The following is a 576,716-nucleotide window of genomic DNA, read 5'->3' on the forward strand; positions in this document are numbered from 1 at the left end:
GAATTCAAGACCAGCCTGGGCAACATAGGGGAGACTCTGTCTCTATTTAAAAAATGTTTTGGCAAGAAGTAGACAAATGGAATCTGAAAATAAATGTTACAGATGTAGAAGTCTTTCTCACCTGGGCATGGTACTGACCTCCCCCCCAGGGAGCACTCAGAAATGTGGGAGGGTTGTTTTCGACCTATATCCATGACTGGAGCTATGGCATTCAGAGGATGAGAAGAGATAATGTGGTCTAAGGCTCAGGAGAGTCCCACATAACAAAGAATATCCCACCCAAAAGTGCCAAAATTGTCACCACTGATGTGGTCAGAGCCCAAGTCCCTTTTTGTACCTCATTCACACTGTAATGCTTTGTCAATCCTAGAGATGAGGGAGTGGAAAATCTCAGACTTTTGTATGTAACAGATACTGTCTCCACTGAAAATGTGAGGTTTAATATTTTCAGCAACAATTTAAATCTTTTGGGTATCTTTGCTTTTATTTTTATCTTTATTAGATAAAATATCTTCATTTTATTTGTGATGCACTATATTAAAGTATGAGCTGCTACCTAAGAAAACACTGAAACATTTGAAGAACTTGCACGTGTACTAAGGGATAGGGTAGTTCCATGGTGACGGAAACAGAGGAGAGTATTTGGGGCCACAGTTGTGTTGGAGGACCTCTATGCATTCCTCCCCTGCTTTAGTTACTTTATTTTTCTTTACAGCACTCCCTCCCTCCCCTGCCAGCACAGTGTATGCATTTATTTACTTGTTATCTTCTGACTCCACCCCAGGAGATAGCAAGTTCCACTGAAGGGACTTCCCTTTGTTTACAGCTGTATTCTCTGACTCTAATGTGGAATACCATGAAATTCGTGTCTGAACAGTACTTAAAAAGGCTTTAGATAAAAAGAACAATACAGGCAAAGTATCCAAATGACTTCTTACCTGGTTTCTGCCTCCTCTATTATGCCAGAAATATTATTTTATATTTCCTTTATATAATTTATATACTGGAATATTTATTATATTAAGTCCACATGGCATATATACATAATTAATATATATGAATATCTCAAAATCAACTCAGTTTTATTAAACTCATTTAATGAATATAATTTATTAATGTATAGAAATAAATAATATAAATGTGAATTAAAATTATATATTAAATTATATAATAAAATATATAGTTTGTATAAATGGCTTTGTGCTACACATAATACTCTACTTCCAATAATTTTCATTTGAAAGTGTGTTTTTGAGATTGACCCTTTTTTTTTTAAATGGAGCTCTAGCTCAGTGTTTGCCACCTTTAGAGGATATTTGGCAATGCCTGGAGCCATTTTTCTGATTGTCATAACTGTACCTAGACATTAGAGGCCTGGCATACTGCTAAATCCCTACAATGTACAGGACAGTGCCCCTCCCCACCAACAAAAAATGATCTGGCCTAAAACGTCAATAGTGCTAAGTTGGAAAAACCACGGCGGAGGGTCTTCAAAAGAAAGACTATGAAATCTCTATGATAATAAAGCTGCCTATTAATGATGATTTAAATTGCAGGACATTTGAAATAGTATTTAAACGCCTCAATAATTATTAAATGTTAAATATTAAAATAACATATCATCACATATTTGAATGAGAGCCAATGCATTTTATTAATAACAATTGATCATTACTGCTCAGTTACTACCAATGAATCATTGGATACTGAACTGTAGCTAGGCAAACTGAGCACACCGGGGACAGGGCAGGTGCAGGTGGGCAGGGGGCAGGGCAGGTGCGGGTGGGCAGGGGAGAGGCCAGGGTTGCGAGAGCAACGAAACCTTGGAAAACTTGAGGGCGGACTCCAAGGGCAAGGAGAAGCGGGCGGGGGATGCGAGGGCTGGCGGGGAAGCTGGGGCCGCGGGCTGGGGCGTCGGGCGGCTGGGTGTGCTCAGGGCCACTGGAACTCAGGTTGCAGGCCCTGCGGGGGGCGGCCGGGCTCCAGGCTGCGGTGGTGCGGCGGCGGCGGCGGCGCTGCTCCCCTGGCAGATCGGGCAGGCGGCGGGAAGGGCGCCGGGCGGGCGCAGGCCCATCCTCCTCTGGCTCTCGGCTCCCGAGCGGCGCGGGTCTGCGATGAGCGGCCCAGGCCTGGGCACGAAGACGGGCACCACGCCGTTTCCGCTCATGGGACTGAAGGCAGATGGCCGGGGCTCCGGGCCCTTCTTCCTTAGCTTGGGGTCCGGGACCTCAAACCAGAGCGGCCCGTCGAACTTCCTTTTGCCTTTCTGGCATGGCCTGAGGGCCCTGGGCACGGACTCGGTGGCGCAGGGGTCTGGGCTCTCCTCGGCCGGCGGGGACCGGTAGATGCTGCCTGGGCGCTGCGGGGCAGCGATCTTGACCGTGACCGGGCTGCGGATCGGACGCGGGTTGCGGGCGCTCCAAAGCCACCGCTTCATGTAAGCCAGCCGACTGTGGGAGAGATCAGGCCCCACAGTGCTCTGGGGTGTGAGCCCGTTGGGGAAGCGCCTCCAGGCCTCGGGGACCAGGGCCCTGCGGATTTGGGCGTAGCTCCAGCCGGGCGGCACGCTGGGCAGGGCCTGGGTGCGGACCCAGCGCTGCCGATACACGTACTGGACTCTGCAGTGGTCCCGGGCCTGGGCGCGGCTGGCTGGCCCGGGCTGCAGGGACCAGCGCTCCTCGGCCGGCTGTGAGGCCTCGGGCGTGCCCAGGTATCGGCTCAGGCAGTTGCCCATGACAGTGGTGCGGTGGGCAGGTGGCTTCAAAGGCAAGTTTGGCTTGCTCAAGTCTCCGATGTCTGGGGAGAAGGCCCCGGATGAAGGGCACAGAGGCCGGTGACCGTTGGCGTCAGAGTGCCAGGAAAGCACGCGAGACGTTGGGCCCTCGGGACCCTCTGGCCAACGGACCCTGCAACGGCCAGGCGCTTGCCACGTGGACACGGGGACATCACCAGGTGGAGGCAGTGGGCGGGGCCGCCCTTGCTATCTGAAGGACCGGGGAAGTTCAAGTCTCTGTCCTTCCCACTGCTGGTCCCAGGCACCTGGCCCTGGGTAGAGGGGTCTAGTGGTTGCTTTTGTACCTGACCTTTAAAGGCAGAAAATATAAGAAATTCTACCAGGTCCTGAAAACTGTGGATACCTATGGACAGAGGGTGCTGTCTTTCATCATTGTGAAAACGAATATAATACACTTGGATGCTTTTTTAAGGAAAAACAAATAGGAAATGTAATGTGTGTTTCATTGTTCTAGGATGGATGTTATTGTCACTTTTTGCAATTTAGCTCTTAAGAAAATGGCCAAAGCCGTCCAGGATTTATGTTTTAGCACTGGTAATGCTCATTTTATGTGGACTCTCCTATAATTTCCAGCCGACGTGCATATATGTATACATCATCTTCTCTCTGAACACTAATGCCATTTTTGTCCTTTCATTTCTACTGATGATCTTGTAGTAATGTGAGGCACATTTTCCACTAATAGCTGAAAAGATCTAACTTCAGAAATAAAGTTTACAAAAGCTGCTGAGTAACTGATTATAGTGCTTAAGGATGGAGGTCTGTTCAAGGTGGTGTGAAACTCTCTCTTTTCTTAAGAACATTTCCCTCAAAAACATGTGCAGAAGGAAGGTATTGGGCTGTTGGAATGCCAGAATGAGGGGAGACAAAGAAGTGGGCAAAAAAATGTAATGTTGGGCAATAGATTCCATCCAGATTGAGGCAGAGGACTGAATGGTAAAACCACTAAATGGAGCTTAATGAGGAAACACCACAAGATTTCTGAGGCATGAGAGGGCCAAGTGTTTTGGGATGCAGGGGGAAGGGCAGTGTCAGCCAGTGGATGCAGGGTAATGAGATCCCTAACACTCTCTACTCACTGATGAATTCCTTTGCTTTTTTTTTTTGGCCGATTTCTTATTTAAGGAATGATCCCCAGGTGTATGATTTTGAAAATATAGAGATATTCCTATGGTATAATTTTCTTAAGACAGTTCTCATAATGATAGAAGTGACTTTTCATATTTAAGATTTCTCAAGATAATGGCATGAGAGTGGACAATCTAATGTCATGGGGTATGTACTTCTTATACTGTATTTTTCTTTTCAATGTCTATAGAATTTCTTTTTTGCACTATAACCCAGTGGTTGTTATTCTGGCTTGTGGGTAAAGACCCTCTGACAAACCACAGCCTTTTCCTGATCACCCACAGGCAGTAGTAAGTGAATCGCCACTAAATATGCCCTCTACTGGGAAATAAACGTGTTGATTAGTTAAAAGCCATTCTCAGAGAGATTGAAAACATCTGTTGTCTTTCTTATGCACCAATAAAGGATTTCAATGGTTAGTTAATATTATATTAGGAATTAGTGTATATCAGTGGTGTTCAACCTGGGGCGAGTTTGCAATGGACAGTCGAGAATGCCTGGAGACATTTTTGGCTGTCACTGCCTGGGGGTGTGGTACTACAGACACCCAGTAGACAGAGGCCAAGGATGCTGCTCAGCATCCTGCAATGCACAGGTCAGCCTCCGCAACAAAGAATGATCCGCCCTGAATGTCAATGGTTCTGAGGTTAAGATGCTTCATCCATCTTCCTCTGATGTTATCTTATATAGTCATGATGCACTCATCAAACTAAGAAATTAACATTGGGTCAATACCATTAAGTAAACTCCAGACTTTATTTGGATCTCCCCAGTTTTTCTGCTGGTGTCCTTTTCTGTTCCAGGACCTACTCCTCCATGGTTTCCTCCAATCTGAGTTTTTCTGCCTTGATGCTTTTAATGACCTTGATGCTTCTGAAGAGGGCTCATTAGGTATTTTCTAGAAGTTCTTCCTCAATTTGGTTTTATTTGTGTTTTGTCATTATTTAGATGAGGGATGCAAATTTGGGGGGAGGAATATCATAGAGGTGACTGGTATTTAGCTTTACAAACAATTTGAGAATACACAAAGAATCATCAATTATATGTATGATTGTTTAGGCCTGTAGTTTATGTGCAGGATAAATTGCTCTTTAAGGGTTATGTGCATTTGCACTTTGATAGATACTACATACAATAGTACGAATTTAGCATTTTATCTTCCTTTGATGTCATAATTGTTAAAAATACAAAATCCTCTGTAGTCTATTATTCTATTGATTTATATCTTTACTCATGTGACCCTTCCTACCAGCAATGCATGAGGCTGTCCATTCTTCACACTTGTACCAGCACTGGGAGCAATCAAATTTTGGGGTGTTTGCTAATTTGGCAGGTGAAAATTGGTATTTCAGCATACTAGTTTCATCTTGTTTCATCCCTTTTTATAAGTAAGCTTAAATTTTTTTTCACACGGTTATGAGCTTATCTCTTTAACAGTAAACTGTCTGTTTATACCATTTGCTGTTCATTTAAAAACTGATTCCTAGGAACTCTTTATATTAATATATCAGGGCAATTAGCTCCTTCTCTGTTTTGTTCACTGTAGTGTCCCAAACACTTAGAAGAGTAGCTGGCATATAGTATGTGCTCAATAAACAGTGGATGACTGCGTGAATGGAGTTGCAAATGTTTTCCCTGTTGTCTATCTTTTGTTTATGGCCATTTTCATCATGCAGGATTTTAAAAAAAATTCTTATGTAGTCTAATTTGCTAGTTGTTTTCTTGATGAATTCTGGGTTCTGATTTATAGGTAGAAAAGCTTTCTCCATTTAGAGGAATGAAAGAATCTTTCTATGCTTATCCTAACACTTTTATGGCATTATTTTTTGCCTTTGAAGTTTTATTCCACCTAGAATATATTTTCATAAGGATTGAATGATGGATCCTACTTTTTCTCCTAAATCCCTGCTCAGGTGTCTCCCAATATCATTTACTGAATTTATCCTATCCCACACTGAGCTGAGATGCTATCTTTATCATAAAGGAAATTCTCGTGTATTTGGTTACATGTCTGAACTTACTATTTTATTCCCTGATTGATCTTTTTATTCATGTGTCAGTGTCATACTTTTTTTTAATTTCAGCTTATTATGGGGGTACAAAAGTTCAGGTTATGTATATTGCCCATGCCCCCCATCCCCCCGAGTCAGAGCTTCAAGCGTGTCCATTCCCCAGACAGTACACATTGCACTCATTATGTGGCTTTTATAATGTTGTAGGTCTAATCATTCCTCATTTTTGTTTTTAGAATTTTTTCTAGTTATTCAGTCTTGTTTGTCTTTCCATATGAACTCTAGAAGTAGCAGAAATAGTATATCTAGTTTTAAAATTCCGTTGGTATTTTTATTAAAAACATTAAATTTATGAAGATCATAATTTCAGGGAAGTTGACAGCAAAGGTGTCCTTATGATGTTGTCCTATTTCAATAACATGGTATGAATTTGATTAATTCAAGCCCTTTGTGTTTCTCAGAAATGTTTTACACTTTTCTTAACATTTCATGTTACATTTATTTCAAGGTATTTTAGTTTTTTAGTTTCCATTATGCAGACTTCCCTCTTCCATTGTCTTCTATGAGTTATATATGTCAAAAGAATTGATTTCTATAAATTAATGCAGCATTCCACTAATTGCTGCATTATCTTTGTAGTACTTTTTATTTTTTTATTTTTTCATTTTTTTAGACTAGTCAAGTGCAGTAGTGAGGAGGGGGGAAAGCAGTAGAACAAGGAGTTCAATCTGTAACTGACTGTGAACAATCAAGTGAGATAACTACCTTCGGACCAGCCTATAGTACCTTTTATTGTTTTACTAAAGTTATCTTTTATGGTCTAACTTTACTGGTTCCTAGAAAAACTTAATTCAATTTAATTTAATATTTGCTATGCTAATAATCATGGAGTTAGTCGATATTTTTTAAACGCTAAACATGCTGTTATTTTTGAGCTGAGATTAATCTACTTTATCAAGTTAGGAAATTCTCCCTTCATTTATATTTCATTAAAAAAAATTTTTTTTTGAGACAGAGTCTCACTCTTGCCCAGGCTAGAGTACTGTGGAGTCAGCCTAGCTCACAGCAACCTCAAACTGCTGGGCTCAAGCAATCCTCCTGCCTCAGCCTCCCAAGTAGCTGGGACTACAGGCATGTGCCACCATGCCTGGCTAATTTTTTCTATATATTTTTAGTTGTCCAGTTAATTTCTTTCTATTTTTAGTAGAGACAGGGTCTCACTCTTGCTCAGGCTGGTCTCCAACTCCTGGGCTCAAACGATCCTCCTGCCTCAGCCTCCCAGAGTGCTAGGATTACAGGCATGAGCCACCGCACCCCACATTTATTAAAATTTTTTTAAAAACGGATGGTAAGCTTTGTCAAATGTGTTTTAGAAATCTATGGAAATAAAATTTTTCTCTTTGGATTTACTGATGGGGTGAAATATATTAATGATAAGGATATCATTCCTAGTATTGAATCATCCTTGCATTACTGAAATAAATCCTTGGAAAAAGTATATATTTCTTCTAATGTATGGCTGGATTCTATTCCTAGAATTTTCTTTAGCTTTTCTTTGCTAACTATTTTTCAGAGATATTGGGCTATTGTTACTTCTTTGGGGTAGGGTGGTCGAATCTTTGATAGGTTTTAGTATCACTGTTATCCTAGCTTCATAAAAAAGAGTTTGGGGGCTTTAGTTGTTATGAAAAATTTTTTAATCAATAAAAATCCAACACAAACAATTTCAAGCAGTTAGTATTATAGTTAGACTCTTTATGAATTAAATAGGATTTTCTGTGCTGATATAGTAACCACCACTTAGACTTAGTTTTAAGGGAAAAATAAAGCCCAAGTTCCAAATAACTGACTTAAGGTTTCTGGGCAGCCATTGCTAGATTCTGTCTTTGTCCTGAGATTCTATAGCAAAACTTACTTAATGATTTGAAAGGGTTTGAAACACATCCATTTCCAGCCTTCATTCTTTCCTTTAAAAGGGTCTTGATTTTATGTAGAGATTAATATGCACACATAAAATACACAAGGCATAAAACATATGCAAAATACCTATAAAGATATATAACTTTTATGTACCCAAAATAATTAAAAATAAAAAAATAACTGAATTATAAACTTAAAAATATATGTAATTGTCAAATATAACAGTAAAAAGCTCATGCGCTTCTATGTTTTGAACTTGTCTCTCTAGTTAATGTGAAACATCCCCAAATTCATGTCCAAACTGAGACAGACATTAACACTCTTCAATGAAAAGGTATAGGCATTACAAGATGTTAAAACTGACACCACAGTTTGAGCTCAGACTTGTTTTAAACGGGCAGACTAGATTTCCTCAGAAGGAAAGTGGAAAGAACCTACCTGATCATGATCAACCTCTACTGGCTGCTTCTTAATGATCCAGGTGACGGACTCGGAGAGGGGCGGGGTAGTCAGAGAGCCCGAGTAGGTCCAGTAATCCGGGCAGGTGGGCATCAGACAGGAAGGGTCAAATGACCCAAATTCCACAAGGGCGTCCTGGCCAAGAGCAGGGGTCAGTGAGTCATTATTTAGTGGTGAAACCCATTGTGGAATCTGATGACGAGGTGATGCTTCTCAGGGGGTATCCGGGGACAGCAGTGTCCCAGGGGAGCTCCAGGTACCTCTGGGCAGCTGCCTGAAGCATCACTGCTTAGGACAGAACCATGCCAGGCTTTGTTTCTGCAATTAACTGTGTATTTTTGATACTCCTCAGTGGGAAAACGGCCAAAACTATTTTCTCCTTCAATTCTAGTGAGTTTACAGCAAGTGGTCTCTGGCATTGTTGGGAGGCCTTAGTGGCTGGCACATAAAGAAGGAGGCTTCCCTTTTTCAAGACAGACTGACATAGAACTGTCCTTTGAAAAGGAAACGCAAATCAGAAGGAGCCAGAATCCTGGACTAAAAGGGGAGACAGGGAAACGGGGAGGCAAGGAGATGGAAAGAGGTGGGTGCAGAGGGATAGAGTGGGGGTGAGGGGAGAATACATGGACCTCCAGGGAGCAGCCCCTTGGGGATTCGGAATATTGAGGGATTGCTCTTGGGGGCAGGACAAAGGTATCCAACCTGAAGGATATGGGTCATTGCTCTTTACTGCTGGACAAGTTTCTGTAAAACTTTTCTCTGCTCCCTGCAGAGGGTAGCTGGAGAAAAGAAGGCTGCTCTGAGTGTGTTCACAGGACCTAGAAGGAGCCAGTGTTGGGGAGAGAAGAGGGGACAGCAGTATGTTCCTGAGTCCCTAAGTCCTCGGCAACATGTAAGCAAAACCAGAAAGCTCAGTGCCCACCAATGCAATCGCTTCTGTGCCCTGCAATGTGATCCAGGGTCAGGGGCCCTCTTAACACAAGCATCATAAATGGCAAGCCTCCTTCTAAGGCAATGTTGAAAGAGAACTTGAATACAGTTCACCTAATTACACTTCCCAATCCAAAGTGCCTTGGTAATGTCTCCACTTTTAAGATTGAAGCATAAAATATATTTCAAGTAAGTGATTTAGGAAAAAATATTACCTCATGCTTAATTGATGGCAGAGTATTCACAAATTTCTATAGCTCTTTATGATGTTTGTGTTGCCAAAGAACGAATGAGAAAATATTAAAAAGAATGGACATTTCACTGTAGAATCAGAATGGAGTATGAATTAAAACCAATTACTTGGTGATTATCTAAAAACAAATCATAGTCTGAAACTACACTTAAACTGGCAATTTAGAATGTTATAAACATCACTAAATTAAATTTGACAAAGAACAGATGAACAGGCTGTCTACAGCTGTGCCTGCAGTCTGCAGGGAAAGGTGCCCCTGCTCCATCTGCCTCCCCGGGGCCTAAATGGGCCTCAGCCCACAGGGGCTCTGGAACAGGCCAGAGCACTGAAGGCCCGGCTTTCAGCACAGGCCCCTAAGTTCTCAAGGGCATGTTCCAGGATTCTCAGAATATAACAACATCTCTAGCTTCTGTAACTGATGCTTTGACATCTGGGCCCTTGTTGACAGTGGAGGGACTGTCCCTCCTAAGGCTGGCTAATTCCTAGAGAGAATGGAAAACTGGAGAACGCCTTTCACATGCAAACTAAGCAATCCAGAGCTCACACCCCAACCATTTCCTTTAGAGGCTCTTACACTGGGGCCACTATTCCTCTAAGTCAATCACCCCAGAGTCAGGTATCAGACAAGTGGGAATAGCCCCTATGCTCCAGAACAGGCTGAAATTATTCAAACTAGCCAAACTAAGCTTGCTTACCCTGCCTCGCTCTTTCCTTCCCACAGAAACTCAATCAAGGCTCCTGCTCCGATGTCCTCCTCACCCCCCCTGCCTCCTGCCCAACCCTGGCACTTCCCTATGTGGCCCTGCACGGTGTGCCATGCCTCCAGCATGTAGGGATCTGTGAATATAATCACCTTCCTTCATGACAGTCATTCCCTGTCTGCATATCTTACCATACCTTATTAAAACAAATCTTGGGTACCCTTAAAACATTCAGCCTCCAGAGTGGACTAAAGCTGGGAGGCTGTGGGAGGCCCGCAGCTGCTGAACATGCAGGAGCTCAGAGGCCCTATTAAAGTGTGTCTACGAATCTGCAACCCCAGTTCTCCATGAGTTAACTGTGTGACCTGGCAGGAAAACACTTAACCTTGTTGAGCTTCACTTTTTTCATCTGAAAAATGGAGACAATAATACTGCCATCAGAGAGCTCTTGGGAAGATAAACTAAGCACTTAGCAAATATGGAATCACTCAGCACTCATAAATATTAGTTCTTTTTATGATCATTTCCCATAGTTATTTGCCTTTATCATTTTATTCCATTTAAAATATATTCTTAACTAATCGCCCATTTTAACCATTATTTACTTAGTTATTTGCCTTTATCCTTTTATACCAGTGCTTAAAAATAGAAATATGATGCAAGCTACAGCGGTAATTTTAAATTTCCTAGTAGCTACATTTAAAAAGTAAAAAGCAGGTGAAATCCATTTTAATATAGCTTACCAAATATATTCAAAATACTATCACTTCAATATGAAAAATTATTATAATTAGACTTACATGTTTTCCATACTGAGTCTCAAAAATCTGTTGTGTTCTTTAAACTTAGAGCACATCTCGATTTGGATGCTAAGCTTTCTTTTTTTTTTCCTGCTTTAACCATGTTCAGAAAAATGCTAAACTTTCATTAGAAGTACTTGATCTGTATTTAGATTTCAAAAACTCACACTTGAAAAATATATATACACATACTCAAGTGGTTCCAAACATTCTTAAAAGTTTTCCAATAACTGAATTGAGTATCAGTTTATAAACTGAAATTTAAATGAATTAAAATTAAATAAAATTAAAACTTCATTTCTTCAGTCGCACTAGCCACATTTCAAGTGCTCAATACCCACACGTGGTTTGTGACTATCATATTAGACAGCACAATTTTACATCATTTAAAACATATTCTTAACAATCCTGTATTTCAAGCATTATTTATATTATCAATGTATTGGTCCCAATATTCTTAACACTATTGTAATTTTCTTTCTTTTCTTTTTAGAATATGACATATCATTTAAAATTGGTGAGAATTTTTACTTTTAAAAAGACTCCAGTCAGAGCCAAACCATTTTCTTCCAGCGCTGCATCCTCAAAGCTTTTAAATTTGACTACATTCCCATGTACCACGTGCAACTGAAACACCATTAAAAGAATCTACATCACATGCCTTCCTCTGTGGTCCCACAGCACTTTTAGAAAGCTTTCCAAATCACAGTTGCTTAATAATTCTAATGTCAAGTATGCTTCTCGCATTAGACTTTGAACTCTGGGTGGCTAGGAATTGGGTTAGTACTCCTAGCACTTTGTGCAATGCCTGCCACATGGCTGGCACTCAGTAAACGTTGAATGAATGAATGAATGACTAAATACATACATGTTATTAGGTGACCACAAACATAAAATTTATTTTTCTTGCTTAACTATCCTTTTGCTCTGTATTGAAATCTTATAATTAAAATCTGATTAAATACTATTATTATTTAATACAGAAGTTATTTGTAAAGTCAGAGAGCAGAGAACAATTAACACATATTCAACAAAACAATATAGATTTCTGGCAAAGCTTTCATTTCATTTATGCCCTATTTTCTATACAAATCATATTATAAAATCTAAACACAAATATATACATTTTTATTAATAGAAAATATTATCTATACTAGTAGAAGAAAATGTGCATAAAAATAGAAGAAGTTTTTTTCATACACTCAAAAGTTAGTCCAATGATGATCCAGCAAGTCCACTTCAGGGCACATACCCGAAAGAATGGAAAACAGAGTCGTGAAGACACATATGTACACCCATGTTCACAGCAGCATTACAACAGCCAAAAGGTGAGGAATGGATAAGCAAAATGTGATATATCCATATAATGGAATATCATTCAGCTTTAGAAAGGAAGGACATTCTGACACATGCTATAAAACATGGATGAACCCTAATGACCCTATGCTAAGGTGAGATAAGCCAGTCACAAAAAGACAAACACTGTATGATTCCACTCATATGAGGTGCCAAGAGTGGTCCAATCCACAGAGACAGAAAGTAGAATGGTGGTTGCCAGGGGCTAAAAGAAAGGGGAATGAGGAGTTAGTGTTTAATGGGTAAAGTTTCAGTTTTGCAAGATGAAAAGACTTCTGGAGAAGGATGGTGGTAGGAAGGTGGTGATGGTTGTGCAATAATGAGAATGTACTTACTAACTTAACAGTATTCTTAAAAATGATTAAGATGGTAAATTTCATGTTATGTGTATTTTACCACACATGCAAAAAAAAATCCAGTGAGTTCCATGCCACTGCTAACGCAGCTCAATACTCTCATGGAGGGAGTTTGATGTGGCCTGTGTTGTCATGGCACTGCTCTTTTAACTCCAGACAAGACCACCAGATCTTTCCCTCACCTGATTTATCTGTAGAATCTTCAAATTCCACGAGGAAAGAGTACCCATTATTCCAGACATGGAGGCAGGTGGTTGGGTCATAAGAGATGGTGAGCGGTTTTAAGCCAGGGTCATAAACACTGTCTCTCCACCGGATGTTGATGGGCGACTGTTGATCGCCTGCCGGAGCTAGGTCCACACTCTCCCAGAGTGGGTGCACTAGGAGAAAGCAGGCCGGGGATATTATCAAGACCATCCACTACCTAGCATCACACATGAGGCAATCCCACTTCTGGAGAACCTGTCGAGGCTAATGGAAACTTAAAATCTTAGGAATTACCCACTTAAGGCCTTAATCAATTGGCTAAAGCAGAGGATAAAGGCAGGTCAGAGAGCACCTTGCAGAGGAACGGCACTCTGCCATCTGGAAAAACCAACACATCTCAGTCTGCTACTAAGTTCACCTAAACCAAGTGCAATCAGTCCTGTGATGACAGTAAAACGCATAGAGATCAGTGTCAGGTGGAAATACGGTATTCACAAATGAGTTTCTTTTCTGCACTGATAATTTCCTGAGCCCCAACCCCCAAAACTAGCTTTAAATACAAAGACAAAGTAATTTAGTTTTCAATGACAGACTTATTCTCAATAAAGAAAATGGGGAAGAATTTTTGGAAAGCAAACTTTCAGTCAAATATTGTCAGTTTTTAACGGTTGGCTGGTAGACAGAAAGGCTTGTGTGGCCTGCATCCTGTAAAATGCTCACCCCACATAAATGTGCATGCTGAGTTCACCTCTTATGTAAGCAAACCGAGGACTAGGCAGCCGTCCTGCAAACCTGCGTAGAACATCAGCATTGCCAAGGTCCCTGCAGTTCACAGTATGTCAGGTAAATGTGGACATTATCTATTAATGTGTATACATATAGTCTGTCCCACGGAGGCACTGATGATATCACTGATGCTGATTTTCTTCTACAGAGTCAAGCGCTGGGTCTTTGTAGCAAGTCCCTGATAAGTATCAGCAGACTTCCTGCTAACACAGATAGACCTGTTGAGACAGCCATGCATGATGAACAGAACCCCATGTATCAGTTTGGCGTGGTCCAGTTTTCTGACCTTTAGAAGCACCCTGGATGGGTAGAATCAAGATCAACAGGAAAACTCTGAGAAACACGAATCAAGGAAAATCATTACCAATGACTCTCTGTATCTTGCCCCCCTTCTAAGAATGAGTCTGAGGATTTCAGAAAGGGACAAAGCAGCCACCACCCAGTCAAATCCCCTGCATAGGGCAGGGTTACCCTCTTATTTCCATAAAAACAGAAACCTGTTTCCGGTTTACTCTGATAGAGGACATATTCCTTCTGCCTCAGTAGCTGCTCAAAGATGGAAGTTCAAAATCTTAGCCTTGGTTTTTTATTTTTATTTTTTTTGGCAAAAGTACCTCAGCAGTAAGTATTGACATTGAACTCTCCTGGGAGTATCTAGACCAGTGTTCTCAACAAGAGGAGGGTGTTAGTGCCACCTTGTGGACAGATGCCAGGGATGCTGCTAAACATCCTACAAAACACAGGGTGGAGCCACTAATGCAAAGAACTGTTTAGGTTATTAAGGATGAAATGTCCGATTTCCTTAAGTACTAGGTTTGACAGTTGCTATCTCAGACATTTCACTTTGACACTTCTTGTTTTATTTTTACTGTGAAGGTACACCCTCAGTCTTTCAAACGCACGTTTGGGCTTGTGATTATTGTTCATATTTTTTAGAGCAATTTTTGTGAAACCATGGATAAGTCAAAGATTCATGTTATTTTCAAATATGAGTTCCGTCATGGAACCAATGCTGTGCAGACAGCTTGAAATATATCAATGAAGTGTTTGGGAGGGATGTGGCTAATGAACACACAGTACATCAAACTTAGTTTGAGAAGTTCTGTTCTGGTGATTTTAATCTTAAAAATGAGCCACATGGACGACCTGAGACCAAGATGGATAATGATGAACTGAAAGCTGTATGTAGTGGAAGCGAATCTATCTCAACCTATGTGAGAATTAACAGCAAAGTTTGACATTACTAGTCCAACAACATTGGGCCATTTGAAACAAATGGGCAAGGTAGAGAAGCTGGATAGATGGGTACCACATGAATTAAACGAGTGTCAGAAGAGAAATCACCTCAAAGCTTGCCTTTCTTTGCTGTCACGACATAAAGACGAATCATTTCCACATTGTATTGTTAAACGCGTGATGAAAAAATGGATTCTTTTTGACAATCACAAGATTTTGGCACAATGGTTGGATAAAGATCAAGTGCCAAAACACAGTCCAAAACCAAATATTCATCAAAAAAAGCTAATAGTGTCTGTTTGATGGTCCAGTGCTGGTATTATCCACTACGGCTTCATGAAACCCGGTCAACCTATTACAGTGAATATCTCCTGCAACCAATTGGACAAAATGATCAGGATGTTCCCAATGAAGCAGCCGAGACTGGTCAATAGAGACAGGCCAATCCTCTTGCGAGACAACACTCGATTACATGTCACACAAACAATGTTGCTCAAACTACAGAGGCTGGACTTGGAAACTCTCTGTCATCCACCGTATTCACCGGACCTTGCACCAACTGACTGTCACTCCTTCCAGGCTTTGGACCACTTCTTGCAAGGAAAAATATTCAATGCTCAACAAGCTGTGGAAAATGCCTTTTGTGATTTCATCACCACTCTCTCTTCAGGGTTCGATGCTGGCATAAACAAGCTACAGGTATGGCAACACTGTGTTGACAGTTTAGGTGCATACTTTGATTAACTGTACTGCTTCTTGTTTGAGATATAATAAACTAAACTTTTGATTCAAAATCAGACATTTCATATTTAATGACCTAATATCTGGTGCCAAATGGCAACAGCACCTAAGTTGAAAAATCTCAGTCTATGGAAACTCAAGAGTATTCTTTTTTTTCTATTTCTTCCTATAATATAGTGTTGTCTTATCTCTAAAAAGATTTGAACCCCATGTTTTAATTTGTCTTAGTATAAAAGAACTTCCTTAAAGAATAAGAATTTTCTGTTTCGGAAACCAAAAATAGAAAATGCATATGAACTGGCATAATATTTTATTATAATCTAACCAGAATGCAGATTCCTTCTAGAAGCCCTTGAAAGACTCTGATTCTCTTCCAAAGATTCCTGACAGAAAGAGACGACACACCTCCTCTGAGGTACTCAGACTGTGGCTGATCATTTGAGAATCCACACTCTTCAAAGTCAATTAATGGGGGGGAGGTCTCCTGAGAAGGGTAGAGAGAGTTGGAATGATGGTAAGGTCCCTAAGCTGATGAGCCACCCTTAATTGTTCCCCACTTCATTCAGGAAATGGAAAGTCTCAACTTTCACAAGCATGCAAACACCAGCCAGAGAAAAATGGACTTACTCCTTTCATTGCTCTTTTATGACCATATTGCTACTTTCAATTTACGTCCTTCAGTTTACAAGTTCAGTTTCCAGGAGGTTTTCTTTTCCCCACCCAGACCAGATGGTTTATTAACCCAGACCATCTAGGTTAGACCATCTAACCCACTGCAGGGGAGGGGTCTTGGTCACTGTCCCCTTACTGAAGCCAGCTTTTCGCCTAGGGCTTGTTTTGTTAAAGATAAACTTACACATTTTCTTCTCTCCTCCCCTCTACTTTATTCATTTTAACAAAATACAGATTGAAATTTCTTGGTAGTGTCATACTTTCCCTCAAAACAAGATGATTAAGTGTTCTACCAGAGGCTACATTTTCAGGTTTTTCTTATATGTAGAAAATGAAATAAACAGAGATAGTGACTACATCAACCATGGTTTAAATGAGCAAAGGCATACTGTCATTGACAAGGTGTCAGTAATTTGTTGCTGATGAGCAACAAAAGCCCTTTAGATTTCATGGTGAGGATGTGCTTGGTTCTTTTTTATAGGACTAGTCCTGGTTTTGATTTATTTTATGCTTGCACCACCCATTTTCCAGCCTCACTGTGTGTCCCCCCCTGGCTCTTCAAACGTGGCACATTCATTGCTGCCTTAGCCCCTCCGCTCCTGATCCTCCTCCTTTGCTGGAATCAATTTCCTCTCATTCTGCTTGGTTCTGGCTCCTATTATTGGCAGAATTGGCACCTCCTCACCTCTGACTACCCTCTCATAACATGATCCCCTCGGATTATAATTTTTTATCACAGCACTCTGATTTTGTCCTTCACAACATTACTACATGGGTATAGTTCTAATTGCATGCCTATGTGCTTAACTATCTGCCTCTCCCACTGCTCTGCAAGCCAGCTGGCTTTCAATCACTACTTGGGGATGGAATGAGTAAGATGAAGAGCATTGCTGAGGAGGCTTGCTTCTCCTTTTGATTTATGTCCTATTATCCCACTGATCACATGATTTTTTCTTTAAGAATCATTCAGGTTTATCTCTTCTTTGCCTTGCCTGTGACCACCAGCCTAGTTAAGCCACTTACATCCCAGACTTCATACAAAGCCTCTTGTGGCTTTTCCTCTCTCACTCCCCTCTACTGCTGAGTGGCAGTTCTCCCGTTGGTGACTGTCACCTGTTTTTCCTAGTAACTTAGAAACAAGGACATGTCATATGATGTGGGAAATTCATTATCTGAAGCTTCAGCCTCCACAAGCTACTACTGTTGGTTTTATTGTCAGCACTAAAAGGAGCAAACTATTCTAATGACATAAACAGATTGGACTTTAAACCTTTAACTTTCAACTTTCTGTAAATAAAATAAAAACAAAAAAAGAACCCTCACACAAAATGTTAGTAACTAGATAAATATGACTAATTTTTTACATCTTAAGCTTTAGAATGCAAAGAGCAAAAGTTGAGAAACCTCAAATCTTGAAGCAAGCCGATATTTGAAAAGTATGTTAATTCATTGCAAATAGTGGATTTAAAAGACATGTTTAGCCAATTCATTAATCTCATCTCTCTACCATCACACACATCCCCTCCTATCATCTCAGAGGTTCTCTCTCAGGGTTATTTCACTTCCCCCCTTGCTGGGGACATTTGGCAATGTCTTTAAGACACATTTGAATGTGACCATTTGGGGGAGTGCTACTGGTAAGAGGTCAGGGATGCCATTCAGCATCTACAGTGCATGCACAGGACAGCCTCCAACAGCAAATGATCCATCCCCAATGTCAACAGTGCCTCAGTGGAGACTCCTGGCAACATCCAGACATGGATGGTACCTTGTATTTCCAGGAAGGGAACGAGATGTGACAGGTTTGAGGAAGATCATCTGCTGCCTCATTTGATCTTCCGTGTTCACAGCAGAGCACATACTTGCAAACTGGTCAGGTCAGCTGGAACTAACTCTGCAATTCTTAACTCTGGACAGAATATTCTGGGGCATGAAGCTGCTGAATTGCTTGTAAACATTAATATGCAACTTCCAGAAACTTAAGATTTCACAGAAGTAATTTGCCGTCTGTGGATTAAGGTTAGTAAAAAGACAATTGCTAACAAGAAACAATAAAGAACAGGTTCCAAAATATCTGAAACTGAACATCTCTCTTGTCCAGTTTCTGCATGACATCATTTTGACATTGGTCAAGAAAGAACTCTCCACATTTATTTTAATGGACAAACAGAGAAACAGCTATTCTCACAGTCCTTAAGGTATATAATCCCACACTCGAATGCCAATGACAGCATATCTTCAAATGCCTAACACACGTGATTGTTATTAAAAAAAAAGTCTTTTTGCTGTCTTTAAGGAAGTGGTGTACTCACAGGCTTGGTTCTGGGTTTTGTAAGTGCAGATATAGAGGCTGCAGGATGGCAGGGACCTTAGAATCTGGAACCTTTTCCATTGCGATTTGCATGGAGACACTTGAAGAATAACTCTCAGGCTGTTCATTGCCACCATTGTTTGGCTTGAAATCTTGATCAGGTCCCAAATAATGTGCAGGAACCTAGAGGGAGGAGGGCAGAAGGAGAAAAGCTGTAAACAACAGAGACTTAAGATCATATGGAAACCTCTAAGTAGGACAACATTTAGACGAGTAGTACACACCCCAGGTGGCTGGAGGGCAAATGGGAGTCAATAGTTTATCCACTCTTGTTCCTCAAACTCACTGGTCACCCCACAACAACAGACTCATTTGCTTTCCCTCATCCACTTTGCGTTCCTGCCTGCCTATCTGCCGGCCACGTGGAAAGTCCTTCCAACTCACTCCGGCCTCCCTCGCGCCTGTGCAGATGTGCTTCCTTCCCGGGACCCCTCTCCCTCCATCTGGGTCTGGTGAATTCCTACCCTCCCTCCAGGTGACTGAGTCCTGTGTCTCTTCCTCAAAGCTCCCCTGACCATGTGCTCACCAGGTCAGCCCAGCACCCTCTTCCTGGCTACAGTGCTTATCACAGTGGAATAAAATACCTAACCAGGAATGTCCTTCCCGACACCATCCTCCCCAGCATCTAAGCCCCACGGTGGCAAGAACCATGTCTGTCCCTGTCAGAGCTGCATCTCTAAGGGACACAGCACCCGGCTCCTGATGGGTGTTGGGGGAGTAAGTTGAATAACCTCAGTAGGCTCCCTTGGTGACAAAAAAGATGTTGATCTAATTTCAAGAACCCACAACTGTGCCATGACTGCCAGCATGTTCTGGGACAGTACTAAGGGACTTTCCTTTTCTCAAATGCCACCATCACCCATTTGTAGGGTTGTTTATACTTTCAAAACACTTCAATGCTTATCCTTTAAGAAGAGGGTCTCATATCCCTACCTGTAAGATCTGAAAAGACCCTCAAAGTCCTGCCTGTTCTAAAAGAGGTACCTGCCCGAATACGAGCCTCACCTAGTCTCACAGGGCTGGGACTGCCAGTAAGCATTTTCATTTCAACATTTCTTGTCATTTCCATTACTCCAGGAACTGTTTTGGGTGCTGTGGTACAAAGATGACCAAGGTTTGAGCTCTGCCTTCCAGGTAAGTAATTTCTCTTTTTAGGAACTGTTTTTTTTTTTTTTTTTTTTGAGAGTCTTCCTCTGCTGCCGTGGATAGAGTGCAGTGGCACCATTGTAGCTCACAGCAACCTCAAACTCCTGGGCTCAAGCGGTCCTCTTGCCTCAGACTCCCGAGTAGCTGGGACTACAGGTCTGCACCACAACACTTGGCTAATTTTTCTATTTTTAGTAGAGATAGGTCTTGCTCTTGCTCAGGCTGGTCTTTAACTCCTGAGCTCAGGTGATCTTCCTGCCTCACCCCGCAGAGTGCTAAGATTACAGGTATGAGCCACCACACCCAGCCAGGAACTTCTTAAAATGCACATAGTATGAACAGGAAAACACAGAGCAAACCAGTTTACAGCAGGGTATTTTTGCCACCTCAGATTTGGCCTTCTCTTGCCAAAAGATGGGCTCTGAGCAGTATGGCCATGCTGACAGGGGTGGGGTGGGCAAAAGGCACAAAAATAGAAGTCAAGGGGCACTAAAGATACATTTCACTTAGTAACCTGAACTTTATTTCTTCATACCATCTTTCCGAGAAGACTGTAAGATACAACACCCACATCACGATCCCCAGTGATGCTGAGCAGGGAGACAACACCGTGCTTTCATCCTTCCCTCTCTGTGCATATCCCTGCTAGTAACTGCCTGTGAACTAGCTCCTCTCCTCTGCATTGCTGTCCTTGACCCTGCTTCATCTAAGCTAGAGGGGAGAAGGCTACATCTAAGTGAAAGGAGAGAAAATTACCTCTATGCGCATTGTAAAATGAAGCATAGCAGGGCGAGAAGCCAGTCTTCAGGCCCAGTGCCATGTGCTTTGCTTTGTGTGTCCATCACTTTGGTAACATATACTGAACCCAGAGAGGTGGAGATGAGCAGCCATTACATTACAGAGGACTGGTAGGATGTTAGTGCATCCCAGAGAAGTTCCTTACCTCCAGGCCTAACTCCCTACCTGGGGTTAGGCCAGTGTATTAGTTTGTAATAAAAGACCATAAACTGGGTGGCTTAAGTTTATTGTCTCATGGTTCTGGAGGCTAGAAGTCTGAGATCCAACTTGTTTGCAGGACTGGTTCCTTCGGAGGGCTGTAAAGATCTGTTCTAGGCCTCTCTACTTGGATGGTTGGTTAATTTTATGTGTCAACTTGACTAGGCCATGTCCCCAGATATTTAGTCAAATACCAATCTAAATGTCGCCATGAAGGTATTTTATGATGAGATTAACATTTAGATCAGTAGACTTTGAATAAAGCAGATTATCTTTCATGTGGGTGGGCCTTATCCAATCAGTTGAAAGTTGTAAGTGAAAAAATACTGAGGTTCCCTGAGGAAAAGGAAATTCTACCTCCCAACTGCCTTTGGATTTGAACTGTGCTATGGTTTGAACGTGTCCAACGTTCATGTGTTGGAAACTTAATCCCCAATGCAACAGTGTTGAGAAGTGATTAGGTCATGAGGACTCTGCCCCCATGAATAGATTAATGCCATTATCACAGGAGTTGGTTAGTTATCGGGGGAGTGGGTTCCTGATACAAGGATGAGTTTGGCCCCCTTATCCTCCCTGCCTCTTGCCCTTCTGCTTTCTTCCATGGGATGATGCGCAGGAAGGCCCTCACCAGATGCTGATACCATGCCCTTGAACTTCTTGCTCCAAAATCATGAGCCAAATAAATTTCTGTTCATTATAAATAACCCAGTGTCAGGTATTCTGTTATAGCAGCACAATCGGATTAAGACAAGCTGTGACATCAACTCTGTCCTAGGTCTCTAGCCTGCTGGCCTGCACTGCAGATTTCAGACTTGCCAGCCTCACACTCACATGAGCCAATTCCTTAAAATAAATCTGCTCTACTCTCTCTGTCTCTCTCAATTCTGTTTCTCTGGAAAACCCTAATACACCTTGCTTCTGGTAGTTCCTTGGCTTCAATCTTTCTAGGGCATTCTTACCTTGTCTAGGTCCAAATCTCTCCCCTTCATTAAGGACACCACCCATATTGGACTAGGAGTCAAGCTAATGACCTCATTTTAACTTGATTACCTCTCTAAAGACCCAATCTTCATATAACGTCACATTCTTACATACTGGGGCTTGAGACTTAAACATATAAATCTGAGGTATGGGGGTGCACAATTCAACTCATAACACCTAGTGACACCTAAAGTATTGCCCAAAAGGTGCTGAAAATTCTCAAATCAAAGTGAAAAATCACTTTTGTTTAGTTTTATATGTGTTTGTATAAATACATTTGTTAGTGGGAATATGTCAAAATATCTGAGATGAGAAATCACCTTGTTGAAGCCATGTAAAAGTCTAGCTCAGGATTTAAAAGACAGACTGCTAATACACTTTCAATACATTACATTGATAGTATCTACAGCCATACAAGAGCACCTGGTTTTTAAATACTTTCATTATCTGAATTCACTGAGCAGGTTTAAAGAGCAATAGACCATGGATCATTTGTATCTAGAATCTGATTTTGCTTTTTTCTTCCCCTTAAACTGTTATTAGGGCAAACTTATACAAATATAGTGACAATAATATAATAAATCACCTATATATCCAATACTCCACTTCAACAATTATCAATTTGTGGCTGAATGGGCCCTAGGGGAGCTAAGCCTTCTGTGCTATATGTCCTTTGCTATCACTGATTATTTAGGAATGCATTGGATTTTACCAACACATTGTTTTTCTGTTCTTTGCAGACTTAGAAATGTGCTGGGGTCGGGGAGGAAAAGATTCTAAAAGCCTTTCAAAATCATTCATAAATCATGTATTAAATGCCTCACAGCTTGAACTCTGCCTGATTACGCCATTTATACTTACACAAAACAGAAGCAAAAATACTAACAAAAGGTTACAATGATACTGAAAAATTCCTTGTCATCAGAATGACCCTTTATTTTCTCACCTCCTGATTGCCAAAGGAAGTCAGTATTTTGTAATTCCCTAAAATTTAAATTAGAGATTATGTTGTCATGCCTTAATACAGGTTAGCTTCCTCTTCTCACTCACTTCTTCCCAGAGCGTATGATCTCAATCTGGGGGTACCAAAAGTTTCAAAATACATTTCTAATACCTGATTTGTGTGTTGCAACTAACTGCCCCAGTGTGCCCAATGAAATACAATGCATTTCCCTCTTTCCATCAGGTTTTCCTAATATTCATATTGACTCACAATTAACTGTGAGCAATGGCAGCCTTTTGCTTGATTTCAGGAAGAACACGGCAGCTATGTACAAGCACAGAGAAGGGGATGCCCTTGCTGCTTTTGGACTTTCGGTGAACTCCAGCCCAGGTACTGATCTTAAAATAACTGAGTAAAGGGGGAAAGCCCTAGAAAGGTTTTCATTTCCAAAATATTCAAAAACAGTGTAGCTCTTCACTAGGCCCCTGAAGAGAGGGTGAGTGAACTTTGGTTTACTGGGGACTCCGATAGGGACTGCTGCGAACAGTGTGACTGCTCTCAGAGATGTGCCAGGCGCAGCTTCTCTCATCAGAGATTTCTGACTATTCTCCATATACCAGCAAGACTTCTCAATAGCAGAGTGGAAATGGCCATATTATCAGTAGAGGAAAAAGGGGAAGTAAAAGGCAATGTGGTTTTCACTGGCTAACAGAGAACAAATTCTATACAAATTGAGGTGTAAACATCTTAACTCCTTTCTCAAGCTTTTCCAGCAAAAATAAACGAGAGAGAATTACACTGATATTAACAGTAACGAGTTTCCAACACCCTCAGAAGAGTAACATTTAACGATGAATATTACACAGAATCCCAGCCACCAATGATGTTTGTATTTTGAAGGTTCCTCTCTTCCAGCTCTGGGGGGAGGCACAAAAGAAAAAGGACAGAAGGAGGAATTGAGAATTGAAAAAGGCTCAGATCTGTACAAGGGACACAACTGTGCTGTTGACTCTCTACCCTGGTGTTGGCTGTGAGTCTGTCTATATGCCCGGGCAATAGTCAGGTGGGAAGATCAACGATGAAGACCCGAGGGAGTCCCAGTTTGCTGCGCCTCGGTTTCTGAAACTACACTCCCCTCATCCCCCAAAGCCTCTGGGACAGCTGTTCTACCTTTAAATGAACACAAGCCTAACAGGGTGTTTGGTGACTCTCATAGTGGAGGGGGAGTGGGGCAGGGGCTATTTTTCGTCCGCTGCCACCCCAATTCCTCAGAGAAGCCCCGCCAGGCCCCTAGCCATCCTCGCGAAACCAACAGCTTCTCTGGCTCCGGAGCCGATAGTGGCGCGTGGTCGTGTGTGCGTGGGAAGGGAGTAGTTCCTGTTCTCCCTGGCAGGCCAGGCCCCGCTGCTGTCCACGCTCCCCACCGCCGCCGGCCCTTACCAGAACAAGTCCACCGAGCCGGAACCTCGTCGCTTGCTCCCGGGACCCGAGGCTCCCGCACGCGGCCATCTTGGGCACGCCCCTTGCGCTTCGCCACGCCCCCACGCCGCTACCCCCCCCCGGCCACGCCCCCTCAGGGTGGCCTCTGCCCTGGCCACGCCCCCCGCCCCGGAGCCCGCACCTGGCCTCCACCCTGCCCCTACCCTCAGGTGCACATTTGCTCTCCGCTCTGGCTACGTTATCAGTGGCTGCCACGGGCCTCCCGCCGTAGCCACACGCCTGCGGGATAACATGCCCACGCCTCTGTCCCCCGCCTGCTCCACCATTTGTGACGCCCCTGAGCGGCAAGGCCACGCCCACACGCACGGGCCGCGCCCCCACGTTCAAGGCTTGTCTCGGCGCTCAGTCTACGTCGTGCCTCTCCTTCCTGTTTCGCGTCGCCCGCCTCTCCATCTATGGCCACACCTCCACGCTCTGCCCAGTTCACGACGCTGATCACATCCCTGTGATCATCCAGTCACTCCTATCCTGCCCACCCCACTTCCATCCCTTGTGCCCACGTCCCTACTCTCCACTCTGGCAACTCTTCTGCCCTCCGTCTGGAACCGCTTGTCTCGCGAACTCGACCATCTTTGTCACTTCTTTACGAGCAACCACGCCACACCCTTAATGCACGGGCTAAGGCCCACTCGTTCGGGTCACGCCCCTGCGATTCGTCTAGGCCACGCCTTTTTCGCTGGGCTTTGCGGCCTGCGCTCCTCGCAGGCGGGGCCATCCCCAAGGAGCCAGGCTCTTTCTGGTTAGCCTCAGTTACCTTCCCTGCCCTCCGTTCTGGCCAATCCTGGCGGCCTTCCCAGTCCGCTCGCCAGGACCGTAGATCCTCATTGGCCACAGTTATCCTGCGCATGCGCATTTGCCTGCATTACGTACTGGCTGCCCATTCAGGTTTCCAGGCCACCTGCTTTCGGTTCTGTTCTGGTCATGCTCCTCCCGCCAGTTCTACGAGCCTTGCACTCCCTCTAGTTTTGGAACCTGGTCTTGGGAAACCACGGAGGAGCTGAAGGGGCCCACAGGTCTTCAGAGATAACCATCCAGGTTCAGAAGCCAGGCGTCAGCGGCATGTACAGTGTGAAATGAGCCTGCAGATCCCTGATCCTTTCTTCTTGTTTCTCGCAGCTCTAAACACTACAACTATTTAAGCAAAAATTGGGTAGGGGAAACAGAACTTGAACTGGTGGACCAGTGGTACAACACTGTTCCTTCCAGCTAGGTTCCATGTCCTCTAACTTGATATGGGGGGCCAACTGAAACTATGTTCCTTCCAGCCTCTAAGCATACTTTAAATGCTAGGCAGAAGCATGGAGAAAGCACACTCCTCTACTTCCTGATGTATCCTGCTGACTTTTCCTAGGCACCTGGTGCCCTCATGCTGTTGAGGGCCTGTTGAGACAACACCACACTTAAAACTCTGTTTGCAGCCCCCTGCTCCAAGATTACTCTTTTTTACTCCCTCCATTCACAATTCTGGGTCCACAAGAAAAATGTGAGGAAGTTATTAGCAGCTTAATACTTAATACAGCTCCTTTCACAATAAATTCTCAATAAATCTTCATTGAAAGGATACCCTTTTCACTTGTGTAGAGGACTACAATTTTCCCTCTATGGCAGTAAGACTTGCTACATATAATTCTACATATGCCAGCAATCAAGATTTTATGATCACATATAAAGTGTAAGAGTTCCCTTCTCTCCCCACCTTCCATCCATTTCTACCTTGAAGACAGTGGCAAACATTCACAATGCTGAACTATATAAGAAGCACAGTAAAAAGCAACTTTTAACAAAACATTTTTATTCAGCTTACCCTGGCCTGAGAACTCTGTCTCATTTATGTAAAATGTTTCAAATGCCAATCACTTTTTGTCTGAAAAAACAAACCCACAGGAAATTGGATCAAGTACAGCCTGTATAAGTTACTGCATTGATTTTTATAGCATCAGTTATACTTCACCTTCTTCTGCAAATGATTTGAGGCAGCTTACCAAAATACAGGCAACACTGTATAAAAGAAATAGTTTAAGGAACCAGAGGGTAAATTCATGTAGCCAATGGTGCGATGAACACTCATGTATGCACATTATCAGATCCAGAACAGTTGTTGAAGGTGGGCAAGAGATTTGACTCTTAAATTTCTGAATGGCCAGAGAAAAGAGGAAATAACAATTATTTCAAGGTTACACAGTTTCATAAAAACAAATTAGGATTTTGTTTGTTTTTGAGAGGCATGGTTTTTTCTATGAGTCCTGAGGGATTATCCAGTTTCCTCATCATGATGATGCTGTGAGCTAAGTGGGAAATAAGTCATAAGGAGTTACACCCAGATCCCCTCAATGGAAACTGTTGGCATAATCACAAAGCACAGGGCACTAAATCAGTTTATGAACCATCCAAACTTTCCCGTTCAACTGAGTACACAGGCCCGTAATGGTCTGACTTAATTCAGGGTAGCACTCAGATCATCTTTCCCCATGGTGGCAAGTAAGTTTCAACTCACACATCAATTCTTATTCATTTATATTGGCTGACTGAATGGCTGAGTTGGGAAGTTCTGTGGCTGAGTCCATGCTCAGAAGGAAAAAGTTCTGTAATAGATTAACAGCATCTGTTGTGGGTGCTGGATGGGCAAGTGGCTGCGAATGAAGGAGCTCAAGAAATTTCACCCCAAAATATGACTCATTGGTATAAAGAGTATTTTGAATTAAAGGCCCTTAGAGATCAACAGGCCCTTGGAAGGGGCTTTCCTTCTGTCTGCATAAACCAGATAGACCTTTTCAAAGAACAGTCTACTTCCCTTCCCTTCCCTGTTATCTCACTATATTGCAGGAAAGAAGATCAAGAATGCAACCAGACCTGGCCCAAATCATTTAAAATATAATACCTGTCTCTCAAGGTTAATTTAATTTCTGAAGAGAATCATTTACAAGTCAATCTGTTTTCCCCATCAATTCATCATCCCTAGCAACCATTGATTGCCCCTAAACAGAATTACCTATATTCTTTACCTCCCCCTCCCCTCCCCTCTAAAAGGAGTGTGCAAAAATATCTGGATCCCATTGGGATATTGGGTAATCACTCTGTGATTCTCCCCATGTACATGGTAAATAAACCTCTTCCTCTTATTAATCTGCCTTAATTGTGAGTTGATCTTTCAGTGCTTTTGGGGGAAAGGGGAAGTTTCCCTTCATCCCCACATGAACAGCAACCTATCTGGCATCTCTGATTTGTAGCAATAGGGGTCTCTTGGGCACATCTTTTAGGCAGTCCATGAAAACAACATTTCTCATTTGTAAGGCTTTCGATGAATTTCACACAGAGGGTTCAAAGTCATCACTGGCCAAAACCTAGGAGCAGAAATTCTGAGATACTGATTAATTAGTATATTTTTTATATCAACCAGAATGAGGGTAGTTTTAAGGTTCTGCTGTGAAAATGAGAGCATATAGCTTAAAAGTTTCATGACCTGATTCCCCCTCCTGCCCCATCTTTGTAGAGGTTGGTAAAGGAAGTATAATAGCTATAGTCATGGCTAAAGGTGATTGGGTGGCCTCTAACCAGCAGCCAAGCAGATGATTACAATTTTAGCCTACAAAAAAAACAAAAACAAAACAAAACAAAACAAAAAAAAACCACATGACTTTCCAAAACCATGAGAAAACTCTTAAATCTGAGAAATAGTGGAAAAAAGTTAAACATATAGGAGGAAATGTCAGCAAAGTCTTGTTTTTACTACTTGGGACTCATTGTAATGTATGAGTCTCCATGCATAAGGTGATACACACAGATACGCAAACATCCCATTTAAGAAACTGTCCTTTAAATTCCTTCCTTAGGAATATAAAGTTGACAGAATTATATTCACTCAGTTTTTCTGAATTAATTTTTATTTCCAAGCAATAGTGATTAACTCTCTGAAGTAGAAAAATGTTAACTTGTGAAGAATAAGACAAAGTTCATAATGTTATGGCTACTGATTAACCTGCAAGTTTTGATGAGCTTTTGAATATCCTAGCTTCATATGTTTTCTCATCTTAAAAAGCGCATAAGGTATGGGGGTGCAGGCAAAAGTATTCCAAAGCACAGGATTCCTTGTTTATCAAGGATTCTGTGAGTTGTTTTTCTAGGGCTAGGAATGTAAAAAAATATTGCAACATGCTTCGTCATACTTCATTTCCACCGTCCCAAGCTTATAGAACTTCACTTTATGATTGAAATTAGCCAATAATTAAAAAAAATTTTAAAGACAGGGTCTCACCCATCCTGGAGTGCCATGGCATGATCCTATCTCACTGCAACCTTGAACAACTGGGCTCAAGCAATCCTCTTGCCTCGGCCTCCCAAGTATTAATAGCTGGGACCACAGGCGTGCACCACTGCACTGGGTTGATTTTTAAAATAATTTTTTGTGGAGATGGGGGGGGTCTCACTATGTTGCCCAGGCTAGACTCGAACTCTTGGCCTCGAGTGATCCTCCCACCTGTTCCTCCCAAAGCACTTGATTATAGGTATGAGCCACTGTGCCCAGCCTCCATTCAGTTCTTTAAAACTATTAAATATTCATGGGCTATGAAAAATGCAAAAATGAACCAGATATAGTCCCTGCCCTCTAGAAACTTAAAATTTTGTAGGATATAAAAGTAAATCATGTTGGCAATAAAAGTGTGGATGAATGTGAACAAAATCCTATGGGAACACAGGAGGAGAGAATAAAAAGTTAGTGGATTTGACAAATCAATCCTAAAACTCTCCAACAAAAGCAAAAGAAAGGAAAGGATTCTAGGAGGAGGTGATAATCAAGATAGACCTGGAACAATGGCTAAGATCTTTAAAGGTAAAACATGAATGCTCACAGGATTCAAGTTAAAGAAATCACCTGAAAACAAACACACACAAAGGATAGGACATGGCCAACTTATGGGGTACTAGCTGGTAGAATGGCTCAGAGGAGGTGGGAAGGGAGCGTCAGTGTAGATGCATCTGAGAAACCAAGTTGGGTTCAGATCTTAGAGGACAAAGAATTTGGATTCTCAGCCGGGAGCAGTGGCTCACGCCTGTAATCCTAACACTTTGGGAGGCCGAGGCAGGAGGATCGCTCAAGGTCAGGAGTTTGAGACCAGCCTGAGCAAGAGCGAGATCCCGTCTCTACTAAAAATAGAAAAAAATTAGCCGGTCAACTAAAAATAGAAACAAAAAATAGCCAGGTGTGGTGGCAAGTGCCTGTAGTCTCAGCTACTCCAGAGGCTGAGGCAGAAGGATCACTTGAGCCCAGGAGTTTGAGGTTGCTGTGAATTACCCTGATGCCAGGGCACTCACTCTAGCCCGGGCAACAAAGGGAGACTCTGTCGCAAAAAAAAAAAAAAAAAAGAGTTTGGATTCTCAGACTTTGGCCTTTGGCCCTGGGGGGCTAATGAAGATTTCAATGTGGAAATGGTTCTGTGTTTATAAATGACAAGGAGAAAAACAATGGAAGGTAGAAAGGGCATTCCTTGACAGTGAGTTTCTAGTATGCCCTTTACTTACTAATTAATCGTGGACGGTCGCACTGGCGGCCCATTACGAACCCAGGACTCTCAAATCAGGAAATTATTCTCTCATTAGCCATTTTAATAAAAAGATAAATGACCTTATTTTAATAATAATTTCAAAATATACAATAAATGGTGTTATAATCTTATAGTATGTTTAATTTTATATATACACATATTTGGTTCCCTTTTATCTCCTGTTCTTCTTTGTGTGAGTTATTGCTATTAATCCAACTACAAGAGAAAAAAGTTACCAGATATAGGCCCAAATGATGTTTTTAAAGTTTGTAGGCTGCTTAGCAGCATCCCTGGCCTCTGCCCACTAGATGCCAGTAGCACCTCTCTCTCCCACCTTTGGGACGATCAAAAATGTCCCCAGATATTGTCAAATGTCCTCTGGAGGACAAAATCACTCCCAACTGAAAGCTACTGAGTTGAAATAGAATACTTTCGCACAATAGGCAAAAGTGTCTTGTCTCTCCATGCATCTTAATCTGACAATTTAAAGAGAATAAAGTTATTTTTGCTATCTAATTATACTGAAAATATTGTACTTATTACTATAAATATCTTGATATTGTTTATTATATAGTATATCAATTTCATTTTAACTGAAACAGGAAGAATCACATGTATTCAAAATTCTACAACTTCTAGAAAATCATTGAGTGGAGCCATTTAATTAAGATGTTAGTTAAAAAGTACAAAGTTTTTATCTTATAAAAGGTTTCCATGTTCAGTTATTAAAGGTTTTATTTGATTTCTTTTAATGTGTCACAGCCAGATACATTTCCCAAAACCCGATAAAATTTGACAGAGTAATGTCACCTTTGAAATGGTTTCATGGTTTACCGTACTAGGTATAGGTGCTCTATGTTTACTAAATTCCTGTTTAGGATGAAACAGAAAAATCAGGATAACAATTTAAAAGGAACATTGGCCCTCCCTACCTTTTGCTTTCTTGCAGGTAAATGGAGCCTACATATCCTTACATGCTTTTATGACTCTGATGAACTTTAAAAGGCATCTTTCATATCATAAATCAAAAGAATGACAGTGTTTTCTTTTCATGTGATCTCATGTTTTATTTACCACCCAGAGTGGTAGATTAATAGCTATGTGCCCAGCAGCTGCTTTTCAATAGTGTCGCAGAGTATTAAAAACATGGAGAAATCAATTTCCTTTTTTCTGTTTCAGGAGACTCAGTGCCCTTTTGTGTTGTTCATGCAACAGTAATCTGAACTTTTTGTCTACATTCTCTAAACTCTGAATATTTGGAAGTACATAGTAATATACTCACAATGATTGAAATGGCTTTATTTGTTGTCATTACCATGGTTACTAATAAGTTATTAAGCTCCCCATATGTGAAACTGCTGAAATGAGCAGTTTATGAAGCAAGTTACATAGATGTGAATCCTCTGGAAGTTTACTACTTAAAACTTGCACATCAAGACAAACACTAAATTTGTGCACGATTTAAAAAGTGTAAGAAAATATAGTATGTTGAGAGGCAAGAACCCTTGTATCTAGTTCTGTTTTCCTTTTATTTTATCGAGATCTCCATCAAGCTATTCAACACTGAATTCATTTTCAGTACCTTCTATGTGACATGTAACTTGTGGCATCTTCATATTTGAAGTCAAGTTATTGGACATGTCTCATATTTGTTATTTCAGCTTTTGTATTTTTATTCATGACAAGACCTATAAAAGTCTGTATTTTTGAATTATTCCACTTTTGGCTGCTGTTTATTTTTCTGTTCTCAAATACTTTGATAAGCAATTACTGGGATATCAAAAAAAATTAACCACAGATATTGTCATTATTAACTGAGAAATTTTTTAAAACAAATAAGTGTATTAGCTAATGCAAGTGTTATTAAAAGAAGAAAACAAGTATAGTGACCACAGGAACCAGGACTTAATAAATAAGATTGATGAATCAAAAACAGAAAAAAGTATTGTAAATTAGATCCAAGATCTTGTTCTTTGAATAAATAACAACAAAAATAGATAAACCTCTGGTAAGTATTATGGAAAATGAGAAAAATAAATATACATACTAGAAAATATGAAGTGAGCATAGCAACAAATGTAGATATTTTATGGGAGATAGTCTATAAACTCCATGAGAATACTGGAAAATCATAACAAAATGAATTTTTTCTTGGAAATTGTAAACACCCAAAATGAACTCAGAAAGAAGTATAAAACCTGAAATAAATGATGATGTGAGAAATGAAAATTTTTGGCCTGGCCAGATAACTCACATCTGTAACCCTAGCATTTGGGAGGCCGAGGTGGGAAGATTACTTGAGGCCAGGGAACCAGCCCGAGCAGCAATAGTGAGATCCCATCTCTACTAAAAATACAAAAATTAGCCAGGTGTGGTGGTGCACGCCTGAAGTCCCAGCTACTGGGGAGGCTGAGGCAGGAGGATTGCTTGAGCCCAGGACTTTGAGGTTGCAGTGAGCTATGATGACGCCACTGCAGTTTGGCCCAGGCGACCCTGTCTCAAAAAAAAAAAAAAAAAAAAAGAAATGAAAAATTTCAAAGGCCTCTAAAATACACATGGTCCAGATTCTTCACCTTTGAATTGTTTATTTCTTATATGCATTATAAGTATTTCTAAACATAGAAAATATTAGAAACCTTTCTATATCATTTTCAAGATGGTAATGTAAAGGCTAGGAAAACAAAACTTCAAGAATCAGCACTTGAAAAGGAACCTACGTGATATTATTAAAAAAAAAAAAGGTCTAAAAATCCTACAAGAAAACCCAGCAATCAATTCCAGCAGCATATTAAAAGTAAATTTTATAAAACTGTTTTAAGGATTAAATCAATGTAAAAAAATTTATTAATATAATGCACCAAATGGTAAAAGTCCTTTGGTGATATTAATAGATACTGAAAAGGCAGTTGATAAAATGCCACATCAATTACTGATGATAATTTTTAGTAATTAGAAAAAAAAGGATACTTTTATCACATGACACATCATTTTTAAAGAGACTCACCAGATTCTGTGGAGTAGCAGCATTCCCATTAGAGTAAGAAAGAAGAGAATGGTTGTTCCTCTTTCCATCACTCTGTTCTGATATTGGCACTACAAAGAAACAGCACAACAACAACATTGTGCAAGAACATACAGGAAGACCCAAGGCTAAGGAAGGCATGCTTCCACTGTTAAAATATATTAACATCGGTCATCCATATTGGTGATATTATGGGTGTTTCCTACTTTTCTCTTTTTGCTTGTCTGTGTTGGCTATAAAGAATTTCTATTGTTCTTTTTTTCTATCATTTTTAAAATGAGACAACAAACATTGAGGAATCATCACTGAAAAGAGAAGAGATGGTCTTTTCTTTTCAAATGAAAGGCTTACACTAAGACTCAGTATTTTACTATCTTCAATCCTAGTTACATAGATGACTAAGTAAAAGCATATGGAGAAATTTGTCACTTTTGTGAAATGCAAAACTAAAGGAAAGCTGAATTGGATTTCTATGTTCCTAACATGGCTTTGTTTCTTGATGCAAATAAAATGCTTTGTTACCGTCTCTATCTCTATGTGTCTTGACTTTTCCTTCCCCTGATGACTTTATCTAGTCTAACATTTCCCAAGGTGACTTCATCTAGTCTGACAGTTTTTTTAGGGGTTAGTTAAGTGAGCTCTCTCTTCTGGAAACTTCCATTCACCTAATAGTGAAATTGCTAGAATGGCTGGGCTAACTTCTGGCTGCCTCTCCCTCTAGTACAGCTTTTCCTGACTCGGTGTTTTTACAACCAATGTAAAGGAGATGAGAAAAAGCTTCCACAGGTGGATTTAGCTAACAGAAATGGGTCCTTTACCACAAAATACCATCTTTACTAGGAAGGGGAAATGATGTCTCTCAAAGTGCTGCAGAAGTGTCATTGTTGATATTTTCCTCATGGTTGCTTAAAATATCCAGTTTTTCTATTAAATATGTAACATCAGGCTCACCCAGTGTAATTCTGCCATTCATGATTTTCCAGGAACCAGGTGGAATCTGGGGACTGAATTCATGAAGAGGCAGCGTGGTAGTGAGCAAAGCCCTGACACCCACCCTCTGGAGGGGGGCGTCTATTGGCATCTGTGGAATGCCCAGCAGGAGGAAGATTCTTTTACACTCATCAGCTTAATCCTCAGAGCACCTCTGAGGTTTTGTTGAGATTTCAGTTTTTACCAATGATGACCAGAGACACCACGCAGTTCAGTGTGGTGGAGACAGGGCTGAAGTGTAAGTCAGCCTGATTGGTAAAGTGACACCCGTTCCACTCAGCCATTGCTGCCAAAGACTTCAACACGGGAACCTCAGTTCCCTCCCATGTGAGGTGATTGTAACAACAACGACTGTGAAGTGTTGTTTTGAGGATTAGAGAAATAATCCAGTGTGAGCCTAGTTCAGGGTAGGTAGCCCTTAATCGCCGTTGTATTGCTGCACTGACCAATGTGGTCACTAGCCACGCGTGCCTACTTAAAGTAAAGTAAATTAAACTAAACGAAAATTCAGTTTCTCAGTAGCACTAGTCCCATTTCAAGTGCTCAATAGCCACCTGTATCTAGTGGCTACCATATTGGATAGCACAGACATAGAACATTCCCATCATCACAGAATGTTGCATTGGACAGCACTGCTCTATATCATTGGCTTTGATTTACACAAGTGCTAGACCTTAGCACTGAACAAAACCATTCCCTTTGTTTGAAGTGGAAGCTCTCCTGGATGTTTACCTGCTGTGGTGAGAGTCAGGTGAGGCCCTTCTTGGAAGACATCCTTTGTTTCCCAGAGACAGGAAGGAGTCACGTTTGTTTCCTAAATTAAGATAGCCTATCTATTTTAGCCCCGAAAAGGTGGAAAGTTCATGCCAAGGAAAACCTCCAGAAAGGACTCAGTGCTTTCCATTGTGCACTTAACCAGACAACCACAGAAGGGGTGGGGGGAGGATTCCAACTTTGAGACAGTAGAGGAAACATTCTTTTGAGATAGAGTCTGTAAAAAAACAACTAATCTGCTTTTCAAATAGATTTTTGTGAATAAGTGACAGGAGATGGGCTGCTTTTATGGAAGTATTAACCCAAATGATGATTGTTAATCATTACACGTTTTAGACGGTGGTTGGCTTGTTTCTCTGATATTCTAATCCGGGTCACCGAATGGCTAAGGCAGCTTTAAGTGCAGGGTGGATTTTTTTTTCTCAGTTTGCCTTGTGTTTTCCACTCTGAAAGAATGCTGTGGCTGCTCTTCCTTCTGGTGACTGCTATTCATGCTCAACTCTGTCAACCAGGTACGTAGCCTTGAAACTTAAAAATAGATTAGCATTTTTCTGAATGATTGACAAGTCATTGACTGAAAGAACTATTTTTCTAAATCTGCACACGTGATATGGCTTGAAAGTTGGGGTCATAACTGTTTGATGAGTTTGAAAGAAAATTTAAAATCATCTATGATGATTTTGGTTAAACTTTCAGGAGTATTTGGGGTAGCTTAATTGTAGTTCTGTGTTCTGTTGTTTTGAGTTGAATTAAATATTAGAATTTATCAGGTTTTGTTTAGATGGATCTTATCACCATATACTTCTCTTTCTTTTTTCTTTCTGGCAGGTGCAGAAAATGCTTTTAAAGTGAGACTTAGCATCAAGGCAGCTCTTGGAAAGAAAGCAGTAAGTGGCTCACCTGAGTGTTCATTTTAAATTTTGTTTGCTAATAACACCCTTTCTCTAATAATGGGACTCTGTGCATAGTTAATCTCAAATTAATTATTTCTAAAGACTTCAAATCTGATCTTTTCTTAAAGCAAAGATAGATTATAGTAAAATAGAAATTGTTAATAAAGTAGGTTTGCCTAAAAGTATTTAATCTGCACTGTATGCTAGAAAATATGTGAAGGTTTGTATTACACAAAACAATTTAGAAAATGAACATCTCAACCTGGCCTGGTGGAGCAACAGGGCTTTTGTCAGCCTCAGTTTTCTAGTCATTGAAAAGAAGGGGCACTTCTACCCATGTAATGTCTTTCGTAGCTCCAAATTTTTCAATTCCAACATGAGTTTCCTCCATTCTCAATTTTCAAAGTAACAGTATGAAATATATGCTTATGAAATAGAAGTTAAAAAATACTCACAGGAACAGTAAACACCATTGAATTAATAAGACAATATTGTCTAATTCTAGTTTCCATTTCCCAGTGTGGCCTGCAAAATTTTTTTCCCATTAGGAAGCTGATATTAACATGCCTCGGGCTAGAAACAACAACAACAAAAAAGAGTGCTAAAAAACTTAGAGATATTCTGTTTTCAGGCCAGTCCACAGATGTATTATTTTATTATTTACTTAATGAGTAATGATTGCTGTAACAGCCAGCATTTATTCAGAACTTACTTTACGTTCTAGCTGGGACCCTCCTGAGCATTTTACTCCTATCAAGTCATTTAGCCCTCACAACAACCCTTTGAGGAAGGTAGTACAGGTATTTCCATTCCCTCTGGATGGATGAGAAAACTGAGGTGCAAAGAAATTAAGTAACTCGCTCAATATCTCAAGTTAGCAAGTCACAGGTAAGATTTGAACCCAGACAAGTCTGACTGCAGAATCCACTCTCTTTGCCAGTGTGTAGGGTTGCTTATCCCAGGGTCCTCTGATGCAGGCACCATGCTGAATTCTAGGGATGCAATGGCATTTAAAATTAGGCCTGTCCTTGCCATTGTGGAGTTTATAGTAGTGGGAGAATCGGTCATCCATTAGATATTCAGTAAACCAAATGCAAACGTGCAATCTTGACAAGTATTAAGAAACAGGAAGTACAAAGGGGCTTTGGCTTCATCAGGGACCTCAGCACCTGGCACTTGCTGTGAGGTCTGAAGCATGAGGAGAAGCGAACCAGGGGTAAAAGAAGGAAAGGTGGAGGGAACAGTATGTGCAAAGGCTTATCACAAGAAAGAGGTTGGTGAGAGTGAAAGACAGAAAGAAGGCTGAGATGTCTGGAATTGAGTCAGTGAGGAGGAACTTAGAAAGAAAGGAGGGCCCAGGCCAAGGACTAAGTAGGCTGTGTTGGGGAGTTTTGTTTTGAGGTGAAGGGAGCATTCAAGGGCGTCGAATCTGTTGAGAGGCCAAGTGAGATGAAGACTGAAACATGCTCGTGGCATTAGGAAATGCGGAGGTCAATGGTGGCTGTAGAGAGAGCTGCTTTGTGGACTAGCACAGCTGGAAGGCAGATAATGGAGACAGTTAAAAATAATGGGTGGTGAACATGTGGAAACGCAAGTGTGGACATCTCCTCGGAGAATTTTCTCTGTGGAGGGCAGGAGAGAGACAGCAAGAGGTGGAAGAAAGGAAGATTGCGTAAAGTGATTTGTCTTTGCTGTTGTTTGAATGGAAAGACTTGAGCGTGGTTAAAAAGCAATGTACAGGCCCCAGTAAGAGTTGAATACGCAGAAGAGAGGGGGAAACTGGTATTGTTTAGATCCTGAGAAGGGCCGAGGGGAAGCGTTCCTAATAGAGGGGGAGGTAATAGCCACTGATAGGCATAAGCGTGTCTGGCACTTCAGGGGAGAGGTGGATAGGACGTGTGTCTATGGAGGAAGTTTTGTATCTTGTCAGGAGGATAGGAGAGTTTAAATTGATGACTTGAGATGTATTTATGAATTATGAAGCAATTCAAAGGCATTCAGTGAGATGTAAGGTGAGGTTTGAAATAGTCACGTGGCCCATGAATTTGAGAACTGATGAAGAAACCTAAGGGATTCCCAGGCAATTTAGGGGTAGATCATCATGAATTTAGCATTAAACCAACTCACCTGTTTTGTGATTTTCCCCACTGATTACTTACCTAAAACATGGGGTTTTTAGATGTGTACAAAAAGCAAGGTGAGCCAGGGACATTTAGGGCCTTGGCACAAGTGTTGCTGAAATGAGAAGCCAAGGAAGCTGAATTGATGGATAAGTAAGTATATGCAATTAGTATGCACCACCTGGTCTATGAAGCCATATGTGGGAACATAAAGGTATGTTCAATTTCACACATTGAGCACCTATTATGTGTCAAGTATATGCACAACAGGTAGCTAAGCTACTATGAACATTCTTGTACACATATGCTTTCTCTTTTGGGGATATTTGTCCAGGAGTAGAATTGTTGGGACATACAGTATACAAATGTTTAGCTTTAGTATCTCTGTCCTTCTCCTCTCCTAAGTTGTACATTTTCTCCCATCCAAGTACTAACCAAGCCCAACCCTGCTTAGCTTCCGAGATCAGACGAGATCAGGTGCATTCAGGGTGGTATGGCTGTAGAGTAAGTTGTATGTTTTCTCATCACTACATGTGCTCAATTCCTTTTATGAGTGAAGCCTGTTTCTTTGACACGTTTTGAATGCCCTAGTAGAAATATGCTATGGCCAATGCACAATCTTTCAATCTTTTCACACTTACCCAAGATAAGTTCATTCCACTAGCAGGATCCCTAACCTGATCTAGAACTGCATCAATCCTGTCCTGATCTAAATAGTTTGGGGCTTTGTCCTGTGACCAAAACTGGACTCCTACCCAGCCATTTTATGCTCTTGTTTTTAAGAGGAATCAATGTAAGGACAGGAGATCAGGTCAAATCACTCCCAAGATCTGAAAAGCAACTTAAATTCATGTGCCAAGGAGAGCTGGCTAGCATCTTCATTCGCATTTGCTCATGGAGCTTATTGTTCTTCTCTACACTTGAGTGGGCCTGTTCCCCATCTCTGCATTCTATTAATAAGCCTTCCATGTTTGAAGAGTGTTTGTGTGCTATTTTTAACCAGATTCATTTCTGCTTTATGTTTTGCTCATTTATTTATGAGATTGGACTGTAGCTACTGTTATTCTGAGTAAAACTAATTTTGGAAAGAAATGTATTATCAAAAACAATGTGCCATGAGCCAGTTAATTATTTTTAAATTTTCATGGTATAATATAAAATGAAAAGTTCACTTTAAAAGATTGAAGGAGCACTTCCAATAGGATCTAAAGCTGACATTAAAATGCAATATTCAACACATGCATGTGAGGAAAAAAAAGAGATTGAATTTTCTCTTCTTGATGGTAACATCTTACGGCAGAGTTATATAAGATAGGGCTTACGGCAGAGTTATATAAGATAGGGCTAAACAGAATAGGGCGAAGGGGAAGAAGCAATTGAAGAAAGTTTAAAGAATATATTATAAAAGTATCTAGGAGCTAGAAAGAGGTGCAGTCATAAACCTTCTTACCCAGAGAAGGTAACTGAGTGATACTTTTTTTTGTTGTTATTTAGGAGCCATTTATTTTTGCTTACTATGGACCCCTCACCAGAAGAGGAGAAAGGCAATGATAGCAAAATATGTTTCCCTATCCCAGAGTGAAACCCAAATCCTGACAATGACCTTGTTATATGCCAACTCCCTTCTACCCAGTCCTTCCCCTCCCCTCAGCTATTTCTACCTTCCCCCTGCCTGCTTGTGCTTCAGTTGCACTAGCTTCCTTGGTGGTCCTTAAACATGCCAGTCTCTTTTTGCCTCAGGCTTTTTACTTTGCTGCATGAATGAGTCAAATAGACCATATAAGCTTGCTAGGGCTGCTGTAACTAAGTACCACAGATTGGGTGGCTTAAAAGAAATTTATTTTCTCTTGGTTTTGGAGGCTATAAGTCCAAGATCAAAGTGTCCACAGGTTTGATTCCTCCTGAGGGCTGTGAGGGAAGGATGTGTTCCAGATCTCTTTGTCCTGTAGATGGCTATCTGCTCATCATCTTCCCGCTGTACCAGTCTGTGCTGAATTTCCTGTTCTTCTAAGAACACCAGTCATATTGGATTAGGGTCCACCCTAACGACCTCTTTTAACTTAATCATCTCTGTAACTATCTCCAATTACAGTTACATGCTGAAGTATTGGGAATTAGGACTTCAACAGAAATTTTTTTGTATGTGTGTGGGTGGGGGGAACACAATTCAGCCCATAACATACTCAAGTTTCCAGCTAAGTAAATAGAAAAATTGTACTGATGTTAGTAAAGGAAAGGAAACTGGGAGGGAGTTTATGAAGGAAGAGAGGAAGGGAGGAAGGAAATGGACCATGTACAGCCAGGGTGAAATGTTCAAATGCCTTATTTGTTGACTGGCAACTGATATTGCAAGTTCTGAGGAAGACAGTGCAACACACCAAACATGGAATTGTAGAATTTCTGAGAAACACTGCCCTGAACATTATGGGGATATGATCTATCATGGTCTCCAGTTTTCAGTGACAGGGAGAGAGAGAGAGAGAGAGAGAGAGAGAGAGAGAGAGAGAGCGAGCATGAGTGGGGACACCACTATGGTGCACACAATTAGAATCCAATGGACCATTTTTTACCACATGCCTCTAAATGTTTTATTTTTCTTCTCTTTCAGTATGCCTGGGATATAAATGAAGAATATCTCTTCAGAGCTATGGTGGCTTTCTCCATGAGAAAGATTCCCAAAAGAGAAGCAACAGAGTAAGTAAACAGTGAGAAATCTTCACTGATAATTTACAGTATTATTTGAGGTAGTACATTATTTCAAACCTTGATCTTGAAGATAATTTATTAATTTAATCTTTTGAAGGGCCTCACATTTTTATTGAACTTTAAAAAACTTTTATAATCTAGCTCAGCTTAGAGTTTATATCATGTTGCAACAATGCTCTTTGTTCAATAGGTAATATGAAGATAAATATGCCCCTAAATTGCAATGATGTGTCCTAAGCTTTCTACATTTCTATTGTGTAATTTTTCTTGCAGATAGGTAGATAGATATTGAAGAACTCTACTCTCACTTTGAAAATGACCTAAATATGTGTAGGTTCTTCCCACTCTTAGCATTTTGTTTATTTTCTTAAAAGCGCTTACTACAACTTTTATTAGTTTTATATTTTTGTCTATTCTTCTGGAGGAATCTTCTCTATTTATGATGTTTCCTTCCTTCTATATTTGTGATGAGGATAACACTCCTGCTCTCTCACTACTCTCTCCCTCATTCCTTCCCTTGAGAGGTGACATGATTTATCTGATTGGTGAGCTGGAAGGAGAACTTGGGCATGGTTTCCTGACTCTTTGGGAGCTAGCCTGTCCCAAATGATGGCAGGCATTCTCCTGTGCTACTCCCTAGCTAAGTACAGAATCAGGACCCAAATGGACAGGCACGTACACCCTAAGGCTGTACTTTCTGTTTATAACTGAGGACTGTTTAGATTAGTAGGTGTCCTATCATGTGGGATGTTAAATATCTTGCATATTACTCCGGTACATGACAACACCTGCCCCAGTTCCACTCTACATGCGACCATGTAGGTGAATTTATTTCATTTCAGGATGTTTTTTAAATTAGGAAGAAAACTTACCTGCTAATTAAAGTCATATCCTTCAACCTAGCCTCTCAGTTTGGTCTCCTATCTGCTTCAACTTTTGGTCTTAATTTTATAATGATTTAGGGCCTGGTGAAGAGGATTACTATTAATTGGTTTCCTTCATATCCACAATATCTGATTCATGGGCTATGAATATAAGAAATAAAACAGAAGAGTGGAATCCGAGGGAACAAAATAAATACATGATTCATGTATTTGTGTGTATACACACGTATATTTTGGATATATATTTTTAAATAATATATTCACATGATTCAAAAAATAAAAGAAGGAAGTATATAGTAAAAGAAAATTTTGCTCTAAGTAAATTTTTTCCTATTTTACAGATTAAAAAATATATTTACTTATATTTTATGCCATTAAACTACAGCATTCTTTCACACCTATTTATAATGACTTTTTCAACAAAAGTTAGGTGATAACATTACAAAATATTGAAAAGAAAAAATAAGAAAAAAAGCCACTGTTTTTCTCACACTGCTAACCCCTTGAATAGCTTCTTGGTATTTTCTTCTAGCCCTCCTTGTAAAGCAGGTTTTACACATTGCTGTGTTCATGGCACTGTTACTTCTTCCAAGTGCCCACATTTCACCTGGTACACGCTAAGTTAAATCAATTGTTTCTGTTCATTGGAAAAATTAATATACATATGTAATATTTTAGATTAATTTTGAGGAGTTCACCTTTGAAATGTCTTCCTTCAGAACCTGGGGTATTGTAGGAGTCTGTGAATGTCTGATCTAGTTTATTTAAAAGATGTTTTAGGTACAGTTGGGCACACAAAAGATATAAAAGCTTGTATCGCCAATGCCAGTTGTCAAAATTGAAACTGCAAACTAGACCAGGGGTCAGTAAATATTTTTCTGTAAAGGGTCAGGCGGGAGGGGTCCCAGCAATACTGCTGTCAGGGAGGTGAGTGATGAGGGCGGCTTAATGAAGCGGCATGTGTTTAAGATGCAATCCACGTGCTGTGCCGGATTCTACACGCACTGCCACAAAGAAGGCTGCATCCCTACGTGAACAGCCTTCTCCTATGGGAAAGGGCACCACACAGCTTCGCAGAGGGGCTGCCCCTCTCCAGTGTGGCAGGGGGATGGAAGACACTAGTAGCGTGGCAAATAAGTCAGTTTTAAACCTTCCGCCTTCCAGAGGTCTTTGGGTGCCAATGTGGGCAGAATGAATTCTGGAGTGTGGCAAGTATCCCTTTCCGGGATGGCTTCAGGATCCAAATCTTGGGCATTGGCTGTTTGTTGTTTTTTTCCCTCTCATTGTTTATCCACTAAGATTGCGAAGATGTTGAAGATATTGTGAAGCACAAAGAATAAAACAAATCACATGAACTGAAAATAAAGACATTCCAGTGATTAACAGAATGACGAATACACTCACTTTCATCCCACCTTTTACCCGCTCCTTACTATAATATCTCTTATATCAAGTCTGGCCACCACCAGTGATACAGAGCTCATTATTTCCTGAGGATGCCTCTTCATATCTGGAAGCTGCCGTTGGCACACACTGACAGTGTGACCCTCACTGGCTACGGTAGAGGATGTGATTTCTAAAGAGAGGTCCTGGCTGCCTCCACGCAGGACTTACTGGAGAGCTGCTCTGGTCCAGTGGCCGTTGCCCAGGTGGGCAGTGGAGGAGGAGGCAGGGATTCCCTGAGAGGGTCAGACCGGCAGAGGGTGTGGCCCTGCGGAGAGGGCTGTGGCATGTCCACCCCCTTCCCCATAGGACGGGGGTGGAAGTTGTTCCCGTGCAGATTCACCAGTGCAGCCCCTTGAGGTGTTGACAACTGGCTCCATTCTGATCAGAATGCCACTCCACGCTAGTGATGGGTTTGGAGTAATAGTCTTGCTTGTTTCCCTGCCTACCTCAAGTCACGTGGAGAACTGCTCTTAGAGGGTGGAGCTGTCTGTAAGAGGGGAGACTGGCATACTATTTCCTGGCTGGATGCTCCCCAACTTGCAGACATTCTCAGGGAGTTCTAGAGAATAGGATGGTGTCCTCAGTCACTGAGCTCATACCTGGGACAGCAACCTGAATACATTCCTGGGGCCAAGGAACAGGATGGAGTCACTGCCTATTGGCCCAGAACCAACTGCAGGGCAGCACAAGGCAGTGAGCGAGGCTGTAGGTGGACCACTGGAAGCAGAGCCTGTGCGTGTGTGTGTGTGTGTGTGTGTGTGTGTGTGTGTGTGTGTGTAAGAAGTCGTTCAGAGCCCCTTGCCCATGTCAGGGGAAGATGGTGTGACGGGAGAGCAGCCAGGGCAGTGGACCACTGACAGCAGCAGGAACCACAGAGGACTCTGGTCCAGGAAAGAGAACTTTGCCTTTTCTTATCTACCTCATCCCCATCTCCCTTTCTTGCCCCTAAACGAGGAGAATGAAGCCTGGGGGTGGGGAGCACATGCATGGAGGGAGGGGAGCCTGGGGGGAAAGGGCTGGAGCCCCCACTCAGGGCCTCTGCTCCTGCCAGACTTGCTGGAAGGAGCACAGACGTAGATTAGAGGCAGGAGGGCAGTTTGGGTTAGACTGGCTGGGACGCTTTCCTTGAGGGAAGCGGCAGGAAAGCTACAGGAAAGCTACACCATCCACTCCAGGTGCTGCCAGGAGGCGAGGAAGAAGCAGCTGACCCAGTGCCCAAAGGCAATGGCGTGAGAAACAGCAACCTCTCCCTTCATTGCGGTCCACGAGGCCAGCCGGAGGAGCTGCATTGCTGTGGCTGGGTCCACAGAATTAAGTGACCTCTTCTGAAAGCCTGCTGTGTGCTGGGCACCGAGATTAAAATGAGGTGTAAGGCCAGGTCCCACACTGCACCAGGCCCACACCCAAGAACCTGGCCATGTAGATATTATAGAAAGATGGACTAAATGTGACAGCAACAAGACAATCCTTTCAAAATCATTATTCACAAATCTTGATAGCAAATGGTTTTTGCGCTATTTGCTGGATTTTCTTAGAACCAGAGTGGAAGATAGACGGAAAAATGAAGTTAAGAGAAAGGTCTGGTTTCATTAGGTCTGGTTACTGGAGTTTTTCTTGGGACTTGGATTGAGGATGGCAACCAAGTGTTTTCAACTATTTATGATTTAGGCCAGATTTACTAGAAGAGTTTCATAGGAATTTTAAAATGTTGAAAAGAGTTTCTAAGGAGGCTATAATCTAAGTCTAACATTTAGTCTATCTCCCGGGTAAACTGGGGAATTTATCTGCCTTATTTACTCAAATATCAGCTTTTAGATAATTTATTATTTTTAGCAAGAGAGATAGAACAAGAAGAGGTAACTCAGGCATGGCTTTCTCTTTCTGAGTTAAATGGTGTTGGGTGAGTAGTGGATTTTTTCCTCTGCCTGATTATTCAGGGATCAGTCTTGTGATCTAAAAAGGAACAAGGTGCTGTTGTATCCATCGTAAGGGGATTAACAGTCTTGTGCTTGTAAAACAGCAGCCCAGCTCCCATTTAGTCCTTTTGATTTCCAGAAACAACAGTCTGATTCTTACCACCCCTTGGAAGTGGTCAGCCCTGTTGCCACTGATGGAAAATCGCAATGGAGCCAATTCTTAGAGAATTACCTTCAGACCAGGGCTTCCCACCCTTGAGGAAAGGGAGTAAACACTTTTACCTCTTTTTAGTGATTTGCTTAAAGAAGCCACTTGTGCATGTGTTAATATAATTTCTTGGTAAAAACAGTTGGCCAAAATGATTATTAAAGTGAATTCAAATAATTCCATCAGCCACTGGCTGCTCTGAAAAGCCATCATTGCATTGTTTCTGGGCCCCCCTCCTGGTTTGACTGGCCACAGCCACTGCAGTGGGAGTCTGGCAGCTTTGTCGCCAGAGTCCTTTGACTCTGGCTTTCTTTTTAATTCGCTGCTTTGGATCACCCACCGGCATGCCCCATCATGTCACATGCAGCCTTGGACCCCAGCTCCGAGATCATCAGCAAGGACTTAAAGGAGAAGAAGGAAGTCATGGAGGGGGCAGCAGAGGGAAGACATGCCCCCACTAATGGGGACCATACTGAGGAAAATGGAGAGCGGCAGGCTGGCAATGAGGTAGATGAAGAAGAGGAAGAAGGTGGGGAGGAAGAGGAGGAGGAGAAGGAAGGCGATGGTAAGGAAGAGGAAGAGGAGGAAGCTGAGGCCGTTGTGGGCAAATGGGCAGTTTAAGATGATGAGGATGACAATGTCGATACCAAGAAGAGGAAGACATGAGGAGGACTAGACAGTAAAAAAGGGAAAGTTAGACTGAAAAAAAAAGTCTGCTGTGACCTGTTCATCATCCACCGGGTCTCAGAATCTAAATGTGTACACCTTCCAGTAGGGAGGGCCGCCCACCGTGGGCAGCGCCACTGCGGGTGACAAGCGCTCTCCACCACCCAACCAAAACCAACAGCATGAATTTGCAACAGGGGAAGAAAAAAGAACAAAACTTCCAAGGCCCTGCTTTTTTTCTTAAAAGCACTTTAAAAAGGAAACTTGTTAGTATTTTTAAATATACGTTTTATATTTTTATACATATTGTTAGGGGGCAGGCATTTTAAAAGATCTTGGATGACCAAACCAGCCTTGAAAGCGTTCTCTGTCCTACTTCTGACTTCACTTGTGGTGTGACCATGTTCATTATATTAATAAATCTCAAAGGAGAAAAAGACCTGGAAGAAAAGCAAAAACAGCAACAAAAACCAATCTTATTCCGAGCATTCACTTTTTTTGTGTATGTATTTAGCTATCCTGCAAGTAGTTGGTTGGTATGAGATGGTTGAAAGGGCTAAAGATAAAGGTTTCTTTTTCCCTTTTTTTATTCATGAAGTTGCTGTTTATTTTTTGGTCTGTTTGATGCATGTGGGAAACAATGTTATCCAACAATAAACTGCAATTTTATTTTGCTGAGGAGTTCTAACAACATAAATAAATATGTAAATAATTTCATCAGACCATATTTAAAATCTTAAAAATGTAGGATTTCTATTTAGTTGTGCTAATGGCATTTCAGTTTATTTGTTACATCAAAACACACTTTAAAAAGTAGTTAGGCCGGGCGTGGTGGCTCACGCCTGTAATCCTAGCACTCTGGGAGGCCGAGGCGGGTGGATCGCTCGAGGTCAGGAGTTCGAGACCAGCCTGAGCAAGAGTGAGACCCCGTCTCTACTAAAAATAGAAAGAAATTAGCCGGACAGCTAAAATATATATAGAAAAACTTAGCCGGGCATGGTGGCGCATGCCTGTAGTCCCAGCTACTCGGGAGGCTGAGGCAGGAGGATCGCTTAAGCCCAGGAGTTTGAGGTTGCTGTGAGCTAGGCTGATGCCACAGTACTCTAGCCCGGGCAACAGAGTGAGACTCTGTCTCAAAAAAAAAAAAAAAAAGTAGTTAGCTCAATAAGTGCTTGTTGGGTGATTAGTTTTCTATTCTGTGCAAACCTTGGACATTCAGTGTAGCCACATTTGGAAGAAAGACCATGGAGAAGTCACTAGTTGCGCATAATCTGTAATTGTAAGAAACTTGTATCCTTTGGTTGGTTCCTTAATAAATTAACTACTGAACTCTGTACAATCATTCTTCATGTTACTTCCTTTTTAGCGCCAACTTTCTCTCCTCACATTTACACTTCTTGGCTACCTCCATCTGCACTATATTCAGGATTCTTCTTTTACTAGACAGTTCTCTGTGGTGTTTTGTTTTCTGAGTATTTGTAACTGGGGAGACAAAGTTTTTGGAAAATCATCTCCTTCCTCCCCTGCCTCCCTTTTCTGTCATCGGAGCCCTGGCCCAATTTATTTCCTCAGTTTGTCCCTCCGGGAATAATGTCATAATCAGCAAGATGTTAACCTTTATTATTTTATCCTATTTAATTCTTTCATCCATCCATTTTTTTCACAATCACTTACTGAATGCCCCACATGGACTATGCTTCAGGAATATAGGGGCTCACAGCATAGGACAGACAGACTTGGGCCTTGTCCTCATGTCCCAGGGCCCAGAGAAAATCTACTTGTGGCAGATGGACAAATTTGATAGTGTCCATAGTGTCCCTGTAACTGGTACAATTAAAACAGGTGTTCTTTGCTTGGAGACCATGAAATTCAAATCAGGGCAGGGATTAGAGACCCTCCTGACAAAGACTGCAGACCAGCCACATGAAATGTGCAAGGCTTTAACCTCCCCATGTCCTAGATCTATTCTTGGACAGAGCATGAAACTATGTGCACATTCTGGCATCTTGGGAGTTATTGTCTTCTGCTTTGGTTTTTAATGTTCTCAAGACACTGACTGACCTCACTAAATTCCTGGATCCGTTACTATGGGAAAAGTCATAGAATCTAAATGCCCTTGCAGTAGGAATTCTCTTCCTAACCATCCCTAACCATATTGGCTAACCAAGGTTAGTGCTTCGTAAATATCTGTGAGTGAATGAAGCATGTTTAACATCCTGGCTCTTAAGCCAGAGGCCTGTCTGTTGAGGTGCAGTGGACGCGAGGAAGCAGTGCCCCTGCCCACCCATTTCTTCCTCTTCTTCCACCTTAGTCCTGGGGGAGGATGCTCCCATCCTGGACATGGCACACAATGGCCATGGTAGAAGTAGCTCCTCATTGCCTGGGTTTTAGCTCTTGTTGGACCTCAGTTTCTTACCCTTGGGGAGGCCAAGACATCGGTTAATTTCTCAAAGTATCATCTGAGCAAGTAAGAAGCCCAGCCCATGAGTGAGTCTCCATGTTCATATACAGCCTTTGCCTTGTCTATCTTCAGAGCAGGGGTGTGCTTTTCCACAACCTTGCCACTTTAGAGAGCGGGCTTATTAATTCCTAGTACAACTGCCTATGTGTGACCAAAATATAAACACATCTCTAAAATTATATTTCTATTGTTGACATTTATTGATCACCCAGGTTACTTTTTTGTTTGCTTAAAATCTTAGAGGAGTTACATCTTTGGGCAGAACCATTATGTAGGAGGGGCAATTAATATTCTTCTGTTGAAGAAGACCCCACGCAGCTAAAACCATTCACCTTTTTTCCTAATATCAATCTTGGAGAAATGATGGAAATATTTCTTCTTAAGATGCTAGCATAATAGGAGGCATTTTAATAAATATTTTTACATTTGAATATATAACAGAACTATTAAAAAATTTAGATAGCTATTAAGACCATCCTTATGCTAATGGGTTCCAATATTTTACATTTCAATACAGCTTTCTTAATTTCAAAGTATGTTTTTATCTGTTATCTCTTTATCAACAAAGTTATTAAGAACAATGAAACATTGCCTAGTTTTTTTCTTGAGGTAATTTTACAGTACCCAGGCAATGTTTTAAATAACTATTTTGCTCTTATATTTGTATGTATGTATATGCGTGTGTGTGTGTGTGTGTGTGTTTAATTTGAAAAAAATTTAGATTTACAAAAGAGTTGCAAAGATAATACTGAGAGGTCCTATGTTCCAATGGTTCTCAACTTGAGACAAGATTATAAGTGTACCCATCTTCCAGATAGTGTACATCATACCCATTAGGTATGATTTCACCCATTCCCTCCTCCCCTTTTTGACTTCTGTTGAGTTTTACATCCTATTGTGCACATGAGTGCTGTTTGGTTAGTTACAATTTAATAGTGAGTACACGTGGTGTTTTTTGTTTTCCATTCTTGTGATATTTCACTTAGGAGAATGGTCTCCAGTCAGTCCAGGAACTTTTCGTATCTAACAATAACTATCCCCATTGAAAAGGTAGACTGTAATATTTTCAGCAACAATTTTAATCTTTTGGAAATCTTTATTTCTGATTAGATGAAATATTTTCATTTTCTTTGCTAAGGTAATATATTAAAGTGTGAGTTACCACCCAATGGAATAATTGAATAAATTTAAAGATCTTGAATTCATGGTATAGTTCCACGGTGATGGGAACAGAGGAGAGTATTTGGGACCATAGCTGTGTTAGGGGAGCTGTACACATCCCTCCCCTACTTTATTTTTCTTTACAGTACTCCCCCAACCCCCTGCCACAGAATATGCATTTATTTACTTGTTATCTTCTGTCTCTACCCCCTGAGACAGCAGGCTCCATGCAACAGGGGACTTTGCTTTGTTTACAGCTGTATTCTCTGACTCTCTAATGGGGAATGCCATGAAATTCATCTCTGAACAGTATTTAAAGAGGCTTTAGATGGAAAGAACAATACAGGCAAAGTGTCCAAATGACTTCTTACCTGGTTTCTGCCTCTGCTGTTATGCCTGGAATACTATTTGATATTTGGCTAATTTATGTACATGGCATGTACTACACATAATATTTCACCTCCTGTATTTTTCACTTGATGTTGTGTTTTTGAAACTTATTCATTTATTTAAAAAATATGTATTTCTAGTTTAATGGTTTCCACCAGGGGAGTGATTTTTTTCCTTCAGGGGATATCTGGCAATGCCTGGAGACATTTTTGACTGTCACAACTGGAGATGGTCCTAATGATATCTAATGGATAGAGGCCAGGTTTGCTGCTAAACATCCTATAATGCACAGGGTATCCCCACATTATAGAATTATCTGGCTAGATCATGCTGAGCTTGAGAAACCCTGAGCTATTTCTTCCCTTTAATCTGTGGAACAGTATTTCCTTGATAGCATATAACAAATTTACTTTATCCATTCCCCTACTGATGGACATTTAGGTTGTTCCAATTCTCTGCTATGATGATGAGTGTTGCAAAGAACATCCTCATCAGCGTCTGTGTATGTGTGCAAGGGAGTTTCTAGTAGCCACATTTTCTCTTCTAGGAAACACTTCCAAATGCCACTCTAGAGTGGCAGGACTTGTAGGCTCCCACCGCATTGTTTGGGATTCCAATTCCATGTGTTGTTACCAGCACTTTGTATTATTTAATTATTAATTTTTGGCAATTTGAAAAATTTAAAACAGTAGCTAGTTTTCAACAATTTTGCATTTCCTGATTATTATTAAGGCCGGAACAGGAATTATTCACATCCCAAAGCATTCTACAAAATTGGTCAGGCATGAGCCACTTCATTTTGTTCATCACTACGTGATGTTGGTATGTATCATTAAAACCGCACACTTGCGGAGACCTGGCTTGTTTCTGCCGGTAGAGGTCGCTGTGCCTCAGTGGTGACTTCTCATCAGCGTGACTTCTGACCTCTGTACCCCGGGGATATTTGGCAATGCCTGGAGCCATTTTTCTGATTGTCATAACTGTACCTAGACATTAGAGGCCTGGCATACTGCTAAATCCCTACAATGTACAGGACAGTGCCCCTCCCCACCAACAAAAAATGATCTGGCCTAAAACGTCAATAGTGCTAAGTTGGAAAAACCACGGCGGAGGGTCTTCAAAAGAAAGACTATGAAATCTCTATGATAATAAAGCTGCCTATTAATGATGATTTAAATTGCAGGACATTTGAAATAGTATTTAAACGCCTCAATAATTATTAAATGTTAAATATTAAAATAACATATCATCACATATTTGAATGAGAGCCAATGCATTTTATTAATAACAATTGATCATTACTGCTCAGTTACTACCAATGAATCATTGGATACTGAACTGTAGCTAGGCAAACTGAGCACACCGGGGACAGGGCAGGTGCAGGTGGGCAGGGGGCAGGGCAGGTGCGGGTGGGCAGGGGAGAGGCCAGGGTTGCGAGAGCAACGAAACCTTGGAAAACTTGAGGGCGGACTCCAAGGGCAAGGAGAAGCGGGCGGGGGATGCGAGGGCTGGCGGGGAAGCTGGGGCCGCGGGCTGGGGCGTCGGGCGGCTGGGTGTGCTCAGGGCCACTGGAACTCAGGTTGCAGGCCCTGCGGGGGGCGGCCGGGCTCCAGGCTGCGGTGGTGCGGCGGCGGCGGCGGCGCTGCTCCCCTGGCAGATCGGGCAGGCGGCGGGAAGGGCGCCGGGCGGGCGCAGGCCCATCCTCCTCTGGCTCTCGGCTCCCGAGCGGCGCGGGTCTGCGATGAGCGGCCCAGGCCTGGGAACGAAGACGGGCACCACGCCGTTTCCGCTCATGGGACTGAAGGCAGATGGCCGGGGCTCCGGGCCCTTCTTCCTTAGCTTGGGGTCCGGGATCTCAAACCAGAGCGGCCCGTCGAACTTCCTTTTGCCTTTCTGGCATGGCCTGAGGGCCCTGAGCACGGACTCGGTGGCGCAGGGGTCTGGGCTCTCCTCGGCCGGCGGGGACCGGTAGATGCTGCCTGGGCGCTGCGGGGCAGCGATCTTGACCGTGACCGGGCTGCGGACTGGACATGGGTTACGGGTGCTCCAACGCCACCGCTTCATATAAGTCAGCCAAACGTCCGAGAGATCAGGCCCCACAGTGCTCTGGGGTGTGAGCCCGTTGGGGAAGCGCCTCCAGGCCTCGGGGACCAGGGCCCTGCGGATTTGGGCGTAGCTCCAGCCGGGCGGCACGCTGGGCAGGGCCTGGGTGCGGACCCAGCGCTGCCGATACACGTACTGGACTCTGCAGTGGTCCCGGGCCTGGGCGCGGCTGGCTGGCCCGGGCTGCAGGGACCAGCGCTCCTCGGCCGGCTGTGAGGCCTCGGGCGTGCCCAGGTATCGGCTCAGGTACCTGCCCAGGTACTTGCCCAGGTACCGGCTCAGGCAGTTGCCCATGATAGCGGTGTCATGGGCAGGTGGCTTCGAGGGCAGGTTTGGCTTGCTCAAGTCCCCGACGTCTCCTAACAAGGGCAGGGATGAAGGCTGCAGAGGCCAGTGACTGTTGGCATCAGAGAGCCAGGAAAGCTCTTGGGGCGTCGGGCGCTCGGAACCCTCTGGCCACCGGACCTAGCAACCAGTAACGGCTAGGCTGTTACCATGTGGACACGGAGACGTCATTGGGCGCAGTAGTAGTGGGCGGGGCCGCCCCTGCTATCTCGAGGACCAGGGAAGCTCAAGTCTCTGTCCTTCCCACTGCTGGTCCCAGGCACCTGGCCCTGGGCAGATGGGTCTAGTGGTTGCCTGTACTTTTGTACCTGACCTTTAAAGGCAGAAAATATAAGAAGTTCTGCCAGGTCCTGAAAACTGCGGATACCTATGGACAGAGGGTGCTGTCTTTCATCATTGTGAAAATGAACATAATACACTTGGATGGTCTTTTAAGGAAAAACAAATCATTCAGTAAAGGTGATGTGTATTTCATTCTTCTAGGATGGATGTTAATGTCACTTTTTGCAATTTAGCTCTTAAGAAAATGGCCAAAGCCGTCCAGGATTTATGTTTTAGTACCTGCAATGCTGATTTTATGTGAACTGTCCTATAATTTCCAGCTTCCGTGCGTCCACGTGTAGATCATCTTCTCTCTGAACACTAATATCATTTCTCTCTTTTCCCTTTTAATGGTAATCCGTGCATACAGAGTAGAGTGAATTTGCAGTTGAAAAACATTTAATTACAAAACAAAGAATTCAAAGACTGCTGGTGAATTGATCATAGTGCTCGAGTTTGGAGGTCTGTTCAAGATGATGTAAAAGAAATGGTTCTTGAGAACTTTTCCCTCAAAAATATGTTCAGAAGCCACCTATTGGGTTGGCCCCAGTGTTTGGGTAGGGGAGGGACAGAAGTAGAGGCAGACAGAGCAAGTACTGAATCAAGAGCAGGCAACAGATTTTGTCTGGATCTGAGAAATGTAAGGCCAAATGGGCAGGGCACTAAAAGGAGCTTGATAAGAAAACACCAAAGTCTTCTGTGGTTCAGGGAAGAGCCAAGTCTTCAGGAAGGCAGGGATGAGGGAGTGGGGAGCTGTCACCAACAGGTGATGGAGAATGAGATCCCTAATAGTCTCCACTATTTTTTTTTTTTTGCAGATTCCTTATTTAAGGAATGATTCCCAAGGAGGTGATTTTGAAACAAAGGGAATTTCCTATATAATTTTCTTCTTTCTAAGACCTTTCTTCATAATGGTAGAAATGACTTTTCAAACACAGCTAAGATGCCTCTTAAAATGGTAATAGCAGTAGAGTGAATGGCTTGATGCCATTTGGAATGATATTCTTCTAATGCATTTTTTTCTTTCCACTGTCTGCAGAATTGCTCATGTCCTACTTTGCAATGTAACCCAGAGGGTGTCATTTTGGTTTGTGGTTACAGACCCTTCAAAAAATCACACCATTCCTGCTGCTGAGGTACAGTCAGCCATAAGGTAATCACTGGTCAATCAACTTGTTGATTAATTCACTTGTTTTCATAAATATTGAAGAGTTCTCTCCCTGCTCCACACATAATTTCTTTATTAAAATGTCAAAGATTTCATTTTGTTAGTTTCTATTAGAGATTAGTGTAGATTAGTAGTTCTCATCCAGGGACAATATTGCCTCCAAGGAGACATTTGGAAATATCTGGAAACATTTTTGTTGTCACAACTGGAGGGGGTGGTGGTGCCACCAGCTTTGAGTAGGGAGATGTTGCTAAACATCCTACTGTGCATAGGACAGCACCCCACAACAAAGAATTATTTGGCTGAAAATGTCAATCATGCTATGGTTGAGAAATCCTGCTTTAACACATTGACTGATACAGTAGAAAAAACATTTTTTCCTTGGGGCCACAGTGTTTTCTTATGAAAATAGAATATAAACTTCAAAAACAAAATGATTCTTTCTAATTTAATGAAAAATTTGTTATTTTTTATTGTTTCTTGTGTGTGAGTTATATGCAACTTGAAAAATAGTTGTTGCAGCTCCCAAGGTGAAGAGACGTGTGAGTTACTTATGCTTCAGGAGGCCCCAGGGTCAACACTACAGTGAGTTAAATACAACTCACATGGCAGTTAATATGTTAAATATTAGCTAAGAATGTTTAGTATTGTCTTCTTTTGGCAAGAACACCTTGTATTTCACTATTGTATGATGGTTTAAGATCACATGGACTCTGGCATCAGAACATCTAGGTTTTTAATTCTGATAACTATTTGAATACAGACAGGTTACTTACCCTCTTTTTGCCTTCCTCTCATCATTCATAAAATGTGAATAATTATGGTACCCCTCTCTCAGAGTTACTGAGAAGATTAAATGAGTTAATAAATGTAAAAAGTTTTGAGGGACAAGTCATTCCTTTGATTTTTATTTTGAAACCAAGAAAAATATTCACATTTCTTGAGTATCTAAGGATTTACCTTTTTCAGTCAATATATAGTCTTTACCTTTAAAAGATAATTTTTAAAAAAACCTGTAAATTTATGGCTCTCATACAAATTAAAAGTGAATACTATCAAAGATTTTATAATTTCATTAATTAAAGAGGGAACTAGTAAGATGTTACAACCATTTCAAAGGACATTTCAAGGAACCACACATATAGAGGACATAAGAAATGGTGAAATGCATTTACAAAATGATGTGTCAGTTTATCTATCAGGCAGTAATCAATAATGTTCCACCAGACACAATTTGTTTGATTTTTTTATGGACAAGAATCATTTACATTATGTCAGTTTTCTAGAACTTATGGATTTGCAAAATAACTCAAAGACAATAAGAGGTGAAAATTGCCCAGAAAGGTACACTAGGCAGGATAATCAGTAAAATGTCCAGTAATCTTTTTTGCCCATTTTAAGTCTTTTACACTCTTTTCTGACAGCTGCTCACCTCCACTCCTTATAATCATAACAAACTCAAAAATGAAACTAGTTCTTGACTCCCAAGAATTAGAAGGATTTGTTTTTATTTTAATTAATGTGCATTTAATGTGTTCAGAACTTCAAATGCCACATGTGATTCATGTTGAGCAAGGTATTTTGGAAGAATGAATTCATGAAATAAACTATTTCCTGAAAAATAAAGAACAAAACAAAGTAACTCGCCCCACAAAAGATTTACAGGTTACTAAAATGCACATTATTCTCTTTACCAAGGAGAAATACCTAGTGAAAGAACTAATTTGCTCTCTGTAAAATATTAACACTTAAGAGAATGGGTATGTAATCAAATGTCAAAGGTTTTTGTGAACAATCATCTATTCTCCTGGCTGAAGCAAAGGCACTGAGGATCTATATCAACGGGAAATGGTTCAATCTGCTCTAACAAGAGGGTTTGAACTAAATTACACTTGTACTAATACTGTTAAGACCCACCACTTAGGGAGTAAAAATTGGAAACACCATATTTCACATGAAAAGGGATTTTATTCAATTCTTGTGATCTGCAAGGGCTATGAGAAAAATGGAGGCACTGTGTTTACGCCAGGCTTGGGTAAATATGAGAAGGAAGAGTGTGTGCTTGGGGTGAAGGTCCAAGAAGTACATGAACATGTTCATAACAATGTGTCTATTTCAAAGGTCAGCAGGAGAAACTATTTAGCGGGGTGTGGATGGCCAATAGAAAGAGAATTTATGTCAGAGAATGAGTAGGGCACATCAAGATTGGATAAAAATAACGAAAACAATACCAAGAAGAAATGATAGAGTGAAAAAAAAAGAGGAGATGATACTTAGAGAGCAGGTAATAGGAATTTCAAGGCTGAAGAATTTATGTGGTTGGGCAAAATAATACTAGTTCCACCTAATATTTGCATAGCACCTTCTTGTTCACAAGGTATGTTCTCATGCATCTGTGGCATTTAATATCAACACCAATAATTTTTGAGTAATTATTATTATCCCTCATTTATAAATGAGGAAACTGAAGCTCAGGGAGATTAATTGATTTGTTAAGCCCACCATGGTAGAAAGAAAAAGAGTGAGGACTTGATCCTAGGCATGCTGTCACCATATCCAGTGATTTTTTTTTCCTCTTTACTAGAGTGTCCACACCTATGGAATGAGGTAAGGGAATGACCAGCCAGTTCTGAGATGTCTGTTATAGTTCTTTTGTGAGGGCCTGGCCTAATTGAATGCCAGTCTTGGCTGGAAGATATCAATAGTGATTGACACAAATTGGAGATTCCAGTGGTGAATAAAATTTAATGTGTACTTGAGCTAGAACTTCCAATCAGCCTGAGAGGTGATAGAGAACATTCCTAGCCTAGAGTGAGAAAGTAGCAAAAGGTTAATCAACCAGGTAGACAGAATGAGAATGCAGAGAAACTTTTCATCTTTCTCTGAGTTATATCTTAGCAGCAGTGTTCATTATTTTGTGGAAAGGTTTGTGCTCCCAGATTGTCAGTATTAGGTTATGAAAAAAAAATCCATCTTTTAATAAAAAATACATTTAATCTTTGTTGTGGATTATCTGGGGTTCACTTTCACATCCATGAATAATCATGCCTCAGCACAGATTTTTATTTGCTAAAGGGGGTCTTCTCTGATTGCCTGGTGCTGGTCTGCAGATTCGCAAGCCATTGCTATTGGGCTCCCTAGACCTGGGCTGTCCAATACTGTAGCCACCAGCCACATGTGATTATCAAGCACTTGAAATGTGGCTAGTCCAAAATGCGATATACTCTAAGTGTAAAATATACTCCAAATTTCAAAGACTTAGTACAAAAGAAGATGTGAACCAACAACTCAATATTGATTACATGTTAACATTTTCTTGGATATATTGGACAAAAAATTATTAAAATTAGGCCGGGCGCGGTGGCTCATGCCTGTAATCCTAGCTCTGGGAGGCCGAGGCGGGTGGATCGCTCGAGGTCAGGAGTTTGAGACCAGCCTGAGCAAGTCCCCGTCTCTACTAAAAAATAGAACTAAATTATCTGGACAACTAAAAATATATATACAAAAAAATTAGCCGGGCATGGTGGCTCATGCCTGTAGTCCCAGCTACTCGGGAGGCTGAGGCAGTAGGATCGCTTAAGCCCAGGAGTCTGAGGTTGCTGTGAGCTAGGCTGATGCCACGGCACTCACTCTAGCCCGGGCAACAAAGTGAGACTCTGTCTCAAAAAAAAAAAAAAACAAAAAAACAAAAAATTATTAAAATTAATTTTACCTGTTTCTTTTTATTTTTTTTTTAGTGCAGCTACTCGAAAATTTTAAGCCACATGAGGACCATATTACATTTCTATATTCCAAGGTTGTTCTAGAGGTAGATGAAGTCAACTTATGTAGTATGAATTCAGTAAGGGTTGTAAAACATCTCCAAGGACTCTCCTCACCTAGTTCACAAATTCCAGTTGGAACTTCACTTATTTGTTTTCAATTAAAGAAGTCTTTGCTACCAATTTCGCCCTAACTGCCACCACCACCAAAACTGCAGATGTTTCCCAGTAAAAGTAATGTATTTCTCTAAACTTTTGGACTCCAAAAACTACCATTGCCTTCAGTCCTATGGAACTACTTTCAGTTTACCGAACAAGTCTTATGTTACCATGTCTCCCTTCCTGTGCTCACTACATACTGTCATTCTAATCTAGATGTTACCTCTCAGGACATAAAACATGGTGGGCACAGCTCAAAGCACAGGACTTCTGGTTACTTCTAGGACATTCACATGGCAGCCAGCACTGCAACTTATTAAAAGAAACCACAGCATAATTGCCCTCAGCAAATTTCCTAGTCAACCTGAAGTTTCCTGTTAGGAGGACACTTTGTTTATAGTGATATTTGTAATCATGGAGAGACAGGTTTGTACTTTGTTTCTAATTGTTTCTTTTTCTGTCTTATTTTGTTTGCTTTTAATTATCATTATATTTTAGAATGAGTAGGAACCGGATCAACAATGCCTTCTCTTTGAATGACCAAACTCTGGAATTTTTAAAAATTCCTTCCACACTTGCACCACCCGTGGACGAATCTGTACCTGCCTGGATTATTATATTTGCTGTGATATTTTGCATCGTCATAGTTGCAATTACACTACTGGTTTTATCAGGGATCTGGCAAAGTAGAAGGTAAGATATTTAAAGGGAGTTAGAGAGCATTTTCCTGTTTCTTCATGACTTGGAAAAATAAGGAGAGGATTTTCCTCTGGCTAAAGATAATGCCTTAAATTTGAAACTCTGAAAAAATTGGTTATTTTAAAAATATCACCTATGCTCTTGTCTTTAGATATTTTTGAGAGTCCATTGTCCCTTACTTAACTAGGTTCCCTCTGTTACTATCTTTCTCTCTCTTCTATATCATGTGAATGTTTCATATCCAGAGTTGATTTTACTTATCTACGTTATGATTTTCTAAGCTGGATACATGGAGCTAAGCAGACTTATGAGGGCAGAGTTCCTGTTTGGTAGTTGTCCACATCCAAATGCCAGCAGTTGCACAGTTCTTTTCATGTCTCCCCACCTTAGTTTGAGAGCTTTCAATTTAACAACTTATATTTAGATTCCCGCTACTTCAGATCATTTACCTGGATTCTGGGGCACTTGCAAACTTTGATGTCTAAATTATTGATATTTCTTCAAGAGGGGATTTCAGACCAGTGTGAGAGTTGCTGAGGTAGAGGGGAAGAAGAGGAGACAGGATTTCTCAGCATGGTTTTGTTTACAAGTACCTCTAATCCAGAAGGGAAGATGGAAAATTCCCTTCTTCACTAAACACTTTCATGCTTCTAAATGTTCCCTTCCAACACCAAGGAAGAGGAGTTTCTGGTAAGTGGGAATCACAGGGACATGCATTTCAAAATCACAGGGACATGGTTTTCAAAAGTGTTGGTACCTACATGGCATATGTGGGATGTGTTTGGCTGAGTAAGTGTTTGACTAAATGCTTCTCCCGAGGTATGCTATTTTCCATATGTTTCACCCTAGTTACTAACAGAAGGTAATAATTTTAAATTTTGGGCTTTGTAATTTTTTTTCACAAATGATAAGTGAAATTCTATGGAATAAATGACGTCTATGTCTAGTCCCCAAATTAAACTCAAAGATTAGGATCAAGTTGTACTTGCTTGATTTTCTTTATCTTGGCATGACGTGTAATACAAAGAGACTTGATACAAGGTGTTTGTTTCATTTTCGTTTTTGTTTTTAGGATATTAAGAAATAGTCTCTTGTAATCCTTGAATACCTATGTTTAGTATTCTTGTTTTCTATTGATCCTGAGATGCTGTGATTCTATGGTTTCTAACGATTGTAACCTTCATGAATTCACGCCATCTCTTTGGTTCCCAATTTTCTCGCTAGTACAATATAGTGCAGCAGTTAGAAGAATGGACTCTGGAGATAGACTTCTTAGATTCAAAGTATTTATCACTTAGATTCTGCCCTTGTATATAATTCATTAACTGTGTGGATATCAGTAAGCACAAACAATGAGTCAGGGAAACCGAGCTTAGGAGAATATGATTTGTGGTGCTAGAGTCAAGCTGGTTAAGTTTATCTTTGCTGTCTATGCATAGATAACTTTTTTAGAGCGACAGTGCGATGTACTGAAAATAATTAACTTGGTGGGATAAAAAGAGTTAATATGATAGAGTGCTTAGATTGGTACCTGGCACACAATGAGTGCTCAATAAGTGTTAGCTGTTACTATTATTTTATTATCCTGCCATTTGCTGGTCTTTCAGCTAGTTTGTGCTAGGATCAGCTATCTCTTTCCTTCTGAGCAGATTCTACAGTACTATAATAAGTGGGTGTATAGCATCATAATCTGTTGCCTGGGAGAAGTGAAGCTGTTGTCACAACCTTGCCTTTATAAATTCATTTCATGTTCTAACTAGGAAAACATATGGACAAATTTCTTGTGTAAACCTGGATAGCATCAATAATTAGTAAATATAATCAGGAAAATTGTGACAATCTTCTGAAGATAAATTGTTCTAAGTTTGATACAATTCATGGTGGGTTTCTCTTGGGCAAAATATTGCTTCAAAGGCAAGGAGAATGTGCAGTTTGAAGTGGGGAGAGCCCTGATAATTGTGATGAAAGCCCTTTCTAGTCATGGAAAAGATAGTAGTTGTCCCCAAAGCCTTTAGTTTTGAGGAAGACAATCAAAGAAAGTTTTAACAATACACTCCGTACATTAGATAGTAATGAACATAGTTTGTGTGGTACAAAATCCTAAACTTAAAAGACCTGGAAAAACCATGGGATTATCTAAGTCATTGTTCTGCCTCTATGGAGAAGAGTCTAACACATTTGCATATTTAAACTTACTATCGGAGAAATTTCTCAGCCAAAGCTTTAATAATTCTGTTATCTTTGTCAATAACATCATTATATTGATTATTCCACCCAGTGGGGTGAAAAGTATACAATCATTGGAGCCCAAACTAGGTAAACTCAAATACTGGCTATGCTCTTTACCTATATAATCTCGGTTGAGCCACTGAGACCCATTTCCATGGGTCTCAGTTTCCCCATCTGCAATAGGGAGATGATATCTCACAGGGCTTTTATGGGGATTGACTGATATAAATGTGTATAAAATATCCAGGATATTATGTGCACTAAATAAACAGTAATTATTATTATTATCTAAGATCAGCTTAACCCATTGCTGTGATTCAGGGGTGCAAGGAAAGGAACTCTTTTCCACTCAGATATTGTCATCATACTGTAGAAATTTCTCCAGTTCACTGACTCATTGCTTGGGATTTTATTAGCAAATAAATACCTATTTTATTGAAGTATCATTAACAAATAAAAATTTCATATATTTTCTGATACACAAGGTGATATTTTAATACATGTATATATTGTGAAATGGTTAAATTAAGCAATTAACATAGCCATCACCTCACAGAGTTATCTTTTTTGGAAGTGAGGACATTTAAGATCTACTCTCTTAGCAATTTTGAAGTATACATAATTACTAACTACACTCACTACAACAGATCACCCAAAATTATTCCTACTGTCTAACTGAAACATTATCTTTTTGACCAACATATCCCAAGCCCCCAACAACCACTATTCTACTTTCTGCTTCTATAAGTTCAACTTTTTTAGATTCCACATATAAGTGAGACCATATGACATTTGTCTTTCTGGCTTATTTCACTTAGTATAATGTCCTTCAGGTTCACTTGTGTTGTCACAAATGACAGGATTTCATTCTTTTTAAAGGCTGAATGGTATTCTATTATAGACATACACACACACATACATAAACACAAACAGCACATTTTCTTTGTCCATTCATCCATTGATGATCAATGGATACTTCTTAGATTGATTCCATTCTTTGGCTGTTATGAATAATGCTGCAATGAACATGGGAGTGCAGATATCTCTTCAACATACTCATTTCAATTCCTTTGGATATGTACCCAGAAGTGAGATTACTGGATCATGTGGTAGTTATATTTTTAATTCTTTGAGGAAACTCCATACTGTTTTCTATAATTGCTATACTAATTTACATTCCCCCAACAATGTACATGGGTTCCCTTTTCTCCGTATTCTGGCCGACACTTGCTATCTTTTGTCTTTTTGACAATAGCTATTCTAACAGGTGTGAGGTGACATCTCATTGTGGTTTTAATTTGCATTTCCCTGATGATTAGTGATGTTGAGCATTTTTTCATATACCTGTTGGCCATTTGTATATCTTCTTTTGAAAATTGTCTATGGAGGCCCGTTGCCTATTTTTAAATTGGGTTGTTTTCTTGCTATTGTGTTGTTTGAGTTCCTTATATATTTTGGATAGTAATCCCTCTTTTTTGCAGAAGCTTTTTAGTTTTATGTAAATCCCATTTGTCTACTTTTGCTTTTGTTGCCGTGCTTTTGGGGTCATATCCAAAAATTCATTGCCCAGACCAAAGTCATGGAGTTTTTCCCCTTTGTTTTCTTCTAGTCATTTTATAGTTTCAGGTTTTATGTTCAAGTCCTTAATCAATTTTGCGTTGATTTTTGTATTTGGTGTGAGATAACAGTCCAATTTCATTCTTCTGCATTTGGATATTCACTTTCATATACTGAAACTTAACATTCTTCTAAAGTCCTTTTTTCTTTCTCTCTCTCTCTCTTTCTCTCTCTCTCTTTCTTTCTCTCTCTTTCTTTCTCTCTTTCTCTCTTTCTCTTTCTCTTTCTTTCTTTCTCTCTTTCTTTCTGTCTTGCTCTGTTGCCTGGGCTGGACTGCAGGGGCATCATCAGAGCTCACTGCAACCTTAAACTCCTGAGCTCAAGCAATCCTCCTGCCTCAGCTTCCCGAGTAGCTGGGACTGCAGGCACGCACCACCATGCCTGGCTAATTTTTTAATTTTTTGTAGAGATGAAGTCTCGCTGTGTTGCTCAGGCTGATCTCAAACTCCTGGTCCCAAGTGATCCTCCCACCTCAGCCTCCCAAAATGCTAGGATTACAGGCGTGAGCCACTGTACCTGGCCTAAAGTCTTAAATAAATATATAGTCTTAAAAATAGAAATGTAAATAAAATGAGAAATGTCATAGCTAATACAATAATTATTTTTCTTTACTGTTCTTAAGTATGTGCGCTTGATAGAAATCCAATGTCTGTGTGTTTTCAGTGGAGTCTGGGGGCACTAAATAGAGTTCTAGATCAAATCCTTTCACCAATCTTGTTTCATTCTGAAAGATAAGTTGCTCTACTAAGTTGAGTCTCAGCTCCTTCATCTAAAAAACGGGGATAATAATAAAATCTACATAATATCACAGTGAGAATGAAATGAGATTATGTGTACAAGCACCTAATCTGATTTCTGCCATGTAATAGATACCTAATATTATTATCATTATTATTGATATTATATGCAGATGTAAAGCAACTTGTCTATAGTCACATGGGTAAAAAGCAGTGGTACCAGGATTTAAAGCCAGACAGGCTTGATTTCAAAGTCCACCAATCTCAGTGTGCTGCAATGCCCACTCATATTGTTTCAGTAACACTGACTTTTCCCCCAGGAATCATCTGGATTGATTATAAGGACAGTCCCAATTCCCCAATAATTGATTCTATCCTGTTTAAAAATCATATTTGTCTGTCCTTTATTGTTTTTCTGGCTATTCTTGGGTCTTGGCTCATCAGCCCTATTTTCTATGAAGGGAGACAGAAATACTCTTTCTGCTTTTAACCGCCACTACTTTATCTCGGAACACAGCAAACCCTGTTTCTGAACACTCCCCAGCTCTGAAGGCTGCCTGATACTTATTTTGCCCCTCTTATCTCTGGATTTATGAGAGATATCTGCTCTCAAGTCTCCTAGGAGTTAATTTCATGCATTTTAGTAACAGGTTTTTCATCCTCTTCCTGAACCGCCTGACGTTGCAGGAACAGCGGAAATCATTAACACTCAATTTTAGTTTTCAGGAAAAAGAAATCATGTTTTTAGCAGAACATCAAATCAGAATGATCAAAATATAGTTAAGTTTTATGATTCTTAGAGCAATGCACAGGTAGTGAATCACTTTATTACAGCACGCACTCTGAAATGTGACAAAGTGCTATATGACTGTTAGATAACCTTTGAGCTGTTTATCATGTCCACCAGCCAGCAAGTTACTGACACTGCAGTTTGTGAAGCCCAGCAATGCTAAGGCTCAGAACAACTGGATTAAAGGTTGCAAAAGAACAATATGTACCTAATTTTCCACTGACACAGCTCACTTTCATAGATTTCCACAGTGATTGCCCTCAGAACCTTTTTGGTCAAGAAATTATCCTTCTTCTAAAGAAGCGAAACTTGTCTTCATTCATTTCCATCTTCCTTTTTAGTTATTCCCCATTCCTTTGTGATGCCTGATGGATTATTTTCCCTTTGTGGCTCTGGAGAGGGAGGTGAGATTCCTTGCAGTGATCTGCATGTGTCTAGCTCTCTGCCATTTTTCTTCCAACTCCATAAAACACTTTTTTACTGAAGAAACTAGCAAGTAGACACTGACAACCCATTATTTCTAAGACTATTATTGCATTGCTACCTACTGCAGAATGCTTCCTTCACTAAGATTTTATAATATGGGTTTTATACTTATAAACACAAATTTCAGGGTAAGATTTGGCTGTTTAAAACCTATTTATTGTTATGGAAAATTATTATTCACTCCAAGCTCAGTGAGGAATGATTTTGGGAGAATTTTCATGAGCTAGTCATTTTTGGTGATATGTATATTCTCTACTAGGGCTTCATCCCTATAAAAAATCATTTCTCCCTTTCATAAAACATTAAAAAATGAGGGAGGGAGGGAGGATGGATGAATATGGAGTTTTTCCCTTTCATTGAGTCCTTTTTAGGATAATGATTGTATCTTTTCCACACACATAGCAGGCACACAAAACATAGCTGTTAATGAATGTTGGATACTATGAATGGAAGTGATGTGGCTGATGGTTATAGAATATTAATTGCCTTTTCTTTCTGGAGGACATGGACAGTGACAATACTCCTGTCCACAGGAGGAGGAACCAAAGTGTTCTAGTCCTCTGGTGGGTGATTTTGCCTGGCTGGAGGACCCTCTCACCACATTAAACTCTCTGTCCACTCCAACATGTGCTGATTGCTGATGCTCTCAATGGACAGTGCAGTGTCTTCACCCTGAGGCTGGAAAAACACAGCAGCCTATCTTTTCCTGGGTCTCTTGGACTTTTAACCTAGCATTGAGCAAGTAGTTTTATGAATAAATGTTTAAAATTTAATGGCTCCTATTCAATCATTTCCTATAGTGATTCATTGTGACATTGGATAGTGGCATATATAATGACAAAATACTTTCAGATGATGACATTGGGATTCACAGTATTGGAAAGGTATTTTACTTTTTAAAATGAATTCTAGCTCTTTGACATTACTTAATAAACCATCAGCAAAGCCTGGCAAAATCCATGCTAACTCCTAATTCCTAAGCTAAAAAAATGAATATTTTCTCCATCCATTAAAAAAATATGAGATACAAAAATTTCACATGTATGAAACTCCCTTTCTTCCTTCCTTCCTTCCTTCCTTCCTTCCTTCCTTCCTTCCTTCCTTCCTTCCTTCCTTCCTTCCTTTTCTTGTGGTGAATCCCATTCAAAATCTACCTTGGGCTAATGTCTGCATAACTTTACTTACAGCATTAATTCATCCATTCATTCATCCATCCATTAATTTATCATCTAACCAACCAGCCATGGATCTACATTCATTGCTCCATCCACCCATTGAGTTGAATGGCTACTCTGTGCTGAATTCAGGTCAGCTGTTTTGCAAAACATCTTTAAATTTGGATTTGTCTGATTAGGTTCCTCATTATGAGATTCAGGCAAAAAAAGTGGGGTTGGGGTGGCAGGAACACAGGAAAAAATGTATATGTGATCTTCTCAGTGTATCAAATCAGGAGGGACTTGTCAGTTTGTATCATGGTTGGAGGTGTTCACCAGATTTCTCTCCTGGCAAAATACAAGTGTCCTTTTGTAATTAGTACATTGATTATGGGGGTGATACTTTGAGACCATGTGAATATCCTGTTCCCCAACCATCTCTCACTGGATGGTTCAGTATCCATTGATGATTCTTTATCAATTTTTATTGTAGCGGTGATTGCCTATTTCTATTACCCTTTCTGTATTAGTTGGCATTCTTTTGTGAAAAAGAGCTTTCTCTTTTCTCCTTTTTCTTCCACCATATTCTTTAAAGCACATTAAAAGTGATGCTCAGATAGGACTAATAGGAAGTTCCATTTTGGTCATCATTGGGGCATCTTCACCACCTCCTCACCTGTCAGAGACTCACTAAGGTCCTAAGAGACTCTCATAGTGGTGAGAATTCACCCTGGTCACCACTGCAATGCCCAACATTCCAGCCAGATGATCCCTTCAGGTCTTCCTTTTTTGAGTTTCCCCAGATTCCTTGGACAAGAGAATCCTTGGCAACTCTGGGAGCCTCATGCTTGACATCGTGGATCTCTGGTGCTACCATGGAATGGTGTTCCAATGTCCAATCTGTGATAAGCCTCAGGCAAACCCCTCCTTCTTATGGTTGCCTAGAGAGGCACCCACTTCTCTTCTTTCTTTTACTGCATGATATCAAGCATAATTGGCTCGGTGTCTTAGTCTTTCACAAAAGATAGGAAAAACTTCTGAATTTTAGTCTGTAGCTTTCCACACTCCAAGGACATATTAAGGATTTAGTTACCACTTGGGTTGGGGTAGCAGGATCTACAAAGGGTGAGAGTATGAGAAACTAAAAAATTTATCCTGTCATGTGGAGCTTTTTGGAATGACCTGGAATTACAACTACGAGTTGTAATGTAATTAGGAAGATGTGTTCTGAGTTCCAAAATCCTGACTTACAAATGAACACAATTATTTTGTAATAAGTAGAGCCAAGCAGTGATATCTGAAATTTGTAACAGTTACTTACTTTCTACAAAGTAATGTGAATTTGCTTTCTGATAGCTCATTTCAATTTGGTTTTCACTCAACATTTGCAGACCATTAGGTTGTCAAATCCCCCTTATTACTTTTTTAAGTTCAATTTTTGTTAAGTTGTTCTCCTAGAGCAAAATTTTAAACTTGCCAGTTTACCATACATTTCTTCACATCCTTCATGCAATTTGTGTGTGTATGTATATGTGTGTATACAGTCATATTCCTTCATATGCATATATATTCATTCATATACATATTCATCTATATTTATATTCTATTCTAAATAAGACCACTTGTTCTGATTAATATACATATGTCATCCATGCAGAGTTCTTATCTTGATAGTATCTTTTCGCCTCACCAACTCTTTACAATCTTTGAAATTTATTTGAAAATACATAATATCATTAATTGTTTCATAGTTCTAAGGTTCCTATTCCCCTTCCTGTTCTCCATGTTTGTACAGAAGACCATACTCAGCCATGCTCATCGCCTCTTAGATGCCAATGCCTCTTTTTGTATGCTTTTAGGAAGAAAACAGAAACATCTGAAGCAATTGACAGTGAAGATAAGTGTGAACACATGATCACAATGGAGAACGGCAACCCTTTGGATGAGAAGGGAGGGCACATTAATGATGTCTTCATGTCAGAGGATGAGCGGCTTACCCCTCTCTGAAGGGCTGTTGTTCTGCTTCCCTGATAAATTCAATACTTTTTTTGCGCTTTCTGCTAAGCATTCTCAAATACCAAGGGCAGATTTTATATTTTGTTTCACCATCCCTTTTTGTAATAAATCTTGAATGTACTTTAAAATGAAAAGCAATCAATTATACCCACAAACCCACTGAAATCATAAGCTATTGACTACTCAAAATATTCTAAAATATTTTTCTGACAGCACATAAGTGTGGCCATGTGGTGTTTACAGTTATTGATTTAAGAATTTCCAGAAATAAGGTCAGGGATATATATATATATGTATATATGTATGTATATATATATGTATAATTTTTTCACACTTCAAAGACTTAAGGAAAAATAATTTTTTCAGAGGGGAATACCTATAATATGGTGTAGAAATGATTGAAAATGGATCCTTTTTGAATATCATTTATATCACTCTGTATATGACTAAGCAAGCAAAAGTAAAATGTATTGCAAATGGGATGGATAAAATAGAAATGCTGATAAAAAGGTGGAATTTTATCCTGTTATCATACCTAAAGCTGCTTATATATTTCTGAATATCAGTCTCTAATGGGACAGTTCTATTTGCTGAATATTTCTGCAATTTGCAAAAGTCCAATCTGTGCTAATTTAATAAACTGTTAATCATCTCTTTTTGATTGTGTGACTGTGTCTGAGATTTATTTTCACACTGTGGAACATAGTAAGTTTAATTTTTATTAGTTATGTTTAATCGACTCTACAGCCCTAGAAATGAATTATTTTTATTGTGTATATCGTTATTTGAAGATACCTTGTTTTTAGACTTGATTTTATTTCCAGATAGGGCATGTATCATTCTAAATTCTAATAATAATGATTATACATTTATTAATGGAAATAAAGTTTGCTACTGAATCTCCTACTGCTATCACCCATAGTTAAGGTTACAGCAAGTCTCTAACTTACTTCCCTGTCTTCAGTGTTGCTCCTTGGATCCAGACTCTAAGATGGGTAGTTGCAGGTAGCAGGTTTCTTGGAGCATGCTCTCAGGAGGTACACCTGTAGGAAGTGAAGAAGCCAAGTGTGGCAGACAGATGTGAAGGTGGCTCCTGGTGTTCAAAACTTTATGTAATCCCCTCCCCTCGAGTGAGTATGGAATCTGTGGCTTGCTTCTAATGAATAAAATATAGCAAAGGTGATGAGATGCTGCGCTGCTGCAATTATTTTATATTATATATGAGTCTGTCTTGGTAGCAGACTTGTTCTAGAGACTCTTCTTGATGGCTTGACTCAGTAAGTGGCTATGTTGGGAAAGTCTACGTGACAGGAACTGTGAGCATCCTCTAGGAATTGCTGGTGACATCTAGACACCACAGACAGCCTCCAACCAATAGCCAGCATCTCAGTCCTAAAACCACAAGGAAATGAATTCTGACAACTGGAATGAGCTTGGAAGCAGATTTTTTTTTCCCCAGCCAAACCTCCAGATGAGAATACAGTCTGGCCAACACTTTGCAGCCTGAGTAGAGGACCCAGCTAGGCTGTACACAGACTCTCGACCATGGACACTGAGATGAAAATGTGTATTTTTTTAGCCATTAAATTTGTGGTGATGTGTTATACAGCAATAGGTAACTCATAGAGTAGGATTAAGCAAAACGAAAAAAACCAGAGGCATGGTTACAACCGAGGCCTCAGCCAATCCTTCAGGGAGCTCAGGAGCTAGGGCTGCCCTTGCTTGAGATAAGGGGGTTGGGCCTTTGTATCTCCACATTAACCAGGGATGACCACGGATGCTCTCTGGGAGAAGGTCTACCTTTGGGAAAGGCGGTTCACTGTGGCTGGGTGCAATGCTCACTGGAGGATTTGGCTGTGAGCCTTCAACAGCCAATATTCCTCAGTGCTGGGGATGAGTACATTGGCCCACAAGAGGAAACCTAGAGGCCCCCCAGAATACCTACCAGTCCATTGGCTGCAATGTAGCTTGAATGAATGCCCCAGATGGAAACCTGGACCTGTTAGTTCTTAACATAAGGACTTTTAATGGCTTCTCATTATCCTTAGAATAAAGCCAGACCCTTTAACACAGGGCCTGCTGAGGTTTGATCCCCACTTCCTTCCCTAACTTCATCTCTCACCCATTCTCTCCTCTCTCTCTCTCTCTCTCCACCCCCTCCAACCCTATCCCCTCTCTCTTTCTCTTCCATCCAGTCATACATAGATCTTTCACTTCTGGGCCTTTGAATAAAGTGTTTTACCCTACCTCTCAGTCACTCTTCCCACTTGTCCTTAGAGTCTCTCTCACTTAAACATTTTGACCTCAGGGAGGTCTTTGCTGAACATCCTGGCTATGTGCTCCTCGAATGCCTGGACAATTATACTCATCTTGTTCCACTATAATGATATTACTTTTAAATATGTTTTTATGGAAGAAGGGGACCACAAAGGCAAGAGTGCTTTAGAGCCCACAAAAGTCCTAATGCAGCCTCGTCTCCATAAATGTTTTCATAACCCATTTCACTTTGCTCTCAACCTCCAACCAGATGGAATTAACCACTGCTTTGTAACCTAACTATATCTAGACATTTTTTTACATCAAGGAAAAATTTTATTAAAGTATAGATTGCTGGTTATTTAAAAATACATGAGAAAAGACAAACATACAAAGGCTGTATCATACAACTGATTTCTAAACTCAATACTTTTGAAATACAAAACGATCATTATCCCCAAAAGTCAGTTTATTGACACAAACTGGTTTTTAAATTGGTCTATAACTCTTTTCACTCGATTTTGTTTATAAATGTTGACTGAATTGTTCAATTTCATCCCATATCAGAACTTTGGTTTTTTGACATGCTTACTACTCAAAGTAGTATATAGTTATTTTTTGCAATTAATGTTAGCACCTATGGGAAACTTTCCTAAGTCAGAATTCAATATGATTGGTGCTCTGGAAATAGTTACCATTTTGGGTTATCTACACTAAGAACCATGTATTTAAAGGCAAAATATTAATGGGCAAAATATGGGGGTTGAGAGAAGGCAGACTAAGAAAAGAGAATGTTATCTTTTACTGCAGACCTGCTAAAAAAGACTCCATTACTTACTTTGGTATTATTGCTAGAGAAACAATTTCTGCCAGACCACAGGTTGGCTATATAGTTGTCCATTTTATATTTCCTTTTCTAAAAAATGACTGACTTTACCAATTAAATTGCTCAACTAAATAAGCAGACACTTTAAATTACCTCATACCTTAGATGCTTCAAATAAATTATTTTCTTAATTGGTTTCACAGCCTTGTGTCAGGAAAGCAGTAAAAGCCACTTTTTCCAAAATTAAAGCACTGACTCAGAGGCTGCTTGTGAGATACCTGGCTATCTTCTAGCACCAATCAGTCATGAAGGTGGATTTTTAAATATAAAAATGACCTTATCTATCAACACATAATATTGAGCCAGTGAAACCAAAAAAGTACACTCATAAGTAGGAATTGGCTTGCATAAATCAAGAGGGTATATCCTGTTATATAAAACAAGAGGAATATGTATGGTAATAAAAACAATCTTTAATAAGCTTGTAAAGAGATGATTCTGGTTTACATGTAAGTCTGCTTAAACTGACTGTGACTGAATGGTTAGAAATTTTCTTTTCCTAACATAATGCCCATTCATTATAAGTTAAGCTGGTTCTAGTTTCTTACAAATCTCTTATTTCCTTGGATTTATCTGCTACACCCTCACTGTGTTGCCATTTACTTAAAATCTGGGCCTGCCGAGCCTGCTTATAAAGCCTTTCTTCAGAAATATATCAGATGCATTAAACAGAGGCATCTTTTAATAGAAATCTGCGCCTCAAAACAGCATATGAAAAACCCAGTTGGCTCTCCAATGTAAATACCTCTCATTTCACATCATCACAGAAACAGTGCAGTTTACTAACTACTCCTTCCTTATAGGAAATTCAGTAGCTGTAAAAAATTTTTGTTCAGTTTCAAAACATTTCAATACTTATTAATTCTGAAGATCCGAACACCATGTAGTTGTGGTGTTTTGGGAATTAGCACACTCAGGAGAGAAGCTGTGTTTAGGATGAAGTGAGCTGGATCATACTTCATACAGAAACTTGCCAGAAAATATAGAACTATTGGAGAAATTGTGAAAAACTTCCATGAAGATGTAAACTGTACTCCATATTCCAGTTGTTCCCAATGAGTTAGGAGCCTTGCTTTACCCTGGTCTGGAGTTTCAAAAGATGTTCCTTTCACTGCATGCAAAAATACATATATGCCCAGATTATGTATATATTTGTTAAGGTCCAAGCAACAGGAACACTGAAGAAGGGAATGCTGAGTAAGACAATATGAAGCAAGCCAACTCCTGATGCATATGTCAGCCATGTACCCTGGCTGCTCATTACACGGGTATTTGGATTCACCTCACTGTGGGCAACTGCAACATTTATGTTTGCTCCGCTGCCCACTCCTGGCCACCGGCACGGAGCAGGACCAGCCTGGCAGCTACCTAGACATATTTTAAATTATAATAATTATAACACTTCATTTTATTTACTTGTTTATATGTCTGTATCTTCACACTAAATATAATATTCTTAGAGGCAGTATTCAAGTCACTTACCTAGTGCCTTGTCTCCCTCTTTCCTTCTCTTCCTTTTTCCCTTCCTTCTTTCTGTCCTTTATTCTACAATGGCGAGCAACACCAAACACAGTCCTTGCCCTCATGAAGCTGAAAGCCTACACAGCAGAGCTTAATACATGTGTGCTAATAAACAAGCAAATGAGGTGGTAGCTGTTGCAAGCTCAGTCTTATCCCTTCTGGGAGTAAAGCCAGCCCCTCTCTCTATAAGGAGAGGCGTTTGAATCTGTGGGTATAAGATTTTTTACTTGGACACCATTTTGACCCGGGAACCATATGCTTTTTAATATTAGTAGAGCTTCCTTATTTTTAGGAGAGGAATAAGATTTGGCCTGTTGGTTGGCAAGATGTGACTTACTAAGGAAACATTTTCTATCCTATGCCCTTTTGGGTTGTATATTCCAGGAGAATAGTGCGGCTTTGCATATTGAAGTCTTTAACTGTTGAAACATCATCTGAATTCAAATCAGTGTGCACTGGCAAGCATAATCCAAGATATGCATTCTCAATAGGGCATAAATTGTTCTTGGTGGGGAGAAAAAAATGAGATATTACAATGGTTTGTAGTCCTCCAAATGATCACAGTATATAAGCAGATAAACAGTAATATCTAAGGCATTAAAATTTCATGGGAGAGCTATTAGGAAAATGGTCTAAAAAAATCTCAATAATGAAGAAAAAATGTTGGGAAACACTGATCCTAGATAATGTTTCTTATTTTGAAGGCATGGGATAAACACATTTTGATCACTAGATCATTTTATTTACTGTGTATTCTAATGAAGAGGGGATTTGTTCCACTGGGAAAGGTCTGTTCCACTAAACATTCTTGTTGGAAAAGTTTTCTATGCTAGCAGAGATGTGCTGTAACCTTGACAGTCAATATAACAGCAAAATAGAGCTTATGCCTCCTGCCTACTGCCTTTGACAAACACTCTGGGTAATTAGAGAGCAGTCAATCATCAACCACACCTTTCATTTTTAATTTAATGATCATGTAATTTGACATAAGGGAACACATTGCGAGGTTATATGTAGTGGAAATAAAATATTGTAAAGCAAATGGAAATATAGCTGTCATTCTAGATTCTACATCCTTAGCAAAAACTACTTGATGAAACTGGAAAGACAGAGTGTCTGAAAACCAAGTCAGTACAGGAAAAATTCACAGGAGTGGTGATATCTGGACTTGTTTCACAAAAGAAATGTAAATGCAGGCCGGGCACCCTGGCTCATGCCTGTAATCCTAGCATTCTGGGAGGCCAAGGCGGGCGGATCCTTGGAGTTCAGGAGTTCAAAACCAGCCTGAGCAACAGCGAGACCCCATCTCTTCCTAAAAAAAAAAAAAAAAAGAAAGAAATTAGCTGGACAACAAAAATATGTAGAAAAAAATTAGCTGGGCATGGTAGCACATGCCTGTAGTCCCAGCTACTCTGGAGGCTGAGGCAGGATTGCTTGAGCCCAGGAGTTTGAGGTTGCTGTGAGCTAGGCTGACCTCATGGCACTCTAGCCTGGACAACAAAGTGAGACTCTGTCTCAAAAAAAAAAAAGAAAAAAGAAATGTAAATGCAGATAACTTTGGTTTTTTGAAGAAGTTTCATTATCCATATTTTCCGCAAGAACTAACTGATGCAAAACATCATAATATGAAAGAACGCAGTGAGTTCTTGCACTTAGAATGATAATGATCAGATTGTAGATATGAGCATCACCCCATGAAATAGGCACATTTATGATCATTCCTAGATAAGAAACAAGGAACGGGAGAGAACACAGGCTAAAAGCCAAAAATATTAAAAAGAAACTGAGTCCAAATTCCCAGTCTTTCTTTCAAATTCTTGGAGCCCCTTAACATACTATTCTGTTTCCTATTTTATGTCTTGTTTTCCTGCATAAAAAATTTTCATGTCTAGTTACCTCAATTACATAAGCATGCATAACATTTTCTTTCATTCCTTTCTACTTTCCTTCCTTCCTCCCTCCATTAAAAATTTATTGACTGTCTATAATTCTATTCAACATATCATGCTAGATTCAGGAACTATGATAGGAGAAAGAAGGTCCTATAAGGGACTCATTCATTATTTTATGATGAAATTAAGTTCATTACTAAGAATACCATTCTTTTTAAGGGAATTTTGTAATGAATGAATGAATAATTTCTAGGTGTTATTTATTTAGTCATTCTGTTCTTTATTTTCATAGCATTGTTTGAAAAGGAATTTTTATCAGCTATTGGCACAGAATGAGAGCCAATTTATAACACACAACATTAGCCTCTTTTTAATTATTATAACACAGTAGGGGCAGTAGTGGGGTACAAGTTGGCACAACTCTTCATAGTGGTACTGGGCCGTAGGGGAGAGTTTAGCCAGGAAAGAAGTGACAATTGTGTCCCTAGATGTAATTTTTCCACAATTACCCCTTGATGTCACTTATATTTTTTGAATATTAGTGAATATATAGCAGTAAATATGGGTGTGGGGTGTTGGATGAAAGAAGACTTTTTTTTTTATGGGCTGTCACTCTGTTGCCCAGGCTGGAGTGCAGCAGTGCAATGTTAGCTCACTGCAGCCTCAAACTCCTGGGCTCAAGCCATCCTCCTACCTCAGCCTCCCAAGTAGCTGGGGGACTATGCCACCACACCTGACTAACTTTTATTTTTTGTAGAGACAGGATCTCCTTATGTTGCCCAGGCTGGTTTCAAACTCCTGGCCTCAAGTGATCCTCCCTGCCTCAGCCTCCCAAAGTGCTAAGATTACAGGCATGAGCCACCATGCCCAGCTGAAAGAAGACATTTAATCAGACCCAGGGAGGGTAACTTACCTTTTTCTAAGTGTCTGATAACTTGTGACCCAATCTGGAAATAGGTTCCCAAAACAACAGGGCTAGGTCACATCCAAGGCTTTTGGAAAGGGCTCTTGGGCATGGTGTGCAGCAAAGTGAGCACTCACCACTGTGAGCAAGCATGCCTAGAAGGTACCATTGTCAATTGCCTTGCTACAGTGAACAGGTGGCACTCATTTGCAAAATTTAACAAAAGTTCAATTAAGACTCATGTCTTACTTGCTCTTGGAGTCCCCTGGATTCCACTTTTCATCCTAAGCCATTGGCTTATAGCCCACCATATTTAATAAATGATGAAGTATTTGGAAATATTCAGTTTGTATCAAGGTTACATTTGAAAACTTATGAGGTAGAACCATGTAACACTGCTGTTATGCAATCATTCTTGATCTACAAAAATGGAAATTTCACATGGTTCAAGCTATTAGTTTGCTAGTCAATCCTTCAGAATTTAAGAAAGATGTTCTCCATATAAACATGTTGTTCATGCTGATACAGTCATCAGACCAGCTCTCAGTAGCATATGAACCCACGATATAGCTGAAATATTATATATTTATGATGTAAACTATTAGAAGATAAACTTGGATAATGCCAGCAATGTAATGAAAACAAACAAGAAGAACACAATTTAATAAGAACCAGCTTTGATTGATTGTATTTTGATTGTCAGTGCTTGAGGAAAAGCATGTTTTTGATGGGAGAATAAGAAAGTACATGGAACCAGTAAAGGGAACTTATAGGCATTCTGAAGACTTTTAAAGGATATTGACCCTAGTTAATTAAAAAATAGGTCTAGATTTGCTGTTGGTGTCACCACCATCCACTTGCTCATCGACTCTGCATTCTGGCTTCTATTCCCACACCTTGAGGAAACTGTTCCCTCAAAAGTCACTGTGAATTTCTGTTTGTCAAGGTTACAGCTTTTTGATCCTCAACCTGCTGAATCTCTTTGAAGCATCTCACAGTGTAGAGCACCCTGTCACCCTCTTCAACGCATTCTCTCTTTTTGGGTTATGTGACATGGCCTTATTCTTTTATTCCTTCTCCTTTCTCTCTGACCACTCCTAAGGAAGTCAGAGAAAAGGCAGAGAGAAAAAGAAAGAAACAGGTAAAAACTTGAGTGATATTGTGTAAAGTGTAGTTGAGCTCTCAGTATGAAAGAAAGAAGAGAATTGCCTCTTGTGCATAAGACGGCAATGAAAAAAATACTTGGGATTAATGGTTCTCTCTGCTGACCAACAATAGCCTTGTTATTCTCTAGAGAAACTTTGCAGTAAGAGAGAAAAAAACGTGTAAGTAGTCATTTGCATATTAAATGAAGCATACTATGCTTCACATAATAGCAGAAAGTACCAGGGCCAGAGGAAGACATATCCACAATCCTTTATCTGCAACTCTAAAATCCAAAAACCTTTAAAACCTATTTGGTGGCAACACTTGACCTGAGCAGATATAATGCTCTTGATGATCTTCATTTATTATACTTAATGTCTTTTATTTATTGTATTAATGAGACCATCATATTATTAACTGCCAAAATATTCAAGTGTTTGGTGATAGAATGTTGCCCCAGATCCCACTGGGAATAGATTAATATATGATACATATTAATCTACCATAGGATTACTTGTGCTGCCTGAATTTGAATCCTAACACTATTATTTACTAACTGGATGGCCCCAGGTGAGCAAGGTTTCATAAAAGACGAGGCAGTCCAGTGAAAGAACTTGTCCCCATTTGATATAAACAGACTATCTTTAAAAAGGAACTCATACTTGCTTTATATGCCCAAATAGTTATTCAGAGAATAGAATGGAATACAAAAAACATAAAAATTAGTACAGAATATGTGCTCTGTGACTGAAATTTTTCCTTATTAAAATTGATATTGAAACTACTCAACTTGAGGCCATAAAGGAGGAAAGGGTTTATTTAAGGAAAATATTTATTAGATAAATATATGTTTGTATCTATGGTGACAATCTTCAGAAGTAAGATAACCTACCCATCTGGAAATAAATAACCACACACATATCTGGTAGAAAGATAATGGGAGGCACCCTAATGTATCTATTTGAATTTTCAACACAAAGAAATTAAACAAAACACTACAAAACTCTGCTAGTATAGTTGCAAAGAAAAAAACTACTGAGAGAGGGAGATTGAGAAGATAATTATCTCAGTGTCAACTTCCACCCAACCAGGTAATGATGATCATGTTTCAAAATGATTGCTTTTTTTTTCACTCTATTGTTGAACCCGTTGACATTTGCTGAATGAACTGGCTTCCCAATCAACTCAATTTAAAAAGTTTCTCTGGCCCGGGCGCGGTGGCTCACGCCTGTAATCCTAGCCCTCTGGGAGGCCAAGGTGGGCGGATTGTTTGAGCTCAGGAGTTTGAGACTAGCCTGAGCAAGAGCGAGACCCCGTCTCTACTGAAAATAGAAAGAAATTATATGGACAGCTAAAAATATATATAGAAAAAATTAGCCGGGCATGGTGGCACATGCCTGTAGTCCCAGCTACTCGGGAGGCTGAGGCAGGAGGATCGCTTAAGCCCAGGAGTTTGAGGTTGCTGTGAGCTAGGCTGACGCCACGGCACTCACTCTAGCCTGGGCAACAGAGTGAGACTCTGTCTCAAAAAAAAAAAAACAAAAACCAAAAATTTCTCTGATGGATAGACAAGCTATTTTGCTAACTAGTCAATAGGGTAAAACTTTGTGCATCTGGTGAAATTCTAATGCCACTTAGACTCTCTTACACTGAGAATCAGTGCCTCTAACTTGTCTGCCAGGTGTGTGGGATGAGTCACCTGTTCTATTTCTTCATTGCTTGGGGCTCCTCTAAGCAAAGACTCAAAGGCCCTTGGGAGGACAGGACAATAAACCAGTGGGGGAACAATTCATTGCTATGATAAGCTTTTTGGCTTTCATTTGGGATAATTCTAGGTGATCTAATGTGCTCTTTTGAGAGCTAAAGAAAATTTAAACCAATGAAGCAGATTTTAATAAGAACTAAAATCTGCTTGTTCAAAAGTGGCAGAGGTTTGCCAATGTTAATATCTTTGCAATCATTCCAAGAGTGATTGAGACTCATATTAAATTCCCATCATATATTATGTTTGCTTGCTAAGTTATCATCTGCACAGCTATAAAGGGGGAATACTAGGTTCATTTTAATAGCACAATGATTGCAGAAAGCCTCAGGTTACAGTTTTAAATGTAGTGCTTTGACATGGAATATTTCAATAGATCAGCAAATAAAATGCCATCTACAAAATCTTCCTGAGGATTATATTAGAGTCCTTTGAAAGGGGTGGAATTGAGGGTATGTGGGGCTAGAAATCAGTGTAGTTGGCAGTTTTAATCAGAGTTTCATTGTTCTTTTTAAATTTTTATTGAGAATTCCAATAGACAACATATGTCAATGTATTCCCTTCTACCACCGTCTTGCTAAATTTATGTGTCCTTCCAGATGGATTGGTTATTTTACTTCTAAGATTTAGCCATTGAGGATATAAATATTTATACATATAGTGAAATATTTTCCCTAAATAAATCCTTTTTACTTTACTTTGTGGACTCAGGTTGAGTAATTTCAATATCACTTTTTATAAATGATATGAAAACTTTTTCACAGATATCATTTTATTCACTGGTTCTTACTGTTTTTTGTTATTTATTTCATTCAACTCTCACAATAGCCTTTGGATGGATAAGGCAGTTATTACTAATTCTAATCATCAAAAGAAGAAATGGAGGCTAAGCGAATTTAAATATCTTCCTCCAAATCATACAGCATTTTTAAATGTTCATAGGTTGTGTTAGAGGATTTATAGTGACTGATTCTTTTTGTTTCTATGTTTTAGTGATTATTGTTCTACTTTAAGCTTATTACTATGTTAAAAATACTTAGCCATCAACTCCTCTTCATGGAATAACTCAAGTTTGCCATCTTCACCACGCCAAGTGTGTTCTTGATGGAGGACAAAAACTGGGATTGGAGTGTCTGAAACTCCATGACTGAATAATGTGCAGAGTGGTCACCAGGATGAGCCTTAGTCCAAACTAAACACAGGACCTTGGGCAGTGGAGTAGAGAGAAATCAGAATCTTAGACAGTTTTGGTGCATTTCACAATTGGGAAATTTTAGAATGAGGATTATATTTTTGCTTTAGCATTTATGTTGCACTTTGGACAATTGTTTGTTGGCTATTCCTGTGCTATAACTTGATTTAGGTCATTTGCTGTTTATACTTTTCTTGTGAGTAATGCAGGGCACATTTTAGAGGCTCTGGTAAAACTGCATCCACAACTCTCCTCATCCTCCCGGTACCAAGCCAGTTTTAAATAGAGGGAAAAAAACCTGACACGTCCTATTAAAGCAGAAAACCAGACCTTAATCATTCCTTTACTCAAACTTCTCCATACCTCCCCACCCCTCCCAGGATAGGAGCCAAAGTCTCTAAATGATAACCGCCCCCCCCACAATCTGCTCTCAACCCCTGTGAACACCCTACTATTTTTCATTATAAAAATTGTCATACATAAAAGTTGGAGGAATAGTATAACAAACACCCATAGATCTACCACCTTGATCTAACCATTCAGAACTGATATTATAAAGGGCCAGGAGAGATGGAGTCCTGGGAGGGTTGGGATGAAAGGAGGGAGGACCCACAGGGTCAGGCTATTCGAGATGGAATGTAGGGTGGGCTAGACTGCTTATTGAGAGACAGTCTTCATACAGAGAGTGGGAGTGGGCATGGTGGAGGGGAGGGGGTAGAGGCCATACTGGGCTTGATCAGGGCTCATTCCCAGAGCAGTAGTTGACTGGAGCCCTGGCCGCCCATGACTCCCTTCCTCAAACCCCCCTGGTCAAGTGTTTAGCCTATGAAGCCCTCCAGAGGCACAGATTACACAACACCCTTCAATAGTTTGCGTAAGTGTTTACAACTGTCAAGTGATTTTTCCTTAAGATAAACAAGAGGGTTCACTGTGTCTTTTCAGCCCATTTCCTCTTGTTCTTTTCTTGGGAGAAACAGAGCTATCTGGGCAATATCTCCTATGTATTGACGTCAATAAATTTCAAGGCAGAAGCACTCTGACGTTTTCATCTATTTTTAAAAATCAATTATTTTCTCCTTCAACAATCTTACTTACTCGTTCTTCTGAACTTTTATCACATCCCATGGGAAGGGGAAGGGGTTGCGATGGAAAACACACTGACAGGTTAAAGCCCAGTTCTCTTACTGGGTGACACAGAGCTAGTTACTAACCTTGCTGACAGTTTGAGAAATAACAACTTCTGCAAAGGTGGTTGTGAATACTCAGTGAGGTAATGTACATTGGTGCCCTACACATAATAAATTCTTTAAGTGTTAGTTCTCCTCTGCTGTGTCATTCTAGTCAGGGCTAATTATCTGGACTGACACTTGATGTTTTATTTATTCCTTATTTCTTCTACTTGTTATTGAGACCACTGTATATACATGCATATACATATCTAAACAGGATTAGATATTTTGTGCCCAAATGCCTTGGCAGCTTTGCTACTGGGAGTAGGTGATTTATTATCCTGCTTGGCATCACACACATTAGTTCTTGAGAGTGTTATGTTCATAATGTTCATAACACTATGTTGATCGGAGTTCCTCAACCTTGGCACTTGACATTCGGAGCCAAATAATTCTTGGTTGTGTGTGGGTTGATGTGTGCACTGTAAAATGTTTAGCAGTATCCCTGGTCTCTACCAATGAGATAGATCAGCCTCCCTCTAGTGTGACAACCAAACATTTCTCATGGGAGGTAAAATTGCCCTGGGTGAGAATCACTGTTCTGTATCACTTATCTAGACTTGCTTTGATCTAGACAAAATTACTATCATGCCACCTGAGATTGTAATCTTTAATCTCTGGGTGCTCTTTATTTCTGAACATTCTGACCCTACTGAGAAAAACACGGCTTATTATCAAGATAGGACAGAGTACTGGTTGCCTCTTCTCAGGGAACATCATGAATAAAAATGCAATATAATAAATACAAGGAGAAACTATGTTTGCAACTCATGCAACTTTGATGGGACCATTTTTCCAGTTGTTCAGCCATGCTTTTCTTACTTCCTCATGCCTTGACTGTCCCTCTCTTCCATGCCCATGAGAAGAATTCTCTTTTTTTCTTTATTTTGTTCTCTATCCTGAAATAATGCAAGCCAAGAGGAATTCTTTCAAAAAGCCTTTTCTGACTACAGAGTCTGGGTTCAAAGCCGGACTGCTGAGGCTTAAATCCCAGTTCCACTGCTTTTCGGGGCTTTGTGATCTTGATTCCATGCCTCAGTTTCTTCATCTAGAAAATGGAGGTGATGCTATCACTTACCTCATAGGGTTGTTGTAAGGATTAAGTGAGGGAGCACATGTAAAACAGTTAAACTATATGTGGCACATAATAAGCATTCCACAAAGTTTGGATATTATTATTGTTAGTAGTAGCCTTTGTAATTCACAGTCTTGTCCGTTCAGAAAGCCTACCTGACTCCTTGGGCCCACTTTCACCTTGTATTTCTTTGAAATCATGAAAGGTCTTATAATCTTTTATAGATCAGGCTTATTCACATCATCTTTTATCTGTGCCATCTGAGTAAAATTTTCCAATAACACAAGATGTATTAGCCAGAAAGTACATATTCTATGTGATTTGCATTCTCTCATTCACCTCACATATATTGGGTAAGAAATTGTTAACACAATTTGTGGGGTTTACACTCCTGGAAAAAATTGGATAGTGGTTTGGGCAACTATCTCTCTTCTCTTATCAGGACTTTGTCCTCCTCTTGCCCACTCTTATTTAGTTATATCATATATAGTTAGTGAGTAGAGACATCAGCATGCTATTGATACTAAGATGGAGTTTCCTCCCAGCCTGAGGCATAATTCACAAAGATGATCTTGCAAGTTCTGTCTTCTGTGTCTAAAGCTCTTAAGAACCTAAACAACATGGTTGTAGTGAAGTCTCTACAGAAAATGTCCCCACAATTAGCCCCTTCTACAGTGGGTGGAACAAGCACTATTTATATTGCCTTATGTGAAAGACCTCCCCTTTTACAACCTTAAGGCAGAACCAAGTTTAGCTGGATGTCTACCACTCCCCATTATAAATCAGATGTAAATCTTGAATATCCTAACTGAATTATTCTAGTTCCCTGGGAAAACTTTCCTTGATCTTAAAAAAATGTATTAAAAAAGGAAAATTCATTGGAAGAAACGGTTCCTCTTCTTCTATGTTGTCATTTCTAGATGTGATGTCTGAAATGAATGTAGCCACCTTGTGACCATGAGAGGAATTGTCCTGAGAGCAGAAGTTAAAAAGAATTCTAGAAGATGTTGGGAAGACCCTTTCGGATACTGGTCTAGGCAAAGAATTTTTGAAGAAGACCCCCAAAGCAATCACAGCAGTGACAAAAACAAACAAATGAGATCCGATCAAATTAAAAAGCTTTTGCACAGCCAAGGAAACTACCATTAGAACGAATAGACAGCCTACAGAATGGGAGAAAATATTTGCTCTCTACACATCCGATAATGGGCTGATAACAAGAATCTATCTAGAACTTAAAAAAATCAACAAGAAAAAATCAAACAACCCCATGAATAAATGGGCAAAGGAAATGAACAGAAACTTTTCAAAAGAAGACAGAATAATGGCCAGAAAACATTTAAAAAATGCTCAACATCGCCAGTCATTAGAGAAGTGCAAATCAAAACCACAATGAGCTATCACCTAACCCCAGTGAGATTGGTCTTTATCAAAAAAATCCCAAAACAACGAATGCTGGCGAGGATATGGAGAGACACAAACACTCTTACACTGCTGGTGGGACTGTAAATTGGTGCAACCTCTGTGCAAAAGAATCTGGAGATACCTCAAAGAGCTAAAAATGGAAATACTGTTCGATCCAGCAATAGCACTATTAGGCATCTACCCAAAAGAACAAAAGACATTCTATAATAAAGACATCTGCCCCCGAATGTTTATGGCAACACAACTCACTATTGCAAGGATGTGGAAACAACCCAAGTGCCTGTCAATTCATGAGTGGATTATTAAAATTTGGTATATGTATACAATGGAATATTACTCAATTATAATAAACGACAGTGACCTAGCACCTCTTATATTTTCTTGGGTAGAGCTTGAACCCATTATCCACAGTGAGGTATCACAAGATCGGAGGAATAGCCTCCACATGTACTCGCCGTCAAATTGGCACTGACTGATCAACACTATGGTGCTCACAGGTTAGTTAATATTCTCCAGGGATTAGGGTGTGTGTGTGTGGGGGGGGGGGTAAACTCACAGCTAATGGACACAGACACGGTGAGCATTGTAGAGGGGAAGGGCATGCCTCTAAACCCCGCTTGGATCAGGCACAGACATAAAATGTAACCAGTAGACATTTGTACTTTTTCGTTTATTGCAGCATTATTCACAATGGCTAAAATGTGGAATCAGCTTAAGTGTTTATCAAGGAACGAATGGGTAAAAAAGATATGGGGCCGGGCGCGGTGGCTCACACTTGTAATCCTAGCACTTGGGAGGCCGAGGCGGGTGGATCGTTTGAGCTCAGGAGTTCGAGACCAGCCTGAGCAAGAGTGAGACCCCGTCTCTACTAAAAATAGGAAAGAAATTATATGGACAACTAAACATATATAGAAAAAATTAGCCAGGCATGGGGGTGCTTGCCTGTAGTCCCAGCTACTTGGGAGGCTGAGGCAGTAGGATCGCTTGAGCCCAGGAGTTTGAGGTTGCTGTGAGCTAGCCTGACGCCACGGCACTCTAGCCCGGGCAACAGAGTAAGACTCTGTCTCAAAAAAAAAAAAAATGGTGTATATACACAATGGAATATTATTTAGCCATTAAAAAGAAGGAAATTTTTGTCATTTGCAGAAACACGGATGGATCTGGAGGACATTATTTTAAGTGAAATAAACCGGGCACAGAAAAATAAATATTGCATTTTCACACTCATATATGGGACCTAAAAAAAAATTGATCTCAAGGAGGTAGTGAATAGAATAGTGGCTACTAGAGATTGGTAAGGGTGGTGGGAAGGGGTAATGAAGAGGTGATGGTGAAAGATAATTTTATTAAATAGAAGGAAAAAGTTCTAGTGTTCAATAGTGCAATAGGGCAACTATAGTTAACAATAATTTATTATATTTCAGAATAGCTAGAAGTTTTCAAATGTTCCAAACATAAAGCAATGATAAATGTTTCAGGTGAATCATGTCCCAATTACCTTGATTTGATCATTATATGTTATATGCTTATATCAAAATATAACATGTACTCCATTAATATGTACAATTTTTATGTATCAATAAAAAATTTTTAAAAATGCTGAGGGTTGCACAATGGAAACATAAAAGAAAACTGGGTCTTTGATATCATTAGGCCACTAAATTAACTAACTCTACCTTTAACATACCGTCATCTTTTATTTATCCGAGTTAATCAGTGTTCCTCATTGTTTATGAAAGTTGAGTAAGAGTGTTTTCTTACATTCAGCCCCAAAGCATCCTGACTAAATAGATAATTTGGAAAGAACTTGGTGATGTTATTAAGATACTATCAGTTAGTTTTTGCTACATAATGAATCACCCCAAAACTCTGTGGCTTAAAACAACAGCCATTTACTTAGTTTATGATTCTATGGGTTGACAGTTTTGTCTGGGCTCACCTGAGAAGTTCTTCTGGTCTCAGTTGGTGTCACTCATGCATCTGCAGTCAGTAGCCAGGAAGGCTGAGGCCTGGCTGGTGTCTAGGATGGCCCCTGCTTTGCTGTCTCGTCTCTGCTCCCGTGGTCTCTCACACTCCAGGAGTTTAGCTCAGGCTTATTCACTTGGTGACAAGGAAGGGGGCAGAGAGAGAGAGAGAGAGAGAGAGAGAGAGAGAGGGAGGTAGATAGAGGGAAAATGCACGAACTTCTTAAGGCTTAGACTTAGAACTGACACATCATCACTTCTGTCACATTCTGTTGGCCAAAGCAGAGTCAAGAAGAGAGAAAAGAGACTATGCCTCTTGATGGGAGAGACTGCAAAGTCACATTGTGAAGGGTGTAGATACAGAGAGGACTGAAGAAATAGTTTTGCAATTTACTACAGATACTTTATAATACTTATTTATGAAGCCCTCTCCCTAATTAGTTGAACATAATGGTAAACACATGGGTGAAACTCTGGGCACCTCCACTTGTTAATTGGACTTAGGCTCTTTAGTTAACCTTTTTGAATTAATTTATACACCTATTTAATGGAAATTATCATAGTTCTCTACTCATAGGTTGACTGTGAAAATTCAAGAAGATAGTGTTTGTGAAATGCTTCACACAGTATCTGGCATATAAATGTTAACCATTATTTGTAACTCACATAGACAGGCCAGTAGTTTCTAGTTAATGCCCTAGATTAGAATTCTACCCCCACTTCCCCCCACCTCCCTGCCTCTCTTCCCCTCTCCCTCCCTGTCTTATTTGTTAAACAAAAGATAAGTAATCTCTTGTCCATTCTGTCACTACCTCTATCCCCCTACCCCATTACTATTCTAGTTGGCAGCTCATCCAAGTTTCTTCATACCTGTCAGAGGTTCTGTGATGCCCCCACCCAGTGGAGCTCTCCAGGGTGCTGGATTGCTAGTGCCCAGTGCTCTCTGATGGGTATCTTGGGGCCTGACCTGATTGATTAATGGCTTGCCTTGTCCTAGGCCTTGCTACCTCTGGTTTTTTATTATCAGCAGATTTCTCCTTAGAAGAGTGCCAGAGTTGAAATCCCAAATGAGTAGTAGATGGAGAGTCTTGCTGTCCTCCATTTTGCTCTAGTTTCCGAAGTGGAGTATTTTAGGCATAAATCCAGACTACCAAAAGTGTCTCCAGTGTACCCTATGCTCCCAAACACCAAGGATCTTCCAGAAACATTTTATGAAAGTGTTGAAGCTATCCCTGAATTTTAGGTCCATATTGAATTTGTATGGAACTTGGGCCTAAGGACTTCTTTACCAAATAAATTCAGAAAAGATTATGAGTGAGTTCCCAAAGATGATCAAGCTACCCAGTGAACTATAGCTTACTCCTGCTCCCCAGCTAATTTTAAGGAGATTTCAGTGTTGATCTAGGAGAGGAAAAAATCTTTGGGCAATATCAACCACCAAATCCAGTGAAAAGGCTGAACACAGAAATTTCGATACTTACTATGAGTGTTCCTCCAAGTGTGTCCTCAAGTTTTCAAATTTCACAATTGCTTAATGACTTCATCCTTGTTGATGTTTCTGAGGCTTTATCTGCTTTTTAACCAATGGAGAAACATTAGGAATCACTGAGATCCAAAAATAACTTCTTGTAACATGATTGTATTATTCAAATTCCAAGGCAATAGGGCCCTGATTCTTTCTGGATGGAATCCAAATTAATATTAAGACTTACCACATTCTGACCGCCCCAGAGAAGATGCAATGCTTCCCTGGAATTTATAATGTGTAATTTCTAGGCAATGAGGATATTTCTCAGCTAAAGAAGATTCCTAATGAGATTGAAGACTGGCAAATCTTAAAACAGTCTTTGGTGGCAAAGAATGAAGAATAGTAGGGCTTTTATCCAACTTAGGTTCTAACTTGTATGTATCCATTGTGACATCACCTCTCCTGCATCATCAGAAGCCAAGAGATTTTGATTTAAAGTATGATAGACTCTGAGGATTCAGAAAAGTTCTTATAATTCCATGAGAATATATTCATGTGGGCATGAAATTGAAGCCTTTACCTTTCAACTTTTGACTTCCGGATTGGTCCTCCCTGAAGCTCAGATATTAGGCACCTGAAAATTTACTAAGTGATTTATCTACTCCCCACCTCTGTTAATTTTTGGAAATGAGGTGGTTCTATAACCTCTCATATTTTCCTTCACATCTCGCATTTAGTTCTAGGGAGAGAGAGAACAAAGGAGTTCTGCAATCACATAAACATTAGCATCCTTGGGCAGGGTACCAGTCTTACAGGATAATCTAAAAGGACACTTCAAAGCCCCAATTAAGGCCCCTTCTCTGGTACTATAGACCAGGCCAGCAAGCTTCCCTCTCAGCCTCACTCTGGTCCTTCTAGCCTTCCAGAGATCTGATGCCCCAAAAGAAGAAGTCCCCAACCTTGAAGCTAACAATCTTTCCAGCACCACTGGTGTTAATAAGTTCTTATCTGGGACATTGTGTGTCAGAGAGGGGCACAAAGAGAAAAGAGAATTCTATACATTGTAGAGTCACTATCATATACTCTGCCATGCCATTCTGACTTTGCAATAATTATTTTTTCTCTCTTAGTACTTTAGGAATAGTATCTTTGTGATGAACTAAACTATGACATAGTCAAGCATCTTGACTATTTCTAGATTCTCATCATATAAATCATACATTCTACTTTAAATTGGCCACCCAACCGTAAGTTATGAATCAAATATGTTACATGTAAATCTGGGGTGATATGATTATCCCATGGGGCATGGAAATGAGGCCTCAAATGATCAGCAGAATTCTGGGTCATATCTGCCAGAGGATCCCAAAGGATCCTCTGGTGATTCATAGAGTTACCTTTTTTCTCTATAACTGATGTAGCTAATTTATTCTGAAATAAGCACACTCATTCCAGTACCAGACTTGTTAACAGGCATGGCACCTCTGAGAACTCCAAATCATGATTATCTCATTCTAGTTCTCCTGGTACATTGTCACTATAGGAACAAATGTGTCCAACATGGCTGCCAGAGCAGCTTTTCGGTTTAGCTAGTATTCTGGTCTCTTTGCATGTGTCTGCAGTTACTTGGCTGTCTCATGTTTGCTGAAGTTAATAGCTGGCTATGAGGACCATATTAAAGAAATAGCAGCTCCTCAAGGAATGGCATGGACTCTTGATGGCATTCTAACCTCTTGAGGTTAGAGCACCTCTAGATTGTGGAATAAATTAGTAATGCTAGAATTACTGGCCCCATGTTTTGCTGACTCAGTTTAAAGAGTATGTATGTTTCCTGACTCTTGATCTACATTACTTATTTTTATAGAATATTTTATGGAACATTCCATTTTGATATCCCAATTAGAATAATATCTTCCATTTTGTCACCTAGGGATTATGATAACCACAGGTATGAGAAAATGAAAGCTAGCTTATGGCCACAAATGGGACAGCACTGGGTTGGAGTGAAGAATCAATGTAGTATTAAAGTAAAACAGTAGATGAATATATTTAATAATACTTTTTTATAAAATAAAAATTATTAATGAAATCAACTGGATGGATTTTCATTGCTGTTGTCTCATTCCTTGACACCCAGTTTCATAGTCATCAATGAACTTTGGCATCATGGTAGATATGACATAAAGATGGTTCATTTCATACAATGCCAGAGTGTCTTCACTTCTCTTATTGCCTAAAATGTTGACTGTAGGCTGAAATAGCTGGCTCAGGGGAAAGACTGACCAGTGTTCAATACTTGCCTTTGCTACTGAGTAATTAATAGCATGACCTTGGAAGAAGGGGCTTGATTGAAGTAGACTTCATTTTCTTCATCTATAAAAGGTGGTAACAATACCTTTCTTACAGGGTCATTTGGTGGATTCGGTGACTTAACACATGTGAGGCATTTAGCCCAATGCCTGATTTATAGTAATCATGCTATTTTTCTCCCATATCTTTCAACCATATGAACTTGAATTATTGATTCCAAATCTCATCTTGTAGAAAATTTTTCTACCTTTTGTTCAGTTGGTAGTCATCTCTACCCATCACATCCTGTGGGTGGGCAAACAGATAGATAAAATATGCCATATTAAAAAGAATTATGCCACCTACAGGGTAAACAACTGAGCTTACCTCCTCTTCCTTAACTACTGAGTTTATGTGCAATGTCTTCACTCAATAAATATTTATTGTGTGCTGATGATGTGCCAGCCACTTTTCTAACCAGCTGGGGATAGGGCAGTGAACAAAACAGAAAAATCCCTGCTCTCTTGGAGTTTATATTTTAGTGCAGAGAGATGGACAATAAACAAATAAATTAGTAAAATATGTAATTATAAGTACAGTGTAGTAGATGGTGGTAAGTGCCATGGAGGAAAACAAAGAATGGAAATTGTAAAAATAGTGTCAATATATGTGTATGTGGTGGTGATGGGGAGGGTCAGTTTTAATAAGGTGATCAGGTAGCTTTAACTCTACTTCTTGACTTATTAAAAAAGGGAATCATAATATTTTTAAAATTCTGGGTTGTCAGATTGGCAGGAGTTAAAAACTGTTTCGTAAAATTGGGAGTTTACAGCCTTGATCAGCATTCTTGGGACCAACCTTGGAGTTAGTAAAACTGGCTCAATTAGGCTATTTTTCCACTAGCTCTCTGTGAGATCTCCTCTTCCAGCTGGGTAGGAGGGAGTCTATAAGTGAATAGGGAGGCTGGGGATAAAGTCAGTAACTAGCCTCGACCAAGTCTCACTTGGCCTAGACCAGACAAATCCCTTAGATGAGGAGGGTAGGGTACAATGAGGTCTCCAAGATGAGCGTGCTAGACCTCAAGAAGACAACTACTGTTTAACATTTAGAGTTGGATCAGAAAACATGACTCTTATATTCAATCTATAGAGTGACGTAGAGGCTAATAAAGATGAAGGCTTATTTTAAGATATTTGGAGCCAATTAGGAAGCATTGGCCAAAGTGTGAAATTCTGTAGTCACTCTCAGACTGTAGCTGAGAGTCAGAAGCTGGCTCCGAAATGAGTCTTTTATGCTTTGAATGCCCACAGGTGTTGCAACCTTGACCTGGATTGGGTCTAAGCCACTTGACTTTGACTATCTCTCATGTCAGCTGACTTCCTTGAACCTGAACCTTGCTTCAACTCAACCACCCTGGGATCCTGAGATGTTTTTACTTGGCCATAAACCAGAAAAAACGTGATGTTCTGGCAAAGTTCCTGAAACTCCTGTTTCACTTTCCTGTTCATTCTACAGATGGCTTCCTGAGGAAGGTTGTTTCAAGTAACCTTTTCCCTTATTTAGCCATCCCATTTTCCTCCTGAGGCCTGGACTAAGTAATATTAATAATTTTCATCACTTGGGGATTTTGAATAAGTAAGATCTTTTTTTTTTTTTTTTTTGGTCTTAGCTGAAAAGATATATTTGACTAACTATCTCTAGTTGCCAATTCTCAAATTTATGTCTCCATCCTCAGCCTCTCTGCCAAACTCCAGATGTGTATATCCAATTGCCTTCTCAATATCTTTCCTTGGGTTTTTAACAGATATCACAAAGTCGACTAACTTCTAGTCTTCCCTCTAAACCTATCTTACCAGCAACCTTTCCCATCTAAATTGATGTCATCTTCATCCTTCTAGTTTTTCAATCCAAAAACCCTGTAATGATCCTTGACTTTCTCTTTCATAGCCTACACCTACTTCACCAACAAATCCTGTTAGCTTTACCTTTAAAATATTTTCAAAATCTAACCACGTCCCACCAACTCTACTGCTGCTACCAAGATGCCATCATATCTCACTTGGAGTATTGCAATAGCCTCCTCGCTGGTCTCTCTGGCTATAGTCTTGCCCCATATGTAGTCTATTCTCTATACAGCAGCCAAAGGGATTCGTTTGGAATGTAAGCGAGATCATGCCACCTCCTCTGTTCAAATTCTACCATGGATCCCATCTCACTTAGGATAAATGCTCAAGTTTTGCTTCTAAGGCCCTACATGTAAATTTATGCTAGTGACTCCCTTGCTCAAATGCTACCTGATATTTTGCACAGTCTATATCTGAAAACAAATTAGGGTTACTGTGGCAAGCACTGTACTATCTTAAATTCAGGCCAGTAATAATCAGTACTATTATACTTCCTTGGAATCCACAGTTTATCCTCACAAATTTAAACTCTATTGAAAATATTTATTGATTTCGTTAATTAATATTATCTTTGCTCTATCTTTAGGAAAAAGGGACTTCTATCCAATTAGAAATGTAAACAGGAAAGATTATTAGCTTTCCTTTGGGCTGAAAAGCCAACTTGGTATTTATTTTCTCTAAAGCACTTATAAATTCACTTTGTGTGATAAACATGTGGTCAAAATCAATTGTACTAAATGCAAATAGTTCTTGGCCATGTAAAGTATTGACTTTCTCTACACTTCATATTCCTGATACCCTTTCTTGTTCTTATCAAAAGCATTAATCAATTTTAAGATAAAAATTGCACAAAACATCCTTTCTTCTCTGATGTTTATCAAAGTTATCTTCTCAACTTGGGGAACTGGAGGAGGTTTTCACTGTAGCTCCTTGGCAACCTCACCACATGTGACTCAGTTGAAAGTGTATAAAAAGTTGAACAATAAGGGAAATGTGGATCTCAAAGTCTATGTACTTTGCTCTAGGAGAATAAAGACCCACCCTCAGGTTTGAGCCTATGAAGAGAATGCTTTCTGGTTGAACTCCACGGTTATCTAGTTTCCATTTGGGTACTCCAAGAAGTGACACTGAACTCAGAAAGTGCAAAGATAGCATAACTTATAGTAATAAAGCTGTTTAGAGCCATTTAATGTAAAGCCCTAAAGACACTGTCACGTTATAGCCTAGCCAGAAAATAATGTTCAAGATGATGCTCGTGAGTCATCTGCACACATACGAAAAGAAAAACCCATAAAATAATGTCTAGGCAACATTAGGATGAAATATATTTTAGAAAAATTTCTACCTAAAATGGTTTGAAAATGTAAAACTGGTATGATCAAAGCAGTACATTTTAGTTTTGCTTATGTGGTCCTGCTTATTCTCAGAATATGACAGATTGATGAGGGCATGTTAGACATACATGAGGTTAGCAGATGACTGAACCATGACCCTGTGGAGAGAAGAGGTCATTTAAATAGCCTGGGATCAAATCCAGCCCTATTATCTATCAGTTGTGGGGGGTTGGATTAGTCGTAGGAACACTCAGTTTCTTTAATTATAAAATGGATCTCACAATTCCTACCTGTAAATGCTGTTGTGAAGAGTTTATGTACAGAGCCTTGTGCAAAGCATGGGCAATTAACAACGATAACATCTGTAAGTATTAAGAGGGAGTCACTTACATTCATGACTTTCTCCTGCTCCCTCAAGATAGCAGTGATGGACTCAAGTTTCCTCCTTTCTGTATGTAGGAGGATTTATATCAGTCCCTGACCATAATTAGGTGATCAGAGCACCTGGAGATTCTCCATGGCGGGGTTAAGGCTAAACTCCTGGGTGATACCCTTTTTCTTTCACAGATGACCCTACTCATTCCATTGGTGAGCTCCTCCATCCTCCTGTTTCAGCATAGGCTAGCAGACTTCTGCAGTGCCAGATCCCACAGTCCAAATAGGCCTTTGAGTTAAACTCCCAACCAATCTCTGCTGCAGTGCCCTTGAAAGATGACCTTGCAGATGGTTTGATTAAACATTCTAGTATGGAAGTTCCCTATTTTTTTTGCATAGCTACTTTCATTTTGAGTGGCTTTTATTATTAGGCTTTCTGCATTATTCTCTGTGTTCTCATGCATTAATTCATGTAATACTCACAACATCCCTATGAGATGGGTATAATACTATCATCAGCTATGAAATAAATTAGGTGCAGGCATTATCTGCCTAAAGTCACACAGCTAAAAAGTGGCAAAGACTTAAATCTTCTTCTAAATGACAGTACCATGATGGAGGAGAGCTGTCCATGCTAAGTTTTCTCTTCCATGTCTGAACTGTTCTTCAAATTATATTATTTTAGATCCATCCACTCTCTTATTTATTTTCTTCTGGATATTCTCTTGTGTTTCTCTAAATTTGTGGTCCTCAGAAATGAGCATGATGCTCTAGATTATTTTGTATCTAATACTTCCATTAACAAAATCTAAGATAGTCTAAAATGGATTTATCTTTTCGTGGGCATCTATGTTGGATTTATAGCTCATATAGTGCTTTTATTCGACCAGCTTGACTGGCTTGCAACAGTAGCTTACTAACTGGTCTCCCTGCTTCTGCCCTAACCCCCTTAGTGTTTGTTTTCTAAGTAGCAGCCAGAGCGACCCTCTTAAAACTTTTGCCAGATCACTTCTCTGCTTGAAGTCATCCAATGTATTCCCATATTGCTCAGAGTAAAGCCAAAGTCCTACTGCTGTCTCTAAGGCCCTCCTGGTGTGACTCCAGCTTCCTACTCGACTTAACCTCCTGCCACTTTTCCCTGCACATCGAGCTCTGGCCACAAAGGCCTCTAATGTTCTTGAGATCTGCCTAAACCCTTTAAACTTACCATTCCCTCTGTCCAGAAAATTCTTCCTACAGATATCTACGTGGCTTTCATCACTTCTTTCAGGTCTCTGCTCAAATGTCACCTTCTCAGAGAAGCCCTCCTTATAGAAAATCTCTTTGCTGACCCCATAATTCTCTATCCTCCATCTCCTGCTTATTATAAGTCATAGTATTTATCCCCAACTATTTGTGTCTTCCATCTACCCTAACCTCATATAATACAATATTTATTAGTGTATATCCAATATCTAGAACAGTGCTTGGAATACAATAGGTAGTCAATAAACAATGATTGAGTCAAGATTCTTGTTGTTTTGGACATGAACTGTTGTTTATCAGACGACTGCCTAATCCCGTACTGCAAGGCTGTTTCAGGGAAGATCTGGATCTAGTCATAGAACTTTACATTTTGTTAAATCCCTTATTGAAATGGAAGATATTAATACACTGTGTATTTGGAATTTTTTTACTATTATATTCTTCTATCAGAGAGAAAATAAGTCAGGCAGCATCTGACTTGTTCCTAGTGAATCCCTAATGAATATATTTTTCCAAGTGCAAACCACATTCTACAAATCACCTAGTTTTGTCAGGTGTCAGGGTCAAACTCTTCCCTCTGCCATTTATGAAATCTACCTCCCCCCCTGACCCTTTTGAAAATAGAACAACTCTCCTTCATCTCCAGTCTTCTAATTTTTTCTGGTTCTCTATTCTGTCTCAAAGACAATACATTCCTTTAGGCCAATCATTTATCTGGGTCCCAATCCCTGGGTCTTCAGTGCATTCTTTCCACTCTCAAAATGGGCTCAAAGAGAACACTTCTGGGTAACTATCAGATCATTGACATCTTCTCAATGGAAAGTGAACAAAAATTCCAACAATTCAGTTGGTGCTTACAATTGGCCACTGTGAACTAGTTTTCTTACACAATCACTATGGACAATTCTCCAATTTCCCTCACTTCTCAAAGTTCCTTGGCTTCTGGCATTTTCCTGCCTCACTGTTATCTCAGACTCCTAGTCCATCTATTTTTAGCTTCCAGGTTTTATATCTTGCTTTCTCTATTTCAATTTAATCATCCTAATCTTATTTTCTGCTTCAGTGAATTTGGGCTACTTCCATTCCCCGCCCACCCCAAACCCAAGTGCTTCATTCAGGAAGTTACTTGAGTAGAGGTTTTTTTTTCAGCTTTTATTAAAGTAACATTCCAACTCTTTGTCCAGAAGCTCATGTGCTGCTCCCCTTTTTCTTGTCTATTTTTTCTCTTAAAGCTTGTGAGAAGTGAGTGGATCTCAGCTTCCTCGAATGTGGGAGGAAACTTTTTGAAACTTCTGCACTGATTTTTCCCTGCAGCATCTCACTTTCTTTTAACACTCTTTATTATTATTACTTAAACTTGTCAACTGCTTTATTTCTTAAAAGGATAATGTATTTTGATTCACATTAAGGATAGCGAGAATCCATCTCTTTTTGATGTGGTAGAACCAAATCCATCATCTTCAGTGAAGGCACAAGGCCCTCTGTCACTCTTTAACTGCCTCCATATTGCTCTTAGACTGCTGAGTACAACTTAGTCAACAGCCTATCACTAGAATCAGGCTAATGGATCCATGTCCTGGCTCTGCCACTTATTAGCTGAATGAGGTTTGGCAATTTAGTTCAGCTCAATTTCATAATCCATAAAATGGTGATAAAAGCATTTGCCTCTAGGTTTATGGTGATGCTTAAATGAGATATCACAACACAAAAACACTTTGAACAGTTCCTTATCATTTTTTTTCCTATTCTACAATAATATATACAACTTTGGAATAAAGAGAAGGAGTGGAAATTTTTTTTTTTTTTTTAAGCTTGGTTATTGCCATTTCACTTGAACCTGGAAGACTTGTTTTTCTGGGTGAAGAAATATTTTCTTTGTGTGAAGGTGTCATAATCGCAGTCAATCAGGCCCCCAAGCCCTGCCATTTAAAGTGACTCCTCTCTTTTATTAATTACACTCATGCCTACACCCTGGGAATCAGGACACTGAGCCAGCTGCTGAGATTCAACAGGATAGCCACTAAAATCTCTTTGAACTCCATGTTGCCATGATCCTATGTCTATGGATAACCAGAACTTGGCATGGACACTCTTTGGATTCCATACCATGTGGAGTCATTGTTACTTCCATGTGACTTCTACTGGGTTTTGAATAGGTAAGTGAGAGGCAAGGAGGAACACAACGAAGTCAGCCAGTGTTTAACATAGTTATCTGGCAAATAGGAAATGAGCCTTTTAAAGTTTTTCAGAGCCAGATCAGGAGAGTTAACCTGTGTAGCAGAGAGTAGTCTTATAATTTTTAAAAATGGCCATGGGAATTAAAACTGATCAGAAAGAATGAATTCCATAAAAAAGGACAAAGTCATTGAAAGGGAAAATGTTACCCAAGTAGAGAGTTTTTGTGAATATGAGCTTGAAATAAAAATAAATGAGGGATAACTGATAATTAACATAATTGTCTGAAAAACATATAAACACAAACAATAGCCCCATGATCCCTAATTCTAGACTTCTTTGGTTACTGTAAAATAATAACATCTTCAGTATATATTTAACAGTTTTTAAGTAACATATAAATCAAATGTCCATGTTTTGATTTAGCCACAAAATGATAGGAGAGTTAAGGTTCTTAGAATTAATAACATTTGATTATTTGATTTACTTTTAAAAATTGTTCTAAAATCTTTTACATATCTGCCCTCTCCAGGATGAACTTTAATCTTGGTTCAGCAGATTGTTTATTGTTTTCTTCTCCTTTTCCTTCTTTTTTTCGTTTTGGTCTTTTCCTGCTCAGTGCCCAACCCAAGTTCAAAGGCTGATGAGAGAAAATCTCATGAGGAGGTTTTACTCTAGGGAAAGGTTGTTCAGTGGATGTGATCTTGGCTCACCAGGGAAGATGTCAAGCTCCTTCTGGCTCCTTCTCAGCCTTATTTCTGTCACTGCTGCTCAGTCCACCATTGAGGAAGAGGCCAAGACATTTTTGGACAAGTTTAACCATGAAGCTGAAGATTTGTATTATCAAAGTGCACTTGCTTCTTGGGATTATAACACCAACATTACTGAAGAGAATGTCCAAAAAATGGTGAGTTCTCTTAGCTGCGTAGGGGTATGTGTTTCTTCTTAAAGATTAGATTACTGCACTTGAAACTGAAAAGGGAAATCAAAGAAATGCTCTGAGTTGTGAGGTTTGATGTTTGCCTCCATATCTCTGGTTCTGGAACCCCAGAAGACTAAACTTAATTGACCTTGGGGTTCGTTTGGAAAATTGTTACAAAATAATTCACTGGTCTCAGTCCAGATTTTTGGAAACAAGTGAATATGCTTTATAAAGTTATCACCGTGGGCCAGGAGCAGCGGCTCATGCTTGTAATCCTAGCACTCTGGGAGGCTGAGGCGGGTGGACTGCTTGAGGTCAGGAGTTTGAGAGCAGCCTGAGCAAGAGCGAGACTCCGTCTCCACTAAAAATAGAAAAAATTAGCCAGGCAACTAAAAATAGAAACAAAAAATTAACCGGGTATGGTGGCTCACACCTATAGTCCCAGCTACTTGGGAGGCTGAGGCAGGAGGATTGCTTGAGCCCAGGAGTCTGAGGTTGCTGTGAGCTAGGCTGATGCCACGGCACTCTAGCCCGGGCGACAGAGTGAGACTCTGTCTCAAAAAAAAAAAAAAAAGAAAGAAAGAAAGAAATGAAGATTATATAGATGATCCTAAAGTTACCACCATAATTCTCATCATAGTCAGGGTTTCAAAGCATTTCATGGACATGCCATAAGTTATTGAATTAATAATTTTCTCTAGCCTACAATATCAACAAGAATATCTAAAGATTCTCTACAAATGATATATCAACTAAAAAATGCAACTGGAGACTGCAGTGAAAGAACTAGCTATTAATATTAATTGAGCTAAACATGGGTTGGGTGAAGCTGGACTTGGGAATTTCTTCCCTCATTGTTGACTTCCAAAGGTCACAAAATCCAGCCACAGCCCTCCAGAAAAACTAATAATTAAACCAGTTTTAATGAATCTTAAAGTGCTCTGGGAAAGCAATATGCTTTGTTTGACAAGGACTTAGGAATTTCTTCTCTCACAGATCCCAAAGTAGTATCCTTACACATTTAAATACTGGAAAATTGAAAAACATTATTTAAGAAAATCTTTTTGTGGCACTTGTTCACCAATATTTTCCTTCAAAAATGTAGTTCAGAAGCTTATCTTTTCAATTAGGGGCTACATTTTTAAATTAAATTACTGTTATTCACTGAACGGATAAAATCTGAGACCTACTGCTGCATTTGAAATCCCCCAAGAGGTTTTCTTCTATTTTTCTAAAGCTCAACACAACCTGGGAAATTTTTGATAGTCCAATTTTGTCATGGGAGATGTTTTTTCTTGTCTCATATTTTGGTCTTACATCTTTTTATCTCTTCATTTTTTCATTCTTTTTTTCCCCTCAATTTTTATTTGATCTCTGCTGGAGGCGATTGCAGTGTACGTGTATCTGTTTTCATCCTCAGTTGAATGGTCCATGGGTGGTGATGAATGTAGACTAGCCTTATGCCTCAGAGCTCTGGAGCCAGATTGCTTATGTCCAAATCCTGGCTTCATCACTTTTTAGCTGGGTGAACTTGAGCTAGTTAATTTACTTCTCTGCACCTGAGTTTTTTTTTATCTGTGAAAAAGAAGATTAACACTCATATCTGCCTCCTAGGGTTGCTGTGAAGACTGAATTAATACAGAAAACCACCAGAATAGTGCTTGATGCCTGTGCCCACAGGAGAACAGTAAGATGTCATTGTTATTAGTGTAAGAGGGAGTTAGGATTTTTGAAAAGACATGTAACAGTTTTGTTGAGAATCTAGATGCTGAGAAGCCATGTCACGCAATAAGATGTAGTGGTGTTTGCTGAAACTATCTCTGGATTGTTAAAGTGCTGTCTTTCTGACTAGTACTGGTTGATTAGAGCAAAGACCTGAAATGAAATAGCATAAACTGGAGAAAAGTATGGGCCCTTTAAAGGAAAAGTGAGAATACTTAAGTGCAAGAAGCAAGCAGGGGGCCTGATACCTCTTTCCTGAAGCAGTGGTGAAGGGTGCATTAGTGCACCTAAGTGCACCTCTGTGGGTTTACCTGGAGAAGGAGGCAACGAGTGAGGAGGTGAATGGTGTCTCCTTCTATTCTCTGATCACATATGTTGAGACCCCCTGATGCAATGGGCATTGTGGCAGGTACTACAAGAGGTACTCAGGTAAGCAGGCTGCTGAGATATGCTACGCTCCGAGAGTAGTGAGTGCACATGCAGTAGGATCAAGTATAAGTGTCTGATATAGTAAGTGTGGACTCTGGGGCCAGATAGCCTGGCTTCAGATCTTAGTTCTGACTCTTACAAGTTGAAAGTCTTCAGCAAGTTTCTTAATTTCCTTGAGCCCCAGTTTCCTTATCTGTAAAGTGGCTTATGACCATAATAATAGTCATAGTATATACAATATAGTATTGCTGAAGTTAATGAATATATGGGGGGTGTGTGTGTGATCTTTAATAAAATTCTCAATGAATTGCCCTCCTTGCTTTACAGCAAATACAGTGCTCATGTTTGAGATTGAATATTCACCAATTAAAATTGTAATTATCTTCTCAGTAAAATGCTGCTGCTTTTTTTGTGCATTGCCCCTTCTTTGTAAGTTTATCCTTGGTTTGTTTTTTGGAATAGGGTCCTTTGTAAATGTTCCCCGAGGGTACAGGTATGGAAAATTAGCAAATTCATTATATTAATCAGAACATTAGTAAACAGCAGGCAAGCCAAATCATTAACCTAACTGGGAAGATGAAATAGAATAAATAAGAGAAAGATTCTAAGCAAATAGAAAGATAATAAAAATCTTTCTTATTTGTTAGTTCAACTCAATCTTGACCTTAGCTTGTACAAAGGTGAACCCAAGGCTATAGGGAGAAATTGAGGCTTCCTAAAAGCAGTTTCAGAAAGGGCACAGTTGACGCCCCTCCCCCCCTTTTTTGACAGAGTCTTGCTCTGCTACCCACGCTGGAGTGCAGTGGCATGATCATAGCTCACTGCAACCTCAAACTCTTGGGCTCAAGTGATCCTCCCGGCTCAGCTTCCCAAAGTGCTGGGATTATAGGCGTGAGCCATTGTGCCCAGTAGGCACAGTTGATTTTTAAAGTCAGAAGCTCTCTCCCTGGACCATTTTTATCCTTGGAGAGAGCAAAAGAATTCCATTGCTAGCAGAGGCATCCTGGTTCACTGTTCCAGTATTTGGCAGTAACTAACTACTACAGCTGCCCCAAACTCCTGTCCATGCAGCTGAAGTGAGTATTGAAGACAGCTCTGTTAGAACCCAGAAGGTCTCCAAGAACACTTCACAGATATTTCTTGGTGAGTTATCAGAACTTGTGAAAAGAGAACAGGACGCCCACACTTACTCTTTGAGTGGTCTCCAGGGCTTCTTCAGTCCCCTGCTGCCAATGCTCCTAGGGTCCTTGGACACGCCTGATTTCTGAACCTATTCCTCTGTCTCCAGGGCTGGAGTCACAGTGAACTGAGAGCAGGGCAATTCTAAACTGCTATTGTATAGATACCCAAGGAAAGAATGTAGATAATCTCTGTCTCTAATGAGTCTGTCTCATGCTCTTTGACACACATAAATACCTACACATGGGCACAGGAGTGGGCAAGACCACTCTGCAGCAAGTAAAATGGAATTCAGGGGTGAGTAATTTTTTTCTTGTGAGGTAAAATTCAGAAAAAATAGTGTTCATAAACACTAAAAATTTTAAAATATTAAATCTTCCATCTAAAATAAAGTAAAAATACTTTTTTGAATCCCAAGATGGAGTTATGGAATTCATATTCGTATAATTTAGATTAGCTACTTTGTTGAATAGAATATGTTTTTAAAAATATGTGAGGACCTGGGCATATTGAAAAAGTAACCAAGGCAGCTTTCATCTTTGAATTGGATGTGGTTTTGGGGACTACATCTGGAAACTGGGCTAGCATATGGGACCTGAAGGTGAAAGTTTTCCTGGGAACTTGTTGAGCTCCAAGGTACTGGATGGATGCTAAGGTTCTGTCTAGTTTTTCATTTCTATCTTCAGGGAACGCTCACACCTACAGGGGAGGAAGTGGTTCAGAGGTTGCTAAAAGTATAGCCTGGTTCAAGGGATAGTGAGCTATAGAAAAAAGAAAATAAGATGTCAAACCTTTAAATCTCAAACAACTTATCACAAAAGGATTTTAATAGTTTAAATACAATTATCATGAGTTGGGTAGAGACCACCAGACCTATGGCTTAAGACAAAGTTCATATTAAAACATTTAAAAGCATAATGAAATCAGTATTTTTTAATTTATGTATGTAGTCAGTACCAAAAAAGAGCAGGGTATGTTTTTGAATATTTTAAAATATAATTTAGGAGTGACAGATTGGGGATAAGAGAATGTTTTAATTTCTTGTGATCATCCTGAATAATGTGTGTTTTGTCCCCAACCCCCCATGTATGGCTGCAGAAACTTTTCCTGTTTTAGTTGTTTCTCTCCTGCCTTTGTGTGGAGACAGTGTGGAATGTCACCAATTTTCTCTGTAATGGTTCCTTTTGAGCCTGGGGCTATGGAAACTGCTGTATATGTTTCATTTCATCCATCATTCAGGTCCAAAAACTATGTAGAGCTATCAAGCACTGTCTAAATGATCTGACTGGTATGTATGAACTGACTTTGATTCTTTGCATAACTGCTAAGCTGTCTGTTTTATTTAGGTTTTGGAGCCTTAGAGTGAGCATATAGAATAAATTGTAAATAATATTAAAAAGAATAGCTGGTGAAGGAACAGTATATCCTTAGGGGACAAAATGCAAGGTAACATAAAGTAATTTTGGGGTGATGTAAAGTATAACACATGTAGGGTGGTTGTGATAAATCAAATCAGATAGCCTTACAGTTCCCACATGCAGTATAATAAAAAATGTTCAAAGACTGAATGAAGCCTTTGGGGGACTGTGGGTTATTTCCCATAGATTGAGAATAAAACTATTCCTATAATTTTATATCAAAGTTTTACTAGAAATTTTGCTTGACCATCAGTCATCTGGAGTGAGTCAAGAAGGGTAGGGATTGAGAAGTGAGTCAGGTGGGTTGCATAGATGAGTCTGTGCTGCAGACCAAACTCATCTTTCCATATCTTGTTCCTTTCCACTCTGCCTCTTAGAGAGAAGACTAGAATGTGTCTAACACAGTCCATAGGACAATGGTTCAGCATATTAGCTTTGGAGGAAAACACACCTGGATTTATGCCTTGGTTCTTCTAATTACTAGCTGTGTGACCTAGGAAAAGTTACTTACCTACTCTGTGCCTCATTTCCTTCATCTGTGAAGTAGAGACAACAACAACTCCCACACAAGGTTGTTGTGAAGATTTCTGAAACTTCTCAATTTCTGAGAGGTTGTGAGTGTTCAATAAAGAGAGAAATTATTTTCCATTTTCACCTACCACTGTATTCTGCATCTCTTATCTGGTTTACTACTGTCACTTCCATGCACCATTTCCATCATGTCACATACCTGCTCAAAACCTCTCAGTGACTGCTTAGTTCTCAAAGTCTAAAAGTGAAATTCATTGGCTGGAAAGCACAATCATTCCTGGAGTCCTGTCTTTGAAATTTAGCAGCTTAAAACAGCACACATTTGTTATTCCATAGTTTCTGTGGATCAGGAGTTGAGGCATAGTTCAGCTGTATCTTCTGCTTCTAAGTCTCATAAGTTTGCTTTCAAGGTGCTGGCTAGGACTGTGGTCTCATCTGAGGCTCAACTGTGGATGGATCCATTTCCAAGCTATTATGATTGGTGTTAGCATTCAGATTTTTGTATGCCGCTGGACTGAGGTCCTTACTTTATTGCAAGATGTCAGTCAGAGGCCATGATCAGTTCTTTGCCATGTGGCTCTCTCCATAGTGTAGCTCACAACATGGTATTTTGCTGGATCAAGGTCAGCAAGCAAGATAAAATTTAAAATCTTATGCAACATAAACATATAAATCCTGTTATCTTTGCTGTATGCTATTGGTTAGAAGCAAATCACAGTTCTGCTCATACTCAAGAGAAGGGAATCACACAGGGGTGTGACCACAAGAAGTAGAAATCATGGGAGCATTCTTAGAGTCTGTCTGCCACAAGATCCAGGGTCAAATGCTGGTGGTTGATTGCCAGCTCCATTATTTATTTCTCTTGCCCCCTTTCTGCATATATAAAAATGGAGATAGAGTGATTTTCTATATCATAGGGTCATTAAGAAGATCAAATGAGGTAAATTATTTTGCAAAGTATTCTATACTAATCTAATTCCTACCTACTTTAAGGTCTGCCTTAAGTCCTAACTACTGCATGAGGGCTTGGCCAAAACTGGTCACCTGTATGAGTTTCTTATAACAGAAACTTCTTGGCCCACTCATAGTTTATACATTATTATATACTCTTATGTTTGATTAATAAGACATTCATAATGCATATCTATCAGATAAAATTATAAGCAACCTAAGGACCAGGACTTTTTCTCTATAAGTAATAAAATATAATAACTAACATTTATTGAATACTTATGATGTGTCAGGCACTCTAGCAAGCATTTTATTATTTCTTAGTTCTTCTAATCCCTACAACAACCCTTTGAGGTATGCCCTATTATTACTCTCATTTTGTAAATAAGGTGACTGTGGCTCAGAGAGGCTAAAGTGTCTGACTCCAGGAGTAGAGCTCTTACTTTTCCTCAGATGCTACCTCTTTCGTATGGTTTAGAGCAGTATAATATACAAAGCTGTGGCTCATTTTAGTCTTTGATAAATAGAAATGAATTTGTGCATTTGAGAGAAGACTACCCTAGAGAAGTCTGGAAAAGTATACTTTTATACTGATGGTCAAGATGCAAGACAAGCGTGTCCTGACATCATCACCTGCTTGTTGATTTCTTTTGTTGGTAGAAAATCTCCATAGCTACAAAATGGCCATATTCTGGGCCATATTCAGGGCAGCCTTCTTTTGGGCTCATAGTTTAAGATCAGAATCCCTGGGCCAAGTCATGGCACCTAGGAGCTTACTGTGAACTGGTTCCCATTTCTTATGGTTCCCAATGTTATGAGGGGGGCTGTGTTCCCATTATTCACACTCTGAACTCAACTGGTTTCTCTTTTTAGAGCATTCATCCTTGAATCCTTGGCCAAGTCACCCACATCACAACACTAAGGTCATAAATTCCAGGACCCCACAATATGAATCATCTGTGAGAATTTACTTCCAGTTCTGGGACAGGACCTTTGGGAAAACTAGACACTGGGCCAGAAAGAGAGAGTGGCCTGGTCACTCTTAACTTTGACCTTCAGCAGAGTAAAGGATTAAACTACTCAGGAAATACTAGATGTTCCACCAGATGTTGTCTGGACTATATTTTCTGTTCTATCTGTTCAAGCAGTGCCATTCCAATTCCAATTATATTTTTTGTCATTTCAGAATGATCATGGGGCCAAATGGTCTGCCTTTTACGAAGAACAGTCCAAGCTTGCCCAAACTTATCCACTAGAAGAAATTCAGAATCTTACAGTCAAGCGTCAATTGCAGGCCCTTCAGCAGAGTGGCTCTTCAGGGCTCTCAGCAGACAAGAGTAAACAGGTACGTTTGTGAACATTTTAGTACTGATCCCAAGAGCTGAAATTTTTGTGAAATACTAAACATTACTATCACCTATGGCTGCTTTCTTTATCTGCAAAGATAGTAATGCTGACATTAGAAAGAGCTCTATGCCTAAGTAGGGTGACCATATAATTTATTATCCAAACTGGAATCCTTTCGAGAGTGAAAGAAGACACTGGTAATAATTACATTCAAACACAGAGTTAAACTGGGATTGTCCCAGGCACTGTGGTGTATATGGACACCCTATGGTGTGAGGTCATCTTCCTGAGGATCAGGTATCCTGAAGAATATACTTAGTCTATGTCAGTGGTTCTCAACTAGGGATGATTTGGGCCCCCTGGGGACATTAGACAATGTCAGGAGACATTTTTGGTTGTCATTACTGGGGGATAAAATTGGCATTTAGTGGATAGAAATGCTGCTGAACATTCTCTAATGCACAGGACGGCCCCCAACAACAAAGAATTATCTTGCCCATAATGTCAATAATCTCAAGCTTGAGAAGCCCTATATGTAGTTTAATTCTTCTTCCCTTTCATCCTTGACTCTCCTCTGCAACTTCTCTAACAAGTGGCTGACTGCTTTGGCTCAAACCGGTTCAGTGATGGGTGATTCAACTCTTCCCAAGACAGCAGTTCCATGTGTGAGTCCCTCCAACTGCTGTTTCCCATAACAGTCTTTAAACATATAAAGGCAGATAGTTTTTTAAAAACTACTTGAGTCTTTTCTTCTCTAGGCTAAACATCCTTCACTACGTCAAATTTCCCCTGCAATGGTTTTGAATCCCTTCACTAGCCCTAGCTGATGTCTTCATTTTGTCAGTATCATTGAACCAAACACAAGTGGGCTCTGATCTGCATGGAGGTGAGCAGGAATACGACATCATATACCCTGTGGTCTACATCTACTAAGGCAGTCTAGGACTATTATTGGGTCTTTTTGTTTGTTTGTTTGATAGCCAAATGCCATGGCTTGCTCATATCAACCTGTCAATGAAGTCTCCAAATCTCTCTGCCAATGTTGTGCTAAAAAGACACCTTTTAAAACTCTATGCTTAGGTAGTTAGTTTGTTCAAATTCAAGAAAGCCTATATTCCCCCCTGTTAAATGGCATCTCTCATTCCATCCATCTAGCCCAGGAGTCAGCAAACCTTTTTCTGTGCTGGGACAGGTAGTAAATATTTTAGGATTTGTGGGCCATTATTGTTTGTGTCACAATTAATCAGTTCTGCCCTTCTAGCAGGAAATCAGCTATAGCTATCACATAAACTAATGAGTGTGGCTATATTCTAATAAAACTATACAAAAACAGGCAGCAGATGGGATTTGGTCTGCAGAACATAGTTTGCAGGCCACTGATATAGCCTATTGAAATCTTTTTATCTGAAGTATTTTGGTATTTAATATCAAAGTCTTCTTTCTCAGTTACTTGTCCTCTGGAGCTCTATGTTCTAACCTGCACTTATAAAATTAAAAATGCACGATAAAGACAAAGATAAAACCATATGGCATGTATTTTTCTACAAGGTGCTATTTATAATTCTGTGTTCTTTGGGTCCAATTATCTAAGCAGTTATTAATCCACTTTACCTGATCCATTCCATGTTTCTCCATCTTTTTCACAAGGACACCATGAGAAACCTTGCCCATTCGCATACAGACAGGCTGGTTTAGCCTAGGTGGAACCTGGACATTCTGTTTGTAAAAGAACCCCAGATAATTCTAATGTGCAGCCAGTATTGAAAACCACTGAAATTCATGTAAGAGCTTGAAGTGTTTGGGAAGAGAAGGTAGCCAAGGGTATGTGGATTCAATGGAGATGAAACACGGGAGATTGAAGAAGCAGGTAGAGAAAGAGACCATGACAAGTTGTGTGCCATGGTAAAGAATTTAGTTTTATTTCTTTAGACTATGAGATGTTGTGGAAGTTTTAAGCGTAGGATCTTTTTCATGATTTAGGATAATGACTGTCATAGCAGAGCCACAGAGTAACGGAATAGGGAAATAGAAGGGGAAACAGGGCCTTTAATCCAGTGCTTCTGTGGGAAAAAAACCCTCCCTTCCTTCCCTCCTTCCTTTCTTCCTCCCTCCATCCTTCCCTCCCTCTTTCCTTTCTCCCTCCTTTCTTCCTTTATTTCCAATCTACTGAGGATCAGTACTTGGTCAAGTTCATTGATTACATGCTTAGATGCTTATTCTCTCAATTCCTGTATCTGTCACAGAATGGAAACAAACTGTTTGCTGATTTGCACTGGCCCATGGACTACACTTTGAATAGCACTGCTTTATTCTGTTACCTTCACTCCCCTTTACCTACAGGGTAAAGTTTAAACTCTTTAGCATGGCAGGGGCCAGATCACGAGGCATAGTCTACGCCATTCTCATGTCCTCCACTTCCCCCAATGAACACCAACACTCCAGTATTATTCAACATCTCACCATCTCCTGAAAATGCTCTGTCTTTGCCAACCTCTTTTCATCTTTTAGGCTCTGCCCTCTACCTCCCCTCTCTACATGACCAATGCCTACTTCTCCTCCAAGACACAGCTGTTATGTCCCCTCCTCTTTGAAGCCATTCCTGAATCTCCAGGTTATTAATTTCTCCCCCCTCCTATACTGCCACATCACTTTTTGGTGACACTTACAGCACTTGTCACTGTTATATAGTTATTGATTTCATGGTTGCCTCATTGTCCCATGACTTTGGGGTCTTTGAGGGCTGACTTGTTCATTTCAGAATTGTCAGAGTGTAGGATATAGTAGAGGCTCAATAAATGCTGAATGAAACAAAAAATGCATTTCTCTATGTATGTGTAGGTGAGAAACATTCTTGGGATTTTGGTAGATCTTCTTATTTCAATTACTCCGCATATATTTATCATGTGCTACAAGGCTTTGTGCTAGCTGACAATGGGGAAACTTAACTGAGCTATTCCTTCCCTACATACAGGAAGATGCTTGGCAAAGAAGATGTGAACTGCTGTATTTCCAGTCATCCAAAAAATCCCATAGCCAAAAGGCTATCTTTACATTAGCATTCTCTCTAACATATTTTCCATTGTTAACATTGTTTATTATCTTTAATTTGCAGCTGAACACAATTCTAAACACAATGAGCATCATCTATAGTACTGGGAAAGTTTGCAACCCAAATAATCCACAGGATTGCTTATTACTTGAACCAGGTAGGCTATTAATTTTGAATAGTGATTGTGAGATTTACTTTTATCCCAAGTTTTAAAAATGAGATTGACATTAGATGACGACATTGCGCTTTTCAGATGGATAATCCAAAGATAATAAGATTCAAAATAGTGTGTTTTAGCACACAGATACTCTTTTAGCTTTTAACAAAATTTCATTGTAAATTCTATCACATTCAAGTAATTTAAGTTAGTAATTGAATTATTCCAGTGATTTACTTTCTCTGCAGACTTATTTTGGAATTATCATCAGGGTTGGGATATGAATGAATCATGAGATTTTATTCAATAACTTTATGGCCTTTTAATTTTTTAAAGTTCATGTAATTGTTTGAAAATACAATTTTTACAAATGGATGTTTATTTCCCTTTGGATGCTTTACGACAACAGGTTTGGACACAATAATGGCGAACAGTAGAGACTACAGTGAGAGGCTCTGGGCTTGGGAAGGCTGGAGATCTGAGGTCGGCAAGCAGCTGAGGCCATTATATGAAGAGTATGTGGTCTTGAAAAACGAGATGGCAAGAGCAAACAGTAAGTTTGCTGGTCTGTAGAGGTCCTGAAAGGCTCTCTGGGGCCACGGGGCTATTTCTCCTACATTACCAAGCCTGCCCTTTGATATCAGGGATACCCTCAATTAACAATCATCTGCTGAACAATTTAGGCTACTGGTATCAAGAAGAAACTATTGAGGAAAAAGAAAAGGGGCATTGGCATTCTGCAGTTCAAGGAGCTCAAGAATAAGACTCAACTATAGGGCCTCAAATGAATTATCCATCATTATGAATGATGAATTTTCCAAAAAGATCTCAGGCCCCCAAGAGTTCTTGAGAAAGTCTTGGAATTGACTGGGGATCTTATTTCTCAGAAGGATGAGAGACAGTGACACTATCCCTCATCTAAACCCACAGCTGGCCACAGTTCATTCTCAAAGGTCACTTGTGTATCTACCTCAGGGTGATGTCCCAGAAAGAAAAAAAATCAGTTTAGTTTAGTCTGGAAACTCACTATTTTCTGCAGTTGTAATTAACTCAAATCATGTGATTGTAAAAATCTTAACATAGGAAGGAATTTCCATATCTCTTAACTTATTCTCCTGCCTGAATAATGAGCTAAAGTCATGGTATTATGAATAATTTTATGCTTTGGCGAGTCACTGTCCCCTGCAATTGAGTAAGGAAGAATTTTTTTCTCATTTGTTGCTTCTAAATTTCTTCCACTACCACCTAAATTCATATTCTCAAGCCTTAGGCAAGCTGAAGATAGTAGCTTATCATAAATTAAAAAAATAATATCCTCCATATCTTTCCATTCAAATATTTATTTCTCTCCTCATTCTCCTGATCATCCATTGCCAATGTTTGTACAGAAATAAACATTACTGAAATACATTTACAAACTTTATTAATTAATATCCTGACACAAGCTTGTGTTTCCTGATGGTGAGATACTAAATGAAGCACATAGAAATGTGCTGTGTATATATATATATATATATATATATATATATAATTTGCAAACAAACAGGTTCCCACCATGGCAATGGCTAAGATAAGTTTGGTCAGATCTGAAAATATAAGGCCCTGAACAAAATGAGAATTAAAAAAACCTAGAGATCCAATCACATGTTTTAAAGCTAAAGATGCAAACTAACCTACATAGAGAGTAGAGACCAAGGGTTAGGAGATTAGGAGTGTGTCTCTGCCCCTTACTAGCTGTGTGACCTTGGACAAGTGCTTTAACTGCTCTAAGCATAGGCTGTTGGTGAGAATGTAGATTAGTGCAGCCATTATGGAAAACAGTATGGAGGTTCCTAAAGAAATTAAAAATAGCATTACCATGTGACCCAGCAATCCCTCTTCTTGGGTATATACCCAAAGGAGATGAAATTACTGCCTTGTAAAGATGCCTGCACTGCAGCATTATTCACAATAGCCAAGATATGAAAACAACCTAAGTGTTTATCAATGGATGAATGAGTAAAGAAACTGTGGTATATATATACATGGAATGGAATGTATATATATGCAATGGAATATTATTCAGCCTTAAAAAATGGGAGGTCCTGTCATTTGCCACAACATGGATAGACATGTAGGACATTATGCTAAGGGAAATAATCCAGACACAGAAAGAAAAATATTGCATGATCTCACTTATATGCGGATTCTAAAAAAATTAAAAAGATCAAATATACAGACATAAAGAATAAAACAATGGTTACCAGGAGTGGGGTGAAAGGTGGGAAATGAGGAGATGCAGGTCAAAGGATACAAAGTGGCAGACATGTAAGATGAGCAAGTCTAAAGATCAACTGTATAACCTAAGGACTAGAGTTAGTAACAGTGTATTGTATTCTGGAGCTTTTGTTAAATGAGTAGATTTTAGCTACTCTTGCCATGGGGAGTGGAAATGGGCAACTATGTGAGATGATTAATATGTTAATTTGTTTCACTATCATAACCATTTTACTATATATATGCATCTCATAACATTGTGTTGTATACTTTAAATATACATAATAAAATTTATTTAAAAATATGCATAAGCTATTAATCTATACAGTGGCATTATAATAATGACAATCTGGTATGGATTTTGTGCTTGTTAAATGAGATAATACATTTAAACTCTTGACACAGAGCAAGTGCTTAACAGACATTACCTAATGTTATTCATTTGCATCCCTTTGAGTTTATGTTTATCACAATAAAAATGTGATAAGCCTTTAGATTTCTTTTAACCTCCTAGCAAGGCTAATCTATGTATGCTGGACTTGTCTTTCTTTCCCTTATGTTCTTCTCTTTCTCTTTTTAAAAAAACAGATTATGAGGACTATGGGGATTATTGGAGAGCAAATTATGAAGCAGAGGGGGCAGATGGCTATAATTATAACCGCAGCCAATTGATTGAAGATGTGGAAAGTACCTTTGCACAGGTAACCAAGGAACTGACACAGAAACAGATGTAGGGCAGTGCATAGGACAAAAGGACAGTGATTAAAGGCACTCCAGCTTATTCTTAACACACTGGTCAACCACTCCTGGGCCTCATAGAGTTATGGAATATTAGAGCTTGAATAATAGGGCAGCCCCTGCAGATGATCAGAATTGTTCTGCTTTCCTCCCCCTTTCAGTCACTGACCAGTAATTACCAATAGAAAAATCATAAGAAGGAATGGTCTCTGTGAGCTACCTGGGGCTGGTACTGTCTTCCTTTGTTGGCAAATCCATAGGCTTTGCTTCCTTCCTCAGGATAATTGATACTATTATTTCATTAGCCTTTGACTAAGGAAGTCTATAAAAGGAAGAGAGAGTCCTATGAGAAGAATTGTCCCATGTATACTTTTCAGTGTGTCCTTCCTCCTTCATTTTGGCCCCCACGCCTGCTCTTCTGCACCTTCAAACTCCTGATGTGAAGCTACTCTGGCACAGTCATAATTGAGCAGAGCTATGAAAAATAGACGATGACTCCCCTCAAAAAGAAATGGGCAGAAGATTTGAATAAATACATCATCAAAAAACTATACAAATGGCAAATAAGCAAGTAAAACGTTATTAGGGGAATGCAAATTAAAACATGATGAAAATCTACAGCTATTCACCAGTATGGCTATGATTAAAAACATGGACAATACCAAGTATAGAAAGACTTTTATACAAATGTTCATATATCCATGGCAGCATTATTCACAATAGCCCCAAACTGCAAACATCCCAGTTGTTCTTCAACTGGTGAATGAATCGACAAACTCTGATATATTCAGACAATGGAATACTACTCAGTAATAAAGGAAATGAACTCTTGATACTTGCAACAACACAGATGAACCTAAAAAATTCTATGTGAAAGAAGCCAGATACAAAAGGTCACATATTATATGATTCCATTTATATGAAATGTCCAGAATAGGCAAAACTGTAGAGACAGAAATCAGTGCAGTGATTACCTGGGGCTGGAGGTGGGAGTGGAATTGACAGCAAATGGGCACAAAGAAACTTTTTGTGGTGATGAGAGTGTTCTAAAATTGGGTAGTGGTGATGGTTTCCCAACAGTTTTATTTATTAAAACTTATGAAACTATATACTTAAAAATGGGTGAATGTTGTGGTATTTAAATTATACCTCAATTTAGCAACAGAAAAAGTAGGTAACATCTTTAAAACAACTTTTTTTTGGTATCTGCTTTCATTTTGGGACCTGTCTTCCTCCAAGTGTGTTTATTGATTTATGCAGTGGAGCTAATTATCATCAATATCTGGGAAGAAGGAATGCTTTTAAACTCTCCAGAATATTTGAGAGAAGAAGAAATTATAAATAAGGGAATAATTCTACTTGGCTAAAGAAGCTCCTGTTTCTAGTGCTGGCAATTAGAAATTGGAGTTGGCTACTCTTGATTTTAAACTTTCTTCCTGGTCTTTTTAGATCAAACCATTATATGAACATCTTCATGCCTATGTGAGGGCAAAGCTGATGAATGCCTACCCTTCCTATATCAGTCCAACTGGATGCCTCCCTGCTCATTTGCTTGGTAAGAAACCGCAGCAATTCTTTGTGTACTTGGCTCTTTGTTATTTCCACCAATAAAATTATCTTTTGGAATGAGGTCCAACTTAAAACTTTTGAAAAATTCTGTGAATGAAATTAGTAACATTATAGAAATCACATTTTGAGAGCCCTTTCTTCAACAGAAAGTCCATTTTAAATAATTCTCTAGTACATTACTTTTTTAATAGATAAAGAGTTGTGTTGGCCGCAATTCAAAGGATAAAGGGGTTATTTGAGACAACTAGAGAAAGAATTCCATGTTCAAAGGAGAGTGGAAATGGGAAAATAATTTTTAGTATTCAAGTTGGTTGGCTAAGCTTTTGGGGTGGAATTTGGGATTTTAGTATCATATTGTCAGAGGAAAGAAGCTTGGTAGGCTGGGTAAGGGAAAGGCTTTCTAGAATTAAGATACAGCCTTGGAGAAAGCTTCCTAAGTTCATTCTAGACCGCACAATTACTCTTGCAGAGAAGTACTTGGTTTGGAGTCATCTGAGTAATGAATGAAGGAGAGTGGCCATTCCCCACTCCCTACCCCCAGGAGCTAAGACCAAATAAAATATTAATATTTGAAAATTTTATGCCATGCATACATGGCATAGCTGCTGTAGTTAAGCTACATTGCTGATAGCTAATTCTCCTCCTCTTGTCCATCAGCAGGAGAGAATATGGACAAAGGACCTGTGGAGACTTTTAACCCTAAAGGAATATGGAAATACTCCCTACATGTCTTTTGCAGGCATTATTTAGTAATTCAGTTTCTGCTTAAACCTGCCTAATATGATGGGCCAATTTTTTCCTTCTAAGGTAGACTAATTTATTCTACAGGACACCAATTATAATAAAGTTCTTCCTTATGTAGAACTTAAACAACACTGCTCTAATGCTTTCCATTCTTTACTCCTATGTCCATGCTATGAGGTTACCCAGACTATGTCAATTCTTATTGTACAAGATGATCTTCCAGATATTTGTAGACAATCATCATATAAGACACAATATAGTAGCTGGCACAGTACATTTTAGTGACTATTATTGTTATCATCACATACACACTGTTTTCTTTTTTCAAGTTAAATATCTTACACAGATTTCCAACCATTCCTTAAAACACCATTTTTCTAATTGTTCTCCTTTGGATGAGCTATACCTTATTAATGTCCCCCTTCAGTTATCATGCTCAGAACTGAATAGTTACTCCAGATGAGGCTTGACCAACATAGAGAAAAATGTGGTACCATGCCTGCATTTGGTCTACACACTATAATTCTATTGATTTAGTTTAAAGTCACATTTGTGTTTTAGAAGCCATGCCATGCGTACTCTTTGTTGAGTCACTTTTGGTCTTTTACATGTGGACTGTGCTTCAGCCTGACATCACATATATCACATATATTTCTATGGTGGATAGGTTTTTCTTTAAAATTTAACCATAAGACTTTACATGTATCTCTACAAAATTTTATCTTTTAAAAAATGAGTTCACTGGAGTACTGTAAATGTAGTTGTGTTGCCCCATTTCTTCGGTGTCAGGATTCTGGTGCTGCTATTAGATTCACTTTTTCTAGAATCTGTCTTCCCTTTTAGTGTCTCTGGCCTTGGAATTCAACTTAACGTTTGTTTGAGATATTTAGAAAGCCACCTGGTTAAATGTACTACTATAGTAGTAAAAATGGAATTTAGTTACTAGTTAGTAGAAGTTTCTGAATGATGATCTTATATGATCTCTTTTGAATCCAATAGTTTAATTTGTAATATTTTATCTCTTTGTAATATATAGTAACTATGACATTCCATATATTTAATAAATTATGTCTATTTCTGCTGTCTTTGTCATGTATTAATGGATTCCTTTTTTAAATAGGTGATATGTGGGGTAGATTTTGGACAAATTTGTACTCCTTGACAGTTCCCTTTGAACAGAAACCAAACATAGATGTTACTGATGCAATGGTGAGCCAGGTAGGAAGAAGAAGGCTTAAAACACTAAATCTAAATTCTCAACTTCATTTCTTTTTATGTTATCCTTCTGTTCTTATTTTTTGTATGCGAGACCATGTAAATAAAAAAACTAGTTTACATTTATTTCTTATGTAGCTATATTTTCATGGAAAAGTAGTTTACAATGACCTCAAGGACCTTGAATGACAGGTATGGTATTTATCTTGTTGAGAGGCATTCAAAATAGAGATGACCTGAGTTTTCCATTGATCAGTAAGAGGCGTAATTATTAACTGGTTGGCATCACTCTTTCCAAAGTTAGTCATTGCTAAGTAATCAGTCAGTAATCTCTATGAACAATAAAAACAAGACTATCATTAGGAGATTTTTGCATATTTAAAAAATCATTAGTATTAACATGTTATAAGAATATTTATTTAATTTAATTAATTTATTTATTTTGAAACAGAGTCTCTGCTCTGTTGCCCTGGCTAGAGTGCAGTGGCGACATCATAGCTCTCTGCATCCTCAAAGTCCTGGGCTCAAGTGAACCTCCTGTCTCAGCCTCCCAAATAGCTGGGACTAAAGGTGCACACCACCGTGCCTGGATAATTTTTCTATTTTTTGTGGAGATGGGGTCTCACTCCTGCTCAGGTTGGTCTTGAACTCCTGAGCTCAAGCTATCCTCCCACCTCGGCCTCCCAGAGTGCTAGGATTACAGGGATGAGCCACCACACCAGGCCAACAAGAATCTTTATAATAATTTTTAAATCATCCTTTTCTTATCACCTTGGTATAATTGTTTACACTCTCTGTCTTCCCTTCTGTTGATGAAATCATATTATAGTTATAATTATGTATTTTCCTTTATTCAACTAAAATTCTACATTTCAGGATAGAATGCATAATCATACTTCTATTTGCCTTATAAAATTTCTTTAGATTATTGCATCCTAATTTGCTATTTATAAATAGCTGAACCTTTGCTTGTTAATAGTTTTAAGGCTGTAAGTAGCAATGCAATGAACATCTTCACATACACAACATACTCCTGGGAAAAGTCCACTGCAGAATAAAAATGTGAAGCTGCAAGGGCCTCCAAACTCTTGCAGCTGTTCTAGCCCTATTTTGTAGTTGAGAAGCAGTAGAGGTCCATCTTTATGCAGGTATTTAGACTTTCTAAAGTGTGTTCACACCCATCATAGATGTCATCTATGAGACTGTCAGGACAGGTATTGTTATAGCTTCATGCTATAGGTGAGGAAACTGAGGCTCAGGTAAATGATTTGCCCAAAGTCACAAGGACAGTCTTTGGTGACTAAGGATTGAACTGAGAACTCCTAATATTTCCAGTCTGGTTTTATATTCATTCATTCATTCTTCATTCAACAGATGTTAACTCTGTTCCTAGTCTGCACTGTTTTGGTATATGTTCATTCTGCTTAGGAATGCCATTCTCATCAATATCAATTGCCTGGCAGTAAGTCTTTAAAGGTCAATAATTAAAAAAAAAATTCGTAGTCTCATATCCTATTTCTTATTCCCAGGGCTGACATAAGAGAAAAACCAGACATGATGGGTCTTTGCAATCAGAGGAAGTTTTCTGTTACTAAAAGTGATTCATGAACTGTCTGCCAATTACACAAACTTAGCTTGCCTGATGTGGGCCTTATTTCCTAAGCAGGCTTGGTGTTAGCTCCTGAAACGCTAGTTCCCAGAAGAGTTTTCTGGGTGGCAGATGCTGACTGATGTCTCTTTCCAGTTCCACAACATTCTGAAAGTTTAGACTCCACACAGATCATGAAGCCAAGGTCTAACTACCCATTGGCTGCTAAGCCATTCATACCTTCATGTTTCCCCTCATTATTTGTGTCTTTCATTGAGCCTAATCCAGGGCTTTGCCCCTTGAAGGAGCTCTATCAATGATTGTTGGCTTGCGTTGAAGTCTTTAGTAAATAGAAGGTCACTGTTGTTTATGTTTGTGCTTAGAATATAAAAAATAAAGACCAAAAAAATTACACGTTATCTCACCTGGTCTACTGTTAACATTTTTATGTATTTCCTCATTAAGATCATACTATATAAGTGGTCTATATATTCTACTTTTCACTTACTATTAAATTATATTTTGTAATATCAATAAAAATTCTTCATAAGTATAATTTGGGTAGCTGCACAATTTTCCATTCTACAAAGGTATCATTATTTATTGAACCATTCTGGTGACTGTTTCTACTTTTTTCCCTATTAAAAATCATTCTGAATGTAATACTTGTACCTAATTTCTGACAATTTTTTAGGTTAGTTACCTAAGGATAGTATTACTGAGACAAAGAGAAAGCTTTCAAAAGCTGTCCATACACGTTACAAAATTGCCTTTCAGAAATATATGCCAATGTATTTATCCAACAGAAAGAATGCTATTTTTTTTATGACATTAGCACTTTTACCCGCATTTTAAAATTTTATTATAAATTGACAATTTACAATTGTATATATTTATGGGGTACAAAGTGATGTTATGATTTATGAATACAATGCAGAACAATTAAATCAATCTGATTAACATATCCATGACCTCACATACTTGTTTTTTTACAGTGAGAACATTTGAAATTTACTTTCTTAGCAATTTTGAGATGTACAATATACTATTATTAACTATATTCACCACACTGTGCAATAGATCTCAAGAAGAAAAACTTATTCATCCGGTCTGAGACTTTGTACCCTTTGACCATCATCTCTGCATTGCTCCCAACCCCCAGCCTCTGTAGCCACCATTCTACTCTCTGCGTCTGTGAGTTTGATTGTTTTAGATTCCACACATTATGTGAAAACGTGGTATTTGTCTTTCTGTGCCTGGCTTATTTCACTTAAGAATGCTGTTATTTTAATGCTGGAATTAGATACTATTCTTTTTTCCCAGGCCTGGGATGCAAAAAGAATATTCAAGGAGGCTGAGAATTTCTTTGTGTCCGTTGGCCTTCCTAATATGACTCAAGGATTTTGGGAAAACTCCATGCTAACTGAGCCAGAAGATGGCCGGAAAGTGATCTGCCATCCTACAGCTTGGGACCTGGGGAAGGGCGACTTCAGGTAAGGGTGATGTTTTCATAGCTGATGCTAAATGGGGGACAATGGAGGCAGAATGAAGTGAACATGGATGCCTTCTCTGAGCACAGAAGCTATGAGTTAACTCTTTTTGAACTAAGGTTAGGAATCCATGAGAGCACGTTGGGCTTTCCCAGGAAAATCAGGCCCTAACTTGATCCTTTAGACAATCTGCCTCCTTTGAAATATTATGCATCTGTTAGAGTTGCATGGTCATTAGAGATGGTGGTGCCCATATCAAGAAAGGTTTTGTGCTAAGATTTATGCAAGATGGACATGTGAATCAGGTAATGGTCTCCCCCTCCATATTTCACTCTTGTGAATGAGACAGAATAGGTGAATAAAAAAGCTAGGATAAAAGGGAGAAAGTGGTACATGTCATAAGAGGGACACAGGGAACACTCTGTGGAGAATTGGAAGACTGACCACACCTAGAGTAGGAGGTAGGATCAGACAGGGCTTTGAATTGGGTTTGAAAGACAAGAAAGATTTGGACAGACAGAGCTGGAAGACACCAGACTGGGAAAACAGCAGAATCAAATGCAGAGAGGCAAGACCTGGCCTGTGTGCTGAGTCGGCAAGTTAAGCTAGAATAAGAAATATGAGAAGGAGGGTTTGTGTAATGTGGCAGAATGGGCACAGGTTTTGGAATCCTAGGTGTGTCACTTAATGACTAGGCAACCGTGGACAAAGTATTTCTTTTTTTGGGTTTCAGTTTCCTTATCTATAAGGTAGAGCAGTAACTCCCAGATTGCAGGTTTGTGAGAGTCTTAGGTTGGATTCCCTAGCTTGAAATATTGTACAAGTGCTTCATTGAGGGAGAGCTCTCAGGCAAAGGGGAGTGAGGGAAGCAGGCTGGGACAGGTGAGGGAGGTAAGTAAGGATGTGCTCTCTGCTGGAGACTTGGCGTCAGCCCGATCCCATGGAGCTCTCTGGAGCATGATGTGAACTGCAGAGTTGGTCACACCTTGAGACAGGGGACTGGTCTTTTGTGCCCTTATATTAGTCACTGGCTGTGAACTAACTTTCTGAGTGTGTGGGGGGACATAACTTCTTGGTAAAGGCACCTCCCATTTGGCCAAAGGCAGTGAAGGAAGCAGCTGTTGGCCCTTATCAGCTATGACTCAGGCAGCTGGGGGATGCACAGATCTGCTTGATAAAAAGATCTGAGTGGGGCCCCACCAGCATTCTCTAGAGTAGGGATCAGCAATCCTTTTCTGTAAACAGCCAGATAGTAAATAATTTAGGCATTGCAGGTCTGTGTTGCAACTACTCAACTCTGCCATTTTGGCATGAATGCAGCGATAGACAATCCATAAACAAATGGGCATGGTTGTGTGCCAATAAAACTTTATTTACAAAAACATGTGGCCAGCCATTAGGCCATAGTTTACTGACCCCAGTAATAGAGTGAGGCTTAAAAATGAGAATGTATATATAAGTTTCTTAGCACAGAAGCTTACATATAGTAGACAGTAAATATATAGTAGTTATTCTTATAATTGTTTCAAAAGAGAATTGTGAGAAACCAAGTTAGAAAAGCAGATTGAGGTCGTATTGCGGTATATAAAGGAGGCTGAATTTAATTCTTGAGCAATGAGGAGGCCTTAAAAGGTATTTATCAAGCAAATGACATGATTAGAATGGTAGAAAAATTAATTTGGGAATCTACCGAAATGTGACCTCTACACCCACTTGAAAGAAAATACTCTTGTTAGCTTGAAAAGGACCACTATCTCATTGCTAAATGCAGTTCTTATGCTATTAGGCTACAGCAGGATTAGATGACATTTATAAGTTGTCTTTTAAATGCCTCTTCCAGTCTTCTTTGATTTCTCTGATTGCACTTTCTCTGTCTCCCCTGAATCATCTTCCTCTCCCCACCCTTTAGGTACTGGGACTACCTAAGGCTTTGTCTTTGGCCCTCTTTTCTTACTATTCTATTCCTGCTTCATGGGCCATCACATCCACTCCCCTACTTACATGCTAATGATTCCCAAGTCTCAATTTCCATCCTCTTCTACTATTTCTATATCCTGCTATACAAAACTGCTTGCAGTGTTCTGAACACCACATTTTTTTCCCAAGTCTTTCTCATTGAGCACTTTGGGGGAATATCAACCTCCCTTGCCATCTACCTGGCAAACACCTGCACATTGATCAAGGTCCAGATTGCTCATTGCATTCAACTCATGCCCTTCTTGGTGCTTCTGGAGACTGTGCTCAGATTCCTTCATTGTTATGCCCAAGGCTGTGCCTACTGATCACTTATAGAGTACTTGCCTCACAGTTTTTGTAGCAGAGCTCTCTGCTCATCTGTCTTCCTATTAGTTTGTGAGCAAGAAAACAGGATTCAGCCCTGCCCATTACTTTATATTGAGCAATGAGTACAGTTTCTAGGACATAAGAGGTAGGTACTCAAGATTTGCTGGTGAATAAAACTTGGAAAGATGATTCATGATACCAAAACCCCATATGACTCTACAGTAATGATTAAATAAAATTTAGTGAGATTCATTTTAAGCTTGACTATTTTTGTGCAGGATCAAAATGTGCACAAAGGTGACAATGGACAACTTCCTGACAGCCCATCATGAGATGGGGCACATCCAGTATGATATGGCATATGCCATACAACCTTTCCTGCTAAGAGATGGAGCTAATGAAGGGTTCCATGAAGCCGTTGGAGAAATCATGTCACTTTCTGCAGCTACACCTAAGCATTTGAAATCCATTGGTCTTCTGCCAACGGATTTTCAAGAAGACAATGGTATGCAGATATTCTCATGGCTTGTTCTGGGGCTTCTGTAGTCTGACATGGGCTAAGGTATTTATTATCATACATAAGAAGTATTTACTTTTTGACCCATAAGGTATAAGGTATTTGTGGATAACTGGAAATTGCTATGGTTAAAAAAAAATTAAGTACATATCAGAACATGTCAACTTGTGGTTTTGTATTATTGAAAAGGGATTAAAAGGGGTAACCGAATGAATGGTCTTGGGACCCTAACAAATATCCAACAGAAGTTTGTTTTTCTATTAAAGATGCTGAAATAGTCCCACAGAACTGAAATGGCTTGTTCAAGGTCACCCAGCTAATTAGTGTCAAGGTCCTGACTAGATCCCTTTGGTTCTAGGTAAAAATTTCCCAAAATTTTAGAATTGGAACAGATTCTAAAAACTATTTTATAGAAGAGAAAACTGAAGACAAGACAAGGAAAGTAGCCCAAAGTTAAAGAGCAACATAGTGGCAAAACCAGAACCAGAGCCCTAATCTAAAGCCTTTCCCATAACATTATAGAAAGCAAAGTATAACTTGAAATTTGGGGGTTCTTAAAGAACAGGTGGTGGAATATCAACATGGAACTGAAACATTTTGTTCATACAGCTGAAGCATTGATTCCCCCTGTAATATCACCTTAGATCCATGCTATTTTTCAACATCTTTGCCTAAGGCATCCCGTTTCTCTTTGGATGGCTTGGATTTGATGGAACACGACAAATGTTCAGGAGATCCAGGTTCTTCAGTGAAGATGCCATGGCTTTGACTCTTCCTTGTAAAAGGAGGGCAGTTGGAACCTAATACCTTCTCTTCTTCTATGTATTCTCTCCCCTTGTTTTAGTTATCTGTGACATAAAGATCAGCTCCGCTGGCTGGAGCATTTATTTGGTCAATGAAGTCAAGGTCATGAGCTCCATCGTTGTGTGGACAATTCATTTTGCCTTGATGTCTGGCTCCAGATCCTTGGTGATCCTATGAGGGCCTGGGAGTAAGCCAGTGGAAAGCCATCATCATGTCTGAAATAGTCACTGTAAGCATAGATTCAGTGGATTATAGACTAGTAGCGGCATCCTCCCATGAAGCAACAAAGGAAAGGTAGTTAACAGTAACCATATGTGCTTCGTAATTTTAAAATATAATTCATTTAAGTCAATGAACAGGCAATTATTTTATTATTTTTTAGTACTCCCTGACAGCAGGCCAAAATGTTTGAATCACTATGTTTCTTAAGATGGTATTAGATGTGGTTAAACTGCCAATTTGGAAAACTCCTGCTTCTTTCCTTGGCTCTGCCCCTGATTTGCAAATAATGTTAAACAAATAAATTCCTTCATCACTTCTCTCCCTTACTCCCTCTTTCTCTTCCTTTCTTCTTCCAAACACATTTACCAAGCACATACCATGTGCAAGGCATTTTTCTAGACACTAGAGACACAGTGATGTGCAAGGTAGATAACATCCCCTGCTTACATTTCAGTGAGCTTCCCTTGTACACTAGAGATGAGCTCCACTGCCTCTTCATGTCACTAATAAGGGATAAAATAAAATAACATGATTTTTTAAAGGTTCTTAAATTCTTGGTAAGGAAGATATCAGTACATTTAAAGAATATTGTACTTTTGATCATCCAGTGGATTGTGCCCTCTAGGGAGGCTCTTTTGTTTTTTTCCCCGCATCCCTGGTATACCAGCTTTTCACTGAATCTGTTTAATATTTCTTTATTTAACGAAGACTCACTGAGTGCATCACATAGCAGACAATGACTAGGTATACAGTCTTGAATGAGACATTAACACTCCCTGTCTTCATGGATCTTTCAAGAATAAACAGTATGACTGGAAAAGTAGATGAAATAGCTGTAATTAACTCTGATAAGAGGTATTTAAGGAAGGCAATTGAAACTAATGAAAAAAATGAAAATTAGGGGTAAATTTTGCATTTGTATTTACCTGTTCCATTCCAGGGCCTCCCCCTACTCCAAATCCTTTAGCTGAGAAAATGAATATATACATATTAATATGTCCACTGTCAATATTTCTCATGTAATCGTCCTGTAGTAAGTATATCTTGAGGTATAATATCTTGAGATTAGGAAAATTCTCTTTAACACAAAATATCCTCTGTCATCTTCATCTTAATATTTATCCTTTTCCATTGTACTTTCAGAAACAGAAATAAACTTCCTGCTCAAACAAGCACTCACGATTGTTGGAACTCTACCATTTACTTACATGTTAGAGAAGTGGAGGTGGATGGTCTTTAAGGGTGAAATTCCCAAAGATCAGTGGATGAAAAAGTGGTGGGAAATGAAGTAAGTCAATGAATATGCAATCAGTAAAACGCTTTCTCATGAGTTTGCTCTTTATTTAAAATCATTTGACTGGCATGAACAGACACATACACAACTGATATCTGTATTTCATTGCCTGAGGGCTTCCTAAGGCCACCTGAATCCTCAAATGGCAGGAAGGGCTGAGGAACTAACACTGCCCCCATGAGCCCTCACCCAGTGACTGATGGGAGTTGGTGGATAAATAACTCAGCTCCCTTGCCCTCAGGTGGGATAACTCTTGAGATGAGTGCTCCACACTGAATCCTAGAGTTCCTCACTGGGATAAAGCTCCAATTACCCACAGTGGGAACCTGCCTGATAACACAATTTTTGGGCTGCTTCCTTTCCCTGTCTTACTTCCTCACTCCTTTGCCAATGTTTCCTGGAGTCAGTTTCCAGGGCCTTGTCTCAGGGTCTACTTCTGAAAAAAACCAATCTAAAATGACTAGGGTTGGGGTTCCCAGAGAATTCTTCATAGTCAGGATAACTGGGATTTAAACTGGTAAATCTTGAAAACTGGTGATGTGGGATTAAGTATGTGAAAAAGAGAGAGAAGTGTGTTCAGATTAGGGGAATGCCGTCACACACCCCCACCCCAGCACACATGAATGGTCTCCTTTTTATATTTTTAGTCTCCATTTGGATGCCATGTCTTCAGATAAAATTTCCTTGGCTCTGTCCCTACCTTGAGTCAGGTGACACTGTTCATGCTCTTAAGTGCTGGATCACTCATTAAACTGTGATATTATTTAGGAAGTGATCAATTTTTTAATTCATTTTTATGTATTATTTTACTCATTCTTTTAAACAAAATGTTGACCCCACATTTTAGGCAAAGCACCTGGGATCCAATGCTAGTCATTTCAGGTGTGGTCTCTGATCCCCCAAAATGTTTAGTCTGTGGCAGGATATGGAAAACTAAACCACTGCAATGTGTAGTGTCGTGATGGAAGGTTACAGGGTCCATGTATGTCTAAATGGAGATCCAAAGCTCAACTTGAGGGGGAGGTCAGATGAGGATAGACATCTAAATTGAGCCCTGGGAAAGATGTGGGAGTTAACCTGGTAGGTATGGAAGGAAACAGAGAGAATTCCAACCTAGAGAGAACCTGGCACTTTTGGGCAACAGATAGTGATACATTTCAATGGTTGCAGCACTACATTACTCACTACTATAGCCCAAGTGCCATGCACTGTGCCTGGCACATGCAGGTATGAAATAAATGGGTGTTGGATGAAAGAACTACAAAAGAAAGAGAGAGAGAGAGAGAGAGCATCTATTTTCTTTCTACCATCTATTAGTCAGACCACTGTCAATTATGTTTTTCTGTTTTTCTTATTTTTCCTTTTTGAAGTGAAGATCTCATGTGTAACATGGAGTCCCACATCCATAGGTTTAAAACAGTACCATTCTTCTGTCAAGATTCTCTCTGTTAATATCAATCTTACTTGGGAGGAAGGAGGCAGCACCTATGATAACTGTTTCTAGCATTTAAATATTACTGAAGCTATGCCTACAACAATCCCACAATCTCACAAGACAAATGTATTCCACTTAAACAATGCCAAATACATTGGTTTCCCTACCTTGTTTTCCTGACTGGATTAATCTTTTGATTCCTCATAGTTTATTTTAAAGGTACATGGAATCAGACCCTTAAAATGATTCATTAATGTATTAATTGCTCCTTTAGTCATTCAACAAACATAAATGAAGTCTTTCCTTAATGTTAGGCACCATGTTTGACACTGGAACTATAAAGATGACTAAGACACAGCCCCATTGTCTAGGAGCTCAAATCTCCAGGGCAAGAAAGAGCTGTAGGTGAAAATAACAAAACAGGGAGAGAAGTGGTAGAGGAGGCACAGCTAGAGACATAGCTATTTTCCAATGGTATATTCTAGCTGAATTTTAAAAAACTTAAGAGATAGCCACATAATGGGCTTTCTGATTTTTTATGCTGTTTCTATTTCACACAACACCCAATTCCAACATAAATACCATTGACTGACGAAACTGCACCAGTTACACCCAACTCTACCTTCTCATGATGGGTGACCCACAGCTAATGTGTCTTTTTCTTTTCTTCCCAAAGGCGAGAGATAGTTGGGGTGGTGGAACCTGTGCCCCATGATGAAACATACTGTGACCCCGCATCTCTGTTCCATGTTTCTAATGATTACTCATTCATCCGGTAAATGAGTTTTCTTCTCTCTATTTAACTTCTAGGGTTTGTGGACAGCTGTGCTAATAATAAATAGAGATTAACAAAGTGATAATTATAATTTTTCTTTTTATCTTCGCCCGCAAGCTCAATACAGATGCTTCTCACTTGTGATGGGGTTACATCCCAGTAAACCCATTATAAGTTGAAAATATCTTCAGTCAAGAATGCATTTAATATGCCTAACCTATTGAACATCATAGCTCAACCTAGCCTATTTAAATGTGCTCTGAACACTTACATTAGCCTACAATTGGGCAACATAATCTAACACAAAGCACATTTCATAATGTCTCATGTAATTTATTGAACACTGTACTGAAAGTGAAAAACAGAATGGTTGTATGGGTACTCACCATTAATGTACACAGCTGAAAGCAACATTGTAAAGTCAAAAAACAAACCAAACCATGATAAGTCAGGGACTGTCTGTATAGATGATCAATTTCAATACAATTTAACCCAACATGATTTATTGGGTTAAATAAAACTTGTGTGAGGTCCTTCCCCCATCATCAAGGATTCAATTGTATCTTTGGAAGAAATAAAAGTATTTTTGTCTTCTTTTTACTGGCAGAATTTGTCACGTAACAGAAAGAGAATTTTTAACTTGATGTGCAGAAACATATGTTCTCCACCTATTAGTCCCAGACCTTGAACAGGGAGAGAAATGGCAGAGGAGGCACAGCTAGAGAAGGCTAAGGGAGATGGAGGGGTTAACTGTGCTGCAAGGTGGATAGTTCAGTTCATGTCTGGAGAATGAGGTTTGACCAGTATATTTTTGGTTACTTGGGCCCCAGAATTTAAATACATACCCCAATCTATGACTCTGATACTGTAACTAAAAATGAGGCTGCTTTTTTGTTTCTTTCTCTCTTGTACAGATATTACACAAGGACCATTTATCAATTCCAGTTTCAGGAAGCCCTTTGTCAAGCAGCTAAACATAAAGGCCCCTTGCACAGATGTGACATCTCAAATTCCACCGAAGCTGGGCAGAAGCTGCTGTAAGAAATTCTTCAAAATGTTGAACCTCTTCCAGTACCTGATATTGGTCATTTTCCATGCCCAGGCTTGAATTAGGTTTCTTTGTTCCAGAAAGAAAAATTTGGGCTTCAAAATATCCTCATCTACAAAGCAAATGTTTAATTTGTGTTCAGACAGGAACCTATACCATGCAGGTGGCTGGACAGGACACCTCCTCTTTCCATGTCATCACTACAGAGCTCCCTTTGTAGTCATTGGAAAGAAAGAGAGATGGAGGGATGAATACATCCGTTAACATGCCTTATTTTCATATCTGCCAGGAGAGAATTAGTTAAGTCAAAGAGAAGAAACCAGAGATCATAGATATAAATATATGGACATCTGGAATCCCTCAGAAGGCCCTGAATCCCTCTTTCTTTTATGCAGAAATATGCTGAGCCTTGGAAAATCAGAACCCTGGACCTTAGCATTGGAAAATGTAGTAGGAGCAAGGAATATGAATGTCACACCACTGCTCAACTACTTTGAGCCCTTGTTTACCTGGCTGATAGACCAGAACAGGAATTCTTTTGTGGGCTGGAACACCAACTGGAGTCCTTGTGAGTACCATGAGTTGACATGTTTTGCATCTGCTCCCTGTCTGCTTCCCTTAGTCTCCTTTGGTCCCAGTCTCATGAGGGCTGTGACACAGTTGAGTAGGTTTTCCCTCTACATATAACCTGCTTCTGACTCTGCTATGGTGGCACCTGCCACTGATATCTTCTTATTGGTCAGTTTTTCTTTTCTTTTCTTTTTCTTTTTTCTTTTTTCTTTTTTTTTCTGAGATAGAGTCTCACTCTGTTGCCCAGGCTAGAGTGCTATGGCATCAGCCCAGCTCACAGCACCCTCAAACTTCTGGGCTCGAGCAATCCTCCTGCCTCAGCCTCCCGAGTAGCTAGGACTACAGGTATGTGCCACCATGCTCGGCTAATTTTTTCTACATATATATTTTTAGCTGCCCATATAATTTCTTTCTATTTTTAGTAGAGACGGGGTCTTGCTCTTGCTCAGGCTGTTCTCCAACTCCTGACCTCGAGCGATCCTCCCACCTCAGCCTCCCAGAGTGCTAGGATTATTTAGACCTTCACTTCTACCTACTCTTCCACTTCCATTTCTCATTCTCTCAGTAAAGCTTTATCATGATTTTTAGTAAAGCAGTTATCAATGTTTATTTATATCATTATGCCTGCAGAGCCAAGTAATATACTATTTTGTCTCCTTTCTTAAGTGACTTGTTTGTCCCCAAATTTCTACTTGCCTCACTTTTTTGACATACTAACTTGCTATCTACGTTGCATTTGTTTTTTCCAAACAACTCCAACATGTCTATTCTTTCCAGCCGCATTTTTTCCCTAGAGACTTCCCTCTTGGAGTCTAACATCCTCCTGTCTCAATCGGGATCACAGTTTTCAACCTGAACAATTCCTTTGTTATTCTCTTGGGTTGAATCCACTGCTTCCTAGATTCCTCATCTTCTTTCTTGGATTACCTGTTGTTTTTCTGGAGCACATGGGGTAGGTGGATCAACTGTTTTCCAAATTGGTTTTAACCACACTCTGACCATTTCCCTTGTTTTCAGCACAGTATCCTCTTCCCACTCTCTGCTGTCCAGGAGTCCCAAACCTATCCGGGATTCTCTCGCTCTTTTTGTATCTGTTTGTACACATTTGGCCATGGCTTTCTGTCCCTGAGAAAGTAGTTGCCCCCCTCCCATCATTTCTCATTTTCCAAAAGTGTGTTTACAACTTTAAAAATATTCCTTTACTATAACTTTAGTGGGATCTTGGGAGGAGAAGGAAATAAACACAGGTGGTCAGTCTGTCATCCGTAACTAGTAGTCTGTGATTTCTCTTTAATCAGATACTGACCAAAGCATCAAAGTGAGGATAAGCCTAAAATCAGCTCTTGGAGAAGAAGCCGTGAGTGCATTTTCATTATTTTTTCAGCTCACTATCTTTGCTTGAATAGGACGTAATAAGCCTATTCCAGTGTGGTCTAAGAGAGTAGGGACCACATGGTTCTCTTCACAACTATAAGCCCCAAATTCTGGCCGTCAGCTTTTGGGCTTCTTGAGTAACTAACTTATTTCTTATTGGATAGACTATGCCTCCCTTTTACGTATTACCTTGAAGGTGTTACGAAGACCAACGAGAAGACATCTGTACCAATCCTTAAATATCAAATACCAATCCTTCCAATCCACTCTTGTCACTGTTATTTGTATTCAAGGAAAAGGACATGGTTATATTTTGAGAGGTTGTGTTTAGAAGCAGCATGGTTAGACTTTTTTGTTTTGTTTTGTTTTAGTCAATCATCTATATCTTGGCTTTACTCAGAGTGTGGCCCATGGACCGCCAGCATTCGAATCACCTGGACACTTGTTAAAAAGTGCAGAACCTCAGACTCCTGCCCTGCACCCACTTATTCAGAATCTGCATTTTAGCAAGCCTCCAGGTGACTCGTATACACGGTAAAGACTGGGAAGCTCTGATTTAGGACACCGCTTCTCAACCTTAGCTGCACATTGGAGTCACATGAAAAGTTTTAAGAATTAACTGCCTGGGTTCCACCTTCAGAGATTCTGATTTAATTGCTCTGGGCTGTGGTGTCAATCCTTGGGCACCAAGCGTTTTAACAGCTTCCCAGATGATTCTAATTACAGCAAAGTTTGAGAACCACCAATGTAGGGATGCATTTTGGGGTAACAAAAGTTTTACAGAAAATCATATTACACCTTTATGTGAATTACTTTAATCAATATTGCTTTCCCCTGGACACCTGTTTCCGGTGATCCAGAAGTAGTAGCTTTGATTAGGAAAGAAGAGAGGACAGGTGAGTCTCAGACAGATGGGGATGGAAGGCCTGAGTGGGGCCATGGCACCTTGAAGGCTTTGCAGGGGCTACAGAAAATTGCTGTCTGCATTGACTAGGTCCCAAGATTGTGTTTCTACCCCCTTACCTTTCCTGAGGAGTTAAATATTGTCCAATACTCAACAATACTTTTAGTATAATTTTCATAGATAAAATATCAAAATATACACAATACAGTAGGAGTAAAAAAATGAACTTTTAAGAAAGAAAAAATAAAAATGGAAGTGCATTGCTTCCCAAACTCTGAGAGTTCAAGTTCATATTTCTTAATAATCATTGAGTATCTGTGGGATTATTTCTCTTTCGGCGATATGTGTATTAGCTCTTCCTGGGCCTAATAAACTTTAATTACTCCTGGCAAATGAGTATCCTTTTCAATTATCTTTTTTTCCCTTGACATTTGTCCTCATGTTCTCTTTCCATGCAGTGAGGCATTCGTAAATAAATAGTCTTCAGAGGGTTTGAAGGTGGAACGTTCTGAGGGCAATTCACTAAACAAACGTTTGCTTTGATGAGACCAGAACTGTACTTTTAGTGCATCCATACATCAGGGCCAGAACATCTGCCCCGTTCAAGCTATTCCATGGTGAAATCCAAGCGGATTGGGCTGGCGTTATTTTGAGAACTCAGCCCTTAAATTTTTTTAAATATAGAGATAGTAACAGTATTAATATTATTATCACTATTAATGCAACTGCCCCCTCCAAGCCTGGGAGAAACCAAACTGAACTGAATGCAACATTTTTTGTGTGTGTGAAATTTTATAATGTTTTTCCTAAAAGGGAAAGGAGAAACAGAAACCTTCTGCCATTCATTGAACTCTGCTGCCAGCTACTGGAGGAAAGAGTGAATGCTTTCTTCTCTCTTTTAAGGAGTCTTCCTTTAAAGGCCATGCAAACACAGGCCATTTGTTTAGCGTTGGAAAAAAAGAACAAACAGGTTATCTTGCTGTTGATAAAGTGTTATTTACCTTTTGAACTTCAGGTTTCTTTCTTTTTCTTTTACACTTACACAGTACATATCTGAGAACTTACTATAAAAATAATGAAAACTCAGTTTGTCTTTAATGTACAGACATTTTAAGCAAAACCCACAACTTTTGTTTGACTCCCATCTATAAACCTACCCTCAGGGTGTGTGTTTCAGTTTACATCAAACCAAAGTAAAAGGACCAGTGGACCTAAGGGCTCCTAAAGCGTGGATGCCTCGCCAGCAGCATCAGCACCACCTGCTAGTTTGCTAGAGATGCAAATTCTTGGGTCTCCTCTCAGACTTTGTGAATCAGAAGCTCTGGGGGTGGGGCCAGCACGCAGTGGTTTAACAAGTCCTGCAGGGGATGCCGGGGCGCACTCACGTTGAAGGTCGCTGACTTAAGGAATAGCATGAATCTTTGGAATATTAAGAATAATGCTTGAGGAGTATCAGGTTTTAAAAGTGTCCTATGATCCCTACTGAGCATGTCTTTCTTCTGAATTTACAGTACGAATGGAATGACAATGAAATGTACTTGTTCCAGTCATCTGTGGCATATGCCATGAGGAAGTATTTTTTAGAAGCCAAAAATGAGACGGTTCCTTTTGGGTGAGTTGATTTGCTGGGTTTTCAAGTCACTCCAACCAGCACCTCTTTTCCTCTTGAGTCTGAGGACTTATTCTGCTTAAACTTCAAGTGAAATTAAGAAAAACCTGCTAACAACTTTTAAACTTCTTTGGCATCCTGGAATTTGGGTGACTCCATCGAGGGGTGATTGTGGCTTGTTTGACTTGTAGATTGCAAGAGCATTGTTCTTATTAGACAGCTCTCTCTTCTCAATGCTCTCACCCACACTCAGCCCTGAAAGAAAATAAGGCAGAACTCTGTGCCTTCATTGGGCGGGCTTATATTCTAGTGTGTATGTGTTGTGTGTGTGTGTGTGTGTGTGTGTGTGTGTGTGTGTGTGTGTGTGTGTGTGTTAACATATATGTGATCTATAGTAGAATTCTCTGGTAATAAGTGCTAGGGAGAAAAATATGTCAGAAAAGGAGCTGAGGAGTGCTGGTATGTGTGTGTGGCGGGAGGCGGGGGGGGTTCAATTTTAACCAAAAAGGTCAGAAAAGACCTCACTAATAGTTAAGCAAATATGTGAAGCAGGAGAGCGAGGCAGCAATGCAAACAATGGGGCACAGTGTTTCCGTGGGGGAAACAGCAGGTGCAGACCCTGAGGAAGGAATGCCCTTTGCCACTGAGGGAGCAGCAAGGAGGCCAGTGCAGCCGGAGCAGTGTCTTCTAGAAAATGAGTAGACGTGGCCAGGGTGGAGTTGGGGCACGGGGGCAGGAGGGAGAGGAGAACGTTCCTGTGGGCCTTGAAGGCCACTCTAAGGACTTTGGCCTTTATTGTGAGTGAGATGGGCCTGGGAGCCACACGATCGGCCTTAGTTTTTACTAGGGTCACTCTGGAAGCTATGAGAACACAGTCTTGTTACATCTTATAGTAAACCCCACACATCACCTTCACCCAGGGGTGCAACATGATATTTTCTGCTGTGTGGGGCCAGGTTAGGGGTGGAACACACCATCTCTGTCCCTGGTACTGAGCCACCTCTGTCCACCAGGTTGTTTATCACAATCCTGGGCCCCCAGTGATTCCTTGCTCATTCTCCCGGCGCTGTCACTTTGAAATTTTTCCATCATTGAAAAAAATGTGGGTTTTGAGACTGGCGTGGTGGCTCACACCTGTAATCCTACCTAACACTTTGGGAGGCTGAGGAGGGAGGATTGCTTGAGGTCAGGAGTTCGAGTCCAGCCTGAGCAACACAGTGAGACCCATCTCTATAAAAAATAGAAAACTTATCCGGGCATGGTGGCGCATGCCTGTAGTCCCAGCTACTCGGGAGGCTGAGGCAGGAGGATCACTTGAGCCCAGGAGTTTGAGGCTGCTGTGAACTAGGCTGACGCCACGGCACTCATTCTAGCCTGGGCAACAAAGTGAGACTCTGTCTCAAAAAAAAAAAAAAAAAATAGAAAAATTAGCCGGGCATGGTGGCGCATGCCTGTAGTCCCAGCTACTCGGGAGGCTGAGGCAGGAGGATCACTTGAGCCCAGGAGTTTGAGGCTGCTGTGAGCTAGGCTGACGCCACTGCCCTTATGCCCCAGCTACAAAGTGAGACCCTGTCTCCAAAAAAAGTGAGTTTCATATGGAGGCAGAATAAAATAGTGCCAAGACTTGATGTCCCAGCTTCTATGTAGTTGATTTCATGTGCTTTGGGCAGTGCGAATGTTTTGTGTGTGGCTATATTCTCCTGTTACTCACCCTGCCCCATGTCTCTCCCCTGCGATCCTCTCCCTAATCTCCTTTTCACCAGCAGGGGAAGTCTTCATTCTCTTTATCTGTGTCAAGGGAAGATGTTTCTCTTGTTTTTCCACAGAGTGGAGGATGTGTGGGTGAATGATTTGACACCAAGAATCTCCTTCACCTTCTTTGTCACTGCACCTGACAATGCGTCTGACATTATTCCTAGAACTGAAGTTGAAAAGGCCATCAGGTGACATTTTACTTTTAAACAAACTATATAAGGGTGAGGGGGTTAACACATACAACAACAGTAGCTGATATTTAGTGTGTTCTTCCTCTGTGCCAGGCATTGTTCTAGGTGATTTACATGTTTTACCTCACCCTACAAACTTGGCTTTTAACTCCAGAAAGATCCTATAGCAAGGGAATTATCTTGATTTGGGTTCCCCCAGATGAAGGTCCTTAGGCAAGGATTTGGACAAGGATTTGAGTGCAAGTAGTTTATTTGGGAGGCGAGGCCAAGAAGCACTGATAGGGAAATGTGGACAGGAGACAGAGAAGGGAAGGAAGATAGAGGGTTACATGTTACCGAGCAAGTTACCATGTGGGCAACTAGAGCTCAATCGTGCTGGGCAACTCTGGGAGACTGAGTAGAGTGTGCACTCGAATCGTCCCATCAGAGGGTTGAGGGAGCTAGGGTATTGATTCACCACCTCCCAGCAGTCATTGGCGGGAACTGTTTCCAGGTGGCATTAGTTCCCCAGCATTTCTGGCCTACAGGCAGGGCAGATCTCATAGTCTGAAAATGCTCTCAGGCAAAGGGAAGCAGGTGCTGGCTGAAGGAAGCCTGGGTAGTATGCATGAAAAATACCAAATGCAGAAGGGGCATGGACAGGTATTGCCACCGTTTGCTATGGGGACTTTGATGTAGGATTCATGGAACTGCTGGAAGCCTGAAACATGGTGGGCAAGCACAGGGTTCCTTAGACATTGGTTGGCCTCTATGCTAGGAGAGGGACTTGCTATGAGCAGGGAATGTTTAGAGGAGATAGTTTGTCCAATTTGCCTCAACTGTTTCCCACAGCAGACAGTAGGAGTGAAGAATTGATCGACCTTATGATGGTTCCCTTTGTCATTAAAAAAAGGCTTAATATACCCACTGCTACTGGGCAGCTCACTAGGTGGCCCTCTTGAGCTGCATCAGAGTCCTGTTTATCTTTGGAAGCAGAGGTGAGACCTGTTGGGCAGGGTGTGCCTAGAAAATCTGGCTTGGTTGGGGTTTATGACCCAACCGTGCCCAGAGACTCACTCACTGCCTCCAAAAGACTTGTGTCTATCTTGGGGGAGAAGTACCAGATGAGATCTTCATGAAAGAGCTCAGCCCTCCTGGATACCCAGCTGCAAGCTGCAGGGGACCTCAAACTTTCGGCTTCCAGGATGACTCTTCTCAGATCTTTTTACGCTAAAGTTGCTAGGGGTTACATGGCTAATTCTGCTTTGACCTCTCTCCTCCTTTGGTGGAGTCTGACCCCCTGACCCAGGCCATACCCAAGGATAGGAAGATGAGATGCCAGACACTTTGGTCTTCAATCTAGAATGTTCTCCATTTCGCCAATTTTTTGAAACAATCTTCATCCTTTTGCTTCCATAAATTTCAGCCATTTCCCATCCCAGTGCTGAAGAAGTTGGTAAAGGTCCCTTTCCTGTGTTCCTCCCCAGTGCTCCCTCCAAATGCCAACATCTTTTATTTGTAAAATACTACCGCAGAGACTTGGCTATAGGACCTGATTCGTTTGTAGAAGAGATGTATCCAATTATCCTTTTCCATTATTTGATATAAAGTCATTGTAGATATACTCTGACAGAAGGGAACCTCTTGCCAAATGTGCTAACTTTGCCCTTAAAACACAGTAGTCACAAATGAACAAATGCCAACCATTTGCACATTTCCACCCTTGCAACTCAGTTTTCCTACGAAGCTGTTGACAAACCTAATCTAGGTTGCAAGATACGAAAGGTGCATAGTTGTCAAAAACTCATAGCTTTCATTGGACCTGATGCTCTCCTTTGCTTTTATTATGATTGTAGGTATACATTCTTCTGATAAGTCTTATCAGAAGCCTTTTGGGAGCAATGATGTAAGGAGTAAATAACTACATGCAATTTTATTTTGCCAAGTGTCCCTTTGCTGTGGTTTGCTTTTGTCAATAGGATGTCTCGGAGCCGTATCAATGCTGGTTTCTCTCCCAGTACCTAAAATTAGTCATTTTCCATGCCTCGGTTTGAATTTGGTTTCTTTGTTCCAGAAAGAAAAATTTGGGCTTTAAAATTTCCTCATCTACAAAATAAATGTTTAATTAGTGTTCACACAGGAACCTATATCATGCAGGTGGCTGGACAGGACACCTCCTCTTTCCATGTCATCACTACAGAGCTCCCTTTGTAGTCATTGGAAAGAAAGAGAGATGGAGGGATGAATACATCCGTTAACATGCCTTATTTTCATATCTGCCAGGAGAGAATTAGTTAAGTCAAAGAGAAGAAACCAGAGATCATAGATATAAATATATGGACATCTGGAATCCCTCAGAAGGCCCTGAATCCCTCTTTTTTTGTGTAGCAATATGCTGAGCCTTGGAAAATCAGAATCCTGGACTTTAGCATTGGAAAATGTAGTAGGAGCAAGGAATATGAATGTCACACCACTGCTCAACTACTTTGAGCCCTTGTTTACCTGGCTGATAGACCAGAACAGGAATTCTTTTGTGGGCTGGAACACCAACTGGAGTCCTTGTGAGTACCATGAGTTCACATGTTTTGCATCTGCTCCCTGTCTGCTTCCCTTAGTCTCCTTTGGTCCCAGTCTCATGAGTCAAGTAGGTTTTCCCTCTACATATAACCATATAACCTGCTTCTGACTCCGGTATGGTGGCAGGTGCCATTGATACCTTGTTATTGGTCAGTTTTTACTTATTTATTTATTTTTTTTGAGACAGAGTCTTGCTCTTTTGCCCGGGCTACAGTGCTGTGGCGTCAGCCCAGCTCACAGCACCCTCAAACTCCTGGGCTCAAGCGATCCTCCTGCCTCAGCCTCCCGAGTAGCTGGGACTACAGGCATGCGCCACCATGCCTGGCTAATTTTTTCTATATAGATTTTTAGTTGTCCGGCTAATTTCTTTCTATTTTTAGTAGAAATGGGGTCTCGCTCTTGCTCAGGCTGTTCTCCAACTCCTGACCTTGAGTGATCCTCCCGCCTCGGCCTCCCAGAGTGGTAGGATTATTTAGACCTTCGCTTCTACCTACTCTTCCACTTCCATTTCTCATTCTCCCAGTAAAGCTTTATCATGATTTTTAGTAAAGCAGTTATCAATGTTTATTTATATCATTATGCCTGCAGAGCCAAGTAATATACTATTTTGTCTCCTTTCTTAAGTGACTTGTTTGTCCCCAAATTTCTACTTGCCTCACTTTTTTGACATACTAACTTGCTATCTACGTTGCATTTGTTTTTTCCAAACAACTCCAACATGTCTATTCTTTCCAGCCGCATTTTTTCCCTAGAGACTTCCCTCTTGGAGTCTAACATCCTCCTGTCTCAATCGGGATCACAGTTTTCAACCTGAACAATTCCTTTGTTATTCTCTTGGGTTGAATCCACTGCTTCCTAGATTCCTCATCTTCTTTCTTGGATTACCTGTTGTTTTTCTGGAGCACATGGGGTAGGTGGATCAACTGTTTTCCAAATTGGTTTTAACCACACTCTGACCATTTCCCTTGTTTTCAGCACAGTATCCTCTTCCCACTCTCTGCTGTCCAGGAGTCCCAAACCTATCCGGGATTCTCTCGCTCTTTTTGTATCTGTTTGTACACATTTGGCCATGGCTTCCTGTCCCTGAGAAAGCAGTTGCCCCCCTCCCATCATTTCTCATTTTCCAAAAGTGTGTTTACAACTTTAAAAATATTCCTTTACTATAACTTTAGTGGGATCTTGGGAGGAGAAGGAAATAAACACAGGTGGTCAGTCTGTCATCCGTAACTAGTAGTCTGTGATTTCTCTTTAATCAGATACTGACCAAAGCATCAAAGTGAGGATAAGCCTAAAATCAGCTCTTGGAGAAGAAGCCGTGAGTGCATTTTCATTATTTTTTCAGCTCACTATCTTTGCTTGAATAGGACGTAATAAGCCTATTCCAGTGTGGTCTAAGAGAGTAGGGACCACATGGTTCTCTTCACAACTATAAGCCCCAAATTCTGGCCGTCAGCTTTTGGGCTTCTTGAGTAACTAACTTATTTCTTATTGGATAGACTATGCCTCCCTTTTACGTATTACCTTGAAGGTGTTACGAAGACCAACGAGAAGACATCTGTACCAATCCTTCCAATCCACTCTTGTCACTGTTATTTGTATTCAAGGAAAAGGACATGGTTATATTTTGAGAGGTTGTGTTTAGAAGCAGCATGGTTAGACTTTTTTGTTTTGTTTTGTTTTAGTCAATCATCTATATGTTGGCTTTACTCAGAGTGTGGCCCATGGACCGCCAGCATTCGAATCACCTGGACACTTGTTAAAAAGTGCAGAACCTCAGACTCCTGCCCTGCACCCACTTATTCAGAATCTGCATTTTAGCAAGCCTCCAGGTGACTCGTATACACGGTAAAGACTGGGAAGCTCTGATTTAGGACACCGCTTCTCAACCTTGGCTGCACATTGGAGTCACATGAAAAGTTTTAAGAATTAACTGCCTGGGTTCCACCTTCAGAGATTCTGATTTAATTGCTCTGGGCTGTGGTGTCAATCCTTGGGCACCAAGCGTTTTAACAGCTTCCCAGATGATTCTAATTACAGCAAAGTTTGAGAACCACCAATGTAGGGATGCATTTTGGGGTAACAAAAGTTTTACAGAAAATCATATTACACCTTTATGTGAATTACTTTAATCAATATTGCTTTCCCCTGGACACCTGTTTCCGGTGATCCAGAAGTAGTAGCTTTGATTAGGAAAGAAGAGAGGACAGGTGAGTCTCAGACAGATGGGGATGGAAGGCCTGAGTGGGGCCATGGCACCTTGAAGGCTTTGCAGGGGCTACAGAAAATTGCTGTCTGCATTGACTAGGTCCCAAGATTGTGTTTCTACCCCCTTACCTTTCCTGAGGAGTTAAATATTGTCCAATACTCAACAATACTTTTAGTATAATTTTCATAGATAAAATATCAAAATATACACAATACAGTAGGAGTAAAAAAATGAACTTTTAAGAAAGAAAAAATAAAAATGGAAGTGCATTGCTTCCCAAACTCTGAGAGTTCAAGTTCATATTTCTTAATAATCATTGAGTATCTGTGGGATTATTTCTCTTTCGGCGATATGTGTATTAGCTCTTCCTGGGCCTAATAAACTTTAATTACTCCTGGCAAATGAGTATCCTTTTCAATTATCTTTTTTTTCCTTGACATTTGTCCTCATGTTCTCTTTCCATGCCGTGAGGCATTCGTAAATAAATAGTCTTGAGAGGGTTTGAAGGTGGAACGTTCTGAGGGCAATTCACTAAACAAACGTCTGCTTTGATGAGACCAGAACTGTACTTTTAGTGCATCCATACATCAGGGCCAGAACATCTGCCCCATTCAAGCTATTCCATGGTGAAATCCAAGTGGATTGGGCTGGCGTTATTTTGAGAACTCAGCCCTTAAATTTTTTTAAATATAGAGATAGTAACAGTATTAATATTATTATCACTATTAATGCAACTGCCCCCTCCAAGCCTGGGAGAAACCAAACTGAACTGAATGCAACATTTTTTGTGTGTGTGAAATTTTATAATGTTTTTCCTAAAAGGGAAAGGAGAAACAGAAACCTTCTGCCATTCATTGAACTCTGCTGCCAGCTACTGGAGGAAAGAGTGAATGCTTTCTTCTCTCTTTTAAGGAGTCTTCCTTTAAAGGCCATGCAAACACAGGCCATTTGTTTAGCGTTGGAAAAAAAGAACAAACAGGTTATCTTGCTGTTGATAAAGTGTTATTTACCTTTTGAACTTCAGGTTTCTTTCTTTTTCTTTTACACTTACACAGTACATATCTGAGAACTTACTATAAAAATAATGAAAACTCAGTTTGTCTTTAATGTACAGACATTTTAAGCAAAACCCACAACTTTTGTTTGACTCCCATCTATAAACCTACCCTCAGGGTGTGTGTTTCAGTTTACATCAAACCAAAGTAAAAGGACCAGTGGACCTAAGGGCTCCTAAAGCGTGGATGCCTCGCCAGCAGCATCAGCACCACCTGCTAGTTTGCTAGAGATGCAAATTCTTGGGTCTCCTCTCAGACTTTGTGAATCAGAAGCTCTGGGGGTGGGGCCAGCACGCAGTGGTTTAACAAGTCCTGCAGGGGATGCCGGGGCGCACTCACGTTGAAGGTCGCTGACTTAAGGAATAGCATGAATCTTTGGAATATTAAGAATAATGCTTGAGGAGTATCAGGTTTTAAAAGTGTCCTATGATCCCTACTGAGCATGTCTTTCTTCTGAATTTACAGTACGAATGGAATGACAATGAAATGTACTTGTTCCAGTCATCTGTGGCATATGCCATGAGGAAGTATTTTTTAGAAGCCAAAAATGAGACGGTTCCTTTTGGGTGAGTTGATTTGCTGGGTTTTCAAGTCACTCCAACCAGCACCTCTTTTCCTCTTGAGTCTGAGGACTTATTCTGCTTAAACTTCAAGTGAAATTAAGAAAAACCTGCTAACAACTTTTAAACTTCTTTGGCATCCTGGAATTTGGGTGACTCCATCGAGGGGTGATTGTGGCTTGTTTGACTTGTAGATTGCAAGAGCATTGTTCTTATTAGACAGCTCTCTCTTCTCAATGCTCTCACCCACACTCAGCCCTGAAAGAAAATAAGGCAGAACTCTGTGCCTTCATTGGGCGGGCTTATATTCTAGTGTGTATGTGTTATGTGTGTGTGTGTGTGTGTGTGTGTGTGTTAACATATATGTGATCTATAGTAGAATTCTCTGGTAATAAGTGCTAGGGAGAAAAATATGTCAGAAAAGGAGCTGAGGAGTGCTGGTATGTGTGTGTGGCGGGAGGCGGGGGGGGTTCAATTTTAACCAAAAAGGTCAGAAAAGACCTCACTAATAGTTAAGCAAATATGTGAAGCAGGAGAGCGAGGCAGCAATGCAAACAATGGGGCACAGTGTTTCCGTGGGGGAAACAGCAGGTGCAGACCCTGAGGAAGGAATGCCCTTTGCCACTGAGGGAGCAGCAAGGAGGCCAGTGCAGCCGGAGCAGTGTCTTCTAGAAAATGAGTAGACGTGGCCAGGGTGGAGTTGGGGCACGGGGGCAGGAGGGAGAGGAGAACGTTCCTGTGGGCCTTGAAGGCCACTCTAAGGACTTTGGCCTTTATTGTGAGTGAGATGGGCCTGGGAGCCACACGATCGGCCTTAGTTTTTACTAGGGTCACTCTGGAAGCTATGAGAACACAGTCTTGTTACATCTTATAGTAAACCCCACACATCACCTTCACCCAGGGGTGCAACATGATATTTTCTGCTGTGTGGGGCCAGGTTAGGGGTGGAACACACCATCTCTGTCCCTGGTACTGAGCCACCTCTGCCCACCAGGTTGTTTATCACAATCCTGGGCCCCCAGTGATTCCTTGCTCATTCTCCCGGCGCTTTCACTTTGAAATTTTTCCATCATTGAAAAAAATGTGGGTTTTAAGACTGGCGTGGTGGCTCACACCTGTAATCCTACCTAACACTTTGGGAGGCTGAGGAGGGAGGATTGCTTGAGGTCAGGAGTTCGAGTCCAGCCTGAGCAACACAGTGAGACCCATCTCTATAAAAAATAGAAAACTTATCCAGGCATGGTGGCGCATGCCTGTAGTCCCAGCTACTCGGGAGGCTGAGGCAGTAGGAACACTTGAGCCCAGGTGTTTGAGGCTGCTGTGAACTAGGCTGACGCCACGGCACTCATTCTAGCCTGGGCAACAAAGTGAGACTCTGTCTCAAAAAAAAAAAAAAAAAAAAAATAGAAAAATTAGCCGGGCATGGTGGCACATGCCTGTAGTCCCAGCTACTCGGGAGGCTGAGGCAGGAGGATCACTTGAGCCCAGGAGTTTGAGGCTGCTGTGAGCTAGGCTGACGCCACTGCCCTTATGCCCCAGCTACAAAGTGAGACCCTGTCTCCAAAAAAAGTGAGTTTCATATGGAGGCAGAATAAAATAGTGCCAAGACTTGATGTCCCAGCTTCTATGTAGTTGATTTCATGTGCTTTGGGCAGTGCGAATGTTTTGTGTGTGGCTATATTCTCCTGTTACTCACCCTGCCCCATGTCTCTCCCCTGCGATCCTCTCCCTAATCTCCTTTTCACCAGCAGGGGAAGTCTTCATTCTCTTTATCTGTGTCAAGGGAAGATGTTTCTCTTGTTTTTCCACAGAGTGGAGGATGTGTGGGTGAATGATTTGACACCAAGAATCTCCTTCACCTTCTTTGTCACTGCACCTGACAATGCGTCTGACATTATTCCTAGAACTGAAGTTGAAAAGGCCATCAGGTGACATTTTACTTTTAAACAAACTATATAAGGGTGAGGGGGTTAACACATACAACAACAGTAGCTGATATTTAGTGTGTTCTTCCTCTGTGCCAGGCATTGTTCTAGGTGATTTACATGTTTTACCTCACCCTACAAACTTGGCTTTTAACTCCAGAAAGATCCTATAGCAAGGGAATTATCTTGATTTGGGTTCCCCCAGATGAAGGTCCTTAGGCAAGGATTTGGACAAGGATTTGAGTGCAAGTAGTTTATTTGGGAGGCGAGGCCAAGAAGCACTGATAGGGAAATGTGGACAGGAGACAGAGAAGGGAAGGAAGATAGAGGGTTACATGTTACCGAGCAAGTTACCATGTGGGCAACTAGAGCTCAATCGTGCTGGGCAACTCTGGGAGACTGAGTAGAGTGTGCACTCGAATCGTCCCATCAGAGGGTTGAGGGAGCTAGGGTATTGATTCACCACCTCCCAGCAGTCATTGGCGGGAACTGTTTCCAGGTGGCATTAGTTCCCCAGCATTTCTGGCCTACAGGCAGGGCAGATCTCATAGTCTGAAAATGCTCTCAGGCAAAGGGAAGCAGGTGCTGGCTGAAGGAAGCCTGGGTAGTATGCATGAAAAATACCAAATGCAGAAGGGGCATGGACAGGTATTGCCACCGTTTGCTATGGGGACTTTGATGTAGGATTCATGGAACTGCTGGAAGCCTGAAACATGGTGGGCAAGCACAGGGTTCCTTAGACATTGGTTGGCCTCTATGCTAGGAGAGGGACTTGCTATGAGCAGGGAATGTTTAGAGGAGATAGTTTGTCCAATTTGCCTCAACTGTTTCCCACAGCAGACAGTAGGAGTGAAGAATTGATCGACCTTATGATGGTTCCCTTTGTCATTAAAAAAAAGGCTTAATATACCCACTGCTACTGGGCAGCTCACTAGGTGGCCCTCTTGAGCTGCATCAGAGTCCTGTTTATCTTTGGAAGCAGAGGTGAGACCTGTTGGGCAGGGTGTGCCTAGAAAATCTGGCTTGGTTGGGGTTTATGACCCAACCGTGCCCAGAGACTCACTCACTGCCTCCAAAAGACTTGTGTCTATCTTGGAGGAGAAGTACCAGATGAGATCTTCATGAAAGAGCTCAGCCCTCCTGGATACCCAGCTGCAAGCTGCAGGGGACCTCAAACTTTCGGCTTCCAGGATGACTCTTCTCAGATCTTTTTACGCTAAAGTTGCTAGGGGTTACATGGCTAATTCTGCTTTGACCTCTCTCCTCCTTTGGTGGAGTCTGACCCCCTGACCCAGGCCATACCCAAGGATAGGAAGATGAGAAGCCAGACACTTTGGTCTTCAATCTAGAATGTTCTCCATTTCGCCAATTTTTTGAAACAATCTTCATCCTTTTGCTTCCATAAATTTCAGCCATTTCCCATCCCAGTGCTGAAGAAGTTGGTAAAGGTCCCTTTCCTGTGTTCCTCCCCAGTGCTCCCTCCAAATGCCAACATCTTTTATTTGTAAAATACTACCGCAGAGACTTGGCTATAGGACCTGATTCGTTTGTAGAAGAGATGTATCCAATTATCCTTTTCCATTATTTGATATAAAGTCATTGTAGATATACTCTGACAGAAGGGAACCTCTTGCCAAATGTGCTAACTTTGCCCTTAAAACACAGTAGTCACAAATGAACAAATGCCAACCATTTGCACATTTCCACCCTTGCAACTCAGTTTTCCTACGAAGCTGTTGACAAACCTAATCTAGGTTGCAAGATACGAAAGGTGCATAGTTGTCAAAAACTCATAGCTTTCATTGGACCTGATGCTCTCCTTTGCTTTTATTATGATTGTAGGTATACATTCTTCTGATAAGTCTTATCAGAAGCCTTTTGGGAGCAATGATGTAAGGAGTAAATAACTACATGCAATTTTATTTTGCCAAGTGTCCCTTTGCTGTGGTTTGCTTTTGTCAATAGGATGTCTCGGAGCCGTATCAATGCTGCTTTTGGCCTGGATGACAGTACCCTAGAGTTTGTGGGTATTGAGTCTACACTTAGCCCTCCTTACGAGTCGTCTGTCAGCATATGGCTGATTCCTTTTGGAATCGTAGTGGGACTCACAGTGGTTGCCACTGTTGTCCTGATCTTCACTGGGATCAGAAATCGAAAGAAGTAAGTGACCCTTCCTAGATTTCTGTCTCCTAAAACAGAAAGGTTTAGGGAACACTAACTGGAAAATTTGCAGTAAGTGGTAGGTTGTATAGGCAATTAGTTAGACAAGTTGCACCTAAATATCCTGATGCATTCCCTAGAAATTTATCAGATGTTTTCAGCACTTCACCTTCTTGACAAGGCCATGCAATAGATGTCCACCTAGGGTTTATTAGCACACCATAATAAAGTCCATCCTAGCCATGATGTCAAATCCCTACTGCAAAAAGGCACTGCACACTCAGCATGGGTGGGTGGGCTCAGGGGACTGTCCGCATTGCTGAATCCTCCTTCGTTTACAAGTGGCCCTAGAGATTGGTGATGGGTTTGAACTGTGAAATCATTCAAGAATGAGCTCTGAGATTTGCATCAAATTGCTACTCTTTAATCACCTTCATTTCTCCCCAGATAGTTCAGATTCTATATCATCTCCTTAGTTCATGGTCAGGCACCCTCTAATTTGTTCTTGACTTGAAGATCAAAGTTCACTGAGGATTTAAATCACTAGAGACCTGATTTCTAGTCTTGCTTTTCCACTATTAATAGATGTTTTTTTTCCCTGACCTTGAGAAATAATTGACTTTTTTTGGCTTATGAAATAAAGGTTAATAATATTTTATGGCACCTAACAAAACTGTATCCACATCTCAGGTTGTTTAAACGTATTCCTGATTGAATCTCTATTTGTGTTAGTCTACTTTGCTCAATTTTCCTCATCACAGAAATTTTTAGTTCCCCAAAATAGTTTCATTTAAAAAATTAGGCATTGCGTAGGTAATATTTTCACATGGTTAAAATAAAAAATATATAAAAGGGTACTTAAAGAGTCTCCCTGTCACCTTTTGCCTTCAAGTTCCCTTCACAAAGCCAACCAAAATTATCAGTTTCTTGGAGATATATGATACACGTCCTTTTTCAGTATACAAATTTTAGAAGACTATATGCAATGTTCTATATATTCTTTTATTTTCCACTTAATGTGTTTTAGAGAATATTCCATATTAGTTGCACAAAGAGCTTCTCTCTTTTTTTTTCTGGCACTATAGTTTCCCATTTTATGGATGGATCATAATTTTGTTAACCAGTCCCCTATTAATGAACTTTTATGTTGCTTCCAAATGTTTGTGTTTGTAAAAACGTTGCAATGGTTTAATATAGGTAATTTCCGGTATGTGCCAACATATCTGTAAGATAAATCCTAGCAGTGGGAAAGCTGAGTCAAAGCATATGTGCATTGCTAGTTTTGATAAATATTGCCAAATTGCCCTCACTAGAAGCTGTGCCAATTTATACTCATATCAACAATTTATGAAACTTCCTATTCTCTCTACACCAGCATCCTTAACACATGTTGCCATCAAGCTTTTTGATCTTCATCAATCTGGGGTTGGTGGAAAGTATCCTTCTAACACCACTATATTAAGGTGACTTCATTTTATTTAACAGGAAAAGTCAAGAAAGAAGTAAAGAAAATCCTTATTGCTCCGTGGACGTTAGTAGCGGAGAACATAATCTAGGATTCCAAAACAGCGATGATATTCAGACTTCTTTTTAGAAAAATATATCTTTTTCCTTCTGAGGTGATTTTATTGTGTGCAAATGTTAATTTCATAGCACAGAAATATGAGATTATAAAGATGTCATTAGATATCAAAACTATGGCTCTGTTAGGAAAAGTTGTCCAAAGACAACACAGCTGAGGAGAAGGCACCTTCATTGACACTGTTTTCAGTATTTATTTCTGTTTTAGGATTTAACTTCTCTTCTGTTTCCTAATAGGGATGTTTATATTAGAGAATAAAGTATGTCTTTGGCCTCAGTCTGTTCAGGGATAATGTAAATGTAAATGTCTGTTGAGTTACTGGGGCTGATAAAAAGGAGGGAGCAAGCATTGGACCTTGTATGGAATCTGGATGGCTCACTTGTAAGGACAATGCCTGGGAACTGGGGGTGAGGGCTCCAGGGATTGAGTATAGTGCACACTGTTCACTTTAATCCAAGTGTTAAGGATGACATATTTTCTTCACATGAATTTAATCCAAGTACTATAGTGACTTGCTCACAGTGATGTTTGGAATGGACCATGCTTGCTTTCTTTGGGGTGACAGGTCTAAAGAAGAGAAAAGAATTCAGAAGCAGATAGAGAACATTGTTTTTTTCACTTTCAAGCTGCTTGATCAACATCTTCCTGACAACATGAAAGTAGCACCAGGGGTCTCCATGAACTCCCAGAGCATGTCTGATAGAAACTTGCTTCCATTGTTCTTTTTTTTTTTTTTTTTGAGACAGAGTCTCCCTTTGTTGCCCAGGCTAGAGTGAGTGCCGTGGCATCAGCCTAGCTCACAGCAACCTCAAACTCCTGGGCTTAAGCAATCCTACTGCCTCAGCCTCCCAAGTAGCTGGGACTACAGGCATGCACCACCATGGCTGGCTAATTTTTTTCTATATATATTTTTAGTTGTCCAGATAATTTAGTTCTATTTTTTAGTAGAGACGGGGACTTGCTCAGGCTGGTCTCAAACTCCTGACCTCGAGCGATCCACCCTCCTCGGCCCCCCAGAGGGCTAGGATTACAGGCGTGAGCCACCGCGCCCGGCCCCCATTGTTCTTCAATGGTGGAGTGAGTGGAAATTCCAACTGAACATTTTACCCTCTGAAGTGGGAACCCAATCTCTTAAATCTTTTGTATTCTCCCACAGGGTCTGAGTAGTGCTGAGCACAAAGTGGACACTCAATGAATGCTAGATTGACACATTCCTGTGGTCTTACGTGTACTTATGTGCTGGGGCCTCTGTCCATTCTGTCTGCTTTTCACTTCTATGGACAAAGTTGTCATCTGAGTGTCTGGGACCCTTGACCTCCTGAATGTCTTGGGATGTATCACAAATTCTCAGATTGTGTTATGGTACAAAGCAATTGTAAAATCAATCCAAAAAACGTTGTGTTCAGGAACCAAACCTGATGCTGCTTTTGTATTTCTCAGAGTCCCTAGCCCAGTTCTGAGCACAGCATCTACTATGTACCTGAAGATTGATTAAAACAAGATTAAACAGATGAACTTATCCAAACTCCACCCATTAACTCACTCTATATGGTGACCAGCATAATGTCAGAGTGACTTTGTACTTAATAAATTGTATACAATAATGGTAATGGTGGATCAATTAACCAACTCAGGGGAGGATAACTTTTATAATCCCTTATAAAATAGCCTCAAAATAATTAAATAAGTCTGGGTCATTTGAGGCTCTTCGATGCCTTTCAATTATCTGATACTCAGTAGCAAAGATAGAGTGCTTTGTCATTTCATGAGATCTGTGCCCCTCCAATCAAGCTTCCTTATCACCATCTTCATCACCATCTTGCCATCCATCGAACCCACAACTTTCGGCAACATATAATAGCATTTTCTCCTTGGCTAATAACCGTTTTATCAAAGCCTTTTTCTTCTATCTTACATATGTCCCCTCTTCTCCAATATATCATGAAAATCTTTTGCCAAGCTACTGCTACCTAAAAGCTCTTTGTAATTGCCACATTCTCCTTATGAAGTTCCCAATCCTTGTCTTGGTCCAACACAGTGCAAGAATAATCTCTACAGGAATCAATTTCATCACCTAACACCTTCAAAAGAATCTCCCCAGCCATGGCAAAGGACCCATGGGCATGTGACACAGTGTCCAGTCATAATACAGAAATTACAAAAATCTCATGTCCATAACTTAATTTTGGGGTTTTCATCAGCACAGTCCTCACTTTGCCCACCAGGTGAGGCTTGTGCCCTTTCTCTTGTGCAGCAGCACCATCTGAAAGGGTGGAGACTCTACAAAGAGGGTCCTGTACCTGGGCCTAGAATAGGAGTCGGCAAACTATGGCCAATGGGCCAAATCATGCCCACCACCTGTTTTTGTATGGCCCATGAACTAAGCATGATTTTTACTTTAAGTAGTTGAAAAAAATAAAATATTTCATGACATGTGTAAATGACATGAAATTCAAATTGCAGTGTCCTTAAAGATTTATTAGAACCCAGCCACACCCATTCATTTTCATATTGTCTATGGCTGCTTTCACACTGAGAAGCAGAGTTGAGAAGTTGACATAGAGACAGCATGGCCCACAAAGCCCTTTATGGACAAACTTTGCCGACCCCTGGGCTATAAGGAAGCAAGGATTAAATGAAATTACAAATGTAAAAGGGCCATTGTGGAGCTCAGAGACACAAGGAACACTTGTTTGTGGAATCTGAAGCCATTCACTGAGTGTTTCCTTCCTGGGAATTTAACTATTTCTCGTGGGGTGGTGAGTGGGGTTGACAAGAGAAGTAACCTGTACAGATGCTACCTTCCCCTTCCCTGGGGTCTCTCAGTGAATTATTCTCTCTCATTTGAAATCCACTCCCCTCCCAACTTAGGTAAAGATGGGGCCTTAGGTCCAATCTGTCTTCTTCATAAACCTACTCTCAAGTTAGAACGAAAACTGAGAAACTAAACTTTCTAAATGTGTGTTGGAATATTTCTCTTAATTAACACAAATAGATACAATATGAATTTTGCCAGACTTCCTTCACTTTGTGTTTGACTTTTGGCAGATCAGAAAAAGCTCAGCAAGACTGGGGAGCATTTGTTGGGTTTTACCTAGTAAATGCTTTATCTGAACTTGCTCTCCAACTTTCCCTTTGGGAAAGTTTCTTACCACATAGTAGTCTGCCTTTTTCTTCACTCCCAAGAGAATGCAGGTGGACTCTTGGTTTAAAATAACAAGGATAAATGCTGGACATCACCACTAAACACAGTTAAACACCATTTAAAAAGATCATTATACATGTTTTAAATAGTATTGATATTGTTCATGTACTTGGCTTCTCCTAGTATCCCTGGACTTTCTGATAAATCTCTAGTGATACCTATATCCTTGCTTGACTTGATTGTTGGAGCTAGGCTTCTAAGCAAGGCTTTGGCATCTTTTCATAGTAAACAATTCTGTATTGTTTGAATTTTTGCAACAGGCATATATTGCTTTTGTTATAAAGAGGATTATTTTTAGAAGATCAAATATACAGAACTAAGGAGAAGAAAGGAAAACAATCTTCAAGAGGGAGACCAGAAAGACCCAGCTTGTGCATGAGATCATTCTCTGATCTTATCTGAGGAGGCTAACAGTCTGTGATGCAGGGAGCGCTGGCACCCCCCAACCTGACTGCAGGACCATTGAGAAGGAGGGATTATGTCACTTCTTCCTTCTTTTCCCTTGGGTAGGAAAGGACCTGGCACACAGTCAATACTAAATAAATAAATAAATGTATACATGCTGTAGTAATTATGTTCAAAGTTACATTTCAATATAAGTTGAGATTTGTGTACTTCTGTAAAAAATAGAAGACTATTAACAAGTGCGAATTCTCTGCTGAAATGAAGAAATCATTAATGAAATGTCAAGAAACAAACAAAAGGGAGCATCTGAACTAGCTGGTGGGCCCGGGAGGGAGTGGGATGAGGAGGGGTATGAATATCTCTGAAGGAGGATTATTAACTCACATCTGGAAAATAGCAGTAGGGCTTAATTGGGATGTATTTTCATTGGAATAGTGCCCTCCACGTAACCTTTGTCTCTCCCTTCTTGACATTATAGAAAAGATAATGCAATACTCCTAAAGAGATTAAAACCTATGAGTTCAGCAGCAGCCCATGAAGGAGGGCATTCCCAGGAACAGTTTCAAAACTAAAATATCTTTTTGTAATAGCCATGAGAATCTAAAGTAGTATTTCTGTATCTTTGTGTTAAGATATAAGACTGAAATAGAAACTTCAGTTATCAAACTAGAAAGAAGCCCCAGAGCCCCCAAACTCAAGGATTTAAAATGATTAGAAAGCAACAATGTAATAAGTTCTATAGTAGAAATAAGACCATGATTACTCTGAGCTGAGATTGATAATGACTAAGAAAAAGGGGATCAAATTATATCTTAGCATCTTTAAAAATTTGCTTTACAGAAAACATATTTAATGTATTATTTAATAATATTATTAACTTTAATTTTACATTTTACACTTGATGACATAAAGAGTCATTGTTCTAATCTGGATAGCTGATGAGATTTGTGCCATTTGGATTGAATTATAGACCACCTAATGATACCCCACCATGTAATGAGGTCCCCTAGGGAAGTCCAGAATGACTGCATCAGCGACATCTGGGAGCTTGTTAAAAATACAAGTTCATAGGCTGCACTGAGACCTGCTTTGCCAGAATCTCTGAGGTAGTTCCTAGGAATCTATGTTTTAATAAACTCTCATGCATGCCAAAGTTTGAGAACATTGAAATATGAAGGCAAATGTCCACATTTCTGTACTTGGCAGTATATTTAATTATCATGATAGTGACAGTATAAAGAAAACAAGTATGCAACAAATAATTTTTCAATTCTGTTCAATCTTTACACATGATACATACTCTCTTTATATTGCAATCTGATAATGTGCTTTTGCTATAGCCTGGAAAGTGTTATATTAAGAGCAGCATAAACAAAATTACTAATTTGACCTCAATTTCAAGGAAATCTTTTGTTTCCTACCTTGGTCATTTCTAGATAATATAACAGACAAACAGAATACTCTTAAGAACTAGCTAAATTACATTGTGCCTTGCTACTTTCCTTAAAAAGAATGCAAATGTTGGCCAACATCTATATTCATTCTCATCAGCACCCCTAATTTCTTCTTCAAGGCTTGTCTTTTTCCCGAAGTGGTTCAATGGAAGATAGGAGTTGCTGAAATGTGGGACGCTTTTCTGGAAGCTAAATAAAAGAAAAAAACCCAATGTTTTAGATGATGAAACTTATGATTAAAGATAAAATATATAAAATATTTATACCTAAGTCCTGAAGCTAGCAACTTTTAAAAAGTGGAAACACCATAGACATTTCTACTGAGGTCAAAAACAAGGCAAGGAAGCCCACTATATCCACTGATCTTAACATTATGTTGAAGGTATTAGCCAATGCAATCAGAAAGTGAAAGCAATCAGAGCCCCAGGAATTGGAAAAGAAAAAGTAAAAGTGTCTTAATTTGCACAGGGTATGATTGTATACCTGGAAAACATAAGAGTATCAATGATAGAACCAACCCAAACAATGAAGGAATTCACCAAGACAGCAGGTTATAAAATTAACATAAAAATCAATAGCCTTCACATATACCTATGGTAACCAGTTAGAAGATACCATAGAAGAAAAACCCCACTTATAATAGCAATAATACCAAAATAAAATACTTTAAAAATGTACCCCCCCAGAATAAGGAAAACTTTAAAACACTGCTGAAAAATACAAATGAAGACTTGAAAAATATAAAAAAAAGCATCCCTTGTTCTAGACTAGGGCAAGTCAGTATCATATGGATGTCAAATTTTGCAAGTTAAAATATAAATAAATACAATCTCCTCAAAAATATGGACGAGTTCATTTCAAGCTAAAAATTAATTCTTTAGTTTACAGATTTTTAAAATATTCAAAAATGGCTAAGAAACTGTAAAGAAAGGTGAGCAATGAGCAGTGTTAGCCTACGTGGTATTCAACATATCATAAAGCCTCTATAGAATCACAATGGTGTGATGCTAGCACATGAACAGAAGGATCAAAGAACAGAAGAGGAAGTCCCAAAATAAACCCAAATACATATGGAAATTCAGTATAATACTAGGGTGGCATTTCACCACCATTAAGATAGTATCTCATCCCTTGGGGTAAGATGGTCTTTTAATAAACAGTGTTGCCAACAACTGAATAGTCATGTAAAATGGTACCTTTGGAGCCATACTTCATACTATATAGTATAACAAACACAAACTAGACCAGAGACCTAAATGGAAAATAATGAAACCATAAAAGTACTAGAGGAAAATCTGGGTGAATTGCATTATAATTTGAGCATGGGAAAGCCTATCTAACTATGACTCAATTTCCAGAAACAGTAAAAGTAAATATTGACATATTCAACTACATTTAAAAAAACTTTTACATGGTCAAAAAACCCTTGCCATCAACCAAATGAAAATATAAGTGACAAATGGGAAGAAAATATTGACAACTTATATCTCAGATAAAGTATTAATCTCCCTAATTTATAGAGATCTTTAAAATTCGAAAGAAAGAAAGGGAAAGACATGACAGTTCTCAGAAAGATACACAAGTGACCCTTAAAAATATGAAGAGACTCAACCTCATAATGAAAGATACACATATTAAAGCTGCACTAAGATGTCATTTTTCACCCATCAGATTGGCAAAAATTCAAAAGCTTGACAATGTGCTTCACAGGTGAGATTGTAAGAAGACAGGTATTCTCCTACATTGCTAGTGGGGCGACACCCAATGGAGAGGAATTCATGTGTTGCTTTTTTTGTAAGAAAGAGAAACCAGAAAACATGCACATATACATATGCTCATTTTTGTGCAAAGAAATACCAGAAGGATAAATCAAAATCTAACGAAAATTATGCATGTTCTTTCAATCTTTCTATGGATTTGAAAAGTTGCAAAATAAAATCAAACAAGCCAGAAGCCCTGTTTTTCCTTCTGTTAGTTTTGGCGATGATAATAGTACCTACCTCAGTGTGTTTCCTAACGAATAGATGAGTTCGTATTTATAAAGTTATTAGAACAGTGCTGGATATAAGTTGTTCAGTAAATTGTCGGCACCTGCATTGCTTGTTTTAGCTTACAAACATTTGAAGACAGGGGCCCAGGGGGTCTGGAGCAGGTGCCTTCCCTCAAGAAAGCTTTGTCCCAGTGGTGATGCAGCAACCACCCAGACGTGCCAGGGACCCCTTCCAGCTCACCCAGGTGATGCACTTGCCTCGTGCCAGCAGCTGTACATGATCTGGTAGATGGTGTCCGATGCCAGTTGAGGCCGGTAGAGCCTGTGGCCCTGGGAGACCTTCACAACCACCTGGGAGTTGTCGTATAAGTCATAGGGCTGCTTCCCTAGGCTGAACACCTCCCACATCAGGATTCCTGCACCGTACCGAGAGGCGGCCAAGACAAAAAAGAAAGACAGCCAATGTCAGAAGGTACAGACGGGGTTTGTGGAATGAGTTTCATGCACCAGGTCAGGAAGGTTAGAGGTCAGAGCGAGGGATCCCTGGGAAATGAGTCCTAGCAGAAGGAGCAGGGCATGGAGGGTGGGCCTGTGCCATCAGTTCTGGAGCCCAGGGTTTCTTCCTCACATTCCCTGAGACCTGTTGGTCTGTGCTTGCTGGGAAAAGTGTGAATGGCAAGGATGGCCACAGTGAGAGCTACTTGAGGCCAAGATTTTTGGGCTGCTCTAGGGAGATGGCTAGGGCCTCATTCAGCCTCACAGTGACAACCGCCCATGTAGACAGCCCAGCACCAATCCTTATGAGTGATTGAAGTCCTCACCCTTTCTGTCTTTCTACCTTAGCAGCTGCATGCAACAATTTCATTGCACAATCACCTTCCCTTTCAGTGGAAATTTAAAGGTAAAATCATTGACAACATTCCCCCTTCTATCACTGTAGTAATTCATAATTTTTAATGGGTCAGGTGCCATTTGGGGAATCTGATGAAAGGCACTGCCCTGCCCCTTGGGAAAGTGAATGCACAACATTTTGGTCATTTGTTTCAGGAGGTTCACAGTCCCCCAAAGCTCATCAAGGGCACTGTGGACCCCAGGTTAAGAAAGCTCTGTTCTGGCCATGGTAGTGAGGAGGGTTGGCATTTGGGGTCAGTCAGATATGGCCTTTGAGGCCAAGTTCTTCCATTTACACTCTAGGTAAGTTTCTTCTTAGTCCTGTGTTCCCTGTCTATAAAATGGGGTATTTGCACCTCATGGACTTGCCATGACGATTAAATAGGATAAAACAGGGAGAGCACTTAAAAGAGCACTGGGACATTTCAGGTGCTCTCTAAATGGTGGCCATCGCACTGTGCTGGCCAAGGCCAGAGAATTTCAACAGTCAGCCAGGTTCTAAATTCTTGGAAAACCAGAGAAATATGTAAGAAGGAAGAAAATTGTTCTAGAACCATAACTGAGGTACTAACTTCAAACCTTCTTTGACTTTAAAGCTATAGATTTTATGTAAAATATTTACAATAAAGCAACCTTAAAAGTTCTGGGGGCTGGGCACGGTGGCTCACGCCTGTAATCCTAGCCCTCTGGGAGGCCAAGGTGGGAGGATCTCTTGAGCTCAGAAGTTCGAGACCAGTCTGAGCAAGAGCAAGACCCCGTCTGTACTAAAAATAGAAAAATTAGCTGGGCGCCATGGCACTTGCTTGTATTCCCAGCTACTCGGGAGGCTGAGGCAGGAGGATTGCTTGAGCCCAGGAGTTTGAGGTTGCTGTGAGCTAGGCTGACGCCACAGCACTCTACTCAGGGCAATAGAGTGAGACTCTGTCTCAAAAAAAAAAAGTTTTGGGGGACTGCTTTGTTTTTTCGGAAACACACATTCTAAAACAACCATTCAAAAAAAATGCTACTTCCTCACAACTTTCTCTTTGGAAGGCTACGAAGGCTACACACTTATTTCAAGCATAATATCATTGCTTACAATATTTGTGGGGCTCCTCTTTGGGAATTGCTTTCAGAGGCCCTGATTCATGTTGAGTATCTTCACTGGGGACATACTGTTTAACAGTGGATTTAATGTATGTAAACAACCAGAAAATATCTGGAGCCAACTTCCATTGCATAAGGTGAATAATCAAGCTGGGTAAGGCTATTCTTTGATCAAAAATAAGCTGTAAGTACTGAAGAAGGGAATGGACTTTTTTTACAATTAACAAGGCATATCAAATGATGCATGGATATTGAAACTAATTTTGACAACAAGGTACAAAAGTTAATCAGCACAAAATGACATCAAGTATTCACCAAAATGCTATCTTTTTGATTTTCCCTTTTTATGTGTATATTTGATTATTTTCTACAATGGACAATGCCACTTTTACAAAGCAAATAGTTCATTTTAAAGATTGTATCCCACTGAAAAATAAATAACTAAATTTTCCTTTTTTCAAAGGCAGTCTTGCCGGTGACAAACAGTAAATCAAATCACACTTATGGACTAAGGCACAAAATAGGTCTCTTCCCTATGTGGATTATTTACCATGGACCCATCTGACAGTGATTGAAAACAGTCCTCACATTCTCCAACGTAGAAAAATATCAGAAAATGCACACAGTCACAATTTAAGAATTATTTCCCTTTTCTAATTACCCTTACTAAATTTTAATATGGCTCTTTTAATAAAAGAGGAGTCAGCAAACTTTTTCTATAAAGGGCCACATAGAAAGTATATTCAGCTTTTCGGGTCATGCAGCATCTGTGGCAACTACTCTGCTCTGCTGTTGTAGCACAAAATCAGCCATAGAAGATGCATAAATGAACAGGCCTGGCTGTGTTCCAACAAAACTTTATTTACAGAAACAGAACACCAGATTTGGTTCTGGACTGTGGTTTGCCTACTCTAATCTAAAATATAAATTTTAACAAGGAGAGGAGACTACTTGAAATTATGTGTGAGCCAAAGAAAGTGCCGAATCATGTCTGGTGTTTACCCTATGGATGCCCAAAAAATTGGTCAAATCAGAAAGGAATGGTTATCATGGTTGCTGTCATTCAGAAAATCGATGACTTCATTTTATGCCCTTCAAGTTTTTGGACTTTGCAAAAACTCAGGTTCAGTTTTCAATGACTCCTTTAAAAAAGCTGTATGAAATCTTCATTGGAAAAGCTTTTAACCACTTTTATTTTTTTTTTTTTTTCGGAGATGGGAAGCAGTGTCTCACTATGTTGCCCAGGATGGACTCAAACTCCTGTGCTTAAATGATCCTCCCATCTCAGCTTCCCAAGTAGATTTATCCCCTTTGACTTTATGAGAAAGTGCTCTCAGGATGTAAGTTACCCAATGTGTGGAAGACATCGTAACACCTGACCCAAGAAAGTAAATCATCTTCTTCAACCTCTCGTTTGTCTCAGGCCATACATGTAATTTTGTAAATGCTCAAGGGCCCTTTTAAAATGAATGTTGCTGCTCTTGTGGTTTCCTGTTGTGGAAACCAGCTTACGAAACAGGGCCGGGTCCTGTGTGGCCACATACTTACCGAATGCCCATACATCGGACTTGCTGCTGTATTTGAAGTAGTGAAACACCTCTGGAGCTGACCACTTGACTGGAAACTTTGTTCCTACTGAACTGACATACTGGTCATCGAGAACATACCTGTGGGGGAAACACATGACACAGACCTTAAGCTGCAGTGGCACAGGCTGATAAAGGGCACAGAGCCATCCAGAGTCCCAGCCGATGGCTTCAGTTTTCTGGATCTTTTGCCTCCTTTCAATGTGTGGGCTTAGGTAGAGGCTGCTTAGGATTTGTAAACATTTAAAAAATGATATGCACCTTTGAAAATAGCAAAATGTTTGGTAATATAGAAAACCATAAAAATGTAAAAATAAAATCACTCAGAAACTCACCGCAAAGGTAACCTGCAATTCTGTCACTCAAAATACATTTTTGCTTATTCTTTTCAGTCTTTTCCCCCACGTATGTCATTTGAACAAAACTGGGTTCCTGTTGTGCTGAGATTTGCTTTTATTTTTCCTTTAATGGCATATCATGAGCATTTTCCCATGTGGTTACATTGTTCTAATACATCATCATGTTTCATGGCTGAACAATAGTCCCTCTTATGGGTTAACATATTAAACATATTTAACCATGTAAGTTTCTTCTAATCTTTTGCTATTATAAACAATGATGAACAAAAATATCCTACAGAGATATCAAAACCATCAAAATATATGTTCAAGGATATTCACTAAACCCTTGTTTGTAATAATGATAAAATAGAAGCAACCTCAATGTCCCCATGTTGAGGAGTAATTAAATATATTATGGTACACTAATATAATAGAATAGTATGCAGCCATTAAAAATGAGGTAGCTCTATATTTACCAAAATTAGAAGATCCTCATGGTATATGGTTATGTGCAAAAGTAAGTATGTGTAATGTGATTCCATTTTTGTGGGAACAAACAGTAAATGTGCGTATTTGTGTATATGATTGGGTGTGCTTAAGAATAAGGTCTGAAGGAACATCCACAAAACATGTTAGCAGTGGTTACTCCTAGTGCTGAGTGGGGCAGATTCTACTTTTTCCTTTACACATTACTACTTATTTCTTACAATAAGTATATATTATTTATATAATTAATAGGGGGAAATGCCATATATTTGCCCACAAAACTCCAACAAAAACATAATGACTCAACTAGAGAAAATAGGAAAATTAAAATATGGCAAATGAAAATTTGGGTCTAATTTATACGAAAGATTTACACATCAAATTGTTTTAGAGATCTCTACTGTAATTTAAAACAACTGGTTGGGAAGATTGTTCTTTTAAATATTAATGGTAGTATTAATAAACTACACTTTCATAGGATTACATATGGCACCTTCCACACTTTCCTCCCCAGATCCCCTAAGCTCCCCAGACACTACCCTTGCACCCCTGGCTTGTGTCTGCTCATGGCTTAAAACTTCCTTCAAATTATCAGGACCAAATGAAGTCCCAGGGACCTACATGATGTGGCCAAAGAACTTCGTGACCAACAGGACCTGGTGTGTGGCCTCCGGGATCCCTTACTCAGAGCAAGACCTCTTGTCTCCCTTTTCCAAAGCTGCAGAGAACTTGACTGCATGTTTGCTGGATGCTGGCATAACACTCAATATTCCTGCTTTGAGAGCAAAGGTGGGATCTCTTCCCCTCTCCTGGGTGCATCTCTCTGCTTTAAAGAGCTGTGACCAAATTTTTTCTTGCCCTCAAGAGAGCTACACATTTGGAGTGTCAGTGTAGGAGACTCTGCATATGGCGGTTGGAGTGAGGGCAGGTAGCACACAACTAAAAGATCACCTTGTCAATATTGAGGGATCCTAGAGGAATTACCGTAGCCCCCATGGTCTGTGCCACAGGGGTCAAAAAGCACCCCCTAATACTGAATTTGAGGAAAGACATAAGAAAACAGATCCTCCTATGGCATTTTACGTCCACATTTGCCAAATGTAGAGCTGGTCTTGGTCAACTGTTCGTGTCTCTTTTAAACTGCATTATTCCTCCCCGGAATGACATGAGTTTATATTGTCAGCACAGGTTTATAGCTGTATTTTGTCTCAGTGTCCAGGATATCTACTTGCCCTCTAGACTAAACTGTGGGCATTTTGAGGGCAGGGACTATCCCACTCATATCAGTATCTCCTGTAGGGCTGAAGCATTCAGTATATATGCGTCTTTATTTCCTACATAAAACCATGATAATTTGCTCTGAGTCTTAAAACAGTATGAGGATTCAGAATTAGGAACATGAAAGACTCTTTTAAACTACTGTGATCAAAATAATTTTTCCAAATCATGAAGTGGTGGTAGAATGCCCACCAAGAGAATCTCAGGGTCTACTTTTATGCCTTACTTGATCATACAGAAAATCTAAAGATGTGACAACAAAAACTTTTCTAGTGTTAATGCTCTGCCCATTTAAGCATAGATTTAAAAAAAAACAAAAAACAAAAAGAGCTAGAGGAGCCTTGTTGAGTTAAAATATATGTTGTAAATGTTCATCCAAATAATGTGGCTGTGACATGTTGTATTTAAATATTTATGATCTTTCATGGAATTTATTCATAAGTTTAGAAAGTATTTATCAGAGTGTTCAAAGAACTAAAAAATGACTTCAGATAACTTCTGAAGAACAATCCCATCTTATCGATGAAGAAATGAGGCAAAACGTTTCACAAGTAGTCAGAGGCAGTATGGGGGGAACCCAGGTTTCTAAGCCCCCAATTAAGAACAGCTTCTACATCCCCACAAGGCCTTCAACTATGATGGCATTCACATGTGAATGGAAATCCGCCTTTCATGGCTTGCTCCTTTGGAATCGGCTTACCTCGTCATTCCAAAGTCAGATACTTTCACAGAGAGGTCACTGTCCACCAAGCAGTTCCGAGCAGCCTTTGGAGGAAAAACAAAATCACCAAGTAGTAAAAGTGACCAAGAATCTCCTGACATCAGAGTTATGCATTTCTTCCTCTTCGGCAGAATTCTCAGCAAAATCTAAGATTGCTTATCATAGTCCTAAATGCTCGAAGTTGTCTTTTTTCTCCTTTGCAATTTTTAGTTTTTCAGAATAAAAATGTGCTCCCGTAAGTATTGTCACCCAAGCAGCCATCTTTGTCAAACAACTTGAAAGGTAGTTATTTCACTTTAAACACAGAATCTTAGCTTATCAAGGAGAGAGGAGAAATTTCTAGGAGCTCCCTTTCCACCACCAGATACCACACATTAACAGATGCTTTGAAGGCACAAATGCTGTACCAGCAACTCATGGAACACACTGGCCTAGTGTGCGTGGCCTGTCTGCTGTTCAGCACAAGAAAATCTCTAAAGATAATTCCCAGTGAATACCAAACACAACACTCCCTACTCCCATCCTGACCCAAAGACACACGCAAATTTCATTTCCTTCTTTTTTTTTTTTGTATTTTCATTTATTGTATCAAATGACTGCTTTAGCACTAAGCCCTTCCTGGAGTAAAGGTCAACGTGGGTTTAATGGTTCCAAGAAACACTAAATTGTCCAAAGTCTTTCCTTTCCATTGTTTTCCTTCATACCACAATGCAGCTATGTAGATCTCGACAACTTATTTTACTGTTCTTTCTATATTTCAAATATTTTATTTTAAAATTGTGATTTTTATTATAGAAATGTTATGTGCTTAAGCAAGTCACTTAAGTAAAGCAAAAGTGAAGGTGCCCCTCTTGCCTTCCCTTCCAGTGGCCCCCATCCCTGGAGGTGGGAACTTTGGACTACTTCCTTTCCTTTTTTTTAGCTTCCAATGGTTTTGCTTACCAAGTCCCGGTGTATGAATTGGTGGCTCTCCAAGAAGGCCATGCCTTCACAGACATCATAGCACATTTCTAAGAGCTGGGAAGGTTCAAGTCCTTTTCCATGACTCCTCAGGTAATTCAGCAAGCAGCCATTGGTTATATATTCAGTCACTATGTATATGGGGTATTTCTTTGAACATACTCCATAGAATTTAACCAGCTTGGGATGGCTGAGTTTCCTAGAAATAATAGATTTTCAAAGTTCAGTACTCCACACTCCATTTTCCAGATGTCCTGAAAAAGAATCACTCACAGATTTTGGTTTGTTTTAATTTCCCCCCTTCTACTTGAATAGATAAAGGGAGGGAAAAGTTTAGGATTGTATGTTTTGGGAGCACAATAGCTTTTGGAGGCAAAAAATGCTGCTTCATATCAGACATTGGCAGCCCCTGCAGTAATTTAGCCATTTGTGGATGCATGCTGTGTTCAACTTTCCTAGAGAATCAGGGTAGCCATGGTCTGTTGCCTCGGAAACCCTGTTTAGTATTGTGGCATCTTGGGAACTTCCATGACTGATTTAGAGGAAGTCTCATCCTAAGAACAGTCACTTCCATTTTCAAGCATCTAACTTTCATGTCTAAATGTTTCATTCTAAAAAAATATATCAGAATGTGAAGGGTGTAGGTAAAATGAAAATAGTTGCCATGTTAGGGAAGTGCAATTAGGCATGATTTACTTTCTTTTAAAAAATATCATTTTACATTACTGTTTACAAGATTTTTGCAATAATAATTTTAGAAAATAGTAATCACATAGCATAGCACTTCTGGTAGGTCATAATGGAATGGACGCTCAGTTGTTACAGGTCTATCAACTTGTCCTTATATGATTTAACTATTTTTATCAATTTACAGGATTATTCTTTAATATTTGGATACGTAAAGTAAATCTAAATGTAACATATGTCAACTTTTAAATTTTTTAATAAATGAGGAATTATTAAATCTTTAGCTATTTTCTTCCTTCTTAGTTTAACCATGGGGACATGGTTTATCATGGTACTCAAAGTGATGAGCTCAGATATGCATCTTTCAGGAATTTTAGAGATTTCCATGGTACGCAGGACCTAATAAAACCTGTTCCTTGAGCAAATTCAGTCAGTGCCCAGGGGGCTCACAGTGGGAATAGCAAGCATGTCAACTGATTCTCCCCACATGATAGGCCTTGGTTTGACCACTACATTTGGGATTTAACATTTCCCCACTGTGCCACAGTTTATCTTCCTTCATGAGTAAATGGTTTGTTAATGACCTTGTATGATTACCATCTCAGTAATGGCAAAAAAATATTTTATTTAATTTAATTTATTCTTTCTTGAGACACAGTCTCGCTCTGTTGCCTGGGCTAGAGTGCCATGGCATCAGCCTAGCTCACAGCAAACTCAAACTCCTGGGCTCAAGCAATCCTTCTGCCTCAGCCTCCCGAGTAGCTGGGACTACAGGCATGTGCCACCATACCCGGCTAATTTTTTCTAGCTGTCCAGCTAATTTCTTTCTATTTTTAGTAGAGACAGGGTCTCACTCTTGCTCAGGCTGGTCTCGAACTCCTGACCTCGAGCGATCCACCTGCCTCGGCCTCCCAGAGTGCTAGGATTACAAGTGTGAGCCACCGCATCCGGCCATATTTTAAAGTTATACTAGGACACAGGGGTTACACTATGAGCCTAAGAAAGTGGCCAATTTTTTCTGTCTTATACGAGAAGGAAACCAAGGACCTCCTCCCTAGTTTTATAACAATCCAATCACCAAAAGCAGAACCAGGTATGCAATTTGCAGGTACCAGTGAAAAATGAAAATACAAGAATCCTTGTTTAAAAATTACGAAGTATCCCAAGATGGCAAGAACAAAGCATTAAACCAGATGCGGAGGCCTTCTAGGTACTGGGGGCCCTTGCAACTGTGTAGGTCACATACACCCATGAAGCCAGCCCTGCCAAAGGCTTAGATTCACATAGCACCTCTGCGTCCAAGCAATTCTGCAATTATGGTAAAAGTGATTGTTCCAACTTTCCTCCTTCCTTTGCTTTTCATAAAAGAATGGCTAAGGAAATGGACACTGGAATGTCTGCCTGGGTTCACATCTCTGCTTTGCCACTTTTACTAGCTTGGTGACTTGGGACAAGTTAGTTAACATTTCCGTGCTTCAGTTTCCTGTAAAACAAAGATAACAATCGTACATTCTTCACAGGCTTCTTATAAGGATTGAGTAAGTTAATATTTATAAAGTGCTTAGAAAAATGCCTGTAAACACTGTACAGTATAAGTGTTTAAGTAGAAAATTTCAAAAGTGCTTTCAATCTGTAGCAGGCTAGGATTTGTGATTTCAATGATCTTTGACCAAAGCCTTTGTATAACGTTGTTTTTCCTACCATGCTGATTGGTTCCCTAAAAGTAGAGTGATCAATTTTTCTGGTTTGCCTGGGACTGAAGAGTTTCCCAGGACACAGGACTTTCAGTGTCAAACTTAGGAAAGTCCCAGGCAAACCTGGACCTGGATGGTCGTCACCCTACAAAGTCGGATTCACCATGTTGACAAGAAGAGGGAGAATTATATGGGGGTGGTGGTGAGGGAGAGAGAGACAGAGAGAAATACAGGGAGAGAAGAAACAGAGAGAGAGAGAGAGAGAGAGAGAGAGAGAGAGAGAGAGAGAGAGAGAGAGAGAGAGAGAAAGCGAGCACATACATATTGCCAAGAATTGAGGACTGCTTGGAGCTGAGACCCGTTAGGAACGGTATCTTCATTTATTAGGTGAGGAAAGAAGTAGGGTGAGAAAGGGATTTTTACCAGACTGTATTGAAGGTACTAAGAAAAAAACAACATTGTTGGTAGAGTATTAGTTTTCGGTACTGTCTGAGCCCCACTCTGTCCCTCATCCCACATGCACCTCCCCACAGGGCAAGGAGAGCACAGGTTCAAGGAGACATGGCTACTCAGGGCCTATATGCATCTTTCTCAGGTACCCCTGGAGTACCAAGACTCTGGAATCTCCTGTTCATGTACTCCTGAGGCCTCTTCCGGGAACTGTGCAGACTCTTCCTTGAGGGGTCTTTTCCTTCAAGGGTAAACCACACTACCTCTAGCCAAGATCATTAGCCAACAGATAATTGTTTGTGAGAGATGGAGACAGGGCTTGCAAGTACTGAGTGCTGTGCCTGCATATGAGTACTGAGGGCCCTTGTAACGCGGGATGGAGCTGGGGGTGGGAGGAGAAAGGGGAAGGGTGGAGTTTGGGGGACCACAGGCCAGAGGCTGGTTTCTTTATGGGGTCTTGAGAATTCTAAATTTGAATATGGCCTTTCAGGTTGTCATGAAGGTATGCTTGTCAAAGTGGGAGCATAGGACCTATTTTATTTAATAGTTTGTTAGCTCAATTTATAGCTTCTAAATATTTATATCTGTGATACAGTATGTGGACTCTTGCACTAGGCCTTACAAACGTTAGGAACAGATCTATTTGTGTTAATGCTCTTCCATGGTGAGGGCTAAACTGCTGCTCCTCAGGGGAAACTTACATCATGGTCTGGGCCTCCTGAAAAAATTCATCTTCTGACATGGAACCCTCCTTGATCATCTTAACAGCAACATCGTACTGCCCTTTCCACTTGCCCAGCTGGACCACTCCAAACTGGCCACTTCCCAGCTCCTTCAACAGGGTAATCTCTTCTCTTTTTAGTTCCCAGATTCCTAATGAGGCAAGACAGACACTCTTTAGAATGAACATAGAAGGCTTTGAAGCTAACAGCTTCCCAAGTGATTTCCTCTCCAATGAGAGTTTCACATGGACAATATGAACAACAATAGTTTTTATTTAGGTTGATAACTTTAAAAAGTCCTTAGTGATGTGGTCTTATGACCACATGGTACTGGCTCACAAGAGAATACTGTTCTTGGAGTAGCTGCGCCTATTGACAAGAAGGCTCAGTGTAAATACTATTTTGCCAACCAGAGGCATCTTAGGCTCAGGGGCAAAATGTGCTCAGTGCCCTTAAGTTGCTAAAAATATTGTTAGATTTTCTTATAAAACAAATTAAACTTTGATCTGGGTGGTTGTTATTATCCTAATACAGAAGGTGGAAGACTGGCTCCACTGATCCGCTGAGCAGGCAGAGAATCCAGGAAAAAGAAAGGACAGGAAATGAATGAAGTCCTGAAGGGCAATGATAGGGTCTAATAAGAAGAAAAATTTGACAATCATTTTTTGTAATGCTGGGAGCTTTAAGATTTAGATTGGGAGGATAGATTTTTTTTTTTTTTTTTTAAAGAAAATCCTCCCTGGCACAATCTGAACAGGGACCTCCTTCCTGTCTTCCCTCCCTTTTATTTGTAAGTTAAACATATTTTAAAACCAAAAAGGGTGGAAAATGGGGTTTAAGAGCCCAAGGGTGTGTCCATACCACTTCCCAGGGACACAGAGACGGGGACCTTGTTGTTGGCTTTGGTTGACACGGGGTGGCGGAGCCGTGTGATCATGCCTGCAAAGGAACCAGCATCATATGATCACATCATTACATCATATCCCAACATGTTACATAACATTGGTTCACAATTAGTATCTCTCCAGAGTAGCTGAAAAAACAAAGAGTTCAGGATGTTGTGATACAGAGAGAGAATCCATTCTGACTATACTCATCTTGTGGTTGTGTTAATTCACTTGGCTAATTAGCTCAATGCAAAGCAAAAGTTAAATGAGTAAGCCACTTTATGTGATTTCTTAAAAATCCCGTAGAAGTTCGTTGCTTGATGTAATCCTTTACTTTAAAATTTTTCCCATTTTTATTTTGGTATCTCTTTACAGTCCTATACTTGAATACGTATACTCACAGCACACACATTTGGCAAAAAATTCAAATAATACAGAAAACTGAACCTATTATGACATTTTATTAAATGGTCAAGTCATTTTAATTATTTACATTGAGTTATGGTGAATGAAGCTGGGTTATAATACTTATAGTGGCTTGAAGGAACTCATTCAAAAAAATATATATGCTTGCTTTAAATGTGGGACATTTTCCAGGTCACAGGAACTATCACACAAGTACTTTTTCCTTCCTTCCTTTTTCTATACATTTGTTTGCTTTTTATATGCGTGCTCTCCAAGCTTTTAAAATCCTGCACCTTTAATCAATAAGTAAATAAATAAATTAAAATAAATAAAATTTAAAAATTAGCACATTCCTCTGAAATATGCATATGTACAGCTCCTGTTGTAATAATATTTTGTGAATTATAAAATACACAATGAAAACTTAAGAGGAATGAGATTTAAAAAAAATCTAAATAAACATTTTAGGAGTTTCTATACACTGTTAAGTTTGTTGTGCATCCTCTGGGGTGGAATCATTCCATTTAGAGATGTCCGTTTATATAATACCTTTCCCGGAAAGTACTTTTGAGGTGCTTCAGGTTAAAATAAACAATTGAGGAAATTGGGGCAAAGGAAAAATACAAGTAAAAACCCAAATAAAAGGCAGAAGTGAGGCCAGTTCACCTGTGTGCACGCTATCAAGTCATATAAAACAGCACAAATTTGATGCTGAGCCAATGGCTCATTTTTACTCACTGTTGGAAATTTGCCCAGTCACTGCTCTTAAGGGGCACTATTCTAGAAAAAAAGGGGATTTCTCTCTATATTTTCACCAGTCAACCAGGCAAAATTTTGGAAGAATACTAGCACCCCATGTTGAGAAATTGTTGTTAATGGGATTGTATATTTCTGAAAAACATTTATCAATGTTTACATTTTAAGTATTCTTAGCCTTTGTCTCCGAAAGTCCACTCTAGGAATTTGGCCCTAGAACCACTCATATGGGTGCACAGAGCTATGTGTGCAGGAGTGTGCACTGAAACATCTGTTATAACGTGAAAATATTGCACATGATCCAACTGTTAATCAATAGAGGGCTAGGTGAATAAGTTATAAGGTAATTCTACAATAGAATTCTGTTAAATAGATCAAAGTAAGCTATATGCATTTGCATGGAAAGATCACTAAGATACACTGAGTAAAGAAAGCAAGCTGAATTACTTGATGGGTACAATGTACACTATTCGGGTGATGGTTACACTAAAAGCCCAGACGTCACCACTATGCACTATATTCATGTAATAAAACTGCACTTGTACCCCCTAAATCTACAAAAATAAAAAAGGATAAAAATTAAAAAAAGAAACCTGAACAGTGTGTGTAGAATGACCTCAATTCTGTACGAACGTAATGTGTATATATATATATGTATATGTATTTTAATATATATATATAGATAGATAGATATGGGCTGTCTGGAAAGTATCCACCCATTATTAATATAACAGGAATGGTTACATGGCTGGATACTTCCTGGATATCTCTCATATAATTTCTATTTATATGTATAATGAATAATAAGCATTAGTATCAGCATGCAAAATAATCTGTCAGAAGAGACACCAACTTGTCCATGGTGGTTATCCATCTAATAATATATATTTCTATAATACTTGAATTTTATAATCAAATTGCTTCTGTTGGCAGAAAAAAACCCTACAAATATTTTCATAAAGAGAATTTCTTCTTCTAAGTCACTCAATTCACTCAACTTCATTCTTTCTGGCATTATAGAGTGTATCATGTTATTAAATATATGTTAGAAAATGTAAATTAAAAATCACAGCAACAAAAGGACTTGAGAACATTTTTTTCTACTTTCATGGTTCCATGTATAATTAAGAATATTAGGAGGATCAGTAGCATCCAAGAAAATTTATATTTATAGACAAGGACCCATAAAAGAAAAATTAAAATAAGTTACCTGCTGAATTGTGTTGATGATAGTGGATAAGTTCTGGAATGGAATCAAAACAGTAGTTTTCTGCCAGGTATAATTTGTTCTCAGCATTTGTATGCACATGGTAATGTTTGACAGTTCCTTTTTTATCACTAATAAAAAAGAAAGAATGTTCGGATGCTTGAAATAAACAATTAAAGCTTGATTAAACAATGGTTAAATAATTATTTTAGATGCACTTGCACATTTTGGAGAGGGAAGTCAGGGAGCGTTTCTCAGTCTTGACATCTGGTGTTTTTCTGGAGGTATCCATGACAATCAGTAATTATGGAAGAGGGCTCTTCTCTGAACTCAACATATCCTTTGTGCATATACAGAATTCATGTATAATAACATCCCAACTTTCTAGACTGCTCCTCTTTTAGAGTATAAAATTGGAATCCTTCCTTGATGATCAAGAGGCTTGCAGTTCTTCGGGATCATTATTCTGAACATAAACTCTCTTTAAGGGTAATAATGGAGATGGAAACGTGAGAAGCAAAGGTAATTAGGCCATGGGTATTCTCACCCCAGGGCATGAGTGGGCGGCTCTTTTGGGAGTGAGGCATGCAGGATGAAGTGCGTGGGGATTTCCTTTAATTCCTTATGCGAACTGGTACATTTTTCACTGAAAACATTTTTTCTTTTCCCCTACTTCTAGAAAATAATGGTGAATTCATGCACATTGGTTTGATTGTGGAGTACAGAATAGTGGTCAAGAAATGGGCTTTGAGTTTAGTTTTACTGCTGACAAGTTACTTCATCTGGTTGGTATAAATATTGGATGAGATATTTTATACATGTATATACATACATATATATATATATATTTGCACTATGCTTGGCACATAAGAAACAGTTAATAAATTGTAACACCAACCTAACTAAAATTGCAATTATAAAAGAAGAAAGGGTGCTTTTTTGTTGCAAAAGGCAAATCAGCTCTTGGTGGCAGCAGTGAATTCACTCAAGCCCATTCTGGATTGGCTTTAGCCAGCATCCAGGTGTTACCATGTGCAATATAGTATTAATATATGAGATGCACAGGGGACATGGTTTCTGGCACTGGAAAATGCCATGTAACCACTCAGGGTACATCTTATTTGTTATCTCAAGTTGGAGGTAGGTACTCTGTAAAAAAATTCCCAAAATGAAATAAATTTTCATTATTTAATTATAAATATACATGCATATATGCACCGTGGGGAAGGGCACACAGAGACGGCACTAGGCAGAGTTAGTCAATCTAGCTGCTAAAAAAGGGTTGTACACATAGAAATTTTTTTTTCAAATGGTCCTAATCAAGGTTTGACCAGATTGTCATTCCAAAACATTGGGGGTTTCAGTGTAGACACAGAGGTGTGGATGAATGAACATGTCTTGGCTGTTGGAGGTCCAGCTGCAAATTGGTCACTTATTAGCTTTGTGGGCAGCTCTTCATAAGCTCTTTTTGAACCTCAATCCTCTCATCTGTAAAATGGTGTAAATAAAAACAGCTTTCTTATTTGCTTTGGAAGATGATTAGGAGGAACAAAAAAGCTAACAGCCAATGGGTAAGTGGCCTATAAAACTCTGAAGAGAGATCCTGATGTTGGTGATGATGACTTGCATGAAATAACTGCGGAGTATCTTACATGCCTAAGTGTTGAGGTGGGGGAGTGGAGCAGGCAGAACTGCTCTTTCCCAGCAACAACAAAATGATAGTAATTGCTATTAGTTAATTAAGTGCCAGGCACTGTTCTGATCTAATACATGAATTTAACTCACTTCATCCATGGAATGTAATAATCATCATTATGTCGCCTTTTCAGGTGAAGAAGTTGAAATGCCATGGGACATTGTCTCTTAACACTCTTAACAGAGGTTAAGAAACTTGCTCAATGTCATAAAGCCCCGAAATGGTAGAGCCAGGATCTAGAAGTTCAGCTTCAAACAAGAACTCTTAACTGCACACAGAGGACAGCACCCAAGAAGGAAGCTGTGCAGAGAACACAGCTGTACTGTCAACCTTCTGTGAACTCTGCCCACACCGGGAAGGGTTACTAAAGACTGAACAGTGGAGGAGGCTTCTCTAGGCAGGTGGCTAGAGCTGAGAGTGTAGTGGCTTCATTGCTATTTTCTCTCTTTCTAGGTTGAGGCCTGAATTGAAGGGAGGAGTCTTTTAATCAATATTCACTGAGGTGTGCTGTACTCTGGATGCTCTGCCGCTGCCTGGAGTGGGCAGGAGAGGATCACCCAAAGAACAGCCTCTTGAAAGTAGGGGCACAGGGAAGGTAAGCACAAATGGTCACATTCAACAGAAACACTTTGATCTCAAATTCCAAAGTTTAAAGATGGCGCCTTATCCCTTAACGTGATCAAGTGACTGGCATATTCAAGCAACATATACAGAAAGATAAAAGAAATAAACCCCTGTAATACTTACTTCACAGCCTTGCTAAATAAGGAAACTGTGTACATTCCCACTTGGCTGGAGTTCCTAACCATAAATGCTCCTTCTTTTCCCTGAAAAGGAAGGAAAATGTAGAAGGAAGAGAAAACATTTTTGTTATTCTTGAAAATGATTTTTCATGGTAAGTGGTAGGAAAATCTTTTAGATCTACCTTAAATGCCACCAAGGGCCCAAGTTATTTAACTGTTGGCACAGAAGGGGGCTCACAGTTTAGCTTTCTTCCTTTTCTCTCTCATTATCTATATAGCTCTATCCTGAGTGTTTCAACTCTTCCTCTCCAGTTAGTTTTAACCCTCTCGGATCATTTTCTCTGTTGTGTACTTATGCAAGCCTAATGTTTTCATCTTTATGAAATAAAATTCAGAATTACATATGACCATATTGTGCCCTTAGGAGGTTTTAGAAAACCAAAGATCCAGAATGAATCATTTGTTAAAGTTCTACACTCAGCTTGTCTTTCTCAATGACTTGTGCTAATTCTAAGCAGATTCAGATTCAGAAAGAGCAGATAATAAACTATGAATGTGACAAAACACCAAGCAAGGTCATCACATTCTCACTAGCACCCCTCAAAGAAATGATTGGTGTGTTTAGTGTTTTATCAGGTTAAACTATAACAAAGTATCATTTTTAGAGATCACAAGAGTTTGCTAGTGGTAATTCATACCAATTAGTAATAAAATCAGATTAATGTAGTCCTCGTCACATGTGTTTTACTTTGGTCTAGGTGCAGTAGCCACAGAGCTGAGGTAAACGGCTACATTGATGGTGCCATAAATCATCTCTCTTATTCATACCCTGAGCAGTCCCCTCCCACATTGACCCTGCCATGTGACTTGTTATGACCAATGGGACCTTAGCAAACATGCAAAAGCAGAGACTCGATAGATGCTTGTATTGCAGAGCTTGTCCTCTTTGACCTCTGCCATGCTGTGAGGAGGCCCACGGCAGGCACATGGGGAAGCTGCTTGGAGAAGCACTGTAGCACCCCAGTTGACTGTCTCAGCTAAACCCACCCCCGCAGTCAATCCAGCATCTAGGCCGGGCGAGGTGGCTCGCGCCTGTAATCCTAGCACTCTGGGAGGCCGAGGTGGGAGGATCACTTGAGCTCAGGAGTTCCAGACCAGCCTGAGCAAGAGCGAGACCCTGTCTCTACTAAAAATAGAAAAGTTAGTCCCAGCTACTCGGGAGGCTGAGACAGGAGGATCCCTTGAGCCCAGGAGTACGAGGTTGCAATAAACTATGATGATGCCACTGCACTCTACCCAGGGCAACAGAGCGAGACTCTGTCTCAAAAAAAAAAAAAAATCCGTCAGCCAAATGCAGCCATGTGAGCAACCTTAAACAAAACCTCTGCTGGGCCAGCTGCCTCACAGAATCATGAGAAATCATAAATCTTCTTATTCAAGCCACTACAGAAATAGAAGTGGTTATACCTGAAAGGCCTGGTAACCAATAGACTGGACAACCAGCACTCTATGATGTCTTGACTGTATAATTAGCAGTAAGGTTTCTAGGAGAAGTGCTTTAACCTCTGGGCCCCAAATTAGAAAGGGATTTTGTGAGGTTATTTTAAAGACAAGACTATTTATTACCTTTTGTCTCAGTAACTGCTCAGATTGTGACCTGGAGATGTTACCTGCAAACCAGCTGCAACAAGAAAGGATTCCATATTTGAGAATGAGTACTTTTTAAATTGCATGACCTGGCACTCAATTTTCTAATCTGTAAAATGAGGCATTGGTTTACATCAGGGCTTTCCAAACCTGACCACTTCTGAGGAGCTTCTCAAAAATAGAGATTATTGAGTCCCCACCACCCAGTTCTGATTTTGGGGTGGGGACACATTTGAATCTTTAAATGGGCTAGTGCCTAGGAACCTTTGGCTTCCTCCTAGGTGACTTCTAAGTTCTCCTATATTGCACCATTTTGAATGAGGGCCAGAGATTAGACCAGTGAAGAATATTCCAATAGGAAATTCAGGGTTGCCAAGGACAAAGGCTCTGTCTTTCAACTCTATCGTTTCCTTCGAATAATTCAATAGAAGCACACTTTCTAGCATCTATTTTCAAAGCAAGTGCTTTTTAAAAATGGTTTTTATTTTCAGGATAGCAATGGATAAGTATCTAAGATGATATTAGGACAAGAGCAGTTGTACTGAACTAAGAAAAAGATGATGTGGGAGAGGCAGGTGTAATCTTTAACTATTGCCCCTTTTACTGAATTAGCCAAGAACATCATGTTTTACTTTATACGTGGAGCTCAACAGGCCAAGAGCTGTTTCTCATGTGAGGTCAACAATGTCTATGCCCTTCTGGTTTTGGCCAAAACATCCTACTAAGGAAATGAGTAGGGTGTGAAATGCTGCATGGATTTGGAGGATTGGGAGGACTCCTGGCTAGAAGATAACACCTGAGGAGGAAAGAAGTGTATGAGGAGGGGGGAGGTGGAGGGGAGGAGTTGTAGGAGAAAATCAAGGCAGAAGGTGTCTCAGAACTTGGCAGGAATGGATGGGAAATAGTTCTCTGTATAATTTCTGTAGAGTTGTGGGAGATGTCAGCTGGTGGACAGTTAAATAAAGTAGAAAGAGACTTAGACCAGCCAGCTTAGAGTCTGGGCTATAGACATAACTTCCCAATATGTAATTGTACGACTTTGAACAAGTCACTTAGCCTCTTTTGACCTTGTGCTTGCCCATCTGTAAAACTAGGGAGAAGACTGATATTAATAAGTTTGGTCTCTTCTAATTCTATCATTACAGATATTGCATTATTAACACTTGAGATAATACATGATACTTTTTCTTATTAGTTAACATTTTAGGCTAATAATAGCTAATCAAAATATCCTCCAGGGGGGCTAACCCAGGATATATGCTGATGGGTGGATAGAAGGAAAGGATGATCAGGAATAAGGAGAAAGGCTCGGAAAGGCAAGGTGAGATGGTGGATATACCCTATCCCACCCTTACCCCCCACTAGTTCACATACAAACTTCGCCTGTGTCATAATTTTGCTGAAGTCTGGTTCTGTTTGTTTTTAAAAATATTTCAGTATTTTAATATCAGATCAGCAGAGGCCTAGGCCTAGTCCTAACCCATCATTTTCCATCTAAATCTTGGTGTCTCTGTCTTTAATGGAAAGGAGTAGAATTACACATGAAGTTGCGTCCATAAAAAATGCATCAGTGACGCTGATAGAATAAGAGGCTGGGGGCATGAAGAGAAGCTGAGCTCCAGATCATCTAGCCCTATAGTCCTGAGCTCCCTTTGGCATCTCCTTGATTTTGAAGAGGACAGGTCTTTCCTGATAATTTCCCCAATGTCCATCTCTCTTATACCACTTAAATCCAGAAAAGATGGGGGTAAAGATTGTCTAAATGATCAGACCTGGGCTTTCTGAATCACAGAAAGACTTCTAATTCATCTAAATGCTAAAGATTAAAGTGCACAATTAGAGGTTCACTCCCATTGGTTTAAGTCTTTTCTGTTAAAGTGCCATTATCTTTGGAAATGACATGTGTTGATCCTTCTCAGTCTTTTATGCCTTAGTGTGAATTATTCCATCAGATGCTTTCCTAGGTAGATGTTAGGGAAGAAAGTAAGGCTAAAAGGGAGCTAGAAGGTGATGAATAGACCATCAGCAAAGAGATGGAGAGTACAGCACATCTTCCCCAATGGGACAGGTGTGCTAGGGACAGGCTGGGTTAGAGGTGAAAAGAAGAGTGGAAACAGTAATATGTACTTTGTAAAAGCTTTCACTTCACATGTAGCCAATAAATCAATAACAGCACTCATAAAAAAACAGAACTTGAAATATGCACAATCCTAATGTCCAAATGAACTTTGTGCCAGTGGGTATTAAGTGTCTGAGAAATACAATATACTCTATTATTCCCACCTCTCCTTAACACTAATCTTTAAGTCTTGGGGACAACTATTTGTCCCTATTTGTAGAATGATAGAAACTTAGATTTTTGGAAAGGACCTTAATTGCCACTTAGGCCAACCTGTCTGAGTATAGTTGGGGTGACCACGCATTCTTATTTGCCCAGAAAAGTCCATTTATGCCTGATGTAATTTTTAATAGTGTACTTTTTCTCTCACTGAAGTATTCCAATTTGGATGTTAAATGATAAGAAATCTTTCAGCACAAATACTGTCATGCTCAACATCTCAATTGTGCTACCATGTAAAACTACTGCATCATAAATAACTTCCCCCAAAATCTGTCTCAATGTTACTAAGAGCTTGCAAACACCACTCTGATGGGAGGTCTCCAGGAAAGAAAGAGTAGAAACATCATATGCTATATCTACAAAGACAAAGTGAAATGAAGGGGACATTGGGTATATGATAAATCCAATGAATATGTGTACCCAATTTAGATAATTCAGATTGGGCACAATATTTTCATGGATAATAACCTGGCTCATTTTAACCCGTCATCTTGATAAAAGGCCCAGAACCTCACATGATTATACCCATGTAAATACAGCTTCCTGAGAAAGTTCGAGCCATCTGTTTTAATGCCTCTGAAGAATAGGAGTATCTATGTCTAGTTTTAGAGGAACACAGAGAACTTGCAACACTCACTCATAATCATCCAGGTTTTCCTCTTCTTCAGATGAACTTGACTCAGGGAATCCCGAACTTGACTCAGGGAATCCCCTTAAGAAGAGTTGGAAAACAACATGAATGCAAAAAATACCAAGAAATAATCCAAGTGCCTAGCAGTGCAATATCACCACCCTGCTCTCATCCACATGCATAAAATTTAGACTGTTAGGTTTCCCTTTCTGTGCTTGAAAAAGTATGAGAGTTGCTCAAAAGTTGGGTTCATGCCTAGCTTAATGAGAGCACGAATGGCTCTTTGATACATGAGGTAGGTCCCCGGAAGGCACCCAGGAACTTGGATTTCTTTGACTTTTTCTGAAAAGTGGATTCATTAAACAGATGTAGACTTCTTTAGGGATAGCTGTAGTATAAAGTTTTAAAAACATCTTGGGTAATGTATAGAGCCATTCTTAGGGAAGAGTCATTCAACTCTTGCTTTTCCTCCTGCTAGATAGAGATGCTTGAGCCAGGTATATCAATGTTTGTGCTAATACCAGTGGCCAGTAAATATCAGTGTGAGAAAAACTGTAACCCACAAGCCATTGATTCAGACTCACCTAAGGGTTCAGAGAGGCAAACTACATGGATGTTTTTGGTTTATATTTACCTTAAATGTAAAGCCTAGTTGCAAAATTATTACAAGTTTGGTTAGTTTTCCTGCAAATAGGAGCAAATCTCAGATATAAAGGAATATCTGAATTTGATTTACCATGAAATCTTTGAGGTGCTATGATTTACAACATTTCTTTCCCTTTGGTTACTGCATGCAACATCTTCAATGCTGTAGAAAAAGAGAGAGCTATGTTTCATAAATTCATAAATTTATGTTCACTTGTAAATGTTAAATGACAAAAGTAATTTTGTTCAGATACGTGTTAGCTTTATTTGACATTTTGACCCACACATTTCACTTGGTTTGGAAATTTAAGCTAATGAGTTATTTGCACATTTTGGTCCTTTCAGGGACTCCAAGAAAAAGAAGTAGTGTGGCAGTATTTCTGAACAAAAGAGAATCATTAATAATGGCTCATAATGATCCCAAACAATAGAAAATCTGGCTTAATAAATTATGTTGGCTGGGTTTGCCCTGATTTTCTTGTAGATATACAAGCATTCTGTCATTTACATATTTTAAAGTAAGTTATTTTACTCTTTGCTGTGGTGATTACAATTAAGAGTCTTGAAAATATTGAACTTTTAACTCCATCTGGACCCAGACGGATCAGCAGGATTTTCATCACTCTCTGCTACCCATTATTTTATCTCATTCATTTTGGGTGTTAAGCAGAGCATGAGGAAGTGCCTACCTCTCAAAGACCAAAGGCTGTTTAATCTGGAATGTAGGACCTCTTTCCTGTTTGCCTTCATAGTCCAGGCTTTTTTTTTTAATGCAAAACCACAGTTCATAGCTACAAGCTTCCTTAGTAAGGAAATACTCCTCTGGCTCCACTTCAAGTAATGCCTGGAGAAAGCCCTTAAACACTAGGATGTTTCCCTCCTCACCTTCCCAAAGAGACTTGCCCACTAGGATAGCTTTTTGGCTTCATCTCTTCATAAGAGAACTCTTACTTTAAAAAGCTAAGCAATTTATTTGGCCTTCTTGTTGTTTTTAAGAACACGTGGAGAACATCGATCAACAGTGCACCACTTAGGTTTACCCATATAATCGGTACTTTATAGACAATAAAATAATCAGGTAAGTTCTACAATAATGTGAACTGTATGCTTAAACATAATTAAGATGGTTAACTTTGTTATGTGTGCTTAGTCACAATTAAAATTAAAATAACTTTTAAAAAACCAGGTATATCCTTATATATTCAAATGGGGAAAACTGTTGAAGATGTCAAGTGAAAAGAACAAGTAGCAAAGAAGACTATGTGGTGAGAACCTGCATTTGTAATTATATATACAGTAGCATGTGCATAGAAAACATTTTAGAGGAATATATACTGAGTATTCTACAATATTTAAATGCTTTAATGGGAGCATGGATTATTTTACTAAACAGAGCAAAATAAATATTAAAAAGCAGCTCAAGTGAAGACAGTAAGGATGACAGAAAGTTGATAAAAAGTATTATCAACTAATATAGGGGCTGAGAATCATGGCTGCATTTTAAAAATTCAAGCTCCATGAAGACCTTTTAAAAATGATTATGATTCACTCACAGATGCAATGCTGCTCATGCTAAGAAGTGACTAATCAATCCTTTGTTCAAATAACTTGCTTTCTGAAGTTCTAGGGAACAATCCAGGGTGGGGACTAAACATAAGGGAATGCAAAATGTAAGGGAGTGTCAAAACTCAGTGATCAAGATAACTAGTATTTTAATGAAATGTTTTTAAAAATAAAAGTTTATGCAAAAATCAACATTTTAAATAAAGATAGGATCCAGCAATCCATGAGTTGGTAGCTCTACAGCAACCCCATGTGAATCTATTGTTTTCCCTGGTCATTTGCAAACTGGTCAGTGAATTTCACCACACACCTCCCTCAATGAATCATGGAGGTTTCTGTCAGGAAGGGGACCTGACACACAGTTAACATGACACTCACTGTGTTTGCATCTTTGCATCTGGGCTTATTGATTGCTTCCTTCCATGAGAATGCTGGGCTACAGGCAAACAAATGTAACTCCTCCCATCAGGCACAGGTATAGATTAATATACTCAGATTCTAGCCCCACTTTGGAATAAAAGGGATCATATCTCGGTATACTGACAAAAACAAAACAACATCAAGAAGAATACACTCACATTCTTTCAAGTTCCACATGGCCCTGGGGCTGCATCATTGGCCCAGTGAGCCATTTGCTTTAGGTAAAAATGATGAGCATGGGAAGAAAAAAGGAATAAGAGGACATAGGAGAAAACAAAGAAAAGAGATACATGGGGAGCCAGAGAGATGCTCCGCATCCACTACAGGGAAAAGCACACACCGGTACCCTGTAGAGATGCTGATAACTGGGTGAGAAGATGGTGGACAGTGGACAACTTGACAGGGAGGGAGTTTGAGGCAGCAAATAAGGAACAGGAGTCCCTTGACCCTTTCTGTATGGTCATCTCACAATTCAATTCAATTCAATTCAATTCAATTCAACAGTTATTGAACATCAAGTGTGGCGCAGACTTGGTGCCAGACCCCAGAGATATACGATAAACACAATTTATGTACTGCTTGTAAAGTGTTTTCAATTCTGGCTTTAGAAATCTTCAGAAGACTAATCAGGTCAGTAGAGGTGAAGGTGTACACCCTGAGAAGGCAAGCCATGGCCTTGCTTGAAATGCTACTTGACATCTGGCTAGTGATGCTGAAGCACATTACAAAAGAAAGCCCATCTGAAGCTCTTTCATATAAAGGATATATTTTACAGATTCTGTGTTCTGGAATGTAGGCTTATTTGGGGGGAAGAGGGATAAGAAAGGGGAGGGAATAAAATGTTCAATTACTGCTTAGATTATTGGATAGGATAATCTAAATGGAAAGTCTATGCTGCTCAGCTCCAGTGGGGCCCCTGCTTCCCCAGGCTTCTGGCTCAAGAACCAAACATTTTCTGAGAGGACAGCCCTAAGGCCTGCACCAACAGCTGTGAGGCTGAGGTTCAAGGCAGTGGGGTAGTGTCTACTCTCCATACTGGGCAGCCGGCCTGAAAGCTGGGGTTTACCTTTTCAGTTTTCTTACTTGCCACCAGTCAGGGCTATCTTCCCTTGGAATATATGGCATGTTGATGTTTGGCTGGGAGCCATAGTTCTTCTTTGAGTCGCTGTCATATTGGGCTAGAGTGGTACTTGAAGATGGTGCATCCATTTTGAGAACAGGAACTGCCCGAGGAATCTTCAGCTTTGGAGGACAAGGGATTTTAAAACATCACAGTGAGGCATAGATTCAGGTACTGAGAACTCACAAAGTATATCATCTGTTGAAAGAAAGAAGGAAAGGAAGAAAGAGATAGAGAGGAAGGGAAAGAAGGAAGGAAGGAAGAAAAGAGGCAATATTGGCAAGGATATGGAGCAACTGGAACTCTCATGCTTTTTGCTGGTTGGAGAATGAAGTGGTACAACAACATTGGAAACTCGTTTGCAGAATCTACTAAAGCTAGATGTGCACATACCCTATGATCCAGAAATTATATGTATGTACCCAACAGTGAAGCCAAAACACCAAAAACATGTTCATAGTGGAATTAATTTAATTAGGTAAAAACCAGAAACTTCCTAAATGCCCATCAAGAGGATAAAATAATATAAACATATTGTGGTTATAGTAGGCTGAATGATGGCTTCTCAAAGATGTTCATGTCCTAATTCCTACAACCTGTGAATATTTTACATGGTAAAAGAGACTTTGCAGATTGTGATTAAGTTAAAGATTTTGAGATGGGGAGATTATTCTGGATTATTGGGGTGGGACTGATGTAATCAAACAGGCCCTTATAAAAGGGAGGCAAGGTGGGCAGAGATTAGAGGGAAGATGTGAGGATGGAAGCAGAAGTCAGAGAGCAGAGAAGCTGCTACCCTTCTGGCTCGGAAAATGGAGGGAGGAGTCAGGAACTAATGAATGTAGGTAGACTTTAGAAGCTGGAAAAGGCCAGGAAACAGATTATTCCCTAAAGCCTCCATAAGAAACATAGCGGTATGGACCCATTTTAGATTTCTGACCTTCAGAACTACAAAAGAATGAATTCATGTTGCTTTAACCCACTAAATTTGTACTAATTTATTAGAGCAGCAATGAGAAACTAATATAGTAGTGTATTCACACAATGGAATTCTTTACAGCAATGAAAGTAAACTACACCTAAATACTAAAAATAGGTGAATCTCATAAATGGAACAAAAGACAGATAATAAATGACTATATACTTTATGATTTCATTCATATAAGGGTCAAAATCAGGCAAGCAATCTATGACGTTATAAGTCAGTGATGTTGTGTTTCGCTATTTGAGTGTGAGTTATACAGATGTGTCCAGTTTGTGAAAATTCATTAAGCTGAACACTTAGGATTTGTGTGCTTTTGTAAGTGCACGTTATACTTAAATTAAAAATTTACATTTTGTGTGTGTGTGTGTGTGAGCTCTGAATTTAATTTTTTTATTCTTATTTCAGCATAATGTGGGGGTACAAAAGTTTAGGTTATATATATTGCCCTTGCCCCCCCACCCCCCTGACTAAATTTAATTTTTTTTCACAGTGTACTTTACTTTTTTTTCCAGGGATATCATTTATTTGGAGTTAAGGCTTTGACATTCTGGAAATTTTAGTTATTCAAGACACCATTATTTATGAGCTGCGAGGTTGGTTATCTCCAAGATAAATGCATTGGAAAATTCCTTAAATGGGAATGAACAGATCAGCTAGAGAGTTAATTTTTATTTCCTCCACCAGAAAGCAAAAGTCCTCTACTGAATTCTGGTAACAACAGAACAAAGGAAAATATGCTTGTCACAATACCCTCTCTGATCCCTGGTACATTCGGGCAGCTTATAATCAAAACAGGCTTAGGAACCTTGGCCGCTGATTTGCCTGACTGATAAGTTTTAATGTATTGTCCTAAGAATACCCTGTCAGAGACTAGATGGTTTCTGGCTGCTAAATTATCTTCTGCTCTTAGATTTGTTTAAAATGAACTCTACTGGGAATTCACCCTTTTTAAGTGCAGGAATTCAGTGGCTTTCAGTAAATTTATCAAGTTGCATAACCATCACCACAATCTAGTTTTTCTATCACCCCAATAAGATCCTTCCTGCCCATTTGCAGTCAATCCTCATTCCCACTTTGGCCCCAAGCAAACACTAGTCGACCTCTGTCTCTGTAGACTTGCCTATTCTAGACTTTGCTCTTAGGTGTTTCAAAGGGCCATAATTTTCAAGCTTCAGGACTGAAGCATGTATCCAAACCAAAACAGCAATGTCACCAATAACAAAGTACAAATTCCAAACGATAATCATTATTTCCTAGGGCTGCCATAACAAATTATTACACATTGGTGGATTAAAATAACAAAAATTTATTCTTTCACAGTTCCAGAGCCCAGAAGTCCAAGGTTTCACAAGGCCATGCTCACTCTGAAGGCTCTAGGGCAAAATCTTTCCTTGCCTCTTCCAGATTCTGGTGGCTCCAGGTTGCTATGGTTGGGATATTTGACCCCTCCTAAACTTATGTTAAAATTTGATCCTCAATGTTGGTGGTGGGGCCTAATGGGAGGTGTTTAGGTCATGAGAGCGGATCCCTCATGGATGGCTTGTTGCCATTCTCCTGGTTGTGAGCTCTAAAAGTTCTCACAAGAGTTGATTGTTTAAAAGAGGCTGGCACCTTCTTCCTCTCCCTCTCTTGCCATGTGATCTCTGCACACACAGGCCCCCTTAGCCTTCTGCCATGAGTGGAAGCAGCCTGAGGCTCTCAGTAGATGCAGAGGCTGGTGCCATGCTTCTTGTATAGCCTGCAGAACCATGAGCCAAATAAACCTCTTTTCTTTATAAATTACCTAGCCTCAAGTGTTCCTTTATAGCAACACAAATGGACTACCACACAGGTGTTCCTTGGCTTGTGATAGCATAACTTCAATCTCTGCCTAGGTCTTTACATGGCCTTCTCCTCTATGTCTTCTCATCTTCTTACAAGGACACTAGTCATTGGATTTATGGCCCACCCTCATCCTGTATGATCTCATCTCAATTTTTAACCAATTACATGTGCAAAGACCCGGTTTCCAAATAAGGTCAAATTTCGAGGTTCTGGATAGACATGAAATTTGGGGGACACTATTCCATCTACTAGTATAATGGATTATTTTTGTCCTTCATGTTGGTTGACAAAAATTATATGGTTTTTACTTAGAATGAGAGAAATAAATGTGTGTGAATGTGTGTAGCCAAAAATAAGTACCCAAGACACTGTAGACCTGATAGGTGGGTCTTACTCACCCTTATTTTTGGGTGAGCTTTCAGAACCACTAGGAAGCCATTTTATGTGCCTCCTGGCATTCAAGGAGGCTGACACCTGCCTGAGAAGCCTAAAAGCAGGAGACTGTGGCTCTGAATCCAAGAAGGTATAGTGAAAAGAGAGCCGCAGTCTGTACTGTGAGAGCAAGCTGCATGTAGTTTAATTAACCAGAGCAATCAAAGTTTTGTTTATTTTCCTATAGGCCAACCCCACCCTTGGAAAAGAGTTGGCTGGGAGCCATCTTGAAAGGAGCTCTGCCCAAGATGGATAAATTGACCCAGTGGAAGGGTTGAGGGCTGGAAACCCAAGAGCTGACGATCAAGACATCTCCTATGTTACAAAACCACATTATGATCTGTCCCCCAGCAGCAAACCCCCAAAAGTCTCTCATAAGACATAGAATCAGCATTGGGAAACTCATCTGGACACCACCATTACCAAATCATGATAGAATCAGCTATGTATGAGTGTTCCTTTTGCGTTAGACACCTTCTTTCTTGGCCCTAACCCTGAAATGGTCAAAAATTCCAGCCTCTCCACAACCCTCCCACAAAGCAGGCTGCCAGCTGATGCAGACCCAAGCTAGGTGAAGGGGAGAAGTTTTAACTTGGAATGATGTTTGGAGTTATGTGATTTATTACATTGGATGGGACAATTCAGAGGTTGTTTTCATGACTACTAGTAATTGGGGAAATTTTTATCATTTGAAAGTGACTGAAAAACTATGGAGTCTGCCTAAAGACTTTATTTGGAGACAGAGAAGAAAGTCCACCAAGTGGCTTTGAAGGGATAATGGAGGGAAAGAATTATGTTGTTTTCTAATTGTGCCCCATACAATCCCATTCCATCACCAGGATACTTCAACAAGGCAGTGTTGGCCATGTCAGCGGTATGAAAAGAATGACAGCTTAAGACAGCTGCCTATTATATGTGATGCCATCTTAAGGACTTCTCCCACATGCACCATTTTTTTGGTAACTATTTATGGGCTTACTGGTTAGGAAAAGACCCAGTGTTACAATTTGAATCCATTCTTTGATACCACTCATAGCTATTAGTGATAGTTCATGGTTTTTCTCTCTTAACTGAATAGTCTGAATGAAGGCCACATTTCCTAGTTTTGAATCTGGCAACTCTTGGTTTATTTAATATATCCTGACTATGAAAAACATCTTTTACATGTTGACTCACCACTCTATCTGGGAAGATAGGAAGTCTGTGTTTCTCTTCATTGACTGCAATGTGCAGATCAGCATCTGAAAAGTAAAACAAAGTAGTATCAGAAAGAACTTTAAATAAAACAAAGAAAAACACCCAATGTTGTGAATGGAAGGAATGAACCAGCTAGTGTGGGCAATACTCCAGATTAATTGATTTCAGACAGACATCTGGAGTGATTCTGTAGCTTTTCTGTATAATGCCCAACTCAGTGCCACTCCTCCATCATCAATTATTGATATCTTTCCAAATCTGGATTAAAAAGTTAAGTTTCTCTAAATCCTATAAACTATTAATTTATACCTCATTTCCGCCTTGTATTTGAGTCACAGATATCTAATCTCATTAGGTAGTACATATGACCCTAGGGGTCAGAATCCATGTCTGAGTCATGTTTGATTGGCTCATATAAGATACCTTACTCATTCTTGGAGATTGATAAATAGCTGATGAATACATAAGCAAACCTATTGCATTCTTTTTTACCTTTTCTTTTGATAATTGTTGATTTCTCTTTCCACCATTTACATATATATATATATATATATATATATATATATATATATATATATATATACCCCCAAGCTGTGAGTATGAAGCCACTGTATGCCTTATCAGTGGGATGACCATATGACTTATTGCCCAAACTGGAACATTTTTGACAGTGAAAGGATATGCTCTTAATAATTATGGTAGGTTACCAGACATGGAATGAGAATGTCCCAAACAAACTGGAGTATATATTCAACCTACTGGCAGGCCATGTATCCTGGAAAGAGGGTGGACCAGGACATCATGGAGACAAAAGAAACGAAGACACCCAACTGTTCCTTTTCTAGTAGCTATGCCCATAGGCAGCCCATTAGCGCAACAGAGGAAGCCAAGGGAGTAAATCATGGTTGGGCAAATAGTAACACAGCTGCTCATCAGCTGCAATACCTCTATCCTCTATAGTCTTATTCTGAGGCTGGCAGAGAGCCTGTGGCACCCAAAATACATGGTGAGTGCCATCCAGACAGAGCCTAGGAAGATAATCCTAAGACAATGCCCTCTCTGGCCTTTTTCTGGATCCTTCCAGGGAGTTAGGGCAAGATCAGAGCTGGAATCTGGCCTTCTGGGTAATGATGCTAGACCCCAGACAGAACCATTGGGGAAAATAATTCATACTGTAAGGAGACATTACTCCTCAGTCCCTCATAGTGCAGGGAAGACCCACCTACAGTAAATTCTGTATAGTTCATTGAATGATTACGATTTGTGAGTATAATGGGCAATGTCGTCCAATTGAGATTAACAAATATTCATTGTGTAGTCTAATGGAGGTGGAAAGCACAATGAATATCTATTAATTGATTTTTCTGTAAAATTAATTACCAGTAGTAACATTAACATGACTTTTGGATATCAACACTGTTAAGGTAATGAATTTGAAAAATATTTTATCTGACTGTATGTTTTCCAACACATGAAGTGCTACCATGTAGCTAATTTCATCAATTCCTGAAAGCCATTGTATTAATAATTAGCATATTTTGTCCAGGCTGGCAAAACCATTACCAAAACAAGTTCTATTTTTTAAAAATTCTTTATTTTTTAAAGCTTCCAGCCACAGTAGAGTTCTCCTATATTTTATTTACTGATAACTTCGTGTTGTTAAACAATGATAAACTTTTGAAAAACATAAGCCCCTCATTTCTATAGGAATATAACACTGGATAGAATCTGCGTACCCTTCTCTACCTTCTCTGATGTCATTAAGAAATCAACACACATGCAGAATGGCAAACCACTTTAATATATTCTTTAAAACTTGGCCATAATCATTTTGGTGTATATAGTGATTAAGAGTGTTACTTAAATTTTATCTCTCAATATATTTTTTAAAAGAATGTTAGTTTTTTTCGGTTTATGATTTTTGTTAGTTTTAAGAAGAGAGAGCTGGTTTTCACTGCTTGAACCATGGTGATATGTCCACAACACTCTACCTCTCTGGAGTTTATCTTAAACCAGGAAAAATTATGGGAGGAAATAACAGCTCATTGCTTGATTAATGATTCCAATCTTTAAAATATTTCTCACGAAATGAAAGAATGGCAGATGCTAATATTATTATTATTTTAATGGCCATGACTCAATTGACCCTAGAATTAGTGTTCATTTCTCACATAGCATCTGCAAGGCTGAATTTTCATGATGCCAGCCAATCTGGCATATATTGTTTTCCAACAAGCTGTTCTGGCCTCTAGCAGGTTTGGCTTAATAGGGCACCATCCACCCAGCGTCCAGCCCAACAGAGAAATCACACATTACATGCTTCCCAGAGGGTACATCCTGGGGCCGCTTTACAACTCTGCTGGCAGCACAAGAACTTCCCATCCACGAAGAATCCACTGTGGTACTTGATCAGCAGGTGGGGGTTGCCCCTTATCTCTGAGGAGCAGGCAGGAAGAAAATAAGATGTGAGCAAATGTTGGCCCAGGAGAAGAAACACATTCGGTAAGTGCTGTTATCACAGAACAATAAAAATCCCATTTGGCCAGCAACCAAGGTAAGAGTAAATGGTTCCCGAAGGATATAAGTCTTTCACTCAGAAGTTAATAAGCCAAAAAGAAAAAAGAAAAGCCTTACCATGTGTATAGTGAGGACAACACAATAGCTTATATCATTGTTGAAGAAAAAAAACTAGTAAAAATATGTATTTACAGATCAGCTTGGTGTTAGGATTTTAGAAATACAACCATAAAGGAAGTGAGTGGGTTACAGCACATGGTGGTGTTCTCTTGTGGCAGAAGGAGGCTGGAGGGTAAGACTAGATCTTATCAAAAAGAAAAAAGGTTCTGATAAGTATACACTTCCCCTCACTTTTTATTTTGAAAAATTTCAAATGACCCAGAAAAGTTGCAAGAACAGTACAATGAACATCCATATACCCTTTACCCAGATTCCCTAATGGTTGACTGTTTGCCACATTTGCTTCATCTCTTTCTCTCTGTATGTACATATTATTATTCAAATTTTTACCATTGTTATATTGTGCTTAATAATTTGAGAGTAAGTAGCAGATATTATGACCTAAATAATGTCACCCATAAATGCTTCAGCATGTAACGTCTATTAACAAGGACATTCTCTTACATAATCATAATACAATTACCAAATTCAGGAAATTTAACATTGATACAGTATTATTACTTAATATATATTTAATATTCAGAATTTTCCCAATTGTTCCAATAATAGCCTTTATAATCACTTACTTTTTCTGATCAAGGATCCAGTTTAGTCTTATATAATGTTTAGTTATTTAGTTTCCCTTAATCTAGAACAGTTTCTCATCCCTTCTTTGACTTTCATGACTTTGACATGTTTATACTTAGGAATGAATAGTCTATGGGGCTACTTTTCTGGGAATATGTGGATATTTTAAAAAGCCATGGGAATAGGACAATATGTAATTCAAAGAAATGAAATTCTAATCTTTGAATGTAAAACTGTGTCTATAACAAATTAGCCTCTTTTGAAATATAACAAAGAAACCCTCAAGGTTTTAGTAGAGAATATTTTAAGAAGAGTCTCTAGGTGGGGAGGACTGGTTCTGTGTGTGGCTTCAACTCTTTCCCTCTTGATTTTATGTTCATCGCAAGGATTCCTTATTTTGATAACAGGAGAATTCTGCTTCTCCTTTACAACCCTGACTCAAGGAAGTGCGTGGAGATAATAATAACTATTTTGCTGGTACATTGAGAGGATATGAGATAATGTGTATAAAGCACCCTGCAGTGTTTGGCCCAGACTAGGTGTTCAATGAACAACGGCTTTAGTGATATCATTCCTTTAGTTTAACTCTGTTCAGCTTAAATGCTGACATTAAAAAAATCTTACATAAGAATTAAAGGGAAATTATTACAGAAATCACAAAAATCAAAAATAGTTAAGATTACAAACCACAAATTTCTTATCTTTGCCCTAAATGGTCATTGTAATTCTTTGGGCACATTACTTGCATTCCTGCTCTCTAAGCTCCTGGTCTACACATGTCAAGATTCTTACTATTTCTTACTGCATGGATTTAGTTTCCTGGGTCACTAATTCTTTTTCCAGCCAAGTACCAAAATCCACATTTCAACATTCCCACCACCTATATAATGCCAATAAGAGAAACTCATATATTAATATATATACAGGACTTTACATTTACATATTTTCCTTCACGTGTATCATCTTATTTAATCTATTCAACAACCCCAAGGTATAGCTATTATTATTATCATGGCTTACACAGTGTTAAATAAATGGAGGGGCAGAAAGGTGGTGTAACTTGCTCAAGTTCACAAGCCTAATAATAGCAGATCTGAGACTCAGCCGCAGGTCTTTTCTACTACATTCTGATGCACAGATGTCAACTTCTCTCTGCCAAACCCCCTTCAGTTTTAATTTTTGGAAGGAACGGCATACTTTTTCCACATCTGGTTAGTCGAATTCAGAACCATGGTAGCTAACACTCCTTAAGTCACCACCAAATCAGCCTAAACCTTCCAAGTGTAGGTTACCATCTGGAAAATTCTATGCTTCCAATGTCTACCTCAGTTTATAACATTTGAGCCAAATAGTAGACACAAAAAAGGAAGAGTCATTGTATCACAATGAAACTTTGTAGGGGAGATTTGAGTGAGGGAGCCTGTTTTCCTGTGGAAGGTTGGTTGGCCAATTTCACAGCCAAGCTCACTCACCTTCTCTTCTGCTGTCTTTCAGCACAGAGGCTGGAGAAAACAGATGCTGTCTTCTTATTTCTTTTGTGCATAGAGATGGCCAGGAGACATAGCTCTGGACTATGACATGAGCCAAATTTTGCAGGGGGGCTGCTAAGAAAGCTCAGAACCCCTCAGGGAGCATCTAAGGGTGGCAAAGCAGAAGGCTAGAAGGAGCCTGTATCCCGACTGACTTCACTGAGCTGCTGCACTAGCCCTGGACTGCCTACATCTGGATTTGTTACTGTGGGACAAGAACAAAAGTGAACTTGTTTCAGCAACTGTTGGGTGTCGTTTTACTTGCAGACCAAAGCATTACTAATTGATACAAATAACAACACACTGTGCATATGGCAGTCCTGGTGATGGGGCTGCTGTAGTTTTATGAGGGGCTAGGAGATGCGTTTTTGCTTTTCTCTGATCTTCCTTTACATTTCATATGTTCTCACATGAGCTGTCCAGGGGCCTTCTGAAACTGTCCAACATGTATAGTTCCAGAAGGACCCACAAAGGGAGACCTAGGGGATGACCAAGAGCTGCACACAGGATGTGTCTACATAGTAACTGTCCCCCGCCCAGGAAATCCCCCCGAAAGAGACTAAATGGGTAGCAGAATCTTAGCGCTTCCCCTGGAAGCCCCACTATAACCACAGTGACTCAAGTTTGTGTGTAGTATACTTTAGTATATTTATTAGTGTCTCATTTGTGGCTCATGACCACTCTAGGAGAAAAGAAATGTGATCTCAGATTTTATAGGTCAGAAAACTGAGACCCAGAGATATTAGATGGTTTTGTTAGATAACACAGCAAAGCAGGACTTGGCTTTAGGTTTGTCTGACTCTAAGAGGGATGCTCTTCTTTCTTCAGTGAGCTGGTGATGGGTAGAGGGAGTCTTCTCTCTCCCAATGGACCACCTGATTATCTTACAGAATGAATTGCTAAACATTTTTATGCAAAAGGGAAATTAAGCCCTATGTGTGAAAAAGGATGTATTTGCATCAAAGTGGAGTAGGTGTGTGTAATTTGAGTTGTACTGAGAAAGAGCCATAATCTAAAACTTAAATAAAATAAAATCTTCTTCCATCTAGGAGCTTAATACCTGAAATTCCACAAATAGAGTCATTCATTTGAGTCAAATTTTGTCCTTAAACCATTACCCACCTTTAAAATAAAAATATTACAGAGGGAAACATCATAGTACCAAATTACTAACAACAATTTTCTCCCTTCTACCAGAGGTTGTTACCAGGGCAGCCTAAAAATCACTGAATAAAAAGCTTCATTAAATCTTCAGTTTCGCCTGGCATTTACAATGTACTGGTTGCAAAATCGGGTTTGGGTAATTGAATTCCAAGCCCTCCATTACTAGGCGTGTGACATTGGCCATGTATTTTAAACTTCACTTGTCTGAAAAATGGAGGATAATATTACCCCTTTCCATAGAGTTGTCAAGAAGATTACCTAAGAAAATGTTTTAAAAGAGCTGGATAAAGTAGCTGGCAAATGGTAAATGCTTAGTATGTATTAAATGTAACTTTCTATAAACATTGAGAGTACAGTAGCCACAAGACTTGACACAGTCCCATGGGACCTAGACTTTGCCCTGGTAAAGGCAGGCAGGCTGCTGGGAGGGCACAATACCAGCTCTGTATGGAGCAGGAAAGGAAACCTTCCTGGATGCAGCAACGAGAATGCAAAATGAGGATGAGTCTGACACATTCTCTGAGGTTGGTAGGAAAATCAGTAGATTCTCTGTTGGCATTGGGTCCTTTTACTGCCATCTCTTTCCTCCACCAAGCCTCAAAAGAACTCAATTGATGACTCTATGACTTTTTTTGACCTTTCTCTTTCAACATTTCTTTTTAAAAAAATTCTCTTTTGAATTACCTTTTTGTAATGCTTTCAACCACTGGCTCCGACTCTCTTCATTTGATGCATAGACATAGAGAAGCCCATCTTTATAGACGATCTGGAAAGGAAAAGATTTGGTGCATTTAGATATAATTGCATCATAGTTCACTCTGGTGCACCTGAAAATTTTTTGTTATCCAAAATAAACCTTGAGTAGGCTTATATAATACACATTAGCTCTGGAATTAGATGAAAAATTCTACTTTTTAAAATCTTCCAACCCTCAATTTGTTTTATCCCAGACATTCCTACACTTTGGAAAATCACAGCAATGATGCATCTGACAGTGGTGAACATTGAGGTCTCAGCAGGGATGTCCTGGATCATGGAGCATTATAATAGTTAGACATTACACATGTCTCAGGAGTGTTCTGGTCCATCCACCTGCTCATTGCACGATTCTCTTTACTGCCACTGGAAAATGTTTAACTGCTCTATCCTTAAAAATATCTTTAAGGATGGAATGTTCTTTATTTTGCTATGCCATCTTTGCCAATTTCCATACATTCTGATCATTATATATATAGTTCATACTTGCATTGAGTAAAACTATGTCTTCCTGTTACTTAAGTCTGCTGTACCCCAGGAATCCCCAGAATAAGTCATTTTCTATTCCTTAAGACAATTGTTTAAATGTTTGAAGATTATAGTGCCTTCTCCAAATCCTTCTCTAGTTTATTGGTAAATAATACAGAGCAGTTATTAAACACCTACTAGTCACTGGGCTCATTCCTAGCTATTTAAATATTTTAATCCTATTTCAACTCTATGAAAAATATATGAGTATGCCTTTTTACAAATGAGGAAACATTCAGAGAGACGTTGCATACACAACATACGTGTTTATGGCTACATGGATATAAGTGGTGGGGCTTGGAGGTCGGTGGGGCTCCAAAGTCTGTCTCTCTTGAGCACCCTATGCCTCTGTGATGTGAGTTTGCAGCATCTTCCATAAGCATGTTTTCCCCTGGTTTCTCCCAGTTGGGTAATATTTTTTTTAAGTGGAAGTACGGGTTGTGAATCAACTGGATTATTGTATTTCATTTTGGGCCAGAGGTCCCTAATACTAGCACTGGGTACTCTGGCCATCTGAAAGACAATCCATCTGCCTTTAGATCAGAAAGGTAAGTATTCATGATATAATAAAAGTAAGGCATGACTTACATTAAGCCACTTCCAAAAGGTACTATAGGCATACTCTCCATAGCATATCAGTATTTGAAACACTTCAAAATAAAATGAAAACTCCTTAACATGGTGTGCAAAGCCCTTCCTGAGTCCTGTCCACCTCTCCAGACTCATCTGTTTCATCCTCTCATAGGCTGCTTTATTCATAGGAACTACTTGGAGCTCTCCAAACACACATTCCATGCTATTTCACCCATTGGTGCCTTGACACCTGCTGCTTCTTTTGTCACGCTGCTCATCCAATCTTTGCTGGGTTAAACTCTACTTGTCCTTCCCAACCTGAGTGTCATCTCCAATTGAACACCTCCCTGACCTCTTGAAGTGAGGAGCGAAGCTTCTGCATCCTGGGACTCCACGGATGTACTCTGCTGACCTCCATCTTAACACTCACCCTCACTGCCTTATAATGGTCTGTGCGTTAGTCTATTTTGCCACTTCCTTGTAAATGCCTTGGGGCAGGGTCAGTGTTTTATTCCCTCTAGTATGCCTACTACCATGTAGCACATCAGACACTCAATGGTCCTTGTTAAAAGAGATTGACAGACCTGAGGCAGGTCATGCCACTGGAACTGGCATGCTCATCTTGCTTCTTCTCCGTCCAGGGAAGGCAGATTGATGGACATATCTTTAGCAAACTGCCCAACTCACATCCGGAAATATCTCAAGACTTGTCATTATCTCAATGAGTCATATTGCAATATGATAATTTTTTCCTAGATATACTGAGTTCATAATAAAAATATATTAAAGGAAGAACCATCCACCCAATGTAATGTCATTCCTCCCTTTACCTGAAATGGATACTGTCTCTCCACAGGTGTCTGCTCCTCGAGATTTACTTTCTCCACACATCTGATTTTCTTAATTTCAATTGATCCTTTCCTGCTGCCTCTTTTCTGAATTAAAAACAAAATGTAAGATACTTCATGTGATGTGCCATGGTGCACAAGGGAAAGCATAAAGCTAAAGTTATGCTTGGGAAGGACATTGGAAGATGCGGTAGGCAATGGAGAATCACTTCCTATTACTCTATAATAATCAAAATCCAACACAATATATTTCTTGAGTGTGGACATAAACACATACACTCTCCAAAATTAAGTCTTTAAGCAGTAGTTAGTAATCTTGTTTGATAATTTTGAAATGTGTTTCAAATCATCTACCATGTTGTTAATGTACTCAGGGAAAGATTTAACTCCTCAAAGCATCTTCACTTTGTTTTAGTTTATAGCAGTGTTTCAGTATTTCTACTATGATAAAATTCTCAACTGTAAAGAAGTAGTCTTATTTCCAGCACTGTCTTAAGGCAGCGTTTCTGATCCTCAGCACTATTACTATTTGGGACCAGGTAATTCTTTGTTGGGGGCTGTCCTGTGCACTGTAGATGTTTAGCAGCACCCCTGGCCTATATCCACTAGATGCCAGTCACATTTGTTGCCCCCTCCCTGAGTTGTGACAACCAAAAATGTCTCCAGTCATTGACCAATGCCCCTTAGGGGGCAAAATTACCCTCAGTTGAGAACCACTGTTCTAAACTTGTAAGTTGCCTTAGTAAAGTTAACTAATGTTTTCAAATCCTTTATCTTGAATTCATTATACCTTCATTAAGAAAAGGCAGTGTGGTAAGTGGACAGAAGTGGATCTTTACAGTGTGAGCTAAGAAACCTGATATTCTCTCATTATAATCAAGCACTTGAGACTTAGAAAAAATAGTAAATTGTATAAAAACAATGGAATAAATATGTCTCACCATTTTGTCATATTCATAGTAGGAAAGACTTGTTTTGGTCAAGACAAAAAGCCGCTCTTTGTAATTATTTGGTGACATTTTCTTCTTTTGCTGTGACCTTTTGAGAAGAAGTTCTTCTAGAATGGGTTTTGTATCCATATTATCATCCTAAACAAAATAAAATAAGTAAAATGAGTGTTTGTAACATTTAGCTAGGTTCTCTTTTAGCCTTCATATTTTTACATTCAATTATTTTCCATCCAGGAATAATATAAAGGCTAATTTTAAAAAATGAGACTGATTTAGGATTATAGCATAAACTACACAACACCTACAGTTTCTTCTACTGCCTTTGGAAATATGTTGATTTTTAAAAAGTATTTTATGTGTTTGACTTATTTCCCACTGTGGATCATAAATTCACTATCTTTGCACCACCCTCCAAACCACCTCATCAAAATGCTCCTTATTCCTTAAACATTCTGTAAGTGCCTGTTGAATTCAATTGTATATAACAAAATTTCTAAAAAACTGAACTCCAGACAGCTCACCATGTATGAAGTAATTGATCAACCAAAATTTCTCTCCATTAATGTGGCCAATGGTTTCGCCAAATTATTCACAAACCACTGTGAGACACTGACATCATTGTAAATGAATCCACGGCCCTTGATCATGAGCAGATCTTTAACATAAAAGGTACATTTTGGTATACATTTTAAAAAGGTATAATTTTCAATATTTCTGAAAATTTTAAATTAAAGTGAATGCCCAAGATAGAATAAAATGAGGAAAACATACGACGGTACAGTAAAAAATGCTACCAAAAGAGATTTAAAAGAACTGAAAAAACTTAGCACGTTTACAAAGTAAAAAAAAAATCTTGCTTTTTCTTCTGATGTAAAGCATTAAAACAAGGTATTTCTGGGAAAAATGCATTAATTTTCTATTTCCACTAAGACGGTTGCTTTAATCCTTAGTCTGCTATCTGGTCTGACCATGAAAAGTAGCAACATTAAGCAGCAGCCACAGAGGCAAACTTGCTCATGTTCTTCTTTGCTTTGTGAAATTGCATCATTATTTGCAGTCAGATGCCCAATAGTTAAGATCTTTGTTTATTGATAATCTAAAGGTAATTGATTTTACTCACCTTAGACTCACTAGGGCTGAAATATATGTGTGGGTCCTTAACTTTAACTCTCAAGCTCTAAGCAAAAAGTTACTGCTTTGAGGCACCATCACTCATATTTTTTCTGGCTATGCCAGGGTCACGTATTAGAAAGGAGACATTTGCATCCTATTTATCACTCTTGATCAGGAAGCATCCACACAGGCACTGCCCTGTCTAGATGGAAGCAGATGCCAAGTGAACCCATCCAATCACTAGAGGGTACTTCTCACTGACCCACTACGATAGGGGAGTAGAAAGAAAGCAAGACTAAGAAATACAGCCTGGCATTGAATAAACCATAGTCAGTCCCCACTAGGTTTTCTATCAATATAGATTGCACGACTCCAAAACTGGGAATTAAAAAACCCAGCTTTTATTATTTATTTATGTAGATCAGGAGACCATTTATTAATCCTTAAAATGCCCTCCAAAGGCATTGTTTGATTTTTAGGCAGAAGAGTGGAAACCTTACACATTAAATATAATGAAAGCCTTGGGTACCTTTTGCTTCAGATATTGTTTTATCTATTTTACAAAAGGATAATTCTTTTGCAAAAGTAGAATGAGTTTCTTCTCAGCACAATGATTGTTATTCACTACAGTCACTGGTTTCTTTGCCCAGGACTTCTAAGACAGGGCTGAGATCAGGGTGTAGCAGAGCCGATAGGATCTAAGGAGGCAGATAGCATGCCTACCTTTCATCTCTGCCTCCGTTGTGAACTCTACATATCTGCCTGCGTGGATAAGCTTATTTTTTACATCAAAAGTCTACGTCCAAAAGAGAATTTGCTTAAAGACTTATGGAAACTATGAGGGTCTGCTTTTTGTGAGTGAAAGCCCTTTTTGGAGAAGCCATACCACACTGGACATAGTCATAGGGTACTTTTGCCATTTATATTTCTACATTTAAAAAATTTACTAATAAAGCAGAAAGAGAAAACTGTGGAAACTGTCAAATTTCTTTTAAATCCACAGCTAAAACATCAGTCCTCAAAGCAGAGTGCTAATTAAATAGATCTGGTTAATTGAATAAAAAGTTTACTTTTTAATATTTTTTCAGATGCTGAATCAACATGTGACATCAAGAACACTTTTAAAAATGTAAAACCCAATGTCCAAGGTCATATGCAGTCTTTCCTGCATATGTATACTGCATAGTGGTATACACACTTTTCTGTTTATAAAACTTTCACATGCATCACACTAAAGATGGGATTTTTGGAATTTTATATTAAAAATTAATAAGGTGAGTCACAGAAACCACTGACAGATTCACAAGTTGCCTCTGTGCCTTGAAGGGAAGAAGAACATTGAGTGGAAGGGAAGGTATCAAGCCCTCGAGCACCTTCTCCAGTGAATCTGCAAGCGTTTACAAGGGTTGTTGCATCTGATGTAATATAATTTGTCAAATTTCAACGTAATTGTTCATTCCAAAATCCTGCCCTTTGTGAACTTATTGGATCTCATTTTAAAAACCATATGTGATATATATTGATTCTATAAAACCAAGAACTACAGACAGCAGACAAAAGCAAAAGACGGTTAGCACATCTTTAGATGTTTTTCTTTTCTGTGCTTATTTTCTCAAAGACAGGTTCACATACTGTGCACATAGGTCTGTAATCTGTTGTTCTCATGTAACAAACACCTGGAGCCACATTTCCGTCCAAGAGGGCCAGTCCTTCAAAGCTCCAACCCCTAAGTTGGACTCCTAAGGCTTCCTAACAATCTTGAAGAATCCTGTTTTGATGACTCAGGCTTTTGTCATCTCTGGATCAGTTTCTTCTAAGACAAGCTATGTAGTTTTTGTTCAGGCTTGGACCTGCCTTTCTCCTTTTCTTTGCTTCTGTCACTTCCTTATACTTATCCTTTCTCCTTTAAATAGCCTAGATTCTAAATTGAAGGCATTTCTATGGTTTCTTTTGGTATAGGAGGTGATAATTGCTGATGACTAATTTTTATAAATGCAATGTCTCCTCTCTTGTATTAGGACAATAAATAAACAGGGCATAGGTACCACTTAAATGCCTGTCCAACCACTAGCAAACTCTGCTCTGCCTACCTTTATTTAACAGAAATTCAGTTGGGAAGCTTAAAAAAAAAACAACTTTTAAAGTAAAATCAGATCCTAAACCTAGTCAATATTAACCACAAATCTATTTCCATAGAGGAGGAGCTGGTGGACTTTGGCAGGACTTTCATATTACCATCCTCACAGAATAGACAGATCGATTTGCTTACCAAATAGCCCAGGCCGCCTATTTCCATAAGCACATGAGATTAAAGCACAGGGGAGGCAAATAAATAAATAAATAAAACTCATGAAACTGGCAGAAATCAATACAGTATTTTCTATAAGAAAGCCAGCAACAATTATGTAACATCTTACATACATGAAAGGTGCATGTTGAATTAACATGACTTGTAATCACTACAATTATTTAGGATTTATAAGGAAATGATATAGTGAGAGTAAGAAATTCAATTTGGCAATTCTATTTGGCATACTTGATGTTGAGCCTACAGTGTGCCCAACATTGAGTGACTTGTTCCAGAAATAAAGATCAGCTTTCCATGGCCCTGAGTGACAACGAACAGGTTTGAGAGACAGGTTCCATAGCTAATTAATACGCAAGGTTGCTATGGGGTGGTGGACTCTGAAGGCTTGGAGAGGTTACGAGACTGTCATTTTGTGAGCTCTGTCAACCTGACCAAGCCCTTTCCTTGTTCTAACCTTCAGTTTTCTGATTTGTAATGTGCGATAGGGAACAACTCCCTCACTTTACAGGACTTAAATGAGAAACTCTATGTGAAAGTACTTGGCACACTGTGGGCATCAATCATGATTAAAAAAGAAAAAGGCAGAAAGAAACAACGCAAGTGCTAGAGTAGAGTCCACTCACTTTGCCATGAAAGGCCGGAGGAAGGAAAAGTTAATTTTTTTCTTAAGTAATCAAGAAGGGTATTTTGGCGGGGAGGACATTGAAATTGGGCCTTGAAGGATAGCTGATGAAGCTGCATTAGATAAATAAATTGCCCAGGTCACACTGCTAGTGTGGTGGAGTTGGGATTTGAATCCCAGCAGTCTAACTCCACAGCCCATGTTCATGACTATGATACTGATGTTAGAGAAGGGCATGCCTTCTGTGTGACCCTCCTAAACCAGAGAATGCCCTAACCTAAACACAGGAAGGCAGCCATTAGCTGTTAAAGCTAGTAGGAACCTTACAAGTCATTTTACAGATGCAATGCTGAGCCCCAGCAGCCTAGGTGACTTAGCCAGGACCATGAACCAGGGACCTAAGAGATATGGCCCAGGGATCTGGATTCTGGTGTCCTGCCTGGTGCACGGTCCACTCCATGATGATAGTAAGTAGACTAAGAGAGATCTACACATTCAGCTAAACATATCACAGCCTTGCTAAAGCACACTGTTCAGTGGAACTAGTCATGCATTTGGATCTTACCAGACCCATGCAAGGGACATTTTCTTGGAAATACCAGAAAGATGTGACCATACTAAATAGCAAAATTCCAACCCATATTTTGAAAATAGGTTTTAAGAGCATACAACCTCAAAAGTTGGAATCAATTCTAAATGGTGTAGAAGGGGAACAGGAGGCAGGAAAGGAAGTCCCTCAACCAAAAAGTATATTCCCTGACTGGTTCGGGATGGTGCCTTTAAAGCTTTATCCTCTAAAATTGAGACACGAAGGTAGCAATTCCTTACCCCTTTGCTTGATTTAGTTATCCCCTCTTATTTTACATGTCATTTAGCTAAAGATTTTGATATGTGCCAAGATATTGAAATAGTACACGTGGGGAGAGGGCAATAGAGGGGGGGCAGGAAAGAGAGAGAAGATGCTCCAAATGGGGATCAGGGTAGGATGGGAGGAGGGATGGGTCTGGAAGCGACAAACTTGATCTTCAAATATTTTCTCAAGGCCAGGTCCACTTATCTTTCAGCTAAATAACTGAACAAAATATGATGGTAAGTTTAAACAAGAGCAAAAAGCTTGACTCAGAATCAGGTAAAGCGGTTCAAAAGTCTTACAATGCTGGCCAAAGAAAAATACTGGCCACACAGAACCTGGTGGATCCTTATTTCATATGCTGTTATGCAGGAAACAGGGAGTTATAGTTGATTTTGGCATGATATGGACAGAAATCCTTTAACATTGACAGTCAAATTCTCAGCATTTTTGGAACAACATACCATAATTGGTCCAAGATGAATTTATGAAAACCAAACACTTTGGGAAGACCTTTTTCTCACAATGGAGATAAGAATTCCAGTGTTATGCCTGTTGGAGCTATAATCTGCTTTAGGTGAGATTCATTTTCAGTGCCTCATAGATCTTCTCTAAGCCCTTCCTTCTTTCTGGCAACCTCTTTCCTTCTGTTCCCTCCCCTCTGTCCAGGGCACTCTCTCTGGGCACCTTCCTCAGGATAAAAGCAAAAAGTAACAAATCCCTGAGCTAGCATCTTATGCTGAATTAGTTTAACACATAACATTACTTAGGTGATGTTAAGTTAGTATCGGTGGAAGCAACAAGCTTTAGTGGGTTCAAATCCCTACTTTGTCTCTATGCAAACTGGCATGTTACTTAACCCTGCTAAACCTCAGCTTCCCCATCTGTAACGTGAGTAAAACAATAACCACCTCAAAGGGTTATGAGCAGTCAAGAGAAAATGGCAGTACAGAGACCAGCACCCTAGTAGATGTTTTGGAAACCTATGCCCCTTCCCCTCATTACTCCATAGGAAAAGTTTAAAATAAGAGACCATAGCAAAGTTCAAAGACTGAAGGCAATGAAATGATCCTTAATGATAAAATTTCACTTTCCCTCTCCCTCCCCCGGGCTCCTGGGGCTAGGAGCTGATGGAAGGCAGGAAGACTTCCTTATGTATTCTCATATCAACAAGCTCCTATCAGTTCGTAGGTTTGTTACAGACTTTCCATCTTGGGACTAGTTACCTTAAAATTAGGTGGAACCACCCCCTTATCAACTGTGTATTTGTGCCACCATATTTCTTACAAATAAATACTTGGATGTTATTCAAAGTGTGGTCCATGGACCCTGCACTGGCGTCACCCGGGGGCTTGTTAGAAATGCAGACTCTCAGGTCCCACCCCAGACTTAACGCAGCAGAATGTGTATTTTAGCGAGATCCCCTGGCAATCTATGTGCCCAGGAGAGCTTGAGAAGCATTTATATAGACCACAATATAGTTGTGCTACTTTTTAAATCCAATGAAATCGTTGTGGTCCACAAGAACTTTCAAAATTATGTCAATGCAGTTGCGACCGTAAAGAACTTTCAAAATTATGTCAATGCAGTTGCAACCATATGGTTCATCTCCCTTCCATCTTTCTATCTCCAACTAAAATACCCCCAAGCCTCTGATTTAAAGAGACTTCAGGAACCTGAGAACAAATATTTGCAGCTAAAATAACATCATAAAAACACCCAGAAAAGAAGATCTAACTAACATCTCTTTGTCCCTTTGGAAGCAATTATGAAGCCAATATGAAAAGTTGCTGAAAGGTAATGCCTAAAGAATAGTTGGAGAAAATCAGCAGAGGAGATAGCACAAAGCTAGCTAGAGCTGGTAGTGATATGCACACAAGCTGACAGCTTCCCTGAATGAGCTTTTGATCGAGGGGGGAATTTACAGTGAAACTATAGCAGTTCCAGCCTCTGGCCCCCAAATTACCTGGTTCCATCCAAAGTCGAGGGGGAAGCAAGCCCCAGCAATTTCCTATTCATAATTTTGTACTATTTTTCTTAAAGTGGGCTCCCCAAAGTTTGTAAGCTTCAGACCCCACAACACCTGGAACCGAATCTATTTTCCTGTAGGATATGACACTGCGTAGCCACCTGCCGCTTAAACGCACCATCTTGGCTTGTTCCGTCGTCGCCTGGGTCTGCCACGGTGGTTATTCTGCTCTTGCAGGAACACAGCCCCAGCTGTCCTCTTCCCAGCGGCAGCAAATTGTCTCACATTTTCCCGGCTGCTGGGTCAGAAATGGCTACATTACTCAGTGCCCCCAAAACGTTTATTGTCCTGCAGGGCCTTACACAATCCCACAGGAAACCACGCTCAACACTTAGCCAACACTTGTTGATTTGATTGAACGTAACAAAAACGGAGACAAAAGCATATTTTATAAAGGTTCCAACTTTGATAACTACAGCTCCTGCTTTTCCCAGGCAACTCTCGGGTACATGTGATAACCCCGCCTTTGTTTGTGGAGCTCTGTGCTGGAAAGGACAAGAAAATATCTCAGCAAAACCTGACTGCTGACGCTGACTTCTCTCACACGGGTCAGGAAACCATTAGGTAATGCCAAAGTGCAGAGAGAATAAGCAATGAAAAGTTCAACTGAACACTTGGACAAAGGCAGGCGGCAGAATATATGACAGAGAAGAACAGTTAATATGACCAAAAAGGAGCCTATTTCCACAGTTTAAATTATTAAGAAATCCAGAAATGGAAAAGAGATTGGTTTTGCTAATGTATGGTGCACCTGGATTGCAATGAAAAAGTGTGATTGCCACTTGACATCATTCTGACAAGATCACAGCTTTTGCCTTTATCCATTCCACCATTTTCTCTGGTGCACACTGGCTGTTCATGTATAATAAATCTAATGACATGTTTTAGCTCCCACTGTGCATAGCTAGGAAAATTAATCATCCTTTTGGCATGCATTGACATGCTGTATTAACTTAAAAATTGTTGACTACTTTAACCTATTTGTAAACGTCTATGATGTGATGACGTCTTGGGTTGGCAGAGGAGAATGAAGTATTCTTTTGAGTAGACACAGGATCAGCTTCATTTCTATTCCTTTGTTGCTGAGCATTGTCAGGGGCTTGAGACACAAGAGCAAAGAGAGCAGAGGCAGCCCACATCTGCAGGGGGCTTATGTCTAGTGAGGGAAGAACCACAAGTAATGGTTTAATTATAGTAGAATGTGTGAAAAATAACTTGCAAAGATATCTTTAATATTTCTGTTTGGAAACTGGAATTTGGGGAAGGGCAAAGAGTCGTTCAGAAGAATTCAAAAGAGTGTAGCTTACATCCTGAGAGCAAATAAAAGTCACTGATAAATTCCAAATAGCTCTCCATCCTCTAGGAATAAAGTACGTAGTCATCCGAGAAATGGAGGGTGAAGCAGAATAACAATAGCATAACAACCTGGCCAAATAAATTAATTCCACATTCTGCTAACTAGCTTCCTTTCCCACATGGCAATTTGCATTTATTCCACTGCTTATATATGGTAACATGGCAAAAGATCGATTCTCAAATAAAAAGCAAACTTAAGGGAGGGGAAGAAGGAGGTGGTAGAACCGTGGAAACACCTGGGCACAATCTCTTGGGATTTCCATCCCTTCTTGGGGCTTAAAACACTTAAGGGCAGCTGGGAGGAGTGGTTTCCTCTAAGTCAAAATGTCACAGATTTATTTACTTTTTCTATTCATTCACTTCCTCTGCTACTTCTCCTGAACCTTTCTTTGGCTTTGTATTTTCCATGACTTTAGTTAAAACCTAACCTTTGGCAACCTGCTATTTCGATAACATGATTTAATTTACTCAAATTATAGTCTGCATTGTCACCTTCACCCAGTGAGAATCTTAGGAATTTTCTCTAAAGCTTGTTCATGCAAGCCTTTAGTAGGCAACAGCTAAAGGGACACAGCATGAGATAATCTGACTTCATGAGGTGAACAAGCTTGTTCACTTATGCTTACATTTTTAGAATAAGAAAGAATGTGGTAGGACCCATTTTATGATGGGTGAAGGGGGAGGAGCAGGGAAGGGGGAGGAGGAAGGGGAAGGGGGAAGGGAAAGGGAGAAACTTCCAGTTGCTCGGTGCAAAGAATATGGAATCACTCTTGACTTTTGCCCTTCCCTTACACCCTATGTCCAATCCTTCATGAAATACAGTTAGCTCTATCTTCAAAATGTACCCCAAGTTTGGCTACTTTTCAATACTTCTACTGCCACCTACTGGTCTGAGTTGCCATCACTCCTCATGGGGAATATTGCTGTAGCCTCCTGAGTATTCTCTCTTCCACTCTTGCCCTTGTTCTATTCTCCACTGAGAAGCCAGAGTAATTCTTTTAAATGAAGTCAAATCTTACCACCTCTCCAGTCTGAACTCTCCAATGGTCCTCCCTTTTTTTGGTCCCCTAGTACTGTGTCTAACATCATCTCATGATTATTCTACTTTGTTTTACCACTTCTAAAACTGGCCTCCTTGCTATGCCTCCCATATTCGGAACACCATCTGCCCCAGGGCCTTTGCATTGGTGCTATCCTCTTGTTGGCGAACTGTCCCAGATATCTGCCTGGCTCATTTCATTATCTTCAGGCTCCACTTCAAATGCCATCTTCTAAATGAGCTCTACCCGGGCCACCCTGTTTAACACTACAGCCTCACCCCCACTCAGCACTCCAGTCTCCCTTACTCTGCTGTACTTTTTCTTGTTGCCACAGCACTTATCACCATGTAACATAATGCACAACTTACTTATTTATTACCTTTATTGTCTGTCTCTCCTCACTAAAGAGTAAGCCCACACGGGCTCCGATAGCTTGTATTTGCAGCCTGAGTTTTTTCATGGGTAGATCTATCTCTTCATTGGGGACATCACTCCATTACCTCCTGCACTTGTTCCTTCTGGTGCTAAAATAATCTGCTTGGAGGTTGAGATCTGGTGTGAATCATTCACACTTATTGAAATTGAAGGTTAACATAACCACCTAAGGGTGCTTGCATACCAAACCTCAGGTTCAGTGGTGGAACAAATTGCCCTACCCTGTTCCTTATGGAAGGAAATGGGTGAGTAGGGGGTGGAGGTAGACCCACAAAGGTCTGTTGTTTCCTTTTGTTATGACCTTTCCTGAGATCTATAAAACCTTTACATAAACTGTCGGCATGCTATGAATTTTACTCCCGTTTTCAGTGGGAGGTAAGGATTTGGGGTCTAGATGGAGTCAGCAAACTATGAACACCACTTGTTTTTGTGAATAAAATTTATTGGCACACAGCCACTATTTGTTTGCATATTGTCTGTGGTTGCTCTCGGTCTACAACAGCAGAGCTGAGTAGTTGCAACAGGGTTTATATACCTGTGAAGTCTCAAATATTTACTATCTGGCCTTCACAGAAAAAAGTTGCCAATTCATGCTGTAGAAGACTCCTGCCAGGTGTGGAAGTGACCTAGTAGCTTGCAATTTAGTTCGACAGCTCGTTTCAATAGACATTTGCTGAATTGTACAGTGTAAAAGGTGCTCGAGTAGGAAGCAAAGAAAGCAGAAAAAGGGAGTATCTTTATGGAACCCTTCTAGCCCTGATTCCCACTTTGATTCAAATTATTTTTTCCTAAAATTGTATCATAAAAAATTTCAAAATACAGAAAAGTTAAAAGAAGTCGAAGCACTCATACACCACCATCTACATTCTACAATGAACATTTTATTGTATTTACTTTCTCATATACCTATCCATTTATCCATCTTTCTGTTCATTTATTGATCCACCCTATTGTCATTCCTGTTATTATTGTTATTTTTTCGTGTATTCAAAGTAAGTTGCAGACATCAGTATACTTCATCCGTAAACACCTCAATGTACATAACATTAAATAGAAGCTGATTCAAATTCGTTTTAACTTTAACTCCAATACACTCCAATACTGTGATCTTGAAAGCAGCCTTCATTTGGCCAGAAGATACAACTTTACAAAAGCTGAAAACTGAGAAAGGTTATCAGGGTAATTGAGGTAAGTGTCAAGGGACTCATTCACCTAAATTTCTCCACTTCCCTGGTTCAGAGATGAATCGGCCTTTCAGGGCCGACAGTGTTTTGCTTGTGATAGATTCTAAGAAAGTTCTGTGGCTCAAAAGAGAGGGTCATAAGCTGTTCTTTTCTGGGGCGCTGCCAAAAACCCATGAAAAAGAAAAAAGCACAGTTATGAGTTTATGCAACAGCTGATCACATGTAGCTTCTGGGTCACAGCCCTGGTTGACGTAACAAACAGGGTCTGTGCAGAATGCCCTCAGGAGAGTGGGTATGGGAGTCACATATACCCATCTTTTCTAGATATACTGGGATGTCTTCAACCACCTAGTACATTAATGGCCTTCATAAACTAGCGTTTACAAAATAATGACTAGGAACCAACTGATTTCCTGAGTTCAGTGAGTCTGAATCCCTAATATGGAATGTTCCAGAGATATTTGTCATTTAATGAATATCAGCTACACTGCCCTGGGAGGCAAATTACTAAAATCTGCAAGAAGGAATTTTTGAGTTGATGGCTTGAAGAAGAAAAACAATGTGAATAATGAAGTGTTTAAAATGGATATATACCTCCATAGCATATATCTTCGAGAAGAAATTTGACAAGTTATACAGAAGAAAAAAAATAAAATTCTTGAATAAAAAATTAAAAAGTCAAATAAAATATGTTGATAATGTGGCTGTCTTTGAAGATTGTAATGGTGTTACTTGGCATCATTTAGGGAAGGCTTCATTCATTGTCTTATCAGCACGGGTTTTCTCTCTGTTTCCCAGGGTCCCAGAGGCAACTGCTGGCCTGCCCACACATTCACATATTCAGTTGCCTGCTCCACATCTCCAAATGACAATGTGAAAAGTGCTCCAAGCTTGAGGTACAGGGTCACATTTCTCATCTCAAAAGTGGACGCTATTATAGTGAAACATTATCCCCTCCCTAGTTCATTTGTAAAAATTCTCCCCTCTGCTACCTTTGTTTTTCCTTATTTTAAGTCATCTAGTTTTTTAGATTTGCTCTTTTTTTTTCTGCAGGGGCCTGCAAATGGAATTCCCTGCTTTGCTCTGACCATGCACGTCTCTGGACTTAGCCCTCACTCCTGTCAGGGCTGCAGAGGTGGAGGGGATTCTGAGTCCCAGAGGAAGCTCTGAAAAGGTGTTAAACTGAAACATCCCCAAGAATATTGAGAACCCAGTATAGAAATGAGTACAAATGCACAGCTAAGCCATTCGCTCCTGTTTTTTTTTTCACTATGAAGCTGACCTTGTAAATGCTACTTGTAGCAGAAGAGTCTTCAGGACTCCTACGCTCCAGAGGTTACTGCTATGGCTGGTGGGATGCAACATTTAATCTCTAAAGTCTACCGTTTATCTTGCTTGATGGCCGGTTGCCTTGGTAATAATTTAAATGTATATATCCACTTTCTGAAAGGATAAATATTTGTAAGAGTCTGTCATTAGCATGGAAAACTTTGAAAATCTGCCTCTTCTCTCCTCTTGCATACAGACTTTTTTCCATATCTATTATCATGAAACAAACTACCTGGAAACTGAGTGGCTTAAAACAGCCATTTTTACTTGCTCACAGTTCTGTGGGTCAGGAAGTTGGGAAAGACAAGTTTGGATGTTCATATCTTATCCATGTGGCATCAGCTGGGGCAGTTAGGTGGGGCTGGAGAGTCCACTTCTAAGATGGCTTCATTGTGTCTGGTGCCTCAGTGTCCTTGGCCTCCGTCTCTCTGTCTTATGTGGCATGTCCTCTTCCAGGGCCTCTCCTTCACGTGGCATGGGCTTCTCCTGGAATGATCACTGTGGTCTCAGGATTATCACTCTTCTTACAGGGCAGCTGGCTTCCACAAGGCAGGAAGCAGAAGCTGCCAGGCCATTTCAGAGCCACGCCCAGAACTGGCACAGTGTCACTTCCATTGTATTGCACTGGTCAAAAGCAGCCACAAGCTCTGCCTAGACTCAAGAGGAAGAGAAGTAAACTTCACTTTTGATGGAGGGGTGTCAAGTGTAGGTACATCGCAGAAAACAAAGCAGGTGCCATGGGAGATACTGTTCAAGCCATCTGAGGAAAATAGAATCTTCCAAAGGATGATAAACAGTGGCTCTGGCAAGCAATGTGGAGGTGTGAGGATTGCCATGTCAAACATCTCAGCCGGACATGAGAGGCCAGGCATTGAAGGTTTCCCAGAGGAAGTGACCTGTAAACTGAGAGATGAATGGGAATACACCAGATCAAGGAGAGGGGAAGAAAGTTACAGACAGGGGCACAGCAAGCCAACAAGAGGGAGCATGTACATTCCAGAGCCTAAAAGAAGTTCAGCATGTTGGGGAGCGTGCCTGTGTGTGTGTGTGTGTGTGTGTGTGTGCACGCACGTGCATGTGCGTATGACTGTCCTTGAGCAAGCCTGTTGAGGGTGAGGCCAGGTCAACAATATCCCAGAACTTTTTCCTGAGAGTAATGAGAAGCCATTGAGGATTTTAAGCAACTGTTACTCCATTTGACTGCGATTTGGAGAATGGATTGGCCAGTAGCGAGCCTGAAGGCAGGAAGAGTGGGGTGGCTTTCAGAGAAGATGGACAGCACTAGTGAAAATGGGAAGGATGGGATGGACATAAGAGATATTAGGAGTCAAAATCCACAGGATTTTAGGATATAAGAGTGAGAGGGGAGAGCTTGCATTTTGGGCTCAAGCAATTGGCTGAACGTTGAACTTTTTGATAAGGAATGCAGAAGCATTTACTAAGGACTGCAAAGCGCTGGACAGAGAGCCCTTGCTTCTGTTTTACTTGGAGACAGTTGCAGATGTAATTATAATGATGGTAAGCAAGAATATTATTCCATGGCACTTTTAATGTTCATGTGTGTTACATCCTTTAGCTTTGAATCACTGAAGTAAGGTGGGGAGGGTGGGTTTGAGCCCCACTGACAGATAAAGAGCCCAGGGGAAAGTCTTTGGTCCTCTACTAACCTGTTCTTTTAGAGCAGGGGTCTCTGCAAGCTACGCCTACAGCCCAGATGGGTAGATAGCCCGCTACCTATTTTTGTACAGCCTGAGAGCTAAGAATGGTTCTTACATTTTTAAGTGGTTAAAATTAAAAAAAAAATAAAGAGTAATATTTTGTGACAAGTGAAAATTATGTGAATTCAAAATTAAATTAATTTCATGAATTCAAATCTCAGTATTCATAATTCAAGTTTCATTGAGGTAGAACCACACTCACTCATTTATATGTTGCCTATGGCTGCTTGCTTTCTACAAAGGCAAACTGGAGCAGTCTCCACAGAGAACATACCTGGCCTGCAAAGTCAAAACTATTCACTACCTGGTCCTTCACAGACAAAGTTTGCTCACCTTGTTTTGGAAGGTTTAGACCTTGTCCATCCTTTCTCAAAGCCAGGCCAGACGCCTTCTGGTGTTTAAAGAACAGAAACCGCAGCCATGCGTGTACCTCTCATTAATAACCCTGGCAATGAATTAGACCCCCCTGGCTGGCTTGTGTGAGGCGAGATACTCATTCTCCTGCGAAAACTATCCAAGGCCTGCCCACTGTATTCCAGCAACATCCAAGCTCTTAACCAATTGTTTCCCCACTAGGGTGTGCCTTCTCTTTAGGCAGGAGCAAAGATGTCTTGGCCTCTCCCCATTCTCCCCCACTCCCCAATTCTAACTGGCAAACAGCAGGCAACTTATTCATGCAACAAACACTTGTGTAGTGCTTACAACGCGACAGGTTCATTTAATTCTCACTGCGACCCTATGAGGTTGGTACCATTATCACCACCATCCTCGTGTGACAGAGGAGGAACTGGAGGCACAGAGAGGCTGAGCCACCTACCCCAGGTCACACCAAGTGGTGCCTCCAAGTGGTGGAGGCAGCATTCGAACTCGTGTCGCCAAGCTCCGCGGTTTGGGTGACAAGTGGACCCCAGTTAAAGACAGGTTTCCCACGAGGCCGAGTTGGGGCCTTTGCCCGGATCGGAGCACCTGCCCGGGCCGCAAACCCCTCCTGGAACCCAGCGCGCCCCCAAATTGCTCTCGTGCGCGTCTCTTCCCGGCGGGAGGGGCGGCGAGGCCAGAGCAGCCGGGAGAGGCGGGGCCGGCTGTAAACAGGGGCGTCGCCCCGCTGGGGCCCCCGAGACCCGGAGGCTCCCGCCTCCCGCCTCCCGGAGGCCGCCGGTCGCAAAGCGCTGAGTCACGGTGAGGCGACTGGCCCGGCGCCCTGCAAACCTGCCCGCCCTGCGCTCACCCGCTTGGGCCGGCTCCCGCGTGCCCCGCCAGCCGCCACAGACGCTCTGGGCGCCGCCACCGACGCGTGAGTACCGGGGACGCGCGGGGCTGTCGTAGGTGGGGGTGTGCTGGCAATCAGTTTGCAAAATCCTGCCTTCCCCGGCCTGCTTTAGACTCCTAGGGGAGATGACAAGAGATGCTTAAATAGTACCTTGATATTTGGTGAATGCGGTAGAAGGCTTTTCTTTTTGCAAAACACTGAGATCTGTTAAGTACCTCATCGGTTGTTCACATGAATAGAATTAACTGTAGGAGTCTGGAAGGGCCCAGAAATAGCCTAGATGGGGATGAAAATACTTCCTAGTTGCTTTTATATAGGTGATGACAGGCCTGTATTGCTTTGAGCATTAAGCTCATTCCTGTGCCCCACATTCCGTCACCCAATAAATATTTATTGACTACTGTTCGAGGAGGATACATTTTAGGATAGGCCTTGACTAAGTAGAGGGTATTGACAAGTAGAGCCCCTCTAAATAATAGCAGCTGACGTTCCCATAGCACTAACTGCATCCCCTTGAGGTAGACATCGTATTACTCCCATTTTATAGATAAGAAAACTGAGGCAGAGAGAGCCTCAGGTCACACAGCTGGTATTTGGTGAAGCTGGAATGCAAACCTGGGCTGCCTGGCTCTGCTTTTTGCTAAAGCACCTGTCTTGGTTTCAGTAGGAATCTCTGAAGGAATTGATTACATTTCACTTGAAGAAGAGATTTAGGGGCTTGAGGGTACTGTCCACAAACACTTTAAATGGAAAAGAGATTGATTATATTCGTTCTGTGATAGTCCATTGGTTAGAACTCAGACCTCCCCAAGAGGAAATACTTTTGAATAATAACTCAGGCTATAGGTCAGTCCTGAAATATGGGATGCCTTGTCAAGAGCAGCTCATCCATGACTTGCCCGTGCTCTGCAAGACTTCACCAGAAAGCTCAAAGATTTCTTGCCTGAGAAGTTGGCCCTAAACCAGGGATAGATGGGTCTTTGAATTTAGTGACTCTCAAAGAGCCCTTTCAATGCCAAGATCTTCAGCAGGTTCCGGTGAGAGTCATGGAACTCTTGGTTTTTCTCCGTGTTCCCCATGGTTGCCACACAAATCCCCACCTATCAGCCTTACCGGTAGCCCCTACCTCATGGGGTGGCACTGGAGAGTTTGGAGAGGTCGACAGAGTTCAATGAGATAAAGCAGATAAATTGCTCATTAGAAGTTTTTAGTTAAGTGCCCAACAGTCATACCTTGATTAATGAAGGAGATACATTCTGAGGAATGCATCCTTAGGCGATTTCATCATTGTGCGAACACTGTAGCATGCACTTACACAAACCTAGATGGTAGAGCCTACCACACACCTGGGCTGTATGGTATAGCCTATTGCTCCTAGGCTATACACCTGTACAGTGGGTGACTACTGAATACTGGAAGCAATCATAACACGATGGTAAGTATTTGTGTCTCTAAACATATCTAAACCTAGAAAAAATACAATAAAAAACAGTATTATAATCTTATGGGACCACTGTCATATATGCAATTCATCACTGACCAAAACAGGCCATTAAGGAGTGCATGACTGTATTGCTAACTCTTGTACAAGGTGACTATAGATAACATTAGATAACAATTGTAAATAATTGGTGAAGTACTGGGCACCCAATAAAGACTCATACGTGTTCACCATCATTAGTATTGTTTTAAATCACCTAACATAGGTCCTGTACATAGTAAGCAGTCAATAATTGGAGCTGCTACTATTTCAGGAGTCTAATTTTAATATCTTTTATTTTGTAGTCCTTGGATGTTCCTTCTTTTTTATTATCCCTCCTTTTGTCCTCCATCCTCTACAGCTCAGCATCACAACATTCTGTTTTTAGACTTCGACATGGGGCCCTCCAAGAAGGTTACTCTCTCCGTGCTCAGCCGGGAGCAGTCGGAAGGGGTTGGCGCGAGGGTCCGCAGAAGCATTGGCAGACCTGAGGTATGCTAGTTGGGTGGCTGCTTCTTGCCTTCTTTTCAGAAGAGACTTTTGGGACATTGACAGTGACTTGAGAATAGGGGGCCAAGACAGTCATGAGCTGTCCTGTGGGGTGTGCCTAGGTGCCAACTCTAAACTTTGCAGTGGGGGCCCCATGTAGACCATCCCTGGCCCAAAGGGGATTTCTGTAGTGTGGATACAGAGATCTCGGGTAGAAGGTGCCACTGAGCTTCATGAAGCATCCCTGCTTCTCTCTGCTCATGCACACCCTGCCCTGGGCTGATCTGCTCTCTGCCTCCGCATGCACATCACCAAACATGCCCACCTTACAGTCCCCAAGTTTATATGCTCACACTTCAAAGCACCAGGGAGTAACTCTGATTCCCAATTCCAAATGCCCAGGAGAGAGAATCTGATTGGCTCGGCGTGGGTTAGGTCTCCACTTCTGGCCAGTCAGACATTGCCAGGGCTTTGGATTCTGGGAGAGACTGCTGGCACCCAACTCGTAGACCCCCGGTGAGAGGCAGGTGTAGATGGGGACTAGCTCTCAGAGACGGTGATTATAGACTAGGTAGATGTCTTTCAACATTAGAGAATGTTTTCCTTTGAATAACATGGGAAGCTTGGGATTTGCAGGGAAAAAATCTGACATACACGGAAAGGTATCAGATGGTGGTCATAGCCCAAAGAATATAGCTCCCAGCACCATACCAGATTTCAAAAAAATTTTATGAATAAAACAAGAAATACATTAGGGAAATGGATTTCATTTTGAAAAGTGAGGCTGGTTTGTCCCTCTTTTTAAACTCTACTTTGTTATTTTCATACTACTTTGTTGCTAGACCTAAGTTTATATCACCCATTATATAATGGTTACTTTCTCTACTTTTTCATCTTTGAAAGGTGCTTGTACGATTTTTAAAAATTCATGGCTTTCCTTAGTGAGTGCTGACTTATGTTGTTGATTGATTCAATGTTTTAAAAAAAATTATTTATGTTTTAAGTTGACAAATAAAAAATATATTAATGGTGTACAATATGATGTTTTGATATTTATATGTTGTGAGATGGCTATATCAAGCTAATTAACATATACTCTACCTCACATACTTATTTTTTTTTGTGGTGAGGACACTTAAAATCTCTCTTAGTAGGCTGAGTGCGGTGGCTCACGCCTGTAATCCTAGCTCTCTGGGAGGCCAAGGCAGAAGGATTGCTTGAGCTCAGGAGTTCGAGACCAGCCTGAGCAAGAGCGAGACCCCATCTCTACTAAAAATAGAAAAAATTAGCAGGCGTGGTGGTGCGCACCTGTACTCTGAAGAGAGGATCACTTGAGCCCAGGAGTTTGAGGTTACAGTGAGCTGTGATGATGCCACTGCACTCTACCCAAGGCAACAAGAGTGAGACTCTGTCTCAAAAAAAAGAAGAAAAATTCTCTTAGTAAATTTCAAGTATATGATACATTATTATTTATCATTGTTACCATGTTGTGCAGTAGATCTCTTGAACTTACTCCTCCTGTGTAACTAAAACTTTGTATCCTTTGACCAACATCTCTCCACCCTACCTCCCAGTCCTTGGTAACCACAATTCTATTCTATGCTTTTATGAGTTCAATTTTTTTAGATTCCACATGTAAGTGAGCTCATGCAGTATTTGTCTCCCTGTGCCTGGCTTATTTCATCTAGCATAAAGTTGATTGGCCACTGAGGCAGGGGGAGAACTGTCAACCCAGCTCTCCATCGGCCCCATCAAACTTCCCCCTGTCTGTGCCTTTGTGGTTTCTCTTTCCAACATTGGCTTCCTGTTTATCCCCAAATGTCTTCTGAGGTTCATCCAACATTGTTTTCCGAAGGATACACACAAACAGGATTATTCTAAGGGCTAAATGCACAGGGGATGTTGGGGAGATGCAGATGGAGGTGGTATCATATTCTACTAGGTTACATCACCAGCAGAACAATTGGAAAGAATTCTGGGACCCTGAAGACACCTGTCAGTAAACCATTATTAAAGGTTGAGGATAGCTAATACTTTAATTAGTCCATCTGTCAGGAACACATCTGAGAATTTCTTAATTTTTTTTGTCCTGTGAACCCCTTTGCAGTCTAGTGAAACCTATCGATTACTTTTTAAAGCAATGTTTTAAAATATGTAAAATATATAGGATTACCAAGGGAAGCTTTTATACTGAAATATGGTTAACAAAGTTTTAAAAAACCAATTTCATAATCTAGTAATTTTACATTAAATAACAAGATTTGGTGGCAGTTCTAATAACTCCCTAATTTCAAAGCTGTGAGGAACGTGAATAATATTTCAATATGCCTACTCACAACTGTAATATCATGTGAAAATGGCTTTGATTTCTGTTGGTGACAAAGTCACAGGTACTAGGAATTTACTGTGATTCATTGACTACATTCTTAATTGCAGAAAATGTTCAATTTCAGTCTGCAGGTGGTGGTGATGGTTGCACAACAATGTGTATTTAATGCCACTGAATTGAACACTTAAAATGGTTAAAATTCTGCATTTTATGTTATATATATTTTACTACAATAAAAAAATCCAGAAAATAATTGAGTAGAGGTTAGTGAGAATAAAGATGTAATATTTTTCCAGTCTAAGTTTACAATCCCCCCAAATTCTATCAGTAGACCCAAATAAGAGTCCTTGGCTGGAAATCTGTGCTTTAAAGATCCTCATACTCCACTGATTCAGTTCTCCTGTGTCCCACATATGACTCTACCATAAGGAAAAATAAATGGATAGGAATAATTCTAATCCCATCAACCTGGTCTAATTACTATTAAGACAGAAGGTGTTTCCATATAATTGTATATTTTACATCATGAGGATTATATAAGCAATTTTCTGTCCTGATTTTTTCATTTAACATGGTAGCATAAGGGCTTCCTATGTTGTTAAACATCATTCAGCTAGCTATGCCATATTCCATTGTATATGCAAATCATTATTCTCTTACTCATGACCCGATTTTTAACCATTTAGGTTGTTGCCATATTTTTTCACACTCTGCATGTTACCAACTTGCCAGAAAGTAGGCCCCTAACCCTCCCATCAGCATAGAATGAAATCATCTGTCTAACATCAAGGAGGTTACTTTTCAAACTCTCTGCACCAAGACTTATGTCTCTGAAAAAATATAAACTTTGGACCCCAAAGCCATTTTAGCGTAGAATGTACAACAGTGCTCATTATTAGTGGTTACATTGATTTGTTTCCTATGACTGCAAATGTGGAGATGGAAGAGTGATTTACAATGCTCCCACTGAGCCTTTCTGTGATTCACAATGAAGAAGAGATAGAGTGAGGCTAGCTCACACCCCTCATTACAATTACACAAGAGCCAGGCTAGCCAGATGCGAATTTGAATGGCTGAATAGCATGGTATTAAGGGGTGGTTCCTCTGTGCTCCCAGCAGGAGGGAAACCCACTACTCAGCTGCTCTTGCCTCTATACTCCCCCTTGCACTAGACACTCTGTGGTGAAATGTGATTCTCCTTGCGTCACTTTTCTTTTTCTTTTTTCTTTTTAAATGAAGATTTTCCAAACATAGAAAAGTAGAGAAAACAGTATAATGAAACTCCATGTTCCTTGTATCCACAATGATGAACACATGGGCAATCTTGTTTCCTCCATATTGTTAGCCATTTGTCCTCTCAAAGTATTTTGAAGAGAATTCCAACCATTATTTCATTTCATTTATAAATATTTCAATTTGTGTTTCTATTTTTTTTTCTTTTCTTTTTTTTTAGAGACGGGGTCTCGCTCTTGCTCAGGCTGGTCTTGAACTCCGGGGCTCAAGAAATCCTCCTGCCTCAGCCTCCCAGAGTGCTAAGATTACAGGCATGAGCCACCATGCCCAGCCTAATTTGTGTTTCTAAAAGAGAACTTAAAAAATATAACATAATCACACTTAAAATTTAAAAATTCCTTAATATTATCAAATAGCCTTGACTAATCTTGGTCTTCACTGATTTAGCCTCTGTAGATGGTGTTCTCCATTATCAAGGTCTCTAGCTATTGAGTCCAGGTAGAGGGGCATAGTCACAGCTCAAGTCCATTCAAGGCTGTTACCCAGATCTGAGTTTTGGATATGTGCTGGCAGTTTCCTTCTACCTTCTTGTTGTTACCCTCAGGCTCCAGTCTAGAGGCTGAGTAAGCCTAGAAAGTAGTCTGAGCTGTTGAAGTCTGTCTTGAAGCGCTTCTCCCTTCTGCTGCTGCCATATTGTCTTGATGTAGGCTGACCTAGAATCACCTGATTCTAGGCTGCCACCATAGGCATTGTTGCCTTTATATCAGTTAGGATTAGGTTTAACTGTGTGCAACAGGAAGCAGCCTCCAAAACCAATGATTTACATAAGTAAGAGTTGGTGTTTCTTTTTTGTAAAGCCCCCAAATAGGAACTCCAAGGTGGAAGAAACTAGTTCTCGAATTATTAATTTAATTATCTAATTATAAATTATTTTTATGGGGATCCTTGGGAGCTTGTTCTTAAGTATGGGATGCCTTTTAAATCGGTTCATCTATAACCCGGGGATTGCCTGTATTTTAAAAGTTTATAACAGAGACAACAGGTCTAGATGATTTTACAAACAAATTTTACAGAATATTTAAGTTACAGATAATTTCCATAATGAACAAACTCTAGGGGATGAAACCTGCGGGAGTGCTGCTCAAATCACTTTAGGAAGCTGACATTGCCCGGCTATCGGGACCAGACGAGGCCAGAAAGTAAAAGGATAATTACATCACATTTATGAAAACTGTTGTGGAATCATAAACCAAATATTAAGCAACTGAACACAGCAATGTATAAAAGAGATAATATATGATGACCAATATCATATATTATCTGAACAGAGAAAATTTGGTTTAATGTTAGAAAATCTACTTATGTAATTTACTATCATTGAGAGATGAAAGGAAAACAAAGCATAGAAGTATCTTAATAGTGCAGAAAAAACATTCCAAAGAATTCAACATCCATTTATGTTTAAAATAAAAAACCTAACAACTTCATAAACTAGAAGTAGAAGGGAAACTCCTTAACCTTATGAAGAGAATCTATAAAACATTAAACAGCTTGGTTGGTTACCAGTGAAACTTTAAAAACCAATCTATGTAAAATCAGGGAAAAGACAAGGATGTCTACCACCATCATTTCCACTCAGTACTGTTGTACAGGTGCTAGTTTACACAAAGACAAGGAAAAGAAATAGAAATTATAAGGATTGGAAATGAAAAAAAAATCTCGTTATTCTCAAATTAATGGGTGTTGGTTGGAATATTACTCCCAAATATTCACTCCCTCCCTGTAATAGGATTATACACCCCCACCCATTTTTCGATGCACTCCCCATGAGTCCCCCAAGGAGGGTGTAAGTGCCCTTCTCCCTGACTTTGGGCTTGGCCCTGTCACATGCTTTGGCCAGTGGAGTGTGTTAATGTGATTGTGCATGATTGACCTGGCTTGCTTTTGCTCCTGCCCTTGGCCATGAGAGCAGCATGTCTTCAGTAGTGACCACTGTTGCAGAGTGAGAAAAGCATGTAGAAGCCAGATGAGCCCAACAAAACCCACAAAAACTACAGTATGCCACAGCTTTAATCTAATGCAAGCAAAAAATATTTTTCATGAACTATTGGGCAAAAACTTATTGATAAATATATTGGTGATATGAATGTCTCAAAGAAAACCCAAAAGAAGCTACGGGTTAATCATTATATTAATAAGAGCTTAGTAGTGTTCAAAATCTCCTTCCTATTCATATTTCTAATTTCCAGCATCAAACTGTTCAAAATGTAATTTTAAAATGCTATTTGCAATATAGTACATTAAAAATTTAAATTAGCTAGAAAAAAGTTTTTAGATATATGTAAAACCTTTATGGAGAAAATTACAAATCCTTATTGAAAGACATTTTAAAAGACCTAAATAAATGTAGATAACCATATTTATATTGAGGAAATATTGAGGAAAACTCAATATTATATAAATGTTAATTCTTCCCAAATTTATCTGTAGATTCAAAGCAATTTCAGTCAAAAGAGCAACACTTTTATTCATAGAATTTGACAAATTTCCTAAAATTTATATAGAAAGACAAATGGCCAAGAATAAGACAATCATAAAGATATGCTGGTGACAGCCACATCTGTTTCTAATTCTCATTTGAGCTTGAGACTTATCTTCAGTTGCCTGCTGGCCTTTGCACAATATAATGTACACTGAAGATTGTTTTATTTATACAGAAAACATTTATATAAATATCTCAAACTCAACATGACTTAAAATGAAGTCACCGTGGCTATTTCAAGGCAGCTTCTTCTGTTCCTTTGAGCTGCTGAATGGCCCTACCATCTTCCCAGACACCATGGCTAGACATTTGGGAATCTTCTAATGCTCTTGCCTTTTGCCTCCTAAATATCTACCCAGTCACACAACCTCTCTCCACTGCCACTGCCATTGCCTTAGCTCTGGCCTTTGCCCTCATTCGTTCAGAAAATTGAAATGACCTAAATACTCTGTCTTCTTTCTTCCTTTCCCAAACCATCTTCCACAGAATGAGCTTTCATAATTAGATCATATCAAACCCTGATTAAAACCCATCACCTTCAGGATAAAATCCAAACTCCTTTAAGATTTGGCCTGTATCCTCTGCCCATCTCTCATCATGATTCCATGTGCATCTTTTGCCCCAATAGAGTAGTTTCCTTGCAGTTCTGCAAGCATGCTAAGCTGTTTCTCTGCTCTTCTACCTGGAATATCCTTCCTTCTCCTCTCCCTGCTACTTGATTAACTCCTACATGTACTCCAAGACCCAGCTTAAGTGCCATTTTCCTGATAGAACCTTCTCTGATCCCACCCTACTCTCATGTTGTAAAGTTGTCTTCCTCCAGCATTTATTGTCACATTGATTTTCTAGTCTGTTCCTCCATAAGATTATGAATCTGTTTAGAATACAGACTGTATCTTGTTTGTACTTGAATATTTATGTCTTAGGTGATCATAAAATATTTGTCAACTCTTTGTGCTTCTCATAAAATGTCAACTCTGACATAATTAGGGAATCCCTGTATATGTGTATAAGGAGTTCTTGAAAGCCGTTTTCATTGCAAAAAGTTGCTCCTGAGGCTATGTAATTTTTGATGAAGTTTGCTAGATTTGTTCAAGAATGTAGCCGCTGTTAGCATGGCTTAAAAAGCACATCTAATCTTCTGAATTTTATTTTTATTTCAGTTAAAAAATCTGGATCCGTTTTTACTGTTTGATGAATTTAAAGGAGGTAGACCAGGCGGATTTCCTGATCACCCACATCGAGGTTTTGAAACAGTAAGTACAATAATTTGACTATAGAAGTATGTGTTTTAAAAGTTGCTCTCACTTCTAGTAGAAAATTCAATTTTAAAAGCAATGAATAAAAGGCTAAAATTAAATTATAATTTGCTGACTTCGTACTATAGAATTGCAATATCTATACTCAAATTTAAATACTTACTGTTTTAAATATTCTTTGAATTTGCACCACTGGAGACATTCCTATTCGAGCAGTTAATAAAGAGCAACAATTGGCTTCTTAAAATACTTTCATAATTAAAATAATTTATTGGAGATAAAAGAAACTATTTAAGATGTGATTAAAATAATTTTATATAGGAAATCTGTTTCTATACAAGAATTCCCAGAAATATTTACCCAGTCAATTATATAGTATTATAACCCCCAAAGACAATCCAAGAACTATCTGAGTATTTATATTAACTTCTAAAGAATTATAGAATCAAGGGGCCAAAATATAATATACTAAAAGTTTAGGATTTTAAGGATGTACATATACATTTACGAGTATAATTATAAAATTTACAGATTCTACTGAACACTAATTTTCAGTTTTAGTTAGATACAGAAATAAAGATGTATAATATATTAATAATATTGTAGCACTTTCAAGGATTCCCATTCTCCATACAAACATATATTCTGGGAAAGCTCAGGGATAGTTACTTCCTAGTTACAAGTTTAGCCATCTGCTTGGTGAGAACAACTTGTATTCTTAGGAAACAGACCAGGGCTTGTTCAAGGCTTAGTGTGTTTGCAAAGCCAATAAGTGAATGAGTAAATATTTACCAAAGGCTGGCGACATGCAGGTGTTGGTGTAGGGTGATCTTTTGTATACTGGGATGTGTGCTGTGTGTTGGGAAGTGTGGGTAGAAGGCAGAAGGAGGGAGGCTAACGAAGAATGGAGCATGATCCCTGCTCACCTCCATGTGCAGTCTGGCTGAGGGGGTGAAAGATGGACAGGGAAGGAGTGCACCACTGCAGTGTAAAGGTAGAATGAGCCAAGAAGCTTCTGGAAGCAGGATCCAGGATAGTTGGACCCTTCTCCCTTCCTCAGTTAGCCATTTGCCTTCCAGTTCCCTTCTCTGCTAACACGTGGAAGGTGCCGTGCCTTGCTTTACAGCAGTAATGGAAGCCATTCCTTTCGCCTACCCTACACTTGTGCTGGATCTTGACCTTGTTCCCAGAATACATCTTTCTGTGTTCTTGCTCAAGCTGCTTCTTGTCCACTCCCTCCCATGGTTCCAGTTACAGTCTTACTAATCCTTCAAGGTCTTTTCAAATGTCACTCTCTCTGTCAAGTTTTGCAGATGATCCTGAGAGGATGTGTTTTCTCCTTCATTTGGTCCCCATAGCATTATATTTTTTACCAGTCTCACACACACTATGCCTTTATGGTGGCTTTGATCATATTCTGTCTTGCATTAGAGTTGAGAATTGCCTCAACCTCCCCACACACACCCAAGAGGACTGTAAATTGCTTCAACTGAGATCACGCCACACCAATTGAAGATACTCAGTATCTACTGCCTGCATTTAACTGGATGATAAAAAGAGATGGTTCTTGCTGAAGACAATGAATACATTAAATAAAATGAATGATGAAACATACTGCTTTCACTTCCATTATGGAAAGTGCCTTCTAGGGGGACTGTTTTATAGATTGTAAGGTGCTCAACTTTAAACAACTCTGTAAAGGAGTTCAGCTGTAGAATATTGGTGTTTGGCTTTCTTTTTTTGATTAAGAATTTTCCTTAAAACTGTAGCTGTAATTATTTGTGGATTCTGTATTCACGAATTCACCTACTTGCCAAAATGTATTTATAACCCCCAAAGCAATACTTGTGGTGCTTTCATGGTAATTCACGGACATGTGCGGAGTGGTAAAAAGTTTGAGTTGCTCAATGTGCACGTTCCCAGCTGAGGTTGAACCAGGAGATGCTCTGCTTTCTTGTTTCAGTTCTCATAATGTGGGCAAGTGTCCTTTTCAAAGCCTATTTAGTGCCACATTTTCCATATTTTTGTGCTTTTTGTTGGTGATTTCACTGTTTAAAATGGCTCCCAGGCATAGTACAGCGGTGCTATGTAGTGTTCCTAAGCGCAAGCAGGCTGTGATGTGCCTTATGAAGAAAATATGTGTATTAGATAAACTTTATTCAGGTATGAGTTGTAGTGCTGCTGGCAGAGTTCAATGTTAATCACTAATATATATTAAATAAGATGTCTTTAAACAGAAACACACATAATACAAGGTCATGTATTGATTGGTTGAAAAAATAATGACCAGAGGCTTGAAGGAACCCAATCCTGTATTTCCCCTAAGAGCAATGGTTTAGTAATTGCTAATTCGATGATCATGGCAAATTTATAGTACATAGCTATCTCAAATGATGAGACTCGACTGTATCAGTTTTCCCCAGGAGTGTATGTAAGCCAGACACTTAACTGTCTCTTAATAATGTGAACTTTAAAAGTCAGAAATTTAAACCAGGTCCATTTGTAGTCTCTCATCACCTCCGCTCTGGAAATTTTCTAAATTATACAGGCTTGTTATAAATTTTGAAAATACTGACTATATAAAGAACAAAGTTACGATCACCAGTGATGTTATCTTGCCATTCAGAAATAGCTGTTATTATTTTGATGTATTTTCTTCCAGTACTTTTTTCCTGGTATCATATTTATGTTTTGTGGCTTCTTTTTAACTTAACATTATATTCTTAGCACTTTTCAATATTCTTCAAAAATTAATTTTTAATGGCTTCCTTAAGGATTTGCCATGATGGTTGTACCAACTGACATTACCACAGTGATGTATGAAGGTACCTGTTTTCCCTCGACATCACTAACACAATGTATTTACTTGGCTTTTCTTATCTTTGCCATTTTGACAAGTGAAAAATAATGCTTTATCATAGTTTAAATTTACATTTCTCTTATCTGAGCGAGGTTGATTTTCTTTTCATTTTAAAACATCTGTTCACCATACATATACATACCCTTGTCTTGTTTTTTCCCTGCTGAGGTGCTGGTGTTATTCTTACTGTTTTGTGGAAGCTTTTTATATATTAAGGAAATCAGACCTTCTCAGTGATAGGAGTTGCATTAGTGTTAAGTGGGATTAGGCTGGTTTTATTAATACATGCCTCTAAAGGTAAACCTTTGGATACAAAGCATAGATACAAACCAATAGAAGGAAGAACTTTCTAACCATTAGTTATGCAAAGATAGAATAGGCTCCCCAAATCAAACTGGTTTTCTTAAGCCTGGAGTAATATAAGCATGCACTGAATGTTCATGTATGGGTGTGTTGTCGGGATCAATGTTCCTTACAATAATCAGTTCTGTGCTGGAGGTTACATTTATTTTTTTAAATAAAAATTAAATTATTCTCTACTAACAAATATAAAATATAGCTAATATAATATTTTGAGTGCATGCTTACACTTGTTTAAACTGATAGTGATACATGATCAAAGAAATGTTGAGAATGTTATTCTTTAAAATTCCTAGTATCTCAAGTGTGACCCATGAACCAGCAGTGGTATCACCTGTAATCTCAGGCTCCGCCTCAGAGCTACTGAATTAGAATCTGCATTTCAACATCATCAAATGATTGATATAAACATTAAAATTTGAGAAATGCTGGTCTAGATGACCTTCCAAACCAGAAATATTATGATTCTATGAGATAAGAGTGAGAACCTGATTTTACTAAGGTTAATGGCTGATCTTTTTTTTTAACTTAATGCTTAGGTTTGGGTAGCTATATATTCTCTGTTAAAAACTTGCCTATAAATTGAGGAAGAAGGCATACCCTGGAGAAGGAGGCACAGCTGGTGGTCACAAGACAAAGGGAGAAATGCATTCAGTATTTCCTGCCAGGAGCTTGGACTCTGGGGAGGATTGTTTTCAAAAGGCCTGAGTGGTAAAGGGTGAAATAATTTTGCAGTTCCCTATTTCTGATCAGGCTTGATAATGTGATTTGTTTAGGGTGAGTATAATTGATCAGAAACAAAGAATGATCTGAAAAATAGGCAAGCCTTGCCAAAGTTTAGCTTGAAAGAGAGGTACTTATATAATAGTTTAGACACCTTTGATGAATCTTTCACCTACCCTGAGAAGAAACATGTTTTGTGCCTTTCAGAATCACTCTTAAATGATTAAAAGCCTCGGGACTTTTCAGGTTTTAGCACTGAAAGTCTTATGTGGCTAGGAACACCTCAGTCCTGAGCAAACTGGGATGATTGGTCACTCCTGCTTAATGAAATTTAAGAACTGTTAGGAGGGACCTATCCTTTCTGCTTTGCAGGGACATTTTAGGATAGTCTTGTCTATTATGTTCTCAATTAGGCTGAGAAGTGTTTCTAAAAGTTTTTCACTACAAGCCTCAGCAAGTTCTTTGCTTTTGTTCAGGAGAACAAAACCTCCCTGTTTCCAAGGGTGTGCCCATCAGAAAAACCACACTTGTATTTACTGGTTGGTAGCAGGCAGCGTCTGCATGCAATGCCTGAACAATCCCAGAGACGAAGGGAAAGGTCCTGGTGATTCACACCTAAAACTAAAACTTGTAACCGAATTCAAACCTCCCATTTCCCACACAGCCGTTTTTTCTAGCTTGCCGTGCACCCCTTTCAAAAGCAAACCACGCCATCAGGGCTGAATTGAGGCTGGGAAAAAAAAAAAGACTTGATTAAATTCAACATCCATTTTGGAAGACTAGGAAAGAATACTTTCTCAATATCATAAAGACTCTATTGTTCAGTGAGCATCTTATGTCATATTGGACACTGAGATAGTAGCCATCTTCCTATTAATATGAAAAAGAAGGCAAGACTGTCTACCAGCACCATCACAATTTAATATGGTTCTGGAAACTTTGAAGCTATTACTAAATAAGAGTTATAGCTTTTGTAAAGGAAGAGGAAAATTATTTACTAGTAGGTAATATGATAATAAAAGAAAGCCCCATAGTGGCCGAATCTGGCTTTGGTTGGTGACTCGACTAGGGGAGTGAGGAGGGCTTGGGACTTGTCCTGAAGTTGTGATTACAGGGTAGCATGTGAATCTTAGCATATATGTTGATTTGGCGTGATTTGGGGTGAAGCTAACAGATTATAGGAAGGAAGCTAAAGCCACCTCCACCCCTAAGACATCGCTTGGCACCAGCATACTAAGAATGTCAGCCAAAACCTCTTAGTTAATGGCTGGATATAAAATAACTATGTAAAAATCAACTATTTTCCTGCATTAAAGCGATAATCAGATATAATGGGGGAAAACATTCTATTCATAATGGCAATATGAGTCCTATATAACTCCTGAGAAAAAAGTTATTCTCCTTTAACCCAGTAACCCTACTTCTATAAATCTAATAATTTCCTGAAAAAAAAGCTACCCAAAGTGAGAAGAAAGGCTTATTATAAAAATGTTTATTCTGGTACAATTTTTAAAAATAGAAAAGGAACAAAGCATTCAAAATAATAGTAGAATGATTATATATCTGCAATTATATATAAGGAAGTTATTGTATATCTGAAAGATGGAATTTTATGCAGCATTATTTATAAAGACAAACATTGTAAACAATTTAAATATTCATTAATCATGGAGTGTTTAAATTGGAATTTTCAACCTCCACAACTATTGACATTTTGGGTAGCTAATTCTTTGCTGTAGGGGGCTATCATGTGTGTTGTAGGATGTTAGGTAGTGTCCCTGGCCTCCACCCACTAGATACCAATTGTATCCCCCTACCCCAGGTTGTGACAATAAAAAAAAGTCTCCAGACATTTCCAACTGGGGGTAGGGTAGGGATAAAATCACCCTTGGTTGAGAACCAGTAGTTTTTAAATACACGTTTCTGATACAATGGCTTACCACACAGCCCTGAAGAAAAATGATACAGCTTAATATGTTCTAAGATAGATACATGATATTTGGAAAGTGACAGAGGCAAGAGCAGAATTGTGGCATAGTGTAGGATTTGTATTAAAAGCAAACACTATATATTTATTCTTTTTAATGATTTATTAACAATTTTATTATGGGAAAGATGGACTATTTTAATGAATGGTTACTTCCATAGACTATACTGATGCAAAGAAAATAAAATTTAAAAATACATGTTATGGTACCAAAAGAAGATGGTGCTTAGAGACAAAACGAACACATAACAGATACAAATGTATATTCACCAAGCTTTTTAAAAAATACTGGTTTTTAGTATATTCATAAGATTGTACAACCTTCACTATTGATTCCAGAACATTTTCATCACCCCCAAAAGTAAACCCATACCCATTTTCAGTCACTTCCCATTTCCCCTTCTTCCAGCCCCTAGTTAACCAAATTTTCTGTCTCTCTGGATTTGTCTATTCTGAACATTTCATATAAAAGGAATCATATGATATTGTGGTCTTTTGTGTTTAGATTCTTTCACTTACTTGGATTCATCCGTGTTGTGTTGTAGCATGTATCAGTACTTCATCCCTTTTTATAGCTGAATAATATTCTATTGTATGGATAGATCACATTTTGTTTATCTATTCATCCATTGGGTTGTTTCCACTCACACCTTTATTCTTGGGAATGCCTGGGTTGTCTCGGAAAAAACACTCAAGAAACTGGTAACACTACTTCTAGGGAAGGTTACAGGGTGATGAGGAAGAAGGATGGGCAAGATTGTTAATTTCCATTTTAACTCTCTTTTTCTCTGTACCTTTAGAATTTTGAACTCTATTTGTTAATGTATCCCAAGAATGGAAAAATAAGCACCACATGTTCTCATCATCAAATTGGTTTCCCTGATCATCACCTAAGTGCACATTTGGGAATAACACCAATTGGGTGTCGGGCAGATATGGGGGGGGATGGGTGTATACATACATAATGAGTGCAATGCGCACTGTCTGGGGGATGGACACGCTTGAAGCTCTGACTCAAGGGGGTGGGGGGGCAAGGGAAATATACATAACCTAAACTTTTGTAACCCCATAATATGCTGAAATAAAAAGGAAAAAAAAAGAAACTGATGTTTTCAAAATTCCTTCTTCACATACCAGTCCGTATTTAAAGGTAAACCCTGCTATCATGGACAGTGAGGGTCTTGATGGTGACTTGCTCTCCAGGATCGCTTGCTGAAGTTTCCCACCTGGGTTTGTCCTCTCTAGATAAAATGGATCTTGTTTATGTTCTATTCCAGTCAGCCGGATAAACTAATAATATATGCCAGTGTTGTAGTGGGCAGGGTGATCTGTGCACCATTAGAGGGTTCCACCAAATTTAAAAGAGTGCCTCAAATCAAAAGGATAACTTTCTCCTCCACAACATATTTTCTAGGCAAAAGGAAATTAAAACAGTGAGTGCACACCTGAATTTAGAAGTGGAGGCCGAGGACTTTGAGTTTGCACGAAAGTTAGAAAATGATTAAGGAGGAATGAGAGAGGTCCAGTTGAAGAAGTTTCACGTTCTGAGGGAGAATCTATCTCTTCTAACAGAAAGTCCTGGGAGGGTTTCAGGGAATATTTGGCCATTTAGTAGGACCATAAGGAATAAGTGAGATTTGGCTCTGGACAGTGGAGGTAAAGCAGAAGGGCATGGTATGGGGATACGGTAGAAACAGTGAGTGGTCTAGTCGGGCTTAAACATTGGATGTGTAAGGGTGGAGATGGGGGATGTGACGGGATCTAAAGCTGTAGGTTGGGCCATTATCGGGGAAGGCCTTCAAAGTCCAAGCTTAATCACTAGTTATGGACGAATGGCTAATAGTTGACATCCTGAAACTCTCAAGTTAACACAATTGTGTTAAAGTAGACCCATCTTTAGCCTAGAAGTTGGGCTTTTTGTAGAGTACTGTCTATGTTAATGGTTCTCAGATGGGGGTGATTTTGCCCAGCTGGGTCGCTTGGCAATTTCTGCAGTCATTGCTGGTTGTCACAACTGAGGGGTGCTACTGCCATCTAGTGGGGAGAGGCCAGGGATGCTGCTCAACATCTTAGTTCACAGAACAGTTCCCATAGGAAAGACTTAAACCCTGTTCTGTGTCAGCAAGAGTTGGTCATATGAGGGAAAGTAGCAGTTTAACTGAAATATTCTTTGAAAGTAGTCCAGATAAATTCCCAACACATTTCCCCATCCACCACACATTATAATTATAAACAAAAACCATTCATGTCTTACAGGCTGCATTCCTAGAGTTCTTAAGCAGGAAAATCTGCAGGGGGTGGAGGGGATGTAATAAAGACTATAAGCCAGTCATTAAAACATTATTTTATGTCACCACATATAGGATAATGCTTTTCAAGTGAGACTTTTCAAGTCCAAAATAAATTAACATAGATCATCACATAATAAAAAGCTTCATGCAAATCTTCAGCACTATTAGCAAAGCCACTTCAAAGTTATCCATTCAATAGACTTTTATTTTATTGTATTTTATTTTTTTATTTCAGTGTATTACGGGGGTACAAATGTTTAGGTTACATATATCGCCTTTGCCGTGCCCAAGTCAGAGCTTCAAGCATGTCCATCCCCCAGACGGTGCACACCGCACCCATTAGGTGTGAATTTACCCATCCCCTCCTCCCCCCTCACCTGCCCAGCACTTGATGAATGTTACTTCTATGTGTGCAGATGAGTGTTGATCAATAGACTTTAAAAGTCTGACCACACAGGATTAAGCCCAAGGGAAATTTTCCATGTAACAATATTAACTACCATTTTATGAGAAGGTTCATATGTTTATGTATTACCTCTAAGCCTCATAACAAAATATTAAAACAAAAGGAAAATTGACATGAGTCCCTCAAAGCTACCCCTCTGTAAGGGCCATGTGAGCCTTGAACCTGCCCAGGACCATATGTGCAAAGGAGCCTTTTCAGGCACTTCATTCTTAAGCATCTGCCTTGACAACTTTTACATGGAGACTGTGCTGAGCAGAATAACTTACCCCTGTGCTGCAGTGTAGCTGATCCTTTAATGACTAGCTGCCACACAGTCTTTAAGCAGAGACACCATTCGTGTGCTATAAGACATATTTAGTAATCAGTGGATCTGTTGGCAAGACGTGTACCTGGTTTGGTGAGGACTGATTGTAGAAAAATAGTGAGTACACATCATTTGGGTCAGCAGAGGGCTCTCTTAAGCAACAATAGTTCTAACAATCCACTTTCTCCCCTAGATGCAGATAGAACACTTTCATTTGTGGAAATTTGGGTAGTCATAGAAGTTGGCAAACCATTCATTCCCTAGAGGCCCCTTCACTATAACATAGAAAATAAAACAGTGGAAGCGAATACCTTGAGCACAATTTTACCGGATGTAGGTACCAGTTAAGAAGTTGGGCTCCTGATTACACTGGGACTCAGGGGGAATTTGTCTGAAGAGATTCCCCAAAAGGTTGAATCCTGATCTGGGTTTGAAGAGGAAGGGGCCTTTTCTGGCCCCAAGGCTCTAGAAGCAGCCAGAAGGTTCTAAGGGAGTCTGTAATTCAGTTCACCTGAGTAGTTAGGTGGGGCAATATGATCATTACAGAACCTTAATGTGCATGTCAGAAATTTTAATCAGAGTGAAAGGAAAGTGAGTAGGTTTGGGAGACTTTTGAGAATGGGAAAAACATAAAAAATAAGAGGAAAATAAGTCAGTTATTCCTTTCTTTGTAGTGAGACATTGTTGGGTAGAACTCTTTTTTTTTTTTTATTTCAGCTCTTCATGGGGGTACAAAAGTTCAGGTTATATACATTGTCCGTGTCCCACCCATCCCCCTGAGTCAGAGCCTCAAGCGTGTCCATTCTCCAGACAGTGTGCCTGGCATTCACCTTGAAACATCCATACCAAAGAAAGATCCCATGACAACCTCATCTTGGGACTCTGAAGCCGGATCAGTCCATCAATTCTCTTCCCTTGGCAGGGAATCTGGAAGCCTATTTTCAGATTTGCATACAATAGCACTGGGACCCTGAGATAGCCAAGCCAGTTCTCCTGAAGCCCTGGAAGCTGGCCAAGTCCTCCTGTTACCCATGTGAAACCCCTGCAGTGCTGGCTGCTGTTGCAACTCCCATTAGATCTCTCCTCTGAGGCAAGCACTGTGCACACAACACATCTGCCAATATGGCGTCGGCATTTGTAAGGCAGTATGGGAGGGTGAAGATAGTTTTATTCTCAGAGACAGAAAATGCTGTTATTAACAGTGTAACCTTAATCCCACTAAGCCATGATATTTTTATCAATAATATGTAGGTAAATAATATATTCCCAGGATCACATGCTTTGTAAATGCTGAAATGCTATACAAATACAAGATGCTATTCATTCATCCATTCAACAAATCTTTAGTGCCAGTTGTATACTAGGCATTGTTGTAGATGAGTAAAAGAAACAAGTCCCTGCCTTCAGGGGGGTTACATTCTCTTAGTGAAGACAGACAATAAATGAATAACTAAATAATTATATACTATACTATCCCATAGTGAACTCTGCAGGGTGGTGGCAGGGAAATGTCAAGGCAGGACCTGACAGAGCTTTAAAATACTTGGATTTGCCCGTTGGCCAAATACCTGAACCTTGTTGTTTATCTTTTCCTTTTTGTTAAAATCACCTTTTGGTGCTTGTGAAGGTGTGTATGTGGGGTTGGGATTGGGTGAGTCAATTTAATGGGGTGATTTTCAAGTTTTCTCCTCAAGTCATTAGAATATTTTTGTAAAATAACATGGGTCCTTAATGGTATGTATTCAAACATAATGTTGTATCCTTGAAGACTAGTTAGCAGCTTCTATTATGCAATATGTTCCGTGCTGGCATCTCTTGTCGGGGGTGATCTCACTCATGTTTTTGTTTTGTTTTTCTCTTTTTCCTAACCAGCTAGTAGTAGGAATAAAAACTACCATTTTAGGGCGAGTGGAAATGAAAGGAAAACATAGTTTTCCTTATAATATAAACTTTATATATAATATAAACAGATCTTGCATCTTATTCCCAAACACTGAATGAAGTGCTCACACTCCGCCTTCTACCAGCCTGAAACAACAAACTATGTTATCTCTTGTGTTGATTCTGCAGAATTAATTTATAGTTCTTTCAGGTACACTTTTCCTAAATTTTACATGGCAGTTGACACTTTTCTTTCATCATTGTTGTGTGTTTGTATCCTTCTCCCCCCAAAACACAAACACATGAAGAAATAAAAACCGACAAGGAAGCACAAATATTTAGTAAAGCCCTGTGGGATGGACTAGAAGGAGGACAGAGGAAGCAGGACCAAGAAGCACGTCAAGTGCTTTGAGAAAACACCTGTTTCAGATTACAAATTTCTTACTTAATTAGACACATGCAACTCTTGAGTTTAAACATAACACTCACAATTCGTCAACCACCCACGGCAATTCTCCAGGTGTTTGTGATTATGTAATGCCCTAAAAAATCTGGATTGTGTCAACTCCCAGAAGCACTGCTTCAGCTTTTAAAAAAAAAAATCCTCTCCAGACATTAATTTATATGTAAGTCACCAGTCTAGCATTTACAGCACTTAGCATAAATAAATAAATAAATAAATAACATAAATAAATAACATAAATAAAATAGAAGATTATAGTAAATAAAAGGTAAGTGGCTTCCTTTATTTATGACCTTTCTCCCCAAAGGCTGAAAGTATGCTTTTTGCTTTAAATAGTAAAAGGTAGTCATTATGCATTCAGTAAAACTTCATTGACCAGACTTTATAGTATTTAGAATGGAAGAAATGAGGTTTATTCTTGTATTACCTGGGAAAAGAGGATGTCCACACTGCAAAGGTAGAGGAAAAAAGGGGATAACAATCTTCTCCATCTTTTAAAAAACAGTGTTGAAATTGCTACCTATAATCAAATCTGACAAAAACACTGTCTCTTGGTGTTCTCTTAAATTTTCATCCTGAAATGAGTCATGCTCACCACAATTTACTTTTTAAAGTTGCCTGACATTTTTAGATGGTTAGCAACTCAAAAGCCCTTAGGCTTGGATAATTGAAAAATATTTGGGGATGGAAAAGCATATGATTTGAAAGGGATTTCTTTGAGAACTCGAAGGGGAACTTCGGCCCAAACAGAATGGAATTGCCTTTCTTATGCAATTATTTTAATTAAAAATGCATGTGTAGCAGGACAAGAAAAGCGATTCTAGACACCACTCCTTATAGTTTGGCTGGTTGTTTAAAAGTTGGAAGCTTTTAATTTTTCCCCTTAAATATTTAAGCTTTGTATTGGATACTAAGTGCTTTGTTCCTATTCTGACGTGCATGCCCGCTGTAGAAATTACAGGTCTTTTCCACCCAGTAACACATGTTATAATTGGAGCTACATTGTCCTCACATGTAGTATGGAGTTATTCTGAGTCTTAGTGTTTCCTCTCACGTCTCACTGCCCCGTTCACCTAAGCAGGGAACAGATATTCACCAGTGTCTATGTAGAATAAAGCATATCATTTATTTTCATCCACTGATTAGCAGCAGCATCTTAGTTTTTTCCAAAATAAAAATGTCATTTCAATTATAAGAAAGCAAATTACTGATTGCAGAAAATTCAAACTATCAGAGAAATGGAAAGAAGGTAATAAAACACACCTGCAATTCTACCATCTGGAGATGACCACTGTTCACATTTTGATGTGTGTTCATCTGGGCACCTCCATGCATACTAACACGACTGGATACAAATTTATTTAAATGAGCCTATTTAAATGCATTGTTTCATTTGACTCCTTTAAATAGAATTGCTGTTCTGTAACCTGCTTTTTCAATGAAATAATATTTCATTATCCTGTGTCAATAAATAAAGATCTACATCACTTTTTAACAGTTGCATAGTATTCTCTTACACGGCTCTACTATAATTTAGTTAAAAGTTCCTTATTAACCCATCATCTAGATTGTCCCTGTCTTATACTATTATAATAAACATTGCAAAGAATAGATTTGTGCAGACATTTTGTATTTTTTTGCCTCCTTAGATTTAAATCTTAGAAGTGTATTATTTGCATTTAAATCCTCCATCCATTCGGAACACATTTTATATATACTGGGGCCTTACTCTCTTTTCTCATGGGGTCAGTTAATTGTTCCAATGTCATTTATTGGAAAGTGCATCTTTGCTACATTGATTTGAAATTGCTGTTATCATATATTAATTGCCCATACAAATGGGTCTCTGTTCTTGTGCCTATGTTGTACTGTCACCATTACCATAGCACGTTCCCAGCTGGGGGTTTAGACTTCAAACCTAGAATCTCTAATTTCTGTAGCCATCTGGCTGCACCTGTTGGGGTGAAGGTTCTGTACCCAGTGTACCTCAACGACACTGTTCTGCAGGATGAAACAGGGAGTCCTCATGTCAGCCAGTCCTAATTTGTACTATAGTAAGTGCCTGATAAATATTTGGTTTCAAGAACTGGCATCTGATAAAATTCACTGAAGAAGAGAAGGGTTTATTATTATATAAGGCTACAATATAAAACTTCAACAGCATGATGGTAGCAGGTCTTTTATTGCCTTTAATTTGAGTATTAGAAGGCATAGTAAATAATGGCCTGTTTTCCCAGCCTGAATTCTCAGCCAATTGTGAAGATAAAAGAGTAAGAAAGATAGCATACAAAAATATGTTTATTGCTGATTAAGCTGATATTGGAGAAGGTGGCTTATATCTGCAGGCAGGTGGCCTTCTGGATACTGCGCCTGAAAATTAGGTAGATTTAGATCTCACCAGCTATGCTGGACCCCTGCAGACCAACACCATGCGGTGAGACACAGGGGCAAAGAGCAAAGAGGACACTTGCTTTCTGTGGGCAGGCTGAATCCCAAGAGAAAGGAGCGGGGGCTTGACTCTGCAAACTCCATTTCTTCTTTCAAATCTACCAATCCCACTTACTGTCTTTCTTCCCCGTGAGAATATAAGCTCCCTGAAGACAGTTACTGTATCTGTCTTTTCCACTGTTTTTTGAATCTCTCAACATGGTATTAAGACATTGTAGGACTTCAGTGAATATTTTGTTCAATACATTAATAAATTGTATTGAACAAATACAAAATAAATGATTGTTATTGGTGAACTTACCTTCTTAATTTATTATTTAAAAATTACTATATCATATGTTTCATATCTGTGAATTGATATCTTACGATTATTTCCCAAATACACAAATGCAGAGGGAAAATGATAAATAACCATTGACATTTATAATTTATAAAACAACTTTTCGAATTTTCATATTAGAAAAAGACTAGTTAGCTCTACTTTATATATCTGATGGTAAAGCGAAAACATAGACTACAAAAACAATCTGGCCTTGACATATTTGATGAGTTCTTGTATGGGGGAGGAAATCATTTTGTTTTTGTAAATTTTGTTATCTGATGTATATGCTGAGAACTTTATAAATATTTTCTCTTACCTCTTGGGCATATTATTGTTGTTTTACTTTCTTTAAATATTTTAATATTTTCACTGTTTCTTTTGGTGGTTTTAGGGATTTGTCGATAAAAGCACTATTTACTTTAAAATGCTGATTTAAATTGTTTTTTTTTTAATTTCAGCTTATTATGGGGGTACAAAAGTTCAGGTTATATATATTGCCCATGTCCCGCCCATCCCCCTGAGTCAGAGCCTCAAGCGTGTCCATTCCCCAGACAGTGCACCTGGCACTCACCGTATAGTCATACCTCCATCCCCTCGCCCCCCACCCCCCACCTCCCCGAGTCAGCACCTTCAAGCATGGACATTCCCCATACGGTGCGCAACGCACTCATCATGTAGGCATATTATTTGGTTGAATATATTTGAGTAAAAATTAGGTCTGGCTACATAAATATAAGAGATGTTGGGATTTAATCACAGACTGCATTTTCTGGTTCATTCATTTAATAATGGTCAATAAAATTTTGAAGTGAAATTTTTAAGACTAAAAAGTATAAACACACTAAGCTTTAAAGAATACATTGAGATAGCCAATGTGCAAAAAGTGTATCCAATAGTGTAAATGTTAGAACTTGTTGCCCTTAAGCCTGAGGTGGGGAGCCATACGTGGTTTGCAGATAAACATGGTTTTACATACACCTTTCGGAACTGTTTAGGCTGATTGGTATTTCTTGTAGGAGTTAACAGATGAATTTCACAAATGTGTACAAAGTGAGCAAAATGGATTGTAGAATACAAATAGATTACACAAAAAGAGCCTGTATTTTGACATATACACATTTAAAGCTTTAAGTGTTAAATTGTATATTTCAAATAACAATGTTACCATGTCCCTGAGACAATTTAAAATTCTTGCTATGTACTTGGTATCTTTTTAATATTTGTTTGCTAGAGTAATCACAATAGCCTTAAAATGAGAATTTTAGAGTTGCTTGATTTTTCCTTTTAGTAGAATAATGAAATAAGGGATCAGATTTCTTCTGCTTTTAAGACTTGGTGCACGTCTCATTCTACCAAGAGGTACTGTGATTGCAAAACATCCTGGGAAAGTGTTTCTGTCCACACAAAATGCCTACCATAGCTGACTGCTGATTTTCAAATTCATTTTATCTAGATCCGTGCTGTCAGATAGAACTTTCTGTGAAAATGGAAATAGTTTATAATCTGTGTTATCCAATGTCATTAGCCACATGGGGCTTTTGAGCACTCAAAATGTAGTGGGTGCAACTGAGGTGCTAAATTTTTAATTTTCTGTAATTTTAATTAATTTAAACTTAAACAGCCACACATGGCTAGTGGTTTCTCTACTGGACAGCACAGAATTTCTTTCCACTTTTAGATTTAGTATGGATGTGCCCCTGGAAAAGTTGACTTTAATTTCTGAATTAAATATTTGAGATATTTCATAAACATTCATTGAGCACCTAGTGAGTTTGTGTGCCTGGTTCCAGAAATACGTTTTATTTGGATTTCCTGATCGGCTTTTTTGGGGAAGGTGTGGAGACCTGAGGTATGTCTTCCCACACACACCTGTGGAAACAGGGCCCCTGCTGTTTTGACAGGGGCTGTCTCTCTTTCACCCTGAGCCACAGGGCCTACCACAGCAGGCCCATCATTCTGCGAGGCTGGGGGGATCAGTGGGGGGCTCCTTTCACCCAGCTGTGAACTCTGGCATGCTCAGGGCTGCATCTGCTGGGAGGAAGGGGCACCTATTTGGAATTCTCTTGAAAACGTCATGTGAGTTAGTATGGCCCTGTCACTGAGATTCATTCCCTCAGCCTGCTCTACTGTCTTAGTTGCTCCTGACACTTTCCTCAACAAACCTTCTGTGGAAAAAACGAACAACTCTTCACAGCTACCCAATACATACGTTTTCTTTTTTTCTACCTGTATTGTTTCAATGAACGTGAAGCTTAAAGACAGAAAAGCCAAAGGACAATGACAAATAGATATAATTGACAAGTAAAAATTGTATATATTCAAGGTGGACAACATGATGTTTTAATATAAGTACACATTGTGGAATCAATTAACATATTAACTAATTAACATATTCTTCACCTCACATTGTTACCTGTGTTTGTGTGTCTGGTGAGAATACTGAAGATTTCCTCTCTCAGCAAGTTTCAAGTATAGATTATTATTAACTTTAGTCACCATACTGAACATTGGGTCTCCAGAACTTATTCATGTTGAACATCTTTTCATATACTTGTTGGCCATTTATATGTCTTCCTTGGAAAAATGTCTATTCAGGTCCTTTGCCCATTTTTTAAATGTAGAGGTAACCCACAGAATGGGAAAAAATATTTGCAAACTATATTATCCAATCGGAGGTTAATATCCAAAATATACGAGGAAGTCATATAAGTTAATAACAACAACAACAACCCCCCCAAATAACCCAATTAAAAAATGGGCAAAGGACCTATTTTTTGTTTGTTTTTTTCAAGGTATCTTACCTCCTGGAAGGGGGCAGCATGGCGCATGAAGACTTCTGTGGACACGTTGGTAAAATGAACCCAGGAGACCTGCAGGTATGGCCAAGGACAAGGAATTGCTGGTGGTTTAGTGTTTGAGTGTGCATGCTTGGTCCCAATTCTAGTACACTCACCCTTTCTACCCTTTCTCCATTATGTCCTTGACCTTTCCTTTTCTACAGATCCTTCCACTCAACCTGGGAACCTGCACAGGTCTCTTGTATTCCTCTCACGTTTTCCTCAACCCTTCACTTTTTAGTTTCCATCTAGTCTTCTTACATTTCTCAAAAGAGTAACCAAGGATGACTGTCTCAACTTTCTCATCTTGCATTTTGTCCCCCACTTACTGAATTAGGGTTAGCTTCTCAGCACACCCCTTCCAAACCTTTACTGAAGCTATTCAGCTAATGATCACTTGTGATGTCCCAATTGGCAAATTCAGTGAGTGTCTCATTCTCTTCTTTCTAGACTTCTCTGCTGCATTTGAGACAGTTTACTATTTGTCTTCCAACTCCTTTGCAGGGTTAGGTGTTTTCACTTAAGACAATGACCCAAACACTTCCACCACTTTAGTTTTGTCTGACACGTGTTACAACTAAAATCCCCCAAAATGTTTGGGTCATCTTTTCCAGTTTTGTAAGTCTGAACTCTATATCAAGTACTTTTCTGGGATTTTATACATACACATGCACACACACATACATATATACACACACATATGCAGTGGAATGATAAATGCACATATTTGAATCATGTTATTTCAGTGAACTCATGTTCATTGAATTTAAAGACAGAAAAGCAAAAGGATAAAGAATCATGGTGAAAAGTCAACAGTAATCTCTCACTGGAGCACAACATGAAATGGAGACTGCCTAAAAGGGTAGATATGATGACTAGAGGTGTCCTGATCTCGGTAGTTAGTGGCGACTTCTGCCATCCCCACCATCCAGCTGCCTCAGCAGCCATCCATGTGAGGTGCCGGTCAACACTTCTTCTATCATTATAATTTCACGTTTGATTAGGATGATGATTGCATAGTGCCTTTCAGTTTATTCAGCATTTTCATATACATGATCTCTTTGAGATAAGTACTATTTTTATCTCATTTTAAAAACTAGGGAATGGGGATTTAAAGATGTTTTTAAAAAAGGATGCCCATGGCCTCAGAGCTAATAAATGGGTGGGCCTCCAAATCCAATAGGTAGGCCATTTTAAGAAAGATATTGCCAAACCAGCTTATATCTAAAAAGGATAAGAAAGGTATTTAAAATATGAAGAAAACTCTTAATGGAATCAGAAAATGCTTAAAAATTGGAGGATGTCTTTGAAGGACTCCAGTAGCTAGCTGTCACCAGACAGAAGAAATGTAGCATGAGAGGGTGTTTAGATCTACCTTATATTGTATTACAGCAGGGTCAGCACATTTTTTTCTCTAGTGGCCAAATAGGCTTTGGGGGCCATGTGTTCTCTGTTGCAACTCTCAACCCTGTCATTGTATCATCAGAGCAGCCACAGACAGTACACTAGTGAATGGGCATGTGTGTGCCAGAAAACCTTTACAAAAACAGGTGGCAAGCTGCACTGGGCCCTTAGGCTATAGTTTGCCAACCCCTACATCAGAAGGTTTAACAAACCTTTTCAAATAGAAGAGAGAGGGAAATCTATTTAGACTTAACAAAAGAAGGAAATCTCCAAAATATGCATTGACCTTCTTTCTGATCTTTGAACTAGTAAGGCTCATTCTTGTCTCAAAGCGTTTTGTTACATGCTGTTGTTGCCCTTGCACTGAATCCTCTTCCCTTCCCCTGGTCCGTTCTTACTCCTTGTTTGGATCTCAGCCTGAAGACTGCACCCTCAGGTAAGCTGCCTTGAACGGGGCAGGCTACTTCACGTGCTTACAGAACCCTGTTATTGTTCACAGCACCAAGCACAATTGTAAGGGCAAGAATTATTTGTGTAATTGTTCGTTTAAGGATTTTTCTCCCCCCAAGCGCTGTGTGGAAGATGCTGCTGGTAGCCTGCCTCCTAGCCCCTTGGGCCACTTTCGAGTTCAGGCGGTGATGGTTCCCATGTGTGCACACAGCAGCCCATCTCAAGTGCTGCTACTCTGCCTGAGGGCTTTATCCAGCCCATGTGCTGGGGATTTAACACTCCTGAGGGAACTTCTGCGCAGTGAGGGGTGGGAATCAGAGTCTCAATACCCTCGCTTCCTCTCTCCTCCATGCAACGATTCTAAAGTGCATCTACGTGGTTCCCGGTGGCATTGAGCCCCAGGTGTTCACAGATGTAATCTGCTCATTCACACTCCTCTTCGGCTTTCTCCCTTGCCTGTCTCACTCTTACCTACTTGCTCACTTGTGCTTTCAGCATCACTTTCCAAATAAACTACCCGCACATAAGTCCTTGACTCAGGATCTTCTGTGAGAGAACCCAAGCTAAGACAGGCAGGAAACACATATAACATGATCCATCCCTTCGTTCCCAGATTCTGAGATTAGTATCCAGGACTGGCCCCCAACTATGCTCTTAATAAATAAATACACAGCTGGGTGCAGTGGCTCACGCCTGTAATCCTAGCACTCTGGGAGGCTGAGGCAGGAGGATCGCTCGAGGTCAGGAGTTCAAGACCAGCCTGAGCAAGAGCGAGACCCCATCTCTACTAAAAATAGAAAGAAATGATTTGGACAGCTAAAAAATATATATATAGAAAAAATTAGCTGGGCATGGTGGCGCATGCCTGTAGTCCCAGCTACTCGGGAGGCTGAGGCAGAAGGATTGCTTGAGCCCAGGAGTTTGAGGTTGCTGTGAGCTGGGCTGATGCCACGGCACTCTAGCTGGGCAACAGAGCCAGACTCTGTCTCAATCAATCAATCAATCAATCAATCAATAAATAAAAATAAATAATAAAGAAATAGACAAACACTTGAAGAATATATACAATGCTGGAGGCAATAATCGTTTCTCCAAGTAGTGAGGACTCCATTACCGGAATTGAGTAAGCAGAGAGGCAAGTCAGCCATCTACAGTGTAGTGGATACTGGGGTCTCCAATGGTGTATTTAGGCCCACACATGTGTCCTCCAGCTGCTGCGAATACCGGCTGCTGAGGCTCACAGCTGCATCCCTCCCTGGGACCTGCCCTCGGCAGCAGGGAATTGCCTCTCCCAAAGTTGTGCTTTCCACTTGGGAATGCCCGCAGTGAATGGCTTGCTGATGTGGAGGTATAAAAACTTGGCCACCTTGCCTCAAGTTGGGGCAATTCTGAAGGTTCATGCGAACTCCACTTAGGATTGGCTAAGGCCTCTGTTGTAACTGCACTGCTGGTTGGCTTCTTCCCCTGCCTAATCCTGCTTTTCTTAAATCTGCCTGCAACTCTCCATCTTAAAGCTCAATCTAAGACTCAGGGATATCAAAGTGAGTATTCTTCCATTTGTAGGAATTCCAGTTCTGATGCATTGATTTCAAATGAGGAAGCATAGGAAGCATTTGGAAAACCAGAAAGGGCTCCAGCAATTGTCATTGATGTTTGTTATTCCTCTGGATGCCCAGGGACTCTGACAGAGACACCTGTACAATGCCTTACTTAGCGACAGTGTGGTAATTGTTCCACCTGCAGACTTGTTGGGAGCATAGTTAGCTTTCCTTCTTGTTGTTTTGGTGTTTGCAGTGGATGACTGCAGGCCGGGGCATCCTGCACGCTGAAATGCCTTGCTCAGAGGAACCAGCCCATGGCCTACAACTGTGGGTTAATTTGAGGAGCTCAGAGAAGATGGTGGAACCTCAGTACCAGGAACTGAAAAATGAAGAGATCCCTAAACCCAGTAAAGATGGTGTGACAATTGCTGTCATTTCTGGAGAAGCCATGGGAATAAAGGTAAGCCATGCTATGTGTGTCTATGAAACCTGAGGTCGGCAGTGACATAAGGCTGGCCCCTTCTGGGTCATCAATTCTCATTGGTTTTATCATAATTCACATCCTCTGGGTTGGACTTGCTTCATAGGTATCAGAATAAGTGAAACCTAAGGAACCCAGAAATTTTTCTGCTGCATGAAAACCCATAAAGTTAGGAAAATTATAAGGAAGCAAGCTTATATAAAGAATTTAGTCAAAAAGTGATTTTCAAGATACGTCTTAATATGTGTGCTGATTTAGCCCAATTCCTTTCACTTATAGTGCAATTTTATGCTTTCAATTATGGCTCCTTGGTACTGCAAGATCATAATCTTTAAAAAAAATCAAAAAGCAAGACCAATGGCACTTCATAAAGAATTATGTAAATTACTTTTGCCCAACTTAGTAAGGGAAACACACTACTACATTATTGAAAGTTTATTTTTAACAATTAACTTGACCATTATTTATTTAACCCATATACAACATGCCCTATACATTCTTCTGAGACTTTGTACTGTTTAGGTTAAGGGTCCTACCTTTTTGATCAAATAAGATAAACTTAGGCTAAAGATTATGGACGTATTTCTGGGAGGAAAGGGGTGTGGCAAGTACTGTGTTAATTGTGCACCAGAACTGCTCCTGGAGAGGCTAAGATTCCTCACACCAACCAGTTTGAGGCAATGGTGAGCTGGGTAGTGTGCTCTCTTAGGTGGGGTTTCCTAGAATCAGATCCTGAGATGAGGATTCCTATGTAAGTGATTTTTAAGGAAGTGCTCCTGGGAAAAAGTAAGTAACCAGGACAAGGTAGGGGAGGAAGCCAAGCAAGGGTGCCATATCAGGCAAAGTCCAGAAGAGTGGCTTCTGCTTGATCCTGCAGGGGACTGGGGAGGATCAGTATGCTTTGGAGTTGTCCCAACCCACTGTGGGCAAGGGATCTGGGCTTTCATGTTTCCTCACCCACAGTCATTGGTTATGGCCATCAGCTTTGGGGTACAGGCACAGAAATGGTTAAAAGGGATCCGAGAGGATCCAATTGGGGCCTTGACATCAAGTACCGCACATGGCACCTGGCATTGAGAGCATTAAGATATTGGGGGCTACTTTGCCATTCTCCCAGTGGTCAGCCAGCACTTAAAATTATTTTAAATACTAACTTAGTAAATTTTAATTTTTTAATGTGCATCCCCAGGGATAAGGGCTTGGCAGTGACTACTAACCAGCCACTCAATGGAATGCATTGCATAGTTAACAGAGGGGTCATGACTATTGGTTGGGAATTACGGTTTTTGTATTTCCTGCACTATAACCACAGTTCTTTACCTATACCTGCCTAGGCGTATGTATTATTTTGCTTTGTGTTTCTAATGCAAACACAAGTAATTGAAGGAAAAAAAATCAAAGAGTGCTCCCTATTAAGCATATCTGACTGCTGCCCACACCCCTTGCAGGCCTATTGCTTATTTTGCTGTTGGAAACAAACCTCTGTTGTGTTCCTGCGAGCCATTTCTATTTCACCAAGCACTGGGCAGCGAGTGCCCTTTTTCATCTGTTTGTGAAGAGTTGACTTCCCTTCAGCTCTGCAGAGGAGAGTTAAGATCCTGTGAGGTCTTCCTGGTGTGAGGCCAAAGGATGTGGTTGGGTGTAGTATCAGGCAGAGAGGTCTAAGGGGAGCTGAATTAATGCAGATGTGAAGCTGCTCACTCTGTCTCACATGGTGTTTTTCATTCCGTGTTTCCAGGACGCTAGGGTTCTGGGGACATGCCTTCAGGGGATATTGAGCCACGTGAATAGTGAGGTCAGGAGGTCCCCCCTCCACTTCCACGAGAACACGAGACTTTGCACAGTTGCATATTTGAAATTGTCCATAAGATTTCATTTAGAAAAATTGTTGAGCTGTCAGGAGCTAAAAAGAGAAATCAGACGAGTGATTTAATAGATAAGCAAAGCCAGCAATATAGTGAATCCTTAGAGTTTACAACTGCTTCTCATTTATAGAAAACATAAGGCAATTTTAAGGTTGGAGCTGGTTCCAGGTACAATCAGGATATTTTAAAGCACTTTTAAGCAGCAGACCATGTGGTCTTGCAATCACAACCAAGGAGTAGAGACCTGAGGTAATGTTTTAAGTTTGTAAAATAATGTCTTGTAGCTGCAAGCTTCTATTATATCTTTTTGTCAAGTAAAAACTCTGAAGTGAATCATATTCTCCTAAGTCAATGATAAATCATTATTATGAGAGTATTTTAATAATAAGGCCTCTTGGAACTTTGGGCAGCATTAATTTGGATTTCGAAAGGCAACGAGGTGCCGTGGTTACTGGCATGGACTCTGGAGACAGACTGCCTGGGTTAGAATCCCTACTGTGAACTGGCTGTGTGGCCTTGGGCAAGCCACTTGACCTCTCTGTGCCTCAGTTTCCTCATCCATAAAATAGGGTTTCTGCGAGGATTAAGTGACTTTTTTTATACATTAAGCTCTCAGAATAACACCAGACACATTGTAAACACCACATAAGTGATAGCTGTTATTATTATTTTGATTACTTCGTGGTAACTCAAGCAGAAGCAGGAGCTGGACTGGGACATACATCTGTAGTCTATGCTAAAGGGATTTGCTGCAATTTGGGAAGGTAATTAACCTGTCCTGAAGAAAGGACACTAGTATGAGTCATTATAAAGATGGGGGGCGATTGGCCATTTCTGTGTAGGTCTCATGAGACACATAGTTTTGCACATCTGAAGCCTTAATATCTGCTCACCAAGGAATGACTGGGTCTTAAAATGTATAGCTCTACCATAAAAACGATCTGAAGATTGTTTTGCATCAGGAAGATAATTTGAAGTTAAATTATGAGGTGAGGCTGAGAATATGCCTTTCAAGAGATTGATGTATTTATAACCAATATAGAATCAACAACAACTCCCCTCACTGCAACTAAAATATCTAGTTGGAGTTAGTAAAGAGTGGAAGTGGAATTAGTGACCATTCATTCCAGTGCTTCTCCAACTTTCATATTTATGTGGATTACCCACGGGTCTTGATAAAATGCAGATTCTGATTCGGCAGGTCTGGAGTGGGATCTGAGATTCTGCATTTTTAACAGGCTCCCAGGTGATGCCTGCCGATGCTGTGGTACAGGTAACACACATGGGCGTGGGATCCAAGACGCAGCAGTTTACCCATCTTGAGAATAGTTTGATTAGGCTTCTATAGAAGGTGCTAAATGGTTTGGTTCTGCGTCTTTTGACAAATCTTATTTAACCTTTGAGAACTTTTAGTTCCTACATCCACAAAAAAATGTGAGGGGATTTTGTGCAAGTTGCTGTATGCCTTTATGAGCAATAACACTTGTTTTTTGATATTCCCAAAGGTAGATATATGCCTGTTTCCCAGGTTGTATGTGTATGAGCATTTATTCAGTCTTTGGAGAGCCAGAGCCAATTTTGAGCAAGATTGTGCCAGGACAGCACAGTCTAAAGTGAAGGCTGAAAGGGGAGAAAATATAAAAATGGGATAGTTTGAATAGTTTCTGTCACTTCTGGAAGGTCAAAATCACATGTTTATTTCATGAGAGTATGAAATTCTCCAAACCTCATTCCATCCTTATCAGTCAGCCAATCAGCAATATTTATTACCAGTTCTCTTTGGAACACAATTCTTTTTCCAAAAAAACGCCTCTACTTGCCTCTTGCTGCTCTAAATTCCATTGTCAGATGCAAACCTTGAGGAGGCCTCAGCCCCACTGGGGTCAGAGAAAGGCAATCTGGAGCCAGATGGCCTTGGTTCAAGGCCAGCTCCACCACTGACTCACTCTGGAGAAGTCACTTAAGCCTGCTGGGCCTCCGTTTTCTCATCTGTAAAATGGAGATAATCATAATGACCCAGCTCAGAGGGTTGCTGGGAGGATTAAATTGGTTAATATATGTAAAGTACTAAGAACCAGTGCAGAATGATCTCTTTGTAGGTGGTTGCTATTTTTACTTTCATGAAAAAGCTTTGGGTTGTGTTCGTGTGTCCTATGGACAGAATAAAAACAATCTTCCTTGTGATGGGCAGATGAATACAATATTCATGTATTGGATGAGAATTTTTTTTTTTTTTTTTTGAGACAGAGTCTCACTCTGTTGCCCGGGCTAGAGTGAGTGCCGTGGCGTCAGCCTAGCTCACAGCAACCTCAAACTCCTGGACTCAAGCAATCCTTCTGCCTCAACCTCCCGAGTAGCTGGGACTACAGGCATGCGCCACCATGCCCGGCTCATTTTATATATATATATTTTTAGTTGTCCATGTCATTTCTTTCTATTTTTTTTAGTAGAGACAGGTCTCACTCTTGTTCAGGCTGATCTTGAACTTCCAAGCTCAAACAATCTGCCCACCTCGGCCTCCCAGAGTGCTAGGATTACAGGTGTGAGCCACCACGCCCAGCCTGATAACTAAGTTTTTAAAAATTTAATTTCCAAAGTAGTTTGCCAAACATTAAAATGTTTTTAAACGTTTACATTATAATGTAATTCACTCAGCTCTTACTTACTGTTGTGCTCTCAGCACCTGAAACATACATAAAAGATGATCAATAAATGTTTTCAAATGAGTAAATGAAATCATTAAAGCGCTGGAATAAGAAACTAAGGTAAAGTAGTAAGAAGACAGGCAATATAGGGATTAAGAAGGATTGAAATGAACTTAAAATGAGCTTACTCAAAAATTAACAGAACAATAAAATTAGCTAAATTACATGTTAAATTGTTTAGGGGATTAGGACGTAGGGAAATAAAAACCAGATTGATTTTTTTCTTTAAAAGTGAAATGTTTTTGCAAGACCTAAATTGTTCCCTGCAGATGTCTTCAATTCAGGCAGTGACAGCAATGATGGCCAGAGGCTTGGAGGCTTGTGGTTCTCCTTGGGGTCCACAGACAGGTGTCGTCTTGTCTGCTTTAACTTCATCCATGTGGCTTTTCAGGGCATGGCTTGATCTCTAGAATAACAGACCTACTTGCCAGCTTTCTAGGCGTTTCTACCAGATATCTCCCCTCCCTTGCTTTGGTTTAGCTCTACAAGCATTGGAAGACCCCCAAGTCCCTTGGGCAATTCTCTCCCAGCCAGAAAGCAACCTACCTGCTAATCAGCCTGTGTTGGTTGTGGGCTGACACACGATTTATGATCAAGCCTGTGATGATCACCTCCAATGTGGAGAGCTGATGGGGGCTCCGGGTAGGGCAGGCTGTTGGTGAACACACACGCTTTTTCCTGTACCAGAGCTAGAGAGAAGTGGCTGCCAACAACATTTTCCAGCTTTTGACTTCATCCAGGAGATTTCAGGGGCAGGATGTTATTTAGAACACGTTATCAACAAAATATAAGTTTGTCCATATTCCTTTTACCTTGATTTGATTAAAAAGTATACTTCATGTGGCCTTCATGGAAATACTTTTATAGCACATCCAAACGGCAGTGGGTTTTTGGCAATCATAATACTGGATAGTAAACTTAGAACACTTTTGCACGTTATTAATAGTAAACTCAGAACATTTCCTATTTTAGGGGAAATGTGACTTCTTTGATTATATTAGGGACATTTTAAATAGAGCTCCTGCCCTCACCTGCCTTCATGAGTTTGCTTCTGGTCACAGGAGGTGCTTTTTCCTTCCCAAGCTCAGAAGAGCAACTTCTCAAAGTAGCATTTAAAAAACTATTAAATCACAAAAGCAGGTAACATATGAGCATGGTTTTTTTTTTTTTTTTTTTTTTGCCTTTGAAGTATTCCAGCAAGTTCATGGGTCTAGCTGGGGGATGGGGTGGGGAAATAACAGATATTCTCCTGATCGCAGAGGTGTGAGGGGCACTGGGTTTCTGACAAAGGGAGCTTGGGATAACAGGCTCCAGCTGTCCCCGAGAGCAAACAAAGGGAAAACAACACTTGCCCAGGAAGGAATTCTCCTTTCCAAAGGCCTTTTAATTTATTTTTATTTATAAATCAGAGTGCTCTGTGATAGATTTAAAAACTGGATATTTAACAAATGTTCCCCTTGGGATAAGAGTGGGGGGGATTAGGATGGACCTGAGACTTCTCTTAGTATATCTTTTTAGTTTTACTTTTGAAAGATGTTTAAAACATATTTAAAACATCAAGTTAAAACAGAAAAGGAAAAAGTCTTAAAAAATAACCAGAAATAAATGAAGAACCAAAAATTGGTATAAAGATATCAGCAACATAACCACACAGAGAAAACATTTATTTTAAGGGCTTTTAAACATAGCTCTCTGTACATTTTTAGTGGGATATATTCTAAAGGCAAAAAAAAAAAAAAAACACAAAAATTTTAAACTTCACTCTGTGGTTTTGTTGTTAGTGTTGGTATTATAATTTCATAACAATTTTATGTATATTATGAAGTAAAACAAATGAGTCAATTTGTTAATGTTTTTAGGAATTGAGATTTTCAGTGTAAGAAAAATAGATACAAATATAAAAGAAAAGAGCTAAGAAAATACTGTAATATTCAATGTTAAATTCAACATTAAATGGACATTTAAAAAAATGGATGGCCATTATCTCTTTGAGGCAGTTTATATTAATAGAAACCTAATATGATTCGATCATTTTAGGAATCCAAGATTTTTAATGATATAATTTTTCATTGTGATAACAATTCCATTCTCCACTAATTATTTCCATTGATTTTTTTCTTTTATGGTTCACGTTTATTTAGATGCTATGAAAAATGCTTTAAAAAGTTCCACCTAAGAAATTCACAGTCACCCTGGTGAATTCTGGCTGAATTTCCCTTTTGGAACCTTAAATAAGTGTGTTTTAATGGGTATGGTGTGGGAAGAAAGGAAAGGAGATAGCATGAGACAGAGAGCTTCCTGGTCTCTTTTTGACACAGGGTGAAGGGGAAAACAGAACATATTGCAAAGTATTATAGAAAAATGGAGATGAGGATTTCACCATCTTTGTCTCCTTGCTACTAGTAACCAAGGTCAACCCAGGTCCCCTCTCTCCAGTGCAGCCTTTTCAGCTGTCCTGGCTCACAACCATCTTGACTTCTGCCCAGATCCACGCGGCCATCCCATCTTCATAACCCATGAGATTTTTAGACCGACAGCATTTACTTTACATGCCCCATTCCTCCATGATTCCTATTAGACACCTGCTGTATGCACACTGTGCAGTGCCCTAGAGATACAATGTCAATAAGATGACAACCTCTGACCTCAGAAAAGCTCACAGCCTATCTGGGGAGAGAAACCAGCAAACATCAGAAATATGATGTGGCACAGGAAAGACTAAACAGCACTGTGTGACCATTCCATAATAGTCCAGAGGGGGAAGAAGCAATTCTGCTTGTGTGGACGGAGGGAGGGAGAGAAAGAAAGAAAAGAGAAGGACAAGGATCGTGTCTTGTAATGGCTCGTTCAAAAAGCGGGGACAGTAAGAGCACAGTGACCACCTGGGGATCGAGATGGAGGGCTGTGTGTAGGTAGCCAGATACTGCTGGATTTGCCCCAGGTCAAAAGGAAGGAAATTATGCAAAATAGGGGGATGAAAAAAAATCCAAGACCGAGTTTGTCTACTCCTGGATTGTGCCTAAGGCTGACATTCACCATATGTATATTCCTGCACCCCTCTCTCCCAGGGATTTAGATAGCAGCGGTTGAGGCTAAGCCCCCATCATGCTGTTTGCTGTCCTGTCTCATCTCAAATTCCATGAAGCAGTTCATTCTATGGGACCAGCCCGACACAGGCCGTGTAGCCTGAGCAGATGATCAACATCATTCCACAGACAAATGTAAAACTTGGCTCTGATGCAGTGTTGAGAATGGGCACAATTAGGTCTTTTAGTCTTGTTTAGTAAATAGGAGGACACCAAAGAAATGTACACAGTATCATCAAAGCACTTGTCCTGTGGTAGGCAGCCATAGTTGGCACTTCATTTGCAGTTAGGAATGTTCAGATAAACAGCGGTCAGGATCTGCTCAAATCAGCTGTACAAAAGGTTGCTGTTGCCCAGGGCCGCCCACTCACCCCTGAAATACCATTCTTGGTGTGCACAAAGGGTGGCAGATGTTCTTATTCTTTCAAGATGTCCTTGCTGACCCAATCACCTAGGAAGTACATACCAGTGGTGTTGACAAGCCCTCTTCTGCCAGTAAATAAGGAATGGATAGGTGCACTTTTAAACCAGAGTTACATCCTGTGCCATTCAAACATACTTGGCCGTAGGGATCAGGATTATAAATTAGTAGGGAAATTTAGACCAAGAGCATAATGAAAGCTATAAAAAGCCAAGGTGTCACCTTCAATAAAGATGAGTGAACACTTTACCATATCATTGTAGTGATTTCTATTGCTGTCATTGCTTATACTTTTAGGACATAGTAAGTCTTTCCTCAGGAACACATTACATATTTTTTTGTAACGACAGCAAAAAATACAAGACAGCTTCAAAGAGCAGTCTTTAGACTTGCATGTTGTATTAAAAGCTGAGATCTTGTGGATATAAGTGAGGTGAAGGTCAATATTTTAAAAACTGGAATTGGCATATGTAAAGCTATGCTGCAAACACTGTCCTTTATTTTGACAAAGGCACAAATCCTTGGGATCGCATAGCTTTTGGGTAATTTGACCATACTCATGCTAAATGTGATGAGCAAATTCAGTGTCAGATATAATTCTGATTACTTGAAGCTTTGGAAGTTTAAAATTATGCCTCAATTAATCTGTTTTTACAAAAAGAATTCTACTCCTGTGGACAGGTGTGGGTACTCTAAGATAGCCAAGCATTTCAAATTTTTAAATCAAATGGACTCTAAATCATTGATAGTAACTGCTCTACTAAAGGAGGAGCATGTTGTGGTCTTAAAACCACAGGGAATCCTTTTCACCATCCATTGCAGATCCAGGGGCTGTTTAGTATTCCCTTGGCTTAGTGAAATGAGATGAGGAAACTGGCAGACCTGCCATTCCTGGAAGAACTTCCACATGGCCATGGGGATTGGAAGGATTTCCCGGGAAGGTATCCTAGTAAGGTATGACCTTATAGTTTGGATGAGATCAGCAGACATGTACTGCGTGCAAGACCCTGTGAAGGTATGAAGGGAAAAGATGGAAAAGTCAGGGAGCTGGGAGGGCACAATGGAAAGGACAGACACATGGACTTCAAACTGGCTTCCTTTATAAGGAAGCATGTAAATTTCTCCAATTGCTATTTCGTTGGTCCAGGAAAGAAAAATTATGGCCATCATGGCTTCCTTCCATAATGTTAAAAATGATCATCTATATGAAAGCAAAGAGAGCAGAGGGGGCACGCACTAACTGATAACATGAGTGCACTGTGGTGAGTCAGCAGACTAGTAGCACGGAGGGTTAATGGAGAGGCAAAATAGGAGGCTCAGCCCAATTTGGAGGTCCAAGAAAAGCAGGCTGAAGTCTAAAGCAGAGAACTGACCTGGCAAAGAAGGATGGAAAGTCTAGACAGTGCAGGAGACAGCAGGAGTAAAGGTGTTTCTGCACAGAGATGTGAAACAGTGTCCAGTGGTATAAACCAATGCTTTAAGAAGGCCTTCAAAATACATGTTTAATTTTTTAAGTGTGAAAATTGGAATAGCTTTTGTCTTTCCCATGGGAAATTTGTCTGGTAATTTGCCTACCACCTCCACCCTCCCCGCCCCCCCCCCCACCCGGTTTTGTTTTATTTTTCAAACTTTTCAAGTTTATTCTCTTTTGTCTTTAGAAATACCTTGAATATGCCAATGATGTTTCACCTGGGGTAACTGCTCTTCTGCATCCTCTGCCTTTTACCTCCCTCTCTGAGCCAAAAACCTAAACAAAATTCCACAGATACAATGCTCTCATGTTGCCATCGATTAGTCTTTCGTGTTGAGAATATAGCTGTTACATTTGGAATGCAACATGATTTGATTAAGGTCCCGCTCGTCCAGGTTCATTGAGGAATAAAACAATGATAATTTACCTCTATTTTATGAAACCTTAAAGCCCCCTTTGCTGTCTTTGCTTTCATATAGATGATCATTTTTAACATTATGGAAGGAAGCCACGATGGCCATAATTTTTCCTTCCTGGACCAACAAAATAGCAATTGGAGAAATTTAAATGCTTCCTTATAAAGGAAGCCAGTTTGAAGTCCAGGACAAGCCTCTTCTGTCCCACCACCTTCAAACACCTGCCTCTGGTTAGTTTGTCTCTAATGTCTGGGGTCTAAGAACAATGCTGGCTTCCCCATCCCACCCCCACCCGCTTCCGTTATTCTCCCATTACAAAGAAGTGATCCATCCTCAAGAGAGAGGAAGAGCTGGGCTGTGAAAAGGAGAAAGAAAAATAACCCGACCTTTTCTTCTCTATTTTGGTTCCTTTAACACTGATTTCTGTGCCTTTCCACCCTGTCTCAACCAGTTTTCTTATAGACTGCTCTCCCCTATCCTCAGTTAGAGTTTCTGCCAGTGGAGTCCTCCTGGCCAGATTCTTTTCTCCAGCAGCCTCCACTCCTGGCTGTGGCAGCTGTTTGTCAGGAGTCAGTTTTCATCTGTCTTGGGAGACTTTGAGTGTCTCTGAGTAACTACCGACATTTGGCTGGTGGACTTTCCCAGCATCAGATACTGATTTGAGGCCATCTGTTACTTATCAGTCCAAAAGAAGTTTTGAGCAAGAGATCTGGTGATTGTCATTAAATGTTTTCATACGTTTTAATTGACAGATTCTGTCAGCCAGACAAAAGCAAACCAGTACATAGACGAGGGCCTAGAATTTGGTAGAAGTGAAATGTAGGGAGTTGAGGTTGAGGAGAAGACAAAAAGACAACACCAGCATACGTTGGGGGTATTGTGGGTTTAGTTCCAGAGCACCGTAATAAAGTGACTGTTGTAATAAAGCAAGCCACACAAATGTTTTGGTTTCCCAGTGCATATAAAAGTTATGTTTACACTATGCTATAGTCTATTAAGTGTACAATAGCATTTCGTCCAGAGAGTCGTAATCTGTTTGCTGGTGGAGAGTCTTGCCTCAGTGCTGATCACTGCTGACTGATCAGGGTGGTGGTTGCTGAAAGCTGGGGTGGCTGTGGCAATTTCATAATATAAGACAACAATGAAGTTTGCCACGTTGATTAACTCTTCCTTTCATGAAAGATTTCTCTGTAGCATGTGATGGTGTTTGATAGCATTTTACCCATAGTAGAATTTCTTTCAAAACTAGAATCAATCCTTTCAAAGTCTGCCACTGCTCTATCAACTAAGTTTACATAATATTCTAAATTCTTTGTTGTCATTTCCACAATGCTTACAGCAACTTCACCAGGAGTAGATTCCATCTCAAGAAACCACTTTCCCATATGCTCTAATAAATAGGAACTGATGGGCACACAAGTACACAGAGGAAAATAAAAGTCATTTGAAATCAAGCAGGGGGGAGGGTAGAGGAAGGGAAGGGCAAAAACCCACCTAAAGGGTACAATGAGCACTATTTGCATGATGGGCACATTTATAGCCCTGACTCAAGCCATTTATAAAAAACATCTGTACCCCCTTAATGTTTTGAAATAAAAAAAAGAAAGCAAGAACAGAGAGGGACCAAAAAAACAAAAACAAACAAAGAAACCATTTTCTTTGCTCATCTATAAGAAGCAACTCCTCATCCATTCAGATTTTGAGATTATGAGATTGTGAGATTATGAGATTGCAGGAATTCAGTCACATCTCAGGCTCCACTTCTAATTCTAGTTCTCTTGCTCTTTCCACCACATCTGCAGTTACTTCCTCCACTGAAGTCTTGAACCCCTGAAGGTCATTCATGGGGGTTGGAATCAACTTCTTCCAAACTCTTGTTAATGTTGATATTTTGATCTCCTCCCATGAATCACAAATGTTCTTAATGGCACCTAGAATGTTGGATCCTTTCCAGAAGGTTTTCAATTTCCTTTGCTCAGATCCATCAGAGAAATGCCTTACAGAAATGAATAAATAATGAGACTTGAAAGTCAAAATTACTCCTTGATCCATGGGCCGCAGAATGGGTGTTGTGTTAACAGGCATGAAAACAACATTAATCTTCCTTATACATCTCCATCAGAGCTCTTGGGTGATCAGGTGACTTGTTACTGAGCAGTAATATTTTCAAAGGAATCTTTTTTTCTGAGCAGTAGGTCTCAACAGTAAACCATTCTGTAAACAGACGTGCTATCATCCAGGCTTTGTTGTTCTATGTCTAGAGCACAGGCAGAGTTGATTTAGCATAATTCTTAAGGGCCCTAGGATTTTCAGAATGGTAAATGAGTATCGGCTTAAACTTAAAGTCACCAGCTACATGAGCCCCTAATAAGAAAGTCAGCCTATCCTTTGAAGCTTTGAAGCCAGGTGTTGACTTCTCCTCTCCAGCTATGAAAGTCCTACGTGGCATTTTGTTTAATAGAAGGTTATTTCATCTACATTGAAAATCTGCTGTTTAGGGTAGCCACCTTCATCAATGATCTTAGCTGGATCTTCTGGATGACTTGCTGCAACTTCTACATCAGCACTTGCTGCTTCACCTTGCACTTTTCTGTTACGGAGATGGCTTCTTTCATTAAACTTCATAAACCAACCTCTGCTAGCCTCCTTCCAGCTTTTCTTCTACAGCTTCCTCACCTCTCTGAGCCTTCACAGAATTGAAGAGAATTAAGGCCTTGCTCTGGATTAGGCTTTGGCTTAAGGGAATGTTGTGACTGGTTTGATCTTCTACCCAGACCACTCAGACTTTCTCCATATCAGCAATAATGCTGTTTTGCTTTGTTATCATCCATATGTCCACTGGAGTAGCAATTTTAATTTCCTTCAAGAACTTTTCCTTTGCATTCACAATGTGGCTATTTGGCACAAAAGGCCTAGCTCTTGGCCTGTCTCAGCTTTTGACATGCCTTCTTCACTGAGCTTAATCATTTCTAGCTTTTGATTTAAAGTGAGTGGTGTGACTCTTTCTTTCACTTGAACACCTAGAGGCCATTATAGGGTTATAAATTGGCCTAACTTCAATATTGTTGTGCCTCAGGGAATAAGGAGGCCCAAGGAGAGGGAGAGAGATGGGTAACGGCTGGTCAGTGGAGCAGTCAGAACACACGTTTATCAAGTCTGTCATTTTTTATGGGCACAGTTTATAGTGCCCCAAAGCAATTACAATAGTAACGTCAAAGATCACTAATCACAGATCACAATAACAGATATAATAATAATGAAAAAGTTTGAAATATGTTTAGAATTACCAAAATGTGACATGGAAACACAAAGTGAACACATGCTATTGGAAAAATTGCACCAATAAACTTAGTCGATGCAGGTTGCCACAAACCTTCAATTTGTAAAACACACAACATCTGTGAAGCGCAATAAAGGAAGCACAATAAAATAAGGTATGCCTGTACTCTTTTCTTCCTCTCCCAAGTTCCAAATGAATTGAGAGGTAGACTGAAGTATTGGCCAGACAGGGATCCAAATGTCATCCTTTTTACCGGTAAAATCTGGATAAGAGCACATGACTTGTATCTGAGATCTTCTGAGCTTCTAACCCTTCCTCCACTTCATTATCCATGTCCAGGCAGAGCTGCACATTTGCAGGCATCTTCTCCAGAGGCAGGCTTATTACCTCTTGGCAGAAGGAGAGAGAAAGAAAGGGAAAGAGAAAAGCCCAGAAGGGCCTGAACTGAGCATACTCACTTCCTTGAATTGCCCTCATCAACTGAATCCCACGTCCTTCCTGCTCACCACCCCCAGGGGTTAGTGTTGCCTCATGGAAACATTAGGGAGTGGTCTGGAGGCTCCTTCCAACATCCCCCAGTGTTTTGTCCTATTAACATACTAGATTGGACACTTAGTGATGACTTACCCCCTCAGGGAAGGAGGTGAGAAGTTTATCAGCGCGGACCTCGCCCCACAAAACCTAACTTCTGTTCTCTGAGATCAATTTTACCCCCAGAAGGATCTTAAATGAATACAGAGAGTGTTTTCATTAAATTCACACCAGGTCACATCTGTATTCTAGGCTGCACATTCACGTTCTACTCTATTTCCCTGTCAAATGATACCCAACTGTGTTGAGAGATGTGTGAGAAGCGCAAATAGCAGCATAAAAAATTATCTAAATATTAAAATATCCCAAATTGGAACATGGACCTCTCCCATCCTCAAATTTCTAAGACAAAAGTAAAGTTCTGATCTAAAGCCTTTGCCCTTATAAATCCAATCAAAAGAAATTAGAATTAAGAATTACATTCTAAATAAAGTGCCAAAGCACCTTGACCAAATTGTAATCCTGTGTTGCTTGGGTAGAATAAGGATTTTTCTTTTTCTTATAAGCATCATAACCTGGGTTGCCTCCCCTGGCCTGTATGTGGCTCCATTAGGACTGCCGAACTTGAATTCATTCAGCCACAATTCTCATTCGTCTCACTTTAAAACATAGTCCCAAAAGGTAATAGAAGACACATTTACCACAATACCAACCTTAATTCCATGAAATTTTATTGCACAAGCAAATCTCCAAGCCCTAGAGCAGTTATATCTGCAGAAAACTGATGTACTTGGTCAGCCCAGAGCATTAACATAGTTGGGAGAACAGGACTGTCTCCACTTTATCCATACTGTCTTCGCTTTCTGAGGGGAAACATTCCTGCCTTCTTGAAAAGTTAGATGCTTGTGTTGGTGGCAGCTCCAGGCACCAGGTCTTAAAATCCTGCATCCAACTATGGAAAAGTGATAAGAATATGAAAGAATGTTCTTCTTACCAACATGCAGAGAAATATAAATTCAAATAATATGCTACCACTTGACATCCTTCAGGCTGGCAAATATTAGAAAGTCAGGTGCTGTGAAGTGCTGGTGAGGGGGAGAAGAAATGGAAACTTCATGCTTGGCAGGCAGGTGTAACTGTATTCATTGTGGAGAGCAAGCTGGCATTACTGGATGAAGCTAACACTGCATATGGGGTATGCCCTAGAAATTCCACTCCTGGGTATTTATGCCATCAAAATTTCACCAAGCAGACACATGACAGTGGTCATGCCAGCATCATGGGTGAAGAAAGGAGTCAGAAGTGATATAGGTGTTCACCACTTAGGGAATGGGTAAGTAGAATATAGTGGTTACATGTGTTAGAATACAGTGTAGCTTCCAGAAGCAAAGGACTATATTTACTTATTAGCTTTCAGGAAACAATGTGGAATAAATGAGAACAAGAAAGCAATTTACCACACAGCACTGTTTATTTTTCAAGGACACCCATATATCTAAATAAATACACTGAGGATAGAGTGGAAGGATGTCTATTACATATGCTCGACTGAGAGCCAATGGGGAGTGAGCTGGAGATTGGGGATGATGGGGGAAAATAATACAAAACAAGAGGGGCTCTCATGAATGTCTGATGACCCTGTGCCATGGACTATGGTGTATGACCAACTCAATTCCACGTATCTGAGGTGAGAAAGAGAAAGAGAGAAATTTTTGTCCAGTACCAGCTCTTAACTTGGTTGGTGTAGGTAACCTCCTGTGTAGGTGATTTAAAGGATTCTAGGAAGCCCTAACACATGACACAAAATCTCACTGTTACATTATCAAAACTGTACCATTACAGTCAATCCTTCAACAGCATGGTAGACTGAAAGGAGCATAGACTGTGGAGTCAGCAGACCTGGGTTCAACTCTCAGCTCTGTTGTTTAATACTTCTATGACCTTGGGAAAATTATTTTGAGCCTTTATTTCCTCATCTGCCAAATAGGGATGATAATATATAGTCTTAGAAGGTACATAATCAATATTTGTTCCCTTTTCCCTTATCTATTTCCATTTCCGCTCCCACATTCCCTTTTATCATTAGGCTTTACTGACAGCAAATCTCTAGAACTTCTTGGGAAGGAAAATGAAAATGGCTAACATCCTTTATGGGGCTTGTGACGTGGTAAGTTCTAACTCAGAGCTGTCCAATAAAAATATAAGGAAGCAACATGAAACTTAAAATTTCCTAATCAACATTTAAAAAGTAAAAAAAAAAACAGGTAAAATTAATTTTAATAACATATTTTATTTAATCCAGCATATCCAATATATTATCATTTCAACATGTAATTAATGTAAAATTATAATGAGATATTTTACACTTTTTGTAGCAAGTCTTTGAAATCCAGTGTGTATCTTACACTTACAGCACATCTCAATGCAGACTAGCCACATTTCATGTGCTCAGTCGCCCCATGTGGCTAGTGGCAACTGTACCCGACAGTGAAGTTCTGGGTGCTTTACATGTATCCATTTTTTTGATCCTGACTTAACTTGAGTTCTCTGGAAAACAGAGCCCAAGGCAAATCTTTTGCACAACCCCAGGGCAGTGAGAGTGAGAGAGAAAAGAAGTGAGACAGATGTTTGGCCATGTAGGGTGCCTGATCAAACTGTACCTCAGAACTTACTGAGGGAACAAGAAGGATGAAGAAGTTTTCTGTCGTCCCATATCTTCCATCCCTTTTTGGTCAAAATTTGCCCCATAGGGGGCTAATTCCCTGCCCTTCTGGTTTGTGTCACCTGGCCCCTTCAGGCAGCCTCTGAAGAGGCCTCATTCCACATGCTATAGCTTCAATCTTTATCCAAGTCTTGGCGGGGAGGGAGGATGCAGAGCCTCAGTAGGTCAGGTCAAGCCCAGACTCTGGAGCTGCTGTAGCTCCCACCGCTTCGGGGGCAATCGGGGTCTTGTCAGAACTTGGCAGCCAGTTAGGAGGGGCCAAGGCATCTGTGGACATCAACAGTGGCAGCAGTGGTGGCACCTAGGGGTCTCTATGAGAGACTAAGAGCTGAGAAGCTAATGAGGCCAAGAGACTCTGAGGAGGCACATAAACTGTGTCCAGTTAAATTGTCGCAACAACCTAATGAGCTAGGGAACTGAAACATAGTGAGATTAGCAACTTGCCCAGGCTTACACATCTAGTAAATGACAGCGCTGGGATTCTAACTGGATGGTCTGGCTTGAGAGTTTGTGCTCTTAACCACAAGCTCACACAGGTCCTTTCCAGTTCAGCACAACCCAATATAAATCAGATTTTCTGCTGAGAGCAGGTTTTATCTTGGAAACTTTAAAGATGGAGAAGTCCTAAGAGGAGAGATGCATGTTAAAGGGTTCAGAGGAAAATCTTGGCTCATCTGTCATTTTGCTTAGGAGCTGACCACTTTCTATTTGCCCAGGAATTTGTGAACAATCCTCTGCCCTGAGTTGGGGATGAATACTGACCATTGCATAGGTTTTTAGACCTTCAGCAGATTTGCTCAACTCTTCAATTTCTCTGGGCTGTTGCTGAATAGCAGGGAATCTCCTCTCCTCTTGTTTGTGGATACGCAGGAGGCCATATTTGATACTTTTGGAACCTATTTGAACACTTTATTTAGTTGGGTTGATGTGGTAAGTTTGGGGATTTGGGGTTTATCAAGGAAGAGACAGGTTTATGAGAGGCAGTTAACACGCAGACTTTATTTGGGTGGTACTTGGACAGGATTACATGAGAGGGAAAGTCCCTCACAGCTGGAGATTTTCCAGAGACAGTGGCATTGAGGCCACCACCCAGAAGGGAAATAGGGCTAGTGACCTTGTGAGGGAGTAGGGGAAATCAGAGAGGGGTTTTATGTGTCTAGGTGATGTCACTCAGCAGCAAGGTGGAGTTTCTCTGGATCAGAGAGCTCTGAATAACAGCAGTTTGGAGTCTTTTATAGCTACAGGGTTTGTCTTATTTCTGGATAGCACATGTTGGATGCAGGTTGGGTATACTTTCATGGTGTATGTGAAGAAGGTAGGCTCTAAATAGCTAAAAATAGGGTTATTTGGAATATATTTAAAGCAATTTGAGTATGAAAATTTGAATTTGGCACCAGTGGGCTTTGGGCTAATGATCCTAGCCTGCTGTGAAGATGTGAATAACATGGGGGCCATTTTTACTTAATATACAGGGGCTGTCTCTGGCCCATTTATATAATAGTTGGACAGGAAACTTTCCATTCATTCAGCTCTTCCATTGCTTCAGTGGGGTATTAGGATCTGAACGTGGTTCTTAGGGCAGTGTGAGTCTAGAATTCCTGAAAACATGAGATGTTTTTCAAAGCCAATCACAACCTACTCTTCCATTTTCTTCTAGTACTTCCACGTGAATGAGAATGTCAGGCCACAATAGATCCAAGAGATCAGCTCTCCACCTCTACCACTTTGTAGATGAGAAAGCTGCAACTGAACTAGGCTAAAAGTCTTTCCCAAGGTCACACAGCTCATTGTGGAGGAAGACTACACTCAAACTAAGGTTTCCTGAATTTCACCTATTTTATTTGAACATGACCCCTGCCATATCACACCAGTCAGTCCTTGGGCATATATTTGCTAGGTGTGTCTCTTTCCACTTTGGAAATGCCTTAGCTCATTTTTATGGAAGGACGCTTCAAAATGAACATCTCTCTTTCTACACCAAAAGGCTACTGTTAGGCACATGTCTGTATAAGCTGACACCCCTGCCTCTCTGTGTCAGAAGGTCATGCAAACGATCACATAGCAAAAGCTCTGGACCATAATAAATTTTCCCTAAATTAATTTTAATCATAAAATTGAAGGGTCATATCTACAAGAAGGTATCAGTACCCAGAGCTCTAGGAAATCTTATCTTTGCCAAATAGTTTCCCATGTTACATCTTGATGCACTTTCTTGCAGGAGCTCTTAAAAATATCTTAGCAAATACCAAATGTAACTAAAAGAGATTAAAAATATTACAAAGCCCTGTGAGAAATATTCTAGCATCAGTTAATAGATTTGCTGACTCAATCTTGGAACACATTACCCGTGGATTAGAGATAAAGGATAGGAAGGCTCCCTGTTAGCATATTTGGGGGCCATTTGTGGTTTTATTGTACTGTTGCCATTTATAGGGTTATGGATGAATTGTTTATACAAGAGATAGGTATTTGTTCTTTCCCTGGTTTTAATTTTCCAAGAAATTAGAACATCTGTAATCCAACTTTGGGCAGGGATGCTGACTCAAAGAGTGAAGAAATCAAAGTCCAGTTTCACAACTAACATGTCTCTGGTTAAACTTCAGGACCAGGAGTCCTGTCAGCATCTTTATTCCTTTTCCCTTTAACCCTTTTCTCCTCACTACTTCTCCCATAAATAAAAGGCGAGAAGGAGAGATACTAGAGTGTTAACTATTGATTAAAGGGCTATTTGGAAAAGGATCATATAGAGACTAGATTGTAGAGTAATTCGGCCACGTCCAAAATTCATGGTCAGCTGGGCAGCTTGATGCTCAAGACTGTCCACAATCCTTCCTGGTTGATAGAAGTTACAAATGTTTTCTGGCCCCCTCTAACTCCCACCCTACACAGAGTCACTGGCATTTTTCCTAAGAGTTCCTTGTCTTCTCTTTGTGTAGCACTTCATGTATATGTCAAAATATGATTACAGGGTTTTAATCCTTCCCATGATACATTTGGCACTGAGGATGGAAACTAATCTCTCCCACTCCTTATCATAATTGTTTAAAATAATCAAGAATTCAGAAATCAGAGTGCTTTGGATTGAGGACGGAAGGCAAATCATTTCGTTGAAGAGCATCAGCCTATGCTAAACAATGATAGTTGGAAGTTTGCATCAAATAATATGGTAAATCTATTTTTCATTTCCTCAAAGCCTTAAGGTCTTCAGGAGAAAGGGGAAGATATGGTTCCATACCCAGGGGTGATGACAGTGAGCTTGAGTGTGTATGGTGGTGGAGAGACTAGGTCTGTGCTGATGCATTTTTTCTCCCCAGTGAAGAAAGCCCAACAGGCCATGAGAGTGGGAAGGTGGTGGAAGGAAGATGGGGAGATTGGGAAGCCATGGGAGATGTACTAGATGTTGACATGAGCTCCTTATGGAGTAGATCTTCCTCTATTAGTTGGGGTTTCTGGGCTAGTTAGTGAAGTGGACACCTGGTTTGCCCCATTGAGGCTCTTCCTTGTAACTGGTAGAAAGAGAATCTACCTGAAGTAGCCCATGTATATGTGCAAATTTAATAATGATAAGGAAGATCATCATTAATTGGGAAAAAGAAGACAACTGGAACAACTGGTTTACCATTTACTAAAAAGAAGCCAGCTTAGCTCATGATCTCACACTTCGTAGTAAAGTGAATTCCACATAGATTAAAGAATTTAATGTTAAAAATTTTGGACTAGAAAAATATAGGTGAACACTTATATGACTGTTGGATGGGGAAAGACGTTCTGAGTTTAAAAGCATTGGAAGGAAAAGATTAATAGATCTGACCCATGTCAGAAATCCCACAAATAAAATTAAAGGCCAGAAACAAACTGGGAGATTTTTTAACAAGTATTATTAAGGGCTAATAGCCTTAATTTATTTTTTTAAAAAACCTCTTACATAAACTGATGAGAAGTACCAAACTCCCTTGACCCCATGCCCTTCACTTCTCTTCTCCCTCTCAGAGTCATACTTCGTAGATTTGTCTGCACATTTTATCTCCAATTCCCTACCTCCTTGATACTCTCACCCTGACATCCGCCCCCATTGGTCCATTGAAACCAATCACCACTGACTTCCATGTAGCCAAACCAGAGGTCCTTTTGCCCCTTCTCCATGTCAGCTCTTCCTCTCCATAGTTTGAGTGCTTCCTCTTTCTCCACAGCCTCTCTCCTTTCTTTGGCCTCTGAGATAATACATTTTTGTGTCTCTGGATGCTCTTTGTTCCTTCTTAGTTTCCTTTTTTGGATAGGTATCATTTTCTTGGCCAGACCCCTAAACACCTGAGTTCCCTGGATCTCAGTCCTGAGTCCTCTTGTCTTTCATTGACCATCTCCCTAGGTGATCTTATCCATTCCATGGATTTAGATACCATGTATACCCTGACAACTCCCAGATTTATATTCACAATACAAGCCTCCCCTCTGAGTTCTATGTAGATTCATGTGTTGAATTGCCAACTTGACATCTCCATTTGCGTGGTGCCCAGGCATGTCAAATTTAAAACAGCAAAAGTTGAAGTCTTGTTACCCCCATCCCCATCTGTCTTGACAACAAACAAACTAAAAACTTGTTTCCCTTCCAGTCTTCTCCATCTTAATGAATGGCACCATCACTCAGTGCTCACAGTAAAAACATGGTGATCATCCTTATTGTTCCCCTCACCCAGTCGTTCAGCAAAACCTTTCTATCTCCAAAATATATTTCAGATCTACTTGCTTTTTTCCCATCCCTGGCTGGCCTACTCCAGCCAGCCTTCAGAGGTCTCCTCTCTTCTATTCGTACTCCCATTCTCCCTCCCATGCTCCACATAGTAGCTCAAGACATCTCTTCAAGATAAAAATTAGATCTGGTTATTCTTCAATGTGTTCCCATTGTACTTTAAAGAAATTTCAAATGCCTTACTACGGTCTACACTTGATTGGATTTTTCCTGAATTTCTAAACTCATCTCATATCATTCTCTCTAACAGCCACTTTGTATCTGCCATATTGCTATCTTCTCAGTTCCCTAATACTTCAAGCTCTTCACTACCTCAAGGCCTTTGCACGTACTGTGCTCCTTTCTCTGCCCAGAAACCTCTTACCTTCACCTCTTCTCTTTCAAGTTTCTACTTCAATGCAGTCTTCCTAGTGAGCCCTTCTATTACCTGCCCCCGTTTTATTTTCTCTCTCTCTACCCTATTTCTTTTATAGCATATACCACATTTTATAATTTTATATTTAATTTGTTAAATTGTCTTCTTCACTAGAAAGCAGACTTCACAAGGGCTGAGAATATCCATTATTTACAAATAAATATATCCAATGACTAGCACATTAGAGGTTCTCAACCAATATTTTTTGAATGAGGAAATTAATTAATAAATGAATGAAAAGTTAAATAGGTTATTGAGCAGATGGTTTACTAAAAGGAAAATACAAGTGGCCTAATTAATACATATGAAGTACCTAGAATCATGCCTGGTCACTCAATATATCTAATTATTATTATTCTTATATTAATAATATTTAATATTATTTGTTAAATTAATAATAATATCACCCAAACTAAAAGTCACATTTAAAGAGTAAAAAGATATCAATTTCTGCTTTTTAAATTAACTAAGATTAAAAAAATACAATGGTCAACATTTTGATAAGATGGATACTTTTTAAACATAGTTTCTAAGTGATTTGACCAAAAACAACTAGGACGAAAGCAAGTCAGTATAACAAGTGATCAGGATGATTTGTTAAAAAACAAGTACTACTTAGGTACTGGTTGTTGAGATACTGGTTTTTGAACTATGGAGGTGATGCCTTTAAACTTTTTCTTTCAGGTTAAGCTTTTTTCTTTTTTTTTTTTTTTTTTTTTTTTTGAGACAGAGTGTCACTTTGTTGCCCGGGCTAGAGTGAGTGCCGTGGCATCAGCCTAGCTCACAGCAACCTCAGACTCCTGGGCTTAAGCGATCCTACTGCCTCAGCCTCCCTAGTAGCTGGGACTACAGGCATGAGCCACCATGCCCGGCTAATTTTTTTGTATATATATTTTTTAGTTGGCCAGATAATTTCTTTCTATTTTTAGTAGAGACGGGGTCTCACTCTTGCTCAGGCTGGTCTCGAACTCCTGACCTCGAGCGATCCACCCGCCTCGGCCTCCCAGAGCTAGGATTACAGGCGTGAGCCACCGTGCCCGGCCTAGGTTAAGCTTTTTTCCTTACTTTTTGTCCACTATTCAGAGGTTTTCAATTTTTTTTTTTTACTTTCATTTTTTTTTCTTTTCGGCAATTAATCCTTTGCTTCTATATTTGTGACAAGGAAAAACTCTGACTGTGCAACAATAGGGGATTTGTTGAGATATGTTTACTTTCTAACAATAGGGGTTTAGATGGGAAAAAACAATATTTAGAGCATATAAAGAGTTCAAAAACTGCCCTGTGGTGTAACAGAATTACCAAGACTAGAAAAATCAATGACTGACAGTAGATATTTTCAGCAAAATTGCTTTTTAATCAGATGATTATGTTGGCCAATTTGCTCTTGGCCACATTGTCTAGACCTTTAGACCTATAATTTCACTGTTAAAGAAAAGATTAGAAGTGTAGTCAAAGATTTATGTGCAAAGATACTTGTCAAAAGTTAGCAATGAAGCAGAAAAGAAACCCATAAAGCAAAATGTCCAACAATAGTGGGGTGGTCCAACATGAGGGTGAGTGTCTAGGAACAAGTATAAGCACTGTTTTTTTTTATCTTATAGGAAATTGGGGATTGGCACTCATTAGTACAGTTATTTAGAGCAATTTGCTTAAGCAGTGTAGTATAATAAGATTGAGAATTTGAGTGCATTTCCCAAAAAAAAAACCACTAAATCATAAAGCATTTTTGAAATAGTTCCCCAAAGCAATGTAGAAGCATTTATTACAGCTCTGACACGACACAAAATTGCTTCCACTTGCTTTTAAGGAAGGTCAGCATGGTGGTAAAAGCAGCAACACTCAAGAATCAATGGGCAAAAGGAGCAGTGGCAAAATTCAAGATTATTCCCTTTGCCACACTCATACATAGCAACGTAGCACACGCTATTCTTTTTCGTGGGAAGATGTTTTTAAGCCACATGGCTTCCATGTGGAAGTAATTTCATCTCCTAATTAAGATCACATTTATGAATAAAAGCAGAGGAAGGAAGCCAACTTGACAAGGGTATCATACCAAAAGCCAGGGTAAGTGGGAAGTCTTTGTTTTGTGGTCATTATTGGAGTAGTGTGTGAGACTCATTAAGGGTTTAGTTCTGACATATTTATAGAGAAAGAGAGACAAGGTTTTCCTGGATTTGGTAGCACCCCTGTTGTTGCAAGTTAGCCAAAATTTACCCTTAACCTCTTATGGAGAGTTACATTACTTACCTTCTAGAAGCTTTCCCTGTATGATATATGAACCATACAATTTAAGCCATTAGGCTTTTCAAATAGAGGCTAAAACCTTTAAGGAAAGTTTCCTAAATACTTTCAACAGAGAATTATGAAATGGGAAGAAAGAAGAAAGATGAAGAGATTTTAATACCTGCAGTCATTATTAATCAGAACCAAAACAGAGAAAAGGAAAAAAAAAACAATTGCATTAGTCCTGTCCGTGGCGAAACAGATTTATAGAGGAATGTTTTCTTTTAGTTTGTCATGGACAAATTTATTTTAATCCTATGGAAATAGGTACATTGATAACTAAGTTTTAACCAGAAAAGAATGATTTAATTAAATATTCTTTCCATTTTGAGGCTATATTAATAGTTTAATACTATACATAAAAATAAACAAAACAGAACGTAGGAAAAATGTGTCTAATAGTGATATTTCTTTACAGTTGAACATCAGCAGTGTGTGTGATAGAAAAACTAAATCCAGGTTTGCTTAAAGTATATTCAAAGCTGGCACTATCATCTTTGAGTTAAATAAATATAATTCACTCTTGCTATTTCAACAGAGTTACCATGGAAGAGCAAAATTAAAAAACAAAACCTACCTGCTTTTCAGAAGTTTATGTGTATATGTTTACGTACAGACACCTACATACATACTCATGGGAACAGCTTCCAAATGGAGTTTTATCTCATTATATATTAATTAAAATAGAATAATATACATTGCGTTTGGGGGGATTTGTGGTAGTTGATTATTCAAGAAGTATTACATTGAAACCATCAATGATCCAATTGTCAATATGAAAAAAAATACTAGAATTGGAGTTCTATTTTAGGTTATAGATGTTGTGAAAAACGCCTCCCAAATGCATTACAATTTTTCTCTTAGCCTTTTTTACACAGTAAGACAATAGGGTATATTTGTGGCTTTATAAAGTCTCTCATTTGTTTCTGTTTAAAATTTTTTTGAATGAATAGATAAACGAATATAGAACACTCTGTGTGTTTGCATGTGTGTATGCATGTGCATGTATGTGTGTGTCCGTGTAGCTGCAGTCTTAGAGAGATAGATTACTATTTGGGGGACAGTATGGATCAGATTGAGAAGCTAGAGGCAGGGAAGAAAGAAGAAAAAGGACCAGGCAGGAGGGTAGATTTATGACTGAGGTTGAGGGCAAGAAGAGAGCGAGTTAACCAGAGGCCCCCAACTAACTCCCCACAGCACTAGTTGCCCTCCCTCACCCCAGCCACATTCTCACTTCCCTACAGCTCTAGTCTGAGAAATCAGAAAGAAATTTAAAAAATTAAAGTGTGGAGGAGAACATTAGCCTCCTGACTCAAAATTTCAGAACTAGAAATAGACTTAAACATCAGTCAGTCCCCCTACACAGTTTTGAGATGAGTGAACCAAACCCAGAAGAAGATAAGTGCTTTACTAGTCAGTGGGAAGAGCAATACTAGCATCAAAGACTCCTGGTTTTCAGTTAAAGATTATTTTTAGGTGCAGAGTCTAGGAGAATACTAATAAAAATTAAACCAAGAACGTCTTATGATTAATCTCTTCACTGTAGGAAAGGATACTGCATCTGCCACTGTGGCAGAGGTTGAGAAAGATGCTTAAACCAAACAGGGATCCTTTGTCTGAGAGCAAAATATCACCCTTGATCTTTTCAGAGGTAATTTTAGAAGTCTTCATCAGACAAAACCAATCCCCTTCCAGATGGTGCCTTACACACCTAATGATCCTAGACAACCAGATCCTATGTCCCTTGTGTGCTGCCCTTCTTTTATGCATGTTTCAAGTTCTTCAGATTGATTGTGAATCTTTGGCCTCAGGTTGCCCTTGATGTCACAGGTCTTTCTGGCTTCATTTATGTATTCACAGGGGAATTTGCTTTTCCAGTCTTTGAAGCTATATTAATGCCACTTGACTTTCTCAGCCATGCAAAACTATCTTCCAGACCGTTTTAAACCCCAAAGCTTCAATAGCAGACATTCACAGAAAAGGCAAAAATCTTTTGATGGTCAACATTATTTACAATTCTCTATTCCAAAATTTAATGTACATACGCTTTGATCATACCAAATTCACCTGTCCTGAAGAGAGGTATTACCTCTCTTACATGTAGGTAAGGATGTTAATGAGCACCATATGTATTCTGTCAATAAATGTATTATTATACATGGGATTTTCTATTATGAAACATCATTCGATAAATATTTATTAAACACCTACTGTGTGACAGACACAGTTGGTTAGCCCTGGGAATTCAGTGGTGAAAAAGGCAGAGAAGTTCATGTCCTCATGGAACTTACATAATTATTCTCTGCAAAATTACACAAGAGCCCAGAATTATTTACTATCCTTGATAAAGGAGTAATTTTTGTCTATTTACAAATGCTTTTTGTTAATGAATGTAAGCTTTTTATTAAAATATAACATAAGCACAGAAAAGCAAACAAATCAAGTATACAGCTCAGAGAATTTTCACCAAGTGAACACACCCATGAAACCAGTAGCCAGGTCAAGAAACAGAACATTATCAGCTCTCAGAAGCACTCTTATTAACTTTTTCTAGTTATTAACCTTCCCAGAGTAACTGCTTTTCTGACTTTTTTAGTTTGGCCTTGTTTGAACTTTATAGAAACGGAATTAAATGGTGTACGATCTGTGTCTGCCTTCATTTGCTCGGTATTTGGCTTGTGAGATTCACCTAAGTTGTAGCATGTAGTTGGGTTTATTCAACTGCTGTATTCTACTGTATATTTTAATTTATTTATCCATTCTATTGTTAAAGATATTTGGGCTATTTCTAGTTTGGGCTGTTGTCAACAGTTCATGATTAAGATTCTTGTACATGCCTTTAGGTGAACATTTCTGTTGGGTATACATCTACAAGTTGGAATATTGATTGGGTCATAGGTTATGCATATATTCATCCATACTACATACTGCCAAAGAGTTCTACAAAGTGTTTGTACCAAGTTATAGTCCCACCAGCAGCATATGAAAATTCCAGTTACTCCACATCCTTACCAAGCTTAGTGTTATGTGCTTTTTCATTTTCGTTTGCATTTTTAAGTTAAAGAAATGTCGAATAGAACCACTGGGGCTTCGTGATAAACAATGAGACATCATAAAGTTTATAGCAACAGTGCTAATCCCTTGGATTCTAGTCTATGCCAATGATTCAAGATGGTATTATATCGAATTACAAACTCTGCTTAACTTATGATGGAATCAAAGCCACTGTTTACAATGGAAAATCCTGCAGAAGTTTGCCTTTCTTATATTTGGTGCTGTGGTTTTTTCAAGTCAGCAGTGGTGGACCACCTTTTTTTGCCAGAGGGCCAAGTAAGAAAAAACAAAAATACGTAGAGGCCACTTTTTTGAATTTCAAAATGGAAATGGCTTTCTTGAGTCCTGGGGAAGAAATACATATTTGGATGTGAGACGACCTACCATATCAAATGGAAGACTGGAAGTGAGAAAGCTGGAGAAACTATTGGCCAGTAAAATGCTGACATCAGACCATATTTGAGAAATGCCTGTAGGGATACAGTTGTCACCCTGAAATTAGCTTGTCAATCATATTGCAAAGCTAGGAGAGCAACCATGACCTTTAATAGGAGCTGAAGCAGCCCTCCCGGGTTTAACAACACTATTCTAGGAGGAATTGTAAATATGATGGATCCAGGCCCAGGCCTATTACAAAGGGCCCAGCTCAGATAAATAAGAACCTTTTCTTGGAAAACCACTGATGGCTTTTTTTTCTTTTCAGTCCAAGGTTTACACTCGCACACCAACCTTATATTTGGACTTCAAATTGGATCCAGGAGCAAAACATTCCCAGCCTATTCCTAAAGGTATGATGGGTTCTGGGGTTTAGTAATCATGTCAGAAAAACAAACAACAACAAGAAAACAAAACAAGGAGCTGCTTTCTCTAGAATGTGTTTGTTTCTGAAACTCAGCATAAAGTTCTATGAACTTTGTTCATGTTTAATTATGTTTAAATTAATGAATACTGCTGGGACCGTTCAAGTTAAGAAAACCAAGAGGAATTCATAGAATGTTAAGGTCGGCCCCTCTGAGCCACATCCCTCAATTTACAGGTGTGGACACTAAGGCCTAACAGATTAGTCACTTGCTTAAGGCCACATAAAGACTTACTGGCCCAGATAAGGCAAGTAAAATACACCTGTCTCCTGACTTTCCAGCCCCTGTTGACTCACAGTATTCCTGGAGGCAAAATCAGACCTGTGTTACTCAAAAACAAGTGCATACTTGATTGAGATACAGGTTTTGCTTGATATAGGTATTGTTACGGAAGTGTTAACTTTAGGTTGAACCTAACAAATAATTGAAAAATTCCCAAGTATTTAAGGTCAATTTTATTTTAAAAAAGTGGCTATACCCAAGCTCACTAGGCATCACCTTTGAACCCATTATTTTGTTCTTTGTTTTCTCATTCTGGCTATTTCTTAAAAGAATTTTATTTAAAATTTTTTTAAATTAATTTTATTTTTTATTGACGTAAGAGGTATATATTTTCGGGGCACATGTGATAATTTAATGCAGTCATATAATTTATGAAGATCAAATCAGTGCGGTGTGAGTGATTTTTTTAATGTGTTATTGAATTCAGTTTGCTAGTATTTTGTTGAGGATTTTTGCATCTGCGTTCTTCAGTAATATTGGCCTGTAGTATTTTTTTTGTTGTTGTGTCCTTGTCTGGTTTTGGTATCAGGGTAATGTTAGCCTCATTGAATGAGTTTGAAAGTATTCCCTCATTTCAAGTTTTTGAACAATTTGAGTAGAATTGGTATTAGTTCTTTATTTTTTTTTAATTCAGAATATTATGGGAATACAAATATTTTGGTTACATGAAATGAGTTTGCCTTGCCCAAGCCAGGGCTACAAGTGTGTCCTTCCCCATACAATGTGCCCCGTCTCCATTAGCTGTGGGTTTACCCCCCCCAGCACCCCCCACCACCTGACAGGCACCCAGTGAGTATTACTACCATGCGAGCACCTTAGTGTTGATCAGTTAGTACCAATTTGATGGCAAGTACATGTGATGCTTGTTTTTCTATTCTTTTGATACCTTACTTCGGAGGATGGGCTCATGCTCTATCCAGGATAATGTAAGGGGTGCTAGATTACCATTGTTTTTTGTGGCTGAGTAGAACTGCATGGTATACATATACCACATTTTATTTATTAATCCACTTATGTATTGATGGGCATTTGGGTTGTTTTCGCATCTTTGCAATTGTGAATTGTGCTGCTATAAATATTCCAGTGCAGATGTCTTTATTATAAAATGTATTTTTTCCTTTGGATAGATGCCTAGTAGTGGGATTGCTGGATCAAATGGTATTTCTATTTTTAGCTTTTTGAGGTATCTCCAAATTACTTTCCACAGGGGTTGTACTAATTTGCAGTCCCACCAGCAGTGTAAGAGTGTAAGTTCCAATCCCTCCACATCCATGCCAGCATTTGTTATTTTGGGACTTTTTGATAGAGGCCATTCTCACTGGAGTTAGGTGATATCTCATTGTGGTTTTGATTTGCATTTCCCTAATGATCAGAGATATTGAGCAGAATTCAGCAGTGAATCCATCAGGTTCTGGGCTTTTCTTTGATGGGAGACCTTTGATTATGGCTTTGACCTCATCACTTGTTATTGGTTTGTTGAGGTTTTCTGTTTCTTCATGGTTCAGTCTTGGTAGGTTGTATGTGTCCAGAAATTTATCCATTTCTTTTAGGTTTTCCAATTTGTTGGCATATGGTTGTTCATAATAGTCTCTAATGATTTTTCATATTTCTGTGGTCTCAGTTATGTCTTTTTTTTATTTCTGATTTTATTTATTTGGGTTTTTCTTTATTAGGTTTTTTAATTTTGTTTATCTCTTCAAAAAACCCAACTTTTCATTTTGTTGATCTTCTTTATTGATTTTTAGTCTCAATTTCATTTATTTCTCCTCTGACCTTCATAATTTCTGTCCTTTTACTAATTTTGGGTTTCATTCTGGCTGTTTTTAAGTACAGAAAAAATTTTAGATTCATTTGCTTAAACATACGCCTACACTATGTATCATTTTTGGAACAGTAAGTATGAGTGTGCATGTGCTTTAACTTTTTAGTGCAGTGCTTTTTCCTTTTAATCTTGAGTTTGCTTCCCTCCAATCCCTTTTCCTCCTATATATCCTAGGTCTAGGCTATATCTCACATCAATTCTTGAATTATATCTTGCTGTATTTTTCTCCACACTTATTTTTCTATACTGACATATATGTGTATTCAAATATACACACATATAAGATTATTTTGTCATTGTTTTACTAAAATGGAATCATTATAGATACTTTTTTCCTCTTGTTTATTTGACCAAACAATACTTCATGGACATCTTTACCAATCTACTTGCATGGCTCCTTTTAACAGTGATATTCTGCATCCTGGGTTTACTATGATGTATTTAGGCATTTCCTGTTTGTTTTCAGAAACATTTTTGGAGGAATGCAAAAGCAAGTAGCTTAGAAATGCATGTTTAGCATTGAGTCTCTGTAAACCCACTTAGAACAAGTCTGTTATGAACCCAGCTATGAAGCAAAAGAACTTGTCTTTTCTAAGACATCATTTCCAGTTATAGTGTGTGCTCTCTTCCTCAGTCTCTCCCTCCTGCCCCCTCCCTCCTTCCCCTCTCTCTCTCTCTCTCTCTCTCTCTCTCTCTCTCTCTCTCTCTCTCACACACACACACACACACACACACACACACACATACACACACACACTCACACCCACACTCATCCATACTTCCATTGCATTAGGTGACAAATGCAAAGTTTGAGACTTTCCTTGTCTAGTGCCAAACAAACAATTAATGCAAGCATTACAAAGCACTTATTATTTGCAGATCTGATAGTCCTGGCTGCCTGTAATGAGATTTACCGGATGGTAAAATTATGCTGTGTAAATTTTATTATGAAGTCATCGAAATCAAGGTCGCCCTTTGTCTTTTTCTTAATCACCTTTCCAGGTCAAACTCCGTCATAAACTCCAAGGACTGTCTAAATTCATTTTATTTGGGTGCTTTGTTGCATCAAATATTCCATGAAATGTGTGAGCCATTGGCCGGGTGCTGGACATGTTTTGCTTATAATATTTTGATTGTTTTGTTACTCATGGTAAAGGGATTTGACATGGATGTCTGGATAATGTTTGGCTTTTGGCATATGCTTTGCAGTCTAATTTAATGTTGACTTGGTTGTATCATTACCAGACTAATTGGATAGAAAGGGAAGCATACACTGCTACCATCCCATCCCTGATACTGGGAAAATGCATATGTCCCAAGGCAAATTCAGTTAAGGGAGACTACAGACATTTCTCATGAATCAAACTAGGTTTTATCTGAATTCCTTCCCATAAATAGTATTAGAATCGATTTTTACCATCTCTTGTTTCCTTAGGGCTAAGCACGTTTCTGCTGGGTTGTGCTAATCTCGCAGAAAACAGATGTTTCATGCAGTGATGATTTGGAAGGCAGTTGATATCAGGAATTGAGCTGAACGATGCATCACTTCAAAAGAATCCAATTTGTTGAGTCTCTGACAGTACCAGATTCCTTTCACATTGGCCACACGTTTTTCATATTAGCTCTTGGCTAAAATAAGAATAAGTAATTTTTTTTTTGCCATGACTTTTACCGTCTCTTATAAGGCAATCTGATTTTCCTTGCTGTAAACTGATTTACAGAGAACACTGTTTGTTATCATTCATTGTGAAGGACATAAATCTATATTTCTAGGAAAATGTCAATATTTTCCCCAAAATCTATGCCTTCTGGTCCTTACGTCCCCCTTGTCTTCTGACTGATCGTATCACAGTTTGGTTCTCAACAGCAACTTTGTTTATTTTCCCCATCCTCTTTTACTGCACCTCTGCTTCTAGATACTTAAAATCATGTTCTGGAATGTTGAAAATGGAGAAATGTTATAACATGGGAAAAACTTGATTTTGTGAGCCTTTTTGCTTTCCTCACCTTATAACTTTTCTTTACAGTATGTATAGATCAGTAAACATAATTTATTTAGAGAACATGTAGTCTACCCCTCCGTGGTAGGCAGAATAATAGTACTCAAAGATGTCCATGCAATAATCCCCAGAACCTGTGAATATGTTATGTTACTTGGCAAAAGGGACTTTGAAAATGTGACTAAATTAAGACTCTTGAGATGGGGAGATTAGCCCAGATAACCCAAGTGGGCCCAATGTCATCACCGGAGTCTGTATAAGTGAAAGAAGGAGACAGGGGAGTCAGAGTGTGACAATAGTAGCAGAGGTCAGAGTGATGTTATTGCTGGTTTTGAAAATGGAAGGGACCACAAGCCAAGGACTTGGGGCAGCCTCTAGAAGCTGAAAAAGGCAAGGAAAGACATTCTCTCCTAGAGCCTCCAGAAGGAACACAGTCCTGTTGACACCTTGATTTTAGACCCATGAGGCCCATTTTTGGGCTTCTGACCTCCAGAAGTACAAGATTATAAATTTTTATTGTTTTAAGTCACTAAGTTTTGGGATCATCTGTTACAGTAGCAATAGAAAACTGATATGCCCTCTTAAATATTGCCCATAATATTTTTGCTTCTGTGTTTACTTTCCAAGGCAAAAAAGGAAAGAAGCTGCATCTTCCTCAATTAAAAAGTAGATTTTAATGCCACTCATACAGTCATTACTTAGAGAGTCACATTAGTGTATATTTAAATAAGTCTTATAGTATTGATTTTCTATATGCTACATAACGTATTACCCCCAAACCTAATGCCTTAAAACAACATGTATTATCTCACAGTGTCTCACAACTTAGCTGTGTCCTCTGGCTCTGGGACCATTACAAGGCTGTGATCAAGGTGTCAGCTAGGGCTGCAGTCATCCCAAGGCTTGACTAGGAAGGATGCACTTCCAAGCTCATACTTACATGGTTGTTGGCAGCATTCAGTTTCTTGAGGCTTGTTGGCTAGAGTCTGCTCTCTGTTCCTTGCCATGTGGGCCTCTATGTAGGACAGCTCACAACATGGCCACTGACTTCATCAGAGTTGCAAATGAGCGAGCAAAAGAGGATAAGCAAGATGAAAGCCAGAGTCTTTATGTAACCTAATCTCAGAAGTGACATCCCATCACTATTGCTGTATTCTCCTGGTTAGAACAAGTCACTAGGTGCAGCTCACATTCAGAGAGAGGGGATTGTACAGGGCAATACCAGGAAGCAGGGTCATGTGGATGTCTTAGAGTCTACCACCACATTTATGATCTTGGTTGAAAGTACCACACATTTTCCGTATGGTCAATGACTCAAAAACAAGTAGTGATTTCAGTAAGCCTAGAAAAATACATGGTGAGATTTCCTCAGACTTCCTGCCTAAATGTCTTCTCATAGTCATTCTCTACTTTTATGGAGAATGCCCCATACATGAATGATTCATGTAGAATTTTAGATTTTGGGATGTTTTCATAGAGAAAGCAAAAGCTTATTTTGTTCACTACACCAAATACATGATTTAATTCATGGGCAGTTTTTTGCAGAGCTCTCTACTTACCAGTAGTACATTAGAATATTCAATCACAGTTCCCTTCATACTTAGAGTATACACATAACAGTTATGAATGTAAATCAGTAAGTCTTCAGAGCAGTGATTAACTTGAACTTGAATAAAATTAGCCAGCAAGAAGTTTCATATCATTTTCCTTTGGATGGGTTGTCTTTTTCATATTGACTTGTAAGAGCTTTTTATATATTCTGAATACTAGTCATTGTTAGTTATTTGTGTTGCAAATATCTTCTCCCTTTTGCTTTATTTTTCATTCTTCTATACTATTATATTTTTCTATATTTTAATAAAAATTTCTTACATGTATCAATTTGTTCCTTAATGATTAGTGCTTTCTGTGGCTTCTTTAATAATCTTTCCCTAACCCAAGATCATAAAAATGTTCTATTATAGGTGCTTTATTGTTTTGCCTTTCATATTGGTATATTTATTCCACTGGAATTGGTTTTCTCTTGTGATTATTTTTTTCAATTGCCAGATAAAATTATATGTAATTATAGTATACAATATGTTTTGAAGTATATATATATATATATTGTGGAATGACTACATCTAGCTAATTAACATAGGCATTACCTTACATAGTTGTCATTTTGTGATGAGAACACTTAACATCCACTCTCTTAGCATTTTTCAAGAATATAATACATTGTTATTAACTATAGTCACCATGTTGTACAATAGATTTCTTGAACTTATTCCTACTATCTAACTAAAATTTTATATCCTTTGATGGAACTGGTTTTCATACGTGGTGAAGTACAATTGCATTTTTTAAAATATGGTTTTGAGAAAGAGGAAGAAATGGCAAAAACCCGTGATGGGGATGTTGTAAACATTTTCAGGAGTTCAATTCACTGAATCATCCTATAGTAATAATAATCATCACAACTAACATTTATTAAATGCCTCCTGTTTGCTAGAAACTGCTCTAAGAATTTTCCCTGTATTAACACCTGCAATCCTCACATCCCCATGAGGCAAGGACTGTGATTATCTCATTTTTCAAATGAAGAAACTGAGGTACAAAAAGGTTAAGTAACTTACTCAAGATCAATTAGCTAGTGAGTGTTGGGGATTCCAACCCACACAATCTGACTTTCACTAGGACTCTTAACTGCCATCTTGTCCTGAACCAAATAAATGAGTGGGCCTTTAGTGACCAATACCCTATTAGTAGTGCCTTGGGCATATTGGTAAATAAATCTAAGATTTTGCAGATAGGTTATAAAAATGACTATTCTTGAAAATTTTTAAATTAATAATCTCACCAGTTTGAAAATTTTGTTGTGTTTTTCTTATATGTCATCTTTAGAAGAGAACAGATTAAATTGATGATCAATGTAAATTAAGAAACTATTCTAAGAATTTAAACACATTTCAATTTTGATAGGGGTGTTCATATTTTTGTTCATATTTTGTAGGTGCTATTTGAAAATATTTTTCTCATAAAAACGGTCAAGTATCTAAATATGTCCTGAAATAATCTTAGAGGTATTTATGACTTTCCTGCTAATATTGAGGTTTCTATTGTTTTCTGAACCTTTACTTAACCCTTAAAACTCTGTATATTTTAGATCTTAACAGTCTATAAACGTGGCTTCAATCTAAGTTCAAATGCCTAAAATAGCTTCTATTTTATAGATCTAAATATAATTTATTGTGTCTACATATCTGAATTATTTTCTGAATTTTTCTGAGCAATTAAAAACTAGCTGTGAATATTTATATTTGAAGAGGAGACAAGTTCTGTCCATATAAAACCAAGAAATAATAGTACCATGGATTACTTTAAATATTATCATATTAAATATCGTGTTGGTGGGAAAACGTAGTGCTGCCATGTAGACTTAGTCTCCAAAGAGCAGGATACAATTATTACGTGTCAATTAAAATTAAAAAAAAAAGAACAGGATAAGCTTCCAGAGGATTCTAATACATTTTTTCTTAATATTTTATTAGCAAGAAAATAATCAGCAGAGTTTGTCCTCCAGTGGGCCAGGCGCCATTCTAGGCACGGGGAAGACTGTATTCTGAGAGTTTACTTTCCAAAAAGCATATATTGCTAATATATTTCTTATTCAAAATGTTAAATTTCATTTATTTCTTAGTTTTTCTGATAGCTTCTGATGTAATGAATGTTCAATATTATGAATGTGGGCCAAACCATAAGGGAGGGTTATCCTATAGGTTGCAATTTTTCTTGTTTAAAATCTAGGATCTTGAGAGACAGCTCTTAATGTCATACACCCATGGCTTAAAAACACAACTTATAGTATTATCGTTCTATAAGGTATAAAGTGCATTCTGAGTATATTTTATTCTGGAAAACCAGTTGTTTCAAGTGTCCTCATGTTTGTACCATTCTGTGCAATATAGTTGAGCATTTTATTATTGGTAAAATAAATCAAATTTGGTAAAATGGGCATTCTCTTATTTTCAGTTCCCGCAAGTTCACGTAATAACCTCTTTCCCAGACTGCAGAGCTACAAAGTCAACCCCTCTCTTTCTCATGCTGTTTATGGTTAGTTATAAGATGGGGGTTAAATGCCAATTCTTGGAAAGCTTGTAGATCTAATAGTGAGCTGTGAGTTGCTATGTGATCAGAAAACCCACCTTATGTCACCAATTCTAGACTGCAGTGTTCGGTGGGACACAAACAGCGTCCTAAGTGCCATGAGGTTCTTGATGAGGACATTTTAGGGAACAGTGACTCTGCCAAGCTTTGCTCAGTGTATGGTGCAGTCCAAGAGAAGACTAGTTAGCTAGGTGTCTAGGGTGGTGCGGTGGGGACCATGGGGCCATCTCCATGGCGAAGAGCCTTCTCTGGCCTGGGTCACAGTCTCATCAGAAGCATGTAATCTCATGACCTACATAAATTTGGAGGAAAGTGGGAAGAGAAGAAAAGGGCAGGAAAGGGAACTACTATTTGTTATATACCTCCCAAGTGCCAGGCATTGGGTAGAGAAGGTTAAAAACATGTAACACACATGTATATATAGATAAATATGGACATTTATATATGTTTATACAGACATACAGTGCCACTTGGTCATTACAGCAGCCCTGTGCTGAACCTGTTCTTTCCTTATTTTACAAACCAGCAAACAAGCTTGAAAAGGCTGAGAGTCTAGTCCTAGATCTCCCCAAGGGTGATGCACTGATTTTTAAACCTGCACTTTCTGCCTGTGATAGTGTGTATGTTTTGTTATTGTTTTATAGTTACTTAGTTGGTTTGTTTTCCATGCCTCCACAAAGCCCCCTTAAGTTTTGTCACTTCCCTATCCTTCTACTCCCCAAGAGAGATTTTCTGGGTTAGAATTAAATACGGAGGCAGGACAGGCAGAGAGGCGGTGATAGTGGAGAAGTGTAGGACCAGACAGAGAGGAGTCTGTCTGCCAGGGACAGGAGTTTGGGCTTGTCCTGGGGAAACAGGGAGCCACTGAAGGATTTTAAGTGGGGCTTCTAGAAAAGGTCCAGTTCACTGTATGTAGAAAATGGATTAGAAGCAACCAGTTAGGGGACATTTTTTTTTTTCATCTGTATGGTTTTATCTTAAAAGAAAAGAAAGATATGAAATAAATATTGCAAACATATATGTTCATTATTTCATCCTTTCTGCTTATCTGAATTAAAAAATTAAAGTGTTGAAAATAAATGAAAATTCTTCTCTAAATCTGAGAGGAAAAGAAATTAGCAAACACTTTGGTCTAATGATGAGGAAACATCAAACAAACCCAAACTGAGGGGCATTCTATAAAATAACTGGTCAGTGCTCTTAATGAAAGAAAGACTGAGGAAGTGTTTCAGATGAAAGAAGATTAGACATGACAACTAAGTGCAGTGTGTGATCCTACATTGGATCCTGGCCTAGAAAGTTGTTTTTCCTTTTTCCATAGAAGGCATTACTCAGATAATTGACATAATTTGAATATCTGTGCATAGATAACAGTATTGTGTTGATGTTAGTTTCATAATTTTTATAAGTGCACTATGGTTTGGTAGGAAAATATCCTTGTTTTTAGGAAATGCAAACTGAAAATTATTTCAAGGTAAAGGGGCATTATGTCTGCAGGTTTTTCTCAAATATTTCCAAAAAAGGAATGCGATATATTTATAGCAAGAAGAATGATAAAGCATATGTGGTAGGTAGCATGTTAGCTTTTGGGAAATCTGGGTGAATGGTATACGAGAATTCTCTGTGGTATTCTTGCAACTTTTCTGTATATCTGAAATTATTTTAAAGTAAAAATTAAAAAATAATTTAGTGGAATGAGGAGGGGGAGGGGAGAACCAGGCAGGTCTGCCTCCTGTCCCAGGAGGCCAGGCATGAGGTCCAAGGTGAGGGAGGTGCCTGCCGAAGCTGAACTTCCAGGGGCTTCCAGGGGGGTGGGGTGGAGGCCCTTAGGAACCAAGGCTGCTTTGAGGTCCAGCTACCAGTGTGACCCAGAGTTTGGGGGAAGGTGCATTCTCTCCTTAGCCCCGATGCCTTCTCTCCTTCCTTCCTCAGAACTGATGTCTGTTATGCACTTGGTGTGTCACCAGGCCATGTACTTCTACTTTCTTTGCACATACATGCATAGGGAGTATTAATAATTGTAAGTTCATTGGAATAATGAACTCTAAGACTGAGGCCGGAGGACAATGAGCTGGGTTAAGGCAAGGAATGTAGGCCAAGAAAAGCTCTCACTAGGGACGTTTGCAAGAATCAGGATCCTCCTTGGAAATGAGAGCAAATGCCACAGAAAATGATTTACATATTTAAAAGAAAAATTTTACGTTTTTTCTGTTTGGCTAGAGGAGATTTGACTTAAATGTGTTGCTGACTTAACCATCCTAGGGGACCTGACTGAAAATGTGACCTCCCAACCCATTTTATTTGTCATTGCCCAAGGGAAGGGAAGAGCTTCCCAGCTGCAAAGAGACAGTAGCTTGGAAACCGTATTTGTAGGAGAAAGGAAATTATAGGGGCTGTGACCTCTGACAGAGCAATAAAAATTTGGGGATGGCATCAATTCCTGGTGTAGGACATAAAAGTGGGAGGAGAGGTGGGGGAAGGAAGAAAGAAAGATAAGAAGGACCTGAAACTCTCCTTAAGAGAGATCTTTGCTGATGGAATCCTGCCCTTCGCAGAGAAGGAATTCTAATAAATGGTGGCAGTTGTTAAACTTATAGTAAGCATTCACACAGTTTGGCTTTTGTTTTCTTTTGAAGTAGCCTTAACAAACAATGCTCAATGGAAATTAAACAAGGTTTGATAGAGGCAAGGGCAGATAGATATCATGATAAAAAGAAGAAATGTAAATTGCCCCTGTTCCTGTTTCATTCTCTTGAACACTGCTTTCCAACCAGCAAGATGAATTGTGTTGTTATTGGCAAAGATGGACTCTGTATCCTAATAGGAAACTTTTACAAGGAATAAACATAGGTGAATGCACTTAATAAATTGACTTGGCCTTTCCTTTAAGCAAATGTATGGTCCCTCTGGATCATGTAAAAAGATAAAAAAGGAAAGAAAACAGACCTAGACAGTTATGTTTGGACTAGATTTCTGCTTGAAGGGTGAGTAGGAAGCAGAGGAGGTAGAGAAGAAATGAGATTAGAACAATCAAATGATCCCAAATAAAAAGCTAGTGGAGCAATTGAGAGATGTAAGGTTTTGTCAAATGTAGAAACAATTTTTAATACCTTTAAACCATGAAGAAGGTATTAGTTATATAAATTATGACACACCCTTACAATGGAATGCTATGCAGTTTTTCCCAAGGATGAGTTACTTCTCTACGTTTTGACATAGAAAGGTATCCAAAGTAGAATATTGAATTTCTTCTAGTTTTTAAGGAAGTAGTGTATAGTGCATAAAAGAAAAAAAAACTGAAAGCACAAATGCCAAATTTCTAGCAATATTTATGTCAGGGTAAGTATGAAGTTTGCAGAAAGATTTTCAGTCTAGATGTTCCACACCTTCACACTTTTAAAATATTTTTAAATTGATGTGTTACTTTTTTACAATCAGAAAAATAAAGCTATTTGTGCTTTGAAAAAGAAAGGATGTGGAAACAACCCAAGTGCCCGTCAATCCATGAGTGGATCAATAAAATATAGTATATTTATACAATGGAATACTACTCAATTATAAAAAATGATGGTGATCTAGCACCTCTTATATTTTCCTGGCTAGAGCTTGAGCCCATCCTCCAAAGTGAGGTATCACAAGAATGGAAGAATAGGCACCATATGTACTCGCCATCAAACCGGCACTGACTGATCAGCACTAAGGTGCTCACACAGTAGTAATATTCTTTGGGGGTAGGAGGGTTAGGGGTAGGTAAACTCACAACTAATGGACGCGGTGAGTGTTGTAGGCGGGGAAAGGGCACGTCTCAAATCATGGTTTGGATGTGGCAAATCATAACATGTAACCAAAATGTTTGTACCCCCATAATTTCCTGAAATAAAAAAAAAGAAATTTAAACAATTTTCAACGCCAAAATTTTTGAAAAAGCAGAGAAGAAAGGGGTTTTGTTGTAGAGTATAATTATAAATCAGGCTGATTAGGAAAAGGAAAACTCAGCATTCATTAGAAAACAGAGAAAGAAGTGCTCCAGCAGAGCCAGCCCATCCATGCAAGACTTGAACCAGGCTATAAATTGTTGGTATGTGTTTTCAGCATCTACCACGAACCTCCCTTCCCAAAGGTGCACAACTTGAACACCCGGCTGTGCCTTATTCGTCTTTGTATCTCCACCCACAATGCATGCTCATGGTAGATGTTCGATAAATGGCAGTAGACCAAGCTTGGAAGACTAAGCAAGTGGGTGAACAAGGGAGAAGAAGAATGGGTGAGCTATGAATAAACAGCATTTTTTTTAGAGGGCTTAAACTCATTCTAGCAAAATCTCAGAGAGGAAAAACTGAAATAGGAGGATGAAAATATATCCTCTGGCACCCACCCAAGTGTGTTTGTTTTGCTATCTGTAAGACTTCCTTAACAAGACTCGATTTATGTTAAGTTTTATCAGTTAGAGCTTTTCCTCTGTGCCCCATTGGGTGTTCCAGCCCATGCACCATCATAGTCATGTCCTTAGATGTATATTTTGTCCTCCTTGCTCATCTGTGCCTGCCTTCATTTACTCTGTCATCAAGTTGACTCCTACACAGACTGCAGTGTGAGCCCTGTCCTTCCAGTCTTGAACTCTGTGTTCCCTTTCCAGATCTCCTTTTCCACTAAAGGCACATGGAGGGATACCCTAATTCCATTTTGAGCATGCCATTTCTAGATTCATGTCTCTCAATGGAAACACAGCATGTCTTCTGAGCCATGGGTGCCCTGCATAAGCATCCGTGAAAATCAAGTGCTGGTGCTGAGATTGCAAATGGCCAGTAGCCAGGGGTTCTGAGCTCTTGGCTCCACAGGTCATGGAAGGAATCTGGTAAATTCTATATACCCTCTTCCCAGAAAAGTGTACAGACTTGAAAAATCATGTGAGCGATTCCAGGGAGCTCACAGGCCATCTGAAGCCCATTTATACCCCAAAGATTATGCATCCCTGCATCCCTGGAACTGATGCATATTCTATTTTAGGATAGATAAAAAAGAATGAGTTCACTGGAAACTAGCATGCAACTAAGTACAAAAAAAGCATATTTCTGGTATCATCTTCACACTTCAAACAACCTGGAGGCACAACAAACTGAAGATAAAGCCAGACTGGAGTGTTGCAGTTAATAGCATGATGTTAGAATCGGAAGTCACAGTTTGTTAACAGAACTTTTGGCATATAGATATACAGCCAAGTGAATTGTACACTGTCTACTTTGGGGTGGTTCTTAAACATTTGGGGCCAAGTCATTTAGGTTTAGGGATGTATTTCTGTGTGTGAGAGAGAGAACATATGTGAGTGTGTATTTTAAACAGCTCACAGAACTTAAATCGTTAAATATATATGTAAAAGAAAAGAAAAAATATATACGTTCCTTTTGGCATTATGGACACTAACATTTTGATGTTGCTGGCTTAACTTTCCAGGGTGGACAAGCTTCATTTATACCATATCCGGAGATGTTTATATTGGTAAGTTGTGGCTATGTCACTTTGGGTTCAATTGCAGTTTAATTTAAACTACTCAAGGGAGAAAAGGCAGGATAAAACTACTTCATGTAATTGAATACTATGCCTCCTTCCTTCCCACACCAGCTCTCTTTATATCCCAGCACAGGTATGCCCAGGGCAGGGTGCCTCTCAGCTTACAGAATGTTCAGTGAGGCAGGAGAGTATGAACCCCAGTCCTGACACAGCTATTTCATTGTGGCCTGGGCCCAGACAAAAGGTCCAGGCAGAATTATGTGTGTTGACAGCTTGCAAGGACATCGGCAACCTCCATACTGATGAAGGGATGGAGCTACAGTGGGCTCTGAGGGGAATAGGAGTCTGTCTGTCTCCTGGGAGGTGGAGGTAGAAGGGGAGTTTGCAGTGCCAGTTGCCTCTGAGAAATCTCAAAGTTGTTTTTTTCCTATACTGAGGGGTTGTATATGTGTTGCTCGTTGAGTCTAGTCAAGAAAAAATGTTTGAGACCCAACCAACTCTCATTTTATGCATGAGGAATGTGACGTAGAGAGAAAGCTGTTTGCTTTGCCAGGGTTCTGCATTGGTAGACCTGGGGGACCAGAACCAAGAGCTCTTCAGTCCCGCTTCCCATGTTGTCCAGTGACAACGCAGGGACTGCACCATCTAACTTGTCTTTTTGCGTCTCCATCCTTAGCCAACCCAGCGGCAGGAGAGCCAAGGGACAGAGGAGTGGGAGAAAGGGCCTTGCAGAGCAGGCTGACTCCTGCCTGCATCTGCTCCCACCCTTCCCATCCTCCTAAAAGCAGCCTGGGTTCCAGAAAGAGGCTCTCTGTGGGGCTGGCAGGAAAACAGCTGCAGCAGATGCTGTTGGTACCCCACCCACACCCTGGGGCCTGACCTCCTTGGTGCCCAATGACCAACTTCTAACTGCTTTGCCTGAAGGCTTTCTCTGAAACCAGTCAGGACAGGTTGAAAGCGCTGGAGAAATAACATCCTGGTCTCTCAGGCGGGGTAACTCTGGGGCCTGTGTGAGGGGCCTTTTCTTAGAGTTTCCTGGTAGGATGATGCTCAAGCCGCCCACCATGGGAGTGTGCTCAGTGACTCGCCCTTCGCTGTCTGTCTTCCCTTTTCTGTCTAACTCTCCTGACTTCTGCAGTGTTGTTTCCTGGGATCGCCTCCCAGATACACTCCTTGTATCAGAATATGTCTCCAGCTGTGCTTCTGGGAAAACCCAAAGTAAGAGAACCAGCCTCCCACCCACCCCGCTTATCGCCACCGACAGCCAAGGGTGGTGTGGATGGGGGTGGGCATTGCAAAGTGCAGGCCAAGAAGCCCCATTCCTGAGCCTTCTGGGGTTGGAGTCTCCCCACTTCCTCCTGCAGTGGTGCCAGCACTGAACTTCCTGGGGCCCTAAAACGGCCACCTCCTTGGGCAGTACACTCCGAGCTCCAGAAAGCTGGCTTGCTGATAGCATCTGTTCAGGGCTAGAAGGCCACACCCAGAGCTGTTTAAACTATTCCTTATATTCTCCAAAAAGAGTGTTCAATTGCCTGAAATTATTCTTCTGGAAAATAATGGTAATACAAACTCATGTATTTTAAATTTATTCCTAATACAGTATAAATGGTTTTAGTTCCTGCTTCACTGAATAACATTTCAATTATGGGTCAGAAGCAAAATTCATTTAATTTTAGCACTTGAGAAAGTGTGAAAAAAATCTAGTAGTAGTGTCATAAGTCCATGTGCACACATATTAAACTATATTAACCATCTAGAAGAGATGAGGCATCATTTGTTTTTATGATCTTCTGAAAACCCTGAGAATCACATAGTACTTTATAAAAATAGAGAGAAAAAACATTGTTATGGTGGTAGTGCACCTGATTTATGATTTCAAGAGCAACAAAACAATCTGCACAAATGGAAAGTAATAAAGAAAGCACATGAATTTTGAGGTGGTAAGGATACCAGAAATGTTTGCGCAGAATGAGAAAAAACAGGGGGAAGCAAACTTTCGGGAAAGAGCTAGATAGCCAGTATTTCCATCTTTGCAGGCCACATAGTCTCAGTTGCAACTGCTTGGCACTGCCAGTGTAGCACAAAAGCAGCCACAGGCAATACATAAACAAATAGGGTGGCTGTTCCAATAAAACTTTATTTATGGCCACTGAATTCACTCAAATGTGAATTTCATGTAGTTTTCATGTGTCATGAAATACAATTTTTAATTTTTTTCAACCATTTAAGAAAGTAAAAACCTTTCTTAGCCTGTGGGTTCTACAAAAGCTCACAGTTGATTTTGCTTTGCATGACATTGTAGAGGATGAAGGGAAGAAAACATAACAAGTAATCTTCAAAACCTGTTTTAAGCAGCAGTTACAGCCTTGTGTCCTGACAGACTTTTAGTCCAAGAAGGTAACTAGTGAAAAGCTCTGCAATTCTCAGGGTAAGAATGACTCACACATGCACTTGTTTTTCTAGAGATGAGACAGGATTTTTCTGAGTCATCTCTACTCACTGGCCTGGTTCCCCCCCCCACTCCCCACCCCGTGCCCATGGGCCACAGTGCAACACATGTGGCAGGAGATAGTGTTGTAGTCTGTAGCCTTGGAGCAAAGTTGCATCTGTCCAGAATAAACTGGACCATGGAGAGAATCCATCTCACAAAACTGGCCTCTTGGGACTCTGCTTTAACCAGTAGTGTCTGGGGAAATGATCTCACTGGAATTTTATCTCCTTCCCTTGCTCCTCTCTACCCACTAATAGAGGTGTTAATTAGCACAAGAAAAGGGCAAGAACAAATCACCAGAGGAAAAGAAATGACAAAACAGAAATAGCTATTTAATATGTACTGACTTAGAAAATCTATAGAGAAAATCCAGAAAATGCTTTGACTTGACTGCCTCAATGTTATCTTGCTTATAAAATTAAGATGGCACCAGCCAACCACCCACAGCAGGAAGTGATAAGCAAGGAATTGTCTTTTTCGAGATGTCAAGCACCTCCATTCAGATGAAGTGGATGTTATATATACTTAGTGTATCAGGCTCCAATACATAGGCTGCAATTTGGGTTGAAGAAATAATCTGGGGAGACTGCATAAAGTGGAAATTTAGGAGGACTATTAAAAATGTTAATTGCGTTTACCCCCCCAACCCCCCCCTGCCTGACCAGGACCCAATGAATATTACTACCATGTGAGCACCTTAGTGTTGATAAGTTAGTACCAATTTGATGACGAGTACACGTGGTGCATGTTTTTCCATTCTTGTGATACCAAAATGTTTGTACCCCCATAATATCCTGAAATAAAAAAAATGTTAATTGATACAAGAAATGCTTAAAAGATGGACATTGGTAAATTTAGACTACAAACAGTTGGAGTTTTGAAGATTAGGAAATGCTGGACATCTAACTAGTTGTCAAAGTCAGACATTTTAAAGTTCAAGGTAAGTATGGTGAAGCCATGTAATTGTCCTCTACTGACACCTTGAAGGAAAGAAAGAGTTAACAGCTAAAATAAGACAAGTACAGTTAGCACTTTCTTATTCAGAGAAAGTATTAACTTTCCATTCATCTGAAAGTATTCATTTTATGCTCTTCAGGAATCTTGTTAATTTTTGATACATTTGCTTTTTTCAACAATGAAGAGCCTTCTAAGGTGACTGTCGAATAGTAGCTTTAAAAATTGTGCAGCAGAAAAAGAGAGACCTTTGACAATAATTTTTTTACTGAGGCAAAAATCCTTTGACTGGCCCTCAGCTGGAAATTTGTGCAGCATATGATAAAAAGAGAAATCAAAAGAAAATAAAAACTACGTGGTCAGAAAACCAGTGGATTCTGCAGATACTAATACTGAATCTCTTCCCTGCAGCTGTGGTGAAAATTACTTTACACATTAATGCAGAGATCAAAAGGATAAAAGAGTTTATGTCCTGTATCCCTGAAGCTTGGTACAGTTTATCAGCTTGGACTGCCAGTCCCCTAGAAGGACCAATATCAAGTATACTGTTGGTGCTTAGAAATTGTATTTAGAAATCTGAAATCTAAAAACATTTATCTGTGGTTATTGAAATGAACTGGCTCAGGAAGGCAGTACAATGTTTCACATTTATTTAAATATTAATAAGTTTTCATGCTTAGTTTGTGTTCATCCTTTTGCTCTGGTTCTGGGTGGTGTTAAGAAGTTTGACAGGATCTCTGGGTCTTACCACAAAGAGAGCAAAACACATGTGTACCTCAGAAGGTCTCTTAATTGACCTCCACTTACCCGACTAACTGGATTGGCCAGTAGTGACAAATACCTTGAGGGAGGTGCCCGAACATGGGATGATCATTTCCTCCCTGGTCTACCTGCCATTGCTGCTCCCACTGACTGAGGTGTAGTGGACTTAAAGGCAGCTGTGTTTGTTTTCAATCTCTTTATGCCAGTTGCACCAATAATTGCAATTATGTAATTTAATTAAACAATTTGTAAATTAACGAAATAGGTATGAAAAGAGAGTTCGTATTTCTAGAACAACTAAGTCAAATGCTTTGTAAAAGTGAATTGCTAAGGAAAATGCCTTTGAATTAGTATGGGAGAGATGACAGTAAATGATTAGGGGGGACTGTAATAATCTAGAATAATTGAGGTGGTGCATTATGGGTATGCTTTAAAAAGAAAGGCACTGCTTCAGTCCAATCAGTAGACCCACCTTAACTGTATTTTTAAAAATTCACAAATTAATGCACATTTATGCTTAAATTTAAAATAAAATGTTTAAGGCAATTTGACTGTCTTTTTGAATTACAAATCTCAATTGCATCAGGTAAGAAGGCTTCAACTATACATACAAAATCGATGATTTCAAGATCTCTGATAGAAGTACCAGAGTGTGTGGAACAGAGTAAGTGGGACAGCAGTTCTTATAAAGAGAAGAAAAGGAAAAAGGAAAGATGGTATGAACAGAAAAGTTGTACAGCGATTCATCACACACTGAAGATGCAGCACTGACTTTAAGTTTTAAAGTATTTTGCCCTTTCATGACTGTTTAGGCAAAAAAAAATTGCAATTAAATTGTTTTCAGTTAAATTTTCCTTAACTGCACTATTAGATTTAACATTCTTGGCAAAGATTCCCAATGGAAACTATTTATTATCTGATTTGGCTCTATTTATAATTGAAAGTAATAAAAAACAATAAGATATATTTTCTTTGAGACTTATTTTAGGTTTAGGAGATAACCAGATGGGCGAAATATCATAGAAATGACCTGGAAATAAAGATAGAATCAGTCTTTGCTCTCTGTGACCCTGTTTTAAACATTTCATATAATAACACAGAAGGTAAAGGTACATTTACAATTATTTTTAACCTGGAACTCTGACTCCAGTGTCTGTAGGAAAGGTTTACCTTAGGGTGGAGCGTTTCAGATGGCCTCTTTGGTATCAACACTAATTGCAAAAAGAACGGGCAGAAATTGCATTCCACATAAAGTCAGAATTAGGGCACTTTGGACAAGCTGAACTCTTTGTTCCTATATTAAGATTTCCTCACAGACCAATGAACCCCACAGTCAAGCAAGCTCCCCTGATAGGGGCTGCAGAGAAATATTAATACCAATTCAGCATTATTTTTGAGTGCTGTCTCTCGTCAGCTCACTCCATTAAAACACAGTAAAGGGGTTTATAAACTATTTTGGTCTATCTATCATGAAACATCCTACAGGACAAAATTAGGGGCCAGGAGTGGACCACGTGGGTCATGGGTGTTATACATGAATTAGTTGAAAGATAAAGACATGGCTCGTTGCTCCCAGGGGATCACAGTAAGGCACACTTAATAAAATGCTCCTCCATATCACAGTTAAAAATATTACCCAACTCTAAATGAGATTCTTCTTTAACTCTCAGACCTGTCTTTTATTGCCACATCCCTGCATAAGTGAGAAATCAGTGGAGTTCTATCATTCCCTTCCATGACATTTGTTGACCTAAATTGTTGATGGAGGAGAAACCTTTAGTGTCATGCTGGGGCTGGCTCTTGTAGCTTGAAATTGGCCACAGTGGGAGTATTTACACCATGGAAATTGGCACACACTACAAATCCATTTTATTTTTCTCCCTTCTCATCCCTGAAAGCCAATTTTCAATCATTAAGCAGCACATTACTGCCTCTGGGACAAGGTTCTTAATCATTTTTTGTGCCATGGACCCTTTTGACATCTGCCAAGCCCTCTCCCCCCTGCAAATAATGTTTTTAAATTCAGTGACATTATTCACATGTTAAAAAGAACAAGTTTATGCTATATCTGTATGTGTACTTCTCTAATGACATTTGAAATAACATGATCTGGCAATAGGCCTATTCTAAATTCTAAGTAATAATTAACATGAACTATATTTTGAGATAGCTACATCACTATAATATGGTATGAAAATATCTATGATTTCTACTGGAGACAAAGCCATTGGTCCACTTAATGCTACTGTACTTCGTTGGATACATTTATGATTGAAGGAAAAGCTACATTTCAACTAGGTGGTAGTGAAAATAAACATGTGATTTATCCCCCATCCAAGTCCACCCATGCCTTGGATTCTATCAACAGACCTCTTGGGGGCACATTGACACCACATTAAGAACTCCTGCTCTATCAGAATCCTATTATATTTCATGTTTGCAAGCATCAGAATGAACCCTGCTATGTCATATCAGTTATCCCCAAAGTGGTGGTGAGAAGGACTTATCTAGAAAATATAACTATGTTTGGACTCCAACCACTATGCCCTAAATTCATGAATTATGTTTCTATTTACATAATAATTGCTCAAACTGTTGTTTTCATTTAAATAAGCACTTCCTTGCTGGTTATTCAGTGTTAGCTCCAACATGTCAGGTGAATGCCCTTATTTATAGCCCAAAATGGCACACAGGTATATCCCCCTAGACATCTTTATGAGTTGCTCACCTAATTTGGAATTTTCTCTCTGTTCTCCAGTCACATGTCTGATTTTTTACCCAACTGAAAGAGCAGCTCAAATCTCATCCCCTCTCTATAGCCTCCCGTGGTTGTTCTGGCCCACTTAGGCCTCTCCATTCTTGCAGAACCACTGAGAATCTTCTTCTGCACCTAGTGACAATCATATTAGACTCTTCTCTCTCCCACTGTTGCCAAATCCTTTAGATTCTTTCTCAACTCCATCTCTCAAATAGATCTCTTTCTATTTCCACTCTCCCAGTTCAGACTTAATTCATCTTCACTTAGACTATTACAGCAAACTCCTAGCAAGTCATCATAACTTCAGTCTTGCCCCTCCCTCCAATTCACTCTATCTTCTTCTTCTAGAATTATTTTTTGAAGATACATATCTAACCTTTTCATATGCACACACATGCACATTGAGAGCCCTCAAGTGCTCTCAATTTTATATGGATAAAAATGGCTTTCAAGGTTTTCTTTGATCCCAGAAGAATGTTCCAGGAAAGTTCACTGTTTCCCCAGAAATGCCCACACATTACCCTTGCATGATCTGTCTATCCTCTTGTCTAGAAGGCCTTTCTTCCCAGATTTGCCTTTAATCCTGCAGAGCTCTGTTTGAATCTTGCCTCCTCCACAGCAAATTCCTGGGGTCCCTAGACCTGAATGGGCCCCTACCAACCCTGTTCTCTTGTTGAACTTTGCTTATTAATTTATTGTTGCCCTTACAAGGGCAATTCAATTTCAATACAATACAATTTCATTTGTATTGCTTTATCTGTGAGCCTTAGTTTAGATGGGATGGAAACTTATCTATCCTGAAGACTCCCACAGCATTTAGAACAGGGTCTTGTTCACAGTTCAATAGCTATTCAGTAGCTATCAAACTTACTTGTTTTTCTTTTCTTTTTTTGTTTATTTACTTATTTTTCAATTAAATTATTCCCTGCTTATTTTGTTTGTATATATGTAGTTTGCCCCAATGAGATTTTGAATTATTTGTATGCAAGGAATCTGCTTTGCACATCTTTGTCTTTCCCTAATAGCACTAGGCAATTGTAGGTGCTCAATTAATACTTGTTGAAATGAATTAACAATGACATTTGATAATTTTTCTAAGTGTGCTTAATTCTTAAAAGGTTTATAATTTACCAAAGGAAACACTCTTATGTGCATGTAATGCCAAAGACTTTGCTTATCAGTTGAACTATTTGAGGATGACATTAAAAGTAAATGAGGTCACAATGCAGAATTCATTTCCCTGTTCTTTTCAAAATTGAAAACTAACCAGTTTCAGACTTTAATAATAGCAAATATAATCAACCAAGAGATTTACAGAAATTCCTCTCTTTTATTTTTGAAATTGAAATTAATATTATGGTGCTACATAGTTAACCAAGTATGTAACCATATGATAAATGTACTGTAATGAGTACTAAAGTTAGTGGCTCATCGTTTTTGTAGGGCCTGATGATGCACAACAGAAAATAGAACCTCATCACACAGCAGTGCTCGGGGAAGGTGACAGTGTTCAGGTGGAGAACAAGGTAAGTGTTTTATTTTCCTTCAATTTTCTTATACTTTCTACCAGTTTCCAGGAAAATGCCTAACTCTCCTGCATAGCTGGAAATTTATCATCCTCTTTCATTAATTTCTGCTATTTCTATTGTTTTTTTAAAAGTTTTGTCTATATTGATTCCCCATCTCCAAGAATCATCTAAAGTCCGTCTTGTTTACCCCTAGAAATTTGAATTTGGAGGCAACACGTATTTGTTGTCTCTTCATTTTCTTTCTTTATATAATTGTTCTTTTTTTTAGCATAAGTGAAAATGGATCAGCTCTCTAGAAGTATAAATGTAGACCTGCATGCATACTCAGAACCATTTGAAAATAATCTCCATTTTGAACTGAGAGGAGCATGTGATGCATTTCATAGTCCTTTTGTGACAAATCCCTGTTGTTAAAGTAAAGTTTCTGATATTTTAGGAGTTTTTCTGATATTTTAGGAATTTTTTTCCCCAGATTTCTAAATTTCTCTCTCATGTCTATTTCATTCCCTTGGGTAATTCAGTCACCATCTTGTGAGTCTGTTAAGCCCATCTGACTGCTTTGCGTCATTCTAATAAAGAGGATTGAGGAGACAATTGTGTGAAAGCTCCTGAAAAGATGAATTTTGAAAAGTAAAGGTGACAACTATTTCAGCGAACAGGTGACTGGTGGAGAGGCAGTCTGCCTGACTTCTGGCCCTCTGACCCTGATCTTATAGAAGGCAGTGGACTTAAGGAATTATTAGATCTTAGCCTGCTTTTCTGGCAGCTCACCTACTGCTACTTTAATCATCTGCAGCACCACCATGGACTATGAAGTAAACAAAAGAAAAATAACATGAGCACCAGAAAAAATGCATATCTCAGGGTCTATGCCCTCTAATATTAGACTGAACCATATGAAACTGCCATGTTTGACCTATAAAAATGACAATTTTATATATTTCAACCCAATACAGGAAAGAGGCACAAAAGCTACATATAGGCCGGAACCTACTGATATCAGGGTCATTCTTCAGAACATTATCTGGTTTAACCTGGCAACCTCGGTTCTTCCTCTGATATAGCAGAGAGCACATTGCAGATAATAAGGATTTGGAAGCTGAAACTGAACACCAGTAGGAAGCGATGAGGGGAGTCAGAAGGGCCAGGGCAGCCAGAATAGAAAAGAGTCAGCTGAAACCATCAATTTATTGGCTAGTAGTGCTCCTGGCTCCAGGAGCATCATTCTATTATGTGTAATTCTATAATTGTTGCTGCATATAAGCATAGCCTGAGCCATCAAAGCCTTTGGAATATTTCTATGAAAAAATTGTTATTTAAAAAAATGAGCATTTAAAGGGGCATGTGTTGCTTATATTCACAGGATAGCAGAAAGTGCCCCTTAGATTACAGAAAATGGATTGTGAAGGTATGAATCTTGGCTTTGTTACTTGTTAGCTATGCGACTTTGGGCACATTTCTAAACCTCTCTGAGCTTCAGCTTTTTTGTTTGCAAAATTGAAATAATAGCACCAACTGCATAGGATTGTTAGAGAATATTTGAGATTACGTACATTAAGAGTCTACTCGAGATTGAGCACAGGGGTCAGTAAATTATATCCAACAGACCAAATCCAAACTTGTTTTCATAAACAAAGTTTTATTGGGTCACAGCCACACCCATTCATTTCCGTATCATCTATGGATTCTTTCGACCGTTAACAGTGGCACTGAGTAGTTGTGACAGGCTGGATGACCCACAAACCCTAAAACTCTCTGGTCCTTTACAGAAAAATTTTGTCTATCCCTGGCTTAGTACACTGTAGGGGCTTAGTAATGGTAGGCAGAAAGTTTACTGATCCAAATAGCTAATTTAACAGATAATCATACTACATACATGTTACCTAATAAGGATTCATACTTTAGGCCCAAAGCTTTAGGGCATATAACAGTTTCTATATCTAGAAAAGGCCCTAAGGGACCCTGACTCACTTGGGCTCTAAGCCAGGATTACCCTCATTTCGAGCTAGCATTAGCCTGAGGAATCAATACAGAAGAGAGATGTGACTTCCTAAGGCTGCCCCAATCCAATTTGCATGAAGTTGTAGTCAAGAATAAGGAGCTAGGCCAGGCGTGGTGGCTCACGCCTGTAATCCTAGCACTCTGGGAGGCTGAGGTGGGAGAATCGCTTGAGGTCAGGAGTTCGAGACCAGCCTGAGCAAGAGTGAGACCCCCGTCTCTACTAAAAATAGAAAAAAATTAGCTGGACAACTAAAAATATATATAGAAAAAATTAGCCAGGCATGGTGGCGCATGCCTGTAGTCCCAGCTACCCGGGAGGCTGAGGCAGGAGGATTGCTTGAGCCCAGGAGTTTGAGGTTGCTGTGAGCTAGGCTGATGCCACGGCACTCTAGCCCGGGCAACAGAGCAAGACTGTCTCCAAAAAAAAAAAAAAGAAAGAAAGAAAAAAAGAACAAGGAGCTGATTTATTCCCTTGCTTCCTTCTGGAATCTGTTCTCCCTGCACTTTCACTGCTCCCCATTTCTGTGTCCTCCACCATCACACCCATCATCCTGGTTGACAAACAGTATGGGCAGTTTCTTCTAGAGTGGCCAATCTCCAGGGCAAAGAAGGGTTGACATAGAAGATGACACCTTGTCTCTGCTCCAGGTTTCCCTGTTTCATCTTAGCATTTATTTAGCCCATCTCAGGCCAGCACATGCCAGCCTGCAGGGCCCGCTGACTTCCTTCAGTGTGAGGTACATTTCTTCCCTAACTTCTCAATATATGATTTCTTGATTTTCGTAGAAGTGAAAACCATACTATATATACCATTTTATGACATTTAAAAAACTTACAATACATTCTGAAAATTTTATTATGCACTTAAATATTTGTTGAGAAAATGAATTTTAATGGCCACATGACATTTCATTTTATAAACATAGTATAATTATTTAACCAGCACCTCACTTGTAGAGAGCTGTTTCCAATTTTTGCTGTAATAAATAGAGCTACAATGAAGAAACTGTGAAACCAATTATTCCCTTACACTATATTCCTGAAACTAGTATTAGTGAATCAGAGGCCATCAGCAACATCAGGGGTTTTAAGTCATGTTGTCACATTACTCTCTGGAGAGATTACTGCACCAATTTAAATATTCCAAGCAATATATGAAAGGGTACCTTTCCCTGCATCCACACTAGCACTGGATATTATGATAAATGTTTTTTTCTAGTTTCAGGAAACAAAAATCTAATCCTTAGTTCTAAACAAAAACTTTCAGAGACTTTAAAGTAATAGGACCTTTTTGGAGAGAAATTTGCCTGAGCAGATGTTCTTTGAATTCTCTTTTATAAGATCCCATTTTGTGCAACATTTCTGGGGCATATTTTACATCAGTAGTAATAAATGTCAAAAGTAATAAAATCTCAACCAGGTGTGGTAACTCAGGCCTGTAACCCAGCACTTTGGGAGGCCAAGACGGGAGGATCACTTGAAGCCAGAAGTTCAAGACCAGCCTGGGCAACACAGCAAGACCCCATCTTTACAAATAAAAATAAATAAATAAATAATTAGCTGGGTGTGGTGGCACATGCCTGTACTGGCAAGCTGAGGAAGGAGAATTGCTTCAACACATGAATTCGAAGTTGCAGTTTACTAAGATCGTGCCATTGCACTCCAGCCTGGGAAACGAAGCAAGACTTTGTCTCTAAAAAAAAAAAAAAAAGTAATAAAATCTTATTTTGGGATTTGCAGAAGTAATATTCCCTTTAAAAATTATATTGTTAGTGAGAAATCATAAACCCTTTAGTAAACCAATTTAATTGCATAGTTTGATAGTTTGTCATGAAGATGTTTCCAGTTAAAGAAAATCTTAAATTCTCCTTCTTTAATTTGAGAATGTTAATATTTTGGTGGCCTGGACTTATTCTTCAGTTCTAATTGCTACTAAACAGCTTAAGGAATAAATGTTTCCATACTGAGTTGCACAGAAATATTTTTGGAATTTATATTCAGAATTAGGAACATAGTCCATTTGGCTAGCACTTCAAATTGTTCCCAATTTGACATTCAAAAGTAAACCTGTTTATTGTTTGATGCTTTCTTTGTTAACTTTAGGATCCCAAGAGAAGCCATTTTGTCTTAATTGCTGGGGAGCCATTAAGAGAACCAGTTGTCCAACATGGTAAGCCCAAAATAATGGTGATTCTCTTCATTGATTTTTTTTTTTTTTGGAAGTAGTGTATATGTTAGTGTTATTGGGAAGAATAGCTGGATTTTTGTCCTGTCTCTCCATCTACAAATCTGAAGATTTTGTTTAATTTCTTCATTGTGAGAGGAAAATATATATGAGGTGTTTATTCCTCTCTCTTTTTTAAAAAATCAACATTTCTTAAGTACCTATAGTGTGTAGGACATTGAGCTTGGAACTGTGGGAAGAACAGAAATGCTGTTTTTGTATCATATTATAGGGAATTTCAACTTGAAAAAAGATTTTTTGCATTTTATTGGGGACCGGAATATCATTTATATCTTTACAAAAATAACAGTGATTTCAATACTGTCCTTGTAATCTATTGTCTTTTTAGTGAAAAATACGAACCTCTTAGGAATAATATTTCTTTGAAAGTTTCTAAAATAGTTAAGGTATTTTTTATTTACTTAAAAAAGTGAATAAAGATAACTATTGCATAGTAGAAATAGTACTGTACTTGGAGAAAGAAAATCCTGGCATAAGTGCCCATAACAATCACTTCAACTCTTTGAGTCTTGGCGGGGTAGGGGACTGAGGGTTAAAAAAAAAAAAAACCTCTTTGAGTCTTGACTTCTTCATATCATTGTTGTTTGATTAAATGAGGAACATCTAAAAGCACCTAGAACCAAACTTACTTAGATAAATGCCTACAAAACATATGTCCACTTCACTAATTATTAAATTCAATAAGCATTGAAATTCTATTACATTGCTTTGCCTTGTATGAATTCCCAGGTATACACAACAATTTCAGATAAACCCTAGTGGATCATAAATTTAAAGAACACTGATTGTTTTTAAAATATCATTCTTTTTTGTTCTATTGAAAATTTCAGGAGGAACATTAAATTATGTCTCAGCTAGCCTGTAGCATTTGACGTTCATTTTATATGCTTCCCATTTCCACTTCAGAGGTTCGTGGTTCTTGTTTCCTTTTATCTTGACTGAATAGCACAGAAATACAGGTAGTTTGTTCTTCTGGAAGCATCCTGCAGACAAACTGAATAGGGTCATAATCTTTATTCCTAGTGACTCGAATTTAGGTGGGTAAAGAATGTGTGGGATGGGAATCTTTTAATTGGCAATCTCCTCTGCACCAATAATGGAAAACAAGAGTCCACCTGAATTAGGTGACAGGTCAAAAGGGTGGGACTGCTCAAAACCACGTGACACTTGTATCATGTCGGTCCTCTCCCAGTGGCTTGGAACACACAGACACTAGGTATGCCTGCACATACAAACTCAGATTAATCAGATAAAATAGATACGTCCCTTGAAATCTCAGTTACTGAGAAGCAAAGCATTTTGTTTTGGTTTTTTAACTTTTAAAAACCCAGACATTTAAATTTTTCTTTTACTTGTGCATGTTTAAAGACAGCCACATCCATCTCTCAGCTGTTTGGGAACCAGTACTCATCCCATGAATTAGCTGAGACCCTTGCTCGTTTTATCATTGTGTGTCCTTACTTACATGTCCACAGATTAAGTGCAGGATGTTACAGAATGTTGGCATAGAAAATGACCTTAACCGTGATGTAGTCATCTCCCTTTTATAAATGAGGAAAATGAAATCCAGATATTTTATTTATTTACTTAACAGATACTTGCATAGAATTTACTATTTACTGGACACTGGTCAAAGTGCTTTCCTAATATTCATTCATTTAGTCTTCAACCCTATGAGGTTGGTACTCTCTCATGCCCATTTTTCAGATGAGGAAGCAGAAGTACAGAGGTTCATTGGCTTGCCCAAGGCCACATAGCTGGATTCACACTCAGGCTGTCTGGTTTCTCACCACCCCACCCTTCCACTTTGCACCACGCCAGTCGCCCCTCACTATGCCCTGTGGCTTCTCTTCATGGGAAGAGATTATTAGTAGTAGAGCTGGAATTTGGACCCTAGTCTCTTGCCCCCGTAGCTTGTGCTCTCTCTACTATACCAAGGTTCTACATAACAAGAGATTAGACTCACACCATTTTATGCAGGAGAGGGAGTTCAGAGGTTTAATTAGCAAAGAGATGAACACTGTAGTTTGAAAGAGGATTTATGGGATTATCCATAACTACCAAATAATTTTCTTGTTCATAACCATCGTAGTTGATCAATTAAAAAACATGCTTTCTAGCTTCAATTTTCTTCCTCTCTTTGAAGATTTGAGGACATGAGCTTCATCAGTTCAGCTCTGGAGGGCTCCAAGCTCCCAATGCTTCCCCATAAACCAGAGCCTTGTTTCTCAAAGTGTGATCCATGGACCAGCAGTATCAGCATCACGTTGGAAATGAGATCGTTGGAAATGCAGAATCTCAGCCCTCACTCCAGACCTCCTGAATCAGAATCTGCATTTTCATAAGATTCCCAGGTGATTCATGTGCACAATAGAAACTGGGAAACATGGCAGACTACTGCAGAAAAGTGTCAAAATGGAAGCCCAGAAGTGTACCATTCTTGCTGAAAAATAGTTGGGGCATGGGAGCAATGCTCCACAAGTCCAAACTATAGCAAAATTATTATGTGCAGGAATTCAGTCCTTAGCCCATCACCTGCTCTCATTTTCCAAGTTCCATTTCTCTTTCCCCTGCATGTCCTTTAAAAAGTTGGCTTCTCCAGGGTACCCTCCTGGATTTATTATTTATTATACATATGAGAGTTCAACTGTTCTTTCCTACCTAATATAGTCCAAATCTCCATCTCCAGATGAAATGCCTCATGAGCCCCAGATCCATAGTTCTGACAATGTACCCAAAACCTCTGCTAGGATGCTATTTTATTGTCTCCAGCATCTCCAGGTCAAGATATGCACAACTGAACTCCTTGCTCCACCCATAGCTTCCCATATCCTGTATCTCAGTTACACTTAACAATTCCACCACCAACTCAGCCTCTCAGACCAGACACCGTCTCTACCCTGATGCCAAAGTCTTCTTTAAAAACTATAAATCAGATCACGTTACTCTCTACTTAACCCTTCAGTGATTGCTGGTCACCTGCAGAATTAAATCCAAACTTCTTCCTGTAGATGGTATCCAAAGCTCGGAAGGGTCTGGCTTCTTCCTATTATACATATCAGATCCCTATTCTTTCCCCCCCACTGCAATCCCTCCCTCCAGCGCTGTGCCCCATCCTCAATTCCTTCAGCACGCTGATCCTGAAAATGCCTTTCCTCTGTGTATGGCTGCTTGAACATCACCCCCGTGAATCTTTTCCTGGATCCCTGCTCCTCTCCTTTCTGTGCTGATTCTTCAGATTTTACATACTTTTATTCTTCTGTATATCACACTATTTTGTAATGATTTATTTTCATATCTGTCTGTGTGATAGATTTGAGGTCCTGCAGGGAGGACTCTATAGTTCATTTGACTTTCATCTTTATGTCTCTAGCTCTTAGCATAATGTCTTTCATTTAATAGACAATAAATAATACATAAGCAATTGAATGAATGAATGAGTGAATTTAGATTCTGTCAGACTTTCCCTTCCTACTGGCATTCTGTTCCCCCCAGCCTCCCCCAGAGACCTCAACATCATCAAGACACGTTATCCTGTGTCTTCCTTTTCAAGTTTTAAATTAGAGAGATTACCAAATCTGTGTTGATATGCTAACAGTGGTTAAATTTGAATGTGTTATTCCCTCTAAGTAATATGGTTATATGTTAATCAGTGTCTCTCAGAGAAAGCCCGTTAGAGGAGGGAGTCCCATAAAGGGAATGGAAGAAACCTCTGCAGGTTGGTAGAAGAAACATACTGAATGAACAAATCTGTCAACTGCTTTCAAGACACTGCCAATGCCATATGAGAGCTGGCCTTGTTTATCCAACAGATCGTGGGAGTGAGACAGTCCAGTGCCCCTTTGCCCCTACAATGTGTGAAGAAAAAGGAAGAGACAGACACATTGCCTCCTGGTAGATTAGGGAAGGACTTCTTGTACACTTTTAGCAAAACCTGGGTTCAGACCCAGGAAGTAGACAAAGAGGTCAGCAAACCATGGTCCATGGACCAAATCTGCCCACTACATGTTTTTGTAAATAAAGTTTTATTGGAACACAGCCTTGCCAGTTCACTATTATATTGTCAATGGCTGCTTTTGTGCTTCAATGAAAGAATTAAGTAGTTGAGACAGATACTGTTTGATCCGCAAAATCTAAAATATATACTAAGCTAGCCCTTTACAGAAAAAGTTTGCCAACTCATACGGAACTCAAAAAATGATGTTTTCTTGACTTCAAATTTTTGTAATCTCCTGTTTATTGTCAATGAGGTGCTGCTAATTTTCAACAATGACTCAGGACCCTTGTATACATACACAGCCTCATATTGCCTGGACATCAAAGCTATGACGAGATTTGCCAATTCTTTTTATCACATAGGTTCAATTCTTGACATCAGCTAAGGTCAAAAATAACTACAAAAATGGTTGTAATAGAACCAATTTTAAGACTGTTTTGAATGAAGAGATTGCCATTGCTGATGAAAAACCTGCAATGATGGGTGAGATGCAGTTGCATTTGTTTATCTGAAGTTTGGTTGCTGTAATTTATCATCATACACAGTCCTACTCAAGAAATTTGTGTTACAGTCCTTGGGGATTGAACACTGTGAAAATAGACTTTTACTGTTTAGATATGCCTGGATTTTGTTTCAAATTAAGAACTACAAAAATACATAGCATTTTGAGTGGTAGAAGAAAATATTGTGACCCAGAACTTTCTGAATGTCTTTTTCTGCCCTAGGTCCATTTGTGATGAACACCAATGAAGAGATTTCTCAGGCCATTCTTGATTTCAGAAATGCAAAAAATGGGTTTGAAAGAGCCAAAACCTGGAAATCAAAGATTGGAAACTAATGAAGAGCACAAGAGCAGATCTCCACGCTTCCTAGAATTTTGCCATTTGTGGCATCCAACCATTTGAGGCATTCAGTTTCCAAAGCTGACTTAGCCTGGTGCTTCTAAAGAATTCCACACTAACAGTGATAACATGGTTTTTATAACAATGCACGTAAGATATTTCTGGCACATGCAAATAAACCTAATCATTGCTTCTATAAAAATCAATGTTCTTCATTTTGACCTAAGTTACCAAGCTCTTGTTAAAAAATTCATTTTTTGTATGTTTGCCTTTTTGCATGTATGTGTGGATGTTTCTGTTAATTTTGTGCATGTGTGGGGTTTTTTTTTTTAAAGCATATTGATTGCTTTCTGTTGTGTTGCTGGCAGCAGATGCGTGAACGTCTGAGGTCCTTTCCTAAGCAATCTATGTGCTGGGGTTTCATGTTACAGGTTATCTGCTTTAAAATAACAGCAGTCCTGAGCGTTTGAGTCAGTTTTTAAAACTGCCCTGCTATTGGTAGGGACACAACAGGATTACAGCCAAGACTTCCCTGCATTTTCTGCCAAAATCTGTGTCAGATTTAAGACACATGCTTCTGCAAGCTTCCATGAAGGTTGTGAAAAAAGTTTTAATCCAGAGTTGGGTTCCAGCTTTCTGTAGCTGCAAGCATTGTGACCGCGCCACCTCCTTACAAAGCAACTAGAACCTGGGGCATAGCGTGGAGAGAATTTTTTTTTTTAATTTTCTGCACATAAAATTAATTTAGAGTGCTTTCTAATTTCAGGTGGAAGACATGTCCACCTCCTGATTATTTTTGGAGCATGAGAATATTTTAAATTTTTTTCATCTCTCTCTCCCCACCAAGATTGTGCAAAAAACCTACCTTGGCTAACTGAAGTCATTTCACTGGATTTTGATCACAACTGATTATTTGTTTTTCCATATGAAGTTTTGGGGTTTCGAACTTTCCATCTGGAGAATGCCTTTTGAAACAATTTTCTCTAGCTGCCTGATGTCAACTGCGTAGTAATCAGTGGATATTAAAATATTCAAAATGTACAGAGAGTGGGCAGTGGTGAATATTTTCATGATGTTTTATGTGCACCTGGTGCAGGGCTCCAATAATGAACATGGACCAGTGAAGGTAGGTGAGCTCAATTATTAATGTGATGAAGATTCTTTTATTGGTTTATACAGAGGACTTTCTTTGCCCTATTTTTTAATCAATATAAAAATGCCGAACACTCCTAATAGTGGACAGGATATATCCTGCACTTGTTAGTGACTGTTCTGTTTCTTAGTCTTATAAGCTTCTGGCCATGAGTATCTGAAAATGCTATGGTTTTTTTTTTTTTTTTTTTTTTGGAGTTGTAATAGAACTTGAGGATTCTGGAATCTTTTCAGATGGAGAAGTTTCTTCTCAGTGATATATGCAGATGGCACAGTGGTTTTTAAATGAAGCACTGGTTTGTTTTTATGATACAGATAACTTTGTGGGCCATTTATTTTCAGGTCTTTTTGTGAGCAGCAAAAGTTAGTTTATTTCTTGTGTAAATTGAAAATTACGTGCTATCTGTAGACATTTTCTGTCTGGTTTTGCAAATTACGAATTGCTACCATCCAGAAAAATGTTTTCTTCAAGGTTGTTTGGTTTTTTGGTTCTTGAAACGTGTGTAAAATTCAATAGTAATCAAACCCAGTAATTGAATTTTTGGTTCTACGAGCAAACATCAAGTAGAGCCCAACGAATTGAGAGTAATGCAAAAAAATTAACTGGAATGTTACTCACAGCCAGAACAATATTTTGACCAATTTTATGTATTTCATAGGTTGTATATATATATATATTTTTTTCAAAATATTATGGGGGTACAAACTATTATTTTGAAAATGATTCGGATGTTTTGTTTTGACTGAAGTGGTGCTGAATCATTATTGATTTAGGAATTTCTGGCCATGAACAGACAATCAAATGTGGGCTTGAGTTTTATAGCTGTTGTTTAGCACATGCATTTTCAACAGAGGTGATAGCGCCCCCAACAGGGGGAATTTGGTTCATGAGTAGTGAAAACATTTTACTTTTTTGATATATAAAGCACAGATATACATACGGTACATAAACATATGTACAGTATATCCGTATTAAAATTTCATAGAAGAAAAAAATGTCTAAAAAGTCTCCTGGTTGGCGCAGGTGAGGGTTGATAATAAAAAAGGTTGAACAATACTGAGTTAGGGGTAGAGAGTCCCCTTGTCTAGCAACGCACACCTTTTTAACTTTTCAAATTCTAAGTGTACATGGGACAAATCGCAGGCTCCGGCTCCACTTCAATGCCACCAGCCTTGATGTTGGATCTCAAGGCTAGATTTTAGGGAAAAGGGAATCCGATTTTGAGCATAAGTAACAAGAGAAAAAGCCTGGCTTGGTTAAAGCAAGTAAGACTTTCCAGACAGTCCAGCTTTTTTTTAAGTCCACAAAACTTAGAAATCCTTCAGATGTGCTGGGCTCATTGAGTTTTAAAATGTTTCCGTTTTACTTGTAAAACATCAGTGGATTTGATGGTATAAGAGAGGAGACTCTGAATTGTGGGAAATAAGTAATATTCCTTAGGTTGCTTAGTTCTGTTAAATAAGAGTACCAACACCAAGAATTCTTTAGGTGTCCTGAGGACTGTGAAGTTTTAAATGTTTTGAATTTACTGTTAATGTATAAATTTGTTTAATGGGACAACAGAGGAGAGCAGCTGAATTTGCATATGACAGAAAACAGGTCAATACACATGGAAGATGCAGCGTTATATGCTTACTAATACTATTCGTAATTTCTTTCCTATGTATCAGCATTTCCTTTAAAAAATGAAGCTACATATACTGAGCTTATAGCCACCCGACCCCCAGCTAAGTTAAATGATTTCAGGTATGAAGGAAAGGGTTGCCTATGGTTAAACAAAAGTTTTGGCATAGATGTGACAGGGTGCTGAGGAATAATGGGGTATATAATATTGGTTATAGTTTTCTTTTTTCCCCAACTTTTTCTCAAAAGAAAATCTAAGAAGAAATACTTTCTTCACATTAGTGTTCTTGTTGAAATTAAAATTTAGTGTCAAAACATATTCAAGATGATAATGGTTTAGAATGCTGGTGTTTGAATATTATTTCCTTGCTTTTTGAGATAAAAATGTTTCATTTACTGTAAGAAATTGTCATGGTCTTCCTCAGTATTATGTGTACAAGCATGTTCTTCTCCCCACCCTCCTCTCTTCTAATCACCTATTTTCCAGAATGAATGTTGATGCCAATTCTGTCCCTAGGTTGCCTTCCCACCAACCCTGGCCCAGTTTTCACTTTCTAGCTTTGAACATTGTCCTGTTTTTCAGCCTAGACTAGCATTGCCTCTACTACAGTTCTATGTGTCCATGAACAGTTTTTTCTTCCAGCAACCATGCCAACATCTAGGATCCTGAACAATTGTGTTTAATGCCATTTGAGCGTAAGGCACCCTAATTTCATTAGTCTTGCCACTTATGCTTGGAAGGATAGCTGTTTGAAGTCAGCAGTGTGTGGAACATTTGAACTGAGACAAATCTATTTGAAAATCTCACCTTGAGATTTCAAATCCATTGTATATACTGTTTACATACTAAGTTTCTCAGTCTAAGAACACATTTTCTTCTAGAAGTAAGGTTACCCAATGCCTATGCTTGCCTCACTAATATAGTCAGATTACTGCCTAGACATGGGATTTATTTCAGTTTCTATTTTCTCCAGCTTTTTATACAGTTCAGGTAGTCATATAAAGTTGCATAGGTTGTGCACTGCACAACTCTAGGGAGCTCCATCCACATAGACTCACATCTATATGTGATATCTCTGAGTAAGATATGATAGGCACTCTGGACATTTGGTAAGTAAGTACTTGCAATGTCATTGCCCTGCCATTCACATTGGCCTTCTGGCCAGCATCATTCCTGGCTTATGTAATACACAGTGCTTATCACCAGGAATCTTGGGAGTCTTCTTAAGATGTTAGGGGAAGCCAGCCTTCATAAATCTTTTCAATGTCACTGTTGAAGACATGTCAATATATTGGCAATAAAGGAATAATTTTAGGTCATGGTAGGCTTTCACAACTTTTTTTCTGACAAAATTTGTTTCATTCTTCTTCATCATCTCTGTATACTACCTCTTTTATCCAACCTCTTTCTTAATTTCACTGGTAGAAGAATATTTCTGGGTGATGGAGTCATTGAAATTTTGTGTAAGACTGGAGTAGGTCCAAGATCCACAGCAATGGTGGATACCTCTAACTTTCATAAGAAGCCACATGGCTCACAAGACTTCATTACCTTTGTGTCACTTGCCTTCTTCTGAACATGTCTCTCAAGTGAATTGAACAAGGACTGAGGTGCACTTTCCATATTTAATTCCAGGAAGCAGACCCACTCTTACTCCCCACCCTGTTTCTACTTCCAAAGTCATGTACAGGAAAGTCCATTGACTTTGTTGCTGGTCAAATGGCCCAAGGAGCTCTGGTCTACTTTTCTGTCAAGCACAGTCCTTGGCATGAAGGACATCTGAAATATCTTCCATTAATTTCTTCTTCACTTATGACCTTGTAGTTAAATGTGTTGAGTTATATGTTTCTATTATACACAGGTTTGTTTTAACCTAGCTAGTTACTTGTAACTGATGGTCAAAGCTTTTATACCACTATAGCCATATTATTGGTACCCAGGATACAATAGAATTCCCTATATCTTACATCGTCAATATAGTGCCTCTTCGTGTGACTTATTTTTTAATTTGAAAATCCTGATTTAGACTTGTGGATACATCTTTAACTGTAAAACCCTTAAAAAGACAATTTCTGAAATTAGAATATAATATTTGTCACACAGATGATTCCAGGTAGAACTTGTAATAAGACCTGGAGCTCCCAGCCACTTTCATTATCACAATTGGATGGAGGTGCTAGAGAAATCGGGACACAAGTGACAGTAAAATTGTTTCTGAGCACGTTTCTAGGCCCAACTTTTTCCTACCACTTAGGATAAGAAGAGAGAGTGGAAACTGGATATAATTGGGAATGGAGTTGAGATGAGATGAGACAGATGAGATGAAACATTTCTTCTTAGGTTGCTTTTATGGTGGTGAGTCCACTTTTCTCTCTCCTTTGCCACTACTTCTTACAGTTCCTACTAAGACACTAGGGCGTTACACAGTAACGACACCCTGAGGCCCCCCTGCATCAGGAAAGCCTTGGCTAGTTGTGATGTCCCAGTTCATAAAGAATCTCCTTTTTCTCTCATTGGAACTTTCCAATATTTGACAATTCATTCATTTATTTATTCAACAGGTATTTATTGGGCACCTACTGTATCTAGGCACTGATCTAGAGGCCAAGAATGTGGCAGGAAATAAGACAATGTTTCAATGCTCTTGGAACTCGTATTCCAAGTGTGGTGGGTGGAGACTGACAATATACAAATCTGTATATTTATCAGGGGTGATAAGCACCATGAAAAAAATCAAGTAGGGGGAGGGGACACAGTGACAGTAGGGGAGATCTCTCTAATACAGTTAAGTTTGTGCAGAGCCCTGAAGGGAGTGAGGGAGGCAGAGGCAGCCATCAGAGCAGTGGCCATGGTGGGGATAGGGAGTTGGCTTGGGCATCCAGGTATTAGCCAGGGGGACTGTGGCTGGAGGGGGTGAGTGGGGGGCCAGAGGTGTAATTGTCAAGATTGAAAGAGTACCCAGGGCAGATCATGCAGGGTGTGGCTGTGCTCCAATAAAACTTCATGGACACTGAAATTTCAATTTTATGTATTTTTCCTGCATCATGAAATCTTCTTTTCATTTGTTTCAACTATTTATTTATTTATTTATTTTTGAATCAGAGTCTTGCTCTGTCACCCTGGGTAGAGTGCAGTGGTGTCATTATAGCTCACAGCAACCTCCAACTCCTGGGCTCAAGCGATCCTCCTGCCTCAGCCTCCCGAGTAGCTGGGACTACAGGCAAGTACCACAATGCCTGGCTACTTTTTTGTATTTTTACTAGAGATAGGGGTCTCACTCTTGCTGATCTTGAACTCCTGAGCTCAAGTGAGCCTCCTGCCTTGGCCTCCCAGAGTGCTAGGATTACAGGCATGAGCCACTGCACCCAGCGTGTTTCAACTATTTAAAAATATAGAAAAACATTCTTAGCTCACAGACCATACAAAAACAGGCTGCAGGCTGGATTTGGCCCACAGGTCATAGTTTGCCAAGCTGCGTTATATGTCATTACACTATTTTGTCTTCTTCATGGTACACATCCATACTTGACTTTTTAAATTTGCCTGTGTATACGTTTATTGCTTTGCCACTATCCACTAGAATGAAAGCTCTTTGAGAAGAGGAACTTGCAGTAACCTAACCACATTATGCAAAGCCTGTAACAGAGTGGGTACTAAAACAGTATTTGTTGACTGACTGACAGACTAGGCTTCCAGCAATCGAGATATCCAGGATGTAAACTACTCTATTAAATAGTCTCCAATATCTACTCTCATGATGGCTTGTCTGATTTCATGATTGTTTTTAATTCTAAAGCATTTTTTCCTAAGGGAGTGTATATTTACCTTGCACTGTTTTTTTATGAGCATAGGATAGGATTTGGGTGGATGTATCAGAGTCTCTAGTGTCCTTGTAGGCACAAGCCATCCTATAAGGTGTTCACTTCTAGGAGCCAAAGTTATAGAGGGAAGTCACCTTAGCCCCATCGTTCCAGCCTGCTCACAGAGAGATGGGCAAAGCAGTGTCTGGCTGCACAGTGGGTCTGGACAAAAATTAGACACCTTGATGTTTTCCTTCATCCTTGACATCCTTAGACGTGCCACCTATGTTTTCATTTTATGCTAGGTGGTTTGGAAAGACATGGTAAATTATGGCAAAGTACTCTGGTCAGAGACTTTAACGGTCAGGCTAGGTCAGGTTATGCTGTTATAACAAATACCCCCAAAATCTTGGTGGCTTGTAAACAACAGAAGTTTATTCATTGCTCATCCCACATGACCACCCTGGTTCATCCAGGGTCAATGCCACATGGGCATGAAGCTGGCTGAGCACCCACATCTTGAATGCTGTGAGTCACTCTGATGGAGGGAGGGAGAGCCCTGGAGAGTCTCACCCTGGCACTTAAATGCTGTGGCCCAGCATAGGTGACACATATCAGTTCTGGTCACAGCCCCTTGACCCACTGCTGAATCTAGCCACAAGGGGCCAGGAAGTGCAATCCTACCATGTGCTCAGAAGGTAGAAAGCTGGAAATATTTGGTGGACAGTATTAATGACCATCATACACAACTTTGATCTCTTCAAAGTGCTTCTGGACATACCTTTGCTTATAGAATGTTGAATACACTCCCAATCTTACAGTAGTGCTAGAGAATGAATTGTATTGACACAACTTTGGAGAGGTAGGAGGAGACAGAGTGAAAAGAAAAAAAATTCCCTGATTTCCATCATGCCTCTTTTGATGGATGGGAGAAACTATGCTTTGCTTAGAAAATCAGGCTCCCATACTCAGAACAACTTTAGTGAAGATGAGAAACAACCATGGCTGGTCACTGGGGCAAAGTGTGCTGAAGGAAGACAGGTTTATTCTGTTGCTCAGGAGGCTCCTTCTCCCTGGGAAAAGGAAAGATGCACATTCAGTTCAGTAAACATTTGTGGAATGTCTACCATGTGCCAGGCACATGAGTGGAAATGATATTTTTATAAAATAAAGATGTCTTAGTTATTTGGATGTCTTACCAACAGGCAGGGAGTTCAGTTTGGCCAGTGGGAAGGATAATTTTAATGCCTGAGACTGAGTAATAATGCAATCTTTTGTACTGATTCTCTTTTTGTCATTCATTGAGTATTACTAAATCATTGTAACACTCACATGTTGGAGATAAGTACTGATTTCCTGACATCTAGGTTTGGCTAGCATTGCTTCTGGAGAGAGAGAAAATGACATATGGCACATTTTTGCTGTTGTTTACCGTTCCATTATCGAGAGTGTTAGAGACAATGCAATTTTGATTGAATGAATACCCCCAAATTCATCCTAAATAAAAGACCACAGAAAGAACAGAATGAGATGAAAAAGTAAAAGCAGCTTTGCAACGGTGTGCTTGGTTCACACATTGTCACAGTAAGACTGAGGACCGTTGGGCATCCTAGACAGTGCAGAGGATGTCCGTAAGGAAGAGGAGCAGGAGATCAGTGGATGTTTATGTGAAAGGGGGCACGCTGGCTGACTGCCAGTGGCACAGCAGGGCTGCTTTGTAGAAGGGACAATAAAGTTTTGCATAAAGATTCTTTTCCCATCCAATGGATTATGCTACACTTTGGCTGAAATAGGGCTGTAGCAAGGTAACTACTGCCACAATAATGGCAACCAGTCCAAATTTCAGTGGCTTAAGACATCACTAATTTATTCTTATTTATGACTCTTTGGGTCAGAGGCTCAAGCCTCAAGGCATAGGTTGAGTGCCACTCTGCCCCATATGTCTCTCATCCTCCCTGGATCAGTGGGCTACCAGGAGCGTGTGCTTGCAAGTGATGGTGGAAATGGAGAACCATGCAAGCTTCTGCTTGCAGCATGTCTTGTAATGTCCCATTGGTCAAAGCAGATCACAGGACCCGATATCAATAGGGCTGGGAAATATACTCCTCCCTTGGAGGGGAGGGGAGGGAATGAAATTGTTTTTAACAATAACCTAATCACCATAAAGGCTTTGGGTGGTTTCCTTAGACATTGGGCCCTTGATCTTTGACATCAGTGATAGACTGTAACAGACCTCAGGAATCTGTACTCTTGCGGTTGTTCAGAGCATACTTTTAGAGGGTCTAGGGCTATCTTGCCATTCAAGCCCACCCTGCACCCATCCACCCCCCCCATTTCCTAAGCATAGCTGTGTTAAGTGGGAACAGAGGCATTTGAGTAGAGCACAGACTGCAAACATGTAGAAGGGGGGCATGGCCATCTCCCCCGATGCTAGATGACTTGGCTGGGGAGAAAACCACTGGCAGGCTCTCTCAAATTGGAGGACGTGGAGGGCCCAGGAATCTCAGCCTCCAGTACCTCGTTAAAAACTCAGACAGCCACGCACACACACACACAAATGCACTCCACATACACTTTTCCTGCATTTTGACTTCCTTTCCTCCATCTAAGTTTAATTAAACACCCTGGATTTCTCATGTATTCATTTAAATATAGAACTGTATAAATAAAAGAGCCACCAGTAACATGAGGCCCCTGAAATGAAGGATAACCCCAGAAATGTTTTTAAAAGGGGCAGGGGCAGGGGAAAAGTTTGTCCTTGATTTACCCTGGAAAGTTATTTTGATTTTTAATTTTTAATTTTTATTTATTATGATGGGAGTTGCCACATCTCGCTTTTTTCAAGCTCACTGCGCTGGTTACTAAGGGCTACCAAGGACCATAAAACACAGATCTCTAAACCCCAACACCTAGGACCCACCTCTCAGAAAGAAAAGAAAGGAAATGAACATTTATTCTGTGCCTACTCTGTACCTGACCCATCCCCACATACGGCCTCATGTAATCTCCACAACAGCCCCATGAGGTGAATATTATTAACACTGCCATCTCATAAATGAGGAAACCAAGTCTTAAAGAAGTTAATTTATCCTCAGTCAAAAAGCTAAAAAGGAGTGTGCCTTGATTCAAAGCCAGCTTATTTTATTTTTAACTTACTATACAGTAAAATTGACATTTTTACTTTTTGGTGTGCAGTTCTATGAATTTATGTATACATAGATTTATGTCACCACAACCATAATCAGGATACAGAACTGTTCCATTACTCCCCAAAATTCACTTATGTTACCCTTTTATAGTCAGACCCTCTTCCCAACCTCTGGCAACCACTGATTCGTTCTCCATCACTATCATTTTGGTTTTTTGAGACTGTCACATAAATGGAATCATACAGTATGTAACATTTTGAGATTGGCTTCTTTCACTCATAATGCCTTTGAGATCCATCCAAGGCATTATGGTCCACCCAGATACCAGTAGTTCATTCATTCTTATTTCTGAGTAGTAGTCCATGGATTACTTAAACATTCACACATTGAATGACACACGGATTGTTTCCAGTTTTCGGCTATTACGAATAAAGCTACTATAAACAGTCATGTACATGTTTTTATGTGAACATAAGGCTTCATTTATCAAGGGTAAATTCTCAGGAGTAGGACTGCTGGGCCATATGGTGAACGTATGTTTATCTTTATAAGAAACTGCCAGCACATTTTCCAGAGTGTTACCATTCAAAACCAGTTTTGAACAATTCAAATCTATGCTCCCTCCTCTCCAATAAGCTGTTTCTCTAGATGACAGAGTGGTTTATGATATTAGGCAAAGCTTCCTTTTGGGGGGTGTTATTTCCACTTGAGAGCTATGGGGAGGCAAAGTCACAAAACTTCAACTTAGACTCAAGTCTAACATGATCTGGGAAGATTCCTTGACAGGTGGGGGAAGACAGCTAGGAGTGCAGCATGACAGTGCAACTTAGAACCCAAACCAGGAAAAATTGGGTGGTTTTGGCTGACCCTAAGCCACCAGGTTAAAGAGGAAATGCAAAATGCTCCTCCAGTGAAACAAAAGTTGCTAAGAGGTGGAGGGAATACAGAACTATTTGTATTGCAACCTGATCCACCTCCCCAAACCCACTGCAAAGGGAAACTGCTGACTGCAGTTCCTCTGAACTCCAGTACCTCCCCCAGGCAAGGATTTGCTTGTAAATCCTTAAGCAAATGTAGGGAAAGTTGTGTGAAATGTGTTCCCTCCATAACTCACCCCAAAGCTTTTGGGTATTCTAAATATACAAATTCTATTCACCACACCCTTTTATCACCAAGCTTCCTGAAGACATAATGCCAACACAGTTTGACAAAGACAATAGCATCAACAGCTTTTACAAGGCTTGGAAACATAGTCTTAAACACACGGCTCTCAAGATATCCAGGGAGAAATTTAGCAAGGCTGGTCTCCTTTTCCATAACTAAAATAGGAGAATTCTTAATAGCATGAGACTGGAATGGCCCAAGAAAAGCTTTTTGCAACTCTTGGGGGAAAGTACCCAGAATCTCCACTTAGACTTCTGCTGACGGCCAAATGGCTCCCAGGCAGGATCAGAACCCAGTTGTGTACTCCCAAGCCAAACTCCTTCCACTTGGCATCTACGTTTATATTCTCATTTATATTTTCTTTCAAATATGTTTTAGGACTGCCTTCTGAAAGGATTATAAGTTATACTTTTCTGTTGAATTTCAGTATGTTAAAGCAGTACCTATTATTTTTAATTTTATTTTGAGAAATGGGTGTTTTTTGTTTTTTGTTTTTTTTTTTGGCTTTTTGGGAACTTGAGAGGTAATTTAGTCTGTCATTTAGGATGGTGTCATACAAGGCAGCCAACCTCATCCTGCTGTGTAGCCTGGAAAACAATACTGTTGGTCCTCAATCTTGAGGAAGTTGTACAGGTTGGGAACTGATCCACAATCAGGTGTCTTGAGTTAGGAAAAGGCTTCATAAACCCAATTCAGCGAGATATTCATGCAAATATTTTGAACTGAAGGTATAACTCCAAGGGATTTAAAGACTCAACATGCATCAACCATTCATTCCCTACTGAAGATTAGTGGACTTGTACAGAGCTCAGGCACTAACCCAGGTCTTTGAACTTAAAATCAGCATACACCATGCCCTAAATTAGTAGTACTCATTAAAGCTGCTTGGGAAGATTTCTTTTTACATAAACTTTTTATTTGGAAGTATTTTCAGATGTACAGAAAAGTTGCAAAGATAGTATAGAGAGTTCTTGTATATCCTTCACCCAACCTCCTCTAAGGCCAACACTTGGGAAGTTTTAAAAAAAATCCTGATGGTAAAGTTGTGACCCAAGACCCATTAAGTGGGAATCTCTGAGGATGGGATCTGAACATCAGTATTTTTCTGAAGCTTCTTCCCAGGTAGATTCAAGGTGAAGCCAAGATTTAGAACTTCTGCTTGGAGCCCTTCTTAAAGTGTAGTCAGCCAACCAACAGTGTTGCCATGACCTGGGAGCTTGCTAGAAATCCAGCATCCTAGGTGTCACCCCAAACCTACTGCATCATAATCTGCATTTTCACGAGATCCCCAGGTAATCAGTATGCACATTCAGTTTTGAGAAGCAGTGCTCTATACTAAAAGTTAAATAGAACACACAAACCTGGGTCCAATTGCTATTTGTCAGAAGCATGGATGTATTTATTACTCGTAAATTCCTTCATCAGATATGTATTAAGTGCTTATCATGTAAAAAAAGATGAATAGGCATGTGTCCTACTCTCAAGGAGATTGCAGTCTAGTAAGGGAAATGCAATGTGTTCATAAATAATATAGTCTAAGTTAAGGACTGCATGAAACGCTTGATGGAAGAAGTGACATTTGTTTTGGACCTGTGAGGAGAACACTGGAAGGAAGACAGGTAAATGATAAATGATGTAGTTTGAATAAATGAATAATCTTGGGGTTGAATTTTCTATAGCTTTTGGTGAATCGATATGTTTATTCAGACACTTAATAAACATTTATTCAGCTCTTACTATTGCTAGACAAATAAGACAAATACCATTACTGCTCAAGTGGCTTTTACAACCTAGTGAGGAAGACAAGCACTAAACAGGTAATGACACAAATAATTCGTTAGTGTCAGTGGCAGTCAATGCTGGGGAGGGGAAAGATAGGGTGCTAGGAATCCATATGACAAAGAGACTAGAACTAGGCAGGGGTGAGAGTTGTGGAGGAGGTTTCCCAAGAAGGTGACATCTAAGCTGAGACAGGTTTATCTAGAGAAAGAGTGGAGGGCATTCCAGGCTAAGAGAACAGCATGGACTAAGGGCAAAGCAAGAAGAAATGAATACAGGAGCAAAGCAATGAAATGGATGTCCAGTAATATTCCATTGTTCAATTCTTCAACATCTTCCATTGCCTCCCAAACTGGGTAACAGTAATCTGGCCTTCAAGCCTCTAGTCCTTCCTCTTTTTTATTTTAAACAACTATATTGATAAAGAATCTACATACAATAAAATTTACTCTATTCACCTATTTTAGGTAATTCAATAATTTTTAGGAAATTTACTGAATTGTGCAGCCATCATTCACATAAGATCCCTTATGTCCTTTTACAATGCACCCCCTTTCCCATCCCCAGCCCTAGGCAGCCAATAATCTATTTTCTATCTCTTGGGGTTAGAAACCTAGGAGTAGAATTAATTGGTCATATAATAAATTTGTGTTTAACTTTTTAAAGAACTTCTGAACTCTTCCAAAGTGACAGTACCATTTTATAATTCCATCAGCAGTGTATGAGGGTTCCTGTTGCTCCACATCCCTGACAATACTTGGTATTGTCAGCATTTTTTATTATAGCCATTCTACTGAATGTGAAGTGGTATCTTATTTCACCAACCCTTCTTCCTAATCTTATTTGCTGGTTTCCCCACTTCCAAACCTGCTCTGTGCCCAACCAAAGTGAATCTTCTGCCGTTTTTTTCAGTGGGGCTCCTTGGTGTCCTCAAATCATGCCATTGTTCATTCTTTGAATGTGTTACTTGACCAGATATTTTTTTCAGGGGAGAGGAGATGGAAATTGAGAACTCAAATTAGTAGGAGTACAGAATGCCTTTGACTTCCCCACAACATGGACAAAATTTCTCCTACAAACCCCACCACCATACCTTTCCAAACATTTTACCTGCCATCTTGGTCACATGTGACCTGGATTAATCCCTAAGTCTGGGTTGTGGAGATGTTTGTACTTCCTCAGGGAAGAATTCTGTGAACTTAGAAATTAACAGAGGAGAAATGACTACCCTTAAAATTGTACCACAGAAAGAAGTATGCATTCAAATGATGGTAAAGTTTTGTTACAAAGACTTCAAGCCTCACAATTTAGAAACTGGCTTGTGGTAGCCAAGAAATCAGAGAATGATTTGTTAATTAGGTTTAAAACTGTGAGCAGTCTTGGATTAATTACCATCAAAAAATTGCTGCTATAATAAAAAGCAGAGATCTGGTAACCCTGCTTGCATTTCCTTCCTCTTGCTGACTGCCTTTTAGTTATTTTAGTTTTGATTAGCACTTCCATCAGAAAATAGGAAGAAATTATGAGCAACTTATTTGGCAAAGGTTTAGCAATTAAAACCATTGAAATAAATGGTTTAAGTATGTATTAAAGATTATAATCACATTTTTTAATTCTTATTTTTGTCTTGCTCAAGCAGATAACATAAAGTTGCTTACACAAAAATCAGCCAGCGCAGAAAGCCTACTGGGAACAGCCATTCTACAACCTTTGTAAATGTATGCCCCTGACAAATTAGTTGTCAGGTTTCTTCTTATGTTGAATTGTTAGAACTTCCACTTATAATAGCAAAATGATTGTCTGCAATTTCTAAGTTACTTCAAACTAGGTTTTACATTATGAAGCTTAAAGTATGCTAAAGTAACTCTGAGTACTTGGGTAAACACTGCATTTTTTATGATGAGGCAAGTCATGTGAGCCATTTAATGGCTTTAATTCAATCCCGAGACTTCATTTTTTCTCCTGAATTCTCATGGTTGGACATGTTAAAAATATTTCTGAGATTGAATTGGAACCTGTAAGAATTATGAAGCCATATGTCAGTCTGTATTTTTTGGATAGTATTGGATGAAATTTGCCTCAATAAATAAACACCCATTCAATATGCTTCAATTTAATTTTGTTTTAAAAAAGCTACTCGATTGGTTTCATTATTTTCATGGGGAAGCAGTGCTGTCACAAAATTTTATTTTGAAGATTGAATTGCCTATGAAGAAGTTACACTATCCCAACTAGAAGAGGGAATGGAATGATTAATCAGGAAAAGAGAGACGATTGATAAAGGATCCTTAATGAAGAATCATTGAATTTCAGAGTTGCCAGAGATATTAGCAATTACTCAGTTCATCCCCAGATTTCTTAGATGAGGAGGCTGTGGCAAGCCACTTAAATTTAGTGCCGATTCCACAAACGCAATCTGTGCTCTTCACGCTTCGTCCTTCCCTCCCTCTCAGAAAATTGCCTTGATTCAAATTTCACAGAGAAGTGAGACACGTAGATATGAGCACACTGAGCTTCTTAGGTAGTCCTGCTATCCCTATCTACAAACCCATGTCATTCCCTATGTTCCTCCCGTCTCCGAGGGTGACCCCCTCGTCTATTCATACTGTGTGCACTTCTCTCTGGTACTCATGTCAAACCAACCCTTCCAGGTCCCTGCCTTCTCTCTCCTGCATATGCTTTCAGTTTCTTCCTCTCCATTGCCTCTTTTCCTCAGCTTATCAACATATTCAAAATTCTCCTGCTTTTATCAAACCACACACACACACACACACACACACACACACACACTCACACTCACACATCTGGGCTTCCAAGTGAGATGACCTTGTAAATTCATGTTTTGAGATCTTGTTTAGTCCATAGAATATAAAATTGGTCAAATGATGGTAAGCATCTGCAGATGACAAGCATTTGCAGAAATAGTGCTAAAACCATGAAGCTGAAGCTGCAGGACTGCTGCATCTGAGTCTGGAAGGCAGAGGCCATCGAGAATTCAGCTTCAGTAGGAAATGGGCTCCGTGAGTACACGCCATCAGATCCACAGAAGAGAAAGGAAAGAGTTACTGCTCTTTACTGCCTGGGGCTGTGTCTTCTACAAAACTGCTTAACCAAAGCCAAAGGAGGAAGCAGATATACTTCCTTGCAACTAGAACTTGAGCTAAGCTGATCCCTGAATCATAAATACCCAACAAAATTCTGGATTCAGAACCTAGGGAGTCAAGAGGTGCAACCACAAAATTTCTAAATGATAAGGAAGGAATAGCAAGAAAGAAAAATGATCTCCCAATGAAAATGAAAGTACTAAACAAAATTCCAAATCACATAGATATAATTAATTATTACTAAGAATGACAGCAATAAAATGAATAATCAGCATATAAATCATACATATAAAGTTAAAACAAAATAATTTGAAGAAATACTTACAATACGTACATTTAGGACCTCAAAGAGTTACAGAAAAGAAAAATATTCATAAAATAAGAATGACAAATTTGGAAGAACATACAGAAATGAAACAGAAAGTAGATAGGAAGAGGAATAAAGTAGAAATACTTGAAATTAGAAATATGGTGATTGAAATTAAAAACTTCACAAAATAAACTCTAGACTCACAATTGGAGAATTGGTGATTGGGATGATGGACCAATTAATTTACTCATAAAACATTAAAGAGAGGTGAAGGAGAAAAAATACATAAATATGAAAGAACATTTAAGAGACATACAAAATGGTTTAAAGGTTCCAACATGTGTCTGGTAAGTAAAGAGAGTAGAAATAGTATAATAGAAGGAATAATGAAAAGGATAATGGCTAAGAATATTAAAAAATTCATTTAAAAAAAGGATGGTGGCCTCAGATTGAAGCTGCCATGAAGGTCTCTGTGGCAACTTCTCAACTCTGCCATTGTAGCATGAAAGCAGCCAAAGGCAATATGTAAATGAATGGACATGGCTGTGTGCCAATAATGTAATAATGTAATAATTTGTTTACAAATACAGACAGGCGGCAGGCTGAATTAGGAATAACAATTGTTTATATTTTCATGTCTCTGTCTTCAGATGTTCTTCACATATACATATATGTATGTATGTACATATATATGTAATGTGCATTATACACACACAAGTGATTTTAAAAGAGATCATATCATAACTGAATCACACATGACTTGAACCACACTTGCTCTTCTGAGCACTCACCTTTGGACAACTCTTGGCATCCATTATAATATCTAAAAAAAATTCATATTCCCAAAATACTGATGAATGATACAGATTTTAACTACAGGTTTTGGGGGCAATGGAGGAAGTTGTACATCACATCACCCAATGTAAAGCTTTTTGAAAGTCCCATTCACTCATCTCTGCTTTTCCCCACTCTTCACCCTCCTGTAGCAGGCAGCTGACATTCACCTCTCCCTTTCACCTTCTTCTCTTAGCACAATTCTGCAGCCACACTGGCCCTTTGTCCCCTCCCTCATCCCAGCACTAAAAATGCCCTCAGCCTACATATCCCAACCACCCAGCGAAACAGAGCACCCAGTAACTACAGGCTCAGCAAGAGAAAATTCCAGGTCCTAGCCATAGGCAGATCACCTTATCATTTCTCCAGCACATTTCCAGGGAGGATCTCAATTCATTCAGTCCCAATATACCTCTACATTGTTGTTTTTGATGATCACATAGTATTTTATTGTATACATGTACCATTATTCGTATAACTAAGCCCCCAACTTTGAACAAGAGGCTACATACTGAAAACCTTTGATTGACTGAGTCTTTGTTTCTCACAAATCCATCTGATATAGTTACATTATATCAGCCAGTACAGTTCATGCAACTGTGTGCACAGCAAGTTTTCAACATAAACTCTAGAAGAGTATTTTATCAGGGAAAAAAATATGTTTTTGAAATAGTAAACAGATTTTAAAAGAAACAAAAGATGCAGAAGGTTAGAAGTCAGGAAATTCAGGCTATCAAGGTCTGGAAATCTTTTTTTCTTGTGTGACTATAGGCAGGGTCCCCAGGTCTTTGTGGATCAGTTTTGCAAACAAATAACAGAGATGAAAAAATTGTCATTGGCTTTTGCCACAAAATAGTATGATAAACACCTATATTAGTTTCCTGTGGCTGCAGTAACAAATCACCACAAACTTGGTGGCTTAAAATAACAGAGATTTATTTTCTCATAGATCTGGAGTCCAGGTTTCTGAAATCAAGGTGTCAGCAGGGCTGCATTCCCTCCAAAGGCTCTTGGAGCCAATCTTTTCTTGCTTCTTCCAGCTTCTGGTGGCTCTAGGCAGTCACTGGCTTGTGGTTGCAACACTCCAATCTCCGCCTTTTCTTCACATGGGCTTCTCCTCTGTGTCTGTGTCTTCTCTTCTATCTCTTATAAGGACACTTGTCATTGTACAGTATTTAGGGGCCACATGGGTAATCCAGGATGATCTCTTCTCAAGATCCATAACTTCATTCCATCTGTACAGATCCTTTTCCCAAAAAAAGTAACGTTCACAGGTTCAGGGGGCTAGGATGTGGACATACCATTTTGAGGTCCACCACACAACCCATTACAATATTCTTTGTAAGTGTCCTGAAGAGCCAGGAGGAATAAGTAAATCCTTTGATTCAGTCAAAAATGAGAAGAATGTGAATCAAAAATACTAGAAGATAACCTTTTTTCTAGGCACCGGCATGCATTTGAATAATCTCATTTCTTTTCACATCTATTTCCATTTTTAAGTGCTAGCAATGAAGGTTCTCATGACAAATTAAAAATTTATTAACTTATTCTTAAACCACCATTTTTGTTTTTTTCTTTAAGCAGTCATCTCGGTCAATGTTAGAACGATCTGAACAGCAGATTAGGGCTGCTTCAAGTTTGGAGGAACTACTGCGAATCACGCACTCTGAGGACTGGAAGCTGTGGAGATGCCGGCTGAGACTCAAAAGTTTCACCAGTATGGACTCTCGCTCAGCATCCCATAGGTCCACCAGGTTTGCGGCAACTTTCTATGACATTGAAACCCTAAAAGGTAGGTGAATGGCTGTGGAGGTAAATCCTTTCTTTTATCAGATGGTGACAAATGCAACAACTTCTTCCAGAAGTTTGAGTAGGGCAGGCACATGTCCCAGGCAGAACAAAAGGGAGTCACTGATGTCATAACTTTGGTATTAGTGGAGAATCCTGATTTTTTATGTTTACTCCAAAGAGAAATATATTCAAAATGATTTTGAGATTTAAAAAACACCAACACAAAAGAACACTTCAAAATATAGAAATAAATTTAACTCAAAGATGTGGGAGCAAAACAAACCCAGAAAGACTGTTCTAAATAGAAAAAAAAAATCATTGGGTTTGCTTAAAAAATAAAACAATCTAAGAATTTACTCACGAGGAGCATTCTATTGTCATACATGCATAGATAAAAACCAGTAGATTAAGTATAGCTTTTTATTCTTCAAGAAACTTTTTCTTTTCCTTCTGTTTTTTTTTTTTTTTTTTTTTTTTTTTTTTATGAGACAAGGTCTCTCTCTGTTGCCCAGGCTGCAGTGCAGTGGCCCGATCATAGCTCATTGCAGCCTCCAACTCCTGGGCAGTACAGCTTTTTAATTCTTCAAAATTGTGTGATTTTTAATAAAAGTGAAAAGTAGACGTTGGAAGTTGAGTTGTGATATTAGGTACTGGTATTACTAAGAGAATAACGAAGGGAGAAAATACTTAAGACAAAATGATCAAAACTCCAGACTAGAAAACAACATAATTTGAAATAAAGGGAATGATTTTTGTCTAGTAAGGTGATGGCTCTTTATAAGAAAACCAGTGTATGTATGTACCGTGCCTCAATGCATGAAATGCTTGTCAAGTAAAGTTGTGTGGCCTCTGATTAAGCATTTAACTTTTCGATGACATGTCAAAACAATACATGATGCTGCTGATCTAGCATTCTACATTTGATTAACATGATTAACTGGTAACTGATTATATATCATGTAATCTGAATGAGCCACTAAGCCAAGATTCTTTTCTTCCTACCTAGAGCTCACTTAATTTTTTTCCATTTGTAAATAAATGATGATGCTTCACAGACCTCTGTTGTTGGCTGTGGAGCAGGCTGTGCATAGAGGGGAAAAATCTCTCGGTGGCACCACGAGCATGAGTGTTCATGTGTATGACTGTGTGCGAGTCCGTTGAGATGGTGGGAACCATGGTCTTGAAACCAGTTCAGCCAGGGGTTTGAAGCTCTAGTTGTTTCTATGTGGTGAATTAGCATGGACTTCATGAAAACAAAGGGTGCACGATTCATCTGAAAGTCAAAGACCTTAACCAGATTACCTGTCTGAAGGCCCGAAGTGAGCCTGGAGAAACTCTGTGAAGACAAGTGTTACCATAAAACCAAGATCAAGCGATCTAAAAAAGTCAGTGACGTTGACATTTTCTAAAGAGAAAACCATAAAAAATTATGGAACTTGTGAACTCTAAGAATTTCTCTCCTAATTACATAGGGGACCACCTAAAGTTATTTATTAAGTTAGAAGCAGTAAACGATCAAATCAGTGTTTTACACCAATTATAACTTGTTATCAACTCTCCCTCTTGGATTTCAGTGTAATTGCCTGAGGCAGGGCAGTCCTGCTTGGCAATAGGAAAGAAGAGTTATGAAGCCTTTAATCAGTGGCCTTGGCCATAATTGCATACAGTGTTAATTAAAATGTTCCCACTCTAACTTTCAAATCTTGGTTTTGTAAAAAAAAGAAAAAGCAAATGGAAAGCAACACTTAAGTAGAATTTTAAACAGGGAATATTTTCATAAATTGCTTACTTGTTTTTTCAAGGATTCATGATTTATGATAAATTAAGTAATACCCATATTAATACTTAATTGAGCAATTTATATCTCATGTGTACAGTCTTCAGAAATATTCATAGTCAGAAGTTTTAAAAAAGATTTTTCAGGATAAATTGTATTATGAAAAAAACAAAGTTTTGGTAAATTGTGTTGTATAATGCAGTGCTTTCAGCCAAACATCTTCTATTTTGTGTTTTTAGTGATTGAAGAAAATTGGGATTAAGACGTGGAAAAGGAAAAAGGATATGGAAAAGTTGTTTTAATGGAATAATTTTCAGGCTAGGGTAGATCTCTAACAACAATATTATATCTGTATACTTCGAGCAGAAGTCCTCTCTATGCCTTTGAGTGAGACATGTTTACGTATATGGGAATTCAGATTAATCTGGGGAGAGCGTTTTGAATATGGGGTAAAAATGGATAAAAGTTTCTCTATAGCTACATAAAACATCCCCAAAACTTAGCTGCTTAAAATATTTTTATCTCACAGTTTCTATGAATCAGTAACGCAGACATGGCCTAGATTGGTTTCTCTGCTACAGGGTCTCTCCAGAGGCTGCAGTCAAGATGTCAACTTGGGCTGCAGACATCTCAAGGTTCAGCTGGGGCACAATGTGCTTCCAAGTTCACTCAATGATTGTTTGCAGGACTCAAGCCCTTCCTCACAGGCTGTTGGACGGGGAGTCCCAGTTCCTCACTGGGTGTTGGCCAGAGGCCACCCTCAGTTCCTTGCCATGTGGACCTTTCCCAGAGAGAGATGAGCCTTCAAGAGACAGAGACTGCAGTCTTTTTTAACCTCATCATGGAAGCGACATCCCATCACTTTTGCAGTGCTTTCATAAGAAGCGAGTCACTAGATTCAGCCCACACACAGAGGGAGGGAAATTATACAGGGGTGTCACTATGAGGAGGGGAGTCATTGGGGGTCAGTTTGGAAGCTGTTGGCCACAAGTAGTTTTCACCACCCCACCCCCAACATATAATAAACTCTACAATTCGAGTGTAATGGAAGATGGTGGACTAGAGAAATCGCTTTCTGGACTGTCCTGGAGGGAAAGGACTTCAGATAAAGGAGTGAGGAGAGGGGATGCAGCTCAGGTGTAGATCGTAAAGAGAAGTGCCGCAGCCTGCCAGGGACCTCACAGAGGAAAATCACGAAGCAGAGAAGGAAGAGAATAAAGGAAAAAAGATCAGCAAAGATCAAACTCAGAGAGGCTCAGAACCCAGTGAAAGGGTAAGGGTGAATCTCTTTCTCCTCCTCCCAAGTCCTTCAGTGATCGGTGGGCTACCAAGTTACTTGGAGACTTTTCCACTCCCATGAACCCAAGCACTATGGCAACCATGGAATTGTGGGGAGAACTTGCATGATTCCAGTGCTTGGACATTCTGTGCAGGGCTCCCCTCCAACGAGGGTGACCTGAGAGGCCAGAGAACCACCTTTCTTCCATTCGGACGCTTATCGTTTCCCACCCACTGCAACCGGGAGAGCAGTCTGAGCTGAGAAGTTGATGAGGAGTTGCCCCAGCTCCCACCAGATGGCACGTACTCTGATCTGAGGGTTGCACAGAGAGTGGGGCCCACACCTTCCCCCTTGAGGACCTGCAGTGGGCCCAGGGTGCCTGACTGGGAGCTTCTTGCCTGCCAGCCTATTGTGGAGACACACGCCAGTGGGTCAGATACACAGACTGGATCCAGTGTCCCCTGGACTTGAGCAGGTTGCTGGGGGATACAGAGGGGAGGTTTGGGAGCTGGACTTGGGAGGTGAGGGAGCCTATATGGGCAGAACTGATGGGAGAAAACTGTGGGGATCTGAGACGCTGCCATCTGGGAGAATGCCCATCACCCCCACAGGAAAGTCATACTGTTGAAGTAGGGCGGGTCCTCCCGCAGGAAAGATCCCAGCCTGGGGTGCCATAACAACCAAGCATGGCACAACAAAGGCGCCCGGGATGGAGGGGATTTGCAGCCACTCCCCAATGACCAGCCCTTCTGGTCTGGAGAACCTGCCTTGACTTTCCTCCCAGAAGCTCCCCCTAGAAGCCTGGAAAACAACCTCTGAGCCCTGCCGAGGCTTTGCAAAGCCTTCCAGGTTCACACAACCTAATCACGCTGGGCCTTGCCCTTCCACCCACTTCTGCTATGGTGGGGTCCAAGCAACCCCCTGGGAACTGCAGGGCTCCACCAAAAGCCTGGGACATTCAAGAACTCCACCTGAGGGATGAGAGATTATCACAGGCACAAAAGAACATCTCGGCAGCTGGCTCTCTCCAGCAAGCATTAACCACTGACAGGGAGAACAACTCTATACAGGGAGAACAACTCATTTTAGCATCTAGCAACTCAGAGCGTGGCTGATTCTTACTCACAAGTGTCAACCACTATCTCAGAGATTAAGTTGGGGGTCCCAATGCAATTCATACTACTGGAAAGAGGTGGAAGCAGTGGGATAGAGGCAACCCGAGGAGTTTTTTTTTTTTTTTATAGGACAGAAACAGAAGTTACAGGCAGCTCGATCTTTGAGGAGTCTCCCTCTTCCACTGCAGACCTCTGGACTGATTGGGGAGCTGCTAAGAGTCTGTGCAGTCACATTCCACTGGAGAGCAGATGCAGCAGAGATCTGGTGCCTGCCAATTCCAGACTTCTGCAACTGATGACATCCTGATCACTCTGGTGCACAGAGCCAGGTCTGCTCAGGACCCAGCCATCCAGCAGTAACCTTTGCATCACTCCAGCTGGGCTAGAGAGGGAACAGATGCTCCCCCATGTCAAGCCCTATGACTGAGGGCTGAGCACTTCTCTCTGGCATGGGAGCAGAACACGGGAGGAGCCTCAGATCCCACAGGCACCACTTGAGAAACCTAGGGTGACTGCCTCAGTGGATCCTAGGAGTGGAGGGAGAACTTCAGCTGACCAGCAGCTACAGCCCACCTACATGGACCCTGGGCCCCTGAGACAAACCCCTACCTTTGTGACTGGGCATCAGCAATCCCCACACTGGTGGAACAGCCCCTCATATGGGTGGCTCTGCCCCTGAAATCCCCAGAACCAGCTCTGAAGCTCTCACTGTGCTTGATTCTGAGGCCCTGCTCCTGTAGCTCCTGGGTCCCCGCCAGGCCTGCAATTCCACCCCAAGACTCCGGAGTGGTGACCGGTCCCCAAGACCACACAACTGAGTCCCCACCACTACCACTGGGCTGGCAGAACCTCCCTGAGGTCCAACACTTCACTCAGGACCCCCCGAGCCCTAAACAGCTGTCATTACTGGACTTGGTTCAAGAGAGTCCCCAGCAAAGGAAAGCAGGTGCCCTGCAATCCTATCAACCCAGAGCTGAGAGAAGAGGAGCCAGATGAGAAGAAACCAGCAAAAGAACATTGGCAACATGAAAAAACTAGTTTGACACCCCCAAGGGGACACAGTGGAGGTATGGCAGTGTACTCCACCCACAAGAAAACTGTTGAAATGACAGAAATGGAATTCAGAATACGGATGGCAAATAAGATGAATGGAATTGAAGAGAAAGTTGAAAACCAATAAAAAGAAGCCAAAAAATATTTCAGGAAATCAATGAAAAAAATGAAAACGTCACTAGAGAGCTAGATAACATAAGAAAGGAAATAATTGAACTTAAAGAAATGACAGAATCATTTAGGGAATTTCAAGATGCGGTAGAAAGCTTTAACAACAGGCTAAACCAAGGAGAAGAAAGAATCTCAGAGCTTGAAGGCAAGGCTCTTGAGATTAACTCAGTCACTCAAAGAGGTGGAGAAGAGTATAAAAAAGCCTGAGTGATCACTGAGAGAGATACGGGACTATGTGAAGCAAACTAACATTTGAATTATAGGTATTCCTGAGGGAGAAGAGAAAGAGCTAAAATCATAGAAAACCTATTTGAGGGAATTGTTGAAGAAAACTTTCTGGGTGTTGCCAAAATTTAAGACATACAGATACAAGATGGACATTGGATACCAGAAAGATTCATAGCAAATAGGTCATCTCCAAGACACATAGTAATCAACCTGGCTAAAGTCAAAATGAGGGAGAAAATTTTGCAAGCAGCAAGGCAAAAGTGTCAAATAACCTACAAAGGAAAATCTATCAGACTAACTATAGATTTCTCAACAGAGACCTTACAAGCCAGAAGGGATTGGGGCCCCATCGTCAATCGACTTAAACAGAATAACTTCCCATCTAGAATTTTGATCCTGTAAAACTAAGTTTCACAATAGAGAAATTAAGTCTTTTCCAGACAAGCAAACACTGAGGGAATTTGCCATAACCAGACCTGCTCTGCATGGAATACTCAGAATAGCACTATACACAAACCAGCACAACAGATAACCACCAGCATAAATTCATCTATAAAATACCCCAAAACTCACAACTCCTATAAAACAATAGAATAAGAGGTAAAATAAAGCAATAAGGGACTACCCAACAGGATGAACAGACCAACATACCACATATCAATGCTATGAATTAATGTGAACAGACTGAATGCTCCTCTCAAAAGACATAAGCTGGCTGAATGGATGAAAGAACAGAACCCAAGTATCTGCTGTCTCCAGGAAACACATCTAAACCACAAAAAACGTAGATTCAACATAAAAGGATGGAAAAAAATATTCCATGCAAACAGAAACCAAACGAGCAGGTGTAGCCATCCTCATATCAGATAAAATTGACTTTAAGCCAACAAAGGTAAGGAAACACAAAGAGGGTCATTATATAATGGTAAAGGGAGCTATCCAATAAGAAGATATAACAATCCTAAACATATACGCACCCAACACAGGAGCTCCCAAATACATAAAGCAAATCTTACTAGAGCTAAGAAAAGAAATAAATGGCACCATCAGAATCACAGGGGACCTCAACACCCCACAGTCAGAGCTTGACAAATCATCAAAGCATAAAATAAATAAAGAAATAATGGACTTAAACCAAACTCTAAATCAAATGGTCCTAACAGACATTTACAGATCATTGTACCCCAAAACTACAGAATACATATTCTTCTCAGCAGCATATGGGACATTCTCCAAGACTGATCATATCTTAGGCCACAAAACAGGTCTCCACCAATTCAAAAAAAAATCAAAGTTACACCATATACCTTCTCAGACCACAGTAGAATAAAAGTAGAAATCAATCACAAGAGAAACACACAAAACTACACAAAGTCATGGAAATTAAACAACCTTCTGCTGAACAACTATTGGGTCAAGAATGAAATTAAGATGGAAATCAAAAAATTCTTTGAGCTGAACAACAAAGGGGATACAGGTTATCAAAATCTTTGGGACACAGCAAAAGCATTCTTCAGGGGAAAATTCACAGCCATAAATGCCTACATCAAAGAGACAGAAAGATCATAAATTAACAACCTAATGTCACACCTCAAGGAACTGGAAAAGGAAGAACAAACCAAACCCAAAGCCAGCAGAAGAAAAGAAATAACAGAGGTCAGAGCAGAACTAAATGAATTGGAAAATAAAACAAAACACAAAATACAAAGAGTTAATGAAACAAAAAGTTGCTTCCTAAAAAATGTAAACAAAATCAATAGACTTCTTGCTAGGTTAACCAAGAACAAAAGAGAAAGGACTCAAATAAGCTCAATCAGAAATCAAAAAGGTGGCATTATAACTGATACCACAGAAATACAAAACATCATCCACAAATACTATGTACATCTCTATGCACATAAACTAGGGAACGTAGAGGAAATGGACAAGTTCCTGGAAACACACAACCTCCCAAGATTCATTCTACTAAGTGAAGTATCCCAAGAATGGAAAAATAAGCACCACATGTACTCCCCATCAAATTGGTTTCACTGATCATCACCTAAGGACATTTAGGAATAACATTTAGGAATAACATTAATCAGGTGTCGGGCAGATGTGGCGGGGGAGGGGATGGGTGTATAAATACATAATGAGTGCGATGCGCACCATCTAGAGGATGGACATGCTTGAAGCTCTGATTCGGCGGGGAGTGGGCAAGGGCAATATACATCACCTAAACTTTTGTATTCGCATAATATGCTGAAATAAAAAAAGTGGCAAAAGATATGAACAGAAGTTTCTCAAAAGAAGAAAGACAAATGGCCAATAAACATATGACAAAATGCTCAATGTCACTAATTGTCAGGGAAATACAAATTAAAACTACAATGAGATATCACCTTACCCCAGTTAGGATGGCTTTTATTAAAAAGTCCAAGAACAGTAGATGCTGGTGTGGATGCAGAAAGGAATGCTTATACACTGTTGATGGGACTGCAAATCAGTACAACCTCTATGGAAAACAGCATGGCAATTCCTCAAAGAACTACAAGTAGACCTACCATTTGATCCAGAAATCCCACTATTGGGTATCTACCCAAAGAAAAAGAAGACTTTTCATCAAAAAGACACTTGCACTAGAATGTTTACTGCACCACAACTCACAATTGCAAAGATGTGGAAACAACCCAAGTGCCCATCAATCCATGAGTGGATTAATAAAATGAGGTATATGTATACCATGGAGTACTACTCAGCCATAAAAAATATGAAATAATACCTTTTGCAACAATCTGGATGGCACTGGAGACCATTACCCCAAGTGAAGTATCTCAAGAATGGAAAAACAAACACCAGATGTACTCACTATTAAATAGGAACTTAGGAGTACACATCTGCACAGAGGGAAGTAAAACTCGGTGGAAATTAACAGGGGGTGGGGAGAGAGGGAAGGGGAATAAACCAACCTAATGGGTACTATGAAAACTATTTGGATGACTGGCATACCTATAGCCAGGACTCAAGCATTACAAAAATTAGCCATGTAACCTAAAACATTTGTACCCCCTTAATATTGTGAAATAAAAATAAAATAAATTAGTGTAATGCTCCAAATTAAAAAAAAATTCTACAATTCCAGAGTAGGATAAAAGAAAGTCTTTAAGTGTTGTCTGTATCATAAAATTGAATCTTTCCCCCAAACAGATGTAGAAAGGCTATACAGCATTAAGTATCAAAGTGTCCAAATCTAATTTAAAAAAATAAACTATGAGAGAAAAGCAAGTACTGTTTTACAAGAAAGTATGTAATTTTCTTTTATTCCCAGGGGAGGAGCTATGTTGCTTCCAATAAAATGAACAGGCTTATTTCATCATTGTATATAAATATCAGTATAGGGCACTTGCAAATGAGAAAACTCTGATTTGAGGAAAGATTAGTTCCACTTAGATTTCCATTCATGTGTTTGCCAGGTTTAAATCCTACTGTAGTTACTTAAGCAACCAACAGAAACATATTTCTTGATGGTGCTAAAACCTACCCAGACCTGACTTCAAGTAGAAGAAATGCTATCCACCTGTATCCTGAAAATTGCTTGATAAATAATATTTACATGTTATTTCATTATATACTTCCATTTCCTTATTAACCAGTTTCTCCAGGTGTATTCAATGTGGTTACATACAGGACATGGTGTTCTTCCCACAAGGAAATAAAATTCTTATATTCTACGAAGATATGATATAAATGGGAAGGAGCAATACATTTGGGGTTTAATTTTTCTGAAAACAATCTTTGGTTAAAGGACTGACAAACAATACTCACCTAGTAAACTAAACAAGCAGTCAAAACGTGAAGATAACTGTGTTCAGCGTAACTCTGGCACACCATTGGCATGTCAAGGCCAGTTCCTCTGCTGGCCCCAATGAACTTTCTCTCTGCAGTTATAGATGAAGAGTGGCAAAAAACTCAATGCAGCCCTAGAGAGACGTGCGTGGAGGTCGCCAGCGAGCTGGGGAGGAGTACCAACACATTCTTCAAACCCCCTTGTGTGAACGTGTTCCGGTGTGGCGGCTGCTGCAACGAAGAGAGCCTTATCTGTATGAACACGAGCACCTCATACATTTCCAAACAGGTATGAGTACATCAGCAAGTGTGCCCTCTCCCAAGCCTAATGATAGTGTTGGCAGCTACAACTGACCTTGTTGCCAAGCACTGTGCTAAATGCTTTAATGCATAGTCCCATTTAATCCTGGAAACAAGCTAAAAGTGTATCTTATCCTCCTTTATAGATGTGGAAACTCAGGCTCAGAAAGCTAACTTACTTATCCAACATTACACAGCTGGTGAATGGCAGAGCTGGGGCTCAAACCCAGGTCTAGGGACTCCAGAGCCTGATGTCTTATCAGTTACAGTCTTTCTGTTGCTTTAATGTCAAGAATCAGAAAACCATACGGAAGTTACTAGAACAAGATGTTAAAAGAAACAAAGATAACTACACTGACTGGTGTATCCATTAGGTTCTGTGTTGCTCGAATGGAGTGATTGAGAAGAGTTTGGTGAAAGGTGTAGACAAGGTTGGGGGGAGGGATGGTGAAGCACCTGGGGCTAGCAAAAAGAGGGTGCTGTTTCCACCCATAGACTAAAGAGACTAGGGGAGGGAGAAGTTATGGGAACCCAGAGGGAAAGTGAAGAGGGCTGCTGAACTGGCCACTGCCAACCCTTAGCCTGGGACTAACGGGACAGGGCCTGGGAGAGGTAAGAGGGCCTATAGAGGCAGCCCATGGTGGGCAATTTCCTGGGACCCAGAGCCTGGTGGGGAAGGAAGGAGAGACAGTGGTGTCTCTGGAGGGGCAAACGGATACTATGTAGCACAAAAGACCTTTCGAAAATAAGTCTATAATCCTCATGAAAGAAATAATTCTCCCCTGTCCATCTTATAAAATCCCCTTTGCTTAGTAGATAAGTTTTCCTTTCTGTGGCTACCATATTTTTATAAAATGTAATAAATGTTGCATATGGAAACATGGAAACAGTAGTAACAAACTTAAGAAAATAATATTAAAAAGTTGTACAAGTCAAACTACATTCCTTTTGGAATGTTGCAAATTCCTCGAATGTTGATAAATCCACAAAATTGTCACATTTGCCTATACAATCCATTTCTGTGATTTTGAAAAGAGACAGTACAACAAAATTATATATGCATGGAATATATCTATGTTAGGTAATTATCTTAATGCTGATTTGTTTTGTTAATAGGTTGACTTACCTTTAATTTGTTTCCCCTACCTCCTAAAATATCCTTTAAACTTGAGAATTATTTTTCTAAAACCTACTAGAGAATCTTGCAACTTGTGAGACTGCTGATCTCTACTATTTGACAATTAGAAAAAAAATGACCTAAGTATGGCTATGCATCAACTGTTAGTAGAAACAAAGCTTGCATAACATAAGAGGGTCTAGTCCATGATTATGTGATTCCTCAGAGCATAGCTGAAGAATTGCACAAGAAGATGAAGTTTATGCAAAGTAAACACTCTAAAAAATGTCTCTTACTTGGACTCGTGGAAGTTCCATTACATATTGAAAGGTCAGAATAAACATAATTCAATGAATTGTTTCCACTTAATAGATGGTTGAGTACTTTATTTTGACTGCTGTACTCAACAAATGATTAGTTTTAAAGAATGTACTTAAGTGTAAATGTACAACAGTTTTTCTTTCCAAATAGGCATATTTGAACATTTTAATAGTGGTTTTAAAAAATGTACCTCTTGCCCCTGAGTTATGGACTATTTGGTGAACTACCTCTTAGAAACAAAGAGAATAAATGAATACTCTATGTAGTAAGAACTACATGGGATGGTCATTGAATGGACAATGCATTAAAATCAAGTTCAAATTCATCCACACATCATAGAACCACTCTAGAGAGTTATACAATCTCTCTGTACATCTGTTTCCTTGCATGTAAGATGGGGATAATAAATACTCCATACCATAATGTTGTTATAAGTGGTAAATGAATTAATATGAAAGTGCTTACAATAGGGCCTAGCATATGGAAACACAGAAAGAATGATATACATGTTAGCTCCAATTATTAGTTCGAATACACAATGCTACATAACAAACACCCTAAAACTCAGTGGCTTCAAACAACTATGCATTATTCTCACTCATGTATCTGAGGTTCAGTTAGTTTAGGGTGGGCTCAGGTGGGCTTGACTCCAAGCCACAGTGTGAATCTAAGCCTGTTTCCTGTGTCTCTCATCTCTTGGACCAGGAAACCTGCCAGATCATGCTCTTCTCATGGCTACAGCGTAAGCATGAGAAGACAAGCCCCACAACGCATGCCTGGTTCAAGTTTGTATTTGTGTCATGTCTGCTAGCCAAAGAAAGTGATGTGGCCAAATCTAAAGTCAAGAGACAGGAAACTGGCCGGGCGTGGTGGCTCACGCCTGTAATCCTAGCACTCTGGGAGGCTGAGGTGGGAGGATTGTTTGAGCTCAGGAGTTTGAGACCAGCCTGAGCAAGAGAGAAACCCCGTCTCTACTAAAAATAGAAAGAAATTATATGGGCAGCTAAAAATATAAAGAAAAAATTAGCCGGGCATGGTGGCGCATGCCTGTAGTCCCAGCTACTCGGGAGGCTGAGGCAGGAGGATTGCTGGAGCCCAGGAGTTTGAGGTTGCTGTGAGCTAGGCTGATGCCACAACACTCTAGCCCAGGAAAGAGAGTGAGACTCTGTCTCAAAATAAAAAAAAGAGACAGGAAACTATAGTTATATAGATGGTATGGGGAGGGATAATAGTTTGAACCAAGATCTCAAAGAAACGTCATAGCTTTAATCTCATTTAATCCTTACAACTTACATTCAAATTTAAAGCAGGAGCAGAGACAAACAGTACCATTTTACAATGGTACCAGTGACACCAAAAAGTTAAGACATTTGATCAAACTTAGATGCTTTATAAAGTTGGATGAGCTCCTGGTCTCCTGACTCCCGCCCAGTATTCTACCAGCCCTTATTGTTATTAGTTCAATTCCTCATGGACAACTTTGCTAAAATCAATACCATAAATGACAATGGCAAAAATTCAGACTGTAGAAATTTTTTAAAAATGTATAAAATAATATATGCATTGTGGTTATCTTTCTCTGCTACAGCTCTTTGAGATATCAGTGCCTTTGACATCAGTACCTGAATTAGTGCCTGTTAAAGTTGCCAATCATACAGGTTGTAAGTGCTTGCCAACGGCCTCTCACCATCCATACTCAATTATCAGAAGATCCATCCAGATCCCAGAGGAAGATAGGTAAGCATTCCTTGTACTCAATTATCCTTGCTCTTGCCTTTGCCAAAACTGTGTGTAGAGAATACTTCATTAATTATAGAGTCATCACTTTCTCTTCAAATTCCTCATCTTTTAGCTTCTAATCCAGGTACTGGTAATAAATAACCATTTGGCAAATACGTATTTTTATTAGATGTCAGATGTATATTGTGGTAGGGCCAAAAAGCTAAGATTGCAAACTTATAATGTCTACTTGTAGACACCTTTGTGATTAATATGCATAGTCTCATGCAGTAGTAAAACTGCTCCAGCCTCAAATTTGGCACATGTCCCTTCATCCCAGAAATAGCATTTTATAAAACTTAGGCTGTTTGTACGTTTACGTACTGAAATAAGGAAAGACAAAAAAGGATTCCTGGAGTTATTGAAAAGTGTCAAAACTCTCAATCTATGAGTTTTGCAACTTTTAAACCTTTCCCCTTTAAGATTGCCAAATGGAAAATTCTTATTTTAAATTAAAATGATTTAAAATTAATTTGGCTTTGAAATTTTCTTGAGATTAATTTTGTAATTCTTTATAAGACAAATTATAGCACTCTGAAGTGTTCTAAAACCAAAGGTAAGGATCACTGATTTAAATAAAAAGGATTTAATATAGAGAAACAAATAAAGGGCAAATTACAAACACTGAATGAAATGATAAAGTAATTAAGTTAGATATTTTACATTTTGCAAAAGTAAAGCAATAAACATACTGTCTGTGTGTAGCAAGTGAAAGGGCAAGCTAGTGATTATATATTAGTTAACACTGAGCCCAGAAAATACCTCTACCTCTTTCAAGCAGAAGAGAAAACTCATAGAAAACCAAACATTTATTCTCAAGATGTTCCTGCTGCCCTAGCCAATGTTCTTATCTGCATTTTAAAGAAAATAATCTTAGAATCTATGATAGAACATATTTACTTTTGGTAAATAAACTGTTGATAGCTATAATTTGCATAGTTTTAACATCCATCTTCTTAAGAAGATTATAATTTTCCAAAATTACAGTTTAGTTTCTAAAGGTTTCCAAATAGAATATTTACAATTACAGAATTACTGTCTAATAAGACGCAGTTCATAAATATGAATTATGCTCCTTAAAATCTTAACTGTTCTCACATTCTTATCATTTTTGCGGTGTGAACATTTGAAATTTATTCTCTTAGCAATTTTGAAACATACAATTCAGTGGTCTCCAACCTTTTTGGCACCAGGGACAGTTTTCATGGAAGACAAATTTTCCATGGACTGGGGAGAGGGGTTGGTTTCAGGCTGATTCAAGCACATTACATTTATTGTGTACTTTATTTCTATTATTATTATACTGTAATATATAATGAAATAATTATATAACTCACCATAGGTTGGGGACCCCTGAAAAACATTATTATTAACTATAGTCACCATGCTGTGCAATAGATTGCAAAACCTTATTCCTCCTGAGATTTAAAATAAAAATAAATTTTAAAAAATCTTAACTATTATCTACTCAAATTTTTACTTAATGTTCCAAAATCATGATTACCCTTGAAAGCCTTTAAATCTGATTCATTGTTTTCTTTTCCTAGCTGTCCCCATTCCAAGAAACTCTGTCCTACTGACATGCTATGGGATAGCAACAAATGTGAATGTGTTTTACAGGAAGAGAATCCACTTGCTGGAACGGAAGGTAATAATAGCAGTAGTGGAATATTAATAATAACAGTGATCATAAAAATAACTTACTATGCTTACTATGACCAGGTAATGTTGTCTTTTACATGTATCAACTCATTTGATCCTCACAACAACCCTATGATGTACTATTATTATCCCTTTTTTACAATTACAAAATGGACATGCCAAGATGTCTAGTAATTTCCTCATGGTCACACAGCTAAGAGTGATAGAAGCAGTCAGATTCTAGAGACCTCTGTGTCATAATCACATAGTTAAGGCTACCAATGCATCACCCTGATTTTTATTAGGTCATGAAATATGAAACATCCAATTTTGAATCAAAAGTTTAGTTTATTATATCTCAAATGGGAAGCAGGACAATTAATCAAAGTGTGTGCCTAAACTATCAACACAGTGTTGCCATCTTAATGGTAGCTTGTTTATGCCAGCAATGAAGAAGCCTGGAGAGAGAGTGGCAATGAAATTGAGAAAGGCGTTTTCCAAAGCTTTTTGTGAATTGAATATTTTTCCTTGCAAGAAGTGATCCAAAGCCTGGAAGAAGTGGTAGTCAGTTGGTGCAAGGTCTGGTGAATATGGCAGATGACAGAGTTTCCAAGTCCAGCCTCTGTAGTTTGAGCAGTGCTATTTGTACGACGTTTGGTCTAACATTGTCTTGCAAAAGACTTGGCCTGTCTCTATTGACCAATCCTGGCTGCTTAATCACAAGCATCTTTATCATATCATCCAATTGGTTGCAGTAGACATCTGCTGTAATCGATTGACCAGATTTCATGACGCTGTATTGGATAAAACCAGCGCTGGACCACCAGACACCATTAGCTTTTTTTGATGAATATTCAGTTTAGGGCAGCGTTTCAGCAATTCATCTTTATCCAACCAGTGTACCGAACACTTGCAATTGTCAAAAAGAAACCATTTTTCTTACATGTAACAATACAGTGTAGAAATGTTTCACCTTTGTGTCATGACAGCAAAGAAAGGCAAGCTTTGAGATGATTTCTCTTCTGATGCTTGATTAATTCATGTGTTACCCATCTATACAGCTTCTTTACCTTGCTGATTTGTTTCAAATTGTTCAATACTGTTGGAATAGTAACATCAAACCTTGCTGCTAATTCACACATAGGTTGAGATGGATTCATTTCCACTATAGCTTTCAGCTCATCATTATCCACCTTAGTTTCAGGTCACCCACATGGCTCATTTTCAAGATTAAAATAATCAGAACAGAACTTCTGGAACCATCAATATATTATGCATGCATTAGCCACATCCTTCCCAAACACTTCGCTGATATTTTGAGCTGTCTGCACTGCATGGGTTCCACAACGGAACTCATATTCAAAAATAACACGAATTTTTGACTTATCCATGGTTTCACCAAAATTGCTCCAAAAAGCTGTGAAAGATAATCACAAGCCAAAAACCATGTGTTTGAAAGAATGAGGATGTACCTTCACAATAAAAATAAAACGAGAAGTGTCAAAGTGAAAATGTTAGAGGGATATCAACTGTCAAACTTAGTACTTAAGGAAATCAGACATTTCATACTTAATGACCTGATACACTCTAAGAAAAGCCCAAAGTGATTAGAACATCCAAAAGCACTGAATTCAAAAGAGGGTGTTAAACTTTAACAAAAGATACTTCAGAACTGAACACTGGTCAACTGCAGTTTACCAATTTATTTGTCTAAAAGTCTCACAGGATCATAAAGTAATTTTGGACTTGGTTTCTTTCAACTGCATCATATGAAAATATGCCAGTAATTTGAAAAAAGAAAAGAGGAATATGAGAAGACTGTTTCTGGAACTAGGTCAAAGTAAAAGCAAAACATGGCTATTGGTCTAAGTAAGAGGAGTTGAGAACAAAATGAGATAAGCTATCATCATTGCTCATAATCTGTAAGGCTGTGATTTTTGGTGATAAACATTTGGTTGAAAATGAATGCATTTTTAATTTATTTTCCAGAGAACTTTACATGGCTCCACTGAAAAAAAAAATCACAAGGAATCATGTGATCTGAACCTTGCTTGTTTTAAACTATGGTCTACAAGCAGGAACAGTAAGGATTAAACTATAAGGAATCTGTCCTAGAAACTGTAAATACAATAACAACCTACTTCCTATTTTTCTCTCAGCTTCCTTCTAAATGTTTTCATGAAAGCTCAAACCAGAGTGTGAAGGAAATTTAAAGTTTATGTAGTTTGAATGCCCATGCAGATCTTGAATGTCCTTTACACTTTTCCCACCAAGTGTTCAGCCAGCCTCTACCAGGATATACATCAGTTATAAGGAAACTTGCCATGCACCGAGGCAGCTCAGAGGACTGCACACACTCCTGTTGCTACATTGAACCTAAATCCTCTCTCTAGAACAGACTGCCCGATGGAATATAATGAGAGTCATATATATAACTTACATTTTATATTGCTTACATTAAAAAGGTAAAAAGAAAAAGGTGAAATATATTATATTTAACCCAAAATATCCCAAATGCTATCACTTCAATGTGCAATCAATATAAAAATTATTCATGAGATATCCTACAGTCTTTGGGCTAAGTCTTTGAAATCCAGAGTGTGTTGTACATTTACAGCTCATCTCAATTTGTACTTGCCATTTCATGCTTCATAGCCACGTGTGGCCCATAGCTACTTTGTTGGACAGCCCCACGCTCAAGAGCTCAAGAGCATCAACTCATTAGTTCATTTTACCCTATAGAGCCATGTAAAACCATTCTAATTCTTTTCCTATGTGACTCATTTTTAAATAGTTTAGAAAACTATTGTGGGAGGCAATATACCTAGAGCTTAAAGGCTGTTCTAGTGGAGGTTTCCCTGGCACATAGCCCCTGAAACAGAGTTGTCTGCACAGGAAGTTTGCAGGCAGGCACAACGCATTAAAGGGTGAAGAGGGAGGCAGCCAATCCCATTGAAGTTGCTGAGAGGTGTCAGCCAATCCGATGGGGAGTTGAAGCTGGGATCCCCTGGGGGATGTCTCAAATCCAGGAAAAGAGGCTGAGCCCTATGGACCACTCATTGGATATGGGCTGCCTTGGAGAGGGGACATAACCTTAGGTGAGACAGCTTCTTTCTGCTGGAGGTAATTCCTGGGGAGGGAGTCAGCCCACACATGTGTGTTGAGGGTGGAAAGAGTAGTGGGGAAAGAGAGAAGTGCTCTGAGCAGGGGGCATATGAGTGGTCAGGGCTGGAGGTAAGAGAACAGAGCATATCCTGGGTGATGGAAGAAGCTCACTATAATGGGGGTGTAATGGGGGGGGGAAGGGGCGCTGAGTGGATATGAGAGAGGAAGCTAAGGAGGCTCACAGGGGCAGAGCAAAAGGATCTTGTGAGCCTTGTGCCAGAGCTTGGATATGATGCTAAGGACAAAGGGAAACCACACAGCTGGTTCAAGCAGGAGAGTGACAGCAACCATCAGAATTTTAACAAAATCAAACCAGCAACAGTGTAGAACAGGATGGGTTGACCTTGGGAAGGAAAGGAGGCAGGGAACCTTTTAGGAAGTTGTAGCGATGATGGAAGTGAGAGATGTGGGGTAGACTGGATCACAATCATTTTAATTTTCATCTCCCATAACTCCCTAATGTGGGCCAAACTCACATTCATTTCTCCAGTGGCCTCATCAAACGAATGACATATTGTGAGCGTACTGCTCACTAAACTTGTTTTTCATACATGTGTCTGTTATGTCAATTGCCTTTTCTACAATGACTTCTCTTCCCCAAATGAGCACATTTGGGTTAGTGAATCCAAGTGCAATTTAATTTCATCTTGTTAGATTCAGGCCATTGCTGTAAACTGTTAAAAACAAACTATCAAACGATACAAAAAAACAAAAAGAAAAATCAAGGAGGTCCCAATTCTGTATTTTAAAGTATTTAATATGTCCCTTCCTTCCTCCAGAGAGCCACAATTTCAAGAATTTATTTTGAAAAATTCCATCTGTTTATTGATAAACGTGATAAACGGAACGAAGCTGAGAACAGAACACATTGGTATCCCACCATCAACCTCCCTAAGGGTGGATAGCAATACACGAGGGCTGTCTGGAAAGTATCCAGCCATTGTTAATGTAATGAGAACAGTTACATGGCTGGATACTTTCTGGACAGACCTCGTATAATTCTTCAAAATATCACCCTCAGCTACTTGTTGTTCCACCCAGTTCTCCTGCATCCAGTTGCTGTTTCTTTGAACTTGCCTATAACGGTGTGAGGACAGCCTCTGCTGAATAACCTGCTGAAGTTCTGCAAACACCTTGTGGACTGAGTTTCCCCAAATCACCCTGTCCAGGAATGGCATTGGGCCTGTCTGAAGAGTTCTGAGTGAACCTCTGCTGCCACGTAGTGATCATTGCGAACCTTTTAGGCGCTTCTTAACCATCCTTTAACAATCTAGTCTCATCTTGCCGTGAAGTGACTGCCATCTGCCTCACTGGCATATGACTTACAAAGCTCACATTCATCCTCTTCACAAAATTCAGAATGGAGTCTTCCCAGATCTAGACTTCCAGCACCTATTCCACATAATTTCTCAAACATAACTCATTACAGAGCACTTAAAACCACTGGATTGAACGACATGAGATTGCCTTTGTGGTAATGGTCAGATATTGGCAAAAGCATATGGTTTAACCCAACTTGGAATGCTGGAGGGAATTCTTCCGAGGCTCCGTACATTGACCTGCTTCAGGACCCTTTTATCACACCAAATAAATCCAACAAATGTTTATTGAGTGTGCCTATTTTATGCTGGAACAATGAGACATGGTCCCTTCAGGATGTTTTCCTTACGGGGTGGTGGTGGTGGACACAGAAATAAACAAACAAACGTAATCAGTGCAAGAAAGGACAGGATGGAAGTAGGCACAGGATAAGGGCACTTAGCTAAACTTGCAGGTGTTTGGAAAGCTATCAGGGGAAGGGGATAACAGAGGAGAGGAAAAGGCCAAAGGCATAGGGCTGAGAGGCACTGATACATCAGGGAAACAGAAAGCCCTGTAATTTGGTGGATGGAACACAGGATATATGAGAAAGAGAGACACAGAAGATGACTCTGGGAGGTTATCAGGGTCCAGTTCATGGAGGGTCTGGTATGTCCTGGTGGGAAAATTGGCTTTTATTGTGAGAAAGGAACCTTTTAAGGCATTGAAAGCAGTGGAATGATGTGATTAGGTTTGCATTTGATAATCGTGTGGAGACTAGATTGGAGGGATAAAACTTGTGGTGGTAAGATGAGTAACAGCCATCTACACAAGAAATATAAAATACAGACTGAATTGTGGAGTGGCAATGGTGATGGAAAAGAAGGAACAAATTCAGGGAGGCAGAACTGAGTGGACATGATGATTAGACTTAAATAGAGCAGTTGAATCAAGAATGATGGAGCCATTCCCCAAACCAGGAAAATTGGGAAAAGAAGCAGGTTTGGGGAGGAAAGTAAACATGCTCTTTCCTCCAAAACCTGCAGCAATGGTAATGTGACATAGTCAAGCTCTTCCAAAGTTTCTGTCTCTTCTGAGGTTTTGTTGTTTTATTTTTTTGCAATGAATTTCAACTGATCAATCAGAATTGGACATGGAGTAGTAACTACCCAATTGTTTTTATATACCTTCTAGAAGAAGTATCTGTCAGCTAAGTGTGTAAAAAACTTCTCAGACCCTCCTTTTTACCCGAGTGTATCTGCCAGTAGATGTCTGTGGAATCAAAGTTCATTGTCACTGTTATATCTTTTATATTAATACCAGTGTTATGATCTGCAGTGAGGACATACATCACTGTTGCTACCCTTGTTCTGGAAGGTCTTAGGTGTATCTCTACAACACGAATTCTTTTGTTCCTCTCTCCGTTTAATCTTTACCTAAACACTGGGGAGGACTAGACTCATAATCCTTAGACATCCTATATCTTATTACTAATACTTGATTGTAAAAGTGCCTTCCCCAAATTTTTAACAAGTCACCAACCTAAAAATCTCTAATCAAAAATATTCAGCTTATGATATTTTTTTAAATCACAACACTAAGAAAATACATGAATTCCATGTTTGTATTATGAAGTCAGAGGTGAATCTCCTCCACCCTGTGAAAAACTTAGGGGTAAAAATCTACAGCAAAAGAGATTGGAAATCTACAGGAAAGTTAGTTAAGGGTGATGTAAAATAGACAATCAACTTTGGTGATCACATCATCCATGCTACAACTATCTGACCAATGCTTTTCTGTTTCTGTTTAGACCATTCTCATATCCAGGAACCGGCTCTCTGTGAGCCACACATGAAGTTTGATGAAGATCGTTGTGAGTGTGTCTGTAAAACACCATGTCCCAAAGATTTCATCCAGCACCCAAAGAACTGCAGTTGCCTTGAGTGCAAAGAAAGTCTGGAGAGCTGCTGCCAGAAGCACAAGCTATTTCACCCAGACACCTGCAGGTGAATGGCTTTTTCACTTTCACCTAGCTGTGACTCATCGACATGTAATGTAAATGTCATTTTTATTCAGTGAGATTCCTTATTAAGCTAATTTTTTCTCAGTTCCCAAGCCCCTTTTTGATAGTAAAACAGAGGTTTGGCAACTAAGAAATAAATGAGAGTACATAGAGTGATGAGTAATCTTGAAATTAAGAAAATCTTGCCTGCCATTGTGGGTTTATAGCTCTTAAGCAAAAACTAAATTGATGAAATTTAAACAATTATTTTGGGGAGAGGAGGTTTCAGGTCAGCAAACTCTTTGGTTCAGTCTCTCATTGTACATGTTTATTTGTTTTTTCTTTGATGGAAGCGATGTCACTAGATTTATATAGCTAGGAGTTTATTGATGAATAGAACACTTGGAGGTTACTAATTGGACTTTAATAGATAGATTTTGAATCATGTGGGATAACCATTCAGGGTTTTATATTGACATTTTAAATATATGTCTGGAAAATTTCCTTTAAACACCTAATCAAAATCAGAACATAATTATTCTTTTGAATTAATCCTTGATTCTGAATTCTTGTCTTTACTTTCTTTTGCAACAGCTGTGAAGACAGATGCCCCTTTCATACCAGACCATGCACGAATGGAAAACCTGTGTGTGCAAAGCATTGCCGCTTTCCAAAGGAAAAAAGGGATGCCCAGGGGCCCCACAGCCAAGAAAATCCTTGATTGAGCTTTGTTCCAAGTCCCCCATCCCTGTCACTTTCAACAGCATGCTGCTTTGCTGAGTTGCTGTCACTGTTTTTTTTTTTCCACAGGTGTTAGAAAAAGTCCATTTTACATAGCACCACGGTGAATCCAAACTAGCCTTTCATTCACACCAGCTGAGGATTCCCTGGTTCATTGACAGATGTCTTCCAGTTGCAGATGCCTCTGCACAGCAAAGAATGGAGAGGAGGGGACCCACAGAACCCTTTTTTTTGGTGAATGAGAAAGATGTGCTGGTCATGGAATGACAGGTGCCATGTGATTGATTACTCAGAGCAGATGAGGAAAACTGTGTAGTCTGAGTCCTTTGCTAATTGCAACTCTCTTTTGGATTATTATGATTCTTTCTTATGCAGAATTTGATTTGTATGATCAGCACTGACTTTCTGATTACTGTCCAGCTTGTAGTTTTCCAGTTTAGTGAACTACTGTCTAATGTTTCATATTTAAGTATATTTAAAGAAAATAAACACCATTATTCAAGCCATAGAATTTTATGTTACTATGTATTTAATATGTTTCCACTCTATATTTTTATGCTAAAGAAAAAATGTTTTAAAGAGAGAAGGGAATTTAAAAGTGAGAGGTGCAGGGAGAGACATGAACACAGCCAAACTAGACCTCAGTTTTGGGAAATGAAGGGAGTAGTTCTCAGAAGGTTTAAGATTATAAATGAGGTTGAGCAAATGGTGACCCAAGAATCAGCTGGGAATCACTCTGTGCTTTGAAATTAAGTTGAACTTGACCTGAACCCCATCCGATGACAGAGGAGAGCCTACACATACCCTTGACATCTTTGACGGTTTATGTTTCTTCTGGCTACTTCTGGCTTTAAGTTTCTGCACTTGCTCAGCTCTCAGTCTCATTGACATCTCAACTCTTGTGTCAACATGACTCTTCTCTCTGTTCTAAAGCTACCCAGGAAGGGAGCACAAAGCCTTTTTCCTTTGCTTTCTCTCCAAAGTACCCCCACATCTCATTTGTTGGTGGCATACACTTTGCTGAAATGTTGGTATAACAGAGGGAATTTAGCACTAGCAAAGTTATTATCAAATAACTTGAAAATCAACCCCTCCATAGCATCTTGCATAGATAGATTGCTAGATATGCACGCACATAATCTATTACAACACTTACCACACAGCTGTGTAAATAGTTGTGTTCATGTTTATCTCCCCATGACCTCCTTATGATCAAAAGCTATGTCCTAATCAAATTTGGGTAACCCAGGTTTCTCAGGCCAGACTACCCTGGATCAGTACAATCACAAGGAGCAAGACAACAATAACAAAATGTAGCCCCACAGTAGCATTGTTGGATCGTGGCCTAAATCCCTGCCCTTCCTCTGTCAAGGTTCCTAAGCAGTTCCTGAATTCTTCTTTCCTTCACTGAAGTTCTCTGAGGCTTGTGGCTCCAAGCCTTCTGGTCCTTTCCTGGCTTTAGTTCTCAGTCCCTGCCATGGGGACACAGACCTACTTTTACCTGGCCTTGGGACCAGTTTCTACTGTGTAATCATTGTCATTGCATTTACTGGTACTGACCCAGTCACTCCTCTCCTGCCACTGTTCCTCTTGCCCCCAGTTTATGACCTAGATGTCAACAGGACTCTTCCTTCTAGTTTTACTTTTTAAAAAATCAGGCTTCTGAAAGGGTTGGCACATAACTTAGTTTATAAAAGAGACTTAGCATTCAACTCCTTGCTTTGCCTTTTCATTCATTTTCTACCACTGCCCCCTTTTCCATGATATTTGGTTAAGTTGCCTTGAGAGCTGGGGCAGAAGACAACCCAAGAGACGCCACACAATTAAAGGAGTTACTTTACTCATCCTTGACCAGTAAAAAGACAGGCTGAATCACTAAGAAGGAGAAAGATCTGAGTTTAGGGACGGGCTCTGCCACCCAAATGCATTGTGAACCTGAAGAACCTTATGGAACCTGTTTCCTCACCAGTCACATGTGGATGATAATCTGATCTCAGAATTGATAATTTCACTTGAGTTACCATTAGTAAAAAAAAAAGTGAACAATACATTGTACTTTAAAAGTCAAAGGAATTGTCCCAAAGGAAAGAAGCAGGATTGTGAGCAAATCCCAGGAGTTTGGGATCTCTGGGAAGTTCTTGCCTTTTACCAGATCCTTGGATCTGTCCTAAAACTGATTTAAACCATGTTTTGGCTCAAAGTGGCTCCGGCTTCATAACTGCCATTTAGATGGAGACATTGCAAAGAACCCTAGGCTAGGCCAGAACTAGATGTGATCTGGCTTTGTGCTTCTAAAACGCCTTCCCCTGTTCTTTCCCCAACTCCCAATAACTACCAAGAAATCTGTACTTGAATCCCCAAGGCTGGGTCAGGCTGGGGCTTGTTCTTGAGGGTAGAGATAGGGTACTGGCTATTGCTTCATTAGAGTTCACTAGGCATTGCACAGGAATATTTGTCATACTAATAGCCCTGAAATGTGAGCTGAAAAGTATCAACTTGTTGCAAAATAAAAATATGTGACAAGCCCCAAGAGCTTCAAGCAAACACAATAAATGCCAGCAATGCATGATATCCCTGATTATCTAAGCCACAAGGCCAGAGAATGTATTAATATGACAGCACACAACATACATCTGTGAGTATAACAGTGTAGTGGGAGGCCCTTTAGAGAAGGAAACAGATTGGGCAGCGTGATGGTCAGAGTTGAATGAAGATTAAAATACTATCTGAGATACCTGATAAAGGAGAGTACACAAATATACTTTAAGGCCTTTAGGGAAAGCCCTAGTGCAGTGAAAATTGTAAGCTTAATGGATTTGGTCATTTGAACAACAAAAGCCGGACTTTGTCTAATTTACTCTTAATCCTCAGTGTGAGAACAATGTCTCACATATATTAGGTGTGTAATAAACAATTATTTAATAAATAATAAATTGTTGCATTGATTTTATGGTCAGTGAATGAAATCTCTAAAAGGCAAGTCAAGAGTAATTTTACATAACTCATATTGTTCAAACTCAGCTAGATTATGTGCATGTCTCAATTATTCAGATGTTGCAACTCAAGAAAGGAATATAATTAATAATCTATTCTCAAAATATTTATGAAATGAAAAATGCCCAAAAGTGTCTTTCATTTGGCCCTTGAAATAAGCCTAGTAAAGAAAAGTCTGCTTTTGGCAATTTATCATTGACATTGTTTGTTCTAAAACAGGGGCCAGTAAGCAATGCCCACAGGCCAATTTCGGCCCAGTGCCAGTTTTTGTAAATAATGTTTTATTGGAACATAGTGATGTTCATTTGTTGATGTGTGTTGTCTATGGCTACTTTTGCTCTAAAACAGCAGAGCTAAGTAGCTGGTGACAGTATATGGCCTACAATGCTTAAAATATTTACTCTTTGGTCCATTACAGAAAAAGCCAATCTCTGATGTAAAATATTTCTTGTTTTATCAAGTGCCATCAATTAACATTAAATAAAAGGAATTAGACTGCTTCTTGAGCCCCTACAAAAAAAGAACCTGTTACCTGTCCTGGATGGGTTGTTGGAATCTGCTGACCTCACTTTATTTGAGTCATTGTGTAGTGATTTAAATTTTAGCACTCAGTAATTCACCTAAAGCCATGGATACATTTATTAATGGATTCTAGTAATGTTTGTGGTATATCTCTAAAATTTTAGAGACAATGCATGGACTCTGAGAAGAGATAGTGCTTAAACATATTCATCTTCTTTTGCTCTCTTCCAATGCCCTGAGTAAACATTCTAAAAGAGTAAAGAGATTTTTTTTTTTTAAAAAAAGCATGAACCCACAAGGACAGGCTGAATGGGGAGTCAACAGAAACAACATTCTGAAAGATGAAAAGCACATGGAGGAGCTGTAAATTATTTGGAAGATCTAAAAAAAAAAAAAAGAATTTAAGCCAGCACTGGGGAAAACTGAGTTCCCAAAAGGCTCAGAAATGAGCTTCCCAAGTACCTCTAGAAGTGGGAGTGATGAGAGGAGTGCTAAGATGAGGCTCAATCCAAATTCCATATAAGAAACAGTTCCATCCCATTCCTCTCCCACATTCCCTGTGGTGGAATGACTGACCCTCCCAAGCCCAGGCAAAAGATGGGTTATTAATTCTCTGGCTAGGGTGAAAAAAAGAGCACCTGGACTGGGGAACACCTGGCATCCATGAGGGTAGGGTGCTAAACTGACAAGAGTATTAAGCAAACGTGTGCATACTAGATGCTAGGACCCTCATCCCTCATCCCTCTGTGTGCAACCATAATGCTGGCAATCAGATCATTACTTGAAATGCATTTCTCTGGGAAGAATCTGACCAACCCAAGAGGAAAGACCTAAAAAGGACTGAAATTAGCTGGGAGAAGGGATTCTCAGTGGAACAGCCTAATCAGGTAAACAAGCCCCACTCTTGGGCTCAGGCTTCTGTTCAGTTCTTTTGTCCCTTACTTTTAAATATGAGCAAGCAACCATGACTTTCCAGAGATCAGGGGAATACTTTAACATGAAAAACAGAGAGTAAAACACACAGAAAAAGGCAATTTGGATGAAACAGAGAAGAAAACTTCAAATCATTAATATCTGAGGGGGTGGGGGAAGAAGGTAAGATAATGCAACCAATAAATAAAATGAAAGCATTATTAAAAAATAAAATGCCAGAGAACATAATAGAGCTATAGGAAACAAATTATTATAATAAAAATTAGGAATTCAATAGGAAAAAGGAAGATAAAGTTGAAGAAAGTCCCCAGAAAGTAGGATAAAAAGAAAAGAAGTGGAAACTAAAAGCGAAAAGACAAGAAGGTCTAATATCAGAATAATAGAAGCTGCAGGAAATGAGAAGAGACATCATAGAAGATGTAGTCAACAATTTAAAAATTCAAGAAAATTTCTCAGAACTGAAGTACACGAGTTGGCAAATGGAAAGGTTCTTTGAGTCCCCAGCTCAAAAGTTGAAAATATACCAGGGAACAAAATTATGAAATTTCAGGACACAGGAGACTAAGATAATTGTAGGAGCTTCTAGAGAGAAAAAAATATATAGTAATTTCATCCAAAGGGCCAGGAATCAGAATGAAATTAGATTTCTCAATAGCAATACTGAAAGCTAGAAGGCTAGAGCAATTCTGCTAAAATTCTGAAAGAAAATAATTTCCATTCTAGTATTTGGCACCCAGACTATCAGTAAAATTGAAGGGATAAAAAATACATTTTCAGACATGCAGGGTCTTAGGAAACCACCCATCTCTTATCCACTCTTCCTCAGAAACCTACTGGAGGATGGGATTCAAAATAAAAGGGTAAAACAAGGAGGAAAACATTGCTCAAGTAAACCCCAGTCTCTTGTGATTTTCATTGCCACCAGAATAAATCAGGTCCTCATTGCCTCCAGTCTAGAGCCACGCTTCTTAGGTTGTAATATGTATACTAATCACTCAAGATCTTGTTAAAATGCAGATTCTGGTTCAGCAGGTCTGGAGTGGAGCCTGAAAATCTGCATTTCTGACCAGCTCCCAGTTGCTGCTACTGAGCTGCAGATCCTCCTTTGAATTGCAAGGGACTACTGAAGCAGCCTAACTGGTTTCTTCTCCAGCCATGCCACTCTTTTACCCCTTTTCTCCAGCTACTAGAACAATCTCCCTAAGACAAGGCTTTGATTAGAGTTTGACATTTTGTCTCTACATCCTGCACTGAAATGAAGTGACTGCCCAGTACTATTTTCTACCACGTTAATTTTTGTTTCAAGTGTGTCTAACCTAAAATTCATCAACATAATGAGTTTTTTAAATGCTAGTAACTTCTTCATGTTCAAGATTTCTAATTGATTCTTCTATATCCATTGGTGTTTGTTTCATTTCTGTATACTTTTATTTCCAAATTCTTATTGTTTTAAAAATTTGTCATTTTAATTGCATCTATAGGGAATTATTTTTTCATTGTTACATTTGTATGTTGTCTTAGTATCACATCTCTTCCAATGTTATGAAATTTTGGTTTACAAACTAATCTTGAGTGAGAGAGCTCCCTCCCACTCCCTGTGTGTGTGTGTGTGTGTGTGTGTGTGTGTGTGTGTTTGCTTATATTTCCCAGACTAGCAGTGGTAGTGGTATATTACAGATCATCTTGCTTGGCTCTGTTCTCTTAGCAAGGTTATATACCCAGACAGGCAGCAACTTTTGGCAACAAATTCTTTCAATCTCTATTCACAAGTGAGGGAGATGGTTAAGCAATAAAGCTTGGTTGAGCTGTCTATTGCTGTGTAACAAACCACCCTGAAACTTGGTGTCTTGAGACAACAATTTATTATTTCTCATAATTCTGTGGGTTGACTCGGATCAGCTAGGTGGTTTTTTTGTTCCATATAATATAGACTGAAGTCACTCCAGTAGTACTCATATTAAGTTGGGAACCCATCTACTGTTGGAATGCCCCAGATGACCTCTCATTCTTCAGGGCCTCTCTCCATGTGACTTGCCATCATTGTGCTCCAGTCCATGAATACTTATTAAGCATCTGTGGCATCTCATTTACTGACATCTCATTGGCCAAGCAAGTCATGCAGCCAAACACAGAGTCAACGTGGGAGGGAATTAGACATTGGTTGCCAATACTGGAAAGTGGTTTATTGAAGGCCACCGATGTAACAGTCTCTCATAAAGCTGCTTCCTATCTCTAGCCACACATGGAGCCCTGTCAGTCTCTCTCTATTATTCTACAGAGGCTGAACCCTGGTTCACGTCTTCCTACCGCCACATACAAAGTCCAGGACCTATGTGGCTTTGGTCTTGATCACTATTTTGCATTTTGGTTCTGTTTCTAACACGTAGAAATGTTTATTTTCTTTTCGTTTAAATCATAGCTATAACATTTAATTTTCCCATTTATATTATATCTCTTATTTTTCTATTTGAAGCAGAATGAGGAATGAAGAGTCTCAAAATATTAATTGAAAATGTGATCTCGGCTGGATGTCTGGCTCACCATCAAGTCCATTTTACTTAGTAAGATCCTTTACCAGTTTGCTCCAACCTTCACTGAAAATGCCATTCTTCCCCTGTATGTACTCTTTCCCCTTCTTTTTCCCTGTGTAATTACACAACAGTGTTCGCTGGAAAGTCAGCACCTGTCTCTGCACATTGTTCTTGGAATGATCTTGCTCCCAAGAGTTGCGTGGACACGCTCTACTTATTCTTTTGGCTAAACGCTGGCAACCAGAAACACTCTTTCCCTTTGAACTCCCAGTATTTTTCTTGTATTTCTCTTATAGCACTTATGACTTCCTATCTTTTATCACAGATATTTACCTATGCTATGACTCCATTTTGGTTCCTTGGGGGTAAAGCTCATGCCAGATTTTCTCTGTATTGTGCCTTGCACACAGATATCAGACTCTCAAGACATATTTGTTGTCTTCCAACTCCAAAATTATCCAAGGGAGCTAATTTACATCTGAATTTGCAAAGAGCTGATTTCAAGGGAAGAGGATATCCACCTTTATATCTTCTTCAACTTAGGTCATCTAATACTGTAACTGGTACTGATTGCTTGCATGTTTTCTTAAGTGTAATCATAATATAGTACATGTAAGTATTTTAGTCTAATATTAGTGGTTTCTAAGAAAATTCTCTCAAGGCATACCTTGAGGTCATATATTTAGGCAGGACACTGTAATCAGAATCATCCCAAGATTTATATCTTAATCCTGCTACTACAACTTTGACTTTTAGAAAATAGCCTTAAATGGAGACCTTTGCTTAATATTTAACTGACTATAAAGGAAGTCATGTACACATGTACACATGTGAGATTTTGAACCCTTGAGAGAACCATGATTTATTTACATTTTAATGCTCAGTGCCTGGAACAGAGGCTGGAGCCTGAACTTTCAATGTTTTCAGATTTTGTTGGAACAGCCTGCAGGCTCTTCAACCCCCTCCCCTACCGAGACTCAGCAACAGTGTGTCTCTATTAATATCTATTTATAAAGGTCAGCCTAGTCTATATTTGAAACACAAAGAACCTTTTCAGAAAAGTGGATTATCTTTTACTATTGGTAAAATGCATAGGAAAAGCTAGGAGAGATAAAAAGCTGTTAAAACACAGGGACTATATTTAACATTTCTTATATTCCCCACAAGGCCTTTTACAGAGCAGACACTCAGTAAATGCCTGATAATAAAGATAGGAAATATTTGTTCTATTTTGAAAAAAGATCACTCTTTTGAAGAAGTATGAGTATCAGTATCTTACAGGATTCATAGTAGAATTTCAAATGCGTATTGTGATAAGAACTATGGCAGGGGCAAACTAGGGGCTCAATAAATGAAGCTTAACCCTCATGTATACCTTCCAGGATTTCTATCTCCACTGTTTGCCTTAAAACCTATTAGAAAATGAAAAGGAGACCAAAGCAATGCTGCACCTATCTGGTAGTGTTGCTGTTATCTGTGAAACCAACTACAAATTATTAAGCTTAAGTTCTTCAATCTGCATGCATCACCATTATTCTCTGATGTTTCGTCAATATTAACACAGGGCAGAGTATCTATTGCTACTTGAGCCTTACTCCTTAAAGTTAACTCATTAATACACTTCAAATCCCACAACCAAAATGCTCTTTGAATGATGTTATTGCACTGTAATTTTTATAAGGTACATGCCAAGAAACACTTTCAATACATTTTATTGGGTATCTAATATGTGTCAGGGAGTATGCTGGCATTGGGTATAAGAAGTTCACTTATTTTAACTAAAACTTATTCAGTGCTCATTACCAAGAACAGACCCTGCACCAGCTTATTATCTAGTAGGGAAGGAAGACATTTAATAAGCAACTACAATTGCCAGTTTTCAGAAACAAGTCCATATGAGATCCCAAGAAGACAAAAGTCATCAAGGATCAAGGTAAGGAGGAAAGCAGACTGCAGTCAGGCAAACGACTTGAATATTACTTGATAAATGCTATACCAACATATGGCCAAAGTACTATCAAAATACAATAGTGGGAGTATTTCATTCTCTCTGGAGGCTTCGGGAGGGCATCAGAAAGGAGGTGAAATTTTCAGGGACTAATAAACTTACTCTAGGCTGATGGTACTCAGAAAGGAATTTGTTCTCGAAAGTGCACGCACGGCATGGTTGGGGGACTCCAAGTACCAAGCGTGAGGGATGCTCATCAGACTCACTGATTCTTTAGCTCCCAGGCCAAGCACCACAAGCTAGTTGAACCAGTCTGAGTGGGACTTGATATTTCAGATCGCATCTCAGATTTCCGCCCCCCCACTAGAGTGTAGGGTTGCCAGATAAAATCTGAGATGTCTAGTTAAATTTGAATTTCAGATAAACGACGAATAATTTAGTGAAGTCCCCAATATTTGGGCCATACATTAGAAACTACTTGTTGTTTATCTGAAATTCAAAATTCATATTTTTATTTGCTTTAACTTTTTCTTTGTGTATTTTTATTTGCCACATCTGGCAACTCTACCAGAATGGCAAGAACCGGCACGGTTCTGCTGTGGCACAAACGATCACAAACAAAATGCCACTATGACCCTAGCTTACTGTAGCCTTCTCATCCAAAATCTCTCCAATCGCAAGCAATCAGGGAGCTAACAGGCCTCCAGCAAAGACACGCTCTAACCAGACAACCAGAGAACCCACCCAATGGACTGCAGCGCCCAGAAGACAGAGACTGGCGCAAGCGCGTACTGACGTTGCAGCCCACGCTTACAGGGCGGGGACGACTGAGCGCCGCTCTTAGACGTGACCCCAGCGCCTCTTTGTGATTGGCTGGTTCGGGGGCGCGGCGCTCGGGCGAGGCCGCCTCGGATTGGTGGTTCGGGGCGGCGGGGCGGGACTCCGGCTGCAGCCGCGGGAGGTCCGGACACAGGCGGCCATGGGACTCGCCGGTAAGTGCGCGCCTGTTCTGTCTTCTTCCGCACTCTCGGCCGCTTCCGGATATGGCTGTTCTGTGCCCGTAGGAGCGTGGCGAGCGAGGGAGGGGTGACACTGACACGCGTCAAAGCCCGGAAGTAGGGTCGGAGGGTCTCCGGAGTGGAGTGGGGCGGAGGGTGCGTTGAGGGCGGCTGTGCTGGAGCCGGTTCCGCTGGTGCAGCGAGGGACTGGAGGCTCCAGGACCCCGGCTCTCAGACCCCTGCCCACTCTTGCTGTTTTCCTCCTCTTTTTGGGCCTTGCCAGACCCTGCTTGACCTCCGCGGGGTCGCCGACTGAGCGGGGGCATCCCCTCCTTGGCCCTAGCGTTCCCCAGCGACGTCTCAGGGAGTGAAGCTCGGGCAGTGCTCAGGGGCTCGGTGAAAGTACCATCCTCTTGACTCTACAACCCCTGCCTGGTCCACTAAGGCTCCTCAGAAGCGTCTACTGCTAACAACTGCCCGGGGCTCGTTGGCCATGGTCGAGAATTTTCCGGTCATGTTGCAGTTGCCACTTAAAGTGGCTGGGTGGGGTCCTTGTACAAATCACTCAAGTTGTCTGGCATTTCATTTGTAAAGCGAGGTATACACTAGATCTCTAAGCTCTTTTTCAGTTTTGAAATCCAAGATTCTGTGATTGTGTGGTATATTGAGCTTTTACACAATAAAGATGTTAGGAATGATAACCTGGTAGAAGTGGGCAGACTCATCTGACAGAACGTTGCAGGTTAATGACAAAATTTTAAATGATTGCATTTGGTTTATTGCTCACTGTTTTCATTATCATTCATCTTTTAAAACTGTATAGAACTGGAAGTTCAAGTTTAGGTGACACCACAGTAAGAAAATGTTGGGTAAGTCACCTAAAAGTACAACCTTGAGAAATTTCAATATTTGGTAATATTGAATCTCAGTTAGTAAATTCAGTTCAATAAAGTCTTATGGAGTCTTTCTGAGAATATATTTAAAATGTAGATGAATTTATTGCAGAGACTAGATAGTTAAGACTTCATACACACAGTTAAGTTGCATTTTCTGAGTTTACAGGTGCAATCTGAAACTCAGAGCTTTAGGATGGCTTCCCATTGTATAGTTGTTTCTGGAGCCTTGGAAATCTCATTTGTAAAGCTAAGGGAGAGTTTCGCTAGATCTCCAAGATACTTTTTAGCTTTAGAAGTCTAAGAATCTTAATAGTACTACATATTGAGTGGGCATTTCATGTTGATATGGCTTTAGGGGACCCCTGAGATAAAAATTTCCCACTTTAGATGTAGTAAGTGGTCTCAGATACAGCCTGTCTCTAGTTCAGCTTTTCAGACTCCACACTGAAGGGAGGGGCACTCAAGGAAGGCCTACATAACTGAAAGAAAGGTTAAGAAAAAAGTGAAGGAAGCAATTAGATTATTGCTGTCTTTGAAGATGGAAGGAGAAAGTGTGGATTGTCCGCAGCATGTGCTCTGGGTGTCATTTGAAGAATGTGCTCTCAAAAAGTTCCAACTCCAGGTATATTTTAGTATAAACCATAAAGCTAATACTAGGAGAACTTTATGAGATTAATTGAATCAGTGGCTAAGCTCTAGAGCAAGGGGTTGGGAAACTCTATGTAAAGGGCCAGATAGTAAATATTTTGGGCTCTGTGAGTCATGGCCCCTGTCACAGCTACTGTGCTATTGCAGCACAAAAGTAGCCGTTCACATAAATAAATGGGCAAGTTTGTATTCCTATAAAACTTTTATTTACAAAAACAGGCAGTGGACCAGTATAACTAAGTTTGAATCTGGGCCTGTTTTAGTTATCTTATTGTATATCAAACCACTTCAAAACTTAGTGGTATAAAACAAGAGCCATTTATTATTTCATGATATTTAATTATTTCATGCCTGTTATTTTTTATGATTCTGCAATCAGCTAGACTCAGCTGGGTGGTTCTTCTGCCAGTCTTGCCAGTGGTCACTAGGGAGGCTGCATTTAGCAGGCAAGTTGGCTAGAGACTGGGCCCAGCTGAGAACATGGGGATGGCTGGGCCTCTGGTTCTCTCCATATTGTCTCTCCTATTGTCACTCTAGCACGGTAGCTGGACTTTTCACATGTTGGCTTAGGATATCCAAGAGTGTACAAGTGGAAACCACTGTACCTTTTTCAGGCTAAGGCCAAAAATTTGCACATAATTTCCACCCTGTCCTATGGGTTAAACCAGGTCCAAATCCAAGGGGAGGGGACTATACAGGGGCATAAATACTAGGAGGCATGACTACTAATGAAACAGACTGCCACATTGTTCTACCTCTAAGTAGCTACCTCTGAGTAGCTACTTAGAACCTCTGCATTCGTCCTAACACTGAATAATCATGGACAAATTCCTTAACATCTTTAAGCTTTAGACTTTCAATTTATAAGATGGAGTCTTAGGGTTTTGGTGAGGCTGCAATAAGATATAGAAAACTCAGCATGTAGTGGCTGATGTATAGTGAGCATTTAGTAAGTAGAAGCTGGTAAAGTGATAAAAGTGAGGGGAAATATATATGTGCATATGTGTGTATACATATTTAATTATTGTAACGAACTAGGTTGTTTCCATGGCAAACCATTAGGTACTGTGATGTAACAAACTTATTTAAAATTGTGTGTTGTAGCAGTATTTTTAGAGCAAAATTAAGACATTGCAGAATCTAGTTTTGTTGTATGGCACATAGTAAATGCTAAGCAAGTAAATGTTGTCAAATGAGTAAATTCATTATATGCTTTGTTTTTATTTCTAAGGCAAAAGCTAACAAATTTACAATAACATTAAAACAGTATTTATATCTGGATTTAGGATATGAAATGTGTTTGGTCTCTGAGCTGAGATCTTGTTTTACTCTCTTTTTCAGGTAATAAAGGATACATCTTAACTGGGTTGCTTTAAGAACTGATGCCTAATCATCTCAGCATGGCCTATAGAGGAGATGGGTGCAGCCAGCCTCCCTCAGCTATACTCTCTTGGGTTAGCCCTAGAAGTCTTCCCACACATAGAACCCGTACCCATAATATATGCATGGTATCTGACTTTTTCTATCCAAATATGGGAGGTGTGGAAAGCCACATTTACCAGCTCTCTCAGTGCCTGATTGAAAGAGGGCATAAGGTTATAATTGTCACCCATGCTTACGGAAATCGAAAAGGCATCCGTTACCTCGTTAATGGCCTCAAAGTCTATTACTTGCCTCTGAAAGTCATGTACAACCAGTCTACAGCCACGACCCTCTTTCACAGTCTACCATTGCTCAGGTACATATTTGTTCGAGAGAGAGTCACAATAATCCATTCACATAGTTCTTTTTCTGCCATGGCCCATGATGCTCTCTTCCATGCCAAGACAATGGGGCTTCAGACAGTCTTCACGGACCATTCTCTTTTTGGATTTGCTGATGTCAGCTCGGTGCTTACAAACAAGCTTTTAACTGTGTCTCTTTGTGACACAAATCACATCATTTGTGTCTCTTATACTAGTAAGGAAAATACTGTATTAAGAGCAGCACTGAATCCTGAGATAGTGTCCGTCATTCCTAATGCTGTAGATCCTACTGACTTCACTCCAGACCCATTTAGAAGGCATGATAGTATAATAACTATTGTTGTTGTCAGCAGACTTGTTTACAGAAAAGGTAATGAAATGACAGCCTTAATTGCAGATATTTTTCACTATAGAAAGCTTTTGAATACTTGTATATAGTGATTGTTTGGCTTTTCATTTTCTTTGTGGTTTACTAACTACTTCTGCGTTAAATATAGCAAAGAAAGTTCTAATAGTGGTTTATATTGGAAGAGAAATTTTTAGAGTTGTGAATGCTGTCCCCCAACCTTTGATATTTTGATGGTTACTGAAAAATAAAAATAACCTGATGCTGTTTAATTGATCAGGTCTTTTTAAAAATTAAAATAGCCCTGTACATGTGGTAAGAAGTAAAGGGCAGAGCCCACTGCATGACCTTTTCTTTCTGGTTGCAAAAGTAATATGTTTTCATTGCAGATATTTTGAAAACTAAGAAAAGCTCAAAGATGAAAATGAAAATCAGCTGTAACTGTATTATTCAGATATGACCCTAATGAACGTTTTGATCTGTAGCTTTCCTGTCTTTTTTATGCATATGTACGTATGCTGAAAAATCAATGGGCTTGTTCTGCACTTTACTATTTTGTACCTTGTTTGTTTCCTTTAATCATATATAAGACATTAGTAACATATTGGCAGGTAAGTGATGAAGAAAGGGGATTAGATGGCCCAGGGCCACATTGTGGCTCTATCCTTGTTGTATGATCAAGGACAAGTTACTTAACATCTCTAAATCTCAGTTTTTTCATTTGTGTAATTTAGCCAACAATGGGAACCTCCTGAGGATTCAGTGATAGTTCCTATAAACTGTTAGCCCAGTTTGTATTTGATAAATGTCCACTATTATCAAGGAGGATTTTTTTAGTGCCCCTGCAGCACTTAGTGGACACTGCAGTTGAATTTGTGGAGGCTTGTTTACTAAATGTCTGAAACAGTCTGGTTATTAGAAACATGTAAGTAGTCTTCTAGATGCTATTTGAAAACCTGTCCAGTAATCAAAATTTCCATTTGAAGTAGGGAATCATTAAAAATAATGTATACCCCCCTTAAATATTTGAATTTAACTCAAAATATTAACACACTGAGTTGCCAGTAGTTTGATGTAGGGCTGCAGGCTTTAAGTACTGATCCACTGATTTCAGCTGCATTATCTTACATAATGACTTTCAAAAAGCACAATCTACCATTGTCACTGTGGATTTCTTTTAAGTGTGATGAGAACGTACAGGCATATGAAGCAATGTGCTTCTGGAGTTTTGTTTTCAATGTTATACAGTGGTTTAGGACATCCCTCGTCTGACAAGACCTTCTTCCTGTGACTTTCCTTTATTGGACTTTTCAAACTGCTTAGCTTAGTTTTCATAGAAACTCATTTTGCCAGTTTATGTGTTATTAAAGTAAATTACCAATACAGTGACAAGTACAGCTGGCATCAAACACAATTGTGAACATATGCAACTGATTCTTGCTAAGCATGAAGCTCAGCAGTGTACCAGTGTATTGGGGAGTGGCCTCAAATCTAGATGTGGGCCTTGGTCAGTATACTTTACATTTGGGATGGAGAGCCTTGGCTGACCCAGCAGTTCTTGTAAGTGGAGGTTGGTGAGAAAAGTTCTACTCAACTGCATTTTCTAGGGTGAAGGCAATGATGTGCTTTCATTCTTTAATCAAGGAGATGTGAATGGACCAGCATTTTGTATTCTGAATCCCTCTTGGGAAATTGGTGATATGTTTGTTGTAACTTAGAAAATGTGCCTAATTTATTTTTTAATCAACTAGCATACCTGTGAGATAGCTAGCTAAGAAAGGGTATTATGCATGTATGAAGATCAGCAAAATTAACTACTGTACAAAGATTAAACCTGTTAACTTCACTAATGTGGTATTTTAAGCAGCTGAGCTAAACATCAATGGAGTGAAGGTATGGCCTTTTTCTGTTCTCAATTCAATAACTCAATGTTGATATTTGTTGAACCCTCTCCATATGCCAGGCACCCTGTAAAAAATAACATTCTGGGAAGGAATGGCCACATCTGTAGCCCTGTATTAATGGTCCATTCCTTATTTACAAATTAATGTCCTCAGGAGGTGTTCATTAGACCAGATGTCAAAAACCCACTGGAATATATTAAGTGAGAAAATAAGTCTGAATTCTCCTTGCCTAGGTTTTTTGGCTGGCTTCTTCCTGAGCCACCTTCTCCTTAGCGTGTTTTGCTCCCAGTCAGGGTTTGCCAGCGCTCTGTGCTTGTGCAGGCATGCCCCACTTCCCGCTGCAGGGGTAATGACAACTCACATTTGTATTCTGCAGTTGAGGAAGCCTGTGCATGCTACAGTACCTCATTTGACCCTCCCAACAACTGTAGGGTAGATGTTATCTGCATGTAACAAAGAAACTGAGTCTCAGAGAAGGTAAGTAACTTGCCCAGGTTACACAGTAAGTAACAGAGATGACAAACATGAGTCCTGCTCTTCTTGACTTAAGGTCTCCTGTTCCTCTACCCTTGCCTGCCTGGCCACTGTTATCCTAGGTTTGTAGATCAGAAGGTTCTTTAAAATGTTGTTAGACCAAGCTTTAAAAGTTTGAATTAGGAATTTTCGTTGTTCATTTTGTGTGATATGGCGATCGAAAGTCTCTGTATGTTCCATTGTGTTAAACTCTTCTTAGAGGTGCCAGAATAATTTTTTCATAGTGCAGGAAAAACCCTTTATTCTTAGAATAAAATTTATAGATCATTGACAATATTAATCAGTTTCATTTCTTATAAGGTGGTTCTCAGGATTAAATGACATAGTGCATTTAAAATATGTTGCCTGACATAGTAAACATTTAGTTAAAGTAGCTATTATCAGCAATTATTATTTGCTTGTGTTGTTTTTTTGGTTTTTTGTTTGAAGAGTGGGCTTTTAACCTTGTGTGAGAAAGGAGAGAAAGAGGAAGCGAGGAGAAAGGAAGAAAATGAAAAGAAAAGAAGGAATTGTAGGTAGCTAAATGTTAAGTTGTTAATTTACCTTCTGGTTTATCTAGAAATTCAATCAATGAATTTGGTAATTGTCTTGACACAAAGATAGCTAAAGTTTTAATGAGAAGACTTCATAATTCAGAAAAGTTGTATGTGAATTTATTTTTTATGCATGCAAACATATTTTGAAAATACCAGCAGAGTTTACTTAATGATTCTTACTTTGCATTGTTTAATAAAAATGACCCTATATATATAATTTCTCCCACCATCTATTTTATAATTGATCTGCCTGTTTTGGGGAAGATTGATGTAAGAAATGCAATTCTTGTGTGTGTATGCATTTTTTAAATTAATAAACAGCTCTAAGTGGATTATTTTGCGTTTACTTTTGAATGTGTATGATTTGTAATTGTTAATGAACTAAATTCCTAAATATTGTCAACATTGCTGTTACTTTGGATAGCCACAACTTTTTGATTGGTAGAGCATGCTTTACTTTATTGCCTTGTATTACCTGAGATTGTATTTACATATTATAAGAAAGTCATTTTTTTAAAAAAGAAACAAAGGTGTATCCTTTTGTTCCATGGACTATAATGATCTGACAGTTGAAGTCCTGCTACCTTCACTTACTCCCATTCCAAGAAAGTGGGATATAGCTTGTTTGGATGGACTATTGCTTTAAATTTTGCTAATACCATAGTGTTCACTGCAAAATTCTCTGTACAAACTGCATTTTCAACAAAGTGGAGGCAACAGACTTTGTTGCTTAGCCCTTTCCTACAGCAGGAAGTAGAATCATAGACTGATAGAATTTTATAGCTGAAAGAGACTTTAGGTACGTATGTCTCTTCATCTTGTAGACCAGGAAACTTCCCGTGATCAAAGGGCTTGTTCGTAAAAAAGCTGGGACAAGACCTAGATCTTCAGTCAGCTGCGTGCTCTGGAGAAAGCTAACTCAAACCTTAGCCACCAAAAATACCGTTTTTAGAAGTGGGCTACATATACACACAAGTGAGTAACAAAGAGTAGTTTATTGAAATGGAAAAGAATTGTCCATATTTTGGGTGTGTAGAAGATCACAATGCATGTCAAGGTCTATCTCTTCAAGAACTGCAACTTTTGGGGAACCACTGGAAGTTTGTGAACAATTCCACCCTCCTGGGAAAGGTTTAAGAGAGTTAGTTTCTCTACTTTAAGGAATGCACAGCTAATAATTTTCAAAGTGAGTGGATTCCCAGTAGTTCCAATGAATTTTTTTTAAAAGTTTAAATGTTAATATCTCCAACATTCAACTTTATATTTTCAGGAACTGATTTGCTTAGTGGTATAATACCTGAACTCTGTCAGAAATATCCAGATTTAAATTTCCTAATTGGAGGAGAGGGACCAAAGAGAATCATTTTGGAAGAAGTTCGGGAAAGATACCAGCTACATGACAGGTATTGATTCCATATTGTCTTAAATGAGAAAATATCAATTATCTATATTCGATTTTGACTACATGCCAGCCTTAGGTGTGCTGCTTCTCCTACATGTAATTGATACAAAAATGTAATGCAAGGCCTGTTTTTAAAAAAATGTATATAAAATAGGAAACCTAGTTAAAGAGTCCACAATTTTATTTTATTTTTCATTAGCCCAATATTATTTGACTTTGGCGGGCAGTTGTTGGAGGCACCATAGAAGCCACAAAAAAAACAACTGCTTTGATTGGAAATGTTTGCAGATTTCCAAGCCATACTGTGTTGTCATTTAAATAGCATGGCTCAAATCATGTAAATTGCCCTGCACATACAGATTTGGACAGGTCTCTTCCTCAGTAACAATGTAACAAATGAGCTGCGTATGTGTGAAGCATCAATTTTAAAAGGGTAATTTTCCTGTTTAGAATTGATACTTTGATATTTAATCATCAAAATATATTAATATTTTTATCACATGCAAACTAGTTTTGGAAAAGATGGAATTTGATATGTATAACAACAGTTAGAAATATGTTTGCTATGTGAGTTTTAACCCAATAGCTTTATAAGGCTATTTCTGTTAGATCAGTGTTTCATGATACTCATCTTTAGAGTTAGAAAACATTAGCAGCAGTAAGAATCTAAGTGTAACACAAATAGCAGACTTGGCTTATAAATTTCTTTTGTAGCATGATTTTTCACTTCCTTCTTTCTTCCCCTCTCATTTAAAAAATCAGGGTGCATCTTTTGGGAGCTTTAGAACACAAGGATGTTAGAAATGTCTTAGTTCAAGGACACATTTTTCTTAATACCTCCCTTACCGAAGCATTCTGCATGGCGATCGTGGAAGCAGCCAGTTGTGGTTTACAGGTAAAAGCTTTGAGGGCATATATTGTTGAGTTTTCTGTATTCATATTTTGAAAAATAATGAGATACATTCATAATAATTTCTTAACTTGGTTTTGTTCATCTTCCTGACATGTGATTATGGTGGAACATATGTTCTTTCTTTCTTTCTTTTTAAGGTTGTAAGTACCAAGGTTGGTGGAATTCCTGAGGTGCTTCCAGAAAATCTTATTATTTTATGTGAGCCTTCAGTAAAATCTTTGTGTGAAGGGTTGGAAAAAGCTATTTTCCAACTGAAGTCGGGGACATTGCTAGCTCCAGAAAATATCCATAACGTAGTAAAGACTTTCTACACCTGGAGGAATGTTGCAGAGAGAACTGAAAAAGTATGTCACGTGCTGAGAAAAGATTGTGTCTGAGCTCTTACTTGATGTTTCACATACACGTTTGCTTTTTCTTACATACAGGTTTACCATTTCTGTTCTATTGCTTAAGTTTATGAAATCACTTCCAAATGAAAAGAAACAAACTGCATTAGTTTGGGCACACATGTTGTTCTGAGTGTCTAGTCTTTGACATTGCATTTGATATCTAGTCATTGCATTTGATATCTGGTCATTGCATTTGATATCTGAAAATAGCAGTAATACAGTCTAGCTCCCTCATTAAACTGAGCATAAAGAAGTTACAGAATTTTCTAGAAGTCACAGTGATTAGAAGCAAAACTAGCATGAAAATCTGTTCTTCAATATTTTCTTGAGGCTGTTCATAATTCTAAAGCATAGGAAATAATATAGTTTTGCCGATTGTGGCAACTTTGTAACTTACAAATATTTAATTCAGGCTACTTTGTAAACCTCTTGTGGCACTTTTGCTAACTACTGTGATTTTCTTCAGGAAAAGGATTTTTGCATCTTTGGGCTGATTGAGAACATAAGTTAGAATTCAAAATGTACATGATAAAAGTTGGAAAAATGATCACAAATAAAAAGCAACAATGGAGAATTTCCAAAAGGATAGGAACAGGAAATAGATTAACATTCTGAGGTGGAAGAGTACAGTTGTGGGAAATGGTTCCTGACTTTGAGTTAGGGACTTCATTTATTCTACTCACTTTCTTCCTTTATGTCTTTCTCATGCCTTTCTGTACCTCATGCCTCTTATTACCGTGTAACAAGCTGAATAAAAACAATTTGGCTTCTTAGAATGTAGAAGTTGTGAACCAGAAAGACAGCCAGGTAGAGCATGGAGAAGGCAGTGGTTTAGGCTGATGCTTTATACTATCACTGTATTCAGTGGGGCAGTGAGCTCTTAGCCTGGAGTTGAGAACAGTTCTTTACCTTAAGGCTTTCTTATTTGAATTGTAAATTCCAATACATAAGATCAACTCATATTTGAATGTAAGTTGAAAAAAGTCCTGTCTCTACAAATCGCCATATATATTTTCCATTGAAATATGAGACACTTGAAATAAACATTTTTAACTGAAGTATTTCTGAGTTATCCTGACTTTTTAAATGTCTTGTACTATCTCCACCCATATGAAATAGCTGCCTTTTCCTTTGGAAGTTGGAGTATAACACTGATTACCTGTTAGGAGTGCATGTCAGTGTCACCTCATAGCCTTTTCAGACTCTGTACACTCCTTCATGTCCTCCTGTCTCCTCAACCACTCCCTGGATTCTTATGTTACTCTTTAGGAGCAGAGGTGAAATTTGGGATATGGTTGACAGGGATATTTGATGGAAAACCACAGCTTTGTGTGTTATGACTTGACCTTCTTTATTGACATCATATAAACCTCAGAAATTTGAGCCACTGTAGGTAATAAATTCAGAGGGGAAGAACTATGGTGACAGTTTATTAAGGGAGCTAATTGGAATTTTTTTTTTGTGACTACATATTTTCTTTAAGTTACGCTTAAAATAATAGTGAAGCATCTATTTTTTTTTTCTATTTTATACTCTCTGGTGATCTATAGTATACATTTAGGAAAACATAAATCTTTGTCTATAATGAATTGTCAGTTGGAAATTATTTTATCACTTAAGATCATAAATAAATTAATTGACCTGAAATAAAGATGGACGGTTCAGTTTATAGTTACTCTTTTAACTTGAGATTTTGATCCTTTTCAACTCCTTCCTCTTAGTTTAACTGTGCTATTTAGAAAATTGACTATGAAATTAAATTGAAGTTCATGCTGAAAAAATACTTTTTCAGTTACAATTCACCAGTGTTAGCATAATTCTCAACATAATTCTGATTAAAATATTTGTAATCACAATGTTCTCAGGATAAAAGAGCTGGATGTAAATATGCTGTATCTTTCAAAGGTCATTGACCTGCAGAACTTGCAGTGCATCTTAAAACTTGAGTTCAGAAGACCGTTATGGGTTGGATATGTGAGACTAAGCACAAGTAATGCTCAAATGCAATTAAAGAAAAAAGAATGCTGGCCCATTTGATGTATTCTAAACAAGTACGTTTAAAGATCTTTGTTAATATTTTAGAGTTTAGTACTTAGCAGTGTTTTTAAAAAAGCAAGCCACTTACTACCAATTTTCAGCAATAAACTTTATTACATTTGCCGGTGTTTGACCTATACCATCTATTAGAATTTCTCGTATCTCTTTCCCTCCTTTTATTTGAAATCCGTGCCATTTGTGCCTAGCAACATGGACGGCTTCATGCATCTGTTGAAAGAGCCTCCCTGTACCCAGTAGCACACTAGATTGTAGCTCTCTGATTGTGGTTGATGTCTGCCAGATGCCAGTGAGAGCTGTCTCAGCTGAGTCAAGCAAGGAATCTTCAAAGGCCAATCCTGCTTCAGTACTGCTGAAATCATTGCTGAATTAAATATCCCCCCTACAGTGGTGATCCAAAAAGCTATTCAGACTTTGCAGGACTTTGGAATTCTAGGCTATAATTGATGGTGTTCCCCTAGGGGAGAGGAACTGTGGCTTATTCTTTGTATCACACAGTGTCTAGCCCAGCGTTTTGCCCAGAATGAGTGCCCAATAAGGTTGAATCAAATGGCAGTAATTATTGTGATTAAGTTCATTAAGGACATCATTACTGTAACAACAACAAAGTGTGAGCGACTTCTGTTTGCATGTATTTATAAAAGGTTACTGCGGGAGCAGGTCGTTGTTTGGTATGTGATGGGTCAGAGTGCTCATTCTTGGCTTCTCACCTGCCAGGTGTATGACCGGGTGTCACTGGAAGCTGTGTTGCCAATGGACAGACGACTAAACAGGCTCATCTCTCACTGCGGCCCAGTAACAGGCTACATTTTTGCTTTGTTGGCTGTTCTCAACTTTCTCTTCCTCGTTTTCCTGAAATGGATGACTCCAGATTCTGTCATTGATGTTGCAATAGATGCCACTGGGCCAAGAGGTGCCTGGACTCATCAGTATTCTCCCCGAAGGAGAGGGAGTGAGAATAATGTTATATCTAAAACCAGGTAGAAGAAAGCCTGGATTGTAAGATTTTAAGCATTTGTAATAGCTCTATTAAGACTATTGAAAATAACCTTGCTTTGGGGGGTTTTGGTTTTTTAAAGTTAATTTAGTAAGTTATGCTACCTCTATATCATTCAAAGTTTTCTTTTGAGGAAAGATAAAAAACTTATGCAATTCCTGAGGGTAGAAGCTCCTTACACTTACTTAAAATTTAGGAGAGAACATTTAAGCCACTCAGGTATGAAATTTTTCAGACTACTGAAATCCTTCTAGCAGAGATGTTTTAACATTATATTTTGAGAGCTTTGGGTGCTGAATGGCCAAATGTTTTCTGGGCATTTTTTGGCCAGTTTTTACTGTTATACCATTAGACATTAATTAGACACTCACCAGATGTTTACATGTTTTCTTTAGGGAAGTACAACAACTATATGAACTATTTTAAGTCACATTCGTATACATTTATTAGAGATCTAAGTCATGTTCTTAAACATTTATTGGGTCCACTCAGTAAGTGTTCCATATAATCAACAGGTTTCTTGAGTAAGATGGTTCATTAGTTACCAGCACATTTTGAGCACCTGCTATGTGTAGAATGTTGAACCAGATACTTCTGCCTTTACAGACCAGGGGTGTATTCATTGTTTATCATTGAAATGGCTTACTTCATTGTAGTCATGGTTGACATGAAATGGTAAAATGTCCAACATGCCAAGAATGCTCAGGCTAGTTAATACCAGGAAAAAAAATCACTGACACACTCCTAGTACTTTGATCCTGTTGTATGAATTTTCCTAGGTAGAGCCTTCGTCTGCAATTGTGTTTACGAAGATATTTTTTGCTTTTCAAATACTAGGGACCGACATCACTGTTGATGATAACGCAGAGAAACCCTCCACATTTTTCAGTGCATAATTTAGTCCTCTGTAAATGCCTTCGTGTTTTCTGAGCAGAATGTATGAGGTGTGCCATCTCAAAACCAGCTGCTACCCTGTCCTTTTGGTATGAGTCACTACCCTTCACTGTGGCCTCTCTCATGTCTGATAAGTATTGTCAGTGTTGCAAAGGCTTTGTTCCAGAATGTTTTATTTATGGCAAACCAAGTCTGAAAATTTTAGGAATGCAATGTCTTTGTGGGTGGACGTTGTTAACTATAAGTGTTGTTGCCCAGAGCCATGGGTTTTTTAACCCCAAATTATCCACATGGTGTGTATTATTAATTCTTTGAACTCTTTAGAATAAGTTTTTGTGAGAAAAGGACTGTGAAATTAAAACAATGAGACACTCGTGGGTGCACTGGATTGATTCCGTCAGTATTGTGATTCTGTACAGAATTTTTTTAGATGATGACAACATTCAAAAACTTCTTACTTTTTAAAAAGTATTTTAACATGCCTATTAACTGGTTGCACTGATGTAAAAGAAATATATTTGTGTTTTGTTTGTACTAAAACACAAATGCAAGAATGAAATTTTTAAAATCTAGAAGTTAGAGTTTCTTTTGTTGGAGAAAAATGAACTGATCCAAACCAGTCTAGTTGGGTTTTTATGCACAGAAACTCATGTATAATTATGAAGCAAACCATGCCAACATTCATGGTAAAGTGAGAAACTGTAACATTTGATTTGATTTATTCTACTCAGCAGTTTTTAAAGGAACACTACCATTCCAGTTTTTCTTATATTTTTTGCTTCTTAATTTTTTTAACCATCATTTAATTCTTAATTTGTCATTTATTTTTAAGATTGAAATAAGATTTAAAGTTAGTTGCCTTTGCATGTAAACTATGTAATTTTCCATTTTTCCCCTTTTTTTAACAAATGAAAGTAAATTTATTTGTCTTACATCAATCTTAATTTTCAGCCTTCCTGGATACCTTAATTGTAACTGTCAGTATTGCACTGATCAGTGTGTGGAAACACATTGTTCTACCCTGCTACTTACATTTATTTGAAAGTGAACTTATAGTGATGAGGAATTTATTAAAAACATACTGTATTTCTTTGGATGTTATGAAAGATGGCATATATAAAACTGATTTGTTAAAACATGCTACATATCCAAAAATAAAGATCAGAATAACATTTTTATAATTTTCTGAGTTTGTCTCGTTTTATGAACAGGGTATATTACTTACTGGTAGAACACTGTCCCCCTGCCCCACACTTTCTTTTCCAGTGCAACTTGGTGTGTTGCTTGGTCTGTTAGTAAAACAGGAAACATCCTTCAGATGATGAATTACTCTGTCATCTTTTTACTTCTAGAGTATATTCTCTCTTTTACTCATGGAGTAGCAAGTTCGTTTCCTGATCCAAACAAACTTTTTTGTTTTTCACTGCTGTAGAGTTATCACGTGAGACAAATGAAATCCTCTACAAACTATTGTGTGTGTGAACTATGTAATTATACTTTCTATCTTGCCAGCTATTTTGAGAGAAATTTGAATTTTGACTTCATTTACAGAAGCCCAGCTTCCCCCACCCCTTTTGTTGGAAGCAGTGGAAAACAGTCACCTACATTCATATGTTTGTTTGTTTTTTATTTGAGCACAAAAGTTCAGGCCACATACACTGCCCATGTCCCACCCATCCCACCGAGTGAGAACTTCAAGCATGTCCATTCCCCAGACAATGCGCAACGCACTCATCATGTAGGTATACACCCATCCCCTCTCCCCACCTCCCCCTCAGTCCGATACCCAATCGGTGTTATTCCCAAATGTCCACTTAGGTGATGATCAGGGAAACCAATTTGCTGGTGAGTACATGTGGTGCTTATTTTTCCATTCTTGGGATACTTCACTTAATAGAATGGGTTCCAACTCTCTCCAGGAGACCAAAAGGGACTTCGTATCACTGTTATTTCTTATAGCTGAGTAATACTCTATGGTATACATATACCACAGTTTACTAATCCACTCATGAATTGATGGGCACTTGGGTTGTTTCCACATCTTTGCAATTGTGAATTGTGCTGCTATAAACATTCGGGTACAGGTGTCTTTTTTATAGAATGACTTTTGTTCCTCTGGGTAGATGCCCAATAATGGGATTGCTACATTCATATGTTTTGATTTATCTTACACCAAAACTTATTTTTGGCATAGTCGGGGTATTATGGGTCTGTGTTTACTTTTGTAAAGTATTTTTAAAGTCCTCTTTAGCCATCTCTGCATTCCCAAATGAATGTGGCTTGATGCTAAATTGTGTCATCCTGTGGCTGGATTTTATGAAATTATGAAAATTTAAGTTCTATACAGAATTTGACTTGTATTCTACAGTACTTTGGAGAGTTGATCTTACTTTATCATGTATTTCTGGGTATGGCTTAGTGGTTCTCAACTCTCAATTGCAGGATGGGGGGGACGATTTTGTCCCCCCAGGGGACATCTGGCAATTTCTGGAGACATTTCTGATATTTAATGCTACTGGATGGGGGTGGGACATTGGCATCAAATGGGTAGAGGTCAAGGTTGCTGCTGAGCATTTTATAATGTTCCGGACTGCCCCCCCACAACAGAATATCTATCCCAAAATATCACTAGTGATAAGGCTGAGAAACCTGGTACTGTTTGTTTCATTTGTAGAATACACTGTGAATCAACTGTCCTTCTATGAGTAGCCTTTTGTGTCCATCTCAAATGTAATGCTCAAATGTGGCAAAGATGGTCTCTCAGAAATAGTATAGCGTTCCATTTGAACCCTAAAAGAGTTGAGTTCATGACCAGCTTTTTTGGTGTGTAAAACAAAAAGGACAGCCATGTTTTAAATGAGAATTAAGACCAAGATGAGCATGAATAATGTTATGATACAATATACATCACTGGTCTGACATGAGTAGATGATTGCCTACCTAGAGTACAATCAAAGAAAGGGATACATGAAAAGAGCTGAAATACTTGTATTCATATATTTTCATACACTGGTGTTCTACCAGGTAATCTAAGCTCAGTAAATTTTATATGTTAATATCTGTTCCGTGAGAGTGAAAACAATACAATATCTTTATAGTGCTGTGATATACTGAAATGGATGAGCTATATATTGTGGTTTAAGGTTGTATTCTCATGTGTCAGCCTTTTTAACAGAATAGTGAAACAGTTCTTACAGAGGCAGTCATTCTGAGAAACTCCCACATTTTTCATAAAGCATTTATTAAATAAATATATTTCAGAAATTTACAAAATATGGCAGAGAGAGTGAAGGAAGAGACCTAGAGTGATGAGGAAAATTAAAAATAAACCGATTTCACTTGTGTTGACCAGCTGATGAGAGAATATTGCCCAACTACGGAGGGTTGATTCATGGAATCTTTGGGTACTTCACCCAGAACTTAGGGCATCTCTTTCATGCATTTCTTTTTGACTCTTCCATGGTCAAAGATAGCCCACACTTTGCAGAAAGAGGCACCATGTTTACTGATGCTTGTAATGGAAGTGAGTGATCAGGAGGGAACCTTGCAGTGGGACCTTGTCATTGACAAAGCTACTACAGCAAGTAGTCCAAGGCTTCCAGTCTGACACTTTTACTTGGACAGGTATCCAAGATGGGCCTTTTAGTAAATACTGCCTTAGAGTAAATTATCTTTTTTAACTAGTCATATTTTAGATTAGGACTTAATCCCCCATAACCCTCAGAATGAAGAGAAAATGAAATTTTCCCGGAAATAGTATTTCCCACTAAGAACATAGAGTATATTTGCACTTCTTTGTATGAACATCAAATAGCTTGCTTTGTTTCTTTGAGGTCTGACAAGCTCCTTTTACCTTTCCAACCCTGCCTTCCAACATAATATAGCAAATATAGGGGTTTAGGAGTAAAAAAGATCTGGACATGAATCCTGTTTGTTTGATAGTACTGAGTAATGTAGTTCTAGAGCTATTGGATGTTTCTGGTTAGAAGGAAGTTTCTTTAGTTTATTTAGCATTGCTGTGGATGTCAGCACATGCACTTGCCAAATCAGTTAGATTAGAACCTACAAACTGAGTACTCGGTAACAGGAGCACTGAGTGCTGGAAGGTTTAAAATAGATGTCATATGATACCAGTTATAACCCAGTGAAATTTTACAGTCCCAGGACCCTATGCAGAGCATAAGCCAAAATGGAAGATGGTCCTGTTTTCTATGGCTTTAAAAACATTTTTATTACAATGTTTGCTACCTTTTTTTTCTTCAAGCTTTTAATTAAGATTTTTTTGGCTCTCCTAACCCATTTCTATGTCGTCAAAGGAAATAGAAAAGAAGCAGCTAGGATAGCAGAAGAGATCTATGGTGGAATTTCAGGTAAAAGTACATGAATTTGTTCCCAATACTTACAAACCCCTCCTAGATAATTCATATGAATAGTATTTCTAGAAGGCAGATTTTATGTATTCTTTGGTTTAGAGTGGGTAGTTTTAAAACATTATCTATCATTTAAAGTGGCAAATGCTGTAGGCTGCATCAATTTGTGAAGGATTTTCAGCTTTATTTTTGCAAGTTAGTAGATCTATTAACAGTTATTATTTAAGAGGTAAATAGAGTAGTTGCTAGTTACTAAGAGTATTTTGAGAAACCTCATTTCTACTGGCCACAAGAACTACTTATATAGGATTATTTTCTTTAATATTTTTAATCAAACTTTAACAATGAACATTCTAACAAGACAATTTCCTCAGGAAATAGAATGACCAACAAATTTGATTTTAAGCAGCAAACATGGCATGCTGTGTATATTTTTGTGCTGCCATTTGCAGTTGAAATTGATTAACGACTTTGTCGCTGTCAGGAAAACCCTTTCACTGAACCCATTTGTATATGGCACCATGCAAAACACTGCAAACAAACGTCATTATAATATGAAATGTCAAGATTTGGGTAAAACATTTTACGGTCTCATGCTTTGTAGAGATTAGTCTCCATTTCTTTCAAGAAATTATTCACCTTAATTGTAGTGAGATGCTACAAAAGTAAATGAATCAGATATCCCTGTCACTGCTGGGATTGTCACTTAATAGAATATTTATTCATAAACAGTTCAGAGTTTCCCTATGTATTTTTAGTGTTCACAGGGGTTCCAAGATTACATCATTCTTTATCTAGTATCCATTTCACTTTGCATCCAGGATTCTCTTTCAAAATAGACTTATGCTATGTGATTCCAATACGCTAGACAACTTGGAAGACACTAGACAACAGCAGTCTTATCCAAAGAAATAAGACCTCCAAAGACGAAGCATCAGAATGCTTCAATTAACTGGGGAAATTGAGAAGAACTTTGAAGTTTCAGAAAGTGTCCGAAGGCCCGGACTGTGGAAGGAGATATCTTTTGGGGATTACATTTGTCACACATTTCAGGGAGGTATGTTACTTTGGTTAAAAAAAAAAAAAGTAAAGCTTCTCTTTAGTTTCAAGTTAAGCATGATCTGAAAACCTATTTTCTAATTTAACTTGTAAAATTGGGCAGGGACTTTCTAAAGTATTCAGTGATACTTTTGGTGTTCTCATAGATAGATACATCATCCTCATGGTTTAAATTAGGTGAAGTCCAACAAAGTCAATATTGGCAAGAGCATGTTAAAAATGTTTTCTCCTGTTGCCCATATGCATTATTTCTGTCTTTGTGGTCCTTAATTAAGTGTACTCTTAAAAAGGTTTTATAGTAGCCAAAACCCATGTAAACATGGTTTAAATTTGAGTCTGGAGCCTGAATGCAAATTTCTTAAATAGAGTTATTCATTCTTTAGCTCAAATATCTTTACTTGGTCATGCTCCTAGGATAATGTTCATTTAATTTGCAAGCAGGATAGTGTAATAAGGTCAAAAACATATTTTTCAGTTATTGTTAAAGAGGCAGGGCTGAGAATGATGCATGTTAATTTCCCTGTTTTATTTCCTTCCTATATGTGTGTGTGTGTGTGTGTGTGTGTACATATACACAAATCCCCACACCCCCATATACATATTTAATAGAAAGTATATACAGATTTGGTAAATAAGTTTTTCTATAATAATATAGGCAGTAATATATCAGAATAAGTAGTTTTTACATGATTCTGTGTTTTTTCTTTTGACATCACTGTTAACAGTCAGATACTATATATTTAAAACAAGATGTATTAAAAATTAAGAACAAAATTTTGTGAAAGTGTTACACTCAAACCAGAAATCACCTTTACTGTTCATTGGTTAGACAAATGTTTGCTGGGAAAATATATGACATTTAATCAGTAACCTAGCTAATTGACTTACACAAGTCTCAGCCCAAGGTTAAATTTCTTGATTCTGCTAGCATATTCTGTTCCTGTAAACCATCCTCAGCAATGTCAAAAACAAGAGAGGACAGGAAAAACTCAGCCAGGGTAGAGGTTAGACTTTCCGGGTCTTGGGCACTCTTTCTTTTGGAAGCTACACCTAACATCACTTCCTCATTATATATAATTTTTTTTATTGTAAAATCTTATGGAAAGTTTTCTTCTTAATTCTGGAATTTCATATTCTAGAATACATTAGTCTATATGTCTTTGTGTTTTAAACTAGTACATTTGCAGGTAACTCATCAGAGTTGATTTAAGCTATGGTTGATTGTTATTAGTTTTGATTTTTAAGCTTCTCTGTGTATTTTGTCAATTATATATATACGTATATGGTTTTTTCCTAAAGTTTGAAACATTGTCCTTGGTCCTTGGTGTTATGTCTAGAGCATCAGGTGGATCATCGGATCCCACCTTCAGTCTGTAGATATTTGCGTAGGCACATTTCTCAGGAGAGAGGTGCTTAAGCTAAGTCTAAAAGATTACTATGATTCTAAGTGTTACACTTAAAATCACTCACCAATAAACTGACCATGATTTGACATTTGACATCTTTGCCTCTGCCTGACTTATCTTCCTAACTTGTTTCTCCTGTCTTTTCCATTCAGATAGGATTTGCCTGCCTTTGTTCAATTCATGCCCAAACCTCTACCAGCCTTCTGCTCTTATGTAGTTTCACTGGTTGTCTCCTCAAAAGTTGGCCAAACCATGCTCTAAGTGGTTCCATATCTCAGGTGCCTGCTGGTCTTTCCCAAGTTGGGACAACCAGTCCCCACAGGGCTCTGCCTCCCATGGGTCACCATTATCTCAGTTCTCCTGCCCCTGATGGGTTCAAAGAAGCCTTCTTTGTAACATACCACAGCATAGTCCATTGTGTCTGAAATGGCTCATTGACTGCGTATGATCTAACCAGCACTGGAACATTCTAGAGAATACCCATTTTAACTCAGTTTTATTATAATATTTTAGATATCTCAGGAAATTTATTATAGTATGTTTTTCTCTAATTATCTTGGAGAAATTACTTAAAATATTAATTCTTCTAGGCTCTAGCCTATATTTTGGTTCAAAATTGAAGTTCCCTATGCATTTTCTTTACTATATGATTTTAGAACTTGAATAAAGAGAATAAAGATTTTTCCATGTGCACCAGGGATTATAACCAGTTAGGTGGTCTTTTCAAATAATAAACTGGTAATCTGAAATCCTTGTTGGAATTAGGGTATAATTTGCAAAAAAAAATTTTTTTAAAGAATAATTGGTTTTTATCTCAAATACTTGGAACTTAGACAACTGTATTCTATCCGAACCAATTTTGTTATTGAAATATATGGTTTTAGAAGTTGTTATTCAAATAGTCTGAGAACTAAAGATACAAATCACATTCTGAGAAAAATTCAAAAGGGAAAATGAAAAAGTGCTTGAAAATTTTCTGTACACCTCATCAAGAACAAGCAAACATATTTGTAGAGTAAACTATCTTCAAAATGTGTTTGCAGCCCTGTGACACAGGCGGTCTGCCAAATAACTAAAAATAGATTGCCTTAGAGAAGAAGGACTGAGTCCTATTTAAGCATTCATTTATTCGGAGAGCTTAGTTGCATGTTTCCTGAAAGGAATGGAAAATCTCCCAAGCTGCCAAATAACTTTTATCCTCAGTTTCTCACAATTAGCTCCAATTTGCAAAATGAGAATGATAAGAGTAAAAGACTGCTGGGAACAAGAATAGAAAAACAGGAGACCCCACTGTGGCAGTTTCTGGAAAAGGATTGTGTGTGAAAACCCTTCAAGGTCGTTTGAAGCAAGTGCTGGAAAACGATGGAACTGGAAATGTTACTTTCTTGAGAGTGATTCTGTTTCCAGCTGGGAAACAAAAATGATGTCTACTTTTAAGGCAGTACAATTGATTTGTTTACAATATTTATAGAGAGAAAGTGGATGTCAAAGCATCCCAAGACAAATTAAATCTACTATGAGGAGAAGCCAATGGTTCTTAAAACCAGAACAAGGTGGTTTCTGAAGTCCCCAAAACTTGAGTTTCAATCCTACTTCTGCCACTTACTAGCCATGAGATTGCTTCATGTGGAGCAAAGCGGTTGTTGTACATTTTGGGGTGTTCCCGTTCATAAAGCAAGGCTCTTCCCTCCTCTACTGAAAGCCACGGGATGGGGGCTCTAGGAGAAATACAAGCTTAGATAAGGGGCACCTGAGAGGACGGGAGCCTGGTATTTCACTCTCAAGTTGGAAGCCTACTCAGACAACTTGCTGAACTGCTCCCCCATGCTATCCAAATAGGGGGAAAGAGAATTGGAAAGCAATGAGGTGGTGAGGGAGAAGCCCAGGACAGCTGCCATTCCCTCTTTATTGGTGGAGTGGAAAATGTGACCACGGGCTTGTCACCAAAACCTCAGAGGGATGGGGTGTGAGTGGAGGATGTTGCATTGATGGGAGACATGAGGAGAGGTGGCCAAATGCCAATGGGTAGAAAAGGTGCTTGGCAATGAGCCCTAGTACGAAGGGCATGCCACAGACCCAGAGTGAGGCCTGCAGTTGAGGCCAAGAGAGAAGAACTGGCCTCCTCTTCCAGTTAACTGGAGAGACATCTTCCCTATTCCTCACTTCTCCCCACTCCCAAGGCACCGGAGGAACTGGCACCTAGAAGGAAGAAGTGGGAGGCATGTGAAGAACATGCTGCCCTTCCGCCTCCAGCTCCTTGGTGGGCCAGACAGAGCCATACCCCGTGCCCTGGGAGTGAGGAGAAGCCAGGAGCTGTGCACATGATCAAAGATTACAGGTAGAAAAGAGGCTGACCTAAGTCGCTTTGAAAACTCTTTATGGAAGTATAACATAAATACAGAGAAGTGCACAAATCCTAAGTGAACAGCTGGATGAATTTTTGCAAAGTGAACACAGTCAGGAACCAACACCCAAAAGCAAGAAACTTCCTATTATTGCATGGCCTCCACCAGGTCCTCCTCCAGCCTGCCCCTGCCCCTCCTCGGGATACTTTTGTCTCCTGACACCCAAGGTGAGTCTGCCCTCCTTGTGTACTTTATAGAAATGGAATCATATAGCACAGGTTTTTTGTGTCTGGCTCTTTGACTCAACATTAGGTTTGTGAGATTTATCCATGTTGTTGTGTATATGGATCAGGGCTTATGGGACTCATGAGTAACAGAAAGCTACTGGAAAGTTTGAAATAGGACAAAGGTGTGGTTAAGGTTCTTGCTTTCCAGGAGGAAAGGGAACCACCATGCCCCCCTTGGAGGCAAGATTTAGAAACAATAAAGCCATTTCATGCTGATATCTTAAGACAACTCTTTTAATAGCAAGTTGCTACTTAAATCTTGTTTTTATTTTTGAAGCGAATACTTGTAGTACCTTTGGGTGACTCAGGTTGACTGGCTATTGTTTGAACAATGGAGTAACAAAGCCCCAGCTGTGGCTTTGCTTCTTCCACTGGTGAGAGTGCTGAGTCTGCAGCTGTGGGTAAAGACTGACCTCCCAACCCCCGTGCTTGCATTCTCTTCCAAGAGCAATCAGGCAAGAGGGGAACCTCTCTGATGTACACTTCACATTAAATGAGATGGAGAGATAATTACAGGAAAACCAAGCCTCACTAATCGAGCATTATATCCATATACTATCTCATTATTTTCAGTTTATGCAAATTACGAATGTCCAAAGAGATTTAAAAATATTTCACTCTTCAACTTTTAATCAACTCTGGAATAAGTGGAGATACAAACACAATATATGTTCATGTTAAAATTTTTATCTGTTTTTCTTTATTATTATAAAAGCATTACACATTCATATCAAGAGTGTGGGATCACCAGTGATTTGATCTCTCTATTTTTTGTTGTTTTAATTTTTATTTTGGAACTAATTTCAACTGACAGTTGTAAGAACAGTACAAAGAATTCCTATTTTTCTTCATCCAGAGACCCCATTCATGTTTGGCCAACTGTCCTAATGATGTCCTTGATAGCAAAACCATCAGGTGTGTTGCCGTTAGCTGTTGTGTCTTGTCGGCACCCTTCAATCTGGAACTGTTCCTCAGTCCCTCCTTGAACTGGTTCCAGGCCAATTATTTAGTAGAATGTCCCCCCAGTGTAGGTTGGTACAGGGTGTCCTTCAGATTGGGGTTATGCATCTGGATCAGGAATGTCACAGAAGCAGTGGCATGCTCTCTCATCACATTCCATTAGATGGTACACAGTACCAATTTGTTCCATTGCTAATGATGTTAACTTTAATCACTTGGGTAAGATGGTTTCTACAGTTTTCTTCTGTAAAACGACCCCTGCTCCCTTTATAATTAGTAATTATTTTATGGGGAGACAAGTTAAGGATGATTCTACTATTTCTTCCACTTTTCTAAGTTGGTGTTCTATTATGAAGAAGCGCTTTCTCTTCTCCATCTTTATATATTCATTTATGTCAGTGAGGACTTCTAGATTACTATTTTATTTGATGGGGTATAATCTCTTACTCTCATTGTTTATTTTTGGCGCTCAAATTGTCCCATATTTGGCCAATGAAAGCCCCTTTGAGCCAGCTTCATATTTTTCTTTTTTTGACATTTCCCATCTTCCTTTGAGTACTTCTTTACTTTCTGGTAAAATGTTTGATGAGGTCCATCTTATATTTTTCCTGGCCCATGCCTGGTGTCAGCTATTTCTCCAGGGAACCCTGGTTTAGGTTTTCTCAGCACACAATACTAAAAAATATGTATATACACACACATCTATGCTTTACGTCTAAATTAACTTTTTAAAATCTATTTAGACATATTGAAAATCAGATTTTTGTACCAGTTGCTACAATATCAATTCAACCCATAGGGTTCATTCAAGCTTTCCCCATTTTTATAACCCAAAGGGTTAGAGAAGATACATTGAGTTTAAATGTAGAAAGAGGACTTGTTGAAATGTTTATAACCCTGGTTCTCATCCATTGGAAAAATTTACTCTTTCCTTAAGGCCTTGAATTATTTTAAATTTACACAATTCCATCTGTGGTGGGATTTTCAGTTTGCCATGTTTATAGGTATGGCAACCCTGAGTTCTTAACATCATCAAGATCACCTAAGAAGAAGTTGAGAAGGGCCTTTTGTGTTAAATCCAATTCGTATTACATTCTACTCAGTGTATAGAAAGCATAGTCGTCATTTGAAAAATGCCCACATTTTGCAAACTGGAGTAGGTTTTCTTCCAAAACAAATGACTGCTCTTTGGGATGTTTAATAGAGGGTTACTTCTCAAATGGCCATTTAAACTGGTTAGTTCAAGCAATTATAAGAAAAATATGTCTGTAAGGCAGTTCTGAGGCTGTTCCTTAGAGTGCCACCCTGCTGTGCCTACTTATTAGTCATAAACTGGAGCATCTAACGAGTCTAGAGCACCTACCATCACGATTATGTTTTATTGGCCTACTTAGAGACCAAAGCACTTGCCAAATACTAGATTACTATAACTTCATTTTACAGGTAAGGAAATTGAGGCTCAAATAATTTTGTTAACTTGCTGATTTGGGCAGAGAAGGTCGTCGAAGTAGGCAGTCTGGCTCCGCTGGCCCCATGCTCAGCCATCACACTAACGTGCCCATAACAAAGCTGTTTAGGGAAAAACTTTTGGAGTATTTGATCATCTGAAAAATGACATTCTGCATTATATTAATAATAGATATACTTCATTATCAAATGAAGCAGAAAAAACTACCTAGAAAATTTGGAGAAAAAAAACCATTTTCCCTGGTCCCTTAGAGTCTCCTTCATAGTGCACAGGCTGCTGAGGCTTTGGGGTGGAGGTGGGAGGCAGGGGAAAGATAAAAATACGGAAGCACATTGACCTGCTTTGCCCTTCATTTTGCCTTCTTTAGAGTTGTTGGATTCAAGCACTGGGCACTATATATTTGAACAAAATCCATTGCTCGTTAAAGCTGCCCCCCAAAAGCCAGAGAGATTGACTGTTCCCTTTCTCGGCACACATCACCAAGCTAATGGGCTTTACATTCAGTAGCTTGTCACCCTGAAAGTGGCTGATGAGAGAGCCTGACACATGGTACCTGCTTCCCTTTTCTTCCCCCAAACCTCCCCTCACAGTGGGTGGGCAGCATGAATAAGCTGCAGGAAGAAGTCTCCAGACCTTGACTCTGAGCTTGATTTGTATTTCAGACTGCTGGGCTGATCGATCCCCACTTCATGAAGCTGCGGCTCAGGGGCGCTTACTGGCCCTTAAAACTCTAATTGCACAAGTAAGTGAACTGAAGACTGGATCCTTCGTGCTTATGCTGTGATCAAGCATCATTCTTTATTAGCTTTGGCTGTAGCAGAGGTCTTGCTCGCCTCAGCCATCCCAGCACTGCCATTCTAGGCACGTGTATCCCCTCGCACCTCACCATTTGTTATTCCTGCCTCTCTTTTCCTGGGGAGCTGCCTCATTTTCTGCCCAGTTCCCTCCTTCCCTTTCTGGGCCTTCCTTTGAGTTTCCCTGTGAGGGATCCTGAAGGATGTCCTCAAATTTATGTTGTACCAACTCACCTCATACTCTTCTTAGCTTGTGCCTTAGCAACAGCAGTCTTGAAGTTGCATTAGTCAGCTATCACTGTGTAACAAATTACCTCAAAAACAATGAACACTTTGATTTTTATGGTTTCTCTGGGCCAAGGAGCAGCTTAGCTGAGTTGTTCTGGCTTAGGATCTCTCACAGGCTGCCAAGCGTCAGCCAGGGCTGCAGTCATCTTGTGGCTCAACTGGGAGGGGATCTGCTTTCAAACTCACTCCTGTGGCTGTTGGCAAACCTCAATTTCTTGCCCCATGGGCCCTCCACAGGGCTGCCTTCCCTCAGAGAGAGTGTGAGGGAGTACCTAAGAGGGAAGTAACAGTTGTTTTATAACCTAATCTCTGAAGTGACATCCTGTCACTTCTGCCATATTCTAATGATTAGATGTGAGTCAATAAGTCCAGCTCACACTGAAGGAGAAGGGCCTACACAAGTGAGCCAATATCAGGAATCGGGGGTTACTGGGTGCCATCTTAGAGGCTGCCCACCCCAAGGATGCAATATTTTAAGAGTGAGCATTAAAATAGGTTGAAAAATGGGTAAATCTTACTCCTTAGGAAAGATTCATTCAAGTCTTCATTATGAAGGCTACTTTATTTGTATTTATATTTCCAGCACCTTGGACAATGAGTACAGGCCTAGTAAATATTTGTTAAGTGAATGAAAGAAAGTGCACAGGCTCCATTTGTATTGTTTGTTTTAGAGTCTGCATGTATACAGAGAAGGTGAGTCATTATGTCTTTTTTCCATGTCCTAGCAATTACCTAACCTGGCTTCCTTACCATTTTGAATTTAAACAGCTGGGTGCACTGTTCTGTGAGTGTGTACATGCACACGTGCTTTTAAATTTTGTAATTTATTTTTTGCTTTCTCTGTTATGAGTTATGTTACTTCTTAAGAAAGTAAAAGCAAAAGGAAATCAGTATTGCTGACGATGACCAAACGGGCTTTGTGCCTGTTTTTATTACTTATTTATTTTTAAGCACTTTAAATTTGTTCTGATTTAATTATTTTTAAAATGTCATATATTCATATAGTTCAAAAATTAAAATGTTATAAAAAGCTACACAGTGAAAAGTCTTGCATCTGCCTCCTCCATCTCAGCCTCCCACCTCAATACTTTTATTATTATTTCAAATAACCTTTTTATTTTGGGATAATTTTAAAGAAGAGTTGCAAACACAGCACAGAGAGTTCCCAAATACTCTGTACCCTTCACCCACTTCTCCTAATGTTAACATAGCCATGGCACAGTAATCAAAAGCAGGAATTAACGTTTGTGTAATACTATTAACTAAACTGCAGATTGTTGAGACTTCACCAGTTTTTTCCACTAATATCCTTTTTCTGTTTCAGGATCTAATCCAGGATCCCAGTTGCATTGAGCACATATTTATGGTTCTTTTCTTTTCTTTTCTTTTTTCTTTTCTTTTCTTTTCTTTTCTTTTCTTTTCTTTTCTTTTCTTTTCTTTTCGAGACAGAGTCTCACTCTGTTGCCTGGGCTAGAGTGCCATGGCATCAGCCTAGCTCATAGCAACCTCAAACTCCTGGGCTCAAGCAATCCTCCTGCCTCAGCCTCCCGAGTAGCTGGGACTACAGGCATGCGCCACTATGCCTGGCTAATTTTTTCTATATACATTTTTAGCTGTCCATATAATTTCTTTCTATTTTCAGTAGAGACGGGGTCTTGCTCTTGCTCAGGCTGGTCTGGAACTCCTGAGCTCAAGCAATCCTCTTGCCTCAGCCTCCCAGAGTGCTAGGATTACAGGTGTGAGCCACCGCGCCCAGCCTGAGCACACATTTATTGTTAACTATACTTCAGAAACATGTTAGCTTCAATAGTGTGATCAAATGTGTAAGGAGCATTCTTCATAGAAAAAAATCAACTTTTTCTGGCTACATCTCCACTTCTTCACCCATATACACTAATTGAAAATGTATTCTTCTACTTTATATTTTTACTTTATTCTACGTTTAGATAGTGTGGTAAATGTGAGCAAAACATTAAACCAATGTGAGTAAATTGCTTTAAAACATTAAACCAAAGTTCAGGAACTCTTGGTTATACTGCCAGCTGTCACTGACAGGTGGAAAGCCCCAAGTCTTATAAAGAATTTGAACTTTATGCTTCTCTATTTTCTCATGCACAATTAGGGTGATCCACTGTAGATGGTCTTTCAGGCCTGTCCAGAATTACATTTCCACAATTCCAGGGATTCTGAGATTTTTGCACCTAATCATTTTTTTTTTAGCACACTTCTGCCACCTTGTGGACTGGTCTGTTTTCTGTTTTTTTTTTTTTCTTTTTCTTTCTCTTCTCTCTTTTTTTTTGTACGTAATTAGAATGTTTAATTTGCAATTTAAAAAGTTTTTGAGCTCCAACCAGATTTTATATTTCTGCTTTTGATTTTTTTTAATTTCAGCTTATTATGGGGGTACAAAAGTTTATTTTTTTTGATACAGAGTCTTGCTCTGTCACCCTGGCTAGAGAGTAGTGGTGTCGTCATAGCCCACAGCAACCTCACATTCCTGGGCTCAAGCGATCCTCCTGCCTCAATCTCCTGAGTAGCGGTGACTATAGGTGTGCACCATGACAGCCGGCTAATTTTTCTATGTTTTAGTAGAGACTGGGTGTTGGTCTTGCTCAGGCTGGACTCGAACTCCTGAGCTCAAGGGATCCTCCCGCCTTGGCCTCCCAGAGTGCTAGGATGACAGGCGTCAGCCACCACACCCGGCCTGTTTTTTTTTCTTATAAGGAAATCATACACGGGAAAAGGAAAAGGCTTTTCTAACTGTATTAGATGCCCAGTTTGAAATATGTAGCACAACTCTGGAGTAATGATGTCACATTTAGGACATAAAAATAGGACCCAGGAGGCATGGAGAGTCCCTGTGATGAAGGGACAGACAAATTTCAGCTGCTGACCACAGCAGGGATGCAGCCAACTCTATGGAGGTCTGGCAGAAGACGGTGGGTGTGTAGGTTGGTGTTTGGGATTCAGAGTCATGGCACCAGGTTTTGGAAGCTTTCAGCAGATCAGTTACAAGGCAGGACCTGGCTGGGAAGGACAGACCAGGGACCTAAGTCCTTTCGTAGATAGAAAGTGATAATCATGGGAAGGAAATGGTAAGAGCCAAGTTATCAAAATCAGTGTATGAAGTCAGAGTCGTCCAGCAGCTAGGCTGACCTTGTCACCTGTCACATGGACTCCAGGACGAGGAGGGCAGAGCATGGCAGTGTGGGGAGGGGAAATGTGTTAGGACAGGGCAGAGACACCCGTAGCTGGGTGAGGAAATGAAGGTTAGGAGAAGCCCTAACCCTGGACCCAGACACTGAGACTTTAGAGAATTCTTTGTGCAGTGGAGTTGTGGCCAAAGCAGCACTGCTACTACACAGCGCAATAAAGGATCGCTGGCTACTTTACTTTCTACTTTTAAGCCCGAGAGTCACCCTTCTGTTCTAGATCCAGTTCTACCTCCTGAATGTCCATGTAGTCAGTCACCTATCCCTCATAGCCACCGCTGTTCACACCCACCTGTTCCTGGACTCATAGCCACGTCTCCGTGGCTCTTGCTTCTTACAACTTTATTCCTGCAATCAACCCTCCATGCTGCTACCAGTGGACTTCTCCTAGCACAGCTAATCTGTTAGCTCCAGACTTTCTACAGCCTAACAGACTTCATAGGTGCCTCATTCCCTCTAAGACATGCACTCCCTGCTTGGAAATCAGGGCCTTTCATGATCTGGCTCCAGCCATACTTCCTGTCGCTTCAGGCATTTGCATCTTCTGTGCCTTCTTAATGGCAGATCCTTTCGTTGCTTTCCTAGCATGAAACTTTTTATGCTTCAAGACTTCGCTAAAATACTACCTCATTTGCCAAGTTTATTATTTTTTTTTTACTTCTCAAGCCAGATTCAAGGATATCTCATCTCTCAAATGAAGTATGAACATGCTTCCAGGATAGCAATATTCTTGCTCTTTTGTTTCATTTCTGCCTCCCTGTAGGCTCTGGGAGAAGAGAGACCCATGTCATAAGTTTTGAAGAACCAGGCCCTAGCACATTTCCTAGCTCAGAATGCTGCACAAGCATTTGCTGAATAAATGAACGTGAGGCTCCCATGCTGTTTTTAGACTCCCTTGGTCATAACCTCTACTTTTCTCTATACGGTGCTAATATTACATCCACAGACTGTAAAAACTTCAGAAACATGTTGAACAATATTGCTTTCATGGCTATCAGTAATGAAGCATTTAACTCTCTTCTCTTCAAATGATAGGGTGTCAATGTGAACCTTGTGACAATTAACCGAGTCTCCTCTCTCCATGAGGCATGCCTTGGAGGTCACGTGGCCTGTGCTAAAGCCTTATTGGAAAATGGTGCACATGTGAGTACCGCCCCTGCCCGTGTAGGTCTGTCTACACAGGTGCATCTGCTAACATCTTAAGAGACTTTACCTTCCAGCCTGCTTACTGACTGTGGGTAGGGGCTTGGCTGGTCCCATCCACGTGCATATCCATCATTCAGGTTTACTGCTTTCTCATCAGCCTTCACCCCCATGTGTGAACATTCAGATATAGTGACTCACAGGAATATTTCAAAATTGTGATGCTGACTTTAAAAAATCTTCATTGTAAGACATTAAAAAGAACAAATTTTAAAAGAACAATCAAAAACACTTAATTCAACACCTTAAATCAACAACTATTTTTATTGAGCAAAATTATCAAAATAAGTGAGTTTTTAACAAATAATACATTGAAAAAAAAACCCACGAAATTAAAATTTATCCTATTTTGATCTTACATCCTAACTTTTTCCAAAGAGTGACTGAGGTGCTACATATAATGCAAACATCAGAACAGAATTATAAAATTACAACTTCTGAAAAAATCTCAGTGACACCTGCATTTAGTTACCAGATGTTGTTTTGTTGCTAATTTTGTTGTTTATCTCAGTCCTTGCTTTCTTTGTTTTATGAGCTGTTTTTTAAGTGGTTAATGATGATTTTCTTTGTGTTTTATACAGAAGTTGGGTTTTGTAGAACTAACATAAAGGCTTTCTTGCAAAACTAAATTTTCCAATGCACTCATGCTCAGGCATTTCCATTAGGCCGTGCTTCTTTAAGTTACCACTTAGTCAGCTAAGGGGTAATGATGAGGGTGAGGCTCTGTGAGAGCCATTTCCTTTCAAGCTAAATGACTGGAGTCACAGGCAGACTGCTGGCAGGAAATGATAAACAATCTCAGGTCAGAGAAATTTTGTTGGGGGACAAAGAGAAAAATAAGTCATAGTTTCTTGTCTTTGTCAATTTTATAAGGGAACAGCCAATAAATACTTTATCATACAATTTAACATTTAAATCAGAATGAGAAAAGGAATAAGAAAAAGATAGTCAATCAGTAGAGAGTCCCCCCATAATTGGAGGTCCTATGGGCACCACAAGCTCAATGCAAACTGTGCTTATCATGTTCTTTCCTCTGGGACCTGCTTCTCATCTTGGGTTCCCAATTTCAGAGACCAGGTGAAACATCCTCCTGGTCTCCCAAGTTCCAAACTTGGAAGTCATCCTATTTCTTCCATCTCCCCATCTAGTTAATCACAAAATCCTGCTAATTTATATCCTATTTCTCTGTCCTCTCCTTTGTCCTGCTTCCATGGTGATCTAAAGCATTCATTATTGTATCAAAATGACCTGTTTCTGTGTTTGTTTTCCCTAATAGAATTCAACCTATTCAAGGAGAGGCAATTGTCTTACTATTGTTTTCAAAACATTGGCACTTAGTAGATGCTCCATGTACGTTTGCTGACATGAACCAACAGAAAAACATAGGAAATCACATAAGATGACGACTTCCTAGACTGAGGATGAGGATAATACTTAGTAAAACACAAATTAAACCAGTTCCACCAAATATTTTTAGTAAAAATATAAATAGGATAGAAATCCCTAGTGTATGAATTTACACACATTTTCCCCATCTGTCTGTTTCTGCCATCTTAGCATCTTATCTTTAACTTTCCAAACTAATAGAGGTTATATTGGAACCCTGGAGACAAATCATTTTTGTTCCCAAAGCAAGAAAATTTATTAGAATCCTGATTATCACACACATCTTCCCTTATTTTCTGAGGGAAAATAGTCTGACATCAAACCCCTATTATCCTACATTTCAGTCATATCAGAGCCTTCCCACCAGAATGCCGTGGTCCTAGATGTTCTTTCCAACCTGTTGTTGATACTCAAAGATGCCTCCTAGCCCTGATGGTTCTCACATGCCTCCCATATCCCTAGAAGGTACTGAGGATGGTTGGAGACACTATGTTGATGCCTATTTTCTATGTACCTTTGGCTTGGCCATCATATCTTTAGGAGTGACAACTGGCATGTGTAATTTGTATGGAGTACAGTGGATCAGAGAAGAGAATTGTGGCAAGAAAGAAAGTGGAACTGTGGGGAATTGCCAAGGAGATTTTTTTGCAAACATAGATTTGGGGACCATAAGCTAGCTGATTTCTCTCAGACTTTTGGTTCCTGCCATGTTTGTTCATGATTGGGAGGGGTAGTCACACCCGTATTAGAGGAAAATGGAAATAATTCTTGTTGCAAATGTTTATTTAGTGCTTACTGGGTACCAGGCAATGTTTTAAGTGTTTACCATATAGTAACTCACTTGATCCACCCCAAAATCTCATGAGGTTTCATAATGTTACTGTAAAGATGTGGAGTTCCCTCGTTCATTCACCAGCATGGGAGATTTCTCCAGGCAGATACATAGGAATACATGCTTGGAGATGGTGAGAATGAAACAGCAAATCCTCTGGGTCTCTCTTTGCCCATCATTAGGTGAATGGTGTGACGGTTCACGGAGCCACGCCCCTCTTCAATGCTTGCTGTAGTGGCAGTGCTGCGTGTGTCAATGTGCTGCTGGAGTTTGGAGCCCAGGCCCAGCTCGAGGTGCACCTGGCTTCACCCATCCATGAGGCAGTGAAGAGAGGTAAACGAGCCACCACAATGCACATAAAACACTGATGAGCCAGTCTGCATCAATCAATGGTCTAGTGTTAGTTATGCAAGGGTTGCCTGGATCTTCCTCACCATTAAAATATGTGTGGTTTAGAAATCCCACAGTAGTAACTTGAACTTGTAAATCTTCAGGAAGTACCACTGTGGCATGAAACAGGTCTTCTTATAACCTTGGAATGTCTTGCTGTCTCAGATTTCCCATTTTCTGGGGACAGTTTCTTAGCAGACCTTTCCTGAGCCCCTTTGCTGGTATTTTATTGGCAGCTTGTGCAGCCAAGATAGCAGTTGTGATTTCCGTGAATTGTGCTGTGCTTATGTCTCTGTCCTTAGTAGACAAGAACAGTTCATCCCTCAAAGCCCATAAAACACCAACCACTAAGCTAAAATAAATTATGAAAGTGTCTAAAAGCCAAGGCTGATTACTATCTCTAATGGAACAGTAAATGTAATTGTCCACAACAAGTAATACACTCTAGATGAGCTGATGACTTCAAGGTCATAGTTATTGAAAAAACAAGTTGCAACTTTACAGAGCATGGCATTGGAAATCTTGAAGTTGACCTAGACTCCTGTATTGTCAGTTACTTTTAAAATGAGGGGAAAAAGTAAATTTAAGGAATTTAAAAACTATAAGCACAGACTAGACATAAACAAGATGCCATTGAAAGAACAAGGGCATTTGTCAAAGGTCACACCTGAGAAGCAACATTTTGGTGATACCCAGTGGTGGAGTTATTCTCTTCAGATACAATGGAGAAGTTAAAACACTCTAGAATAGTGATCTTTGCTGGTGTAATTGGGGATGAAAGTTTTTATTTCAAAAGGGAACAATGAAAGATTTGCCCTAGGTTACTAAACATAACTTGGTAATTTTTTTCCTAGTGGATTACTTTAAATGATACAGAAGACCCAAATATCAGTGTATCTATGTCTTCAATGTCCTAAATGTATTTAATAAATATTTATTGATTAATAACTGATATTAATCATTTCCCAAACATCAAGCAAGTTCTTTAAATTGTAGAGCAATGAATTATTTTGGAAATGACATGAAAGTCTTTTTAAAAAATTTTAATATGGATTTGAAGTAAAAATTAATGTTATTTGTATTTCCATCCAAATGTTTAAAAATGGATAAATGCTGGGAATGGTTTGAATTACTTAAGTACTTCTGCAGTGCTTGGATGATTATATATGGAGTGTTTGGTATCTATGTGCCTGCAAAACATATATATGCTTATCATAAACACACAGTTCATGTGTCCCTATTTTTTTTGTATTATAAAAGCATTCTAAGGATCAACATCCACGGAATGGAAAAATGATTTGCAAATTCATTAGTTTATATACTGTTATATTAGGGCTAATCATTTAACTTTATGTATTCATTTTTAAAACTTCCTGAGAATATTTGACTCAAACTAGGCTCAATTTCTTGTTCTTCAAAAAAAAAGACAAGAATTATGCAAAAATACTTATTAGATACTCCATATTTGTCAAGCAATTTTAGGTACTAGCTAGGTATTATTTCTGGATTCTTAGAGCTTTAAACCTCTGCGAACAGGCTGAGTCATAGTCTGAGTCAATACCTTGACATATAATGCTATAATCCAGGTTTAATATTTACTTATGTGAACAAATAATTTGAACTCACAGACTCTTAGCTTGTATATTTTAATATCTATTTATACTCAATCCAGAATTTGTGATAAATCAGGCAGGTCTAGGATGAAGCTTGCTTTTATGTTATCTATAAAGAAAAGGTTGGTAAATTAATTAGTGATGATAAGATTTTTTTAGGGAAACATTTAAAACTTCAAAGAGAACTAACTCTTTGCAAGCTTCCATCAAGCATTCCCTCCTGAACAAAGCATTAATATGATGCAAATTAATCATGTCTATCTCTTCATTGGGCAAACTCTCGAAGGAGAATGCTTGCTTACATAGTTCCTGTTAGCCACTGAATTTGAAAGTGTATTTAAATATGTTCTATACTTGAGACTTTTTATTCATTTTCGTAAGTATCTTTCAGGCTGACCAAAATTAGATTGCAGGCCACACACTCAGTCTCACATGCATGGGTGAAGAAGAGGATGAGAGATTTCTAATGGAGAGGGGACAGGGTTCCCTTGGGTTTCAGTACTGGCTTTTCAGAGTAGTAATAGGGTCAGTCATTTACCCTCGGGATCTCGTCACTTCCATTTGTAAAAAGGTGGCTTCATTCTAGAGAGTGATTTCAACTGTGCTCCTTGGAGCCCTCAGTTTAGTTGGAGTTACCTCAGGGGCTGTAAAAAGGAATATGGGTGGGGAAGCATGAACATGATCCTCTTTTGATTGGTTTTATTGTGGGAGTTTCTACCTAAGATTTCCAAAAACAAAGATTTTTATTCCTACTACAAAAAGAGATCTAGGTTATTTGTAAAGCCCCTTTCAGATAAGCAATCCTAGAATTTTTGTGAATATTCAATATGTCCCTTACTTGAGTGAGGTGATCTTGTGTCCCACCAGGTCACAGAGAGTGCATGGAGATTCTGCTGGCAAATAATGTTAACATTGACCAAGAGGTGCCTCAGCTCGGAACCCCCCTGTATGTGGCCTGCACCTACCAGAGGGTAGACTGTGTGAAGAAACTTCTGGAATTAGGTAATTTCCAGATCTAGAAATCTTTTCCTGAAAAGAACCTGTTAGCATTGTTGGTTTTCTACAACTTCAAAGATGAAATTCTTGTCAGGCTGGAAAAAATTCTGATAGCATTTGATGTTTGAATGCTAAAAGCAGAAGTTCTCCAGAGAAATGAATGTCTATATTTCTCAGTTCTGCTTCTTTTGATGTTGGCTCCATTTACCTGGTATTGTTCTCCCTAGTGGTCTCAAGATGGCTGCCAGCAACACCTGGGTTTATAGCTCTCCTCATCCATACACAGCAAGAAAAGAGCATTGACTTTTTGAGAGTCACATGCCCATCTCTAAACCCCTCATAGTGGCCGAGGGAATACAATAAGGTGATGGGTTTAGGCCTAGATTTCAGCCTACTCTACAGTTATTAGGCTTCTCTGGAAACAGGAACTGGGAATCGCAAGAGGGTGGTTCCCTGGAGGGAAATTGAGGTGTGGTTACCAGGAAGATGTTGGACATTAAAAACAACAGCCGTTTGTCACAGACTATTTTACATCTATCCTGCTAAGTTGTTTGGTCATTTTAAAAAAAATTCTAAAAGGCATATATAGAAACTGAGAATCCAGGGAAAAGTAAAATATCTTGAAACTCTTATTTGGTTAAAGATTCAACAAACTTAGCTCCTGACTGGAAAAAAAAAAAAATGGAGGTTATAGTAAGAACCTTTAGTTGAAAATTTTTATCTTCAAGAAGTTTTTTGTCTTTTTCATTTCTCATCATTTACTACTCTCTATAAGTTCAGAAATCTTTTTTTCTTGAGCCCCAGATAATATAAATACTAAATAAACTTAGATTTTTCTTTTGCCAAAAAAAAAAAAACAAACTATGTAACAGGAGTCTCAAATGTTTTATTTTGTATGTCACACTGTATAGGAATGCAAGTAAAGCATTTAAAATCAATAAAAATATTTAAACTCATTTTTCTCTTTAAAATATTTTGAAATGGTCTTAGGCATTGCTGAGGCTCTGGGCTTAAGTCATATATTTTCAAGGAGTTGTTAAATATGTCACAGCACTGCACATTTGAGGCTAATTGTGTTTTACATTAACATTCCGTGTTGAAATGTGGCCATGTGTTTTGTTAAGGAGCCAGTGTCGATCACGGCCAATGGCTGGACACCCCCCTGCACGCCGCAGCGAGGCAGTCCAGTGTGGAGGTCATCCACCTGCTGACGGACTATGGGGCTAACCTGAAGCTCAGAAATGCTCAAGGCAAAAGTGCACTTGATCTGGCAGCTCCAAAAAGCAGCGTGGAGCAGGCGCTCCTGCTCCATGAAGGTAACCAAGGGCTGGGTGTCCGCTTCCCTTCCATAAACACACTATCTCTCCTTCCTGTCTCATCCCTAGCATTTTTTTTCCTTTTTTTGCTTTTTAATTGAGGGTGGCATAGTGGGAGGTGGCAAGCCTTGCCATCATTGACATGACTTCTGGGATTTTACGTGTTGTGGTTTTAAGTATTCAATTATAACCAAAGGGCATTTACATACAACCTGAGTGTTGCTTTGTATTTTCCATAACAAGGAAATAACCAGCAAACCTTGTTTTTACCCTGAAAATGTTGAACTGCCACATCTATCCTGGCATAAGCACACGATTGAACAAACCAAAGCTCTGCTTTGTAATATCGGGAGGCAATCCAGGTGCAAATTTGAAAGACTTGCGTTAGAGGAGGTAGGGGGGACATAGGGTATGTATTTCAAAAACCTGATTAAATAGTGAGGTTGTTTGCCTGTTCTCCAGATTAGGAGTAGATGGGTTTGCATTCCTCATTGCCACACTCCCAATTCCACCATGGGCATCAACAGCAACTATAGATGCCAGAGGAGAAAGGTGAGCTTCTCAAATGCTTCATATCTCAAATTCAAAAGAGAATCATGTTACATCCCTACAGCAAGAGAACATTTTCTGAGCCTACATTGATCATTTGTATGCTTGGGAGAATATTAAAGATCATTGTAATTATTTAGCTTTACATGTGCCAAGCACCAAGCTACATTTGAAAGAGATTAATCTCACTGAATTTTTCAAACTGTAAAGCAGCAAGAACTTTATAGAGTAGTAGCTGATGCTATGCATAGAGAGATAGGCTTGTAGAAGGTCACACACAGCTACTCAGAAGTAGAACTAGGTCAGATTTTAACCAACCTGTCTGACCCCAGAATGTGCACTCTTAATGTGATGAGGCCCCAATCTTGAATCTTCTGAAACAGTTTCCAGTGAGGAGAGGTCTCATTTCACTCACCAGTTCCATTTTGTGAAACCACCCCCATATCTTAAGTGGAATGCTTGGTTTAATCATTTTAGGAATAGCCTCTCTAAATCAGTGCTTCTTAACCTTTAACACACATACCAGTCACCTGGGGATTTCCTTAAAGTGCAGATTCTGATGCAGAAGATCTGGGGTGAGGCCCGAGACTGTGCATATCTAGCAGGCTCCCAGGTGATGCTGATGCTGCTGGTCTTAGGACCACACTTTGAGAACCACTGGTCTAGATTATTTCTGATAGTCTAGATCATTAGTGATTACTCTTTGATTTGAATCTCCACCGGAAGGATTATGATCTTCCTTACCAGGTCCCAGTTTGGAAATATCAGGTACTTTCCAACTGTTAGCTGAGAATGTAGCTTATAGCAGTTTTCACATTTCCTGTTTTCTTCCATCAAAAATGTTTCCAGATCTAGGATTTGCATTCCATATAAGCAAGCTCCGCTGTCCTTTGTCTTCATAAATATAGCCACTTGCTCTAGAATAATGAATACCAGATACATCAGAATTCACTCTGGTGTCTGAACTTCTCTAGACAAACTGGACAATTTGTAGAGACACTTCCATTCTCACTTCTCAAGATTTTAACTAAGTATGATTCTTTGGGCCTCCAGGTAGCTTTCCATCATATGGATACACTTGGCGGTGTCAATTCAGATGTCACCTGGCTATTTGTACATGCAGTTTACCATTTTTTCATGGAATTTAAGCTGATGTTATAGTAGGATTTTCTTGAAAAGGAAAACTTTGTACAGGCCAGTAATTAAATCTACTTGAAGAGATCTTTGTTGATATAGTCAGGTTAGAAAATAATGGAATATTATGAATGTCCATATATAACTAGTATTCCAGCCAAAAGCTCATCCATCCTATCCAACCATATTTTGAACTCTCATCAGCTTGTTTTCCTTAACGATCCAAAGCCACTCAAAGCCATGGGCATGATGACTCCATAAGACTTCATGAGACTGAGGTTCAGGGGAACCAAGTGAGTTGAGTTCTTTCTGCAGATCTCTGTTGAGCTGGGATCCTTGCAAGAATGGAGAGCCCCTCCAGGTGTGAGCTGGGACACAGCCAGCACCACCTCATGGGCAGCTTGAGCCAGGAGGTCCAGGAAGACTTTGAGGGCTGAGCATCTGGTCCCTGGTACATCTCTTAACATTGCCTCTGTGACCGCATGGGTGCAGCTTCCTGCTGACACCCTCTCTGCAGTTGTCCCTCTGTTCTGCAGCTCTGTCTTGGACTCTTGTATGCTCAGTACTTCCATTTGCATTTTTCCCTGGGCCAGTATATCACTTTCATGGGCATATGCAACACATCAATGAGGTGCATTCCCTTTAGACCTCACACTTCATTCCTAATGTGCCTCTAATTGTTCAGTATAGGTAATACAATTGCCACTGGGAGATCAAGCCAAAGAAATACATCTGCTCTGGAGGGGCGCATCAGAATCCTCTGTCTGTATTTAGTGCCTGCTACCTCATTCTATGATTTCTATATAGATCCAGCCTCTCTTCTGCTTTTAGAAAGTTTCAGTCTCTTCCAGTTTTCTGATCTCCCACTTCTACCCCCCACCCCACCCCACCCAACCCCACCACTATGACGTTCATATTATTTTTATTCTTCCTATAGGCCCGCCTGCTCTTTCCCAGCTCTGCCGCCTGTGTGTCCGGAAGTGCCTGGGCCGAGCATGTCATCAAGCTGTCCACAAGCTATGTCTGCCAGAGCCACTCGAAAGATTCCTCCTATACCAATAATCCCAACTGCTCCTGAAAAAATACTTGGAAATAGGTTGTTGTCTGCTGTACCCAGGGTACCTAGTGTAGACACAGTAGCTAGACTCTCAATATCTTCAACCAAGCCAGTTAGAGTAAATCCCTGATAATTGGGAACACTTGAGGAGTGGAAACTCCTAGGTAGTTTAATGTTCTTATCACTGAAGGCGCAATTAGAAACCTTTTAGTTTTTACCTCTTTTTGTTAAGAAACTTTAAAAACCCTTGAAGTAGAGTGAAGATGATAGGCTATTTTTTGATGATTCAGGATCTTCCTATACCTAAAGGTCAACATATCATGTAGACACATGTAAATTCAGGTGGATAAGGATTATAATGAATGTTAGGTATTCTAAGACATGTTCCTGATTTAGTTCCTCACTTCTGCCCCATTTCTCTTTCTTTCTTTCCTTCCTTGAATAAATCTGTCCCTTAATTTTGGTTTCTCTGTCTTTGTGTGTGTGTATGTGTGTGTGTGTGTGTGTGTGTGTATGAAGAAATATATATATACACACTCATGAAGCTAAAGACTTTAAAAACATCACAGTTGATTGAGGCTTCCAGTTACTGAGGTCTTGGTTGATGAGAGAGACTTTGGAAGAGATTAGCTCGCCCAGATGTTGGGATCCATTGACCATTACTTCTTATATTAAATGCTGTTCTTCAGATAAGCAGTTCCAGGATTGAGCAACACTGGGTGCCCCAAACAAACTGAGCCCAGAGGCAGTGTCTGATGCATGTTGCAACCCAAGCATTGGCTTATTTTCAAAGTCAAGATCTGCAGAATTTTGAAATAATGACATGTTGATGCCAGCCATTAGGTGGCCTCAATTTTGGATCAATATATTTTTCTGTGGATAAGGGCCCCATATAAGCACAAAGGTGTATAAAAAGAGCTTTCTTCTCCTTTTTTCTTGTCTCCTCCTCCTTCTTCCCATCTCTCTCCCTTTCTGCCTTTCTGCCTCCCCTCTTCCTTTCCCTTCTTCTCCTGGGTGAAGTTAGAACATGGGAACTGGATAGACTTATAATTATTGTAAGTATTACTGTCATGGTTCAGTGACTATAGTAATATTAGCTTCATTATAATTATTGTAAGTATTACTGTCATGGTTCAATGACTATAGTAATATTAGCTTCTAAAATGAAAATTCTCTCTCAGATGATCCTAAGATTCTTTCCAAACATGTATTTTTCTTCAGTTTTTCTAGACCTTTGGTTCCCAACTGGGGACAATTTTGCCCCAGCCCCACCAGGACATTTGGCAATGTCTGCAGACATTTTTGGTTGCATCGACTGGGGGAGGGGTGCTACTGACAGAGGGTAGAGGCCAGGGATGCAGCTAATTACCATACAATGCAAAGGACACCCCACAACAAAGAATTATCAGGTCCAAAATGTCAATAGTGCCGAGGTTGAGAAACACTGCTCTAAACCTGTGCTGCTCAATAGGATAGTTACTAGCCACATATAACTATTGAGCACTGGAATCGTGGCTAGGCTGAATTAAGGTGTGCTGTAAGTATAAAATGCACATGACATTTTGAGGATTTAGTGCAAAAATAATGTGAAATGTCTTATTAATAACTTTTGATGTTATATTTTATTTCTTTGAGAAAACTCCATACTATTGTCCATAATGGCTGTACTAATTTACATTCCCACCAACAGTGTATATGATTTCTCTTTTGTCCACATCTTCACCAGAATTTGTTATTTTTTGTCTTTAAAAAAAATTTGTTTATAGTCTGGGTCTCACTCTGTCACCCAGGCTGGAGTGCAGTGGCACAATCATAGCACACTGCAGCATCGAACTCCTGAGCTCAAGGGATCCTCCTACCTCAGCCTTCTGAGTAGCAGGGACTACGAGTGTCACCACCACGCCCAGCTAAACATTTTTGTCTTTTTGATAATAGGCATTCTGACTGTGGTGAGATGATATCTCATTGTGGTTTTGATTTGCATTTCCCTGACGATTAGTGATATAGAGCATTTTTTCATATACTTGCCCATTTGTATGTCTTTTTCTGAGAAATGTCTATTCAGATTCTTTGCTGATTTTTAAAGCAGATTATTTGTTTTTTGCTGTTGAGTATGATCCAGCAATCTCACTGCTGGGTATATATCTGAAAGAAAGGAAATCAGTATGTCAAAGAGATATTTTCTGCACTCCCATGTTTATTGCAGCACTATTCATAACAGCCAAGATATGGAGTCATCCTAAATGCTCATCAACAGATGAATGAATGGATAAAGAAACTGTGATATATACACACAATGGAATACTATTCAGCCTTACAAAAGAAGGAAACTCTGTCATTCGTGGCAACATGAATGAGCCTAGAGGACATTATGTTAAGTGAAATAAGACAGGCAGAGAAAGATAAACACTGTATATTCTCACTCATATGTGGGAAACAAAAAAATTGAACTCACAGAAGTAGAGAGTAGAATTATGCTTATTAGAGGCTGAGAAGGGTAGAGGGGAGGGAAAAATAGGGAGAGGTTGGCTAACAGATACAAAATTATAGTTAGGAGAAATAAATTCTGGTGTTCTATACCACTGTAGGGTAAATATACTGCATTGTATATTTTCAAAAAGCTAGAAGAGAAGATTTTGAATGTTCACACCACAATGAAATGATAAACGTTTGAGGTGATGGATATGCTAATTATCCTGATTTGATCATTACTCATTGTATACTTGTATTGAAATATCACTCTGTACCCCCCAAATATGTACAAGTATTACATGTCAACTAAAAATAAAAGGCCAAAATAACTTTTGATGTTGATCACACATTGAAATGATAATATTTTGGATATATTAGGTTAAATAAAATATATTATTAAAATTGATTTTACTTGCTTCTTTTTTACTTTTTTCGTGTGACTATAATAACATTTGAAATTACATATGTGGCTGACACTATATTTCTGTTAGCAATGCTCTAGATTTTTTTCCTAATTTTTACAACTTTGGAATATCTAATAATCTTAATTTGTTAACTATCTGGGCAAAAAATGGTTAAATTCTTATCTTGCATCATATTCCAAAAACAAATCTTGTTTTTTTGGAAAATGTTTAAAAAATTTAAATAATGCTATAAAAATATAGGAAGAAAATGTACATGAATGTACATGAAAGGGAAGGCATTTTCTAAACATATTATCAAAGGCAGAAAGTTTAAAGAAAAATACTGATAAATTAGAATACATTAAAAATTGTATTGCAAAAAATGAAAGGGAAAACCAAAATGGAGGAAATCTGAGTGCAACATTTATGGCAGATAAAAGGTTAATATTTTGACTATGTAACCAGGACAAAGGAGACCCTCACACTCCACCCTTAGCTTCTCCCTTTTTCCTGGTGGGAAGCAATTGTTTGGGATATCTTTTGGTGAACAGGGATGTTAATATCCAATCCTCACTTCTGTGAGTTACTGCTTGTAAAATATTGAAACTACTCAAACCTTCAGTAAAGTATGAAATATGTATGATATCTTGTGTATCTTTTTAGAAGATATTAAGGAAAGAGCCTAGATTATTTATCTGGCTCTACATGCTATAGTATATGTATTGCATTACATGGTAGCAAAACAGTATGTAAACCCACCTGTTCAGGTGGGATGGACAGAGTAATGGCAGAGGACTATTATTTAGATAAGTTGGTTAGGCAAAGTCCTTGGCAGAGTGACTGATTTTAAAATAATTATTCATGTATGTATATAATATTTATTAGTTAATTTTTACTGTTAAGTTTTTTCAGCATTTTCAGTACATCATGTTTTTTATTTCTTTGCCTGATTTAACATAAATATCCTATTTTAAAACTATTTGTGATTCCTGCTTTTCCCACAAACCATACTGTAATGATTTTCTAAGTTTCAAACCGTTTGCAATTATCCTTTTAAATGGTTGTATCATATTCCTTAACTATTTCCATATTGTTGAGTACTTAGGTTATTTCTAATTTCTTGCTCTTATAGATAACATTGGTATGAACTTTGATTTTTTTAATAAATCTTTAAAAATGCCAAGTATTTCTTAGAAGATTACCAGATGTGGGATTTACATATAAAAAGCCTATTTAAAATAATACTTTAAAATAATTTAGAATATATACACAATTAATCATTTTAAGGGAAAAATCTTTTCACAACCGAATAAATACCCAGTATTACCTATGTATATGCCATCTATGTCTATGTAGATATCTAATGTATCTACTTACTGTTTATCAATCTATCATTTATCTGACTATATCAATCCATCATCTGCCTTGACCTATTATTTAAAAAAAATAAGCTTGCTGTGTCACTTTGTAGAGTAGGACTAAAACAATATTTTAGTTTGTTTGATGGTGACTTGTTTTTTGCTCTTAGCTAACAGCCACATTCCGCTTCTGTACACAAAGCTTGCTTGCTTATTGCTTGATTACGATAAAGAGCTAAAACCATGCTCAAATGCAGTTAAAAAAAAAGAAAAAACTGCACCGCAGGTGGCTTCCTGATAGGGAGGCCGGCTGTGCAGGGCGAGTGTCCTTGGGGAGAGAATCTCCTGGGAGGGAATCTCTTGGGAAAGAGTCTCTTATCAAAAATAACTAGCAACAGACTCCAGCAAAAGAAAAGTATAAAAGCTTTGTTTTTTACCCCAGGGCGGGGTCCTGGTTCGTAAAGAGACCACTGCGTTGGTGCTCTGGGACCTGGACCCTAGCTCGAGCTAGTCAAAATAAAACTCCTTTGCCTTTGCAGCCTCAGTGACTCTGTCTTTCTGTTCCCGGGGCTGAGGGGAACCGGCTCTAACAACTTGAAGATTTAAGCCTCAACACTTTCAAAATCCTTTGAATCATTTAAATGTTTGGGTATGTCATTCAACATCTCTAAGTTTTTGTTCACATTTTATCCTTCTCCCAAAGTAATTCTCCTCCCTGATATTTCTAATATTGCCATGGCAAATGCACATGAGGTTTGTAGCTGATTCTTTTTTCAGTTACAATGCTCATTGCTGGGAAGATTTTATGCACTGAACACAAAGAGAATAGCTGACGCTTCAGAGACATCGCCTGAAGCTGCCTTGGTGAGGGATGAATCGCTGAATAACCACAGCTTGTCAGGGGAAAATGCTCTCCACACTGGAGGACCTCACATTTTCTCCCATTGCCAGTCACTACAGGGGTCTGCTCTTGCATGGATATATCCATTTGCATAGGGAATATATCATCTTCCCTTAGCAGAGTCTGTACCAGAACAAACACACAGATCATAGTTGGAATAGCAGCTTCCTATTTTAACAAATTTAGCCTGTGAAAAAATGTATACCATGTTTTTATTTCTGTTTATTAATTCTCTTCCCCCACCATTATTATATCTTGAAAAGTTTCCACTTTACAGAAAAATTGCAAGAATAATACAATGAATATCGGTACATCTATCGCCTCAATTTACCAATTGTTAACATTTGGCCACATTTGCCTCTCTACATACGTGTGTATGGATGCACACCTACACACAAGCATACATACATACACAGGTATGCATACATATATGTATATGTATGTATGTGTGTACACACATCTACATAAATATTAATATATTTACATATGTAAACCCATATATGATCAATGCATTAACATATTTAAAAAATGAACTATTTGTAAGTTGCGGGTGTCATGATCCTCACCAGGGCTAGGATTAGGATGAGCTAAATGAGGCAAAAAATTTAAGGGGGCTCTGAAAAAGTCATCAAAGGTCAATATTTTGGTGCAATGTTTTAAAAAGTCAATGTTAAGGCAAAAAGCCCATGATGGCCAAAATATCAAAAATCTTAATAAAGGCCGGGGGCGGTGGCTCAATGCCTGTAATCCTAGCACTCTGGGAGGCCGAGGCGGGTGGATCACTTGAGGTCAGGAGTTCGAGATCAGCCTGAGCAAGAGTGAGACCCCGTCTCTACTAAAAATAGAAAGAAATTATCTGGACAACTAAAAATATATATAGAAAAAATTAGCCGGGCATGGTGGCGCACGCCTGTAGTCCCAGCTACTCGGGAGGCTGAGGCAGGAGGATCGCTTAAGCCCAGGAGTTTGAGGTTGCTGTGAGCTAGGCTGACGCCACAGCACTCACTCTAGCCTGGGCAACAAAGCGAGACTCTGTCTCAAAAAAAAAAAAAAAAAACTTAATAAAGACAGGCTGTTGTTTGTTTTATGACCCTGCATCATTGTGCAATGAGAACAGTGGTTCTGGGACATGTGGCTGCTGGGTTTATGTGGAATGCAATGGCACGCAAACAGATTGGACAACACGGGCTTTATATATATTCATGTGTTTTGACTGTAGAGCATACATTAACTTTTTCTATTTGGTGCAAAATATGTCCCTAGGCACACATTTCCCCCTTGATCTCCCATATGTCTCTGCACTAAGCACTGCCTTGTGCATCTCCTAAGAACACAGAGCTTCTTCTACAGAACCGTGGTGCAGTGATTACACATGGGAAGTTTGACACTGATTCAGTATGACTATCCAATATACGTCCAGATTTAGGTTTCCACAATTGTGGCATTGATGTCTTTTCTGTCTTGTTTCATTATTCAGGATCCAATCAAGTCTCTTTATTCTCCTTTAATTTAGATAGCTTCCTCTACCCACTTTTGACTTTCTTGCCATTGGCATTTTCAAAGAGTCCAGCCCCATTGTTATGTAGACTGTCTCTCAATCTTGATTCACCTCATTGTTTCCTCAAGAAGACTGCATTATGCCAGATTTTGAAAAACCTTCTTCTTTGAATCTTATTGTACTGTTTGATGGAGTAGGACTGAGTGCTCTCTAAAGCAGTGACATCAGATGGCTCAGCATGCACACCCAGTTATGGGAGAACAAGTGAAATAGATAGGATTTTGCCGGAACATCAGGGAATTCCAAGTTATTGGAGCAGATGTGTACCTTTTGGGTTTTAAAGATTTTGTGCTAGAAAAATTGCCAGCTGGCATAACAAGAAGGTTCAGCTCCTGGGCCAACTTTGACTGATTGGAAGTGACCTTTGAGGCTTCCCAAGGCCTCAGGAGGAAAGCCATGAGTGAGGTGTGCCTTGGACATCTAAGTGAGGGCTGAGGCAGAGGCACTGGCTAGTGTGAGCTCTGCACCTGATAAGCAATGACCGTGGCCTTAACCCTCTGCTGCAAGCAGTCATTCTGTTTTCTTACCTAACCTGGATCAATTTCACTGAACCCCCAGACACAGACAGTGGCACACACAGGGACGGCTGACTAGAAGTTGGTAAAATTGCTTTTCTCTTATGGCTGGTGGTAAGCCAACCCATTTCTCCATAGTTGCAGCTCCTACACACGTGATTTGACTTCATCCTCACACAAATCCTTAAAAACACACGAACTCCTCTTGTAAAGAACTGTTGTTAAACAGTTAACAAAATTCAGCTTCCTCCTCCTATCTACTAGGGTTGATCCTTGTTATAAACACAACAAGAAGATTAAAAGCTGATGAATTCTTTCCCAGGTAGGAGGGTAATAACCTGGAAATGTTCTTTATTTTCATTTTGGAACTGAAAACTTTATCTTCTTGGAATGTAATTAAAAGTAAATAAAGAAGTTGTACTGGCCGGGTGCAGTGGCTCACGCCTGTAATCCTAGCACTCTAGGAGGCCGAGGCGGGTGGATCGCTTGAGGTCAGGAGTTCGAGACCAGCCTGAGCAAGAGTGAGACCCCCTGTCTCTACTAAAAATAGAAAGAAATTATCTGGCCAACTAAAATATATATAGAAAAAATTAGCCGGGCATGGTGGCGCATGCCTGTAGTCTCAGCTACTGGGGAGGCTGAGGCAGCAGGATTGCTTAAGCCCAGGAGTTTGAGGTTGCTGTGAGCTAGGCTGATGCCACAGCACTCACTCTAGCCAGGGCAACAAAGTGACACTCTATCTCAAAAAAAAAAAAAAAAAAAAAGAAGTTGTACTATGAAGATTTTACTTGGAAAGAGTGGTTATAGTATCCAGCTCCCTTTGTGCCCCTCTGTTTAACTCCTTCCCATCCAGTCTGTGTTGGGAGCACATTTCTCACTCTCTGCCAACTACAAGTTTATCATTCTTCAAATATTTCCTGGTGGAACAGGGAAGAATTTGTATGACTATGGCCTTCTCAGTTAATTCTGCAAATAGAGATGGAGAGCAGTTTGGTAGTGTTTATCCCAATGTTAAATGAGCAGCCTCTTCTTTAAAATTGAAATTTGTGTTGAAAGAAGTATAGATTCACATGCAGTCATAAGAAATAACAGAGATCTCCTGTACTCTTTGCCCAGTTTCCCACAATGGTTACTTTTTGCAAAACTATACTACAATGTTACAACTTGGAAATAGACATTCATGAAATCTACTGATCTTATTCAGAAATCCCCAGTTTTTTTTTTTTTTGAGACAGAGTGTCGCTTTGTTGCCCCAGCTAGAGTGAGTGCTGTGGCGTCAGCCTGGCTCACAGCAACCTCAAACTCCTGGGCTGAAGCGATCCTACTGCCTCAGCCTCCCGAGTAGCTGGGACTACAGGCATGCACCACCATGCCCGGCTAATTTTTTCTATATATATTTTAGTTGGCCAGATAATTTCTTTCTATTTTTAGTAGAGACGGGGTCTCGCTCTTGCTCAGGCTGGTCTCGAACTCCTGACCTCGAGCAATCCACCTGCCTCAGCCTCCCAGAGTGCTAGGATTACAGGCGTGAGCCACCGCGCCCTGCCCAGAAATCCCCAGTTTTATTTGTACTTATTTGTGTGTGTGTGTGTGTGTGTGTGTGTGTTTAGTTCTATACAATTTATCACGTGTCAGAGTATGCCTTTGACTCAGCATTTCCACTCTTAGGAATTTCTCCTCTGGAAATATTTGCATATGTGCACAAAGACATATGTATAGAAATATGGACTGCCATTTTTTTGTAGCACTAAAAGAAATGGTGACATTCTGTTTGCATCATTAGGGACCTAATTAAATACTTTTGGGCACAACATGAAATGCTATGCAGCAGTGAATAAAGAAAGGAGCTCAGCTGTTACCAGCTGAAATGGAAAGATCTCCCAGGCAAATATAGGTACATTTATGTGAAAAATGTAAACGGATAAATGTGTAGACATCTGTATGCACAGAAATGCCTTTGAAAACATGAAGGACACCCTCAAACTGTTAACAGTGGCCACCAAATATTTCACCTGAGACTCCACAAATCCAAAGCAGCAAGGCCACGTCTTTGGCATTAAGACAAATCAGTGATCATTTCACAGCCAGCCTGTGTTTGAGACTAACTCAGAGCCTTCTCCCATGCAATGAAAAATCCCCTTCCACCTGGAAGAGGGGAGTTGTGGGGGTCTGTGAGTGGCCATCAGCCAGAAGCAGCACGCAGGGGTATAAGGAAACTGAGTTTATCTGAAAAGACACAGACACAGAACACCCAAATATCTTGTCTACAGGCGAAATAACATTTTTCATAACTAACAATTGAAAGATAGTGGGTCTCTTCTACACCCCATGCCACCTACCAATCCATTTTTCCAGTTGCAACCATTCATGATTTATTTAGAAGTAAAAATAAAATGTGTAGAGGAAGGGTGAAGTAGGACATTTAATGAAATTCTTGCCACTGAAAGGAAGAAAAGAGTTCTTTCCAAATGTGCATTTTTGTAACATATAGACACATTTTCCCACAAGAAACTCCCAGCAAAATTGAAAGCACATGTGCAGATGGCCAGGGCGTGCTGTGCATGTCACTGTGCAGGCAATTCAGCAAGGCTGCTGCAAAACCAACAGGCTCTCTCAGCTCTGGGTGCTCAAGCTGGGCTGCACAAGCCCCCACGTAACAATCGAGGTCTCAGCAGGCAGAACCAAGTTGCAAAGAGAGATCAAGCTGTTTCTCTCACCCCCACCCTGCTCCCTTGCTCTCCAAAAGTTACAAACTGTGAGTTTCCTTCCTGATGAAACTACAAAGCTTCCTCACTGATTGGTCTCAGTTTGGGAAAGGACGTGACATCAGCAACTTTGCAGGCTTGGGGCCTGGGGGCTGGTGTGGCCTTTGGCCGGCCTCCAGCTAGCTAGGTAGAGAGAGAGAGAGAGAGAGAGAGTGAGAGAGACAGACAGACACACGCGCCTGTCTGACCACAGGTAGTACTCAGATTACCCTGCCTGTACTGGTCTCTGCTGCAGACTGTCTGCCCAGGTCGTGTGCAGCTCAGCCAGCCACAGACCTGGAATTTTTCAGGAGCAGGGGGAGCATGGAATTTGGACTTTCCTGAGCAACTGAAGTGGAGCGTGCAGCTCGCTGGCCCAGGAGAGCACCATGGATGGCGAACAAGGGGGCAGGAATGGCAGCAAGCTCCGGGGGCCAGGAGACTCTCCTGACATCAGGCTCCTTTCAAACCCATTGATAGGTGGTGAGTCATAGGGGCGCTGGAAGCAGGGTGCTGGGGAGGTTGGCTAACATGCTCAGGAGGGGAGAGAGAGGAGGACTGGGCAATTTCAGCGGCTCCATCCCGAGGTGTGTCCATGAGACAGTTACTGGACAGATGTCCACGGCTTGCTGGTATATGTCCTTTACACAGTTGTTTAAAAATGTGTCCCCCTCCATCTGCAGAATCCTACAGACAGTACAAATTCAACTGGCGCAGCTTATTCTCCAGTGAAAATTTCAGCTCCAAGGAATCATTCTTTGTGGGTCAAATGCATTACTTGTTAATTGGAGGTTTGAAAGTTTCTTAAAGATAGGAAAATTTTTAATGCTCAAACATTCCTTTCGTTGAAAGGTCTTGGGTATCTGGCATTTAGGTGGGGCTTGGTTTATAAATGAGGTTCAAACAGTAAGCACTGATTGATTCATTTTATAAAGAGACTTTGTTTTTCAACTTTGGAGAAGTGTTTTACAGGTGTGGTTCTCACCTGTCAGGTGGTGTCTTTTTGCTAACATACAGAGTCCCAGGCATACAGGCACTGTCACACTCTTGTGAGCATTCAGCAGGTGTCTGCTGGCTGAAAGGATTCTGACAAATGGTTTTAGGCATTTGTGGAGAGATTATTATATTCAGTGCCTTGGTAGGATGTCCACAACATCTATCGATCTGGGGGCAGTAAACAGGGACCCTAAAGTCAGCTAGAACTTACTAATCTACTGTACAGGTGCTGAAAGGGGGAAAATAGAAGAAATAACATATAAAACTCCTTTCCTCTGACTGAACAGACAAACTTGCTCATTCATTCATTTATTTACCCAATTTTTCTCATAAGATGAGCAGAGTTCTAAACGGTGGGTGGGATTTGGATCCACAAAGGCAGAACTAGATTAATTGGTAGGTATATTGAGCAAAGCAGAGTGGCACCAAAAATCACTTTTTACAAAGAATTTGATAAACATGTTTGTTTTCTTTTTTTTTTTTTGAGACAGAGTCTCACTCTGTTGCCTGGGCTAGAGTGCCGTGGCGTCAGCCTAGCTCACAGCAACCTCAAACTCCTGGGCTCAAGCGATCCTCCTGCCTCAGCCTCCCGAGTAGCTGGGAATACAGGCATGCACCACCATGCCCGGCTAATTTTTTCTATATATATATATATATATATATATGTATATATATATATATATATATGTTTTTAGCTGTCCGTATAATTTCTTTTCTATTTTTTTTTTTTTTAGTAGAGACGAGGTCTCGCTCTTGCTCAGGCTGGTCTCGAACTCCTGAGCTCAAACAGTCCGCCCGCCTCGGCCTCCCAGAGTGCTAGGATTACAGGCGCGAGCCACCATGCCTGGCGATAAACGTGTTTTTAAAGCAGCAAACCAATCATGGGAAAGAATTGGTAATTTGGCTGACTTTCACACAATGATTTTACAGCTCAATATTATGTTTTCTTTAGTTTCCACGTGGGAGAGAGGCACCATCCACTTTTCACTGTTCAGGGTTTCTAAAGGTCCTAATGCAACCCTGGTTGGGGCAGGATGAGTGGATGGAGGTGGGCAGGTGTTATACTCAAAGGTATGGTGCTTAGAAAGTGAACATGTTACAGCTGAAATCAGAGTATCTTAGGAAGTCTAGTGAGAACAAGTTTGGAGAGATAGAGTGGCTGATGAAGCTTTAAAAGCTAGGTGGAGGAGGCCGGGCGCGGTGGCTCATGCCTGTAATCCTAGCACTCTGAGAGGTCGAGGCGGGTGGATTGCTCAAGGTCAGGAGTTCGAGACCAGCCTCAGCAAGAGTGAGACCCCCGTCTCTACTAAAAATAGAAAGAAATTATCTGGCCAACTAAAATATATATATAGAAAAAATTAGCTGGGCATGGTGGCGCATGCCTGTAGTCCCAACTACTCGGGAGGCTGAGTGAGGCAGGAGGATTGCTTGAGCCCAGGAGTTTGAGGTTGCTGTGAGCTAGGCTGACGCCATGGCACTCACTCTAGCCCAGGCAACACAGCGAGACTCTGTCTCAAGGAAAAAAAAAAAAAAAGCTAGGTGGAGGAGTTTAGACTTCTTGGGGCAGGGAATTGGGAGCCATCAGTGGTTCCAGGGCAGAGATCTGGCAGTAAAGAAGGCTGTAAGTAAATTAATGTGGTAGCTACAGTCAGGATAGATTATGGTGGGATCTTGGGAGATTGTCGCACTAATCCACTGGCTCTTAAACTCTCATGTGCCTCAACATCACCTGGAGGGCTTGTTAAAATTCAGGTGATGCAGCTTCTGATGAAGTCGTAGGTCTGGGGTGGGGCCTAGGAATCGGAATTCATAACAAGTTCCCAGGTGATGCTGATGGGGACCGCATTTTGAGAACCACTGCACTGATCCAAACATAAAGCGTACATTTGGGTTGAAATTTGGAAATGACAGAGAAAGGGTGATAATTTCAAAGGACAGAAATCAAGCAAGCTGTGCTGCTTGATTGAATATTGGGCCTAAAGGAGAGAAGGCAGACAAAATTGTAAAGTTTTCAAGCCTAAATTAATGTCAGATAAGAGAGCTAGATAAAAGGAAGTTGGGAAGGGGAGTTGGCTTGGGAGCAGGGTGAGGAAGGGAGGAGGTGGAGTTCTGTTTTGGACATAAAAGTGCCAATGACAATGCCCAGTAGACAGCATGATGACATGGGGCTGAGGCTTGGAAACAATTACAGGTTAGGAGTCAGAGACTTCAGGACATTCTACAGAGGGGCTGTGGCTGAAACCCTTGGAAAGGAGAAACTGTCTGATGGCTAAGAGCTGAGAGCCCAGGGTGGAGCCCTGGGATAGGCCTCTAGTCCAGGAAGTAGGACCAATGAGTTAGACCAAGAAAGAGGGACTGTGGATGTTGTCATCACACAGGGACTAAGGGAAGAGAAGTTTTCAAATAAGTGGAAGTCACAAGGGTATATGCCTGGACACCTCTGCTCTCTTACCTCCTTCTCTGAATCTCACTAGCAAACTCCTATTCACCTTCCATACCCAGCTGGGACACTGCTCCATGAAGTCCTCCTAGGCTTTCTCCCTCTCCCTTACCCAAGTGGAGTTGAGTTATTCTTTCTCTGCTTTGCACCAGTCCTGTCCCTTGGGCAAAACCTCAGTTATAGCTGGTTGCATTTGTTTACGCTTCTGAAATCTTGACCTTCACAAAGTGTGGAATGTGGAACACGCAGAATGCTGTTTCCAAATGGCCATGCCAAGAAACTCAGCTGAGGTGAAACATGTCCCATGCACAAGGCCAGGTCGGAGGGACTAAATTGCCCAGGTATGGATAATTTCGGGGAACTTTGCTCCTCCCACCTCCACCTGCAGGCTTTTCTCTGCCTCTGGAGGAGGGAGGACAGTATAAGAAGCTGGGCGACTCTTTATAGAGACTTGTTTAATCGTTGACTCTCCTGTCCCAGGAGCAGGAAAAAAATGTCTTTTTTTTCCCCCTGAAAGTATCTTGCTATGAGTTGAATCCTGTCCTCTCAAAAGATGTATTGAAGTCCTAACCTCCTGTACCTCAGAATGTGACCATAAATTATTTGGAAATAGGATCATTGTGGATGTAATTAGTTAAGATGAGGTCATTACTGGAGTAGGAGGGACTTCAATCCAACATGACTAGTGTCTTTATAAGAAAAGGAGAGGAGACACACAGGGCGAATGCTGTGTGACGACACAGATAGAGATTGGAGTGAAGCATCTATACGAGCAAAGGAACAAGGAGGATGGATGCCTCCTGCCAGAAACTGGGAGAAACAAGGAAGGATTCTTTCCTAGAGCCTTGGGAGTGAACATGGCCCTGCTGATAACTTGATTTCAGACTTTTACCCTCTAGAACTATGAGACAATATATTTCTGTTATTTTAAGCCACCCAGTTTGTGATACTTTGTTACGGCATCCCTAGGAAACTAATTCATGCTTGCTCATAGAAACTTTGGAAATTACATTGAAGGATAAACTAACTACCCATAATCCCACCAAGCAAGGAACCACTGTTCCCATTTTTAGTGTCTACCCTTCAAGGTTTTGCCTGCAGACTCACACTTGTACAGATATTTCTGTCCTCACAACATTGAGCCCACATTGTAGAGTATTCACATTTAAACAGAAGACAGGCAAGAACAGATATTGAAAGGAAATGATTTTATTCTCTTATGGTGGATTTTGAGCTATTGGGGTACTTTAGCAGGGTTGAGTTTTCTGGAGGAAACCTGCCTGTTCAGGGAAAATGGGTGATAATGTGAGGTCCCTTTAGAGAAGTCAGCTCCATATTGAGAGAGAGGGGAGGGGAGGCTGGATGGGTGATGGAAGTGGAGAAAGAACTGCAGTGGACGGGCCTGATTTGCCCAAGAGTTGCCTCAATGGGCCTTTCTGTTTGCCTATTTCTGACTGGGAGCCTCTGTTTCTGTTACTCCTCTTTTTGTTTGTCCCGGAATGAAATCAAGGTCCACTATAATTGTAAACACAGCACCCAGATCCTCTCCAGTGTTGGTGCATGCCACTGAATCCACCCTTACGTCCTAAAGACTGAAGGCAAATGTTCCTGTCCCCTCAGAACAACCCAACTTCTCTTTTCTCTCTTTGACTTTGCAAAATGTTTCCCAGGATGGATAGACTTATGCTATTGCCTAGCATTCACTAAGGCTCCCAGAACTTTGTTAATAGCTCCTTTCAGAATGTACCAATTAGTGCATTTTAAATCTCTTCTGAAATAATGGAAATTTAAAAAATTGTTCCAGAAGTTGCAATAAAAATGAAATGGCAGCCTCTCTAATGTGCTGCAGGTATGAGAAAGGCACAATTTCTTAAAAAGCTAAGTTTAATGGCACTAATTGGAGGACTTGTAGAGTGATTTTCTTACAAGAGCTCCCTGCCCCATTTTAACTGTGGGCTACATTACTGGATGTGACCTCATTTGGCATCTATTTTTTTGGCAGCAAAACCAATAGACCGTGGCTGAACAAGTGTTGGGAAAGAATCCTTAATATATGCTAAGGACTTGGATAATGTTTTATACACAGATAATGACCCTTGAGTTTCAAAGACTTTGGTGGGGTCAGTGGAAAAGGGTATTGTGACCTTGATTCTACCCTTCATCTATCAGATAGTCTTCTGTGACCATCGTCCATGTTCTGATAGGAAAACATGTCCCCTTTCCTGCTTATTTTCTGTTCTCTCCAGCTTTCAGTTAATAGGAAGACAGGTGCTTTTGGGTTTAATTGAACATGTGTTGTATATAGCTCATTGCCTCCTTGGGATGTGGGCTCTGGAAAACCATAGAGAAGCATTTCCCAGGTCCTCCAAAGCAGACCTCTATTTGGGTCCTACAAGGTGCATGTCTTCAGTGTTTTCCTGAGCTAAGAGAGTATGTGTGAACTAATGCCCATTGCAAATTAACAGTGCTTGCTAGCTGTGTATATATGTGTGTCTGTGTGTGTTTGTGTGTGTGTGTATGATGGCTGTCTAGAAAGTATCCAGCCATTGTTAATATAACGAGAATAGTTACATGGCTGTACATATTCAATATATATACAATCCATGCTTTCTAAATTTTAGAAAAATGTTAACCTATTATCGCTATTGGAAGTTTTTACATAACCACTCAATTGTTCTGAGACTTGCTGAGGCTAAAGTCCTTGTACAAATTTGAGATGGATTTTGGTTTTACAAGGACCCATGTTTTTCTTCTGGGCAGGAGGCATACTGTGACAGGCTTAACAAACCCTAGACTGAAGTGACTTCAGGTTAGAAGGGGAAACCTCATACATTGCTGATGGGACTGTAAAGTGGTGCAGCCACTTTGGAAAATAATCTCAAAAGACTGTTATATCATACAGCAATTCCACTTTTAGGTGTATATACAAGAGAAATGTGCACATGAATGTTTGTAGCAGCATTATTAGTAATAGCCAAGAAGTGGAAACAACACAAATTTCCATCAGCTGATGAATGAATAAATAAAATGCCTATCTACACAATGGACATTATTTGTCCAAAAAAGAGATGAAGCACTGATGTGTGCTACAACATCGATGAGGTTTGAAACATTATGCTAAATTAAAGAAGCCATTCACAAACCACCATATATTGTGTAGTTCCATTTATATGAAATGTCCAGAGTAGGCAAATCTATAGAGACAGAAAGTAGATCTGTGGTTGCCAGGGGGTGTGGGAAGTAGAAATGTAGAGTGAATGCTAATGGGCATGGGGTTTCTTTTTGGGGTGATGAAAATGTTCTAAAACTGATTGTGATAGTGGTTGCACAACTCTGTGAATATACTGAAAACCATTGAATTGTTCACTTTAAATGGGTGAGTTACATGGTATGTGAATTGTATCTCAATGTAGCTGTTTGCTAGCTAGCTAGATACAGATATGCATTGTTAGACCCTTACTATGTATACCAGGACAACACTCTGTACTTGTCAAAGACACAGGCTGTCTCTGCTACATTCTGCAGAGGTGCAAAACCTTAGGTAGCCTTTGTTACTCTCTTGGAGAAGTACCTAATTCTTTATTTGCCCCAAGTAGAAGGAGTAATGGTTCCATGATGAATGAGTAGAAAGTAAACCCCATTTTCTCTATACCTGTTAATATAATTGCATCATTTTTATGAAATCTGAGCAAAGTTAAAATTTAGAGCCCAATTTACCTGCCTGGACTGTTTAGGCTGTCAACTCTAATAATCTTAGGTAGCTTTAAGAAAGCTTGAGGAATGTGGCAGCTATTTTTTAGCAGCTGAGCACTTAGAAGGAAAAATGGATTAATCGTCACACATATGGCAATCCATTAGGGCACATTTGCAAATCTGTGTAAAACTGGTTTTCAAAACCTTTCTAGAGTTTTGGCTCTTGGTTCTCACTGGAGATTTTGTGTGAATGGTATTTTGTATTCTCAGCACCAACAGGATGGAATTAGCTGTCCTTTTAATTCTAATTTGGAGATCAGTCTTTCCATATCTGCAGTCTGGATTTTAGACTCCAAGCCCTAGAAGCAGCACTGTTATTTCTGAGAGAATTAGGAACCTCAGGGAATGCTGTGAGGACAATGAGTATCTATTGAGCATAACGTTTTAGAGGTAGCAAAAGCCATTTCACTTAAGGTGCCTTGTCTTAATCACCTCAGCGACCCCAGAAGGAAAGCATTGCATGGGCAGTTTGTAGGCGGGCTCATTCAGCTTTCTTTTATATTCTCAATGCTCAGTGAATCCATCTGGAAGGATGGCAGTTTGCTCACTGGGACAGACTTTCCAGGGCATTGATGGCTCCAGGTGGCAGGCAGGCGTCAGCCAACACATGTTAAGTACAAAGCGCTCTTGCCTCTTCATGGCCTTTCAGTCAGTTTACAAGGTAACCCTGGTTCTCCAGCTCTTCTCAGCTTTTAGGAGCTATTAGCTCCCATGTAAGACATAACTGGTATCAGACCATGCTACCTTGTTTGTTTGTAGTGTGTTTACAGAAGCAGAGAGAGCTGGAGCTGAAGCGAGCTTGGACAAGCCTCCTCTGACTTCCTGCGTCTGTTTGTTCTGGAAATCAGATGCAGCTCAAGATGAGAAAAAATCAGGTCTATGCTTCATTTAGTTACATCAATTATAAAGAGAGAGGAAAGCACTTAATGTGTTGGGATTGAGTTTGCATGCTTCTTTCCTGAGAATTTGTATTCCTTGTATATGATTGTGGAATACATTTGCTATTTTGAATAGCAATGGTTATGGGGTGTAATAAAGACTCTTTGTTTAGTGTTAGGGCAGGATAATAACAGTACCTAATATGTATTGAGCCATGGTTAAGTTCAGGTTGAGAATCCCTTGTCCAAAATGCTTGGGACGAGAAGTGTTTCAGATTTTTTTTCAGATTTTAGAGCATTTGCATATACTACCTAATGACTTATCGTGGAGAGAGAATCCAAGTATACAAAATATATTTGTTTCACATACACCTTATACATATAGCCTAAATAGTTTTGTGCATGAAACAAAGTTTTGACTGTGTTTTGACTGTCACCTGTCACATGAGGTCAGGTGTGGAATTTGGTACTTGTAGTGTCATGTTGGTGCTAAAAAGTTTCAGATTTTTGAGCATTTCAGATTTTGGATGTTTAGATCAAGGATACTCAACCTATATAATGCTATCCTCACCTTACAGAGAAGGAAACAGGCTCAGGGCCTTTCCAGGGGCCCACAGTTCAGAAGAGATCAAAGGGGTCTGAATTCAGAGTTTTTTCCTAACCACACCGGCATGATGGCTTCAAAGGTAAATAATGTCCCTGTTTCAAGGTCAGACAGAACTCTGATTTGCACTTAATATCAGAACAGCAGGTAATGTATAAATAGGTATGGTTCTGTTTAGATTTGATTTCAAACCTAATGGAGTATGTAATTACATGATTACCGCTATTAGTATATGGCACTGTTTGCTGAGATGCCAAAGTTTGTATTTCATGCAGGAAACTAGACTGGCAACCACAGCTTAACACACTAATGCTGGTAATTAGTGAAGCTCTCCCTCAACTAAATGGGGCCATTTGCTTTTGAAACCAGTGTGTAAATAGAAGTACAGTAATCTATCTGTCATCCTCATTCTACCTCTTTTGTTCTCAGTTTGAGTACTGGCCATAGTTATTTCATGAGCTATCCAGACATTTCAAATAAACTGTGCACAAGAAACGTCAACAGAAGGGGGAGGTGCTGAAGCCCTGATCGGAAATTTGGTTGAATGACTCCAATGTCTCCATCCAGGACCTGTTAGGCTCTTACTGATGGGCTGGGATGAGCCTTGGGGTCTAAGTGCATTCACAGGATGTAACCCATTCCTTCCTTTCCCTATAGATGTTGTGTCTGATTGGTCTCCTGTGCATGAAGCTGCAGTCCACGGACGTCTGCTCTCTCTGAGGAACCTCATCAGCCAGGTAGCTTTTTGAAAATAATGGTAAATGTTAAGCACATCCTATTGTTACACCACACTGAGAAAAAAATCATAGACTGATAATAAGATATAAATTTCTTCTTCAGCAAAATGAATTGAATCACATCCTATGTAACCATTTCTTTCTTTGGAGGCTGGTATAATAATATCAGAGTCTAGTACATAGGCACATAGTACTTATTACATTAAATATCTGTTGAATGAATAACTGGCAAGTAGTGCATTCAAGTTGCCTTCATTTCATTCAATAGACTGTTCTTGAAAATTATGTAAAACAGTGGTCCTCAACTGGGGCAATTTTGCCCTTCAGGGGATATTTGACAATGTCTAGGGCCATTTTTGGTTGTCATATTGTGGAAGGAGGGAGGGTGATAATGGCATCTAGTGGGTAGAGACCAAGGATGCTGCTAAACATCCTACAGTGCACAGGACAGTCCACATCTAAAATTATCCAGCCCAAAATATCAGCAGTGTTGAGGTTGAAAACCCCTGATGTAAAATAAATGCTTGAAAATGTCTTTTTAAATATGTAGTCTCATAATTTCAAAGACATTTTCAGTTCTATTAAATCCCTGGTTGACAGTGGCTCTGAACAGCTTGATTTTAGTTTCTGTGTTCCTCAGGTGTAATTTCAAGTACACATTGATTTGAGTTTTGCTGGTTTGAAATTATTTGGAACCCAAGCAAAGACATGAGTGTGATGTGCACTGTCTAGGGGATGGACACGCTTGAAGCTCTGATCTGGGGGGGGTGCGGGGGAGGGGGGCAAGGGTAATATAAGTAACCTAAACTTTTGTACTCCCATAATATGCTGAAAAAAAAATTATAAAAAAGAAAGCATTTTAAATCACCATTCAAAGTCCTAATAAAGTTTTTGTTCAGAAAGTTCTATTCTCTCAAAAGACTAGAGATCTTTTAAATTAGAGGGTCCCATCCCTTTCTGTACCATGGATTCCTTTGGCATTCTGACAAAGTCTACTCTTCTCAGAGTAATGTTTTAAATGTATAAAATGCAATATAAAAGAAACATCAAAATATGCAAACAAATGTGTGACATAATAGTATATGGACTCCTTAATTAATTCATTGAATAAGAAGATGTAGTGGTGATTCTAATAACTACCATAATTTCTAAGTAGGATGAGCATATATTTTGAGATATTCTAGATATCTGCAACAATTGTAATGCAATAAAAAAAATCTGTGATTTCTATAGGTGATAGTCCTATACACTGCTATTACTACTGTGGCTTGTTGTCTACATTCATAACTGAAGGACATGCTAAATTTCAGGTATAGGTTAGTGAAAATAGATGTGCTTTTAAAAAATCCAATTAATAACCCTTCCTATAATAAAATAGTTTCTAAAGAAAAATTTCATACTACCCTAAACCACTATCTTAAGCTGGTTTTGGTAGCAGCAATTATAAATAGATTATAACACATAACTTTAGCTAAAAGAAGTTAGGCTGCTTCTCAGATAAAATAAAAAATGTTTCCTATTTTGATAGGATGAAAAATGATCATTGCAGCTTTATATATCACTGGTTAAATTGGACAAATATTCATTAATATTCAGTATTTACATGTTCACTGAACATCAGCTAGCACCATGTCTTTATTCAAGCTCTGTCACATTATTTGCATGTCTTCTCAGAACCTCAATTTCTGTGTTCATAAAATGATCATTCTAATACCTATCTGTATCAGTCCACCCCAAAACTCAGTAACAGACCACCCCAAAACTCAGTGGCATGATACAATAACCATTGTCTCTTGCTAATGAGTGTTTGGGTCAATTGATGTATGCTGGGCTTGGCTGGGCTTGCTCCAAGCTGTGAGTTGGATGAAGCTCTGCTGCACATCTCTTTCCTCCTTGGACCACTGGCACCTGAGGAATTTTCTTCTCATAGCAAAAGGCTCCAGCAGGACGAGCCCAATCATGCAGGAATACATCCAATCTTGGCTTATGTCACCTCTACTAACATCCCATTGGTTGAAGCAAGTCACATGACCATCTCCAAAGTCAAGGATCAAGAAAATACATTTTGTCAACTGAGATTAGGTGACAATTGATAATAGAAAAATTAAAGATAATCCATTCAAAAAATATTCTTTTTTTACTAAGAACCCACTGCGGACTGGATGCTATGTGAAATAATGAGTTAAAAATTACCTTATAAAATAATAAAAAAGATGCATTCAAGGTTATTAATAAATGCTTCCCTTGCTTCAAAGACTTAGCAACAATTAAAATGATTTTTATGAAAAAAAATTACCTTATGATATTGTATGACTCAGACTTGTCAATAATTTAGATAAATCACCACAGTTCATTTAAGGTAGAACTATACCTTGATGATGAACTGTAAGTTCCTAAATTTTCAGAAAGAACCTCTTTGTAATGTGCATATTAACAACTTTTTTTTTGTGCTGTGAATAATTTTTGTTGCATTTCATTTACCTAGATTTATGTATAAATACCTAAATGCTGGTTTAAAAATGGCAGTCATGGCTGGAGAAGTACATTTATAATAACAGAATACCTAATAAATAATTCCTTCAAAGGGCAGTTTTCTTTCATCTCACAATCTGTTGCACAGAGAAAAACGCAGTTAACATTTGCTGTGAATTCCTTGTATATTCTTGCAGTGTGAGTGGAGGACATTGGACAAATATAGAGCATTGAGAGGGGAAAAAAGATTTGAAATCTTTGAAGGAATGCCTCCAATAAAATAATAATGTCAATGATAAAATATTTAATAAAATAGCAGATGCCACATTGTAAAGTCCATGGGTGGTACTTGTGAAGGAGTAACTCAAACTCTTCATGAGCCAGGGGGTCAGTAAACATTTATTGAGCGTTCATTGGGTACAAATGTGATTTCAAGCTGTGAAGGGTGGGAGGCTACAGTCTCTTCCCTCCCTTCAAACAGCAGAGCTGGGATGGCAACACACTGAAGGGCATTGGAGGCTCGTTTACAAGGTGATTATGGTGAGTCTCTCAGAACCTCTTCCCAGGCCCACTAAAAAAAGGCTCTGGATTGGAGCTCCTGTGTACTCAGGTGTATGCCTAGAATGACTGGATATCTCAAAACACGTGAGCTTGCCATCAGAAGGTAAAAGTCAAAAGGACAAAATGATTAGGGGCCTGACTCATAAGTGCTCACAAAAGTAGAAGAATGTGTGTCCAGAGTGATGGTGAGTGAGGCAATTTATTGGAATGATTCTAGACGACTCTTCTAGGGAGAAAGGGTCCAGTATATTACTGAGTCATTAATTAAACTGACCATGCTCTTAATTGACATGCCTCCAGAAAAAGAACTTCTATTGTACCCAGTTTCCCCATTAAGGGTAATGTGTTCCAGGAGTGAGGGGGTTGGGGGTGTTGTGGAGCCTCTCCTGGAGCCCTTTTGGTGTTCTGCTTGGATTGGGCTCATGATCCTTCTCCTGGAGAACATATTTTCCCAGAGGTTGATGGACCCCAAGACCAGCCTTTCAGATATTTTCTTGCTTCTCCGGACCCAAAGTTTCTAGAGTGGGAATGTAATTGCCCCTCTACCTTGGGACTTTCTTTGTCTGTCTATGGAGGGTCACCCAATACTTTGGCCCTATATTAGTCATCTCTTGCTGTGTAACAAATCAGCTCACAGTGTCTGTGAGTCAGGAATTTAGACACAATTTTGCTGGGTCAGGGACTCTGGTGAGTCTGTAATTAAGGTGTGGGCCAGAGCTGCAGTCATCTTTAGGCTTGACTAAGAGTGGACCCGCATGCAGGCTCATTTAGGTGTCTGTTGGCAAGATTCAATTTCTCCTGGACTGTTGACTGAAGGCTTCAGTTCCTGGCTGGCTGTTAGGCAAAGGCCACCATCAGTCTCTTGTCATGGATCTCATCAGGGTAGGTAAGCCAACAAGTGAGAGGGCAAGAGAGAGAGAACAAGATGAAAGTATTTTGTAACCTAGTCATGGAAGTAACTTCCTGTCACATTTGCATGTTTTCTTCATTAGAAGCAAATCTCTGGGTCCAGCTCTCCCTCAAGGGGAGGGGTTACATAAGGTTTCAATGTCAGAGATAGGAATTATGGGGAGTTCACAGGTCAGAGACATGCAAGCCAGGCAAGTTAAAGCTCATTTTATTTTTTCTCTCATCATTCTTAGTTGCATATTTGTCACTACCAATAAGTGCTAGGCAAAGCTCTATGTCAAAGTGGGCACACTGGGCTGGGTGGAGTTGGAAGGCATCTTCTTTTGAATTGTACACAATAGTTGGTTGGGGGAACCTCTATAGTTCTGGAGGTGCTATGGCCCCATGGTCACTGCTCACTTGCTTTGCTGTACTCACCAATTTGGAACCTTTACTTATGGGTCATGCTTCCTGTGGTTGTCTTTTGCCCAAGTTGTGTGTCAGGGCCTGTCTTCCAACCACTTGTGTCTGATACCCTCACGTGATGTTTGCTTTATGTGACAGTCACACTCCTCTTGTTCCATTGACAAAGCTACTTTTTAAAAGTGTGATGACTATGTGACAAAATACAGTATTTTCTTCTCTCAATTGCACATTCAAGTTTTAGGTATGAATAGTATAGGAAGAAATGATATAAGCTTTCTTTTTGATCAAGAACAGAGTTGGCAAATTTTTTTTCTGTAAAGGACCAGATAATAAATATTTTGGGCTTTGCAAACCATACAGTCTCTGTTGCAACTCACAACTCTGCCGTTGTAGCATAAAAGCCATATGTAAATGAATGGGCATGGCTGTGTTCTGATAAAACTTTGTTTACAGATTCTGAAATTTGAATTTCATATAATTGTCGTATGTCAGAAAAAATATTCTTTTGATTTCTTTCCAACCATTTAAAATGGAAAAACCATTCTTAACTACTGTGCTATACAAAAATAGGTTGTGGGCTGGATTTAGCTCATGGGCTGTAGTTTGCTGATCCCCTTGTCAAAACTGAGACAGAACTAGGAAGGCCAATGGAAAAGATTAAATGTCAGGAAAAGAGTTTTATTTTCTTTTGAGAAAAAAAATTGGGTATAACTGCTATTTTTACTATACACATTGTCAAATCCTGTGTATTACTAAATACTTATATTTTTTAAAGAACAATTTTATTAGTTGGCAGATACATTTTCATTTCCTAAAGTAATAAAGTACATTTAGGCTTCCTAAAAGGTAAACGTAGTATCTTTCCATTCCCTTGGAGTTTCAAAATTTCCATGTAATTGTCCCACAGGAAAGATCCACTTATTGATTTGGTAAGATTTAACAATTGTTTGTTAAAGTTAGTAATTTGGGCCAGGCTAACTTTTAAAAAAATTTAATTGAGAAAAAATCATAAACAAACATTTAACAAAAGAACTTAAACACACATGTATAATTTAACAAATAGTGATCATGATAACGTTGCCATGTGACTGCCCTTCAGGTCATGAATTGGAAAGATGGCACATCACTGGCGCCTCCAAAGCACCACCTCCCACCCCACCCCACTGTGCCAGAGCACAATCCTGTCTCTCTTCCATGGAAGTAACCACGATCTGGACTTCCTTGTTTTTCTTGAAAGTTTTACTTTCTGTGTATGTATTCTGAAACAATATAGGTTAGTTTTGCCTAATTTTGAACTTTATATTGATGTAGTAGCCATTCAACATGTATTATTATGGATCTTGCTTCTTTTGCTCAACATTATTTTGCAAGCATCATCCTTGTAGTTGTTCAGTGTAACGTTCCACTGAATGATTATATAAAAATTTATTAATTTAGTCAACTGTTGATGGGCATTTGTGTTGTTTGCAGTCTTTGGCTGTCATGACCAATGGTGCTGTGAATATTCTTGTATATTTATCTAGGTGTATCTATCTTGAGTGCATATACCTAAGAGTCACAATGCTGGGACGTAGGCATGTATATTGTCAACTCTAATAGATACTGCCAAACTGTTTGCGTGAGTGGTCGTACCATTTTGCTCACCAGCAATGTGTGACAGTTCTTTTTCTTTTTTATATCACTGTCAACACCTTAGTGATCTGTCTGACATTGAGCCAGTTAACTTTTAGAAGAATTGTCATAGTGCTGGAATTGTGGCTGCAAACCAATCCCAAGGCCCTGTGGCTCTGTACCCCTTACTATGCCCATTTCCCCTCCTTCAGGGGTGGCCTGTGAACCTCGTCACAGCAGATCATGTTTCCCCACTCCATGAAGCCTGTCTTGGAGGTCATCTCTCTTGTGCAAACATTTTATTAAAGCATGGAGCTAAGGTAAGTGAAGCTCAAATAATATCTTAGAAAGCAAACATAAGAAATGACTGTTTGTATTCCTTCTGAATAATTTCCAGCACTTTTGATTAGTCTGATTTGAAATACGAAGAGGGTTGTTTTGTTCAAGAGTAATATGTCCATCAAACTCGTTTGCTTTAGTGATAGATGAAATACTGGATTTTTAGCCAGGAAGTCATGCTTACAGTCTATATCATTTTCTTTATCACACACTACTAATGAATAGCTCTTAGACTTCTGCTTTCATTGCTATGGTTGGAAGGTCGTGAAATATTGTGGAAAGCACACAATTTTTGGCTGGAATGGCTAGGATGTCTGGAGAGACAGAATATTTCTATGTGGTCCCTCATCCTTTAGCAGGCAGCCGGGACTTGTTCACATGGTAGCAGGGATTGCAAGAGCAGCAAAAGAGGGAAAGCTCCCTGCTTGTATGCATCACATTTGTTACTGTCCCATTGGCCAAAGGAAGTAACATGGGCACACCAGATTCAAGGATTGGAAAAATAATCTCCATCTTGTGATGGGAGCAATTGCAGAGCCACACTGCAAAGGGATATGCATACTGGGATAGAAAGAATCTGTGGCCATTTTTGCAAACTACCACAGTGTATTAAGTATTCATGCTAAGGGGGCTGTTGAGAGTACATGGAAGTGTTCCTAACCCATCTATTTCTGATGGGGAGAGAGGGAGACAAAAGAGGCTGCCTACAGGAAATGGTGTCTAAGCAGCAACCTAAAAGACCTGCTGGTGTTAGACAGCTGTATGGTGGGTTGGAGGAAATTATGAGCTTCCCACTGCTGAGAACAACAAATGCATATTCCTAGAAGTGAAAGTGAGCAAATCGTTGTGACTTCAAGGTCATTCTTTATGGAAGGAGAGTAGAATGAGTGAGAGGGTTCAGAACACAAGCAACCTTATTGTCTATTTCAAGAAAATGGACTTTGTCCTAAGATCAGTAAAGAGCCAGAAGTGAGCGCATCATCAGATTTATATTTGGGTTAAAGAAATTTTTTTAAAAGTTGGAAACAGGGCCAGGGCCAAATTGAAGCAAGAGAGGGCACCTAGGGTGAAAACTTTAAAGAGGTGCTCACTCTCAGGATCTTGCAGCATTTGTGTGACCCTGAGAGTAAGCATCTCTTTAAATTTTGCACCCTGGGTGTCTTTGTGCCTCGCTTTAGTCCTGGCTTTGCTTGGAAGTAGAGTGTGAGAATGAATTCATTGTCTGCACAATGTCATTGCTTAACAGATTCACCAAAGAATTATTTAGTGATATAGAAGAATGAGTCTGCATTGGCTTTGCTACTTATTATTCAATTATAATCCTAGCACTGTGAGTTAGACATTAACTTGTAAATTTCTGACTTCCAACCTTAGAAAATTGAGCTCCAAATATTATAGTTTTATGGCCCTATAGGACATTAACCAATTTTGTATCTATTAGCAAAGATATTTCAGCAGTCCATTGAATATTTAAACTCTCCTTTGAGCCAGCCTTACCATCTTATGATTCCCTCATTAATAAATGAATTGAATAAAATCTCTGGCATGTGTTAACTCTATATTTGTATGAAAGTCATGTTTTTAATTAAAAAAATTATACTTTGATAATTTTAGAAGATTGCTCTTGTGGCTGTGAGGAAGCTGAGTTGGTGTGGGATGAGTCTAGGAAGTAAGTTAAAATAAGGAGATTAGTTTGTAAGCTGTTGAAATTATCCTGACTAGTTTCAAAGTTCAAGTTCCTGGGGAAGGCATGGAGGAGATGGAACATTCAGTATGTCCTTGTATTCACCACCTCATTCAGTTTTCACAACAACCTTGTGGAATTTGGTATTTTTCTCTCCGTTTTATAGCTGTGTAATTTAAGGCTCAGAGAAGTTAAGTAACATCTTGAAAGTGGTTGACCCTACAGTTGAACCCCAAACACCCCCCTGCCTGTCTTCATCCTGGAGCTTTTTTCCCCAGGTGAATGGCATGACAACAGACTGGCACACTCCCTTGTTTAACGCCTGTGTCAGCGGCAGCCAGGACTGTGTGAATGTGCTTCTGCAGCATGGAGCCACCCCCCACTCTGAGAGTGATCTGGCATCCCCCATCCATGAAGCTGCTAAGAGAGGTAAATATGTTCAGAATTTAAGTTTTCCACCCACTCCTTCAAGGGACTTCTTACTGTTGAAAGAAAGAGGGAAGAAGAGGAGTCATATTTTAGACCAGTAGTTCTCAAAGTGGGGTCCTAGGACTAGAAGCATCGACAGGACCTCTACTGCAAATGCAGATTCTTGGGCCCTGCTCCAGCCCCATTGAATCAGTAACCCTGAGGGTGGGGCCCAGTTGTCTGTGTTTTGTTTAACAAGCCCTCCAGCTGATTCTGATGCACAGTAAGTTTGAGAGCCTCCCTTCTAGAACATTTGGAATGTTGTTCATCACTACATTTCCTGGAACAGGGGCCTGGCACATAGCAAACTATCCATCAGTATTTGTAGAATATATTGTTATACCCATGACCTTATACAAATGAAGTTATTTTATAAAACAAATTACATTATTCTATTTAGGGGCTTTAAAGAATATTGTCTCAGTGCCACGTAGGTTTGCCAAGGGAAACAAACTTCCAGTGTTTGGAACTCTAAAGATGCTTTATACAGTTTGGGATAATTCTTCTTGTAAAGCCAGTTTTCTTGATATTCTTAACTCTGAGACAAAAAAATAAAATTGCAAGTTTTGCTTTTCTTTGATGTTTATCACCATCATCATAATGGCCATACCTTGCTCAAGGGGGTTCTATTAATATTTCCCCAGTGGTTTTCACAGATTGATTTTCCATTTGACTGGACCAACCCATATTATAATTATCTCCCAAAGCATTGATATTTATTTATTGAGAACATACCATATTAACTCATCAAATTCACTGGATGCATAGAATTAAAATGGTGTATCAAGAGAAGCATAAAGGAGCAATGTCGAAGTATAACATTCTGGACCAAGGAAGAGGGATTCAGCTTTCTACTAGTTTGCCAGACTGGGCCCTGTTCATGTTGGATTTGGCAGCTGCTTCTGAGCCTTCCCTGTGCCCACTGTGGCCTGTTTCTCCCAGTCCTGCCTTTGGTGAGGCTGTAACTTTCCTTCCCTGTCCTGTGGCACACACTGTGCTCTTTCTTCTTCAGGGCCACCTTCAGGCCCTGTTCCTCCATAACTCTCCCCAACTCTCACTTCAGTTTCTGTATTCAGACTAACTACAAAGCCACAAACAATTGAAAAAGGTGAGTGCTTGCTGGTTTCTTACTGTGGCTAGTAAACTCAAGTGGGGTTTCACCCATCGTTGCAGATCATATCTTGTAGTCAACCCATTAACTGATGGCAGTGTTTAAAATCATTCCTGATACTAAGTAAAGGAAATAGCTTTTGGTCCCTTGCATGAGTTTCTGGCAAATTTAAACAAGCAAAAAATGGGGGTGGTGCTGTTTCCCTAGCTCAGGGAACTTGTGCTGTAACTATTGTTCTCCTGCTTTTGGCTGCAGGCCATGTGGAGTGTGTCGAGTCCCTTATAGCTCATGGGAGCAACATTGACCATAACATCAGCCACCTGGGCACTCCGCTCTATTTGGCTTGTGAAAACCAGCAGATAGCCTGTGCCAAAATGCTTCTGGAGTCAGGTAAAACAGAAAGCAAACCAAAGCAAAGAAATAAAATGAAAAGTGAATTAAATGTATTTTAAAGATCTTCCTGTTGTAGCAGAGGAATGCGTGTGGGCAATGGTGTTGGACAAGATCAGAGTTCATACTGATGCTGTTCCCATGAGGAATTATTTCACACTGTTTGAACTTCAGTTCTCTCACTTGTAATGAGGGTGATGATGATGATGATGATGATGATGATGATGATACCTCCTCCCAGGTGGTCCTCAGTGATGATTAGTTTTGCCTGCCTTCCCTCTGCCTCCCTCCCTCTGGCCAATCATGTTATTAGGCCCTGCATAACTTGCAAAGCTGCTGGATCAGGGTTGAATCTTATATTTGGGACCTTCTTCACCAGTTCTCTTTAATTTAGAAATTGAACTTGACTCATTTTTAGCCCATTGTAAATATTGTACTATGCTTGAAAAGGCCTATGTACCATTATTCCTTTTTACCTCCCTGTTCTTGTTCAGACCCCATTTCAACACCTGGAACACCATTTCATTACCTCTTTAATTACCTGAGTTCTATTTATTCTTTAAGAATTCAGTAATATCTCCTGCTACTGAATATTGTCATAATCCTTATTGCCTTCTACTCATTTGGCAGCCATTGCTATGAATTAAGAGATTCATTCTTCACCCCCTCAGTCAATCTCTCTCTCCCCCCACCACCACCACCCTAGATAGATTTTAAGCTCCTAGCCAGGAAAGGGCCATGTTTGACATTGTCAAGAACAATACAAGACCAACTCAGTTAACATTTGTTGACTGGACACAGATTCTCATTTTACTAGAGGGACAGCAGCCCAGGCAGAGCCACATGTCCCCACATATCACAGTGAGAGCCAGGATCTGGGCTGGGGTGGGGATTTGTTAAGAGTGTAGGGATGGAATTGGATGGGGATGGTCCCAGAAACCCACCTTACTACTGAAGAGGAGAACTTTCCAACCTTCCCCGTGATCTTGGGATTGACAACCCGAATCTAGGAGATGCCCCTGTAAGCTGGTTGCTTTTCACAGTCCAAATCACACAGTCTCAAGTCCCAGGTTTTCAATCCCATAGTGGCTGCTCAGCTTGTGAACTTGGTCTGCTTGGTGTGGACAGGATGTCACCATCCAGCCTCACTCTTGGGCTATACTGACTAATATTTAGGCTCCATTAATAATGAATGTGTAGCCATCATGTCACTAGTTTTCTTGTATGCATCAGGCTTATGTATAGTGCTCAAAGGCAAGTTTTTAATTTAATACGCTATATGGCTCATGCCGTACATTCAGTCACATTGCCAAATGGGGTTTCCCCCATATCATGAAATGGAATCACACACCACCTCCTGTTTTCTCAGAATTGCCATGCTTGCTACGGGAGCCCCTTTGTGAGGGAATTTTGAGGCTCAGTGCCTTGAGAAAGGGGGATGGTTGGCCTCTGCGCCTTGGCTGACTCTCTTTTGTTCTTGTGACTACTTAGGAGCAAGTGTGAACCAAGGCAGAGGTCTGGATTCTCCTCTTCATGCAGTGGCCAAGACGTGCAGTGGGGAGCTGGCCGGCCTGCTCATGGACTTTGGAGCAGACACCCAGGCCAAGAATGCCGAAGGCAAATGTCCTGTGGAGCTGGTGCCTCAGGAGAGCCCCCTGGCCCAGCTCTTCTTGCAGAGAGAAGGTGCTTCTCCTTTGCCCGAACCTAAGCCCTAGTCATAGAGACTCCTTCCGGCTCTAGTGGGAGGCAGGTACTTACCGAGTTCTCACTTCCAGTCCTATAAGAGATGATTCTCTGCCATCACCAAATCGCGGGAAGTTGAGATAATTTAGCATTCGGTGAGGTACAGTCCTAATTATGTATTATAGTAGATAACCATCCTGCTGTTTGGCATGTTGGGGACAGGCTGTTTGGGATGATCTAATATTCGCATATGGAGTAAGCCAGTTTTTAAAAAGTTAATACATTGTTTCAAAATTTTAATACTAAAATGATCTAAAACATGCTTTAGAATGATTCAGCAGAGGACTCCTTGGGGTTATATCATGCCCGAGGATATCTTACTGCTCTGCAGATGGGCCAAACTACTGGACATTTGGTTTCTGGGCTTAAAATGCAGCTAGGATATTTCTTTGATAAATCACACCAATCCAGAGACATTTATAATACTATTGTAAGTTAGCCAATGAAAAGTCTACACTCCTGCACAAATAAGAACTGACACTCCTTACCCAAACAACTGAACATCATGCTGGAGTGGTGTGTATGGGAGTAGGGGTACTTCCCTGGGCTTTGGGGTCCGGGACGGACGGGGCTGAAGAGCAAAGACCCCTCAGGCTGGGGAGACACCTGATGGCAATCGTAATTGCCCTAGAGGCAATTGGGCAGCCAGCTGAGTCCCTACTTCCTGACGGGAGTGTGGACTGTTGTCAGGTTTTAGGGGTTGTGGGACTTTGAAGTAGGCCTTCCTGCCAGAAGGTTTCTGATGTCACCTAATCTGGTTACTTTTTCCCATACGCTGAGAAGTAGGGCTGACTCTGGGCAGAACTGTCAAGTGGGCCCAGCAATCCATCTTCCTCCTCCTCCCACTACCCCAGGGTCCTTGCAGCCAAGCCCCTGCCTGGGGCATGCCAGACATGGCCTGCACTCTTGAGCACTAGCTGGTCAGGCAAAGAAAGATTAACCCCAGGCACAAGAAACAGTCCGGTAGAGACCCCTTTATGTTAACCAATGGGATAATCACTGGACAATTTTACTTGCATTTTAATGATTTCTTGTTTTCAAAAAAGTCTATGTATATATACAGGGCCGAGTTCTTCATCAGGCATAGATGGAACAGTGCCTCGGGGCCCACGGAAATGTCTTAATTTCTTTTACATTCAGAACGAAAAACAAAACTCAACTTGGATTATATTCATGTTTATATCAACACAGTTGTAAAATACAATTTTTAATATTTTTTATTGGGAAAGGGATCCACAAAGGCAAAAGTGCCTCAGATCCCCCTAAAGTCATAATGTAGGGTGTATATATCCACTTCAGAACATGGGTGGGTTTCACCCAACACCAATCATCTGCTTCTGTTCACCTGTTTCTCTCTACCTGGGGGAGGGAATTCATTAAATTACCGTCCTCTTTTAATGCTGCGGCGACAGGAGAATGTTAGGTAAAACCCAAACATGTTCTGAGCTGAGCTTTACATAGGTGTTAGGAAAGGTGGGCTTTTCCCTTCTTTGTAGGGACGGAGAAAGGATTTCAAGACTATTACCGCCCAACCCGGCTTGATAAACATCTAACACAGTGTTTCCTCATGGCACATAGTGAAAACTCAAAATGACTCAGCCTAGCACGGCGGCAGCCCTGGCGTCACTCCCCTCCCCCACGACTGAGCTTTGGCCTTGTGAAAGCATCGTGGGTGTTGCTGGGGGAAAAAAAGAAATCAAGGCCCAAAGGAATATGCCAATTCATTAATATGCAATTAGCTGATTTTATTATTGAGCAAAGCCAAGCCCGTGAATGTTTGCAGGTGCCAGCAAGCGACTACAAAGCTGTAGTGGGGTTCCAGCTCTGTTTTTCTGGAATTAAAGCTACAGTTGTTGTACATTGTCCTGTTTGCAGTAAACAGCAGCTATTCTGTTGCCATCAGTAGTTACACTGAGCTTGCTCTGACATCCTGCTTTTCATAATTCTCTATCGGGCTTGCTCTGAGGTCTTATTCTTCATAATGCTTTATCAGTACCTCCTACGGTTGCCCCTGACAGTGTATCTAGCACAGATGATTAGTCACATCCTTCAACATTCCTTAGTGAGGTTAGATTAAGTTCAGTTTCCCCCCAGTGTACTTTTTGCAGTTCATTAATCTATGCTTTGAGTACACTGGACATAATCTGGGAGATGCCTTACTCCTACAGGGCCCTTCTGTTAGGGCCTGATTGAAAATATTGCATGTATTTATTTTATTGTATTTGTATCTATTTCCACCTCTCCATGTTCTCTATCACCTGAGAGTTACATAATTCGGGTTATCCTGTTGCATGTGGCGATGCCATAGGAAGTAGAGGCCCCAGTATCCTTTCTGTTGTGTTCTTAACCCCCTGGCTGCACAATCCAATGACCTGGGGCACATGCCTTTAAAAAAACCCAGAAGTTCAGGCTTTACCCAACAATAATCAAAGTAACCTCTTTGGGGTGGGGCCCAGCATTATGTAGTTTAATGTGTCCCCACCCCAGGGGACCCTGAAGTGCAGCCTGGATTGAGGGCCTCTGCTTTATGGAATTCTTGAGGGTATACGGTTTTGCTTTCCCTTTTTTTTTTTTTTCAGTAACCAAAATAGAATTCCCATTACAATCTGGCACAGGGAGAGTGGTTGGAAAATCATTCCCCATCCTTTTACCCTATGACAGTGTTTCTCAACCCCAGCATTATTGACATACTGGGCCAGTTCGGGAGTGTCCTGTGTAATGTAAGGTGTCAAGCAGCATGCCTGTCCTCTCCCATGAGATGCGTGTCACCCTCCCCCCAACTTGTGACAACCCCAAAATGTCTCCAGACATTGCCAAATGTGCCCTGGGGGCAAAATATCTCCTCCTACTTCTGCCCCCACCTCACCTTCCCCCAGTTGAGAACCACCGTCCTGAAAGGTAAATTCTTGGTTGTTCCCCATGCAAGACTTGTGCTAGATCATGTTTCACCTCTGAGCTGAAGCATTGGGATAGCTCTGAATACAGAGTATAAAAACAAACATGCCTTAAAATAAAATACACTGATGACTCATTACATTTGAAGACCTTAAAATTGCTCAAATTATAAAATAAAAGTGTTTGCATCTGGAAATATGCCTTTATTTTGTAGGGTAAAAGACAAGAACACCATTCAACATGAATGTTATTTTCATTATTGGAATTTTTGTGTAGCTGTGTAATTCCCAAGTTAGCTTTCTGAAGCCTTCATTAGTGACGCTAAGCTTTAAATTTCTTTCACCCTGTTCTAAATTAAAACCTAACAAGCTCATTTCAATTAGATGCCAGAAAAGAGGGAAAATGACCTAAAAATGCCTCCTACAAAAAAACCAGAAAATGGTCTTAAACAGTACCATATTATTTCCTTATAACAATGTGATATCTTGTATGCTTAAAAAAAAAAAAGGAGAAGCAGTCTTCTATCAGTGACACCAATGTGTGCTTTGTCTTGTGATCTTTCTCCAGGGCCCCCTTCTTTGTTGCAGTTATGCCGCCTTCGAATTCGGAAGTGCTTTGGAATCCGGCAGCATCATAAGATAACTGGACTCGTTCTCCCGGAGGATCTGAAACAGTTTCTCCTACATCTTTAAATGTACCAAGGGAATGGATTCACAAACAACAGGAAAACATTACTGAGTGTTGTGGCCACTGGAATTTTCAAATAAAATTGGGTTTACAGAGTTTGGCTAGTTTTTTTTCATTTAGATTTTTATTTTTAATAGAAGCTCACTGGGTACTTTTGTATTATTAATTAGAAGGCATGAAGACTTTTTTGCTCCCTGCTGGGAAGAGAGTGTCTAAAATAACAACTATTGTTTTGAACATCTACCCCATGCCAAACACTAAACAAGGAATGCTTTATGCATCATCTAATTTAGCCCTCACACCAACCCTACCCAGTACAGTAGCTACTAGTCCAATGGTTCTCAACCAGGGGCAGTTTTGCCACCCAGGGATGTTCAACAATACCTGGAAACATTTTGATCATCATAACTGACTGGCATCTAGTGGGTGGAGGCCAGGGCTTCTGTACAACATCCTACAACGCACAGGACAGCCCCTCACAAAAAGAATTATCCAGTCCAAAATGTAGTGTAGTGCCCAGGTTGAGAAACCATGCCCTGGCCTCATGTGGCTATTTAAAAAATGTAAATTAATTAAAGTTAGATAAAATTAAAAATCCAGTTCCTCAGTGTAATTAGCCGCATTTCCTCAGCACCACTGGCCACATTTCAGGAGTTAAATAACCACAAACAGCTGTAAACAGTAGTGGCTACTGTATTGGACAGTGCAGGTATAGATCACTGCAGAAAGTTCCATTGCTCTATCCTTGAGGAGATTTTTATTGGACATTGCTCTTTAGAGCCTTGATGAATGGATTTTAACTGCCTTTCAGTTTCAGATTTACAGGAAACCTGTGATGTAATTTCGCACGATGGCTGTAGTTTCAGTTACCTCTCTGAGGGATGTATGGGGCTCCATTGCATCAATAGAAAGAAAACATTGTAACTACTTAAGTCAAATCCTTACCTGTAAGATGACACCTGGCCTAGATGATCTCTAAATATATTTCCAATATATTTTTTTCTGTAACTGGAAATTGAATTTGCAATATGAAAAAGACTCCAGACTATTTTTCTAAAAATGCCCAACCAGTTTCCCAGCAGATGGCGCTGTTGCCACATAGTCACTTCAGTGAAACTGGTGTTCCTCATAAATGAGCCATCATAAAATGCTTTACAACATAGGCTCTGGAAATTTCCATTCAAGAATGAAAACTTTGTAGTGATAGATTCCACTGACACCAGGTTTCCTTCTTCTCTTCCAATATACCCAATAATTCAAATGTGACTGTACAGAACCTCACCTCCTGTTCTTTTTTTTTTAGTTCTTAATCTGATCATGTTTACATTTACTGCTTAGAATTTGGACAGCTAATGAACATCAGCATCCTGCCACTTGCTAATTCATTTAATTCATTTACTTAGGAAATACTTAGTGAGTGCCGGTATCTGTGCCAGGCTCATTCTAGGCACCAGGGTGGCAATAGTGGACAGGATAGGCAGATATTTCACTTCCTGGATCTTACACTCTAGTCTGAGAATCATTTGCTAAGGGATGAGGAGATGTAGGCATTTTGCTGGTTTTCTTTTTGAAAACACCAGTTTAAAGAAATGGCATGACAGATCTTTGCTTATGTTAATCTTCCTTCAGTCAAATCCACTGAGTTTCACCTAGGACTGTAACAATTACTAGAACAGCATTTTTCTTCTTAAATATTCCAGGCAATTAATCAATACGAAAATCTACATAATAGATGGTCATCCTGCAAATGGGAAAAATACCACCACCACCTCCCATTGCAATTTAGGAAAATTTCAAAGTACCTCACTTAGCAATGCTCAGAAGATTGTATTTAAATAGGGAGTCTATTTTTATGAGTCTAGATGTTATATTTATAAGTGGCATATACCTTTGAATGCTTTGTCACTCCAATCTGGCACACCCTCATAAATTCTGTCATCAAAGCTGGTTAAGTGACATTTAATAGACCCCGCCTTCTTGAATGATGGACATAAAAGCCTCGTGAACACGTCTTTTAAAAATGAGGATCGTTTGGTCTGTTTTTAGATTTCAAACTTAACATATATTTAGTGTCGACCAGTCTCGTTGTCGTTTTACTACATTTTCCTTGATTTTATTCAGTAGAAACACTAGCTACTTGGTGCACATTGCTAGCACAATTCATGTTACGATGTAAGAAGAAAGCAAGAGGAGGAGACCAGGAAAAAAGGATTTATTTCTTTGGGATTCGGGATGGGGCTGATTGATGTGGGCTGATACTCTGAACCAGGCTGGAGTGGCCAGCCATTAAGCAGACATTAGCAGCTCAGAAATGAGGGACCAAGATGTGCTCAGCTATCTATTCTGGGGCACGGGATTGGGCCTTTATATTAATAATACGTTGAAAGCCTAGCATTAGGGCTTTAAGACCAAGGTCAGCATCAAAAGCAGCTAAATAACAGTGCCCATTCTAGATGGCTTGCTAAAAGCTAGGCACACTGCATTGGTAATTTATAAACCTTCCCTGAAACCCTCACAGTTCTTATCCTCATTTTACAGATGGGGGTGCAGAGAGGTTAAGGAACTTGCAAAAGTCATACAGGTAGTAGGTGGTGAAGTCAGAGTTTAATGCAGAAGCCAGAGCTCCTCACTGGTACACACTCTGCCTTCTCTTTTCTTCAGTCAATCCCAGAGCTTCGGACTCTGGGTCCTAAACATCCCCCCCCCCCCCCCCCCCGCCGCCTAATCTCCTAGTAGGTCATGGAAAGTGGAGGTGGGGCCAAGTCTGTAGGTCAGAGGTCCTGGCGTGACACCGCGAAGTTATGCCAAGTTTAGGCCTGGACATCACACTTCCCTTTCCCCAGTCACATAAACCAGCCTGGGAGGCCCCAAACTCACTGCCTCTTGGGGCAGATGGGTCAGCCTTGTCCTACCAGTGATGCTGGTGAACACAGAATGATGCCTTCCCATAAGACCAAGCCTGGTATGGCAAATGAATTTTTTTTTTGAACTGAGTATTTTGGACTGACTTTGTGACAAAATCTTTCCCTGAAATGTAGTAGGGTGGAGGAGAGGCTGCCCAGGCTTTGCACAAAATTGTCTGCTCATTTGCTAGTTGTGTTTGTTTTCTATTGCTATATAACAAATGGTCACAAACTTAGTAGCTTAAATAACACAAAAATTGATTATCTCATAGTTTTTGTAGGTCAGAATTTCAGGCATGGGGTGGCTGGATTCTCTGCTGGGGGGGGGTCTCACATGGCTGAAATCAAGGTATTGGCTAGGGCAACAGTTTTCATCTGGGGCTGGGGGGGGCAGTATCTTCTTTCAACCTCACTGGTTATTGGCGGAATTTGGTTCCTTGCAATTGTAGGTCTGAGGTCCCTGTTTTCCTTCTAGCTGTCAGCCAGGGACTGCTCTGAGCATTTAGAGCCCACCCACAGTTCTTGCCATCTGGCCCTCTCCATAGGAAGTTCTAAACATGGATGCTTGCTGTTTTCCAGGCCAGGTGAAATGCATCTCCCTGACTTTCTATTCTGGGACCAGCTGGAAAAATCTCTATGCTTCTAAAGGGCTCACCTGATTAGGTCAGGCCCACCTGGATAATATCCTACCCTGAAGGTCAACTAATTTGGGACCTTCATTACATCTGCCAAATCACTTCAAAGCAGCACTTAGATTAGTGTTTTATTCAATAACTGGCAGAAGTACATACACAAGAGGCCTAGAATTTGGGGGGCATCTTAGAATTCTGCCTATCATACCTGTTAATAGCTAATAACCATCAATTTTGTATTGATTTGTCTGAAATACAATATATAATAACACACTGATTATTTTTATTTCATCAAATATGTATAAAATGCTTACTCTATGCCAGATATGGCTCTAAGAATTTCACAAACACCAACTCATATAATATTTATAATAATTCTATGATATGGGTGCTATTGTTATTCATTTTATAGCTAAGGAAGCCGAGGTCCAGAGAGGTCAAGTAACTTCCCCAAGGGCATACAGCTTCTGTCAGGAACCACATGGATCCTTTAATCACATCAAGCCTAAATCATCAAGTTTCGCAATGAAGAATGAAGGTCTAGGTGGGGCCAGCAAGTGGAACTTCTCAGCCTTGATTCCATTCCCTTTGGGACTAAGTGCAAGGTCACTACATGCCTGCCTAGGGGGTAGGGTGTGGCGGGGGAAGTGCTGTTCTCTCTTACGCTGGCCTTGGCAACTCTTCTGTGAATCTAAGTAGGATGGTTCTTACTACGCAGATGTTTTCCAAGAGACTTCACTGAAGTTTGTGGAAACCAAAAGGGAAGCTCGAGTTTGCTACAGATCTGCCTCCTGGCCTCTACTCACCTAGGGCTTTCTATGTCCTGCTCCTGTCCTGTCCTTCAGGGTGTTTGGATTGGGACTGAGGAGGTCAGTCTCAGCTTTGGCTTCTGCCTTGGGCTCATCTTGATGAGGAACATGGCAAAAATCCTTGGCTTGGTTCTCTTAATACAGAAAAGGGTTCAGCCTTCATGCTGTAGCCTCTTTGATGTGCTAGACTAATGTCCTGGTACCTAATACACCCTCCAGTCCTTTCGACTCCATCAAGTGTACAAATTCTCACTGATTTGACAAGATTGATTTTCTACCCTTTACTTTGCAAAATCCATTGTGAGACCGAAGCAAGTGAAATTGATTTCTGCTCACTTCCCTCCCTACCCAAGGTCTCTTTGCTCATTCCTGCAGATATGAGATTTTCTGACTTTCTATGCCCTTTTGAAAAGCTTGTTTTGTTTTTGTTTGTTTTTAGTTCAGTGAAATCAGATGGTTCTACAGGCCCATGTGGAAATTTTAATGTGATATTCCAGGTATTTAAGCTTCGTTAGTTCAAGAAGATACCTCTGTTGTATCATAGTTGGAAGCCTAAGTACCCTAACTATTTACATTGTACATGTTGGGCTATGGCCATGAAAACTGGAAATGGTCTCACCTTGCTTTTCATTCAATTCACATTTTGTGCATTTCACCTAAATAAGAATGTACTTCAGAAAGCTACTGGTAGAAATTTATTTCTCTGAATTGCATCGTGCAGAATTAAATGTAATGGGATCTGTGTTTTGCTTTTCAACATAGGATAGAAAAAATGTCCTGTTTCTTTTTTTTTCACTTTTTTTTAATTTCAGCTCATCATGGGGGTACATAAGTTCAGGTTATATACATTGTCCATGTCCCGCCCATCCCCCTGAGTCAGAGCCTCAAGCGTGTCCATTCCCCAGACAGTGCGCCTGGCACTCACCATGTAGTCATACCTCCATCCCCTCCCCCCCCCCACCTCCCCAAGTCAGCACCTTCAAGCATGACCATTCCCCAGAGGGTGTGCAACGCACTCATCATGTAGGCATACATCCATCCCCTCCCCCACCCCCCATCTCAGTCTGATATCCAATTGGTATCCTTCCCCTATGTGCATTTAGGTGATGATCAGGGAAACCAGTTTTCTAAAGTGAATTTAATTGGTTCTGAACCATCATCAGCCTGGCTGGAAATTCAACCTCAGTCACAGTATGGATCCCATTGAAGCGTTAAGAGGAGATCTCAAGGGCCTTGTGTAAGGAGGGCCCTCTGGTCTTAGGTCCGGATGGCCACTGATGATGTTTGTCATCTAGGCCTATGTGGTTCTTTGGAGGCAGGAGAATCTGAGGCATCCATGTAACATAATGCTCGGGCTGAGGCTGGGAGCCCTAGTGCCTGAGGCCCAGCCTGCCTAGGGAGACCCTGTAGCCATTTCCTCTTGGTGCTGTGCTACCTCCCCACACTGGCATGGGGGAAGAAGACATGAGCATCTGCTTCTAGATCCCATCCCCAAACCCCAGTTCCCTTTCAGCCTTGGGGAATTAATGTTTGTCCACGTTAGCAAATTCCACTCTAGGTCTCCAAGTGCTCTCTCCTTTCCGCTCTGGGAAAACCTAGCATGATCTCCTTAGTTTCAGAAATGCAAACCAAGAAAGTGGAAGCTCAGCACAGAAGGCACCTGCCTATAGGGAACCACAGCTCTCAACTCTGCAGCACAAATGTTTCTGAGCCCAGGGAAGTACAAGCTTGGGTAGTTTCTATTTTCCCAATCAAACAGGAAGAGTAAGTATGGGGAGGTGACTCTGGAGATTAGAGGATAGAAAAAAATGTAAAGTAGTTGTCTCCAAAAGTGGCAAAGTTAACTTTACCAGAGAAACATGGTAGGATTATTAGGTATACTGAGTGTCCACATGAGATCTGTGGTTGTGATTGTGTTTTCCCTCCAGCCACACTCAGCGCTCAGGTCCAGCTGTGGCATGGGTAGACAAAAGGACAACGGAGTTAAGTGGAGTCTGCAAGGGTATTATTGCTGTCTAAATGGGGCAAGGAGGGAGAGGAGGACTTGGGTGGGCAGGGTTGGTGGGCAGTGCAAAAGGGTAGGGCTGTTGGCCTAGAAGTCCTCGTGACCTCAGTCAGGCAAAGAACTAACTATTGGCATCTGGGGCACTAGAGTAAGTGAATTGGAGGAAGAGGAGTTGATGGTTAGTGAGAGGGTCGAAATCAAGGTTTTAAAGCTAGTTTGGTTATTGGAGATGACAGACTTTAGGAGAAAGTGGGTGGATTAAGAGTACAGAGGAAAAGATCATTGGAAGTGAAGATGTCAAGGGACACAGATGCTAGAGTGCAGGGTGAATTGTCTGAGTGGAAAAGTTGCCAAGAACAATGACATGTATCAAAGATTAAGAGGAAGATGGAGAGCCAGGTCTAAAAACCAGACATTTCTTGATGACTGGAACAAAGAGGGTTGGGGATTGTATTCTCTGATGGCATGCATTTAAAAGAAGCTGGGGATCTGAGGGAGGAGGAATGGAAATGATCTAAAACAGAGGTTGGCCAACAATGGTTAGAAGACCAAATCTATCTTGGTGCCTGTTTTTGTAAGTAAAACTTTATTGCCACACAGCTACACCCATTTATTTACATATTGTCTATGGCTGCTTCGGCACTACAGCAGAATTGAGTAGTTGTGACACAGACCAGATGGCCTGAGAAACCTAAATTATTTACTATCTGGTCCTTTACAGAAAAAAGTTTTCTGATCTCTGATCTAGAATTAGCAATGTAGGTGTGGTGTGCACTGTCTGGGGGATGGACACGCTTGTAGCTCTGGCTTGGGCAGGGCAAAGGCAATTTATGTAACCTAAACATTTGTACTCCTGTAATATGCTTAAACAAAAAAAATAAAAAATAAACTTACACATTGCTTCAAAAAATAGAATTAGCAATGAAGAGCAAAAGCATTAACCTCACAGTGAGAAGCAAGCATAATTAATATCACAATAACTTTTCTTGCCACACAAATGCCAAATCCTTCTGTTCCTTTCAGTCTGGGTCTGCTCTGGGTCACCAGATCAACTGCTTGACTCAACTGATTTTCTTTTTCACAATGAATCAATTCATTGGATGGCTGAAATGACAGAATGGCTGACTGTTTTAGCTTTGTACATGGATATATTTTTGCTTTTAAGCCTAAGCCAGCCTGCATGATTGATTTACAGAGGTAAATTTTTTATAGTATGCAAATCCAGATTGCCATTAGTCCAAGAAATAAACTTTAGACTATGTCACTATTCTATGGTTTGTTGGGGTACTGAGTAAAGATGCTAGTGGATCTCTCTTCCATGACTAATTTCCTATCCTACCTCACCTGGTTCCTTGTTAGTCTTGAGAATGGGAAACTGTTCTACAGGGTTTTGCCCACTACCTAATGAGACAGGCACGGACAGCATTTTTCACGGTAGTCTATCTATAAGCTTACCAGTGGTCACTCACATTCTTTCTCTGGAAAATTTGAATCAAACAATACAAAGACTCCAAGAATGGATACCTGAGTCAAGTAAGTGGTGGGACACCAGAGTAAGTTTTCACGCATGTGTATTGTTAAACTTCCTGAAACTATCTTCTTTATTTCTGCTTTTCCTGGAACCAGGAACCTATACAGCTTCCTCTTCCATGAGATTGTTATCTTTTACTCAATCTAGCTTGAGTAGACTCTATGCTTTAGAACCAAATGGTTACTAAGAGCGTGCAAGTTCCTGAATCTTGGTGATAAGTGGGTCCATTGGCTTTTCTTTTCCAGGATTTCAGGCACCAGGCCAGTAGGTTTTTTATGCCCTTTGTCATAAGGAGAAAAGAACATAGAGGGAGCAGCACAAATACAAATCAGTCTTTACTTTTGGGAAGACCATTGGTGGCACGAACCTAACTGAAACAGAGTCAGTAAGTACTGTCCTCTGTTGGTATCCTCAGGGATTGGTTCTAGAACCACCCCCTTGGATACCAAAATCCACAGATGCTCAAGTTTGTGGTATGATATGGCATAGTATTTGCATATAACCTATGCACATCCTCCCTTATACTTTATATCATTTCTAGATGACTTAAAATATCTAATACAATGTAAGTGCTAAGTCAATAGTGGTTATACTGTATCATTTTTTAATCTGTATTATTTTTATTGTTGTATTGTTATTTTTTATCATTGTTTTTCTGAATAGTTTTGATCTGCAGTTGGTTAAATCCTCAGATGAAGAACCCATGGATACAGAAAGCCAAACTGTACACAGTGTGTAGCAGATATATTTTTCTAGTCTTAATAGAAAGGACTGACACTTGAATAGCAAGGGTCACTGGAGTTATTTGCCACCCAAAGATAGTCTAAGGATTCTCTCAGACAAAGCTAAGAGTGATAATTCAAGGTGCAAATGGTTTCTTTGGAAGATTTTTATTAACTAGAGCATCACCTTGGTTGTTTTCCTCCCGTCATTTTTGAGAACTGACATTAACTGTGGTGTTGAAAGAAATATATTTCAAGTGTGGCTGTCTCACTTATGTTCTGGACATGTCTAACTGCTGGTGATGGAAAAAGAAACTTTTAAAAAAATTCCTGCACAGCCCCAGCTGCCAACAGTTAGTAATGAAAACAGTCCCTGTTGTGCCCTTTGGTTCATTAAGTTCTTCTGATGCGATCGCTTCCTATGTTAGTTGGGTTTAGTAAAAATGCAGTATGCTGTTTTGGGATTTAGAAGTAGAAGAGAGGAAGAACCAAACATGTGTACAAGTACCAGTGGCAGGGAAGACACTACACCAGGGATTTGAAAAGACTTTGACCAGTGGGAATCCTGGTGTCTCAGGTTCCAAGGCTTTATGTGTACTCTCTTTCCCTTGCCTAGTCAGTGATGACACCTTTCCCTCTAATTAATGAATCAGCATTTCTCTGTCTTTAGTTCAATAATCTGTGGATTGAAGGCAGCTGTTCTACTATAGATCCCCACCAGTGGTGGTGATGCCAAATTGGTCGTTAAATGAGGCTGGCAGATCATTTTCCTTGGGCTGTGCACTTCTGTGTCTCACATGATTTCCATTCTAGGTCAGGACTGGAGACAGATACTTTAGGAGAGAGGAAAACTTTAGCCTGACATAAGACTTCTGACTGTACCATGCTGGAAGAAGTCATCAAAACAAATAGCTTTTTCCGTAAACCTTCATCTTCTTAGGCTTGTCACAGTGGGCAAAGGTCCTCTTTAAGTGGAGACTCTTAGAATAATGAGCTCCTGTGAATTAGTTTGTTAGTAATGGAAAGAATGACTCAGAAATTAGTGAGGAGGCTTGTTTTCCCCCAATGTGGTTAACAGGAAAATATTTGATATTTGTCTGCTGTCAATATAGAAAACCCACTTTATCACATACTTTACCTGACTAGTGGAAGCAACATAATGACATTTTGGCATGGACAATAGCCTTTAAGTAGTGCTGTGCTGGTAAAATGTTTAACATCTAAATCTCCAGAAAAAATTACAAGCATTTGATTTGTAGTGTTTTCCAATTTCTGTGCTATAAATATGCCTACAATAGCCAATTTCAAGCTACCAATATGACATCATTGAATGCAAAATTTGGGAACAAATTTGCACAATCAGCTTTTAGGAGCCAATACCAGCTGGCTCCAGCCATGACTGCCTTCTCGGGATAGTTAGACTATATGCAATGAGGCTGGCTCCTGTCAACTGCTTCAGAAGAGTATTAACTTGTGGGGAGAGTTAAGGGAGACGTTTTGATGATGTCCTTTTCAACTGTGCCTCACCTTTATGGCTTAAACACAAGCTGAGGAGGAGGCTGTTTAATTGGGTGAGGATTCATTTGGGCACTCTAGGTAAATTGTGTGTGACTGCTTACTATTTCAGTTTTTCATTGTGGCAGTACAGAATTGTAGAAAGAACTTTGTATTGGGGTAGGGGTGTGGCACATTGAGGGACAGATCTTACTTCCATCCCCAGCTCTTCCAATTATTGGCTATTTCACTCTTGCGCAAATTATTTGCCATTCATGCCCTTACCTTCCTTCCCAGAAACTTAGGAATAACAACCAGGCACCAGATTCTTCCTAACCACCTCAAGAGTAAACCCATAGGGTTGTATATTTTGCTGTTCATCTCCTCCACTCTCTCTCTGGAAGTTTAAACAATAAGACCACAAATGGAAGACAGAAACAAGATGTCAGCAAACTTGCCAAGCCTGGAGCAAACTGCACAGTCTCCTCTGAAAGGATTTCACTGCTTTGACATTTAAAACTGGGATTTTTGCTTAGAATTCAAAAGAAATGAATATAATTCTCTCATTGAAATCACTAATCACTTTTGAATTCACTAATCCTTTATAATACAACTCCTAGCAGATGTTCCCAAACTGTAAAACCACACACAAAAATTTAAAAAGTACTGATTCCCCAGACTCTACCTCAGACCTGATGATTTATAATCCCAATCAGGCTGGGGAGTAGAGATGAAAGACAGAGCCTAAATTTTTAAAAAAATTTCTTAGATGATTCTGATGCAGATAAAGCTTTGGAGATCACTGCTTTAGAGCAAGAAGAGACTTGATTATTATTCATCTGGGCAGCAGTCAAAGTTAAGCTGAATTTTCTAAATCAGCAGTCCAAATGGGGGCATTGACAGATCAGTGTTTCCAGTGATAAGATGCCAAACGTTTGTATCAGCGGTCCATCGAAGCAGCTCACCATCAAACTTTGAGATCCCTAAACTTCACTGCTAATGTCCCTGACTGACAACCCCTGTGATGCTTGCCAACTGCCAGCCATTTTGTTCTCCCACCCCTCAAGCAAAGTCCCTGAAAAAAAAAAAAACCCAAAAGCTTCTGGAAGTATTAGGGAACCTGAAAGAGATGCTATACCTGGGTGACCCTGATTGCCTTCACAGGCTGAAATAGCTGTCAGAAAGAGAAGCTCTTAGCTACTTGCAGGTTTTTGTGGACATCAGTTTTTGGTCTTTGAGTCAATGTAAATTAGGTGCATCAATTCCTATTGCAGCTGACTGTCAGCTAACATCTCTGTCTTTTATGATAACTGACTTGAGTATAATCAGCAGGCAAACACACTTTTTATCATTGTCCATCTTTCTAAGCTTCTGTGTATTGATTTTCAGCCTCAGGGCTGGGCCGAAACAGCCTTGAACTCAAAGTGATTTTTCTACTCTGCCTCTTTCTTTAATTCATTTATTTATTCATTGAATATTTACAGAAAGTCCGACAATGGAGATGGTGTAGTAAAAAAATAAATTATGCTGGAAATCCTGCTCTCATGGAGTCTCCCAGTGGGAAGACAATAACAAAATAATAAGCAAAGTAACAAATACATATGTAATTTGATGAACAAAATAAATAAGTAAAATATATAGTATGGCAGATGGTGAGAAGCACCATGGAGACAAGTAACCCAAGGAGACAAAGAGGAAGAGTTGCAGGTAGGGATTGTGCACCAATAATGGAGGCAGTTGAACAGAATTTGATTGCTAAAGAAGATTCACAGGGCCCTAAATGACAATGCTTAAAAATCTGGAGTTTATTACAGGAAAAGGGTACAATGGAGAAAAAGCATTAGAGTAAGGCTATACATCACACTGAAGACTACTTTGTAGCAAGGGATCTGGAGAGGTCAAGTGTGGAGATCTCTTGTCCTCCTTCTGTAAGGGCCGTGGCAGGACACACTCTTGCTTTCTGATTAGGAGCCACAGACATGCACATGGTACCTCTTAGAACCTGGGAACTCAAAATGTAGTTTTGGCTGAAATTTTTTAATATTTTTCTGGTGACATATGCATGTTTCTGCTATGTAACCAGCCTTTGCAGCAGAGATCTCTGAGAGTCTTACCCTGACCAGTACAGATCATCAGTCTCATTGTTATCAATGCTGACAAGCTGGTACAAACATACCCAAACTCCTCACAGCCATTGTTACATGGCAGCACTATTAATCAATAGGTTTCATGCCTTGGCCAGAGATCAATGCCATACAGGTGCATTTCTTATTTCAACAGAATAACAGGCCAATTGTGGGCATGCTGCAATTAACTCTCACAGCACAGATTGCAATTCTAAGTAGCAATTCTGAATTCTAAATTGCAATTCTAAATAGCAGTTCAAAATTTCAAGGTGATAACAGAGCCAGCTATGGAGAAATCTAAGGCAGCTTTTGTTTCCAGGCAGGGAGAATAGCAAGTGCAAAGGCCCTGAGGCAGGACCGTATTCGGAGAAAAGCAGGGGACTCTCTGAGATCAAGGCTGGATGAGTGATAGGGAAACTTAGCAGATGATCTCAAAGATGTAAGGAGCAGGTTCTGGGTTGAAATCTGAATCACGTGGTCTTCCAAATGTTTCCCAAGTCTGTCTTGCTTTTCCCTTCATGTTGCAATGGAATACGTCAGTTCCAATTAGGACAGGGGTCCTTAACCTGGGTGTCTATGGACAGAATTCAGGAGGCCTGTAAATTTAAATAGTAAAATATCTTATTTTTACTAACCCCTAACTGAAATTGAACATTTCCTTCCATTAGGAATGCAGGCAACCAGAATAGTATTAATATTAGCAATATTTGTAACTCTGCCATCCATAGATATCACAGAGATTTTTATATCAGATTATAGTTGTTGCAAGTATTCTGAAATGTCTTTTATGTTCATAATTTCTTTGAAATTACTGAGGTTATTAACCTGCTGCTAGATTGTACATGATCATGGTCTTCCTGTCTTTAGATCAAATGATGAAATTGAATGTTTTCACAACTAGAGTTTAATCCAGAAAGCTCTGGAGCATCCTGATGTCTTTGAGAGATTATCTTTGCCTTGTAAAATGAGCTATGGAAGTTTTTAATTCCATCTGCAGCAATGTATCTCTATGGAGGAGCTTTTCAATATTTGAAACCATTGAAACAAAAAATTGGTGTTGATTGGATATTCAACATGACATGCCTCCATGGTTTAATGTTCTTTTTGAAAATAAACGACAATAGCCTTCACACAAAAACGTCTTTAAAAAGTCTTGTAACTTTTATATATGTACTGTAGTGTTATTTTATTTGTTTCTATTTAGGGTGCTAACAAAAAAGCACATATATTATTATACCATAAATTTATTCATTTCATTCATTTTACAAGAGCCATTAAGGTATACTTCACATACAATTCATAGACCTTTACCAGCTTAAAAAAAAAAAACAAACAACTCAGCAAGAACATTTTCTATTAGCTGTTCCAAACACATATGCAAGGTCTCCAGGATAACAGCTGGTATCTTGAGAAATTGAATTTTCCAGTGCCAGGTAAGGTTGATGAGGTATTAGCTCCTGAATGGAATATATCATATAAGATTTGACAAGCTTGAATTAATATCTAATGTTCTCGAAAGGGGTGGGAAATGATTGGAGAGCAATCAGGGAGCATTCTCAAAGAGGCCCCAGGCAACATGAAAGCAGATAAATAGGAAAATGCACTCCATTAGCAGGTCACAAATGGACTGGAATGGGCTTGTTATTGCTGAGGAGAGAATGGAAGCTTAAGGAGATGTGTGAACACAGCAGAGAAACAGCATCAAGGCTAATATTTCCCTCTCAGGTAACCAGAGATTTGTGGATAGTGCTAGACTATTTTGCATCTGGCTGAAGGCCCTATTTAAATAAAGAAAAAGGGCCTGTATGCTGCGAAATATGTGCCCCTTGGTTCTGTTTCACTTGTTGATTTTGGGCTGTAACCACATCTGAAAATGGTCTAAATTCGATGCTGACAACCAACATTTAACCATACAGCCCTTTCTCCACTCTGTGCAATGCAGTAGAATCTTCTGGGGTTCTCTTGGGCTCACTGACTTCTTGGGCCTGCAGTGGTCCTCAGCTGGGGGCTATTTGGTCCCTTCCCTGGGGACATTTGACAATGTCTGGGGATATTTTTTAGTTGTCACAACTGGAGGGTGCTACTGGTATCTAGTGGGTACAGGCCAGGGATGCCAATCAGCACCCTACAGCGCGCAGGACAGCCCCACAACAAAGAGCTCTCTGGTGCAGAGCATGAATAGTGCCGAGAGGGGGAAGCCCTGCTGTAGAGGATGGTGCACATAACTGCCTGGGAGTGCAGAAATGATGAAGGTCTTGAAGGAGGAGCAGAAGTGGCCACGTACAGAAGGGAGGAAAAGGCATACCGTTTTGTCTCTTCTGGCATTTTCCAAACACAACTTTGCTTTGCACTTCAGATTGTTTCATGTAAATTACTCATTTCTTTCCTGATTTCATCTTTCCTGGGGATATAAAAGGGGCAGCCAAGATCAGGGAGGGCTACAGCAAGGCTCTGGCACCACCCAGAATAGCACCCACATTTGCAGCTCCTCTGTTCAATAAATCTTAAGCTAAACCATCGATATTAATATTGATATATATCAATCATAGTATACTGTACATACTAGTATATGTTCTCTTTCTCCTACTTAATACTATTTTTAGTTCTTATTCAAATAAAGAACTTGAATGCACTCATAATTCATGTAGTAGACCAGCTGAATGATAATAGGATTTTCAAGCAATATTCCAACCTTGACCTAGAGCTGGAATTAGAGATAATCTGGCTTGTCTATGGAAAGGAAAGGCCATGCACGGACAGTGAAAATGAATGAGAGAAAAATAAGGAAGCACAATTTTACAGAGTTGTGGGAGATGGAAATGGTACTCATACCAGACCTACAGTGGATTGAGAAATAGGGCAAACTTTTAATGAGTTGCTGTCCTTAATCACATCTGGTGGTGCCTTTTCCCTCCACACAATCCATGGCCCATTTATCTCACCATCTTGTGGTCTACTGGCTGCTAACTATTCCTGTTCTGGTATTTGTTAATGAAAGCCCAAGATATTTCTAAGCAAAGTAATTGGAGGTTCTGGGAAACAGAAAGAACTCCAGACACAAAGAAATGGCTTTTAATGTCATGTTTTTGTAGGTTGGAAGAACAGATGTTAGGGCTGAGACAAGCATTTAGAGGATTCCTTCAATCACCACCTAGGCTGTCCCCTGCCTATGTTCACTTAAGCAATATGGCTCACTGTTGCCCTACATGCTTTATGATCCATAAAGCCCCAGTTAGTCTTATCCAGCTCCATGATGTAAATGTCACCTGTACACCAACAACTTCCAAACATAAGAACTGAGAAGTGACCATCTGATTTGGCTATCACCAATACAATAATCAAACAGCAACTCAGCTTCATTGAGTATTTGAAACTTGATCATAGTATGTTGGAAACAAATGATAGGTGAGGAAGTGAAGAGGGCCATTGTTTCAAGAAGAAAGCAATGATGAAGTTCTGTTAAGGGAAACTCTTGGCCAACCCCTTAAGGAAGATGCCTATAATACCTGCATTATACCTCTGATTTTAGCTGTAGCTGAGATGGACAGTTCCTTGCAAATCTAGACCCAGCTGGCACAAGGCCCCACCTCAAGTGCATAACTTTCTTCATTCTGGTTCAAGGTCTCTTCTGACACCTTAGAAGCTCACTAGGCCCTTGTACAAGCACAGACCAGAAATATGAGGGAAGTACCCCCAGGAACTACCCTCACAGTAGGGAAGGGAGCTAATATATAAATACTCCAACCTCCTATATTTAGTGTGGTCATTTTTCTGCTTCTCTGGTGGAATAGAGCTTCCATTTAGCACAGCAATGACTTTGATAATGCACCCTGAGATTGGCTTTTCTTTCTTCCATGTTCCATTCTTTCTATTCACTTACTCATACTTCATTGCTATTGCCAAATGCCTTTGCTTGGATCTTGCCATTACCAGCACTGAGTGAGCACATTAGAGATTTACTGAGCATGTTCACATACTGTACCAAATGCCCTCTGTGGATACTAAGTAGCATTCCAGCCCTTCTAAGATCTCCCCTGTACTACAGGTGCTAAAAGAGTAGAAACTATGTCTCCCAGATAGCTTGCCATCAGGGTTCCAGTTTCATTCTATTAATGAGGGCATAACTTGGAAGGCTATTATCTTCCATTGGTGGTCGGAGATAGGTGACAGGGGCTGCAGATGCACCCCTGAAAACTGCCCACTTCAGCATTGCAAACATCTGAGGTCATTGGTGGCAATTCCTGTGATCCTGTACTTTTTATCAATTTCTTTGACTTTCTCTCCTTCAACCTTTCCAGGAGTTGCGTAAGCCTCTAATTCCCTTATGATAAATCCTTTCCTGCTCAAAATACCTAGAATGGTTTCTGTTTTGGGGGCCAGATCATGATTAATACACGCATATTATCTATTTTTTGAGAGAAAAGTTCTAATAATTATATTCAACTTGCAAATGTTGATGGACTATAGATGAGAGAAAGGTAACAAAATCCAGCTCAGGTAACAAAGCAAAGTATATTGAGAGACGCTAGAAAAACGAAGCAAATGCATTACATTGGATGTCAAGGTGAAAATCATTTCAAGAGGAGGGGGACCCTTGATGATGAATATTCTCGTGTTTCCCAAGAGATGCCAGCCTGTATCAAGCTGATGGATATAAAACAGTGTAGGTTTAAAAGTCAAGGAATTGGAGCCCTCTGTAAGTCCTTGCAGGTAAATGAAGGAGGAAAGACGAGACATTACTTTCTTTGGAAACCTCATTGACATGCATGTAGTGACTGCGTTATCTGACTTCTCACGGACGCTGATGCAGTGAAACTGGGAATTGTGTACTTTGTAGTGCTGTGAAGTGAAAAAGTACAATTTACTGCAAAAATTAAGAATCCTCAGTTACATGGCAGTTTCTAAATCTATATATAATGCTTTCTTGACAGACCAGGAAGGTAGCATTCTAAAATATGGTATTTTTAAAAAACCTCTTTAGATCTGCTGGAGAATAGAATGAAAGATTCCTTTCTTCTGTTAGTGGGAGTAAAACACTAGTGCCCTAGTCATATATATGAGTCCAAATGTCTGAGTCATATAAAGAATGGATGCTTAAGTTAACATGTTTCCAAGGTAGAGTTGTTTGACATTCCCTATATAAAGCTTTTTTATACTATTCACCCAGAGATTTGGAGAAGAATTTATTAGTCAACAATCCTAATTCCTAATCCATGATTTTGATAAAATATTGAGGGTATAGTTATAGAGTGCACTCCAATAAAAAGGCATGTGTGTAAGGGTTCTCCAGAGAAACAGAACCAATAGGATGGATTAATGGACGCATGAATAGTAGATAGGTAAATAGATAGGTAGATATTCAGATAGATAGATGAATTTGTTACAGGCATTGGTTTATGCAATTGTGGAAGCTGAAAAGTCCCAAGATCTGCAGTCAGCAAGCTAGAGACCCAGGAGAGCTGATGGTGTAGCTCTAGTCTGAAGGCCAGCAGGCTCAAGACCCAGGAAGTGCCAATGTTTCAGATGGAGTCTGAAGGCAGGAAAAAAAAAAATGATGTCCCAGCTGGAAGGCAATTGGGCAGGAGGAATTTCATCTTATTCAGCCTTTCTGTTCTATTCAGGACTTCAACCAATTGGATGAGGCCCACCCACATTAGGGAGGGCGATTTGCTTTACTCAGTCTATCGATGCAAATGTTAATCTCAAAAAAAAAACAAAAACAAATGTTAATCTCATTCAGAGACACACAGAATAATGTTTGGCCAAGCGTCTGGGCATCCCATAGCCCAGTCAAATTGACCCACAAAATCAAACATTATAGCATGCAAATTCTGTGAAAGGGAACAAGTGCTTTCTGGCTAAGAACACTCAGAATGGATATATACATTCACTTGACAAACATTTTCAAGCCCAAACTCAGGAAGAGTTCCTGTTTTAGTTGACAGCAATACATTGACCCTATTTGTCAAATGACAGAGGCAAGAAAGAGAACAGCACATTCAAGAAATTACAAGTAGTTATCATGAGGATTAAATGAAATAATACATTTAAGCGCTAATGAAATAATGGCTCTAAACACGAATATCTGGCACTCAGCCAATGTTGACCCTGGTCTGCCTTTCCCCTTTCCCTTATATTCTTTGAGGAGACCATGAAGTTTTCAAGTGTCAGACAATATTTGGAAAACATAGAAGTACTTCCATGTAATTCACTACTCTTAAAGAAATCATTTTCGCCTTGTAGAAGCTGTACCTTAACAGATGTTTCTGAGTGAATTTATTCATCATATCAAGCATTGCTTTGCAATGTGGGATGCTTTTCAAAAGCCCCTTTTGGGAGAACAGATTGTGTTGCTGCTGAGGGAATTCGCAGGAATGAGGCAATCACTGTAATTCAAACAATTTCTCCTCATTTAAGAGTACCAACTGCTTATATTAGTATTGACATGATCCATTTATGAAGCATCTTAGCACAGTTGTCTCTGAAGTTTTTGGCTGTCAAATGGTCATCAGAACTGGGTTGACTCTAATTGCAAACAAGATCCTTCTAATCTCATTATCAAAACCTACCATGTGTGTTCTCAGTTGGATGGCTTGTGTGTGATACCACAACATGGGGAAACCATGGCCTAACTTTTCTATTCATTGAGCATCATTATTAGAATGCCTACCACACTATGCTGACCATATGAATACAGGGATTAATGAGGACCCCCCCCCACAGTCTGTCAGGGAAGAAAGACACATACACAAATGTGTGTGTGCACCCAGAAGTGATATTCTCCTTAAACTGTGACTGGACTAACACTTTACCTTTGACTTTTATGCACCAGCCTGTCACAGTGGATGCTATGTTTGCTTCATAAACATTGCATTTTCTTGAATGCGTCATTATAAGAAAGTAATGAATTCTTTGCAGCTCAGTAAGGTGACAGAGCTGTTTATAACAACTTCTTGATAATCCATCAGATGCCTAATTTAACTTTCACTTTTCCTTCTCATCTCTTTTATTCAGAAACTTACTGCATGCTGAATAAAGCCCAACTCAGGCTGTTTTTATTACGTCATTAAATCTGAAAACGTAGGATAGTGATCACTTGAGCGGCCATGGCTTACCTAGGAATTTGGGCCTGACTTTCTGGAGAATGATATGAGAAGAGTAAAATGATTTGATTTGTGCTGAATAAAAATCATTTCAGTGGTTGGGATGGTTGGTAGGTAAGAGGGAATGAATAAAACTAGAGGTAGAGAGTCTAGTTAGGAGATGATGGCATTAATTCCAAGGAAAAATGATGAGATCCTAAACCAAGCCTGTACCATTGGGGTAGAGCAGAGGGGATGGATGTGAAGGAGAAAATGTTAAAGAGGTAGTATAGGCATGCCAGTGGAAACTGGAAATTGTGTGAGAAGGAGGTGAAGAAGGCTAGGATGACACCAAATTTCTGACTTGAGTTCCTGTCTAGATGGTGGTACTATACATCAGAATGGGCTGATGGAAGGAATTTTTATTGCATTGGTATAGTGGGGAGGGATAATTAGTAATTTTTTGGATATGTAGAGTAGAAAGTTTCTAGGACATTAGAAGTCAGATGGTGATTTGTCACTGCACATCAATAAAGTCTGGCAGTAGGTGATGGGAGAAGTCATGAGCATGATTGAGACTTCCTAGACAGAGAATGCACTGCGTGAGAAGAGAACATCAAACCGAAAAATCTTTTACTGATTTTTACTTATGTTACCTCCACTCAGGGTGGGTCCAGAGCCCAAATATTTAACTATAATATTATACTACCTGTCTTTATATCTTTTTATAGCTCTATCTCTTCTATCTATCCATCCCATTCCATCCACCTACACACCCATCCATTCATCCATCCATCCATCTATCCATCAGTCTATTCATCCATCCATCTACTCATCCATCCATCAATCCATTCATTCAAACATCTAGCCATCTAGTCAATCATCCATTATTTTATTCAAAAAGAGAATTTAAAGATTCTCACAAAGAAATAAGCAGGTAATCATATAATATCAAAAGCTCTATGAGAGATAATTAGGTTGAAGGAATCAGGAAAGTTTTAATGAAACTCAAATCATGAATATGATTTTGAAAGCCTGGGGTGAAGTAAAGATTAAGAAGGGGACATTTCCAACAAAGATTATCAAGGACCAATATATGTGTGAAATGGAGACATTGTGGTGGATGACTCTGATGCCGGTGATGATAAAGATGGTGAAGAAGAAGAGAAAACTTTACTTCACACCCTTTTCTTATTTTATTCTTACAACCACCCTGTTAAGTACAATGAAAGTGCCATATAAACAGTAGAGGTCTTTTCAAACGTAAGGTATTTTCATAGAGGTAGATGCAGGGACACTTCCTTTGTCTCATACATCTCCAAGACCAAGTACTATTAGGTATTGAACCAGTGATTGACCAAGAAATTAAATAGCTGGCAATGCTGATTTGTGTGTGGCTGGGTATTTAATTATATTTTGCTATTTCTGCATTTCTGGCAAGTGTAGCTGTGGAGCATAGTTTGTTAATTTGTACACATGTGCACTGCAGCTGTGGTTTAAATAAAGCCCATTTATTCCTTGCTTCTTGCCAAAATGGAGCTGTAGTATCTTTTTGAGTCCAGTAAAAATATAAACAGACTCCTCCCAGAAGACTCCAATTTGTAATATCATGAAACAACAGCACCCTGGTGCCTTTCTCCTTGTAACCAACTGCCCATCTCATGACTGAGAGTTACATGGGGTAGGTTCCCTCCTCCACCCCTGCCTTTTTTTACCACTGAGTCCCAAGATCTCACTTCTCTGCTAGTTCTTTTACAGCCCCAGAATGAAGGAATTGAGATAATGAGTTTTGACTCTTCTGGGTTACACTATCCGCTCATTTTATCACAGCCTTCAAGGTTCTGGCCTTTGGATTTGCTACAAGATCACTATTAGTGTATCAGACTCTCAATTGTACCCTGTTTTGATGACCACGCTTCACTTGAGTGCTCTCTCTGTCAAGAATATTCTGTCCTAGCTTATGGATTAACTATGGTCAGATTTCCAGCTGGCAAGATGTTTTAAGCCATCTACAGGACACCTGAGAGTTCTGGTCCTGAGCATCCTGTGAAAGCTGCAGCTCACCTTTAGGGTTCAGCATGGCCCCAGTAGCCTGCAGAGGGTCAGGGTAGAGAAAGAATGGATTGGTTCATTTTTATTCTGGTAAGGATCATGCCAACATCAGCAGTTGAAACCAATTTTAATGGAGTTCTTAAGTCTTTGGATAACTCCTTCCAGTTCCAGGCTTATGGCCACCGTCAAGTGATGTGGAAGAAACATTGTTTTCAATGAGCTATATGAGGTATAGACTGACAGCTTTTCTCCAAAACCTCTGCTCTCCAGGAACATGGCTAGACTACTTCCCAGCATTCCTTGAGGTTCATTGTGGCCATGTGATTGAGTATGATCAGTGGAATATAGACAGAAGTGGGAAAGGTCACGTCCAGCCCTGGCTCATGAAAACTTCCACTGGGGCCCTCTATATTCTTCCTTTCCAGGAGGGTTCGAATGGAGGGCGTCCTCTGGAGGACACTTTGGGAGTTACGTGTTGAAGACAGTGCAGCCACAAATTAAAGGCGTCTAGGCTCTGAATCAATCATCACTTTGAGAAAGCATGACTGGTTCCACTGCACTGAAATGTCATGTGAGTGAGAAATAAACTATTACTATGTTAAGCCACAGAATATTGGGGGCGTATCTGTTAAAGCGGCAAGTGTTAGTTTGTCTAATAGATGGTATGAGGTGTTGTGTAGAAATTGATGCTTGGAGAGAAGTCTGCTATAGGAGAAAAGTTGACAAATCAGAAGGGCATTCCATGGCTAGGGAGTTCCATGTGAATGGTTTACACCTTCACCAGTGCATCACAGTACTCCCTGAGAACATATCACAAATTCAAATCCTTGAGCTCTGCCCATGAGAGGGTTTCATTCAATTGAACTGGGAAGGGATAGACATTTTAAACATTATCCTACATGATTGTGATGCAGGTGGACAAGGAAGGCTATTTTGCAAAGTGAAGAGAACATGGTCTTGCACAATGCTAAGGACATGTTTATCAAACGAATAATCAAATGAACAAGGAGCAGGAGAAAGCAAAAATGATATTGCAAATGGGAAGACATGAGGAAAGAAGTAAACATCAGGGGAAAGCCTGGCCCTGAGGCACATTAGAAGGTGGGGACATTTTGTCACAGGTGGCTGGGGCTGATGATGGTAGATGAGGCATATGGAGTATGCTCCTGAGCTCGCCAGCCCTAATTTCCCGGGGGAAGCCCTCTGTTTTGAGGAGCCTGCCTTTCATCAGGCATTTTATGTACACCCTGCTGTCACCGTCCTCTTACAAGCTGCTCCTCTGCTAGAGGCATTTTCATGGCTAATGTCATTGACTTAATTTGAGATTCTGGGGGCAACAGAAAACAGAGAATACTGTGTAGATAGATTTAAAATCAGTTGTCACACTCAGCTTTTACTCATTTGCAGCACAAAATTTAATTTAAGCCAAAGAGATGAGATTTCTCTGGTCCTGCAGTCTCTTTATCTTGTTTTCCTGATGCCCAGGTAATAAGGCAACCCCCTACTTTGCCTCGCTAAAATAAATATCATTCTGTAATCCACCCAGGGCTCTTCTGGTGCTAATGGCCAACCAGGGTCAGGCAGAGAGAAAAGAAGGGGTTAAGCTAACATAGGGAGCTAAGGGGTTGTGATGAAATGCACCTTGAGTAATATGAGTAGATGCCACTTAGAGACTGAAGGTGATAGCAATAAATATTAGGGCGTGAGGATGGAGAACATGAGCAGGACATGTCAGGTGGATTAACAAACAATCCGGCAGGCTACCTGCCTGCTGCTGTGGGCAGGCAGGTGTGGCACTGTATGCACCTTCCCAATCAGACTGTCTTAAAGGTTTCATATGTCCTCTGGCAGTAGCCTAATATGTTTCTTTCAAAACAAACACAATGCCCTTATGTCCAAATGTCCAATAAAGGTCAACAGTTAATTACTGACATTATATCTTTAAGAGTTTAAGGTATGCCAGTATATTGGATGAGCATTGCTCCAAGAATGTCAACTAGAATCAAATCTTCACTTCTTAAAACACCATAATGGAAAGATTATCATTTTAATATTGTATCAAGCCATTATAACAAGAGCTACTATTTATGGAGCACTCAATGTGTGGTTCATACTGTGCAAAGTACTTTATATATGTTGCCTTATTCAATTCTGAAAACAACCTTGTGAGACCAAGACCTTGTCTCTACTAGATTGGAGTCAAGAAAACTGAGAATTAGAGAAGTAAGAAACACGTTCAAGGTCTTAAGCCTTGCGAACAGCCTAGCCAGCCTTTAAACCTCAAGATAATTGCTTCAGTATCAACATTTTTTAAAAAAATATTTTTTAGCTAACTTTTATTAGGGGGTATATAATTAACCTTTACACCCATCATATCCTTTAATCTTCCCTACAGACTCATGGATTAGACATTGTGATCCCCATTTCGAGATGAAGGAAATAAGGCGTAGAGAGATTAGGTGTCTCACCTAAGATCGTAGAACTCTTAAGTATGATAGACCTGTGATACGTTGATCCCAAGAGTTTCTGGCTGGGCTTTTAACTGCTATTCTCTGCTGTTTCTCATGTGAGTCAAGCTGCAATTTGGAGCTCCCTTCAATCTCCACCGTCCCGCCTGTCAACCTGTTAGATGTGCCACTGAGGGAGGGTATCCTCTATTATTTAACACTCCAGTCTCTAAGTTGTTGATGCTGCTGGAGTTCTGAGGCTCTGGGGAGCTTCTATGAGGGGCCTGGGAGATTAATTTTGGTGGAAATGCTGGCAGAAAAAAACGTGAAATGGTGGATGCTTTAGAGATTTAAAATAAATTGCTGTGTGTGTGTGTTATTTCCTTCTCATAATGCTCTCGGGGGTTGAATAAAGGAAAACTATCGGATGCCTGCCCTAGCCTTAGTGCTGTCCCAGGAGCGATAAAAAGCCCCGTCTGAACTGGGGCCAGGTATTTGCCTGAGAAAGGAACTCAGGCATGTGTAGAAATATATATGCAGCTGGCATCAAACGGGTGAAATGTTTAATCTGTCTTTTGAATAGATTAACAGTTGGCTTTAAGAAGGCGCTTCTGACTTTTGGCTGCATAGAGCAAGAGGAGAGGCTGTGCTACATAATGAGGATTAGGACCAAGGGGGAATTAATTGTGTATCTGCAATTAGCACAAAATAGCCATAAAATTATTGCCAGGAAGAGCCAGATTTCCTCATGTCAAACAGGGATTGAAAAAAATCACCTACACAGGACTTTTCCTAACAGTATTGGAAAGGGATTGCTTTCAAAAGTGGCATGACATAGAGCTGTGCTGCCCAGTGTGGTGGCTACTAGCCCCATGTGGCTGTGGAGCACTTGATATGTGGCCAATCCAAATTGAGATGTGCTGTAAGGGTAAAGGACACACTGGATTTCAAAGACTTAGTAGGAAAAAAAGCCAAATATATTTTTGGTATTTTTTTAATGCTGATTACATGTCAAAATGATAATATTTTGGACATATTAGGCTAAATAAAATGTGTTATGAAAATTAATTCTGCCTGTTTATTTCTGCTTTTTAAAATGTGACTACTAGAGAATTTGAAATTACATACACGGCACATATTCTCTTTCTATGGAAAGGCAGTGCTCTCGATTCTGGCGTGGGTTTTAAGGTCCAACATTGGATTGAAAGTATCTCTGCCACTCGCTTGCTGTGTAATTCTGGCAGAAGAGCACCTTTCTGAGATTCAGTTTCCAGTTAGGCAAACTGGGCAAACTATTACCTAAATGTAGCATTATTATGATAGTAAAGGAACGAGCTTATTGGAAGTGGCTGGCAGAGTGGCCTGCACTGGATAAATACTAGTTTTCTCTTTCCCTTCCCTCTTGCTGCATAATTTTTAACATTTGAGGGAAGTGATTTTGAATTTTGGTTCCTATAACCTGGCAAACTACTATTCAAATGCAAAGAAACACAAAGGTGTTTGTCGATACGTGGAGATTCCTGGAGTCTCTTCAAAAGCATTACCTAAACATGGATGCCAACAGATTGAAAATGTAAGCTGAGAGAGAGAAAGATGTGAAATAAGAAGAGCAGTAAGCAAAAATCCAGAAAGAGCAACTGATCATTATACATGATTATAGATGTAAAAGTAAAATACTACTACTACTACTAACATTACAGTCCTGGTCCTACAATCCTAGGTGTTGCTACATTGGAGATAAATGGGAGAGAAGGAGGGAAGTGAGAGCACTGTCTTGTTCAGGAGGAAAATTTAGATACTCATGGACTTTGAATACAAGTAAAATACTATAATTTTAAATAGCTTTGTTAAAAATTTAAGAGTATTAACTAGTAGAATACAAAAATGATTAGTTCTAGGTTACTAAAGGGAAGTTAAATGGAACAAAAAACAGTCAATCAACACAGCAATAGGCAAGGAAGTAAAAAGAGAAAACAAAAAGAAGTCATAGTAAACAGATGCAGTGAAATAAAATGTTATGAATAAATTCAAGAATATTAATAATTGTATGAAATATGGGTTAGGTACACCTCTACAAAAAAGACAATGAAAAACTCAAATTGGTTATAAAATTAAAAATCCAGTTATTTGCTGTTTATAAGAAATAACCTTAAAGTGAAATATTAATAACATGGAAAAACGAAAAAAAGCAAAGGATGGAAAAGATATATAATGAAATGCTAAAATGAAAGAAAAAAGGAAGAAAGGACAAAAGAAATAAAGGGCAGAAATATTAATATTGTTAAAAGTGAAGGTCAAAAGTAGTGAATGAAAGAAGTAGTTTATATTGACAATAGATACATTTATTTATGAACAACAGATTTTTTCTTTGAAATATACAAAGGGAAAACAAATAGAAATACAGGAGAATAGATAAATCCCCAATCACATTGAAAGCATTTAACATAACTGCCAGAAACTGATATAAAACACAAAAGTGTTGATATGTACAGCTTTTAATTACACATTTATCAAGCTTAACTTTATATATTTTCATAACCAACAAACTGAATATAATATTCTTTCCAAACATGTATGATAACAAATTCTCCAAAGCCTAAATCACAGACCAGATTTTCTGATCACAGTGCAACCAAATTGTAAATTAATGACAAAATAAAAGCCAAAGTAACCCAAATTACTCCCGTGATAAAGACGGCCAAAAGCAAATTATTATTTAATAGTTCACTCAAGATCAATGAGAGCCCTAGAAAAAAACAAAACATGTAGGATGTGGCCAAAGAAGAGCTTGAAAAAAAATACAACCATGAACACATTTCTTAGAGAAGTAGAGAGAATAAAATTAGCATTGAACTCAAATGTTTATAGCAGCACAATTCACAATTGCAAAGATCTGGAAACAACCCAAGTACCCATCAATACATGAGTGGATTAATAACATGTGGTATATGTATACCATGGAGTTCTACTGAGTTATAAGAAACAATGATGATATAGCATCTCTTGTATTTTCCTGGATAGAGCTGGAAACCATTCTACTAAGTGAGGTATCCCAAGAATGGAAAAATAAGCACCACATGTACTCACCATCAAATTGGTTTCACTGATCATCACCTAAGAGCACATTTAGGAATAACATTAATCGGGTGTGGGGCAGATGTGGGAGGGGAGTGAATGGATGTATGCATACGTAATGAGTGTGATGCGCACCGTCTAGGGGATGGACACGCTTGAAGCTCTGATTCGGGGTGGCGGGGCAAGGGCAATATACATAACCTAAACTTTTGTACCTCCATAATATGCTGAAATAAAATAAAACATAAAAACTAAAAACAAAATTAGCATTGAAATCCAAACCCGATAAAAGAACAATGGAAAAACCTGAAAGAAGTAGAAATAATAAATTATGAAGATAAAGCAGACATTAATGGTATTTTTCTGTAAAATATACAGTTGATCAATAGAATACAAACCTCAGTGTTTTAAAATACTCCCCTAAATCAAATAGTCTATCCATTGACAAGTCTGATGTTAAGAAAAACAAAGAAACCATGAATAGATAACCTTAGGAATTAAAAAAGGTCATAATATGAGATACAAAGGAAATTTTCATCATGAGAGGATTCAATATGCAACTTTGTTAATAAATTTTGAAACATAAATGAAATTAGTTTTTAGACTATATGAATGTTTAAAATTGACTGAATAAGATGTATCAAAATGGAATAGAATTATAATCACAGAATAAATTGAAATGATATTCAAAAGTCTATACCCAGAAATGGTCTACACTCAAGTGCCATTTTTTTAGTGATTTCTCCAAAACCTTTAAGTGCAGATAGTTTCCATGCTTTGTGAACTATTGCAGAGCATATAAAAGTATGGAAAGCTCCCAGACTCACTTTTTGAGGTTAGTATTATACTGAGAAAAATCAGAAAACTATTTCTCTCTCTCTCTCTTTCTCTCTCTCTCTCACACACACACACACAAACATTTGATCAACCTATGAGCTTGTATGCAGAAGTCCTAAGTAAATTTAGCTTTTGAAATCCAGAAGTGTATTAAATTAGGATTGTATAATGATTAAGTAGGGTTTATCCAAGTAATGCAAGGATGATTTAGAATTTGGACATTGATAAGTGTTATTTATGACAACAGATTAAAGCAGTCAAAATTAGTAGTCATCTCATGTGTGCTGAAAAATCATTTGATAATTAAATTTAAGATTGGTTTTTCTTGTCCTTCATCAAGAAATGTAAGAAGCATTTTTATCAAATCCAGGAAGGATACAAAATGCCCATTCTCACCACTGTACTGCCAAAGCAGGAAGATAGGGAAAGACACAGAGGCCTAAATATGGAAAGAAGGGAGAAAACTGCCTTTGCCTGAAGATAATACGGATTATCTGCTTTGAAAATCCAAAAGATTTTTCTGAAAAATGATTAACACCATGAAGAATGCTCATATAATTAATAAGATACAAAATGAAAATATAAACATTAATGGCCTTCTTATACTAACAACCTACTTAGAAATGGAATTCTTAAAAGATTATATTTGCAATACAAACACTAACAGCAAATACACTTTAAGAAATAAAACCAGGATAAAACCTAATACGATTTATAAGACTTAGATTAAGAAATTTCAAATAAAATCTTTACTGAAGGATATTAAATAATATCTGAAAAATGCAGTTATGTCATGTTTCTGGATGATAAAACTCAATGTTGTAAGGATACAAGCTTTTGCCAAATTCATTTATAAGTTAAGTGCTTTCCAACTCAAAATTCCAACATGAATTTTTAAAAGGAAGTTTACAATCCAACCCTATAATTCATATACAATGGAAGATATATAATAAAAGCCAAGAGAGTTCTAAAAAGGAATATTCAGGATAACTTGCCATATTAGAAACACAATGTTTTATAAATACTCTATAAAGCCACAGGACTTCAAATAAAACCTATAGCACTTAAGACTAACAAATAGATTAATAGAACAGAAAAGGGAATTCAGGAACTGATGCATGTTTATTTGTAATTAGTAGATGACTAAGTTTACTGGGCAAAGATGGACTAGTCAGAAAAAGAAACTGACATAATTTGCTATCTTTATGAAAAAAAACAATATTTTAGATTCCTAAATCACATAATTTTATTTTTTATATATTTATGTAAATTATTTATTTATTAAATAAATTTCCATTGGATTCAAGAGCTGTATGTAAAATCAAAATTATGAAAGCATTAGAGAAGATTTAGGAGAACATAAACAACATAAAATAATTTTCAAACTTTATTGGTATTTAAATGGAAAAAGAGAAAGCACAACACAATACATATTATTTGTTATGTCAAAGTAGAGAAAAAAATGAAACATGAGCGTAGAATTAGGAAGATCTGTATCAATATGCCTTCCGTGGTTACTTCTAGAAACCACCTGAAGTCCAGCAGGAGAAAAATAATTAAATTATGAGAATTCCTCAAATGCAATATTATTCGGCCATGAAATAAGAATCAAGGGGATATATAACATATGTTACTTACACAGAATAATCTTCCGGACATTTTGTTAGTTGAATTAAGGGGGCAAGTCACCACGCAACATGCATATGTATATATGTAGATGTACAGTTACGCACCTCATAAAGACATTTCAGTCAATGACAGACTGCATAAAGGAAGGTGGTTCCTAAGGTCATGATGGAGCTGAAAAATCCCTGTTGCCTAGTGACACCGTAGACATTATAACGTCATAGCACAATGCATTACTCACGTGTTTGTGATGATACTGGTGTAAACAAACCTACTGTGGTGCTAGTTGTATAAAAGTATAGCACATATAGTTATGTACAGTACATAATACTTGATAATAATAAACGACTATGTTACTAGTTTATAGATTTACTATACTATACTTTTTACTGACTGTTATTTTTGAGTATACTCTTACTTATAAAAAAAAAGTTAATAGGCAGGTCCTTCAGAAGGTCTACCAGAAGAAGGCATTGTTATCATAGGAGATGACAGCTCCATGCATGTTATTGCCCTTGAAGACCTTCCAGTGGGATAGAATGTGGAGGTGGAAGACAGTGATATTGATGATCCTGACCTTGTGTAGGCCTAGACTAATATGTGTGTTATGTCTTAGTTTTTGACAAAAAATGTTTAAAAAGTGAAAAAAAAATTTAAATAGAAATCACCTAATGATGCATTTCTCAGAATGTATTTCTGTCATTAAGCCATGCATGACTGTAATTTATTTGTAATGTAAAACCATAGAAAAAGTAATAAAACATAGATGAAGGACTGGAATGATACATACTTTTTGAGGAGGATAACCTTTAGCGAGGGGTCGGTGGAGGGGCATGGGCAGTGATTTGGATACTTTGCTGTTTAACTCTTCAGCACTGTCCAATAGAACTTCTGTGATGAGGGAAACGTTCTGTATGTGTGCTGTCCAGATCAGTAGGCACTAGTAACATGTGGCTGTTGAGCACTTGAAATGTGGCTGGTGTGACTGAGATGAATCTTTAATTTCATTTATTTATTTTTTTTACTTTAAATAGCCACATACAACTAGTGGCTACTATTGGACAGTGCAGCTCTATATACTTTTATATTATTTGTAAGGACTTTTAAAAATAATATTATAAAAATGTGACCTTTGTCATGGTTTAGGTTATGCTGTGATAACCAACTGCTCTGAAAAATCTGTGTGACTTAATGAATGCTTATTTCCCTCTCACATTACACATTTTCATCACTAATTGGCTGGGGGTTCTTCTCTGCGTCTCATCACCCTAGGATCCAGGCTGACAAATCAGGAGTCTCCCTAGTCGCCGTGGTGAAAGAACTGAAAGGATGGGGGGGATCTCACAGTGGCAATTTAAAGCCTTTCTCCTGGAAGGAATTAATACACATCCCTTTTGCATTTCATTCACTAAAGCAAGTCTCATGGCCACCCTGAGTTCAAGAGGGTGGGGAAATACAAACAGACCCAATACCCAGAGAGAGGAGAATTTGCAAACAGCCCTAATGTTTACCACATTTGTATAATTTTCTTTTTAATTAAGGAAGGAAAAAAGAAAAGCCAAATGAGAAAACAGGAGCTCAGACCTCTACGGTAACATTCATAAAAGCGTAATTGATATTCGCAACTTTTTCACCCATTTCCTTCCTCATTTGAGTAAAAAACGGTTATCTTCATTTGTAGAACCGGAACTTAGAATATGCTGAAAAAGTAGGTTATTGCTTCTAGAGCTATTTTGGTTGAATACCTGGGGAAATATTTCAATAGGATTTAACATTTCTTATCTGGTATTCAGGATAATAGTGAATACATATCTATTTTTTTCAAATAATAATTTATTTTGAGAAACTATACCAATTACTGATAATACTATGATTAATGATGTTCCTGCAACCATGTGCATGTGTCTTCTGGCAATATGATAGTGTATGATTTTGATGGCATCTGGAAAATTGGTAGAAGAGCGAATTCACTATTCATTTCCACTCTTCAGTGACTGCAAACAAAAGCAGTGCCATATTAAAAAAATATAAAATGCTGGAAAAAATGTGAAGGTAAATTAACCAGGAATACGGGCCGTACTAACTCTGAAGAATGGATCTCTAAATCCATGTGAGAACTGATTTTGCTTACTCTGTGCAGGTTTGAGTCTGATAAGGAGCTAACACAGGGTGAGAAACATTTTACCCTACAGAACCTTACTTTATCTTGGTGGAAGTCTAGGAACTAATGGGAGAATAAATTCAGTCACTCTGAATACATTACTGACTATTCGATTCAGAATTTATAGAAAAGAAACATGGTGCTTTATCAGTGACTGCTTCTTGCACCTTTCTGGTAGCTAGCACATTGCCTAAGCTGAGTAAATCCCAAATTCACCTGGTGATATCATTTAAGGCTCCTTTATACTGTTGAGCTGTGCATGAAATTCAGTGTGTCTTAAACAAAGTCTATGTCAGAGCACTTAATTCTTGAATACTAAAAGGAGTGAGTTGAATGAAGCCCACTGACCAAACACCCCCAAGAATACATCTGTATGCAGACAAAATGAGGTTTACTGAGCTTGTTTCCACAAGGGATGCCATCCCTCAGGAAGGAGAACTGTGGATTTGGGAGGACCTCCTTAAAGGGCGTAGGTTTGTGCTAAATTCTCTAAGGAGGATTTAAGGAATCAGGGCCTCTTCTAGCTTCTCTGTTATCAAGAAGCTGGGACAATTTGGTGATTGGGTATCTTAATAATGTTTATTTAGGAGGCAGGAGGATTAAAGCAAGGCCTGAGTGGTCATTTGTAAAGAAGCAGCAGACACTTGTGATCAGAAGAGAGGGATGTTGAATCATTTTTGTGGTTCTGGATTGGTCTTGTTCCATGCATGGTCACAGGGTGGCCTTGTCTGAACATAGTTCAAATTTTGTAAGTGTTGCTTATGGTCACTTGAGAATATCAGGGTTGACTTTAACAGGGCTGTTTTTCACTTTCACAGGCACATAGCTGCCTCCTTGTTCCCTGCCTCCTGTATTTAATTACTCTGTCAGATTGACTTTCAGTGGAATTTCAGAGAAAGAATGCACTGCTAAGGTTTCTGGAGGAAAGGGGAACCTTGTCAGATATTACTAGGGTGTTGTGGGCTTCAGGGAGAGGACAAGCCTAGAGGAGGAACCTGAAAGAGACAACCATCCAACTGTATAAATGAATTGACTTGTGTCCAGATGAGCACTTATAGGCCTAACCATCACCTGTACATACATGGAAGAGGAATGTAGTGACTGCAGGAATTCTTGGTCCCAATTTCTCCTTCCTCCCTATATCCATACTCTTGCTTTGGCCTTATCATAGTATATATTCTCACCATTTGACTTTGAACTTGGCCATGTGACTTGTTTTGGCCAATGGAATTTTTAGCAGACATCATGCAAAACAGAAAAGACTTCTTTGAGGAAACGCATTAAAGCCAAGCTCCGAAAGGCAAGAATTTAGCTAAGCAAAGAAAGGGAGCAGGTGTGGGGAGAATGAGCTTTTCAGGAAGAGGAAAGAGGATTTAAAGAGATGCAGAAGAGGGGAGTACAGAATTCAATGGAGAGGGAGTGCATTAAGATTGGTGAGATAGGCAGGGATTAGAAGATAGTTTTACAGGCTGTACAGCAGATTTGGAAATTCATCCTAACAGTAATGGAAAGCTATGGAAAAGCTTTAACCTGGGAGTGACATGATCTAATTTATTTTTTGAAAGATGGCTTTGGTTGCAGAGTTGTTATTACAATTAGGAATAGAATTTGAGACAAATGAGTCCTAGTATTTTTCCATCTTTGTCAGGGTGCCACACAATACAAATTGGCTCTCTCGTTTGTTCCATTAAAATCAATGACTTTGTTTAGGCAAAGTGGCTCTTGGATATTATCCCAGAGAGGGGTTGAAGGGTTCTTCATAATATTCTAAATTTACTAAATGAAAATAAGAGAGTAGCCGAGAGGATTGATTTTGGGGTGAGCCAACAGTCATTGGTGACACTCGGCCAAGCAAAGAAGGCCCATTAGGCTGTGTTTAGAAAGCTGTGGCTGTCACTAAGAGGACACCATTTTCTTCCAAGGGCAACTAACTCACTGTGGAAATGAGGTTGATAAAAATAAATAGCATTTTTCTGTATGAGAACTTAAAAGACATAACTCTTTCCAGCATAGCCTCTTTCTGATTATTCAGATTTGGATCTCATCTGGAGGTGCAGTTTTCTATGCCATATGTCAGAACATTGGATTCTCTCATTTAGAAACCCAAGAGGGCTGATATGACATATCTTTTCCTAGGAAAACAAAATCAAGCCGAAAGTGAGATCAGATGACACTGAGTCTTAGAAACTTGGAATTCTGATAACAGGAAATTAAATTACAAGAAGTTTGGCTTCATTTTTTTTAGGTTGGCTTGTTTTCAAAAATAAAGAATTTTAGAAACATTCAAAAAATGGGCAGGATTGCTGATTTTGCTGGTTACTTTAGGTTTGGGGCCTGATTTGTCTTTATAGCCTGGTAGTATCCATGCTTTTATTTCTGGAATGAATGACTTATGAGGGGAACTTTGGTTGCACAAAAGTTGTATGCAGGCTAAAGCGTTATGTATTTGTCAGGAGAGCACATTTTAGGGCACTGAATTGTATAAGCATGAATTGTGTTAAATATTGACACAGGTTTGCTTTTTTTTTTTGAGACAGAGTCTCACTCTGTTGGCCCACCTAGAGTGCAGTGGCGTCAGCCTAGCTCACAGCAACCTCAGACTCCCGGGCTCAAGCGATACTACTGCCTCAGTCTCCCAAGTAGCTGGGACTACAGACATGTGCCACCATACCCAGCTAATTTTTTCTATATATTTTTAGTTGTCCGGCTAATTTCTTTCTATTATTTTAGTAGAGACGGGGTCTCACTCTTGCTCAGGCTGGTCTCGAACTCCTGACCTTGAGCGATCCACCCGCCTCAGCCTCCCAGAGTGCTAGGATTACAGGCGTGAGCCACTGCACCCGGCCGACACAGGTTTTAAGAGTTTCTCAAGTTTAGACCTGTTGACATTTTGAGCAGGATAATTCTTTAGTGTGTGTGAGGGGGGCGGGGGGGGGGGGTTTCCTATGTATTGTTGGACGTTCAGTAGCTTCTTTGGCCTATACCCACTAGATGCCAGTAACTTCCCCCCACAGCACACAGCAGTAATAACCAAAAATGTCTCCAGATATTGCAAATGTCCCCTGGGGTGCCAAATCACCCCAGATTGAGAACTATTGGGTTAAATACTATCTCAACACTGTTTGTGAAATGACTGTTGGACAGAGTTTAACTGTTTCTTACTTTTTTGATTATGCACAATTTTAAGATAGGCTGTTTATAAATAGGTTCAGACCTCCACACCAGCCTAAGGGAAGACTTCCTGAATATGTTACCCTGTACTTTCCATCATGGCTGAAGCCATGAGTGAACACTGGGATGAAATGTCAGAGGTGCTCGTTGAGGTTTATAAAACCTTTCACTGGTCCCTGATGAGGGTAAAAAAATTTAAAAGATATCCCTAATCATCAGGGAAATGCAAATCAAAACCACAATGAGATACCACTTAACTCCGGTGAGAATGGCCGTTATCAAAAAATCCCAAAACAACACATGTTGGCGTGGATGCGGAGAGACAGGAACACTCATACACTGCTGGTGGGACTGTAAACTAGTGCAACCCCTGTGGAAAGCATTATGGAGATACCTTAAACAGATTCAAGTAGACCTACCATTCGATCCAGCAATCCCATTATTGGGCATCTACCCAGAAGAACAAAAGTCATTCTATAACAAAGACACCTGTACCCGAATGTTTATAGCAGCACAATTCACAATTGCAAAGATGTGGAAACAACCCAAATGCCCATCAATCCACGAATGGATTAGTAAACTGTGGTATATGTATACCATGGAGTATTACTCAGCTATAAGAAATAACGGTGATACGACATCTCTTTGGTTCTCCTGGAGAGAGTTGGAACCCATTATATTAAGTGAAGTATCCAAAGAATGGAAAAACAAGCATCACATTTACTCACCAGAAAATTGGTTTCCCTGATCATCACCTAAATGCACATCGGGGAAGGATACCAATTGGATATCAGACTGAGACGGGGGTGGGGGGAGGGGATGGATGTATGCCTACATGATGAGTGCATTGCGCACCGTCTGGGGAATGGTCATGCTTGAAGGTGCTGACTTGGGGAGGTGGGGGGTGGGGGGAGGGGATGGAGGTATGACTACATGGTGAGTGCCAGGCGCACTGTCTGGAGAATGGACACGCTTGAGGCTCTGACTCAGGGGGATGGGCGGGACATGAACAATGTATATAACCTGAGCTTTTGTACCGCCATGAAGAGCTGGAAAAAAAAAAAAGATATGTGTGTGTGAGAGAGAGAAAGAGAGAGAGAGAGAAAGAGAGAAAGAAACTCGAGTTCTATTTCTTAAAGAGCTTGGAAAAGACTCTGAATTCAAATTCATTGTACTATATGCATTAATGCATGTGACAGAGTATGAAAACTAAACGTTCATTGAATAAATATCCATCAAAATCCACTTGCTTTTTCCATTTACTTTTAGATATCAGAGCAAGGACTGAGAAATGCTGTGGCCTACCAGGATGAAGGGCTGCTGACTGAGGTCGCATGTTGATTATGTTTAAGAATACTCAGGAAGGGCCAAATACAAGTGGTATTGTGACCACAAACAAGTGATAAAGGAAATTGAGAGGGTGGATTTAGAAATGACTTTCATTCAAAGAATTACTGGGATATGAAATGAGGAACTAGGTTCCCTAGAGAAATAGCTGAAGTCACTAAGCATCAAGTCATTTGAAATAGTGAGAGATGACTCATAGCATGCCTTTGTAGAGTTTGCCTAGCCTGAAATACTTATGGGAAGATTATTCTGAGGAAATTAATGAGATGAATCTAAATGTTGCTAAATTATCAAAGAGAGCTAAAGATGAAAATGGAGAATACAAATAATCCAATAATCCATTCTTTAAACAAGAATGAAACACCCATGTGAAAATAATACTCTTATAGCTAACAGGGAAGCATAGTGGTTAAGGATGTGAGCTCTTGAAACAGACTGCCTGGGGTAGAATCCCAGCTCCATCACTAACTAGCTGTGTAGCCTTGAGCACACTTATTTTCTCTGTGCCTCACTGCCCCATTTATAAAATAGAAACCATGTAATAGTCTCTACCTTATAGGGTTTTTCTGTGGATTAAATAAGTTAAAACATGCAAAGCAGTTAAAACTGTTTTATTTTATTTAGAAAAAATTAGTTTTAATTCTACAAAGGAAATGTTAGATATGATTATTAATCCAAGGCTCAAGAAACTATGACTTGCCCATAGTCATAGACCTAGTTAGATACAAAGTTAGGACTTGGACTTTCAGTTCACATCATTTTCTTTTACGTCAAGAAGCTATTCACATCCATGTAATGTATGTGTGTATGTGTGTGTCTTTCTGTGTGTTTGTGTGTGTGTAGATTGGGGAAAGGTAAGAGCTAGACATGGAGGCATAATAGTAAAACTTTTATAGTGCTATCATATTTGAGTCTCAAGCCAATTTTGTAGTGTAAGGTGAAAAGAAATCCCCATTTTGCAGATACAGGAACAGAGATTCCATAGAAAAGTTAAGCAATTTGCCCAAGATGTCAGAGCCAATGAGTAGGAGAATTGGAATTAAAATCCAGGGCTCCTGACTCCTGTTTTGTGTCTCTGTTCTCACACCTCTGCCCCGCCCATGACTAAAGTTGAATACAGGAGGCATGGCAGGAGAAGAATAACTAGGTTATTCTTCTAGGAAGGTTCTAGGAAGCACAGTGGCCTGATGTCCTGCAGGAAAGGGCCATTAGGAAGGGCTTGTTGGAAGGTACAGAATCTGTCTAGGTCCTTTTTCTTCCTCTGCAGAGGGCCCTTGAATCCATTCATTTAATTCCAACCCACCTTCCATGCGCTCCATCATCTCTCACCTGGTCTCCTACCTTCTGACTGGTCAATCCATGTCCTACTTGCAGCCATAATGATGATTCTAAGGAATAAATCTAATCATGTCACTCCTTTCCCCCCTCCACTCTCATCCCTTAAGGGACTCTCCATATCGTCTGGATCAAGCCAACCTCCTCCAGGGCAATTGCAGTCCTTCAATTCTGCCCTGTGCCCCCTTATCAAGATCTACCTCTCCCCACTACCCCTGTGTTCCCTCCAAGCTGAAATATATTTCAACCTTCTCTAATGCATTGTGGTCTCTTTTCATCCTGCCCTCTACATGTGACCCTCTTGCAGCATTCAACACTTTGTATTTTAACTGTCTCTGGGGACTTTGAAAAATGGGTAGTGTCATCAGGCAATAAAACTTGGGCAGAAGACCTTGGCAAAATCAGTCATTATTAATATTTAACATGTATTAACATTATTGCTCTGAGAAGATGCTATAAATTGGCCTTGCAAGAGTTATAGTTTCTGCCAGTGGGATACATTTAAATTCTAATGCTGGAGCCAACATTTCTGAAAGGATCTTCCACTCTTTGTGACTTGGAAAATAGAACAGCTCTCTGCAGAGATGTCTGATCTCCTCTGACTCCGTTACCCTCTCCCCAGCATAAGATCCTTTCTGATTCCCAAAGAAGGCACATCTGGGTGCATTTGCAATCTGGTCTCCTATCTTCCAACAGGCCTGTGCATGTAGCTAAACTTAGTCTGGAATCCATACCTTTCTATGGCCTTTCTTCCCTCATTTCTCAGGAGTGGAAACTCAGAGGATCTGGAATTTCTGGCTTCATCCGTAAGCCAAGAGCTGTGACCCCCTCCTAGCCCTCTTCTGCCAGTTCTCAATCCCTTCTAGACCTGCTCAAGCCTGCACATTATGTCTCCTGTGCCCTCTGAGGCCCTGCCTCCCTTATGCCCTAGGAGCACCTCATACCTTCCAGATGGATAGAAATGGCAAAAGAGTTTGTGAGCAGTGCATGGCTTATCTGCATACATCTTGCGATCATAAAATATTAAATCAGCTTGACCAAGAAAAGAAAGATTTATCTTGGAGCCTTAATCTAGGTCCTTCAGGTCCACTCAAGTGTCAAAAGAAACAACTGACAAAAAGTCAGAACTCTAACTGCATGTGTCCTGGGTCTTCAGAACAATTTAATAATTTAAACCAAACAAACGTTTGGGACTTTTTTAAAAGGAAAAGCTATGGAGATTATAGAAAGATCATATAATTATATTGAAATTGTTCAAATCATAATTATTTCCTCAGTTAATTTTCTGCTTTATAGTGAATAGTCCACTGTGTAACATAAATGATTATGATTTCTTTTTAATATAAAACGAGAGTAGATTAAAATGGAAAAGAAGTTTTCACTTTAATTGTATAGATGACATATTGAGACGATGTTAACCAATAAGTAACCTAGAAAATGGAGGTAGAAATCTGATTTTTCAGCATACTATACTTATCCATATTCATGTTCTCAAGTATAATATGATCTAGAATATAAACTTCATGTTTGTTTTATTTTTTGTTGTTGCCTTTATGCCTTTTGAGGCAGCTTATCTCATTTTGCTAGAATTTGAAGTCTTATGTTTACTTGTCTAACTTACCCAACTGACTCTAACTTCCAGAGGACAGAGAAACTTTCTTTCCCATGTGTGCATTGAGCTCTATCCCTGAAAGAACCTTCAGTTAGTATCATAGGAGGCAAAGATGTGTGATTTAGAGTATAAAGCTCTACCAAGGGTGATTTTGCCCCCAAAGACATTTTTGGTTGTCATAACTGGTGTGTTGGGGTGTTTGCTACTGGCTGTGGTAGGTAGAGGTGAGAGATGCTGCTAAATATCCTACAGTGCACAAGTCAGCAAGGAAACATTGTCCCCTAAAGCCTCCAGAAGAAGTACAGCCTTGCCAACACCTTGACTTTAACGCAGCGAGAGAGACCCATTTTAACTTTTGATCTCCAGAAATGTAAGATAATAAATTTGTATTGTTTTAAATCACTAAGTTTGTGGTGATTTTTTGCAGCAGAATTAGGAAAATAATACAGATAGGAACAAGGAATTTTCAGAACAGGAAACATAAATGCCTAATAACTATATGAAAAGAAGCTCAAACTCATAAATTAAAATGAGATGCTATTTCAAACCCATCAAACTAATAGTAATAAAAACATCTGACAATGCCAAGTGTTGGAATGATATGGTGTGAAAGTAACTTTTCTCGCTGCTGAATTTTGGGCAGAGATTTTATAATATTTATTATTTTTAAAAATGCACATTACCTGGAGCTCAGCAATTCTGCTTTGAAGGATAAGCCCGTGAGAAAAATCTGGTGTGGGATCACCAGGAGAGCTCTAGAATAGTGTGCATTGCAGCATTGTTTATAATTACAAAGTAACTTGGGAGGGGGAAACCTCAATTATTGCCCAATAGAGGAATTTATAAATACATTATTCCATTTGCATAGATTGAATACACTGGTTAGAATGAATAAACATAAACTGTATGTTTCAATGGACATCTTCAAAACATGCTATTGAGTAAATAGTGCACTTTGCAGTAAGATACACACTGTATAATAGCATTCACATAATTTTAAACATATAAGCACTATTATATGTTGTTAATGGATGTCTATCTATGTAGTAAAACAGGAAAACATGGCCTGGGAGGATGCACACCCCTGTGTGTTAGCAATTGACTCTGGGAAGGCTAGGAAATGGCACTGGAAAGGACAAAGGAGATTTCAACTTATTATACATGTTAAAACACAAAAATAAAAATAGCACATAAAATACCAACTTTTGCTCATTCTTGTTGGGTGATACAGAGATATTTCTTATATATATTTTCTCTTTTTCCCTTAAATTATTTTTGAAATACAAGCATAAAACCCAAAACTATGGGCATAAAAAGGGGAATGATCATACTGAAATTGGTTTAGAATAAACCCTGGGTTAAAACTTGTATTCAAAACTCATCAACTCCACTTGTCTTTCATAACTCAGGAAATATCTTGATGCATCACTTCAAACTTAGTTTCTTTAGGAATTAAATACATACTGGATTATACATGCATGAAATAACTGAGCATTACTAGAATTCATACCATGTCTTTCAATCAAGAAAATTCTTTGACATGTATTGTCTCAACTGATTTTCCAAAGAACCCTATCAGTTAGGTAAGGCAGATCTTCTGAACAATCCTGTTTTCCAGGTGAAAAAAATGGAGGCCCAGAAAAGACAAGGTAGCTCGTCCAAGGTTAGTAAGCTGCAAGAGACAGAGCTTGAATGCATGTCTTTGATTCTAAGTACCATGCTTTTTGTATTATATCAACTACATTCTGGGATGAGGAATGGCTGGTTTAATAGCTGTTCCTGTTTTAAAAAATGCCCTAGATGTTTTAGTTGACCCAAATGCCAGAAAAATCTGGGTTGTGAACTGGCTGCTTAAATAAGCAAGAAAGTAAGTAAACAAGCAAATGATTTTTATTCTGGGTCAATATTTAGTGCAGTATTCTGTAGGGACTTGTTCCAATGTTTAAACTTTATTGGGTAATGTCCTGGGCAAGAAATTTCAAGATGGATATTGATAAACAAGAAACAGGAAGATTGCTAAGATAATAAAGTGTGGCAATCATGTTAAATGTGGAATCATTAAAGGATTCAGTCATGTTTCACAAGGAAATGTGAAACCTTGAGGGAAGTGATAGCTGTCTTTAACTTTTTGAAACATTTCCAAGTAGAAGAGGAATGAAAAAAAAATTAGAGCTAGAGCCAAAGTAAGGGAGTGATACAGTGATGCCAGTTCTTAGCTAAGAATGCAGAACTTCTCAAATAGAGAGCTGTCCAAAAAAAGAAAAAAAATGGAATGGGGTTGTCTCAGGGGAGTCTAAGCAGAAAATAGATGAACGATTTTCAGTAATGTTTAAGAGGAAATGCTTATTTTGGAAGAGGTGCTGAACTAGGTGAGAGAAATGAAATCATTCTCTGGCCTATCAACAGTGGTCTAAAAGGGGGAAGCATGAATTTACTCCCACAGTTCTGGATGCCCCTCCAGCAAGGGGCTTTGAAGTAACAGAGATTCCCTCTAGATTTCACAAGCACTGTGTGTGTGTGTGTGTGTGTGTGTGTGAGAAAGAGTGAGAGAGAAAGGAAGAATGATGGGGAAGATACACTTGAGAAGATGTTGGAGAGAGGTATGCTTTTCTGGCTTTGCCCAAGCCTGCTTTTGTGGAGTCCCCCAGGCTAAGGTCAGATATGTGACTGAGAATGTCACAGGAGAAGGTAAAGGAACAGATGGACATCATCTGTCATCAGAACACCAGAGCTTGGTAGGAATATACACAAACAAGTTGGCCATTGCCATGAATTGAGGCCAGGTGGCTGATTGGAAAACAGATCAGAGGATCATGTATGTAGGTTGTCTAGTTGCAGTATTGTGAATCAGTACACTGCTTAATGAGATCTAGGGTTGGGAAATGCAGAACAGGAATAATCCAAAGCAACTTGGATATTTGAAGCCATGTGTTACAGTTGGAGGCTTGTGTGGGAAGAAGAGTAGGTTGACCTGAGTCTTGTGGACAACAAAGAGCAGATCCAATATCTCCGTTTCAGTCCTCCATTTTATGTAGGAATACAACACAGCCTCCTCAGTAGTCTTATTTTGCTCTTCCCACCCTTGTCCTAGTGTTTCATCCTCTCACCGTGCCTTCCTAGAGGTCCCCTTGCTCTTGCTGACATTAATATAATCCTTTATGAGGATTTACTGTATCAGAATATGTATTTTAACTAGATCACAATCATTTGTATGCACATTAAAGTTGGAAATGTACTGCCTTAAGAATTCATCATCTTGGCCCAAATCAGGACTATATTTGTGAATTAGTTTCACTATACAGCAACCAACCAATAAGCAGCAATTTTGAACTTGAACATTTCCAAAGTTATCAAAAAATCTAGCTGTGCACCTTAGCAGAGTGAACACTGGACCATGATGGTAAAGGTGAAATATGGGGATGTTGCTGGACACCAGTGTGGTGACAAAGATTGTGAACCGTGGAGCTTAGTTTTAAGAAGACATTACTCCTTCCTTTTTGAAAATTTCAAGCTGAAGGTTGAGGGTTAGGGGAAAGAGAGATCAGAGAATTTACCTAGGGAAGTTTTCTTAAGAGGCTGCTTCTCAGGGCATGGCCTATTTTATCACAAAAACCTTTGGAATCGCAGAAAAAGGTGGAATGGTAGGTATTCTCATTTCTGGTGTTGATGGCTTGCAATGCATTAGAGGAGACTGACTGCTAAACTAAATCATACTTCCTGGGATTACTTCAGTTTTGCAGAGAGGGCTTCCTTGATATCCTAAGAAGATTTAATATTGAACTAACAAATATTATGGTATGGTGGGTATTGTGGCTAACTCTCCAGAATCCATTCCACCCCCACCACTTAGTCTCCAAGCCAATCATGGAAATTCCATGCTTCTTGCCAGTAATTAGTTGGGGGCTGGGCAAGCCTATGCCAGTTTGGACCAAAGACATGCCAGGAGAGCTGAGGATGTCTGGGAAGGAAGTTTCCTCAGTCTTAGGAGAGACCCATGAGAACCCTCCCTCTTACCTGACAGACATAAATGAGGGTGAATGGGGTATAGATTGCTACCTGCAACTGTCCGACAAGGGGAGCACGCCTTAGTATGAAGCCAACCCCACAGGCTTGAGAAGAAGCTATTTCTTCTTTTTTTTGCAAATTTCAAAGCCTCAGAAGGATGAAACACAAAGAACCCAAGTCCCTAATGGCACTGTTGATTCTCTGAGGATCACACTACTTCTGGACATCTTGTTGTATGTGCTATTACTCTACCTTCCTGCCAAAGTCAGTTTGATGTGAGGTTCATTGCTGCCCACAGCCATGAACATCCGAAGTGATACACATCACTGGTAAGAATCTTTTCCTTTTGGCAAGCATGGCACAACGGTGTAATTTGCATGCATTCACAATGGTCATTTCTGATGTGATGTTATTTAAAATCACAGGCACTCATCCTAGATGAAAGAATACAATTTTTACTAACTATAATGAGATTCAACAATTACAGCAGAGTAATTTTGAAAACAGATATCATGATACTCCCATCTTGTGCAAAGCTTATTTTAGTATTTTTATTGGCAATTCTTCACAGGGTGCTCAGGGCTGCTGTGGGTGTAATTGATAAGACTGATTGCATCATGAAGGACATTAACATGCTAAATTAATTTCAACTTTCAGATTGTATTTATTGTAGCTGCTATGTGAAGTCTCTCATTGTTTTGACTTGAAAAATTCCAAACACGATTCAGTTTTACATTTTATTATCTCTAAGGATGGAAAAGAAAGTCAGGGGCCATTACTCCTGTAAGGAAGCCAGTGGCATCATATTTTAAAAGTTAATGTCTACTTCATACATAAGCTTCAATACATAAGCTGCTTGTCAAATATTAATGTTCGTGATTCCCAACGTGTTAGTTCTCTTCCTTTGAATGGCCCTTCCTTCTCTTCTCTGCTAATTCAAATCTTACCTACTCCCTGATTTTTAAGATTTAGCTCAAGTACAATTCCTTCTTTTAGCCTTCTCTGAGTCATGCCATAGACTGGAGGATAAGCTGGTGCCATATTGATTAAGTTGGGTCCTTAAACTGTAGCAGATAATTTTAGCCCTCAGCAACTGGGAGCAATTAGATAGTATTGCATAACCCTAATTCTGAATTCTAGATTCACCCTGACTTCTGAGCCTTAGTATTCCTGCCTGTAAAATAGAGAAATTGATAGTATATAATTCAAAAGGTTGTTATGAGGATGAAATGAGACAATCCACATCAGGCCTTAATCCAGCACCCAGCACATGGAGAAAGTTCAATCAAAGTTGTTATAATTATAGTTTACACAGAAGATTTCAGTGGGCTGAGATAAATATACTTTTGGTGGTTGCAGAATTCTACTTTTTATTTATACATTGCCCCAATTTTGCTTGGAAAATAAGATCTGTGTTTTATTTCCTTGGCTCAGCTGAGGTTCTGGGTTTCATATTCAATAATGGAAACATCTCCTTAATGAAATGATTTGATATATTCACAATAAAAAGGGGCAATTTTGCTGATGTGGGCATCTTACATATATGTGTGCAGTACATATAAAATCGAGATTTATAAGTAACAACCAATTATTGAATTTCTTTTGAAATTTTGAGTAGCAATAAGAGTCCATTCAACAAATACCAAACATCTATTGCATAAAAAGCATGGTGTGACCCCTCCACAACGATGGGAAGGAGGGAGTGCAGAGTAGAGTAAGTTTTCACAAGATAAATGCTTCAGAGGTTGTATAAGCAAAGTAGTTTTATTAGAAGCAGAAACTATTATCTTGCAAGATAAATGAGAACCCAAAGTTGACTTTCAATGTATAGTTGTCTCATGTTAATATCCTCCCTGGTTTCCAGTTTCCAGATTATTCTTTTGAGAAAACACAGAATGGTGGCTGGAGTTCAAACTGGGAAACTTGATTATGAATCCTGGCTCCACTACTTACTCCCTATGTGACCTTGGGCAACTCATTTAACTTCTGACTAACTTCTCATTTTTCTCAGCACCATTTTTCAACAAAAGGGGCTAAATCTCTTCTAGTATCCAGTATTATGCATTAAGGGGCTAAACCAACCTGACTTCAAGCTTCTCCCGTTAAAAATTGCTTTTGCTTTTGTTTCAGAGGAGTTTTTAGGTGACCAATTCCATTTAATATCTTAGTCAATTAACCACTATTGGAAATTATATTAACATTCAGGAAAAATAGCACTACTTACCATTCTCCTCAATTATTCTCAACTATGTCACTAAACTTGATAAGAGAAAATAAAGACCATCAAGGAAGTTATCCAGTATTTCTAAAAATTATTTGATCAAAGTTTTCATTTCTTGTGGAAAATTTCTGGGATGAATTTAGGGGGAAATACATGCTTGCATATTTATTAATGTTTGCCAGGTAGGTGCTCACGATAAAGGTGAAAGATATAAGTGGAATCACTTAGCCAACTCTTGCCACTCTTCTTTGTTACAAATGAGAAAACACATGCAGAAGGCTTTGAGCATTCTAATACCCCATGTATAAAGAAAACATGGGGGAAATTTTATCACTGTGGAATAGATAAAAGAGAGCATGTGATTTTTTTTTCTTTTTTTTTTGAGACAGATTCTCACTCTGTTGCCCGGGCTAGAGTGCCGTGGCATCAGCCTAGCTCACAGCAACCTCAAACTCCTGGGCTCAAGCAATCCTCCTGCCTCAGCCTCCCAAGTAGCTGGGTCTACAGGTATGTACCACCATGCCTGGCTAATTATATATATATATATATATATGTATATATATATATATATATATATGTATGTATGTTTTAGCTGTCCGTATAATTTCTTTTCTATTTTTAGTAGAGATGGGGTCTCTCTCTTGCTCAGGCTGGTCTCGAACTCCTGAGCTCAAACAATCCGCCTGCCTCGGCCTCCCAGAGTGCTAGGATTACAGGCGTGAGCCACCATGCCCGGCCAGCATGTGATTTTTTAAAAAGAATCCAGTACATCAGATAATACTACAAATAAATTAAAAGCCAAACAGTAAAATAAGAAAAAATATTTGTAACACATAAGAAATAACTAATTCCCCTACTATATGTATACTATATGCATGTTGGTCATGCAAATCTACAAGGAAAGACCAACAATCCAATAGAAAAATGGTCAAAGGTCACAAATAGTTCATGGAGAATAAAGTACAAATGTCTTATAAACATACAAAAGGGTGGTCAGTTTTGCTCCTAGTTAAGAAAATGAAAATAAAACAACAGTCACCATTTTTTACCTATCGTATCAGCACACAATTTTATAGTACTCAATGTTGCTATGGGTATGGGGAAACAAGTGTAGACTTGGGGCAACCTCTTTGGAAGACAATTTGTCAGTTTTTGTCAAAATTGTAAATATAATTTAACCCAACAATGCTTTGTACAGGGATTTGTCTTACATATATTCTTGCATTTATGTACAAAGCCATATGATTTAAACTATTTATTGCAGTATGGTTTATAATAGTAAGAAGCTGAGAAAAGCCTAACCATCCATCACTGGTGAATGAATAAAATACCTCATGGGACACCTGTAGGATGGCTTACTATTCAGCCAATAAAAACTAGGTCATTGGAATTATCTCTAAGAAGCATTATTAATTACAACAACATATTGATTAGATAAAACTAAGAGACATTTCAACCAAATGCAATGTGTGGGCCTTGTTTGAATCCTTATAACAAACCAATTTTAAAAGTGCATTTATAAGTTACTAGGGGAAATTTAAACACTGGATATTTTGATGATACTGAAAAATTAATTTTTTTAGGTTTGATAATGATGTTGAAGTTATATAAAGGACTCCTAAATTTCAAAGAAGAATAATGAGGTATTCTGGGTGAAACAACATGGTGTTTGGGTTTTGTTTCATAACAATCTATGAATTATGAAAATTAATAATATATGAACCTGTGGGAAGGAAGGGGAGTATAGATAAGATTGGCCTTGAGCTGAAGATTACTGTAGCTGGATCATGGGTACTTGATTAAACTGTTGGGGCTTTGCTAAACTGTTCTTTGCCTTTTGAGTGTTTGAAATTTTTCCTAATAAAATTCAAAACTTAAAGTTAATAACAGAAGCTAAAAAAGTTACAACAGAAAGTTAAAAATTTAACAAAACAAAAACTAAAAACCAAAAAGGAAGGTGGTTACTTACAAGTTTAGAAGACTAACAATAAATCTGCATGACAAAATTATGAGGAAAAAAATCTGCTGATAACATTTTTCTTCTGGGGAGGAAACAGGGGCCTAAGGTGGAAGGAATACTTACTTCTCAATATTTTGGTAACGTTAGAAAACAAAGCTATAAAAACAAGGTGCTATATGAACACTAAATTACTATTAATGTTAGAAATAATGTATGCCACAGTTAAATCCAAATAAGCTAAGGTTCTTAGCAGGGCTATCCAGTTAGCACATTTATTAATTCAGGTCCTGCTTAGACTTTTACTGACACCCTAATTATTTTAATTAAAGTTCAGCTTGCTTGCAATCATTTAGTACTTGGTGGAAAATGATAATACAGTAAACTCACATTCTTTTATATTTATTTATATATAAATAGATTTAATTAAAATACTTTATTACATACTGAATAAATTTAATTAAATATATAATTAAATCTGCAAGCTTGATTTAATTCATGAAACATTTATTAGAATATATAGCAATTTTTTAAACATACAGAAAAATAGTGAGAAACACAATGAAAATCCACCATCTAGATTTCCCCATATTTGCTTCATTTATTTTGTCTGACATCTTTTAAAGTAACTTACAGACCTCACAATACTTACCCCCTAAATATCTCAGTATGTATCTCTAAAAAAATAATGGTGAGTCTTTACATGATCATGATATATTTATAAATCTCACAAAATTAACAATAATTCCCTAATATCACCTATCACTCAATTCAAATTCCTACAATTGCCAAACCGGGATCCAATCAAGGAGCATGTGTTGCATGTGATTGCTGTCTCCTTTAAATCTCCTTTAATCTAAAAACATCTTTTAATTTTTCATCCCATTGACCTACTGAAGAGACTAGGCCGGAAGTCCCCATAGGGGATCGTCACCCTAAGGAGACAAGTCAAATTGTCCACTGGATGGAATGATATTTGGTTGTTTTCTCCAGGTTTCCTGATAGTTGGGATTGGTGGCTCTCCTTCCTCCCAGTAGGAGGTGCTGCACATGGCCTCAACTTTCCACAAAACTGCCAGGCTCTATAAGCAGAGGCTTGCAACTACACAATACTTGCCTATCACTTTCCTGAACCCTCAATTCGTAGGCTCTCTAGGAATGTGCAAAGCCACTCATGAAAGAGTCCCTCTTTTGTAATATCACACATGATGCTTTCTGCTCTGCATGCACCCTACTGTGGAAGCTTCTGTCTGTGAGTTCTACCCTACACTGTGCAAAGATTATTGGTGTTTGTCCAAAGCCTTTGATGGTCAGTGGAACCCAACTGCTTCATATAATAGTTCCATTTCCTGGACTTGTTTGATTATTACCTTATGGTGTCATTTTACTTGTTCCTCTATCACCTGTATTTCCTGTAAACTGGAAATCAGATCTTCAGGCTTAATTTGATTCACATTAAATGTTTATTGGAAGGAATACTTCATAAATGATTGTGTGTATTTCCTACGATATCACTTCAGGGGGGTCCTAAGTTATGATTGTCTCATTATTATTCAATAATGATGACTGATCACTGGGTTAAGATAGTGACAACCATATCACTCCCTTGGAAATTTACATTTCGCCCCTGGCAAGCAGTTTGTAATCTCTAGGGTGATTCTTTAATACTATGTGATTATCCAATTCTCCATCAATAGTTTACCTAGTGGTTTTAACATCTGTGGATAATCCTTGCCTCAAGAAGGTCTATATAGGAGGCTACCAATTGGCGGTTTTTTAATTCAATCATTCAGTCTACACTTGTCAGCTGTCCTTCTACTTTAAGAAAGAGGTTTCTCATTGGCTGTGTCAATTTGGTTACTCTGAAATATAATTTCCATTGCAAAGCAAGATAAATGTCTTTTTCCTTTAATACAAATTCCAGGGTAAGGAGTAGGTATAATAATCTTCAAGGATGGCAAAGGAGTGTTTTATTGTGGTTTCTTTCTCATAGATTCATGGATTTTAATATAGTTAATGCATTTCAATCAATGATAGTCATTGTATTTTTTGGAAGGCATGACATTTTCATTTATTGCAGCAAAGGTTTATAAACTTGCCAGCTAATTTTAGTTAGAATATTATGATAATTAGTTTGGATTCTTCAAATATACAGCCTCATTATACTTTTTGGTTCTCAAATGGCCCCAAATTTGGCAAGCAGGAATCCCTTCCAGCTAGCTTCTGTGTTCTTTTGACTTAATCTCATTAGTCTTTGAGTGCTTCCATGCTTTCTGGCTCAACAGGCTGTTCTAAGTTCACCTTGCATTTCCCATATCCTATGCTTAAAAATAGTGGTTTCTCTAAAGAGTCCTGCTTCTTTGCAGTAGTTAATGCCATTCAGGGATCACAATTTCTGGCATGTCATTATTTCCTGGTTTTATCAGCAGATACCCTTAGAATACACACACACACAGACATACAAACACACACACGTGTGTGCACATGTGCTCGTGCGCACCCGCACACACACAATGAGTTTATATTGATTTTTCAGCTTAAATTTAACATTACAGCATTTTTACTTACGGTTTTTACATTGAAAAATTTTGGACTGTATTACTTATTTACTTTATCCTTTAATATACAAAAATAGTTTCAAGATAACAATGTATTATTACCACTAACCATCTGAATGCCATTTAAGATTTCCTTGTATTTCTTTTTTCCTTAAAATGTATGCTTTAAAGATACAAAATACTGTGTTTCAAAGACACTTGAAATAATTATTTTCTCTGGTTATATTACCAATTTGGTATATAATAAGGTTCATGTGTTTTCAATTTAAGAAGTTTTTTCTTTTTTATTTGACATTCTGAAATTTTTAATTTTTTTAAATTACAGAGGAAACCATTAATTTTTACAGACATGAGTTCTTAGCCAACTGTCTAATAGTTAATCTTCTCAGCAGACCTCTGCACAGAATCTCTAATCTTTGGATTTTCAGTTGGTTCTCCAGGCTCTAGATATTGGCCTTTGAGTAAACTTTTATAATATGGTAATTGTACACTTATACATAATTATTGAATTCAGTTACTTGCTTGAAATTATTTTCTCTATTTCCACCCCTTTTGATTTCTTCCCCACAAATTCCAGTGCATTTTCTTTAAATATGCTTAAGGGTTTTTAGACTTATGGCAGAGTATCAACTGGAAAGAGAATCACAGGATTTGAAAAAAAAAGAAAGGAGCTAGAGGATCCTGGATGTGTCTCAACCTATGAGACAAATCTTCTCACAGGCAGGACTTCTTTCAGCTGCTGCACACCCATGTGTCTGGACACATTATTTGCAGCAGGCATCTATGCTGATTGGTTGGTTCCCATGCCTGACTCTTTGTGAAATATTTTTAATATCACTCCTGTCTGGGTGCATAGGATTTCATCTCCCAGGTCAATCCTTGTCCACAGTGGGAACACTTTCAAATAAAGATAAACAAGAACAAACTTCTTATGAGATTAAAAATTTCACAAGGAGCCTGCTGAGAAAATCTGAACCGATTGAGTTTAGTTCATATAATTTTATCCAAGAAGATTAAATATAGTTGTTTTCCAGTGCAAGCTAATTAGCTTCTCCCTTGTGTCCACTGATGGAGCACACATTTTGTTTTCATAAAGACAGCACAGTTTTCATGGTAATGTGCCTCTGGCTCTGGCAGAGAATAAGAAAAGATGCTGTTGAAAATTGATTGCCTTGTTTTCCCTCTTTAGATTATAGAATAAAATACTGAAGATTTTCTTGCAACATGCAATTTGGATGTACTTTACCTTTGAAGAGTGAAGGTGGAAAAGGTCAAAGAAATAAATCAATAAAACATTAAGATCCCTATAGAAACATATGGACACTTTTTACCAATTCTCTGGAGAATAATGAGCAGGCACAATAAAATTAGTCAAAGTTGGAAGAGGATTTTGGAGTTAACATCTTTTCTGAATGTGAAGCTGGCACAGGGTTACTGGAGGTGATAGAAGTTTAAAGGACCAGACTAGGGCAGGGCTGAAGTACAAGTGGACTTTAGCAAAAATGGTGAGTATTGTTTGTTTAAGCCATTATTTGGGAGTCTGTAGCTTGCAGGTGAATCTAACCTTACCTGATACAATGATATAAACAAACACTTTTAATGTAAGTAATTGCATCAAAAATTAGAGAAGCAGACAAAAATTCAAACAAAACTGGGAAGTGAGGAGAGTGGGAATTTTCTCTCAACTCCCATGAAGATGTTAGTACATACTGTTTCATTTAAGATTTTGGGTGATGAGCACACTTATAACTTTGACTCAAACTGTACAAAAGCAATTTATGTAACCAAAACATTTGTAATACTCTGAAATAAAATAAAATAAAAAGATTTTTAGAAATTAATAAGTATATTTTGAAAAGATAAAGTGTGTGTTTATCAAAATTATAATTTAAAATAAAGTACATAACAATAAATTTACTGTAAAGAAGCTAAGAGATGACAAAGACAGCAAAGATCATGTAAAAAAGAAAAAAAGAAAGGAAAGTTCAAGGAAGCACTTAAAAAGTAAACACCACAAAAGATTATTTATAATCTAATGTATTTGTTTTATCATTAAATGTAAAAGAATAAATTTATCTATTAAAAGATAAAGCTCTAAGATGAGCTAAATCTTTGTTTAAAAAACGAAAAGTATGCTCTGTATAAAAGTATAATAAATACAAATATATGCTGAATATAAGAGAAAACCTAGAATGAGGGAATCAGAATGACTAGAAATAAAAGACTGTGAGAAATATATTCAACAAATGCAAATGCAAATCAAACAAGTGTTTAATCAGATATTAAAAAGCATTAGGTAGGACAAAAAGTGGTACTTTACAACAACAAAGGATAAAATCCACAATGAAGATATAAATGTCAGAGCCATTATATCCCAGTGAACACAATGTTAAGAAATATGAAAAAAAAAGTTTCACAAGAAATGGAATAATAGTGGTAATGTAGCATACATCTCTTTGTCTCTGATAGGTCAAGTACATACAAAGAAATTAAGGATATAACAGAGTTCAGCAGCCACCTCCCCTTGCCTATTTTTCCTGTCTTTCTCAGTAACGGACCCCTTTATTGGTGGGAGTATCCGTGTGCACAGACTTTTAAAGAAACTGTATTTTTCAGCATTCCTTGAGGATGAAGGAGGCTCGATGAGAGGTAAGCAATAATTGTTGGGTCAATTTACCAAAAAGATATTAAAACTGACTCATATGAAAAGTCAGAACCCTTTTCTCATCCCCTTTTCCTCTTCCTTCTTGACCTAATGATATGTCTTTTCCTTCTTTGACCTATCAATGTGGTAATTGTAACTTATAATTGTTGATATCAAAATATCGGAAAAATCTTGAATTTCTAAAAGGAATAAAACTGGTTTTGATGTCTTATTTCTTCACATACTGGTAGATTTTTTGAGGATCTTTTGTTTGCCATTTTTACATCAGCATTTGAAGAGATTTAGCTATAGCTTTCTAGTGATTTCTTCATCAGCTTTTGGTACCATTATTTTATCCTTATCTGGTAAATGCAGTCTGATCTTCCCTTGAGTAACTCCCTTCTCCCATGCCATAAGATTCTAGAAAGGCTGTCTATCATGACCTTCCTCCCTTTTCTTCCACATCCATGAGAAGACTCATGGTAATCAGGCAAACTAATCTATTCTTCTGACCACAGTGATTACTTTATATGATGGCATATAACCCAACATAAGCCAATCATAACCTTCCTAAGATTCAACAGATTGGCACTGCTTCCCCAGCAACACGGGAGAAGAGATAATGGATTCAGAAAGTGAGGAGAAGCAGAGATGAGTAGAAGTGAGAGATTGATAGAGATCAATCCTTGCTGATAGTTCAGCCTGAGGATCCAGTCATTCTTGATCTACCCACAAATTTTTCAATTATATTATCCAACAAATTCTCTCTTTTGCATAAATTAATTTGCATTTGGTTTTGTCACTTCTGGCCAAAAGAAACCTGATATATGCAGTCTTAACGTACATCATTTGGAACTGGTTAAAGATACTATGGCAGACACGTGCAATAAAGAATTATTTAGCCTTCGATCTGTATTTACTGGTATGGAAAGATATTCATAACATTATTGAGTGAAAAAATCAGTATTTGTAATATGATCCAGTTTAAGTAAAATATCATATTTTATATATCACATATAACATACATTTATATTTATCTATGTGTATATATGTATATGTATGTACAGCTGGTTCCTGACTTATGATGGCTTGACTTATGATTTTTGATTTTATGATGATGCAAAAGTAGTATGTGTTTCATAGAAAGTGTGCTCCAAGTACCCATATAACCATTCTGTTTTTCTCTTTCAGTACAGTATTCAATAAATTAATAAACAATTCTACACTTTACTATAACATAGGCTTTGTGTTAGATGATTTTGCCCAACTGTAGAGTAATGTAAGTGCTGTTAGCATGTTTAAGGTAGGCTAGGCTAAGCTATGATATTCAACAGGTTAGGTGTATTAAATTTTTGATTTTTTTATATTTTATTTATTTTATTTATTTTTTTAAAGTTTTTTTATTGATACATAATAATTGTACATATTCATGGATTACATGTTACATCTTGAAACAAGCACACAACATGCAATGATCAAATCAGGGGAACTGGGACATGGGTTTATCAGATGTAACTCCATCATAAGTTGAGGAGCATCTGTGTGCGTGTGTGTGTCTGTCTGTCTGTCTGCAATTTTTAATTCCCAGTGAGAAAGCACTAAAAAGAAACTCAGCTGAGAAGATTGGTGAAGCAAGCCAGAAAGGGGCTTAGCTGAGTTTTTTGTTCTTCCATATGGTTTCATTGAAGACTGAGTAATGTAAACTTTGGGAATTGAATGTAGGTGATAAATGGTAGTTCTGTAACTGAATTTGTTGTTTACCTATAAAAGGAGAGCTATGTCACTCAGGTGGGAGTTCAGTCTATCTTTCTGAGTAAAAATTGAAAAGGTGAGATACAGGGCAAAAAGGAAGGTACACAAAATAAGGCAAGTTATGAGCGCAGTACTCTGGTTGGCACTGATGCCTAGAAGCTGCTTTCAAACAAGTTTGGGATGGGTTGCTTAGGAGTCTAGTGGGCCCAGGGTCAATCAGTAGTTGCATTCATACTCTCATGCTGCATATCTAATAACGTTTTCCATTAATAGATATCATATTACCTATGTTGAGGTCGTAAGATAGGACCCATATCTTTGTAGTTGAATAAGTGTTTACAACTAGAAAGCATGTCATTCACACTGTTGATCATCCTGCAAAGACATTAATTTGATATATGAAATGAGTACTGGTCAGGTGGCCATAGGGAAACTTTGTCTTTCTGGAACCTAGAATCAGGGTGATACATGAAGAAGCTTCATGAGCTTCTAGTGGTGGGAGGTGAGCTTCCCTGTGGTTGCTGGCTGGGAGCAAAGCTGAGAACCCACCTCCTGAAGGACCCTAGAGAGGTATTTATTTGGGCACTGCTATCAAACTATTCTGTTTTTACTTTTTTTTCTATTACTACAGCTTTACAGAAATGTCTTGTGAAAAGGCATAGCCTCGTTTGTGATATGCTGACATGAGATATCGAGGAGAGTATATCCTGTAGAGCAGAGATCCAGTTCGCAATGCTCCTTAGCAGTGGTGGCAGCAGGATGGCCACGTGACAGGGAAGCTGGAGTGGAATAGTATTTACCAGCAGGTGTGAGTTGTACCCTGGAATCTCTGATGTGGCTAGTGTAGGACACTTGGCAATAAAGATATATAGGCACATGATCCCAATAATTCCATAGAGGGATTTCTAAGGTGTGTGTGTGTGTGTGTGTGTGTGTGTGCAGACTATGAGAAAAAAAGTGAAGGGGAAATTGAGAGCAATCAATTTGGAAGAATATTCAAATGTTCAAATCCTTAACTATGACGTGACTTCAACTGATTTTTAATTTCTTCTTTGTACTTTTCTGATTCTTTGACTTTTCTGCTTAAATAATAAGAATATGTCATTAAAATATTTTTACATGAGAAATGAGTTTCCAGGCTACTTGATTTTTAGTGGCATTTAGCAGGAATTGAATTTACTATATCATGTTTAACTTTGGAATAGACTCTTCAACACAATGTGGAAAGACTAGTGAGCCCTTTATGAGACAAGGGTTCAGATTTTCTCATTACTGGTCAATAGCTACATGACCTCAGGTGAGTTTCTTTGCTTCTTGAAACTATTTCCTTATCAATGAAACAGAACGGTAATTTCCACTCATGTTGTAGTCATTAGATATAATTGAATTTTATGCACATGCTATGAATTATTATGAGAGGTTAAGGTTTATTAGGTTATTATTATTATTGTTACTTGTACTGGAATTATGATAATGTCAAATTTCAGGGAAATAATTTGCTTTCCCCATTGGATATCTGGCTGCTAAAAATGATAAAAAAAATCTTAATACAGGCTTTCAAAAGAAAGCAAATAAAACTTAGGGCAGAAAAAGAGGAATTGGATTTGTGAACTGGAATTTAATATGTAATGCATGAACTGCCTTATAGAGATGACTTAGAGCACTCAATAAAGGCTTGTTGTTTGGTTGATTTGATTTATAATAGCAAAATTCATGAAAATAAACACTGACCCATCTACCCAGGAAGGGCTTTATGAATCAAATAGCTTTCGGTCAACAGGCCTGATGACAATAGGCGAAATTCAATCTACTCCACATCTATTTTCATATGTTAGATTAGAATATTGTGGCTTTTTGTGGCAATCTGTGGCAGAAATCGAGTGTTTCAGCTGCAAGTTTAATGTATGTGTCAGTTTAGTGAACAAAGAAATATAAGTTGTACCACTACTTAGGAATATAATGAGGAGTATAAATAGCATATAAGGGTAAGGCCATGATGAAATACTGTGAACCAAAACACATTTCTTCTAGTCAAATCTGCTGAAAACTATTTGCAACGCTCCTTTTAAAATACAGCAAACTTTAATCAAGTCCCATTTATTAATTTTTGTTGTTGCTATAATTGAATTATGTGCATGGAGGGATGTAAAACTCATTTGAAATCAAGCAGGGCAGTGGGGGGAGGAGAAGATGGGTGAAAACCTACCTAACAGGTACAATGAACACTATCTGGGTGATGGGCACACTTATAACCCTGATTCAAGCATGACAAAATTAATACATGTAACCAAAAACGTTTTTACCCCTATAATATATTGAAATAAATAAATAAAATGCAGCAAACTCCAGAACTCCTGTAACCCAATAAAAACACACAGAACTCAATAAAAAGTATGCAAAAGACTTGAACTGACACTTCATTGAGGATACTATATGAGTGATCAATAAGCACATGAGTGACCAACATCATTAGTCATTATGAAAACACAAATTAAAAGCACAATGAAATAGCACTATAGACTCATCAAAATGGCTAAAATTATGTCTGAGCAGACTCGGTGTTGATGAAGACGTGGAGGAACTGAGTCTCTCATATGTTACTGGTGGAAATGTGAAATGGTACAACCATTTGGGAAACAATTTAGTTTTCTTACAAAGTTAAACACACACTTACTTTTGACACAGAAATTCCACTTCTAGGTATTTACCCTGAAGGAATGAAAAGGTATGTTTAAGCAAGTGCAGTTGAGCAAGCTCTGTCTCAGAGATGCTTTGTCCTGGCCTTGACTCTGTGGGGGTTTCAGTGGGTCCCATCACCTCTCTGAACTCCACCTTCTCATTTTATAAGGACTACTTGGATTATGTGATTTCTAAGGTTCCTTAAAGACTTAGCCTTGCTAAGATCCTCTGAAATATTCCCTTGTGATATGACCCTTTTCTCAGAAGCCATGAAAACTGTGCCCACTTGCTGCCAGGTTTGGCAGTTCTTCAGCAATTGTCTTGTTTCCAGAGGAAAGCTCTTCCCCATCACCTTCCCACCAGGCCTGCAAGGGAACAAGGATACAGAAGTGTTAGTGAGCACATCTCTGATTATATGTCTGAATGCATTAATAAATCTATTCATCAACAAATATTTATTAAACACCTGTTACATACAAGGCATCGTGTTGAGAATTGACTTTGGAGGAATACGCAGATATTAATGAGACTCACTTTCTGCCCTCACAGAGATGACGATCTGATTAGAATATAGACAAAAATACATCACGAAGATTCAGGACATTAATACATATCTCAGAGATGAGGTATACAAAAAGGGCTGTGAACCAGAAGGATGTGAGAAATTTGTTATGATGGGGGAAAAGGAGTGCATCAAGGACTTTTTCATGGAGAACATGGCACTAGAGCTGTATCATAAGACATGAGTTGGTTTTTACCATGTAGAAATGGTGGGGAAAGGGAGAAGAAAATGCATGATGATATGACAGTCCTGGGAATGATGAAAACCCAAATACACCTGGATAGAGGATAACTGGGACATGACAATGGAGAAAGATCCAGTTCATATAATGAAAGCCTTGGTGTACTATCTACAATGTTTGGATTTTATTTTGTGGTTGTTTAGGACACCTCTTGGTACTGACAACATTCCAAAAGACACTTAGCCTAGATCAGGGGTCAGAAAACTCTAGCCTGAAGGTCAAATTTGGCCTGTGCCCTATGTTTGTATAGCCTGCAAGCTAGGAATGATTCTTTTACATTTTTAAATGGTTGAAAAAAATCAAAAGAAGAAGGATATTTAATAATTGAAAATTATATGGAATTCACATTTCAGTGTTCATAAATACAATTTTATTGGAGTACATTTCAGTGTCCATAAATATAGCTAAACTAATTTATTTATATATCGTCTATGGCTGCTTTTTTGCTCAACAGCAAAGTTGAATAGCTATGAAAGAGACAATGTGGCCCACAAAGCCTGAAATATTTACTATCTGGCTCTTTACAGAAACAGTTTGCCAGCCCCTGGCCTAGATAATCAAAATCTGAAACTTGTTTAAGAACTTTGTTTTTATTGATCACTTAAGGCAAAAAACAAAAACAAAACCCCACCACTCTTGAGTTATCTTTTTATTTTCTACTTATTCACAAGATAACCCAGTAAACTGCATTAAAAATTCTTTGCAGCCAAAATCATGATACTGTATGACAGGTTTTTCCTAAGATGAACATTTCAAAAGGAAGGCCCTCAAAACAATCCATACTGCAGATAAATGCTAGTGTAACTATAATGCATAGCATTATAATCTGTGACAAGAAGCCATAAAACATACATGCTGCATGACAGCTAACACATACGAGCACCGAGATGAATTTATCCGAGGACAGAGTGGGCAAAGTGTGATGTGGAATAGTTTGCTCCTGGCTTTCATAGTCAGTGCCTGCAAAACTCAAAGGCTGCCAGGCTCAGGTCATAATTTGAGAAGGTTATTTTGCTCCTGGGAAATAAAGAGTTTGGAACAATAGGATGTTGTGGGCTCATCACTTAAAATGACTCCATTATAAAATAAGGGGATAAGTTTGCCACTGGCTCCCCACAGCATCCTAAAAAAACCTGGAAGGTTTTCCTTATCTGCTAGATGGAAAGAGAAAAACCTACAACACTAAAAGGCACTTAGGGCTGAGAATTCTCTTTGATTCTTTTTCTTTCCTGTAGCACCTTTTGACAAGATCAATATCATCTCATCATCATATTTTTTTGTCATCATTATCATCACTGTAGCCATCGGTTTTGGGACATACTAGAAGCTTTACATTGCTTACTTTTGGTCTGATCAACAGTCTTATAGGATGAGTATAGATGAGAGAGCTGAAGCTTAGAGAAATACTTTAACTTGCCTGACACAATGACAGGGCTGGATTTGAACCTTGGTCTATCAATGGCACAGTCTATGTTGTCTTCCCACTATAGCACACCTCTTCCTAAGCCTTCATGATGGCATATGTAGAAGCTTGGTGAGTACTTTCTAAAATTAATTTATTTTTAAAACTGTGGTAAAAACCACAAAATTTACCATCTTAACCATTTTTAAGTGTACATTTCAGTAGTGTTCATTATATTCACATTGTTGTGCAGTAGATCTCTAGACCTTTTCCATCTTGCAAAATTGAAACTATATCCATTGAACAACAGCTCCCGATTTCCCCTTCTTTCTAGCCCCAGGCAGCAGTCATCATTCTATTTTCTGTTTCTATGTGTTTGACTACATTAGATACCTTATAGAGGTGGAATCATGAAGACTGGTTTATGTCATTTAGCATAATGTCCTCAAGGTTCATCCATGTTGTAGCAAGTGAAAGGATTTCCTTTTTTGTCATTGTTGAGAGTGAACAATATTCTATCATATGTACACATTTTCCTTATCCATTCATCCATCAATGGACATTTGGGTTGCTTCCACCTCTTGGCTTTTGTGACTAAAGCTGCAATGAATATGAGTGTGCAAATGCCTTTTTAAGAGCCTACTTTTAATTATTTTGGATATATCCCCAGAAGTGGGATTGCTGGATTACACTGTAATTCTATTTTTAATTTTTTGAGGAAACTCCATACAGTTTTCCATAGCAGCTGCACTTTTTTTTCATTCCCTGTTGGTGAATATCTTTGAATATATGTAAGCCTGAATGTTTGCATTGCCCTAGACATATCAACAATACAGTGAGTCTAAAAATCCTAGTCAATAACAATCTGGATTAATTAAAAGAAAAGGCCCATCAGAACCATGGAACATTTGAATTATAGGACATGTTAAAATAAGTGCTTTCTGTTTCATGCAGATATTTAGAAACAAAATAAAACAAATAAGCTTGCCATGTCACTTAGCAAAGGCTCTTTAGAGATCTATTTAAACAAAAGAGAAAAATGATATAGACTTAGAAATAAGTCTGTAAGTATGAATCAAGTCCATAATAAATGTCTGATATTGTCTCCAATCTATGTAGAGTTTATTCAGAACAGGCAAACTTTGGTCCAAGTCCTAAATCATTCACAAATGATGCTAAATCAGTGGAATCTTAAATTGTTAAAGCATTTAAATATCCTCTAAATAAAATTCAAGCAGTTGTGTCTAAGACTGATCTTGACCTTCCACGGTTTGGCCATTTTATATCTCAGACTGAATTATGTTAGCAGGAGTCTTCTTTTTCATTTCAGAATCGATATTTTTCATTCATTTTTAAGTAACCATTCTTTATGCTGATCTTGCTGACACGGTCGATGAATCTTTGGCATCATTTAGACTTGTAGGTTTTTAAGAACCCTCTACAAATGATGTCAGCTGCTCTATCTTCCACTGACATTGCATTTGCCCCTCATTACTCATTTCATTTTTAATAGCTAACTGGACTGTCTTTGAGTATATAAGTAGCTATTTTTTTATGTAAGTGGAGGCTGAAAATCTTCTGGTTGGATGGTAGGGAATAGTAGAGGAGGAGGAATATTTGGGAGAATGTGCTTTTTGTTTCATTGAGAGCCGTGGAGCTCTCTTCATAACCCAGCAATTTTGCATGGGAGGAGATGTAAAGGGATATTGGAATTAATTTTTATTTGTATTTTCTCACATCTATTTAGCTTGGAAGTTGCAGAATCCTAAATTAATTGGGAAAGGGCAGACTAGCCTGGAGCAACATCCTGGGCCCAGATAACACCAGATACAGGGTTAGGAGTTCAGAAGCTGAAGGGTTCCATTCTCCACCTTGATAGAAAATCACTTGGCATATATAATTATCTAACCTTCTGAGCAGACTCAAGGGATCACGGCTATAGTTGTGGCCTTCTGGGAAGGTTGTAGGGCATGAAATCATCAACATAGACTCTGCAATTTGTGCCATATGGGGGAACATCACTGGAATAGGAATTGAGAAACCTCAGTTCAAATTCTGACTCTGCCCCTGATTGACGGGATGCCATTGAACAGCTCCATTCTCTGGGTCTCCTTCCCTACATGGAAAATGAGGACAAGCTTGGAATTTAGAGTCTTGCTTCTCAAACTGTATGGGTGAAGGACCAGGTGTTTTATTTCCAATTTATCATCAACTGATACTTTTGGTAAATATAATAAGAATAAATTACTATTAAAAATCATGTGTTTAGGTGTTGACAGTGTCCAATTGCAATGTAAGTTTGTTTCTTTCTTTTCTTTTTCTTTTTTTTTTTTTTTTTTTTTGAGACAGAGTCTAGCTCTGTTGCCCGGGCTAGAGTGTCATGGCGTCAGCCTAGCTCACAGCAACCTCAAACACCTGGGCTTAAGCAATTCTTCTGCCTCAGCCTCCCGAGTAGCTGGGATTACAGGCATGCGCCACCACGCCTGGCTAATTTTTTCTATATATTTTTAGCTGTCCATATAATTTCTTTCTATTTTTAGTAGAGACGGGGTCTTGCTCTTGCTCAGGCTGGTCTCGAACTCCTGGCCTCGAGCTATCCTCCCACCTCGGCCTCCCAGAGTGCTAGGATTACAGGCGTGAGCCACCACGCCCGGCCGCAATGTAAGTTTCTAAATGCTTGCTGTCAATTTCTGCACCTATCTCATTGTGGACTCACGGCAAACATTTGTTTTGGACGGGCAAGAGTCCTCAGACCATATTTTAAGTAGCACTGGTTTAGAGCAGGGGTTGGAAAACCACAGCCTGCAGGTCAAACCTGGCCTACTGCCTATTTTTGCAAATCAAGTTTTCTTGGCATACAGCCACACCCATTTGCTTACATATTGTCCATGGCTCGTTTCAGTGCTATAGTGGCAGAGTTGAGTTGTGACAGAGACCCCCTGGCGCCCAAAATATTTACTATCTGGCCTTTTATGAAAAACTTTGTCTACCCTATTTCATAAGAGCCAGAAAATAAGGGGGCTGGATTAATTTTTTTAAGGTTCTTTCAGGCACAAAGAGATAATAATTCTGCCAAAAAGCTTAGCAGCAGGGAAAATTGGCATCTGACCCTGAAAGAGAAATAGCCAGAAAACACTATCCCTTCCAGTGAATTAGAGTCTTATAAAAACATTTTGTTCTAAGTGGAAACATTTTTGTTTTTCCCATCCCTTTATATTTCCACCATTCCAGTATATTCCACCTATGCACTCTGATTACATATGTAATTGTATGTTTGTTCAGTTAGGGTCATTGTCTAGACCCTATTGTCTGGCTATTCCTTTGTTAAATTCATGGAAAAGTGTCCTCTCTCATTTCCAAAATCTCCCAAGCAATTATTAGTCTCTCTGTTTACCACCAAGACCTTTCTGGATTGAGCTGCAATTTGTGGGTAGAATTTTGGTGATTCTTTCTAGTTGAATAGTCTTCATTTGTGGAGCTTCAAGAAATCCTAATAGCATCCCTCTTTACTACCTGGGCTCTAAACCCATAGAGAAAACCAACATTTAGGACATTGCTGAATGTGGCTTATATTTGTGAACAAGTAAACTTCTTAACACTGATCTCCCAAATCAATCAGACTTAATGTACAAAGTCATCACCATCCCTGAAAGCCATAGGCCTTTAGTACAAGGGTAGGGATGAGAGAAATCAAAACCCTATACCCTCTGCAGGCAGGCTAACCTAAGAGAGGAGAAGGAGGCAACAGCAGAGTTATGCAAGCTCATTTTATTTTCTCATACCAAACAGGTTAAGTTGTTCTCAAATGGAAAGACCAGGAGGACTACACTAATGGATATCCCTCCATGGGAAGGAAACATCAGACATGAAGGGGACTAAACACTCCCAACTCCAACATCACTCAGTGTGAAATCTCTTCATTGACTCATCTTACCACCTACTCTGCTGTGGAAAGGAGACTCCACTGATTGTTCACTTAGTGGCCTGAGTTGAGAAAGCTGTTGCCACAGGGAATTACAGAATTCTGGAATGACATCATGATAGAAGCGACTTGGCTCTCTGAACATTCGAAAAACCAGAAAGTGAACAAAGTCCTTATCCTGAACCAAGTTTTGCCTAATACTGATCTCTTCATTTTCCTCAACAAATCTGTCCTGGCACCATATTTACTACCTCAGTGCTCAACTTAATTATCTATCCAGCTTTCTATGCTAGAAGTATCAAATTCATTCCAGATTTCTTCCACTTGGCTAGTCAAAAACCTTTCCTTTTCTACCTCAGATGTCTCTTGAAATCTTCCTCCCTCCCCACCCCCACAGCTGCTTTAGTTTCAGCCCTAAAGAAAAACATTTAAAGTACGTTTCCTACAGCAGAGACATTTTTGTCCCATAGCCCATCCCTCTGGTTTCAGCACCTCTGCCGTGAGCAGTTCTCTGCACCCTAAAGGTGTCTGACCTCAAGGACACAGAGCATTGCTTTTATTTTCTTCTGTAGGGCCCCAGAGGCCCTCTAAACCTCTGGACAAGCACAGCACAACTGCTGGGGAGTTAACATCCTGTGACAACTTTCAACAAGTGGAGAGTCTCTGGATAGATGCTCTAGCCACTGACCCCCTCTTTCAGAGGAACAATTCTGAGGAATAGTCTACATGGATGCTCAGAGAGTTCCAGAGGAGTTTGAGTTAGAGTTATCCATGCTGATAATAAGCTCATTCATGCAGTTTTTTAACTGTATTTTTTCCTTCCCTGACTCACTCGCCCTAATCTCTTATTTCTGCTTTCTGGGACTACCTCCCAAATATACCACCTGCTCTCTAGTCTTTGTCTCAGGCAGGAAAGACAAACTATCTGATTATTTATGAAGTTGGAAGGTTTTATTACTATCATTTTAAAGATGAGAAACCTGAAGCGTGGATAGGTAAAGTAACTTGTTGAAAGTTTTATTTCTGGAATGTGTCATAATTAGGAATAAATCCAGGTCCATTGTCTCCTTTCAACCTAAGGTCCAAAGAATTTTCCACGTAATACCTCATTTATCTGTATAAAATTTCAATTGCATCAACAGACATAGGGTATTTTACAACCCATTTGTATAAAGGAGCCTCTTTGCAATCAGGCACAATGATAAATTCTTATCTTATGAGCTTTGTTCAAGTGCTGGGGCCAATTTGTAGTGAGTCAAAGAATGGAGACTTTATCAGCCCTTTGTTTGTTTTCTGAACCATTCATATTATAAGTATTGTTTTCCATGTTGCATTTCTTGAAATACTGCCAAATGAAGCACTTTATAAGCAAAATAGGCCACTCAAATGATTTAATATCATTCAAAAATCAACAAAAATGCTCCAAAGCTGAACAATTAAGCTTTCAAAAGTAAGTAGTCAAGGTAGGCTTCCTCATTTAAAGAAATTCAAATTAGCTTTAAACTCTGAGCTCTAATTTCTATTAGGCAGAAAAAAAAAATCCCTGTCCAATTTTGAACTATTTTTATTTTGCCTTTCTCAATTTCTTTAAAACATCAGAAGTATGGAGACAGGAAAAATACTGGTGGAAGACATTTGCCTAGTATCCTGGATGGTCAGATATAGCAGGCAGGAGAAGATGACATCCTAGGAATGCCCTCTTAGCTTTGCTAGTGTTATAATAGGAAATTGGGCCAAGGAAAATGAGTATATAGGTCAGAAACCAAACAGAAAACAGTATACTCAGCTGGGAGTTTTAAAGAAATCCTTTTATTGAAGGAAATATTTAGAGGTATGGGTAGAATTAAGGGAACTGTTAAAGGATGTTGGGGCACCAGAGTATAGCAACATCAGGAAGCTGTTAGCACCCTTAGGCCTGATGAGGCAAAGGAGGGAATAGAGCTACCAATGGACAGCAATAGCTGGAACCATGGAAGAGGGGCCACTGACAGGAACTGTGATCACAGAAGAATGGTATAGAGTTGGGAGGGAGCCAAGGTAATAATTACTTTGATCTTTTTTTAATTTCCTGTGCTTTTATTAATCTCCAGGTACCTCCAATTAGCTGAACCCAACCAGAAGCCAGAGGTATGGGAAATTGAGTGATGCAGTTCATAGAGGTCAGCATCCTAGGGGCAGAGAAAGATGGGTAGAAAAAAGGGCAGAGAAAGATGGAGAAGAGATCTAGGGGCTGATGAAGGAAGAGGGACATACTCACTCATGAATCAATGCTGAAATATGCATGAACAAAATTATTTTCATGGAAGCTTCATCTCCCAAAAGGGTAGGACTTAGAGCCGGCACTTAAGAGTAACCAAGAGAGAAGCACTTGAATTAGTTTTTAGCCTAAGGTTTAGATTATCCATTAATGTTTATGTAAAAATCTATACACATTTGGATACATATTTAAGTAGAGAACTGCAACAATCAACTGTCATATGGATAGCAATAAGGGCTCATGAAACAATGGTTTTTGTTTTTCTTAATATTTGAAATACTAGCATTATACAAATCTTTTCTTGGTTGACTGACCATTGCATCCTCCTCCCAAAGTTTATTCAAATTGGACAAAAATATTTTATTTTTTCACATATTCTTATTGGGAAACTGGAAAAATCAACAGATGAGCTCCTAGGGAATGTTTTCACCTTGGTGGAATTTGGCTTTTATTGCAGTGTGGTGCCATGCTCATGAGTTTTCTTCAATTTGTCCATTCGTTCATTCATTCATTCAATGAACACTTGTTGAGCATCAGCAGTGTGCTAAGCATAAGAGATAGATAAAAAAGGGTCCTTGCCTTGTTCAATATTACATGCTAGTTTAGGAGGTAGATAAGAAGTAAATGCTTTAATAAAATATGTGCAGATTATGATCAGCATTGTACAGGAAATGAAAACGGTGAGGGGCTGAAATATAATTAGGGAGAGAACTATCTCCAGTAGATAAGGTGGTCAGGGAAGATCCTTTTGAGAAAACAATATGAAAAATGAGACCTGAAGGATGTGAAGGAGCTGGACCTGCAAAGAGCAGGGGGAGTTATAACCCAGACAGAGGGAACAGCAAATGCAAGGGCCTAGTGGCCCAAAAGGGCCTGAGTCTTATCATAGTGTATCCCTATTTTCTCTTCAAATAAGGTGACCTGGGGTTACTTCAAAAAATATGATTCTTTGGGTCCCATCCCAGATATGAATCAGGATCTAGAGAAGAGGGTCCTGGAAACAGGTGAATGTTATCATTAGGAACATTTGGGAAACCTTGCCCATAAGATCTGTCAGTGTAATTTGGGCTGTACAGTGGTATATCTCAAGGAGATGAGAGCTGAGTATAAAGAATGTTGTGTAGGCCAGGCGCGGTGGCTCACGCTTGTAATCCTAGCACTCTGGGAGGTCGAGGCGGGTGGATCGCTCGAGGTCAGGAGTTCGAGACCAGCCTGAGCAAGAGCAAGACCCCCCATTTCTACTAAAAATAGAAAGAAATTATCTGGCCAACTAAAAATACATATAGAAAAAATTAGCCGGGCATGGTGGCACATGGCTATAGTCCCAGCTACTTGGGAGGCTGAGGCAGTAGGATCACTTAAGCCCAGGAGTTTGAGGTTGCTGTGAGCTAGACTGACGCCATGGCACTCACTCTAGCCCGGGTAACAGAGTGAGACTCTGTCTCAAAAAAAAAAAAAGTAAATAAAGAATGTTGTGTAATTCTGTTGGTTTTTCATAGTGCCTCATTTCAGAAGTGTCAGCCTCCCAGAGGCAATGAACAAATTTAGCAAGCTCAAATGTATCAGACACAACCTACTCCCTGGGCCCTGGGGCTCCCATCTGCTTTAGATGCAGAAGTCATGAAATGTGGCTGGCAGAATTCCAAAGATGGCCCCCCAAGATTCCCATCCCCTGGCTATTCAATCAAACACTGATCTAGGTATTGCCATGGAGGGACTTTGACAATGTAATTCTGACTACTAGACCCTAAAATAGGGAGAGTAACCTGGATTACTCAGGTGGGTCCAATCTAATCACACAAGCCCTTACAGGCAAAGAACTTTCTACACCTGGGGTTCAAAGAGAGACGAGACGAAGTGTTAAGGCAGAGGAGGCATTCAGAGAAATACAGCAGAAATAAACTTGGAGAGTTTCGAGGGATAGAAAGGATTCAACTTGCTGGTGCTGGAGGAGGAGGCCACCTAGAAAGCATAAGAAGGAATGTGGGCAGCCCCTAGGAGCAAAGACTGGGCCCTGGTTGACAGCCAGCAAGGAAGTGGGGACCTCAGTCCTATAATCACAAGGACCTGAACAATTTGAGTAAGTCTGGAAACTGGTTTTTCCCAGAGCCTCTTTTTTTCCCCCCAATTTGTTTATTTATTTTCTTTTTAAAAAAATTTCAGAATATTACGGGGGTACAAATGTTTTGGTTACATATAATGCCTTTGCATTGCCCAAGCTAGAGTTACAAGTGTGCCCATCCCCCATACAGTATGTTCCACACCTATTAGTAGAACAGTGTTGTGAATCTGCAGAGAAACCCAAACCAGAGCCTCTCAGTAAGAGTTCTTTCAGCCAACAGCATGATTTTGGCCTTGTGAAATATGAAGCTGGGAAATCAGCTAAGCCCACCAGGACTTCTGACTTACAGAATTGTAAGATAATAAATTTGTGTTGTCATAAGCTACTAGATTTGTGGTAATTTGTTATGGGGGCAATGGGAAACAAATACAGGAGGTCACAGTCAAACCTAGCAGCACCCAAGCTTAAGGACACTTTTTACACCATCATCATTAAGATTCCCACCAGTGGATTAGTGAATTGAGCCATGTACCAGTTACTTAATTTTTTTGAGACTCACATTCCTGATCTGTAAAATGGAGATGAAATTGTCCTTAACTCACAGAGTGGATCTTAGATCTAATGAGTTGTAAACTTTGAAACACCATACAAACACGAGGTTGCACCCATAGACCGGGAGGTATCATGATACCTTTAAGCAAGGTACTTGCACTTTAGCTCTTCCTGTTTGTTATAAATTGAGTTGTCTAGGAAGCAGACCTGGATATGGTACAGGATGGAACTTGGAGTTAAGATCTGAGGCATTTATGAAGGAGTATTTGGGATCAACACCTATGGAAGGAAGCAGGATTGTGTGGGGAAGTTGAGCTGGAATGCAGTCCCATCGGCATCCCACAGAAACTTGGGAGCTGGGCTGTCCCTTCAAAATTGTCCAGGGATAAGTCCAGAATCTGGGCCTTTATGCCTCCTGGATCAATCATCACTGGATGAGGTTGCCCTGAAAAGAAAGCATGGGCTTAATTCAGTCTACTAGATTCAGCTGAGGCAGTCCCCGATGAGGGCTAACAGCTGACAGCACTCCCAGCAGCTGGGGGTGTATATCCGTCCTTTTTGAAGGGACATCCGGGCAATTCATTACAATGTTCACAACATTCCTGATCTTTGTGGATCTACAATAAGAAGTTTTTCCATCACACCAAAGGAAATCATGTCTTATCCAGGTACAATTTTGACTTCTAAATCTCTCTTGTGGCTCAGCAGTTCAGTCTCATGTAAGATAGATGGTGTTCTGCTATCAGTATCCCACTCCTAACGCCCAACAATCTCTTGCATCAGCCCATTCTTTAAGGCCTCCCAATGCCCATAGATTCCTTGGCCAGATTGGAGCCCGCTTGAACACTCTGGCACGTACATCTGCCAACTCCGTGTCAAGGAAATAACAGTGGGAAGGAACTAAGGAGAATCCCTTAGGAACCCTCTTAAAATGCCTGTGGGCTAAATGCTTAAGTGAACCAAACAACTGCTGGGGTCCCCAAGGCTCCAATTTGCTGTACTAAAAGGGAACATTTTGTGCAGTGGTGGCCATGGAATTCCAGGAGAGTTTCAGGAGAGGCATTTTAATATTTCATTTTCTCAAGCCTCTTCTCTTTTTCAAGTGGCATAATCAACTAGAAATGTCTTATGACCTTGGAGTGTTTTTATATCATATTCGAAGCCTTGCAAGTTACTCTGAAATATGAGGGCTGAAATGTTTTGGTAATGTGATTAAGAAGGAAGAAAAAACTCGAGAAAGAAAGAAAAAGGATGGAAGTGATATGCTTTATAAACATCTTATTTAGTCCTATTCTCCTGGCTGAGAGATTTTTGCCTTTGGAATCAGCATTAATTCTTCCCTATCAGGAATGTTATTGTTTGGTTAGTCCAAGGATTGGAAAATGTTAACCTGCATTGAGGGCTTTGGCAAAATTGAAGAACCATATTTTGACTCATGGGATTTTTAGTAAAACATACTTTTCCCAAATAATTTCCTAAGTGGATGTTTTTCCCCCAACAAAACTGTGAATAAGACATATTCCCATTTCTTAAAGCATTATAGATAAAGGGAGACAGAGTCTTTTCTAAGCAAAGAACATGTCATCTTGGTTTCTACCTACATGTCCCATAGGCAAAACATTTGTCCAAAATTGACCTTCTCACTACATCTACTCCTCCTGTTTTAAGTAGCCAGAATATCCTCTCAGTCACCTAAGCCAGAAACTTAGGAATTAAAGAAAGTGAGAATAAAAAAAAATGGAAAGCAGAAAATTTTTAAAGAAATTAGAGAAAATAATTTTCTATAGATGAACAAGAAAATTCCTTCAGATTGAAAGGGACAACCAAGCAGCCATCACAATAAACACTTTTAAAGACAAAAATACAAGTTACTTAGACTAGAGCAAGCATTAAACCACCATCCTTGTTTTCATTAGTAACACCAGATGCTAAATGCTGCAGGAATCGTGTAATTTATAGCCCAAATCAGAACATTTCACCTGGATCAGTCTCTGGGATAACAGGTGTAAACCATGACCATCACCAGTAAACTGGGACACATGGTCACTCTACTAAAAGCTGTTAATTTTTAAAAATCTGAGGGAAAATGATTTTAACCTAAAATTCCATAAATAGAGAAAATATCAAACCAGTATGAGGGCAGAAAGAAGACTTTAGATATGCAAGAAAGTTTGACACCAATGCATTTCTTCTTGGGAAGTTACTTGAAGATATACTTTATTTTTAAAAAAATGATAAAATAAGCTGAAACATAGGGAGACAATGGACATAGGAAATAGGAGATCTAAGAGAAAAGTGAAGTGAAAAGGAGTTCCAAGGTGATAGGATAGAGAAATCTGAGGTTAACAAAGCTGTGAGCCAACTTAGTGAACATCCAGCCCAGCTAAAGGAAGGAGGATGAACACGGGAGGATAGAGGAGTCTAAGAGGAAAGTGTCCAGATATAAGGAGAATCAGAAGAAGAGACAGAATGAACAGTTTAGAGATTTTATAGAATAAACAAAAGACCATTAGTAAAGTACATAAGATAATCAATTAAAACCTAATGCTAGGGACATTCTCCTCCGAAAGCCATAGAAAGCAAATATATTATAATAAAAGCTAATATTTATTGAGAAGTTACTATGTATAGGCACTATACATCTTACATATACTAATTCATTTACTCATAGCAAACCTATGAAGTATGTAAAATTATTTTTCCGTATTTTTCAGATGAGGTAACAGGCACAGTGAGGTTGCTCGTCCAAGGTTACACAGGTAGTACATGCAGAGCTGAGATTTCAACAGTCTGCCTCTGGCTCTCTGGCTCCAGTGAACATCAGTTGGTTCTAGGGTCAACAATGTTTGGTTAAACCAATGTTAACAAGGCTTATAGGTTTTTAACCTTTAGACTATGTATAAACAAATCACAAGAAACAACTGTGGTTACAAGTCAGGACATAAATATTATGTGAAAGGCAGGCATAATTGACAATAGCTGGGAGATGAAAGAGAAGGAGGAGACATAGAAGGAAGGATAGGGTAGTATGATCCTTGCCTAGAAAATAGAAAAGAGAAAAAGCCTATGTTCGATAGTCCCAGACATGGAGGTTTAAAATACTGTTTAATGTTGCAGAGGTGACCACTCTTGTCAGTATCTTTGGTGAAATGTAGAGGGATGGTGAGGAGTAGATGAGAGAGTGAAGTCTACATAAAAAAATCAAGAAATCAAAAAAATTCTTAAGGTTGATACATAGATAAAAATATCAGTATAAACAGTCTATTGAGAAATATAGCAATAACTATCAGAGAAACAAAATTAGAAATAGTGGTTCCTTCCAGGGAAAGCAACTGCAGTTTTTCATCATAATTTCTTCCATGCTATTTTAAGTATATTACTTTGCACATATTAGTGTGATAAGCCAGGGAAAGAGAAGATGCAACGTCAGCAACATCAATGATTTAGTTTCAGGAAAACAACATCATCCATTACATTAAATAAAATGTGGCTAATTTGGATTCAATTGGCATTGTAGCTTTGGTCATATTTAATTTGTAAATTTGTCTTGATTTTATAATAGAATAAAAGCATAAGGATTTTATATCCAATTTTATGTATGTACATTTCAAAATATCATTAGAATAAAAAGTACTGTATGTCAACTCTGAGAGGCTAAACCATTTTCTCCTATCATTACATCACTGAAGTTTGAAGAATACCACTTCACTGTAAGGGGTTGAGCTGCTTTGGTACCAACCCATTACTCAGGGATTGGTTCAATTTCATCTCTTCTCTGAAGCCTTTCCTTAATCCTCCAGGCAGAATTGATGATAATCTCCTTTGGATCTCACTGTACATTATACATGCATTTATCACGGCTTATGTTTCTCTTCATAGAGCTATTTGTTTACACAGATGTTTGTTTACAATTCCTAGACTAAAAGTGCTTAGGAGTGGGGCTCATAGCTTATTCATCTGTATCCTCAGCACCCAGTTCACAGTCATTCACATACAAGGAGCCCAGCAAGTGTTTGCTGAATCAATGGGTGGTAGCAGTGATGATACTCTCTTGGTTTTCAGAGTCCCTTTCAAGTGTTAGCCATCAAATTGAAAAAGTACAAGGTACTTTATCCACCATAGCTAAAAAGCTTTTTAGAAATTGGAGAAACATTAAGATGAGGTTTAAGTCTTTTAATTAGATTTATGGCAGATTAAAGGCATTATAAAAAGAAGTGGTCTTAAACTCCTCTCCTGAGTACCTGTACCCCCTGTAGAGATAAGGTAATGGTGTCATCATATTTATGTATGGTAAATATTGCTATGATGGGAGAATATCCTAGCATGTAATGATACACCATAGTTATTTATGCATGAGCAGCTTTGCTAAGATAACTTGGCAACACTGAGACTTTTACTGCTACTGCAGGGAGTTTAACATATTTTTTAGCCCCATTCTTACCCTGCCTTTATAGTTTATTCTTCACCCAGATAAAAATGAATTTGGCTTATTGATACATCTACTTAAGAAAGGAGACAATGCAACTGCAATACAAGAAAATGAAGAGGTGAAATTATTGATTTTTTCTGAAAAGGCCAGACTGAAAAGAAGAAGCAGTAACTCTATTTAGTGACACGTTCCTATTGGTTGAAATTGATGAGATTGTTGAGATTCTTATTCGTTGCCTCCCCTAGGTCCCCTGGCATTGCCAGTGCACTCACCCATTCATTAACTCATTTAGCAAGAATTATCAGATACTGCTTAGGAGCAAGATGTTGCTCTAGGCACCACCATTGACGCACAAGTAAGATGTGGCCATAATAAACCAGAGGTAGAGCTTCTGCAGTTTGTCTCCTGACCAACCTAGTCTGTTACTTGCAGTTTTACAACTTGGCTTTGACAAAAGGGAACACTCTCTGTCTATCGATTACAACTTTTTAAATGGACCTAAATAGTTCACAGGCAGGTATTTAAACAAAAACATGAAGGCTCCTTGGGAGTCATTAGAGCTGGCTTAGTTGCTTCATTCTCAAACAAACAAACAAACCTATGTTTTATTGGGCTCTCAATTATAGCACTTCCTCAAAGGATGGTACCTAAGAAGAGCCACTATATGTTATGGTAAAACTATTATGTGATACTTAACCCTATACACTTAAAAAATATCTCACTAATATTCCCATTCCTGAAAAAGATAGACTTTTTGAAGAATTCATGAATAAGACCTCTTTTCTTGAATCTTTGCTTTTTAAGTTTGGAATTTCTAGATAGTGATCTAGTTGGAAACATCAACATTTGAAAAAATAAGGTTTATTCAGTTCCTTCTGAATGTACTTATTGTATTTTTCACTTAACTTGCTTCAAAACATTCTTAAAGATCTGGATTGTGTATTTATGGAAACCTCTTACTTGCTAAGTTATGGAGTTTGTAATAAAAAACTGTAACTGATCCTCAACCAGGTGTCAAACAAGAATATCTGAAGAATATTAGGAATTCTTTTAAATTTACTTCATTTAATGTATCAGATCCTTTAGCCCCAGTTTCCTTTAAACTACCAATGTGTTTATAGATTCCTTTAAACTACCAACCAGTGCCCATGGGAATATAGCAATCACAGAACTCTTCACTGGTGTAGGCAGCCACAACCCTCTCCAGAGAGGAGAAAAGAATGGTGCCATATTTATACTTAGTATAAGAGGACACCTTTCTATGAGTCTGGGGAAGCACATTATCAACCTTACACATGTGTTCCACATTTTACCAGGCCTAGTGATAAAAAAGAGTCTCACAGTAATGATTATAAAGCAGTATCTCTTCATCCCACAGTGAGAATTGACAAAATCAATGCTTCCCTCAAATTCTTTCCTCCTGCTACTTTGGGAAACACTCAGAGAATTCCTGGAGTTTCCTTTACGTGCTAGCAAACATAGCCCTTCTATTCTTCTTTTTTGCCATTCCAACTGATGACTGCGTGGGCTCCACCACTGATCTTTTTTATTTTGCCTGACTGCTGCTGTTGGATGACCTTCAATGGACTTCAAGTCCTAGCACAGTGCAATGGAAATCCAAGAATTCTTCACCAACAGATAGACCACTTATTAATTTTGTAATCTTGAGCAAGTTATTTAACCTTTCTGAACCTACTTTTTTTATGTAAAATAGAGATGACAATGCCCACTTTGCAAGGTCATTATAAGGTTTAAACAGGATAATACACAGTTGATCCTCACTACTAATGGCTCTATATTTGTGAACTCGCCTCCTTGCTAAAATTTATTTGTAATGCCCCAAATCAATACTTGTGACTCTTTCACAGTCATTCACAGAGATGGGCAGAGTGGCAAAAAATGTGAGTTGCCCAAAGCACTGGTTCCTGGCTGAGGTCAACCAAAGCAATGGTTTGCCTTCTTGTTTCAGCTGTCATATTGTAAATGAGGATCTTTCCCCCCCCCAGTCTATTTAATGCCATGGTTTTTGCATTTTTGTGCTTTTTTGTGCTTTTGCTGTTGAAAATGTCCCCTGAGTATAATGCTGAAATGCTGTCTAATGTTCCTAAATGCAAGGAGGTCATGATCTGCTTTATGGAGAAAATAGGTATATTAGACAAAGCTTTATTCAAGCATGAGTTATAGTGCCGTTGGCCATGAGTCATGGTAATGGATCAATAATATGTATTAAATAAGGTGTCTTTAAACAGAAACACACAAAACAACATAATGTATTGATTTGTTGATGAAAATGTAACCAGTTGCTCACAGGAACCTAATCCTGTATTTCCCCGAGGAGCAATGGTTCAGTATTTACTCAGTCAGTGTTCATGGTGGCTTTATAGAACATAACTACTGCAAATAATGAGAATTGACTATACTCTAAATGTCTGATACTTAGTTACGTATTCCTTTGTCTTTTCTGTGTATGCATAAGGGTAAAATGATACAATTTTCTTTGAGAGGTAAAAGGTTGGCTGTTTCCCCACCCTCCTCTCCTTAGAATGTTTCCTTGAAATTATAATAGGGACAATGAGAGGCCTGACCATTTCACTTTGCAATGAAAGGTCAGGGTACTTCTGCTCCTTGGTGCTATAAACATATACCTCCAAAATTAACTTTCTTATGAAGTATACAGGAAACTATCACAAGGTGAATACATTTATCTCAGGAAGATAAGAGAAGATTGAATTATTTTTTTCTTCTGCTTCACTGTAGAAACTTGGATTAAATACATTCCAGATTTTGCAGGTACTTTTGAGCTACCTTACATGCATGTAAATCTAGTAGTACTTACTCTTTAAAAAATTGTGTTTCCTCTCTTTTCTATATTCATACAGAAGGGTCTTTTGTTGGTAGGATTATTTTATTCCCCCAACATATGCTTGAATTTTGTTTGGGGGAGGCTGTTCTATTTAAATTTCTTGAGCTTATTTGTATCTGTCAATGACTGGATGGCTTTTTGGCTTTGCTATTATGCTGTTCAAATTATACTAATGCACCAGTTAAGTTAAAGTGGTTATGCTTGTGGGCTCTCGGTAAATCAATTTTGCTGCTGAATAATGAAGCACCTCAGGTTTTCCATATTTCTGTGTCTACTTGGAAACCAGAAAAATAGATGTCCAGACATTTTGCAAGATGCCTGATGATCCTGACTGTTGATTGAGGATGTTACAGGCATAGGAAGAAAGGTTATTTAGACTATAAATTTCATAGCATGATTCTCAGTTATAGGCTTGAGCTATGAGCCAGATGTCTGATTTTTCTAGGAGATGCATAAATGCAATAATTTAAGATAGAAACCAATTCAGGATTCCATTGATTCATCTTGGCTGTTTTGAAGAACCCATTTCACTAAAGGATGATGTAGGCAATGCTTGTTTTTATACTCATCAATCTGTCCCCTCCTTCCCCATGCACTTCTTTTCCTGGAGATGTTCAGGGTGGTGTCTGAGTCAGTGATTCAGCACACTCCTTCCTCTAGGGAAGGGTTTCCCATCCATTCTTTGTTGCGATGGGAGCTGTTCTGTGCATTGTAAGATCTTTAGCAGCCTCCGTGGCCTCCACTCACTAGATGCCAGTAGCATCCCTCCTTCTAGTTGTGACGACTGAAAATCCTCAGACATTGTCAAATGTCCCCTGGGGGGCAAAATTGTCCCACTGAGAAGCACTGCTTTAGGGACAGAGAGTGTATTCTGTGCCAGCTGGGGGTTTCCAGTGTTTCCTGTCTCTAAGATTCAAAGTAAATGAGCTTCCAGGCCAGCAACAGACACTCATCTGTATTTGCCACTGATGTTGACTACTTGATTATCCTAAGAAGAAATGTGGCTACCACATGACAAATGTTCTTCTTAGCAGTTTGTTGTTGGGCTGTTCCCAAGTTTCTAGCATCTTGGGAATAGCACCTGCTGTGTGCCTTGGTTTTCTTGTCTACACAAGGAAGAAAACACTGCCCCTTATAGAAGCTTCATTTTGTTATGCTTTTAGTTTCTATTCTGCTTTATAGATAACAACAAGCATAGCAGCTTCTGGAAGATAAAGAACTACCTGATCATCTGAATTTCACCCATTCTCAGTTCTCCAGAGATCCTGACTTTAACAGGAGCTTCTCCTTTTCAATAGTTCCTTCCTCAGGACATTTGTCTGACCAAGCTAACTGGCATACCACAGACAGGCAGGAGAGCATGGCGGCTAGAAACATAGATGCAGTTTAAAGCCTGAGTCTGCCACTCACTTTGTGTGACTTTGAATGGCTCAGTTTAACTTCTGGGTGCCTTAGGTTTCTTCTTTATGAAATATTGACAATAATATTACCACTCTTGTATCATTATTGAGACTCTTAAATGAGTTAATGTCCTCATAACAGTTGGAACAGTGGTGGAAGGAAAAACTTGTGTTATAGTATTAAGCTATGTACCTTTCCCCTTTACTTGCTTCTGATTCCATGGGAGTTAGTTTAGAACTCTAACTTGTAGATAACTGATAGCAATGCAAAGGGATTCTTGTTCATAGACAAGAAAATGTCCAATCATTCATGTTGCAGTCATGTAGCCCCTTTTATTTCAATGTATCTCTGCATAGGGGCCATGGGGAACTGACATCTTTGGCTATTCTTTCTTTCAGTATCTATGTAATATATTATCTGAATCTAAAAAGGATTCATGTTTCTTTACTGGCTGAATCTGTCAGGCATTGGCCTTGGCCTTGCCTTGTGCTTGACAACCAGAATTTGAAATTAGGTTTATCTGATTTTTCCAAAGTCTATTTGCTTGTCATTGTATCTCTTTATACCCCTGGGCATTATTTTTCTCAATAGCCTACCATATTTTAACTATTTTTTTTTGCAGTAAGATTTATGATCGTTAGTACCCATCTGAAACTGAATGCACAAATATCTGTGACCTCCATCCCAGCCTGAATTAGTTATGTATTGCTACATAACACATTACCCCAAAACTTAGCATCTTAAAATAACACATGGCTTATCTGGTCATGAACTTAGTCATAGCTTGGATGTATGGGTCCTCTGGCTCTGGGACTCTTACAACACTATGATAGAAGTGTCAACCAAGGCTATGGTCTTACACGAGGCTCAATTGGGAAAGGATTTCTTTCCGAGCTAACTCACATGGTTATTATCAGGATTCTCTTCCCTGCTGGCTGTTGCCCTGAGGCTGCCCTCAGTTTCCTGCAATGTGGGCCTTTCCAACATTGCAGCTTGCTTTATCAAAATGTGTAAGCTAAGAAGCCAATCTAGACAGTATGGTAAGGTGACTCCCCATAATTTTCCATATTCTCTCTATTCTTTAGGAGCAATATATAGAATATTTTATTCACTAGGTCCTGCCCACACTTAACAAGATGGAATTACACAGGGATGTGAATACCAGGAAGTGGGGATCATTAGGGACCATCTTAGAAGTCTGCCCATCACATAGCCAAATGTGGACCAAATCTGTGAGCTCCATCCCAGCACAATGTGAACCAATGTGAAGGGCATATGATATAACCATAACCTAAAGTTTCCCAAGTCTTAGAAGCAGGGATAGAAATGAGGTAACATTATGATCAATGCCCAAATCTAGCTGGATTGTAGTCTCCACCTGCTAACACCAGATCTCCAGCCTTTCCCTCAAACTCAACTCTGGTTATTTCTCAGAGTCCACAAAAAATATCTCTCATAGTTTCATAAGTGAGCCCATCTCAGTCTTTGGTTGCAAATTTTAAGAAATGCAACCAGGCACTGACATTATTACTGGTGCTGTCAGAAGTATTCCCAGAGATGGAGGTTAAAACCCTCAAGATACTAAATGGGGCTCGTTTCCTTCAGTACTTATTATGCTTCTAATGCCATCTTCTACAAAACAAACAAACACACACTTGACAAAATGTTCCCTCTCTGCTCTATGTCACAACTTGGATACCCAAATAGTGATGCTTATGCCTAATGTTGCTGCTGTGTAGAGCCCTCTCTACTTAGTTCAAATCCCCTTGCTCAGGTCAGCTTGGAGAATGGATATCATACTGTCTTCTTTGCCTTTTCATCCCTCCCTTCTCTACTCCTAAGTGCTCAAAACTTCCTCATAGATTCCCTCATCACTTCCTATCCATGTTAATATCTAGAGGCAGTCTTTAGAAAAAAGTCCTGATTTGGAGCATTTGCCAGTTTCCATAAATGCTCCTACCATGCATGATTACAAGCCACCAATGTGATATCACTTAATGTGGAGTTGGGAAGAGAGGTCTACAATCGGCTCTTTGCAAGCTGGTACAAGCTGGCTCCAGCATACTGCTGTCTGGAGGGCCAATAGCCCAGAGATACAGCCACATATGAATCCCAGCCTGTACCAGCTTGAACCTCAGTACGTGTTCAGTATTGCTATTTACCCGCATCTGGTGAGGTATAAGATTAAATTGCTTTACTGATATTCCAGCCATCACTATGGGGGCACTTGTGCATTCTCTTCATGGAAGTTGCTTTTACCGCAAACTGGGCCTGGATCTCAATATCCACAGAGAAAAGTCTGAAGTATTCAAAAAGCCTCCAAAGTTACAGCCCCTTTAAGATTTTTTTTTTTTTTTTTTGAGACAGAGTCTCACTCTGTTGCCCAGGCTAGAGTGCCGTGGCATCAGCCTAGCCCACAGCAACCTCAAACTCCTGGGCTCAAGTGATCCTTCTGCCTCAGCCTCCCAAGTAGCTGGGACTGCAGGCATATACCACCATGCCTGGCTAATTTTTTCTATATATTTTTAGTTGTCCAGCTAATTTCTTTCTATTTTTTTCGTAGAGACAGGGTCTCGCTCTTGCTCAGGCTGGTCTCGAACTCCTGAGCTCAAACGATCCTCCTGCCTCGGCCTCCCAGAATGCTAGGATTACAGGCCTGAGCCACCGTGCCTGGTCTCCTTTAAGATTAACTTCCTGTTTCCCCAAATCCTTGTGGACTCTAGGCTATTACCCAGACTTGATTGCTCCTCTTGGTCTTTGGTATTTCCACTCTGTATTCCTATATGCTGGCCCAGCCTGAAGGACTGATTTTCTACCAACATTCTTCCTCCTTGGTCCTGACTAGGACGCTACCTTGTTGTTAAGGGACACTACTAGCCCCATATAATTTAATCCATCTTCTTTTTCTGAGGTGTGGCTTGCCCCTTTACTTTGAACGTAATCATGAACTCAAAGTTCTTTGACACACAAAGCTTGTTGAGATTTTGGAAAGAACCAGGCAGACATGCCCTTCTGATTTCACAGTTATGTGAGCTTAGGTGAGTTGCCTAACTTCACCAAGTCTGAGAATCTCTGTATGTTTAGTGAAGATAAGAATACCTATCTCCTAAATTTATTATGAGGATATCAATTAGAGGATGGTTGTAAAGTCCCGGGCATAGAGTAGGTGTTTGTCAAAAATTATTATTTGGCAATTAAAAATAAAATTTAAAAAACATTTACAAATATTTTCAAATATCCCATTATTGCTTTTATTCTTATTCTTATTCTTATTCTTATTTTGCTTTCTCTGTCTTTCTCTCCATTTTTAAGCATGCATGAGTCTTCTATCCATGGATACAGGGTTGGGTTGGGCTGGGATGAGTTGCTCTATCTTGGGTTGAGGACCAGAGTAGGCACTCAGTGAAAGACAAAGGCAAGAAGCAGGGTTTTTTGGGGGGGGGCACATTTGTTTGTTTTTTATATATTTTGGCATTAATTTTTTAAAAATATAAAATATAACCTGCTTATCTTAAGAATAAAAAAAATCCAGACATGTATTTTAAAAAGCTAATAGTCCACTTTCTTCCTCTAGTCCTATTCTTTTTTGAAAGCAATGTGTTTATTGTTTCATAAATTTACATGGTTACACAAACATAAATACACATATATAGGACTTTCCTTTGTGTTTATTTTTATAGAATAGGTTCCTAAGATACTTATTACTCTGCAACTTGTGTTTCTCACTTAATAATCCATAATGTGAATTATTATTTGCTGTTTTGTTTTGTTTTATTACGGGGTCCAAGTACAATTTTGTTACATGCATAGATTACTTCGTGGTCAAGTCAGGACTTTAGGGTATCCATCACCCAAATAATGTACGTTGTACCCATTAGGTAATTGCTTTTTTGGTAGGCACTGAATAGTTACTGAAATATTTGTTTGTGAAATAAGACTATAAAACTCTTTTGTTGTAAAAACTTTATTGAAATATAATTCACAAACCATAAAATTCACCCATTTAAAGTACAGAATTCAATAGTTTTTAGTACATTCACAGAGTTGTGCAATAAATACCACAATCAATTTTAGAACATTTTATTACTCCCAAAAGAAACCCCATACCCTTTAGCAATTGCTGTCATTTCCCGCTGATCCCCCACCCCACACCAGCCCTACGCAACCACTAATCTACTTTCTGTGTCTATAGATTTGCCTGTTCTGGACATTTTCTATAAATGGAAATATACAATATATGGTCTTTTGTGACTGGCTTCCTTTACTTAGCATAATGTTTTCAAGTTTTATCTATGTTATAGCATGTATCACTACTTTCTTCCTTTTCTTATTATTACTGAATAATATTTTATTGTATAGATAAAGCTCATCCATTCATCAGTTGATAGACATTTGGGTTGTTTCCATTTTTTTGGCTATTATGAATAATGCTGCTATGAACAATCATGCATATCACTTGCTTTTAAACCCCCAATTTTCTGGTCATCTGTTGACCTCTTTCTCAGCACTGGATCTTCTCCAGTCATACCAATCCATACCCCGTATTCTAGGAATACCTGTTCCTCAGCAGAACCCTGGAGACCCTAATTTAGGGATTTTCCAACTTGAATTACAGACTAGCTCTGTATATTTTTTGGCAGGGGATGATACCAGATGCTAATTTTGAAAATGTCTGCTTTTTTTCCCAATGATAAAAATAAATTTGCACCTCTCCTGACAATTTGGTTTCATAGATATAATGAGATATCCTGAAGTAAAATACTAGTAATCTCAACTCTGTAGTCAGTTAACATCTCTTTCTTGTCAAACATCCAGAGTGTGAAATATTGTGCTGCCTGAAACATCTGGATTTCCTACAGGTATCTCCAAAAAGCATGTCCAAGATGGTACTCATCTCGCCCCTCACAAACCTATTCTTACTCCTGTATTCCCTAGAAGAGAATATGGTACCACCATATATACCGTCACTGAATTCAGAAATCTAGTAAATGTCCTAGACTTCTCCAACAACCCATTCTGCATATAATCAACCACCCAGTCACATCAAGCTATCTAAAATAGCTCCCTAATTCATTCTCTTCTCTTTATACTCATTGTCACTACATTAACTCAAGGTATCACAATATCCACTTGTGCACCATGACCTCTTGAAACACACACAGTGTTCCATGTTTCACTATTTTCTTTGCCTATGGTATCCTTCCCCCTCTCATGTGCCTGGTTAACATTAAGCCAAATTTTAAGACTCAACTCAAATGTCACCTTCTCTGGAATGCCTTTGCTTTCCTTCTCATTCAAGTTGAGTGAATTTCCCTTCTTCTCTGCTCTTTGGCACCCTGTTCTTACTTTTATTTAGTGCGTACATTTCTAGTGTAGTTATTGGTTTAACTGTCTATTTCTCCTTTCATTTGATTCTGAAAACTTTCCTTTTTATATCACAGTAGCTTGTACATTATTATTACTAAGTAAATATTTGTTTAATAAATGAATGAGTAACTTAACTCTTGCATATAAAAAAGAAAAAACTTAGATGAATGATCAGTTTTCCACTTATATATTTGAGGCCTTTCCCTCCTTATTAGATCTCAGATATTCATTTGTAACATTGGTCTTAAATTCAAGGGTGCTTATCTAAATATGTAACTTTTCATCTTTGCTTTCTTCATCTGATTTGATAAATTTTAATGCTTAAATTCTGAATAATTGGAGGGACTCCTTGACATGTGCGTAATAAGTCCATTAATAGTAATATCTAATTAAAGAACATTTTTAAATGAGCAAAGTGATAGAATAAATTCATTAAGCTTCCATTAAATCCCTCCATGAAAGTGAACACTGTGCATTTGTTAAGGGTTCCTTAATGAAATACCATTAACCCAAATACTTCAGAAATTAATATGAAACTCTCCACACAGAGTCTTATAGAAGTATATGCCTGTTATGTAGCCCCTACTGCCAGAACTCATCAATTCCATAAGTTTATCACACTGAGGAGATTAAATTTCATGCTTTACTAAAGATTAATAGAAAAATATCATTAGAGTTGTGCACATTATTTATTAATCTAATGAGATGCTTGTCTCTTTCTAGCAGAAAGAACTTTAGAAATTAAAGTATTACAGAAGATTTAGAACTTTTCATATAGGAGAAACAAAAAGGATAAGAAAATAAATGAACATGCAACCTCATGAGAGAACTTGAAAAAAAGAAAAGAAATGAACAAGGAGGAGATGCTGAATATTTAAATATTTTGGGGACATCCTTACCATAGTTCTGTAGGTTTATGGACAGTAGGAAAGAATAATTTACTTTATCTATCAATGGAAGAGAGCACTAAGCAAAATACTACTTTATTGCTTCTGTGTCAAGAGGGCAAACTTCACCCTTTTCTGCACTTGAAAATTCCATTGATGTGTTAGAGAATTGTAAGAATTATATCACTTCATGGTAGCTCTGGAAGAAGGCTTGGGTGCCACAATCACATCATGCATTTTGAGGAATAGCTAGCTGAAAGTTGAAAAAATGAAATTGGACTAATGGGAAAAACAGAGGTGAAAAACCCTCAAGTCCATTCAGGCAGGTGAGGAGACTGCAGAGAAGTGAGAAGACAGAATTTCACAGGAAAATTCAATGCTGCAGAGAGACTAGGGAGTAAGGAAAGATGACTGGGCGGCCGGTTGAGCAACTGGGTGTCTACAGAGGTGCTACAACTGTGGGCATGTGTTGGGGGCCCCTAGTATGGTCACTAGGGCCAGAGAGAAAAGAGGGTTCAGGGAACTTGTGGCTACAGTAAGCATGGAGAAGAAAAGAAAGGTTCTCTCTGGTGGTGGTGAAAATCCTTCAAGAACTCAACTCCAGGGAAACTTGCTCAAGGGATATCTTCAGACTCCATTCTGCCCTTCAGCAACATATCCTTTATGGGAGGCTGCTTTGCATTTCCCACTCACACAGCACACACAGGGTGGAATCAAGGCACAAGCAAGCAGCCTGTCTTCTTGTTCACAGGTGGGATGTGGGGGGGGGAGGGAGGAAATGCCAGGGGAGCAGTGATTCTCCATTACTGAGGAAACCTTCACTATATACCTATACTGGGGAATTTATATCATCATTTATAGGCAGGAATGGGTAGCCAAGAATCACCAGCAGCATGAAAGAAGGGCTCCAAAGGAAACCAGCATGAACTCACCGAGAGCAGAGTTATATATGAATGTATGTATATTATGAAATGAAGAAGAACAAAAAAAAAGTCTAAGTAGTAATTTCAGGAAGTTTTAGAAATATTACACTCATAAAAAAGAACATACAGCTTAAATGAAAAATTCTGTCAGAAAACAAGATCTTCTTGGTAATTAAAAATAACTCCAATCCCAGTTCTGGGTATAGATTCAAAGAATTGAAATCAGGATCTGAAAGAGGTAACTGCACTCCCATGATCATTGCAGCATTATTCATAATAGCCAAGATATGGAAACAGCCTAAATATCCATCATTGGATAAATGGATAAAGAAATGTTGTATATACATATATTGGGATATGATTCAACCTTACAAAAAGGAGGAAATCCTGCCATATGTGACAACAGGGATGGACATTGAGGACATTATGCTACGTGAAATAAGCTAGTCATAGAAGAACAAATACTGCATGATTCCACTTATATGAGATCTCAAATAGTCAAACTCATAGAATCAGAGAGTAGAGTGGTGGTTGCCAGGAGTCAGAGGTAGGGGAAATGAGGGACAACTGCTTCAGAGAAAGTGGCCACGAACAGCTATTCTGAGGAGGTGACACTGAACAGAGACTTGAATGAAGTGAGGGCACGAGCCATGGGGTTTGCTGGTGGAAGAGCATTTCTTGCAGAGGGACCCACCAGTGACAAGGTGTTGAGGCAAGGACATGCTTGACAGGTTAGAGGAACAACAAGTCAGCAGCATGACTAGAGTGCAGTGAGAGAGGGAGACACGAAGTAGGTGAGGAAATTCCAGAGGTAGCTGCCAGCTAAATCAATCAGAGTCATGTGGGACATGGTAAAAACTTGGTATTTTATTCTATGTGATATGAAGCCATTGGAGTATTTTGAGAAGGGGAGTATCTAAATTTAATGCACATTTAAACACTGTTTCTTAACTTCTAGGGGTGGAAGGACTATAGGAAGCAAAGACACCCTTAGAAAGCTATTCTGGAACTTTAGGTGAGAAAGTTGATGATGGTAGTGGGGAGGTGGTGAGGAAGGATTGGATTCAGGTGTCTTGAAACTAGAGCTGATGGATTCTGCTGATGAACTGTGTGTGGGCAAGAGAGGAGGAGAAGAGTCAAGGTTAATTTCAAGTCATTAAATAAATAGTGGGGCAATTTACTGAGATGGGAACACTGGGTAGAACAGGTGTTTGAGGGGAATCAAGGGGCCAGTTTTATGCAAGTTAAGTTTGGGATGCCTATGAAACATCTTACAGTAGACGTTGTGGAGTTAGTGAGATATACAAGTCTAGAGTTTAGGGGAGAAGGCTGAGTTGGAGGTAAAGATTTGGAACCTGTCAGTGTAAAATTGGCCTTTCAGCCATGGTACCAATTGAGACCCTCTTGGGCTGGTTATTATTCAATGTAGCTACTCTTAGTAAAAATATGCTATATGCATGTTATTTTATAATTCACTTTTTAACTATTTAGAGTTGCTTCTGGTATGAAATAACAGAACCTCCTAGAAGAAGAAACTCTGAAACTAGTTTCCAATTTCTTGTACAAAGAGCATGCAACTCAGCAGAATATAGATCTCCTTGTTTGCACAGAAGTGGAGTTTTCATCTCATCTTTCTCTTTCTAACAACCTAATCCTTTCATCATTTCCAGGAATGCTTCTTATACATTTGACATTTCTAGAAGTTTGCATGATATCTATTGAATAATTTCTCCTTTAAATAGGATTGTATTATCTAATTTGTGTTAAAATCCTAAATTCAGTGCACCCCATACCTTATTTCCTACAGGTTCTTTGGCTTGCAAGAGAAAGTAGATTTCTCTCACCTCAGAGACACTTGCCAAAGCTGCATTAAGAAGAAAAGAATGAAATCTGTTTGATCTCAGAGACATGCTGTTTTGTAGATAATGAAAACAAATGAAGCATAACAGTTAATTTTGTTCTTTCTATCACAGATGGGGCCTTCTGTTAAAGAAATCTCTCAATCAAATAAAATTCTTTTATTTGACACTGAAGACCCAGAGAATTAGACAGCTAATGTGGTCACCCTCTCTATTTTCATTTAAAGATAGATAAGCCAGGACAACTCATATTTGCTGCCCAAGCTCCATCATTCTCTGAGTTCTAGACATTTTAAATTTCAAGACCTCTGATCATCATTGCTTATTTTTAAACAATGAAAGGCTGGAAAATTATTCTTCTTTACAGTCCATAAGATAGATATGAGCGCCAGACAAAAAACACCAGAGACCTTCTTGTTTTAAATGGCTTGTCTCTCCAAAGTTTCAAGGTCACATTTTATTTGTTTTAAAAAAAGGTCAGTGCAAAAATAGATGAATTACAACAAAAAGAAATACCAAGTAAATATAGCAGAAGGGAAGCCCAGGGGATTGGAGAAAAGGCAGGGGTGAGGGGTGAGCTAAACATTGCTTATGGGCTCTGAAATAGAAATTTCACACACGAAAGTTCTTCTAGAAATCATTATGAAACTATTTTGCAAAAAGCTCAAAAACAATGGCCTCAAAGCCAAAGTTAGATCCCATTCAAAGTATTTTCACAAAATATTTCTCACAAAATAATTCTCTTTCATATTTTGAACATTTTCTTCATGAGTCCTTGACCATTTAAATGACCTTGTGTGGAAATGAAAGAAGCTCAGAATCTGAGAAAACATGTGACTTGCTCATATCAAACACAGACACTCCTCCATATCTAAGATTAGAGAGAGGTTTAGGATTGTCACTGCTGGCCGACAATTCATCAAGACTCTCCCTGTTTTTTTTCCCCAGGGACATATTAGCATTATTCACAAATAATTATGCAAACTTATTTTTACTTGTGCAAATCAGATTATACAATACATAATATTTAGCAATCACTTATCCAATTTTATAACACAACATGCTTGTCTTTCCATGCCAATATGTGCGGTTCTGATACATTCTTTTAAAAGACTATATCGTATTCACTTAAATCAGTGATTCCTAACTGGGGGAGGGCAATTTTGACTTCTAGGGGACATTTGGTAATTTCCAGAAACACTTTTGATTGTCACAACTGGCCAGAAAGTGCTAATGAGTAGGGGCCGGGGAGTTTGCTCAGCATCCTATAATGCACGGGGTAGCCCTCACACACAAGAATGATCTGTGGCCCAAATGTCAGCAGTGGTGAGGTTGAGAAACCCTGAAAATAGATGCATCACAATTTACTTAACAAATTCTCTGTTAGTGGACATTTGGAGTATTCCCAATTTTATCTACTACAGTAGCAATGAATGTATACGAATCTATATGTTTGTGCATTGCTCCAAATAATACTTTAGGATAAATACCTAGAAAGATAATTTCTTGGTCAAAGATTATGTCACCAAGAGGTTATATATGTTGTTAATTTGAACTATAAAAGCCTATATGAATTTACATTTCTCCCAAGAATATGTGAAGGTGTGTCATTCTCCAAACCCTCTCCAACCTCCATTGGCCATTATCCACCACCCTTCTAAGTTTTGCCAAACTTTTTGGTATATGGCTCTCTGCTTCTTTATTGTTATTTGAAATTTACTAATTGCTAGTGAGTTTAACCATACTTTCAAGTGTTTATTGGCTTTAGTTTTTTTCCCCTTTGTGAATTGTCTGTTTACATCCTTGATGATTTTTCTATTGAGTTGGTTATCTTTATCATTGTTATTTGAGAGAACTTTGTTTCTTATATGTGTTGCAAATATTTTTTTTTAGTTTGTCATTTGTATTTTAACATTTATAATTTTTAGATGTATGGAAGGGTTACATTTTTATAGAAGCAAATTTATCCTTATTCCAATATTTTTTCCTGGAGTATACATCATGTTTAGAAATACTTTCCCTACCCCAAGATTATAAAAATATATACTTATGTTCTCTTCTAGCACTTTCCAAGTTCCTTTTTGGTCTATTTGTCAGTTAGTTTTGCATCGAATCCTTTAAATCTAACTCAACTTACTTCAGTATAAATAATGTTAACCCATTGACTTCTAATACAGCTATCACAACTTCACAGGAACAAGTCAAGTGGAGATTCTTATTGCCAAGAATAAATTCCTAACCTTACCATCTGTAATCCATTCTGGAACACTACTAGCCAAGTTTCTGCATAACATCGCCCATAGACAGGAATGATACCTAACACTTGGTAAGTGTTAGGCTTGTTAAGCTTCAGAATTCATGAGATTTCACAGTATTTTTATATTTCACATTATTTCATTCATATTATTTTAGTCATATTTCATATTGTTTTATCTTATCTTCACATCACACTTTAAAGCAAGTTGTATTATCCCTATTTTACAGATGAAGCATAGTTTAGGCTGTCAGCTTGGCTGTGCATTTCTTGAGAAGTGTGACTTTTTTTCCTCTTCAGTGTGGGGCACATATGATTTATTGAATAAATGCCTGGTTGGCCTAAAGTCACTTTATCGTGTAAAGGAGATGAGCAGATTTATGGGATAGTTGATTCTTCTCATCGCTACTTGATTTAGCTATAACTTAGCCCCAACATCATCCTTAAGAGAAATTGTCTGCAAAGTACTAGGTGATTTTGTTCTCCTCCAGTTGATCTTTGTATTATCTATCCTTTTGTAGATATATACGAGATAAATAATTTGAAATCACCCCAAATTAAGGTTAGCATGGGATGTGGATGTTTAAGGGTCAAAAAATCAATATTTTTGACATGTTTAGAGTCTATCATCTCACATGCTTAGAGGGGAGCTAACATACTAAAATTATTGCTAAAACTCTAAACAGGGTATTTTGGTTAGAGAGAAAGAAAATGAATTTTTAGCAAATTGACCATAATGATATTTTTATCTGAAAATATTTCTATTCTTCAAGAAAGATGGGCTATTCTTTTGCAAATGACATACCATGATCCCCTGATCAAAAGAAAATTTAACTTTTAACTATATATTCCCAACCTATAAACCAGAAACTAAATTATGTCTTGACTACTAGTCCATCCGAAGGGAAAATCCTAGCCAATTTCAAAGTGCTTGTAACTGTGTTACTGTGGAAGAACCAAGACCAGGGCCACTTTGTATGTGGCTATGGAAACAGATAGTTGTGGTGGTCCTTAAAAACAATTCTATTCACTTGGTCAAAATGATCACACACCAAACCAGCAAGCATAATCGCTTACACAAGTGATATGAGATCTTCAGATGCATGCCCCTTTGACTTGGGGTTGAATGATTAGGGCTAGAGTGGCTAGATTCTAACTTTTTGAGTGGTCAGTGCTATCGCCATTATTTTGGAAAGAAAATTTTTCTATGAGAAAACACCAGAAGCATCTTCAAACAGAAGCCTTTTTGTATTCACGGCTAGTTGCAACCATAACCACCAGACAAGAGATAAAAATTGATCAAACTATAGCCTTGGGATATAACTTTATCCCTGAGGTCTCTTCAGAGTCCTGGCTTTATATAAATTTTCCATCGCACTCTCAGCCAGCTGTTCAAAGTACAAGAATCTATTTCCCTGATGGGTAAGGAATCTCATGGTAAAAAAACATACTCAGACAAAATTACAGAATTGCACTTCTTCCTGAATAAAAACTCATTTTTTTTCTTACTTCTACAGAACATCCACAGCTGAGTCTAAGTAAGTTTCCAGTCAGACGTCTTTAAGAAAACAAGGTCTTTGGGGCTGGTGTCAGACACACTGCAAGGCTCTGTTTGAGACTGTCCCATGGCTATTGTCTCAGCTAGGTGTTTTATCTTCCTGAATCCTCAAGCCTTGAATCCTTTCAAGTCACCTTTCCTTTGGATTTACTATGAAGTTCAGTGTCATCAGGTGGTTCTTCCTGGTTCCTAATGTGAGTCAGTTTGCTGATTTGTCTTTGCCACTTGCAGACTTAGCTCTGTTCCTTAATCTTGGTCTTAGCTAAGCCCTGAATGGCAGGAGATGGAAAGGGTGTGTGGACGTGGCAGTTTAGACAGAGAATATCAATTAGAAGCTGTGGTTGAGGTGCTTACATTTTCAAGTAAAGGAAAACTCCCGCCCAAACTGGCAATAAAAACGGTACTTGCTAGTTATCGTAACTTTATATTATTAATAGACAATTTTCAAAACAATTCCACGTGTATTATTTCACTTTATCCTTAAATAATCTTCTTCAGCAAAACCAGTTATCCCGATATTTTAACTGAAAAAGTGCAATTCTGAAGGTAGCTTACAAGGAGCAAACGGCCACTAGGTGGCGAGGTGACATTCAGATTGAGGCTTTGGATCTGATGTTCCACTGCACCTCGCCACTCCCAGGGTTGTTTTAAGAGAGGATTGCAAAGAAAGAATAGGCAGAAAATGCAGAATAGGAAGGGAGAGAGGGAGGACACCTTGGTGCATTTCAATTAAGGACAAATTTTATAGATTTGGATTTTTAAAAAGTGGAGAGAAATCCCTGAGAGCAGAAATGGGGAGCGTGGGGTGGGGAATCTGCCTTCCTAGAGAGGGCTGCAGAGTGGGGCTGGGGCGAGACTGGGTGGAATGTCCCTCCTCATGGTCGGATCCTTCAATGATACAAGACCCCGCCCATACAAATACGCCCCTACATTCTGGGCTCTCCTTGCTTACACAGAAACAGGTCTCTATGGACTCCAGTGCAAAGATACGCTATCACATTGGCAAAGACAATTGTCCAAGGTCACACAAACCATTTTCAGATATTTCAACCCAAGGGCTCTGGCCTCACCTGTTGTAATAGGGGCACTTTCATTCAGAAGCACAGAACCCAAGCGAGAATGGGCAGAAAGGAGTCACCTTTTATATTGGATTGTATAAAATGAGTTTGTTGAGTCTCCTGAACTTGCCTGGTGCTGCATTCACAGCTGAGAAGAGCCGTCTTTTGATTTTTAAGTAAGACACACACACAAAAAAAAAAAAAAAAAGGAAAGAAAAGAAAGAAAGAGAAACCACCCTTTCCTCTAAGTTTTAGTCAATCCAGGATGAGTCAGTCCTCCTGTTTCTATTTTTCTGCCTGTGAGATGGTCTGTGGCCAGCTGCGAGATTAAATAGTGAAGGCTCACCCTCATTCCAATTGGAGCTACAAAGAGGTTATTGGAAGGAGAAACAGAAAGAACTGAAGAACGGCTTGTGTAATCACACACATAAAGCAACTTGGCTCCAGGTGAACAGGTGGTCTATTTGATTAAAACCCTTTCCAAAATGACTTTTTCTCCACACTCGCATGCCATGCATCTTTCAGAACCTGAGGTAGGAGGCTTGATAAGAAAGGGCAAGGCTTGACATGCTTTTGCAGCCTGATTCACTTGATAAACATGCGGACCTTGATGCAGAGCTTGGAAGGCACTGAGGGAGGTGGAGATCACAACCAAAAAATCTTCAAGGCTGAGTGGGCTGAGCTTTTGGAGCACTCAGCTCTGTGTGTGTGTGTGTGTGTGTGTGTGTGTGTGTGTGTGTGTGTGTACGCCTGCATGCATAGGGAAGCATAGGGGACTCCTTGCTCTCCACCTAGCTCTCAGGTGATAAAAGCTAGAAGTCCGGAGGTGTCACACATACACACAAACTATAATTTGAGCTTAAAAGGACTCAACTCTTAGGACAGAAAAAAATATTTCAGGGATCCTAGCATATAGATTCTCTTTAATACATATGTATTGTCCCATCTTCACATTTGCATGCAGACCTTAGCATGGACATCTTTATTTATTTTTTAATGTATTTGTAATGTGAATTTGACAAAGGTGAGTTTTGCAGAAGTATTACCTGCGAAGAATTTTTATGTATTTGTTTCACTGAAACTTAGAAATCTAATCAGTGGAAAACCTATACAAAGATGATAGGCCCCTATATGCTGTGTTATAAGGAGCCTTTAGAAAAGAGTTCTAAGTCTTTTTCGAAATTGCATCCAGTCATAGGATGATAACATTTTTTCTGTTAGTAGCTGCCAGCTTAGTTTTTACCTTTTAAAATGTGTCCCAGAGTTACTGAGAAGCTTTCATTACAGCAAAAATATATGAGCCCTTATCTATGCCTAACACTGAGACTTCCATTGTTATAGCAAACCAGTTTTCTCATTTAGAGTATTGTTTTTTTCAAATTTCATAAGGAGAAGATTACCACATACAGACACTAAAAGATAAAAAAGACCTGCCCTTTGGCCTTCTGTAAGTGAAGCTGTTTAGGTTGTAATTCCTTTCCAATTCATTGCTGTAAGAGGCCTATGAGACCCAGAGCAGAGATGGAAGGGAGGAGGTCTCATGGAGAGGTCCCATGGGGCAGAGGTCATGACCACATCTCATCTTTCGTGTGTGTAGTCCCCAGGATGACCTGGCTCTGTTAATTAAAGAATGGGTGTCACTGCCACAGGCAGATTCTTATTTTCTGTTCTCTTTTTGTGTCTTATATTTTCTTTTTATTTCTCACCTACCCCTTTGACTCTTTGAGTATTGAGCATTAGTTTTCCCTTCTTTTACCTCCTGGGGTCCCCATTCTCAGCTTCTATAATAGTGTATCACAATAATGCTTCATAACAAACCACCCCAAAACTCAGTGTCTTTAAGCAACAATCATTTGTTCTAGTGCTCACAGGTCTGTGGTTTTGGTGCAACTAGACTGGGCTAGGCTGGTATCCAGGCTTCAGGGTCCAGGTTGAATCTAGTTCTGTTTGATGTGTGTGGCTCATCCTCCATGGACTAGTAGCTACCCCGGGGCATGTGGTAAACTCCACATATCTCGTCCAGAGACCCAGAATCCAGAGGCATGTGCTTCTCCTGGCAACGCACCAGACTGCAAAAAGACAAACTCAATGGAGCAAACCTATTTCAAGCCTCTGCTTGTATCATGTCCACTAACATTCTATTGTCCATAGCAAGTCACATGGTCAGGGAAGTCAAGAGGTCAGGGAAGTAACACTGCCCTTCAAGTGGGTTTGGTAAGAGTGTGAATATATAATGCTACTTCAGTTGACTGAGGAATTGGGGACTAATAATTCAGTTTCCCACAAATAGGAAGTATCACAATGTACTGAAATTATTTGCTGATCAGCTTGAGAATAGAGCCCAGTTCTTTCTCACCTCTGAATTTCCACACCTAGCATAAGACTTGCTTTTATATGAGGTACTGGATAAATTATTCTAGAAATAAATTACTCAATAAATTATTCTAGAACCATAAAAAGTGTGGAAGTAATTCTCTCAAAGCCCCATTTTAAAAGAGAGAAAGAACAGCAAGGGACAGCCATGCTTTTTTGTTGGTGATTGTTGCAGAGTTTCTTCCCCTCCTGCTTAGTCATCTTTATTCTCTTTGGCAAGCGTTAAGTTTTCTAAGTATTGAGGCTATTGGTTCATCTTGCAGAAGCCCATCGTGGCAGGCAAAGTCTTTACTCTGACTTTCATCTCCCTGTATTTCCCAACACCTGTGTGGACGCTTGCTGTTTTTGTTTTCATAAACAGAACAGCGATGTTCCCCAGGAAAATACATTTATTTTTTGCTTTTGATGATATTTCTTGAAATTAGATGGGCCCCTAAAATAAGATTGTCTGGAGGCTTTTTGTTCCCCCGTGAAACTGACAAGAAATTGAAATTCTAGCTTTCTATTTTCCTCTGTGATCCTGGGCCTCAAAACATGTTAACTCTAATGCTAAAATAACAGCTAGATATCTCCCTTGATATTATTCGCATTAGGGTTTTTCAACATTACAGGAAACCTGGAGGATGTCAGTCTTTATTAGTTGAATAAAAGTAACAGTTATTTATGCAGCACCTACTTTTGCTTCCTATAAAGTATATGTAGACTAATTAACCACATTTATCTTACAACGGCCCATCTTTGTCTGGAAGGAAACACTGTCAGTGCCTTACATATCCCCTGGCCATTCAAGATTCTTGTATCCCCTGTGGTAGGTACAGAACAATTGGCCCTCAAAGATGTTCATGTCCTAATTCCTGGAACCTTTGAATATGGAACCTTACATGGAAAAAGGGACTTTGCAACATGATTAAGTCAGGGATCTTGAGGTGGAGAGATTATCCTGCATTATCTGGGTGGGCCCAGTGTAATTACCAGGGTCCTTACAATAGGAAGGCAGGAGGGTCAGAATCAGGGAAGGAGCTGATGGTGACAGAAGCAGAGGTTGGAGATGTTATGCTCTTGGCTTTAAAGACGGAAGAAGGGGCTATAAGCCAAGGAAACTAGGTGACTTGTAGAAGCTGGGAAAGGCAAGGAAACAGATTGTCCCCTAGAGTTTCCAGAAGGAATGCAGCCCTACCAATAAATTTTAAACTTCTGATCTCCAAAGTTATAAGATAATAAATTTGTGATGTTTCAAGCCACTAAGTTTGTGGCCACAGGAAATGAACACGCCTTCCAAAGGTCTTCTACAGCAAATACTGGACTCCCTAGAGGCCTGAGGGCTTTCTCTGGCTGTGGAAGCAGACTTGCTCGTGTCCTTGGCTCACGTACTTGGCAGGCCATGAGTGCCAAGCAATTGAGCCTCAATCAATGACTGACATGGCGAATGCACTGCCTACCTTATGCTTCAGGTTAGACAACTCTGAGACATGTTCTAGACCATCTCCAGGGTCTCAAGCTGGAGTGTGACCCAGTTGGTCATAGCAGTGATCTATCCAATGACCTCCCCCTTTCCCCTCTTCTGGCTCCCTTCTGTATTCTCCTGCCAGTGCTTGCAGAGATTGCCTCCCCAGTATATCACTTGTTTCAGGGTCCATGTTTTGGAGAACACAGCCTAAGACACCCACTTGAGAGCCCAGATGGATGTATGCTGAGGGCCCTCTCCCATAGAGATTGGGGAAGGATCATAAAAATCTTTCTTGTATTTTTAGGGAAAGACAAAGCAAGTTTTTATCCATTAAAATTCTGATAAATAGGAAGCTGTAGAATGATAATGGAAGATTAATTAAAGCTCTAGAAAAGGACATAGTTAACTTATTTAAAAATTTGCTCATTAATTTTATAATACTTATCCCATAAGATATTTTCTATGGACCTTTAAAATCAGCAACACCACAGGTGGGTATTGTTTTCTTCATAGATCAACAGGAGAACAAAAGATAACTTCAAGCTAAATGAAGTAAATATGTAAAATAAATGTAATATTCTCATTTTTGTGAAAATCATTTTTTAAGCAAGTAAAATGGAGAGGTTCCTGTGTACATCCTGAAGTTGGCTTGTTAATATTAACAATAAGTTAGGGTTTGTAGCTATCTTTTATCTCAGGAAATCCAAATGCTACATTCAAAAATGCAGTTTCTGTTGTGTGGGTCCTTTAACATCCATGACAATGGAGTGCTAATGCCATAGAGAAAGGGTATAGAGTGTTCCAGCATCATTTAGGAAAAGCAGCCTTAACAACCATTCTTTCAGCTACTTAATCTTATCAGCAGAAGTGGTTGGCAACAAAGTTTTGCCCTTAGCACAATTGCTATTTTTATAAAATATTTTTCATATTTTTCTTATTCTAGAATGAGGCCCATTGCTTATTTCAAGGTTAGAATATTTCAACTGCAAAATGTGAGTAGTTTGACATTTAAATATTAAATGACTACAACACGATGCTTTTGAAGGTTAAGAAAGTAATACTTCTATTATGGCATTTGACATCCTATCTAGAGATATCTCTTGTATGTATAAATGATCTGGGATATATTTAGTAGATATTTTCTACTGATGTAATTCTACAATGCAATAAAACATAATTATTAGTGCTATAATTATTATGTGACTTTATTGAGCACTTATTAGTGTACCAATTTGTGTGAATTAGCTTTCACAATCAAATGATGTGAGGAGGGTACTCTTGATATGTCCATTTTATGGTTAAAAGCATTGAGCATCACAGTAGTAAAGTAATTCATCATAAATCACACAGCTTGCAAGTGACAGAGCCAATATTCATATCCCGAAAAAATCCTTCATCTGTTTTTAAATGGCTGATTTAAATATTTGAGAACCTTTATCAGTTGATTCTAAGACTTGGAAACTAATAATCAGAACTCTCAATACTATAATTATTTTAATATTATTCACTATAGAACAAAGTAGTACAGCTAGAGTCATGGTGAAGGAAATGTAATTCTATATCAGTTCAACTGTCCCTAATATTTCTTTACCCCATGTTTTCTCCATAGGTTGTTTCATCCAAATCTAAGAAAAACTATTATTTATATATATACTAATAATTCCCACATTTATATCCCCAGGTCAGACCTTTCTGCTAAGATTCAAATTCATGTCACAATCTGCCACCTGTCATCTCAATGTAGACATTTCAGAGGTATTAGAAACCTCACATTTCCAAAACGGAATCATTGCTCTTTCTCACCACACCCACCCCATTCTGAAGCTCCTCCAATATCATGAATCTAAAGCCATGGCTTTTGCCATCCACCCACTTCTCATCCAACAAACTTGAGACTCATTCTTGGTATCTCCTTCCTCCCTACCATCTTGCATTCAATCAATCATCATGTTCTGTTGATTCTACTGTTTGAATTCACCTATTTTTCTCCATTTCTGGCTTCAGCATCCTGGTCCAAGTGTCCATCAACTCTTGTTTGAGCCATTGCAATATTCTTCTTACTGGTTGTCTTAGGGCCATTATTGCCCCAAGTCTATCTATAATTTTTTAAAACATTAATTATGAAATACTTAATAGAGAAAAAGTTAATAGACACTTATGTAACTCAGAAAACTATAAAGCACTACTTGTTTATATAGATAAAAGACTTTTTAAAATAGATTTTACAGAGATGAATATTTTCCATTTCTTGCTTCAGACCTCTTAAAAGAAAGAAAACAGTGCAAATAGAACTAAATATCTTTTCCCCTCTCCAATACTTTTTGCTTCCCTCTTTTCCCTGAAGATGGTGTAGATCATTCCTACATGTTATATGCTTTTACTTCCATGTATAAATCCTTAACATAATGTGATTCTTTGTATGTTTTAAAATGCACATAAACTGTGGTTTATCCTACAATGGAGTCCTTTATTGTAGTTAAAACAAATAAACTAGATCTATATTTATTGACAGATTTCAAAAACGTAATGTTAGGGTATGAAAATATGTTGAAACAGGACCTTTATAGTATTTTCTCATTGCTGTATAGAAGCACACAGAGTGAGTGTCCTTTTTAAAAAAGGAACCTGGCCATGCTTTAAAATTGGAAAAATGTCTTTATGTTGCTCTTAGGAAAAAGTTCTAAATCCTTGGCATGGCCTGCATGGACCCTCCCTACCTGGCTGCTACCTTGCTTTTCAGCCTTTGTATATGCATTTGCTCTACCTCTCAATAATCAGGCTGCATTTGTTTTGTGGATTCTCTAGGAATCTCACTGCCTTTTTCTCCTCCAACCCCTCAAACCTGGCCAATTCCCATAATCCTTTGATACTCAGCTTTAATGTCCTTTCCTTGCAGAGGCCTCCTCTGACTTGCTGGTCCCTCCACCTCTAAGTCTTGATGAGGCCTCCCTTTTAGACAGGCATTTAGCAGCATTGTCCAATAGAATTTTCTGTGATGATGCAAACGTTCTATACATGTACTGTCTGATATACCACATGTGACCAATGGGCACCTGAAATGTGGCTAGTGAGACTGAAGAACTTCGTTTTTAATTTTAATTAATTTAAATTTAAATTTAAATATGGCCAGTAACTGCCATATTAGACAGTACATGTCTAGAGTCTTGTACTTTTCCTTCAAACCATTTCTCACCATGGTACTTAAATATTTACTCATGTTAGTGGTTGTTTAATGTCTGTCTCTTGAAACTCTAAACTCTATGAGGGAAGGACCATGTCTGCCTCGTTCATCACCAGCATTTAGCAGAGTGCCTGGCCCATAAGACAAGCTCAATAATAACTACTCATCGACTAAATGAATGAATCATTTTGTGTATTGCTCTAAGGAATTTACATTCTAATTATTAGACAAAGAAGGGCCCTTTCAGAATTGTGAGTCAGGAGACTGGCAAAATATATTTTGCATTTTAGAAAGAGAATGCTGACAGCCAAGGGAAGGATGGATACAAGTGGCTAAGAGGGAGATCAAAAGGTTAATGCGAGGCCGGGAGTGGTGGCTCACGCCTGTAATCCTAGCACTCTGGGAGGCCGAGGTGGGCAGATTGTTTGAGCTCAGGAGTTCGAGACCAGCCTGAGCAAGAGCGAGACCCCATCTCTACTAAAAATAGGAAGAAATTATATGGACAACTAAAATATATATAGAAAAAATTAGCCGGGCATGGTGGCGCATGCCTGTAGTTCCAGCTACTCGGGAAGCTGAGGCAGAAGGATTGCTTGAGCCCAGGAATTTGAGGTTGCTGTGAGCTAGGCTGACGCCATGGCACTCTAGCCTGGGCAACAAAGTGAGACTCTGTCTCAAAAAAAAAAAAAAAAAAAAAAAAAAAAAAAAGGTTAATGCGAGCCGGGCGTGATGGTGTGTGCCTGTAGCTCCAGCTACTTGGGAGGCCCAGGAGGGCCAGCCTGGGCAACATTGTAAGACCCTATCTCTAAGAAAAAAAAAAGGTTATTGCATTCAACTTAGCAATAAATCTTTCTAACCTAAATTGCAGGACAGTTGTTGGTGATACAGCATTTATTTAGGAGACTGGGTATTAATTAAATATGAGGCATATGCGAGGGAAAGGGTGTCTCAGTTTATCCCCCAACCCCCAAAGCAGACAAAGGCTTGGGTGCTGGTGATTATTTGAGAGGTGGTCTCAGAAAGTACAAGCAAGGAAGGGGGATATGACACTGGGAAGAGGTGAAAGCCAATAAAGGGTGAACTAATGGTCAGGTTACTGCTAGGGGCAACTGGGACTCAACACCATTAGGACCTTCTGAGGAACAGTATGGAACACACTTCACAATTCTCCCATAAGAGAAGGCAGGGACATTTATTCACTAGCTCTCATCCCTTGTAGAGGATTTCCCCTGGCACCACTGGCTTCATTGAACATTCAAGTTAGGCATTTGTGGCTGAGTGAACTCCTCTACTATCAGAAAAAGTGCTCAGACAGTAAAGTGAGATATTTCAAGTGCTCCAAGAGGGAAGTTGTCAGCCAGCCAGGAACCATCTCCCTCAGCTGCAACACTGAGGGATATACAGCAGGGTATCGACTGCATCTGTCCAGATGGCTCTAAAACTTACTCCCAGGTTTCTCACTTGAGCAGCTGAATGGAATGGTGCATTATTTTTGAGAGGTGGGAGCTATTAAGGAAGATGGGGATAACTTAAGAGCAGGTGTCATAACCTCCTTCTTTTGCATTTTCACCAATGTCTCCTCTGCTTCACAGTGGATGTGGCAGGGCCAAGTGAGCAATGGCACCATCATTCCAGAGCATAGCCTCCCTCTTGGCACCTGTGTCCCCAGCACCCAAATCCTCAGGCTTGGAGAAGGTCTGCAATTGAATCAAAATCATACTACTGGTAAGTGACAGGTCAAAATCTGAGTTGCACAACACCAAACCTCCTTTTTCTGTTTTTCCACCTGTCATTTTTAGGCTACAAAACTTTATCTTTGGTTGGGTTCTCCCAGAAGCAGACTCTGAGGTAAGAATTCCAGTGCAAGTAGTTCACTTGGGAAGTGATCCAAGGAAATCCCTATGGAGAAGTAAAAGGAAAGAGAAGGCAGCTAATAGTGTGTTACCAAGCCAGTTAGCACCAGAGACAACTGAGTATCAACTGGAGAGGAAAACTCTGTAAGTGTAGAACACATTCCTCAGTGTTCTCCTTCCTAAGGAATAAGAGACCTGGGGTATTTATACAGTAATGTTCCTCAAACTTTAGCTTTTATTAGAATCACCAGAGGGCTTCTGAAAACTGGCTGCTGGACCCTACTCCTAGTGTTTCTAATTCAGTAGGTCTGAGGTGGGTTTTGATAATTTACATTTCTAACAAATTTCCTGGTGATGCTAATGCTGCTGGTCCAGGGGCCACACTTTGAGAACCATTGTTGTTAGTGTTTCCATGTGGAATTTCTTCCCCACAATTTCTCAGGAAACATATGTGTTTTTCTTAATTCCAAATTCTATGATAAATCCATTTAGAAATCAGGGAAATAGGGAAAAGTATTATAATTCTCCTGTAAGAATTAAAGCTTAACTGTTGACCTATAGACTATAGTTTCAAAAGAATCCACTAGCATTGAGTCAAAAGCAAGAGCAAAAGTTCACACATGGAATGAAAGATTAACATTTCTAGGAACTGAGATAGGGGTACACAGAAGAGAAGTGGTCATGATCTCATTGCTCAGTCTTGCTTTTATCTGTTGCCATGTTAAAAGTTAGTAGTGTGTTTGTGGTTTTGTCTGTTGCTAACGGTGAATCATTCTTGAAAATAAAATAAATATTCATAAGTTTATATCTATAACTACACTTGGTACAAATCTTATCATTTGTACATCAGAATAACAAGTTTTAGAAGCAAAATAAGCCCTTAAATTGGCAATTTTAATATTGGTTCTGGATAGTGCTGATAACCTTGTCAAGAGATCTGAATGTTGCATTATTCAAACAATATTCAATAATGTTCATCGGCATTTCCAGTCTTTGAATATGCACTATAGGCCACGGTGCTTTGTAAATACTATTAAAAGTAACATTTATTATTCATTGAAGATTTTTAGATATATGTGATTATAAGTAAAGAATATGAAGAACACTAAAGTATTTAAAGAATATAATCTGGGGAATTCCTGAGAAATCTCAAATATTTCAATTTATTGCTTCAAATGTTGAAGAATTTGGAAACATTGTACACCAGCTTTCATCCCTCATTGTTGGGGACTGTTTGGAGAGAGATAATTGTCTAACTTTTCCCCCTTGTGGATAACATGGGCAAAGCCAGCTCTGTACACCAGGGGAAGTTGAAGGGATATGATGGAGCAGCTGATATATTTAAAAAGATGAAAGATAACAAGGGTTGGCAAGGGTGTAGTGAAAAGGGAGCCCTTGTGCACTGTTGGGGGAATGTAAATTAGTAGTACAGCCATTGTGGAACAACAGTATGGAGGCTCCCCAGAAAACTAAATATAGAACTACTATATGATCCAATAATTTCACTTCTGAGTATACATCTAAAGGAACTGAAATCAGTATGTCAAAGAGATTTGTGCACTCCCATGTTCATTGCAGCACTATTCACAATAGCCAAGATTTGGAATCAACCTAAGTGTCCATCAATGGATGAATGGATAAAGAAATTGTGGTACATATGCACAATGGAATATTATATAGCCACAAAAAGAATGAAATCTTGCTATTTGCAACATGGATGGAACTGGAGAACATTATGTTAAGTGAAATAAGCCAAGCACAGAAAGACAAATCTCACATCTTTTCACTCATATGTGGGAGCTAAATATTAAAAACAATTGATCTCATGGAGACAGAGAGTAGAATGATGGTTACCAGAGGCTGGGAAAGTTAGCAAGGGTGTGGGGATAAAGCGAGGATGGTTAATAGGTGTAAAAATATAGTTAGATAGTTAGACAGAATGAACAATATTTGATAGCTCAACAAAGTGAGTATAGTCAACGATAAGTTAGTGTACACTTTAAAACAACTAAAAGAGTGGAATTGAAATGTTCCTAACACAAAGAAATGATAAATGCTTGAGGTGATGGGTACCCCGATTACCCTGATTTGATTAATTCACATTGTATGCCTCTATCGAAACATCACATGTACCCTGTAAAAATATACAACTATTATGTACCCATAATAATTAAAAAGAAAAAAGCAAAAAAAGTCAGCGCTGAACTTCTTAGACTATCAAATCAGATTGAAATTTATTGAGATTCTACCTTTGGAATATAACCAAGCTGTTATGGAGTTCCTGAAATAGTAAATATTAAAAAGAAAAGCTCAATTTTAACTAACAATACATATACCTATAAACAAAAGCCTTTAGCTTGGTTCTCATTAGTACAACTAAAATCTATTTCCATTTACTTGTGGAAAAAAGATTGATTTTCTCATTTCTTCCTTAGATAAACACTGATAACTATGCTCTGAATAAATATCATCCACATGCAGTGTCTTCTCCCCCAGTGTCCCATTAAATTAAAATTACTCACCACCATCCCCAATTCAGACACAAATTTCTTTTGTCAGAATACATAAATTAGGGGGGAAAATACAGCTTTCAAATTAGAGTGAATAGGAAAAAATGCTCTTAAACTACATGACAACAGACCAAATTTTAAAAGTTGGCAGGTCTCTCTCCAAATGTATTCATCTGTATATTATGAAACAAAATGAAAAGGCCCAGGAAACAAAAGGAATTTTTTACTTAAATTATTTTTATTTGATGTTGAAATGTGAATTCATGCTCAATTCTAAATTTCTATGTCTTATTTTTATGGCACAAAAGAAGCTGATATCTGGTTCTTAAATATATCTGCTTAATATATCTGTATATATGGAAGCCCATCACCTCTTCAATGAGTCCATTTCTACCTATGACCAAAACCTACTGTGCTGCAGTAGCAGTCAGTGTGGTTCATTACTAAGCACCTCGAAGTTTGATCCAGTTTGTTTCTTGAGAACCTCAACTGCTCTACTTAATTGGTGATTGATGGTGCTAAGACATTACCACACAATAGCTAACATTTATTGACTTCTTTCTTGGTTCCAGGCATTGTTTTATGTATGTCATTGCATTCAGTTTCCAAGACAACACTATTATTATTATACCTATTTATTTGAGGAATTCATATATGGATAAAAGCTTAGTCAATATAGAACAAATGTTTCTAGTTACCTTCTCCAGCTCTATTTCTTGCTTTTACAAATTTCAAGAAAGGTGTGCTCAAAACTAAAGTACACTGTCCTCATCCAAAGATGCCCTGTAAGTTGTGGGTCATAGGTGGTTGTCACTGATCAAGTACAGGAGTGGGACAGAATGTAGAGTTGTCCTCACCTTGTTTTCCTTTTTGTTGCTACTCTCCCAAAGGCCTTAATAGGGTAAAGGTAGATTTTAAGAATAATATAAGTACAATACATCTATGTGGAATTCATCAGTTTAAGATATAACACAAACATGTCCTCATTTCAACTTGAAATTCAACCTCTAAATCCCCTAGAGGAGAGAGAATTATATTTTAACAAAATGCCATGTAATGACCCAATTAGTATAGGGCTTTCTGGATTTGATCTGCCCATGAAGATCCACTTCACAAGGGTGACAGTCATATCAATTCTCTGTGACAAGTGCCTCACTATCACGCCTAACCACTTGTCACTGCTGACTATTAAAGGACAATACAAGTTCCAAGCTAAGGCAACAAGATTCTCTGTCCCAGGAATTAAGAATTAGGATTCAGAAAAGGATAGGAATCCTTTTTGTCTGGCTTAAACTGAGGTCATGGAAATTCAGGGTCTGTGGAGGGGTGGCCCTGAGCAGGGAGAAATAAAGATAGTTTGAGAAAAAAAGAAGAGAATAAAATACATGAAGGAGTGCTGATAGACCATATGGTAAAAGCGGAGGAGAGAAAAAGAGATGAGGGAGACTGCCTTTGTTCTTCAAGTCTTCAGGGTTTCTGTTTCCTTCTGCTGGGGTTCCAAGTACTATGTGTGTTTTAAAACTTCTCTTCAGCTCATTTATGGTGGGATTCTTTTATTTATCCCAAAAGGATCTTGACTGGCTCAGGTTTCAGAAATATGAACACTCTGGATGGATGTGGCGTATTAATGTCCTCAGCTTTACTCTGACACCTCTGGGCACCATATAAGCTCTGACAGAAAATCTGTAAAAAAATTTTTTTAAAGCTAATGGCTTGGAGTTGGACTAGGTAACTTCTAAAATCCCCCCAAACCCTACTATTCTAGAGTGCTTTGCCACATAGGTAAAGAGATTTTTATACTTTAAGAAAGGACTACATTGGGCATTTACCTTGGAGAAATGAAGACTTATGTTCACACAGAATCCTGCACATGAATATTCATTGCAGCATTTTTAATAATAGCCAAAAATTGGACACAACAGAAATATTCTTCAACAGGTGAATGATTAAGCAAACCATGGTCCATACCATGGAATACTACTTAGCAATAAAAAGGAACAAACTATTGATACACATGACAACTTGGATGAATCTCAGAGAATTATGCTGAGCAAAAAAAGTCAATCTCACAAGAGTCTATACTGTATGTTTCCATTCATATAACATTTTTGAAATGACAAAGTTTTAGAGAGGGAGAACAGATTAGTAGTTGCCAGACATCAGGTCAGGCACCAGGGTGGGGAGGGGGTTGGGTGGGAAGGAAGTGGGTGTGGTTATAAAAAGGCAATACAAGAGATCCTTGCCCTTGTGGTGTTGGAAATATTCTGTATTTTGACTGTGGTGGTGGATGACAAACCTACACTTATGATAAATTTATAGAATTAATACACATACACACAAGTGTAAGTAAAACGGGAAATCTGAACAAGATCAGTAGATTGTATACTGTCAATGTCCTGGTTGTCATATTCTATTATAAGTTTGCAAAATGTTACCATTGGAGGAAATAGGTAAAGTATACATGTGCTCTCTCTGTATTATTTCTTCGAACTTCCTATGAATCTACAATTATCTAATAAAAAAGGACTACAAGTTAAGCCCAAGAACTAGGCAATGTGGTCTCTAGAAACACAGAATTAATGTTAGAGCTGAGAAGGTCCTTAAAACAACATTTCTCACATCACGTTCCTCAAAAAATTAGTTCTATCACATACTCAATGAAAAAAAGGTAGAGGAGTGGAGTTTATCATCAAATAAGTTTGGATAATGCTGTACATTTTAAATTCCCTCCTGGAGATTCATAATGCTCATGAATATAGTGAGTGTTTTGAAAATTTTTGCACATTAGTCATCCATGGACACAATAATACAGGGTTACAAACATCCACAGTATCTCAATGACATAAAAAATAAACGTTTGTTTAGCTGGTTGGCTGGGGCTTGGCTGACCTAGGGTGGACTTGGCTAGGCTGATTTGCTTCTGCGCCATGTGACTTACATCCTCCTTGTTAATTCTGTGTTTGCCAAACTATTTCATTGTGCTAGGTTCTGGGAATAGTAGTGATCAAAGTAGACAAAATCCTGACCATCCAGTGAGGGAGGCAGAGAATCAAATGATCACAGAAACAAAAATGTAAACACACTGTAATAAGTGCTATATGAAGGAAAGATACTCATGGCTATAAAAGCATATAAAATAGGGATCTGACCTTGTCTGAGAGAGTGAAGTTGGTGTGGGAAGGTTTCCCAACAGAAGTGACATTTGAGCTGATGTCTGAAGGATGAGTAGGCATTGATCAAGAGAATAACTGAATATATCCCCAATATCCAAAAAAGGCATTATGCAAGGCCTGGCAGAGCCATCAGGCTGATTGACTAGAAAGAGCTCCCGGGAAAGGCTGGAGGTAACAACTGCTTGGGAACAACAGCTGGAGTGGGAGGTTAGGCAAGATAGCACCTCCTAAAGGCTGGTGGTAGAAGGAGTGGTAACTGACATGGATAATAATCCCCCCTCCTTGGCTTGTGAGCCACCTATTTGGAATAAGAGAAGCTCTCTCATAGCTGAGGTGGCTGGCAGCTCCCAGGCATGTGGGAAGTAGAGCATTTTCATCCAGCCCTATCCATTCTCACTCCTGGGAAGCTCAGTGTGGGCTTCAGGAGGGCAGTCTGCAGTGAGGAAGCAAAGGAGCCAGAATGAAAAGACTACCCATAGATTGTTGTGGCTATAAGCTGGCTATAAACTTTAAGATCAAGAGTCTGGCTGGGCTGGTGTGGTGGCTCACGCCTGTAATCCTAGCACTCTGGGAGGCTGAGGCGGGTGGATCGTTTGAGCTCAGGAGTTTGAGACTAGCCTGAGCAAGAGCGAGACCCCATCTCTACTAAAAAAATAGAAAGAAATTATCTGGACAACTAAAAATATATAGAAAAAAATTAGCCGGGCATGGTGGCGCATGCCTGTAGTCCCAGCTACTCAGGAGGCTGAGGCAGGAGGATTGCTTGAGCCCAGGTGTTTGAGGTTGCTGACGCCATGGCACTCTAGCCCAGGCAACAGAGTGAGACTCTGTCTCAAAAAAAAAAAAAATAGAGTCTGGCTGCCCGCAGAAGGATGGCGTACCAGCTTCTGTTGTTGTCCTGCCCAGATACCCTTTTACTGGGCTGGAGCTCCCACCCCCCAGCTGCTGTGAGTCTTGAACTCGACAGCTCAAGGCTGCCCCTTTCTATGAATATATCTCCTCCATTGAATGGCAGCTGCCCCACCTGGGAGGTTGTTGGCATGGGGGTACAAAGGCCAGTCCCCTTGCCTCAAGATGGAATTAACAGTGTGGTGCTATTTGTGCTCCAGAGCTTCCCATGGGCTCAGGTCAAAGCTAATTCTCCAGGTGAGCCCATGTCCTTGCTTGATTTCCTCCTTGCCTTATCCTGTTTCTTTACCCCCTTTCTCCTGAGAACTCTTCTTCACCTCACTAAACCACATGCATCCAAAACTCTGTCTCAAGCTCAGCTCCTAGGGATCCTAATCTAAGACAGGTGCCTGGCAGTAGCCACCAGTTAGTTAATTCTTTAACTAATGATTAACATAAGTCTGGTAAAAATACCTGCTCTGCCTTGCAGATGCTTAAAATGTCCAGTAAGAGGTACTTGCCAACAACAGATGCTATCCCAATGGACAAGTACACCCAGGCAGGCATTAAATCCCAATGCCCGGGACTCTGGAATGGCTACGTTAAACTCTTAGACTCTAGTTTTAAAAGAGATTTCCCACAAAGAGGGGTCAGCAAACTATGGCCCATGGGCCAAATCTGGCCTGCAGTCCATTTTTTGTATAACCCATAAGCTAAGAATGGTTTTATATTTTTAAACGGTTTAAGGAAAAACCAATAGAAGTATATTTGTGATATGTGAAAATGATATGCAATGCAAATTTCAGTGTCTGTAAATACAGTCTTATTGCGAGACAATCATGCCCATTCTTTTACATTTGGAGCTACAACGGCAGAATGGAGTAGTTGACACAGAGACCATGTGGCCTGCAAAACCTAAAATATTTACTACGGTATTTGCCTCTACAGAAAATTTTGCTCACTGCTGCTGTAGCAAAATAAGAGGCTTAAGTCCTGTTCTGTTCATTATGAATAGCTAATTCTAATTCTTACAAGATTTCTGTTTTTCTGGGTCGAACAAGTTTGAGCTGAGCAGAGAACAAGGAAGCCATTGTGTATGTGGCTAATGGGGTAGGGGACACTGTGTCAGAGTAAAAACCCAGAGCAAGAAAAAGGGGTATTGCAACCTTCAAAGACCCATAGGCAGTCTTTGACACTAAAAGGAAGAGGCTGACTTGGAGCAGAAGGGACTTGGAAAAGTTGAGATAATGGAGTGGGCCAGCAAGGAACTCATAGAGCTAAAATAAGTGAAAGTCACTAATTGCCTTTCGATAATGTCTATTCCCAGGAGCCCCATTAAAGCAGCCAAAATGGATTGAATTCCTGGTGGGGGCAAGGCTCACTATTGATCTTGCAGACTCATCCAGCAATCCTGCTTCTTGGCAGGAATGATTACTCTCCAACAAATCCTGCCTAGAAGCAGGCCTCCATCACTTTCCTGATGGCTGGAGCAAGCATCCTAGGCAGGATGAAGTCGGCAGGATAGATTCCTGCAGCCTGAGCCTAAAAGGGGAGAATGTGTGAAGGTGAGTGGGAGCTCATGCAAATTCAAGTCACACGTGCTTGATAGTTTTTGCATATATGTTACCACTCAATTAATTATAAGTCCCATTTTATGGATAGAGAACCTAAGATTTTGTTTTAAAATATTTATGCAGGATCACAGTCCTCTAAGTGAAAGTGACTTGAAAGTAGCTATGTTAGCAAATTAGACAAACATCATGGGGTGAGGGAAAAAGTGAGAAGGGAAAGAGGAAGGTGGTGGAAAGAATCCCACTGCACATAGGAACCCACGTGGCCACCCCTGGATCTGGGCCTTGGACTCTGTAGATTCTGACCAGCTCCTAAGCCCAGGGGTGAGCACACTAAGGAGGCTGGAGACAAAAGAAACAACTCAAGCTCCAAGTATGGGTGAAGGTAGAGTGTTCCCTAAAACATGCTATGTTTTCACAAAAGGAAAGGCTTGGCTGGAACCAGACTACTCACCTACTTAGCTGTTTGAGCTTGGGCAGATCATTTAACCTCTCTGTGCTTCAGAAAAATGGGGCTAACAGTAGTACTTGTCCCATAGGGTTACTATGAACACTAAAAGGGGTTAATATTTGTAAAATGCAAATAAATGTACCTATAAAGTCGACAATGGAGATCATTAGTATGTGCTTGTGAACACTGAAAAACCAGTTCTACAGAAAATAAATTTAAGGTCCAATTTGTAGCATTTGTTGGTTCCTGTGGTGTAAATACTCCCACCATAGGGAGGTTTTAAGCTATCAATGTAGCATCATTGAATGTAAAATTGGAAAGAGTTGTGTATAGTAGCATACCTTTCTATCATACAGATACAATAGATATAATTGATCTAAAGAGCATAATCATAAATACAGTAATTAGGAAGTTTTGAGTATTACCATTGTTTTAAAATAATTCATTTAATTATAAGTTTATGTAATTTAATTTTTAATATAGGCTATGTTTAACAATTGATTCTCAATTTCTGAAATTTTAACAATTGTCCTTCATGAGCTAATATGAGGCAGATTCATAATGCCAATGGCATGTACTTTGGAGATACTATCCCTGACTTTGTGGCAAGGAAGAGATCTGTGGGGAAAAGTCTTATAATAGTTAATTTTATGTGTCAACTTTACTAGGCCAGGGGATACACAGATACTTGGTCAAACATTATTCTGGATGTTTCTGTGAGAGTGTTTTTAGATGAGATCAACATTTAAATCAATAGACTAAGTAAATCAGGTTGCCCTTCCTAATGTGGATTGGCCTTATCCAATCTGTTGAAGGCCTGAATAGAACAAAAGTCTGACCCTCCCTTGAGTAAGGGAGAATTCCTCCTTTCTGACAGCCTTTGAATGGAAACATCAGTTTTTTCCTGTCTTGGGACTAGAACTACATCATCAGCTCTTCCTGGCTCTCCAGCTTACACAAATAACCGTGTAGACCTTGGGACTTGTCAGCTTTCACATGAGCCAATGCCCCTTATAATAAATTAAATCTCTGTGTCTCTAAATGTACACACACACACACACACACACACACACACACACACACATGTGTATATCCTATTGGTTACTTTTCTGGAGAACCTTGATTGTTACAAATCCCTAGGTGGAAGAACCAAACCTCTGTCTCCAGTGGATGTGAGTATTGGTTAAAATGTGAAAGTACAGGCTACTGTATCTTTGTAGGTTGACCTCTCCTGGTGGCAGCAGGAGCTGCTGCTTGCTCAGCACTGTCAATTCCTGAAAACAACCCCAGACTGCACATATGCTCTTTCAGCTTCCCCTTGAAAGAGGGTGGATTTGTGGAAGTCTTTCTTTATTGTCGAAAACAAAGGGTCCACACTAGATTATGTTGGCAGCACAACTGAACACAATGAGGGCTTAGTTTGGGAATTTAGGTTGTGCTTTATCAACACTGGGATAATTCAAATACGCAGTGACGGAAAAACAAAGTGTGTCATCATCCCATCCATGCTTTCTCCCTGCTTCCCTTGTATTCCTCCTTGAGGGACAACAGAATATTAAATCATTGTCCAGGACAGGATGGTACAGGATGAGTCGGAGCTGTCTTTGAGCAAAAGCAAGTTGAGGAAAAAGGTCAAGCTCTGAATACAGTTGTAGATTTATTCTGAGAACCCCCTCTAGCCTTCCCATTTCATACACACACACACACACACACACACACACACACACACAGGCACACAAACTTTAGTAGATGTTCAATAAGTTTTTAAATAAATGAATGAATGAATGAATGAATGAGTAGAACAAGTTGACTTCGAGGAATCAAAGGTTTTGTTTTTCAAAAAAAAGAACTGTCAATCTCTTGAGGTTAAAAAGATTCTACAACACTGTTTATAACAACATATTCTCTCTTTTCCCCACCTCCACTGGAAAAATACATTTCCCTGTTCCATTGATGTTGGGCTCAGCCATTCAGCTTACTTGGCCAATGAGATGTTAGCAGGCATGATGCAAGCAAAGTTTTTAACATTCTTGAGGATTGGCATGCACTCTTGTGTCTCTCCTGTCACCATGAAAAGAGCTTCCCCTGCATGTTTGCAACCCCTTTGGCCTGGGCTGAAGAATGAGACATACTGAGCAGAACAGGTCCCAGCCCATAGCAACACAAGACTGGCTGGGCCTGCAGCTTTAAGCAGAGCAGCCTATTAGAGGCCAGCCTGGAACACCTAAACTCAGCCAACTCAGAGGCATATGAGTGTAGTTGTTTGTTATATGGTAATAGCTGACTCATACAACTACCATACATCAAGTACTATATTCTCAAGAGGAGATTTTGAGGCTAAATACTGCAGAGCCATACTCAGGGTCATGGTCCTCGTAAGAATGGGATGGAGTTAAAACCTTTGTATCAAGAGGTTATAAGCAGAGGAAGTACTTTTTTTATTAATCCACCCATCCATTATCTTTATCAAGAGCCTATCATATGTTGGACATTCTTCCAGGCACACAAATACAACCTGGCAGTGAAAACCCAAATTCCAATGTTGAATTTCAAAGAACATTACTCTGCTTTTGTATAAGGAGCTTTGATCATGGTTATTCTAAATACATGTGGTTCCTGCCTGCATTCTCTTTATTAAGGAAGAGATGACCTCTTGAAATTTCCTCCTGGCATCTTTTTAGGGAGGAGTGGATAGAAAGAAACTCTTCTCTTTATTTAAAATATCACTTGAGTCGTATATCAGTTAGGACGCTTTTTGCTGTGAGAGATAGAAATCCAACTCAAAGTGGGTTAAGTGTAACCAGAAAACTATTAATTAGCTTACTTAACTGAAAGTTCCAGAGTATTGGCATCAGGAAAAGATTGATCCAGGGGCTCAAGCTATATAATCAGGGCTCACTTTCTTCTGTCCCTCAGCTCTACTGTCTTCTATATGGGACTTATTCCCATAGTCCTTGTGGTGAAAAGATTGCAGCCAAAACTACAAGTCTTCATCCTCTCAGATTCAAATCCAAAGGAAAGATGTATTAAATAGTCTCCACTAAGTCCAGGGATTAACTTTGACTGGGATTATTGGCCTCACTTGAGTCACATGCATATCCCTGAATCAATCATTTTGGTTGGAGGAATAAAATGTTCTTATTGGCCAGGGATGAGTTATAGATCATGATCATGCCTTGTTCTTTCAAAGAGCTATTATGCAAGCAAAGAAAGAAGAGAGAAAAACAGGGGTAATGTTACCAGAAATAAGGTGAATGGAAATTTTATGGATGAAAAAGAAAAATAAATATAGGCAGATTACTTTAAAAGTAAATATGTAGGTGAATGTAAATTGATTTTTGACAAGGGTGCTACATGCAAAAGAGTTAAGTTCAATACCCTACTTCATAGTATATACAAAAATTAACTCAAAATGGACCAATGACCTAAATGTAAAAGCTCAAACTATTAATATAAAACTCTTAGAAGGGGGCTGGGCATGGTGGTTCATTCCTGTAATCCTAACACTCTGGGAGGCCAAGGTGGAAGGATTGTTTGAGCTCAGGAGTTTGAGACCAGCCTGAGCAAGAGTGAGACCCCATCTCTACTAAAAAAATAGAAAGAAATTATCTGGCCAACTAAAAATATATAGACAAAATTAGCCGGGCATGGTGGTGCATGCCTATAGTCCCAGCTACTTGGGAGGCTGAGGCAGTAGGATTGCTTGAGCCCAGGAGTTTGAGGTTGCTGTGAGCTAGGCTGATGCCATGGCACTCTAGCCTGGACAACAGAGTGAGACTCTGTCTGAAAAAAAAAAAACCCTCTTAGAAGGAAGCATTAGGGTAATTCTTTGTGATGTTGGATTTGGCAATGGATCCTTAGGAAGTACAAGCAACAAAAGCACAAGCAACAAAAGAAAAACTAGATAAATTAGACTTAATCAAAATTTAAAACTATTATACTTCAAAGGACACTATCAGGAAAGTGAAAAGGCAACCCACATAATGGGAGAAAATATTTGCAAATAACATGTCTGATAAAGAACTTATATCTAGAATATGTAAAGAGCCCACTTACAATTTAATAATAAAAAGACAACACAATTTAAAAATGGAAAAAGGATCTTCTGAATATTTATTTCTCCAAAGAAAATATAAAAATGGCCAATAAACATATGAAAAAAACCTCAACATCATTAGTCACCAGAGAATGGAAGTACAAGCCACAATTGCTTGCCATTTCACACCCACTAGAATGGATATAATGAAAACATCAGATAATGACAAGTGTTGGTGAGGATGTGGAAAAATCAGAACTCTTATACACTGCTGGTGGGAATGTAAAATGGTGCAGCCACTTTGGAAAACAGTCTGGCAGTTCTTCAAAAAGTTAACATAGAGTTATGATTTGACCCAGCTATTCCACTCCTGGGTGTACACCCAAGAGAAATGAAAACATATGTCCATATAAAAACTTGGACATGAATGTTCATAGCAACATTGTTCATAATAGTGAAAAGTGTAAACTATCCAAATGTCTATGAACCAATGAATGGATAAATGAAAGGTGGCACATTCATACAATTGAATATTATTCAACCATAAGATGAATGAAGTATTGATACACGCTACAACATCCATGAACCTTGAAAACATTATGCTAAGTTAAAGAAACCAGTTCACAAAAGATAACATACTGTATATTTCCATTTGTATGAAATTTCCAGACTAGGTAAATCTACAAAGTCAGAAAGTAGTTAGTGCTTGCCTTGGGCTGAAGGGAAGATAGGGATTAGGAGGTGAGAGTTAAAGGGCATAAGATTTCATTTTAGGATGATGAAAATGTTTTAAAATTGATTGTGGTGATGGTTGCCCAACTCTGTGAATATACTAAAAAACTATTGTACACTTTAAAGGGGTGAATTGTATGGCATGTGAATGGTATCTCAATAAAGCTGAGATACAACAAATGAGTTAATATATATCAATATCAAATAGTCCAATTTCCCAAATACACTAATAATCTATGGTCACAACTACAAAGTAGAGAAAGAAGTTATGTATTTACAAAATGGTTTATTTTATATTTTCCGCCATGAAGACTTCAGTATTTCCATGTAATTTGCTTTTTTCTCCCATTTTGTTTCATATTAAAGTATGTTGTTCTCTATCATGGAAACTTCCTCTCGTATGAAAAATAACAAATATTGATTTAAATCATAATTAGTTAAAAAATGAATAGACTGAATTGGGAATTATTTTCCAATTTTCACATATATATTCTGTTGGGAATTTTGGATTATATAAGGATGATTGATATCATTTATTGACAAAATAATCTGTATGAAATAATGCACATTAGGTTCAATAATCTTTCACAGACATGCATAATTAGCATTTTCTATTTATCTTTCTTAATAAAAATAGAATCACCTAGCATTCTGAGGATTGCATTAATTTATAACACATAATGGCACATAAAGAAAAGATATTTTATTTTAAGTCTTCATTAATGGACTGGAAGAGACAATAAAGAGCAGGCTCATTAAATTCTCCACAGATAGCCAATTAGAAAGTTTTCCCACACTGGGAAGGCCACTAAAGTTATATAAATAGATCTAGAGAGTGTGAGTTGATGTGAACAAAAATAAAACTGTGGGGATTTTACCTGTTCAATGACAAGGTAATATATTTGGAGGAGATAAAAATAACTGTGATGATAATATATTTGGAAGGTAGTGTGGCCAAAAAGAGCTAGAAATTTCAGGGTAAATATAGGTAGAAGTAAACATTCAAAGTGACATAAAGAGCCTATAGTCCATATTGGACATAAGATCACAATGTAGAAATTTATACAACAAAAGTGGAGTAAATTTAATCAAAACTATAGTTACATAGTGATTAAGAACCTAGAATCTGGAGTCAGGGAACTTGAGTTCCAATCTTGGTTCTGCCATTTACTTGTACAAGTTAATTTACTTCTCTACATTTCATTTCCCTTGTGTATAAAATATAGATAATAATTTCTTTTCTCACAGGAATAAAGAATACAATCCTGGCTGGGGAGCCTAGCACAGTGTCTGGCACTCAGGGACCAATATGTGTCAGCAATTCTAATTACCATATTATTATTTTTATTACTTTTTCAACAGCCTCCTAATGGTTCTTCCTGACTCCAGTCAACATTCCACTCTGGCACTGAGTGATCTTTCTAATAAACAAATATGAAGCTGTTACATTTTGACTTAAAACCTTCCACTGACTGCATGAAGCCTATGGACCAAAGTCCAAATCATTTGCATAGCACATAAGGTGCTCTAAACTCCAGCCCCAATACCTTCTCTGCCTTTATACCCAGGTAGTCCCCTTTACATACTCTAGCTTTCAGTTAACCCAAGGCTTTTATATCTCTTGGAACTCCAAATCTTTACATAAATGATTCCCTTTTCCTAGAATGGGAGAAAAGAAACCTTCTTGTTGAGAATTGTGAAGGGTCTTTGATTTCTATTCTACTAGCAATCTGACAAATTAGTCTGGATTTCATGGATGCAGTCAGAAGACATGCAATCCCTTAGCTAGAGAAAAAGACTTTTATTACTCCCAGAACAACAAGAAGCGTGAACTTCATGTCTGTGCAGTTTTCCTTGCCCCCTGAGGCCCATAAAGGCAAAACGGAGAGGCCCAGGTGGATGTTGCACATACAGCTGAGTCACAGACGAGGAACCTTAATATTAGGAAACCAAAATATTTTAAAATTGGCTGCAACCAATCCTGCCTGAACTTTGCCCCAGATAGAGACATTATCTTTATTATATCAAACAGCAGATAAACCTGCCACTTGTGCTGGAGAGGGACTATATCTATCTAACAAGGCTATAATGTTATAGATCATAAAACAAACAATAACAGCCTGTCTTTATTTAAAATTTTGATATTTTTCAATATGAATTTTTGCATTAATTTGATTTTTTAAAATATTGCATTAAAATATTTATTTTGATGACTGAACTTTTGGTACCCCTTTGAATTTTGTGCCTCATGCAGGAGTCTCACTCACTTCACCCTAATCCCGGCCATGCAAAAAAAGCAAAAACAAAACAAAACAAAAGTATACATTTATAGGCATACTTTAGAGATATTGCAGGTTCAGTTCCAGACCACTGCAATAAAGTGAATATTTCAATAAAGTGATTCACACAAAATTTTTGGTTTCCCAGCACATATAAAAGATATGTTAATACTGTACTGTAGTCTATTAAGGGTGCAATAGCATCATGTCTTTTTTTTTATTTCAGCTTATTATGGGGGTACAAAAGTTCAGGTTATATATATTGCCCAAGTCCTGGCCATCCCCCCGAGTCAGAGCTTCAAGCGTGTCCATTCCCCAGACAGTGCACATCGCACAGCATCACGTCTTAAAAAGCAATGTATATACCTTAATCAAAAATACTTTATTGCTAAAAAATGCTAATGATCATCTGGACTTTCAGCGAGTTATAATCTTTTTGCTGGTGGAGGGTCTTGCCTCAGTGTTGATGGCTGCTGACTGATCAGGGTGGTGGTTGCAGAGGTTGGGGTGGCTGTGGGAACTTCTTAAAATAAGACAATAATGATGTTTGCCCCAGCAATTGACTCTTCCTCTCATAAAAGATTTCTCTGTAGTGTGTGATTCTATTTTGATAGCATTTTACCCACAGAACTTCTTTCAAAATTGGAGTCAGTAGTCTCAAACCCTGCCATTGCTTTATTAACCAGGCTTATGTAATACCCTAAATCCTTTGATGTCATTTCTATAATGATCACTGCATCTTTACCAGGAGTAGTTTCCGTCTCAAGAAACCACTTTCTTTGCTCATCCATAAGAAGCAACTCCTTATCCATTCAAGTTTTATCATGAGATTTTAGCAGTTCAGTTACATCTTAAGCTCCACTTCTAATTCTAGTTCTCTTGCTATTTCCACCATGTCTGCAGTGACTACCACCACTGAAGTCTTGAAGCCCTCAAAGTCATCCACAAGGGTTAAAATCAACTTCTTCCAAACTCCCATTAATGTTGATATTTTGATCTCCTCTCATGAATTACAAATATTTTTGATGGCATTTAGAATGATGAATCCTTTCCAGAAGGTTTTCAATTTACTTTGCCCAGATCCATCAGAGGAATCACTATCTATGACAGCTACAGCCTTTTGAAATGTGTTTCTCAAATAATAAAACTTGAAAGTTGAAATCACTCCTTGATCCACAGGCTACAGAATGGGTGTTGTGTTAGCAGGCATGTAAACAACATTTATCTCCTTGTACATCTCCATCAGAACTCCTGGTTGACCAGGTGCATTTTCAATGAGCAGTAATATTTTGAAAGGAATATATTTTTTTTCCTGAGCAGTAGGTCTCAACAGTGGCCTTGAAATATTCATCAAACCATGCTGTAAACAGATGAACTGTCATTTAGGATGTGTTGTTCCATTTATAGAGCACAGGAAGAATAAATTTACCATAGTTCTTAAGGGCCCTGAGACTTGCAGAATGGTATATGAGCATTGGCTTCACATTAAAGTTGTATGAGCCACTAACAAGAGAGTCAGTCTGTCCTTTGAAGCTTTGAAGCCAGGCACTGACTTCTCCTATCTAACTATTAAAGTCCTAGATGACATCTTCTTCCAATAGAAGGATGTTTTGTCTACATTGAAAATCTGTTGTTTAGTGTAGCCACCTTCATCAATGATCTTAGCTAGATCTTCTAGATAACTTGCTGCAGCTTCTACATCAGCACTTGCTCCTTCACCTTGCACTTTTATGTTATGGTGATGGCTTTCTTCCTTAAGCCTTATGAACCAACCTCTGCTAGCTTCCGACTTTTCTTCTGCAGCTTCCTCACCTCTCTTAGCCTTTACAGAATTGAATAGAGTTAGGACCATGCCCTGGATTAGGATTTGGCTTAAGGGAATGTTGTGGTTGGTTTAATCTTCTATCCATGTTGTTGTAAATGACAGGATCTTCTTCTTTTTAAAGGCCAAATAGTATTCCATTGTGCAAACATACCACATTTTAACCATTCATATGATAATGGACACCTATGTTGATTCCATATCTTGGCTGTTGTGAGTAATGGTACAATGAACACGGGAGTGCAGATATCTCTTCAGCATACTGATTTTAATTCCTTTGGGTATGTATTCAGAAGTGAAATTACTGGCTCATATGATAGTTCTATTTTTAGTTTTTTGAGGACCCTCCATACTGTTTCCATAATGGCTGTACCAATTTACATTCCTCCAATAATAATCAAGGGTTCTCTTTTCTCCATGTGCTCACCAATACTTACCTTTCATCATTTTGATAAAAGCCATTCTAATAGGTTTGAGGTGATATCTCATTGAGGTTTTAATTTGCATTTCCCTAGTGAGTAGTGATGCTGACCATTTGTTGAGTTGTTTGTGTCTTTTATGTATTTTGGATATTAATTCCTCATCAGATATATGATTTGCAAATATTTTCTCCCATTCTGTGGGTTTTCTCTTCATTTTGTTAATTGTTTCCTTTGCTGTGCAGACACTTTGTAGTTTGATGCTATTCCATTTGTCGATTTTTGCTTTTCTTGCTTGTGCTTTCAGGATCATATTGAAAAAAAAAAATCCTTGCCCATACCAATGTTGTGGAGCTTTTCCTGTATGCAACTCTTATCTCTATCAGCTTTTTGCGCTTCTGCACCTATTGAATATTGTGAATATTATTGAATAGTGTGAGCCAGAAAAAAATTATACCTCCTCTGCCTAGAAGCATTTCTTTACTTTTCCCTGGATAGATATTTAGAATTTAAGCAATTGGGATATTTATCTTATCTATTGATCTATTGCTTCTGTATTTTCAGTTAACCAACATCCATCTAGAAATATTTTTACAATTCATAGGGAGGTGATTCTGGTCACAATGTGCTGAAAGCTATTGATATTTCTGAGGGCAAAGTTTGTAATAACACACTTGTTTCTCTCAACCTTAGTGATAATATGAATCATTACACTGATACAGTGATGCTGGCGGTGGGGGGGTAGAAGCAGCCTGAAATGGAATGTGTGAAATTGCTACACAAAAGTGGATTCTTCCTTCCTTCTTCCTTTAATCTTCCTTTGGTTTTTCCTTCCTCCCTCCCTCCCTTCCTCCCTTCCTTCCTTCCTTCCTTCCTTCCTTCCTTCCTTCCTTCCTTCCTTCCTTCCTTCCCTCCTTCCTCCCTCCCTCCCTTATTTCCACAATCCCACATAGAATTACACAGCCCTAAAAACATGTAAACAGGAGACCAGTGTAAATAGTCTGAGAAATGTATACTCCCAGGTGTGAAAAAACGATTGATTTGAGGGAAATGTTAAATATATATAAACTGACCCATTTATGTATAACCACTCACTTAATTGCAGGCTGAATGACACATTTTGCCAAGTGAATATTAGAGAACATTTCATTCATTTTTAAAAATTACCTATGTATCTCCAGGAGAAATAGGGCAATGAGAGCAGAAACAGCTAATTAAATGTCTTGGTGAACTGGAAAGTAGCTGAAACTTATTTACAAGCTTGGTATACTGCATGATTATATTGCAATTTGGAAAGGATAAAATCCCCAGTGCTTAAGATTTTAATTTTTCTCCATGGGGTTAAACCTATAGATGCATACCATTGGTGGAAAATAAACAGAACTTACTTTCTGGAAGAAACATATATGGTATTCCTGCATAGCTTATATTCAATAGATTTCTCAAAAACTGAGTATTTACTGTTGGCAATTGCCTTATAAAGTCAAATGACTCAAGTTTGTAAAGAGATTTAACCCATTGCTACAAAGTGTTTCTGAACTGCTCAAAAAGGAGCTGTTTAGCATTCACTAATCCTAAACAAATGCCTATCCTGTGACCCAGAAATTCTGCACTCCTAGGTATACATGTAAGGAAGATGAGAGCTTATGTCCATCAAAAAACACAGCCAAGGAAGTTTATAGCATCTTTAATCACAACAGCCCCAACTTGGAACAACCCAAATGCCCATGAATAGTAAAAGGGAAAATAAATTGTGGCATAGTTATACAATGGAATACTCCACAGAAATGAAAAAGCAAGAACTGATTATATATGTAGCAACATAGATAACTCTCCCATATACTACAGTGAATGAAAGAAGCCAGACACAGAGTGCATGCTGTACATGATCTTCAAGAGGAGGTAAAAATAACCGATGATGATGGGAATCAGAAGAACAGTTACTGCTGTAGAGTGTGGGTGGCGGAGGGGGCTATTGACAGGGGCGGGGTATTAAGGAGCCTCCTGGGGTGCTGCAAATGTTCTAGATCTTGATCTGGGTGATTATACAGGTGTATACATTTGTAAAAGTTCTTTGAATGGTACACTTTCATATACTTTACACATCTTACTCTTGCTCAATAAAAAGCAATAAATAAATACATCCATTAATAAAGCTTTGCAGGGAAGCCCTTTTCTCACTACCAAGTACATACCTGGAGAGAGCCCACTGGTGCCCAGAAAATCTCATACATTTTGCTTTGGGTTGGGATGAAGCTAGAGACAGATGTTCATGGGTAGGAGTGAGCAGACGCAATTGTGCTTGGAGCTCCCAGCCTCCTCCTTTCCTTTTTTATGTTCCTTACTGTCTTTGGCCTTCTTGATAATTTGGGCTACATCACATAGAAAGGGATGTTACTACAGGGTGGGGGAAGAGGGAGAGAAGGGACAGGAAAAAAAATGAGTTTCATAAGCTTAGGTCCTGAGGGGACTTAGAGCACAGACAAAAAATAAATTGTGATAAGACAGAGCTAGGCTGCCAAGCAGACTAGATAAAGATTTGCCAGATAAGGGAGAAGTTAGAGAGAAAGCAAGGAGTGAGAAGACGTGAATCCTTTGAGAAAGGGGCCCTGTCCACTTCACAGAACTACCAAGTAGGGGAGTGGAATCCAAAGGCATCTGTGCCTTGCTTTCCAACCCCTTTTTCTGAATATCTTGCTGATTCCCTATTTTCCTTTTCTTGTTGAGCATGAGTGTTCCCAAATGATCAACCCTGAGTGTTCTGTTTTCTTTTTGTGTGTGTGTGCCCTTACTTTTACTCAGTACTTTAGTTGAGGATATTATTTTTTAAATTTCAGAATATTATGGGGTACAATTATTTAGGTTACATATATTGCCTTTGCCCCACCCCAGTCAGAGCTGCAAGTGTGTCCATTCCCTAGACAGTTTTCTTTTCTCTAGAAGCTATTGGGCCAGAAATATAAGTTATATATAAATTATTTAAAGTGTCACAAATTAACAAAGTGATTTTTGTATTCATATTCACATTTTCCTTTTAAAATTTAATTTTCAAAAATTTGACTCTAGATTCTCCTTACTAAGGATACTAACTCCAAGGATTTTCTGGCATGAGTATTTTTTAAAACTTCATGGCTGATTTGTATTATTACCTCAAATATATATTTTTTCTCTCAGTGAAGAAGTAAATTAAGAATACAGTTTGGGAATAACAGCCTAATAACAGATATTTTAGTACTGGAAAGTAAAACATTTTTGGCCCGCTTGCCTGAGACAGTTGGGAGAGAGATTTATTCATATCTGTTATGATAAATGTTCTCTGTGTTCCATTTGTGCTGGGAGAGACTCAACTGCTTGTTTACAGCATTTTTGTCTTTTGATTTTGGCACCATAAATAGGCATAAGTAGAGACATGGGTGGAATTTTGTCTTCACTGAAAAACTAATTTGAGCGCCCAACATTTATTGATGACTGTGTCTGAAAGCCTTGGATTTCAAAATGCACAGTGGGCCAGCAAGCATATGGCAATTAGCCTTAGATGTGGGGATTTTCTGATGAACAAAGTACTACTGAAATGGGACACATTGTTATGTATTGACCCAAGAGTTACCATTTTCTTGGCCATGTGTTAACATTTTGAACATCATGTTTCTCATTTCATTGAAGTAATGACAGTGTCATAGTCATACAAAGCTTTACATTTGTCTTCTTTCTGAAACAGAACATTATTGAATTACACATACAAATCAAGTTCTCTTGTAGCTCTCAGGCACAGATATATTCCTCTGAAAGTGGGCCAAATTGAGAGCGTCACTGTATTTGTGCAATCCACCATGCATTTCAGATTTGATACTTCATGCATCATCAAAAGGTTGTCAGCAAGTCAGGAGACACAGAAATTTAGAGATGGACTGTAGCATTTCTGAGTCCCTGTCAGACTTGTCAAGTCTTTGTTTCCAAGACTTTGTAGGAAGAAAAGCTTAGCAGTATGAGTGGGGAGAAATCTCTGTATTTAAAAGGTGTAGCAATGTTTTCTAGTATTACAGTTAATAACCAGGTTGTGTTTATATTGTTGAAAGTGTCTCTATTTGTACATCACAATATGTAAGTCTATGAAACCAAAGACAGCATGTTATCATTGCTGTTTGCCTTCTGCACAAAGTGCATTGAATAGTAGCTGGAAATTTGTAACCTACTGAATATACTTAGAGTTTATATTTTTGACTTGAATCATTCTACTAAAGTCCTGTATATTAATATGCATCCTTTTGTGCATGTGATGGGGAAAAAGTAAACGCCAAGACTGATAAAAAACCTTCTGTTTTTTAATTGCATGTGCATAGACTAGTAACCTTTTTCTTACCATGTTTTTTGCAATGGGAAGAGCTAGAGGCATAACAGTCACTGTCATGTTTTTAATTTTTAAATTGTCAATGTTTAGAAAAGGAAACATCATCTATTTATTTACACACACTCTACAGCCTACCTATCATTGCAGTGCTGTTTCTGCTTGGTGATGCTTTTATTTGTATTATCTCTAATTCCCAGGCTTGAAGCCACAGAGTGATTTTCCCTCCCTCTTGCTTACTGGATCATCCTAACATTTGTCATGGCCCAAACCATAAGAAAGCAATTGCACAACATGACTTGAGCCCATTGAAGAAGACCTTATGATCACATCTAGTTAGTGCAGAATTGGTTCCTGTTGGAAATAATGGTTTCTAACTTTCCATTGCCTACCATGGCACTAATGGTCAATGTATAATCTCTGCCTTCGAATATGTGGAATGTCAATAGGAGTACCGTATGGTACCAGAACCATGAGGACCTCCTACAGGATAAGATTCCGACTTCTCTGCTGCTGCTGGCAATCTCCTGGGCACCCCTTTCAGAACCTTGTAATAGGAAAGAAATCAAGCTTTTATTGGGTTCCCACTTCCCATTTACTATTTGAGACAAGATTATGTGTTGAAAAGGACCTGGTCTTTGAAGTTTGGCAGGGCAAGTTTTGAGTCATGACTCTGCTCTGTGACCTTGGATCAGTCAACTTAACTTTTCTGAACATCAGCTTTCTCCTCTGAAAAATACAGCAAAACAACACCTACATACAGCAGAGCTTTCTTCTCTGAAAAAACATGGCAGAACCAACACAATGCTGCTGTGAGGAATAAAAGTACTAAAGCATGGGCCAGGTGCGGTGGCTCACGCCTGTAATCCTAGCACTCTGGGAGGCCGAGGCGGGTGGATCTTTTGAGCTCAGGAGTTTGAGACCAGCCTGAGCAAGAGCAAGACCCTGTCTCTACTAAAAATAGAAAGAAATTATCTGGACATCTAAAAATATATATAGAGAAATTAGCTGGGCATGGTGGCGCATGCCTGTAGTCCCAGCTACTCGGGAGGCTGAGGCAGGAGGATTGCTTGAGCCCAGGAGTTTGAGGTTGCTGTGAGCTAGGCTGACGCCACAGCACTCACTCTAGCCTGGGCAACAAAGGGAGACTCTGTCTCAAAAAAAAAAAAAAAAAAAAGTACTAAAGCATGTAGAGTGCTAATTAATATTAGCTCATAGTAGATGCTGAACCAATGTTGATTTTGAGCTTTGCTCTCTTCACACAAGCCTTGCCTCTCTCGCTGTTTTTATTATATTAATTCAACAAACATCAGTTCAGCATCTATTATGGGATTCACTCTGTAGAAGGTCATGGGGAGAATACAAAGATCAATGACACAGTCCTATCACTAGGAAACAACATTCTAGCATGTTGTTTCTCAACCTTGGCTGTACCTTAGAATCACCAAAGGAGCTGTAAAAAGTACTGGGGCCATGCCCGAGGTCAATTATATCAGAATCTCTGGGGTGGCACCCCAGGATCAGTATTTCTTTATAGCACTCTAGGTAATTCCAATGTACATCCAAACTGAGAATCACTGTTCTACAGGTAAATCAGATGGGAAACCTACAGTTACAAAACCCAATTCTGTTTTTACACAGGATTCAGGGTCAATGGGATGGACAGGCTAAATCATGAAGGATCTGTTATACCACCTTAAGGAACTTGGTTTTTATCTTAAATAGATAGATAGGTAGATAGATAGATAGATAGAAAACCAATGAAAGAACATTCTGATTAAATTTCTGGAATGATTTCTCTGGCATGTATGTGAAGATATTGTAATAGATGCTGTACTATCCATTTCCTTTTGGACTTTGCCATTGTAGACTTTCAATAAACTGCCTGATAGCCTTCTTTGGCTGATGAGGCCCTATGCTTTCTCTGCTCTCGTGCATAGTAGACTAGAAATATGGGAGAATTAAGCACCCTACACCCCCACTGCTGCAGCAGTCACCAATGACTTATAGGAGGTGACATGTACATATCCCAGCTCGCACACTCCCTTGGGTGGAATAACTCTGAAGAACATGGTCTATATAGTCTCCTAGAGTTTTCAAACAGAACTGAGCTATGGTTGCCCACAGTGCAAACTAACTTGACAATGTACCTTTATTTGGCTTCTTTCTCTTCCCTGTCTCACTTTCCTACTTCTATACTGCAGAATTTCTTGATGTGGGCACTATGGACATTTGGAGCTTGCTAATACTTTGTTGTGGGGGGTTGGGGAAGGGGGCTGTCCTGTGCACTGTAGGATGTTTAGCAACATCCCTGGTCTCTACTTATTCAATGCCAGTAGCGCTTCCCCTCCACCAAAATTGTAACAACCAAAAAATATCTCCAGATATTGCCAAATGTCCCTGAGGTAATAAATTGCTCCTCATCCTTCCAGGTTAAAAATCACTGCCCTACTGGTATTTCCTGGGTTCACCTCCCAAATGAACTACTCGCCCTTGAATCCTTGTCTCTGCCAGGTGTACTTCTGGGGAACCTAAACTAAGACAGAGGAGCTAAAGAGGGACAAACCAGGGATATAGAGACCATTTGTACATAATCAAGTCAGTCTGAGACAGAAAAGATAATGGTCAGAAACTTCGGTGAGGCTAAAGTAATAGAGAGGCAGGGATGGATACCAGAGATTCCAAGAGGTGAAATTGATGGGACTTGGAGCCTCAGTGTATGTGAGGAGTGAGGAAGAAAAAGAAATTTAGCATGACCTTGGTGGTGCCATTCAATGATAGGAAATTTAGAAGCAAGAGTGGGACTTAAAAATAAAATTTATTCTTTTGGGGGTTTGTGGAAAGATGGAGATGTTGGATTGTATTTTATATCTCAGTTAAGAGCCACATTATAAAGTCAACATTCCTCTAACTTCTCAAATGAAAGGTCACCTTAAATCAGTGGTTCAGAGTCTTGGCTATACATTGGTATCATCTGGGAAGTTTAAAAAATCTGATGGCTCAGCCCTTACACTCAGAGATTTTGATTGAATTGGTCTGGGGTATGGCCTAGGCATCAGGATATTTAAAGATCCCCGGGTGACTCCAATGTGTAGTCAGTGCTGCAAAATCCAGTAAAATTGAACAAAATTAGAGGAATTGTTTAGAGAGGATCTCTCTCTCTCTCTCTCTCTCTCTCTCTCTCTCTCTCTCTCTCTCTCTCTCTCTCTCTCTCTCATACACACACACACACACACACACACTCACTCACTCACTCACTCCTCAACCTTTCATCTCATATTTTCCTCCTACAAATATGGCCATGCTATTAATTTTAATTCTGTTAAAATGATGCTAACGATAGTGCTTAATCAAACAGTTAAAAACATTGAGCACTTCCTCTGACCAAGTGCTTTTCTAAGTACTTTTCATGCTTTATCTCATTTAATCCTGACAAAAATCTTATGAGGTAGTGCTATTATTGTATACAATGTTTCAAGGGAAAGACAAAAGGGAGCAGGATTTTATACTGAGCATGTTGGCTAAATATACATATTTAACAAGATATAGGAGGAGTCATGAATATTTATAAAAAGAAAACACACATGTGTAATTGTGCTTTAAACCTCCCACCCTGTGATGGCTGGGAACTCAGTCTTAAGATTTTTTTCTGAGGTCCCCTTGTCCAAGAGGGGTCTGTTCAGTCAGCGAGGGGTTAGGATTTTATTTTTAGTTCACAATAGTAAGTCCAATTTCCTCATTTAGCTTATTGGTAAATTTAATGAATGTGTGAATGAGAAGTTTGGGGAACAAAATGTAACATTTTACCATCTAAATGAAAACCAAGAGCTTTTCTACAGGTCACACAAATCAAATGGATTTGACCTGGTAAATACAGAAAATGACCATTACCCTTCCAGGGCTAAAAATGTTTCTACTCTCTCAAATTCACACCTAACTCAGAGCTTATCCGAGAAACACTAATGGTTTTGGATAGCATTTTGGAAAGCTTTATGGAATTATGTTGTTTTATTTAAGTACCTTTTTAGTAGATAAATTGATGATTGTAATCATTTTCTTAAAATGTTCTGTGTGAATTTGAGGAGAGGGCTGCTAATAGCGAAAATAACACCTACTCTGTTATTACTGACATGGTGGTTTCCAGATGTTTACTCTATCCTATAATATTATGCTTTTAAGTTTCCACTATCTTTTGATGTTCAATAAGAGAATTATGAGAGAATAACTTTACTGACATTAGACACTTTACTTTGAAGGAAATGACACATGGCCTATTTACCTACTTCTCTATGCTTCTTTATAGAGTCTTTTTTTCATGGAGCATGAAATACTTTACAAATATTTATTTTACCTTCATAATATTTCTGTGATGTTCAGAATGGATAAGCATACTTGGAGTGTTTTTTATTTTCTTTTTATTGCACTCATCTTAGAAAAAAAAATTACCAAATGGCATTTTTTTCTTTAGGAAGTATTGTTGAGAATTATGACTTTTATACTAAATTCTCTAAGCCTGGTGTCCACATTTTTTTATGATACCCATATGAACAAGTGTTGTGTTCAATGCCATTATCTACCACATTGGTTTGTGGACTGAGACTGCATAGGCCAGGGGTCCACAAACTTTTTTTTATAAAGGGACAGATAGTAAACATTTTAGGCCTTGTAGACCATACAGTGTCTGCTGCAGCTACTCAACAACTCTATTATAGTGTGAAAGCAGCCATAGGCAATACATAAACAAATGTGCATGATGGCGTTCCAGTATAGCTTTGTTCACAAAAATAGGAGGTGGTCTGCATTTGGCCAGCAAGGCTGTAGTTTTCCAACCCCTGGCATAAAATCATACAAGGAATGATCTAATCTTGAATTCCAGTTTCAAAATACTAATTCCAGTCTTTATTTGTATGTACACTTCAAATCTGTCAGATAACAATCTCTAAATAAGAATGCTTAGCTTGTATAAACAAACACAGCTGGGAAAATCCTATTAGTATTATCCCAAGTGACTTCAACCACCTTGCCAGTCCTTGTTTACTTGGATTCGGCCTAATCTGAGAACCTGGGAGAAAGTTGGGCTAGAAACTTAACCTAAGTGTAGTTTGAGTGTGGCTTGCTTCCCAACAGTAATATACTTAAAATGTTTAAAACAAGAAAAACAGATAATTTCCAAGATCCTTCCACTTCCAGCTTTCCAGGGTATGTCTAAGGCTATCTACTCATTCATCACAGAAAAAAGGACCTATGATCACAAATGTGGCCTTTGAGCTGACAACACTTAGAACACTAACTTCTGCTGGTCACTAATTTAAATGCTAGTAAAAATAATGGTTACCTTATGTTGAGCATTATAATCTGTCAATTTTTTCACATAAACTTTATCGACATCTCTAAAGTAAGATACTCTCATCGCTTTACAGTTAACTACTGAGGTTTAGTTTCCCCAAAATCACTCAACTAGTGAGTGGTGAAATTGGTATTCAGACCCATGTGTTCTGACTGCAAAGCTTGTATTCTTTCTAGTTGAAAAGCTTCCTCCCTACATAGTGCTCTGATAGTAATAATATTATCATCATGAACAACAAGCTAATATTGATTGAGCATTACAAGGTGCCTGTCACCGTTCTAATTTCTTTTTAGGTGTGAACTCAGTTACTTCTCCCAACAGGCCTATGAAGTATGTCCTCTTGCCATCTCTATTTTCTAGATTAGGAAACTGAAGCACAGGTAATGACCCAAATATCCCACTTCAAGACAATTCCTAGAGTCAGAAAGCAAGCGCCACTCACTCCAAGTGGAAACAACCAAGGCAGGAAACATTCCTTTCATTTTCCAAGGTCAGAAGTGGAAGAAAAACCTCTGAAGTCTAGAGAAGCTGTTAAATCCCAGCCTGGTTTTATATTCTAACTGCATTCCTCTTTTCTCTACTCACCTTTTGATGTCAGTTCATTTTGTGCTGATAAACTCCAACCACTCTGGAGTCTTTACTATGCTGTCAGGTGAATCTCACACCAAAGCCACGCATTTTGGAGGTACCTCATGTGGACAAGAGCAGAGAATAGATCTGTCTCTCTGTCAAGACATAAGATAAACCAATTACTTCCTTCTGCCTCTTCCTTCCCATTGCTCTGCTGACAGCCACACAACAATGGCACCAGAGAAACTCATGCAGTACCCCAGAGCCCAGGTATTCAGAACATGCAAGGCAGATGGCATAAAGGGAAAGGGAAAAAAGAATGATCCAAATCACTAGCCATGTCAAGTAGTTTTAACTATGAACATGGGGGTGCCTTTTCAAAATGTCTCCAACGTGAATATAGTGTTGCTGTGGTTGATGATGATTATAACGTCAAGCTCAAATTTGGTATAGTTTGAATGTATGTGTCCCTCTAAAATTCATATGTTGAAACTTAAGCCCTAAGGTGACTGTACTAAGAGGTGGGTCCTTTGGGGAAGTGATTAAGTCATACAGCCTTATAAAAGATGCTTCAGAGAGCTTCTGGACCTTCCAACTCTTCTGCCATGTAAGGACACAGCATTTGTCCCTTTTGTCTTCTGCCATGTAAGGACACAGCAACAAGGCACCATCGCTGAAGCAGAGAGGAGTCCTCACCAGACACCAAATCTGCCAGTACCTTGATTTCTGATTTCCCAGCCTCCAAAACTGCAGAAATTAATTTCTATTACGTGTTTATGAATTATTCAGTCTAAGGTATTTTTTTTGTAGCAGCATGAACAAACTAAGACAAAGTCCAATCCCTGCCATGAAAGAAACTAAGTGTCCTCTGTACCCTCTCTCAGAAGGGGTATTATGAGGGGACAGAAGTTACCCATCATTTCTTTCTTCTCAAATTTTCTACTGCCCACCCTTCTTCTTTCACATATTCTGATGATCTTTCCACATCTGAGTATAAGAGCTGCAAAGTTTAGAAATGCCAGATTAACTGAGGCTACTTGTGAACGAATCAATAATTAGACTTAAGTGACAGTTATAGATTAGGCATCATCCCCACAACATTGCTACCAGATTACAATGCCAGTGTCAGACAAAATGCTGCTACACAAAAAGGTCTTTTCATTTTTTTTTAACTTTTTATTTTTAAATAATTTTAGACTTAGGCAAGAGCTTCTATAACAGTACAGAGAGTTCCCAGTTATAATTTTCACTCAGTTTCCCCTAATTTTTGCATAACCATGGTACATTTTGCATAGCCGTGATACATTTATTGAAACCAGGAAGTTAACATTGTTACAACACTATTAACTAACCTAGAGCGCTTTTGTCACTTTCTTCAGTTTCCCCCACTAATGGCCTTTTTCTGTTCCTGGATCCCACATTAAATTTAGTTTTGTCTTCTTAGTCTCTGCCAATCTGTGACACAGAGAGCTTAAATAACATACCAAAGGCTACACAGTTATTAAATGTTAGAACTGAGGTTTTTTGAATCCAGATCTTGCTCTATGAAAACCATACTCTTAACCATTATATCACTGTCCTAGGTTTCCTTTTGAATATCAACTGGGTTGTACTTGAGTAAAAAATATCTAACTTCTATGCCTTTGAGAGTTCAAACATTTATTTGTTTCAGCAGCTAGCATTATATTAACTAATATATTAACTAATATGGGGCCTCTCTGGGTCCATATAGTATAGTATAGTAGTATAGGGTTATACTACTAGGTTAATAGCATAGTATGGGGTTAGCCCAGTACTTGATCAAAGAAAGCAACATAAGTGTACCTGTCCTTTAATTTAGGCCTTTTCTTTTATATAACTTTATTTATCTTTCATTATCTTATGGAATAAGCAATTGTTACAAATACAGCTTTAAAATAAATTTACTTTTCAAAATAAATAGACATCACAAGATACTTTTTTTAAAATGGTGGAGGGAATAGATTAGAGATAGTGTATTAGGAAATCCAATATACTTATTAGGAATTAACTTATTGTTTCTAAAAGTTAGGAATCACTACTTTAGTGTATGATTGATGCCAAGAATTTTTAAGACTTTTTACTGTGTATGTTTTTTAAGTCCCATATCAGCACATTTGATAATTAAATTGCAGCTGGGAGTCATTTATCAACAAAATGAAGTTAGAGCTAGGAAATTTGCATGGGAGCCAATTAGAGCATAGCCTGTGGGATAAAATGTAATAAAAATTCAGCCGTGGGATGTAGCACCAAACAGAACATTTTCCCCACAGAAGCACCTACTAGTAGTGGTGGCTTCTTCATTTATAGTGTGGTGTTCCTTCCGTCAAGGATTTGGAAAACAGCCCAGTGTTCTATAAAAGAGTATTTATTTAAAAAAAGAAAAACTTTACCTGTATGAACACATGGGCCTTTCATTGCCCAGATAATATTTGGTTGCAAACCAAGCACTTGATGAAATACAAGGAAGAGAAAAGCATTTGAAAAATTCTACCTGAGACAAGTATGTGTGAAACTGATTATTTTTCTTCCTCTCTTCAGCCTCCCATTTCTCCTCCAAGTAGGCCAATAACATCTGCTCTTAGCCTTCCTGTTGATAGGCTCTGTGGAGTGCAGATCTCCCTCCATACTCAGCTACTAGGGGTAGGTGGGCTGGGGTATGGGTATGGAAGATGCTGAGGCAGGCTGGTGCTGGCAAACTTATTTACAATTGCATGAAAGGCTAGAATGGTTTCACTTGTCCTGGTGGCCCTAAACCTAGCAGAGAACCAAGTTTGTCTAGTGTACTGGTGTGGTGATCACAAAAATATGCCTCTTAGATCTCCAGCTGCAGAGAGTGATAGCACAAGCTTTTGCACTCTGAGATCCATCACCTCCTTTTATAAGAAGACCTTCATTGTCTACTGCTGCTGATTCATGAACCTCATTTTTTTTTGTTTTGGTTTTTTTTTTTTTTTATTTCAGCTCATCATGGGGGTACATAAGTTCAGGTCATATACATTGTCCATGTCCTGCCCATCCCCCCGAGTCAGAGTTCCAAGCGCGTCCATTCTCATTCTCCAGACAGTGCGCCTGGCACTCATCATGTAGTCATACCTCCATCCCCTCCCCCCCCCACCTCCCCGGGTCTGCACCTTCAAGCATGACCATTCCCCAGAGGGTGCGCAACGCACTCGTCATGTAGGCATACACCCATCCCCTCCCCCCACCCCCCCATCCCAGTCTGATATCCAATTGGTATCCTTCCCCGATGTACATTTAGGTGATGATCAGGGAAACCAGTTTTCTGGTGAGTACATGTGATGCTTGTTTTTCCATTCTTTGGATACTTCACTTAGTATAATGGGTTCCAGCTCTCTCCAGGAGAACCAAAGAGATGTTGTATCATCGTTATTTCTTATAGCTGAGTAGTACTCCATGGTATACATATACCACAGTTTACTAATCCATTCGTGGATTGATGGGCACTTGGGTTGTTTCCACATCTTTGCGATTGTGAATTGTGCTGCTATAAACATTTGGGTACAGGTGTCTTTGTTAAAGAATGACTTTTGTTCTTCTGGGTATATGCCCAATAATGGAATTGCTGGATCAAATGGTAGGTCTACTTGAATCTGTTTAAGGTATCTCCATATTGCTTTCCATAGGGGTTGCACTAGTTTGCATTCCCACCAGCAGTGTATGAGTGTTCCTGTCTCTCCGCATCCAAAACAACACATGTTGGCGTGGATGCGGAGAACCTCATTTTTAAAACTCTCACTCACCATTTATGCCAAAGTTTTTGTTCAAATTTGGTTATTAATTCCATTTTCCATGATACAAATCAGTCATTCTTGCCAATTTATGAAACATCTGCTTTTAAATATATTTCAATGGGTTCAAAGGCCAGTAAACTTTTGCATTTTAAAGATTTTTTTCAGTTTAAAATATTAATTTCTAAGTTTTTCTGTATACATTTATGATAACATTTTTATAAGTCACATATCATTTTGGGTAACAAAATTACATAATGCTGAAAATTTTTCCAAACATTTATTTGAAAATGTTCTCTCCATAAAATATCTCTTTGGCAAATCAGTTACCTTTGTAACCAAAATGTTTGTACCCTGATAATATTCTGAAATTAAAAAAAATAAAAATAAATAAATAAATAAAATGTTAATATGTATTTTGAAGAGACACACTGGTGCACTAATTTTTTTGTCAGCTAAGTAGCTAATTATTGACAGCCACTTGCATCATTCAAAACTTCTATTCTTTGCCAGAAAACTAGGACACTAGTCTTTTTATGAAAGAAAAATACATAAGTAATCATTTAAGTTGATAACACATTTCAGTACTTTGCCAGAAGATAACAAGAAAATTCTATAGCAAAAAACAATGGAATGTTACACTGTCTTGTTACAAAGCTTCATAAAGATTCTACTGTTTAAAGTTTTGTTGTTTTAAAAGAAAACTCAATGACATCCTGTAGTACATAAACTGCAATAAGTCACAAAGTGTCAATGCTGAATAAAAGATCAACTCCTCCACATTTTGATATCCCCTTATTCCTTCTGGATACCTTATAGACTGACTGTGACCATCTGATATGATTGAATGAGCGTGCCAGTGTCAATATTTATATAAAATATTAGTAATGCTTAATTTTTCATATAGATGAAAATAACATAAATTGATCTCATGTGTTTCCCTATATCCCTATGATGGCAATTATAGCTAGTGTGGTAAGTATCAGCCTGGCTGGTGGGTAAGAAGGTTTTCAGTCTTGGTGAACGGGGGTTTGGGTTTTACCATGCATGCAGGGACTGGAAATGAGGTCTTCAATTTATGCCAGGCAAGCAGTTAGGAGCCAAAATCCCTGCAAAAAGCCAAGATTTTCAAAGAGTTGTATATATACAGCAAGAATTGAAAAGTTCCACCCATTAGCATAATACGGCAATAAAGAAACTCCTCTGCCCATGAATGGGCTTTGTGTAGAAATAAAAATGTCTCTCTTTAGATAGTATAATTATGGGTTGGTGTCTCACGTGATTAAGTGTTACAATTTAAGCCATTCTGGATCAGGATGCATGAGCTGAAAAATTAACACAGAACTTAAGTCTAGGCCAGTCACAGTCTTAAGGTACCTCCAAGGAGCAAATATAAAACTTCTTTGCATGGGTTTGCCCTTCTCCAAAGCAACAGGGGTTTTCAACAGATAAGCTACCCCTGAACATGATTCTACAACTGTGCTAAATATTCTCCAATTACCACTACAGGTTTGCTCTCCATCCTTCCCCATCCCATGTTTCCCCAACTGACTGACCTCTCTCTACTGCATCTCCTGGGCTTCCTGGCTTCTCATTGGGTTCAGCCAGTGGGAAGGAATGTCAGAAGATTGAGGGACAGAAGGGGAGCAAGGTCATGGTATTTGTTGTCCCACCTACATCCATGCAGAACCACTGGTTGGCAGTGTCCACCTTCCTCTATCAAAACCATGGCTCCTGTCAGGCAGTCCTCTCCTCCAGCTACAGATTTGGTAATCACTCCCTCCTTGTGCCCTTCAGATTTAGGGATAGGAATAGATTCATGTTTTACCATCTTGTGGCTGCTCTTATTACTACCCACCTTTGTAAATAGTCCTTTTGTTAAATTTACCACAATTACTCTATTTGATGCACCATCTATTTCCTGCAAGGAATTTGACTGATATTGATAATTTTAAAACTTAATGATAATAATTGAGGACAAGATCCACCATGAGCCAAGAGTCCAAAGACCTAACAGATAGGATAATTATAGCTCAAAGAATGTCAAATAATAGAACAAGTTATTGAAGACTATAGAAATGTATTTAAGATAATTAAAAACAAAAGAAGTAATAAAAATCAGAAAAAAACAAGATATGATGAAACAAGAACAGATATTTGAAAAATAGCCAAATAGAATTTCTAGAAATAAAAAATATAGTAGTTGACATTACGAACTCTTTGGACAAACTAAACAGTGAATTATCTATAGACAAAAAGAGGTTCAGTGACCAAGAAGGTAGATCTGAGCCTACTCATCAGAATGAAGCATAGAAAGCTAAAGAGGTAGAAAATATGAAAGAGGGGCTAAGAGAAATTGAGAGATCAGCAGAGAAGCAATATTTGGAAGATAATAGCTGAGAACTTTTCATAAGGGATTACAGACATAATTCCTAAGATCTAAAAAGTATAACAAGTCTTGAGTAGGAAAAGCAAACATAGGCCCAATATAGACATATCTAATGAAATTACAGACAAAGAAACAAAAAGAACATTTAAAAAGCATCTAAAAAGAAAAGCCAGATTATCCACAACACCAACAATAAGACAGACAGTCAACTATGAGACAACGATATTAGAGACCACATAACATTGGAAGAGCATTATATCTTCAAAATAATCAGGGAAATTAACTGTTATATATAATTTTTCACCCAGCTAAAATACCATTCAAATTAAGGTATTGGCTCATTTCTTACCAAAACATTTATGTTACAAAATTGACTTAAAAAAGAAAGAAAACATAACTACTAAAGAAATAGAATCCATAATTAAAAGCAATAAAATGAACACCAGGCCCAGATGGTTTTACATGCAAGTTTTACCAAAAAGGTAAAGAACCTAAAAGAGACGTGAGCAAAAGATGAACAGACAATCCAGAGAAGCAAAATTCTCAATGGCTAATAAGACATATAGTAAGTTACTAAGCCCCATTTATAACCAGGGAAATACCAATTCAAACAATAATGAAATATCATTCTGCTACTCTCAGATTGGCAAAAATTATTAAGTCTAAAAACACCAAAATGTTGGCAAAAGTTGAACATAGAGAAACAGGAACTCAAAGGCATTGGTAATAGACTATAAATTGGTTTACTCACTTTGAGCAACATTTTTGCAAAAGTTAATAAAGATTCAGATAAACCTACACATTGACTAGGTAATTTCATTTCTAGAAACGCTCACACATGTGCACAAGAAGATGAGTACAAGATAATTTAGTGGTACACTAGAGATAATCTAAGCATCCCTCAATAAAATAATTGATAACTGTGGTATTCAGAAAATAGAGCTCATAAATAGTGAAGATGAATGAACTAGGTCTGTGTATATTAGCATGGATAAATCTAAAGACCAAAACGTTGACTGAAAGGAGCAAGGCACACAATACGTATCACTATATCATCTATTTAATATATAAAAAGTTAAAAACACACAAACAATACTGTAATTTGCCTATGGATTTATGCTTATGTGATTAAAGTTTAAAACATACATGAAACAAAACATATTGACTTCAAGAGGAGGAGGAAAAGATGGAATGGTTATAGCTGTATCTGTAACGTTAGTTTAACAAAGAGATAAAAAAAAGTAAAACATTCTATCTGTTTAACCTTGGTGTAGGTATAAAGATATGTTATATTATTTTCTATACTTTAACTGTATGTTTAAAAATGTTTTATACTTCAAGACAAAAGGATAATATGGTTTTATAAATCACCAAATATTTTTCCCAGGGATTACATTCTTATTATCTTCTTTACACCTGTAGCAGAGTAGAATCGCCAAATTCATTTCTGAACAGTTTTACCATACATTGAATTTATATGACCTACGCTGGTATTCAAGGCTGTGTTTTAGACTTACTTCCTACCCTCTGGGTTATAAGTATGGATGGAAATGATTAGCCTTGAATTTGAAGATGAACGGCTAACAATAAATGTTTCCTGTGAGACTGTGCCACTTGCTTGCTGTATAGCTGTTAACGAGCATAAAGGAGACCACAGAGTTACCATGTTTCCACTTTCCCTCCTGAGACACTCCTTGCTGTTCTTTATTCTGCCTGCTGGGTTTCCAGCCCTTTCCTCTCCTGCCAAAGTACTGGCTGGTGATGCTAATTTCAGAGAAGGAAATGTAGGAGAAAACCCCACCTGCAGCCAAAGGAAATATACGAGTTCTTACAAGTCCTTTGTGTACATAAAAGTTAGAAATATTGATTGAACTCAGCTCATTGCATTTCTATTTCTAACTTTTTGACACTAAAAATCCTGCTCCACACACACGTTGGCAGTTTCAAACTGCATTGAAGGCTTTGCTATATCCCAGAAGGGAACATTGGCAGTTGTTTCTGGGAACCTGTTGAGATTCAAAAATGAGTAGGAATAAAGGCTTGGACCACTGGGTGAGAAAGAGCCTTGCACAAGTCTATTTCATTATACAATTCAAGGTATTTGCTTTAGAGAAATAAAAGTATTCATCTTTGAATATGATTGAGGGAAAAAAACATTTACAACTAGATGGTCTAAATGAAAAAAATGTAGCCCACAGATTTGTTCAGTGTCTGAAAAGATACTGAACAAGCACTGGCAAGAGATAGGGAAGGAAAAAGTTGAATAAAGCAAAGACTACATGTGGGCTCTGTCATCAAACACTTTTAAATCGAGTTGGGGGAAGAGGACACGTATATAAAACAGAAGAACAGGCAGAAAACTCTGATGATGTTCTCATGTTTGTGTGTCTTAATCTCCAACTTGCCAGTAAACTTGTTCAGAACAGCAAATACTTATTAAGCACCTGTTATATGCCAGGCATTGACATAAGCACAGGAGACATAAAATCAAGTCAGACAAGGTCCTTGCCTTGGTCTATATGTGGAGACAGAACATGTAAATGCATTATTCTAATGTAAGGTAAAATGTGTTATAAGAGAGGACCACTGGGGCACAGAAGAGGGACTTCGGGTGGATGGAATCTTGATACATGAGTAATCGCTGGCCAGGCGAAGAAGTGGTTGGCGGAAGAGTGTTCTAGGCATGAGCTAAAGGTTCTGAGGAGGGGAATATCATGGAGTTTGAAAGAGAATCAAGTCCTTTATTTTATTTCACCTGAATTTTAAACAGTGGCTCTTAAAATGGGGAATAGCATGCTCTGAAATACTTTTTGTAAAATATTTGTGTTCCCATGCAGAATTTACTTTCCCCCTCATACCTGAAACTACATGTAAGTATGAGGAAGTGCACAAGAGGATGAGGGCATGAACAATTTTTTTTTTTGGCTCATCAGTGCCTAGCTCATTGTCTAGGATGGATGGATGGATGGATAGATGGATGGACAGAAAGACATAGAAGACAGAAGCTTTGTACACACACACAAACACACACACACACTATCTATCTATCTATCTATCATCTATCTATCTACCAAGGCTTGTTGAGTTGAAGTGAACCACTAATTAACAAGTATAAACTGACTATTTTTAAAAGTGCATAGAAGTGGAGTACCTTTATCAATTTTCTAGATCCTCTTACCCAATTGAAAGGCTTTATGGCATTGAGAATTAGGAGGTGCTAGTTGTATAGGCTCAGATGTTATATCAGTGACCAGGGGGAGGATAATTTCCTCTCCATCATCAGCTTAAATATGTGCTAGGCTTCCTACAGAAACCTAAACTTGTTATAAGTATTGACTGCTCTCAATGCCAAGTATTTATAACTGGTAAGTTTATTACTTTCAAATTCATCCTGTGTCTTGGTGCCTGAGGCAAGTTGGGAACACCCACCAAGGTGCTAATGTTTCACTCTCACCCAACTTAATTGAACTATTTTTCAATGACTTCTCCACACTTCTGACCCCATGGGAGGAAAATAATTTCTTTTTCACACAAAGGTGATTTTGCTCAATATATTAATTATTAGATATGTTGACAATGATATATATAACTATAAGATCTCTTACTTCCACAGGGTAAAAGAAATTCTCTCACTTCCCACATTTTGCCTTCTTCATCACTAATGTAATGCATTCTGTCCTGAATCTTCATTTTTCTCTTTCTTCAAATAACATTCTCTGGTGGACAAAACTTAATTACTTTGGTGAAAGAGGTCTTAGAGTTTCATACTCTGAAAACTTTGATTTTTATTAGCACCCAAACTGGGTTTGCTTTCCAATTACTGTTAAAAGTAGCACTTTATAAAATGTCATTTGACTTTCAGGTCCCTAGAAGGCAGAAAAGTCTTAAAAGCAATAGAAAGAATTTGGTATAAGTGAAATTAATTTTCTAAAAAGGAGCTATATTTGTATATACAGATGCTCCTTGACTTATGATAGAGTGTTGTCTCAATAAACCCATCATAAATTGAAAATATAACAAGTCAAAAATGTATTTAATAACCTACTGAAATCATAGTTTAGCCTACCTTACTTTAAACATGCTCAGAATACTTATATTAGCCTATAGTTGAGCAAAATCATCTAACACAAAGCCTATTTTATAATAAAGTGTTGAAATCTCATGGTTGTTTACCCTCATGGTCATGTGGCAGACTGGGAGCTGCACAGCATGGCAAGAAAGTATCCTACCATATATTGCTAACCCTGGGAAAAGATTAAAATTCAAAAATCAAAGTACAGTTTCTACTGAGTGCATATTGCTTTCACATTATCATAAAGTTGAAAAATCTTAAGTTGGGGACCATCTATATATGTCAATATATATTATGCATCACACATGTATATATGTGTATATCTTAATCATGGGCAACTCGTGATCCTCAGCTATAGCCTTCTGCTGTCAAAAACATAAAAGGATCCTCAAAAAAGAGGGGCAATGTCAGGAAAAGCTCTCTTGCATTATTAGAGCTAACGTGGATTAGAATCCACACAACCAGGAAGGAAGCCTTTTTCTGCAGCTAAGTACCAGTCAAGAGACAGAAGTCACACCAGTAATTTTAACATAGAGAATTTAATATAAAGAACTGTTAACTAGGTGTAAAGTATTAATATTAAGTACATAACTAAAAAGGCTAAAACAGAAAATACTACGGTATTGTAGAAGTAGCAGCTGCAGGAAGCAGTAGCTAGCCCTGGGGGAACAAAGAGAAGAGGTTAGGATTGTAAAATTTTAGAAGCTTGGGGGAGGAGGGGCCCATGGAGTTAGAACTCTGAGCCCTGAGAAAGGCACACTGCTTGATGGGTGCTGGTGTCTCAGGGTAGTGTTGTAGCACAATGAGGCTGAAAATTGAATTCACCTGCTGTGACAGGACAACCTGGCCATTGCCAGAGTAAAGATGAGGCTGGGGTGATGACAATATGCAGCAGGAATCCAACAGGAAGCCCATAGGAAGTAAACAGGAAACAGGAAAAACCAAGTCCCTCTCCTCTCTCTTCTAGCCTTATAGTCCACTTCTGGTGCCCCCTAGTGACAGAGCCTAACAGGAATCAGCTGGCAAAGTAGAACTATGGAGTCCCAGCCCCAGCATCACAGAGCCGAGTATCAAAGGGCAGGTTTGGAGCTGGGTGACAATAGTTTAATAACTGGCATTTAAGTTTGCAGAAGTAACTCAATCTACAGTATGCATTGGTTATGAAATTAAAGTAGTGCTTGACTCAGAATCCAGAAGCCAGCCCTTCTGGATGGCCATGCTAATTGACTCTACATCATCCAATGGTCTCTAATGATTTGTTTGAGCCAAAACCCATACACCTTGCTAGTGTTTGGTATAAAAATGAATTTTTCATATTTCCTGGGCAACCTAAGAGTTTCACATGCCCTTCATCAAATTAATTAAATTGGTCCTGTGCCAGGATTTTTAATATGCCACGGCCACTAGTGTTAGGACTTAGATTCAAAGTCCTGAACACGTAACAAATTTGGGCCCCTGCTTTCTGCTTCATATAAAAAGCAGAAGCAAAAGAATTTTTGTAAAACTTTAATAAAGTCACTAACAGTGGGGAAAAAACTAAACAAATGCTAAAAAAAACAAGCAAAACAAGTTTGGCTGTTTTCACTGATCAGTCAACATTATTCTGAGGTTCCTAGACAGTAAGTACATTTAGACAAGAAAAATAAATAAGATGTTTGAATATCAGTAACTGTAATGATTTTCAGTTTTTATCATTATTCACCTAGAAAAAAACAACTGAATCAACTGAAACCCTGATAGAACATTAGAGTTCAGTATGTAAGCCAGATGTAAGATCAACATATACAAATCAATAGCTTTCCTTCAAACCAGCCGCAACCAGATAGAAAATGTAGTAATTAACAATAAAAGAATTCAAAGAGTTTATTTACAGTAGCCAGGAAAACCTGTTCAAAGGGAATTAGGTAAATTTGTTTGACTTTGAGGCTTTATGCCCAGGAACAGTTAACATAATGTCAGAATTTTCAGGTGGGATGAGACTGTTAAGATTGCAAGTTCTGATTTTTTCTTGTTGATTTTTTTAAGTTCTAGATAGATTCTTGTTATCAGCCCTTTGTCTGATGTGTAGAGAGCAAATATTTTCTCCCATTCTGTAGGCTGTCTATTCACTCTAATGATAGTTTCCTTGGCTGTGCAAAAGCTTTTTAATTTGATCAGATCCCATTTATTTATTTTTGTTGCTGTGGTGATTGCTTTGGGGGTCTTCTTCAAAAATTCTTTGCCTAGGCTGATGTCAGAAAGGGTCTTCCCAACATCTTCTTCTAGAATTCTTAGGGTTTCATGCCTTAGGTTTAAGTCTGTTATCCATCTTGAATTGATTTTTGTGAGATGTGAGAGGTGGAGATCCAGTTTCAATCTTCTGCATGTAGCTATCCAGTTTTCCCAGCACCATTTATTAAAAAGAGATTCTTTTCCCCAGTGTATATTTTTGTCTCCTTTGTCAAAGATTAGATTACCATATGTGGATGGTTTCATCTCCAGATTCTCATTCCTGTTCCAAAGGCCTATGTCTCTATTCTTGTGCCAATACCATGCTGTTTTAGTTACTATAGCCTTTGTAGTACAACTTGAAGTCTGGTAGACTGATACCTCTTAGTTTGTTCTTTTTACTTAAGATTGCTTTGGCTATATGAGGTCTTCTCTGGTTCCATACAAAGCGTAGAACTATTTTTTCTAGATCTGTAAAGAATGATGATGGTACTTTGATAGGGACTGCATTAATTCTGTAGATCACTTTGGGTAGTATGGACATTTTAACAATATTGAGGCTACCAATCCATGAGCAAGGTAGATTTTTCCATCTGTTTACATCGTCTATAATTTCTTTTCTTAGAGTCTTGTAGTTCTCCCTGTATATGTCTCTCACATCTTTTGTTAAATATATTCCTAGATATTTAATTTTCTTTGAGGCTATTGTAAAAGGTATTGTGTTTTTTTTTTTTTGAAGGAAATTTTCTTTTTATTGAGATATTATTCACATAATATGAAATTCACTCTTTCAAAGTATACAATTCAGTATGTTTTAGTATATTTGCAAGGTTATACAACCTTCAATACTGTCTAATTCCAAAACATTTTAATCACCACAAAAAAGAAACCCCATACTCATTAATAATCACTTCCTAAACCCTTGGCCCCGACCAGTCCCTCCAGCCACTAATCTTCATTCCATCTCTGTAGATTCGCCTCTTCTGGACATTTCACACATGGGATGATATAATAGGTAGCCTTATGTGTCTGGCTTCTTTCACTTAGAATACTGTTGACAAGTTTCATCTATGCTTAAGCAGGTATCAGAACTTCATTCTTTTTTTTTTTTTATATATATTTTTTTTTTATTTCAGCTCATCATGGGGGTACATAAGTTTAGGTTATATACATTTTCCATGTCCCACCCATCCCCCCGAGTCAGAGTCCCAAGCGCGTCCGTTCTCATTCTCCCGACAGTGCACCTGGCACTCATCATGTAGTCATACCTCCATCCCCTCCCCCCCCCCACCTCCCCGGGTCTGCACCTTCAAGCATGACCATTCCCCAGAGGGTGTGCAACGCACTCATCATGTAGGCATACACCCATCCCCTCCCCCCACCCCCCATCCCAGTCTGATATCCAATTGGTATCCTTCCCTGATGTACATTTAGGTGATGATCAGGGAAACCAGTTTTCTGGTGAGTACATGTGATGCTTGTTTTTCCATTCTTTGGATACTTCACTTAGTATAATGGGTTCCAGCTCTCTCCAGGAGAACCAAAGAGATGTCGTATCATTGTTATTTCTTATAGCTGAGTAGTACTCCATGGTATACATATACCACAGTTTACTAATCCATTCGTGGATTGATGGGCACTTGGGTTGTTTCCACATCCTTGCGATTGTAAATTGTGCTGCTATAAACATTCGGGTACAGGTGTTTTTGTTAAAGAATGACTTTTGTTCTTCTGGGTATATGCCCAATAATGGGATTGCTGGATCAAATGGTAGGTCTACTTGAATCTGTTTAAGGTATCTCCATATTGCTTTCCATAGGGGTTGCACTAGTTTGCATTCCCACCAGCAGTGTATGAGTGTTCCTGTCTCTCCGCATCCACGCCAACATGTGTTGTTTTGGGATTTTTTGATAAAGGCCATTCTCACCGGAGTTAAGTGGTATCTCATTGTGGTTTTGATTTGCATTTCCCTGATGATTAGGGATGTTGAGCATTTTTTGATATGTTTTTTGGCCATTCTTATGTCTTCTTTTGAAAAATTTCTATTCATGTCCTTTGCCCATTTTTTGATAGGATTGTTTGATTTTTTCCTGCTGATTTTCCTGAGTTCTAAATAGATTCTTGTTATCAGACCTCTATAAAGAGAACTATGAAACGCTAAGGAAGGAAATTGCAGAACACGTAAATAAGTGGAAATCCATACCATGCTCATGGATTGGAAGAATTAACATCGTTAAAATGTCTATACTACCCAAAGTAATCTATAGATTCAATGCAATTCCTATTAAAATACCAACATCATTTTTCACAGATTTAGAAAAAATAAATATACACTTTGTATGGAATCAGAGAAGACCCCGTATAGCAAAAGCAATCTTAAGCAATAAAAACAAAATGGGAGGTATTGATTTGCCAGACTTCAAACTATACTACAAAGCTGTGGTTCTTAAAACTGCTTGGTATTGGCACAAGGGCAGGGACACAGACCAGTGGAACAGAACAGAAAACCCAAATATAAAATCATCCTCATATAACTATCTAATCTTTGACAAAATAGACAAAAACATACTCTGGGGACAAGAGTCCCTATTCAATAAATGGTGCTGGGAAAACTGGATAGCCACATGTAGAAGACTGAAACAGGACCCACAGATTTCACCTCTCACAAAAATTAAATCACGGTGGATAACAGATTTAAACCTTAAATGGGAAACAATTAGAATTCTAGAAGAAAATGTAGGAAAGACTCTTACAGACATTGGTCTAGGCAAAGAATTTATGAAGAAAACCCCTAAGGCAATCGCAGCAACAACAAAAATAAACGACTGGGACCTGATTAAATTAAAAAGCTTCTGCACAGCCAAAGAAATAGTCATGAAAATAAACAGACAGCCTACAGAATGGGAAAAAATTTTCGCATACTACACATCAGATAAAAGACTGATAACAAGAATCTATTTAGAACTCAGGTATTGTGTTTTTGATTTGAAATTTGGCTTGACTGTTATTGGCATATATGAATGCCTTTGATTTATGTGTATTGATTTTGTATCCTGAGACTTTACTGAATTCATTTGTCAATTTTAGAAGTCTCTTGGTTGATTCCTTGGGGTTTTCTAGATATAATATCATATCATCAGCAAAGAGCGAGAGTTTGATCTCATCTGTCCCCATTTGGATGCCCTTAATACCCCTCTCTTGTCTAATTGCTCTAGCAATAACTTCCAACACTATGTTGAATAGAAGAGGAGATAGTGGGCAAACTTGTCTGGTTCTGGTTCTAAGTGGGAATGGTTTCAATTTTTCCCCATTCAATATGATATTGGCCGTGGGTTTCTCATAAATGGATTTGATAATTTTAAGGTATGACCCCATCTTGTTCAGTGGTACAATGGGGCAACTATAGTCGACAATAGTTTATTGTATTTCAGAATAGCTAGAAGTTTTCAAATGCTCCCAACATAAAGCAAAGATGAATGTTTCAGATGACTCATGTCCCAGTTACCCTGATTTGATCATTGTATGTTGTGTGCTTGTATCAAGGTGTAACATGTACTCCATGAATATGTACAATTATTATGTATCAATAAAAAATTAAAAAAAAAGATATTGCGAGTTCTAGGAAAGGACTTTAAACAGGAGTTGGTACACTAGAACTCATGAGCCAAATCTGGCCCACCACCTGTTTTTGTAAATAAAGTTGTGTTGGAATGTAGTCACATCCATGTGCACACATATTTGTGCACATGGCTTCTTTTGCTCTACAATGGCAGTGTTAAGTGGTTGCAAGAGGTCGTATAGACCACAAAGCCTCAAATATTTATTCTCTCACCTATAGTGGGGTGAATGGTGGCCCTCAGGAAGATATGTCCATGTTCTAATGCCCAGAACCTATTAATATAACTTTATTTGGAAACAGAGTCTTTGCAGATGTGATTAAACTAAGGATCTCAAGATGAGATCATCCTGGATTATCTGGGTAGGCCCCAAATTCAATGACAAATGTCATTATAAGAGACAGAAGGGGAGAAGACACAGACACGGGAGAGAAGAGAAGGCCCCGTGAAGACAGAGGCAGAGACTGGAGTGATGTGGCCACAAGCCAATGAATGCCTGGAACCTCCAAGTGCTGAAAGAGAAAGGATTCTCCCTTAGAGCCTTCAGAGGGAGCATGGCCCTGCCAACACCTTGATTTGAAACTTAATGGTCTCCAGAACTGTGAGAGAATAAATTTCTGTTGTTTTAAGCCACCAAGTTTGGTAATTTGTTAATGGCAGCCCTAGGAAACTAATACATAGCACTTTACAGACAGTGTTTGCTGGACCCTGGTTTAGATACTTTTTTGTGGACCAGAGTTTCTAGTATATTAATCACAATTTGCCAATTGATCATAAAGCCTTTTCTGGTTGACCTTTATCATTGCCCCTCTTCTCACTAACACACAAGCATGCACAGTATGCATGTGCACATACTCACACACACAAACTCCATAGACATCTGTGTGGGAGGGCAGGATAGCCAGTACCCCCCATTCATTCCTTCCCCTCGCCTCCAGCCTATACAGCATCACCCAATAGCTCAACCCAGAGGCTTTGAGGGGAAAAAAACCAGCAGCTACCCAGGGAATCACCAATGTATATTTTTTAAAAGTAGAATACACAATATAGTATAGCTATCACAATATTATGCAATTTTTTGTGTGTACAGTCTAGGAAAAGTCTGTTTTGCAAAAAAAAAAAAAAAGGTAAGGTACATTAAAACAAATCACCCACCAGCAGCTAAAGCAGTGGCTCAAAAAGCCCTGTAATTTTTAACTGGGTTATCTTGCCTGTGTAATTTTCTTTTAATGACTACTTAGTAGGTAAAGGAAGAACAGAGAGACTGGGGCTTCTAGAAGAGTATTCTCGAGGATTCCCTTAATAGCTGGCTATTACCAATAAAGCTGTAGGCAGCTTTAGCCAACATGAAATTATAATGTTAGTAGATAAAAATAGTTACCATAGTTACATTTCTCCCACTGGGGAAAAATAATCCAACTGCCTACAGCTATCCCTTGTAGGGATTTTGTAACAAAGCACATAGGCATGGTTTTATCTGATAACTTCAGGATGCTGCGGTATCAGTGAAAATTAAGTTGGAGTTGTTAATATACACTGTCAGTGAAGTTGATGTTGCTACAGCTGATATCCCTACACTCATTTTTTTTCTAACAAGGAAAAAGGTATGTCTCTTAACGTCTGTAAGCATTCAGTGATGAATGAAAGGAATTGACAATACAGACTGCTAACACCTGATACCAGCAAAACCTCTATTTTATGAAACTTCAGAGCAGCAAAATTTCCCTTCAGTTTACTTGACAACTTCTTTGAGGTAAAAGTGACAAAGGGAAAAAAAAAGCTTGGTTTAAAACTGAGTTGTGATCATTTTTTATCTCCATCAAGAAGTTCAGTAAGTGATGGCAATTGCAAGATCATGGATGTTTTTCAAGTAAGTATTTGGTTCAGCTCAAGGTTCCTACAGTGGGAGAATTATCGCCACCAGGCTACATATTTATTATTATTCAAAACTGGTGAAGGCATTCTACTGTGAGGTCACGCAGGGTGTAATCATTGGTTTCAGAGTGGTCTAATTCACCCATTTGAAATTTGGCTGATAGATTTGATTTACATTTTGTCACAAATAATGATACAATTTGTTTTTGCCTAATAACCTCATTTACATTTTCATATTGTTAGAAACCTACAGACTTTACTTAATAGGCACAAAGCTTATAGACTTTATTTTTAGTGTTTTTCTGATAACATGAGTAATAAATGTTCATTGTTGAAAATATGTGAAAAATTCAAAAAAGCCCAAAGATGAAAATAAACTGTTATTCATAATATAATCCCTGAGTTTAACAAGTTGGTAGATCTACTTTGAGTGTTTTATATACAATATAAATATATATTCATCACATACATTTTATATTTTATATATTAATGTATGAATATGTACAAACTTTTAAAATAAAAATAGATTTATGTTTTACATGCTGCTTTGTAACCTACCACTTTTCACTTAACACAGTATTATTAACATTTTTCATGACAGTGAATATTCTCTGTAACCTCAACTTTTATTTCTACCTGGTAGTTAGTTATATGACTATATTATAATTTCCTTAACCAAGTCCCTATTGTGGAAAATTTAAGCTGTTTTAGATTGCTTCCAATTAGAAACAGGGGTCTACAAATATGTTGATGCTAAATCTTTGTGCATATCCTTGGTTATTTCTTTAGGAGAAATTTCTAGAAGTGAATTGCTGGGTCAATGGATGTGTACGTTTTGAGTTTAACTGAAACCAAAAATCCTTTAAATATTTCCTCTCTCTGGGGTACTGTTTAAAAAAGGTTTCTTTTCACTGAAGTTTCCAGATCAAAATATAAAACATTTACGGGCTTCCAGAAGGCTCCTTTGTGCCTTCTACCCATCTGTACCCACCACCCCTCAACACCTCTAAAGTAACCACTATTCTGACTTCTATCACCACAAATCAATTTGCCTGTTCTTTAACTTTATGTAAACCGAATCAGACAGTATATACTCTGTGTATGGATGGCTACTTGCACTCATCATTATGTCTATGAAAGTCATCCATGTTGTGCATGTACTCATACTTTGTTCTTTATAATTGCTATATAGTAGTCCATGGGATGAATGTGTTTAAATATACCACTATATATATCCATTCTCCTACTGATAGGCATTTGGGTCATTTCCAGTTTGGGGCTATTATGAACAAAGTTGCTACGAACATTCTTATACATATATTTTTCTGGGCATTTACACTCATTTCTCTTGGCATTGCTGGATCATGGAGTAAGTATATGTTTAGAAATATGTCTTCTTAAATGAGGGCAGAAAATCATATGAGGAAAAGAAATAATTAGTTAAGCCCTTGAGTATAGGCATGGATGCTGGCAGGTGCCAAAAGAGAGGGAGAGCTGGTCTCGATCACCTCTGTTGTCCTGGGCACTGAAGCAGCCAAAAGGATGTGTCATAGGTATAAAGTATTCACAAAGTGCTAAGGAGCTTGGCCAATAATACCATTATGAAAAATTCCCAGGCCAATTTTAAAGCTGGCACTTCTCTCTGAAAGGTATGTTTCTTTGGGAGGCAGGAAGAAAGATATTCAACATGACCAGCAGATTTGGAAATTTTGGAAAAGACTCCCTAGAGTAGGAGCTGGGGTCCTCTGAGTTACTTCTGTCTCAAAACAAACAAAGTGCATTTCAATACTCTTTTCCATAGATGTGAAAGAAAAAAGTCTTGACAGTAATCTAAGATACTATCTTTCTAGGAGTCTTAGCATAGTGTTATACAACATGCTAATTCGTGACAAGATAAGAAGCTTGCACTGGAATGTAAATCAATGCACTGCTTACTTTATTGAGAATATCTTGATACCAAAAAAAGTTAGATGAGTTAAAGAATGTGCTTACTGACCTAGTTGATTTACATCTGGTGCAAGCTCCTTATCTCATCCCAGATCAATAACAGTTTACTAATGGACAGCTGATCTACAGACCACGTGGACTTTGGGTAACATATCTAAGTCCAAATACTCACCATGCAACTTACTATGTAAGTAAGTGTTCTACTGCATAACCACCTTAAGCCTTAGTTTCTTCATCTGTAAAATAAGAATGATAATAGTACCTACACGTGTGGGCCTGTGAGGAATTTGAATGCACGCATGCAAAGTGCTTGTTATTGGCACAAAGTAAGTGGTTCTGTTTGTGCATGCAATCAGAATCTATGAAATATGATCGGTTTCAGAGTGGACTTCAGCATCTGAGCCCTAGGGTTTCACTGTGCAGTACAGGCACTGCAAGCAATGGATAAGAAGACCATTTCCAAAATTGCTAAGCATTCATAATACCTTCCTACAGAATAAACTCTGTATTTTATATAGGGCATTAAGCATTGCTTTTCCATCTCATTTGAGAAAATATGCCATCAAATTAGCATACGCCTTCTCCTTATCTAGCCGAATTAAGTTGATTTATTTACATGTCTTTCTCTCCCACATTGGACTATGAATTCCTCAAGGGTAAAGGCTTGGACTAATTTTCTTAGTATTTCATGCATGTCTGGCACATGGTGGCGTTAACATATTTTTATTGAATGTGTGGAATGACAGATACCTGACATTAACTATGGACATAAGACAGTACCAGCCTTTATCTACTATAATTGGGCTGACCTTTCCAGATGAATAAGTAATTTCTCTGCATTGTTTGGCCTTCCTTGAATTATAATGGTTGGTATTTGACAATTAATTAGGATATGCTAATGTTAAAAAGTAAGCAACATCAAGTGTGTGTCAAAGAAAAGATAGATGGACAGCAGAAGTGGTATATGACGTATCCAGTTTTCACAAGATCCCTCAACATTTAGAATGCCCTGCTGCTTCTTTCTCTCTGGCCAAGCAGAATTTTGATCATCTATTTTTGCATTATTTGAAGACAGTATGAAGTTTGGTAGACATTCTTGTCTAAAATATATTCCTCAGTGAAAAGCGATCTATTCCACCCAATTCATTTACCCTGTCACATTCTCTCTGCCTTGCTTGCTCTTGGTTAAGTGCTTCATGGAGAGACCCACTGCTGTTTGTTTATCTCATCTCCCAACAGTACTCAGTCCCACTCGCAGTAAGGGCAGGACTCTGGACTGGGCTTACAACACACATGTTGAACAGCTTCAGTGTTTAAACAGACTGGCCTGACCTCTGCACATTCTCACGACTTCAGAACTCAGCTGAAGGGCTGTACCTTGGGGTGTGGAACCTGGGGAGTTAATGCTCTGTGGGGCAGGGGTTATGGGGAAGCCAACAAATAATTTTTTCTCCCTTCCTTCCCACCAGTACTCTGCTCCATGAAGTCTTCCCATTGAACAGACCAGCTGCATTTTCTTATGAAGTGGTGGCCAGCTTGGTAATACCCATTGCTATGCTGGTAAGTGTTTAAAAACTGACTTTCTGGCAAAAACAGCCCTGATTTGTAGCATTTGCTAATTTCCATGGCATAAATACTTCTATTATGGCCAACTTTGAGCAACTGATGTGATGTCATTGGACGTGGAGTTGGAAAGAGATGCACACAATTGGCTCCTGTGCCAATTGCAGCACATCCCTAGTAACAACTCACTCTTCTTACCTTTACTCATTTCCTCTTTCACTTACTTTTCCCCCTTACTCTTGTTTCCCTGGGATTGTACCCATACAGACTGTATATGCTCTATGGCATATAGCTCACAGACTCCGTGTGCTGGAGAACTTGAGCTAAAACGAGAAGCTTGTAATTACTATTTCTGTATTATTATATCTATATAGCTGACCCAATTATTTTCTCTTCATTGCAAAAATTTTCAAGGGGAGAATTTGACCCAAAGATACACAGAAATATCGCTTTTAGGATAAAGAGCAAATAATATGATTTTTACATTGTTAAAACTTAGTTGACAATGAAGAACTATGAACCAAAAGGGATAAAGTGCATTGCTGAGAAGAAAATTCCCATCAAATGTTAATTTTAACGCAGAATCTGTCTTCCTGCTGTTTTCAATGTTGTTTTATTAAATAGTTTATTAATAGAGATTTTCCTTTTTACTTCATGGAATAAAAATTGAATGAAGACTTCAGGGCGTTTTTTTTTTTTTTTTTTTTTTTTCTTTAAGTGACGGGAAGGGAAGGGTCAAACGAAAGGATTATATAGATTCCAAGGACCAATAAAATTGGAGAAAAATATTACATCTGACAATGTTTTGAGGGGTGGCTACTGATGGTGCCCCACCCAGATCTTTAGCAGTGGGTGCACCTATTCCCCAATTGCTGTGGGTGTTGGAGGCTTATCTTTCAAAGCTGCTTTCTTTTCTTGAGCACTGTCCTCCAAAAAATGGTTATCTTGCCAGAGAGGTTATGCTCACCCCCTAGGAGCGTTCGGAGGCCAGTGGATGACTGACGAGGAGGTACAAATGGTTGCCCTTGGCCCTCTTACCTCAACATAGAAACAACTCTGGTGCAATTCATGCTTCAGTGCTCCTCACAAGATCAGGCAGAAGTCATCTCCAGCCAAGATTGCATCCTTGGTTAGCTTTCTCCCCCAATCCATCCTGCTTCCCTCATTTCCCCTTCTCTTAAGAGCACTCACTCCATAAATGACATTCACAAGAATTCTTGTCTTAGATTCTGCTAATAGGAAAAACAACATAAGTCATTTTGTGTTTAAGGTTTCTTTTCCTTATGATCTCAGTGCTCATCACAACACAGTTGCTCTTGATCAGAGTGCACCCATGAGGGAGAAAGATGAAGGTAAATTGATAACATGTCTGGGCTGAGCTTGGTCTTTGAAAACATTCTTCTCAGTCTTTAGGGTAGAATCAAAGGTGATGTCATTCATCTGTAGAGTGTGCCAGTGTTTCAAGGACATGCAAATAGATGGATTTATCTTAATGTAACAAGCAGATTATGTAATTGATTAGGAAGGTGGCATCAGCATTTCAGATACAGAGAGGTTAAATGGTTTACTTAAAGTCTCTGCCTTAACTGAGTAGTGAAACATACCTTTGTTATGAGAAATGGAGCTGGAAACTGACCCAAACCTGGCCCACTGTGTTGGGACTCTGACATTCTGCCTATTTTTACCCACTCCTCCCTGTCCTACTAGTCTTTGCTGCCCAGCTCTGCAGTCATTGTGTGGGACCTGCTTATATCTAGGCTGCCTAGAATTCCTTTACTTGCTAATTTATAATAATAATAATGACTATTTTTGACTGCTTTTACATCTGGGCCAGATTCTCTTTATTTAATCCTCAAAAAAAAACATCTGATAGTGAAAGTATTATTAGCATTTAACAGGTGGGGAAACTGAGGCACAGAGCAGTCAGACTTGACAAAATGCAAGTCATCTAGCTAGTGTGTGGCGATCAGAAATTTAGCACCAGTTAACACTTCCCTAAGTATTTTCCCTTATCTGTTTTTAAAATAACTAGGAGGGAGGTGCAAGCAGTAAAATGCTGTGCTGCTCTGTTGCTGGGCCTCGGATCCATTCCTTGCCCTCTTTCTATTCTGTTCTGTATTGAAAGGTGCTGACCTCTGCAGGCTGTGTTTCCCACGCTCACACGTCAGCTGCCTTTCAAGCTGGGTTTTGGTCAATAGGAGGCACTGATGGGAGATTGAAGGGCTAAAGGGAGAAGCCAGGGTTTTTCTGCCCTTCCTCCCTGCCTTGCTTCTTTGACAACAGTCATGTCTCATCCATACTCATGGTTCGTCCTGACAGGTCTACTAAGGCTTCAGCTTCCACCAGTTAGGCCCAGGTCCTGAGCCCTCATAAGTCACCTCCTTCCTCTGTGCTTCCAGCCTGTGGGGGTTTCCTGCCGTTGTTAATCCATGGGTTGCCCCACCATTATACGTTTGGCTTCTCTGTTCTTCCAACACCTATATAACAAATTCCCTGCATTAAAATCCCTCTGTTGAAATACTCAAGTGATTTCTGCTTCTTGGTTAGACTCTGACCCATGTAATAGATGCATATCACAAATCAAAATCTATGGCTGTGCTGTCCAATACAACAGTTATTATTCCAAATTAAGATGGGCTATATCTGTAAAACATGCACTGGATTCTGAATAGTTTGTGTAAAAATAGGAATGTAAAATATCTTAGGATTTTAAAGTTTATTTTATATTGATAATATTCTGGATATATTGGGTTAAATAAAATATATTATTAAAATTATTCTCACATGTTTCTGTTTACTTTCTTTAATGTAGCTACTAGGAAATTTAAAATTACATATGTAGCTTGCATTTGTGGTTTGAATTCTATTTCTGTTGGACAGACATCCATAGAATCATGTGTCATATGTAGCCTGTGGATATGACCTTGAGTTTGACTTACTAGATTGAGCAAGTGAATTCAACTAGAAGGGTATGACATGATGGACAATGCTGAGAAAGGATTGCCTGCTCGGAGATTAGAGCTGGCTGGAAGAAGAACTAGGAAAATGAAGAGAATGTGTGAATTCAGAGGACAAGTGCAAATTCTTTCCTCATCAGCAGCACCTTGGCGGCCAAGTAGATCTCTGAAGAACTGCTAGCAGAAAAAGCCAATACAAAGGACAGGCGAGAGGCCAGCAGCCCGAGGTTACAAATTAATAGTGTCAAATTAAAAACAAATCCAGATGTAGTAAGGAGAGCCTTTATTCAAAAGGATCATTTCAAGGGGGAGGAAAGGGACTATTGCAGTAGGAAGCATGCTCTGGCCATAAGGCCAGCAAGTATCTCAAGAGCTAGGCACAAAGGGTTTTTCTTTTACAGGGAGGAATAAACAAGGCTAGAAAGAACCAGGTATGAGGCCATGGGATGAAGAGGAGTGGCATGCGCAGACAGTAGATGAAAGTTTTACCCTGAGGCTAGCCTGTTCTCACAAGGGGCTGCTGGCTCAAACTGAGGGTGGGTGAGCCGAAGTTTCCAGATCGGCCAAAAGAGAGAAGCCGAAGCAAAGCTTGCTTTGGTAAGCAAGATGCTTGTTAGCATCTTGTTTCGATTGATCAGTGTAACAAGCAGTTCAGGTGATCATTTATGAGGCAAAGAATGGGAACTTGGAGGGTCTGTGTCTGGCCTTGTCCTAGGTAAACAAGGGGACCCCCATGAACCTTATCTAAGTCATACAGGGAGGGGGAGGTCTTCACAGTAAACCAGTTCCTGGAACACAAAAGAGTGGGGGCGTTTCTTTAACTGGTGCTGTTTTCCAGGATCACAGTGCTCAGGTTAGGTTCAACATTGTTAATAGCTTGTCCCCAACTGAGTTCAGCTGCTTTATTTTCCTGTTCCCAAACCTGCTTCTTTCTCCTCTACCTATAGGTGTCTCTATGCCCCTGGACGCCCAGGTACAAAACCTCTGCCATTGTACACGCCTCTTCTCTTCCTTGCCCCTCATCTATCCGCTCTGCCTGCAGGTCTACAGGGGCATCTTCCTCCACAAGGTCGCTTCTGTCTGCCACTCCCACTCTTTGAACCGCTGCTGCTCTGCCCAGGCCCAGGGCCTCATCCTCTCACCCCATCTGCCTGCGCAGCAGCTTCCTACTGGGTCTCCCTGCCTCTTGCCTTTCCTCATCCACCTCAGCCTACACACCACTGCCAGACAAACCTCCTGCAACTGAATTCTGATCACATTCTCTCCATGCTCAGAAGCCCTCAGCAGCTCACCACTGCCCACAGATTAACACTCCAACTTCCCACCTCACTACTGAACACTACCCACAAGCTGGTCCCAATCCTCCCATGCCTCTAGATACCAGCTCCATCCAAATACCCACTTATGTCTGAACATGTCAGGAGCTTTTCTACCCATAAGCCATTGCTTCCCTTGGTCAGTCTAACTGGGATGACCTCCTGCTCTTTTCCCCCCTTTTTAGACTGCTGAAACCCAATCTTTCCTTTAGGCTTAGCCCCAGAGCTGCCAGCCATATCTATGTAGCTCTGCACTTCTCTCTGGCTTACGTTACTTTATCCATTTTTTCTGCTTGCATAGCATTTTCTGTTTGCATAGGGTGGCCTGTTTGGGTTTCTAATTTAATGATTTGCATTTTTAGTGATGTGTAAACATATGCATTTCCCTTACAATTTGTAAATTCCTTGAAAGTAGGGATGTATCTCAGTGATCTGTGAGTCATCTCAGACTAGCACAGTCCCTGGCCCGTGCTGAGCAACTGAATTAAATTCTAACAAATACTTTTGAAATGGCCTAACTTTATATAGATGTTTTCGTGTTACATATTAAGAACCAGAACAATAACAAAAACTACCTTGTCGAAAGCTTCCCAACATTTGTGAAAGTTTCAGATCCCTGGGGTAAGAGCAAGTCAATTTAATTCCTTTTAAATGCAGCTTAAGCACAAAATGGAATGGAAGGTTTACAAGTGTCCTTGACCAATTTATTTCGGCAAAAGAGGATACTTTCTATTTCAATAGAAAAGAAAAAACTTTATAGTGTTAATTAATCTACCACTTATCTAAAACCATCAAGTATTCAAAACATTATACTATCTAGAGTATATATATTTTTTGAGCTCTATTCAGTAGTTTTTTTAACCGTGAGGGAGAAAAATGCTACGATTTCTATCTATCCTGTCAAAATTCTTTAATGTTAAACTACAAAGAAATCCTTATTGAAGTCAGTCTCACAGCACTGCCCACTTTCAGCTTGGAGCTTAGATTATCTTTCAGAAAAGGAAACTGGAGGTTGTGTTGACATAAAGGAAATGTCATTTGTGAAATCCCTGCATTGGCTGGGCTCTTCTGGGAAGTGACTTCTGCTTGGGTTTCAGAGGCAAATGTCTATCTTTGCAGGAAGTGCACATTTATTTATGCCATGTCACAAAGTCCCTTAACAGTAAGTGGCTGAGGATGCCTTCAAGTAATATTTTTTAAAGAATCACTGCAGAAGAAGGACACAATCAACATAATAATATCTTAGGGTCTAATAAGGACAAAAATGGCAAATGAACCAGCCTCATTTATCCAACAATGAGCCAGTTTATAGGGTTTAATTTGATATATTGATGAAATTGTATGCTTAGAGATTCATTACTTGGGGCAAAATAAGTTTCCATATTTTTCTACCTTAATATTCTAGTATTGAATACAAAGCAATTTTTGTGGGATTTTTTTTTTCTTACTGAGTTTAGGAATCATCATTGTGGAATTTTTTGAAAAACCAGGAAAAGCATAAATAGAAAATGACTTATAATCCCATCTCTCAAAAAGAATTCATTAATATTTTGGAACATGTCATTTCATCTTTTTTTTTCCTATGCAAATATGTACTTTAAAAATAACAATAGTACTGTAACTGCCATTTTGTTACCTGTTTTTCATTTGTTTTCCGCTTAAAGCAATGGTTCTCAGCCCTGCCTGTATAGTAAGATCCCTGGGGAGTTTGAAAAACATGGGTGTGGGGGCAGGTGGGTTGTTAATGCATCCTGAAGAGTCTTGGACCAGCCTTTCTGAACCTTGGCTGCACATTAGAATCCCCTGGGCAGGTATAAATTCCTGTGCCCAGGGCACACCCAGAGCAATTGTATCAGAATCTCTGGGGTTGAAGCCCCCCTACACCCTGGTATTTTTTAAAGGTCCCAGGTGATTCCAGTGGGTGGCCAAGGTTGAGAACCTCAGCCCTGGCGTGTGGGCTATACCTCAGGCTTTCTTAAAAGTCTCTCAGGTGATTTCAACATATACTTACAGTGAAAAAACCTTTACCCAGGACTTAAAATTTACTTGGTCCCATTTTAAGCTGTGACTAGGTGTGATACATAGGTCCATCTGTTTGTTTTCCCTTTGGTCTAGGGTGGTTTATCATTCAGTCCACTGCCCTAAGGTATCGGAGGATTTTAAGGAGTGGGTGTAGTGAATGCATAGGAAAGGCGGGCTTGGCCTAGCAAATCCATAAGATGCTAGCAATTGACATTTCTGGGATTTACCTGGTATCATCTGAGACTACTAGGTTGGGAGGCAGGACCAAAGGTGATTCATTCAGGGCCAGCTGATGGTAGAGGGCCATTCTGCTGCGGAGGTAGGTGCTATGGCAGCAGGGATGTTGGGGGTGCCAAAGAAATACTGGGCAGGAGTGTGTTAGGATCAGACCCAACTCTACCTCAGATGGAGACAGCTGTTGTTCATGGTAGCCTTAGGCCCTTGGGCTCCCATCATCTGGCAAAACAATGTTCTCTGTTCTCTGAGGGAAGCCTGGTCTCTCTAAGGAAAGTTTTTAGGAAGCATGCTTGCTGAGGTTTGTGACATGTTCTGGGAGAATGGGCACTGCTAGACAGTAGAATTTATTTATTTATTTATTTTGAGACAGAGTCTTGCTCTGTCACCTGCCCGGGTTACAGTGCTGTGGCGTCAGCCTAGCTCACAGCAACCTCAGCCTCCTGGGCTGAAGCGATCCTCCTGCCTCAGCCTCCCAAGTAGCTGGGACTACAGGCACCACCACCACATCCAGGTAATTTTTTCTATTTTTAGTAGAGACACGGTCTCGCTCTTGCTCAGAACTGCTCTTGAACTCCTGACCTCAAGCGATCCTCCTGCCTCGGCCTCACAGAGTGCTAGGATTACGGGCGTGAGCCACCGCGTCTGCCCTAGGTAGTAGTATTATGAGCAGAGCCTAAGTGCTGCCTTACCAGCTGCAGCACTTGAGAAATGTACATAGAAATGTCCGAGTAGTACTAGTCGGGGCCAGTGGTTCTGTTAAAGAAGTCTTGGGAATGTGCTATTAAATTCCTAGCCCCAACCTTGCATCAAAAATATTCTAATCACAGCACTTTCCTTTTTATGTTTGTCAGCGCTACATCCATGGCATTGCACTTTGGTTTAAGAACAGTATTTCTCAAGTTGGGGTTTTTAGATGTCTGGGGTTCTAATATTAGGCTCTTGGGGAAGTTAAGTCCTTGATAACAGTTTACTAAACTTACTTTTGGTGATAATTTTAAAATTAGGCACCACATGGATTATCAGCATGATTACCTTTAAGAACTAGGTTGAGCTCTCACTGTTTAGAGTTACCATTTTATTTTAGTAGTTGTTGCAATCTGGTTCTATTGTTATCCCTATTTTAAAGGTAAGTAAGGTTTACACAGAGAGGTGAGCTAACCTGCTTTGAGTCAGTGAAAAGAAGAGACACCATTAATGACCTAATAATGCCATTGTTTTAGCATCAACTTCAATTGTCCCAGACTAATGAGCCAAAACAGAGACGAACTTAGTAATGTAAATCATCAATTACACCAGAATAAAAGCTGATTACATCCCAGTGTGCCGTAGGAATGGGTGTCACAGTAGTTCAGAGAGATGTGTGGTTGGAAAATTTAATGAATCCTAAGAGAAAAGGTTTTTCCCTAAACAGACTTAAGTAAATTGGGTGTTCAATGTCTTTGATTGCTGGAGAAATCTGATAATAGATGTTTGGAAGAAAAGCAGGACCTATGTCTACATTGGTTAACTTTTGCTTGGCACTGTTTGGTGCCATTGTGCTAATTCCCTCTTTGTCAGAGGATAAAACCTTGGTACTTGGTACGTTTAAGTGACAGCCACAGATAGCTGGCTTATTGTTTATATCTCAATATGTAAGTAATGCATATTACCTGTTATTTCTGATTAATGGCTCAGGTCTAGCATTATGGAAAAATGGTTGTGAGCACCTTATTCCCTAAATATTAACCCATGCCACTTGGTAAAGAAATGGGCAGCTTTTGGCTATGATAAGATAAGCACCCTATGAAAGAAACCAGCACCATCACTTAGCAACTGAGTTGTATACAGAATCAGCCCCCCATTTAGAGCATATGTCTGTGCCCCCTAAACTTATTTTTTCAAACTGACATTCTCCATCTGTCTTTGAGAGAGTAAATTAGCCTCCTTAAGCCTCAGTTGCCCTAGCAAGAAGCTGGAGGAGGCAAGACAGTGAAATCAGGGTGTCTCCCCCTCCCCGTTCCCTCCTGAGGCCTCTTGGACCCCCACTGAAGGTCAATGTTTTTTTCATAAGTGGCTTTTTCTACATGACTTTCTTCCAGTTTTCTGTATTTTCAATCTCACCTCATCCCCTTAGGCCTAGGAGTGGCAACAGCTGCCCTGAACTCAGTTCTGTGCTCTGTTTATTTCTCATGGTCCGCTGATACCCTCTCCACAGCTTTGTAAATAATCTCTTTGTAAACAAGACTTTTCTCAAATTTATCCAAAATTGAGAGTTGGGTTTCCTGTTGGATTGATAGAATCCTTTTCCCTCCTACACTCTCCAGCTATGGGAAGTGATGAGTGGACCAGGTTTTATATCCAAGTAATCATTTTGGTAATGCAGGTTGAAGAATATTGAAAAATATTTTGCTATCTGGCTCCAAAGACATTTCATCTTTGACTCCTGAATCAGTTAGGATCTTCTCATTGCGAGTGACAGAAAACCCAACTCAC

The 576,716-nt window shown here is 39.2% G+C and overlaps 10 protein-coding genes and 1 pseudogene across 22 annotated transcripts; 8 read left to right on the forward strand and 3 right to left on the reverse strand.

The window, feature by feature from the left end:
• Positions 1-1,637: 1,637 nt before the first annotated feature.
• POM121L12 (POM121 transmembrane nucleoporin like 12) lies at positions 1,638-18,745 on the reverse strand. The gene is made up of 3 exons (XM_045538332.1): positions 18,664-18,745; positions 8,293-8,448; positions 1,638-3,083 (listed from the first exon to the last, which is right to left on the reverse strand). The coding sequence occupies exon 3, from the start codon at positions 2,732-2,734 to the stop codon at positions 1,949-1,951; it is 786 nt and encodes a 261-aa protein (XP_045394288.1). The 5' UTR covers positions 2,735-3,083; positions 8,293-8,448; positions 18,664-18,745; the 3' UTR covers positions 1,638-1,948.
• A 16,244-nt stretch (positions 18,746-34,989) lies between these two features.
• Positions 34,990-68,233, forward strand: CLTRN (collectrin, amino acid transport regulator). Its single transcript, XM_045538333.1, has 6 exons — positions 34,990-35,126; positions 35,443-35,501; positions 40,236-40,321; positions 53,274-53,387; positions 57,821-58,015; positions 66,894-68,233. Exons 1-6 carry the CDS (start codon positions 35,069-35,071, stop codon positions 67,039-67,041), a joined length of 660 nt encoding a protein of 219 aa, XP_045394289.1. The 5' UTR covers positions 34,990-35,068; the 3' UTR covers positions 67,042-68,233.
• Positions 45,142-45,408, forward strand: LOC123628559 (prothymosin alpha-like). The gene has a single exon (XM_045538335.1). It carries the CDS (start codon positions 45,142-45,144, stop codon positions 45,406-45,408), a length of 267 nt encoding a protein of 88 aa, XP_045394291.1.
• Positions 68,234-71,040: 2,807 nt separating the features above from the next.
• LOC123628273 lies at positions 71,041-74,792 on the reverse strand (annotated as a pseudogene).
• A 20,892-nt stretch (positions 74,793-95,684) lies between these two features.
• ACE2 (angiotensin converting enzyme 2) lies at positions 95,685-143,498 on the forward strand. The gene is made up of 22 exons (XM_045538336.1): positions 95,685-95,999; positions 103,431-103,589; positions 106,704-106,797; positions 107,207-107,350; positions 109,642-109,754; positions 111,241-111,346; positions 113,225-113,322; positions 116,231-116,400; positions 118,959-119,185; positions 121,367-121,511; positions 123,629-123,727; positions 124,642-124,764; positions 125,171-125,343; positions 126,644-126,702; positions 129,135-129,235; positions 131,059-131,175; positions 133,546-133,718; positions 134,991-135,049; positions 137,461-137,561; positions 139,367-139,483; positions 141,446-141,640; positions 143,126-143,498. The coding sequence occupies exons 1-22, from the start codon at positions 95,736-95,738 to the stop codon at positions 143,232-143,234; spliced, it is 2,946 nt and encodes a 981-aa protein (XP_045394292.1). The 5' UTR covers positions 95,685-95,735; the 3' UTR covers positions 143,235-143,498.
• Positions 143,499-148,022: 4,524 nt separating this feature from the next.
• BMX (BMX non-receptor tyrosine kinase) lies at positions 148,023-196,498 on the reverse strand. Of its 2 annotated transcripts, none has more exons than XM_045538102.1 (19): positions 196,330-196,498; positions 189,281-189,427; positions 188,322-188,426; positions 186,319-186,400; positions 181,994-182,113; positions 179,657-179,721; positions 175,186-175,361; positions 172,228-172,299; positions 171,498-171,572; positions 168,499-168,553; positions 166,877-166,956; positions 164,437-164,564; positions 162,040-162,117; positions 161,158-161,329; positions 157,608-157,824; positions 156,645-156,709; positions 153,802-153,920; positions 150,535-150,692; positions 148,023-148,475 (listed from the first exon to the last, which is right to left on the reverse strand). In XM_045538102.1, exons 1-19 carry the CDS (start codon positions 196,330-196,332, stop codon positions 148,401-148,403), a joined length of 1,992 nt encoding a protein of 663 aa, XP_045394058.1. In that variant the 5' UTR covers positions 196,333-196,498; the 3' UTR covers positions 148,023-148,400. The 2 variants fall into 2 exon arrangements, with proteins under 2 accessions (XP_045394058.1, XP_045394059.1); XM_045538103.1 differs by lacking the exon at positions 196,330-196,498 and adding an exon at positions 196,149-196,312.
• A 7,949-nt stretch (positions 196,499-204,447) lies between these two features.
• On the forward strand, positions 204,448-294,084 carry PIR (pirin). 3 transcript variants are annotated; one of them, XM_045537758.1, is made up of 10 exons: positions 204,449-204,567; positions 206,385-206,515; positions 213,780-213,872; positions 230,773-230,856; positions 234,466-234,672; positions 262,393-262,477; positions 276,254-276,298; positions 284,719-284,801; positions 288,909-288,975; positions 293,773-294,084. In XM_045537758.1, the coding sequence occupies exons 2-10, from the start codon at positions 206,420-206,422 to the stop codon at positions 293,883-293,885; spliced, it is 873 nt and encodes a 290-aa protein (XP_045393714.1). In that variant the 5' UTR covers positions 204,449-204,567; positions 206,385-206,419; the 3' UTR covers positions 293,886-294,084. The 3 variants fall into 3 exon arrangements, with proteins under 3 accessions (XP_045393716.1, XP_045393714.1, XP_045393715.1); XM_045537759.1 differs by having other exon boundaries at positions 206,412-206,515; XM_045537760.1 differs by lacking the exon at positions 276,254-276,298 and having other exon boundaries at positions 204,448-204,567.
• A 26-nt stretch (positions 294,085-294,110) lies between these two features.
• On the forward strand, positions 294,111-334,918 carry VEGFD (vascular endothelial growth factor D). Of its 3 annotated transcripts, none has more exons than XM_045537755.1 (7): positions 294,111-295,015; positions 312,388-312,598; positions 322,144-322,334; positions 325,372-325,520; positions 327,110-327,210; positions 333,478-333,673; positions 334,264-334,918. In XM_045537755.1, exons 1-7 carry the CDS (start codon positions 294,926-294,928, stop codon positions 334,388-334,390), a joined length of 1,065 nt encoding a protein of 354 aa, XP_045393711.1. In that variant the 5' UTR covers positions 294,111-294,925; the 3' UTR covers positions 334,391-334,918. The 3 variants fall into 3 exon arrangements, with proteins under 3 accessions (XP_045393711.1, XP_045393712.1, XP_045393713.1); XM_045537756.1 differs by having other exon boundaries at positions 312,391-312,598; XM_045537757.1 differs by having other exon boundaries at positions 294,996-295,019.
• A 9,394-nt stretch (positions 334,919-344,312) lies between these two features.
• Positions 344,313-358,781, forward strand: PIGA (phosphatidylinositol glycan anchor biosynthesis class A). Of its 7 annotated transcripts, none has more exons than XM_045537971.1 (6): positions 344,313-344,330; positions 350,252-350,924; positions 352,216-352,348; positions 353,110-353,242; positions 353,398-353,604; positions 356,422-358,781. In XM_045537971.1, exons 2-6 carry the CDS (start codon positions 350,900-350,902, stop codon positions 356,686-356,688), a joined length of 765 nt encoding a protein of 254 aa, XP_045393927.1. In that variant the 5' UTR covers positions 344,313-344,330; positions 350,252-350,899; the 3' UTR covers positions 356,689-358,781. The 7 variants fall into 7 exon arrangements, with proteins under 7 accessions (XP_045393927.1, XP_045393928.1, XP_045393926.1 ...); XM_045537972.1 differs by lacking the exon at positions 344,313-344,330 and adding an exon at positions 345,648-345,854; XM_045537973.1 differs by lacking the exon at positions 344,313-344,330 and having other exon boundaries at positions 349,190-350,352; positions 350,839-350,924.
• Positions 358,782-361,750: 2,969 nt separating this feature from the next.
• Positions 361,751-384,707, forward strand: ASB11 (ankyrin repeat and SOCS box containing 11). Of its 2 annotated transcripts, none has more exons than XM_045538083.1 (7): positions 361,751-361,965; positions 370,153-370,232; positions 374,820-374,927; positions 377,388-377,538; positions 380,076-380,210; positions 381,329-381,520; positions 384,141-384,707. In XM_045538083.1, exons 1-7 carry the CDS (start codon positions 361,785-361,787, stop codon positions 384,263-384,265), a joined length of 972 nt encoding a protein of 323 aa, XP_045394039.1. In that variant the 5' UTR covers positions 361,751-361,784; the 3' UTR covers positions 384,266-384,707. The 2 variants fall into 2 exon arrangements, with proteins under 2 accessions (XP_045394039.1, XP_045394040.1); XM_045538084.1 differs by lacking the exon at positions 361,751-361,965 and adding an exon at positions 362,844-363,022.
• Positions 384,708-394,356: 9,649 nt separating this feature from the next.
• ASB9 (ankyrin repeat and SOCS box containing 9) lies at positions 394,357-419,031 on the forward strand. Its single transcript, XM_045538086.1, has 7 exons — positions 394,357-394,695; positions 403,541-403,620; positions 409,791-409,898; positions 411,880-412,030; positions 413,436-413,570; positions 415,062-415,253; positions 418,776-419,031. Exons 1-7 carry the CDS (start codon positions 394,602-394,604, stop codon positions 418,898-418,900), a joined length of 885 nt encoding a protein of 294 aa, XP_045394042.1. The 5' UTR covers positions 394,357-394,601; the 3' UTR covers positions 418,901-419,031.
• Positions 419,032-576,716: the final 157,685 nt, after the last annotated feature.

Source organism: Lemur catta, chromosome X (genome assembly GCF_020740605.2).
Source record: "Lemur catta isolate mLemCat1 chromosome X, mLemCat1.pri, whole genome shotgun sequence".
NCBI lineage: Eukaryota > Metazoa > Chordata > Mammalia > Primates > Lemuridae > Lemur > Lemur catta.

Bases quoted from the DNA above. Each gene is read 5' to 3' on its own strand.
- POM121L12 (XM_045538332.1), bottom strand. From the start codon at position 2,734: ATGGGCAACTGCCTGAGCCGATACCTGGGCACGCCCGAGGCCTCACAG.
- CLTRN (XM_045538333.1), top strand. From the start codon at position 35,069: ATGCTGTGGCTGCTCTTCCTTCTGGTGACTGCTATTCATGCTCAACTC. The intron at 53,388-57,820 runs GTAATCACTGGT...ATTATATTTTAG, and splicing joins GAGGTACAGTCAGCCATAAG to AATGAGTAGGAACCGGATCA. The intron at 58,016-66,893 runs GTAAGATATTTA...GTATGCTTTTAG, and splicing joins GGGATCTGGCAAAGTAGAAG to GAAGAAAACAGAAACATCTG.
- LOC123628559 (XM_045538335.1), top strand. From the start codon at position 45,142: ATGTCACATGCAGCCTTGGACCCCAGCTCCGAGATCATCAGCAAGGAC.
- ACE2 (XM_045538336.1), top strand. From the start codon at position 95,736: ATGAGAGAAAATCTCATGAGGAGGTTTTACTCTAGGGAAAGGTTGTTC. The intron at 113,323-116,230 runs GTAGGAAGAAGA...CTTTTTTCCCAG, and splicing joins CTGATGCAATGGTGAGCCAG to GCCTGGGATGCAAAAAGAAT. The intron at 139,484-141,445 runs GTGACATTTTAC...TTTTGTCAATAG, and splicing joins GAAGTTGAAAAGGCCATCAG to GATGTCTCGGAGCCGTATCA.
- BMX (XM_045538102.1), bottom strand. The intron at 175,362-179,656 runs GTGAGTCAACAT...TGTCCTCCAAAG, and splicing joins CTATCTTCCCAGATAGAGTG to CTGAAGATTCCTCGGGCAGT. The intron at 171,573-172,227 runs GTAAATCAAATT...ACTCTTCTTAAG, and splicing joins AGCACCTCAAAGATTTCATG to GGGATTCCCTGAGTCAAGTT.
- PIR (XM_045537758.1), top strand. From the start codon at position 206,420: ATGGGGCCCTCCAAGAAGGTTACTCTCTCCGTGCTCAGCCGGGAGCAG. The intron at 213,873-230,772 runs GTAAGTACAATA...GTTTTTTTCAAG, and splicing joins CACATCGAGGTTTTGAAACA to GTATCTTACCTCCTGGAAGG. The intron at 284,802-288,908 runs GTAAGTGTTTTA...TGTTAACTTTAG, and splicing joins GTGTTCAGGTGGAGAACAAG to GATCCCAAGAGAAGCCATTT.
- VEGFD (XM_045537755.1), top strand. From the start codon at position 294,926: ATGTACAGAGAGTGGGCAGTGGTGAATATTTTCATGATGTTTTATGTG. The intron at 312,599-322,143 runs GTAGGTGAATGG...TTCTCTCTGCAG, and splicing joins TGACATTGAAACCCTAAAAG to TTATAGATGAAGAGTGGCAA. The intron at 327,211-333,477 runs GTAATAATAGCA...GTTTCTGTTTAG, and splicing joins TCCACTTGCTGGAACGGAAG to ACCATTCTCATATCCAGGAA.
- PIGA (XM_045537976.1), top strand. From the start codon at position 347,263: ATGCCTAATCATCTCAGCATGGCCTATAGAGGAGATGGGTGCAGCCAG. The intron at 347,996-352,215 runs GTAATGAAATGA...TTATATTTTCAG, and splicing joins CAGACTTGTTTACAGAAAAG to GAACTGATTTGCTTAGTGGT. The intron at 352,349-353,109 runs GTATTGATTCCA...TTAAAAAATCAG, and splicing joins AGATACCAGCTACATGACAG to GGTGCATCTTTTGGGAGCTT.
- ASB11 (XM_045538083.1), top strand. From the start codon at position 361,785: ATGGAAGATGGTCCTGTTTTCTATGGCTTTAAAAACATTTTTATTACA. The intron at 361,966-370,152 runs GTAAAAGTACAT...TTTGTATTTCAG, and splicing joins GATCTATGGTGGAATTTCAG to ACTGCTGGGCTGATCGATCC. The intron at 374,928-377,387 runs GTGAGTACCGCC...GCCCATCATTAG, and splicing joins TATTGGAAAATGGTGCACAT to GTGAATGGTGTGACGGTTCA.
- ASB9 (XM_045538086.1), top strand. From the start codon at position 394,602: ATGGATGGCGAACAAGGGGGCAGGAATGGCAGCAAGCTCCGGGGGCCA. The intron at 394,696-403,540 runs GTGAGTCATAGG...CTTTCCCTATAG, and splicing joins TTCAAACCCATTGATAGGTG to ATGTTGTGTCTGATTGGTCT. The intron at 415,254-418,775 runs GTGCTTCTCCTT...ATCTTTCTCCAG, and splicing joins GCTCTTCTTGCAGAGAGAAG to GGCCCCCTTCTTTGTTGCAG.